Raw genomic sequence first — 568485 nt, forward strand, 5'->3', positions numbered from 1 at the left:
GAGGGGGCTGTGCCCAGGGGATGGACTCCGCTCCGAGAAGTTCCTGGAGAAGTCTCGGCCGGGAGAGAGCGCAGGGTGCAGCAGGGAACGACTCCTGTCCCTGAGCAGAGGGAGAAGCCCCGGGGGATGAGCTGAGCATGGCCCCATTCCCTGTCTCCTGCCCTGCCGGGGGAGGAGGTGCAGCTGGGAGCAGGGAGGCGTGGGGAAAGCTGCATTTAAGGCTCTGCACTGACTTCTCCTGCTCCTGCTCCGAGTCTTTGGAGTTTTCCGCCAGAAATCTCTCCCCTGCCCCACCCACCCACAGGGCTTCGGGCAGGTTTCCCTTTTTGGGGGAAATCAAAGCGAAGCACTGATGCGCTAACGAGGGGCAGGAGAAGTGAGGCTCCTGGGCTTCCCGCAGGGGCGGAGGCACGGGAGGCGCAGGGCCGGGAAAGCCGTGGCGGGAGGCGCGGAGAAGTTTGTTTGTGTGGGCAGCTCAATCCCGGCTCGGCCCGGGCCCGTGCCGGGGCTGTTCCTCATCTCCGGCTTTCCCCTCACGCAGCCCGGGGGCGCCGAGAGCGCGGGGCGAGGCGGGGCCGTGCGCAGAGCCCGCCCCGAGCTCGCTGCCATTGGCCGCCGGTGCCGTCAGTCGCGGTTGCGGCGCGCTGATTGGTGGGAGCGGGGCGCGGCGCGGCCCCGGCGGCGGGCTGAGGGCGGCCGTGGCCGCGCAGCGCCGCCATTGGCCGAGCGGCTGTGCGGGCCCGGCAGCGGCGGCAGCGGCCGGAGCGCGGTGAGGCGGCGGCGGCGGAGCTCGGAGGCGGCCCCGGCGCAGGTGGGAGCCGCGCTGGGCTCTGCGGGGGCTCGGGGCCGGCTGCGGGCGGAGGGGGCGGCAGGGGGCTCCGGCGGCTCGCCGGTGCCGTGTCCGGCCCGTGCCGGCCCCGGGCTGAGGGCGCTGCGGGAGCGGCTGCCCGCGGTCTCCTTCCCGCCGGGGCCGGGCAGGAGCCGCTGCCGGAGCAGCGCTGGCTCGGCCCGGCTGCTGTGGGTAGGACAGAGGGGCTGCCCCGCGGCCGGGAGCGGGCGGGGAAATTCCCGTCGCCGGAGGTTCGTGTGCCCGGCGGAGAGCGAGGAGTCCTGTCAAAGTGACTTTATTGCCGAGCAGGGGCAGAGGCCGTGGGGCATTTGCCGTGCGCTCTCTGCCGTGGCTGTAGTCCGCAGCCTCCTTTTTATCCTCATTTTCCCGGCCGCATCTCCCTCTGCCTTTGCCCACCGGCTGAGTTCCTTGGAAGGTTCCGACTTCCCGATGCGCCTGGAGCCTGTCCTCGTTAATGTGCACCCTCCTTTTGTAGAACAGCCGATATTCATGGCTCTGTTAAGTCTTTGTTCTTCTCCTCGAAGTTCGGGAATGTAGCGGGACTTTGAGCAGCTGTCTGGGTCAATTTGTAACATTTATTGGAACTGATAGTTTCTCCCCTTATCTACAAGTGCCTGGCCCTATCTCCAGGCAGATTCACTCCTTGACTCTGTTTTGTTCTTCCCGGGTCCTCTTTGGTTTTGGGATTATTCTCGGTGCCCTCATTCCCTGTCCTTTTGTAGCCGTTTGTGGATCAGGAGGCCTGGCTGCCACCTGCATGCCCTGGCTCAGCTGCTGGATGAGCTGCACTGCCAAGGTGTGGAGCATGGTAAAAAGATGAGAGTTGCTGCAGCACAGAAGAGGAGAAGCAGCATTCGTTTGACCCCTGGTCTGCTGGGGAGCCGGGGAACCGTGTCCCATTCCCATCCTTTCCATGTTTGGACCAATACATAAACTGCTCTCCTATTTCCTTTGTTATCTTTTTTAGCAGTTTTCTCTTGTCATGTCTTTGCCAACAGCAGTTTGAGCCACTTTGTTTCCCCCAGACTCCTGTTTTTTCTGCTAACAGATAATCTGATCCGATCCCCTGGTGAAATGTTGTGTTTCTCATTTCAGTGGCTTGGTCGGCAGGAAGGTCAGGAGCTGGAGCTGTCTGGTTGGTTCTTATTCCGAGGACAGCTTGTAATTTAATGATGCCATTGAAATAATAAATGGGTTCTCTGTGTCCTGATATGAATTGATTCAGGTCCCAGGGGCTGGCCCATGGTGTTGTAGGATATGTTCTGGTGGCCATTCAATTCTTTTGCCCATTTTTGGGTGTTCCCTCCATCCGGGGCTGCGTCAATTGACTGCTTTTTTCTAATTACATCATCAAATACTTGAATTCCAGCTGATTTCCCTGAACTTGCTATAGCAACAACCCCAGTGCTCTGATACACCCTGTACAGCACATACAGTGACAGCAGGTGTTGCAGTGGGCAGAGGGATGATCTCCCCCTTATTTTAGTGAAGTTTTCCCAACATTCTCCATTTGCTGTTTCCCTTTGCAGCTTCAGCCATTTCTGTTGCAGAGTCAGAGATCCTCAGCATGGGCTCTGCCTTCAGCTGTGCAGATTCCATCTGTGCAAGCAGACAGAGCTTGGGGTGAGGGGCAGAGGGAATCAGCCAATTCCTGCCCCAGGCAAGAAGAGCCAGGTACATTGTCCCCAGTTTGCCCCAGCAGTGTTAATTTGCATTTCTGAAGCTCCTTCTGGGTGCCTGGAATGCAGCTTCTCTTCCAGAGGAGCTTCAGCAGCCTCACGTGTGCCCCCCCCACAACCTGCCACTTTATTTTTTTTTCCTTCAAATAATCCGTTTAGTATTTGTGACTTAAAGGGTCACCTTTAAATCTCTTCTAGTTTTGCAAAATGCTGCCTAAAGGTGAACGTTGAAAAACCCAGACCAAAATTTTGGTATCTCTTACAGAAACATACACAAAAAAATTCCAAGGCAATTCAGTTCTTTTCTACTTCTCCTTGGAGTAAAAATTCATTCTCACATCCCTGACCCAAACATAACTGGCAATATTGAAGTGGGATTATTACAAAAAAAATACTCTAATTCTCTAAACTTTGCATTGGAACTGCAGGAAAAAGAAAAACTCCACCAATATGTTTAGTGTTAGAGTCAAGGCATTCCTTGATTCTGGCCAGGATGTGCAACAGAAATCATTCCATCCCCACACAGCCCGGGTGTGCAAAGAAAATTGTTCCATGACACGTGGGTTTTAGATTTTTCCCAAACTTGATACAGTCTAAATGCATTGGTTTAATGTTTTGTAGTTTCGAGTTGTGCAGTTTTTAGTATTTGGTTTCCTGTTGGACCCGGATTTCTTTGCTTCTGCTGTTAATGAGGTGGGAAGTGCTGGATTTCCTTCTCAGCCTTTTGCAGACCAGGTGTCTGCAGCCCTGCTGGGGGCAGTGTCTGGGGTAGGTGTTGGTTGCTGTTTGCTGCTGGGGTTGCTGTTTTGCTGCTGGTCGTTATCTTTATGGGTATCTTTCGGGCCATTCCCAGTGTGTTGAGATGTTAAACTCATCTCCACTGAGTGGTGTAACATCCCTTAACAAAAGCTTTAACATTTGTTTCCCCAAGGCCAGGGCAAAGCAAGCCTGAGTAGAGAAATCAAAGGTTAACAATGTTCAAGTCTATGAGCTGGTCTATTTTCCATGGATGCACTGGCAGGCAGGGCAGTGTGTGAGTGAGAGCCAGAGTGGAATTGTCCCGGTGTGTCCCCAGCAGCTGTGGCAGTGCAGGCCCAGAGAGCACTGAAGCTGCAGCAGTGGCAGCAAGGGCTGGCCCCGGTGGCTGGAGCTGCCCAAGGAGGGTGGCCAGGCCGAGGATTTCAGCAGAGGAGGTGTGGGCAGGCCCAGGGCCTTGCCCCGCTGTGGAGCCCTGGCTGCTGCTGCGCTGCCTTCAGTGCAGGCTCAGGGGGGCCTCCCATCCTCCTGCTGCAGGCGGGAAGTGCAAATCTCCGGGGCTGCAGAGACCTGGAGCCCAGGCTGAGGGGTCCCCCCGTGTTCAGCTGTGCTGGCGGCTGTTTCTGGCCTCGGGGCCCCTTGGCATGGGCCACGCCACTTGGCCACCAGTGGTGCTGCTTTGCACTCCTTAGGCAGAGCCCATGTCCTGCTTGGCAGCAGCCAAGTGCCAAGTCAGGCTCTGTGCCAGCCCAGCTTCCTGGGGGAGAGATTGCACCAGAGACAGGATTCTGGCCACAGACTGCTTTAAATGTGCATCCCTTATCTCCACCCTGCACTAGGTGGAGAATTACCAGGGTAAGGAATTCCCAAGATCAATTGCAAGGGAAATAATTGAATATCTGCCTTGGGTCTGGCTCTTCTTCTTGCCCAAGCCAATGGCAAAAGCCGTCCCCATGGCATCTTGGTTTCTATCCCCAGCTTCCAAAGGTGTTTCTTTCTTTCCCCATTCATTCTTTGTACCCAGCCTGAGCTCTGGGGGTGCCAGGGGTACGGAGGTCCCACTGTATTCCTAAAGCTGCCATAAGCCCCTGGAGGATCTTTCCTGTAAAATGAATTCTGCTCTTTGAGTCTGTTTCTTCCACAATCCCTTTTATTGGAATTATGTCTTATAAAAATACCTTAATAAGTGATCCAGTGGTTGCTGAGCAATCAGAATTGCTTTTGCCCCCCTGTTAGGTGAGATGGTGTCACCAGAAGATATTGAAGCCTTCCTGCTCAGGGCATTTCAGTGCCAGGCTCTTACAAGCACTCACAGCTGTGCTGGTTGAGCTGACCATGGGGGGTAACCTGCGCTTTGTCTGATTCCCTTTCCTCAATAACAGCGTGTCTTGGAACTCTTTTCCCTTCTGCTGCCCTTGAAGAGCCATCCACAAAGACATTTTCTGCCTGAGGCCAGGCAATGTCTCCTGAATCTCCCCCAGGCTGGGTCTGGAGCTGTGTCACTTGAATGCAGTGCTGGGTTTCTTCCCAGCCCCTCTGTGGGCTGTTCAAACAGGAGGCTGGGTTAAACCCTTCCCCTGTCCTCAGTTCTGAATCCTCCTGTGCCACTGAACAAGTTTCACACTGTAATAACCGAGCACTGCTCATCCATTGCGAGGCTCTTTTGGTTATCAAAGCTTGAACTTGATGGCAGACTGGAACAGTTGGAGATCCTGTTGTCATCAGGTTTTGGGCCTCGGTTCCCGGTGAAGCTGTGGCTGCACAATTCTGCAGACAATGAGGCCACTTTGGCCACTGGGTGAAACATTTTGGCCCAAGAATTCCTTTGGCATGGCCCTGTTGACCATTCACCTGCAATTCCAATTTCTTTTCTGAGTCTGGAAGAGCCCCAGCTGAGACATCAATATTTTTGGTTCTTCATTTTCCCAAGTTTTGCTCACTTTCTCCTGTCCATACCACAGCATGGAGGCTGTGTGATGTTAAAAATTCCTACAATGTCCTGGCTGGGAAGAGAATCCTCAATCCAGGCTGTGTAATTCCCTGTTAATCCTCAGTATTGTCTCAGCTCCTTTTTGGTCCTGGGAAATGTTACTTCTGAGATTGCCCAGACTCTCTCTGGGTCAATCTACCCGGAATCTTCAGTCCCAGTGTTTACCAAATATTTAACCTCTTTCTGCATCATTAGCACTTCTTTTTCAGATACTCAAAAGGTATTTTTTAGATTGCAAATTGAGCTATTTCACAGGGGCTTTGTCTGCCACTTCTCCTTGTCCTCCTCATTGGAGCCATCTGATTCCCTGACTGGCAGGATAGGAGTGCTGTAGGGAGACATCCCTGGCTCCAAGAGCCCTGCCTTTAGCAGGGACTCCATACCAGGCTGAGCCCTTCCTTCCCTCCCCTGGAACAGGGTGTTGCTTTTAGACACCACTTGTCCTGGTTGCTTCCAAGTAATGTGGAGAGGCTCCACATCAAATTTTCCCCCTGGGGCTGCCCACACCTCTGGGTTCCCTTCAGCACAGGCCTTGCCAGACATTTGACACAAAGGTACAGCAGCAGTAGCCTCTGTATCACCTTTTACAATATTAAAATGCCACCATCAAATTCCTTCCTGGTTCATAAAAATGACAGTAGGAAGAGAAATAAATTAGTTTATTTCAAACCTATCCCTCACAGCTCCTAATAGTGATTAAACAAATGATACCAGCTCAGCTTTCGCATCTATTCCCTTAATAATGAAAACATTCCTTTACAATTTTCCCTCCTTAGGTGTAAGATTCCGAGTGGATGGAGAGGCCCCTGTGTCCATCAGGAGAGGCCTCCTCTGGATGCAGACCCAGCCTGAATGTTCTCCAGGGCTCCAGTGTGGTGGGTCCCCGGTGGGATGGGAGCTCAGAGAGCCCTGCCAATCCATGTCCATGCAGGGGTGGACTTGCTCCTGCTGAGGGTGCTGCTGTCTGTGCTTGCAGTGTCCTTGTGGGCTGCAGCTGGAGCCCTGACTCCTTCCCAGGGGCTGTTTGGGTGGGCTCTGCCCTGGCCAGGAGGGCAATGCCTCTGCCAGGTGCTTGTGGCCGACCCCGTCATGCCCTGGGTGCTGGGGCCCCCTTGGGCCCTGGGGTTGATCCCTCAGGGGCTGTGGGAACTCTGCCGTGGCCTTTGCCTTCAGCTTGGCCTTTTGCTCATCCCTTCTTGCCTTCAGCTGCTGTGCCTTTGTGCCCAAGTGCTGCAGGGCCTTCTTGTGCCACTCCTGCAGCCCTGGTCACTGCCTGTGGGTGCTCATCCTCTGAGAGCTGCTGAGCTTTCTGCAAAACCTTTCCTTTCTGCAGGGACCCAAAGCAAATCCTGAACAGCAAATCCTGATCCTTCCATGTGCACTCTGCATTTCCCAGCTGTTCCTTTGTGTTTCCCCGTTGTGCTCAGGGTCCCTGCCCAGCCCGTGTGGCAGAGCCGGTGCCTGTCCTGCCGCAGTGTCCAAAGGCGGCCCCCCCGGCGGGCAGGGCCGGCAGCTCCCCGGGGCCGGGCAGCGGCCGGGGCGTCCCGCAGCCTCCTGGGGGCCGGGGGCCACTGCCGGCCCTGCCCGGGGCTGGTGGGGTCAGGCAGCGCCCGGCGCTGAGCCCCGGCTGCCCCACAGCCCCGGCCCGGCCCCGCAGCTCCCCACAGGCCCCAGCCCGTGCTCCCGGTGCCGCACCTCTGCGCCCGGTGCTGCCGCTGCCACCGCAGAGAAACCCCTGGCATCCTGACCTCCTGCTTTTCCTCTCCTGGAAACCGGGGATGGAAAGGATCTGGATCAGCTGGCAAATTGTGAGGATAAAACAGTGCTGGAAAACAAAACAATCCTGAGTATTTTTCTCTTCCTCCTCTTTTTCATCATCCTTTTTCTTACCACACAGATTCCTCCTGCTGCTTCTTGCCTGAACAATATTGCTGCACTCTCCTTCACCCAATCCCTTCCCAGCACACCAACACCATCCATCCCCTGTTGTCCAAATCCCTTCTCCACTTCCCTTGTTGCCTCCCTGGGTGACCATGTCCTTAATTACCTCTGGGGGAATGTGTAAACTACCTCAACATTCTCCCAAGAGACCCTTCAGAGACATTTTGGGATCATCACCCCTTTGGCCAGGACCCCTCCCTGGCTTTCCCTTTTCTCCCCTCCATGGGTACCCTGCCATGTTCACTCCCCGAGGATCCCAGGGCACTCACTGATGAGATTTTCAGTGTTCTCTCCCTGCTGACTCTCCACAGACCCCCCTGATGTGTCACTCGTCTGTCTCCTGGTCACTCCCGGGTCCCCAATCAATCCCCGGTGCTGCCGCCAGCCAAGGGAGCCGATCACCCAAAGTGGGTGAGGCACCTTCAGCTGCACTCCCTGCCCGCCGCCCCGGAGGGTGGAAGGAATTCGGGATGAACCCCAGGGTGTGTGGAAAAATAGACATCAGCAGAGAATTCTGTCCACAAAGCAGACAGAGGAGTCCTGTGAAAGTAATTTCATTCTTAAAACTGGGAGAGGCCATGGGACATTCCCCATGGGATCTCTCCAATTGTTGGAGGACACAGTCTCTTTTTCATCTGAACTTTCCTGGCCACATCTCCCTCTGCTTTCCCCACTGGCTGAAGTTCTTGAGAGCTACAGACTTCTCAGTCCACCTACTAGATACCCACCTTGATATGTTCCCTGCTGTTATATAGGAAATTATATTTATGGCTCTGTTAAGTCTTTGTTGTTCTTCTGGAAGTTCGTGAATTGTGCAGGACCTTGGCTGAGCAGCAGTTTGTGTCATCAATTGATAACATTTTCTGAAACTGATGGTGTCTCCTGTCATTTCCTTATGTACAGGTTCCTGGCCGTATCTCCGGGCAGCTTCAGAGCATCTGTTTGTAAAGACACTTTCCTGTTGTTCCTTCCATGGGGTCCCCCGTTTGTGGGACATCCCCCCTGGAGCAGGGTGTCCCCTCTGTGCTGCAGCCCCAGGGCTCGGGCCGAGCTCAGCCAATCAGAGCCCGCGGCGCTGATGACTCACCAGTTGCCAGGCAGACTCGCAGCTCCCCGCGTTCCCCACCTGGACCCACCTGCGCCCCCCCTCGGCCCCATGGCCCCGCGAGGGGAATTTGGGGAGGTGGGAGTGGGGCAGCGCCAAGGCCGGGCCCCCCCGCGCTGTCCTGGCGGGAGCGGCTGCAGTGGGGACCGAGTGCGGGCGGGAGCGGCCGAGAGCCCAGCGCTGCCCCAGCCCGACCTGCCCCAGCTCCATCCCTGCCCCTGCGCTGGGATGCTGTGGGTGTGGGGGGAAGAGGGAGCCGGCAGTGGGTGCTGGGCCTGGGGGCAGGAGGAGAAGGGAAGGAGAAGCAGGCTTGAGGAACAGAATGGTCAAACGGTGCAGGTGGCAGGAGAGAGTGGGATTGTGCAGGAGAAGGAGGAATAGCAGGAGGAAGAGGAGTGTGAGGAAGAGGAGAGACAGAGGAGGAGGAGGAGCAGAAAGAGGAAGCAGCAGAAGGTTCCACCCCTCCCTGTGTCTGCAGCCTCCCCCCAGCCCCAGGAGTGCTGCTCCCCCCACATGCAGCAGGTGACTGTGGAGGGGGATCCACAATTTTCAGGGGGTGAATCTTGGTGTTTCTGAGCTTTCTTGGGCTAAATGTTGGTGCTTTGGTTTTATGTGGCAGCTGAATCTTTATCTTGTAGAGGAGGTTTTTGCTGACTTGTGATGTTCAGGGAGTTTTTGTTCTGTGTCTTGAAGTTTGCAGGATTTTTGGGCTGAATCTTGGTGTTTTGTGTCTTAAGAAACCTTGCTTTCCCTGGGGTTTCTTATAGACACAAGATTCCAAATAACTTCCTCCTTGGGCAAGGAGGAACCTCCAGTCCAAGATGCTCTCCTCTTGTTTTTTCCCCAAACCAGGATTTGACATTACCAGGGCGTGCCTGATGGAGGAGGAAAAGCCCCGGAGATGCTGCAGGAGGAGGAGCTGCAAACCCAGCCCAGGGAGCTGCAGGGAGGAAAGAGCCCCCCTGAGCCAGGAAGGCGGGCGGAGATCCAGGCGGAGCTCGGAGCTGGTGGAGAAGCCTCATGGCAGGGAGAAGCCCCACAAGTGCTTGGAATGTGGGAAGGATTTCAGCCGGAGCTCCAGACTGGTCTGTCATCAGAGGATCCACACTGGGGAGAGGCCCTACGAGTGTGGGGAGTGTGGGAAGAGGTTTAGGACCACTGCCAATCTCCTCGTACATGAGCGGATTCACACAGAGGAGACGCCCTACCGCTGCCCCGACTGTGGGAAGGGCTTCAAGCAAAACTCCAACCTCACTATGCACCGGCGCATCCACACTGGGGAGAGGCCCTACGAGTGTGGGAAGTGTCAGAAGAGTTTCATACACATGTCTGGCCTGATCGAGCACCAGGTGATCCACACTGGGGAACGGCCCTATGAGTGCTTGGAATGTGGGAAGAGCTTTGGGTGGAACTCTGCCCTGAGAACACACCAGCGGATCCACACTGGGGAACGGCCCTACAAGTGTCCCCAGTGTGGGAAGAGGTTTCAGACCAGCTCCAGTGTCCTCCTACATGAGCGGATTCACACAGAGGAGAGGCCCTACCGCTGCCCCGACTGCGGGAAGGGCTTCAAGCGAAACTGCCACCTCACCATGCACCAGCGCATCCACACCGGGGAGAGGCCCTACGAGTGTGGGAAGTGTGGGAAGAGCTTCTCCACGAGCTCAAACTTGACCACACACCAACGGAGGCACCACTAAGGGAAGCCCTGTGAGTGCCCTGAGTGAGGAAAGAGCTTGGAGTGAGGGAAGAGAGTGAGGGAAGAGCTTGGAGTGAGGGAAGAGAGTGAGGGAAGAGCTCAGTGTTACCAGGTGATGTGATGTGATGTCATGAAGAATGTGTAACCAATGGGAAATTGTTACCAAAAACAGAGCCCTCTATAAGCACCATACAAGTAAATCCCTGTATAAACACCTGGTACACTCAATAAAATTTGCTTTGGTCTAAACTCGTATGTCCCCGTCTCTCCATGGTGGATAACCCTGTTGTGGGTGATCCCCGTTGGGTGGGGGAAGGTGCTGGAGGGATTTCTTTCCCTTCTCCTGGTGCTGCCGTGGTTTGGTTGGTAATAAATTCCCTCCCTGTGCCCAGGCCGGGTCTGTTGTCCCCGTGCCGGTGCTCGGGGCGGGATCTCTCCCGTTCCTTCTCTGCACTGCCGGGCCTCTCCTCAGCCAATGAGAGAACGCGGTGGAGAAGAGTCAGCCAATCAGCGAGAGCGGGGCTGATGACTCACCAGTTGCCGGGCAGACCCGCAGCAGGCAGTGTTCCCCACCTGGACCCGCCCTCCCTGCCCAGGGCCGGCCCCGCCGTGGGGTCCCCCCAAGTCCCTCCCCAGTGCCCCCAGGAACTGGGCTGGGTTTAACTGGGAAGCTTTACTGGGAACACTGGGAGCAGGGGGCAGGGCCAGAGTGACAGCAGGGCTGGGGGGACACTCGACCCCCCCAAAATCAGCGTGGGGATAGAGCCGGGGGGGTGTCCTGGCTGGGCCCGAGGCCACAGGGAGGGGCTGCGGCCGCCGGCGGCTCAGGAGCTCTGTGGGCAGATGTCATGGTTTGACACTGGGAACAGAGCAAAGCAGGCCCAAGCTTAATAATAGAAAAAAACTTTATTAAACTACTACTACTAAAGAAAAGAGAAAACTAAAGAACGGGGAAAAAAAACACACAAAGATCAAATGAAAACCTTGCAAAACATTCCTTCCCCCACCACCCAACTCCAACAAACCACAGTGAGACACAATCTGGACCCCAATCAGGTTTCCACCCTTCAAACAACCGATACTCAGTCTATCGAGGGAACAGGAGTCTCTCCTGTGCCACAGACCCCCCAAGAAAACACAGCTCCACATCCTGTGCTTCCATGTCACACATGGCACCACCCGGAGAAAAAGTTTGCCATGGTGACCCTTCTCCTTTCCATGCACAGTGCTCTCACCACCAATGCATGGATGGACAGACTGCTTTTAGGATTTTTCCTTTCAAGGATGCCCTGCCAAGAGGGGAGAAAAACAACAGTTCAGTTTTCATTGTTTGGGACCACAGTCCCCCCCATTTTCCCCTGGGGCCGAGGGCTCAAGAACAGAGATCTTCTTCTCTTCTCTTTCCTTTCCAGGACTAGGAGGCGCCACCACAAACCCCCTAACTTTTTCTCTGTTCACTCCAATTTTGTCTTTTTCCCAGCTGAAGCAGGTCTCTTGACTCACTGGCATCCTCCCAAAACACAGTCTCTCTCAGAGGAGAAGATTGGTTCAGGTTGTGGCTAACACGGAAAAGTCCAGCCAAAAGCCACTCCTTGTCCCCCTCCCATCCAGAATTCCTCCTTCCAACATCACAGGGTCCAAGGTGTCCCTCTTCCTCTCTTTCAAACCGAGGAGGGGAAGGAAAAATTCACAAGCTTTCATTTCTCAAGGAAGGGTTAAAAGTCCGAACTCCCAGGGATGGCCCGATGCCCGGACATCCAGCAACTCCCACACAACTGGGCACCTTGCAGCTTCCCCCGCTCCGCTGACTGCCACTGTCTCTATTCTCTCTCCCTGTCGGGAGAGAAACTCTGGGCAGGGGGGAACGGAGACATCCCAGATTTCTTCCACATTTCCATCTGCAGGGGCCAGCCCGGTTCCAGTCCCTCCACCCTTCGGAGTTACCTCCATCAGGCCATGGGGCTTCACCTCTCCCACCCGGCTCGTGGCTGGGCAGGGGAGGTTTGCACTGCACGCTGACCGGAACCAAAGAGAGCGAGTTCCCCTGGGAATTCTGCTTTCAACCCCTCTGTGTTCTCAGAGGCATGCCTACTTTCAATTGGTCAATATCTAAATTGACCTCTTCCTTCCGGAAAAAATTCTCTTTCCGTGTCAAACCACAACATTCGGGAAAGTCCCGCTTCAGCATTCCTCTGTAAACCCCCTTCTCCCCACCCCTGAGCAGTTCCCATTGGACCTGGCCTCTGGGGTTGTTCTGATGTGCCTTAGCTGAACACTGTCTCTATTGTTTAGACCTTATCTCTTAATTTTGCTGTATAAAACTGTATCTAGGCAATAGCCCGGGGCCTTTGGTCCCTGCTACCATTCAGGCAATACAATCTCTCTGGACAGCATACCATTGGTCTCTCTTGGTCTCTTTATCTCGAATCCTAGCGGCGACTGAGGCAACGCCGCAGCTTAGACCGTGCTAACCCAGACGCTGCCTGGTAAGCCCAGGGCAGTGGGACCGCGGAAAACCCCGGCCCCGGAGGGGACAGCTAGCCGGAGGGTCCTGGGGGGCCGGGGAGGGACGGGGGACAGCAGCGAGGAACCCTCAAAAGCAACAAGTGGCAGTCCAAAGAGAAGCAACAAGAAAACAGATTATCCAGAACCACACTTGATCTGTCTCCTCTCACTCCCTGCACCTGGAGAAGGTGCTGGATAAATGACGGAGGGCAAGTGTAGGAAATCAGGAGGAACTCTGATTTTACTCCCCGTGTGCTGCCGTGCAGCCTCGGAAAGGAGAGGAGCTTTTGTGCACGGCTGAAGTGTGCGAGTCCTCCGGGAGTTCCACAACCATTCTGAAGCCTTGGACCCAGCTGTGGGTTTTTCCCTGATGCTGCTCAGTTTTGCTTCATTGTGCCCAAAATAAAAAAGATCACAGGAAACAAATTTAAACATGGTAAAAGACAAGAGCAACAGGTGACAAGACTCTGAAAATTTTTGATAGCCTAGCTTTTTCTTTTATTGAATCTTTTGTTAGTAGAGATGTTGCTAACTATTTGTTTATGACTTTTGACCCACAGGGACCTCTAATTATGCCAGTTTAGTGTTTATGATTTTTTTCACACCAGTGTACGACAGAATAGTTCAATCAAAAGCGGTTTTCTATCCCAAGGAGACCGAAACATTCACTTTTCTCTCCCAAGTAGACTAAAGCCTGTGGGTTTAGTGTCACATCCCACAGAGCTCGGCCCTGGAGCGCTGCTGCCGCGGCCGAGCGCAGCCCCGGGGCCGCTGTGCGGGTGCATTGGAAGGGCACGGACACAATGGCAGCGCCGTGTGTCTTTGTGCTCCAGGTTTGCGCTGCCCGTGCGGGCGGAGCGGGGCTGGCGGGAGCCGCGCTCCCCTCAGAGCCCCTGAGGGCGGCAGCGATGGCGGCGCCGCTCCCTCAGCGCCCGGCCCCGGCCCCGGCGGGCGGGGAGCCCTCGGCAGCGCCCGGCCGGCAGCAGGGAGCGAGCCCCGGCCCGGCCGCTGTGTCCGTGGCGCCGCAGGGGCGAGGGGAGAGCCGCAGGAGCCGCTGCCTCGGGCCCTGCCCCGGGCCGGGGGCAGCGGCCGGGCCCCGGCCCCGCGGCAGCGCAGGAGGCTCTGGCGGTGCCGCTTTTCCAGCTCGGCCCGGTGCCCGGGCACGGCCCTGGCCTCGGGGCTGCCCCTGCCCCGCTCGGCTGCCCGCGCCCTGCCCGGCCGCCGAGGCCGCGCTCGCTGCCCCCGGGTGCCGCTGCTGCGGGCAGGGCCGAGCCGCGGGGCCCGGGCACAGCCCTGAGGGACACCCCTGCTCCCCGGGCTGCCGCGGCTCCTGGAGCCGCTGCCCACGAGCCCCCGGCACGGCCGTGCGGCCAATTCCTCGTGCCCTGGGCAGCGCAGCCCGCACGGCCAGGGCTCGGCACTGCGGGGCCGGGCTGCCGTGGGCCAGCGGGGCCAAAGCCTCGCAGGGCTCGGGGCACAGCAGGGCCCGCCAGGACACCGCTCCGGGGATGCTCCCGGCCAGCTCCTGCCCGAGCCCCCGGAACCCGGGCTGGCTCTGTGCGCTCCGGCAGCCACGACGGGACCGGCCAACAGCCGGGGACTGGGCTTTGCCCACAGGTGAACCTGCAGAGCTGCAAGCTCTGCCCTGCACGCTGTTACAGCCACGGCAGGGACCAGGCCAGGGAGGAAGGAGGAGCCTCTTTGCCTTCAGCTTCCACTGGGAAAGTTTATTCGAGGTGCAGGGAGCAGGATAGAAAAGAGCCCCTCACCCTCGTTTGCGAGGGGTTTTGCTCAGATCCAAGTCAGGCGGTGGGCACAAACAGCAAAGAAACAGGGAATCCTCAGGGCAGGAGTGAGGGTGATAGTAAAAGGGTTTTAAAATCATGGGGATTAAGAGTTAAAAGGAAAAATAAGCTTAGTAGGCGCTGGAAAAATAAACACGCTAAGCACATGGAGAACTCATACTTGCTAGAACTGCACTGTGTAGCTAGTACATGATAATTGATATAATTGTTAGATGTGATGATTGTTTAGTAATTAAATATAATTACTAAACAATCATAAGAATAATCCTGAGAAACTCTGGTCAGTGACCTAAGAATGATCATGAGAACTCATGTTGATACATACAATAGAACAATATAAGTTTAATAATTAATATGTGAGTTATGTAACGATAGAATATAAAATATGTTCAGCTCAAAAGCTATGTTGGAGTCAGATTTGGGTTTGTACCCCAACTCCCAGAGCTCTTAATAAAAGCGCCTGCATATAATCATATCCCGTGATTATGTGTGTTTCTGAACGCTAACAAGGGGATTACAGCAACACTGTGAGACTATCAGGATCGGGGGAGCAGAAGGAAAAGCACAGGACCCAGTGGGACATCCTGGATTATGGGATTTCCAAGTGGGGCTTTGTTATGGTTTGACACTGGCACAATGCTAGCGTCTCTATGAAAATGTAACCTCTCAGTTGAATACTGTGAAATGTGGTCGAAAACAGAGCAAAGCAGGCTGAAGCTTAATAACAAGGGAAAAACTTTATTAAGCCACTACTGTTATACTACTATAAAACAAAAAAAGAAAGGAAAAAAACTCACACGCACAAAATTTAAAATGAAGACGTTTTAAAATATTCATAATCTTACCACCTAAATTTAACAAAGTACACTGAGACAGAACATGGACCATAATCGGTTCCCACCCTCTAGATAATTAATAAAAAGAGAGAGTTCTCCTGGGAATTCTGCTTTTAACCCCTCTGTGTTCTCAGAGGCGTGTCCACCTTCAAGAGGTCAATATCCAAACTGACCTCTTCTTTCCAATAAAATTCTTTTTCCACATCAAACCACGACAGGATCTCAATCAGGGAGTGGCCCAGGAGCTGAGTGGCAGGGAACATTCAGGAAAAAGGGTCACGGTTGCCTGGACATGCAGGGAAGGGACTGGGACAAAGGGAGGGGAATAGTTGAGGGACACCTTTAAAGGGAGTGTGCAATTTAGGGAAAAACAACAACTTGGTGAAAACATGGGCAGACAACAGAATGAACGATTTAACAATAACTTAATGAAATAAACATAAACCAAGACAGGTTCCTGTCTGCTCCACTGCTGTTGGGGTGCTGGGGGTGGCCCTTTGTGACACGGCACATGGTGTCACGGCCCTTTGTGATGTGGGACGTGATGGTGGCCGGAGACCCTTGTGACATCAGGGAGCCCCGCCCGGGCTGAGGGTCTCCAAGGGGCACAGAGCCCTGGGGTGCCCAGTCCCAGGAGAGCCGCTCTCTGAGGAGGACGCAGCTCCCTGGCTCTGTCTGCGCCAGACGCCGACAGCGACAGCGGCCGACAGCAACAGACAGAGACAGCAACGAGGACAAAGCCAACTCCACCTCCCGGTCCCACAGCACCTTGCCCAGCTGGCTGGAAGCACCAGCGAGCTGTGGTCAGGGGCAGTGGCAGCTCAGTCCTGCCACTGTCACAGACTGAGGAGGAGGAGAGGCTCTTTGTGAAAATGGACCGTGAGGTTTCCCAGAGGGAAGATGTGGAAGAGACCCGCCAGAGAGGAGGTCCAGGAGACCAAGAAGTGTCCCAGCATGGAGCCTGGTGCAGGCAAGATCTGTACCAAGGCCAGGTACGTGTGGGAGTTTGGGAAGTTTCCCAGTCCAGAGGGGGGACACACCAAGAGCTCAATGAAGGGGAAGAAACCATCAGAGCTCAGGAGCTGTCCCAGTGGGAGGAGGACAGTGAGATGTACCAAGAGGGGTGGGAGAGGGAAGAACGTGTGACAACCCAAGAGATTTCCCAGTGGGGAATAGATGTGAGTGGGCAGCAGGAGATGGGATGGGGAGAGGATGAGAGGTGCCACGAGCTGTACCTGCAGAGAGATCTGTGTGTCCCAGAGGATTCCCAAGGGGATGATGCCCAAGAGCATTCCCAGAGCGAAGGTGAGAGGTACCAAGACCTCTCAGCATGGGGACAAGGTGTACACTCCCACATGTCCCAATGGGAAGACAGGAGAGAGCTGGAATTGTCCCAAGTGGGAGACAGCAGTGGCAGGGAGCTGTGCCAAGGACCAGACGCTGCAGCCCAAGAGCTGCCCCAGTGGGACGATGCGAGTGAGCGAAAGCTGTCCCAAAGGGGGGAAGATGTGAGCAGGCAGGAGCTGTCCCAATGGGGACACAACATCAGCTCTGAGATATGGGACAGACCCTTGTGCCCAGGGAGGGACGAGGAGCCTCAGCCTTGTCCCCCAGAGGGGCCCAGCTCTGCCAGCCCCATGGGCACAGAGGTGGCAGCAGAGGCAGTGCCTGCCCTGACCAGCGCCTCTCCTTCCCTGCAGAGTCCCACGGAGGCCGAGCCGGCAGCTGCTGCCCCGGCTGGAGCTGCTGAGGAGGACGAGGAGCCCTCTGAGCCTCTCCTGTCCCAAGGGGAAGATTTGGGAAACCAAGAGCTGCTCCCTTGGGAGGACGATGTCAGCTCCAGTTCTTTGGAGAACCCACTGGGCTCATTGAAGGAGGAGAAGAACACCCAGACTTGTTCCTCATCCAGTGACGAGGAGCTGTCCCAGGTCGAAGAGGCCATCGAGCTCCCTCCAGGGGACAGCAACACTGACCCAGAGCTGTCCTCAGTGGAAGAGGCAATTGAGGACATCCCATGGGACAGCACAAGTGACCAGGAGCTGTCCCCAGTGAAAGAGTCCCTTGAGGGCATTCCAGAGGACAGCACAAGAGAGAAGGAGCTGTCCTCAGTGGAAGAGGACATCAAGGTTGTTCCAGAGGACAGCAGAAATGAGCAGGAGCTGTCCTCAGTGGAAGAGGCCATCAACAACATTCCAGAGGACAGCACAAGAGACAAGGAGCTGTCCTTAGTGGAAGAGGCAAGTGATGATTTTGCATGGGACAGCACAAGTGACCCAGAGCTGTCCTCTGTGGAAGAGGCAATTGAAGATATTCCATGGGACAGCACAAGTGACCCAGAGCTGTCCTCTGTGGAAGAGGCCCTCGAGAACATTCCAGAGGACAGCACAAGTGACCAGGAGCTGTCCTCAGGGGAAAAAACCATCAAGATTTTTCCAAAGGATGGTACAAGTGCCGAGGAGTTGTCCCCAGTGGAAGAGGCCATTGAGAACATTCCAGAGGACAGCACAAGTGATCAGGAGCTGTCCTCAGTGGAAGAGGCCATCGATGTTGCTCCAGAGGATGGCACAAGTGACCAGGAGCTGTCCTCAGTGGAAGAAGACATCGAGGTTGCTCCAGAAGAGAGCACAAGTGACCAGGAGCTGTCCTCAGTGGAAGAGGCCATCGAGAACATTCCAGAGGACAGCATGAGTGACCAGGAGCTGTCCTCAGTGGAAGAAGACATAGAGAACATTCCCGAGGACAGCATGAGTGACCAGGAGCTGTCCTCAGTGGAAGAGGACATCGATGTTGCTCCAGAGGATGGCACAAGTGACCAGGAGCTGTCCTCAGTGGAAGAGGCCATCGAGAACATTCCAGAGGACAGCATGAGTGACCAGGAGCTGTCCTCAGTGGAAGAGGACATCAAATCTATTCTGGAGGACAGCACAAGGGATGAGGAGCTGTCCCCAGTGGAAGAGGACATTGAGGTCTCTGAAGGGAACAGCACAAGAGAGGAGAAGCTGTCCCCTGCAGTCGAGGACATCATGCTCTCTTCAGGGTACAGTCTGATTACTGAGGGGCAGTCCAAAGTGGAATTGGCCATCATGCTTAGTCCCGTGGACAGCACGGCTCTTCCCCCAGAGGGGCCCAGCTCTGCCAGCCCCGTGGGCACAGAGGTGGCAGCAGAGGCAGCCCCTGCCCTGCCCAGCGCCTCTCCTGCCCCAGGCAGTCCCATGGAGGCCGAGCCGGGAGCTGCTGCCCCATCCGGAGCTGCTGAGGAGGCAGAAGTGTGGTCAGGGCTGTCAGTGCAGGAGAGGATGGACGGCTCTGATGAGGAAAACAAAAGTTGGCAATTTTTGCATGACATGGAGCCTTTCCTGCTTGGAGACCCTGAGCTGTCCCAGGAAGCGTCCTACTGTGAAGAATGCATGGAGGAAGATCTGCCCCACGGGGAAGTCACGAGTTACCACCAACACTTTGACTGGGAAAAATATTTGGACCGAGACCTGTCCCAGGGAGAAGTCAGCTGCTCCCAAGACCCCTCGGACTGGGAAGAATGCATTGAGCAAGTGCTGTCCGGAGGAGATGTTGTCAGCTATGCAGAAATTTCAGACTGGGAAGAATACGTTGGCCAAAACGTTTCCAGAGGGAATGGCAGCAGACCCTCAGGACTCTCCAACTGGGAAAACGACAGCAACACGGGGCTCGTGCAGGAGAACTGGCCCAAGGACGTCATCTTGGCCAAGCCCTTGTGCCCAGAGGACGACGAGTGGGACGATGTGAGCCTCCTGGAGCTGCCCCCAGAACAGGACAAAGAAAAGAATGTGGACAAGTCGAAAGTTTTTGTGTCAGAGGGGCTCGCAGTGCCCGTCCCTCAGGAGGCCTGGGCTGAGCGCCCGGCACAGGAGCCGTGCAGCCGAGGGCCGGCGCCTGCCCCGCACAGCCCCCCCAGCCCCCGGCCTGCCCGGCTGGGAGCCCAGGCCCTCCGCGGGCAGCCGGCTGCCCCCAGGAAACGTCCCTCCCGCTTCGGGCGGGCGCTGCGGGCGCTGCGGGGGCTGTTCCGCTGTCCCTGCCTCAGGCCACGCTCTGAGGACTGAAAGAGACACAGATAAAGGTGAAGAACAGGAAGAGAAGAAAGGTGAAGAACAGGAAGAAGATGAAGGTGACCGCTCCTGCCAGTCCCGCTCCTCTGTGTTGGAACAGCAGCTGTCCGGTTCGGCTCGAGGGGCTCAGAGATTACTGCTGCAGCTCCTCCAAACCAGGGAAGAGAAAAGCCTTTGGATGGGCCAAGCAAGCCAAGCAAAACCCAACCAGGCAGAGCCACGAAGGCCTGGGCAGTGGGGCTTGGAAAATGCCCACCCAAAGAGCCCAAAGCTCCCCCATCCCTGCCCCGCACACACCCGGCCCCGGGCTGGAAGGTGCAGCAACCATTTCTGGGGCACAAAGCAGAGGCTCCTGGAACTGACTCTGAGCACAAACCGTTCCAGGACAATGGCAAAGACGACAAAGATGAAGACAATGACACAGAAAAAGAGGACAAAGACGACATAGCAGATGAAGAAGACAAAGACAGTGAAGAAGATGAAGACAAACAGGATGAAGAAGATGAGGAAGACAGCAAAGAGGAAGAAGACAAAGATGAAGACTAAAAAGACAAGACATAGAATGATTATTTAAGAATAGATAGATGAAATATAGTCATAAGAATTTAGAAATACTTAGAAGAAGAAGTGTAATAGGAATAGGAATTTCAAAATATGTAGAAGAAGACGTATAGGAATAGGAATAAGAATTTCAAAATATGTAGAAGAAGAAGAAGAAGAATAGGAGTAAGAATAAAAAAATACATAGAAGTAGCAAAGAAGAAGAAGAATAGTAAAGAGTAGGAAAAGAAGAACAATAAGAGGAATAAGAATAGAAAAGTGAAGAGAATATTGAAAGAATAAGGAAAACTAGCAATTAATTTATTTTTATTACATATTGTATATTTCTTTCACAGTTATGAAATAAAAACATTAATGTACCGTGTGTTGTAATCGCAATGCATTCTAATGTCCCCACGCTGTTCCCGTTATTGAAGAATCTGTGTGTTTCTAATAAAGTCTGTAGGGCACCAGAGCAGAGTGCCCGGATCCCATGTCCTGTCTCCCCGAGGTGCCGATGGATTGTCCCAGCCCGAGCCACGGAGCGCCCCGCGAGCAGCGCGGGCTCAGCCCCGGCGGCAGCGGGAGAGTTCCCGGCCGGGCCGGCGGGGCAGGGCTGTCGCTGCTCTCTGCAGGCAAACGGGAGGCTCAGGCTGAGCCCGGCTGGCAGAGAGCTGTGCCGGGCAGCCCTTTGCAGCAGGGCTGTGCCGCCAGCACAGCGAAGGCAGCAGAGCCCCGCTCTGCCGCTGCCCGTGGCCGGGGAGCCGGGCCGGGGCTGTTCCTGCAGCCCTGCCTGCCTCCGGCAGCCCCGGGCCGGGCGGGAGGGGTTCCCCCGCTGTAGCCCCAGCTGAGGCAGCAGCAGCAGCTCTGTGCTGCTCCTGGCACATCCCTGCGGCAGCAGCTGCACGGGGCTGGGCAGCCGCAGAGCCCAAAGCAGCGCAGCAGCAGCGCAGCAGCAGCGCAGCTCTGGGGCTCTGCTGCTGCTGCTGGGTGGAGAAGATAAAGATGATGAAAATATTAAATATACATAGAAGTAGAATAGTCATAGGAACTGAAAAATACGTCGAAGAAGACAAGGATAAAAACAGTAGTAATATTAATGTAAATTATAAGAGGAATAACAATTTAAGAATATACAAATGATAATATTTAATGAATAACAGAGGTACAGCTCCAATCTCTGCTCCCTGGGACAGGGACAGCACCAGGGAGCAGCTGGGGCTGGCCCAGGAGGGATTTAGGGTGGGTTTTAGGGAAAGCTTATTCCCCAGAGGTGCTGGCACTGCCCAGGCTGCCCAGGGAATGGGCACGGCCCCGAGGCTGCCAGAGCTGCAGGAGCCTTTGGCCAGCGCTGCCAGGGATGCCCAGGGTGGGGTTGGTGGTGAGTCTGGGCTGGGACAGGACTTGGACTGGATGGATCCTTTGCAGCTCAGGATATTCTGTGATTTCATGGAATTTCAGGAGAGTGGGCAGCAGGTGCAGAACAGAAGGGTCTGGCTCAGCATAGATAGAATTCCCAAGCTCTGAGGCTTTTCTGAGCATGTTGGTGCCATCACCTCTGGAGACTTTAAGAACAGGCTGGAGAAATACCTCTCAAGAATAACAATTTTTTAAGACAGCTGACGTTTCTAGTCCCTTCCAGCCCTCTGTTTCTACCATTTGGGGACTTTTCTTAAATAATACTTTTGAAAGCTCACCCTGGGGGTAAATTTACTGGGTTACATCTCTAACAAGTGCAGCAGGAATGTGCCATCTATTGGGCTCTGCTACTGTAGGTCTGAACAGCAGCAGGAATTCAGGTGTCACTTCTACATCCACCTTTCCACCACGAAAAATACTCCCCAAAAAGCTTTGAGGTGAAGGGAGCAGCCAGTTTGTAATTCTGAGGCTGTTACTTCCAGAGAGATATGAGACATTAGCAGCTAAATGAGAAAATCGGCACAAATCCAGACTGCACCATCCCATCCACAAATGGAATAAAACTTTTCTTTATTTCTACATTTTTTCTTTATTCTCCCTTATCTTGATTTGTTTTCTCTTCACTGAACTTTGCACAAGTGGCTGGAATCAGGTATTCCCTTGACTCCACTCAAAACAACATCCCCAAACTCCTCTGGCAGTGCAGGCAGGAAAACGCCTGGACAAGTGGCTCACAGAGACCACATCGAAAAGAGAAAAATTATTGTCTTGGTTAGACAAGACAGGAGTCTGTGAAAGAGGGCAAAGCCTCCTGTACAATGGAGAACGGCAAACCCCCCTCCCTCTGAATTACCAGGATCTTTAAATTAAAAGGCTCTCAGGCAAAGATATGGGAGTGGGAGTAACAATTCTTTACTAGGAGAAAACTGGACAACAATTTAAAAAAAGGCAAATGCAATCGGTACAAACAAAACCAGTGAAAGAAAAAGTCTAGAACCTGAGGAATGCCAGTATCAGTTTTGCTGGGACAATTGCTTTCCCTTGCAATAGTTGATGAGTTGCAGCTGAAGTGGTGATCTTTAGAAGGGTATAATTTTCCTCTGAAGATCTGGTGGCAGTGGGGGCCGGTCTTCCTCTGCGCCGGGGTTGCCTCTGAGCTCCGCTGCCATCGCCTCTGCGCGCCGGCTGCTTCGCTGCGAGTGCCGCCGAAGAGAGAGCGAGAGAGAGAGCTGCTTTCCCCGGGAATCCCGCGCAGAGAGAGCGAGAGCTGCTTCTCTCGGAGTCCCGCGAAGAAGAGCGAGAGCTGCTTCCCCCCTCTGGGTGGGACCCCTCACGGTGTTACATTTTTTCAGCCCTTCATTGAATCAGTCAATGGTGTATAAACAAACCATTGCCTCTACAGGACAAACCATTGTCTCTGAGAGAGATAACAAAAACCTGTCCAACCGGTTCGCCTTCGACAGATGGCAAATGGAATACAAGCTTATCTTACAACCCAGGACATTATCCACCCCTTATTCTATTTCCATCTGCACACCATGAAATCTTACACCCAGTTCTCTCTTAAGACCAAGTTTCCCTGTGGTACACAGCGGGTCTCCCCATCTTCCTGCATTACCCACCAAGTGTAACCAGGTCCTTGAGCAAAGACAATCCCACGAATGGGTTGGTCTTTGCCTGAGGTGGGATTAATCCAAACAGTTTTCCCTAAAATACCTTTCATATGTACTACAGGGACCTTATCTCCATCTACTGCGTGTAAGGGTTCTGACAGAGCAGGGCCAGCTCGATTGACAGACCCCCGGGTGTTGACCATCCAGGTTGCTTTTGCCAGGTTAATTTCCCAGTTTCTAAATGTTCCCCCACCGAGTGCCTTCAGGGTAGTCTTAAGGAGTCCGTTGCACCGTTCAACTTTGCCGGCAGCTGGAGCATGATAGGGAATATGATATATCCATTCGATACCATGTTCTCTGGCCCAGGTGTTGATAAGGCTGTTCTTGAAATGGGTGCCGTTGTCAGACTCAATTCTCTCAGGGGTGCCGTGTCTCCACAGGACTTGTTTTTCCAAGCCTAAGATGGTGTTCCGGGCAGTGGCATGAGGTACAGGGAAAGTCTCTAGCCATCCAGTGGTGGCTTCTACCATGGTCAGCACGTAGCGCTTGCCTTGGCGTGTCTGGGGCAGTGTGATGCAGTCAATCTGCCAGGCCTCCCCATACTTGTACTTGGACCACCGCCCACCATACCAGAGGGGCTTCACTCTCTTGGCCTGTTTGATGGCAGCACACGTCTCACAGTCATGGATAACCTGGGAAACACTGTCCATGGTTAGATCCACCCCTCGGTCTCGTGCCCACTTGTAGGTGGCATCTCTGCCCTGATGACCTGAGGCATCATGAGCCCATCGAGCCAGGAACAACTCCCCCTTATGGTGCCAATCTAAGTCTATCTTTGACACCTCTATTTTTGCTGCCTGATCTACCTGCTCGTTGTTCCGGTGCTCCTCATTAGCCCGACTTTTGGGGACATGGGCATCTACATGACGGACTTTCACCGTCAGCTTTTCCACCCGAGAGGCAATATCTTTCCATATATCAGCAGCCCAGATTGGCTTTCCTCTACGTTGCCAGTTGGCCTTCCTCCACCTTCCCAGCCAGCCCCACAGAGCATTGGCTACCATCCATGAATCAGTATAAAGGTAGAGCTTTGGCCACTTCTCCCTTTCAGCAATGTCCAGAGCCAGATGAACGGCCTTGAGTTCAGCGAGTTGGCTCGATCCACCTTCTCCTTCGGTAGCTTGTGCAACTTGGCGTGTGGGGCTCCATACGGCTGCTTTCCACTTCCGGTTCATCCCTACGATGCGACAGGAACCGTCAGTGAAAAGAGCGTAGCAGGTCTCCTCTGCTGGTAGTTGGTTGTATGGTGGAGCTTCTTCAGCCCTTGCCACTTGTACCTGCTCCTCATCATCAGTGAGACCAAAGTTTTCACCTTCTGGCCAGTTCGTAATTATCTCCAAAATTCCAGGGCGATTCAGGTTTCCAATATGGGCGCGTTGAGTGATGAGGGCAATCCATTTGCTCCATGTGGCGTCAGTGGCATGGTGGGTAGTAGGAACCTTTCCTTTAAACATCCACCCCAGCACCGGTAGTCGGGGTGCCAGGAGGAGTTGTGTTTCTGTGCCAATTACCTCCGAGGCGGCTTGAACTCCTTCAAAGGCAGCCAAGATTTCCTTTTCTGTGGGAGTGTAGTTGGCTTCAGACCCTCTGTAACTTCGGCTCCAGAATCCCAGTGGTCGGCCTCGAGTCTCCCCAGGCACTTTCTGCCAAAGGCTCCAAGACAACCCATGGTTCCCGGCTGCAGAGTAGAGCACATTCTTGACCTCTGGTCCCGTTCTGACTGGGCCAAGGGCTACAGCATGAGCGATCTCCTGCTTGATCTGGGTGAAGGCTTGTTGCTGCTCAGGGCCCCAGTGGAAATCATTCTTCTTTCGGGTAACCAGATAAAGAGGGCTCACAATCTGGCTATACTCAGGAATGTGCATTCTCCAGAAACCTATGGCACCCAGGAAAGCTTGTGTTTCCTTTTTGCTGGTTGGTGGGGACATAGCTGTGATCTTGTTGATGACCTCAGTGGGAATCTGGCGCCGTCCATCTTGCCATTTCACTCCCAGGAACTGGATCTCTCGGGCAGGTCCCTTGACTTTGCTCTTCTTGATGGCAAAGCCACCTTCTAGTAGTATCTGGATGATCCTCTCACCTTTCTCAAACACTTCTGCCGCTGTGCTCCCCCACACAATGATGTCATCAATGTATTGCAGGTGTTCTGGAGCCTCACCCTTTTTTAGTGCAGCCTGGATCAGTCCATGGCAGATGGTGGGGCTGTGTTTCCACCCCTGGGGCAGTCGGTTCCAGGTGTACTGCACGCCCCTCCAGGTGAAAGCGAACTGAGGCCTGCATTCTGCTGCCAGAGGAATGGAGAAAAACGCATTAGCAATATCAATGGTGGCATACCACTTTGCTGCCTTGGACTCCAGCTCGTACTGGAGTTCCAGCATGTCCGGCACAGCAGCGCTCAGCGGTGGAGTCACTTCATTTAAGCCACGATAGTCCACAGTCAATCTCCATTCTTTGTCAGATTTGCGCACAGGCCAGATGGGGCTGTTGAAGGGTGAGTGGGTTTTGCTGACCACCCCTTGGCTCTCCAGCTCCCGAATCATTTTGTGCATGGGGATCACAGCATCTCGATCCGTCCGATACTGCCGGCGGTGCACTGTCGAGGTCGCAATTGGCACGCGTTGTTCTTCCACCCTTAGGAGTCCTACTGCAGAGGGGTTTTCTGACAGTCCAGGCAAGGTGTTCAATTGTTTAATGTCTTCTGCCTCTACAGCGGCTATTCCAAAAGCCCACCTGAGTCCCTTTGGGTCTTTGTAATATCCGTTCCGGAGGAAGTCTATGCCTAGGATACACGGAGCATCTGGGCCAGTCACTATAGGGTGTTTCTTCCACTCCTTCCCAGTCAGGCTCACCTCAGCTTCCACCAGAGTCAATTGTTGTGATCCCCCTGTCACACCAGCAATGGAAACAGGCTCTGCCCCCACATGTCCCGATGGTATCAGAGTACACTGTGCACCAGTATCAACTAAAGCATCATATTTTTGTGGCTCTGATGTGCCAGGCCATCGGATCCACACTGTCCAGAAGATCCGGTTTTCCCGTGCCTCTCCCTGGCTAGAGACAGGGCCCCTCTAACACTGGTTATCATTCCTTCCCTGGGCATACATACTAGAGGTCCCTTCAAGGGGGTCTGACAGATCGTACCCACAAGCTTGGTCACGGGAGGTTGAGGCTACCTTCACTTTGGTGGAACTCCCCTGGTTAGAGTTTCCCTCCTTGAGTTGACGGACCCGTGCTGCCAGGACAGAAGTGGGTTTCCCATCCCACCTCCCCATGTCTTCCCCATGGTCACGCAGGAAGAACCACAGATTAGCCCTTGGGGTGTACCCTCTCTCTCTAGCTGGGGATTGTTGGGTGCTGATTCTGGGGCCTGTGACTCTCACGGGTGCTGTATTAACCTTCCTTATCTCCTCCCTCATCTCCTCTTTAAACTCCTTAATCACAGCTGAGATATGAGCTTGCATTGGGCCATTAATCATACTCTCATAATTCCTAAGTTTGTTGGCAACAGAACCTATTGTCTCCCGGTGGGTGTCAGCATTGATCGTTGCAATGAAGGTGGCGTATTGAGATGGCCCAAGATTTGCCAGACTCCACAGCATTTGTCCCGTACACCTGACCTTGTCAGGGTCATTATTGTGTCGTCCATCCCTCCCAAAGAGTACCTCCAATACTGCCACTTCTCTCAGCTGTTGGATCCCTTCCTCGAGGGTCTTCCAGCGCATTCTATGATGGTGCTCTTGCATTCTCTCTCTGTGGATAAACCTCTCCCTGACACTCATTAAGAGCCGCTCCCAGAGAGAAAGGGACCCTGGTTCCCTTACAAAAACCTGATTTATACCCGAGTCCTGGGTCAAGGGTCCCAAGTTCCTTGCCTCACCACCGTCCAGCTGCACGCCTGTACCCATAAGATCCCAAACCCGGAGTAGCCAGGTAGCATAAGCCTCACGCCCTCGTCGCACAATGTCTTTATGCAGATTGTGAAGACTTTCGTACGTCAGGGACTCGGTGATGATAGCAATCTCTGGCTCCCCTGTGGGTTGTGAGGTTCCTCCATTCCTGTCCCTATCTGCAGGGTGCTCTGCTTTCACCTTAGACTTCCTTGTTTCTACCGGGGCCACTGCTGCTGACCGTGACTGCCCTTGTGGTTCAGCTGGAACCTGGACAGTTGTAACATTAGTGGGTTCCACAGCTGTACTATTAGACTGTCCCTCCTCAAGGCAAAGGGCCGGTTTCTCACCAGCTGGGGAAATGCACTCCTTCAGCATCTCTCGTATCTCCTTAACCAGAACCCTCACCCAATCTGGGCGGTTCATTTCTGAGGTGGGCTGTGGGGCAGGGTCAGGCTCTGGAGCAGCAGCATCTCGAGTCTGTGGTGTAGGTGTGAGGGTAGTTATCCAGGTTAACCTTCCCTTATCTCTGAATGCTAAATATAACAGGACTATCAGCAACACCACCCATTGTATGGTATCATTAGCACTTATAAAGGATCTTAACCCTTTGAGAACTGGTGGAGCAGACCCAAAAAGATGGTTAAAAGGTTGAGAGAAAGTTTGCCCAGGTGCTATTTCCTCGCAGTAGGTACCGTTATTAAAGTAACCCCAAAAACATACAGTTAACGTGTGATAGCTATGAATCCATGTACCTGCCTTCCAGAGGAAATTAAAGATCCATGAATTCCTCACCCAATTAACCCAGAAGCCAAACTTGATAACAGACACCGTAGCCTTAGTTATAGGACCCATTTTTAGATAAGGGTCTGCAAATGGGAAAAGTATAGCTACGATCACATGCCACCCAAACCAAGGTAAACTAGACCACATGGTGATGCTGAAGATGTTTTTACACACAACAAAACCAAATTACTTAAGAACTGTTAATCCTTTTTCCCTCTCAATGCCCTCGGGCCCCACGTTGGGCGCCAAATTCTGTCTTGGTTAGACAAGACAGGAGTCTGTGAAAGAGGGCAAAGCCTCCTGTACAATGGAGAACGGCAAACCCCCCTCCCTCTGAATTACCAGGATCTTTAAATTAAAAGGCTCTCAGGCAAAGATATGGGAGTGGGAGTAACAATTCTTTACTAGGAGAAAACTGGACAACAATTTAAAAAAAGGCAAATGCAATCGGTACAAACAAAACCAGTGAAAGAAAAAGTCTAGAACCTGAGGAATGCCAGTATCAGTTTTGCTGGGACAATTGCTTTCCCTTGCAATAGTTGATGAGTTGCAGCTGAAGTGGTGATCTTTAGAAGGGTATAATTTTCCTCTGAAGATCTGGTGGCAGTGGGGGCCGGTCTTCCTCTGCGCCGGGGTTGCCTCTGAGCTCCGCTGCCGTCGCCTCTGCGCGCCGGCTGCTTCGCTGCGAGTGCCGCCGAAGAGAGAGCGAGAGAGAGAGCTGCTTTCCCCGGGAATCCCGCGCAGAGAGAGCGAGAGCTGCTTCTCTCGGAGTCCCGCGAAGAAGAGCGAGAGCTGCTTCCCCCCTCTGGGTGGGACCCCTCACGGTGTTACATTTTTTCAGCCCTTCATTGAATCAGTCAATGGTGTATAAACAAACCATTGCCTCTACAGGACAAACCATTGTCTCTGAGAGAGATAACAAAAACCTGTCCAACCGGTTCGCCTTCGACAGATGGCAAATGGAATACAAGCTTATCTTACAACCCAGGACAATTATTTAAATTATTAAAAAAAAAAAAAACCAAACTGCAGCCTGCTGTTAATTGGCGCCGTCCAAATGCCGATGTACACGGAGGGCAGGCAGTGGTGCAGTGTGTTAAGAGATGTCTGTATCTCTCCTGGTAAATAAATTGTTTAGAGCTCTCAGATTTCCAGCTAAATGGTGGTGAAGTTTATCAGAGAGTGTTGGTTCAAAAGAGGAACTGGCAATTATCACTCAATTACAGCCCCTGGAAATCAGACAATGAGGCACCATTGGCACAGCCCCAGGAAAACACTGAGGACAAAGATACTCCTCGGGCTGGTGCTCCTCACAGCGAACAAGAAATTCATTTTAATGTCATGTACACTGAGCACTTGGATGTTGTCAGATCAATTTGCCCCTTTGATTTTCCAGAGGCCCCGTGAAGAAATATTCATCCCAGCTATTCCATTATTTACCAGGCGTTGCAGCTGAGCTTTTATGGGGGATTTAAAGCCTGGAAGAAGGAGGGGAAGCATGGAACAAACTGCTGAAAGGCAGGGACTCAACCCCCCGGTCACCCATGGCAGCTCCACAGAGATTTTCTGATGGGATATTTGAATGGAAAAAAATCAGATTTTTAAGCAGCAAGGATTTCTCCCATCAGCATTGCCTGGGGAGGGGGGTGAGGGCAAACAGAGCAGCAAAAAAAAGTGAAGTGGGAGAAATGGGGTGAGTTAAATAAACTGGAAGATTAAAAAGTTTTTTGTTTTAAACTTTTAAAAAAAAGTTTAAAGGGGGTGGAACTGAATGAGCTGCAAGTTCCTCTCCAACCCAAACCATTCCAGGATTCCATGAGGTGAAAGCACAGCTGTACAAATCAGATAAATGCCCTGTGGAGGAGATGCAGATGCTTCACCTCAGACCAGGAGGGCACTTTAAACAAATTATCGTGTCAGACTTGATGGTATTTGTCTGATTGGTCCCAGTCAGAGAGCTGAGAAATGAACAATGACATCAATAAAAGATAAAAATATTTCCTAGAGGGAAGATGAAACAGTTGCCACTGATTTTTCTCAGAATCTTGCAGAGGAAGAAATCTTCCAAGAAAATATCAGATCAGTAGAAACTGTGAAGCAGAAGTGGAAAACTTTCTGCAGAACCTGAATTTGCTCATTTAGAAACAATGGCTATCATTTCTTGGAAGGCCCCAAGAAATGTCACAGAAACACCAAAAAAGACCTAAATTTAAATGCACAGATTGATGCTCAGATAGGGTTAACTTGTTCTTTTATCAGGAACGACATGCTCTAGGCTTTGATAATTCAATTACAAGATAACACAAGTGGAGCAAGAAAATGTTTTCAAGTGTTTTTATCAAAAGGCTTTGGTTTGGGAAAGGGCTTCCTAGATTCTTTTCTGATCAGTCAAAGCTTCTTCTTTTGTATAAAATAATGATTTTTGTTCATTTTCTAAGGGAATTAAAGAGAGAATTCTATTCAAAATAAGCGTTGCTTACAAAAATTTCTTACATTAAGCCCCAAGACCATTCCAGTACCTAAAGAAGGCTGGAGAGGGACTTTTCCCAAGGGCATGGAGGGACAGGAAAAGAGGGAATGGCCTTAAACTGAAGGAGGACAGGGCTGGATGAGAGATTGGGAATTAGGAATTGTTCCCAGGGCAGGGCTGGGATGGAATTCCCAGATTCCCCTGGATCCCTGGCAGTGCCCAAGGCCAGGTTGGACACTGGGGCTGGAGCAGCCTGGGACAGTGGGAGGTGTCCCTGCCATGGCAGGGGTGGCACTGGGTGGGATTTGGGGTCCCTCTAACCCAAAATGATTCTCTGAACCGAGACAAGTTGTGCACGACAGCTGTCAGGCAGCAAATTGCTGGAATTGGACAAATAACTGGAATAATCACCTAAAACTGTCATGGGAGGCAAGGGTCAGCACTTCTTGATGCTACAGGTGATGAATTTGGTGTTCAGGGAAAAAAAAAAAAATCTTTCTAAATTCCCAAAAGCCTTTTAGCATCCAGCTGGCCCTTCCACCTATTCCTCACCTGCGGGTAGGAATTTGATCCATCCCATGGAATTGCCGTGGGATAATCCCCTGTGAAGGGAATAATGCAGCTTTTTCTCATTGTGGAGCAGCAGGAACCACCGTGCTGGCAGGCAGCAGCAGTTTCCTCCCTGTTCCTGTGTCTGTCTCACAGAACCAGTTCCTCCTGCCCCTGCTTTCTCAGAACCCCACGCTGTATCTCAGCTATTTGCAGCTACTTCTGCTCCGAGGCACAGATGTGTGGGATGCCAGATAAACGAAGGGTAGGAAATAAATCCCCAGCGCTCTGCTTGGGTTTTCTTCCCCAGCAGAAACGGATCCTCATCTCTCTGCACTCTCAGCTCCCTGCAGGGACAGACGAACGCTGTGCTTTGCCTGGCTGTGGTGTTGATGCTCTGCACCTCTGTTTTGGCTCAGCTCTGGAGAAAAACTGAGAAAAAACATGATTTCTTCCAGTCCGAGTTGCTCAGATTTCATATCCTGGCTTGGGTTTGGGTCAGTTTTATAAAGCTGAGGTGTGGAAAAAAAAAGTCTATTTTCCAGCAGACTAATTTCTCCTTTGCCAGCTGTGCTGGCTTCTGCCTCTCCTTTCTTGTAAGTGAAAAAAAAACCCACCCAAATATAATCTGGCTCCCTGAAGGGGAATTTTAGCCTCAGCTCAGCAGGTTTCTCCAATTGCTCACATGCATTCCCTGTCTCACTTCTTAACAGCTGGAGGGGAAAGAATGGAAGGGGCTGAGCACAAAGGGTGGGATGAGGAAAACAGGAGAGCACAGGAGAGGAGCACCTTTGGAAGGGGACCAGCACAGGATGGCAAACTGGGATCTGGTTTTACTCCCTGGAAATTGGGTAGAAAAGTGTTGTGACAGGATTTGAGTCTGCCAGAGCTCTCATCCTTCTGGAGAGCTCCTCAGGGAAGGATTAAACCACAAAAGTGCTAAAAAAATGAGGTCATAAGCAAAGAAATTAAGTGTTTATCCACATATCTCCACCTGCCCACTGTGTCTTTGTGGGGTTTTGGTCCTAGAAAATCTTTGTCTGGGGTCTTTTCCCAAATATTCTTTTTGAGGTCTCAAGAGGTGTTTGCTCCTTGTTTATCTCAATTATTTCTCTTCCCTGCCATCCCTGGCTTGGGCAACTGTATCATTTTTTGAAGAGAGCCTGACAGAGGAATGGTTGAACGACAAGGGACATGATACTGTAAAATTAATCCAAATAGGGAGGGCTACGTGACTGCTGCAGAGTTCGCATGGCCCTGAAGAGTTGATGGTGTGCAGAAAGCAGGATATTGAAACTGCTTGGTATGTAGAAATAGATAGAGAAGAACAAAGGGGGTACTAAGCTGTTCTAACTGCAAGGCCAGCTGGACAGGCATGTATCGATCATAAAGATACTTTTAAGATAATAGTACAAGTCACATAGCAACCAATCATGAGCTTGGCTTTTGCAATATGTATGAGCTAATTAACGACATATATAAACTGTGTAATCTGTCACAATAAACTGAGACTTGATGATCATGATATCATGAGTCTTGTCTCCCGCAGCATCCCTCCTACAACTGGCGCCCGAAAGCAGGGACCTGATCCGAGCCTAAGGCGAGAGAGGTGCTGCGTTGGGGTTCGGGTCCTGCAGCTGGAAGGATGGCGAAAGAGCCGAAACGCTCTGCTCCGCACCCTGAGTGACCGCAGCGGTGAGCTCAGCCGATACGTGCTGCCGAAGCCTGATGGAGCCAGCAACGGTACCGACGTAATCATGGAAAGGCAAGCAGCATATGATTTATTTAGTGCTTCTCTTAGAAAAAGGCAGATTAGGGGGATTGACTTAGATAAGGATCTCCCTTCACTATTGCATCATGCTGAGTTTTATGGCTTTTTCATTAACCCCCATAGTGTTCATAAACTTTCAGAATGGAGAAGATATAGGGATAAGTTGTTGGAATTAGTGTTAGATGAGAATAAACCGGGCAAGAAAATGAGTAAACTTTCGAGAGTGGTTGATAACGAATTGTTAATGTGTCAGGCAGAAAAGACGGCGGTGGAAGTGATATGGACAGCTCTGGAGAAAAATAAGGAATGTAAACCCTCGCTTCTCTCCAGTGAGCCAAACCCTCCGGTTCTCACAAATTTTCCCATTCCCATCTCTGCTTCTGAAATGCCTGTACCTCCCATAGACACTAGTAGCATTGAAGTGCTGGAAATTGAGATCCAAATTGCTTTATGGCAACGGGACTGGGATCCCAAATTCACTTTGTGTGAACGGGGATCAGGTAGAACGGAGCAGGCGCGGGGCCAGACAGAGCGGGGCCGGCCAGCACCGAGCCGGAGGCGAGCCCGGGGCGGAGCGGACATCAGCCGAGAGACGGAAGGCTCCTTGCTGCCGAGCAGCAGCGCAAGGGGGGAGAGGGGCGTTCCTGGGGCTCAGCCGCGCTGGAGCCGGAGCAGGCGGGGCGCGGCCGTGGCGGGGGTGTCTCTTCTCCCATCCACAAGGTGACACAACAAGGACGGGAGCGAGGCGGCGCCGCCCCTCATCGCCCCGCAGCGCCCAGCAATGGCGGCGGAGATGGCGGCACAGTCCTGGTTGCCATGGCAGCGACAACGCCGAGAGCAGCAGCGCCACCGGTGGCGGGATCGCAACACTACAGCAAAAATTTCAACAGCATCTTTCCAATTTCTTACAAGAGTCAGAGACGTAATGAAAAAGTACAGCAGTACCGAGTGTTTTCCAAGATACCAAGAAGGATGAACATTATGTGAATCAATGTTATTTCAAATATGATATGGATAAAAATCACTGTATAAAGATAGAAATGTTAGTAATGATTTAATTACCAAAAATGTCTCTGAAAACAAAGAGTTGAGAAAATGTCATCTGATGGAATTTTAGTATTGAGTTTGTAATCTCTGTCTTTGGGTTTTTATAGATAATAATATAAGTAATAATGATTTTTAAGTTTTATAGATAATACAATAAATAGTGATTAAGTTTTTGTAGATAATGATAAGTAGTGATTGTTACTAATGTTATATGAGTGCTTTAAAAGGATTGTCTTAAACTATTTTAAACATTTCTTGTTAATAGGTTGATCATAAAATGTGAGTTGTCTGATTTTTGTGATAAGAATTATTATTAAGGTATTAAGGTATTAAGGTGTTGTTATAGTATTTACAGTTAGTTTTCATATGTTTTATTGTCTCTTTAGGTGATTGATTACAAGATGTTTTTTCAGGATCCTGTGTTTTTGATTTTTTAACTACTCATGTGTTTTCTTTATCCAATCTTTTATGCAGCTGCAATTCATCTTCCTTTAAAAATTCATTGTCCAAATTTTAGTTCAAGATTTCAGACTTCAAATTTTCAGATTTCTAAAGAAAGGGTTTGTTATATTTAGAGAATTTTTATCTTAAAAGAGATTTTAGACAGGTTCAATTATTTGATAGTTTGATAAATTTTTAATAATAAGGTTTTTTACTTATAACTGTTATTTCTAGGACTTTTGTTTTATAATGTGTTAAAACATATCCTCCAATTAGAGTTTGAGCTCTGGCCAAGCTCTGGCTCTACATGGATGGTGTGATTGACCCAAGTGTTTTCTGCATCAAAAAGTATTCAAGCCCTTTTGGCTTGACAATTTGACCATGTAGGGGAGCTGAGCCTCAAAAGGAGTTTTGGAGAAACATGATCCGGACATGTTTTATCCAAATCTCTGTTGTTTTAAGGTTTATCAGCTGCTGCAGACTCTGGGATGACAATTTGATAGTGTAGCACTTGGTAACTGTGATTTTATATGTAATATTAATTGTGTATTATCTGATTGATTTTTATTTGTTGTTAGTTTCTTTACTATATGCATTGTTTTGTTCTTGATGTTTTTTCATGTTTATAACAAAGATGTTTATATTTCCATTTCTTCATGCAAATTTTAAGAAACAGAATTGAGAGAGGACCCTCCAGTCCCTGTGGGGAGTGTTGAGTTTGTTTGTGTTTTAGCAGGTGCAGAATCTGGATAGATTTCAGTGAAGACTGTTAAACTTATCAATTTCAAGAGAACACTAATCTCTCCACAAGTAAATCAGAGGATGCACAGCAAAAGTGGATTGTACAAAGATTTGTGTTTCACCCACAGAAGATTGTAGGCTTTTAAGTTTTTTCATAAGTGTGTTTTTAATTATGTTATAGACTTTTTTGCTAAGTTTTAATGAGTTTTAGTAATGCCTGTGATTTTTCTGTTCATTTTGCCATTGCTTTTCAATGGCAAAAGAAAAAGAGGGACAATCAATTAGATAATCAAAAGCATAACATTAAGTTTATCATAAATATAGTTTGTATTTAGAATTAAGTTTGTTCCTTTCATGTTAAACAGAACAATCAAAAACATGAGAAATATGAAGTGGGGTGCACTTCTGTAATACTAACCTCATTTTTCACCCCACGAGTTGCTTCAGTGCAAGCTCTCACACAATTGAAAATCCTAGCCTACTGGACAAAAAAGTAAATTAGTATTCCATCTAAAATGTTGAGTGAGCTTGCCACAAATATAAGTAGTATCTGTCATGCAGTTCTGCAAAACAGAGCAGCTACCACTAATTTACTTCTTCTAGCCCAAGGTCATGGTTGTGAAGAATTTGAAGGAATGTGCTGTATGAACTTATCTGATCACTCTACATCTATCCATAAGCAAATACGAAAATTGACCGAGCTAACTCAACAGTTAAAGGTAGAGGATAGATTAGGTTTAAAAAGATAGCTAAAAGGATTGGGGATCGGACCATAGTTAAGAGACATTATCAAATACGGCATAATAGTTCTAAGCATAATTGTGATACTTTTGCTTGTTTTGCCCTGTGTGTTTACTTGCTTGCAAGGCTTGATGCAGCAGCTTTTGCAGAAAATGCTGAATGCACACCTTCTTGTACAAAAAGAAAACGGGGGAGATGAAGAGAGCCTGACAGAGGAATGGTTGAACGACAAGGGACATGATACTGTAAAATTAATCCAAATAGGGAGGGCTACGTGACTGCTGCAAAGTTCGCATGGCCCTGAAGAGTAGATGGTGTGCAGAAAGCAGGATATTGAAACTGCTTGGTATGTAGAAGTAGATAGAGAAGAACAAAGGAGTACTAAGCTGTTCTAACTGCAAGGCCAGCCGGACAGGCATGTATCGATCATAAAGATACTTTTAAGATAATAGTACAAATCACATAGCAACCAATCATGAGCTTGGCTTTTGCAATATGTATGAGCTAATTAACGAACATACATAAACTGTGTAATCTGTCACAATAAACTGAGACTTGATGATCATGATATCATGAGTCTTGTCTCCCGCGGCATCCCTCCAACACCCGGATGTCCAAAATTCTTCATTTTTTATCATCTTGTGGTGTCCTGACCCTCATTTTCCACGTTTTTATTGCTCCGATTTTATTGTTATTATAATTATTATTTCATTACTAATTAACTTGTTTAGTTATTAATTTATTACTAACTTGTGTAATAATTAATTTATTACTAATTAACTTGTGTAATTAGTGATTAGTTTGTGATTTTACAGACCCGCAATCGGCGCTTTCAGAGCTCGCGGCAAGCGGGAAACGTTACACGGGAACGAGCTTTGGATCGATTCCTGTGTGATACTGATCAATAATCAATAATCAATAACTAATGGTGGATCGATTCCTGTGTGACATTGATCAATAATCAATAACTAATGGTGGATCGATTCCTGTGTGACATTGATCAATAATCAATAATACTGGATCGATTCCTGTGTGACATTGATAAGTATTCAATAAACATAACTAATACTGGATCGATTCCTGTGTGATATTGATCAGTAATAAATAATCAATAACTAATGCTGGATCGATTCCTGTGTGATATTGATCAGTAATCAATAATCAATAACTAATGCTTGATCGATTTCTGTGTGATACTGATCAATAATCAATAATCAATAACTAATGCTGGATCGATTCCTGTGTGATGCCGATCAATAATCAATAACTAATTCTGGATCGATTCCTGTGTGATACTGATCAATAATCAATAATCAATAAGTAATTCTAGACTAATTCCTCTGTGATACTGATCAATAATCAATAATAACTAATACTGGATCGATTCCTGTGTGACATTGATCAATAATTAATAAGTAATACTGGAATGATTCATTTGTGATATTAATTAATAATAAATAATTGACATTGGATTGATTTCTCTGTAGTACATATTAATAATTAATAATGAAGAGTGGATAAAAATTTCTGTAATATCGAGTGATTAATAATAATTACTAATATCTGATAACATAGATTGATTCCTTTGGGATATTGATTAATAATTAATTAATAATTTATATTGTCTTATTTTTATTTGTAGCATTGATTAACAATATTGGATTGGTTACTTTGTAATGTCAATAATAAATAATTAATAATATAGGATTGATTTCCTTGTAATATTTGATTAATAATCAATAACTAATAACATAGTATTAATTTATTTGTAATATTGATTATTAATAACCAGTAATTAATAATTAAGATTTTATATATTTCTTTGTAATATTGATTAATTAATCCTTAATAATTAATAATAGATCAATTTCGGTTTAGTGTTGATTAATTAATAATCAATAATTGATATTGGGTCTATTTCTTTGCAATGCTGGCAATAATAAAGAATTAATAATTACTATTGGATTTATTTATCTGTTATATTGATTAATTAATAATCAATAATTGATGTCGGGTAAATTTCTTGGTAATGGTTATTAATTATCAATCAATTATCAATAATCAATAATCAATAATTAATATTGGATTTATTTAATTGTAATATTGTGAAAACTGCCAATTGAATTATGCTGGCTATTGATTATTGATAACTCCCTGCTATTGATCATTGATAACTTGCTATTGATTATTGATAATCTTCTATTGATTATTGATATCTCCCTGCTATTGATTATTGATAATCTGCTATTGATCATTGATAAAACACTGCTAGTGATTATTGATTATTCCCTGATACTGATTATTGACAATTCACTGCTATTGATTATTGACAATTCCCTGCTATTGCTCTTTGATAACTCCCTGCTATTGATTATTGATAACTCCCTGCTATTGATTGCTGATAACTCACTGATACTGATTATTGATAACTCCCTGCTATTAATTATTGATAACTCCCTGCTATTGATTATTGATAACTCACTGCTATTGAATTGGATGTGGAGAGATGAAGGAACAATGTGTGGGGAAATCTCCTTTTTTTTTCTCCTTTTTTCCCCCATTTTTTTCCTTTTTTTCCCCCTTTTTTGTCGCTTTTCCCCCCCCTTTTTAATCTCCTTTTTTTGCCCCTCTCTCTCCCGTGACAAAAGCGAAGATTTGATGAAAAATTGATAAAATGGGAAACGGAACTTTTCTAAAATTGCTTTTTAAAAAAAATCCAATGAACAATTGGAGCTGGGTAATTGGTTCTTTAATGACTTTAAATTCGTGCTTTGGGTTTTTTAATCAATGCTTTAAAAAAGAACCTTAAAATCCAAACCGGAAAAAACTCCCCAAGTGTCACCAACACCACCGGTGTCCTCAATGTCCCCAAATGTCCCCAAACCTCCCCAAATGTCCCCAAACTCCTCAAATGTCCCCAAGCCTCCCCAGATGTCCCCAAATGTCCCCAGTCCCCACTCAGGACACATCAGTTTTGGGGGGGGTTATCACCCCCCCCCCCCCCCATTTATTTTGGAAATAATTGGGGACATTTGGGACATTTGGTGACACTGGGGACATTTGGGGACATTGGGGAAGTTTGGGGAGCTTGGGGACATTTGTGGTTGGGGACATTTTTGGGGGGGGTGGTTGGGACATTTTTGGGGGTTTGGGGACATTGGAGCTGTCACATGAAGAGCCCCCCTGGAGTGAGAGAGAACAGGAGGGGACACCTGGGGACACTGGGGACACCTGGGGACATTGGGGACACCTGGGACATGGGGACAGAGATGAAATGGGTCACTGGGGACATCGGGGACACCGGTGTCACCTCCCCGCCGAGGGCCACAGGCGCAGGCTGAGCCCCCCGATGACGAAGGCCACCAGGGCCATCCCCACCATGTCCTCCACGCTGGGCCCAGTGGCACCTGTGGGGACATTGGGGACGCGTCACCGACACCCCTGGGTGGCACCGACACCCCCCGGGTGGCACCGAGCCCGTCCTGGTGGCACCGGCCACCCCCCGATGTCCCCAGCTCTGCTCCTGATGTCCCTTAGGAGATCCCAGTCCTGTCCCCAGTGTCCCCAACCCCATCCCAGGTGTCCCCAACCCTGTCCCCAGTATCCCCAACCCCATCCCAGGTGCCCCCAACCCAGTCCCAAATATCCCCAACCCCTTCCCAGGTGTCCCCAACCCTGTCCTCAGTGTCCCCAACTCCATCCCAGGCGTCCCCAGCCCCATCCCAGGTGTCCCCAACTCCATCCCTGTGTCCCCAGCCCTCTCCCCAGTGTCCCCAGGCATCCCTCGTGTCCCAAGACCCTCCAAACCCTGTTCTCAATGTCCCCAAGTGTCCCCAACCCCACTCCTGATGTCCCCAACCCCATCCCAGGTGTCCCCAGCCCCAGTCCTGGTGTCCAAGACCCTCCAAGCCCTGGTCCTGGTGTCCCCAGCCTTGCTCCTGTGTCCCCAACTCCATCCCAGGTGTCCCCAGCCCTATTCTTGGTGCCCCCAAGCTCATTCCTGATGTCCCTAAGCCCATGCTCCATGTCCCCAGTGTCCCCAACCCCGTTCCTGGTGTCCCAAACTCCATCCCAGGTGTCCCCAGCCATGATGGCAGCAGGGACACCCGGGAGGGGCTGGGACACGGGACAGTGAGCTGAGGATACTGGGAGTGACTGGGGGGCACTGGGAGGAACTGGGAGAGACTGGGAGGGGACTGGGACATACTGGGAGGGAACTGGGAGGGACTGGGACATATTGGGATGAACTGGGACATACTGGGAGGGACTGGAAATGGATTGGGAGGGACTGGAGAGGAACTGGCACGGACTGGGAGGGAACTGGGAGAGAATGGGGAGAACTGGGAGGGACTGGGAGGAACTGGGAAGGACTGGGACATACTGGGAGGGACTGGGACATACTGGGAGCCCCTGGGAGCCCCGGCCCCGCCCATTCCCGGCGCTGACCAATCAGGCGCAGCCGCAGCACCTGCTGCACCTGCCCTGGGGCGCGCTCATGGAGCAGACGAAGGCGCCGTCGTCCGACCCCGAGAGCGGCGGCAGCTGCAGCGACACCTCCCTGGCGCCCCCCGGCGGCTGGGAGGACCGAGGAAACGTTCGGCCTCAGTGGCGCCCCCCAGCGGCTGGGAGGACCGTGGCTGTTCCGTGCCCAAGAACCCCCCCAAAAAAACCCCAAAAATGCTCCCCGAACCCACAAAAATCACCTGCTAAACCCTCCCAGAAACACTCCAAAAAAGTCCACAGAAATCACCCCGAAAACTCCCCCAAAACCACCCCCAGAACCCAAAAAATGCTTCCAACCCCCCCCCCAAAACCCCCAAAAATCACCCACTGAACCCCCCCCAGGACCTCCCAAAAACCCACAAAAAATGCTCCCAAAACCTTCCAAAAAACCATTCAATGCCCACAGCGCCCCCTAGTGGCCAGGAGGACCAAGGCTGTCCATTGGCGCACCCTAGTGGCCAGGAGGACTGAGGCCGCCCACTCCCAGCAGCGCCCCCTGGTGGCCGGGAGGACCTGACCCCCCCTCCCCCCCCTCCCCGCTCGGTGGCGCCCCCCGCTGTCCCTGCAGGGCTCTGCAGCCCCTCCCCTCCCCTCCCCTGCGCGGTGCCGGGGGGGCTCCCGTGGCCCCCCAGGAACAGCAGCACCCCCGGCGCAGCCTCGGTGCGGCGGGCGGTGGCCGAGTCAAAGGCCAGCAGGCGCCGCGTGGCGCCGTGGCGGTGCCGCAGCCGCTGCAGCGTGAAGGGCCTGGCCGGGGGTGCGAAGGGGCAGTGCAGCCGCCCCGGCGCCCCCAGCAGCGCCCGCGTCTGCGGCATCCGTGTGGACACCAACAGGGACACTGCGGGGTGGGACAGGGCGTCATGGGGTGTGGGGATATCAGGGACCCTGGGGACATCGGGGATGTGGGGGGATATCAGGGACACTGCACGGCAGGACAGGGCGGTCATGGGGCGGGGGGGCATCGGTGACACTGGGGGGACATTGGGGATTTGGGGACCTCAGGGATGTGGGGGGACATTGGGGACACCAGAAACATTGGGAACAATGGGGATGTGGGGGGACATCAGGGATGTGGGGACATCAGGGACAATGGGGATGTGGAGGGACATTGGGGACATCGGGGATGTGGGGGATGTGGGGATAATGGGGACATCGGGGACAATGGGGGAACATCAGGGACATCAGGGACATGGGCACATCAGGGACATTGGGGATGTGAGGACAATGGGGACATCAGGAATGTGGGGACAACGGAGGGACATTGGGGACATGGGAACAGTGCGGGGGCATAGGAGACATTGGGGGACATGGGGACAATGTGGGACACTGGGGACAATGTGGGGACATTGGAGACATTGAGATATTTGGGCCAATGGGGGACATTGGGGACATCAGAGACATCGGGGACAATGGGCGAACACTGAGGACATGGGGACAATGCTGAAGCATCGGGGACAGTGGGGGGACATTGTGAGGACATTGGGGACATCAGAGACATCGGGGACATTGGGGACATTGGGACAGTGCGGGGACACTGGGCACAATGGGGATGTGGGGTGTCCTGGCTTGTAAGATAAGCATGTATTCTATTGCCATCTGTTGGAGGTTGGGCAGTATTCTTATCTCTTCCAAGAACAATGTCTCCCTCCGGGGAGATATCTTCAGTTCATGGACCATTGAATGACTCACTGCATGACCTGTAAAGTTACATCATCCCATTGTGAGATGCTCCACCCAAAGGGAGGAGCCAAGCATTCCTACCTGCATAAAATCAGCACTTTTTGAGACACTGGCAGCCACTTTGCTGGATTCCCAGAGAAGCAGCTTCTTCTCTCCTGGATCCCCAGAGGAAGACCAAGCCCAACTACTACCAGGCCTTCAGAAAAAACTCCACCCTTCTAGAGATCACCACTTCAGCAGCATTTCATCAGCCACCCCAGGAGGAGCATCCACCATTTTAACTGGACTACTACCAACACCCTGACTCCTCAGGGTGTCAGGTTTCTGTCTCCATTACTAGTTTTGTTTGTACTAAATACATTTTTGTAATTATTATTATTTTTATTTAGTTTTTTTCCTGGTAAAGAACTGTTATTCTCATTCCCATATCTTTGCTTGAAAGCCTTTTGTTAAATTGTGGTAATTCGGAGGGAGGGGGTTTACCTTTTCCAATTCACAGGAGGCTTTTGCCTTCCTTCACAGACTCCTGTCTTTTCAAACCTAGACATGGGCCTTGTTCATTTTTTGTCCCTTGTGTGTGTGTTGTGGGCTCGGGTCTGTCTCTAGATTTTCTTGTGGGCAGGGCCGGCCCTGTTGGCCATGCGGAGCCCCTGTGGTTTTCTGGGCTTGTGCCAGTGGGAGTTGGGGTGTGTTGAAGGGCGCTGCTGAGGCCTGCCAGGTGTCCACGGCCATACCACTCTGATCTGATCGGTCTCGTCTGATCTCGGAAGCTGAGCAGGGTCAGGCCCTGCTGCTGCTGGGGACAGCGAGGACGACATCAAGGATGACAACCTCTTGCTCCACCTGACCAGCGGCAGGCTGAAGATGGTGGACTTTGATTCTGACACCTCCTTCAAAGCCAGGTTCCACAGGGAGTTTGCAGATAAGTCCACACGCAGGGGGATGCTCCCAGATTTGGGCATTGCACAGCCTGGCTGGGAACCAAAGGTTCCCCCTTTGCTGGGGCGGATGCAGCTGATCCTTCAGTCGGCTGCCAGGCTGCTTTTGGCAGGGCTGGGGGCATGGGCTGGGGTGGGTACGAAATGGGAGTGGGCTCCTGGCCCTGCCAACAGCCCCCAGCACCCACCGTGCCCCGGGCTGGGGCTGGGCTGGGGCAGCCAGCCCGACACAAACAAACCCCCATGGTGGGAGCAGAGGTGGGACTCCAGACCCTGTGCAGGGGCTGCTTTCCTTTGCAGGCAAGGAAGGGCTTGGGCTGCTCCACTGCCCTTGTTTGCTTTGGGATCATCATGGGGGCCATGCAGGGGAAGGGAGAAAGCCTGGGATTCCCTCACCCATGGTGGGTTTTTCCCTGGCATGCAGGGGTTGGGCCTTCCTTAAGGCTCTGACAGAGATAAGATCTTTGAACTTTTTTCTTGTTCCCCTTTTTGACTGTAACCTATTTTCAATAATTTGATGTTTGTTTTTCTAGAGGAAGCGTTCCAGGTGGGGTCCAGTCTGGATCAGGATGTGCTTGGGAGCAGCTGTGGCGTGGATGGGCCGTGCCCTTGGAGAAGGCTGAGGGCATCCTTTGGGAGCAGCTTTTCTTCCAGTGGGGGATGGTGTGAGGTGGGTCCTGTCTGCTGGGGATGGTGGGATCAGAGCTGTGGGGAGATGGCAGCGAGCACAGGAGCGTCCTGCTCTGGGCAGCTGCTGAGGGCTGGAGGTGCCGTGGCTGGCTGCAGGCTGGGCACATGTCCTGCCCTCCTGCTCTGCTCCCAAAGGCAGCAGTGATGGGCAGCTCTGGGCACAGCTCTGGCACGGCCAGCATGGCCTGGGCACCGCGGGCGGCTGGGACAAGGGGACAGGAGCCTTCAGCTGACGGGGCTTTCTGGTTTCTCTCCTTGCAGCCGGGCTCTGTGGGTGCTGAGGCTGCTCTGGGCTCTGCCAGGGCCCTGCTGGAGCTCAGCACCGGGCTGCAATCAGCCAAAGGAGAAATGGGGTGACCTGCAGTACGGACTGGCTTGAGCATTTCAGCAACACAGCTCAAGTTTTCACAGTGTACACCTCCAAGGAAAAACACGCAGCCACCCAAAAAAAAAAATTGTTCAATAACTTCTGAAATGAAATCAATCTGGGATGACCTGAAATCACATTTTGCAGCTTGCTCAAGCAGCAGCTCAGCCCTTCTCTGAACTGTTCTCTCCCCCACCCAACTTTTACTCCCCAACTGCTCCCTGTTTTCCCCCAGTGAGTTCCCAGCCCATTCCAGTCTCCAGCACACTGTTGCCTTCCCTGGTGCCCCTCACCATGAGGAAGGCCGAGCCCAAGGCTTAGGGACTCATCCTGTCACTGGCAGAGAAACAGCAATGTCTCAGAGGTCCGGTGGGATTTTAGTGTCATTAAGAGCTGCTCTCCAGCCCCCAGCTCTCCTCACTGCTGAGTTCCCGCTCCCTTTTCCTCGTCCTTGCAGCAGGATGAGATCTGTGAATCACCTGGAGCCTCCCCACTCTTCCCAGCCCACTCACCCACCTCAGCTGGGCTGAAGCTGCAGCTTCCCTGTCTCCTCTGGCACACCAGTGCAGTCCCCTGTGCGGGGAGCCCCAGCCCCAGAGCACAGCACTCAGCAGTGCAGTCGGGGCTGGAGCAGCTGCCCTGCAGCCCTGCCTTGGCTCTTTGTGGCAGGGAATGCTCCCTGTTTGCAGCTGTCCCTGCAGGATGGCCCCAGGGCAGAGCCCAGCCGGGCTCCCACTGCAGCCCCTGAAGCTTGGGGCAGACAGTGGTCCCAGAGCTGAGGTTCACGGGGAGCTCCCGGAGCTGTGCCTCGCACTCTGTTGCCGTGTCACCGTGCAGGCTGGCTTGTACGGGGTGAATGTACCAGCCCTGCTTTGACTGACAGGGGCCGGGCCCATCACATCTCTCCCAAGGCTGCAGGCATTGCCCAGGCCAGAATCTGAAGGGGCACAGAGATCAGAGCAGTGAAATCATCCAGACTGGGTTTTCAAAGGCCCTTTAGAAGGAAGGGCTTTAGAATAAACGTGCTCTGTTTGCCTCACGAACATCGGGGTGAGTGGTCTCTTTGGCTCCAACCCACTTTCCTCCCCGAGCCAATGTTACCCACTCCCTCACACGTCCCCCCGTGCCTTCCCACTGCCTTGTCCTGTCAGGGCTCCCACAGCCCCTCATCCCTTTGTGGCCCCATCTCCTCAGGGTCTCCCCAGCCCGGCCAACCTGCCCGGCAGCAGCGCCACAGCCCCACAGGAGCTCCAGAGGAGCCCCACCAAGAGGCACCTGGGAGTCCTCAGCAATCCAGCCAGCAACACACGGGCAGGAGGACACGGATGGCGCTTCCTGCCTGGGACAGGGCTTGTGGCCATCTCCAGGCACCGCTCTCACAGAGATCCCCACAGCTCCAGCCCCTGCCCATCTGCTCTGTGGGCAGCACAGAGGCTTCCGCAGAGCCACCAAAGGCCAAGGGGCTTCTGGCCATTTTCCCTGCAACCCTGCATGCCTGGGCATCTTGCTGAGCCCAGGAACCCTTTTCTCCCTCTTCCCCTCGGCCCTGCAGAGCCTGGGCAGCCAAAGAAAGATCCTGGGAGTCTGTCTATAGCAACACATCCTATATTTATAAGCTAAAGAAAAAAAAAGAAAGAAAATAACAATCTTAAAGAAACTAAACATTCCTGCTGGCTCAGGTGGCCCAAGCAGACAGAGCCTCTGGAATCAGCTCTCTGCAGAGCTCCAGCAGCGCAGCCAGCCAAGCCCCGACAGATGAGGCCATCTCCTCCATGCCCTGCAGAGCCAATCCTGCAGGTTGTCAAAGATGGAATATGGAGCTCTCTCTGCTTCCTGGAGGATGCACAATGTTTGTACTGCCAGGCTTGCGACGGCAACGCTGGTGTCATTTTCCATGCCTTCAAGGGCTGAAAGAGAGAGGAACAGAGCCATGGTCAGTTCCCACATCTGAGGGGACCCGAGGGGACTCTGTGCCAGGGCCATCCCAGCCGGCTCTGGCCATGGCCAGCAGGGAGCAGGGACCAGCTGGATCAGCCCGAAGCTGCTGGCCACGAATCCCCCAGGTGCCCTGAAAGCTCTGTGTGCTCTGCCCATGCCGGCCCTGGTCCGCACAGGGAGCAGAGCCCTCCGCAGCCGGGGCAGGGCTCGCAGATCCCCCGGCAGCCCCCGCTGGCAGCCCGCTGCCCTCACTCACCCTCACAGATGAGATGGAGCTCTTCCTTCCTCCCCCTCAGGTGCCGCCCGGCCGTCCCTGGGAACACAGAGCCTGTCAGGCCCAGCGGCACAGCTCCCTGCCAGCGGCGCCGCCAGCCCTGTGCCCACACGCCCTCCTGGCCCGGCTCGTGGCTCACCCATGAACCTGACGGCCGCCTCTCGCAGGGGCTCCTGTGGGCTCTGCAGGTAGGGCAGGGCCCGGCGCAGGTGCTCGGCCACGCTGCTGCTGTCCTCTGCCAGCTGCAGAGAGCGGCAGGAGGGAAGGGTTGGCCCCGCAGCCCCCCGGGCCGGGGCTCCATGGGCACCCGGCTGGGGCCGCAGGAGCCTGGAGCAGAGCCCGCACGGCCTCGGGCTGCAGCAGCGGGCAGGGGCACAGCTGCCAGCCCGCACACCGAGCACCGCGCTCAGGGGCTGCTCCAGGCTGGGGCTGCAGCTTCCCGGCCCTCCTTACCAGGCACTCGGGGAACTGCCACAGCTTCTGGTTCTGCACCAGCTCTCCAAGATCCCTCCTCCTGAGGAACTCGGCCGCACAGAGCAGCGTTTCCTGAGAAGCCTGGAGAGCAGCAGAGACGCGGAGATGGCCCCACAGCCCAGGGCGCAGGACCCCGTCCCTGTGCCAAGGCCAGCAGGAGCTGCAGCCTGCGAGGCGCCAGGGCAGGGCCAGCCCAGCCCCTGCCAGGGGCCAGCGGCAGCTGCCGAGTCCTCACCTCTGCCACTCGCTGGTTCTCATCGTGGCAGTGCAAGGAGAGGGGCAGCAGGCTCTGGCGCACGTGTGCCTTCAGGACCTTTCTCTCCTCTTCCGGAAAAAAATCCAGCATCTCCCGGAAGATAAACATGGAGCACAACTGCACCTGGCTGTCCTCCTGTATGAAAGGAAGGAAGAAAGGCCTCAGCGTCAGCTGCTTCAGGGCCACCTGGGCACAGCCTGTGAGTGCACAGGGCACAAAGTGTGCGGGCAGCACCCGCTGGCCGTGGCTGGAGGCGCAGAGCCTTACGTTGTCAAAGAGTGGCAGGAGCGACTCAGCCAGCTGCAGGGCGAGGGCGCTGGTTATTGGGGCACCATTGCACAGGAACAAAGCCCTGAGGAGAACCGTGGTCATCCTGAGCATGGTGCTGTCATCCTCCTTCAGGAGTTCCACGAGCCTTTCATGCAGGCTCCACATCCTTATGGCCATCTACTTGTGGAACACAAGTGTGTGAAACACCATCCTGCTGCCACAGGGCCCAGGGGCCCAAGGCCTGTGCCAAAGCCCTGGGGCAGCTGCAGCAGGAGGCAGGAGAGCTGGCAGCAGCTGCCCCAGTGCCCCAAGGCCAGCCAAGCCCCAGGGACTGCCTTCCCCAGCCCCATGCTGGCAGCACGGCTTCAGCCCCTGCGCTCTTCTCACCGAGACACTGGTGGTGCCGAGCGCCACGAGGCCTCGGAGTGCCAAGCGACGCCTCCCCCTGCACTCGCTCTGCAGGTGCTTGGACAAGAACTGCAGGACGCTGTCACGGCACTCACTCACGTTCAGGTGCTCCAGGAACTGAAAGGCACAGGCCGGTGACGGGGGAGCGGCCGGCGGGAGCCCAGAACCGCCCAGGGCCGGGCCCAGGCAGCAGCACAGGGCGCGGGCTCCGTCCCAGGCACTGCGGCCAAGAGAGGGCAGAGAGCCGGGAGGCAGCTCAGCGAGGCAGCGCCGGCCTTCAGGCTCACCTCCACAAGGAACGCCAGGGCGGCCAAATCCCGGCACGGCGTGTCCTTGCTGAGCAGCCCGAGCAGGTGGAATGCAATGGCGGAACACGCGGCTTCGGATGCGCGGTGCATTTCTCTGACAGGAGGAAACAGGAGCCAAAGCCCGGAGCCAGCAGGGGCAAACCTCTCCCAGGACTGCCTCACAGAGCTCTGGCCTTTCTCCACCACCCTGCAAGGGGCAGCTGAGCCCTCTGGGAGGTTGCTGCTCTTGGGCACGCTCCTCTCCCAGCCTTTTGCAGCCTCCTTGGCCGTCCCTTGGTGACAAGGCCTTCTGGCCCACGGCCACGGGGACTGTGTGGGGCCCCTCGGGCACAGGGCACACATGCCGGGGACAGCTGGGGAGCAGGGGGTCTCACCTGGCCAGCACGCCCACAGCACAGTGGTGGGTGTCAGCACAGAGCAGTGTGTCCCAGCCACGCTTGTCTTCCACGGCCACCACCACATCCTCATAGTGAAGTTGGCAGAGCAGGGCCTTCAGGGTCTGCTCTGCAAAGCTGTGCACAGAGCAAAGCCCGGGTCATGCTGGGAGCACTGGCCCCTGCCCTGGGCACATGGCAGGGACAGGAGGACTGGCATGGAGCACCTGCTGGGGCTGGTGGCAAGGCCGTGTTGCTGCTGGCATCCCTTCCAGAAGGTATCGACCTCCTCTGGCACATCCAGAGTGCTGAAGAGCACTTGGAAGAGCAGATGCACAAAGAGGCTGGGGAAACACACGGTGACTACATGTGGCACACAGGGCAGCTGGAGAATCTTCCACATCACCACGGTTGCCTGCAAAGGACAGAGCAGCCCGAGACAGCGCTCAGTGCCGAGGTGTCCGTGTGGCAGGGCCCGAGCACGGGAGGGAGAGGCCCGGAGAGCCACAGGGGGAGCACCGGGCCTGGTGGCCCTGGAGCTGCCCCGAGGCCAGGTTTCAGCCCAGCGCCTGAGGCAGGGAGACACCGTGGGGGAGGGAGGATGGAGAGCTGCTGGAGAGGTGGCCTTGGGGCCAGCAGAGGCAGAAACTCACAGCCAGGGCAAGGACAGCCGTGTGGTCCCCATCGGAGGTGCACGTGCTGTGCTCTGGCCAGCTCCCCAGCACATCCAGGAGTACGAGCATGGCCGGCTCTGCAGTCCTCAGCGAGCACATGATGCTCTTCCACATGGCCAGAGCAGCTCTGTGGGGTCAGAACTCTGTCTCAGAGGAGTCTGGGACACAGCAGCGTGGCCTGGGCGGCAGCGGGGAGCTGAGCTGCTCTGCCAGCCCTGCCTCTGCCCACTGCCCCTCACCAGCAGCACGCAGGCAGCCCAGCCCTGTGGGGACTGGCCCCTGAGGGGCAGGGGGGAAGCATGGCAGCACGCTGGGGGGCTGGCAGGGGCCAGGGCTGGCAAAGGGAGCAGCCAGAGGGCCCTGGAATTCTCTGTGTCAGACACCTGGGACAGGCTGCACAGGGGGAAGGGCTGCTGAGCCCTGAGCCCTCTGGGCAGCTGGGCCCCGTACCTGTCACACAATGGGGCCACACGCAGGAGAGCCATCACCACGTCAGAGGGCTGTGCCTCTGTCAGATCCAGAAGGGGCCTGTGCAGATTGTACCCAGGAAACTCATTGGCCACGAGCCACTGGTGGATGAACCTCACCATGGCCGGCACCTGGAGAAGGCAGGGGAGACTTGGAAAGCTGCTGGAGGAAGGAATGTGCCCAGCTGCCCCAGAGAAGTGCTTCCCTTGCCACCACACTGCCATGGCCTCAAAGGCCCCCAGGGAGCAGCAGGCGTGGCTTGGGAGGCCAAGCAATTGCTGGGAGGAGAAAAGCCAGGCCACAGGCTGCTCACTTGCTCTGGGCTGGAAGGACCCTCCTCCACAAGCATATCCAGCAGGGCAGCGCTGGTCTTGGTTTTGAAGATGGGAGAGTACACTCTGAGCACGGTGCCCATGGCGCTGCTCTCTTCCTCCCGAATCCTCTTCATGAATTTGCAAACCATCTGCAGCAGAAGGGCAAGAAGGCCGGGATGCTGCATGGAGTGCTCCGAGCACAGCGCTGGGCTGAGCAGTGCCAGCAGGCCCAGCCCAGGTGGGGATGGCTGCAGGTACCTGCGCTGTTCTGCGGAAGCGGCCACGGGTGTGTTCCTGCTCTCGTGTGCGCTGCACGGCTGCACCTGGCAAAGAGCGAGCGCAGCCCGAGCTGAGGGGCTGCGGGAGAGGCCGGAGAACACAGCCCAGCCCTGCGCTGCCCAGGCAGGGACAGCCCCGCGACAGCCCAGGGCACGGAGCACGGCTGTGGGGTGTCTGCCCGGCCCCTATTCCATCCTGTCCATGGGCATGGCCCCAGGGGATGGGATGGGATGGGATGGGATGGGATGGGATGGGATGGGATGGGATGGGATGGGATGGGATGGGATGGGATGGGGCCAAGCTGGCTGCAGGCACCAGCCCTGTGGCCCAGCTCTGCCACTCACCCTTCTGCGGTGGCTGGAACTGCTCCACCTCTTCAGGCTGCTGTGCTGGGGCAGCTCCAGGGCCTTCTTTCTCCTCCTTCCCCCAGGCCAGCTTGGGCACGCTCGCAGGTCTGTGCTCTGCGTCACTGCCTGGATTCATGGCTGCTTGCAGAAGGTGAAAAGGAAAAGGTCCGAGTCAGCAAGTGCTGCAGTCGTGCCTTGAGGGCACCCGCAAGAGTGAAGTCTTGGCAAGGCTACAGGACAGCAAGTCCTGCTCTCTGGTCCTGGGGGCTCCAGCCACAAGGAAAGGAGACGCCTGTCAAGGACGGTGAAAAGCAAATGCCACGGTCTGCCCTCGAGGGCAGCTGCAGAAGAGATGCCTCGGGAAGGCCAGGGGTCACCAAGTGCTCTGGTCTGGCCATGAGCTCACCTGCAGAAGTAATACCTTGGGAAAGCTCCGGGTCAGCCAGGAACGAGTGGCTGTGTGAGGGCTCCTCTCAGCACCGCTCTCTCCCGTCCTGTCTCGTCGTGTGCACCGAGCACTGTGGAGTGTAACTGTAACTTGTAACTGCCAACACCTCTGCCAGAGCGTGTCACCAAGGGCCCTTGAAATCCCTGTCCCGTTCCATTCCACGGTGACCATGCTGCACCGTGTCACCAAGGGCCCTTGCACGCACTGCCACCTGCCCTGGGGCCACCCCCAGCCCCCCAGAGTGGCCCAGGTTGGAAGGAATGCCTTGCCCCAGGTGTGTCAGACAGCCCAACAAGATCTTTAGGAAGGGCTCAGCCCATCAGCAAACGCTGCCCTGCTCTGCGGGCTCAGAGCAGCAGGAGCCCCCGCAGCTGCCGACGCAGCCGCGGCGGGAAGGGCACGGGGCCTCCACAGAAGCTGGCACGGCCTCCTCGGGACACGTCCCACACGGTGGCCATCCTGAGCACGTGGGACACGGACCAGGAACGTGTGGGCCAGGGCAGGAATGCTGCTCTGAGCCCTGGGGCCCGGGCAGCGCTGACAGCAGCAGGTGAGGCACAGTCCTCGCCCGAGCAGAGTTCCCCCTGTCAATCATGGTAACACCTCACCCTTCTTTTCTTTATCAAATTCTGTGTATTGTTCTCTGTCACCCATCTGCAAGGGCCCTTTGCAAACATGGTGACAGAGGACAGCGTGCATCGAATTTACACTGGAGCTGCAGCATTCCCCTCCAGGAACTGTTAGGGGAGAACTCAGGCCACAGGCATAATGCTTCTTGGTTACAAATTGAACTTATCTCTAAGAGCAGAAAGCTATTTAACCCTGAGCCCATTTAACCCTTAGAGAAAAACCCAATTTTAAAGAACAACCTTTAAGCACTTGATCCCTTGAAGAAAAACCGAATTCCCAGAAAACAGTCTGTAAACAGAAAACCTGTTTGTAAACATGAGAAATAATTTGTAAAAAAATCAAGTCCTTATATGAACTGTCCATGAGGCAGGTGATAATTTGTAATGCTGTTTGTGGTTTCCAGTGTCCATATTTTAGGCAGCTGTATTGTACTGTTGTAGGATTTATTGTAAAACTTGAGAACAGACAGAGGGGAGGAGGGTGTACCCTCAATCCAACCCCTTTCCCCTTTTTTCTTTGTATAAGAAATAATAATAGGAACAGAACATGGATTTTGAATACTACTAACTTATGCAAACTTTCATACATGTTTACTGATAATATTTTTCTTTACCAGCCAGGTTCAGGGTGAAGAACTTGATTGGGAGATGTTTTGATCAGGGCAAGGAACTTGGTTGGGAGACATTTTCTGTATTTATATTTTATCTAGTGCAAACCATATACTTTTTTCCCTTTGTTAGAAGTTAGAAATTTTGTCATTGACTTTAATAAAAGCTGAATTTTAACTTTTGAAATTATGACAAGTGGCAGAATTCAGTGAAAAAACTTTGCAACTGCAATTTGCTTACGATAAATCCATGTTCTATGTGTACCTCAGTGGATATTCTTTGAATCATACCAGTTTATCTTGAAGCAATGCAAGAATAATTACTAGAATATTAAGAAAAGACATGTTAATACACATACTAGGACTTCTTTAGGACAATGATTTACTAAAATATGAATATCAATCTAATATCGATATCCAACTGAGACAGACAAAAACTCTCTACGGGTTTAAAGTTAGAAAGTGTATGTTTATTGAGACAGCCGGGCAGTACGTGGGATAATTCCCTAATACACACTGCAAAAATCACAGGTATCAGAAAGCTTTTTTATTTACAGAAGTCTTGAATACACAAAATATGAATGCATATTCATATCCCTGTCACTTCCTCTGCTCCACTTCATATGCTAATTGGCAAAAAGGCAATTAAGCATGTGTGGTTCTGTTCCCTGAAATGACTCGGGGGTCCATTTTGGGGAAGGTTCTCCAAAATGAAGAAGTAAAATAAGTCTTCCTCGTTCTGACCTTTCTGCCTTTCCCATGCACACATGACAAATGAATCCTTGCCGTTTCCCTGTGCTTAATGGATTCCTAAAGTATGGGAAGTCTGCAACTGTTTTTGTGTCCCTGAAATCTGTTGATCACATCCTGTTTCTCATGATAAGCACAGCTACCCAAACATAAAGCTGGCAAGCAATGAGTTAATAGATCCTGGATATCTTATCTAAGATCCAGCTACTGTTAACTATGAACAAAGCCCATTTATCTACTTCCGATAAGTCAGCAACATCTAATTTAACTATCATCTTAACTTTCCTAAAATTCTTAATTCTTCAAAATTAATGTCTCACCGGGAATGGGGACAGGGAATGGGAATGGGGACAGGGACCAGGAATGGGGACAGGGAATGGGAATGGGGACAGGGAATGGGAATGGGAATGGAGAAAGGGAATGGGGACAAGGACCAGGAATGGGGACAGGGAATGGGAATGGGGACAGGGCATAGGACTGGGAATGGGGACAGGGACAGGGAATACGGTGCAGGGATCAAGAATGGGGTCTGGATTGGGATGGGGGCAGGATGGGAACGGGACAGGGGGGACACAGGAACAGGAAGGGGCCAGGGGAGTATGGAAGGGGAGTAAGGAATGGGGCAGCCGCTGCAGGGAACGAGGCGTTGGGATGGGGCACATGGGGACAGTTCCAGGGCAGGGGGTCCTTGACCAGCTGCACAGAACCTCCACCAGGGTCTCCCAGGGCAACTGGAGCCGCTCAGCCTGGGGTGCCCAAAGCCCTGAGCAACCCCCAGGTCCCTCCCAGGAACCCTCAAGTCCCTCAAACCCAGCATCCTCCACATCCCCTGCAAGACCCCTCCCATGTCCCCATCCTTGTCTTAGCTCAACATCTTTATTTTTACCTGCTTTTAAGAGTTTTGAAAGGGCAAAGAGAAATGAAAAGAAAATCCAGGCCACAGGGAGCCAGGAGGATGTGGAGCCCCCCAGCCAGGTGTCTTCCCAACATGGATCAGCAGCACCACGGGTCACCGGGGCTCTGCCCACCGGGGCTCACTGGGGATCATCCAGCACGGATCCTCCCGTGGGGGATGGAGCTGGAGCAGCGCACGGAGCTCTTCCCACACTGGGGCACTCGCAGGGCTCCCCTACGTGGTGCCTCTGCTGGTTTGGGGTCAAGGCTGAGCTGTGTGATGAGCTCTTTCCACACCTGGGACACTCGTAGGGCCTGGGACATCCCCAGTAGCGGGGCTGGGATGTGCCCTGGCGCCTGGGACATCACCAGGAGCGGGGCTGGGATGTGCCCTGGTGCCTGGGACATCACCAGGAGCGGGGCTGGCTCTGATGCTCTCCGGTGCCTGGGACATGACACGGGGCGGTGCTGGCTGGGGTTTGTTTGGTGCCTGTGCAATCCCAAGGGCAGTGTCACAGCGGGGCAGCTCTCAGTGTCCCCAGCAGGTCACAGTGTCCAGGGCAGCCCGTGCCAGCGGTCACTGCGCACACGGGGCAGGCTGGGCTGGACAGGGGACGGGGCAGAAACGCTGCCCTGGGACTGGGGTCTGCCCCTGCCTCTGGGGCCCAGCCCCTGCTGGGAGCGCCTTGGGCAGGGCACGGGGCTGCTGCTGGGCCAGGGGGACAGGCCGTGCCCCCTGTCCCCTGCTGCTGGGCCAGGGGTGTTATGGACAAATTCAATTGGGGAGGCTAATTATAGATAAATCAATTAACAAGAATTTATTAAGAAAGCAGTATTAAGCAAAAGAACAGCGCTGGGTGGCCAGGAAGCCTCTGCTCTGCCACGGAGCACCTTCCCCCTTTGACCTTTTTGGTTTTATAATCCCTTTCTTTTTCGGTTGACGTATTTTCTCTCGATGCACTCTGCGCCGGTGCAATTGGTTCCTGGGGGGGTCTTTTTTTCTGCCCTTGGTGGTCATAGGAATGAAGGCTCCTCATCTTCATTGCAGATTGTCCCTGGCCTAAAACTATACTTGTATATAATTAGTTACACAGTTTTCTATGCTAGTTGCATTCCCTACTCAGTTCAAATTCTTATCTCCTTTAACGCTCGTTTTGATGAACAAAGACCTTTTTATTTATTACAGTACCCCCTTTTTCTCTTTACCAATTTGTTCATTAAAACACTTTAATTCATGGTAGCTTAAGACCAGGGTTTCATCTACTTCTAAGCCCCTGGGCAATGTTTCCTACCTATCTCTAATAAGTGTTAGATGAGCTGCCTCTAGTCTTCCTTTTACAATGTCTATGATTTTATTGAAAATGTAAGGTCTGAAAGTTAAACATAGTAACAACAATATTACAGGACCTGCAATCCCCCTCATACAGATTTTCTCCTTGAGTGCCATACCCCGGAGTTTTGCACCCCTCAGGGTACCATGAGACCTTTAAAAGTTTATCTGGATGGGTGACAGCCAAGGCAGTTGCTATGGTTTCACAGCCCCAATACCCACACAGATATTCCCCAGGATAATGACAATATCTCCTCCCAGGATTGGAACTAGGACACCAATAGGTAGCCTGGAGTTCAGGTTTACTCCATCCCCACATAGAGTTTACCAAGTCTTTGTTAGTAACAAAAAAATGGGAGCTACAGTGGTAGCGTTATGCTTAACAACCTTCCCTTGGTCTGTTTTGGTCAGAGTGCAATTAAATGGCTGGTGTGCATAATCCCCTTGTACAGGCCAGGTACAACATATAACTAATATGCACAGAATTTGCCAGCAAGGGTGGAGTCCAAACCGCCCCAGGGTTTGATTATCATTATCTCCCCATTCCCAGTGTTTGTTTTGACATGTTATTGCTGGGCTCACCTTTACCCTTGGGAGATCAGTATCCTTGAGGCAGTTCTTGAAATACTTTGAATTGTCCCATTTGAGGGCTCTTTCCTCCACCGCTTCTCATCCCTCTGCCTCACTCGCCGACTCGGTTACTCCGGGCCGCGAGGCGCACCATCTTCTCGGAGCAAGGATATTCTTCAGGAGGACCCAAACTCTGCTTTTGTTGCCTCTTTTTGAATGATTCCCAGCTTTTATCCTTCACTTGTGGTGAGTCACACTGAATCCCAGGTAAAGTTTTCCAGCAATTCCCTTTGATAATTTGAACAATTAGGGGAATTGATTCAATGGAGTGGAAACAACAATTTTCAGGTCTGGCCCCCTTAGTAAACACCTCCCACCACTCTTGGGATTCCCTTGGTAGGGTCCCGTTCTCTTCTCCAATCCTTAGGACTGACTCTGTCAGTTCTCTTTCTAACTGATAACACCTTTACAAATACCCCTAGGAGGAGTGTCTCTATAACTATGGACCCACCACCGTTCCTGCAAATTTTACAAATATAGCATACAAAAGGGTAACAACCACAATCCTTATTTGTACAATATACTCTAAAATCATTAGTTATAGGATATCCATAGTCCAATATCTCACTCTACCAGCTGGTTGGTACAATTCTTACTGAGTCCATTCAGTCCATTTAAATGTGACCTTAAGGTCCCCGGGCTGGCTGGTTATTCTCCAGGGCTCTTGGGCAGCAGCAGGAATCGCTCCCTTTATTCGGCTCGCATGGGTCCACCCCTTCTCGGCGGTTCTGACTGCAGTTTCTGTAGTGAGTAAAACAACACAGGGGGCTTCCCAGTGTGGGGTTAGTGAGGTTTCTTTCTAGGTTTCTTATTAACACCTTATCACCTGGATTTATATTATGGATTGCTAGGTCTAAACGAGGTTGTTACACTAGTAACTCGGTTCTTCTAAGCCCTTCCCGAGCCTTCACAAGTTGCATGACAGATTGGTTAATTTGTTGATTACTTATTTCAGGGTGATCTGTAGGAGAATCCATGTCATAAGGCATCCCATAAAGCATTTCAAATGGAGAAATTCCAATATAGGTTCTGGGCTGAGTTCTTATATTTAACAAGGCTAAAGGCAAACATTTTTACCCAGGATGATTGTGTTTTATACATCAATTTAGTTAGTTGTTTCTTAATTTTCCCATTTACCCTTTTCACTTTACCTGAGCTTTGTGGATGCCAGGGTGTATGATATTGCCAGTTTGTTCCTAGAGCTGTAACTATTTCTTTAATTATTTTGGAGGCAAAGTGTGGCCCTCTGTCTGAGTCTATTACTTCTGCTAGTTCATAGCGGGGGATTATCTCTTCTAATAGTATTTTTACTACTGTTTGTGTAGTTGCCCTGGAGGTAGGGAATGCCTCTACAAAGTGAGTCAAGTGATCTATTATCACCAATAAGTGTTTATACCTTCCTACTTTAGGCAAATCAGTAAAATCTATTTGAATGTGGGAAAACGGTCTATGTGCCAATTCCCGCGCCCCCCATTTCCCACACCACTCACGATTTCTCACACCTGGGTCTACTCCTGGGTCAGGGGTCTCTTCAGCCCCTCTAGAAATCTCAGCCCTCATTCTAGAGAGACTGCAGACTGTAGAGAGAAAGCTTACCAGATTAAACACATTAAAGATGGTCTCTTTAACAGTCAGGGGAAATGGAACATTCTCTAATAGGGAGCTTAGAGATTCAGAGGAGAAGAAGGAAAGCAACGGCTGAAAAGCCTCAACCCCTGCTTCCCCTCTAACAAACTGGCTGCACAACCATGACCATGAGCCATGCATTCCTGGAACAGACTTCAGCACCTTCATAAACCCCTGAAAGCCATGACACCCAAGCCCAGCCCAATGGATATTCTGGTCAGTGCCCTTCTACTACAAAAACTACATATTAGGGACAATACCGGAGCAATTCCTGAATAAGAAAATAAACCTAGGGACCATAGAGGGATTAAGATCTCAAAAAACCCTAGGGACCAGAAACACATACAGGCCTGCACTCTAAAAGACACTATGAATTCAAACAACATAGCCAGTAACTGCTCCATACTAACACAAAGTAATTGGAACCAAAATATGATTAGAACAGGTTGTTTTTTTTTTTCACTCTCTCCAGACACGAAATGGGCAGCAAAATATTTGTCCTAGTTTAGGGCAAATTTGGGAGAAAAACCTCTGGAAGGAGCCCCCAGAAAACAAACCCCCATGGCCCCTCCCCACCCACCTGATTCGGGAAGAATTTTCTCTGAGAGAAGTGGAAAAGAACCTGTTTATTTAACAAACAAAACCCTTCCCAGCACTAAAAGAATGAACAACACCAGATGACAACAAAACTCTTTCACCACTCTGCAGAGATGACAAATCCAGAAAGTCTCTCCTGGGGGTGGTCGCCCGGGTCTGGGCACTGGGGATTGTTCTGGGCACTGGGGATGGCTGCTGCAGATCACAGAGCGCAGGCTCCCGGTGCTCCTCGGGGTTCCCAGGTCCCAGTCCAGAGCAGGTTGGATGGTATTCAGGAAAGGGAAAGGGAAAAGAAACAGTCCAGGGAAAGAACTGGACTGCTCAGCTAAACTAACTAGGAAGAAAAGGCAAAAGCAGAAGCAAGCAAAAAAAGCAAAGCAAAGCAAGCAAAAGCCACCAAGGAAAGCAAAGCAAGCCAGCCAGCACTGGCCTCTTCTAGACAGCAGACCATGGGGGGAGGTGAGCCGGCCGATAACAAGGCAAAACAAACCTTCACTTTCAGAGTCAGTTCTGAGAGCACAGAACAGAATATCAAACATGAACAGAACCCACGATTGGAGATACAAACACCATAACATCACCCTCGGACATTCCACCCCTTATCTCCATATCTTCAACATCATGTATAAACTTCATCAAGTAAAAACTTCTTTCATTTACTCAAACCTTTGACACTTACACATTTCCTTCTATTTCACTTGCTCAAACCTTTGACACTTACACATTTCCTTCTGTCTCATGTCTGTGTGTTTTCATGTACAGACACTGGCAGTAACATCCAGCAAACAGTGATATTTGCACATGAGTCTCAACCCACAATCAGATCCCCCTGAGGTACACATCGTGTTGTTCCATCTCTCTGCATTATCCACCATGTACAACCTGGTCCCTGAGCAAAGACAATCCCACAAATGGGTTTGTCTGTACTCGAGACAGAATTGATCCACACTGATTTCCTAACAAACCTCTGGCATGTGCCACTGGGACTTTATCTCCATCTACGATATTCAGGGGCTCAGATTGGGCAGGACCTGCTCGACTGGTGGAACCTCGGCTGTTAACTAACCAGGTGGCCTTTGCTAAATGTTGCTCCCAATTTTTGAAAGATCCCTCACCCAATGCTTTTAAGGTGGTTTTTAACAGTCCATTGTGCCTCTCCACTTTGCCTGCAGCTGGTGCATGGTTTGGGATGTGGTACACCCACTCAATGCCATGTTCCCTAGCCCAGGTGTTGATAAGGCTGTTCTTGAAATGAGTCCCATGGTCTGACTCAATCCTCTCAGGGGTACCATGCCTACAAAGGACCAGCTTTTCAAGGCCCAGGATGGTGTTACGGGCTGTAGCATGAGACACACGGTAGCTTTCCAACCATCCTGTGGTGGCTTTTACCATGGTGAGCACGTAGTTCTTGCCTTGGCGTGTCTGGGGCAGTGTGATGTGGTCAATCTGCCAGGCCTCCCCATACTTGTACTTGGACCCCCGCCCACCATACCACAGGGGCTTCACCCGCTTGGCCTGTTTGATGGCAGCACAGGTCTCACAGTCATGGATCACCTGAGAAATACTGTTCATGGTTAGATCCACCCCTCGGTCTCGTGCCCACTTGTAGGTGGCATCTCTGCCCTGATGGCCTGAGGTATTAGTGGCCCATTGTGCTCATAGCAACAGCCACTGGTTGAGGCTCACAGTCTGGTTTAGCTGCTGGCTTAGGCTCCCTGTCTGGTTTAGCTGCTGGCTTAGGCTCACTGTCTGGTTTAGCTGCTGGCTTCCAGCCGGGGCTGTTGGCTGCAGCCTGAGTGACTGGGATCGCTGCTGATTTATCTCCCTGCCCCCCTTCCTCTGTCTGCTGCCCTACAGTATCTAGCAGGGTGTGATAAGCACATGCCAGGGCCCAGCTTGCTGCAATGATCTTTTTCTCCTTAGACTTATCATGGCATTTATATTTCAGGTACTTTGCCACCTCAGCTGGATTCTGAATTTGCTCACATGGGATGTCCCAGGCTATAGGGTCAGAAAATTCCTTTAAGATTTGGCCCATATGCTCCCATTTCTTTCTTGAACTCCCTCACATCTCCTGAGAGGTACCTCCACATAACCTATTCCCAGAATTTGGGTTGGTTGTCCCTGCTGACCAGCACTGGGGTTAGGGATCATTCCCAAAGCTACTTCCCTTCATGGATATAGAGCTTGCCCTTCCCTTTCTCTTTCCCCCCTTGTTAGACTACGAGTAACACAGCGATTTCCTCAGGGACCGGCTCTGGGATTTCTACCTCTTGGTTATCAAAATCTCCCCCTTGATCTAAATCGGGGTAGACTGTGGGTGGTGCTGGTGGGGGTGGAGGAGGAGGAGGTATGTATGGTAGAGGGGGTGCAGTTGGAACTTCCTCAGGCTTTTTATTTTTCTTTTTCCCTCCCTGGGTGCTTAAGGCAAAAGGTTTTGCTCCTGTTTCCCCCACTATCCAGAGAGCAGCATACTTGCTCTCTTCCATATCAAAAGGTTCTCTAGAGTTTACATAAATGTTTAATGCCTGGTAAATCCAGACCTTGAAGTTTCCAACCACTGGCCAAAACAAATTATCACTACAGATGTGTTTTCCTCCCCATTCTTTTATACAATAATGTATCATTTTTGCCCTAGCCTTCCCTTTCCTTGAAGGATATTCATCCCAAGATTTTATCATTAGACCTAACGGACTGTCAGGGGGGATCTGGGGAAGCGTTACCGGGGTCCCCGTCCCCATGGAAGCAGAGGGCTTGCTTTTCCTCTGTCCCATCTCCCAGGACACCTTCAGGCACACACACACTCGCGGCCCCTGTTGGTGCCCAGCCCCTCACGGGCTCTGCAAACCGCACTACTCAGAGCTCTGCCCGTGCCTCGTCCTACAAGGACGTCTCACGCGTTATGTCCTGGGATCCCAGCCCAACCCAGCGGATCCCCACTTTTATACTCACGCTGTCCTGCGTCTTCGCCCGGCTTCGTGCACAAAGATTACGGGGTTACCGGTATCCCTTGTGCTCAATACCGAATTTGGGTTTGTCGGTAAGGGTCTGGGAAGGAAAAGCCTGCACCAGGGCCGCTGCAGAGGCAGCGGGGCGCCTCCCTGATTAGGAATTCCCACCCGGTCGCCCTTATCCGAGTCACGGCACCAAATTTGTTACGGACAAATTCAACTGGGGAGGCTAATCATAGATAAATCAATTAACAAGAATTTAGTAAGCAAGCGGTATTAAGCAAAAGAACAGCGCGGGGCAGCCGGGGAGCCTCTGCTCTGCCACGGAGCACCTTCCCCCTTTGACCTTTTTGGTTTTATACGTCCCAGTTGACGTATTTTCTCTCGATGCACTCTGCACAGGTGCAATTGGTCGCTGGGGGTCTTTTTTTCTGCCTTTGGAGGTCGCAGGAATGAAGGCTCCTCATCTTCCTTGCAGATTGTCCTTGGCCTAAAACGAAACTTGTATATAATTAGATATACAGTCTTCTATGCTAGTTGCATTCCCTACTCAGTTCAAATTCTTGTCTCCTTTAACACTCATTTTGATGAACAATGACCTTTGTATTTATTACACCCACTCTCTCCCAGTGCCCCCCAGCGTGTCCATCTCTCTGCTGCCCTCGAGCTCCCGGCCCGGCCCCGGCCGCCTGCTCCCATCCAGCTGAGGTGGTTCCAGGGCCAGCAGGAGCTCTCTGTGGTGGCGACCAACGTGGTCCCCAATGGGGACTGGACCCACCAGCTCCTGGTGCTGCTGGAAACCCCAACCCGGGCCGGGCTCACCTTCACCTGCCAACAACATCAGCCTGGAACAACCTGTGAGCCGGAACTGGGGTATGGGGGAGGAACTGGGGGCGCTGCGAGAGCCACTGGGATGTGCTGGGAGCAACTGGGAGGGAGTTGGAGAGAGCCTGGTTTCAACTGGGAGATGAGGTTGGGGGTTTGGAAGGGCTAAGAAGGGGTTTGAAGGATACTGGGGAGGGTGGGATGGGGTTCTGAGGGTCCTGGTGGGCATTGGGAAGAGACTGGGAGAGGATTTGGGGGTCCTGGGACAGTGGGGGTGACTATAAGGAGGCTGTGGGATCCTGTGAGTGACAGGAGGGGCTTTGGTGGGTCCAGGGGAGGTCAGGAAGGGATCAAGAGGGAGGTTTCAGGGGATCCTAAGTGGGCTGGGAGTGACCTGGAGGGTGCTTGGAGGGGCCAGGGTGTCTGTGAGAGTTTTTGGGAGATCCTGACCCCTGCGGACCACCCAGAGATGCTGCTGGATGCTGCCGCAGCAAGATGATGACAGGAACTGGAGACACCCGAGTTGGGCTCTGTCTTCCTGGCACTGGGGATCGGGTTCTACCTGCGCAAGAATGTCTGGGGGGTCCCGTGTGTCGTGTCCCCCCTCCTCTGGAATGTGTGTGCTCCCCGGGGCCGCCAGCCCGATGTCACCCCCCTTTCTCTGCCCACAGAGCTCCTGAGACGCCGGCGGCCGCAGCTGCTCCCCGTGGCCTCGGGCCGAGCCAGGACCTTCCCAGCTCTATCCCCACGCTGATTTTGGGGGGGTCGAGTGTCCCCCCAGCCCTGCTGTCACTCTGGCCCTGCCCCCTGCTCCCAGTGTTCCCAGTAAAGCTTCCCAGTTAAACCCAGCCCAGTTCATGGGGGCACTGGGGAGGGACTTGGGGGGACCCCACGGCGGGGCCGGCCCTGGGCAGGGAGGGCGGGTCCAGGTGGGGAACACTGCCTGCTGCGGGTCTGCCCGGCAACTGGTGAGTCATCAGCCCCGCTCGCTCTCATTGGCTGACTCTTCTCCACCGCGTTCTCTCATTGGCTGAGGAGAGGCCCGGCAGTGCAGAGAAGGAACGGGAGAGATCCCGCCCCGAGCACCGGCACGGGGACAACAGACCCGGCCTGGGCACAGGGAGGGAATTTATTACCAACCAAACCACGGCAGCACCAGGAGAAGGGAAAGAAATCCCTCCAGCACCTTCCCCCACCCAACGGGGATCACCCACAACAGGGTTATCCACCATGGAGAGACGGGGACATACGAGTTTAGAGCAAAGCCAATTTTATTGAGTGTACCAGGTGTTTATACAGGGATTGACTTGTATGGTGCTTATAGAGGGCTCTGTTTTTGGTAACAATTTCCCATTGGTTACACATTCTTTGTGACATCAGGTCACCTGGGAGCATTTATCTTATCACAAAGTCTCACACCATGTTGCTTGGTCAGTCTTCTTGCCCAGGGAGACTGAAACTGTGTCTGTGTCTCCCACAGTTTCTGCTCAGTCAGGCCTCAGATATCGGGCCCCTTTATCAGCTCCATTGCTTTACTCTCTGTTTTATTCCCCATATGGGGGCACCAGGGCTCTGCCCAACGGGGGTCACTGGGGATCATCCATCCCGGATCCTCCCATGGGGGATGGAGCTGCAGCAGCACACCAAGCTCTTCCCTCACTCTCTTCCCTCACTCCAAGCTCTTCCCTCACTCGGGGCACTCACAGGGCTTCCCTTAGTGGTGCCTCCGTTGGTGCTGGGTCAAGTGAGAGCTCCTGGAGAAGCTCTTCCCACACTTCCCACACTCGTAGGGCCTCTCCCCGGTGTGGATGCGCTGGTGCACGGTGAGGTTGGAGTTGTGCTTGAAGCCCTTCCCGCAGTCGGGGCAGCGGTAGGGCCTCTCCTCTGTGTGACTCCGCTCATGGAGGAGGAGATTGGAGCTGGTATGAAACCTCTTCCCACACTGGGGACACTCGTAGGGCCTCTCCCCAGTGTGGATGCCCTGGTGTCTTCTCAGGTGTGAGCTCCGCCCAAAGCTCTTCCCACATTCCAAGCACTCATAGGGCCGTTCCCCAGTGTGGAGCACCTGGTGCACCATCAGGCCAGACATGTCTTTGAAGCCCTTCCCACATTTCCCACACTCGTAGGGCCTCTCCCCGGTGTGGATGCGCCGGTGCACGGTGAGGTTGGAGTTGTCCTTGAAGCCCTTCCCGCAGTCGGGGCAGTGGTAGGGCCTCTCCTCTGTGTGAATCCGCTCATGACTGAGGAGATGGGATCTGGTCCGAAACCTCTTCCCACACTCCCCACACTCGTAGGGCCTCTCCCCAGTGTGGATCCTCTGGTGCTCGATCAGGTGGTAGCTCCAGCTGAAACCCTTCCCACATTCCAAGCACTTGTGGGGCTTCTCCCTGCCATGAGGCTTCTTCACCAGCTCCAAGCTCTGCCTGGATCTCCGCCCGCCTTCCTGGCTCAGGGGGCTCTTTCCTCCCCGCAGCTCCCTGGGCTGGGTTTGCAGCTCCTCCTCCTGCAGCATCTCCGGGGCTTTTCCTCCTCCTCCATCCAGCCACGGCCTGGAAATGAAAACTCCTGGTTTGGGGAAAAAACAAGAGAAGAGCACCTTGGACTGGAGGTTCCTCCTTGCCCAAGTTCATCCCAGGAAGTCATTGGGAATCTTGTGTCTGTAAGAACCTCCAAAACACCAAGATTCAGCCCAAAAATCCCACAAACTTCAAGACACAGATCAAAAACTCCCGAAACATCACAAGTCAGCAAAAACCTCCTCCAAAACAGGAAGATTCAGCTGCCACATAAAACCAAAGCACCAACATTTAGCCCAAGAAAGCTCAGAAACAAGATTCACCCCGTGAAAATTGTGGATCCCCCTCCACAGTCACCTGCTGCATGTGGGGGGAGCAGCACTCCTGGGGCTGGGGGGAGGCTGCAGACACAGGGAGGGGTGGAACCTTCTGCTGCTTCCTCTTTCTGCTCCTCCTCCTCCTCCTCCTCCTGTGTCTCTGTTCTTCCTCACACTCCTCTTCCTCCTGCAATGGTTCCTTCTCCTCCACAATGCCATCTTCTCCTGCCACATCCATCGTTTGACCATTCTGTTCCTCAAGCCTGCTTCTCCTTCCCTTCTCCTCCTGCCCCCAGGCCCAGCACCCACTGCCGGCTCCCTCTTCCCCCCACACCCACAGCATCCCAGCGCAGGGGCAGGGATGGAGCTGGGGCAGGTCGGGCTGGGGCAGCGCTGGGCTCTCGGCCGCTCCCGCCCGCACTCGGTCCCCACTGCAGCCGCTCCCGCCAGGACAGCGCGGGGGGGCCCGGCCTTGGCGCTGCCCCACTCCCACCTCCCCAAATTCCCCTCGCGGGGCCATGGGGCCGAGGGGGGGCGCAGGTGGGTCCAGGTGGGGAACGCGGGGAGCTGCGAGTCTGCCTGGCAACTGGTGAGTCATCAGCGCCGCGGGCTCTGATTGGCTGAGCTCTGCCCGAGCCCTGGGGCTGCAGCACAGAGGGGACACCCTGCTCCAGGGGGGATGTCCCACAAACGGGGGACCCCATGGAAGGAACAACAGGAAAGTGTCTTTACAAACAGATGCTCTGAATCTGCTCGGAGATAGGGCCAAAGAACTTTTATGTTAGGAAGTGACAGGAGAAGACATCGGTTTCAGAAAACTTTACTAATTGATGACACAGACTGCTGCTCAGCCAAGGTTCTGCTCTATTCATGAACTTCCAGAAGAACAAGACTTAACAGAGCCATGAATATCGTTTGCTATATGAAAGCATGGAGTATATAAAGGTGGGTATGTAATAGGTGGATTGGGAAGTCTGTACCTCCCAAGTACTTCAGCCAATGGGGAAAGCACAGGGAGATGTGGCCAGGAGAATTAGGATGAAAAGGAAGCTGTGTCCTCAAACAATTGGAGAGATCCCATGAGGACTGTCCCCTACTCTTTCCCATTTTCAGGAAATAAATTATTTTATAAGATTCGTCTCTCTGCTCTGTGGACAGAATTCTCTGCTGATGTCAGTTTTTCTGCACAACCTGGGGCCCATTCGGAATTCCTTCCACCAGCCGGGGTGGCAGGCAGGGAGTGCAGCTGAAGGTGCCTCACCCACTTTGGGTGATCGGCTCCCTTGGCTGGCAGCGGCACCGGGGATTGATTGGGGACCCGGGAGTGACCAGGAGACAGACGAGTGACACATCAGGGGGTCTGTGAAGAGTCAGCAGGGAGAGAGCACTGAAAATCTCATCAGTGAGTGCCCTGGGATCCTCAGGGAGTGAACATGGCAGGGCACCCATGGAGGGGAGAAAAGGGAAAGCCAGGAAGGGGTCCTGGCCAAAGGGATGATGATCCCAAAATATCTCTGAAGGGTCCCTTGGGAGAATGCAGAGGAAGTGGAGAAGGCATTTGGACAACAGGGGATGGATGGTGCTGGTGTGCTGGGAAGGAATCAGGTGAAGGGGAGCGTGCAAAAATATAGTTCAGGCAAGAAGCAGCAGGAGGAATCTATGTGGTAAGAAAAAGGATGATGGCAAAGAGGAGGAACAGAAAAATACTCTGGATTGGGATGTTTTTCCACAGAGTCTTAACCTCACAATTTGCCAGCTACTATTTTGAAGTCCCAGTTGCCCAGACAGGAAAAGCAGGAGGTCAGGATGCCAGGGGTTTCTCTGCGGTGGCAGCGGCAGCACCGGGCGCAGAGGTGCGGCACCGGGAGCACGGGCTGGGGCCTGTGGGGAGCTGCGGGGCCGGGCCGGGGCTGTGGGGCAGCCGGGGCTCAGCGCCGGGCGCTGCCTGACCCCACCAGCCCCGGGCAGGGCCGGCAGTGGCCCCCGGCCCCCAGGAGGCTGCGGGACGCCCCGGCCGCTGCCCGGCCCCGGGGAGCTGCCGGCCCTGCCCGCCGGGGGGGCCGCCTTTGGACACTGCGGCAGGACAGGCACCGGCTCTGCCACACGGGCTGGGCAGGGACCCTGAGCACAGGGGGAAAACAAAGGAACAGCTGGGAAATGCAGAGTGCACATGGAAGGATCAGGATTTGCTGTTCAGGATTTGCTTTGGGTCCCTGCAGAAAGGAAAGGTTTTGCAGAAAGCTCAGCAGCTCTCAGAGGATGAGCACCCACAGGCAGTGACCGGGGCTGCAGGAGTGGCACAAGAAGGCCCTGCAGCACTTGGGCACAAGGGCACAGCAGCTGAAGGCAAGAAGGGATGAGCAAAAGGCCAAGCTGAAGGCAAAGGCCATGGCAGAGTTCCTACAAGCCCCTGGGAAGGAGTCAGGGCTCCAGCTGCAGCCCACAAGGACACTGCAAGCACAGACAGCAGCACCCTCAGCAGGAGCAAGTCCACCCCTGCATGGACATGGATTGGCAGGGCTCTCTGAGCTCCCATCCCACCGGGGACCCACCACACTGGAGCCCTGGAGAACATTCAGGCTGGGTCTGCATCCAGAGGAGGCCTCTCCTGATGGACACAGGGGCCTCTCCATCCACTCTGAATCTTACACCTAAGGGGGGGAAAATTGTAAAGGAATGTTTAATTATTAAGGGAATAAATGGGAAAGTTGAGCTGGTGTCATTTGTTCAATCACTATTAGGAGCTGAAGAGAATCGGTTTGAAATAAACTAATTTCTTTTTCTTCCTACTCTGATTGTTATTAACTAGGAAGGAATTTGATGGTGGCATTGTAATATTGTAAAAGGTGATACAGAGACTATTGCTGCTGTACCTTTGTGTCAAATGTCTGGCAAGGCCTGTGCTGAAGGGAACCCAGAGGTTTGGGCAGCCCCATGGAAAGACGGAAAATTTGATGTGGAGCCTCTTGCAAGCAACCAGGACAAGTGGTGTCTAAAAGCAACACCCTGTTCCAGGGGAGGGAAGGAAGGGCTCACAGCCTGGTATGGAGTCCCTGCTAAAGGCAGGGCTTTGGGAGCCAGGGATGTCTCCCTACAGCACTCCTATCCTGCACTCAAGGAATCAGATGGCTCCAATGAGGAGGACAAGAACAAGTGGTAGACAAAGCCCCTCTGAAATGGCTGAATTTTCTGGCTAAAAGTCGTATTTTGAGTATTTGAAAAAAAATTACAAATGGTGAAGAAAAAGGTTAAATATATGGGACATAATTTGACTGAAGGATTGACCCAGAGAGAGTCTAGGCAATTTCAGATGTAAAGAAGTAAACTAAAATAAGGAAAAGACCAAAACGAGCTGCAACAATTCTGAGAATTAAAACACAAATACACAACCTGGATTGAGGATTCTATGTTCCAGCCAGAGCATTGTAGGACTTTTTAACCCCAGACAGCTTTCATGCTGTGGTATGGAAAGGAGAAAGTGAGAAAAACTTGAGAAAATGAACAACTATAAATATTGATTCCTCAGCTGGGGCTCTTCCAGACTCAGAAAAGAAATTGGAATTGTAGGTGAATGTTAAACAGGGCCATGCCAAAGGAATCCTTGGGCCAAAATATTTCACCCAGTGGCCAGAGTGGCCTCATTGCCTGCAGAATTGTGCAGCCACAGCTTCAACGGGAACCGAGGCCCAAAACCTGATGACAACAGATCTCCAACTGTTCCAGTCTGCCATCAAGTTCAAGCTTTGATAACCAAAAGAGCCTCGCAATGGATGAGCAGTGCTCGGTTATTACAGTGTGAAACTTGTTCAGTGGCACAGGAGGATTCAGAACTGAGGACAGGGGAAGGGTTTAACCCAGCCTCCTGTTTGAACAGCCCACAGAGGGGCTGGGAAGAAACCCAGCACTGCATTCAAGTGACACAGCTCCAGACCCAGCCTGGGGGAGACTCAGGAGACATTCCCTGGCCTGAGGCAGAAAATGTCTTTGTGGATGGCTCTTCAAGGGCAGCAGAAGGGAAAAGAGTTCCAAGACACACTGTTATTGAGGAAAGGGAATCAGACAAAGTGCAGGTTACCCCCCCACGGTCAGCTCAACCAGCACAGCTGTGTGTGCTTGTAAGAGCCTGGCACTGAAATGCCCTGAGCAGGAAGGCTTCAATATCTTCTGGTGACACCATCTCACCTAACAGGGGGGCAAAAGCAATTCTGATTGCTCAGCAACCACTGGATCACTTATTAGGGTATTTCTAAAAGACATAATTCCAATAAAAGGGATTGTGGAAGCAACAGACTCAGAGAGCAGAACTCATTTGACAGGAAAGATCCTCCAGGGGCTTATGGCAGCTTTAGGAATACAATGGGACCTCCATACCCCTGGCAACCCCAGAGCTCAGGCTGAGTACAAAAAATGAATGGGGAAAGAAAGAAACACCTTTGGAAGCTGGGGATAGAAACCAAGATGCCATGGGGACGGCTTTTGCCATTGGCTTGGGCAAGAAGAAGAGCCAGACCCAGGGCAGATATTCGATTATTTCCCCTTGCAATTGATATCAGGAATTCCTTACGCTGGGAATTCTCCACCTAGTGCAGGGTGGAGATAAGGGATGCACATTTAAAGCAGTCTGTGGCCAGAATCCTGTCTCTGGTGCAATCTCTCCCCCAGGAAGCTGGGCTGGCACAGAGCCTGACTTGGCACTTTGCTGCTGCCAACATCCAAGCAGGACATGGGCTCTGCCTAAGGAGTGCAAAGCAGCACCACTGGTGGCCAAGTGGCGTGGCCCATGCCAAGGGGCCCCGAGGCCAGAAACAGCCGCCAGCACAGCTGAACACGGGGGGACCCCTCAGCCTGGGCTCCAGGTCTCTGCAGCCCCGGAGATTTGCACTTCCCGCCTGCAGCAGGAGGATGGGAGGCCCCCCTGAGCCTGCACTGAAGGCAGCGCAGCAGCAGCCAGGGCTCCACAGCGGGGCAAGGCCCTGGGCCTGCCCACACCTCCTCTGCTGAAATCCTCGGCCTGGCCACCCTCCTTGGGCAGCTCCAGCCACCGGGGCCAGCCCTTGCTGCCACTGCTGCAGCTTCAGTGCTCTCTGGGCCTGCACTGCCACAGCTGCTGGGGACACACCGGGACAATTCCACTCTGGCTCTCACTCACACTCACACACTGCTCTGCCTGCCAGTGCATCCATGGAAAATAGACCAGCTCATAGACTTGAACATTGTTAACCTTTGATTTCTCTACTCAGGCTTGCTTTGCCTTGGCCTTGGGAAAGAAATGTTAAAGGTTTTGTTAAGGGATGTTACACCACTCAGTGGAGATGAGTTTAACACCTCAACACACTGGGAATGGCCCGAAAGACACCCACAAAGATAACGACCAGCAGCAAAACATCAACCCCAGCAGCAAACAGCAACCAACACCTACCCCAGACACTGCCCCCGGCAGGGCTGCAGACACCTGGTCTGCAAAAGGCTGAGAAGGAAATCCAGCACTTCCCACCTCATTAACCGCAGAAGCAAAGAAATCCGGGTCCAACAGGAAACCAAATACTAAAAACTGCACAACTCGAAACTACAAAACATTAAACCAATGCATTTAGACTGTATCAAGTTTGGGAAAAATCTAAAACCCACGTGTCATGGAACAATTTTCTTTGCACACCCGGGCTGTGTGGGGATGGAATGATTTCTGTTGCACATCCTGGCCAGAATCAAGGAATGCCTTGACTCTAACACTAAACATATTGGTGGAGTTTTTCTTTTTCCTGCAGTTCCAATGCAAAGTTTAGAGAATTAGAGTATTTTTTTTGTAATAATCTCACTTCAATATTGCCAGTTATGTTTGGGTCAGGGATGTGAGAATGAATTTTTACTCCAAGGAGAAGTAGAAAAGAACTGAATTGCCTTGGAATTTTTTTGTGTATGTTTCTGTAAGAGATACCAAAATTTTGGTCTGGGTTTTTCAACGTTCACCTTTAGGCAGCATTTTGCAAAACTAGAAGAGATTTAAAGGTGACCCTTTAAGTCACAAATACTAAACGGATTATTTGAAGGAAAAAAAAATAAAGCGGCAGGTTGTGGGGGGGGGCACACGTGAGGCTGCTGAAGCTCCTCTGGAAGAGAAGCTGCATTCCAGGCACCCAGAAGGAGCTTGAGAAATGCAAATTAACACTGCAGGGGCGAAGTGGAGACAATGTACCTGGCTCTTCTTGCCTGGGGCAGGAATTGGCTGATTCCCTCTGCCCCTCACCCCAAGCTCTGCCTGCTTGCACAGATGGAATCTGCACAGCTGAAGGCAGAGCCCGTGCTGAGGATCTCTGACTCTGCAACAGAAATGGCTGAAGCTGCAAAGGGAAACAGCAAATGGAGAATGTTGGGAAAACTTCACTAAAATAAGGGGGGGATCATCCCTCTGCCCACTGCAACACCTTCTGTCACTGTATGTGCTGTACAGGGTGTATCAGAGCACTGGGGTTGTTGCTATAACAAGTTCAGGGAAATCAGCTGGAATTCAAGTATTTGATGCTGTAATTAGAAAAAAGCAGTCAATTGACGCAGCCCCGGATGGAGGGAACACCCAAAAATGGGCAAAAGAATTGAAGGGCCACCAGAACAAATCCTACAACACCATGGGCCAGCCCCTGGGACCTGAATCAATTCATATCAGGACACAGAGAACCCATTTATTATTTCAATGGCATCATTAAATTACAAGCTGTCCTCGGAATAAGAACCAACCAGACAGCTCCAGCTCCTGACCTTCCTGCCGACCAAGCCACTGAAATGAGAAACACAACATTTCACCAGGGGATCGGATCAGATTATCTGTTAGCAGAAAAAACAGGAGTCTGGGGGAAACAAAGTGGCTCAAACTGCTGTTGGCAAAGACATGACAAGAGAAAACTGCTAAAAAAGATAACAAAGGAAATAGGAGAGCAGTTTATGTATTGGTCCAAACATGGAAAGGATGGGAATGGGACACGGCTCCCCGGCTCCCCAGCAGACCAGGGGTCAAACGAATGCTGCTTCTCCTCTTCTGTGCTGCAGCAACTCTCATCTTTTTACCATGCTCCACACCTTGGCAGTGCAGCTCATCCAGCAGCTGAGCCAGGGCATGCAGGTGGCAGCCAGGCCTCCTGATCCACAAACGGCTACAAAAGGACAGGGAATGAGGGCACCGAGAATAATCCCAAAACCAAAGAGGACCCGGGAAGGACAAAACAGAGTCAAGGAGTGAATCTGCCTGGAGATAGGGCCAGGCACTTGTAGAGAAGAAAGTAACGAGAGAAACCATCAGTCCCAATAAATGTTACAAATTGACCCAGACAGCTGCTCAAAGTCCCGCTACATTCCCGAACCTCGAGGAGCAGCACAAAGACTTAACAGAGCCATGAATATCCGCTGTTCTACAAAAGGAGGGTGCACATTAACGAGGACAGGCTCCAGGCGCATCGGGAAGTCGGAACCTTCCAAGGAACTCAGCCGGTGGGCAAAGGCAGAGGGAGATCGGCCGGGAAAATGAGGATAAAAAGGAGGCTGCGGGCTACAGCCACGGCAGAGAGCGCACGGCAAATGCCCCACGGCCTCTGCCCCTGCTCGGCAATAAAGTCACTTTGACAGGACTCCTCGCTCTCCTCCGGGCACACAAACCTCCGGCGACGGGAATTTCCCCGCCCGCTCCCGGCCGCGGGGCAGCCCCTCTGTCCTACCCACAGCAGCCGGGCCGAGCCAGCGCTGCTCCGGCAGCGGCTCCTGCCCGGCCCCGGCGGGAAGGAGACCGCGGGCAGCCGCTCCCGCAGCGCCCTCAGCCCGGGGCCGGCACGGGCCGGACACGGCACCGGCGAGCCGCCGGAGCCCCCTGCCGCCCCCTCCGCCCGCAGCCAGCCCCGAGCCCCCGCAGAGCCCAGCGCGGCTCCCACCTGCGCCGGGGCCGCCTCCGAGCTCCGCCGCCGCCGCCTCACCGCGCTCCGGCCGCTGCCGCCGCTGCCGGGCCCGCACAGCCGCTCGGCCAATGGCGGCGCTGCGCGGCCACGGCCGCCCTCAGCCCGCCGCCGGGGCCGCGCCGCGCCCCGCTCCCACCAATCAGCGCGCCGCAACCGCGACTGACGGCACCGGCGGCCAATGGCAGCGAGCTCGGGGCGGGCTCTGCGCACGGCCCCGCCTCGCCCCGCGCTCTCGGCGCCCCCGGGCTGCGTGAGGGGAAAGCCGGAGATGAGGAACAGCCCCGGCACGGGCCCGGGCCGAGCCGGGATTGAGCTGCCCACACAAACAAACTTCTCCGCGCCTCCCGCCACGGCTTTCCCGGCCCTGCGCCTCCCGTGCCTCCGCCTCTGCGGGAAGCCCAGGAGCCTCACTTCTCCTCCCCCTCGTTAGCGCATCAGTGCTTCGCTTTGATTTCCCCCAAAAAGGGAAACCCGCCCGAAGCCCTGTGGGTGGGTGGGGCAGGGGAGAGATTTCTGTCAGAAAACTCCAAAGACTCGGAGCAGGAGAAGGAGAAGTCAGTGCAGAGCCTTAAATGCAGCTTTCCCCACGCCTCCCTGCTCCCAGCTGCACCTCCTCCCCTGGCAGACCAGGGGTTAAACGTTGGGTGTCTCCTGGATTTTCCCCGGAAAGGGCCCGTCTCTGCACAGAACCACCTTTTTTCATTTGTAAATTAGGTCTTTCTTTCTCTGCCATCTGTGGTTTTTCCAGCCCCGGCTGCAGCCACTGGTCATTTAAAACTTAAAGAATCTTTTTCTACAAGCACAACTGACTTGATGTATATTTTACATAAGCACGAATTATTCCATAACATATATTACAATGGGGCTGCGGAAATCTCCCTGCAGGTCCAAGGGGATGCAGAGATCCCCTGCAGCCCCTGCAGGAGCCGGGCTGGAGCTCGGCGATGCCTGAGAGGAGGCTGTGAGCCCGCGGGCAGAGGGGCCCCGCTGGAGCAGCCTGTCCTGGCAGGACTGAGTCCGTGGCACAGTGACCCACGCTGCAGCACTCGGAGGGGGCTGTGCCCAGGGGATGGACTCCGCTCCGAGAAGTTCCTGGAGAAGTCTCGGCCGGGAGAGAGCGCAGGGTGCAGCAGGGAACGACTCCTGTCCCTGAGCAGAGGGAGAAGCCCCGGGGGATGAGCTGAGCATGGCCCCATTCCCTGTCTCCTGCCCTGCCGGGGGAGGAGGTGCAGCTGGGAGCAGGGAGGCGTGGGGAAAGCTGCATTTAAGGCTCTGCACTGACTTCTCCTTCTCCTGCTCCGAGTCTTTGGAGTTTTCTGACAGAAATCTCTCCCCTGCCCCACCCACCCACAGGGCTTGGGGCAGGTTTCCCTTTTCGGGGGAAATCAAAGCGAAGCACGGACGCGCTAACGAGGGGCAGGAGAAGTGAGGCTCCTGGGCTTCCCGCAGAGGCGGAGGCACGGGAGGCGCAGGGCCGGGAAAGCCGTGGCGGGAGGCGCGGAGAAGTTTGTTTGTGTGGGCAGCTCAATCCCGGCTCGGGCCCGGGCCCGTGCCGGGGCTGTTGCTCATCTCCGGCTTTCCCCTCACGCAGCCCGGGGGCGCCGAGAGCGCGGGGCGAGGCGGGGCCGTGCGCAGAGCCCGCCCCGAGCTCGCTGCCATTGGCCGCCGGTGCCGTCAGTCGCGGTTGCGGCGCGCTGATTGGTGGGAGCGGGGCGCGGCGCGGCCCCGGCGGCGGGCTGAGGGCGGCCGTGGCCGCGCAGCGCCGCCATTGGCCGAGCGGCTGTGCGGGCCCGGCAGCGGCGGCAGCGGCCGGAGCGCGGTGAGGCGGCGGCGGCGGAGCTCGGAGGCGGCCCCGGCGCAGGTGGGAGCCGCGCTGGGCTCTGCGGGGGCTCGGCGCTGGCTGCGGGCGGAGGGGGCGGCAGGGGGCTCCGGCGGCTCGCCGGTGCCGTGTCCGGCCCGTGCCGGCCCCGGGCTGAGGGCGCTGCGGGAGCGGCTGCCCGCGGTCTCCTTCCCGCCGGGGCCGGGCAGGAGCCGCTGCCGGAGCAGCGCTGGCTCGGCCCGGCTGCTGTGGGTAGGACAGAGGGGCTGCCCCGCGGCCGGGAGCGGGCGGGGAAATTCCCGTCGCCGGAGGTTCGTGTGCCCGGCGGAGAGCGAGGAGTCCTGTCAAAGTGACTTTATTGCCGAGCAGGGGCAGAGGCCGTGGGGCATTTGCCGTGCGCTCTCTGCCGTGCTTGTAGTCCGCAGCCTCCTTTTTATCCTCATTTTCCCGGCCGCATCTCCCTCTGCCTTTGCCCACCGGCTGAGTTCCTTGGAAGGTTCCGACTTCCCGATGCGCCTGGAGCCTGTCCTCGTTAATGTGCACCCTCCTTTTGTGTAACAGCCGATATTCATGGCTCTGTTAAGTCTTTGTTCTTCTCCTCGAAGTTCGGGAATGTAGCGGGACTTTGAGCAGCCGTCTGGGTCAATTTGAAACATTTATTGGACCTGATGGTTTCTCCCCTTATCTACAAGTGCCTGGCCCTATCTCCAGGCAGATTCACTCCTTGACTCTGTTCTGTTCTTCCCGGGTCCTCTTTGGTTTTGGGATTATTCTCGGTGCCCTCATTCCCTGTCCTTTTGTAGCCGTTTGTGGATCAGGAGGCCTGGCTGCCACCTGCATGCCCTGGCTCAGCTGCTGGATGAGCTGCACTGCCAAGGTGTGGAGCATGGTGAAAAGATGAGAGTTGCTGCAGCACAGAAGAGGAGAAGCAGCATTCGTTTAACCCTTGGTGTGCCTGGGAGCCACAAAAGCCTGCCCCATTCCCATCCTTTCCATGTTTGGACTGATAAAGAAACTTCTCTCCTATTTCCTTTGTTATCTTTTTCAGCACTTTTCCCTTGTCATCTCTTTGCCAACGGCAGTTTGATTAATTTAGCTTTCCAGAAACTCCTCCTTTTTCTGCCAACAGATAATCTTATCCCATCCCCTGGTGAAATGTTGTGTTCCTCATTTCAGTGCCTTGGTCGGCAGGAAGGTCAGGAGCTGGAGCTGTCTGTTTGGTTCTTCTTTCAAGGACAGCTTGTAATCAAATGATGGCATTGAAATGATAAAAGGTTTCTCTGTCTCCTGATATGAATTGGTTTGGGTTCCCAGTGGCTGGTCCATGGTGTTGTAGGATTTGTTCTGGTGGCCATTCAATACTTTTCCCCATTTTTGGGTGCTCCCGCAAGCTAAGGTTGCATCAACTGTGTGTTTTTTTCTTATTCCATCTTCAAATACTTGAATTCCAGCTGACCTCCCTGAACTTGTTATAGGAAAAACCCCAGTGCTCTGATACACCCTGTACAGCACAGACAGTGACAGCAGATGTTGGAGTGGGCAGAGGGATGACCCCCCCCTTATTTTAGTGAAGTTTTCCCAACATTCTCCATTTGCTGTTTCCCTTTGCAGCTTCAGCCATTTCTGTTGCAGAGTCAGAGATCCTCAGCATGGGCTCTGCCTTCAGCTGTGCAGATTCCATCTGTGCAAGCAGGCAGAGCTTGGGGTGAGGGGCAGAGGGAATCAGCCAATTCCTGCCCAGGCAAGAAGAGCCAGGTACATTGTCCCCACTTTGCCCCAGCAGTGTTAATTTGCATTTCTGAAGCTCCTCTCTTGGCTGCCTGCTTAAGAGTTTAGGGGTCACCTTTAAATCTCTTCTAGTGATGCAGCCTAAAGGTGAACTTCGAAAAACCCAGATCAAAATTTTGGTATCTTTTACAGCTACGCACAAACATAGACAAAAAATCCCAAGGTAATTCAGCTTTTTCTACTTCCCCTCGGAAGAAAAACTGATTCTTACCTCCTTTACCCAAACATAACCAGCTATATAGAAGTATGAGTATTAAAAAAATACTCTAATGCTATAAAATTTGCACTGAAACTTTAGGAAAAAGAAAAACTTCACTATTCTTTTTAGTGTTAGAATCAAGGCATTCCTTGATTCTGGCCAGGATGCGTAACAGAAATCATTCCATCCTCACATAACCTGGGTGTGCAGAGAAAATCGTTCCATTATATGTGGGTTTTACTAGGTTTTTCCCAAAGTTGTGCAGTCTCAAGCAATCTAAATAGATTGGTTTAATGTTCTGTAGTTTCAAGTTGTGCAGTTTTTAGTATTTGGTTTCCTGTTGGACCCGGATTTCTTTGCTTGTGCTGTTAATGAGGTGGGAAGTGCTGGATTTCCTTCTCAGCCTTTTGCAGACCAGGTGTCTGCAGCCCTGCCGGGGGCAGTGTCTGGGGTAGGTGTTGGTTGCTGTTTGCTGCTGGGGTTGATGTTTTGCTGCTGGTCCTTATCTTTGTGGGTATCTTTTGGGCCATTCCCAGTGTGTTGAGATGTTAAACTCATCTCCAGTGAGTGGTGTAACATCCCTTAACAAAACCTTTAACATTTGTTTCCCCAAGGCCAAGGCAAAGCAAGCCTGAGTAGAGAAATCAAAGGTTAACAATGTTCAAGTCTATGAGCTGGTCTATTTTCCATGGATGCACTGGCAGGCAGGGCAGTGTGTGAGTGTGAGTGAGAGCCAGAGTGGAATTGTCCCGGTGTCTCCCCAGCAGCTGTGGCAGTGCAGGCCCAGCGAGCACTGAAGCTGCAGCAGTGGCAGCAAGGGCTGGCCCCGGTGGCTGGAGCTGCCCAGGGAGGGTGGCCAGGCCGAGGATTTCAGCAGAGGAGGTGTGGGCAGGCCCAGGGCCTTGCCCCGCTGTGGAGCCCTGGCTGCTGCTGCGCTGCCTTCAGTGCAGGCTCAGGGGGGCCTCCCATCCTCCTGCTGCAGGCGGGAAGTGCAAATCTCCGGGGCTGCAGAGACCTGGAGCCCAGGCTGAGGGGTCCCCCCGTGTTCAGCTGTGCTGGCGGCTGTTTCTGGCCTCGGGGCCCCTTGGCATGGGCCACGCCACTTGGCCACCAGTGGTGCTGCTTTGCACTCCTTAGGCAGAGCCCATGTCCTGCTTGGATGTTGGCAGCAGCAAAGTGCCAAGGCAGGCTCTGTGCCAGCCCAGCTTCCTGGGGGAGAGATTGCACCAGAGACAGGATTCTGGCCACAGACTGCTTTAAATGTGCATCCCTTATCTCCACCCTGCACTAGGTGGAGAATTACCAGGGTAAGGAATTCCTGATATCAATTGCAAGGGGAAATAATGGAATATGTGCCCTGTGTCTGGCTCTTCTTCTTGCCCAAGCCAATGGCAAAAACCATACCCATGGCATCTTGGTCTCTATCCCCAGCTTCCAAAGGTGTTTCTTTCTTTCCCCTTTCATTCTTTGTACCCAGCCTGAGCTCTGGGGTTGCCAAGAGGTTACGGAGGTCCCATTGTATTCCTAAAGCTTCCATAAGCCCCTGGAGGATCTTTCCTGTAAAATGAGTTCTGCTTCCTGAGTCTGTTGCTTCCACAATCCCTTTTATTGGAATTATGTCTTTTAGAAATGCCTTAGTAAGTGATCCAGTGGTTGCTGAGCAATCAGAATTGCTTTTGCCCCCCTGTTAGGTGAGATGGGGTCACCAGAAGATATTGAAGCCTTCCTGCTCAGGGCATTTCAGTGCCAGGCTCTTACAAGCACACACAGCTGTGCTGGTTGAGCTGACCATGGGGGTAACCTGCACTTTGTCTGATTCCCTTTCCTCAATAACAGCGTGTCTTGGAACTCTTTTCCCTTCTGCTGCCCCTGAAGAGCCATCCACAAAGACATTTTCTGCCTCAGGCCAGGCAATGTCTCCTGAATCTCCCCCAGGCTGGGTCTGGAGCTGTGTTATTTGAATGCAGTGCTGGGTTTCTTCCCAGCCCCTCTGTGGGCTGTTCAAACAGGAGGCTGGGTTAAACCCTTCCCCTGTCCTCAGTTCTGAATCCTCCTGTGCCACTGCACAAGTTTCACACTGTAATAACCGAGCACTGCTCATCCATTGCGAGGCTCTTTTGGTGATCAAAGCTTGAACTTGATGGCAGACTGGAACAGTTGGAGATCCTGTTGTCATCAGGTTTTGGGCCTCGGTTCCTGTTGAAGCTGTGGCTGCACAATTCTGCAGGCAATGAGGCCACTTTGGCCACTGGGCGAAACATTTTGGCCCAAGAATTCCTTTGGCATGGCCCTGTTTAACATTCACCTACAATTCCAATTTCTTTTCTGAGTCTGGAAGAGCCACAGCTGCAGAATCAATATTTTTAGGTTTTCATTTTCTGAAGTTTTGCTCTCTTTCTCCTGTCCATACCACAGCATGGAGGCTGTCTGGGGTCAAAAAGTCCTACAATGTTCTGGCTGGAACAGAGAATCCTCAATCCAGGCTGTGTAATTCTGTATTAATCCTCAAAATTGTTTCAGGTCCTTTTTGGTGCTGGGATATGTTACTTCTTAGATTGCCCAGACCCTCTCTAGGTAAATCCACCAGAAACCTTCAGTCCAAATCTTTCCAAAATATTTAACCATTTTCTTCTCAATTTGCCTTTTTCTTTTTCCAGATACTCAAAAGATGTTTTTTGCCAGGAAATTCAGCCATTTCACAGGGCTTTGTCTAGCACTTGTTCTTGTCCTCCTCATTGGAGCCATCTGATTCCCTGACTGGCAGGATAGGAGTGCTGTAGGGAGACATCCCTGGCTCCAAGAGCCCTGCCTTTAGCAGGGACTCCATACCAGGCTGTGAGCCCTTCCTTCCCTCCCCTGGAACAGGGTGTTGCTTTTAGACACCACTTGTCCTGGTTGCTTCCAAGTAATTTGGAGAGGCTCCACATCAAATTTTCCCTCTTTCCCTGGGGCTGCCCACACCTCTGGGTTCCCTTCAGCACAGGCCTTGCCAGACATTTGACCCAAAGGTACAGCAGCAATAGCCTCTGTATCACCTTTTACAATATTACAATGCCACCATCAAATTCCTTCCTAGTTAATTACAATCACAGTAGGAAGAAAAATAAATTACTTTATTTCAAATCTATCCTCCACAGCTTGTAATAATAATTGAACAAATTATACCAGCTCGGCTTTCCCATTTATTCCCTTAATAATTAAACATTCCTTTACAATTTTCCCCCCTTAGGTGTAAGATTCCGAGTGGATGGAGAGGCCCCTGTGTCCATCAGGAGAGGCCTCCTCTGGATGCAGACCCAGCCTGAATGTTCTCCAGGGCTCCAGTGTGGTGGGTCCCCGGTGGGATGGGAGCTCAGAGAGCCCTGACAATCCATGTCCATGCAGGGGTGGACTTGCTCCTGCTGAGGGTGCTGCTGTCTGTGCTTGCAGTGTTCTTGTGGGCTGCAGCTGGAGCCCTGACTCCTTCCCAGGGGCTGTTTGGGTGGGCTCTGCCCTGGCCAGGAGGGCAATGCCTCTGCCAGGTGCTTGTGGCCGACCCCGTCATGCCCTGGGTGCTGGGGCCCCCTTGGGCCCTGGGGTTGATCCCTCAGGGGCTGTGGGAACTCTGCCATGGCCTTTGCCTTCAGCTTGGCCTTTTGCTCATCCCTTCTTGCCTTCAGCTGCTGTGCCTTTGTGCCCAAGTGCTGCAGGGCCTTCTTGTGCCACTCCTGCAGCCCCGGTCACTGCCTGTGGGTGCTCATCCTCTGAGAGCTGCTGAGCTTTCTGCAAAACCTTTCCTTTCTGCAGGGACCCAAAGCAAATCCTGCACAGCAAATCCTGATCCTTCCATGTGCACTCTGCATTTCCCAGCTGTTCCTTTGTGTTCCCCGTTGTGCTCAGGGTCCCTGCCCAGCCCGTGTGGCAGAGCCGGTGCCTGTCCTGCCGCAGTGTCCAAAGGCGGCCCCCCCGGCGGGCAGGGCCGGCAGCTCCCCGGGGCCGGGCAGCGGCCGGGGCGTCCCGCAGCCTCCTGGGGGCCGGGGGCCACTGCCGGCCCTGCCCGGGGCTGGTGGGGTCAGGCAGCGCCCGGCGCTGAGCCCCGGCTGCCCCACAGCCCCGGCCCGGCCCCGCAGCTCCCCACAGGCCCCAGCCCGTGCTCCCGGTGCCGCACCTCTGCGCCCGGTGCTGCCGCTGCCACCGCAGAGAAACCCCTGGCATCCTGACCTCCTGCTTTTCCTGTCTTGGGCAACTGGGAATTCAAAATATTAGCTGGCAAATTGTGAGGTTAAGACTCTGTGGAAAAACATCCCAATCCAGAGTATTTTTCTCTTCCTCCTCTTTGCTATCATCCTTTTTCTTACCACATAGATTCCTCCTGCTGCTTCTTGCCAGAACCATATTTTTGCACACTCCCCTTCACCTGATTTGTTCCCAGCACACCAACACCATCCATCCCCTGTTGTCCAAATCCCTTCTCCACTTCCTCAGTATTCTCACAAGGGACCCTTCAGAGATATTTTGGGATCATCATCCCTTTGGCCAGACCCCCTTCCTGGCTTTCCCTTTTCTCCCCTCCATGGGTGCCCTGCCATGTTCACTCCCCGAGGATCCCAGGGCACTCACTGATGAGATTTTCAGTGCTCTCTCCCTGCTGACTCTTCACAGACCCCCTGATGTGTCACTCGTCTGTCTCCTGGTCACTCCCGGGTCCCCAATCAATCCCCGGTGCCGCTGCTAGCCAAGGGAGCCGATCACCCAAAGTGGGTGAGGCACCTTCAGCTGCACTCCCTGCCCACCGCCCCGGAGGGTGGAAGGAATTCCGGATGGGCCCCAGGGTGTGTGGAAAAATTGACATCAGCAGAGGATTCTGTCCACAGAGCAGACAGAGGAGTCCTGTAGAAGTAATTTCATTTCAAAAATGGGAAAGGCCATTGGACATTCCCGATGGGATATCTCCAATTGTGGGAGCACACAGCCTCCTTTTCATCCTAATTCTCCTGGCCACATCTCCCTCTGCTTTCCTCATTGGCTGAAGCACTTGAGAGGTACAGACTTCCCAATCCACCTTCTATATACCCCCTTCATATGCGCCCCACTTCTGTATGGCAAACGATATTCATGGCTCTGTTAAGGCTTTTTTATGTTTCTGGAAGTTCATGAATAGAGTAGGACCTTGTCTGAGCAGCAGTCTGTGTCATCACTTATTTCCTGAAACCAATGGCTTCTCCTGTCACTTCCTTATGAACAGGTCCCTGGCCCTATCTCCGAGCAGCTTCAGAGCATCTGTTTGTAAAGACACTTTCCTGTTGTTCCTTTCATGGGGTCCCCCGTTTGTGGGACATCCCCCCTGGAGCAGGGTGTCCCCTCTGTGCTGCAGCCCCAGGGCTCGGGCAGAGCTCAGCCAATCAGAGCCCGCGGCGCTGATGACTCACCAGTTGCCAGGCAGACTCGCAGCTCCCCGCGTTCCCCACCTGGACCCACCTGCGCCCCCCCCTCGGCCCCATGGCCCCGCGAGGGGAATTTGGGGAGGTGGGAGTGGGGCAGCGCCAAGGCCGGGCCCCCCCGCGCTGTCCTGGCGGGAGCGGCTGCAGTGGGGACCGAGTGCGGGCGGGAGCGGCCGAGAGCCCAGCGCTGCCCCAGCCCGACCTGCCCCAGCTCCATCCCTGCCCCTGCGCTGGGATGCTGTGGGGCTGGGGGGAAGAGGGAGCCGGCAGTGGGTGCTGGGCCTGGGGGCAGGAGGAGAAGGGAAGGAGAAGCCGGCTTGAGGAACAGAATGGTCAAACGATGCAGGTGGCAGGGGAGGGTGGGATTGTTCAGGAGAAGGAGGAATAGCAAGAGAAAGAGGAGTGTGAGGAATAGTAGAGACACAAGAGGAGGAGGAGGAGGAGCAAAAAGAGGAAGCAGCAGAAGGTTCCACCACTCCTAGTTGCAGTGTCCCCCCAGCCCCAGTAGCATTGCTCCCCCCACATGCAGCAGGTTACTATGGAGATGGATCCACGATCTTCACGGGGTGAATCTTGGTGTTTCTGAGCTTGATCTGTGTCTTGAAGTTTGTGGGATTTTTGGGCTGAAACTTGGTGTTTTGGATGTTCTTACAGACACAAGATTCCCAATGACTTCCTGAGATGAACTTGGGCAAGGAGTAATCTCCAGTCCAAGGTGCTCCCCTCTTGTTTTTCCCTCAAACCAGGATTTATCATTGCCAGGGCGTGGCTGGATGGAGGAGGAGGAAAAGCCCCGGAGATGCTGCAGGAGGAGGAGCTGCAAACCCAGCCCAGGGAGCTGCGGGGAGGAAAGAGCCCCTCTGAGCCAGGAAGGCGGGCAGAGATCCAGGCGGAGCTCGGAGCTGGTGGAGAAGCCTCATGGCAGGGAGAAGCCCCACAAGTGCTTGGAATGTGGGAAGGGTTTCAGCCGGAGCTACCACCTGATCGAGCACCAGAGGATCCACACTGGGGAGAGGCCCTACGAGTGTGGAGTGTGTGGGAAAAGGTTTCAGACCAGCTCCCATCTCCTCAGTCATGAGCGGAGTCACACAGAGGAGAGGCCCTACCGCTGCCCTGACTGCGGGAAGGGCTTCAAGCACAACTCCAGCCTCACCGTGCACCGGCGCATCCACACCGGGGAGAGGCCCTACGAGTGTGGGAAGTGTGGGAAGAGCTTCATAGACAGGTCTGGCCTGATCAATCACCTGGTGGTCCACACTGGGGAACGGCCCTATGAGTGCTTGGAATGTGGGAAGAGCTTTGGGCGGAGCTCACACCTGCGAGCACACCAGTGCATCCACACTGGGGAGAGGACCTACGAGTGTCCCCAGTGTGGGAAGAGGTTTCAGACCAGCTCCAATCTCCTCCTACATGAGCGGATTCACACAGAGGAGAGTCCCTTCCGCTGCCCCGACTGTGGGAAGGGCTTCAAGCAAAACTCCAGCCTCACCATGCACCGGCGCATCCACACCGGGGAGAGGCCCTACGAGTGTGGGAAGTGTGGGAAGAGCTTCGTACAGAGCTCACACTTGACCCAGCACCAACGGAGGCACCACTAAGGGAAGCCCTGTGAGTGCCCCACGTGAGGGAAGAGCTTGGAGTGAGGGAAGAGCTTGGAGTGAGGGAAGAGCTTGGTGTGCTGCTGCAGCTCCACCCCCATGGGAGGATCTGGGCTGGATGATCCCCAGTGACCCCCGTTGGGCAGAGCCCTGGTGTCCCCGTCTGAGGAATAAAACAGAGAGTAAAGCAATGGAGCTGATAAAGGGGCCTGATACCTGAGGCCTGACTGAGAAGAAACTGGGAGACACAGACACACTTGAAGTCTCCCTGGGCAAGAAGACTGGCCAAGCAATATGGTGTGAGACTTTGTGATAAGATAAATGTTCCCAGGTGATGTGATGTCACCGAGAATGTGTAATCAGTGGGAAATTGTTACCAAAAATAGAGCCCTCTATAAGCACCATACAAGTAAATCCCTGTATAAACACCTGGTACACTCAATAAAATTGGCTTTGGTCTAAACTCGGATGTCCCCGTCTCTCCATGGTGGATAACCCTGTTGTGGGTGATCCCCGTTGGCTGGGGGAAGGCGCTGGAGGGATTTCTTTCCCTTCTCCTGGTGCTGCCGTGGTTTGGTTGGTAATAAATTCCCTCCCTGTGCCCAGGCCGGGTCTGTTGTCCCCGTGCCGGTGCTCGGGGCGGGATCTCTCCCGTTCCTTCTCTGCACTGCCGGGCCTCTCCTCAGCCAATGAGAGAACGCGGTGGAGAAGAGTCAGCCAATGAGAGCGAGCGGGGCTGATGACTCACCAGTTGCCGGGCAGACCCGCAGCAGGCAGTGTTCCCCACCTGGACCCGCCCTCCCTGCCCAGGGCCGGCCCCGCCGTGGGGTCCCCCCAAGTCCCTCCCCAGTGCCCCCATGAACTGGGCTGGGTTTAACTGGGAAGCTTTACTGGGAACACTGGGAGCAGGGGGCAGGGGCAGAGTGACAGCAGGGCTGGGGGGACACTCAATCCCCCTTAAAATCACCGTGGAGTTGGAGTGGGGGTCCCGGCCAAGCTCAAGGCCACGGGGAGCGGCTGCGGCCGCCGGCGGCTCAGGAGCTCTGTGGGCAGAGAAAAGGGGGTGACACCGGGCGGGGGGGGCCCGTGGGCAGCACACACCCTGGGGGAAGGGGGGAGACGACTCCTGGGATCCCCCTGACCTTGCCCAGGTAGAAGCCATGCCCAAGCGCCAGGAAGATGAAGCCCAACACTAAACCCTCAGTGTCTGACAGCATCTTGCTGCATGCAGCATGTCTGGGGGGTTCCGCAGGGATCAGATCCCCTAAAAGCTCTCACAAACACCCGAAGCCCCTCCAAGCACCTTCCCGATCGCTCCCACCCAGCCAGGACCCACTGAAACCTTTCCCCAATCCCTTCCCGGCCTTTCCAAGACCCACCAAAGCCATTCCCATCCCTCTCAGGATCCCACAACCCCCTTTCAGTTGCCCTCCACTGCCCCAGGACCCCCAAACCCTCTTCCAGTCCTTTCCCAGCCCCACCAGGACTCACCCAGACCTCTCCCAGTGTCTTCCCAGTACAGCCAACTTCATCCCAAGCTTCAGTAATCCATCCCCAATCTCCTTCCAGCCCCTCCAGGCTCTCTCCAATCTCTCCCGTCACACCCAGTACCCCCAAACTCCTCCCCAGTTCCCACCAGGACCCCCAGAACCCCATTCCTCCCTCCCCTGTATTCTTCAAACCCATTCTTAGCTCTTCCAAACCCACAACCTTCTCTGCCAGTTGAAACCAGGCTCTCTCCAACTCCCTCCCAGTTGCTCCCACCACATCCCAGTGGCTGTCCCTGCGCCCCCAATTCCTCCCCTGTACCCCAGTGGTGGCTCAGGGGGTGCTCCAGGCTGACGTGCTGCACCTGGCAGGTGGAGGTGACCCTGGCCCAGGCTGGGGTTTCCAGCAGTACCAGGAGCTGGTGGATCCAGTCCCTGTTGGGGACCACGTCGGTGGCCACCACAGAGAGCTCCTGCTGGCCCTGGAACCACCTCAGCTGGGTGTGGGCAGGGTAGAAATCCACCAAGGAGCAGAGGAGGCGGCCGGGGCCGGGCTGGGAACACAAGGGCACCAGCGAGACAGACACGCTGGGTGGGGGGCACTGGGAGAGAGGAGGGAGGGTTGGTGTGGCCTTGGGGCAGTCTGGGAATTGACTGGGAGATACTGGCAATGGACTGGGAAGACTGGGGTGGCACCCAGAGAGAGGGGAGGGGATGGGGGACACAGGGAGAGAGCGTGGAGATCTCGGAGTGAACTGGGGAGGAACTGGGAATGGGCTGGGAAGGAGTGGGAGGGACTGGGGCGGCACTGGGAGGAACTGGGAATGGGCTGGGAAGGAGTGGGAGGGACTGGGGCGGCACTGGGAGGAACTGGGAATGGGCTGGGAAGGAGTGGGAGGGACTGGGGCGGCACTGGGAGGAACTGGGAATGAAGCGCGCGGCACTGGGAGGCCGAGTCCAGTGCGGGGCACGCGGCGCTGCGGGTCTGCCTGGCAACTGATGAGTCATCAGAGACTCGCGCTCTGATTGGCTGAGAGGCGGCAGCGCCACGCCAGGCTGAGATGGACAGCCGGGAGGCACTGGGAGAGACTGGGATGGACTGGGAGAGCCACGGGGTCAGTAATTAGTTGGTTGGTCCGTACTTGGGATGCTGCAGGCGAGGCTACAATTCTGGATGGCACTGAAGTGAGACATTTGGGATCCCTGTCACATGATCCTGTCATTGATCAAGAAATGATGAAGGGGGCTAACCCTCACAGCCTCTGAGCACGGGTTCTGGAAAGTGTAGCACAAAGATACCTGTGTGCAGATGATCTTTATATGAAGCAGACTCAGTGGAAGACTATAGAAAACAAGGGATCCAACGTCTGAGAGAAATGGCAGTGGCAGAGATTATCTTCTCAGATGAAATAACAACTAGGAATCCAGGCTTGGTACCATGTACATCTGTGATGTGGCGAAAACCTTTATGGCTTGGGCCACATGAATACGCTTCTGCTTTAGCAATAATGAAGCAGGAGAAGAGGGATGAGACCGTGCTCAACATGGCAAGGAAACTCCAAGCATATGCAGATGCTGTACATGGCCCAACCCATGCCAGAATTGCAGCAGTGCAAACACGTCTGCAGAAATTAGACGATAAGATAGAGGAGAATCATAAAAGACTCGGAGGAGATTAAGGAGGACCTTTTCCAAATCTCAGCAGTACAGATCAGAGGTTCTGGTATGCAATGTAGATGTTCCTCAGATGGTGAGAGAAGGTACACCCCACAAGCTGAGCTGTGGTTCTTCCTGCGCGACTGCAGAGAAAACATGAGGAGATGGGACGGAAAATCTACTGCTGCTCTGGCACAACGGGTGCATGAATTGAAGGAAGGCAAGACCCAGAGAGGAAGTGCCACCAAAAGGAGAACAGCTCCAGTTGCCCGTAGCCAAACTGCCAGGCATGATGATGATGATGACATGTCCGATCCCCTTGAAGGAACCTCTAAGACATACGCCCAAGGCAAGAAGGATAGCCAGGCTTAGAGGGGCCCTGCCTCTAGCCAGGTAGAGGCGAGGGAAAACCATGTTTTCTGGACTGTGTGGATTTGCTGGCCTGGCACATCAGAGCCACAAAGATAAAAGGCTTTGGTCGATACTGGTGCCCAATGCACATTAATTCCATCGAGACACATAGGGGCAGAATCTGTCTGTATCGCCGGTGTGACAGGGGGATCACAGGACTTTACCTTGGTGGAAGCTGATGTAAGTCTGGCAGGAAAGGAGTAGAAGAAACACCCTATTGTGACTGGCCCAGAGGCCCCATGTATTTTGGGCATAGATTACCTTTGAAGGGGGTATTTTAAAGACCCAAAGGGACTCAGGTGGGCATTTGGGAGAGCAGCTGTAGTGACAGAGGGCATCCAGCAATTGAACACCTTGCCTGGACTGTCTGAGAATCCAACTACAGTAGGACTTCTGAAGGGAGAAGAACAAAAGGTACCAATTGCCACTTCAACAGTGCATCGTCGACAGTACAGAACAACTCGAGATGCTGTGGTTCCCATCCATAGGATGATCTGAGAGCTGGAGAGCCAAGGGGTGGTCAGCAAAACCCACTCACCCTTCAACAGCCCCATCTGGCCTGTGCGCAAATCTGACAAAGAATGGAGATTGACTGTGGACTATCATGCATTGAATGAAGTGACTCCACCGCTGAGTGCTGCTGTACCGGACATGCTGGAACTCCAGTATGAGCTGGAGTCCAAGGCAGCAAAGTGGTATGCCACCATTGATATTGATAATGCGTTTTTCTCCATTCCTCTAGCAGCAGAATGCAGGCCTCAGTTTGCTTTCACCTGGAGGGGCGTGCAGTACACCTGGAACTGACTGCCCCAGGGGTGGAAACACAGCCCCACCATCTGCCATGGACTGATCCAGACTGCACTAGAAAAGGGTGAGGATCCAGAACATCTACAGTATATTGATGATATCATTGTGTGGGGGAGCACAGCGGCAGAAGTGTTTGAGAAAGGAGAGAAAATCATCCGAATCCTCCTGGAAGCTGGTTTTGCCATCAAGAAGAGCAAAGTCAAGGGACCTGCTTGAGAGATCCAGTTTTTGGGAGTGAAGTGCCAAGACGGACGGGGTCAGATTCCTACAGATGTCATCAACAAGATCATGGCGATGTCGCTACCAACCAACAGGAAGGAGACACAAGCTTTCCTAAGTGCCATAGGTTTCTGGAGAATGCAGATTCCTGAGTACAGTCAGATCATGAGCCCTCTTTACCTGGTTACCTGCAAGAAGAACAATTTCCCCTGGGGCCCTGAGCAGCAACAAGCCTTCACCCAGATCAAGCAGGAGATCGCTCATGCTGTAGCCCTTGGCCCAGTCAGGACAGGACCAGAGGTCAAGAATGTGCTCTACTCTGCAGCCGGGAACCATGGGTTGTCCTGGAGCCTTTGGCAGAAAGTGCCTGGGGAGACTCGAGGCCGACCACTGGGATTCTGGAGTCGGAACTACAGAGGGTCCGGAGCCAACTACACTCCCACAGAGAAGGAAATCTTGGCCACCTACGAGGGAGTCCAGGCCGCCTCAGAGGTGACTGGCACGGAAGCACAACTCCTCCTGGCACCCCGACTGCCGGTGCTGGGGTGGATGTTCAGAGGAGAGGTTCCCTCCACCCACCATGCCACCAGAGCTGCATGGAGCAAGTGGATTGCTCTCATCATGCAGCGTGCCCATATGGGTAAACTGAATCACCCTGGGATTTTGGAAATAATTACAAATTGGCCCGAAGGTGAAAGTTTTGGTGTCACAGATGAAGAAGAAGAACCAGTGACATGGGCTGAAGAAGCTCCACCATACAACCAACTGCCAGGAGATGAAACACGCTACGCTCTCTTCACCGACAGTTCCTGTCACATCGTAGGGATGAATCGGAAGTGGAAAGCAGCCGTATGGAGTCCCACATGACGGGTTGCAGAGGCCACTGAAGGAGAAGGTGGATCAAGCCAGCTTGCTGAACTCAAAGCTTTTCAACTGGCCCTGGACATTGCAGAAAGGGAGAAGTGGCCCAAGCTCTACCTCTACACTGATTCATGGATGGTAGCCAATGCTCTATGGGGTGGCTGGAGAGGTGGAAAGAGGCTAACTGGCAGTGTAGAGGAAAACCAATTTGGGCTACTGAAGAGTGGAAAGATATTGCTACCTGGGTAGAGAAGCTACCTGTGAAGGTTCTCCATGTAGATGCCCATGTCCCCAGAAGCAGAGCTAATGAAGAGCAGCAAAACAACCAGCAGGTAGATCAGACTGCAAAGATAGGGGTGTCAGACAGACCTCGATTGGGAACACAAGGGAGAGTTGTTCCTAGCACGATGGGCCCATGATGCCCCAGGTCATCAGGGCAGAGATGCCACCTACAAGTGGGCACGAGACCAAGGGGTGGATCTAACCATGAACAGTATTTCTCAGGTGATCCATGACTGTGAGACCTGTGCTGCCATAAAACAGGCCAAGCGGATGAAGCCCCTGTGGTATGGTGAGTGGTGGTCCAAGTACAAGTATGGGGAGGCCTGGCAGATTGACCACATCACACTGCCCCAGACACGCCAAGGCAAGCGCTACGTGCTCACCATGGTGGAAGCCACCACAGGATGGTTGGAAAGCTACCCTGGGTCTCATGCTACAGCCTTATCAACACCATCCTGGGCCTTGAGAAGCAGGTCCTGTGGAGGCATGGTACCCCTGAGAGGATTGAGTCAGACCATGGGACTCATTTCAAGAACAGCCTTATCAACACCTGGGCTAGGGAACATGGCATTGAGTGGGTGTACCACATCCCAAACCATGCCCCAGCTGCAGGCAAAGTGGAGAGGCACAATGGACTGTTAAAAACCACCTTAAAAGCATTGGGTGGGGGATCTTTCAAAAATTGGGAGCAACATTTAGCAAAGGCCACCTGGTTAGTTAACAGCCGAGGTTCCACCAATCGAGCAGGTCTTGCCCAGTCTGAGTCCCTGAATATAGTAGATGGAGATAAAGTCCCAGTGGTACATGTCAGAGGTTTGTTAGGGAAATCAGTGTGGATCAATTCTGCCTTGAGTACAGACAAACCCATTTGTGGGATTGTCTTTGCTCAGGGACCAGGTTGTACATGGTGGATAATGCAGAGAGATGGAGCAACACGATGTGTACCTCAGGGGGATCTGATTGTGGGGTGAGACTCATGGCAAATATCACTGTTTGCTGCATGTTACTGCCAGTGTCTGTACATGAAAACACACAGACATGAGACAGAAAGAAATGTGTACGTGTCAAAGGTTTGAGCAAGTGAAATAAAAGGAAATGTGTAAGTGTTGAAGGTTTGAGTAAGTGAAAGATGGAAGTTTTAACTTGATGGAGTTTTTACATGATGTTGAAGATATGGAGATAAGGGGTGGAATGTCCAAGGGTGATGTTATGGTGTTTGTATCTCCAATCGTGTGTTCTGTTTATGTTTGATATTCTGTTCTGTGCTTTCAGAACTGACTCAGAAAGTGAAGGTTTGTTTTGCCTTGTTATCAGCCGGCTCACCTCCCCCCATGATCTGCTGTCTAGAAGAGGCCAGTGCTGGCTGGCTTGCTTTGCTTTGCTTGCTGGCTTTTCCTTGATTTGCTTTGCTTTTTTTCCTTGCTTCTGTTTTTGCCTTTGCTTTTTAAAATTAGTTAAGTTAAGCAGTCCAATTCTTTCCCTGCATTGTTCCTTTTCCCTTTCCCTTTAGTGAATACCATCCAACCTGCTCTGGACTGGGACCTGGGAACCCCGAGGAGCACCAGGAGCCTGCGCTCTGTGATATGCAGCAGCCATCCCCAGTGCCCAGAGCAATCCCCAGTGCCCAGACCCGGGCGACCACCCCCAGGAGAGACTTTCTGGATTTGTCATCTCTTCAGAGTGGTGAAAGAGTTTTGTTGTCATCTGTTGTTGTTCATTTTTTTAGTGCTGGGAAGGGTTTTGTTTGTTAAGTAAACAGGTTCTTTTCCACTTCTCTCAGAGAAAATTCTTCCCAAATCAGGTGGGTGGGGAGGGGCCGTGGGGGTTTGTTTTCTGGGGGCTCCTTCCAGAGGTTTTTCTCCCAAATTTGCCCTAAACTAGGACAAATATTTTACTGCCCATTTCGTGTCTGGAGAGAGTGAAAAAAAAAAAACCTGTTCTAATAATATTTTGGTTCCAATTACTTTGTGTTAGTATGGAATAGTTACTGGCTTTGTTGTTTGAATTCATAGTGTCTTTTAGAGTAGAGGCCTGTATGTGTTTCTGGTCCCTAGGGTTTTTTGAGATCTTAATCCCTCTATGGTCCCTATGTTTATTTTCTTATTCAGGAATAGCTCCGGTATTGTCCCTAATACGTAGTTTTTGCAGTAGAAGGGCACTGACAAGAATATCCATCGGGCTGTGCTAGGGTGTGATGGCATCCAGGGGGTTTATAAAGGTGCTGAAGTCTGTTCCAGGAATGCATGGCTCATAGTCATGGTTGTGCAGCCAGTTTGTTAGAGGGGAAGCAGGGGATGAGGCTTTTCAGACGTTGCTTTCCTTCTTCTCCTCTGAATCTCTCAGCTCCCTATTAGACAATGTTTCGTTTCCCCTGACTGTTAAAGAGACCATCTTCCTGGTGTTTAATCTGGTAAGCTTTCTCTCTACAATCTGCAGTCTCTCTAGAATGAGGGCTGAGATTTCTAGAGGGGCTGAAGAGACCCCTGACCCAGGAGTAGACCCAGGTGTGAGAAATCCTGAGTGGTGTGGGAAATGGGGGAGACGGGAATTGGCACATAGACCGTTTTCCCACATTCAAATAGATTTTACTGATTTGCCTAAAGTAGGAAGGTATAAACACTTATTGGTGATAATAGATCACTTGACTCACTTTGTAGAGGCTTTCCCTACCTTCAGGGCAACTACACAAACAGTAGTAAAAATACTATTAGAAGAGAGAGTCCCCCGCTATGAACTAGCAGAAGTAATAGACTCAGACAGAGGGCCACACTTTGCCTCCAAAATAATTAAAGAAGTAGTTACAGCTCTAGGAACAAAGTGGCAATATCAGACACCCTGGCATCCACAAAGCTTGGGTAAAGTGGAAAGGGTAAATGGGAAAATTAAGAAACAACTAACTAAATTGATGTATGAAACACAGTTATCTTGGGAAAAATGTTTACCTTTAGCCTTGTTAAATATAAGAATTCAGCCCAGAACCGATATTGGAATTTCTCCCTTTGAAATGCTTTATGGGATGCCTTATGACATGGATTCTCCTATAGATCACCCTGAAATAAGTAATCAACAAATTAACCAATATGTCATGCAACTTATGAAGGCTCGGGAAGGGCTTAGAAGAGCTGGGTTACTAGTGCAACAACCTCCTTTAGACCTAGCAATCCACAATATAAATCCAGGTGATAAGGTGTTAATAAAAACCTAGAAAAAAACCTCACTAACCCCAAATTGGGAAGCCCCCTATGTTGTTTTACTCACTACAGAAACTGCAGTCAGAACTGCCGAGAAGGAGTGGACCCATGCGAGCTGAATAAAGGGAGCGATTCCTGCTGCTGCCCAAGAGCCCTGGAGAATAACCAGCCAGCCCGGGGACCTTAAGGTCACATTTAAATGGACTGAATGGACTCAGTAAGAATTGTACGAACCAGCTGGTAGAATGAGATATTGGACTATGGATATCCTATAACTAATGATTTTAGAGTATATTGTGCAAAGAAGGATTGTGATTGTTACCCTTTTGTATGCTATATTTGTAAAATTTGCCAGGAACGGTGGTGGGTCCATAGTTACAGAGGCACTCCTCCTAGGGGTATTTGTAAAGGTGTTATCAGTTAGAACTGACAGAGTCAGTCCTAAGGATTGGAGAAGAGAACGGGACCCTACCAAGGGAATCCCAAGAGTGGTGGGAGGTGTTTACTAAGGGGGCTAGACCCGAAAATTGTTGTTTCCACTCCAATGAACCAATTCCCTTAATTGTTCAAATTATAAAAGGGAATTGCTAAAAAACTTTACCTGGGATTCGGTGTGACTCACCACAAGTGAAGGATAAAAACTGGAAATCATTCAAAAAGAGGCAACAAAAACAGAGTTTGGGTCCTCCTGAAGAATATTCTTGCTCCGAGAAGATGGTGCGCCTCGCGGCCCGGAGCAGAGGGATGAGAAGCGGTGGAGGAAAGAGCCCTCAGACTGGGACAATTCAAAGTATTTCAAGAACTGCCTCAAGGATACTGATCTCCCAAGGGTAAAGGTGAGCCCAGCAATAACATGTCAAAACAAACACTGGGAATGGGGAGATAATGATAATCAAACCCTGGGGCAGTTTGGACTCCACCCTTGCTGGCAAATTCTGTGCCTATTAGTTATATGTTGTACCTGGCCTGTACAAGGGGACTATGCACACCAGCCAGTTTTCCCCAGCAGCAGCTGCAGGCAGTGACCCTAATTGAAAGGTAGGGATGGTGTTTCCTGGTTATAGAGGAACTGGTAGGGGTTGGTTGGACTCTGACCGAAATAGACCAAGGGAAAGTTGTTAAGCATAATGCCACCACTGTAGCTCCCATTTTTTTTGTTACTAATGAGGACTTGGTAAACTCTATGTGGAGATGGAGTAAACCTGAACTCCGGGCTACCTATTGGTGTCCTAGTTCCAATCGTGGGGGGGGGATATTGAAATTATCCTGGGGAATATCTGTGAGTATTAGGGCTGTAAAGCCATAGCAACCGCCTTGGCTGTCACCCATCCAGATAAATTTTTAAAGGTCTCATGGTACCCTGAGAGGTGTAAAATTCCAGAGTATGGCACTCAAGGATAAATTCTGTATAAGGGAGATTGCAGGTTATTGTTGCTACTAAGTTTAACTTTCAAACCTTGCATTTTTAATAAAATCATAGGCATTATAAAAGGAAGACTAGAGGCAGCTCATCTAATGCTTATTAGAGATGGGTACGAAGCATTGCCCAGAGATTCAAAAGCAGATAAAATCCTGGTCTTAAGCTACCAAAAGTTAAAGTGTTTTAATGAACAAATTGGTAAAGAGAAAAAGGAGGGATTGTAATAAATAAAAAGGTCTTTGTTCATCAAATGAGCATTGAAGGAGATAAGAATTTGAACGGAGGAGGGAATCTCAAGATGTGGGAGGAGAAGGAGAAAGGGGGGGAAACAGCAAGTATTCTGCTTAAGAATAGTGCAGATGTAACTAGCATAGAAGACTGTGTAACTAATTATATACAAGTTAACTTTTAGGCCAAGGACCATCCGCAATGAAGATGAGGAGCCTTCATTCTTATGACCACCAAGGGCAGAAAAAAAGACCCCCAGCAACCAATTGCACCGGTGAAGAGTACATCAAGAGAAAACACGTCAACCAGAAAAAAAAAAAGGGACTATAAAAACAAAAAGGTCAAAGGGGGAAGGTGCACCGTGGCAGAGCAGACACTCCCCGGCCACCCAGCGCTGTTCTTTTGCTTAATTCTGCTTGCTTAATAAATTCATGTTAATTGATTTATCTATAATTAGCCTCCCCAATTGAATTTGTCCATAACAAGCCTGACTAGAGAAATGAAAAAAAAATTAAAGTTGGTATATTATCCAACACACATGTGCAGAGCAAGCCCCCGGCTGCTGAGTCTCAGGAGAAGGCTGAGGGAAATGCACCCACTACGACCCCTCTGCGACTCACTTGGCACCTGGTGCAGAAGTTTGGATGCCTGCAGGGGTTTCTTGTCTCCTCTGGGTGTGTTCTTCCTTCCCTCTGGGAGGGCCTTCATGGAAATTAATTCCATTTCTCCTGCAGACCAGAGTGGCAGGGAGTCACTGCAGGCTGGTGATACTCTGATACAAGGAAACGGGTGTGCATACAAACCACGCTGTGAAAAGCCAGTGTCCATAAGGGAGCCAGAGGAGCCCTGCATCTTTATTTGAATAAAGGGAGAGTCCATGGGGTCATCTGCTGCTGGGGTTTTCTCTCTCAAAGTTTTGGAGGACACAGCTTCCTTTTAAACTCCTGGCCACATGCTGCCCTCTTCCTTTCCCCACTGGCTGGGGTACCAGGCCAGGGGACTGCAGGGACCTTTGTACCCTCTTTTCCTTTTGCAAGGTATTAGTTCTGGTCTCCATCCAAACTGTAATAGATAGAGAATAAGATGATTGGCTCTCACAATTAAGGGATGAATATTGTGTGTATCTTAAGAGAAGCTTTATTGATGTAGAGTTATGTTATTGTGATTTGTTGTTTAGATGTTCTCTGTTCTCCCCACAGTCCCCGTCCCCCCCACTCCCTATTGTTCCCACCTGGAACAGGTGGGCTTTCTAGGACAGGTAGAAAGAAGGCATGTGTGGTATTCACATATCCTTTGAACAGTGAGAGACACAGACTTTCCCAGGAAAATCCTGGGGAAGGCTGTGAGAAAGCTCAGAGAAAGAAAAACAATTATCTTCATTTGCTGCATCTGTTGTTTGGCACATGTGGAATGGAGATTGTTTACCAAAGAGGGGTTTCTTCATTGGACTCTGGTGATGGTGTTTTGATTTAATTTGACCAACTGGAGCCACTCTGTGTTGGACTGTCTCTAAGGGTCATGGGTTTTTCTTCAGGATAGCAGTAGTATAGTTTTTAGTATAGTGTAATATAGGACAGCTTAATAAATCTTTTGTTCAGCCTTCTGCAAACATAGAGTCAATGCACGTCATTCCCTGAGGTGGGGGTCCACCACAATAGGTGTCGACATATACCCCTTGCATGGGAGAGTTAGGAAAGGAAATGCTTGTTGCTGGGGGAACACGACGTGACAACACCTGACCTTCAAATGCAGCTACAAGAAATAAATTCTACCAATAAAGGGCAAAGAAGGGTTGACTGAGAGACTTTGGGAGGGGCCAGGGTGGCTGATGCACCCTCCAGGAATGTGAAAGGTGAAGCATCAATCTTGAATATGAGGCAGCCACCTGGCAGGCAGCCATGGGGCAGGGGCACTTCCCAGGCCTGTTCTTCCTTATTTATCCTTCTCTTATGTTTTTGTAAATGTTTAATAAACATTTTAAAATTTTTAAAGTGAACAGTTGTTTCTCACAAAACCCAGTCCTAAGGTGAGATGGTCGTGTGTCGTGGTTTGACACGGGAAAAGAATTTTCTTGTAAGAAAGAGGTCAGTCCAGTCAGGGGTCAGGTTTGGATACTGACACTTGGGGTGACCAATTGAAGGTGGACACGCCTCTGAGAACACAGAGGGGTTAAAAGCAGAACTCCCAGGAGAACTCACTCTCTTTGGTTCCGGTCAGCGGAGAGTGCAAACCTCCCCTGCCCAGCGATGAGCTGGGTGGGGAAGGGGAAGCCATGTGGCCTGCAGAGGTAGGCCAGGGGGTGAAGGGTCTGGAACCGAGCTGGGCCAGTTCCTGTGGACGGAAGGGTGGAGAACGTCTGAGATGTCTTTGTTTCCCTCCGCCCCCCCAGCCTAGAGGAAAAGACAGAGACCCTGCAGACACCTGGGAGTTTGCTGGCAGAGGAGAAGGAGGAGGAGGGGGGAGATACCCAGCATGGGAACGGGAGACAGAGTCCTGGGCCGAGAGATTTCAGCTGTCCGGGGAGTCCGGGAATTTTAACCCTTTCCTGTGAAATGAAGGCTTTGTGAAATATTGCTCCTCTTCAATTTGAAGGAAAGAGAGACAGCCGGGGACCTCAGTTGTTAGGGAAAGAAGGTTGGGGGGAGATGATGGAGTGGCTGTTGGCTGGACTCTTCTTGTCAGCCATAGACTGAACCAACTTCTCCAAGAGAGACTGCATTTTAGGGGGATGCAATGGTGAGCCAAGAAACTCCTCCAGCAAATACCAGTTCAGGGATGAACAGAGGTCAGCGGAGGAGGGTGTGATGATGCTCTCCATCTTCAGAGAAGAAGAGAAGGTGATCTCTGTTCTTGGACCCCTGGCCTCAGGGGAAAATGGGGGGAACTGTAGTCCCAAAATGAGACACTGGACTGTTGTTCCTGTTGGTCCTTGGCAAAGCATCCTTAAAGGGGCCCTATAAGCAGTCTCTGTCCATGCACGGTGGTGAGAGCACTGTGACATGGAGAGGAGAGTGTCAGACTGGCTTGGTGTGTTTGGGCGGTGCCATGTATGACATGGAAAGACAAGAGGTGGCATCTGTGTTTCCTGGGGGTCTATGGTGCAAGGGAGACTCCTCTCTCCCCTGATGGACTCGGTATTGATTATGTGGAAGGGTGAAGACTTGATTAAGGGTCCAATCGTGTCTCGCTGTGGTTTGTTGGAGGTGGGTGGTGGGAGGAGGAATGTTTTGAAAGGTTTTCATTTCAAATTTTGTGTGTGTTTTTTTTTTCCTCCCTTTTTTTTCCCTTTTATAGTAGTAGTAGTGTAATAAAGTTTTCCCCTTGTTATTAAGTTTGGCCTGCTTTGCTCTGTTCTCAATCGCATTTCACAGCATTCAATTGATAGGTTACATTTTCATGGGGGCACTGGCATTGTGCCAGTGTCAAACCATGACATCGTGTTACTCCTGACAGGAATGGGCTCCCTGCAGTTCGAGCTGTTCTGCAGCCGGTGCTTTTCCGTACCCTGCTTTGCTCTTCAGGTGGCAGATGCCTTGGGCAGGTTACTCCAGACACACGAGAGGGCCAGGGCAGGCCCAATCCCTAAAGCTCTCACAGAGCTGTGCTTGACTCCAAATTATGTAAGCATGAAACGGATTTTAAAGACTTGTCTTGGTTCGACAAGACAGGAATCTGCGAAGGAGGGCTAAAGCCTCCTGTGCAATGGAGAAGGCAAACCCCCTCCCTCTGAATTACTAGGAGTTTTAAATCAAAAGGCTCTCAGGCAAAGATATGGGAATGGGAGTAACAATTCTTTACTAGGAGAAAACTAGACAACAATTTAAAAAGGCAAATGCAATCGGTACAAACAAAACCAGTGAAAAAAGTCCAGAACCTGAGGATTCGGGGTGCCAGTAGCAGTCCTGCTGGGACGATTGCTCCCCTTGCAGTGGTTGATGAATTGCAGCTGCAGTGGTGATCTTTTGAAGGGTATAGTTTTCCTCTGAAGATCTGGTGGCAGTGGGGCTGGTCTTCCTCTGCGCCGGGGTTGCCTCCAGGCTCCGCCGCCGTCACCTCAGCGCGCTCTGGCTGCTTCTCTGCGAGTGCCGCCGAAGAGAGCTGCTTCCCTGGCAATCCCCCAAAGTAAAGAGCTGCTTCTCTCGGAGTCCCGCCCAGAGAGCTGCCTCCTCTCCCCAAAAAGCTACCCCTTTAAGCAATAATAGAGTGCTTGGCTTCCCCCTCTGGGTGGGACCCCTCACGGTGTTATATTTACCAGCCCTGCATTGAATCAGTCAATGGCCCACTAACAAACCATTACCTCTTAGGAGCAAAACCGGTTCTTGGAAAAGATAACAAAACCTGTCCAACAGGTTTGCCTTCAACAGATGGCAAATAGAATACAAGCTTATCTTACAACCCAGGACAAGTCTGTAGCACATCTGCAGATTCAAGGGATAGTAAAGCCAGTGCTGCACTCTGAGAAGTAAGTCCACAGTCTGAGTCGTTAATGTCATTTAACTAATTTGCAGTTCATTGTGATAATGATGCTGATAGTATCATAGAACATTTCCTTTTTTTTTTTCCTCCCCCAAATAAAATGGTGCCATTCAGCTTCTGGAGAAAAGAACTCTCAAAGGTGTAGTTTGGCAGTCATGGAGGCAGAGGTGGGGGAGAGACAGATATGCCCTGGAGGGATGCTCTGGTGGGCTCCAGCATTTAAACAAGCTACTTTGATACAAATACTGGGCCATTTTCAATACTAAATGGCTGCATTAAATGGTTTTCCAAGCCTTATGCTGGCCAGAAAGATTTTAAAGCCCATGGGAGTTTAGCCTCCATGAGAAAGGCAGCATCAGTTCCTGTGCCAGGTGAGACATAGTGTTCAAAAGCTCAGCTTGCGTCTAGAGAAGCCACCAGCCTAATGTAAGCAAGGCCAGAAAGCTTCTCCAGTCCTGCTGAGCGGGTGTGGCAGAGCTGTTGTGTTTTACAGCAGCTCCATGGCAGAGCAGCAGCTGCAGGAGAGGGCTCAGGACAGGCTTGGGGGGAGCGGGGCGGCAGGAAGCTGAGCGAAATCTCCGCTCTATGACTGACCAACTTTGTGCAGAAGCAAACAAAGATGGTGACTTGTAGAGGTTCCTGCTGTGCTCAAAGTTTGCCTCTGAAGACTGAGAGGTGAGCTTGTCAGGAATCCCAGCAAACATCAGGGTAAAGGTTTTAGATTAGTTGTTGTGATTAGGCACAAGTGTCCAGTGAGAAAAGAGCCTCTGAAGCAGGCTGTGAGTCATAGGGTGTCTTAGGTTTTAGTAAAGCATAGATCACCAATTAAATACAATTTTAATTTTTATTCTAGAAATGTAAAAATATTCTAAGTTTTTCTGAATTCTAAAACTACTTTGAAAAATATAGAACTGCTGTGGGAAAAGGGACAAAATATTTGGAGAATTCTCTATGAAAAATATTCCTAAATCTTGCAAAACGAAAAATAAAGGCAGTAGCTGCTGGTCTCAGGAGCCCGAAGCCCAGCTGCTGCCTGCCCAGCACTGGCTGTGCCCAGACAAGCAGCTCCGCCAGTGTTGGTGGTAGCAGCCAGGGACCAGAGCTGAAGCCCAAAGATGCTGCTGGAGTCAGAGCATACACTGGCAGGAGGGCTGCACCTCCTGTCCTGGCTGGACACCAGGGCCAGCACCTTTGGGGACAGAGGGTTCTGTTATGGGTGGTGGCAGCATGTCCCCAGCAGTAAGTGGGCAATGCAGCTCTGGAAGGGCTGTTGGAAACTGGCTTGGGGATGGCTGATGACAGGCACAGGTCTCCCTGGCTGAAGTCTTTGTCTGGTCTTGTGAAGCTGTAGAGGCACTGCTGTGGAGAGAGGAGTGGCTGAGGCCCCAGCTGCCAGTGGCACACAGGGACCCTCGTGCACAGCAGGGCCCAGAGCTGGCAGGGCTCCCCAGCACGGCTGGAGCGGCTGGCACACCTTGGCCCAGCTGCACAGCTGCCCCTCAAGGCCCCGGCGAGCAGGGGACGGCTCTGGGCAGGCTCCCTGGCCAGGAGCAGTCCCCGAGCCCCTCTGCCTTCCAGGGGCCATCTCGTCCCCGCTCTTTCTCCTGCCCACCTTGCTGTGCCTCTGCCCTGTGCCCCTGGGGCTGCTCTTGGCCAGGCAGCCTCAGGGGGAGCCAGCACTGGCTGCAGCCCCAGCGGCCCCCCAGGACAAGGCCCAGCAATGAAGAGGCCAAGGAAAGCACTGGGCAGCAGCAGAACCCTCAGCAGAGTGCTTTGGACAGCCATGGACTGGCCACAGCTCCACTGCAGCTCACTGTAAATGTTTCCCATCTACATTAGACTTTTAAAAGAAACTGTTTGAGGGAAAAATGATGAAAACACTCACTGTTTTCTCTTCCAGTAACACCAGATTCCAACACAGGGCAATATGAAGATAAGCTCCAAAAACAGCAGACCTGCAATTAACTGTAGCAAACAGTGTGTTTCCCAATGGAAACCACTTCTGAGGCTGTTCTGGGCATCGGGAACAGGTGCTGTGGGGCCGGCTGCATCTGTGGGAGCAATGGGGAGCGTGAGCCCGCGCTGTGCTGCACTGCTGAGCTGGCAGCACGGTGCATATGGCCAGGACGTTCTCTGTTTGCCCAGAGCTGGGGCCTGCAGGCACCTTGCCGCCCCTTGGCACAGGCTGTGCCTCCCAACACAGCCCAGCAGGCTGGGAGGAGAGCCCGGGGCCAGCGCAGCTGCTTGGGCCGTGGCTGCTTGGAGGGACAGGGGCCAAACCCATCCCTGAGCAGCCCCTGCCAGCCCTGGCCCTCCCTGCCCTGGGACAGCTCCCCCAGCCCCAGGGGACAGAGCCAGGCCCTGTCAGGACCCAGTGCAGCCCCTGCCCAGCCGGGAGCCAGGGCTGGCTCTGGCCCTGGGCTGGCAGCAGGGCTCCCGCTCGGGGCTGCTCCTGTGCCTGGGGCCTCTGGGCACTCAGGGCGGCTGCGGGAGCAGCTGCAGCGGGAGGGACGTTGGTGCAGAGTCCCGATTCCCCAGGGCTGGCAACGAGCTCCAGAGGCCCGGAAGCCCAGGCGCCTCCAGCTTTGGCTGCTGCTGGGCCGTGCAAGTGCAGGGCCTGGGGGAAGAGCTGCTGCCACACAGCCCCGCCGAGGGCTGAGCCTGGCTGAGCCCGGCACAGCAATCACCTCCTGTGCCTGTGCCCGTGCCGGGCATCGCCTTCCTTCCTGAAGCAGAGGCTGGCACTGAGCCACTCCTTCCTCCGGGTTGTACCACCTTCTGCAGAGATGTTTGGTCCATTACTTGGAAAAGGAAGAGAGACAACTGGATCAGATGGAACCATCCATCATTAAGGGAAGTGGCACCTTCAGGGGGCAAAGGTTTTCAAAGTCATGGTTAAGGATCAGAAAAACATCTGGGAATTGGCACTGGGCCAGGGCCCTCCCACCATCAAGCATCTGCCAGGCCTGAGCAGAAGTCATAAGGGGATGGCCCAGGGCGAGGGCACACACGTGCATGATTCTGTCCTGGCACCTGCAGTGATGCCCCTCTGGCCGAGCTTTGGGCTCTGAGCTGGCAGCTCTCACAGCGGGAAAGGCCTTGACCTACCCTCAGCATCTCCCAGAGGCTCCATCCTGAACGTGGGTTGGGAAGCCAGATCACTTTCACTAGTAGGGTTATCTGCAAAGAAAGGCAGGACAGAACATCTCCTGTGATGACACTGTAGGAGATCCTCAGGTTGCAGCCAAGGCTCAGCCCCAGGGCCCAGCCCTGGGCTCGGCTCCTTCCCTCTCTGCTCTTCTCTGTGGCTGCACAGAGCACACGGAAGGACAAACTGGCATTGCACACAGGAAGAAAACTGACAGCTAAATGCTCCTTCCTCCCACTGACAGTGATCCTGTGGGATCACTCAGGGCTCTAGAAGGGAGCAGGGCAGGGCTTCCCAATCTCAACAACCTTCAGGCTCTTAAGGGAATGGCACATGATTGAGCTCTTGCAAAATGGACATTGATTGTTCCTTCAGGAAGAGGGACGATGAGAGTTTGCCTCCAAAATTCTCCAAGGATTTCAAACTGTCTTGTGCTAGGCCTCCCAGATAAGCCATGTCACGCTCCCAGTCTATACAGAAGCACAGATCAGAAGCATTTCCATGGTGTTCTGGGATCTCCCTCTGCCTTTGGGAAATGGGCACTGCAAGGGGGTCAGGTAAGGCAGTGGGAGCCAGACGTGAATGGCCACGGCCAAAGCTGCACAGGGGCCTGGAGAGCCCTGCACTGGCTCCTGATCAATCCCCACCCTCTTTGCAGGCCCTGTGCAACATCTCTGGAGGGGTTGCTGAACCTGCCCGGGGCCCATGGTGGTTCTCTGACTCACACAGAGGAAACCCTCACTAATTTCCTGAGGAAATGTGCAGCAGGCAGTGCCACAACTATTCCTTCCTGCCTATCTCTGCTCAGTCAGCTCAGACCGGCCAAGGAACAGTCAGACCCTCTCACACAGGTCAGGGCCTTGGAAAAGAGCTTCTGCCACACAGTCTCAGCAAGGGCTGAGGCCAGCACAGCAATTACCTCCTGTGCCTGTGCCCATGCCTGGAATTTCCTCCCTTCCTTCAGGAAATGCTGCCTTCCATAGAGCGTCTCTGTCCATCCCTTGAGAAAGGAAGAGGCACAGGTGAATCAGATGGAAGCATTCCACATCAGGGGGGTGGAAACTTCAGGAGGCAATCCTTGTCAAAGACATGGATAAGGATCAGGAAAAGGCCCAGGCTCCTGGGGCTGTGACAGGGCTCTCTCTTTTCCAAACCGCCAGCCCTCCTGATCTTCTGGGGACTGGGAAATTGCAGGGGACATCAGGGTGTGCGTGGCCCGTGGCGAAGTTGGGGCTCCCTGTCAGCTGGTGCCAAATGCCTTCCTGCAGAGGCTGGGGAGAAGCTGCAGCCAGGCCAGCCTGGGAAACAGCCCTGCAGGGCATGAGAGCAGCAGCGGGGCAGCGAGGCTACCATGGATCCCTTCCCGCTGTGCCGGGCACGGCCTATCCAGATGTGCAGGGAAAGCCCCCAGCTGCTGAGTCCCAGGGGATGGCCGAGGAAATGCACCCACCTTGTCCTGCCTGAAGCATTTCCTTCAGCATTTGCCTCATGTTTTTGGATGGCTCAAGGGGTTTCTTGCATCCTGTAGCTTTGTTCTTTCCTGTCGGAGGACCTTAGAGCAAAACAGTGCCATTTCCCAGGAATGGATCCCACAAAACCAGTGCCCAGCCCGTGGGATCAGCAGGGACACACTACTCACCCCTGTGATGGGAGCTGGGCTTGCGAGCAACATCCACCAAAGGACCCGGGAAAGTCCTCCCGGCAGCCACACCTGTAACTCAACAGCCACAGAAGCTTCTGTCATCTCTGCAGATCGGCACGGGCAGCACTGAGCTGCAGGAGCAGTGAGGGGATGGCCCAGGGCAAGGGCACACACGTGCATGATTCTGTCCTGGCACCTGCAGTGATGCCCCTCTGGCCGAGCTTTGGGCTCTGAGCTGGCAGCTCTCACAGGGGGAAAGGCCTTGACCTACCCTCAGCATCTCCCAGAGGCTCCATCCTGAACATGGGTTGGGAAGCCAGATCACTTTCACTAGCAGGGTTATCTGCAAAGAAAGGCAGGACAGAACAGCTCCTGTGATGACACTGTAGGAGATCCTCATGTTGCAGCCAAGGTTCAGCCCCAGGGCCCAGCCCTGGGCTCGGCTCCTTCCCTCTCTGCTCTTCTCTGTGGCTGCACAGAGCACACGGAAGGACAAACTGGCATTGCACACAGGAAGAAAACTGACAGCTAAATGCTCCTTCCTCCCACTGACAGTGATCCTGTGGGATCACTCAGGGCTCTAGAAGGGAGCAGGTCAGGGCTTCCCAATCTCAACAACCTTCAGGCTCTTAAGGGAATGGCACATGATTGAGCTCTTGCAAAATGGACATTGATTGTTCCTTCAGGAAGAGAGACATTGAGAGTTTGCCTCCAAAATTCTCCAAGGATTTCAAACTGTCTTGTGCTAGGCCTCCCAGATAAGCCATGTCACGCTCCCAGTCTATACAGAAGCACAGATCAGAAGCATTTCCATGGTGTTCTGGGATCTCCCTCTGCCTTTGGGAAATGGGCACTGCAAGGGGGTCAGGTAAGGCAGTGGGAGCCAGACGTGAATGGCCACGGCCAAAGCTGCACAGGGGCCTGGAGAGCCCTGCACTGGCTCCTGATCACTCTCCACCCTCTTTGCAGGCCCTGTGCAACATCTCTGGAGGGGTTGCTGAACCTGTCCGGGGCCCATGGTGGTTCTCTGACTCACACAGAGGAAACCCTCACTAATTTCCTGAGGAAATGTGCAGCAGGCAGTGCCACAACTATTCCTTCCTGCCTATCTCTGCTCAGTCAGCTCAGACCGGCCAAGGAACAGTCAGACCCTCTCACACAGGTCAGGGCCTTGGAAAAGAGCTTCTGCCACACAGTCTCAGCAAGGGCTGAGGCCAGCACAGCAATTACCTCCTGTGCCTGTGCCCATGCCTGGAATTTCCTCCCTTCCTTCAGGAAATGCTGCCTTCCATAGAGCGTCTCTGTCCATCCCTTGAGAAAGGAAGAGGCACAGGTGAATCAGATGGAAGCATTCCACATCAGGGGGGTGGAAACTTCAGGAGGCAATCCTTGTCAAAGACATGGATAAGGATCAGGAAAAGGCCCAGGCTCCTGGGGCTGTGACAGGGCTCTCTCTTTTCTAAACCGCCAGCCCTCCTGATCTTCTGGGGACTGGGAAATTGTAGGGGACATCAGGGTGTGCGTGGCCCGTGGCGAAGTTGGGGCTCCCTGTCAGCTGGTGCCAAATGCCTTCCTGCAGAGGCTGGGGAGAAGCTGCAGCCAGGCCAGCCTGGGAAACAGCCCTGCAGGGCATGAGAGCAGCAGCGGGGCAGCGAGGCTGCCATGGATCCCTTCCCGCTGTGCCGGGCACGGTCTGTCCAGATGTGCAGGGAAAGCCCCCAGCTGCTGAGTCCCAGGGGATGGCCGAGGAAATGCACCCACCTTGTCCTGCCTGAAGCATTTCCTTCAGCATTTGCTGCATGTTTTTGGATGGCTCAAGGGGTTTCTTGCATCCTGTAGCTTTGTTCTTTCCTGTCGGAGGACCTTAGAGCAAAACAGTGCCATTTCCCAGGAATGGATCCCACAAAACCAGTGCCCAGCCCGTGGGATCAGCAGGGACACACTACTCACCCCTGTGATGGGAGCTGGGCTTGCGAGCAACATCCACCAAAGGACCCGGGAAAGTCCTCCCGGCAGCCACACCTGTAACTCAACAGCCACAGAAGCTTCTGTCATCTCTGCAGATCGGCACGGGCAGCACTGAGCCGCAGGAGCAGTGAGGGCATGGCCCAGGGCGAGGGCACACACGTGCATGATTCTGTCCTGGCACCTGCAGTGATGCCCCTCTGGCCGAGCTTTGGGCTCTGAGCTGGCAGCTCTCGCAGCGGGAAAGGCCTTGACCTACCCTCAGCATCTCCCAGAGGCTCCATCCTGAACGTGGGTTGGGAAGCCAGATCACTTTCACTAGCAGGGTTATCTGCAAAGAAAGGCAGGACAGAACAGCTCCTGTGATGACACTGTAGGAGATCCTCATGTTGCAGCCAAGGCTCAGCCCCAGGGCCCAGCCCTGGGCTCGGCTCCTTCCCTCTCTGCTCTTCTCTGTGGCTGCACAGAGCACACGGAAGGACAAACTGGCATTGCACACAGGAAGAAAACTGACAGCTAAATGCTCCTTCCTCCCACTGACAGTGATCCTGTGGGATCACTCAGGGCTCTAGAAGGGAGCAGGTCAGGGCTTCCCAATCTCAACAACCTTCAGGCTCTTAAGGGAATGGCACATGATTGAGCTCTTGCAAAATGGACATTGATTGTTCCTTCAGGAAGAGAGACATTGAGAGTTTGCCTCCAAAATTCTCCAAGGATTTCAAACTGTCTTGTGCTAGGCCTCCCAGATAAGCCATGTCACGCTCCCAGTCTATACAGAAGCACAGATCAGAAGCATTTCCATGGTGTTCTGGGATCTCCCTCTGCCTTTGGGAAATGGGCACTGCAAGGGAGTCAGGTAAGGCAGTGGGAGCCAGACGTGAATGGCCACGGCCAAAGCTGCACAGGGGCCTGGAGAGCCCTGCACTGGCTCCTGATCACTCTCCACCCTCTTTGCAGGCCCTGTGCAACATCTCTGGAGGGGTTGCTGAACCTGCCCGGGGCCCATGGTGGTTCTCTGACTCACACAGAGGAAACCCTCACTAATTTCCTGAGGAAATGTGCAGCAGGCAGTGCCACAACTATTCCTTCCTGCCTATCTCTGCTCAGTCAGCTCAGACCGGCCAAGGAACAGTCAGACCCTCTCACACAGGTCAGGGCCTTGGAAAAGAGCTTCTGCCACACAGTCTCAGCAAGGGCTGAGGCCAGCACAGCAATTACCTCCTGTGCCTGTGCCCATGCCTGGAATTTCCTCCCTTCCTTCAGGAAATGCTGCCTTCCATAGAGCGTCTCTGTCCATCCCTTGAGAAAGGAAGAGGCACAGGTGAATCAGATGGAAGCATTCCACATCAGGGGGGTGGAAACTTCAGGAGGCAATCCTTGTCAAAGACATGGATAAGGATCAGGAAAAGGCCCAGGCTCCTGGGGCTGTGACAGGGCTCTCTCTTTTCTAAACCGTCACCCCTCCTGATCTTCTGGGGACTGGGAAATTGCAGGGGACATCAGGGTGTGCATGGCCTGTGGCGAAGTTGGGGCTCCCTGTCAGCTGGTGCCAAATGCCTTCCTGCAGAGGCTGGGGAGAAGCTGCAGCCAGGCCAGCCTGGGAAACAGCCCTGCAGGGCATGAGAGCAGCAGCGGGGCAGCGAGGCTACCATGGATCCCTTCCCGCTGTGCCGGGCACGGTCTGTCCAGATGTGCAGGGAAAGCCCCCAGCTGCTGAGTCCCAGGGGATGGCCGAGGAAATGCACCCACCTTGTCCTGCCTGAAGCATTTCCTTCAGCATTTGCTGCATGTTTTTGGATGGCTCAAGGGGTTTCTTGCATCCTGTAGCTTTGTTCTTTCCTGTCGGAGGACCTTAGAGCAAAACAGTGCCATTTCCCAGGAATGGATCCCACAAAACCAGTGCCCAGCCCGTGGGATCAGCAGGGACACACTACTCACCCCTGTGATGGGAGCTGGGCTTGCGAGCAACATCCACCAAAGGACCCGGGAAAGTCCTCCCGGCAGCCACACCTGTAACTCAACAGCCACAGAAGCTTCTGTCATCTCTGCAGATCGGCACGGGCAGCACTGAGCCGCAGGAGCAGTGAGGGCATGGCCCAGGGCGAGGGCACACACGTGCATGATTCTGTCCTGGCACCTGCAGTGATGCCCCTCTGGCCGAGCTTTGGGCTCTGAGCTGGCAGCTCTCGCAGCGGGAAAGGCCTTGACCTACCCTCAGCATCTCCCAGAGGCTCCATCCTGAACGTGGGTTGGGAAGCCAGATCACTTTCACTAGCAGGGTTATCTGCAAAGAAAGGCAGGACAGAACAGCTCCTGTGATGACACTGTAGGAGATCCTCATGTTGCAGCCAAGGCTCAGCCCCAGGGCCCAGCCCTGGGCTCGGCTCCTTCCCTCTCTGCTCTTCTCTGTGGCTGCACAGAGCACACGGAAGGACAAACTGGCATTGCACACAGGAAGAAAACTGACAGCTAAATGCTCCTTCCTCCCACTGACAGTGATCCTGTGGGATCACTCAGGGCTCTAGAAGGGAGCAGGGCAGGGCTTCCCAATCTCAACAACCTTCAGGCTCTTAAGGGAATGGCACATGATTGAGCTCTTGCAAAATGGACATTGATTGTTCCTTCAGGAAGAGAGACATTGAGAGTTTGCCTCCAAAATTCTCCAAGGATTTCAAACTGTCTTGTGCTAGGCCTCCCAGATAAGCCATGTCACGCTCCCAGTCTATACAGAAGCACAGATCAGAAGCATTTCCATGGTGTTCTGGGATCTCCCTCTGCCTTTGGGAAATGGGCACTGCAAGGGAGTCAGGTAAGGCAGTGGGAGCCAGACGTGAATGGCCACGGCCAAAGCTGCACAGGGGCCTGGAGAGCCCTGCACTGGCTCCTGGTCACTCTCCACCCTCTTTGCAAGCCCTGTGCAACATCTCTGGAGGGGTTGCTGAACCTGCCCGGGGCCCATGGTGGTTCTCTGACTCACACAGAGGAAACCCTCACTAATTTCCTGAGGAAATGTGCAGCAGGCAGTGCCACAACTATTCCTTCCTGCCTATCTCTGCTCAGTCAGCTCAGACCGGCCAAGGAACAGTCAGACCCTCTCACACAGGTCAGGGCCTTGGAAAAGAGCTTCTGCCACACAGTCTCAGCAAGGGCTGAGGCCAGCACAGCAATTACCTCCTGTGCCTGTGCCCATGCCTGGAATTTCCTCCCTTCCTTCAGGAAATGCTGCCTTCCATAGAGCGTCTCTGTCCATCCCTTGAGAAAGGAAGAGGCACAGGTGAATCAGATGGAAGCATTCCACATCAGGGGGGTGGAAACTTCAGGAGGCAATCCTTGTCAAAGACATGGATAAGGATCAGGAAAAGGCCCAGGCTCCTGGGGCTGTGACAGGGCTCTCTCTTTTCTAAACCGTCACCCCTCCTGATCTTCTGGGGACTGGGAAATTGCAGGGGACATCAGGGTGTGCATGGCCTGTGGCGAAGTTGGGGCTCCCTGTCAGCTGGTGCCAAATGCCTTCCTGCAGAGGCTGGGGAGAAGCTGCAGCCAGGCCAGCCTGGGAAACAGCCCTGCAGGGCATGAGAGCAGCAGCGGGGCAGCGAGGCTACCATGGATCCCTTCCCGCTGTGCCGGGCACGGTCTGTCCAGATGTGCAGGGAAAGCCCCCAGCTGCTGAGTCCCAGGGGATGGCCGAGGAAATGCACCCACCTTGTCCTGCCTGAAGCATTTCCTTCAGCATTTGCCTCATGTTTTTGGATGGCTCAAGGGGTTTCTTGCATCCTGTAGCTTTGTTCTTTCCTGTCGGAGGACCTTAGAGCAAAACAGTGCCATTTCCCAGGAATGGATCCCACAAAACCAGTGCCCAGCCCGTGGGATCAGCAGGGACACACTACTCACCCCTGCGATGGGAGCTGGGCTTGCGAGCAACATCCACCAAAGGACCCGGGAAAGTCCTCCCGGCAGCCACACCTGTAACTCAACAGCCACAGAAGCTTCTGTCATCTCTGCAGATCGGCACGGGCAGCACTGAGCTGCAGGAGCAGTGAGGGCATGGCCCAGGGCGAGGGCACACACGTGCATGATTCTGTCCTGGCACCTGCAGTGATGCCCCTCTGGCCGAGCTTTGGGCTCTGAGCTGGCAGCTCTCACAGGGGGAAAGGCCTTGACCTACCCTCAGCATCTCCCAGAGGCTCCATCCTGAACGTGGGTTGGGAAGCCAGATCACTTTCACTAGCAGGGTTATCTGCAAAGAAAGGCAGGACAGAACAGCTCCTGTGATGACACTGTAGGAGATCCTCATGTTGCAGCCAAGGTTCAGCCCCAGGGCCCAGCCCTGGGCTCGGCTCCTTCCCTCTCTGCTCTTCTCTGTGGCTGCACAGAGCACACGGAAGGACAAACTGGCATTGCACACAGGAAGAAAACTGACAGCTAAATGCTCCTTCCTCCCACTGACAGTGATCCTGTGGGATCACTCAGGGCTCTAGAAGGGAGCAGGTCAGGGCTTCCCAATCTCAACAACCTTCAGGCTCTTAAGGGAATGGCACATGATTGAGCTCTTGCAAAATGGACATTGATTGTTCCTTCAGGAAGAGAGACATTGAGAGTTTGCCTCCAAAATTCTCCAAGGATTTCAAACTGTCTTGTGCTAGGCCTCCCAGATAAGCCATGTCACGCTCCCAGTCTATACAGAAGCACAGATCAGAAGCATTTCCATGGTGTTCTGGGATCTCCCTCTGCCTTTGGGAAATGGGCACTGCAAGGGAGTCAGGTAAGGCAGTGGGAGCCAGACGTGAATGGCCACGGCCAAAGCTGCACAGGGGCCTGGAGAGCCCTGCACTGGCTCCTGGTCACTCTCCACCCTCTTTGCAAGCCCTGTGCAACATCTCTGGAGGGGTTGCTGAACCTGCCCGGGGCCCATGGTGGTTCTCTGACTCACACAGAGGAAACCCTCACTAATTTCCTGAGGAAATGTGCAGCAGGCAGTGCCACAACTATTCCTTCCTGCCTATCTCTGCTCAGTCAGCTCAGACCGGCCAAGGAACAGTCAGACCCTCTCACACAGGTCAGGGCCTTGGAAAAGAGCTTCTGCCACACAGTCTCAGCAAGGGCTGAGGCCAGCACAGCAATTACCTCCTGTGCCTGTGCCCATGCCTGGAATTTCCTCCCTTCCTTCAGGAAATGCTGCCTTCCATAGAGCGTCTCTGTCCATCCCTTGAGAAAGGAAGAGGCACAGGTGAATCAGATGGAAGCATTCCACATCAGGGGGGTGGAAACTTCAGGAGGCAATCCTTGTCAAAGACATGGATAAGGATCAGGAAAAGGCCCAGGCTCCTGGGGCTGTGACAGGGCTCTCTCTTTTCTAAACCGTCACCCCTCCTGATCTTCTGGGGACTGGGAAATTGCAGGGGACATCAGGGTGTGCATGGCCTGTGGCGAAGTTGGGGCTCCCTGTCAGCTGGTGCCAAATGCCTTCCTGCAGAGGCTGGGGAGAAGCTGCAGCCAGGCCAGCCTGGGAAACAGCCCTGCAGGGCATGAGAGCAGCAGCGGGGCAGCGAGGCTACCATGGATCCCTTCCCGCTGTGCCGGGCACGGTCTGTCCAGATGTGCAGGGAAAGCCCCCAGCTGCTGAGTCCCAGGGGATGGCCGAGGAAATGCACCCACCTTGTCCTGCCTGAAGCATTTCCTTCAGCATTTGCCTCATGTTTTTGGATGGCTCAAGGGGTTTCTTGCATCCTGTAGCTTTGTTCTTTCCTGTCGGAGGACCTTAGAGCAAAACAGTGCCATTTCCCAGGAATGGATCCCACAAAACCAGTGCCCAGCCCGTGGGATCAGCAGGGACACACTACTCACCCCTGCGATGGGAGCTGGGCTTGCGAGCAACATCCACCAAAGGACCCGGGAAAGTCCTCCCGGCAGCCACACCTGTAACTCAACAGCCACAGAAGCTTCTGTCATCTCTGCAGATCGGCACGGGCAGCACTGAGCTGCAGGAGCAGTGAGGGGATGGCCCAGGGCAAGGGCACACACGTGCATGATTCTGTCCTGGCACCTGCAGTGATGCCCCTCTGGCCGAGCTTTGGGCTCTGAGCTGGCAGCTCTCACAGGGGGAAAGGCCTTGACCTACCCTCAGCATCTCCCAGAGGCTCCATCCTGAACGTGGGTTGGGAAGCCAGATCACTTTCACTAGCAGGGTTATCTGCAAAGAAAGGCAGGACAGAACATCTCCTGTGATGACAATGTAGGAGATCCTCATGTTGCAGCCAAGGTTCAGCCCCAGGGCCCAGCCCTGGGCTCGGCTCCTTCCCTCTCTGCTCTTCTCTGTGGCTGCACAGAGCACACGGAAGGACAAACTGGCATTGCACACAGGAAGAAAACTGACAGCTAAATGCTCCTTCCTCCCACTGACAGTGATCCTGTGGGATCACTCAGGGCTCTAGAAGGGAGCAGGTCAGGGCTTCCCAATCTCAACAACCTTCAGGCTCTTAAGGGAATGGCACATGATTGAGCTCTTGCAAAATGGACATTGATTGTTCCTTCAGGAAGAGAGACATTGAGAGTTTGCCTCCAAAATTCTCCAAGGATTTCAAACTGTCTTGTGCTAGGCCTCCCAGATAAGCCATGTCACGCTCCCAGTCTATACAGAAGCAAAGATCAGAACCATTTCCATGGTGTGCTGGGATCCCCTTCTGCCTGAGGGAAGGGGCTCTCCAAGGGGGTTGGGGAAGGTCGTGGGAGCCTGATGTGAAAGGATAAGGCTGATGCTGCAGAGGGGTCTTGGGAGCTCTGGGCTGGCTCCTGATCAATCCCCATCCACTTTGCAGGCCCTGTGCAACATCCCTGGAGAGGAAACTGGAGCAGCAGGGGGCCCCTGGGGATGTTTCATTTGCACAGAGGAAACTCTCTTTAATCCCTGGGGGAAACTGCAGCAGGCAGTGCTGCAAATATCCCTTCCTAACTCCCTCCCTCCCTCCTGTCCTACCAACTGCCCATCATCCTTCGGCTGAAACAGCTCCCCTGTCACAACGGGAGATGGCAGAGCTTTTACAGGACACCCTGGAGCCTTGCTCTCCCCCTCTGCCCTTTCCCCACCATGGGCACCCCGTGCAGTCGCTCCCAGGTCTCGGGACGTGTCTCCCACGGAGGGACCCCAGCAGGACTGCTCAGTACCCGAGTGCCCTGAGCATAATAATTCCTCTGGGCTGTGCCGGCCCTGTCTGAGCTGTGCCCGCACTGCCAAGCAGCAGAGAGGGCAGCTCAAGCCTCAGCAGGGCGCAAGCCCAGAGGCACAGCAATTACCTCCTGTGACTGTGCCTGGCAGCAACTCCCTTCCTGCAGCAGAGGCTGCCAATGAGCCACTGCTTCCTCTGGAAAATGCCTCCTTCAGACCAGCTTCTACATCCACTTCTGGAGAAAAGAAAAGACACAGGCGGGGCTGTTCCACATAGTGGAGTTGGCATCTTCAGGAGGCAATGCTTGTCAAAGGCAAGCATGGTTAAGGATCAGGAAATCTCTATAAAATTTCTGGGTAGGCTACGACCCACTCCCTCCTCCAAATCGCCACCTCTCCTAATCGGCCTTGAGAGTGGGAAACTGCAGAGGAACTCAGGGTGGGCATGGGCTGTGGTGAAGTTGGGCTCCCTGTCTGCTGGTGCCAAATGCCTTCCTGCAGAGGCTGGGGAGAAGCTGCAGCCAGGCCAGCCTGGGAAACAGCCCTGCAGGGCATGAGAGCAGCAGCAGGGCAGTGAGGCTGCCATGGATCCCTTCCCACTGTGCCGGGCACGGCCTGTCCAGATGTGCAGAGAAAGCTCCCAGATGCTGAGTCCCAGGGGAAGAGTGAGGGAAATGCACCCACCTTGTCCTGCCTGCAGAATTTCCTTCAGCATTTGCCTCATGTTTTCGGATGGCTCAAGGGGTTTCTTGCGTCCTGTAGCTTTGTTCTTTCCTGTCGGAGGACCTTAGAGCAAAACAATGCCATTTCTCAGGAATGGATCCCACAAAACCAGTGCCCAGCCTGCAGGATCAGCAGGGACACACTACTCACCCCTGCGATGGGAGCTGGGCTTGTGGGTAGTAATCAGCAAAGGACCTGGGAAAGTCCTCCCGGCAGCCACACCTGTAACTCAACAGCCACAGAAGCTTCTGTCATCTCTGCAGATCGGCACGGGCAGCACTGAGCAGCAGGAGCAGTGAGGGGATGGCCCAGGGCGAGGGCACACACGTGCATGATTCTGTCCTGGCACCTGCAGCGATGCCCCTCTGGCCGAGCTTTGGGCTCTGAGCTGGCAGCTCTCACAGCAGGAAAGGCCTTGACCTACCCTCAGCATCTCCCAGAGGCTCAGTATTGCGTATGGGTGGGGAAGCTGCACCACCTTCACCAACAGGTTCAGCTGCAAAGAAAGGCAGGACAAAACATCTCCTGTGGCAATGTAGGAGATCCTCAGGCTGCACCAAGGCTCAGCCCCAGGGCCCAGCCCTGGGCTCTGCCCCTTCCCTCTCTGCTCTTCTCTGTGGCTGCGCAGAGCACATGGAAGGACACACTGGCATTGCACATGGGAGGAAGATGAACAGCTAAATGCTCCTTCCTCCCACTGACAGTGATCCTGTGGGATCACTCAGGGCTCCAGAAGGGGAGCAGGGAAAAGTTTTCAGCATTCTTCAACTTTCAACAAAAATGGCATGTGTGAGTTCTTGCCACCTTGATACTGATTATGCTGTCAGGAAAAAGGGAAATGCAGAACTTGCCTTCAGCATTTTCCAAGATCTTTAACGCGTCATTCACCAGCACTTGCAAATCATTCAAGTCGTGATCCAAATCTAGAGGGAAGCAGAGACCAGACCCATTTCCATTGTGCTGGGATCCCCTTTTGCCTCCGGGAACTGGGCACTTCAAGGGGATCAATAAGGCTGTGGAAGCCAGGTGGCAATGGGCAAGGCAAAAGATGCACAGGGGCCTGGGGAGCTCTGGGCTGGCTCCTGGTCACTCTCCACCCTCTTTCCCTGTCCTGTGTAACATCCCTGGAGAGGAAAATGGGGCTGCCCAGGGCCAATGGGGGGGTTCTCTCCCTCCTACAGAGGAAACCCTCCCGAAAGCCCACAGGAAAACCATCCCCAGCGCTTCCTGGGGAGCAGGGAGCACTGTCCTGGGAAAGGGCAGCCAGGTGCCGGCTCACCTGCTCCCCGCGCTTGCAGCGGAGCAGCCTGGGCAGCCCTGGCAGGCAGGGCCACGGCCAGGAGCAGCAGGAGGAGGAGGCGCAGAGCAAGGGCCATGGTGCCTTGCCCTGTGCCAGTCCCACCGCTCTCGCTGCCACCACTGTCCTGACACCGCTGTCCCAATGTCAGCACCGCTGCTGCCACCGCCGCTGCTGCCGCAGCAGTTGTGCTCCAGGACTGCCTGCTCGGGCCTTGTGGTGCTGTGCAGCCACGGGGCTCTGGGACCTCTGTGACCCAGAGCCTGCTGTGACCCAGAGCCCGCTGTGACCCGGAGCCCGCTGTGACCTCAGCCTGCTGTGACCTCAGAGCCCTCTGTGACCTCATGCTCTTAGCTGTACCCCCAGAGTGTACCCCCTTCTGTACAAATGGACTGCCCTGACTGTAAATGTTTTGCTTCATCCAAGGGTCATTGCTCAGAAAAACCTTCAGGGACACAGGGTTTTGTTTGGGTGGAGGCAGCATCTGCAGAGCAACAAGCTGGTAATGCAGCTGTGACAGGGACATCAGGCATGGGCATGGAGATGGGAAATGAGGGCAGATGTGTCCCTGACTGAGATGTTTGGCCGTTCTTGGAATTCTTTGCCCCATTCAGAGGAGCAGTTGCTGAGAGAAGAGGTAGCTGAGGCCCCAGTTGCAGCTGGGACACTGTCCCTGGGTGCCTTTATGATGCTTATATCCCCATTTGTCAGTTCAGCCCAGAAATAAGTTTTGCACCTTTAAAACTGGTTCCAAGAGTGAAGGGGGAGGCAAGAAGAAGCGCAGAGTTTATTGTCAGAAACTGCACTTGCTCCCCCACATCCTTCTCCTGGACTCTGCTGTCTGCAGACAGACAAGACAGCAGGATAGAGCTCTCCTTTGCTTTTTAGTTAGTATTTAGCTAGCTGAGGAAGGGAATTTCTCTAGACTGTGATTTTTCTTTTTTCATGGAACTGTTTAAACCTGCTCTGGACTGAACACCCAGAAGAGCCCCAGCAGCTCACACCTGTGGCCCACCAGGCTGGGCCTGGGCTGCGGCATTTCCAGGGCCAGAGGGACTGATAACAGAATGAGTTTGCAGAGCCACAGCCCACAGAGGGGACTTTCTGAGTTTGTAATTTCTTCTATGTGGCGAGAGGTTTTATTGTTTAATAATGTTCTTTTTTTTTTTCTTTTTTTTTTTTTTCCTGATGGTGAATGCTTTGCCTGTTAAATATAGAGGTTTTTTCCACTTTTCTCAAAAAAAATATTTTTCCCAAACTAGCTGGGGGCAGGGCTGCTGTTTTCTCAGGAACCCCTTTGGAGGTCATCTCCCAAATTTGCCCTAAACCAAGATAAAAAGAGGAGCCCTACCTGCACAGCAGGAGATTCCCACTGTGCTCAAAGTTTGCCTCTGAAGATTAAGAGGCGAGCTTGTCAGAAATCCTGGAAAACATCAGGGAAAAGGTTTTACATTAGTTGTTGTGGCTAGGTACAAATCTGCAGTGGGAAAAGAGCCTCTCCAGTAGGCTAGGTGCCATGGGTTGTCTCAGTTCTTCCCAGAGTAAATATGACCAATTAAATGTAATTCTAATTTTTACTCTAGAAGTGTAAAAATGTTCTAAGTTTTTCTAAATTTTAAAACCACTTTGAAAATTCTTAAAGTACTATGGAAAAACTTTCTAAAAATTTGTAATTTCTACAATGAAAAGCAAAGCCAAAACATGGTGTCCCAGGAGCCCCTGCCCAGCCGCTGCCTGCCCACCCCTGGCTGTGCCCAGACTAGCAGCTCCACCAGTGCTGGTGGTAGCACCCACCTGAGCTGAAGCCCAAAGATGTTGCTCAAGCCCTTCCCTGGCAGGAGGGGCCTCCCTTCAGTCCTGGCCAGACACCAGGGCCAGCACCTTCGGGGACAGAGGGTCCTGTTCTGGGTGGTGTCACCATGCCCCAGACACAAGCTGATAATGCAGCTGTGGACGAGATCTTGGAACCTGGCTTGGGGATGGCTGATGGCAGGTACAGGTCTCTGCAAGTGAAGATTTTGTCCAATCTTGTGAGGCTGCACAGGCGCTGCTGTGGAGAGAGGAGGTGGCTGAGGCCCCAGCTGCCAGTGGCACACTGGGACCTATTGGTATTGCCAATAATGAGGCCGGGACATGCCTTGGCTTGTCTGGCCCCTTCGGCTGATCCAAATAGCGGCAACTGTGGTCTCTCACCCCAGAGACACTTTTGGCTAGCTGGATGTTTCAGCTGGGCACAAGGAGACAAATCCAGGCATGCCAGAGCTCTGGTGGCGGCGGGATGGAGCTTCCTCTCATAGAGGGTCCGCTCCCTCAGGATTCTATCTGCTGGAGAAGCTTTTGAAGTGAAAATGAAGGAAAAGAGTCAGTTCTGATGGAGGGTTTTAATCCAGAGCTTTTATTCTGGCCTGCGGGACTCTGAATCCAGCAACTGCTCCAACAGAACTCCCCGACTGCATGGTTGCTTATTGTAAATGCAGGTGAACCCAATGGGAAGAAATGACAATGTCTGACTCAATTCAGAAGGCTGACTGATTTCTTTATTATAACTGTGGCTAATATACATTAATATACTGTTATGTGTAGTAAACATGATTTGCGCCATTCCTTGAATGAAATGTGTAATATTGGATGCTTGTTAGATTATGCTCGTTTGTATTATCCCCCCCTCCACCCTCGCAGGCGAGACAGGGTGTATATTGGAAACTGATTTACAAGTAAGAAGGTGCAGCTCGGCCAGGAGATGAGCCATGTCTGGAGAGATACGGGACCCCAGGTGCTGATCATCGCCTGAATGACCCGGGATGGATGTCATGGAAATCCTCGGGCACATACATGTGAATGCAGCGCTCCTGTAAATTTCATCAAGGGATTCAACAACTCCAGACACTGAATTGTTCTTCCTCATCACTAAAAAAGAAAATCTTATTAACCTATGGACTCTGAATGGAAGAAAAGACTGATTGCTGAAATCTTGGCCTCAGGCAGAATTTTCCCCATAAAATCTGCTTGTACCAGGATGGAGGTGTGTGGGCATAGGGGAAAAACCTCTCCTGAGGCTAACTCCTTGTTGCACACCCAGGGTCAATACCTGGGCTCGGCACTGTGTTGTTTTGGGTTTTTTCCATGGCTAGCTAGATAGAATTTGACCGCTAATAAAATTATTTTTATTTTTAATTTGGATGAATAAATTTTCATTTATAACAATACTATATAAAAAGGAAGATACTAAAACTACATACTCCTTTTCCTAACTCTAACACAACTTGTGACCCTCTCTCGAGAGTCCAGACACATGTGGATTGGATTGGATTGGATTGGATTGGATTGGATTGGATTGGATTGGATTGGATTGGATTGGATTGCCCATCAGGCTCAAATGATCCTCACCAGAATCCAATCAAGCACTCACTCCAGGTAAACAATTCTCTAAACACATTCCACAGAGGAAAAAACAAGGAGCAGAAATAGAAATTGTTTTCTCTTTCATTTCTCTCTGTGCACATCTATGAAAAATACTGAGAGGGAGAGAAATGTGCTTGACACAGTTGCTGTCTCTTTTACCTGGGGGAGGGGAGGAGGGAAGGGGTAAGGGAGCCCAACAACCAGGAACAGGAGTGGAGGTCTCAGGGGACAAAGGACACCTGGATGGTCCAAAGTCCCAAGGGGTAGAGGACATCTTTTGAATCTGCCCAATCACTCAATGCCCTTCTGGAATTCCAGAAGTGACAGACAGTGCTTGGCAGGGGTCAGGGTGGGGAAAGGAGGAGTGATTGACACACCTGGGAGGAAATGATCAGGAGAGAAACCCAGGGTTCAGGGTTAGACCATGAAATCACACTGCAACAGGGACCCTCGTGCACAGCAGGGCCCAGAGCTGGCAGGGCTCCCCAGCACGGCTGGAGCGGCTGGCACACCTTGGCCCAGCTGCACAGCTGCCCCTCGAGGCCCCGGCGAGCAGGGGACGGCTCTGGGCAGCTCCCTGCCACCCAACACAGCCCAGCAGGCCGGGAGGAGAGCCCGGGGCCAGCGCAGCTGCTTGGGCCGTGGCTGCTTGGAGGGACAGGGGCCAAACCCATCCCTGAGCAGCCCCTGCCAGCCCTGGCCCTCCCTGCCCTGGGACAGCTCCCCCAGCCCCAGGGGACAGAGCCAGGCCCTGTCAGGACCCAGTGCAGCCCCTGCCCAGCCGGGAGCCAGGGCTGGCTCTGGCCCTGGGCTGGCTGCAGGGCTCCCGCTCGGGGCTGCTCCTGTGCCTGGGGCCTCTGGGCACTCAGGGCCGGCTGCGGGAGCAGCTGCAGCGGGAGGGACGTTGGTGCAGAGTCCCGATTCCCCGGGGCTGGCAACGAGATCCAGAGGCCTGGAAGCCCAGGCGCCTCCAGCTTTGGCTGCTGCCGGGCCGTGCAAGGGCAGGGCCTGGGGGAAGAGCTGCTGCCACACAGCCCCGCCGAGGGCTGAGCCCGGCTGAGCCCGGCACAGCAATCACCTCCTGTGCCTGTGCCCGTGCCTGGCATCGCCTTCCTTCCTGCAGCAGAGGCTGGCAGGGAGCCATTCCTTCCTCTAGGGAAGCAACAGTGGGGCAATGACGCTGCCATGGAGGAATGAGGCTGCTATGGGCCCTTTCCCACTGTGCTGGGCTTGGCATGTCCAGATGTCACTGAAACCTCAAGATAAAAAAAGCCCTCTGTCAACATTTTATTGTCAGAGAATCAAGGCAGTTATTCTGGCCACGATGTTGTTCTGGCCACCATGTGTTGCATTGCTCTCGGTCTATGCTTTTTCCCTTTCCAGAGACCCCTGTGACTGGGATCTGATAGTATGGTCCCCTCCTTCCTGCCCCAACGGGGTTGGCGAAGGGCCAAAGGGCCTTCCCTGTTCTGAGCATAGATGAGGCATTGTCCCTTCCTGGTCCTCTCTCTTTTCCCCTTCATCTCATGGAATAAACAGCTTGGACAACCACAGCAGGGGAATTGAAGCCTCTTTGGAATCTTTGCCCAACTCCTGACGCGCCTTCCCTCAAGGCCCCCGTATATCTGGGCCAGCCTGGTGATACGGGGGCTGTGAGGGATAGGCGCGTCAAGAATGTACAACAGAAATTATTTCAATTACACATAGCATGGGTAGGCTGAGAAAATCATCCCATGACACCTGAGTTTTACAAGATTTTGCCCAAACCTTTTACAGTCCAAAACCAACAGAAGGCCATTTGTTTAATGTTCATTGGTCTCCATTTGCAAAGTTCTTAGTATTTGTTTTCCCACTGGACCTGGATTTCTTCACCTCTGATGTTAATAAAGGCCATACTCCTTGATTTCCTTCTCAGGCTTTTCCAGTCCAGGTGTCTCCAACTATGCCAGGGGGCAGTGTCTGGGGTTGACGTTCCTTGCTGTTTGCAGATGATGGTTGTAGATTTTTCTCAATGGTCATGATGTTTTTGGGTACCTTTTTGGTTATTCCCAGTTTATTGAGATGTTAAGCTCATTTCCCTTGAGTGGTGTAACATCCCTTTAAAAACCCATTGCCTTTGCCTTTCCCCAAGGCAAAGGCAAACCAAGCCTGACTAAAGAAATGAAAAAAAATTAAACTTTGTGTATTATCCAACACACATGTGCAGAGCAAGCCCCCAGCTGCTGAGTCTCAGGAGAAGGCTGAGGGAAATGCACCCAATACGTCCCCTCTGCGACTCACTCGGCATCTGGTGAAGAAGTTTGGATGCCTGCAGGCGTTGCTTGTCTCCTCTGGGTGTGTTCTTCCTTCCCTCTGGGAGGGCCTTAATGGAAATTAGTTCCATTTCTCCTGCAGACCAGAGTGGCAGGGAGTCCCTGCAGGCTGGTGATACTCTGATACAAGGAAACAGGCGTGCATACAAACCACGCTGTGAAAAGCCAGTGTCCATAAGGGAGCCAGAGGAGCCCTGCATCTTTATTTGAATAAAGGGAGAGAGTCCATGGGGACATCTGCTGCTGGGGTTTTCTCTCTCAAAGTTTTGGAGGACACAGCCTCCTTTTAAACTCCTGGCCACATGCTGCCCTCTTCCTTTCCCCACTGGCTGAGGTACTAGGCCAGGCGACTGCAGGGACCTTTGTACCCTCTTTTCCTTTTGCAAGGTATTAGTTCTGGTCTCCATCCAAACTGTAATAGATAGATAATGAGATGATTGGCTCTTGCAATTAAGGGATGAATATTGTGTGTATCTTAAGAGAAGCTTTATTGATGCAGAGTTATGTTATTGTGATTTGTTGTTTAGATGTTCTCTGTTCTCCCCACAGTCCCCTTTCCCCTTTTATAAATGAAAATTAGTCCAGCCAAATTAAAAATTAAATAATATAAAATTTATTTAGGAATGAATTCTCTCTGAGCCAGCCACAAGGAAAAGGACAGCGCTGAGCCCGGGTTCGGTGCTGGGTGCGTGACAGGAAGGAGCCTCTCGGCAGAGGTTCCCCTGGACACACACACCACCCTCCTGGACCCGCCAGTTCTTTATAGGAAATTTTCTGCCCGAGGCCAGGATTTTAGTCATCTGCCTTTTCTTTCTATTCAGAGTCACACATAGTCATAAAGTTCTTTTCTCTGAGCTGGGGTCGAACAATCCAGGTCCAGGTGTGGACAGTTTTTCCTGATGAGGTTATGGGAACCGTGGCATTCAGATGTATCAGCCTGGAGGACTCCAGCAATCCCAATCTTGGGTTGCTACCAGCATGATCAGCTCCCAGGTGTTCCAGAATCGCCTTTTGGGACAGCCCATCTCCAGACCAGCTACATGTATTGGATTGTAAATGAGGCATTGGCCAAACAAAAACCTGGCTCTGGTGTAACTGAGTATGTGGAGGGGGGCAGCTCACAGTGCTGGTGTGTGTATTTTGTAATAACTAAATATTTTGTGGAACTCTGGAATTTTGGGCATTTTATTGGAATTTTTGGGAAATTTAATGGCATTCTTTTGGGATTTGGTTTTTGGTTTTGGTTTTTTTTTTTTTGTGGTGGGATTTTGGGGGATTTTGTGGGGTTTTTGGGAGTTGCAAGGATTTCTTTGGGTGTTGGGGGGATTTTCTTGTGGTTTTGAGTACATTTTTGGGGGGGATTTGTGGGGTTTATTTGGGATTTTGTGGGCTTTTATTGGAATTCTGGGGTGTTCTAATGAGGTTTTTGTGAGATTTAATTGGGATTTTGTGAGTTTTATTGGGACTTTCAGGGGTTTAAAGGAGATTTTGGTACCTCTCAGCCCTTCCCCACACCCTGGGACAACTGCAAAGCCCCCCCAAAATTCTTCTTAAACACCCCAAAATCCCAATAAAACTCTCCAAAACCACAAAGAATCCAATAAAATCCCAGTGAAACCCACTACAATTCAAAAAAACTCCCAAAAACTTCAATAAACCCTCCAAAAAACATCCCCAAATCCCTAAAAAAAATCCCTCAAAATCCAATGTCCCCAAAGCCACAAAACCCCAAAACATCCTGTATCTGCCACAAGACCCAGTAATTCTCTCCAAAAACACAATAATTCCCCCTAAACTCCCAACAAAATCCTCCAAAGCCCAATAACCCCATCAAAATCCCCCCAAAACGCCCCCAGAGCCCGCCAGACTCACTGGGGGCTGTCCTGGGTCAGGGGCACTGCCCGGTGGAACAGGAGCCACTTCAGGGGCCCTCAGAGCTTTTTGGGGAGGGGGCACCATGGGAGACCCCCAAAATCGGGGCAGGGGGAAACCCTGTTGTGCTCCTCCCCCAAACCCCCAGATCCCTGCTCAGGGTGGGCCTGGGACCCCCCGGGACCCCCAAATCTCCTCAGGACCCCCTCCAGGAACTCAAAACCCCCCAGAGACCCCCAAGGTTGGCCCAGGACCCCCTGAGAGCCCCCAGACCCCAATCGAGCCCAGCCCAGGATGTCCCCTGAGACCCCCCCAGACCCCTCCCCAAAACCTCTGCGGACCCACCCCAGACCTCATAAGACCCCCCCCAAGACCCCTCCCCCAGGACCCCCAAGACCCCTCCGAAAACCCCTCCAGGACCCCCCAGACCCCTCCAAAAACCCCTCCAGGACCCCCCAGACCCCTCCCGAAACTCCCCCCGGATCCCTCCCCAAGGGCCCCGATGCCCCCAGCCCCTCCCCAGCCCCCCCAGCCCCCCCAGCCCCAGCCCCTGTGCGGACCCCCCTCCCCAGCGGCGCCGCCCCAGCCGCTCCCACAGCTCCGGCCTCTCCCAGCGCCTCCCCCGCTCTGGCAGCGCCGCCCGCAGGGCCCGCCCGAGCCCGCTCCCGGCTCCCTCTGATTGGCTGCCGCGGCGCGGGGAGGCGGGCACTGCTGAGAGGAGCCGCACGCTTATTGGTCGGATCGGCACGGGGCGCGCCGCTATTGGCTGGGGAGCCCGCTCGCGCGGCGGAGGCAGGAAACTGTGAGGGGAGCGCGGCTGAGGAGGAGCTGAGGGGGGGCCGGGGGGAGCTGGGGGGGTTTGGGGCGGGTCTGGGGAGAAATTGGGGATTTTGGGGGGGATTGACGGGAAATAGGGAGTGTGCGGTGGGTTTGGGGGCAATGCGGGGGTCTGAGGGGGCTTTGGTGGGTCTGAGGGGGTTTAGGGAGCTTAGGGCTGTGGGAAACCACAGAGTGAGGTATTGTTTATTAAGATATATATAAAGGTTAGGAAACGGATTTGTGAGAAACCACCGACTGAGGATAGGAAACGGAGTGTGAGAAAATACAGACTGCTTACAGACTAAGGTATTGTTTAGGAAACGAGGATACGCAAATAGCCTGCGGACACAACATTTGCAAGATAAGAAAACCACAAACACTTACACCTGGGGACTGACGATACAAGATAAAGATAACCACAATTACTCACAGACTGCTTACGTAAACAGAAGGAAATTGCAAGATAATCCAGGAATTAGTTTAAACAAAGGAGACCCCTCAGAACTTCATGGAAAGAATGGAATAAAAGGAAGGCTGTTTAGACGAATCGCCGCGGTAGAGAGGGAGCGGAGACTCCCCGGCCGTCCAGCGCTGCTTTTGCTCATATCCTACTTGCTGTAATTAATAAAATTCTAATTGGATTATGATCCGTTGTGGCGTAAATTTATAACAATTTCTGGTGCCATGACTCGGATAAGGAACGGTGGGCTTTGGTCCTCCGGGGAGGCGCCCCGCGACATTTCGCGGTCCTGCGACCAATAGCTTACCCTAACCTTACCGACGAACGTAAAGCCTAGGATAATGAGCAAAGGAGAGACCGGTAAAATCCCATAAAATTTATGTGCACGAGAGTCCGGACAAAGACGCAGGACGTGTAAGTAGTGAAATTATTCGCAGAGCGAAATTGTTCGCGGCGAAATTGTTCATGGGTTTTCTGTTCGGGCGGGATTGGGTTTCCTGTAATATAACGAATGAGAGGTTCGATATACTGAGCCAAACAAGTGTGGACTCTTAAGTACTGCGTTTTCCATCTCCCGCGAGGGACTGGGCCAGGAACAAGAGAAGCGAGTGCGTGTGTGTGTGTGGGGATATTCCAGAAGATGGGGGCGAAGGGCAGCAAGCCTTCAACTCCCATGGGAAGGGTACACACTGTACCTAAGGATACCCCTCTGGCATATATCTTAGATAATTGGAGATATTTCCCTGGAACCCTAGGGAAAGATAAGCAAAAAATGATAGAATATTGTACTAAGATATGGGGAGGGAAGAAGATTTCTAAAAATGTCTTTTGGCCAGTCTATGGGTCAGAAAAAGATTGGGTATGTCCTGGGTTGTAAAATAAGCTTGTATTCTATTTGCCATCTGTTGAAGGCAAACCTGTCGGACAGGTTTTGTTATCTCTCTGAGACAATGGTTTGCCCCGTAAAGGCAATGGTTTGTTTATACACTATTGACTGACTCCCTGCCGGGCTGGTAAGTGAGGGGGGTCCCGCCCAGAGGGGAAGCCAAGCACTCTATTATGGTATAAAGGGGTAGCTTTTAGGGAGAGAAGCAGCTCGCTTTTTCTCTCTTCGCGGGATTCCGAGAGAAGCAGCTCTCTTCGGCGGCACTCGCAGCGAAGCAGCCGGCGCGCGCTGAGCCGACGGCGGCGAAGCTCAGAGGCAACCCCGGCGCAGAGGAAGACCGGCCCCACTGCCACCAGATCTTCAGAGGAAAACTATACCCTTCTAAAGATCACCACTGCAGCTGCAATTCATCAACTATTGCAAGGGAAGCAATTGTCCCAGCAGAACTGATACTGGCATCCCTCAGGTTCTGGACTTTTTCTTTCACTGGTTTTGTTTGTACCGATTGCATTTGCCTTTTTAAATTGTTGTCTAGTTTTCTCCTAGTAAAGAATTGTTACTCCCACTCCCATATCTTTGCCTGAGAGCCTTTTAATTTAAAGATCCTGGTAATTCAGAGGGAGGGGGGGTTTGCCGTTCTCCATTGCACAGGAGGCTTTGCCCTCTTTCACAGACTCCTGTCTTGTCGAACCAAGACAGAATTTGGCGCATCAACGTGGGGCTCGAGGGCATTGAGAGGGAAAAAGGATTAACAGTTCTTAAGTAATTTGGTTTTTTGTTGTGTGTAAAAACATCTTCAGCATCACCATGTGGTCTAGTTTACCTTGGTTTGGGTGGCATGTGATCGTAGCTATACTTTTCCCATTTGCAGACCCTTATCTAAAAATGGGTCCTATAACTAAGGCTACGGTGTCTGTTATCAAGTTTGGCTTCTGGGTTAATTGGGTGAGGAATTCATGGATCTTTAATTTCCTCTGGAAGGCAGGTACATGGATTCATAGCTATCACACGTTAACTGTATGTTTTTGGGGTTACTTTAATAACGGTACCTACTGCGAGGAAATAGCACCTGGGCAAACTTTCTCTCAACCTTTTAACCATCTTTTTGGGTCTGCTCCACCAGTTCTCAAAGGGTTAAGATCCTTTATAAGTGCTAATGATACCATACAATGGGTGGTGTTGCTGATAGTCCTGTTATATTTAGCATTCAGAGATAAGGGAAGATTAACCTGGATAACTACCCTCACACCTACACCACAGACTCGAGATGCTGCTCCAGAGCCTGACCCTGCCCCACAGCCCACCTCAGAAATGAACCGCCCAGATTGGGTGAGGGTTCTGGTTAAGGAGATACAAGAGATGCTGAAGGAGTGCATTTCCCCAGCTGGTGAGAAACCGGCCCTTTGCCTTGAGGAGGGACAGTCTAATAGTACAGCTGTGGAACCCACTAATGTTACAACTGTCCAGGTTCCAGCTGAACCACAAGGGCAGTCACGGTCAGCAGCAGTGGCCCCAGTAGAAACAAGGAAGTCTAAGGTGAAAGCAGAGCACCCTGCAGATAGGGACAGGAATGGAGGAACCTCACAACCCACAGGGGAGCCAGAGATTGCTATCATCACCGAGTCCCTGACGTACGAAAGTCTTCGCAATCTGCATAAAGACATTGTGCGACGAGGGCGTGAGGCTTATGCTACCTGGCTACTCCGGGTTTGGGATCTTATGGGTACAGGCGTGCAGCTGGACGGTGGTGAGGCAAGGAACTTGGGACCCTTGACCCAGGACTTGGGTATAAATCAGGTTTTTGTAAGGGAACCAGGGTCCCTTTCTCTCTGGGAGCGGCTCTTAATGAGTGTCAGGGAGAGGTTTGTCCACAGAGAGAGAATGCAAGAGCACCATCATAGAATGTGCTGGAAGACCCTCGAGGAAGGGATCCAACAGCTGAGGGAAGTGGCAGTATTGGAGGTACTCTTTGGGAGGGATGGACGACACAATAATGACCCTGACAAGGTCAGGTGTACGGGACAAATGCTGTGGAGTCTGGCAAATCTTGGGCCATCTCAATACGCCACCTTCATTGCAACGATCAATGCTGACACCCACCGGGAGACAATAGGTTCTGTTGCCAACAAACTTAGGAATTATGAGAGTATGATTAATGGCCCAATGCAGGTTCATATCTCAGCTGTGATTAAGGAGTTTAAAGAGGAGATGAGGGAGGAGATAAGGAAGGTTAATACAGCACCCGTGAGAGTCACAGGCCCCAGAATCAGCACCCAACAATCCCCAGCTAGAGAGAGAGGGTACACCCCAAGGGCTAATCTGTGGTTCTTCCTGCGTGACCATGGGGAAGACATGGGGAGGTGGGATGGGAAACCCACTTCTGTCCTGGCAGCACGGGTCCGTCAACTCAAGGAGGGAAACTCTAACCGGGGGAGTTCCACCAAAGTGAAGGTAGCCTCAACCTCCCATGACCAAGCTTGTGGGTACGATCTGTCAGACCCCCTTGAAGGGACCTCTAGTATGTATGCCCAGGAAAGGAATGATAACCAGTGTTAGAGGGGCCCTGTCTCTAGCCAGGGAGAGGCACGGGAAAACCGGATCTTCTGGACAGTGTGGATCCAATGGCCTGGCACATCAGAGCCACAAAAATATGATGCTTTAGTTGATACTGGTGCACAGTGTACTCTGATACCATCGGGACATGTGGGGGCAGAGCCTGTTTCCATTGCTGGTGTGACAGGGGGATCACAACAATTGACTCTGGTGGAAGCCGAGGTGAGCCTGACTGGGAAGGAGTGGAAGAAACATCCTATAATGACTGGCCCAGATACTCCGTGTATCCTAGGCATAGACTTCCTCCGGAACGAATATTACAAAGACCCAAAGGGACTCAGGTGGGCTTTTGGAATAGCCGCTGTAGAGGCAGAAGACATTAAGCAATTGAACACCTTGCCTGGACTGTCAGAAAACCCCTCTGCAGTAGGACTCCTAAGGGTGGAAGAACAACGCGTGCCAATTGCAACCTCGACAGTGCACCGCCGGCAGTATCGGACGGATCGAGATGCCGTGATCCCCATCCACAAAATGATCCGGGAGCTGGAGAGCCAAGGGGTGGTCAGCAAAACCCACTCACCCTTCAACAGCCCCATCTGGCCTGTGCGCAAATCTGACAAAGAATGGAGGTTGACTGTGGACTATCGTGGCTTAAATGAAGTGACTCCACCGCTGAGCGCTGCTGTGCCGGACATGCTGGAACTCCAGTACGAGCTGGAGTCCAAGGCAGCAAAGTGGTATGCCACCATTGATATTGCTAATGCGTTTTTCTCCATTCCTCTGGCAGCAGAATGCAGGCCTCAGTTTGCTTTCACCTGGAGGGGCGTGCAGTACACCTGGAACCGACTGCCCCAGGGGTGGAAACACAGCCCCACCATCTGCCATGGACTGATCCAGGCTGCACTAGAAAAGGGTGAGGCTCCAGAACACCTGCAATACATTGATGACATCATTGTGTGGGGGAGCACAGCGGCAGAAGTGTTTGAGAAAGGTGAGAGGATCGTCCAGATACTACTAGAAGCTGGCTTTGCCACCAAGAAGAGCAAAGTCAAGGGACCTGCCCGAGAAATCCAGTTCCTGGGAGTGAAATGGCAAGATGGACGGCGCCAGATTCCCACTGAGGTCATCAACAAGATCACAGCTATGTCCCCACCAACCAGCAAAAAGGAAACACAAGCTTTCCTGGGTGCCATAGGTTTCTGGAGAATGCACATTCCTGAGTATAGCCAGATTGTGAGCCCTCTTTATCTGGTTACCCGAAAGAAGAATGATTTCCACTGGGGCCCTGAGCAGCAACAAGCCTTCACCCAGATCAAGCAGGAGATCGCTCATGCTGTAGCCCTTCGCCCAGTCAGAACGGGACCAGAGGTCAAGAATGTGCTCTACTCTGCAGCCGGGAACCATGGGTTGTCCTGGAGCCTTTGGCAGAAAGTGCCTGGGGAGACTCGAGGCCGACCACTGGGATTCTGGAGCCGAAGTTACAGAGGGTCTGAAGCCAACTACACTCCCACAGAGAAGGAAATCTTGGCTGCCTTTGAAGGAGTTCAAGCCGCCTCGGAGGTAATTGGCACAGAAACACAACTCCTCCTGGCACCCCGACTACCGGTGCTGGGGTGGATGTTTAAAGGAAAGGTCCCCTCTACCCACCATGCCACTGATGCCACATGGAGCAAATGGATTGCCCTCATCACTCAACGTGCCCGTATTGGAAACCTGAATCGCCCTGGGATTTTGGAGATAATTACGAACTGGCCAGAAGGTGAAAACTTTGGTCTCACTGATGATGAGGAGCAGGTACAAGTGACAAGGGCTGAAGAGGCTCCACCATACAACCAACTACCAGCAGAAGAGACCTGCTACGCTCTTTTCACTGATGGTTCCTGTCGCATCGCAGGGATGAACCGGAAGTGGAAAGCAGCCGTATGGAGCCCCACACGCCAAGTTGCACAAGCTACCGAAGGAGAAGGTGGATCGAGCCAACTCGCCGAACTCAAGGCCGTTCAGCTGGCTCTGGACATTGCTGAAAGGGAGAAGTGGCCAAAGCTCTACCTTTATACTGATTCATGGATGGTAGCCAATGCTCTGTGGGGCTGGCTGGGAAGGTGGAGGAAGGCCAACTGGCAACGTAGAGGAAAGCCAATCTGGGCTGCTGATATATGGAAAGACATTGCCTCTCGGGTGGAAAAGCTGACGGTGAAAGTCCGTCATGTAGATGCCCATGTCCCCAAAAGTCGGGCTAATGAGGAGCACCGAAACAACAAGCAGGTAGATCAGGCAGCAAAAATAGAGGTGTCAAAGATAGACTTAGATTGGCACCATAAGGGGGAGTTGTTCCTGGCTCGATGGGCTCATGATGCCTCAGGTCATCAGGGCAGAGATGCCACCTACAAGTAGGCACGAGACCGAGGGGTGGATCTAACCATGGACAGTGTTTCCCAGGTTATCCATGACTGTGAGAACTGTGCTGCCATCAAACAGGCCAAGAGAGTGAAGCCCCTATGGTATGGTGGGCGGTGGTCCAAGTACAAGTATGGGGAGGCCTGGCAGATTGACTACATCACACTGCCCCAGACACGCCAAGGCAAACGCTACGTGCTGACCATGGTGGAAGCCACCACTGGATGGCTGGAGACTTTCCCTGTACCTCATGCCACTGCCCGGAACACCATCTTAGGCTTGGAAAAGCAAGTCCTGTGGAGACACGGCACCCCTGAGAGAATTGAGTCTGACAACAGCACCCATTTCAAGAACAGCCTTATCAACACCTGGGCCAGAGAACATGGTATCGAATGGATCTATCATATTCCCTATCATGCTCCAGCTGCCGGCAAATTTGAACGGTGCAACGGACTCCTTAAGACTACCCTGAAGGCACTTGGTGGGGGAACATTTAGAAACTGGGAAATTAACCTGGCAAAAGCAACCTGGATGGTCAACACCCGGGGGTCTGTCAATCAAGCTGGCCCTGCTCAGTCAGAACCCTTACACGCAGTAGATGGAGATAAGGTCCCTGTAGTACATATGAAAGGTATTTTAGGGAAAACTGTTTGGATTAATCCCACCTCAGGCAAAGACCAACCCATTCGTGGGATTGTCTTTGCTCAAGGACCTGGTTACACTTGGTGGGTAATGCAGAAAGATGGGGAGACCTGCTGTGTACCACAGGGAAACTTGGTCTTAAGAGAGAACTGGGTGTAAGATTTCATGGTGTGCAGATGGAAATAGAATAAGGGGTGGATAATGTCCTGGGTTGTAAAATAAGCTTGTATTCTATTTGCCATCTGTTGAAGGCAAACCTGTCGGACAGGTTTTGTTATCTCTCTCAGAGACAATGGTTTGCCCCGTAAAGGCAATGGTTTGTTTATACACTATTGACTGACTCCCTGCCGGGCTGGTAAGTGAGGGGGGTCCCGCCCAGAGGGGAAGCCAAGCACTCTATTATGGTATAAAGGGGTAGCTTTTAGGGAGAGAAGCAGCTCGCTTTTTCTCTCTTTGCGGGATTCCCGGAGAAGCAGCTCTCTTCGGCGGCACTCGCAGCGAAGCAGCCGGCGCGCGCTGAGCCGACGGCGGCGGAGCTCAGAGGCAACCCCGGCGCAGAGGAAGACCGGCCCCACTGCCACCAGATCTTCAGAGGAAAACTATACCCTTCTAAAGATCACCACTGCAGCTGCAATTCATCAACTATTGCAAGGGAAGCAATTGTCCCAGCAGAACTGATACTGGCATCCCTCAGGTTCTGGACTTTTTCTTTCACTGGTTTTGTTTGTACCGATTGCATTTGCCTTTTTAAATTGTTGTCTAGTTTTCTCCTAGTAAAGAATTGTTACTCCCACTCCCATATCTTTGCCTGAGAGCCTTTTAATTTAAAGATCCTGGTAATTCAGAGGGAGGGGGGGTTTGCCGTTCTCCATTGCACAGGAGGCTTTGCCCTCTTTCACAGACTCCTGTCTTGTCGAACCAAGACAGGGTAAGACAGCAGTTAAACCTCTGGGTAAATAATAAAAAACTCCTTAACCCGGAGGGGAGACAATATGCAGAAGTGTGGCTGGAAAGACCGGGAGCTGGACTTTATCTGCTGAATGAAATAAAAACTAAACATAAGAAAAAGAAGGAAGAGTTAGACAAAACCCTTCTAACCCTCCCTCCTTACATTCCTCCTCCTGTTCCTGCAGCCCCTCCAGAGGTCCCCAGAGCACCCACTCCCTCACCAGAGTCAGAACAAGGGTCTCCCCCCCCTCCTAGATGCGTAACTAGAAGTCAAAGAGGGGAAGCGCAGATGTACCCCCTAAGGGAAATACTCATGGGGGGACCTCAACCTGTGATCGGATATATTTCCGTCCCCTTAAACTCGGCTGACCTACGAGATTTTAAAAGAACCAAGATGGGAAGCTTAATTGAGGACCCACTCGGAGTAGCAGAAAGACTAGATCAATTTTTGGGACCAAGTCTTTATACTTGGGATGAGATGCAATCTATCCTTGGTCAATTATTTAATACCGAGGAAAGATATATGATTAGACGAGCAGGAATGAGACTGTGGGATGCTCAACATGCTCAGGGACCTCAAGCAGATATTAAATGGCCACTCCAAAGACCTAATTGGAATAATCAGGATCCGGCGCATAGAACTCATATGCAGGACCTGAGAACTATAGTAATTCAGGGAATTAGAGAAGCAGTACCCCGTGGGCAGAATATCAATAAAGCATTTAATGAAATGCAAAAGAAAGATAAAAGCCCTACTGAGTGGCTGGAACGACTAAGGAAAGCTCTTCAGCTGTACTCTGGGGTAAATTCAAACGACCCTTTAGGGCAAATGCTCCTCAAAACTCAGTTTGTGGCAAAATCATGGGAAGATATCAGGAAGAAGATTGAAAAGTTAGAGAACTGGCAGAATAGATGGTTAGATGAATTATTGAGGGAAGCTCAGAAAGTCTACGTAAGGCGGGAAGAAGAGAGCAACAAGCGACAAGTAAGAATGATGGTAGCAGCAGTCAGAGAGGATCGCAAAGGACGAACTGGTGAACACAGATCTGCTAGGATGAAACAAGGGGATGTAATAATAGAAAAGGAACAGAGGTGTTGTTTTTACTGTGGAAAGAAGGGACATATAAGGAAGAATTGCAGAGAAAGGATCAGGGATGAGGGAATATTGAAAACAGAATAGGGGAGTCAGGGGCTCTATATCTTAGGGGACCGGAGTCATCATGAGCCCTTGATAAAATTAAAAATAGGTCCCCATAAACAAGAGTTCACCTTTTTGGTAGACACTGGGGCTGAGAAATCAACTATTAAGCAGATACCTGAGGGATGTAAAGTTTCCCCTGAAAAAGTACAAGTAATTGGGGCAAAAGGGGAACCCTTTAAAGTAAGCAAAATCAAAAATGTGGTATTCAAAACTGAAAATAAATTTGGAATGGGTGAACTCTTGCTCGTCCCTGAAGCAGAATTTAACCTGTTAGGACGAGACTTAATTATTGAATTGCAATTAGAAATTAAAGTGAAAAATCAAGAGTTGGCAGTGTCTGCTTATCCTTTGACCGTGCATGATCAAAAACAAATTAACCCCAATGTCTGGTACTCTCCAGACACAATTAGTAGACTGGAAATGCCACCGATCAAAATCCAAATTTCCGAACCCCACATAACTGTGAAGGTAAGGCAATATCCCATATCCTTAGAAGGACGGAGAGGATTGAAGCCAGAAATTGATTGATTATTGGCACAAGGAATCTTAGAGCCTTGTATGTCACCCTTTAACACCCCCATTTTGCCTGTAAAGAAACCTAATGGAAAATATTGGCTCGTACATGATCTAAGGGAAATAAACAAAAGAACTATTACTCGGTTCCCTGTGGTAGCAAACCCATACACATTGCTAAGCAAACTAGGACCCCATAATTCCTGGTATAGTGTGATTGATTTAAAGGATGCCTTTTGGGTCTGTCCACTAGCAGAAGAATGCCGTAATTATTTTGCCTTTGAATGGGAAGACATAGAGACGGGCCGGAGACAGCAATTAAGATGGACCGTGCTCCCTCAAGGGTTCACTGAATCCCCTAATCTGTTTGGACAGGCCCTAGAAGAGCTCTTAACAGAATATCAGCAAAACATTGTAACCAGCTTTGGGAACATGGACTGATTGTGCAACGACCCCCATTGGACTTAAAAATGCACAACGTTAAACCTGGGGATTGGATATTGATTAAAGTGTGGAAGGAAGAAACCCTAAAGCCCAATTGGGAGGGACCTTATCTTGTTTTGTTGACAACAGAAACAGCCGTCCGGACTGCTGAGCGTGGATGGACTCATGCCAGCCGCCTTAAAGGCCCAGTAACGAGACCCCACTGGAAAGTAATCAGCACCCCAGGTGACACCAAGATAACCCTGAAAAGATAACATAATGATAAAGACGTTATTTGATTTTTTTGCTGCATTACCTTTTGGTATCAAGTGTGTATTGCTGTTTATATATGCTATAATTATTTCTTTTTTTATCTATTATATATGGAAGCGTACAAAGTGTGTTGAAGGAAATTGCTAGACATATGTAGCCACACCATAGCGAATCTAGAAGGTATGCTGATGTAAATAATATATGTACTCTAAATATACAAATTCGTGGTAATGATATAAACTGCAATTGTTATCTATTTTGCTTGTTTTAGGTATAAGGTATGCCAGGATAAATGGTGAACACACTGTGAAGGTGGATACCTTCAATATTATTGTTACCATTCCAACGAACCAGTCCCCTTTGTGGTTGAAATCTTGGCTATAAAGTGTAGAGGGGAAGTACTAACTGTGTCTTGCTTTGCCCCATTAGTTCAAGCTGTAAAGTGGGAAGCCTATATAAAGAGGCAGAAATCCCGAAACAGCTGTTCTCCTGAAGAATTCCCTTGCTGCCGAGAAGATGATACCCCCCGTGACTCGACGCAACCGAGTCGACGGGCGAGGCAGAAGAGGAACAAACTGTGGAGAAAAGAACCAGAACAATGGGACGCAAAGGCAGCAACGGCCGAACTTCCCCAGGATTGGTAAAAATATACTTAAATTGGCAAAATTGACAGACACCCTTTTTCCTGGTATACCGTTAGTCTTGATATTGATAATAACCCAGGCAGAAGGGGGAAATCCACATGAACCATTTAAATGGCAACTAATATCTTGGAAAGGAACGAGAACAATAGACACTTTTAGCAACCCAGGTCCACCTGAATTCATAGTAAAACTTTGTGATTTAATACCAATACACTGAAAAAGGACCTCCATTTTATATATGCCCGGCCTCTGGACCGTCTTACTGTAATTATCCCGGACATTATTATTGTGGTTATTGGGGATGTGAAACAATAGCCTCGGGCTGGTCGGTAAAGGCTCCTGATAAATATATAAAAGCAACCTGGACTCCTAACGAATGTGTGCCTGAACAAGCAGGTGTAGATCTTACAGGTCTGCGTAACGTAGATTATGTAGCTTCACGTGACAAGGAAGTCTGTACCTACATCAAATTTCAAGTATTACATCCCCTAGAAGACAAGTGGTTAGTGGGATGAACATGGGGAATATGGGTCTATGGAGGAATTCCTAAAGACTTGGGAGGGCACTTTCTCATAATAAAAGTTAAAATACCACATGATTCACTCCCTGTTGGGCCGAATAAAGTATTGAATTTACCCACTTCCCCTACAAAAAAGACTGTCCCCACAAGTGTTATAACCACTCGTCCAAACTCCCTATCAGTAACAGATCGAATAACTAATGACAGGGTGACAGTTAGGGATTCAGGAGCGTCAAAATCCAAAGACCCTTTATGGGATTTAATGCAAGCCTCTTATCGTGCCCTTAATGAAAGCAAACCAAATATAACTAAGGAGTGTTTGTTATGTTATAATGTTAGACCACCATATTTTGAGGCAATTGGAAAACCAGATAAGATTCAATGGTCTAGTGGTTCAAACCCATGAGAATGTCCATGGAATGACCAAAAAAACCATACGCAAGGAATTACTATTCAATTAGTAACAGGTCAAGGAAAATGCATCAGTACAGTGCCCAAAGATTATCAGCCTCTGTGTAACCAAACAACAATAATCACTACAAAAACTATAGAGAGACACAAGAAGAGAAATGACAAATGGGCTATCCCAGCACCAGGAGCTAAATTAGTTTGTTCAGACACTGGAGTAACGCCTTGCCTATCCTTAAAAGTGTTTGATCAATCTCAGTTTTGCGTACAGGTGATTATAGTTCTTCGTCTGATCTATCACACCTCTGAGGAGGTGTTACGCCACTTTGAAGGAGACCTGAATATACAAAAACGAGAACCAATTATGGTGGTAACCTTAGCTACACTGCTGATAGCGGGTGGAGTTGGAACAGGTACAGGCATAGCCTCCCTAGTAAAAAGTCAGGAACTACAAAGTTTACAGATGGCTGTAGATGAAGATTTAGCGAAAATAGAACAATCTATCCAAAATTTAGCCACTTCAGTAAAGTCTTTATCAGAAGTAGTACTGCAAAATAGAAGGGGATTAGATCTGTTATTCCTAAAAGAAGGAGGATTATGTATAGCTCTCAATGAAGAATGTTGTTCTTTTGCTGACCATACAGGAGTAGTCCAGGATACTATGTCTGAACTCCGGAAAAGGTTAAATCAACGTAAAAAAGATCGTGAGGCGGGCAGGACATGGTATGAAAATTGGTTTAATGTTTCACCTTGGCTAACCACTTTGTTATCTGCCTTAGCAGGACCACTGATTATATTGATTCTGGGACTTATATTTGGGCCTTGTATATTACGCTGTATTTTACATGATGGTAAAAAACAATTTGACATAGCTAAACTACTTGTTTTAACTACGAGGTCGGGGGCAAAATATAAAAGTGCATCTATTGATGAAGATGAAGATTTTTGTGAATGTTTTGTGCCACGTGGGGGCTACGCCTATTGTAATTGTGAAGTATTACCTTGTGAGTGCTATGATAAATGTTGGGATTGTGGAAAAAGGTTTATTTGCAATGCCGAGGGTGAAAGCAGCGTCTAATAAACAATAATGGGATAAAACAAGAAAATGGGGGTATTTGTGGGAAACCACAGACTGAGGTATTGTTTATTAAGATATATGTAAAAGTTAGGAAACGGATTTGTGAGAAATCACAGACTGAGGATAGGAAACGGAGGGTGAGAAAATACAGACTGCTTACAGACTAAGGTATTGATTAGGAAACGAGGATACGCAAATAGCCTGTGGACACAACATTTGCAAGATAAGGAAACCAAACACTTACACCTGGGGACTGACGATACAAGATAAAGATAACCCCCATTACTCACAGACTGCTTACGTAAACAAAAGAAACTGCAAGCTTAAACAAAGGAGACCCCTCGGGAATTCATTGAAGGAACGGGATAAAAAGGAGGGCTGTTTGAATGAATCGGCGAGGCAGAGAGGGAGCAGAAACTCCCCCGCCGCCCAGCGCTGTCTTTGCTCATATCCTACTTGCTGTAATTAATAAAATTCTAATTGGATTATGATCCGTTGTGGCGTAAATTTATAACAAGAGCCCTCCAGGGAGGTGTTCTGGTTTGAAAGCAAAACCAGTGAGAGACTCCAAGTCAGAAATACAATTTATTGGGAAAAGTGAAAAGGACAAAACTACATGCAATAATACAAAGGGAAAGACTACTGACAAAGTCAGAATACAACCTGGCCAGTGTGCTGGTAGCAGTCCAGATTGGAGTAGCTGCAGTCCTCTTGGGATGGCAGATGTAGTTGCTGTGTCTTCTCAGAGAACCTGTGAAAAGGCTCTCCTCTGCCTAGAAATCTCCAGTTTTATCCAGGTGGGAATGCCTAGCTCCTCCCCTTGGGCAGAGCATCTCACAATGGGTCATTATGAGTCACAAGGTGTGTCCTTAATCACCTCCTCCTCCTGGACGGTGTTATCTCTGAGTCATGTGGCCAGGCATTGATGGGGCCATTAACAGCAGATAAGGAAAACTGCCCTAAGGCAACTCCTACTCGGATGGTAACAGGAAAATATTTGTTTTATTTTTCAGTCTTGGACAATATTGGATTGCTTTCTCTGTAATATTGATTAGTTAATAATCAATGAATTATTGATACTGGATCAATTTCTTTGTAATGGTTATTAATTAATAACCAATAATCAATCATGAATATTTGATTGATTTCTTTGTAATATTGTGAAAAATGCAGATTGAATGATGCGCTGCTATTGACTATTGATAACTCCCTGCCATTGATTTATGATAATCTGCTATTGATTATTTATAACTCCCTGCTATTGATTATTGATAACTCCCTGCTATTGATTTGGATGTGTGGAGATGAAGGAACAATGGGAATAGAAATCTCCTTTTTTTTCCTTTTTTCCCCATTTTTTTCTCCTTTTTTTGCCCTTCTCTCTCCCATGACAAAAATAAAGATTTGCTGAAAAATCAATAAAATGGGAAACAGAACTTTTTTAAAATTGCTTTTTTAAAAAAATTCAGTGAACAATTGGAGCTGGGTAATTGGTTCTTTAACGACTTTAAATTCGTGCTTTGGGTTTTTTAATCAATGCTTTAAAAAAGAACCTTAAAACCCAAACTGGAACAAACTCCTCCAGTGCCACCAACCCCACCGGTGTCCCCAATGTCCCCAAATGTTCCCAAATGTCCCCAAACCTCCCCAAATGTCCCCAAATGTCTCCAAAGTCCCCAAATGCCCCCACATTCCCCAATTGTCCCCAAACCTCCCTAAATGTCCCCAAACTCCCCAACATCCCAAAATCTCCCCAAATGTCTGCAGATGTCCCCAAATGTCCCCGATCCCCACTCAAGATGCATCGGTTTGCGGGGATGTCACCCCCCCCCCCCCCCCGTTTATTCTGGAAATATTTGGGGACATCTTGGGGACAATGGGAGGACATTGAGACACTGGGGACATTTGGGAACATTTGGGGACATTGAGACATTGGGGACATTTGGGGACATTAGGGAAGTTTGGGGAGCTTGGGGACATTTGTGGTTGGGGACATTTTTGGGAGGGGTTGGGGACATTTTTGGGGGTTTGGGGACATTGGAGCTGTCACATGAAGAGCCCCCCTGGAGTGAGAGAGAAGAGGAGGGGACACATTGGGACATTGGGGACACTGGGGACATGGAGATGAAGGGGGACACCGGGGACATTGGGGACACCGGTGTCACCTCCCCACCGAGGGCCACAGGCGCAGGCTGAGCCCCCCGATGACGAAGGCCACCAGGGCCATCCCCGCCATGTCCTCCACGCTGGGCCCAGTGGCACCTGTGGGGACATTGGGGACGCGTCACTGACACCCCTGGGTGACACCAAAACCCCTGGGTGGCACCGAGCCCGTCCTGGTGGCACCGGCCACCCCCTGATGTCCCCAGCTCTGCTCCTGATGTCCCTTAGGAGATCCCAGTCCTGTCCCCAGTGTCCCCAACCCCATCCCAGCTGTCCCTATCTCCATCCCTGTGTCCCCAACCCTGTCCCCAGTATCCCCAACCCCATCCCAGGTGCCCCCAACCCTGTCCCAAATATCCCCAACCCCTTCCCAGGTGTCTCCAACCCTGTCCCCAGTGTCCACAACTCCATCCCAGGTGTCCCCAACCCTGTCCCCAGTGTCCCCAGGCATCCCTGGTGTCCCAAGACCCTCCAAACCCCGTTCCCAATGTCCCCAAGTGTCCCCAACCCCACTCCTGATGTCCCCAACCCCATCCTGGTGTTCCCAACTCTATCCTCAATGTCCCCAACACCATTCCTGATGTCCCCAACCCCATCCCAGGTGTCCCCAGCCCCAGTCCCGGTGTCCCAAGACCCTCCACACCCCATCCCTGATGTCCCCAGTTGTCCCCAACCGCATCCCTGATGTTTTCAAGTCTCCCAAACTCCATCCCTGATGTCCTTAGGTGTCCACAAACCCTGTCCCTGATGTCCCCAATATGCCCAGCTGTGCCCAAACCCTGTCCCTGATGTCCCCAAGTGTCCCCAAACCCCATCCCTGATATCCCCAGGTGTGTCCTCAAGTGTCCCTCACCTGCCACCACCACGGTGACCCGGTGTGGGGTGTCCCACGCCACGTGTGTCACCAGGCAGCTGTAGCTGTCCCCGGGCACCGCCGCAGCCACGCGCAGCCCCACACTGCGGCTGAAGGTGCCGTCGGCCGCGCGCCGGTGCCCGGAGCTCCAGCTGGGCCCCAGGGTGGTCACCGGGCTGTCCCCCGAGGTGTCCCCCGAGGTGTCCCCCAGGTGTGGCCTGGTGTGTCCGTGGGCGCGGCGCTCCCAGCGGATCTCCACATCCAGCGGGAAGAAGCCGACGGCGTCGCAGCGCAGCTCGGCCGGGAGCCCTGGGGGCAGCCGGGACGGCAGCAGGGACACCCGGGGAGGGGCTGGGACACGAGACAGTGAGCTGGGGATACTGGGAGGGACTGGGAAGGAACTGGGAGGGACTGGGAGGGAACTGGGAGGGAACTGGGACATACTGGGAGAAGACTGGGACATACTGGGAGGGAACTGGGAAGTACTAGGAGGGACTGGGACATACTGGGAGCCCCGGCCCCGCCCATTCCCGGCACTGACCAATCACGTGCAGCCGCAGCACCTGCTGCACCTGCCCTGGGCGCGCTCACGGAGCAGACGAAGGCGCCGTCGTCCGACACCGAGAGCGGCGGCAGCTGCAGCGACACCTCCCTGGCGCCCCCTGGTGGCTGGGAGGACCGAGGAAACATTCGGCCTCAGTGGCGCCCCCTGGCAGCTGGGAGGACCACGGCCATTCTGTGCCCAAAATCACACCAGAACACCCCAAAAATACCCCAAAAATGCTCCCAAAAACCCCATGAAAATCACCCACTAAACCGTCCCAGAAACACACAAAAAAAGTCCCCAGAAATCACCCACAAAACTCCCCCAAAAAACCCCAAAAAATGTCCCAAAACCCCCGCCCCACAAACCCCCCAAAAATCACCCACCAAACCCCCCAGGACTTCCCAAAAAGCCACAAAATATGCTCCCAAAACCGTCAAAAAATTGTTCAATGCCCACAGCGCCCCCTGGTGGCCGGGAGGACCAAGGCTGTTCCCGTGCCAGTGGGGCCCCCTGGTGGCCGGGAGGGCCAAAACCACCCACTGCCAGTGGCGCCCCCTAGCGGCTGGGAGGACCAAAGCAGTTCCATGCCTGCAGCGCCCCCTGGTGGCCAGGAGGACCAAAGCAGTTCCATGCCTGCAGCGCCCCCTGGTGGCCGGGAGGACCAAGGCTGTCCATTGGCGCCTCCCAGTGGCCAGGAGGACTGAGGCCACCCACTCCCAGCAGCGCCCCCTGGCGGCCGGGACGACCCGACACCCCCCCGCTCGGTGGCGCCCCCCACTGTCCCCGCAGGGCTCTGCAGCCCCTCCCCTCCCCTCACCTGCGCGGTGCCGGGGGGGCTCCCGTGGCCCCCCAGGAACAGCAGCACCCCCGGCGCGGCCTCGGTGCGGCGGGCGGCGGCCGAGTCGAAGGCCAGCAGGCGCCGCGTGGCGCCGTGGCGGTGCCGCAGCCACTGCAGCGTGAAGGGCTCGGCCGGGGGCGCGAAGGCGCAGTGCAGCCGCCCCGGCGCCCCCAGCAGCGCCCGCGTCTGCGGCGTCCGCATGGACACTAACAGGGACACTGAGGGGTGGGACAGGGCGTCATGGGTGCGGGGACATCAGGGACAACAGGGGGACATTTGGGATGTGGGGACATCAGGGATGTGGGGGGACACTGGGGACATCAGGGACAATGGGGATGTGGGGGGACATCAGGGATGTAGGAACATCAGGGACATCAGGGATGTGGGGACAACGGAGAGACACTCGGGACATGGGGACAGTGCGGGGGCATAGGAGACATTGGGGAACATGGGGACAATGTGGGGACATTGGAGACATTGAGATATTTGGGCCAATGGGGAGGGGACACTGGGGACATCAGAGACATCGGGGATAATGGGTGGACACTGAGGACATGGGGACAATGCAGGAGCATAAGGGACAATAGGGGGACATCAGGGATGTGGGGACATTTGGGGGGACATCAGGGATAACGGGTGGACATTGGGGACATCAGAGACATCGGGGACATTGGGGACATCGGGACAGTGGGGGGAAAATGGGGACAATGGGGACAGTGGGGATGTGGGGTGTCCTGGCTTGTAAGATAAGCATGTATTCTATTTGCCATCTGTTGGAGCTTGGGCAGTTTTCTTATCTCTTCCAAGAACAATGTCTCCTTCCGGGGAGAGATCTTCTGTTCATGGACCATTGAATAACTCACTGCATGACTGATAAAGTTACATCATCCCATTGTGAGATGCTCCACCCAGAGGGAGGAGCCAAGGCTCCCTACATGCATAAAATCAGCATTTTTGAGACACTGGCAGCCACTTCGCTGGATTCCCAGAGAAGCAGCTTCTTCTCTGCTGGATTCCCAGAGGAAGACCAGGCCCAACTACTACCAGACCTTCAGAGAAAGCTCCACCATTCTAGAGATCACCGCTTCAGCAGCATTTCATCTGCCACTCCAGGAGGAGCAACCACCATTTTAACTGGACTATTACCAACACCCTGACTCCTCAGGGTGTCAGGTTTCTGACTCCATCACTAGTTTTGTTTGTACTAATTGCATTTTTTTAAATTTAGTTTTTTTCCTAGTAAAGAACTGTTATTCCCATTCCCATATCTTTGCTTGAGAGCCTTTTAATTTTGAAATTGTGGTAATTCGGAGGGAGGGGGGTTTACCTTTTCCATTTCACAGGAGGGTCTTGCCTTCCTACACAGACTCCTGTCTTTTCAAACCAAGACATTGCATCAGCCCGTTCAGGGAAAACGGCTAAAGATGTCTCTAGAACTTCACTGCTGCTTTTGTAACTCTGGGTATACCACCTGAAGTAAAGGCAATGGACCAGCTTATGCTTCCTGCTGAGTTGCTACCTTTTTTGCCTTTGGGGAATTATGCACAAAACAGGTATTCCTCATTCCTCAAAAGGCCAATCTGTCACTGAACATGGCTCCCTCAAGCGTCTCCTGGTACAATAGAAAGGGGGGGCAGAGAGGACAACCCTTCCGAGAGACTGTAGAAAGCCTTTTACGTGTTCAACTTCTTGAAATGATCTTTGATGGACCCCAACCCCTGATTGTTTGACATTTTAATTGTAATTCACAATTGCAACAGAAGGAAAAATCCCCTGCCTTAGTGAAGGATCCAGGATCTGGTAAGATATTGGGGCTTTATCCTTAGGTCACCTGATGTCACCTGGTGTCACCACTGAGTCAGGAACAAGAGTCAGGTGACACATAAAATCTAACTCTCCAGGAGACTAATACTAATTTTTTTAGGAACCCATTTCTTTTTATACACTGCTCCAACACCGGTAGACCTGACTGGTCCTTTAATCAACACACCTCACATGATTGGCTAATTAAGGAAACACCCTTTAGTAAACATCTTATAAGAAAACAACTGTTCAAAACACCAGCTGCAAGATTGCTTCAATTCTTTCTCTCAGCCTTCTCAAAACTCCCCAGAACAATTCCTAGGAAAGTTTACCTGGCTTTCTCTCTGACCAGGCTGGGGTAGAGGTTTTGCTTGCATGTCCACAGAGAATGGTTCCAAGTGGATTCCAGCAAACAATGTGAAGGCGTTTTGAGATTCTTTGACTGCATCACTTGAAGATTCACCTTGAACATCAACATTGGAAGAGAACCCTTGTGAACAGGACCTCGCCACCACATCAGCACCTGTTTAACCTCTAGCAGACTTATGCCCTTGGGAAAATGGTTATGATTATCCAGTGGTATCAGGGCTTACAGGGCTAGATCAGCTTCTGGGGGATTGGAGACTTGGTGGATGGATAAGAAATTTAATTAAAATAGGCTTATATGTATTAGGTTTATATTATGTATTGTTATGCTTATTCCTTGTATTTTATATTGTGTGAAAAAATTAATAGACAAATCACTTAAGAATGTATTTTTGTTTGAACAGATAGGGGGAGGTATGGGGAACAAACCAGAGAGTACAGTGGAACTGATAAAGGGGCCTGATATCTTCTTCTTCTTCTGCCTGATTGAGCAGAAACCATGGCAGAGACAGACACAGAGAAAGTCTCCCTGGGCAAGAAGTGACCAAGAAACATATTGTGAGACATAGTGATAAAATAATGTTACCAGGTCATGTGATGTCATAAAGAAGTGTAACCAATGGGAAATTGTTACCAAAACCAGAGCCCTATATAAGCACCATACAAGTGAAACTATATAAACACCTGGTACACTCAATAAAATTGGCTTCTGATCCCAACTCAGATGCCCCCGACTCTCCATCATTGATAACCCCTGGTCTAGGTGATCCCTGTTGGGTGGGGGGAAGGTGTTGGAGAGATTTCTTTCCCTTCTCCTGCTGTGATTTGGATGGTAATAAATTCCCTCCCTGTGCCCAGGCTGGGACTGTTTTGCCAGTGCTGGTGCTCGGGGCGGGATCTCTCCCGATCCTTTTCCTACTCCCGCCTTCCCTCAGCCAATCAGAGACAGCGCGGCTGATGACTCACCAGTTGCTGGGCAGACCCGCAGCGACCAGCGGTCCCGGCCGGACCCGCCCCGCCACGGCCCAAATCCTCCAAAATCCTCCCGAATCCTCCCAAATCCTCCCCAAATCCTCCCAAATCCTCCCCAAATCCTCCCCAAATCCTCCCAAATCCTCCCCAAATCCTCCCAAATCCTCCCAAATCCTCCCCAAATCCTCCCCAAATCCTCCCAAATCCTCCCCTATCCTCCCGAATCCTCCCAAATCCTCCCCGAATCCTCCCTGCCCCATCACAGGGGGTCCTCTGCAAGGCCACGGGGAGCGGCTGCGGCCGCCGCTGGCTCAGGAGCTCTGTGGGCAGGAAAGGGGGTGCCACTGGGACTGGGGGTGCTCGCAGGGCTTCCCTTAATGGTGCCTCCTTCGGTGTTGGGTCAAGCGAGAGCTTCTGGAGACTCTCTCCCCACACACAGGACACTCACCGGGCCTCTCCCCGGTGTGGATGTGCCTGTGGGTGACGAGGCTGGAGCTGTGCTTGAAGCCCTTCCCGCACTCAGGGCAGCAGAAGGGCCTCTCCTGTGTGTGAATCCACTGATGCACTGAAGCATGGGCAGACGGCTCCTCAACTAATTAAAGCTGGAAAGAAGGGTATTTTATTGCAGTGCTGGACACATGTGGAATCATTTCCAAGTACATGTGCAAGGAGTTGCAGACTCCTGCTTTCTATTTATACAGAAAAGGTTTTACATATCCAAGCTGTTTCTAAGGACACATAATACATAATCATTACCTGCCCGCTTCGTATTATAATCAGCTGAATATCCATTAAGGCTGTGCAATCGTGTTTCCTTAACTGGGTCTTTGGGATTTTGAAATAAGGGAGTGGGTGTAAGGGAGGAAGAAAGCTGTCTTCCTCAAGGTAAACTCTTCACCCATGGCCAGTTTGCAGGACTTTTTGATCTGCTGGTCACGGTAGCCTCTCCTAACTGCTGATTATTCTTAAGGCAAGATATTTCTATGGTCTCTGCTCCTTCACATTCCTACATCTATCCCTGTCATTCCTAGCTTTACTTTTCTAATATATTTGCTACTCTTTAACTAAGGCATGTGATTTTTGCTAGCTAACTTGGCTTCTTAACTAATTTTAAAATCTTAACTAAAATATGAAATCTTCTACTATCTCAGTTATATTCCCAGCTGTCCCCTTGACTCATCCACAGTTTTCAATTATCCTAAATACATTTACAGCTGATCCTTGGCTCATTACGATGAGATTGGAGCTTCTCAGAAACCACTTCCTACACTTGGGACACTCATAGGGCCTCTCCCTGGTGTGAATCTTGTGGTGCTGATGAACTTGGAGATCCACCCAAAGCCCTTCCCACACTCCCCACACTTGTAGGGCTGATTGATTCCCCATCTGGATCACCTGGTGCCAGATCAGGTCTGATCTCCGGAGCTCCAGCTGAAGCCCTTCCCACCACATTCCAAGCGCTTGTGGAGCTTCTGCCCACCATGAGTCATCTCCACCATCTCTGAGTGCCAAATGGATCTCTGGCTGCCTTCTAGGCACAGAGGGGCTCTTACCTCCTCACAACTCCCAGGGCTGTGTTTGCAGCCCCTCCTTGTGTGGGATCTCCAGGGCTTTTCCTCCCCATTGGGTTCCCATGCTGTGGAGCTGCTCAAAACAGCCTCAAAACAGAGGTTCTGAGCAGTGATTTGTCCTCCCAGGTCTCTGTCTGCAGCTCAGTGCCTGGGGTAAGGAAAGAAAAGAAGAGGAAGGAATGTGGAAGGAAGAAGGATAGAATGAGAAGAGAAAGGAGGGTGGACAAGGAGAGGATGGGATTTGCCTCCATGCCAGAGGGAAGGGGAAGGAGATCCCACCAATTCATCCCTGGCAGGACAGCGTTGGAAGCAGCGCTGTCCTGCAGCCAGGGGCAATGTTGGGCTGATAGGTGGAGCAGAGGAGAGGGGGAAAGGGGCAGTGACTTCCTCCTCACCTGCCTCAGTGTTCCATGCTATCTTCCTTTTCCTCACAGCCTCCACCAGCTCCACCTGCACAAAGGTTGGGATGCACAAATCCTGGCTTGGGGGAAAAACAAAGGGTGAGCACCTTGGTCCTGCTGCCCAAGTCCAGCTCAAGAAGTCACCACCCTGTTCACAGTTGGATGGGCCCAGACTCTGCTCATCTCCAGAGTCCCCCACTCCTCCAGGCTGCTGGGATCCCCCAGCTCCAGGATTGGCCATTGCTGCTCTCCCCACTCCGATGCCAATTGGAACCCCAAAACCAATGTCCCCCCCAAACTGTTACCACTGCCCCAGCCGGTACAGAGATCGCTACAGGAACCCTTCACAAGTCTCCAAAGGGGCATCTGCGTCTCACCTTTGGGGCAATGCAAGATCCAAATATCCCTTTCCCTGCAAAAAAAACTCCCAGAAATCCCCCAATGGATTTGGGGTGAGCTCCCCCTCCCCACTTACCTGCAGGATCTGGGGCAGTCAATGCTGCCATGACCAGGGGAGCTACAGACTCGGCAGAAGGGCAGGCAAACCGTGTGGATCTGCTGCAGTTCCTCCTCTTCCTCCTCCTGTTCCTGTTCTTTCTTTTCCCTAACCTCCTCCTCATCTCTCTCTCCTCTTCCTATTGCTCCTCTCATTGACCACCCCAGATCCCCCTTTCCTACCCACCTCTCCCCCATGGCTGCAGCACCAGCATTTGGGTAGAGGGAACCTCCCATGAGCCCCCCAGGTATGGGCAGGGGGCTTGGGGACCCATCCAGTGCAGATCCATTCCCCCCTCCCAGAGCCTCACGGAAATCACTCCAGGGATCAAGCGATGGGGACACTAAGGGATGCCCATGGAACCACCCATTTTTGATCCCATCCCCACCCTTCCCTCCCCACTCCCATTGTTCCCCCAACCCAAAGACCCCTCCCAACTCAATCTGAGGGTCCCATTCCTCTCCTGGTCGGAATCCTCTTTTCCCCTGCTCTCCCACCCCTTCCCCATTGTGCCTCCAGCTCTATCTCTCACCCCTGGGCTTGGATTTGGGGATCCAGGCCCCTCCTGTTCAGTTTGGGGATCACATCCCCCCTTTCCCTCAATTCAGGCAGCTCCTGGCAGCTTTTTCCTGGGAGGAATCCCTGAGTTTTGGGACTTTTAGGATGTAGCTTAGGAGAACAGCTCTGTTGGGCTTTCTCCTCCCTGTTGTGACCCCTCAGCTGTCCCCGACACCCTGGGGGTGTTGGGATTTCCCTCCTAGGGACAAGGACGTTCATCCCCTTCCAGGAGCCCAATGCCCAGCTGGGGCTCCAGGTCAGGGGTCCTTGAGCAGCTGCCCCAGAACCTCCACCAGGTTCTCCCAGCGCAGCCGGAGCCGCTCGGCCTGGGCTCCCCAAAGGCCTCAGCAAGGTCCAAGTCCTGCCCAGGAACCCTCAACTCCCTCAAACCCAGCATCCCCCTCATCCCCTGCAAGTTCCTCCCATGGCACCGGCCATGGCCATGTCCCCACTTGTCACTGGCCATGTCCCACCATGTCCTCACCCATGGCTGTCTCCCCACCATGTTTCCATCCCTGTCACTGCCCCCCATGTCTCCATCCATGCCTGTGTCTCCCCATGTCCCTAGGGATGGCCCTGTCCCCCTCCATGTCCATGCGTGCCCATGTCACTCTCCATGTCTAATGCTTTTTCTCTTTTTGAGCCTGGTCTTATAAGCTCTCAGAGATAAGCATTATACCCTTGATAGATCAGCTACCTCAGGTGGCATAAAACAAGCAGGATGGCTCATGTGACAGTGTTGGAAATAAAAAGTTTTAATAAAAGGCAAAAATAAAAAAGCTTTTTACAGAGAAAAGCCAAGTCAGGGCAAAAGGTTCTTGCTCTTACGAAAACACTTCACAAAAGCAATTAACTTATTTTGTTCTCTTCTTTTCTAGGGAATTGCTTAGGTGGGACTTTTTGGCTCCTGTCCAATTAGCTACCCTTAAGTTTGAGGTGAAGTCCCCAAGGTCCTATGAGTTGTCTTTCAACCAAATTGAGGAGAGAAATACCTGGCCTTTTGTCCTTTTTAAGGGAACAAAAGGTTAACTTGTTTACTCTGTCAACAGAGGGCACATTCTTACACGTGTCCCACCATGTCTGTGTCCTACCATGGCCATATCCACTAACTTAGTTCAATGTCTATTTTTACTTCAATATTGGATATTTTAAAGGGATAAAGAGAAATGAAAACAAAATCAAGGCCAAAAGAAAAAGACTTCCACGTCCATGCCGGCTGAGGATCCACGTGCTTGGGTGGAGGGAAGAACCTTTTTGGTGGAGTTTCTACCCCACTGTCTCCAAAATCTTGGTCTTTTCCCCAGTTTTTCCAACATCTGGCTGCAGAAGACACCCTTGGGTAATAGGAAATCAAAATCGTGGAATCCCTGAAGTTGGAAAAGACCTTGTCCTGGGTCAGAGCAAATTTGGGAGAGAACCTCCAAAGGGATTCCTCTGGAAAGCAGATTCAATTGGCTCCTCCCCCAGCCAGTTTGGGAAAAATATCTCCTTGGAGAAAAGTCGAAAAAACTGTTTTTTAAAGAATAAAACCTAAACAATATTAAACAATAAAACCTCTTGCTGGTCTAAAAGAGAGACAAACTCAGGAAGTCCCTCCGTGGGTTGTAGCTCAGCTCCCTCAGTCTCTTATCAGTCCCTCCAGTGCTGGAAATGCCACAGTCCAGGCCTGGCCCGCTGGGCCACAGGTGTGAGCTGCCGGTGCTCTTCTGGGTGTTCAGGCCAGAGCAGGTTTAAACAGGTCCAAAGAAAAGGGAAAAGCAGCCACAGTCCAGGGAACTTCTCTGCCACAGCTAGCTAAAACTAATTAACAGCAAAGGAGAGATCTGTACCTCTGTCTGTCCATCTGCAACAACCCGGCCCAGGAGCAGGAATGTGGAGGAGTGAGTGCAGTTTCTGAAAACAAACTCTGCCCTTCTCTCCCTCCTTTGCTCTCGGAACAAGTCTTAAAGGTGCAAAAATTATAATTCACTATAAACAGAACAGACAACTGGAGATACAAGCATCATATAGTCAACCTAGGACATACCTCCAAGACCATTCAGTATTCCTTGATGCCACCAGAAGATAGGATTGAATGCAAAAGATTTTATGGAGTTGGAAGTCATTAAATCTGCTCTCCCCAAGGAATTCCCATTGTTGGTCTGTGCCCCAATGGATGTTCCTGCCACTGGGTTTATCTAGGTGCCCGCAGGGAACGAGGAAGATGTGGAGCCTCCCAGTCAAGAGTCTTCCCAACACAGATGACCAGGCCCATAGATCACCAAGACTGCCCAATGAATGTCACTGAGGATCATCCAACGTGGATCCTCCCATAGGGAATGGAGCTGGGAGGAGCATAAGAAGCTCTTCCCACCCTTGGGGAACTCACAGGGCTTCCCCCCTTAGTGGCGCCTCCGTTGGTGTTTGATCAAAACTGATCTCTGTGAGAAGCTCTTCCCACACTTCCCACACTCGTAGGGCCTCTCCCCGGTGTGGATGTGCCGGTGCTCGGTGAGATTGGAGTTGTGCTTGAAGCCCTTCCCGCAGTCGGGGCAGCGGAACGGCCTCTCCTCGGTGTGACTCCGCTGATGTACGAGGAGACTGGAGCTGATCTGAAACCTCTTCCCACACTGGGAACACTCGTAGGGCTTCTCCCCGCTGTGGATGCGCTGGTGCTTTCTCAGGTCTGAGTGCCACCCATAGCTCTTCCCACATTCCAAGCAGGTGTAGGGCCGTTCCCCAGTGTGGATCACCTGGTGCCGAATCAGGGCTGAGCTTTCCCTGAAACTCTTCCCACATTCCCCACACTTGTAGGGCTTTTCCCCAGTATGGATCTTTTTGTGTTCCGTAAGCTGGGAGTTGAGGCTGAAACTCATCCCACACACCCCACACTCGTAGGGCTTTTCTCCAGTGTGGATCCTCTCGTGTCTCCTCAGGCCAGAGCTCTGCCTGAAGCTCTTCCCACATTCCCCACACTCATAGGGTTTTTCCCCAGTGTGCATCCTCTGGTGTTGCATCAGGTAGCCCTTCTGGCTGAAGCTCCTCCCACACTCCCCACACACAAAGGGCCTCTCCCCGGTGTGGATCCTCTGGTGAAGTCTCAGGTTGGAGCTCCAGCGGAAACGCTTCCCACATTCCTCACACTCGTAGGGCCGTTCCCCAGTGTGGATCACCTGGTGCTGGATCAGATCCAAGCTCCGGCTGAAACCCTTCCCACATTCCAAGCACTTGTGGGGCTTCTCCCTGCCACGAGGCTTCTCCACCAGCTCTGAGCTCTGGCTGGATCTCTGCCTGCCTTCCTGGTTCAGGGGGGCTCTTTCCTCCCTGCAGCTCCCTGGGCTGGGTTTGCTGCCACTCCTTGTGCGGGATCTCCAGGGCTTTTCCTCCTCCTCCATTTCCTCCATTTTCATTCCTCCCCGGGAATGAAAAATCCTGGTCTGGGGGGAAAAAAAAAAGAACAGAGCATCTTGGACTGGGAGTTCCTCCTGTCCCCACTTCATCTCACAAAGTCATTGGGCATCGTGTGTCTACAAGAACCTCCAAAACACCAAGGTTCAGCATAAAAATCCTCCAAACTTTAAGACACAGATCAAAACCTCCCCAAACATCAAGATTCAGCAAAAAATTCCTCCAAAGCAAAAAGATTCAGCCCCTAAAAAAAAATAAATCACCAACATTTAACCCAATAAAGCTGAGGAATGCCATGATTCACCCCTGTGAAAATCGTGGAACCCCTCAACAGTCACCTGCTGCATGTGGGGTGGCAATGCTCCTGGGGCTAAGGGGAGGCTATAGATGCAAAGAGGAATGGAACCTCGTGGTGATCCTTGTTTCTGCTCCTCCTCCTCCTGTGTCCCTATTCTTCCTCACACTCCTCTTCCTCCTCCTATTCCTCCTTCTCCTGCACAATCCCACCCTTTCCTGCCACCTGCATCGTTTGACCATTCTGTTCCTCAAGCCTGCTTCTCCTTCCCTTCTCCTCCTGCCCCCAGGCCCTGCACCCACTGCCGGCTCCCTCTTCCCCCCAGCCCCACAGCATCCCAGCGCAGGGGCAGGGATGGAGCTGGGGCAGGTCGGGCTGGGGCAGCGCTGGGCTCTCGGCCGCTCCCGCCCGCACTCGGTCCCCACTGCAGCCGCTCCCGCCAGGACAGCGCGGGGGGGCCCGGCCTTGGCGCTGCCCCACTCCCACCTCCCCAAATTCCCCTCGCGGGGCCATGGGGCCGAGGGGGGGCGCAGGTGGGTCCAGGTGGGGAACGCGGGGAGCTGCGAGTCTGCCTGGCAACTGGTGAGTCATCAGCGCCGCGGGCTCTGATTGGCTGAGCTCTGCCCGAGCCTGGGGCTGCAGCACAGAGGGGACACCCTGCTCCAGGGGGGATGTCCCACAAACGGGGGACCCCATGGGAGGAACAACAGGAAAGTGTCTTTACAAAAAGATGCTCTAAAGCTGCTCGGAGATAGGGTCAGGGACCTGTACATAAGGAAGTGACAGCAGACACAATCTGTCTCAGAAAATGTTATTAACTGATGACACAGACTGCTCCTCAGCCAAGGTCCTGCTCAGAAGTTCCAGAAGAAAAACAAAGACTTAACAGAGCCATGAATATCATTTGCTATATAAAAACAGGGAGCATATTATGGGAGTATGTAGTAGGTGGATTGGGAAGTCTGTACCTCTCAAGTACTTCAGTCAATGTGGAAAGGGAGAGGAAGATGTGGCCAGGAGAATTAGGATGAAAAGGAGGGCTGTGTCCTCCAACACTGTCCGGGGCGGCAGGCAGGGAGTGCAGCTGAAGGTGCCTCACCCACTTTGGGTGATCGGCTCCCTTGGCTGGTGGCGGCCCCGGGGATTGATTGGGGACCCGGGAGTGACCAGGAGACAGACGAGTGACACATCAGGGGATCTGTGAAGAGTCAGCAGGGAGAGAGCACTGAAAATCTCATCAGTGAGTGCCCTGGGATCCTCGGGGAGTGAACATGGCAGGGCACCCATGAAGGGGAGAAAAGGGAAAGCCAGGGAGTGTCCTGGCCAAAGGGATGATGATCCCAAAATGTCTCTGAAGGGTCCCCTGGGAGAATGTTGAGGTAGTTTGCACATTCCCCCAGAGGTAATTAAGGACATGGACACCCAGGGAGGAAATAAGGGAAATTGAGAAGGCATTTGGAAAACAAGGGAATGGAGGGTCTTGGTGTGCTGGGAAGGGATCAGGTGAAGGGGGAGTGTGCAGCAATATCATTACAGCAAGAGGCAGCAGGAGGAATCTATGTGGTAATAAAAAGGATGACGGAAAAGAGGAGAAGGAGAAAAATACTCAGGATTGGGATGATTTTCAGCAGGGTCTTATTCTCGAAATTTGCCAGCTGATCCACATCCTTCCATCCCCGGTTTCCAGGAGAGGAAAAGCAGGAGGTCAGGATGCCAGGGGTTTCTCTGCGGTGGCAGCGGCAGCACCGGGCACAGAGGTGCGGCACCGGGAGCACGGGCTGGGGCCTGTGGGGAGCTGCGGGGCCGGGCCGGGGCTGTGGGGCAGCCGGGGCTCAGCGCTGGGCGCTGCCTGACCCCACCAGCCCCGGGCAGGGCCGGCAGTGGCCCCCGGCCCCCAGGAGGCTGCGGGACGCCCCGGCCGCTGCCCGGCCCCGGGGAGCTGCCGGCCCTGCCCGCCGGGGGGGCCGCCTTTGGACACTGCGGCAGGACAGGCACCGGCTCTGCCACACGGGCTGGGCAGGGACCCTGAGCACAAGGGGGAACACAAAGGAACAGCTGGGAAATGCAGAGTGCACATGAAGGATCAGGATTTGCTGTTCAGGATTTGGTTTGGGTCCCTGCAGAAAGGAAAGGTTTTGCAGCAAGCTCAGCAGCTCTCAGAGGATGAGCACCCACAGGCAGTGACCGGGGCTGCAGGAGTGGCACAAGAAGCCCTGCAGCACTTGGGCACAAGGGCACAGCAGCTGAAGGCAAGAAGGGATGAGCAAAAGGCCAAGCTGAAGGCAAAGGCCACGGCAGAGTTCCCTCAGCCCCTGAGGGATCAACCCCAGGGCCCAAGGGGGCCCCAGCACCCAGGGCATGACGGGGTCGGCCACAAGCACCTGGCAGAGGCATTGCCCTCCTGGCCAGGGCAGAGCCCACCCAAACAGCCCCTGGGAAGGAGTCAGGGCTCCAGCTGCAGCCCACAAGGACACTGCAAGCACAGACAGCAGCACCCTCAGCAGGAGCAAGTCCACCCCTGCATGGACATGGATTGGCAGGGCTCTCTGAGCTCCCATCCCACCGGGGACCCACCACACTGGAGCCCTGGAGAACATTCAGGCTGGGTCTGCATCCAGAGGAGGCCTCTCCTGATGGACACAGGGGCCTCTCCATCCACTCTGAATATTACACCTAAAGGGGGAAAATTGTAAAGGAGTGTTTTCATTATTAAGGGAATAAATGGGAAAGCTGAGCTGGTGTCATTTGTTCAATCACTATTAGGAGCTGTGGGGGATAGGTTTGAAATAAACTAAATTCTTTTTCTTCCTACTCTGATTGTAATTAACTAGGAAGGAATTTCATGGTGGCATTGGAATATCGTAAAAGGTGATACAGAGGCTATTGCTGCTGTACCTTTGTGTCAAATGTCTGGCAAGGCCTGTGCTGAAGGGAACCCAGAGGTGTGGGCAGCCCCAGGGAAAATTTGATGTGGAGCCTCTCCAAACTACTTGGAAGCAACCAGGACAAGTGGTGTCTAAAAGCAACACCCTGTTCCAGGGGAGGGAAGGAAGGGCTCACAGCCTGGTATGGAGCCCTGCTAAAGGCAGGGCCCTTGGAGCCAGGGATGTCTCCCTACAGCACTCCTATCCTGCCAGTCAGGGAATCAGATGGCTCCAATGAGGAGGACAAGAACAAGTGGTAGACAAAGCCTCTGTGAAATGGCTGAATTTCCTGTCTAAAAATCATCTTTTAGTTTTTGAAATTAAAAAAAAGGCAAATGATGGAGAAAAAGGTTAAATATTTGGGAAATAGTGGGACTGAAGATTCCCGGTGGATTGACCCAGAGAGGGTCTGGGCAATCACAGAAGTAACATTTCCCAGTACCAAAAAGGAGCTGGACAATTCTGAGGAATAATAGGAATTACACAACATGGATTAAGGATTCTCTGTTCCAGCCAGAACCTTGTAGGACTTTTTAACCGCAGACAGCCTCCATGCTGTGTCACGGACAGGAGAAAGAGAGCAAACCTTGAGAAAATGAACAACCAAAAATACTGATGCCTCAGCTCTGGCTCTTCCAGACTCACAAAAGAAATTGGAATTGTAGGTGAATGTTCAACAGGGCCATGCCAAAGGAATAGTTGGGCCAAAATATTTCACCCAGTGGCCAGAGTGGCCTCATTGCCTGCAGAATTGTGCAGCCACAGCTTCAATGGGAACCGAGGCCCAAAACCTGATGACAACAGGATCTCCAACTGTTCCAGTCTGCCATCAAGTTCAAGCTTTGATAAGCAAAAGAGCCTCGCAATGGATGAGCAGTGCTCAGTTATTACAGTGTGAAACTTGTGCAGTGCACAGGAGGATTCAGAACTGAGCACAGGGGAAGGGTTTAACCCAGCCTCCTGTTTGAACAGCCCACAGAGGGGCTGGGAAGAAACCCAGCACTGCATTCAAGGGACACAGCTCCAGACCCAGCCTGGGGGATATTCAGGAGACATTGCCTGGCCTGAGGCAGAAAACGTCTTTGTGGATGGCTCTTCAAGGGCAGCAGAAGGGAAAAGAGTTCCAAGACACGCTGTTATTGAGGAAAGGGAATCAGACAAAGCGCAGGTTACCCCCATGGTCAGCTCAACCAGCACAGCTGTGTGTGCTTGTAAGAGCCTGGCACTGAAATGCCCTGAGCAGGAAGGCTTCAATATCTTCTGGTGACACCATCTCACCTAACAGGGGGGCAAAAGCAATTCTTGATTGCTCAGCAACCACTGGATCACTTACTAAGGCATTTCTAAAAGACATAATTCCAATAAAAGGGATTGTGGAAGCCATAGACTCAGAGAGCAGAACTCATTTTGCAGGAGAGTTCCTCCAGGGGGTTATGGCAGCTTTAGGAATACAAATGGGACCTCCAGAACCCCTGGCACCCCCAGAGCTCAGGCTGGGTACAAAGAATGAATGGGGATAAAAAGAAACACCTTTAGAAGCTGGGGATTAGATAGTAATAGTTTCAGCAAGTTTTAGAATGGATTTTCTCAGTGAAGATGGAGTCTCCAGCACCCTAACTTTTGGCTATTTATGGAGAAGGCACTGCACATAACAGCTGAGGCTTCCAAAGTGGCTCAAAGTGCAGATGTCTGTTTAGAATGGTGAAGGACATAGGTATGATTCACTAGTAACTTTCAAATACCTGCTCTAAAGCTGGAGTTACTCAAAGAAGAGAGAACTACTTCAACACTTGTAAAGAAGCACCATTTTTTCCAAATCTAATTTTCACATGTAGCTGAATTTTTCAAGAATTGTGTTTTTTATCATACTATGAGTGCAAAACAATCTATTAGAAGTGTTTAAAAACAGATTATTAACAGGAAAATGTGATCAAAAGATCTATTTCCTCTTGTATTAACAACTGAAATATGACTGAAGAAGGGATCATCTCTGCAGTCCCCTGAACCAAACTCAGAACTTCTTTAACAGCATGCTCAAAGTTTTCTATACTTCAAGCTTTTCTAGAAAATTCACTTTCTTAATTTCTGCTGTTTCTGTAGCCCCAGACCCTGTATAGTTTATACCAGCTGCATTCTACAGAAGGGATACCCAACTGAGGACACAAATTGCCTGCTGAATGGCCTTCTCTGACTCCATGCTGTTACTTTTGACCTCAGATAGCACAGAAAATGCTCTCCAGTTGACTTGCTTCCAAATGCCAAAAAACCCCAACCCCCAAACTTTTAAACATAAAACAGAAGGAAAGCTTAATTATTTGAGTTAAAATAGCACTGCAAAACAGTTATTCACAAATATAGCAATAAAAGTGTTATAAAAGATGTGCCTCCTGATACATAAAGATATCCTGAAGAATGATTTTGTATTGTTTATATACATTCAAAATTACTTTTCATCTTTTTTACTGAAAACTGCGTTTTCATAGACAAACAGAATGTTTTCCTATAACTGGATATCTGCCTGGCAGACATAAATGTTTCTGTCAAATTCACCATTCTGCCATGGATATCAGAAGACATCTTGGAGTGACATGGACAGGGTTTTGCTTCCTTTATTAATGTTTCCATTCTTTGGTTCTCACATGACCTGTGTCATTTCTGTATTTAAATTCAGAAGCTCTTGCCAGAATACTCTTTCAACTTTGTTTGTAGTCGCAATGCAAGAGGTCTGCAACTCTTGCTTTAATTTGGGACAGGATTTATTTCTTCTTGTAACTGAAGACTAATGACAGACATCACCTTCCTCATTTCTCCTGAAGTAATGCCTCAATTCTCTGTCTGGGTTAGCTGGCTAAATTATTTCCTTTCTAAATAGTCAGGTTCTGCTGTGTATAGAGAACTGTGACTTTCAGTGCTTAATATAAGCAAGCACTGAGAGGAGGGATGTACTGAGAAGACTATTTTCTGCGAGATACATATAATACCCTTTATGCTCCATGTGTTCCTGCTGCAGCCTCAGTTGTAGCTGCAGGTCCAGAGTTTGATAAGGATTTAAAAAATGTTGGGCACCACTTGGGGTCGATTAGACTAGCAATGTCCAGGGGTTTAGAATTTGCATCCTGTAGAAAAGGGAGTTTTTCCTCAAAAGCCTGTAAAATGTACAGGGTCACATAGACCAGAAACCTGATCTTTCCCTTATGTCAAAATGGCTCCTAGCTAAATTTCTGGGACCCTCTATGCTAAAATAAGAGAGGTGTGTCAAAGTAAAGCTAATAGTGGCAAAATTCCTTAGCCCAACAAATCAATTGAAATGTCAAGTGCAAATTAAGGATCAGAAAGGAGAGAAAGAAAATAAGAGGTAAAAATAGTCTAACAGAGGCTCCTGACTTAATCATATCAACAGCTGAAGTTAAAAGGTTAACAGAGGTTGATCTGACTGTTAATGTTTTCTCATCATTTTGTTTATGAGAAAGAAGAAGGGAAGAAGCCTTCCATCCCTGGTATCAGGTTAAGTTCCTCTGCTTGAGTGGAACAACTCAGTACTCCAAATATAAAAGCTCCAAAGAAGCTCACACAAGGATGTTTGTCTCGAACTGTAATTGGAGTAGATCCATTTGTTTGTGTAATTGCCACCATGGTGGAAATCTGTGCTTCTCTATTTGTGCAACTGCAAATATTTTCTAGGAATGAACCATCTGAATTTTAATATCCCATAGATTCAGTGCAATACAGCATATTACAATATCTTGACCTTTTCAGTGTTCCATAAATTGATTGTCTGGTTGTTCCTGTCCCCCCTCGTTTACAGGCCTGGAAACCTTAGAAGAAGAGGTAACATGGCTATCTCTGAGTCATATCTTTTATATTTATCAGCATTTCCAGAATCACACTTCTAGTGTCTTGAAGGCTTGACAGAAGTTACATACTGTGTGCCTGAGGTGCAGTAGCATATAAAATCATGCCAGAAAAGGCAGGGATGAGTGCCACAGGCGGGCTCACAAGGTTCACCACAGGTGGTCCTGTTGAAGGTCACATTGGTTGACCAGCATTGTTATAAAATTGTGATCTCTCCAGTGAGTTATTCTGACAGCCAGATAAACCTCCAGCTAAATAAATATCATGGGCAACCTTCAACCAACCAAATGTAACTGTTTAATTAATGTGCTTTTCCTAAGTAAATTAAAAAGCAGAGGGAAAAGGCTTCTGGTCTTTAAAGGATGCATAAAGCAGAAAATGAAAGATCTGAATATGAAAGGGAGAGAATCCTCTTAAAGCTGAGGATACAGTGGTAAGAAAAATTATTATTCATTTGCAGACATCACCTCAAACTGATGGACTAGTGAAAAGAAGATACAAATTTTAATAACTGCAAATGTTGGAGTAAGATGCAGAGAAAGAGCAATTGCCACTTTTTCATTGCTTGTCTTCCATCAAAGAAGGGAGAGGGGAAATTCACATTTGGTAGTGTTTATTACAATTATTTTGCCCTCAAAAAAAAAAGAAAAAAAAAAAAAGCCGCCAACCCCAAAATTATAGAACAAAACAGAAATGCTCTGAGGTGGCTCAAATTCTTCCTCTGAGACTAAACGCAGATATTTTTTCTCAAGATGCTTTTTCACTTCCAGATGTGCCTTCAGGTCCAACATGTGCCTTGAGGTAAATTCCTCTGCCTAGTGAGTGTGCAGCTGAAGAGGCTATTACTGTTTTGGTAGCTTCCTACAAGCATAGCTCAAGCCATCTCATCTGCCCCTTCCAGCAGCAGCAGAAAGAGGTGTTGAGGTGTTTTGTCTCAAGCGCTGAACAGAACAGGATGCAGATGACATGCATCACCTTTTGAAGTCTCACATCCAGTCTGGGGTAGGGGGAGTGCTGTGTGGCTGTGAGACAAACTACATAAGAGAGCCTGAAACGCAAAAAAATACTTCAGTTCCTTTCTTCTCTGCATCGGGGCCATGATGAGTTCCATGACCGGGCTGGGATGGCGGGCGGGGCTGGCCTGTGATGCGCTCTGGGCTCTGTGACAGCACAGGGGCCGTGTCACAATGGGGGCAACTATAAAAGGCCCCAGGCCGGTGCCGCTGCCCCAGTAGAGCCTCGGCAAGCGGTGAGTACACAGCAGAGGGGAGAGGGGCTGGAGGAGGGCTGGGACAGGAGCGCCGGTCCCCGGGGCTGCCCCGTCTCCAGGGCCCAGCGCCGGGCGCAGCGCCTTGCTGGGGGCGCGGGGCGCGCGGGGCAGCGGTGCAGCCTTGCCAGCTGCCGGGGGCTCTTTCCTTCCTGCCACCACATCCCTGCCGCTCCTGCCCCTCACTGTCTCCATTCCGGCCCCACTGAGCCCCTCCTGTGTGTCCTCCTGCAGACCATGGCTTTACTGTCACTGCTGTTTGTGCTTGTGCAAAGCCTGATCCAGTACCCCCAGCCAGCTGGGGATGGGCTGGATGAGGCCACGCACCAGAGAATGCGGGAGCGTCAGGAGCTGCTGGACCGTGAGATGGCCCGGCTGATGCAGGAGCTGGAGCAGGGGCCCCTGCAGCAGCAGGATGAGGGCTGGGGAGCCATGCTCTTTGGTGCCCTGCAGCAGTGGCCATTCTGGGTTCTTGCTGGCATCCTGCTCCTCTTGGGCCTGTGGCTGGGCTGCAGGAGAAGGAGCTGTGAGGCCAGCAGCAGCAGCAAGGACCAGAGCTCCCGCAAGACCTTGGGAGATGAGAGAATAACTGAACAGGAAGAAGACACCGCTGATCCAGAGGAAGGTGAAGAAGACAGAGATATGACTCTGGAGGCAGAAAACAGCGGCACTGAAGATGACAGAGAAGGCGGTCCTGTGGCTGCAGATGATGGCAACAAGGATGATGCCACTGAAGACAATTATGATGTGAAGATGAAGGAGGACAGCGATGTCAACAGTGGCAATTATGATGTGAAGGAAGACAGCGATGTCGACAATGGCTATCACTTAAAGAAACAAGGACAGAGTGATGGGGATATGCCAGGAGACACTACCACTGAAGGAAATGAAGAAGAACCTGGCAATGTTGCTGGAAATAAAGAAGATCTAGAGAAGCAAATAAAGAAAAAACTAAGGATGTACAGGTGGACCAAGACAAGGACACTGGAAAGGAAGAAGGAGAAGGAAATGAAGAAAAAAACAATAGTGTTACTATAAAGGCAGGCAAAAACACTGATGTAAATGAAGGTGAAGACAATGTAGATGGAACAGAAGAATACATGGATGTGAAGGTGCAGGAAAGCAGACGTGACAAGGACCAAAGAAGTAAAGACTGGACTGGGCAGGAAGATAGCAATCAATGTGGGAATGAAATTGCTCATAGTGGTTTTCCTGCACCTGAGGAAGTAAATAAGGATGTGATAGCAGAAGATGGCAATGATAGAAACAAGGATGAATAACAGGCTGATGTGAATGTGGAGGGAAACAAGAATAATGATAGACAAGAAGAGGAACAAGGTAATGTGGCTGCCAGTGAAAAAGGTGGCAGTGATGGTGGCAGGGAAGAAAATGCCAGTGGTGGAATTGAAAACAGAGAAGACACCCAAGATGCTGGGAATGAGAAGGACATCCTTTTAATGGATGGTATAGAGTGGCCTGTGGAGGACCTGGAGAGAGGCTGCTCAGTGACAGCTGAGCTGATGGAGAGCTTCACGCGTGTCTTTGTGTACAGCGTGAGCAATAGCTTTGATCCGGTGCCTCGAGTAGCCATCGGGGTGGGCAGTGCCTTTGAGGGCTGGAGCCCCCATGAGTGGGATGGGGTGTACCGTGTGCTGGTCCCACTAAATTCCACCAGGGCACACCTTCCACCTAGAGCCAAGCAGTGCAGGGCAGACGGCAGCAAGGACCTTCAGCGTCCGTGTGGAGCTGGTGTGCACGTGTGAGAGCAAGCAGCTGGGCGAGAAGCTGTTGTGCCTCCTGCACCACTCGCAGGAAGAGCTGCGGCGGAAGCAGCAGCGCAGCCTCCTGGAGACACTCTGCACCGGCTCCTACCTGGATGTGGAGAAAACCTCCCGCTGGTTCTTCCAGAAGGTGAGATGCTCGTGGCTGCATGTGCCTCAGTCATACTCATGGCACTTGGTGTTTCAGCTCTGCAGCCGGTCCTGCCAATTCCAGCTGAGCAGAGGCAAGAGGACCCTGTCGGTGGAGATGCTTTTTTGGGTGTGCCAAGGGGACTATGACATCTTTGTGGTCAACCAGCCCTTAGAGGCCCAGAAAGGCAACTCCGGTAACCTTGTGAGCAGTCAGCCCGCCAAGGCCAACATCCTCACAAGAACAGCATGGCCTGAGACATTTGCTGTGGCGGAGGCAAAATTCTTCCAGCACATTGCCAGGCAGATACCATGTAAGAGGTTGCACCTGAAATACCTGCAGCTCTTCACCTGCATGCTGAGCGGCACAGGTTTTTCCAACTCTAACTGGAAGACTCTGGTCATGCATGTGTTAAACATCTTACCGCCCGTCTACTGGCGCAGGAAGGAATTTCCACTGCGGCTGTGGGACATCATGGCATACATGCAGCTCTGCCTGAAATGGAAACGCCTGGACCATTTTGTTCTAGGCAACGAGAAGCTTCCTGCAGAGATCAGCTTGCCGCCAGCAATGCAAAAGGTTGAGCCACTCAACCTCTTTGAGTACCTGGCCCGAGATCCAGATGCCCACAGAAAGGCAATGGAGGCTTATGCTCAGCTGCACTTTCACCTCTGGATGATGCTCTCCAACACTGAGAAGAATTCCCTGCACAAAGCTCTGATGGAGAAGTTCGCAGATGATTGCTGTGACGTCGACTCTTTGTGATTGTTGTATTTGTCCGTGGCAATCCTGAAGCTGCTTTCCTGCTCCTGTGAAAGGAAGATGGTGCAGCACATGGTTTCGTTGTGCAGACACTTCCATGAGTGGCCTTGCCCTTCACCTTCCATTTGCAACAGTGCTGTTGCCTAAGTCAAGGAGGCAGAAACGGGCTCCACCTGCACATCCTTGCAGAAGAACAACAGTGAAGCTGATGGAGGTTGCTTGGAATACCTCGAAGACAGCAACCTAGCCTATTAGGGACTTAATGTAGTTATTTAGTGAGTTGTAGTTTTAATTAGACTTGTTTCTTAGCATTCATTCCAGAGGCCCTTTAGTGTTGGCAGTATATAACTATTTTGCAAAGCTACCCTTAGTGTAGAGAAATAGAGTTTAGACTAGATTAGTTTAAACCCTTAGTTTAGAGAATTACCCTTAGTTTAGAGAATTCCCCCAGTTGCTTGTCTGCTTTTAAACAATACTTGAATATCTATGTTTGAGAAACTAATAAAAGAAGTTAAGTTTTTCAAATTGCCTGAAATGCGTCATTCTTTGTACGTAACCCTCTATATCTTTGAGAATGTCCTTCCTATACCTCTATCTGAAATAGACTCTTTGCAAACAGAGATGTTGGATATATTAAGTATGCTGTCTCTTGAGCATTTCCATAGAAATGCTTGAAGTTTGAAGTGAAAATGCCCTGAAATGCCTGAAATTTTGCAGCAGAGTACTCTTGAATTTTTTTAGCAATCTTTGGAAAGATTGCTGAAGTTTTCTTTACACAGTCACTTTTACAACTCCTAGGGAACAATTTAGTCCTAAAAGATTGAGCTACCCTTCAGTAATAGCTGCCCTTCAGCAATATCTACATATATATGTGTGAAGAAATAATAAAAGAAGAAAAATTTCTCAAATTGCCTGAAATCTGTCCTTCTTTTTATTTGACCCACCATTTATAGCAGAAAACAAAACAGGTCCTGATAGAGGCAGCTAATTAAAGGAAGAAGAAGAAGCTTCAACTTCTGAGTAAAAAAACTACAAATGAACACAGTGATAGTTACAGCATGGTCACACTGTCTAGGTGTGCTCTAACCCTTGAGCTGTAGTGCAGCAAATTTGAGTAAAGTAGCAGTGTCTTCCGAAAAACAATCTATTTTCCCTCCATATCCAAACTAAAGCTGTCAATGTACCTGCCATTAAAGCAGTTAGTCACTTACATGGGGCTGCAGGGTAAAACATTGCTTGATCTGCTCAAGTCCCCCAACTTTTTCTGTGGCATTTAAATCCTGAGAAGATATAAATAACCTATCTTTATCAATTTGGCTGATATTTAGCTTTGAGCAGCATACTAATTCATAGTAAGGAGCAAAGTGCAAGAAAAAACAATACAAACAGTAGAAATGAAAATAATATGCAGGAAAAGAAAGGCCAGTCATGAAGCAGGTGAGAGCAGCCACCCCACAGTTTCCTAAAGCCCACAAAGATTTGCTCTAGGTGGCCAATCAAGCTTTTTGGTTCTTTGGCATATCTCAATTCTTCCTTGCTTCAGGTACTCTGTACTTCTCACCTCCTTCCACCAAGGCAGAAATAGGCTGTAATAAGTACTGCAACCCAAATCCTCTCAGTCCCCAAGTATTAGTGAATTACTATCCAAAATAAAATGGCTGCTTTAACCCCCAGCTTGCTCAATGACAGTGCCTTCAGTCTAAGGAGCAAGGTACACCCAGGAGGATTCACAGCAATGACACAAGGTTCAAATGTCGTCATGAGCAGTCAATCTTCGCTTTGTGCTCTGTGAAGCATGGCCAGTGGGCAGCGATTTAGTCTCTTCAGTCACCCCTGGTTAAAAGTGCACTGGTTTCCTCTTCTTTCTTTGCCTTTCAAGGTCTTCCAAGCCAGAAGCAAGGCAGAAGCTCACAGAAATCTTGAGGTAAGAAGCAGTGTCCTTCCAAGGATTCTGACCTTGCTATGGCTCACATACGAAGCAAATCAGCCCTGCAAAATAGGACTTCTCTGCATTTTCCATGTGGATCAGAATATTCGAAAATAACTGGAAAGCTTGCTCTTTCAGAGTCATGCAGGGCTTAGGCAATTTTTTCCATTAATGTATATTGACACTACTTACCATTTCATTATCTGTTCTCCTTGTAAAATAAGTTGTGTAGCTCTGAATTTGATTTCTACTGCTTATGCTTATTATGGCAGCATGGTTATGTCACAGTGTTTCCAAGAGAAGAGATAATTGTAGAGAAAAATTTATGAGAACAATAGAAACTTCTAGGATGGACAAGCTCTCAGGCTCTGTTTCTTCAGTTCTGGAAATATTTATTATGATTACAGTGCATTAAAGACACAGAATTGTATGAGTATAGGGGAAAATACCCATAAGTACTTTTGTCACCATCTTTAAAAAGCCATTTAAAGTCATCACCATTCAACTCAAATTCTTTAAAATACTGGTTTACATATTTTAATTGTTGCTGGCAAGGAAAGTTTAGTGCTCATGATTTTTCTGTAAGGCTGCATCCTGACCACAGCTCATATAATCAATTTTCAGGCTCCTCATAATGTTTTCCTGAAGTATCCAAAGAAAAGAAATGCACCTCATACAGAAATGATGTGAAATACAATCTGACATCAAAATGACCTGAGGTACTGTTGTTCCCTAGAAATGAAATAAAATTTAAAACAACATAAAATACTTAAAGTATAGAAATGTTTCTGTATCTGGCAGGGCAAAGTAGCACAACCATCCCAGGAGGCTTGTTCTCATTTTCATTATCACTACTGTATAGTCCACACTTCAGAAAAAATAGCTCTGTAAATTTTGGTTTTGTAGTTTTTAGCTTTAAACAATTCCAGAAAAATTGGGGGACAAAGTGGGGAGTGTTTATTTTTTATTCAGTCTTTTCAGTGGTTATTTTTTTCAGTCCATTATCCTACTGTGGCTACATTATGTTCTTATGCTCAAATTTCCAGATTTGACTACATGTATTTAAAAACAACAGCAGAGGATTTTTTTATTAAAAGCATTAAAAACAACCACTTGAACCATGAGCCATTTTACCCAGCTCTGATACTGAATTTCTTTCCTTTGTCAGCTCTATACATATGTCAGAGATTGAGGATTTTTCTTTTTATGCACAAACTCTGTACAGTAATTGCATCTTCTATGGAACATCAAATCTTTTGGCAAAAAGACCATTGTACTGAAGGAATACTTGGTTATATAACTGGGAGATATAATCCAGAATAAGTGCTTGGCCCATGCAATAGTGACTGATATCTCAACATGTCAGAGTAAATGATGGAATTTAATTGTTAAACTTTTTCAACATGGAAAAAAATACCACTGACAGTGATTGCTGTTGGTTTGATCTGTATCTTGGCAAACCCCCAGATTTTTAGTCAAGCAAAAACAAGAACAAAAAATTTAGTTTCCCCTGCAAATATTTAAGGATTTTTATTGCTCACAGAATACTGGAAAGTGACAACAAAAAAAAAAGAGAGAAAAAGAAAAAAAGTGAGAGACACCTGCTTCTGTTAGTGACTCCTGCTTGCAAGTTTGTTACTCACACCATTGGAGGCAGGAGAGAATGAGCACCTGTCCCCAGGCTGAGGAACTTGTATGGCACTGCACAGTCCCTATCTCTGCACAGTGAGAAGGATGGCTGGGGCTGAAAAAAGCCCCATTCTATCTTTTTGAGGAAGAAAGGAAGGCAGCTGCAATAGTTTTAGGAGTGGCTGACAGCTGAAAGTATGACTTGTGAAGATGCTCTTTGATGAATGTACAGCATACGTGGAGGAAAAATAAGAGTTTGCCAAGTGCAGACATCTTCTATTCTCTTATAGCTAAAGCTGCTTTGATCTCAACCTGACAAGCGATGTGTATATTATACCACTGAAACCACTTTAGTCTTTTCAACTCAAAAAACAAATAGCCCAGGGACCTAAATGCGGGATGACCACGCTCCAGCACGGTGTGGGTGGAGGGAGGCAGAGATCTCTGAAGGTTGCTCTTGGGGAAAGAGGTTTATTGGGGGTGCAGGAAGGTCCGAGCCTCGTGCTCTCAGGCGTAGCATGTGGCCGGGTTTAAGAGGGCAGGGGAGGGGAGAGACAAAAGGAGGGTTTAGGAGAGGGGAAGCTCCAGGGGGGGAGGGAGAGGTTCTAAGAGGGGAGGAAGTTCTAAGAGAGGGGAGAGGTTCCAAGAGCGGGAAGAGGTTCCAAGTGGCCGCATGGCTTCGCGGAGCCCCCTTTTCAGGGGCTCCTAGGTGGGCTGGGATAAGGCATGGGCCAATGGGGTTACAGACACTGATGTTTTAGGGGCAGGTACAGAGGTGCGGGATGAGCCACACATCTTCTGGGGGGTGAGATGTGAAGAGAGCCTGACAGAGGAATGGTTGTACAACAGGGGACATGATACTGTAAAATTAATCCAAATAGGGAGGGCTACGTGACTGCTGCAAAGTTTGCATGACCCTGAAGAGTAGATGGTGTGCAGAAAGCAGGATATTGAAACTGCTTGGTATGTAGAAATAGATAGAGAACAAAGGGGTACTAAGCTGTTCTAACTGCAAGGCCAGCTGGACAGGCATGTATCGATCACAAAGATACTTTTAAGATAATAGTACAAGTCACGTAGCAACCAATCATGAGCTTGGCTTTTGCAATATGTATGAGCTAATTAACGAACATATATAAACTGTGTAATCTGTTACAATAAACTGAGACTTGATGATCATGATACCATGAGTCTTGTCTCCCGCGGCATTTTCCTCTAACAACTGGCTCCCGAAAGCAGGGACCTGATCCGAGCCTAAGGCGAGAGAGGTGCTGCGTTGGGGTTCGGGTCCTGCGGCTGGAAGGACGGCGAAAATAAAGAGAAGAGGCGAAACGCTCTGCTCCGCGCCCTGAATGACCGTAGAAGCGGGCTCAGCCGATACGTGCTGCCGAAGCCTGAAGGAGCCAGCAACGGTACCGACGTAATCATGGAAAGGCAAGCAGCATATGATTTATTTAGTGCTTCTCTTAGAAAAAGGCAGATTAGGGGGATTGACTTAGATAAGGATCTCCCTTCGCTATTGCATCATGCTGAGTCTTACGGCTTTTTCATTAACCCCCATAGTGTTCATGAACTTTCAGAATGGAGAAGATATAGGGATAAGTTGTGGGAATTAGTGTTAGATGAGGATAAACCGGGCAAGAAAATGAGTAAACTTTGGAGTGTGGTTGATAACGAATTGTTAATGTGTCAGGCAGAAAAGAGGGCGGTGGAAGTGATACGGACAGCTCTGGAGAAAAATAAGGAATGTAAACCCTCGCTTCTCTCCAGTGAGCCAAACCCTCCGGTTCTCACAAATTTTCCCGTTCCCATCTCTGCTTCTGAAATGCCTGTACCTCCCATAGACACTAGTAGCATTGAGGTGCTGGAAATTGAGATCCAAATTGCTTTATGCAACGGGACTGGGATCCCAAATTCACTTTTTGTGAATGGGAATCAGGTAGAACGGAGCGGGCGCGGGGCCAGACAGAGCGGGGCCGGCCAGCACCGAGCCGGAGGCGAGCCCGGGGCGGAGCGGACATCAGCCGAGAGACGGAAGGCTCCTTGTTGCCGAGCAGCAGCGCAAGGGGGGAGAGGGGCGTTCCTGGGGCTCAGCCGCGCTGGAGCCGGAGCAGGCGGGGCGCGGCCGTGGCGGGGGTGTCTCTTCTCCCATCCACAAGGTGACACAACAAGGACGGGAGCGAGGCGGCGCCGCCCCTCATCTCCCCGCAGCGCCCAGCAATGGCGGCGGAGATGGCGGCACAGTCCTGGTTGCCATGGCAGCGACAACGCCGAGAGCAGCAGCGCCGCCGATGGCGGGATCGCAGCACTACAGCAAAAATTTCAACAGCATCTTCCCAATTTCTTACAAGAGTCAGAGACGTAATGAAAAAGTACAGCAGGACCGAGTGTTTTCCAAGATACCAAGAAGGATGAACATTATGTGAATCAATGTTATTTCAAATATGATATAGATAAAAATCACTGTATAAAGATAGAAATTTTAGTAATCATTTAATTACCAAAAATGTCTCTGAAAACCAAGAGTTGAGAAAATGTCACCTGATGGAATTTTTGTATTGAGTTTGTAATCTCTGTCTTTGGGTTTTTATAGATAATAATATAAGTAATAATGATTTTTAAGTTTTATAGATAATACGATAAATAGTGATTGTTAAGTTTTTGTAAGTAATGATAAGTAGTGATTGTTACTAATGTTATATGAGTGCTTTAAAAGGATTGTCTTAAACTATTTTAAACATTTCTTGTTAATAGGTTGATCATAAAATGTGAGTTGTCTGATTTTTGTGATAAGAATTATTATTAAGGTATTAAGGTATTAAGGTATTAAGGTATTAAGGTGTTGTTATAGTATTTACAGTCAGTTTTCATATGTTTTATTGTCTCTTTAGGTGATTGATTACAAGATATTTTTTCAGGATCCTGTGTTTTTGATTTTTTAACTACTCATGTGTTTTCTTTATCCAATCTTTTATGCAGCTGCAATTCATCTTCCTTTAAAAATTCATTGTCCAAATTTTAGTTCAAGATTTCAGACTTCAAATTTTCAGATTTCTGAAGAAAGGGTTTGTTGTATTTAGAGAATTTTTGTCTTGAAAGAGATTTTAGACAGGTTCAATTATTTGATAGTTTGATAAAGTTTTAATAATAAGGTTTTTTACTTGTAACTGTTATTTCTAGGACTTTTGTTTTATAATGTGTTAAAACATATCCTCCAATTAGAGTTTGAGCTCTGGCCAAGCTCTGGCTCTACGTGGATGGTGTAATTGACCCAGGTGTTTTCTGCATCAAAAAGTATTCAAGTCCTTTTGGCTTGACAATTTGACCATGTAGGGCAGCTGAGCCTCAAAGGGAGTTTTGGAGAGACATGATCCAGACATGTTTTATCCAAATCTCTGTTGTTTTAAGGTTTATCAGCTGCTGCAGACTCTGGGATGACAATTTGATAGTGTAGCACTTGGTAACTGTGATTTTATATGTAATATTAATTGTGTATTATCTAATTGATTTTTATTTGTTGTTAGTTTCTTTACTATATGCATTGTTTTGTTCTTGATGTTTTTTCATGTTTATTATAAAGATGTTGATATTTCCATTTCTTCATGCAAATTTTAGGAAACAGAATTGAGAGAGGACCCTCCAGTCCCTGTGGGGAGTGTTGAGTTTGTTTGTGTTTTAGCAGGTGCAGAATCTAGATAGATTTCAGTGAAGAATGTTAAACTTATTGTCTTGGTTCGACAAGACAGGAGTCTGTGAAAGAGGGCAAAGCCTCCTGTGCAATGGAGAACGGCAAACCCCCCTCCCTCTGAATTACGAGGATCTTTAAATTAAAAGGCTCTCAGGCAAAGATATGGGAGTGGGAGTAACAATTCTTTACTAGGAGAAAACTAGACAACAATTTAAAAAAGGCAAATGCAATCGGTACAAACAAAACCAGTGAAAGAAAAAAAAAAGTCCAGAACCTGCGGGGTGCCAGTATCAGTTCTACTGGGACAATTTGCTTCCCTTGCAGTGGCTGGTGAATTGTAGCTGCAGTGGTGATCTCTAGAAGGGTATAGTTTCCCTCTGAAGATCTGGTGGCAGTGGGGCCGGTCTTCCTCTGCGCCGGGGTTGCCTCTGAGCTCCGCCGCCGTCGGCTCAACGCGCCGGCTGCTTCGCTGCGGGTGCCGCCGAAGAGAGAGCGAGAGAGAGCTGCTTCCCCAGGAATCCCGCGAAGAGAGAGAGAGAGAGCTGCTTTCCCCGGGAATCCCGCGCAGAGAGAGAGAGAGAGAGCTGCTTCTCTCGGAGTCCCGCGAAGAAGAGGGAGAGCTGCTTCTCTCGGAGTCCCGCGAAGAAGAGGGAGAGAGCTGCTTCCCCCCTCTGGGTGGGACCCCCTTCATTGAATCAGTCGAAGGTGTATACACAAACCATTGTCTCTGAGAGAGATAACAAAAAACCTGTCCAACCGGTTCGCCTTCGACAGATGGCAAATGGAATACAAGCTTATCTTACAACCCAGGACATTATCCACCCCTTATTCTATTTCCATCTGCACACCATGAAATCTTACACCCAGTTCTCTCTTAAGACCAAGTTTCCCTGTGGTACACAGCGGGTCTCCCCATCTTCCTGCATTACCCACCAAGTGTAACCAGGTCCTTGAGCAAAGACAATCCCACGAATGGGTTGGTCTTTGCCTGAGGTGGGATTAATCCAAACAGTTTTCCCTAAAATACCTTTCATATGTACTACAGGGACCTTATCTCCATCTACTGCGTGTAAGGGTTCTGACTGAGCAGGGCCAGCTCGATTGACAGACCCCCGGGTGTTGACCATCCAGGTTGCTTTTGCCAGGTTAATTTCCCAGTTTCTAAATGTTCCCCCACCAAGTGCCTTCAGGGTAGTCTTAAGGAGTCCGTTGCACCGTTCAACTTTGCCGGCAGCTGGAGCATGATAGGGAATATGATATATCCATTCGATACCATGTTCTCTGGCCCAGGTGTTGATAAGGCTGTTCTTGAAATGGGTGCCGTTGTCAGACTCAATTCTCTCAGGGGTGCCGTGTCTCCACAGGACTTGTTTTTCCAAGCCTAAGATGGTGTTCCGGGCAGTGGCATGAGGTACAGGGAAAGTCTCCAGCCATCCAGTGGTGGCTTCCACCATGGTCAGCACGTAGCGCTTGCCTTGGCGTGTCTGGGGCAGTGTGATATAGTCAATCTGCCAGGCCTCCCCATACTTGTACTTGGACCACCGCCCACCATACCATAGGGGCTTCACTCTCTTGGCCTGTTTGATGGCAGCACACGTCTCACAGTCATGGATAACCTGGGAAACACTGTCCATGGTTAGATCCACCCCTCGGTCTCGTGCCCACTTGTAGGTGGCATCTCTGCCCTGATGACCTGAGGCATCATGAGCCCATCGAGCCAGGAACAACTCCCCCTTATGGTGCCAATCTAAGTCTATCTTTGACACCTCTATTTTTGCTGCCTGATCTACCTGCTCGTTGTTTCGGTGCTCCTCATTAGCCCGACTTTTGGGGACATGGGCATCTACATGACGGACTTTCACCGTCAGCTTTTCCACCTGAGAGGCAATGTCTTTCCATATATCAGCAGCCCAGATTGGCTTTCCTCTACGTTGCCAGTTGGCCTTCCTCCACCTTCCCAGCCAGCCCCACAGAGCATTGGCTACCATCCATGAATCAGTATAAAGGTAGAGCTTTGGCCACTTCTCCCTTTCAGCAATGTCCAGAGCCAGCTGAACGGCCTTGAGTTCGGCGAGTTGGCTCGATCCACCTTCTCCTTCGGTAGCTTGTGCAACTTGGCGTGTGGGGCTCCATACGGCTGCTTTCCACTTCCGGTTCATCCCTACAATGCGACAGGAACCATCAGTGAAAAGAGCGTAGCAGGTCTCTTCTGCTGGTAGTTGGTTGTATGGTGGAGCCTCTTCAGCCCTTGTCACTTGTACCTGCTCCTCATCATCAGTGAGACCAAAGTTTTCACCTTCTGGCCAGTTCGTAATTATCTCCAAAATCCCAGGGCGATTCAGGTTTCCAATACGGGCGCGTTGAGTGATGAGGGCAATCCATTTGCTCCATGTGGCGTCAGTGGCATGGTGGGTAGTAGGAACCTTTCCTTTAAACATCCACCCCAGCACCGGTAGTCGGGGTGCCAGGAGGAGTTGTGTTTCTGTGCCAATTACCTCCGAGGCGGCTTGAACTCCTTCAAAGGCAGCCAAGATTTCCTTCTCTGTGGGAGTGTAGTTGGCTTCAGACCCTCTGTAACTTCGGCTCCAGAATCCCAGTGGTCGGCCTCGAGTCTCCCCAGGCACTTTCTGCCAAAGGCTCCAAGACAACCCATGGTTCCCGGCTGCAGAGTAGAGCACATTCTTGACCTCTGGTCCCGTTCTGACTGGGCCAAGGGCTACAGCATGAGCGATCTCCTGCTTGATCTGGGTGAAGGCTTGTTGCTGCTCAGGGCCCCAGTGGAAATCATTCTTCTTTCGGGTAACCAGATAAAGAGGGCTCACAATCTGGCTATACTCAGGAATGTGCATTCTCCAGAAACCTATGGCACCCAGGAAAGCTTGTGTTTCCTTTTTGCTGGTTGGTGGGGACATAGCTGTGATCTTGTTGATGACCTCAGTGGGAATCTGGCGCCGTCCATCTTGCCATTTCACTCCCAGGAACTGGATCTCTCGGGCAGGTCCCTTGACTTTGCTCTTCTTGATGGCAAAGCCAGCTTCTAGTAGTATCTGGATGATCCTCTCACCTTTCTCAAACACTTCTGCCGCTGTGCTCCCCCACACAATGATGTCATCAATGTATTGCAGGTGTTCTGGAGCCTCACCCTTTTCCAGTGCAGCCTGGATCAGTCCATGGCAGATGGTGGGGCTGTGTTTCCACCCCTGGGGCAGTCGGTTCCAGGTGTACTGCACGCCCCTCCAGGTGAAAGCAAACTGAGGCCTGCATTCTGCTGCCAGAGGAATGGAGAAAAACGCATTAGCAATATCAATGGTGGCATACCACTTTGCTGCCTTGGTCTCCAGCTCGTACTGGAGTTCCAGCATGTCCGGCACAGCAGCGCTCAGCGGTGGAGTCACTTCATTTAAGCCACGATAGTCCACAGTCAATCTCCATTCTTTGTCAGATTTGCGCACAGGCCAGATGGGGCTGTTGAAGGGTGAGTGGGTTTTGCTGACCACCCCTTGGCTCTCCAGCTCCCGAATCATTTTGTGGATGGGGATCACGGCATCTCGATCCGTCCGATACTGCCGGCGGTGCACTGTCGAGGTCGCAATTGGCACGCGTTGTTCTTCCACCCTTAGGAGTCCTACTGCAGAGGGGTTTTCTGACAGTCCAGGCAAGGTGTTCAATTGCTTAATGTCTTCTGCCTCTACAGCGGCTATTCCAAAAGCCCACCTGAGTCCCTTTGGGTCTTTGTAATATCCGTTCCGGAGGAAGTCTATGCCTAGGATACACGGAGCATCTGGGCCAGTCACTATAGGGTGTTTCTTCCACTCCTTCCCAGTCAGGCTCACCTCAGCTTCCACCAGAGTCAATTGTTGTGATCCCCCTGTCACACCAGCAATGGAAACAGGCTCTGCCCCCACATGTCCCGATGGTATCAGAGTACACTGTGCACCAGTATCAACTAAAGCATCATATTTTTGTGGCTCTGATGTGCCAGGCCATCGGATCCACACTGTCCAGAAGATCCGGTTTTCCCGTGCCTCTCCCTGGCTAGAGACAGGGCCCCTCTAACACTGGTTATCATTCCTTCCCTGGGCATACATACTAGAGGTCCCTTCAAGGGGGTCTGACAGATCGTACCCACAAGCTTGGTCACGGGAGGTTGAGGCTACCTTCACTTTGGTGGAACTCCCCCGGTTAGAGTTTCCCTCCTTGAGTTGACGGACCCGTGCTGCCAGGACAGAAGTGGGTTTCCCATCCCACCTCCCCATGTCTTCCCCATGGTCACGCAGGAAGAACCACAGATTAGCCCTTGGGGTGTACCCTCTCTCTCTAGCTGGGGATTGTTGGGTGCTGATTCTGGGGCCTGTGACTGTCACGGGTGCTGTATTAACCTTCCTTATCTCCTCCCTCATCTCCTCTTTAAACTCCTTAATCACAGCTGAGATATGAGCCTGCATTGGGCCATTAATCATACTCTCATAATTCCTAAGTTTGTTGGCAACAGAACCTATTGTCTCCCGGTGGGTGTCAGCATTGATCGTTGCAATGAAGGTGGCGTATTGAGATGGCCCAAGATTTGCCAGACTCCACAGCATTTGTCCCGTACACCTGACCTTGTCAGGATCATTATTGTGTCGTCCATCCCTCCCAAAGAGTACCTCCAATACTGCCACTTCTCTCAGCTGTTGGATCCCTTCCTCGAGGGTCTTCCAGCGCATTCTATGATGGTGCTCTTGCATTCTCTCTCTGTGGATAAACCTCTCCCTGACACTCATTAAGAGCCGCTCCCAGAGAGAAAGGGACCCTGGTTCCCTTACAAAAACCTGATTTATACCTGAGTCCTGGGTCAAGGGTCCCAAGTTCCTTGCCTCACCACCGTCCAGCTGCACGCCTGTACCCATAAGATCCCAAACCCGGAGTAGCCAGGTAGCATAAGCCTCACGCCCTCGTCGCACAATGTCTTTATGCAGATTGCGAAGACTTTCGTACGTCAGGGACTCGGTGATGATAGCAATCTCTGGCTCCCCTGTGGGTTGTGAGGTTCCTCCATTCCTGTCCCTATCTGCAGGGTGCTCTGCTTTCACCTTAGACTTCCTTGTTTCTACCGGGGCCACTGCTGCTGACCGTGACTGCCTTTGTGGTTCAGCTGGAACCTGGACAGTTGTAACATCTGTGGGTTCCACAGCTGTACTATTAGACTGTCCCTCCTCAAGGCAAAGGGCCGGTTTCTCACCAGCTGGGGAAATGCACTCCTTCAGCATCTCTCGTATCTCCTTAACCAGAACCCTCACCCAATCTGGGCGGTTCATTTCTGAGGTGGGCTGTGGGGCAGGGTCAGGCTCTGGAGCAGCAGCATCTCGAGTCTGTGGTGTAGGTGTGAGGGTAGTTATCCAGGTTAATCTTCCCTTATCTCTGAATGCTAAATATAACAGGACTATCAGCAACACCACCCATTGTATGGTATCATTAGCACTTATAAAGGATCTTAACCCTTTGAGAACTGGTGGAGCAGACCCAAAAAGATGGTTAAAAGGTTGAGAGAAAGTTTGCCCAGGTGCTATTTCCTCGCAGTAGGTACCGTTATTAAAGTAACCCCAAAAACATACAGTTAACGTGTGATAGCTATGAATCCATGTACCTGCCTTCCAGAGGAAATTAAAGATCCATGAATTCCTCACCCAATTAACCCAGAAGCCAAACTTGATAACAGACACCGTAGCCTTAGTTATAGGACCCATTTTTAGATAAGGGTCTGCAAATGGGAAAAGTATAGCTACGATCACATGCCACCCAAACCAAGGTAAACTAGACCACATGGTGATGCTGAAGATGTTTTTACACACAACAAAACCAAATTACTTAAGAACTGTTAATCCTTTTTTCCCTCTCAATGCCCTCGGGCCTCACGTTGATGCGCCAAAATTCTGTCTTGGTTCGACAAGACAGGAGTCTGTGAAAGAGGGCAAAGCCTCCTGTGCAATGGAGAACGGCAAACCCCCCTCCCTCTGAATTACGAGGATCTTTAAATTAAAAGGCTCTCAGGCAAAGATATGGGAGTGGGAGTAACAATTCTTTACTAGGAGAAAACTAGACAACAATTTAAAAAAGGCAAATGCAATCGGTACAAACAAAACCAGTGAAAGAAAAAAAAAAAGTCCAGAACCTGCGGGGTGCCAGTATCAGTTCTACTGGGACAATTTGCTTCCCTTGCAGTGGCTGGTGAATTGTAGCTGCAGTGGTGATCTCTAGAAGGGTATAGTTTCCCTCTGAAGATCTGGTGGCAGTGGGGCCGGTCTTCCTCTGCGCCGGGGTTGCCTCTGAGCTCCGCCGCCGTCGGCTCAACGCGCCGGCTGCTTCGCTGCGGGTGCCGCCGAAGAGAGAGCGAGAGAGAGCTGCTTCCCCAGGAATCCCGCGAAGAGAGAGAGAGAGAGCTGCTTTCCCCGGGAATCCCGCGCAGAGAGAGAGAGAGAGAGCTGCTTCTCTCGGAGTCCCGCGAAGAAGAGGGAGAGCTGCTTCTCTCGGAGTCCCGCGAAGAAGAGGGAGAGAGCTGCTTCCCCCCTCTGGGTGGGACCCCCTTCATTGAATCAGTCGAAGGTGTATACACAAACCATTGTCTCTGAGAGAGATAACAAAAAACCTGTCCAACCGGTTCGCCTTCGACAGATGGCAAATGGAATACAAGCTTATCTTACAACCCAGGACACTTATCAATTTCAAGAGAACACTAATCTCTCCACAAGTAAATCAGAGGATGCACAGCAAAAGTGGATTGTGCAAAGATTTGTGTTTCACCCACAGAAGATTGTAGACTTTGGGTTTTTTCATAAGTGTGTTTTTAATTATGTTATAGACTTTTTTACTAAGTTTTAATGAGTTTTAGTAATGCCTGTGATTTTTCTGTTCATTTTACCATTGCTTTTCAATGGCAAAAGAAAAAGAGGGACAATCAATTAGATAATCAAAAGCATAACATTAAGTTTATCATAAATATAGTTTGTATTTAGAATTAAGTTTGTTCCTTTCATGTTAAACAGAACAATCAAAACCATGAGAAATATGAAGTGGGGTGCACTTCTGTAATACTAACCTCATTTTTCACCCCACGAGTTGCTTCAGTGCAAGCTCTCACACAATTAAAAATCCTAGCCTACTGGACAGAAAAATAAATTAATATTTCATCTAAAATGTTAAGTGAGCTTGCCACAAATATAGGTAGTATCTGTCATGCAGTTCTGCAAAACAGAGCAGCTGCCACTAATTTACTTCTTCTAGCCCAAGGTCATAGTTGTGAAGAATTTGAAGGAATGTGCTGTATGAACTTATCTGATCACTCTACATCCATCCATAAGCAAATACGAAAATTGACCGAGCTAACTCAAGAGTTGAAGGTGGAGAACGGATTGGGCTTAGAAGGCTGGCTGAAAGGATTGGGGATCGGACCATGGTTGAGGGACATCATCAAATATGGCATAATAGTTCTAAGCATAATTGTGATACTTTTGCTTGTTTTGCCCTGTGTGTTTACTTGCTTGCAAGGCTTGATGCAGCAGGTTTTGCAGAAAATGCTGAATGCACACCTTCTTGTACAAAAGGAAAATGGGGGAGATGAAGAGAGCCTGACAGAGGAATGGTTGAACGACAAGGGACATGATACTGTAAAATTAATCCAAATAGGGAGGGCTACGTGACTGCTGCAAAGTTCGCATGGCCCTGAAGAGTAGATGGTGTGCAGAAAGCAGGATATTGAAACTGCTTGGTATGTAGAAGTAGATAGAGAAGAACAAAGGGGTACTAAGCTGTTCTAACTGCAAGGCCAGCTGGACAGGCATGTATCGATCATAAAGATACTTTTAAGATAATAGTACAAGTCACATAGCAACCAATCATGAGCTTGGCTTTTGCAATATGTATGAGCTAATTAACGAACATATATAAACTGTGTAATCTGTCACAATAAACTGAGACTTGATGATCATGATATCATGAGTCTTGTCTCCCGCGGCATCCCTCTAACAAATAAGGATTTTGACTGATACAATATTTATATTAACTTCTGAAAGATTGGACAATTCCCTGAAGCTCAAAGCATGAAACCAGTCAGTTGAGAAGGACTTGAATGACCAGAAAGCATCTGGTGAAAGAAATCTGGGAGCAGCAGGAAGTACATAGATATAGCTGGCCTAGTGAAGAGATGTCCTTAGACATGGCAATTTAAACAGGAGAGCTGGAAACACCTGAAGGAAGAGGAGAGGAAGGAATAAACAGAATATTGGAGACACAGGTAGAAGGCAATGTCAGTATTTCTCCTCCTACCATTAGTACACTTGAAGAAAATTCCTGTTCCTGGACAGAATACTTTGGTATTTCTTAAAATACTGAAGAGACGCAGATAATAAAAATTTGCGTCCATAATATGTGAAATGTACAAGTAATAAAATCTGTGCTTCTTTCCAGGCAGACATCAGCTGTGTGCCCATGAACAGGCAGTGCCACTTGTGCCCTGAGGTGCCGAGCTGGGATTGAATCTCTCCGAGAGGAGCTGAGGGAGAGCAGAGCACCTTGCAAGCTGCAGGTCCCTGCCAGCCCCGCAGGGCTCCTGTGCCATCAACATCTGCTCTGCTCCAGTCTGGAACAGGGCCCAGCACGGTGCCAGGATCATCAGAGAGCTGAGGTGTGTGCTGGAATTCCATGCCCTCCCCATGGCGCAGCAGCCCTGCATTTCCCTGCTCCAGCCTTGGTCTCCAGCACAGCCATGGAGGCTCTTTGGGCTCCTGAGTGTTCCTGCAGCCCCCAAGGGCAGCTGAGCTCTGCCTTGGGCACAGGCAGCCCTGGCCAGCGCAGGCCATGCTCAGCAATTCCTTGTCTGTGCCCGGCCTTGCTGCCAGCCCCGGCAGCGGCTGCGTGGCCCCTCGGTGGCCCTGTGCTGGCCCAGCCATGGTGCCACAGCCCCTGTGCAGCCCAGCCCAGGACAGGAGCATTGCGGCTGGGAACGGCCCCTGTGCCGTGGGGCCCTGGGCAGCCTTGGGGCTCTGTGCCCCATGGCCTCCCTGCTGGGCAGCCTCTGCCAGCTCCTGCAGAGCCCGTGGCACCTGTGGGGCTGCACAGACAGCCCTGCCCGGGCTCTGCCGGCCTCTGGGCCAGCAGAGAGGCGGCCAGGGCTGGCCATGGCCGGGAACAGGCCCTGAGCCCCGCAGGAGGATGGAGCTGGGCCACAGCCAAACTCAGCCCAGGGCAGAGCTGGGCTCAGCAGCCAGGGCTGCCCAGGGCTGGCACAGACAGAGGCTGGCGCTGACAAATGTCCTGGGCCCCTCCCTGCTCTGTCCGTGCCCCAAGGGCACAGAGCAGCCTCCTCTCTCGGGCTCTTGCCTGTTTTCAATGCCTGCCCAGGCGCTGGCCCTGCCCCACAAGGCCTGGGCTGAGTCCTGCCCCTGCCCGCTCAGCCAGGCTGAGATGGACACTGATGGTTCCTGTGCCAGGCTCTCCCAGCCCAGCCCAGCTCCCTGCCAGCTCTGCCAGCTGCCCTGAGCTCTGGGCAGCACCAAGGGCCTCTCCCCAGCACAGCCCAGCCGGCTCTGGCCCCACAGCTCTGCTCAACCCAGGCTGCTCTGGGCACTGCCCCACGGCCTCAGCCCCTGCCAAGGGCACAGCAGCAGCTGCAGCTCAGCCAGGACTCAGCCCCACCATGGGGGAAGGGGCTTGGCCAAGGCCAAAGGAGCTCCCTGGCTGCCCTGCTCCCCTCTGCCTGAGGTGCTGAGAGCTCTGCAGCCCCTCCTGCCATCCCATCTGCCCAGGCCAGCACAAGAGCCCCGGCCCTGGGGCCCTCCAGAGCTGCTCCTGTTCCAGGCCCAGGGCCCATCCCAGAGCTGGGGCAGCCACAGAGCTGTGCCCATTTCTGCTCATTGCTGCTCTGATGGGGATGGATCCCCAGCCACTTGGAGGCTGCTGCTGAATTTTACTCCTCCAGAGGCCTCTTTTTCTTGAGCTCTTCAGTACAGGAAATCAGTGGGAAAAGCTCATAAACATATGTTCAAAATGCCCATAGAAGAAAAACCCCTGGGAATAATTGAAGATTTCAATTCTTCTGTGGTTAATTAGGCAGATTTCACAAGTGTATTCTAAGTGAATATACTGTAATGAAAACAATGCAGATGTAATTGTTTTGTCCTGTTTTCTTTTCCTGTTTATAGATTGATATTGGCAATGTCCAAATGATATTGACTCTCAGCACCTTCTAGTGCAGTTTGAACAGATGTGAAAATCAAGACCCTTCATGCCTGACAGTCAGTTACACTTTGTCCCTTCCCCCACTCCACAATTTCCCTCATCCAAGCCCTGGCACTCCTATGGATCAGGAATGGTGTGGTCAGTAGGAGCAGAGCAGTGATTCTTCCCATGTGCTCAGCACTGGTTGGGCAGTACCTTGAGAGCTGTATCCAGTTCTGGACCCCCAATTTACGAAAGACATGGAGGGTCTGGAGCATGTCCAGAGAAGGGCAACAAGGCTGGTGAGGGGTCTGGAGCACAAATCCTGTGAGAAGTAGCTGAGGGAGCTGGAGTTGTTGATCCTGGAGAAGAGGAGGATAAGGGGAGACCTCATCACCCTCCACAAATCCCTGACAGGAGGGTGCAGCCAGGTGGGGGTTGGGCTCTTTTCCCAGGGAACAGGGACAGGGCAAGAGGACACAGCCTTCAGCTGCACCAGGGGACGTTTAGGTTGGACATCAGGAAATATTCTTCACACAAAGGGGCATTGGGCATTGGAATGGGCTGCCCAGGGAGGTGGGTGAGTCACTGTCCCTGGAAGTGTTTCAGGAAAGACTGGATGTGGCACTCAGGGCCATGGTCTGGGTGACAAGGTGTTGTTGGGTCCCAGGTTGGACTTGATGCTCTCCAAGTCCCTTTTCAGCCTCGTGGATTCTCTGATGATTGTGACACTGCAGGGCCCTGGGGAAGCAAGGGGCCATTGTGACACTGCAGGGCCTGGTGGCACTGAGAGGACCATGGTGACACTGTGTGTGACATGGCACCACAGAGCCACGGGGACACTGTGACACTGTGGGGCTGAATGGAAGCAAGGAGTGCATTGCGACAGTCTGGGTCCTGGTGGGACCACAGAGGCCACGGTGACTCTGCAGGGCCTTCTGGAACCAAGGGGTCACTGTGACACTGAGGGATCAAGGAAAGCATTGCTGCCTTGCCAGACCTCATGGAACCAAGGATCCATTGTGACACTGCAGGGCCTTGGGGACCACGGTGACATTGTGACACTGCAGGGCCCAAGGATCCAAGGGACTTTGTGACACCAAGGGTCCCATGGAACCAAAGGGACATTGTGACACTGGGAGGCCTCATGGAATCATGGACACCATTGGGACACTCTGGGCCTCATGGAATCAAGGTGACACCAAGTTGGCTGCGAGTATTGATCTGCTGGAGGGTAGGAGGGCTTTACACAGGGCCCTGGACAGGCTGGATCCAGGGCCCAAATCCAACAAGGTGAGGTTTAACAAGTCCAAGTGCCAAGTCCTGCACTTTGGCCACAAAAACCCCTGCAGTGCTACAGGCTGGGGACAGAGGGGCTGGACAGCAGCCAGGCAGAAAGGTACCTGCAGGGACTGATGGACAGCAGGCTGGACATGAGCCAGCAGAGTGCCCAGGTGGCCAAGAAGGCCAATGGCTCCTGGCCTGGATCAGGAATGGTGTGGCCAGCAGGAGCAGAGCTGCTGTGCCAGCCCTGATCTGCCCCAGCTCTGCACACAGACATTGCTGCTGCAGCTCCAGAGAAGACAATGAACGGGCATCTCTGCAGAAAACTTTGCTGGGACATCCTTTAATTCCTTCAAAGTCACAGGCCCTCATTGACACAGTCTGTGGCCACAGGGAAGGTGGAAAGAAACAAAATGAGAAATGGCACAAGGAATGACATTTCTTTGTGGACAGCATTAAAATGTAAAACAATGAAAAAGAACGTCCAAGAGGAAAACAGCAAGAAGTATCAAAGATAATTTTTATTACAAGTGATACTCAGAAATTGGCCAGCAGTTTAATGTTCCTGAAAGCATACAGGCATCAGTCTCCACACTGCAGCCTTGAGCTCCTGGTTCCTCAGGATGTAGATGAGGGGGTTCAGGGCTGGAGGCACCACCGAGTACAGAACTGACACTGACAGATCCAGGGATGGGGAGGACATCGAGGGGGGCTTCAGGTGAGCAAACATGACAGTGCTGGTGAACAGAGAGACCACAGCCAGGTGAGGGAGGCAGGTGGAAAAAGCTTTGTGCCGTCCCTGCTCAGAAGGGATCCTCATCACAACCCTGAAGATCTGCACATAGGAGAAAACAATGAATGCAAAAGAACCAAATCCAAGAGACACAGTAACAGTAATTATCCCAAGTTCTCTGAGATAGGATTTGGAGCAGGAGAGTTTGAGGATCTGGGGGATATCACAGAAGAACTGGCCCAGGGCATTGCCATGGCACAGGGACAGGGAAAATGTATTGGCTGTGTGCAGCAGAGCATTGAGAAAGGCACTGGCCCAGGCAGCTGCTGCCATGTGGACACAAGCTCTGCTGCCCAGGAGGGTCCCGTAGTGCAGGGGTTTGCAGATGGACACGTAGCGGTCGTAGCACATGATGGTCAGGAGGAAATACTCTGACCCAGTGAAGAAGATGAAGAAAAAGAGCTGAGCAGCACATCCTGAGTAGGAGATGTTCCTGGTGTCCCAGAGGGAATTGTGCATGGCTTTGGGGACAGTGGTGCAGATGGAGCCCAGGTCGCTGAGGGCCAGGTTGAGCAGGAAGAAGAACATGGGCGTGTGCAGGTGGTGGCCGCAGGCTACGGCGCTGATGATGAGGCCGTTGCCCAGGAGGGCAGCCAGGGAGATGCCCAGGAAGAGGCAGAAGTGCAGGAGCTGCAGCTGCCGCGTGTCTGCCAGTGCCAGCAGGAGGAAGTGGCTGATGGAGCTGCTGTTGGACATTTGCTGTGGCTGCACATGGGCACCTGTTCATGGAGAAAGGACAGGGACAAGTCAGGAGAGGCTGCTTGGAGCCAAACCTGGGCCATTCCCTGCAGCCTGTCCTGCTGGGACTCACCCACCCTTGTTCCTGCTCTGGGAAAACCTTCACCCAGGTCCCTGCCTGAGCTCCAGTTGTGCTGGCTGAGTGTGCCAGGAGCAGCAAGGGCTGTATGTGGGGGCTCTCAAGGAGCCATCCCTGCCCTGCTGCCCTGGGTTTGTGGCCCTGTGGCAGAGGGACAAGGCTGGATATTCAGGATTTGTCACGGGAATCACTCCTAATGCAGAAAACCTTGGTACCATCTGCACTCCCAGATCAAAAGGATTGGAGGAGTTGGTTGTATGAATTGTTTTCCTACCCACTCACCATTGCATGCTCTCTGAGGTCAGAAATCCCCAGCATTCCTGCTGCACTCAGAGTTTGCCACTGAGAGATGTGAGAGGCAAAGGATTCCCTGTGGCTGAGGGAAGGTGAGGGGCTGGATGGGCTTGTTCCCCCAGCACTGCTCTGTTCAGCCCCCTCTGCTTCCCTGAGCATCTCCCTGGGCCTGGACATCCCCTCCTGAGAGGTGCCTTGTCCCTGCCAGCGCTCACAGAGCCCATCCCACCCTGTGTGCCCTTGGCCCGGCCCTACAGAAACCTGCCTGTGTGCAGGGCCCTGGCTGGGGCAGGCTCTGTGTGCAGCTGGGCAAGGGCAGCTCAGGAGAGCCCTGCTGGGCCCTGCAGAGGTGATGCTGCTGCTACCCAGGGCTGAGGAGTGGCTGAAGGCCCTTTGGGAGGCTCCCAGCAGAGAGACTGACCACCCAAAGTCACAGTTCTGGAGTCTCTGTAAATGTTCAAACATTCCTTTGATGATCCTGTCTGTCCCTTTCAACTCAGAATGTGCTCTGATTCTGGGATTACAATTTCTGTTCTGCTTCTCTCAACCCCCCGCTACCTATAATCAAAAGACAAAAAAAGTGCCCTTGCAACAGTGTTAGAACAGTAAAGTAAAAAACAGACCTTTATTGGAAGTTTCCAGGTGTCCCAGTGAGGATGAGGAACACCCAGCCCCTGATTTCAAAAGTTCATTAGGGTTAATTAATTAGGATATTTAACAGGAACGTCCAGTAGGAGATTCAGTTGCCTCAATTCCACACCCCTGTATCAACACATTCCAGTAAGTCCGAGGACTTCTTTGCCCCAGTTTTAGTTATGACTCTTCATATTGTGGTCAAATACCAAAATATTCTTCTTGTAGACACTCTTCCTCATAATAAGACTATACAGTATTTCAGGAATGTATTTAGACAGTCAATTTATTGTACTAAAATCTAAGAGAAAGGTAGGAAACATACTAGTGTCAGCAAAGATTACAGTTACATGAGTACATAATAGTAGTTTGATAAAGCTAATTAAGAGTTTAATAGAGCTAAGTAAGGATTATAATTTTATAATTATAAAATAGTAACTTACAGAGCTACAGTATATGAAAAATGTATAAAAAGCAAAAATCTTTATGTAACCACCCCAACATTCCCATCCTGCACCAAGCAGGAAATAGAAAATACTCTCAGGAAAGCTCCTGACCTTTACAGCAATCCCAGGCTTACCTTCTTTGGGAAGTGTCCTCCGGAGCTGTGCCCAGGCTGGTCTGGAGCTGGGAGCAGCCCTGCCCCAGCCAGCCCCTCTCAGCAGCAGCACCTGCCCTGCTCAGGGTGGCTCCTTCCCCCAACAGCTCCTGGCCAGCGCTGGGAGCAGCTCCAGGGCCGGCTGAGAGCTGTCCCTGGCAGGCAGCAGAGTCCCTGGCCCAGCACAGCGCCCTGGGCTGCAGGACCCTGCTCTGCAGGACAGCCCTGGGCACCCCTGGCTGCTCTGCACAGAGATGAGCAGAGAATGCACTCACAGACTCTGTGGGCATTGGCATGTTCCAGCTTTAGGAGATCTCTCCAGGAGCTGCAGCTGCATTGTCCTGCAGCCAGAGGTTCCTGTGCCAAGGGCTGGCAGTGATTCTGCCCCAGGCACTTCTCAGCCCCTTCCCAGCCCTGACTGATTGAAGCTCTCTGTGCCTCTGTGCTGTGCCCGGGCTGGCTGCAGGCAGTGCCCCAGCCCTGCTGGGCTGGGAGAAGAGCTGCTCAGCAAGAGAAATGTGCTTTTGAAGCTCTGCTTGGTTACCAGCATCACCCTCTGTGCCAGGAGCCTGGCCCAGCTCAGCAGCACAGACACAGCACAAGGACTTTAATGACCCTCTGGGGCTTTGTGCTCAGCCCTGAACATCAGGCCCTGAGAGGGAGCTGCAGAAACCTCTGCAGAACTCCGAGTCAGAATCCAACTCCAAAGTTTCTTGGACTTTTAATGGGTCCCACTGAGGGACACGACTGAGAAAGTGTCCCCAGGCCCCAGGCAGAGCAGAGAACTGGAGGCACTGATGCCAGGTGGGGACAAAAAGAAGCCAAGTCTTGGTGCCCTGGGGCACAGCAGGGTCTGTGCCACCAAGGGCTGTGAGGAGACACCTTGTCCTGAGGCCCTGGGGCCTCCTGGCACAGCCCCAGCCAGGCTGGGCACTGTCAGCCCCTGCTCCTGCCCTCAGCATCCCCCCCTAGCCCACATCCCAGTGGCCTCAAGGATCTGCTGGAAGGAGTCCCTGGGGAGCCTTGGTCAGGAATGGCCCTGGGGGCTCCTTCATGCTCCCAGGGACTGCAGGTTTTGCAAAGGACTTTGGCTTTTGCTTTTGCCTTGGAGTCTTTGAGAGGTTTCTGCAATCATGGCCTCCAATTATCTGCTTTAATTAGTCCCTGCAGAGTCTTTGTCAGTAACAACACTCATTGGGCTCATTAATGCTTCAAGGTACTTCAGTTCTTGTAAGGTACTTGGTGTTTCCCTTTTGATACAGACTTTATGAGACAGTGCAGTCTCAGCCTCAAATTATCTGTTTTAATGAGTCCCTTGTGTGCTTTGAATTGACACTCAGTGGAGATCATTAATACTTTGAGATACTCAACTTTTTTGAGGTACTTTGGATTGTCCTTTCTACACTGAGAGGTATTTGTGCCATTTTGAGTCTCTGAGAGATTTTTGTGCCATCCTGGCCTCCAGTTCTCTCCTCCATAGAGACCATGAGGAGCCTGTGTTAGGGATGGACCTCAGTGTGTCCCATTAATGTTTGGTGACACTTTGGGTGTTTCCTCTGACTCTAACTCCTGGAAAGGTTTATGCAAACTCCTCTCAGGCTCTGAGGTTGCAGGGCTCAGCTCCAAATGCACCACAGGGATCAAGCAAGCCCTGACAAACCATGGCTCTGCCTTGATTTCTCTCTTGTCTGGGGCAGTTCATCAGGAAGTTTTTGTAGTGGTTTTGGTTTGCCACTATGAGATTTCTCAGCCAATGCATCAATTAGTGTGATGGGTTCTGTGTTGGCTTATTACCAGTGCTTTCACTAGAATATTCTTACTCATTTCTTGCTGTGAGATAGGATTAGGAGAAAGGCAAAGTGGGATCAAAACTTTAAGAGTATAAAGAAAAGTTTGTTAACAGAAACTAAAAGAAAGAGTAATAAGAATCAGAAGTAAACTTTCAGAACACTTCCTCTGTCTATACAATCTGACAATGTAAAGAGACAAAACCTAAAATTTTCAGTCAGTTTACCACCTCTAGAACAGTTTTTCTGCAGTTCACTTAGGGAGAGAAGTGCCTCTTGTTAATGTTATGGAGACTTCTCCACAAGACAACAGTTATCTCATGGATTTTCACTTCTACAAATAGCAGCTGCCTGGAGAAATCTGCAATTGTGAACTCCCTCCCATCTTTTTCCACCTTTTTCCACAGCTGTGTTTATGGGCCATGCCAAATTATGGGGTATTAGTTTCAAGATGAGCTGTTTAAGAGCAAAGGTTCTCTTCATCTATTTCTGAAATCATCTTTATTTCTGAGAACAGAGGTCTTCTTCTCTCCCTAAGGGCACAGGGTCTCATCACTCTTCTCCCTTTCTCTGTTCAAACTTCTCATGGGATCACAGCTACTGCAACATTTGCTCACTTTACCATGGAGGCCTTTGCTGAGCAAGTTATCTCCCCATACTTTTCAATGCATTATAGGGAAAAAGAGAGTCTGATATATCAATGACATCCTTCTCCACAGCTTTAGCAGAGGATTCCAGCCCCAAGATCAAGGCATCTCCTCATCCCTCCCATCTGGGACTCAACTTCCTCTTCCCTGCCCTCGGTGTGTTCATGTTGCTCCTCTGTGTGCCTGCCCTGTGTCCTTTTCTCTCACTGGAGGGAGGATGGCAGCACTGGCAGAGTCAATATCTCCCGGGGCTGCAGATGGTTCCGTGAGCCCGGCCGGGCTCGGTGCTTGCGGCCGGAGCTGTTTTGCCATGGAGGTTTCTGCAGCGGCTGCGCTGGGGCTGTGTCAGGCTGGGCCGCGCTGGGGCAGGGCCAGGATCTCAGCAGCCAGGCCAGAGCCCAGCAGCAGCACGGCCGGGGCCGATGGCTTCTCCTGCCCTGCCCACCGGCTGCGGGCGAAGCCCAAGGGCGGCAGAGCCTTGGCCGAGCCGGCCCGGCCCGGGGCTGCTCCTGGGGCCCGGCGGATCCTGGCCGGGCCCGGGCTAGCGGCGGGGCAGGGCTCGGCAGGGCCAGATGTCCGCACCCGCAGCCACGGCCCGGCCTCGGCCCCGCGGCCTCCCCTGCCCTGCCCGGCAGCCGATGGCGCCTGGCGGCTCCCTGGGAAGGGGCCCGGCCCCACGGCAGGAGCCGCCCGGCCCCACGGCCGAGACGGGGCTGGGCCGGCCTCAGCACCTCTGTGGGGCCAGAAGGGAGAGAGACCCAGCCAGGCTTTCTCATCTGTAACTTGGTCTGCACAGAGGCGTCTGCAGCTTCCTTAGTGCTTTAACAGACTGTCAGCTCTCAAAGCTAATTACTGATTGGTTTTTGTCAGACACACAGGAAACTGCTAGCAGCTTCTCTCAGGACATCACTTCTGTGATGCAAAACCACCACAGCAGCACAGAGCACAGAGCTCCTTTGTTGTAGTGGCCATGTGCCCGAGGCCTCAAAACCCCTCCTTGGGAGATCTCTGGGCACTCTCCAAGGTGTTTTCAAATGAAAACATTCGGCTCAGAGTCTAAGAAAATCACCAGAGAACAGGACCAGCCTGACCTGCCTGTCCTGGCTACTTTTGTCTGGGAGCACTCCTTGGATATATGGAATTTGGGGGGCAAATTCTAATTTTGGCCATGGTTCCTGGACATGAAGACCTGTTCTTTTCCATAGGAATAAAGGAACAGAGCCCTAGTGTTTCCCCGGGTGGATGAGAGATAATCACCAGAGGACATGGCCAGCCAGAACTGGCAGGTTTTTTTCTGCAAGATAGCCTTGCATATAGGAAATTTTTTATGGAGAGTACCAATTTTGACAATGGGTATGTTAAGAGAGGGACAGTTCTTTTCCAAAGCAAGGAAAGCACAGAGCCCCAGTACTCCCAGAGCTGATGAGAGGCAGCCCTTGACATCCCAAGATCAGCCAGACCTGTCAGGTGGCCACAGGGAGGCCAAGCCAGCCAGACCTGGTCCATGTTCCCTCAGTTCCATGGGGCCCCACAGTGTCCCAATGGTCCCTTGCTTCCAGGAGGCTCTGAGGTGTCACAATGCCCCCTTGGTGACATGAGGCCCTGAAGGGTTGGAATGGTCTCCATGGTTCCATCAGGCCCCACAGAGTCATAATGATCTCTGGGTCCATGAAGCCCCACGGTGTCACCATGGCCCCTTGGTTCCATGGGCTCCAGTGGTGCCACAATGATCCCCTTGGTTCCATGAGGTGCCCACAGTGTCACAGTGATCTCCATGGGAAGGAAAGAACCGAGCCCCAGTGTGGTGGGGGCAGCCACCAGAGGCCAAGGCCAGACAGACTTGATGGTACTGGCAGATTTTGTCTGGGAGCAACCCTTGGATATAGGGAATTTTATAGGTGGAATCCCAATTTTAGACATGGACACTTGGAGGAGGATGGTTCTTTCCAAAGGAAGGAAAGCACGGAACACCAGCGTTAGAGGGGCAGATGAAAGGCAGCCACCAGGGGCCAAGGGCAGCCAGACCTCTCTTTCCTGGTAGCTTTTGTCTGAAAGCAACCCTTGGATATAGGAAATTTGGGAGTTGGAAGCCCAATTCCCGCAATTTCTGCATAGATAAGGATGGTTCTTTTTTCCATAGGGAGGAAAGCACTGTTGTGTTCTGCCGCTGCAAAGGGCGCAACAACTGCCCCAGGCCCCAGAGTCTCAGACCTCAGGCAGACACCAATGACCAACAGGGAAAGGAAGGCAACAGGACAGGTCTTGCTTTAGAAAACTGAGGATTCTTCATTTTCCCAGGGACCAACACAAGAAACGAGGTGGTAGGGTCAAGACTTTTATATTACAGGGTAGGGGTGGAGTTTAGGATCAAGGTCCAATATTAAGAGGAGCAGGAGACTGCAAAGGGGTGGATTGAGGAGGACAATCAATGGAAAAAACTACAGTGGGGACATTGCAGCACAATTTAAGCCAATAAGGGTACAGAAAAAGAAGAACATTCTGGGGCCATTCCTCATTTGATCAGATAGGGTAGAGTGTCTTTTCCTGGGCTTTCAGGGGCAAACCTCACAGTGTGGAGGGGTGGAAACTTCTTTAAGTCACGCTCTCGCCGGATGCTGTGTCTGGGTAAAATTCCCACCTCATTGGGCAGGGGCACTCTACACCTTTGGTGCCATTATTTCTTTTCTGGCTGTTTTATACAATGAAATAAAACTCCAGCATCTGTGGAACCACCCTTCAATCCTTCCCAGGCTACTCCTGTTCTGTCCTCAGTCTGCACACAACTGAACCCAGAGCCTGCAGCCTCTACCTGCTGGTTATGTGATTACGCCTTCAAACCCCATCTTGGGAGATATTTGGGTCCTCCCCAAGATCTGTGAAAATGGAAAAATAGTTATCAAAGTTATTTTCTCCCAAGTCTAGCAGTGACAGCACAATGGTAAATATCTCTAAACTGAATGAGAGTGGATTTAAATTTGTTAGAAGGAGGAAATATTTACAGTGATGAGAGTGGCACAAAATGGCAAATGTTTTTCCAGAGAAGTGGATTTCCCATCCCAGGAATGCTCAAAAATCAGGGAGTGTGTGCAACCTGACCCAGTGAAATCCCCTCCCCTCCCCAAGGATGGAATTCCTGTTGTGTGGGTTCTCGGATGTGCTGGGTGCCCTCACAACTCTTCTGACCAGAACGTCTGCTGAGGGCAGCCAGGCTGCTGCAGGGGCAGTGACCTCACAGCCATCACCATGGCAGCCCTGTCCCCTGGGCCTGGCTCTCCCCTTTCCTCTGCCCCTGCCTTGTCTCTGCTGGAATGAAGAGTTATGTTGTTTATATGTTGTCCCCAAGGTGCTGGGCCAATGGCTTCCCAGTCAGGCTCCTGGAGCAGAAGTGGCTTTTCAGAGCCCAGCCAGAAATGAGCCCTGAGGCAGAAGCTCTGCAGCGCTGGCCACCAGGCCGGGTTGCAAGGGAGGCTTCTGGCCATGCCCTGCAAGCAGCTGCTGCTGCCAAGGTGCCTTTGGTGCCTTGGGCTGTCCCTGGCACAGCTCCCAGCACGGCACTCTGCCCTTGTGCCCGAGGCCTTCCCTGTGCTGGGGCTGGCCTGGGGCTGTTCCTGCAGCGGGACCTGCCCTGCTCCTGGCACAGGAAAGGCAGTTCCTGCCGGAGCAGGAGGCTCTGCCTGCAATGGGCTCAAACAACTCCAGCAAGGCCCTGCTGACTTCAAAATTGCTTCCTAGAGCAGAATATCCTATAATTGTTATAGATTCTGGACTGTGGAGTAAATAACTCTGGTTAAGAGCTTACTGTCTAGTCATGATCTGATTGTATTTATATAAATATATCTGGTATTCCATCATTAATCCTGTAGGAAAAATTGCATTGACAAATTGTTCAATTCTACCTGTCCAATCATTTATACATAAACCTTTGACAAATTCTGGGGCTGGGTCTGGATCCAGTCACTCCAAGTCTCCTCTGTTAAAAGGAATTGTAGAAGTCTGGAGGCTCTGCAGGGCTTTTAGAACACATGGTGGCTGCGGGGTGTCTCCATCTCATGACTCAGCAGGAGTTTCTCCAATAATGAAATAAAGCTTTTGCCTGAAGCTCCCACTCTGCACATGACAGGAGTGTGTGTGACATCCTGGCTCTTTGGCAGCCTGGGGACTCCTGGGATGTCACCGTGGAGCCCCCGTGAGTGCCTGTGACAGATCGGTGCCTTTGCAGCCCAAGGTTGCCCTGGGATGTCACCATGGAATGGCTGTGACTGCCTCTGACCACACGGCTCTTTGCCATCCCCAGAAACCCTTGGGAGGTCTCCATGGAGCCCCTGTCTCTGTGTGTGACATTCCAGCTCTTGAACAGACTGGAGACTCTTGGAAAGTCCCCATGGAACCCCTCTGAGATCCTGTGACAAATCTCATTCTAAGGAGGCAACCATCACCAGGAAACCCTGTTGCTATGGTCAGTTTCCATGGCAACCATCTCCAGCCCCTGTTGCTATGGTCAGTTTCCATGGCAACCATCCCCAGCCCCTGTTGCTATGGTCAGTTTCCATGGCAACCAGCCCCAGCCCCTGTTGCTATGGTCAGTTTCCATGGCAACCATCCCCAGCCCCTGTTGCTATGGTCAGTCCCTGGGCAGCTCCATGGAGACCCCATGCCAAGGGTGGTTGCCATGGACACCAGCTCAGGCCTGGAGCCCGTTGCCATGGCAACCATTGGCACTCCCATCCCCAGGGTCATGGATCCCAGAACCACAGAATTGGCTGAGCTGGGAGGGACCCATCAGGATCCTCGAGTCCAACTGCTGGCCCTGCACAGGACACCCCAACACTGCCAGCCTGGGCCTGGCAACACTGTCCAAACGCTGCTGGAGCTCAGAGAGCCCTGGAGCTGGGACCCTTCCCTGGGGAGGCTGGGCAGTGCCCCAGCAGCCTCTGGGCAAAAAACTTTTCCTGGGATCCAACCTAAGCCTGCCTCGACTCAGCTGCAGCCGCTCCCTCCACTCCTGTCCCTGGGCACCAGAGTGAAGAGGTTCCCTCAGCCCCAGCCAGGGACCCGCTCCCAAGGCTGCTGCCATGGCCACCAGGGCTGGCACCAGCTGGGATGCTCCATTTCCAGGGGCCAGGGTTCAGGAATAGGATTCCCCAATTTCCTGCTCTCGCTAAAACCCTGCTGGCGCTCGTTGCCTTCCCACCATCCATTGAAGGAAAAAAGGGAAAGATCCCAGGCTGGGATAAGAACAATTTATTGGGAACAGCAACAAGACCAGGACCAAACAGGAACAGAAGCAATATTGATAACAGAAGGGATAAGAAAAACTATTTCCACAGAAAACTACATCACCAATGACTGTCTCTTCCTGGCCACGTGTTTCCTCCTGCATGGAAAGGACACCCTTCTCCTCAGGTAAAGACAGAGACAGAGTCCCTTTCCTGCCCCTGGCAATGACCTGAGGTGGGAGTGAATGTAGTGACAGGGCCATGGCCAGACCCTCATGTTCTTCTATCCCACATCAGGTCATTGGCAGGGGCAGGAAAAGGGACAGGTGTCTTCCCAGCATGGATCACAGGGAACATTGATCACCAGGGCTATCCCTAACAGGGTCCTCCAATGGGGGATGAAACTGGACCAGTGCACAAAGCTCTTCCTGCAGCTGGGGAATTTTCAGGAGTTCCCTTACTGGTGGCTCCGTTGGTGTTTGGTCAAGTCAGAGCTCCAGGTGAAGCTCTTCCCACACTGGGGACACAAGTAGGGCCTCTCTCCAGTGTGGATGCGTTGGTGGCTGACAAGATTGCAGTTGTGCTTGAAGCCCTTGCCACAGTCGGGGCAGAGGAAGCGCCTCTCCTCGGTGTGAATCCGCTCATGCAGGAGGAGATTTGAGCTGCTCTGAAACCTCTTCCCACAAGTGGGGCACATGTAGGGCCTCTCCCCAGTGTGGATGCGTTGGTGGATGATGAGGTCAGAGCTCCAGCTGAAGCCCTTCCCACATTCCCCACACTTGTAGGGCCTCTCCCCAGTGTGGATGTGTAAGTGCCTGACAAGATGGGAGTTGCAGCTGAATCCCTTCCCACACTCCCCACACTCGTAGGCCCATTCCCCGGTGTGGATCATCAGGTGTCGTTTCAGATTGTTGCTCTTCCTGAAGCTCTTCCCACACTCTGAGCACTTGTAGGGCTTCTCCCCATCAGGAAGCTTCTCAGGGACCACCAGCTCCGAGATCTGGCTGAAGCTCTGCCCACCTTCCTGGCCTAGAGTGGGTCTTTCCTCCTCAGAGCATCCTGGGCTGGGCTTGCAGCCCCTCCTCCTGTGAGATCTCCAGGGATTTTCCTCCCTGTTGGATTCCTGCGCTGTGGAGTTGCTCAAAACAGCCTCTTCCATTAGGTTCTGCTGCAGGGATTTGTCTTTCCTGGTCTCCATCCGCAGCTCCTGCTCTGGGGGAGGAAGGACAAGGAGAGGATGGGATTTGCCTCTGTGCCACAGGGAAGGTCAAGGAGATCCCCCCTGAGTGCCCCCAGCAGTAGGGCACCGGCAGCGGGGCTGTCCTGCAGCTGGGGGCCAGGCTGGGCTGGGAGATGGAGCAGGAGAGAGGGGGAAAGGGGCACTGACTTCCTCCTCACCTGACTCAGTGTCCCAGGGCATCTTCCTCTTCCTCGCAACCTTCTCGTCCATCTGGCGAATGTTTGGGTACGGGAAATCCTGTTTTGGGAGGAAAACAAGGGATGAGCACAGTGAATTTTGTACTGGCTTCAAAGCAAACCAGGGGGACAGTCTAAGCCAGAATGACAATTGAATAAGAAGATTAAGATCCAAACAATGATACAGAAACACTGGCTTAATCTGACAGAGTCAGGATATAACATGACAACCCGTTGGTCAGGGTGGTGGTAGCTGTCTGATGAAATGGTGGCTGCAGTCCGGCTGGAGTGATGAACGTGATTCTGTCAAAGCGGTGATCCTGTAGAAGGGTCTGGTCTTCCTCTGAAGGTCCAGTGGTGCTTATGGAGCTCTTGTCCTCTGGGAATGCAGTAGGCAATGTGGTCGTGGTGTTCCAAGGGTGAGATTATATCCAGGTAGGAATGCTTGGTTCCTCCCCCTGGGCGGAGCATCCCACAATGGGATGATGTAATTTTATCAGTCCTGCAGTGACACTCAATGGCCCATTAACAGAAGATGGCCCCTGCAGGGCATTATCAGGGCTGAGCCATGGAAGAGATAAAGAACACTGCCCCACCTGTTGATAACAGTTTATGGAGATGGGGACTGAAAACACTTTTGGTTACATCTGACACTGTAACCTGAAACAGTGAGGCAATCCCTGCTCGGGGTGGGGGGTGAACACCACCCCCCTTACCCAAACTGGCTCCGGTGTAAAACCCCCACCCTGGGAAGGCCACGCACACAGGGGACAATGTCACACTTGCCCCACTTCAGGGGAGATCTCTGTCCCTGTCTCTCCCTTGCTTTCCCCCCTTTTCTCTTTCTTTCCATCTCTCTCTCTACCTCACATTTACTGTACAATAAAATCCACTTTGGATTTGGTCTCCTTAGCACCTGAATTGGGGCAGAGGCATCTTTCTAATTATTTTATTAACCAGATTGCAACATTATTTTGGCACAGTGAGTTCAGGACACTGTTGTCTGACCCCAAGTTCCTTTGACAACAGCCTGGTTCCCTCCTCTAAGGAGGTTGTGGTTCTTTCTGAAGGAACACTTGGAAACTTGGATGCAGCTTCTTCTGAGCGACTTTTGGGAGAGCTTATGAGGGTGTTGTGGGTGGTCAGTGTAAAGAAAATATTTTCTTGTCCTTCCCTGAAAAGTTTGTTAAAATCACTGGAAGAAAGGGAACAAATGATACCAGTGATAATGACAAGGATCATTCACCAAACGGTGAGGAACACAAGACTACTAAAATCCTACAAGAAGCCTGGCTCAAGTAGCTAAATTCCCAAGTAACTCCCGAATTCAGAGGCTTGGGGGGAGAATCATTATTTTCTTTGTCCTTGTTGCCTTTGTAACAGCTACACAGACCTTTTCCTTCCTTTTAATAATCTTTATTGGGCCAAATTTCCATGTTTCTTTTTTTGGAACCTGCCTGCATATGAGTTGGAGCTGTGCTGGAACTGATGAATTTTGGAATTGCTTCTGTTCTTGGTTTATTAATGTTTGGGATTTGTTTGGGTTTCCATCACAAGTGACTTGTGGGAAGAGCAAATCTTCCTCAAGGCATTTTATGGAGGGTTAAGTTTAATTTCTGCTGAGTTTGTTTTGTCCAGTGCTCAGAGGATGCTCAAGGGGTCTCTGGTTTTGGTTTGGCCCCAATTTTCTTCTGATTTGTCTTTATCACTTAAAAACACTTTAAAAATGGCTAAAAAGATTATTGACCAGACATGTCAAAAATCCCACTATTTAGAAGGTATTTGAGGTGGAATTTATGGTTTGGGAACATATTGTGGAGGATCTGTGGATTCTTGGGGGATATCTGGTAGTATTTTCCATACCTTTCCATTCCATATGCAAATGTGGATTGGTCTGTCACCTCAAAATGACTCAATCCCACGCAAAACTCCTCAATCTTACCCCAAAATAGGTGAATCCCACCTGAAAATGGCTGGTTCCCACCTCAGTCCCATGCCAAAATAATTTGATTCCTCAGCCTCCAGGGTGAGATAGAGTTGGAAGGAGATTGGGAGAAGTGAGATCCAAATTTGAGGTTGTGGGATCAGAATTGTGTGGGGCTGGGTGGTTGTGATTTATTTTGATAATAAATAAAACGATCAGAATTACTGATTTCTGTCCCATTCATTTTCTGTCAGTTCTGGTTTGCTTTTCAGAGTGCTGCCTTCTCAGCTGATTTTGTGACCTCCTGTCCCAGACTGAAAAGCAAGATGTGTTCTATTTGCCATCTGTATGGCAGTTGTCCTGTGTTAAGTGGGCAGTTTTCCTTATCTCTTCCACAGTCAATCCTCCCTCAGGGGAGACATCTGCTGATAATGGGCTATTGAATGTCACTGCATGACTGATAAGAACTGTAACATCCCATTGTGAGATGCTCCACCCAGAGGAAGGAGCCAAGAATTCCTACCTGCATCCAGTCTTGAGATTCTGGCCCTCCAACACAGCTTTTTCTGGGCTGGATTTTCCCAGAGAAACAGCTGCCCCTTCCTCTTCAGAAGAAGATTCCCATTCTTACAGGATCACTTCTCCAACAGAACCACACCTGACACTCCTGGAGGACTGCAGCTACAATTCCAATTGGACTGTGGCCAACACCCAGTCCAACAGGGTGTCAGGTTGTATTCTGACTTAGTCAGTGTTGTTTTAGTTAACTGAAATGTTTATATTTTTATTTTCTTCCAATTAAAAACCTATTATTCCTGCTCCCATATTTTTACCCAACAGCCCCCCTTAATTTCCAATTTATAGAAATTCAGAAAGAATCTACATTTTTCCATTTCAGGGGAGGCTCCTGCCTTCCTTAGCAGACACCTGTCTTTCCAAACCAAAACACCTCCTTTCTCTCCTGCCTTCCTTTGCCTGCTCTATTTCTCTCTCAGGGCCTCCCTTGACCCAGGGCAGCTCCCACCAAAGACCCTGCCCTGATTTCATTCCCAATCCATGAGCTACAAAAACCATGGGTGAAGTTAGGAAGGCTGGCAGTGAAATGTCACTGTAAGATCTTGCTCCACTTGGCTTTTGGCTCTTCCATAAGAGCTTTTCCTTCAAGGGCAGGAACATTTTTCCTGGCTGGGAACTGGAATTCCAGCCCCTGGGAGCATGTGCCTTGGATCCCAGAGGGGCATTCCCAAGGCTCCCAGGGTGCTGCTCCTGCCGTGCCTCCCAAGGAGCTGTGCAGGGCAGGGGACAAGGTGCAGCAGCTGTGTTGGTTCTGCAGTGCCAAAACGGCCCCTGGTTCCAGGAGATTTCAAAACTGCAACAGCAGTTCCTGGGTTCCATGATACCCTGCTGTGTCCCCATGGATATTTGATGTCATGAAGTTCTTCAGTGTCACAATGGCCAACTCGTTCCATGAGCTTCCACAGTGTCCAAATGGCTTCTTTGGATGGGCAGTGTCACCATGGACCATTGGCTCCATGCAGCCCCGCTGGGTCACCATGGACTCCTTGGTTCCATGAGGTTCTGGGGGTGTCTCCATGGTCTCCTTGGATCCACAGTGTCACAATGGACCACTGGATCCACGTGGCCTTGCTGTGTCACCATGGCCCCTTGGTTCCATGGGACCCCAGGGTCACAATTGACTCCTTGCTTCCACGTCACCCCCTCAGTGCCAAAATGGCCCCTTCGTTCCATGGGGGACACAAAAGATTTATAGAAACATTGAGAAAATCCTGCTTAACACAGCTGCAAACATCTGTTTGCCTTCCGAAGAGAGGTTAAAGGTGAGGATGCCACCAGCAGCTTCTATATGCAACAGAGATCCAGGGAAAGAACCGGGACAGAGAATTCAGCTGGGAGACTCAGAGAATTCTGCTTCCAGAGATCATTTCTGGTCACACTGTGCCTTGTAGAAAGGTGACACCATTCCAGGCAGCCTGTACTGAGCAGGTGGTTCCTGAGTGGGGTTTGTTGTTCAGGAAACCTGATCAAGCTTTTTCATTCTTTCTTTCCCAAGAGGAAAACTTCTCCTGAGCCTGTGTACAGGCAGAGCCCTGAGGAGAGCAGGTGGGACACGGTGCAATGGGCTGGGACATGGAGCTGCAGAGCTCAGGGACAAGGTTCTGCTGCAGGGCACAGGGATGTCAGTGCCAGGTGGGCGATGTCAGACATGGTGAGGCTGGGGGTGAGGAGCAGCTTGTCCAAACAGGATCAGCCCTCAGGGGGCTCATTCTTGTACATGCCCAGACCTCCTAAGGAGAATTTCAGTGTCAAGATCACCTGGGGAATGCTTTTATCCGCTCTTCTCCAAACTGGGAAATAAAAAAACCCACTAATTTGATTGAAGAATAAAAGGTCATAACGTGCACTTGGAAATCTTCCTCCTTAACAGAACTCCAGACTGACTCCAGTCAGCTGCACAAGCCCTGGAGACTTGCAGACAATTGAATAAAGACAAAGCGCCCCTGAGGGCTTTCTGTATTTTGATGATCCCCACCGTGGATTTGGGGCTGAGTCCAGAACCCTCAGGCACTGAGAGAAGGCTGAAGAAGCTGCTCAAGGAGTCAGAAGCAAAACTCCAAGTCCCTTTAAGCATCACTGGGCGCCACTGAGGGCAGGGACTGCCAAAGGCTCCCAGGTTGTGGGAACTCAAAATGTCTCTCAGACATTTTTAGATGTTCCAGGCCTTGGTCAGAGGCAGTCTAGACCCCAGCAGGCAGCTGGAAACAGCTGTGACTTTGAGTTTGAACTATGGAATGAATTACCAACTTTGGAGGTGGAACAAGCAGTCACAAAGGGTTAGATAGTATAGTAAAAGTAGTTACAAAGTAGAGGGGAAATTTTTTTAGTATTGTACAGGGGGGTTTTAACACTTGTACAGGGGGCTTTTTACTTTGTACATGGGGGTCAGAAGTTCTAAGATGGAGGAAAGTGGGCTGAACCCATCCTTCTTCTTTCTTCTTCCTTACCTCCATGTTCTTGGTGATGTTGGCACTCACAGATTGGTTTAGAGTAGAAAAGCACTTGGTAATATAGGTAGTAGGTATTGGGGAATAATTGTAAACATGTTATAGGTAATATATCTTATAAAAAATAGCAGCAGCCCTGGGCGGGGGAGAGAAGAAGAAGACACCAGACAGTCAGGGTGTCAGGAGTGTGTGCTTCTCTGCCTGGGCCGCTGACCAAAGGGCCGCAGTCCAAGAACCTAATCTGTTAGATAACTAGCAATAAATCCTCTTGAGACCGAACAAGAAGAGGCTGTGAAGTTTTTCTTTGGGAACACGGGTTGGAGGAGAAGCTTTATCACCATATGAGACCCCAAACCAAACCCGGGGTTCTCACATCTGGCATCCCTGAGTGTGGGCAACATCAAGAAGACCGAAAAGAAACATCAAACAACCTCCAACCTTCATCAGTGGAGGAAAAAAAAAAAAAAAAGAAGAGCAGAGCACACACACTCACTGCATATTCCAAGAAGAGAGGGAGCGGACAGCTCGAGATAAGAACCTGACCTTCACTGAAATAACTCGTCTCGGGGACTTTCCAGGGAGGAGATGACCCAGAAGCACACCTGGGATCTCTCACCTGTGACCTGCTGGACGGTGATCAGTGCCATCTCCAGACTGACCTCGGGCTGACTCAGCTTTTGGTGAGAATGGTCAAAATTAAGAACATGGGGGAGGAATTCTCCAAGAGGAAACAGAAATTGTATCTGCCTTCCAGGGCATCATCTCTGCCCATCCGATGGAGATTGCTCAAAAGGAGCTGAAAGATTTATTATTATGGGTGAGGTGTAACTTCCCACACTCAGATCCAGATTTATTGTATGAGCCAAATTTTTGGCAGGAAATTAACAAGCAATTATATTATCAGGCTATAAAAAATAATAAGCTTGCTGCAAAACTTTTATCTTCAGCAAGAACAGTTTTAGAGTCACTCTCACAACGCAGCAGCTCAAGCCAGGCAGCTACGGCTCCTGGTGACAAACGGGGGGGGGACCGTCCAGCCAGCAGCTGGGACAGCCCCTCTCAACACAGACACAGGACAGGCAGGATTGCTTCCTGTGGAACATCAGGGAGATGATACCCCATTGCGTCCCGTGTCCCCGGGCTCTCACTGTTCCTCAGTTTCCCAAGAGTCCCTAAGCTCCTCCAACGCAGAAATTCCCCAGACGGAGGCGGGAGAGCCCGGCACAGCCGCGACCCTCGGTGGGAGGAAGACATTGCCCAAGTCCAAACTCATGGCAGGAGTGGCAGCGGTGGCGGCTCCGGTGGGGGAAGGTGCGAACATGAGTGCAGAGCAGGGGGAGGAGGGAGAGGAAAGTGCCTCCACATCTGCACAGGCTGGGAGTTCAAAACAGCCCGCGCAGAAGGCGAGGCCGGGGAGAGCGGCGGGGGCGGGACGGATCGGGGCGAAAGCGGAGGGTGCGAGTGCGGCGGTGGTACGCTCGGAGCGCCTGGGGACACGTTCAATGTCGAGAATCCGTGAGGCCGCAGAAGCGGCCGCCCAAAGGGTGCGGGAACTTGGCTCCCTGACTGTGGCAGCCAGGGCTGCTAAGGAAGCGGCAGAGGGACAGCGGGAGGCATTCCTCGCTGCAGCCCAGGTGGCGGGCACGTGTGTGAAGGTCGAGCAAAACCCGACAGCCACGGGTGGAGGGGATTTCTCACATTTTGAACGCGCGGAACGGGCACACAGGGGGCGGAGCCGGCGCGCACAGGCTGTGGGTGCTGGCACAGAGCCAGGAGACAGGCAAAGCGAGGTGGAGACATCAGGGCCGGAATGGGAACAGGAAGGTGATTGCGTCAGCCTTGGGGGGGATGGCAGTGGCTCTGATTCGGAGGCGGTGCGGGGCGGAGCGAGGCCAAAGCATAGCCGGGGTCGGAGCAGGAGCCTTCACTCCCCTGAGATGACGCAGGCAGGGATGGGGCGTGGCCAGGAGGTAAACATTCCTCAGGGCACGGTTCCATCACAGTTCCCATGGCAACAGACAGCTCAAGCCCACGGCCAATCCCTGTCAGCTTCAGACATGGCCAAATTAGAACATTTGTTACAACAAGAGTCAGTTTCACCAACTGCAGGGATTGCAAACGTGAATCAGTTATTAGGAGAAATGCTCAAAGGTTTATTGGGAATTAGTGCGGGGTTTGCAAATGTAAATCAGTTGACAGAAGAGATGCTCAAATGTTTATCGAAGTGCAGATTGAAGAGCAGAGTGCGGTTCCCACCTCAGCTGGTCAGGCGGCAGCGCCATCTAGCGGCGGAACCACAACATTGCAACAGGCGGCACAGAACTTGTCGAGGCACTGCGCCACCCAGTGGTGGGACTGTGACATTGCAGGACTTTTTTCCAGTCTCTTATAAGAAAAACTCCAGGGTGAAAAAGGTCACATCTGCACGGCAGCAGGAACCTCCACTGACACCGGAACAGTGCGGGACTCAGGACACTTCTGCTGAGGCGCAGCAACGGGAGGAAACGATACGCATCACCGCTTCGGAGGGTGTTCCAGCTTGGACAATTCCAAAATCAAGGTCTGCCAAACTTTCGGGGCAGGGAGAGTCAATTTTAATATCAAAGGGGGTTGTTGAATTTCTTTTACGATATTGAAGCACAGCCTTGGAGTCACAGCCAGAACTGTTGGTTCATCTTCCAAAAATTTTCCAAGTAATGCAGGGCAGTCGTGTATTCTCCTCCACAGCAGATGCTTCACTTTTCTCCAGAGACTTCCAGCCTTCATCTTCGCAGATGCTGCAGACGCCGTTGGTATCGGTGAGTGCTGCTGCACCAGAGCTGCAGCCACAACAGATGACTCCACTCTACAGGCAAGTACCCACTGAATTTACAGCATTGCAGAGCGCAAAAGTGGACTGGCAGGACATTCGAGCAGAGTTGGAGAAAGAGAAAGGTTTATTGCAGGGCTCGGGAAATATAATGATGCCAGTGAACTATGACACTTAGGGCCAAAACCCGAGATGGGAACGTGTGGATCGTGGAGCAATCAAAGATTTATCTAAGGCCATTCAGGACAATGGGTTGTCATCACCATATTTCAAGCAAATGTTTAAAAGTATTTTTGGAATGTATGATTTAACACCGTATGATCTTAAATATCTTGCAACGTCAGTTCTTACAGACACCCAAGCTCTCGTGTGGCAGAAGGCATGGAGGAGATCCCTGGAGGAGCTGAGAGCCAGATACCAGGGCGGGCCGAATGCGAACCTCACCATGGCGCAGCTTGCTGGTGATCCTCCTGAGGACGATCCAACTCAACAGGCGGTGAGGCTCCCGCGTCGTGCTCAGCGACATCAAAGAGGCAGCACGGAGGGTGATTCTTCAAATTGCTCCAGCGGGGGTCCAGGACACCATCTACACCGAGATCAAACAGGGTCCTTTGGAGCCGTTTTCTTCATTTGTGGATCGTCTTTCTCAGGCGGTGGAGCGGCAGGTGACCGAGGAGGGAGCAAAACCACACCTGGTCAAAAGCCTCGCGTTCTCCAATGCCAATCTGGAGTGCAGACGGATCATCAGCATGATGCCTCACCAGGCCACTTGGCAGACATGATCGAGGCGTGCAGCAAGGTGGGGACACCACAACATGTTGCTTCCATCATGGAGGAACACTTGGGGGATCGAATTGAAAAACGTGTTAGGGAAGTTCTTGGAAATTATACAAAGGGCAACCCTAATGCAGAGAGACGGTGCTTTGGGTGTGGGGCACAAGGACATATTAAAAGGAACTGCCCACAACTTTCAAAGCCCAACAAACCACCAGACCTTTGCCCTCGATGCAGGAGAGGGAAACATCTCGCAAGTGAGTGTCACTCACAGACAGATATGGATGGGAAACTTCTTCCTATTCCGGGAAATGGAAAAAAGAGCGCAAATCAACGCCAGCTTGCTCAGACACAAATCCTGGCAGTGACACAGAACCAGCAGGGACAATCCTTGGGGAGCAACAAACAGAACCCCTCAGCAGAGCAATCTCCAAAATCCCCAGCGACCCAGACTTGGTACCACCCGGATTCCAATGCGTCTTGGCAACCTCCAAATTGACGTGTCTTTTGGACAATAGCCATGCAGTGATACCTACAGGTGTCACAGGGACTTCTTGGAAAAGGCAGGATTTTTTAATAATGGCCAGGGACAGGAGCAGTATCCTTGGACTTGTTTATCCATCTTTGATTTCAGCAAACCATAATGAGGAGTTGATGGTCACGGCAAAAGCCTTGCGACCACCTCTGACAATTCCACAAAACACACCGATTGCTCGAGCTATGGCTCTGCCATCTCATCCAGAAAGGCAAGCCATGCCGGTGTTCAACAAACGGGACTCTTTTCCTGGTGATCAAGCAGAGGTGCATGCATCTTGGGTGAAACATTTGAGCCGAGATCAGCCCATTGTTACTTGTCAGTTGACTTGTAACGAAAAGACAATTGCTATTACAGGGATGCTTGACACAGGAGCGGATGTTACAGTTATTTCATACATTTTTTGGCCTCGGGAATGGGACTTGGTTGCACCTTTGGGTTCTCTCACAGGCATAGGGGGGAGTTCCCTGTGCATGCAGAGTGAGAACGCAATTGTTGTCACAGGCCCAGGAAAAAAGACAGCAGTTATCCGTCCTTTCATCGTGCAAAAGCCCATCACAGTATGGGGAAGGGACCTTTTGGCACAATGGGGACTGGAATTAGAATTGGATTTTTAACAGGGGTCACTGTGGCACTCGCCACTTTGAAACTGACCTGGAAAACAAATGATCCTGTTTGAGTGGATCAGTGGCCCCTGGAGAGGAAAAAATTGAGTGCATTGAAAAAGTTGGTCCAAGAACAGCTGCAGAAGGGACACATCAAACCAACAGACAGCCCATGGAATTCCCCAGTGTTTGTCATTCGCAAGAAAACTTCAGGGTCTTGGAGACTGCTTCACGATCTCAGGAAAATCAACGAGGTCATCAAGGACATGGGGCCACTGCAGCTTGGGCTTCCATCTCTCTCGATGATCCCGAGGGACTGGTCGCTTGTGATCATTGATCTCAAGGACTGTTTTTTCAGCATTCCACTTCATCCAGATGATGCTCCACGCTTTGCATTTTCTGTCCCAAGCATCAATAGAAAAGAACCTTTGCAGAGATACCACTGGACGGTTCTTCCTCAGGGACAAAAATGGCACAAAGAGCTCTCAATGTGGAAAGGAAAATCCAAAGTACCATACAAAAGTTAAGAATCTTAAAGTATTCATGAGCTCCACTGACTGTCAGTACAAAGTTCCCAAGGGACTTATTAAAGCAGATAAATGGGGCCATGATTGCACAAACCTCTCTCAGAGTCTGTAGCAAAAGGGAAACACCAAGTACCTTCAGATAACTGAAGTACCTTGAAGCATTAATGGGCCCCACTGAGTGTTGTTACTGACAAATCCTCTCCAAGGATTAATTACAGCAAAATATTGGAGGCCAGGATTGCAGAAACCTCTCAGAGACTCCAAGGCAAAAGCAAAAGCCAAAGCACTTTGAAAAAGGACATTGCAGTCCCTGGGAGCATGAAGGAGCCCCCAGGGCCATTCCTGACCAAGGCTCCCCAGGGACTCCTTCCAGCAGATCCTTGAGGCCACTGGGATGTGGGCTAGGGGGGGATGCTGAGGGCAGGAGCAGGGGCTGACAGTGCCCAGCCTGGCTGGGGCTGTGCCAGGAGGCCCCAGGGCCTCAGGACAAGGTGTCTCCTCACAGCCCTTGGTGGCACAGACCCTGCTGTGCCCCAGGGCACCAAGACTTGGCTTCTCTTTGTCCCCACCTGCCATCAGTGCCTCCAGTTCTCTGCTCTGCCTGGGGCCTGGGGACACTTTCTCAGTCGTGTCCCTCAGAGGGACCCATTAAAAGTCCAAGAAACTTTGGAGCTGGATTGCAACTTGGAGTTCTGGAGAGGTTTCTGCAGCTCCCTCTCAGGGCCTGATGCTCAGGCCCTGAGCAAAAAGCCCCAGAGGGTCATTAAAGTCCTTGTGCTGTGTCTGTGCTGCTGAGCTGGGCCGGGCTCCTGGCACAGAGGGTGATCCTGGTAACCAAGCAGAGCTTCAAAAGCACATTTCTCTTGCTGAGCAGCTCTTCTCCCAGCCCAGCAGGGCTGGGGCACTGCCTGCAGCCAGCCCGGGCACAGCACAGAGGCACAGAGAGCTTCAATCAGTCAGGGCTGGGAAGGGGCTGAGAAGTGCCTGGGGCAGAATCACTGCCAGCCCTTGGCACAGGAACCTCTGGCTGCAGGACAATGCAGCTGCAGCTCCTGGAGAGATCTCCTAAAGCTGGAACATGCCAATGCCCACAGAGCCTGTGAGTGCATTCTCTGCTCATCTCCTGTGCAGAGCAGCCAGGGGTGCCCAGGGCTGTCCTGCAGAGCAGGGTCCTGCAGCCCAGGGCGCTGTGCTGGGCCAGGGACTCTGCTGCCTGCCAGGGACAGCTCTCAGCTGGCCCTGGAGCTGCTCCCAGCGCTGGGGGACAAGATCTGGGGGGAAGGAGACAGCTGGTAAGTCTTGGAATGTAATCCTTGTGTGGTGAGGATGCTGTATTGTTCAGGACTGTTCCCAGCATGGCATTTAACTCCAGAACTTTTCCAAATGGGTTATACAGGGAGCATAGCAAGACAGGAACTGCATAAATGGGAGATTTCTGCTTTCTTATGTACTAATCTTTGTTGCCTGGATGGGGAATTCCCCATAGATATGCATCTCTCAGTTCATATTGAGAAAAAGTTTTTTTTCACATCTGAATAAACCAGGCAGTAACAGAATTCAGCACAGGGCCTCTTAGATGCATCATCCTTGTGCTTTTTCCAGCCTGCTCAGTATTGCTCTGATGTTATCATCAGAGCTTGCAGAGCCAGAGCTGCTCCTGGGCAGTGCCTGAGCTGGGAGGGGTCTGCAGGGCAGAGCTGAGCCCCCAGGGCTGGGCTGGGCTCTGGCAGCTCTGGCAGGGCTCAGCCCTGGGCACAGGGAAGCAGCTGCTGGCAGAGACAGCTCCAGGCAGCAGAGCCCTGGGCAGGCAGTGGGGGGAAGATGCCCATAAGCTGTGCTGGGATATTTAAAGTCCTCTCCACACTCAACTATTCAATAATTCTTTTTCTTACTGATTCCCATGTGCAGCCACAGCAAATGTCCAACAGCAGCTCCATCAGCCACTTCCTCCTGCTGGCACTGGCAGACACGCGGCAGCTGCAGCTCCTGCACTTCTGCCTCTTCCTGGGCATCTCCCTGGCTGCCCTCCTGGGCAACGGCCTCATCATCAGCGCCGTAGCCTGCGGCCACCACCTGCACACGCCCATGTTCTTCTTCCTGCTCAACCTGGCCCTCAGCGACCTGGGCTCCATCTGCACCACTGTCCCCAAAGCCATGCACAATTCCCTCTGGGACATCAGGATCATCTCCTACACAGGATGTGTTGCACAGGTTTTTTTTTTTCTTTTCTGTGCTGCAACAGAGTTCTATGTCCTGACCATCATGTGCTACGACCGCTACGTGTCCATCTGCAAACCCCTGCACTACGGGACCCTCCTGGGCAGCAGAGCTTGTGCCCACATGGCAGCAGCTGCCTGGGCCAGTGGCTTTCTCAATGCTCTGCTGCACACAGCCAATACATTTTCCCTGCCCCTGTGCCATGGCAATGCCCTGGGCCAGTTCTTCTGTGAAATCCCACAGATCCTAAAGCTCTCCTGCTCCAATTCCCACCTCAGGGAACTTGGGCTTCTTGCTGTTACTGCATGTTTGCTCTTCAGATGTTTTGTGTTCATTGTTTTCTCCTATGTGCAGATCTTCAGGGCTGTGCTGAGGATCCCCTGTGAGCAGGGACAGCACAAAGCCTTTTCCACCTGCCTCCCTCACCTGGCCGTGGTCTCTCTGTTCATCAGCACTGGCATACTTGCTCACCTGAAGCCCCCCTCCATCTCCTCCCCATCCCTGGATCTTGCCCTGTCAGTTCTGTACTCAGTGGTGCCTCCAGCCCTGAACACCCTCATCTACAGCCTGAGGAACCAGGAGCTCAAGGCTGCAGTGAGGAGACTGATGACTGGATGCTTTCAAGGACATTAAACTGCCAGCCTAATTTCAGCAAATCACTTTAAATAAACATCATCTTTGATACTTCGTGTTGAATTAGATGTGGGGATTTTTTTCCTTTGTTTTACTTTTTTGATACTGTCCACAATAAATTTCATTTTTGTGCCATTTCTGATTTTGTTTCTCTCCACCTTCCCTGTGGCCACAGACTGTGTCAATGAGGGGCTGCGTGCTTGGTGGCTTTCAAGGAACTAAAGGATCTCCCAGCACAGTTTTCTGCAGAGATGCCCTTTTCTTGCCTTCTCTGGAGCTGCAGCAGCAATGTCTGTGTGCAGAGCTGGGGGCAGATCAGTGCTGGCACAGCAGCTCTGCTCCTGCTGGCCACACCATTCTTGAACCAGGCCAGGAGCCATTGGCCTTCTTGGCCACCTGGGCACTCTGCTGGCTCATGTCCAGCCTGCTGTCCATCAGTCCCTGCAGGTCCCTTTCTGCCTGGCTGCTGTCCAGCCACTCTGTCCCCAGCCTGTAGCACTGCAGGGGTTGTTGTGGCCAAAGTGCAGGACCCGGCACTTGGACTTGTTAAACCTCACCTTGTTGGATTTGGGCCCTGGATCCAGCCTGTGCAGGGCCCTGTGCAGAGCCCTCTTACCCTCCAACAGATCAACACTCCCATCCAGCTTGGTGTCATCTGTAAAGATGTCCTTGGTTCCAAGGGGCCCCTCAATGTCACAATGTCCCTTTGGTTACACCAGGCCCTGCACTGTCACACTGGTCTCCTTGGTTCCATGGGGCCCCAAAATGTGACAATGGATTCCTTGGTTCCATGGAGCTCCACAGTGTCACAATGCTCTTGTTGGTGCCGCAGTTTCACAGTGGCCCCTTGGTTCCATGGGGCCCCAGGGTGTCACAAAGGCCCCATGGTCACATGAGGTTCCACACTGTCACAATGCTCTCTGTGCTTCCACAAGTCCCCTCAATGTCACAATGGACTCCTTGTTTCCACGAGGCCACACAGTGTCACAGCGGCCTTCCAGATTCCCTGAGGCCCCAGAGTGTCACAGTGGCCCCTTGGTTACACAAGGTCCTGCAGTGTCACAATGTCCCCTTGGTTCCATGAGGCCCCGCAGTGTCAGAAGGGCCCCTTGGTTCCCCTGGGCCCTGGACTCTCCCAATGCTCTCCTTGGTTTGGCAGTGTCACTGTGGTGAAACCCCTCGGTCACACGAGGCCCCGCAGTGTCACCATGGCCTCTGTGGTTCCACCAGGACCCAGTGTCACAGACACTCCCTGGTTCCATTGGGCCCCAGAGCACCACAATGGAGCCCTGGTTCTATGGGGCTGCACAGGGTCACCATGGTCCTCTTAGTTCCACGAGGCCCTGCAGTGTCACAATGGCCCCAGAGTGTCCCAATCATCACAGAATGACAGAATCAAACAGGCTGGAAAAGACCTTTGGGATCATCAAGTCCAACCAATGCCCTAATACCACCTTGTCACCCAGAGCATGCCACTGAGTGCCACTGGAGAGGGACAGTGACTCTGCCACCTCCCCCCTGGCCTGCCCATTCCAATGCCCACTCACCCTTTCTGTGAAGAACTTCTTCCTCTTGTCCAGCCTAAACCTCCCCTGGTGCAGCTGGAGGCTGTGTCTTCTTGTCCTGGCCTCAGGCAGATCCACACTAACACCCAGCTTGGTGTTACCTGCAAATTTGGGGATGGTGGGTTCCATCCCCTCACCCGGATCATCGGTGAAGATGTTAAACAGGACTGGGCCCAACACAGATCCCTGGGGACAGCACCAGGGACTGGACACCAGCTGGGTGCAGCACCATCCCCACCCCTCTCTGGGCCCAGCCTCCAGCCAGCTCTTCCATCTCCCAGACAGGAGGGAACCTGCCCAAGCCATGGGCTGCAGCTTTTCCAGGGAATGCTGTCAGAGACAGTGTCCAAGGCTTTGCTGAAGTCCAGATGGACACATCCACAGCCTTTCCCACATCCACAGGTGGGTCACCTGGTTATAAAAGGAGATCAGGTTGCTCAGGCAGGACCTGCCCCTCTTAAATCCACACTGGCTGGTTCTGACCCCTCGGCCATTCTGTGGGTGCCCTGTGGTGGCTCTCAAGGTGATCTGTTCCATATCCTTGCCGAGCACTGAGGTCAGGCTGACAGGCCTGGAGCTCCCCAGATCCTCCTTCCAGCCCTTCTTGGGGATGAGCTCACACTGGCACCTCCAGTGCTCTGGGACCTCCCTGGTGAGCCAGGACTGATGGTGAATGATGGGGAGCAGCTTGGGGAGCTCATCCACCAGCTCCCTCATCCCCCTAGGATGGATCCCATCCCATCCACCTGTGAGCATCTGAGTGGCTCAGCAGGTCACCAGCTGCTTCCTCCTGGATTAAAGGGGGCTGTTCTGCTCCCTGTGCCCATCTACCAGCTCAGGAGAACTCTTGTCCTGAGGACAACCTCTCCATATATTGAAAGTTGAGACAAACAAAATGTTAATTAACTCAACTTTTTCCTTATCTTTGGTTAGAATTACTCAAATTACTGAGTTTAGAATTACTCAGTTCTCCACTGCATCCAATAAAGAGTAGAGGTTCTCATTATCCCATAGTTTGCTACTGAGTTATTTATAGAAACATTTTCTAATATTTTTAACAGAAGTGGCCAGGTTAATCTCTAATTGAGATTTCGCCACTCAGCTTTTCCTCCATAATCTAACAACATCCTTAAACACTTGTTAAGTTTCCTGATCTCCTGTCCAAAGTTGATACACCTTCTTCTTTATCCTGAGTTCCCACAAAAGCTCCATGGGCAGTCAGGACAGTGATTTTCCACACCAGCTCATCTTTTGCCACACTACGACAGGCTGCTCCATCCTCCTTAAGATTGCTTTCTCAAAATGTGTCCATCGTTCCTGAACCCCTTTGTTTTTAAGGGCTCTTTCCCTTAAAAAAATTCAGTACCTGATTTTGTACTCCCCAAACCTGCATCCTAAATGGCCAAAGTCTGCCCTTCCTAATTCCAGTGTTGAAGTTTTTTTGCTGCCCCTCCTTCTGTCACAGATCATTGAAAACTTGATTATTTCATGGTCCCTGTGCCCCAGGCAGCCTCCGACCCCCACATTTGCCACCAGCCCTTCTCTGTTTGTGAACAGCAGGAGACAGAGCTTTCCTTGGGAGTGGAATGTTACCAAAAATTGGGTAAAAGAGAAAACTCCTTAACACCAGTGCAGCATTAAGAAGCAGCATTCTTTATTCAGGGGGATGCACGGGGGGTAGCTCCTCCCAAAGCCGAGCATGCTGAGTACAGGAAAGTTTCTGTTCATATTCTGTATTTTGCACACATATTCATTGATTGTGCTGGACTAAACACACATCTGATAATAATTTCCCCAGAATCATTAACATATTTCCCCTCCCCTTTAGCCATGTGTTCTTCTGTCCTGGGGGTCTCTCTGGTGGTTTCTGGTGGTCGTGGACCCCAATGTTCCTGTGGGCCTGGCTGAGCTGGCAGGACACTGAGGCTGGTGAACTTCCAGTTCCCCTTCTCCCACAATGGGCATTGTGTGGTCTCCATAGGCCTGTTGGTTTTGGAGAACAAGCTCCAGGTGTCAGCTCACCGGGTGGAGACAATTTATCATCTAGTTACATGAGGTCAAAGAGTGGGCTATGACATCACATGAGTGATCTATGACAGAATGGTCCATGACATCACAGAGTGGTTAATGTGATGTCATCAAGAAGTTATGACATCATAGACCATCTTTGTGACATCACAGAGAGGCTTTGACATCACAGGAAAGAGCTTTGAAATTGCAGAGCAGACTGTGACATCACAGAGTTGGCTGTGACATCAGAGACCATCTGTGTGACATCCCAGGAGGGCTCTGTGAGGTCACTGGGTTGGTCACTCCGCCCCAGCTCCCCCTCACAGTTTCTCCCAACAAGTCCAATGCTGTTCATGCCCAGCAGGGTCCCTGTCCCCTGGTATCCCCGCGGTCCCCCTGGAGCCACAGCCTCCACCAAAGGATGTTCCACAGGATCCACCCCAGAGTCTGACATGGAGAAAAGGGGCCAGGGCTGTGTGACCAGGACATCAAGGACGTGGATTATCCAGGTGCCTGTGGCCTGGGTTGAGTTCCCCAGGGCAGGAAAGATGTCTGGCAGCTGGAGCAGGCTTAGGGAAGAGCCTCCAAGGTAGGGCTGGAGCCCTTGGGCTGTGAGCAGAGGCTGAGGGAGCTGGGCTTGTCCAGCCCAGAGCAGGGAAGGCTGAGGGGCTCCTCATCCCAGCCTGGCAGTGCCAGCGAGGAGGGGATGGAGAACACAGAGCCAGGCTCTTCACCGGTGGCCTGGTGGGAGACAGAAGCCAATGGGTGGAAGGGGAAAGAGGGGAGATCAGCCAGGCCAGAAGGAGATGAAATGAGTCAGGCTGGTTTCTGCATTTCCTCAGCACCAAAATCAGCCTGACCTCCCTTCTCCATCCACCACTGACAGCTTTGCACATCAGGAATTGTTTGAGCTGTTTTCCCCCCACTTCAGGATGAGCATCCTGATACAAGAACCTAACTGTGCATATATTTATCACAGAACCACGTTTGTCAGAAATTCATTCTAGCATGAAAATCACTTGTGGATGGTGGACTCATCAGACTCTGCTGGGACATTGCACATAGCTCAGGGAAGAGCGTGATTGTTATTAAATTGTGTCCTGTTCAACCATGGTCTGCTGGCCATGAAGAGAAACTTTCTGTGCCTCTGAGTCTCACCAGTTCCTGACCGCAAAGGACACAAACCTGATGAGTTGTGGTTCCCACTCCAGTGGTGGCACTTGGACCTCCCTCCATCCCCAGAGCAGAGCTCCCTTGTCCCAGAAAGTCCCTGGCAATTCAGGGATGAAGGAAGCAGGACAGGCTGTGGGGATCAGGGGCAGGGCATGGCCAGGGATTTGGGGTGGTTGTGAGCCCAGGGCAGGACCCGGCCCTTGGCCTTGGTGAACCTCATCCCATTGTCCTGGGCCCATGGCTCCAGCCTGTCCAGATCCCTCTGCAGAGCTTCCTGCCCTCCAGCACAGCCACACTTCCACCCAGCCTGGGCTCACCTGGGAACTGACTGAGGGTGCCCTCGATGGCCTCATCCAGATCAACAAAAAAGAGATTTCACTGACCTAGCCCCAGTCCTGAGCCCTGGGGACACCCCTGGATGTGACTCCATTCCTCAGCTGCTCCATTCCCAGAGCAGCCTGGGCTGAGCAGAGCTGTGGGGCCAGAGCCGGCTGGGCTGTGCTGGGGAGAGGCCCTTGGTGCTTCCCAGAGCTCAGGGCAGCTGGCAGAGCTGGCAGGGAGCTGGGCTGGGCTGGGAGAGCCTGGCACAGAAACCATCAGTGTCCATCTCAGCCTGGCTGAGCGGGCAGGGGCAGGAAGAGCACCCCAGGCTCCACAGGTTCTCTGTGTGGGAGCTGAGCTTGTGACCCCCTGAGCCCTCCCAAGTGCTGGGGCTGCACCTCCAGCTCCAGAGGAGATGTGGCAGATGGGAGCAGAGACAAATAATGCCTGGTGTACTCTTTCTTGGGTTTGCTTATACAGGTGACCTGGATCCATATGTAGATGAGGTGTTTTGTGTCAGATAACACTGGGAATGTGATAAGAATAATATTTTTTAGCTGAAAATTATATTTCACACATAATGCACAATGAGGAAAAAAATACACATAGGATCAAAAGAGCATCTGAATTTTTCAGAGGACGAGAGACTCATTTATGTTCCAGCAGCCAAACGTGCTCAAATACTTTCCTCAGGGCTTCCTTCAGATGAGAGGTGACCACCAGAGGCCAAGGCCAGCCAGAGCTGTCTGTCCTGGCAGCTTTTGTCTGGGAGAACCCTTGCATATAGGGAATTTTTCAGGGGGAATATAAATTTCGGCCATGAGCACCGGCAAAGATGGATGGTTCTTTTCCATAGGAAGGAAAGCACAGAGCCTCAGTTCTCCAGGTGTGGATGAGAGGCAGCCCTCAACATTCCAAGATCAGCTGGACCTGTCAGGTGGCCCCTGGGAGGCCAAGCCAGCCAGACCTGTTCCATGTTCCCTTGGTTTCATGGTGCTCTGCAGTGTCCCAATGTTTTGCTTGCTTATGAAGTGTGGCCCCTTCCTTCCATGAGGCCCCCAGGGTGACAATGGCCCTTGGGTTCCACAAGGCCCCACAGTATCACAATGGTCTCACAGAAAGGAAACCACAGAGCCCCTGTGTTTCAGGATCTGATGAACTCTGCAGTCACCGGAGGCCAAGGCCAGGCAGACCTGTCTGTCCTGGCAGGTTTGTCTGTGACCAACCCTTGGATATTTGAAATTGTGAATGTTGAATCCCAATTTCAGCCATTTGTGCCTGGAGGAGAAGGCCATTTCTTTTCCATAGGAAGGGAAGCATGGATCCCCTGTGTTTGGAAGGCAGGTGAGAGCCCCCCCTAAGGACGCCAAGGCCAGCCAGACCTGTCTGTAATGGCAGCTTTTGTGCAGGAGCAATCTTTGACTATAGGGCTTCTGGAGGTGGAATCCCAATTTCGGCCATGGACACCTGGCCAAAAGAAGAAGATGGATGAAGGATGAAGAGGGACAGTTGTTTTTAACAGGAATGAAAGAGCAGAGCCCCAGTGTTGCAGGGCAGAATAGGGAGACCACCAGAGGCCAAGGCAAGCCAGAGCAGTCTGTCCTGGCAGCTTTTGTCTGGGAGAAACCCTTGCATATAGGGAATTTTGGAGGAAAAATATCAATTTTGTCCATGGTTGCCTATGCAGGAGGGATGGTTCTTTTCCACAGGAAGAAAAGCACAGAGCCTCAGTGTTTGAAGGCAGGTGAGAGCCAGGTCTCAGGAAGACAAGGTCAAACAGACTTGTTGGTAATGGCAGCTTTTGTTTAGGGGCAATCCCTGGATACTGGGAATTTTGAGGGGAGAATCCCATTTTGGCCATGGATGCTTGAATGAGAAGGGCAGTTCTTTTCCATTGGAAGGAAAGCCCAGAGCCCCAGGGCTCTGTTTCAGGGGTACATGAGAAGAAACCCTCGACATGCCAAGGGCAGTTGGACCAGTCAGGCCAAGCCAACCAGACCTGTGACCTGTTCCCTTGGATCCATGGGGCCCTGCAGTGTCACACCGGCCCCTTGTTTCCATGGGGCCCTGCAGTGTCACACTGGTGGTGTCATATTGGATCCTTGGTTCCAGGAGGCCCAGATGTGTCACGCTGGCCTCTTGTTTCCATGGGGCTCCATAGTGTCACAATGGTCCCTTGCTTCCATGAGGCCTTGCAGGGTCACAGGGGTCTCCTTGGTGCCACAGGATCACAATGGACCCTTGGTTCCATGGGCACTCACAGTGTCAGAAGGGTCTCCTTGGCTCCATGGGGCCCTGCAGAGCCCCTTGGTTCAACGAGGCCTCAAAGTGTCAGAATGGCCTCCAGGATTCCAACGGCCCCCACAATGCCACAATGGACCTTTGGTTCCATGGGGTCCCACACTGTTCCATGAATCCTTAGTTCCATGGCCCCTGCAGCTCCTTGGTTCCATGGTGCCACTCAGTGTGACAGCTGCCCCTTGGCCTGCCAACACTCCATAGCGTCACAATGGCCCCTCGGTTCAATGAGGCCTTGTGGTGTCACAATGGCTCAGTGAGGCCTTTAGTGTCACAGGAGTGTCCCTGATTCCATGAGTGTTGGAACCCTGGATGCTGAAAATGTTAAACTTGCTGTGCTGAAAGGCACAGACTTGCAAGAGAACACTGCATTTGACCTGAGGCTGTGGAGAAGGCTTCCAAAATTGATTAATAGCACTGGGGTTACGGGTGCATAGTGGGTTAGAGGTGTATACTACCACAGGGTGGAAAAGTTAGAGTTTGGGGTTTTGGAACACAGTAATAAATATGAAGCAAGATGGAAGTTTTAGGGTGGAGACAGGTTCTTCTTATTTACCTTCTTCTTACCTTCTTATTCATGGGTTTGAGTGAACATGTTCCTGGGAACATGAAAAGTCCGCATTGCGGGCTTCGAGGGATCAGTTATTGGGTTAAAAGGGAAAATAATTTTGGTGTAATTTGTAACAAGAGATTATTTGGCCATTTTGTGACTTACTAATGAAAGCCGGCAGAACTCACAGTTGTGAGGCTGCAGCACTGATAAGAAACAAGAAGCACCTGAGTCTGAACACTAACTATAGTTTCAAGTACCTTCAATCCGGACCACAACACAGGTAGAAAAAACAAGCAGAGAACCCACACCTAAGGCCTGGCAGTGTGACAACAGACCATTGGTGTCACTGAGCCCCACAGTGTCACGATGGTCCCCTTGGCTCCACGAGGCTCTGAAGTGCCACAGAGGCCCTTTGGTTTCACAAGGCCTCAAAATGTAGGAATGGTCTCCATGGTTCCATGAGGCCCTGCTGGGTCACAATGGACCTTTGGTTCCAGGATGCCCCAGAGTGACACAATGGTGACACAATGGTTCCATTGGACCCTTCATCCCATGGAGACCCACAGTGTTCACTGCAGTCCCCTTGGTTCCATGAGGCCCTGCCATGCTCTCATGGCCCCTTGGTTCCAGTGGGTCCCAAAGTGTCAGAACAGTCTCCATTGTTCCATGAGGTCCCAAAAAGTCACTGTGGTCTCCTTGGTTCCACAGGGCCCCACAGTGCCACAATGGACTCTTGGCTCCATGAGGTGCCACGCTGTGTCCCAATGGCTCATGGTTCCATGAGGCCACACAGTTTAACAAAGGTCCCTTGGTTCCATGAGGCCTCCCCGTGTCACAATGGACTTGGGGTTCCATGAGCTTTCCTACTGCCAAAAACAGTCTCCCTGGTTCCACAGTGTCACCATGGTCCCTTTGTTCCATGAGGTTCCATGGCAGAACCTTGGTTCCATGGCCACCTTTGTTCCGTGTGACCTTGCAGTGTCACCATGGACCTGTGGTTCCACGAGGCCTTGCTGTGTCAGAATGGCCCCTTGGTTCCAAGAGGTTTCTCAGGGTCACAATGGTCTCCTTGGATCCGTGGTATCACAATGGACCATTGGTTCAATGTGGCCCCAGTGTGCCAAAATGGATTTTGGTTCCATGGGGTTCTGCTATGTCACCATGGACCCCTTGTTCCATGAGTTTGCACAGAGTCACAGCTGACTCCTGGGTTCTGTGAGGCCCCATGGTCACCAAATCTCTGAAATAGCAGAACAAGACTCCTTAACACTAATTTGCTATATAGGAGGTGATCATTTATTCAGGCCTTAGGTCTAGTGAGGGATAACTCCTAACCTAATGTGGACACGTAACTCTGCCAGTGTGTTGCTTATACACAGTCACTAAATGTATATTACAATTTACCCATTTCCATAAAACCCACCCCAAGTTCCCAGGTTCAGTCCTTGCTTTTTCTATCACTGCACCCTTGAGCCAGATGTCTTCTACACTTCCAATTGTCCTTGCTGGAAAAGCAGCTCCTGCATGCCTTGTTCCTGTGTTAAAAGTTCACAGGGAGGGTAAAAATGGAATTAAACCTTTTGGTATCAAGGCCAAGGCTTTGTGTGGCCAGGCAGGGGCAGCAGGAGGCAGAGCTGCCAGCAAAGGAAGGGCCAGCGAGGTGGGGCAACCGGGGGTGACGACAGCCTGCAGGGACAGAGGCGCAGGGCAGGGACACCGTGGGACAGCCTGGGCTGCAGAGGGCTCAGGGATGTGCAGCAGCTGCAAGGCCCTGACAGAGCCAACCTGTGCAGCCCTTTGGCCATGGCTGCTGGCCCTGGGCCTGAGGCCACGAGGGGACAAGTGACCCTTGCAGCCCTGGGGCCTCAGTGCCTCCTTGTCCCTGCTCAGCAGCCTGGCAGGGGCCGCCCCATGGTCCTGCCCTTGGCACTGCACATCCCCACATGCCAGTGCCCATCCCGGGAAGAGCCCTGAGCAATGAGGGAGGGACAGGATCTGCCTTGCCAGGGGCTGGGGCTCAGGCCTGGGCCCTTTGCATTCCTGAAACACATCCAGGTTTGCTCAGCACCAGAGACACCTTTCCCTTGATTGTCCCCAGCTGTCATCACTACCTCCCATGTTCTGCTCTGACTGGAACCTGGGGACACTTTCTCAGTCGTGTCCCTCAGTGGGACCCATTAAAACTTCAAGAAATTTTGGAGTTTTAATTTAACTTTGAGTTCTTGAGAAGTTTTTTGAAAACATGCTCAGGGACTGAGTCTGATGTAAACAACACCAAAGCCCTGAGAGGGTCATTAAAGTTTTCCTATTCCAGTTGTGGAGAAAGATTTCAAAATGCTTTTAAGAAATACACATTCCCGTTTTAAAGGGTGTATTTTATTACATTTCTCTTTAGGTCAGAGGCGATTGCAGCATTCTGTGAGTGATATTGACCCAGGGTCTCCCCTCAGGAGCTCTGGCCTCCTCAGAGAAGCTGTGCCCTGAGCTCTGGCCCAGCGTGGACAACCTTGCTGCACATTGCCCCAGCCCATCCTGTCTGTCCTCACTCACCTGGGACCTGCTGTGCCTGCAGAGCTGGCTGCACCCAGCCTAAGAGGGGCTTTCCCTTTTTCTATGTTTGAAGCAATCTAAAACCCCTGAGTTTCCCATGAAAACAGACACCCTCCTCAGGTGTGTGCCAGCCCAAGGTGCCACCAAAACCACTCCAGACCGGCCCTGGGCCAGCTGTGAGGGTGGATCATCAGCCCCAGCTGCACTGGGCACTGCAAGGGGCTGTGGCCATGGGCACTGCACTGACCCCACTGCTGGGTTTGGCTGCCACGGCAGCCCTGAGAAATTAAACTGTCCTTGGAAACACTGGGGAGGACTGGGACATACTGGGGAACACTGGGAATGCTGTGGGAGACACTGGGACACAGTGGGAGTGATGCTGTGGAGGACTGGGACAGCCTGGGAACATGACGAATGCTGGTGGGGAATCTGGGTGGACTGGGATGGACTGTGGGGGTACACTGGGACAGACTGGGACATACTGGGAGTGAAACTGGGAGTGAAACTGGGGGATACTGGGACAAACTAGGGACATTGTGGGGAAGATTGGGCAACACTGGGGCATACTGGGGATGACATTGGGAGGAACTGTGAGGGCCTGGGAATGAACTCAGGTGTATTGGGAGGCACTGGGCTGTGCTGGGAGGGACTGCAGGGGCACTGGGGTTTGTACTGGGCTGTACTGGGGATGAACTGGGCTGTGCTGGGAGGGTCTTGAAGGGTTGAATGGGCTGTTCCCGCCCCCGCCGCCTTCCATTGGCCGAGGCTCCCGCCCATCATCATTGCCTCCAATCAGCGCCAGGGATCATGACTTTGGGGGCGGTGCCTGGAGTCTGCGCCATCTTTTCTTTTGCCTACAACTCCCGTCATGCTCTGCGGCCCTATAGAGCCCCATTAAAGCCGGGACTACAACGCCCGTCATGCCCCGCGCTCCACAGAACCCCGGTACCGCCCCCATCTCTCCCGTCAGTGTCCCCCAGACCCTCCGGGACCCCCAAGTGCCCCTCAGCGCCCATTCGGGACCCCCCAAAAGCGTCCTCGGATCCCCTGAGTGCTCCCAGCCCCACAGGTGCCCGGTACAGCCACTTCTGGGAATTCCTCTCCTCTCATCCCCCGCGGCCCTAGAGCCCCTCAGAACACAGTTCCGCGCCTAAAATTCCTGCCGCGCCCTGCGCCCTGAGGAACCCGGTTAAATCTCCCCAAGCTCCCCCGAGTGTTCCCCGGACCCCGAAGGGCCCCAAATTCCCCTCGCTGACCTCCAGGGCCCCGGACCCCCGAGTGCTCCCCCGGACCCCGAACTGCCCCTCAGGATCCCTGAGTGCCCCTCCAAGCGCCCGCCCGGCTCCCCCAGGGGCCCCCAGACCCTCAAGTTCTCTCTGAATTCCCTCCCCAGACACAAAACTGCCCCAAATGTGCCCAGAAATGTCTCCGTGGGCCCCAAAGTGGCCGCTTTCACCCTGTCTGTGAACATAATAAAAATGATGGCAAAAATAATAAAAATAAAGAAAATTAGAATAAAGAGGGCAAAATCAATAGCCAATAGTGGTCAATGGATTAATGAAAGGAATTGTGTTACCTAGAACCAATGACCAATGATTTCTTGGTTGCAAAACCCATATAGAGATTTTTTTTATACAAGCATTAAAATAAAATAATAATAAAGTAATGGATAATATTTTTATGCATAAGCAAAATAAAATTTAAACTGTTATTCAGCTAAAATTAATTTATTAAATTCATTTAATTAAAATATAACTACATTTTAATTATGAAATAGAATGCATAATTTTTAAAAATGTTTTGGGATGTCTGTCCCAGGTGGGCAATATCTGGGGGTAAGGGGCATGTGGTAAATGGATGTGATTCATGCTGAAGGCAAGATGTATTCAATTGTCATCTGTTAGAGGTTGGTTCACTGCATTGCTTATTTTATCTTTTTATTTTCTTCCCTCATAAAGAACTGTTATTCCTGCTCCCATATTTTTGCCTGAGAGTCGCCCTTAACTTCAAATTTATAGCAATTCAGAGGGAGGGAGTCTACATTTTTTTTCCCATTTCAGGGGAGGCTCCTGCCTTCCTTAGCAGACTCCTGTCTTTGCAAACCAAGACAGATTTTGGCACCCAACGTGCGGCTCGAGGGCACAGGAACAAAAAAGGGAATAACAGTTCTTGAGTAAACCAATTTTTGTGTGCTGCTACAGAAACCTCGTTCAGCGGCACCCTGTGCTCCAGCCTGCCCTGGTTTGGGTGGCACGGAACCGTGGCTGCATTTCTCCATTTGCAGGCCCTGATCTAAACACGGCTCCTACAGCCAAGGCTGCTGTGGCTGCTCTCCAGTTTGTTTCATGGGTGAATAAGGGGAAGAATTCATGGATCTTTAACTTCCTCTGGGAAACAGGCACATGGATTCACAGCTGTCACACACTGACTGTGTGCTTTTGGGGTTACTTTAATAGTGGCACCTACTGTGAGGAAATGACACCGGGGGAAATTTTCTCCCAAGCCTTTAACCATCTCTTTGGGGCTGCCCCACCAGTTTGTGAAGGGCTCAGATCCACTCCAAATACCAATGATCTCATACAGGGGCTGTGTTGCTGTTAGCCCTGTTCTATTTGGCACTGAGAGACAAGGGAAGATTAACCTGGATAACCACCCTGACACCCAGCCCAGAACCTGACACGGCCCCAGAGACCAGGGATGCTGCTGCCCCAGAGCCTGACCCTGCCCCACAGCCACCCCAGATATGAACCACCCAGACTGGGGGGGGGGTCTGGTGAGGAGATGCAGGAGATGCTGAAGGAGTGCATTCCGCAGCTGGTGAGAAGCCCTCCCCCTGCCCCAAAAAAGGAGAGTCTGATGGGGCAGCAGTGGAACCCACAGATGTTACAACTGTCCAGGTTCAGCTGAACCACAAAGGCAGCCACAGCCAGCAGCAGTCGCCCCTGTAGAAACAAGGAGGTCTAAGATGGAATCAGAGCACCCAGATAAGGGAAGGCCCTCACAACCCATAGGGGAGCCAGAGGTTGTGATCATCATCGAGTCCCTGACGTACAAAAGTCTCTGTAACCTGCACAAGGACATTGAACGACGGAGACGTGAGGCTTATACAACCTGACTGCTTCAAGACTGAGACCTCATGGGTACAGGTGTCCAGCTGGATGGTGGTGAGGCAAGGAATTTGGGACCCTTAACCCAAGACTCAGGTATGAATCAGATTTTTGTAAGGGAGCCAGGGTCCCTTTCCCTCTGGGAGCGGATTTTAATGAGTGTCAGAGAGAGGTTTGTCCACGGGGAGAGAATGCAGGAGCACCAGCATAGAATGTGCTGGAAAACCCTTGAGGAAGGGATCCAACAGCTGAGGGAAGTGGCAGCATTGGAGGTACTCTTTGGGAGGGATGGACAGCATGATAATGACCCCAACAAGGTCAGGGGCACAGGGCAAATGCTGTGGAGTCTGGCAAGGCTGGGGCCGTCTCAGTACACCACCTTCACTGCCACGATTAATGCCGATAACAGCCGAGAGACAGTGGGCTCTGCTGCCAACAGCTGAGAAATTGTGAGAGTATGATCCATGGCCCAGTGCAGGCTCATGGCTCTGCTGTGGGCAAGGAACTCAAAGAGGAGATGAGGGAGATGAGGGAGGAGGTGAGGAGGAACAGTTCCCACATTGCCCCAGTGCGAGTCACAGGCCCCAAAGTCAGAGCCCAACGTTCCCCAGCCAGAGAGAGAGGGTACACCCCACGGGCTGGCCTGGGGTTCTTTCTGTGTGACCATGGGGAAGACATGGGAAGGTGGGATGGGAAACCCATTTCTGTCCTGGCAGCGTGGGTGTGTCAGCTCAAGGAGGGAAGCACTGACTGAGGGAATTCCAGTAAAGTGAAGGCAGCCTCAACCTCCCATGACCGTGCTTCCGAGTATGATTTGTCAGATCACCTTTAAAGTACCTCTACCATGTATGCCTAGGAAAAAAATTTTATCCAGGGCTAGAGGGGCCCTGCCTCTATCCAGGGAGAGGCACGGGAAAACTGGATCTTTTGGTCAGTGTGGATCCGATGGCCTGGCACATCAGAGCCACAAAAATATAAAGCCTTAGCTGATACTGGTGCACAGTGTACCCCAATGCCATCGGGACATGTGGGGCAGAACCTGTTTCCATTGCCGGGGTGACAGGGGGATCACAGCAATTGACCCTGTTGGGAGCCAAGGTGAGCCTGGCTGGGAATGAGCAGCAGAAACATCCATTGTGACCGGCCCAGAGGCCCCGTGTGTTCTGGGCATAGACTTCCTCCAGAACGGCTGTTACAGAGACCCAAAGGGACTCAGGTGGGCTTTTGGCATAGCTGCTGCAGAGGCAGAGGACATTAAGCAGTTGAACACCTTGCCTGGACTGTCAGAGAACCTATCTCCAGTAGGACTCCTGAGGGTGGAAGAGCTACGAGTGCCAATTGCCACCTCGACAGTGCAGGGCCAGCAGTATTGAACGAATCGGGATGTTGTGATCCCCATCCACAGAATGATCCGTGAGCTGGAGAGTCAAGGGGTGGTCAGTAAGGCCCACTCACCCTTCCACAGCCCCATCTGGCCTGTGCACAACTCTGACAGAGAATGGAGGTTGACTGTAGACTATTGTGGCTTGAATGAAGTGACTCCACTGCTGAGCGCTGCTGTGCTGGACATGCTGGAACTCCAGCACAAGCTAGAGTGCAAGGCAGCAAAGTGGTACGCCCCTGCTGACATTGCTAACACGTTTTTCTCCATTCCTCTGGCAGCAGAATGCAGGCCTCAGTTTGCTTTCACCTGGAGGGGCGTGCAGTACTCCTGGAACTGACTGCCCCAGGGGTGGAAACACAGCCCCACCATCTGCCATGGACTGATCCAGGCTGCACTGGAAAAGGGTGAGGCTCCAGAACACTTGCAATACATCAACGGCATCATTGTGTGGGGGAACACGGCAATGGAAGTGTTTGAGAAAGAAGAGAGGATTGTCCAAATTCTGCTGGAAGCTTTGCCATCAAGAAGAGCAAAGTCAAGGGACCTGCCTGAGAGATCCAATTCCTTGGGTAAAGTGGCAAGATGGACAGAGTCAGATTCCAACTGAGGTCATCAATAAGATCACCGTGATGTCTACCCAGCACCAAGAAGGAAACACAAGCTTTCCTAGGTGCCATAGGTTTTTGGAGAATGCCCATTCTCAAGTACGGCCAGATTTTGAGCCCTCCCTACCTGGTCGCCCACAAAAAAAAAACAATTTCCACTGGGGCCCTGAGCAGCAACAAGCTTTCACCCAGATCAAGCAGGAGATTGCTCATGCTGTAGCTCTTGGCCCAGTCAGGACAGGACCAGATTTCAGAAGTGTCTTCAAAGTGGATAGACTATATTGAAAACAATACAGAGACAATTGTTTTGTCCTTTTAACTTTTCCTACTTATATCTTGATATCAGCAATATCCAATTAATATTGACCCCCAGCACCTTGTTATGCAATCTGAATACATATGAAAATCATGATCCTTCATGGCTGACAATCAATAACACTTTGTCCCTACCCACCCCCCACCATTTCCCTCATCCAACCCCTGGCATTCCTATGGATCAGGAATGTTGTGGCCAGAAGGACCAGGGCAGTGATTCTTCACCTGCGAGACAGAGTGAAAATTTAACAGGGTAGAAATCCATTTGGATTTCGGTGAAATGTGCTCCTTTGAGCTTGCTAACATGAGTGAAATATTCTGTTTAGTCTGGTAACTGCAGCACTAGCAAAGTTGCCCCAGCTAAAGAGAAAGAATGCAAATTTCCACACTAAAAAGAGATAAGAAAGACTCCTCGGGCCTTTAAACAGACCATGCAGAGTGACCCAGGAGTTCTTTCTGTACTTTCTGACAAAAACAAGTGTAACTAGCTCTAAGTGTAACATTAAATCATCAGAATGAATATGCATGAACCTATTGTGAAATTCAATGCCTATGGAAATTAATTAAGGGTAATAAAAAAGTTTTGGGACTTCTTAGGGGTGTGCATGTCCATTGAAGGGCGATGAGTCCCTACATGTGTCCAGTGCTGCAAATAAACATACCATTCCCTACAAATCTTTATTGGAATTGTGGGGTTTTTATTTTTCATCCATGTTTCACCTGTGCTGGGCACTGGTTGGGCAGCACCTTGAGTGCTGGGTCCAGTTCTGGGGTCCCCAATTTAGGAAGTGTCGGAATCCAGGACACTGCAGCACCAAGGGAATCAACAGGGCACTCTGAGGCCTCATGGAACCAAGAGGCCACTGTGACCCTGCAGGGCCTTGTGGAACCATGCAGAGCTTTGTGACAGAGCAGGACCTCGTGTCATGATGGGGCCACTGTGACCCTGCAGAGCCCCATGGAACTGAGGGGCCAGTGCTGCCCCTCAGGAACTCACGGAATGCAGGAAACATGTTTGACACTGTGGTGGCCCTTGGGACCAAGAGGCCATTGTGCCACTGTGGAAGCAAGGAGAGCATTGCTGCCCTGCCAGACCTCATGGAACCAAGAATCCACTGTGACACTGCAGGGCCTTGGGGACCACGGTGACATTGTGCCACTGCAGGGCCCAAGGATCCAAGGGACTTTGTGACACCAAGGGATCCCATGGAACCAAAGGGACATTGTGACACTGGGAGGCCTCATGGAATCATGGAGACCATTGGGACACTCTGGGGCCTCATGGAACCCTGGTGATACGAGGTTGTCTGGGAGTGTTGATCTGCTGGAGGGTAGGAGGGCTCTGCACATGGCCCTGAACAGGCTGGATCCAGGGCCCAAATCCAACAAGGTGAGTTTTAACAAGTCCCAGTGCTGGGTCCTGCACTTTGGCCACAACAACCCCTGCAGTGCTACAGGCTGGGGACAGAGTGGCTGGACAGCAGCCAGGCAGAAAGGGACCTGCAGGGACTGATGGACAGCAGGCTGGACATGAGCCAGCAGAGTGCCCAGGTGGCCAAGACGGCCAATGGCTCCTGGCCTGGATTAGAAATGGTGTGGCCAGCAGGAGCAGGGCAGTGATTCTTCCCCTGTGCTGGGCACTGGTTAGGCAGCACCTTGAGTGCTGTGTCCAGTTCTGGGCCCCCAATTAAGGAAGGACATGAAGGGGATGGAGCATGTCCAGAGAAGGGCAACAAGGCTGGTGAGGGGTCTGGAGCACAAGTCCTGTGAGGAGCGGCTGAGGGATCTGGGTTTGTTGATATTGGAGAAGAGGAGGCTCAGGGAAGAAATGGTGGTGTCAGGGCACACGTTGGACTTGATGATATCCAAGGTCTTTTCCAACCTTGCTGGTTCTGTGATTCTCTGAAACCACCCTTGGAGCAGTTGCGGGAGCAGCCCTGGGCCTCCTCTTCAGAAGCTCCAGAAGCCCAGGTCCCTCAGCTTCTCCTCACAGCCCCAAAGCCCATCCTGTCAGTCCTGCAGAGCCTCTGCAGCTCCTCCTCACTGCCCAGAACAGGGAGCCCCAGAGCCAGACACAGAAGCCCAGATGTGCCCCCCTGGCCTGGGGTGCCTCTGGCAAGGGAGCAGCACCAGGCACTGCAGGAGCCTGCAGACAATTCCTGCAGCACTTGTGGGATGATCCTGCTCCCCAAGAGATGTTCCCATGGTGCCAAGTCAGGAACTGCAATGGGGAGTGGGGCCAGAGAGGAAAGGGCAAACAAGGATGGGCTGTGTGCAGGGGAGGGAACAGGGGTGCGCAAGAGGAAGGAATCTGGACCAGGGAAGAGTAAAGAAAGCAAAGGGGAAGCCAAGGAAATGCTCAGGGCAGTTTGGGGGTGGCTGCCAGGCAGCCCTGGCTCTGAGCAGCAGCGTCTGCAGTGGGACAGGAAACTCCCAGCTGATGGGAACAAACTTTCTGGCTGACTGCAGAGGCCAGGACAAAGCTGAGTGGTTTCCCTGGCGTCCCCCAGCCCTTCCTGGCTTCAGGGGCTGATGGCATTTGTGCTGCCTCAGGTTCATGTCCCCACAGCACCAGCATGGGGGTGCTCCCACCTGCTGTGTGCAATGCAAACAGGGGCTGCTGAGCCAGTGCTGCCGTGTCTGTGCCTGCAAGGATGCGGCACCTCTGTGAGCTGGGGGAGACGCCAGGGCTGCAGAGGGGGGATGTTGTTGGCAGCTCCCTGAGGACGCTCTGGGACGCTGCCCTGGGCTGTGCAGCGCACTGGGGATGGATCAGCCCCTGCTCTGCTGCTCCTTCCCATCTCTCCCAGGGCCCTTGCAGAGCACCAGCCATGCTGTTTGCCCCCAGCCTGCCCACGGCCAGCCTGGGGCTGCTCACGGGGGTTTTCTGTGCTGAGCATTGGCCTGGCCGTGTTCCTGAGAGAGCCTGGGCAAGGAGCCTGGAGCCCCCAGGCCCTGGCCTGAGGCGTCAGCGCTGCCCCAGCAGTGCCCATGGCCTGTCCCTGCTGCAGCCCCGGCACTGCCACCCCCAGGACTGTGCCCGGCCCCGAGAGCACTCAGGCCCTGCAGCAACACCAGGGCCACCAGGGCAGCGGGGCAGGGCCACGGGAGCAGCACTGGCAGCACCAAGTGCTGCTGCTCCTGGGCACAGCTGCTGTGCCAGCACTGATCTGCCCCAGCTCTGCACACAGACATTGCTGCTGCAGCTCCAGAGAAGGCAACAAAAGGGCATCTCTGCAGAAAACTCTGCTGGGACATCCTTTAGTTCCTTTAAAGCCAGTGATAGTACAACCCCTCATTGACACAGTCTGTGGGCACAGGGAACATGGAGGGAAACAAAATGAGAAATGGCATAAGAAATGACATTTATTGTGGACACTTCACAAAAAGTTAAACAAAGAAAAAGAAGCTCCAAATTTGAACCAACAGGAAGTATCTAAGATGACTTTTATTACATGTGATTGGAGAAATTTTTCAGCAGTTTAATGTTCCTGAAAGCATCCAGTCATCAGTCTCCTCACTGCAGCCTTGAGCTCCTGGTTCCTCAGGCTGTAGATGAGGGGGTTCAGTGCTGGAGGCACCACTGAGTACAGAACTGACAGGGCCAGATCCACGGATGGGGAAGACATCGAGGGGGGCTTCAGGTAGGCACATGTGCCAGTGCTGAGGAACAGGGAGACCATGGCCAAGTGAGGGAGGCAGGTGGAAAAGGCTTTGTGCTGTCCCTGCTCACAGGGGATCCTCAGCACAGCCCTGAAGATCTGCACATAGGAGAAAACAATGAACACAAAACAACCAAATGCCAAGCAGGCACTGACAGCAATGAGCCCAAGTTCCCTGAGGTAGTATTTGGAGGAGGAGAGCTTGAGGATCTGTGGGATTTCACAGTAGAACTGACCCAGGGCATTGCCATGGCACAGGGGCAGGGAAAATGTATTGGCTGTGTGCAGCAGTGAATAGAGAAAGGCACTGGCCCAGGCAGCTGCTGCCATGTGGGCACAAGCTCTGCTACCCAGGAGGGTCCCGTAGTGCAGGGGTTTGCAGATGGACACGTAGCGGTTGTAGCACATGATGGTCAGGAGGGAAAGCTCTGCTGAGATGAAGAGCATGAAGAAAAAGAGCTGTGCAGCACATCCTGTGTAGGAGATGTTTCTGGTGTCCCAGAGGGAATTGTGCATGGCTTTGGGGACAGTGGTGCAGATGGAGCCCAGGTCGCTGAGGGCCAGGTTGAGCAGGAAGAAGAACATGGGCGTGTGCAGGTGGTGGCCACAGGCTACGGCACTGATGATGAGGCCGTTGCCCAGGAGGGCAGCCAGGGAGATGCCCAGGAAGAGGCAGAAGTGCAGGAGCTGCAGCTGCCGCGTGTCTGCCAGTGCCAGCAGGAGGAAGTGGCTGATGGAGCTGCTGTTGGACATTTGCTGTGGCTGCACATGGGCACCTGTTCATGGAGAAAGGACAGGGACAAGTCAGGAGAAGCTGCTTGGAGCCAAACCTGGGCCATTCCCTGCAGCCTGTCCTGCTGGGACTCACCCTGCCTTGTTCCTGCTCTGGGAAATCCTTCACCCAGGTCCCTGCCTGAACTCCAGTTATGCTGGCTGAGTGTGGCAGGAGCAGCCAGGGCTGTGCATGGGGGCTCTCAAGGAGCCATCCCTGCCCTGCTGCCCTGGGTTTGTGGCCATGTGGCACAGGGACAAGGCTGGATATTCAGGATTTTTCAGGTGAATCACTCCTGATGCAGAAAGGTTTGGTAGCATCTACATTCAGACTCCTAAAGGAATTTCACTTTATTTCTAAAGGAAATAGATGGCAGGAGTTGGTTTTAGGAATTGTTTTCCTACCCACTCATCATTCCTGGCTCCTGGAGGTCATAAATCTCCAGCATTCCTTCTGCACTCAGAGTTTGCCAATGAGAGATATGAGAGGCAAAGGATTCCCTGTGGCTGAGGGAAGGTGAGGGGCTGGATGGGCTTGTTCCCCCAGCACTGCTCTGTTCAGCCCCCTCTACTTCCCTGAGCATCTCCCTGGGCCTGGACATCCCCTCCTGAGAGGTGCCTTGTCCCTGCCAGCGCTCACAGAGCCCATCCCACCCTGTGTGCCCTGGGCCCGGCCCTACAGAAACCTGCCTATGTGCAGGGCCCTGGCTGGGGCAGGCTCTGTGTGCAGCTGGGCAAGGGCAGCTCAGGAGAGCCCTGCTGGGCCCTGCAGAGGTGATGCTGCTGCTGCCCAGGGCTGAGGAGGGGCTGAAGGCCCTTTGGGAGGCTCCCAGCAGAGACACTGACCAGCCAAAGTCACAGTTCTGGAGTCTCTGTAAATGTTCAAACATTCCTTTGATGATCCTGTGTGTCCCTTTAAACTCACAATGTTCTGTGATTCTGATTCTGCGATTACAATTTCTGTTCTGCTTCTCTCATCCCCCTGTCATCTATAATCAAAAGAGAAAAAAAAAACCCTTGCCGCAGTGTTAGAACAGTAAATTAAAAGCCAGACCTTTATTAGAAGCTCCCAGGTGTCCCAGTGGGGATGGGGGACACTTGGCCCTGATTTCAACAATTTACTAAGGTTAATTAATTAGGACATTTAAAATGAACATCCAGTAGGATATTCAGTTTCCACAGTTACACACCCTGGATCAGCCCATTGGAGTAGATCCAAGGGCTTCTTTGCCCCACTTTAGTTATGACTACTCACATTATTGTCAAAAACCAAAATGTTATTCTTGCAGGTCCTCTTCCTCATAATAAGACTATGCAGTATTTCAGGAATGTATTTAGATAGTCAGCTTATTGTTGTACAATCTAAGAGATAGGTAGGAAACAGTCAGTTAAGAATTACCATTATGTAAGCACATAATAGTAATTTAACAGAGTTAATTAAGAGTTTAATAAGTAAAGTAAGGATTATATTTGTATAACAATAAAATAGTAATTTGCAGAGCTATGAATATATGGAAAATGTATAAAAATCAAAGATCTTTTTGTCATGATCCCAAATTTCCCATCTTGCTCCAAGCAGGAAATTGAAAACACTCTCACGAAAGCTCCTGATCTTTACAGCAATCCCAGGCTTACCTTCTTTGGGAAGTGTCCTCTGGAGCTGTGCCCAGGCTGGTCTGGAGCTGGGAGCAGCCCTGCCCCAGCCAGCCCCTCTCAGCAGCAGCACCTGCCCTGCTCAGGGTGGCTCCTTCCCCCCACAGCTCCTGGCCAGTGCTGGGAGCAGCTCCAGGGCCGGCTGAGAGCTGTCCCTGGCAGGCAGCAGAGTCCCTGGCCCAGCACAGCGCCCTGGGCTGCAGGACCCTGCTCTGCAGGACAGCCCTGAGCACCCCTGGCTGCTCTGCACAGGAGATGAGCAGAGAATGCACTCACAGGGTCTGTAGGCATTGGCATGTTCCAGCTTTAGGAGATCTCTCCAGGAGCTGCAGCTGCATTGTCCTGCAGCCAGAGGTTCCTGTGCCAAGGGCTGGCAGTGATTCTGCCCCAGGCACTTCTCAGTCCCTTCCCAGCCCTGACTGATTGAAGCTCTCTGTGCCTCTGTGCTGTGCCCGGGCTGGCTGCAGGCAGTGCCCCAGCCCTGCTGGGCTGGGAGAAGAGCTGCTCAGCAAGAGAAATGTGCTTTTGAAGCTCTGCTTGGTTACCAGGATCACCCTCTGTGCCAGGAGCCCGGCCCAGCTCAGCAGCACAGACACAGCACAAGGACTTTAATGACCCTCTGGGGCTTTGTGCTCAGGCCCTGAGCATCAGGCCCTGAGAGGGAGCTGCAGAAAACTCTCCAGAACTCCAAGTCACAATCCAACTCCAAAGTTTCTTGGACTTTTAATGGGTCCCACTGAGGGACATGAATGAGAAAGTGTCCCCAGGCCCCAGGCAGAGCAGAGAACTGGAGGCACTGATGGCAGGTGGGGACAAAGAGAAGCCAAGTCTTGGTGCCCTGGGGCACAACAGGGTCTGTGCCACCAAGGGCTGTGAGGAGACACCTTGTCCTGAGGCCCTGGGGCCTCCTGGCACAGCCCCAGCCAGGCTGGGCACTGTCAGCCCCTGGTCCTGCCCTCAGCATCCCCCCCCCAGCCCACATCCCAGTGGCCTCAAGGATCTGCTGGAAGGAGTCCCTGGGGAGCCTTGGTCAGGAATGGCCCTGGGGGCTCCTTCATGCTCCCAGGGACTGCAGGTTTTTCAAAGGACTTTGGCTTTTGCTTTTGCCTTGGAGTCTCTGAGAGGTTTCTGCAATCATGGCTTCCAATTATCTGCTTTAATTAGTCCCTGGAGAGGCTTTTTCAGGAACAACACTCAGTGGGGCCCATTAATGCTTCAAGGTACTTCAGTTCTTTTAAGGTACTTGGTGTTTGCCTTTTGCTACAGACTGTCAGAGGTTTGTGCATTCATGGCCCCAATTATCTGCTTTAATGAGTCTCTTGAGAGCTTTGTACTTACACTTAGTGGGGCTCATGAATACTTTGAGATTCTTAACTTTTATAAGATACTTTGGAGTTTCCTTTCCACATTGACAGTTCTTTGTGCCATTTTGAGTCTCTGAGAGGTTTTTGTGCCATCCTGGCCTCCAGTTCTCTCCTCCAAGGACTCCATGAAGAGCCTGTGGTATAGATGGACCTTTGTGGTTCCCATTAATGCTTTAGACTCCAAACACTTTGGGGTTTTCCTCTGACTTTGACTCCGGGAAAGGTTTGTGCAATCTCCTCTCAGGTCCTGAGGTTCCAGGGCTCAGGTCCAAATGTACCACTGGGCTCATTAGGATCAAGCAAATCCTGACAAACCATGGCTCTGCCTCAATTTCTCTCTGCTCTCGTGCAGTTTGTCAGGAAGTTTCTGTAGTGGTTTTGGTTCACCAATTTGAGATTTCTTGGCCAATGCATCAATTAGTGTGGTGGCTTCAGTGTTGGCTAATTACCAGTGCACTCACTAGAATATTCTTACTCATTTCCTGCTGTGAGATAGGATTAGGAGAAAGGAAAAGTGGGCTCAAAACCTTAAAAGAGTGTCAAGAAAAGTTTGTTAAGAGAAACTAAATGAAAGAGTAATAAGAATCTGAACAAAATTTTCAGAACACTTCCCCTCTCCATACAACCTGACAATATAGAGGCAAAACCTGAAATTTTCAGTCAGTTTACCACCTCTAGAATATTCTAATCTTTCTTCAGTTCACATCAGGAGAGAAGTACCTCTTGTTAATGTTATGGAGAATTCTCCACAAGAAAACAGTTATCTCATGGCTTTTCATTTCCACAAATAGCAGCTGCCTGGAGAAATCTGCAATCGTGAACTCCCTCCCATCTTTTTCCACCTTTTCCCACAGCTGTGCTTATGGGCCATGCAAGTTATGGGGTATTAGTTTTGAGATGAGTTGTTTAAGAACAAAGGTTCTCTTCGTCTCTTTCTGAAATCATCTTCATCTCTGGGAACAGAGGTCTTCTTCTCTACCTGAGGGCACAGGGTTTCATCACTGTTCTCCCTTTCTCTGTTCAAACTTCTCATTGGAGATCACAGCTACTGCAAGATTTTCTTACTTTAGCACGGAGGCCTTTGCTGAAACAAGTCATCTCCCCATACTTTTCAATGCCTTACTGGGAAAAAGAGAGTCTGATGTATCAATGACATCCTTCTCCATAGCTTCAGCAGAGGATTCCAGCCCCAAGATCAAGGCATCTCCTCATCCCTCCCATCTGGGACTCAACTTCCTCTTCCCTGCCCTCGGTGTGTCCATGTTGCTCCTCTGTGTGCCTGCCCTGTGTCCTTTTCTCTCACGGGAGGGAGGATGGCAGCACTGGCAGAGTCAATATCTCCCGGGGCTGCAGATGGTTCCGTGAGCCCGGCCGGGCTCGGTGCTTGCGGCCGGAGCTGTTTTGCCATGGAGGTTTCTGCAGCGGCTGCGCTGGGGCTGTGTCAGGCTGGGCCGCGCTGGGGCAGGGCCAGGATCTCAGCAGCCAGGCCAGAGCCCAGCAGCAGCACGGCCGGGGCCGATGGCTTCTCCTGCCCTGCCCGCCGGCTGCGGGCGAAGCCCAAGGGCGGCAGAGCCTTGGCCGAGCCGGCCCGGCCCGGGGCTGCTCCTGGGGCCCGGCGGATCCTGGCCGGGCCCAGGCTGGCGGCGGGGCAGGGCTCGGCAGGGCCAGATGTCAGCACCCGCAGCCACGGCCCGGCCTCGGCCCCGCGGCCTCCCCTGCCCTGCCCGGCAGCCGATGGCGCCTGGCGGCTCCCTGGGAAGGGGCCCGGCCCCACGGCAGGAGCCGCCCGGCCCCACGGCCGAGACGGGGCTGGGCCGGCCTCGGCACCTCTGTGGGGCCAGAAGGGAGAGAGACCCAGCCAGGCTTTCTCATCTCTAACTTGTGTCTGCACAGAGGCGTCTGCAGCTTCCTTAGTGCTTTAACAGACTGTCAGCTCTCAAAGCTAATTACTGATTGGTTTTTGTCAGACACAGAGGAAACTGCTAGCAGCTTCTCCCAGGACATCCCTTCCATGATGCAAAACCACCATGGCAGCACAGAGCACAGAGCTCCTTTGTCCATATGCAGTGGCTATGTGCCCAAGGGCTCAGAACCCCTCCTTGGGAGATCTCTGGGCCCTCTCCAAGGTGTTTTCAAATGAAAACATTCAGATCAGAGTCTAAGAAAATCACCAGATGACAGGGCCAGCATGACCTGTCTGTCCTGGCTACTTTTGTGTAGGAGCATCCTTGGATACACGGAAATTGGGAGGCCAAATTCTAATTTTGGCCATGGTCCCTGGACATGAAGGCCGGTTCTTTACCACAGGAATGAAGGAACAGTGTGCCAATGTTTCCTGGGGGAATGAGAGGTGACCACCAGAGGACAAGGACAGCCAGAGCTTGCAGGCTTCCAGGAGGCCCTGAGGTGTCACAATGCCCCCTTGGTGACATGAGGCCCTGAAGGGTAGGAAAGGTCCCCATGGTTCCACCAGGCCCCACAGAGTCACAATGGTCTCTGGGTCCATGAAGCCCCACGGTGTCACCATGGCCCCTTGGTTCCATGGGCTCCAGTGGTGCCACAATGATCCCCTTGGTTCCATGAGGTGCCCACAGTGTCACAGTGATCTCCATGGGAAGGAAAGAACCGAGCCCCAGTGTGGCAGGGGCAGCCACCAGAGGCCAAGGGGAGCCAAACTTGATGGTACTGGCAGATTTTGTCTGGGAGCAACCCTTGGATATAGGGAATTTTATAGGTGGAATCCCAATTTTAGACATGGACACTTGGAGGAGGATGGTTCTTTCCATAGGAAGGAAAGCATGGAACACCAGCGTTTGAGGGGCAGATGAAAGGCGGCCACCAGGGGCCAAGGGCAACCAGACCTCTCTTTCCTGGTAGCTTTTGTCTGAAAGCAACCCTTGGATATAGGGAATTTGGGAGTTGGAAGCCCAATTCCCGCAATTTCTGCATAGATAAGGATGGTTCTTTTTTCCATAGGGAGGAAAGCACTGTTGTGTTCTGCTGCAGCAAAAGGCACAACAACTGCCCCAGGCCCCAGAGTCTCAGACCTCAGGCAGACACCAATGACCAACAGGGAAAGGAAGGCAACAGGACAGGTCTTGGTGTAGAAAACCGAGGATTCTTCATTTTCCCAGGGACCAACACAAGAAACAAGGTGGTAGGATCAACACTTTTATATTACAGGGTAGGGGTGGAGTTTAGGATCAAGGTCCAATATTAAGAGGAGGAGACTGCAAAGGGGTGGATCGAGGAGGACAATCAATGGAAAAAACTACAGTGGGGACATTGCAGCACAATTTAAGCCAATAAGGGTACAGAAAAAGAAGAACATTCTGGGGCCATTCCTCATTTGATCATATAGGGTAGAGTGTCTTTTCCCGGGCTTTCAAGGGCACACCCCACAGCGTGGAGGGGTGGAATCTTCTTTAAGTCACGCTCTCGCCGGATGCTGTGTCTGGGTAAAATTCCCACCTCATTGGGCAGGGGCACTCTACACCTTTGGTGCCATTATTTCTTTCTCCGGCTGTTTTATGCAATGAAATAAAACTCCAGCATCTGTGGAACCACCCTTCAATCCTTCCCAGGCTACTCCTGTTCTGTCCTCAGTCTGCACACAACTGAGCCCAGAGCTTGCAGCCTCTACCTGCTGGTTATGTGATGAAGCCTTCAAACCCCATCTTGGGAGATATTTGGGTCCTCCCTAAGGTCTGTGAAAATGGAAAAATAGTTATCAAAGTTATTTTCTCCCAAGTCTAGCAGTGACAGAACAATGGTAAATATCTCTAAACTGAATGAGAGTGGATTTAAATTTGTTAGAAGGAGGAAATATTTACAGTGATGAGAGTGGCACAAAATGGCAAATGTTTTTCCAGAGAAGTGGATTTCCCATCCCAGGAATGCTCAAAAATCAGGGAGTGTGTGCAACCTGACCCAGTAAAATCCCCTCCCCAAGGATGGAATTCCTGTTGTGTAGGTTCTTGGATGTGCTGGGTGCCCTCACAACAGTTCTGGCCAAAATGTCTGCTGAGGGCAGCCAGGCTGCTGCAGGGGCAGTGACCTCACAGCCATCACCATGGCAGCCCTGTCCCCTGGGCCTGGCTCTCCCCTTTCCTCTGTCCCTGCCTTGTCTCTGCTGGCATGAAGAGTTTTGTTGTTAATATCTTGTCCCCAAGGTGCTGGGCCAATGGCTTCCCAGTCAGGCTCGTGGAGCAGAAGTGGCTTTTCAGAGCCCAGCCAGAAATGAGCCCTGAGGCAGCAGCTCTGCAGCGCTGGCCACCAGGCCGGGTTGCAAGGGAGGCTTCTGGCCATGCCCTGCAAGCAGCTGCTGCTGCCAAGGTGCCTTTGGTGCCTCGGGCTGTCCCTGGCACAGCTCCCAGCACGGCACTCTGCCCTTGTGCCCGAGGCCTTCCCTGTGCTGGGGCTGGCCTGGGGCTGTTCCTGCAGCGGGACCTGCCCTGCTCCTGGCACAGGAAAGGCAGTTCCTGCTGGAGCAGGAGGCTCTGCCTGCAATGGACTCAAACCACTCCAGCAAGGACCTCTTGACTTCAAAATTGCTTCCTAGAGCAGAATATCCTATAGGTGTTATAGATTCTGGACTGTGGAGTAAATAACTCTGGTTAAGAGCTTACTGTCTAGTCATTATCAGATTGTATTTATATAAATATATCTGGTATTCCATCATTAATCCTGTGGGACAAATTGCATTGACAGATTGTTCAATTCTACCTGTCCAATCATTTATACATAAACCTTTGACAAATTCTGGGGCCAGGATTGGATCCAGTCACTCCCAGTCTCCTCTCTTAAAAGGAATTTTAGAAGTCTGGGGGCTCTGCAGGGGTTTTAGAACCCATGGTGGCTGCTGTGTGTCTCCATCTCATGACTCAGCAGGAGTTTCTCCAATAATGAAATAAAGCTTTTGCCTGAAGCTCCCACTCTGCACATGGCAGGAGTGTGTGTGACATCCTGGCTCTTTGGCAGCCTGGGGACTCCTGGGATGTCACTGTGGAGCCCCCGTGAGTGCCTGTGACAGATCGGTGCCTTTGCAGCCCAAGGTGCCCTGGGATGTCACCACGGAATGGCTGTGACTGCCTCTGACCACACGGCTCTTTGCCATCCCCAGAAACCCTTGGGAGGTCTCCATGGAGCCCCTGTCTCTGTGTGTGACATTCCTGCTCTTGAACAGCCTGGAGACTCTTGGAAAGTCCCCATGGAACCCCTCTGAGATCCTGTGACAAATCTCATTCTAAGGAGGCAACCATCCCCAGCCCCTGTTGCTATGGTCAGTTTCCATGGCAACCATCTCCAGGAAACATTTTTCTATGGTCAGTTTCCATGGCAACCATCCCCAGCCCCTGTTGCTATGGTCAGTTTCCATGGCAACCATCCCCAGCCCCTGTTGCTATGGTCAGTCCCTGGGCAGCTCCATGGAGACCCCATGCCAGGGGTGGTTGCCATGGACACCAGCTCAGGCCTGGAGCCCATTGCCATGGCAACCATTGGCACTCCCATCCCCAGGGTCATGGATCCAGAACCACAGAATTGGCTGAGCTGGGAGGGACCCATCAGGATCCTCGAGTCCAACTGCTGGCCCTGCACAGGACACCCCAACACTGCCAGCCTGGGCCTGGCAGCGCTGTCCAAACGCTGCTGGAGCTCAGAGAGCCCTGGAGCTGTGACCCTTCCCTGGGGAGCCTGGGCAGTGCCCCAGCAGCCTCTGGGCAAAAACCTTTTCCTGAGATCCAACCTAAGCCTGCCTCGACTCAGCTGCAGCCGCTCCCTCCACTCCTGTCCCTGGGCACCAGAGTGAAGAGGTTCCCTCAGCCCCAGCCAGGGACCCGCTCCCAAGGCTGCTGCCATGGCCACCAGGGCTGGCACCAGCTGGGATGCTTGGTTTCCACAGGCCGGGGTTCAGGAATGGCATTTCTCAATTTCCTGCTCCCACTAAAACCCCGCAGGCACTCATTGCCCTCCCACCTTCCATTGAAGGAAAAAAGGGAAAGATCTCAGGCTGGGATAAGAACAATTTACTGGGAACAGCAACAAGATAAGGAACAAACAGAAACAGAAAAAATATTAACAACAGAAGGGATAAGAAAAACCAGTTACAGGGAAAACTACATCACCATCAATTGTATCTTCCTGGCCACGTGTTTCCTCCTGCATGGAAAGGACACCCGTCTCCTCAGGTAAAGACAAAGAGAGAGAGTCCCTTTCCTGCCCCTGGCAATGACCTGAGGTGGGAGTGAATGTAGTGACAGGGCCATGGCCAGACCCTCATGTTCTTCAATCCCACATCAGGTCATTGGCAGGGGCAGGAAAAGGGACAGGTGTCTTCCCAGCATGGATCACAGGGAACATGGATCACCAGGACTCTTCCCAATGTGGTCTTCCAATGGGGGATGAAGCTGGAGCAGTGCACGAAGCTCTTCCTGCAGCTGGGGAATTTTCAGGGCCTCCTTTACCGGTGGCTCCGTTGGTGTTTGGTCAAGTGAGAGCTTTGGGTGAGGCTCTTCCCACACTGGGGACACAAGTATGGCCTCTCTCCAGTGTGGATGCGTTGGTGGCTGACAAGATTGCAGTTGTGCTTGAAGCCCTTGCCACAGTCGGGGCAAAGGAAGCGCCTCTCCTCAGTGTGAATCCGCTCATGCAGGAGGAGATTTGAGCTGCTGTTAAACGTCTTCCCACAAGTGGGGCACATGTAGGGCCTCTCGCCAGAGTGGATGCGCTGGTGCGTGATGAGGTCGGAGTTGCGCTTGAAGCCCTTCCCGCAGTCAGGGCAGCGGAAGGGCCTTTCATCTGTGTGAATCCGCTGGTGTTTGAAGAGATTGGAGCTGGTCTTAAACCTCTTCTGACACTCGGGACACTCATATGGCCTCTCCCCAGTGTGGATGCGTTGGTGCTTGATAAGGGCAGAGCTGCAGCTGAAGCCCTTCCCACACTCCCCACACTCGTAGGGCCATTCCCCGGTGTGGATCATCATGTGCAGTTTCAGGCTGTTGCTCTTCCTGAAGCTCTTCCCACACTCCAAGCACTTGTAGGGCTTCTCCCCATCATGAAGCTTCTCAGGGACCACCAGCTCTGAGCTCTGGCTGAAGCTCTGCCCACCTTCCTGGCCCAGAGCGGACCTTTCCTCCTCAGAGCACCCAGGGCTGGGTTTGCAGTACCTCCTCCTGTGAGATCTCCAGGGATTTTCCTCCCCGTTGGGTTGCTGCACTGTGGAGTTGCTCAAAATGGCCTCTTCCATGAGGTTCTGCCGTGGGGATTTCTCCTTCCTGCTCTCCATCCTCAGCTCCTTGTCTGGGGGAGGAAGGATAGAGAGAGGATGGGATTTGCCTCCATGCCACAGGAAAGGGCAAGGAGATCTCCCCAGTGCGTCCCCGGCAGGAGGGCACCGGCAGCGGGGCTGTCCTCCAGCTGGGGCCATGCTGGGCTGGGAGATGGAGCAGGAGAGAGGGGGAAAGGGGCACTGACCTCCTCCTCACCTGCCTCAGTGTCCCAGGGCATCTTCCTCTTCCTTGCAACCTTCTTCTCCATCTGGTGAATATTTGGGTATGGGAAATCCTGTTTTGGGAGGAAAACAAGGGATGAGCACAGTGAGTTTTGTACTGGTTTGAAGGCAAACCAGGGGGAGAGTCTAAGCCAGAATGACAATTAGTAAGAAAATTAAGATCAAGGCAATGATACAGAAACCCTGCTTTAAACTCACAGAGTCAGGATATAATCTGACACCCCGTTACTCAGGGTGGTGGTAGCAGTCTGATGAAATGGTGGCTGCAGTCTGGCTGGAGTGATGAACGTGATTCTGTCAAAACAGTGATCCTGTAGAAGGGTCTGGTCTTCCTCTGCAGGTCCAGTGGTGGTTATGGAGCTCTTGTCCTCTGGGAATGCAGTAGGCAAGGTGGTCTGGTGTTGCAAATGGTGAGATTATATCCAGGTAGGAATGCTTGGTTCCTCCCCCTGGGCGGAGAATCCCACAATGGGATGATGTAATTTTATCAGTGCTGCAGTGACACTCAATGGCCCATTAAGAGAAGATGGCCCCTGGAGAGCTTTATCAGGGCTGAGCCATGGAAGAGATAAAGAACACTGCCCCACCTGTTGATAACAGTTTTTGGAGATGGGGACTGAAAACACTTTTGGTTACATCTGACACTGAAACCTGAAACAGTGAGGCAATCCCTGCTCGGGGTGGGGGATGAACACCACCCCCCTTACCCAAACTGGCTCAGGTGTAAAACCCCCACCCTGGGAAGGCCACGCACACAGGGGACAATGTCACACTTGCCCCGCTTCAAGGGAGATTTCTGTCTCTGTCACTCCTTTGCTCTCTCGTCTCTTTCTTTCCATCTGCCTCTACCTCACATTTACTGGTCAATATAATCCACTTTGGATTTGGTCTTGTGAGCACCTTAATTGGGGCAGAGGCATCTCCTTAACAATTTTATTATCCAGAATTGCAACATTATTTTGCACAGTGAGTTCAGGGCTCTGTTGTCTGACCCTGAGTTCCTTTGACAACAGCATGGTTCTCTCCTCTGAGGACCTTCTGGCTCTTTCAGGAGGAACTCTTGGAAACTTGGATGCAGCTTCCTCTGAGTGACTTTTGGGAGAACTTATGAAGAAAATTGCTCTTGTGGGTGGCCAGTGTAAAGAAAATATTTTGTTTTCCTTCTTTGAAAAGTCTGTTAAAATCACTGGAGGAAAGGGACCAAATGATACCAGCCAGATTGACAAGGATCATTCACCCCAAAGTGAGGAACACAAGGATACTTAAATCCTACAAGAAGCCCAGCTCAAGTAGCTAAATTCCCAAATAACTCCTGAATTCACGGGCTTTGGGGAGAGAAGCATTATTTCCTTGGTCCCTGTCACCTTTGTGACAGCTACACAGACCTTTCCCTTCCTTTTAATAATCTGTATTGGGCCAAATTTCCATGGGGTTTTTTTGGGTTTTTTTTGGAACCTGCCAGCATCTGAGCTGGAGCTGTGCTGGAACTGATGAAATTTGGAATTGCCAGAGAATTTATTCTGTTGTTGGTCAATTAATGTTATGATTTGTGTTTCCATCAGAAATGACTTGTGGGAAGAGCAAATCTTCCTCAAGGCATTTTATGGAGGGTTAAATTTGATTTCTGCTGAGTTTGTTTTGTCCAGGGGATGCTCAAGGGGTCTCTGGTTTTCGTTTGGCCCTAATTTATTTCTGATTTGTCTTTATCACTTAAAAACACCTGAAAAATGACTAAAAAGAGTATGGACCAGAGATGTCAGAAGTTCCACCATTTAAGAGGTATTTGAGGTGGAATTTACTGTTTGGGAACATATTCTGGAGGATTTGTGGCTTCTTGGGGGATATCTGGGAGTATTCTCCATATCTTTGCACTCCAAAAGCCAAGGTGGATTGGTCTGTCACCTCAAAGTGACTCAATCCCACCTCAAAACAGCTGGTTCCCACCTCAGTCCCATGCCAAAATTGCTCAATTCCTCAGCCTCCAGGATGAGATGGGGTTGGAAGGTGATCAGGGGAAGTGAGATCCAAATGTGAGGGCTGGGTGGGTGTGATTTATTTTGATAATAAATAAAACTTTCAGAATTATTGATTTCTGTCCCATTCAGTTTCTGTCAGTTCTGGTTTGCTTTTCAGAGTGCTGCCTTCTCAGCTGATTTTGTTTGTGTCCTCCTGTCCCAGACTGAAAAGCAAGATGTGTTCTATTTGCGATCTGTATGGCAGTTGTCCTGTGTTAAGTGGGCAGTTTTTCCTTATCTCTTCCACAATCAATCCTCCCTCAGGGGAGACATCTGCTGATAATGAACCATTGAATGTCACTGCATGACTGATAAGAACTATAACATCCCATTGTGAGATGCCCCGCCCAGAGGGAGGAGACAAGCATTCCTACCTGCATCTAGTCTTGAGATTCTGGCCCACCAACACAGCTTTTTCTGGGCTGGATTTTCCCAGAGGAACAGCTGCCTCTTCCTCTTCAGAGGAAGACACCCTTTCTTATAGGATCACTTCTCCAACAGAACCACACATGACACTCCCGCAGGACTGCAGCCACAATTCCAATTGGATTGTGGCCAATACCCTGTCCAAAAAGGTTATATTTTGTCACTGTCAGTGTTAATTCAGTTTACTGCATTGTTAATTTTATAGTTCTATTTTATTCCCTAATAAAAAACAGTTATTCCTGCTCCCATATTTTTATCTGTGAGCCCCCTTTAATTTCAAATTTATGACAATTCTGAAAAATTCTACATTATTTCATTTCAGGGGAGGCTCCTGCTTTCCATAGAAGACACCTGTCTTTCCAAACCAAAACACCTCCTTTCTCTCCTGCCTTCCTTTGCCTGCTCTGTTACTCTTTCAGTGTCCCCTTTGACCCAGGGCAGCTCCCACCAAAGACCCTGCCCTGATTTAAGTCCCAATCCATGGAGTACGACAACCAGAGGTGAAATTATGAAGGCTGGCAGTAAAATGGCACTCTAAGATCTTGCTCCACTTGGCTTTTGACTCTTCCTTAAGAGCTTTTCCTTCAAGGGCAGGAACATCTTTTCCTGGCTGGGAACTGGAATTCCAGCCCCTGGGAGTGTGTGCCATGGATCTCAGAGGGGCATTCCCAAGGTTCCCAGGGTGCTGCTCCTGCCGTGCCTCCCAAGGAGCTGTGCAGGGCAGGGGACAAGGTGCAGCAGCTGTGCTGGTTCTGCAGTGCCACAACAGCCCCTGGTTCCATGAGTTTCCAAACTGCCAACAGTGGTTTCTGGGTTCCATGATGTCCTGCTGTGTCCCCATGGATATTTGGTGTCATGAAGTTCTTCAGTGTCACAATGGCCACCTCGCCCCATGAGCTTCCACAGTGTCCAAATGGCCTCCTTGCATGGGCAGTGTCCCCATGGACCACTGGCTCCATGCAGCCCCGTTGGGTCACCATGGACTCCTTGGTTCCATGAGGTTCTGGGGGTGTCTCCATGGTCTCCTTGGATCCACAGTGTCACAATGGACCACTGGATCCACGTGGCCATGCTGTGTCACCATGGCCCCTTGGTTCCATGGGACCCCAGGGTCACCATTCACTCTTTGCTTCCAGGTGACTCCCTCAGTTCCAAAATGGCCCCTTCGTTCCATGGGGGACACAAAAGATTTATAGAAACATTCAGGAAATCCTGCTTAACACAGCTGGGAACATCTGTTTGCATTCCAGAGGGCAGTTAAAGGTGAGGCTAGCACCAGCAGCTTCCACCTGCAGCATGGATCCAGAGAAAGGACAGGGACAGAGAATACAGCTGGGAGACTCAGAGAATTCTGCTTTCAGAGATCATTTCTGGTCACACTCTCCCTTGTAGAAAGGTGACACCACTCCAGGCAGCCTGTACTGAGCAGGTGGCTCCTGAGTGGGGTTTCTTGTTTAGGAAACCTGCTCAGGCTTTTCCATTCTTTTTTTTCCCAACAGGAAAACTTCTCTTGTGTCTGTGTGCAGGCAGAGCCATGAGGATAGCAGGTGGGATATGGTGCAATGGGCTGGGACATGGAGCTGCAGAGCTCAGGGACAAGGTTCTGCTGCAGGGCACAGGGATGTCAGTGCCAGGTGGGCGATGTCAGACATGGTGAGGCTGGGGGGGAGGAGCAGCTTGTCCAAACAGGGTCAGCCCTCAGGGGGCTCATTCTTCTACGTGTCTAGACCTCCTAAGGAGAATTTCAGTGTCAGGATCATCTGGGGAATGCTTCTATCCGCTCTTCTCCAAACTGGGAAATAAAAAAACCACTAATTTAATTGAAGAATAAAAGGTCATGACGTCCACTTGGAAATCTTTCTCCCTACAAGAACTCCAAACTTACTCCAATCAGCTGCACAAGCCCTGGAGACTTGCAGACAATTGAATGAAGACAAACCGCCCCTGAGAGCTTCCTGTATTTTGATGATCCCACCGTGGTTTTGGGACTGAGTCCAGGACCCTGAGACACTGAGAGAAGGCTGAAGAAGCTGCTCAAGGAGTCTGGAACAAAATTCCAAGTCCCTTGGAGCATCACTGGCCCTACTGAGGGCAGGGACTGCCAAAAGCTCCCCAGGGACTGGTGAGAGCAGATCCTTGAGGCCAGGACTGCTGGGATCCAAAGGCTCAGAGCAGGGAACTGCAATGCTGAGCAAGGCCTGGGCTGGCTGGGGGAAGCAGAAAGGCCAAGCCCTGAGCCCAGCCTGGCACAGCAGGGCCTGTCCCTCATGGGGGGCTTGGGGCTGTTTGTGGTGCAGGGGGATGTGAGGGGCAGCAAGGACAAATGTCATAAACCTGTGTGACCCTGCAGATCCTCATGGAACCAAGGGGCCACTGTGACACTGTGGGAAGTTATGGAACCAAGGGGAACATTGTGGCACTGTTGGGCCCATGGGACCAAGGGGCCATTGTGACACTGTGGGGCCTCATGGAATCATGGAAACCACCGTGGAATTTGGTGACCCCAAGGAACCAAGGGTCCATGGTGACCTTGTGCAGCCGCAGTGTCACAGAGGAGCCGTTGTGACACAGCGAGGGCACACGGAGCCGAGGGGCCATTGTGACACATCAGGGCTTTGTGGAACCATGAAGCCACTGTGACATTGCAAGGCCTCATGGAAGCACGGGGCCATTGTGACACTGCAGAAGCAAGGGGAACATCGTGACACTCCAGGGCCTCATGGAACCAAGGATACCATTGTGACACTGTGGGGTCCCACAGAACCAAGGGAACATGGAACAGGTCTGGCTGGCTGGGCCTCTTGGGGACCACCTGACCACCTTGGCATGATTAGGGCTGCTTCTCGTCTTCCCTGAAGCACTGTGGCTCTGGGCTTTCCTTCCTATGAGAGATAACTGTCCTTCTCCTTCTCCTCCAGGGACCCAGGGCCAAAATTGGAATTCCTCCTCCAAATTTCCTTATATTGCAAGGATTGTTTATAGATGAAATCTGCCAGGAGAAACAAGTCTGGCTGCCTTGACCACCCAAGGGCCACCTCTCATTTGCCTTTCAGACACTGGGACCATGTGCTTTTCTTTCTTATGGGAAAAGCCATCCATCTCAACTAGGCACCCACGGCCAAAATTTGGTATCTGCCTCCAGTATTCCCTATATCCAATGATAGCTCCCAGAAAAATGATGCCAAGAATCACAAATCTGTCTGACCTTGGCTTCCTGAGGGCTGGCACTTATCTGCCTCTGAAACACTGGAACTCTGTGCTTTCCTTCCTAATGAAAAGAACTCTTCTCCCTGTCCAGGCACCCACAGACAAAACTGAGATTCCACCTCCAAAATGCCCTATGTCCAAGGATAGCCCCTAGACGAAAGGTGTCAGGAGAGACAGGTCTGACTGGTTTGGCCGTGGCCACCTCTCATCTTCTTCCAGAACACTTGGACTTCAAGTTTTTCTTTCCTATAGGAAAAAATCATCCATCCTGTCCAGGCACCCATGGCCAAAACTGACCTTCCACTTCCAAAACTCCATACATCCAAGGATTGCTGACAAGTGAAATCAGACAGGAGAGACAGGTCTGGCTGCCCTTGGACACTTGGGGACTGCTTCTCACCTGCTTTTGAAACACTGGAGCTCTGTGCTTTCCTTCCTATGGAAAATAACTGTTCTTCTTTTTTATACAGTAATGACCAAAAATGGGATTCCACATCCCAAATTCCCTATATCCAAGGGTTGCTTTTAGACAAAAGCTACCAGGACAGAGAGGTATGGCTGGTCTAGGCCTCTGGTAGCCACCTTTCATCTGGCTCCCAAACACCAGTGTTCCGTCCATTCAATCCTTTGGAAAGAAATGTCCTTCTACTTTGGGTGTCCATGCATGAAATTGGGATTCCACGGCTGAAATTACCTATATCCAAGGGTTGCTCCCAGGCAAAATCTGCCAGTACTGTCAAGTCTGGCTGGCCTTGGCCTCTGGTGGCTGCACCTGCCACACTGGGGCTCGGTTCTTTCCTTCCCATGGAGATCACTGTGACACTGTGGGCACCTCATGGAACCAAGGGGATCATTGTGGCACCACTGGAGCCCATGGAACCAAGGGGCCATGGTGACACCGCGGGGCTTCATGGACCCAGAGACCATTATGATTCTGTGGGGCCTGATGGAACCATGGAGACCATTCTGACCCTTCAGGGCCTGGTGTCACCAAGGGGGCATTGTGACACCTCAGGGCCTCCTGGAAGCAAGGGACCCCATGGAAGCGAGGGAACATGGAACAGGTCTGGCTGGCTTGGCCTGCCAGCGGCCACCTGACAGGTCTGGCTGATCTTGGGATGTCAAGGGCTACCTCTCACCAACTCCTGGAGCACTGGGGCTCCATGCTCTCCTCTTTATGGAAAAGAACTGTCCATCTTTTCAGATGCCCATTGCCAAAACTTAAATTTTGCCTAAAAAATTTCCTGTATTCAAGGGTATCTCTCAGAACACAATCTGGTGGCTCTGGCTGGCCTGGTCCTATTGTGGTCACCTCTCATCTGCCCCTAAAACAATGTCGCTCTGTTCCTTCATTCCTATGGAAAATAACTGGTCTTCATGTACAGGGACCATGGCCAAAATTAGAATTGGCCACCGAGCCTGGCCTGGGTCATGTAACCATCTGCAGCCCCGGGCAGATATTGACTCTGCCAGTGCTGCCATCCTCCCTCCAGTGAGAGAAAAGGACACAGGGCAGGCACACAGAGGAGCAGCATGAACACACCGAGATCAGGGAAGAGGAAGGTGAGTCCCAGGTGAGAGGGATGAGGAGATGCCTTGATCTTGGGGCTGGAATCCTCTGTTAAAACTATGGAGAAGGATGTCATTGATATATATCAGACTCTCTTTTTCCCTATAAGGCATTGAAAAGTATGGGGAGATGTTTTGTTCAGCAAAGGCCTCCATTCTAAAGTGAGCAAATGTTGCAGTAGGTGTGATCCCATGAGAAGTTTGAACAGAGAAGGAGAGAAGAGTGATGAGACCCTGTGCCCTCAGGGAGAGAAGAAGATCTCTGCAGAGATGAAGATGATTTCAGAAAGAGATTAAGACAATCTTTGCTCTTAAACAGCTCATCTTGAAACTAATATCCCATAAGTTGGATGGCCCATAAACACAGCTGTATGAATGGCTGTGAATAAATGGGAGGGGTGTCATGGTTTCACTTTTTCCGAGTGGCTGCTATTCATGCAAATTGAGAGCCACAAGAGACCTGTTTTCTTGTGGAGAAATCTCCATAGCAAGAAAGAGAGACTCCTCTCTCTAAGTGAACTAAAGAAAGACTATTCAAGAGGTGGTAAAGTGACTGAAATTTTTTTGCTTTGTCCCTTTACATAATCAGTAAGTAAGAAAAGGTTGAATGGAGAGTGGATGTATTCTGAAATTTTGTTCTGATCCTTATTATTCCTTCTTTTAGTTACTTTCCACAAACTTTTCTTTACATTCCTTAAGTTTGAGCCTAATATGCCTTTCTCCTAATCCTATCTCTCAGCAGGAAATGAGTAAGTATATTCTAGTGTGTGCACTGGTAATTAGTCAGCACTGAACCCACCACACTAATTGATGCATTGGCCGAGAAATCTCAAATAGGTGAACGAAAACCACCATAGACATCTTCCTGTTGAACTGCTCCAGACAAGAGGGAAATCGAGGCACAGCCATGGTTTGTTAGGACTTGCTTGATCTTAATGAGCTCCGTGGTGCATTTGGAGCTGAGCCTTGGAACCTCAGGGCTTGAGGGGAGATTGCACAAACCTTTCCAGGAGTCAAACTCAGAAGAAAAACCAAAGTTTCTCGAGGCATTAATGGGTGCCACTGAGGTCCATCCCCAACACAGGCTCTTCATGGACTCCTTGGAGGAGAGAACTGGAGGCCAGGATTGCACAACATCTTCTCAGAGACTCAAAATGGCACAAAAATCTCTCAGTGTGGAAAGGAAAATCCAAAGTACTTTAAATTTCTTGAGTATCTCAAAGTATTAATGAGCCCCACTGAGTGTGAGTGCAAAGCTCTCAAGGGACTCCTTAAAACAGATAATTGGAGGCTGTGACTGTACTATCTTTCGCATAGAGTCTGTATCAAAAGGGAAACACCAAGTACTTTAAAAGAACTGAAGTACCTTGAAGCATTAATGAGCCCCACTGAGTGTTGTTCCTGACAAAGCCTCTCCAGGGAATAATTAAAGCAGATAATTGGAGGCCAGGATTGCAGAAAGCTCTCAGAGACTGCAAGGCAAAAGCCAAACCCAAAGTCCTTTGAAAAACCTGCAGTCCCTGGGAGCATGAAGGAGCCCCCAGGGCCATTCCTGACCAAGGCTCCCCAGGGACTCCTTCCAGCAGATCCTTGAGGCCACTGGGATGTGGGCTGGGGGGGGTGCTGAGGGCAGGACCAGGGGCTGACAGTGCCCAGCCTGGCTGGGGCTGTGCCAGGAGGCCCTAGGGCCTCAGGACAAGGTTTCTCCTCACAGCCCTTGGTGGCACAGACCCTGCTGTGCCCCAGGGCACCAAGACTTGGCTTCTCTTTGTCCCCACCTGGCATCAGTGCCTCCAGTTCTCTGCCCTGCCTGGGGCCTGGGGACACTTTCTCATTCATGTCCCTCAGTGGGACCCATTAAAAGTCCAAGAAACTTTGGAGTTGGATTGTGACTTGGAGTTCTGCAGAGGTTTCTGCAGCTCCCTCTCAGGGCCTGATGTTCAGGGCTGAGCACAAAGCCCCAGAGGGTGATTAAAGTCCTTGTGCTGTGTCTGTGCTGCTGAGCTGGGCCGGGCTCCTGGCACAGAGGGTGATCCTGGTAACCAAGCAGAGCTTCAAAAGCACATTTCTCTTGCTGAGCAGCTCTTCTCCCAGCCCAGCAGGGCTGGGGCACTGCCTGCAGCCAGCCCGGGCACAGCACAGAGGCACAGAGAGCTTCAATCAGTCAGGGCTGGGAAGGGGCTGAGAAGTGCCTGGGGCAGAATCACTGCCAACCCTTGGCACAGGAACCTCTGGCTGCAGGACAATGCAGCTGCAGCTCCTGGAGAGATCTCCTAAAGCTGGAACATGCCAATGCCCACAGACCCTGTGAGTGCATTCTCTGCTCATCTCCTGTGCAGAGCAGCCAGGGGTGCCCAGGGCTGTCCTGCAGAGCAGGGTCCTGCAGCCCAGGGCGCTGTGCTGGGCCAGGGACTCTGCTGCCTGCCAGGGACAGCTCTCAGCCGGCCCTGGAGCTGCTCCCAGCGCTGGCCAGGAGCTGTGGGGGGAAGGAGCCACCCTGAGCAGGGCAGGTGCTGCTGCTGAGAGGGGCTGGCTGGGGCAGGGCTGCTCCCAGCTCCAGACCAGCCTGGGCACCGCTCCGGAGGACACTTCCCAAAGAAGGTAAGCCTGGGATTGCTGTAAAGGTCAGGAGCTTTCGTGAGAGTGTTTTCAATTCTCTGCTTGGAGAAAGATGATGAAGTTGTGATGATGATAAAAATATTTTTGGTTTTTATATATTTTTCATATATTCATAGTTCTGTAAATTACTTTTGCATAGTTTTAAAATTATAATCCTTAACTAACTCTATTAAACTCTTAAATAACTCTTTTTAACTACTATTATATATTTAATGTATTTATGATCCTTAATTAACTCTAGTATGTTTCCTTACCTTCTCTTGGATTTTAGAACTATAACCTGTCTAAATACATTTTTAAAGTGCTATATAATCTTTTTATCCGAGAAAGAACCCACAAGAAGAGTATTTTGGGATTTGAATGTGAGCAGTGATAAGAAAAACTGGGACAAAGAAGGCCCTGGACTTATTCCAGTGGGTTGAGCCAGGGGTGTGTAACTGGGTACTGAATCTCCCATTGGATGTTCCTGTTAAATATCCTAAATAATCAACATTAACAAATTGTTGAAATCAGGGGCTGGGTGTGCCTCATCCCCACTGGGACACCTGGAAGCTTCCAATAAAGGTCTGGTTTTAACTTCACTGTTCTAACACTGTTGTAAGGGTTCTTTTTTTTCTCTTTGGATTATAGACAACAGGGGGATGAGAGAAGCAGAACAGGAATTGTAATCCCAGAATCACAGAACATTCTGAGTTGAAAGGGACACACAGGATCATCAAAGGAATGTTTGAACATGTACAGAGACTCCAGAACTGTGACTTTGGGTGGTCAGTGTCTCTGCTGGGAGCCTCCCAAAGGGCCTTCAGCCACTCCTCAGCCCTGGGCAGCAGCAGCATCACCTCTGCAGGGCCCAGCAGGGCTCTCCTGAGCTGCCCTTGCCCAGCTGCACACAGAGCCTGCCCCAGCCAGGGCCCTGCACACAGGCAGGTTTCTGTAGGGCCGGGCCCAGGGCACACAGGGTGGGATGGGCTCTGTGAGCGCTGGCAGGGACAAGGCACCTCTCAGGAGGGGATGTCCAGGCCCAGGGAGATGCTCAGGGAAGCAGAGGGGGCTGAACAGAGCAGTACTGGGGGGAAAAAACCCATCCAGCCCGTCACCTTCCCTCAGCCACAGGGAATCCTTTGCCTCTCACATCTCTCAGTAGAAAACTCTGAGTGCAGCACGAATTCTGGGGATTTCTGACCTCAAAGAGACAGGAATCGTGTGTTGGTAGGAAATCAATTCCTAAATCCAACCTTTGCCATCAATTTCTCTTAGAAGTGTAAGTGCAGATGGTACCAAGACTTGCTGCATCAGGGGTGATTCCCTGACAGATCCTGAATATCCAGCCTCGTCCCTCTGCCACATGGCCACGAACCCAGGGCAGCTGGGCAGGGATGGCGCCTCCAGAGCCCCCACATACAGCCCTTGCTGCTCCTGGCACACTCAGCCAGCACAACTGGAGCTCAGGCAGGGACCTGGGTGAAGGTTTTCCCAAAGCAGGAACAAGGGTGGGTGAGTCCCAGCACGACAGGCTGCAGGGAATGGCCCAGGATTGGCTCCAAGCAGCCTCTCCTGACTTGTCCCTGTCCTTTCTCCATGAACAGGTGCCCATGTGCAGCCACAGCAAATGTCCAACAGCAGCTCCATCAGCCACTTCCTCCTGCTGGCACTGGCAGACACGCGGCAGCTGCAGCTCCTGCACTTCTGCTTCTTCCTGGGCATCTCCCTGGCTGCCCTCCTGGGCAACGGCCTCATCATCAGCGCCGTAGCCTGCGGCCACCACCTGCACACGCCCATGTTCTTCTTCCTGCTCAACCTGGCCCTCAGCGACCTGGGCTCCATCTGCACCACTGTCCCCAAAGCCATGCACAATTCCCTCTGGGACACCAGGAACATCTCCTACACAGGATGTGCTGCTCAGCTCTTTTTCCTTCTGTTCTTCCTTGGAACAGAGCTTTCCCTCCTGACCATCATGTGCTACGACCGCTACGTGTCCATCTGCAAACCCCTGCACTACGGGACCCTCCTGGGCAGCAGAGCTTGTGCCCACATGGCAGCAGCTGCCTGGGCCAGTGCCTTTCTCAATGCTCTCATGCACACAGCCAATACTTTTTCCCTGCCTCTATGCCAGGGCAATGCCCTCGGCCAGTTCTTCTGTGAAATCTCACAGATCCTCAAGCTCTCCTGCTCCAAATCCTATCTCAGGGAACTTGGGCTCATTGCTGTTAGTGCCTGTTTGGTATTTGGTTGTTTTGTGTTCATTGTTTTCTCCTATGTGCAAATCTTCAGGGCTGTGCTGAGGATCCCCTCTGAGCAGGGACGGCACAAAGCCTTTTCCACCTGCCTCCCTCACCTGGCTGTGGTCTCCCTGTTTGTCAGCACTGTAATGTTTGCCTACCTGAAGCCTCCCTCCCTCTCCTACCCATCCCTGGATCTGTCAGTGTCAGTTCTGTACTCGGTGGTGCCTCCAGCCCTGAACCCCCTCATCTATGGCCTGAGGAACCAGGAGCTCAAGGCTGCAGTGTGGACACTGATGACTGGATGCTTTCAGGAACATTAAAATGCTGGCCAATTTCTGGTAGTCACTTGTTACAAAAATCATCTTTGACAGTTCTTGTTGAATTAGTTGTGGGGATTTTTTTTCCTTTGTTTTAGTTTTTTTCATATTATCCACAATAAATGTAATTTTTGTGCCATTTGTCATTTTGTGTGTGTCCGCCTTCCCTGTGTATTGTGTCAATGAGGGGCTGTTCTCTTTGTGGCTTTAAAAGAAATAAAGAATCTCCCAGCAGAGTTTTCTGCAGAGATGCTCTTTTATTGCCTTCTCTGGAGCTGCAGCAGCAATGTTTGTGTGCAGAGCTGGGGGCAGATCAGGGCTGGCACAGCAGCTCTGGTCCTGCTGGCCACACCATTCCTGATCCAGGCCAGGAGCCATTGCCCTTCTTGGCCCCTGGGCACACTGCTGGCTCATGTCCAGCCTGCTGTCCATCAGTCCCTGCAGGTCCCTTTCTGCCTGGCTGCTGTCCAGCCCCTCTGTCCCCAGCCTGTAGTGCTGCAGGGGATGTTATGGCCAAAGTGCAGGACCCAGCACTTGGACTTGTTAAACCTCACCTTGTTGGATTTGGGCCCTGGATCCAGCCTGTCCAGGACCCTGTGCAGAGCCCTCCTACCCTCCAGCAGATCAACACTCCCAGACAACTTGGTGTCATCATGGTTCCATGAGGCCACATGGAGGCAATCCTGGCATTCCGGCATTCCGGCCCAGCTTTGGGGCACTGCGGGATTTTGGGGCTTGGAGGGTGATAGGCTGAGGGGGGCTTGGGGCTGGATTTTTCTGGCACAATATTGGGATTTTGGGGGGGAATGTCTGGGGTTTTAGGGGGGAGTTTCTGGATTTTGAGGGGAAAATACCAGGATTTGAGGGGGAGGAAATTCAGGACTTCTTAGTGAGGAAATATCTGGATTTTTGTTGGGAAATTTCTGTATTTTGGGGGGCAAATTTCTGGATTTTTTGGGGGGAATTCCTGGGAGCATGAAGGAGCTTGGGGGAGGGTTTCTGGATAGTTTTTGAAGGGGGATGTCTGGATTTTTGGGAATGTTTCTGCATTTTTTGGGAATGTTGCTGGATGGGCAATGGAGATGGGCTTGGCTTTTTTTGGGGGGGAGTATTTCTGGATTTTCTGGAGGAAGGTCCTAGTTTTTTGGGAATGTTCCAAGATTCTATGGAGGATCATTTCTGTAATTCTTTGGGGAAAATTTCTGAATTTCTGGGGGAATATTTCAGGATTTTTTTTTTTTTTTTTTATGGCATTTCTGGTTTTGCGGGGAACATTCCCAGATTTCTGGAGGAATGTTCCTGGGTTTTTGGGGAACATTCCCAGGTGTCTGGGGAACATTCCCGGGTGTCTGGGGAACATTCCCGGGTGTCTGGGGAGGGTTCCCGGGTGTCTGGGGAAGGTTCCCGGGTGTTCCGGGCTCTCCTGGCCCCGTTCCCATCCCAGGTTCCCGGGGTTCCAGGAGCTGCGCTGGTGCCCGGGCGCCGCGACATCACCTCGCTGCAGTTGGACACCGAGGTGCAGGCGGGCGCCGCCCGCGAGGCCCTGCAGGGCTCCAGCATCACCCAGAGCCACCCATGGAGATCTCCTTCGCCAAAAAGTGACCCAGAACACCCCAAACCCCACCAAAATAACCCCAAACCCAAACAAAATGGGCCTGAAATACCCCTAAAAAACTGCCTCAAACCTGCCCCTAAATAACCAAAATCTGCCCCCAAATGCCCCAGATCCCTCCAAACCACCCTTTAATCTCAGAGGGATGCCCTGAAATCCCTCCAGACCACCCCAAAATTCTTCAAAGCTGCACCAGAATAGCCTAAAGCTGCCCCTAAACACCTCAAATGCCTTCAAGCTGCTCCAAAATCCCATGGAAACACCCTGCAGTCCTTCCAGACTACCTCAAAATCCCATAGAAATACCCTGAAATTCCTCAAAGCACCCCAAAAATCTGTAGAAACCCCCAAAATCCCATAGAAGAGCTCCCAAATCCCATAGACACACCCAAAATTCCCTCAATACCACCCCTAAACACCCTAAATCCCATAAAAGTGCACCCAAATCCCATAGACCTCCTGCCAAATCCCGAGAAAATACTCCAAAATCCCAGAAAACTACCCCAAAAATGGTCCTGACCCTGCTCCAAACCCCCTGCACGCCCCCACTCCCCCAGGTAAGTTCAGGTCAGCTGACCCTAAATCCTCATTTTTTATCCCAAATCCTCCTTTTTTCAACCTCAAAATCACTTTTAATCCCTAATGTCTTTTTGACCCCAAAGCCTTCTTTTCCCAACCTAAATCCTCCTTTTCCCATGACAAATTCTCCTTTTTCCTCCCTACATCCTTCGTCTGTCCCCAAATCCCTTTTCCAATGCCAAAATCTCCCTTTTCCACCCCAGTTCCCCACCTCATTCCCCTTTCCCCATCCCAAATCCCCTTTTTCCCAACCCAAATCCTTCCCTGACCACCCTCAATCCCCTTATCCCACCCAGGATCGTTCCCCATCCTGAATCCCCCAATTCCCACACATTCTCCTTTTTTTCCCAGTGTTGTACCCAGGGTCTTTCTGCAGACATTGCACCTGGAGCTGCCCCAAATAACCCCAAATAAACCTGAAACAAACCCCAAACAAACCCCACTGTGTCCCCCAAGGCTGGAGTGGATTTGGGGAGGTCATGACCCCAAACTTTGGGGACTGGGAGGATTGATCCTAAAATTTGGGGTTTAGGGGGGTTTGACACCACGGGGTTTGGGAGTTTTTGACCCCAAACTTTGGGAACTGGGGGAGTTCGACACCCCAGGGTTTGGAATTTTGGGTTTTTTTCCCAAGATTTGGGGATCAGGGGGTTTCACTCCCAAACATTGGGATCGGGGTGGTTGGACAACCCAGGTGTTTCAACCCCCAGGATTTGGGGTTTGGGGGTTTAGACCCAAAAATTTGGAAACTGGGGGGATTGACCAACTTATTTTGGGGGATTTAACCCCAAAGTGGGGGAGATCAGGGGGATTTGACACCCCAGGGTTTGGGATTGAGGAGGTTGACCCCAAAGTTTGGGAATTGAGGGGTTTGACCCCAAACTTTGGAGAGGAGGAGGGTTGGACAGCCCAGATATTTCAAACCCCAGGAGTCGGGGATTGGGGGTTTTAACCCCAAACTTTGGGGGATGGGGGTGTTTGACACATCAGGATTTGGGATTTGGGGGTATTTGACCCCAGACTTTGGGAATTGGGGGTGTTGGACACCCCAAATGTTTTGAACCCCAGGATTATGGGTCAGGAGGGTTTAACACCAACGTTTGGGATTTGGGGAGTGTTTGACAGCCCAGGATCTGGGATTTGGGGGGTTTGATCCTAAAATTTGGGGTTTGGGACAGGGGGAGGTTGACATCTCAGAGTTTGTGTTTGGGGATGTTTGACCCCCTGGGTTTGGGATCGGGTTTGAGATTGGAGGCATTCACTGGAAACAGCGGTGGGATTGGGATCGAGAACAGGAACGGGAGTGGGATCGGGAGTGTAATGGGGTTGGGAATGAGATCGGGATCGGGAAGTGGCCCGGGAACGGGAACAGAAATGGTAATGGGATTGGGATGGGGAACAGGATCAGGGAACGGGATTGGGATCGGGAAGGGGAGAGGCCCTGACTCAATAATGGAGCCCACCCCCAGGGAGCGATCCTGCCCCAGTCCCGGAATGGACCCATCCCCTCAATCCCGGACCCCTCCCCAATCCCAGCCCCTCCGCAGCCGCTGACCGGACCCTCCCTCAATCCCAGCCCGCCCCAATCCGGATCGGAGCCATTCCCGGACCGGACCCTTCAATCCCTTCTTGGGGCGGCTCCTGCCTCTTCCAGCCCATTTTTGGGGCTTCCAAGCGGCTCCGGGGACCCTCCCCATTTTGGGGTGTTGGGGTGGCCCCAAGGCCGCCCCGAGGGCCGAGGGGGGATGGAAACCCCCAAACCCGGGGGGCTCCTGGGGGTCCCCAGTTCCTCCCGGCCCCGCCCCGAAGCAGATCCTGGCCAATCAGAGCGCGCGGCGTTGATGACGATTCAGTTCCCGGGCAGAAACTCGGCGCTGGTCCCGCCTGGCGATTTTCAGCCAATCAGCGCCCGGGACGGCTCTGACTCATCAGTTGCCAGGCAGAGCCCAGCGCCTCTCGCAGCGCTAACCAATATAAAAAATTAACAATCAATCTAATATATCTTAGTAAAACAATTAATATTGCAAATATGCTAAATACAAAACCGAACACCATTATAATTTCTCATACATTTTAGCCAAACAATTAAACTTTAGTAACACCCTTAAGTACCCTAAAATATTATTTTTAAAAAATGTAATTGCAGATGGGTGGTTTTATATGGATATTGGTTTTTGGATTGTTTGGGTTAGATGATTTTTTTAAAAAGGATTTTTATAGGAATTTAAACAGCTGAGAAGGAGCCACTCTGCAAACACAACTGACTGAAAATGAATGGGACAAACATCATTAACTCTGAAAGTTTTATTCACTATCAGATACATCCCAACCACCCAGCCCCACACAATCCCAATCTCTCCACTCCAAACTGGGATCACAATTCTCCCAATCTCCTCCCAACCCCATCCCACCCGGTCAGCTGTGGAATCGAGTGAGCTTTGTGTGGGATTGAGGGTTTTTTTGAGGGGGAACAAGCAATTTGAGGTGGGATTGTGCTTTTATAGTTTAAAATCCAGTTATTTTCAGTGGTGTTGAGTGGTTTTGTGGTGACAAATTCATCCCTCTTGGCTTTTGAAATGCAAAGAGATGGAGAACACTGCCCAAAATCACCCCAGAACCCACAAATCCTCCAGAAGTTGAGTTCATGGTGTCCAGGGTGAGTGCAGCTGCCGGCGGCAGGAACAAATGAGATGTATCTTGGTTTCACAAAACTCCAAAATCCATTTCTTATCACCGAAAGACAAGGCAAAGGCAGAGCCATGGGATTTGTATAGGGTATCCCAGGGATGGAGTTTGGGTTTGGGTCAAGGGAGGAATTATTGGCAACACAAGAAGGGTGAGATCAAACTCCTGCCTCTTAGCAACAGGGGCACTCCACACAGAATGCGTCCCTAAATCCTAAATTCCCCCTCAAACTCCTGTGAAATGGTGACACTTCAGATATTTTTGATCAGTTTCTTTAATTTAACCCTGTTTTGGCTGTGTTTGAAGAATAAAGATGAATCAGAGGAAAATTAGGGCCAAACTAAAAGGAGAAGCAGCAAGGTTTGTTCCCAACATTGATCACAGGGAATGTGGGTCACCAGACCTGTGCCCAATGTGGGTCCTGCAGTGGGGGAGGGAACTGGAGCAAAGCACGAAGCTCTTCCTGCAGTTGGGGTACTCGCAGGGCTTCCCTTACTGGTGCCTCCGTTGGTGCCGGGTAAAGAATGAGCGGTCTGAGAAGCTCTTCCCACACCAGGGACACTCGTAGGGCCTCTCCCCGGTGTGGATGTGCCGGTGGGTGACAAGGTTGGAGTTGTGCTTGAATCCTTTCCCGCAGTCGGGCAGCAAAAGGGCCTCTCATTTGTATAAGCTCAATAGTGCAAGAGGAGATAGGAGCGAGTCTGAAACCCCTTCCCACACTTGGAACACTCGTAGGGTCGCTCCCCAGTGTGGATCTTCTGGTGGACAATCAGGGCACCACACTGCCTGAAGCTCTTCCCACACTCCCTACACTCATAGGGCCTTTCCCCTGTGTGGATCCTCTTGTGGCTGCTCAGGTGGGAGATCCGCCTGAAGCTCTTCCCACATTCCCCACACTCGTAGGGCCTCTCCCCAGTGTGAATCCTCTTGTGCTGGATCACGTTGGAATTTGACAAAAAGCTCTTCCCACATTCCTCACACTCATAGGACTTCTCCCCAGTGTGGATCCTCTGGTGCTGGATCAGGTTGGAGTTTGACCTGAAGCTCTTCCCACACTCCGAGCACTTATGGGGCTTCTCCTCATCATGAAGCTGCTCAGGGACCACCAGCCCTGAGCTCTGGCTGAAGCTCTGCCCACCTTCCTGGACCAGAGTGCATCTTTCCTCCTCAGATCCCCTCGATCTGCGTTTGCAGCCCCTCCTCATGCAGCTCCCATTGGGTTCCTGCACCATGGAGCCACTCAAAACAGCCTCTTCCACAAGGTTCTGCCATGGGGATTTGTCCTCTCTGCTCTCCACCCTCAGCACCTTATCTGCGGGAGGAAGGACAAGGAGAGGATGGGATCTGCCTCCGTGCCACAGGGAAGGGCAAGGAGATCCCCCCAGGGCATCCCCAGCAGGAGGGCACCGGCAGCGGGGCTGTCCTGCAGCTGGGGGCTGTGCTGGGCTGGAAGATGGAGCAGGAGAGAGGGGGAAAGGGGCACTGACTTCCTCCTCACCTGCCTCAGTGTCCCAGGGCTCCTTACTCTTCCTCGCAGCCTGCTCCTCCATCTGGAAAATATTTGGAGATGGGAAATCCTGTTCTGAAAGGAAAACAAGGGATGAGCACATTGAGTTTTGTACTCCTTTCAAAGCAAACCTGGGAGAGCGTCGAAGCCAGAATGACAATGTAATTAGAAAATTAAGATCAAGGCAATGATACAGAAACACTGGCTTAATCTCACAGAGTCAGGATATAACCTTACACCCCGTTGCTCAGGGTGGTGGTAGCAGTCTGATGAAATGGTGGCTGCAGTCCAGCTGGAGTGATGAACGTGATTCTGTCAAAGCAGTGATCCTGTAGAAGGGTCTGGTCTTCCTCTGAAAGTTCAGTGGTGGTTATGGAGCTCTTGTCCTCTGGGAATGCAGTAGGCAAGGTGGTCGTGGTGTTGCAAATGGTGAGATTATATCCAGGCAGGAATGCTTGGTTCCTCCCCTGGGCGGAGTATCCCACAATAGGATGATGTAATTTTATCAGTGCTGCAGTGACACTTAATGGCCCATTAACAGAAGATGGCCCCTGGAGAGCTTTATCAGGGCTGAGCCATGGAAGAGATAAAGAACACTGCCCCACCTGTTGATAACAGTTTATGGAGATGGTGACTGAAAACACTTTTGGTTACATCTGACATTGTAACCTAAAACAGTGAGGCAATCCCTGCTCGGGGTGGGGGGTGAACACCACCCCCCTTACCCAAACTGGCTCAAGTGTAAAACCCCCACCCTGGGAAGGCCACACACACAGGGGACAATGTCACACTTGCCCTGCCCCAGTGGAGATCTCTGTCCCTGTCACTCCCTTGCTCTCCCCCCTTTTCTCCTTCTTTCCATCTCTCTCGCCCTCACATTTACAGTTCAATAAAATCCACTTTGGATTTGGTCTTGTTAGCACCTTAATTGGGGCAGGGGCATCTCTCTAACAATTTTATTAACCAGATTGCAACATTATTTTGGCACAGGGAGTTGAGGGCACTGTTTACTGACCCCAGGTGATTTTGACAACCGTCTGGTTCCCTCCTCTGAGGAGCTCGTGGCTCTTTCTTGAGGAACTCTTGAAAACTTGGATGCAGCTTCCTCTGAGCAACGTTTGGGAGAACTTACAAGGAAAATGGCTGTTGTGGGTGGCCATTGTAAAGAAAATATTTTTTTGTCCTTCCCTGAAAAGTTTGTTGAAATCACTGGAAGAAAGGGAATAAATGATACCGGTGAGACTGACAAGGATCATTCACTCCAAGGTGAGGAACGCAAAGGTATTTAAATCCTACAAGAAGCCCGGCTCAAGTAGCTAAATTCCCAAATAACTTCTGAATTCACAGGCTTGGGGCTTTGACAAATATGAGAATCATTATTTTCTTCGTCCCTGTCACCTTTGTGACAGCTACACAGACCTTTCCCTTCCTTTTAATAATCTCTATTGGGACAAATTTCCATGTTTCTTTTTTTGGGACCTGCCAGCATGTGACTTGTGCTGGAACTGATGAAATTTGGAATTGCCACAGAATTGCTTCTGTTGTTGGTTTATTAATGTTTGGGATTTGCTTGCATTTCCATCACAAGTGACTTCTGGGAAGAGCAAATCTTCCTCAAGGCATTTTATGGAGGGTTAAATTTGATTTCTGCTGAGTTTGTTTTGTCCGGTGCCCAGAGGTTGCTCAAGGGGTCTCTGGTTTTGGTTTGGCCCTAATTTTCTTCTGATTTGTCTTTATCACTTAAAAACACCTGAAAAATGACTAAAAAGAGTATTGACCAGAGATGTCAAAAGTCCCACCATTTTAGAGGTATTTGAGGTGGAATTTACTGTTTGGGAACATATTCTGGAGGATCTGTTGGTTCTTGGGGGATATCTGGTAGTATTCTCCATATCTTTATCTTCCAAAATCCAAGGTGGATTGCTCTTTCACCTCAAAATTATTCAATCCTACCTCAAAACCCCTCAGTCTTACCCCAAAATGACTCAATCCCACCTCAAAATGGCTGGTTTCCACCTCAGCCCTGTGCCAAAATTACTCAATTCCTCAGCCTCCGGGGTGAGATGGGATTTGAAGGAGATCGGGAGAAGTGAGATCCAAATTTGAGGTTGTGGGGTCAGGATTGTGTGGGGCTGGGTGGGTGTGATTTATTTTGATAATAAATAAAACTATCAGAATTATTGATTTCTGTCCCATTCATTTTTTGTCAGTTCTGATTTGCTTTTCAGAGTGCTGCCTTCTCAGCTGATTTTGTTGTGTCCTCCTGTCCCTGACTGAAAAGCAAAATGTCTTCTATTTACCATCTGTATGGCAATTGTCCTGTGTTAAGTGGGCAGTTTTTCCTTATCTCTTTCACAATCAATCCTCCCTCAGGGGAGACATCTGCTGATAATGGGCTATTGAATGTCACTGCATGACTGATAAGAACTGTAACATCCCATTGTGAGATGTGCCACCCAGGGGGAGGAGCCAAGCATTCCTACCTGCATCTAGTCTTGAGATTCTGGCCCACCAACACAGCTTTTTCTGGGCTGGATTTTCCCAGAGGAACAGCTGCCTCTTCCTCTTCAGAGGAAGACTCCCATTCCTACAGGATCACTTCTCCAACAGAACCACACCTGACACTCCTGGAGGACTGCACCCACAGTTCCAATTGGACTGCGGCCAACACCCTGTCCAACAGTGTCACATTGTATTCTGACTCTGTCAGTGTTTACTTTACTGCATTGTTTATTTTATCTTTTAATTTTCTTCCCTAATAAAAAACTGTTATTTCTGCTTCCATATTTTTACTTGACAGGCCCCCTTAATTTCAAATTTATAACAATTCTGAAAGAGTCTACATTTTAAAATATCAGGGGCGGCTCCTGCCTTCCTTAGAAAACACCTGTCTTTCCAAACTAAAACATCTCCTTTCTCTCCTGCCTTCCTTTGCCTGCTCTGTTTCTCTCTCAGTGTCTCCTTTGACCCAGGGCAGCTCCCACCAAAGACCCTGCCCAATCCATGAGCTATGACAACCATGGGTGAAGTTATGAAGGCTGGCAGTGAAATATCACTGTAGGATCTTGCTCCACTCGGCTTTTGGCTCTTTCATAAGAGCTTTTCCTTCAAGGGCAGGCACATATTTTCCTGGCTGGGAACTGGAATTCCAGGCCCTGGGAGTGTGTGCCATGGATCCCAGAGGGGCATGCTCCTGCCGTGCCTCCCAAGGAGCTGTGCAGGGCAGGGGACAAGGTGCAGCAGCTGTGTTGGTTCTGCGGTGCCGCAACAGCCCCTGGTTCCAGGAGTTTCCACACTACCAACAGCAGTTCCTGGGTTCCATGATGCCCTGCTGTGTCCCCATGGATATTTGGTGTCATGAAGTTCTTCAGTGTCACAATGGCCACCTCACCCCATGAGCTTCTGCAGTGTCCTTGGATGGGCAGTGTCACCAGGGACCATTGGCTCCATGCAGCCCTGCTGGGTCACCATGGACTCCTTGGTTCCATGAGGTTCTGGGGGTGTCTCCATGCTCTCCTTGGATCCACAGTGTCACAATGGACCACTGGATCCACGTGGCCCTGCTGTGTCACCATGGCCCCTTGGTTCCATGGGACCCCAGGGTCACAATTGACTCCTTGCTTCCACGTCACCCACTCAGTGCCAAAATGGCCCCTTCATTCCATGGGGAACACAAAAGATTTATAGAAACATTGAGCAAATCCGGCTTAACACAGCTGGGAACATCTGTGTGCATTCCAAAGAGAGGTTAAAGGTGAGGTTGGCAGCAGCAGCTTCCATCTGCAACAGAGATCCAGGGAAAGGACAGGGACAGAGAATTCAGCTGGGAGACTCAGAGAATTCTGCTTCCAGAGATCATTTCTGGCCACACTGTCCCTTGTAGAAAGGTGACACCATTCCAGGCAGCCTGTACTGAGCAGGTGGTTCTTGAGTTGGGTTTGTTGTTTAGGAAACCTGCTTAGGATTTCCAGTCTTTCTTTCCCAAGAGGAAAACTTCTCCAGGGCCTGTGTGCAGGCAGAGCCCTGAGGAGAGCTGGTGAGACACCGTGCAATGGGCTGGGACATGGAGCTGCAGAGCTCAGGGACAAGGTTCTGCTGCAGGGCACAGGGATGTCAGTGCCAGGTGGGCAATGTCAGACATGGTGAGGCTGGGGGTGAGGAGCAGCTTGTCCAAACAGGTCAGCCCTCAAGGGGCTCATTCTTCTACATGCCCAGACCTCCTCAGGAGAACTTCAGTGTCAGGATCATCTGGGGAATGCTTCTATCCGCTCTTCTCCAAACTGGAAATAAAAAAAACCCCACTAATTTGATTGAAGAATAAAAGGTCATGACGTGCACTTGGAAATCTTCCTCCCTAACAGAACTGCAAACTGACTCCAATCAGCTGCACAAGCACTGGAGACTTGCAGACAATTGAATGAAGACAAACCGTCCCTGAGGGCTTTCTGTATTTTGATGATACCCACCGTGGTTTTGGGACTGAGTCCAGGACCCTGAGACACCGAGAGAAGGCTGAAGAAGCTGCTGAAGGAGCCAGGAGCAAAACTCCAAGTCTCTTGGAGCATCACTGGGCCTCACTGAGGGCAGGGACTGCCAAAGGCTCCCAGGTGAGAGCAGATCCTTGAGGCCAGGATTGCAGGGAGCCCAAGGCTCAGAGCAGGGAACTGCAATGCTGAGCAAGGCCTGGGCTGGCTGGGGGAAGCAGAAAGGCCAAGCCCTGAGCCCAGGCAGGCACAGCAGGGCCTGTCCCTCACGGGTGGCTCGGGGCTGTTTGTGGGGCAGGGGGATGTGAGGGGCAGCAAGGACAAATGTCACAAACCTGTGTGACCCTGCAGATCCTCATGGAACCAAGGGGCCGGTGTGACACTGTGGGAAGTTGTGGAACCAAGGGGATCATTGTGACACTGTTGGGGCCCATGGATCAAAGGGGCCAGTATGACACTGTGGGGCCTCAGGGACACAAGAGGCCATTGTGAGCCTGCAGGGCTGTAACGCCCCAGAACACTGAAATGCTGGGGATCACCAAAGGTTCTTTTACTTGAGTTTGGTGCACAGGAGAAACACCAACCAGATATTCTCACCATAGCCAGATGCAAAGAATATTCTTGGTAGGAAGGGACCCACGAGGATCATCAAGTCCAGGTCTTAAGCGAATTGCCCACACAGGGATTGAACCCACAGCCCCAGTGATACCAGCACCATGCTCCAACCAACAGAGCTAAGAGGCCAAAATGACACAAAATTTTTCTGGCAAAATATAGACAATCAAGGGACTTCAGCAAAGGGTTTAATACAACATCCACTTCAATGTAAAACTCTTATCATAGCATTAACTTCATTAACTTAGTCGATTTAACCTAAAAACCTTTAATCCTTAATACGCTAAGTTACCCAAAATAGTTCCAAGTAAGTAGGATTAGAAAAAGGAGAAATAGAGAACATCAGAAAGACAGAAGATCTATAGAAAGACGCACAGAGGCACAAAATGCTCGGATTCCAGCGTTGCTAACAGAGGAACCCCAGGAGAAGGCAGGATCCAGACCATGGGCTGGCCTCGTGCTCCGGCTTTTAACCCCCTGGGCCTCCATGGGCCCGCCCCTGGGGTGGGACTGCCAGGTGATTGACCAATCAGAGTCAGGGTAGGCACCAGCTGCTGGTGTGTGATTGGTTGACAGCTCAGCCAATCAGCACTGCCCCTGCTGTGTGATTGACAGCTCTGCCAGTCCAGGCTGGGGGCGGGGCTCTGTCCCACCACAAACCAAGGCCGGACCCGCCCCCGGCCCCACACGGGCATTCCGAGCATCCCAAGGTGTCTCGGGACATGGATCTCATCCAGCCTCTGACAGTGACCACAGGGACACTGCAGAACCTCATGGAAACAAGGGGCCATGGTGACACTGTGCTGCCTCATGGAATCAAGGAGACCATTGTGAACTCAGAGACCCCAAAAGAACCAAGGGTCCATGGTGACCTTGTTGTCCTGGTTTGTGAGATAAGCTTGTATTCTATTTGCCATCTGTTGGAGGTTGGGCAGGTTTGTTATCTCTTCAAGAACAATGGTTTGCTCCGAAGAGGTAATGGTTTGTTAATGGGCCATTGACTGACTCACTGCAGGGCTGGAAACGTTACACCATCCCATTGTGAGATGCTCCACCCAGAGGGGGAAACCAAGCACTCTTTTATTGTATAAAGGGGTACCTTTTGGGGAGACAGAGCAGCTCTCTCTTTGCGGGATTTCCAGAGAAGCAGCTCCTTCAGCGGGACTCCCAGAGAAGCGGCCGGAGTGCGGTGAGGTGGCGGCGGCGGAGCTCAGAGGTGGCCCCGGCGCAGAGCCCAACTGGCCAACTGCCACCAGATCTTCAGAGAAAACTATACCCTTCTAAAGATCACCACTTCAGCTGCAATTCATCAGCCACTGCAAGAGGAGCAGCTATCATTTCAACCGGACTGCTACCAACACCCCGAATCCTCAGGTTTTGGACTTTATCACTAGCTTTGTTTGTACCAATTGCATTTGCCTTTTTAAATTGTTATCTAGTTTTCTCCTAGTAAAGAATTGTTACTCCCAGTCCCATATCTTTGCCTGAGAGCCTTTTAATTTAAAGATCCTGGTAATTTGGAGGGAGGGGGTTTACCTTCTCCATTGCACAGAAGGCTTTTGCCCTCCTTCACAGACTCCTGTCTTGTCAAACCAAGACAGATTTTGGCGCATCAACGTGGGGCTTGAGGGCATTGAGAGGGAAAAAGGATTAACAGTTCTTAAGTAATTTGGTTTTTTGTTGTGTGTAGAAACATCTTAAGCATCACCATGTGGTCTAGTTTACCTTGGTTTGGGTGGCATGTGATCGTAGCTATACTTTTCCCATTTGCAGACCCTTATCTAAAAATGGGTCCTATAACTAAGGCTACGGTGTCTGTTATCAAGTTTGGCTTCTGGGTTAATTGAGTGAGGAATTCATGGATCTTTAATTTCCTCTGGAAGGCAGGTACATGGATTCATAGCTACCACACACTAACTGTATGTTTTTGGGGTTACTTTAATAACGGTACCTACTGCGAGGAAATAGCACCTGGGCAAACTTTCTCTCAACCTTTTAACCATCTTTTTGGGTCTGCTCCACCAGTTCTCAAAGGGTTAAGATCCTCTCTAAGTGCTAATGATATACAATGGGTGGTGTTGCTGATAGGCCTGTTATATTTAGCACTCAGAGATAAGGGAAGATTAACCTGGATAACTACCCTCACACCTACACCAGAGGCTAGGTATGCTCCTGCAGAACCTGACACTGCCCCAGAGACTCGAGATGCTGCTGCTCCAGAGCCTGACCTTGCCCCACAGCCCACCTCAGAAATGAACCACCCAGATTGGGTGAGGGTTCTGGTTAAGGAGATACGAGAGATGCTGAAGGAGTGCGTTTCCCCAGCTGGTGAGAAACCGGCCCTTTGCCTTGAGGAGGGACAGTCTAATAGTACAGCTGTGGAACCCACAAATGTTACAACTGTCCAGGTTCCAGCTAAACCACAAAGGCAGTCACGGTCAGCAGCAGTGGCCCCGGTAGAAACAAGGAAGTCTAAGATGAAAGCAAAGCACCCTGCAGATAGGGACAGGAATGGAGGAACCTCACAACCCACAGGGGAGCCAGAGATTGCTATCATCACGGAGTCCCTGACGTACGAAAGTCTTCGTAATCTGCACAAAGACATTGTGAGACGAGGGTGTGAGGCTTATGCTACCTGGTTACTCCGGGTTTGGGATCTTATGGGTACAGGCGTGCAGCTGGATGGTGGTGAGGCAAGGAACTTGGGACCCTTGACCCAGGACTCGGGTATAAATCAGATTTTTGTAAAGGAACCAGGGTCCCTTCCTCTCTGGGAGCGGCTCTTAATGAGTGTCAGGGAGAGGTTTGTCCACAGAGAGAGAATGCAGAAGCACCATCATAGAATGCGCTGGAAGACCCTCGAGGAAGGGATCCAACAGCTGAGGGAAGTGGCAGTATTGGAGGTACTCTTTGGGAGGGATGGACGACACAATAATGACCCCGACAAGGTCAGGTGTACGGGACAAATGCTGTGGAGTCTGGCAAATCTTGGGCCATCTCAATACACCACCTTCATTGCAACAATCAATGCTGACGCCCACCGGGAGACAGTGGGTTCTGTTGCCAACAAACTTAGGATAATGGCCCAATGCAGGCTCATATCTCAGCTGTGATTAAGGAGTTTAAAGAGGAGATGAGGGAGGAGATGAGGAAGGTTAATACAGCACCCGTGAGAGTCACAGGCCCCAGAATCAGCGCCCAACAATCCCCAGCTAGAGAGAGAGGGTACACCCCAAGGGCTAATCTGTGGTTCTTCCTGCGTGACCATGGGGAAGACATGGGAAGGTGGGATGGGAAACCCACTTCTGTCCTGGCAGCACGGGTCCGTCAACTTAAGGAGGGAAACTAACCGGGGGAATTCCACCAAAGTGAAGGTAGCCTCAACCTCCCGTGACCAAGCTTGTGGCTACGATCTGTCAGACCCCCTTTGAAGGGACCTCTAGTATGTATGCCCAGGAAAGGAATAATAACCAGTGTTAGAGGGGCCCTGTCTCTAGCCAGGGAGAGGCACGGGAAAACCGGATCTTCTGGACAGTGTGGATCCGATGGCCTGGCACATCAGAGCCACAGAAATATGATGCTTTAGTTGATACTGGTGCACAGTGTACTCTGATACCATCGGGACATGTGGGGGCAGAGCCTGTTTCCATTGCTGGTGTGACAGGGGGATCACAACAATTGACTCTGGTGGAAGCCGAGGTGAGCCTGACTGGGAAGGAGTGGAAGAAACATCCTATAGTGACTGGCCCAGATGCTCCGTGTATCCTAGACATAGACTTCCTCCGGAACGGCTATTACAAAGACCCAAAGGGACTCAGGTGGGCTTTTGGAATAGCCGCTGTAGAGGCAGAAGACATTAAGCAATTGAACACCTTGCCTGGACTGTCAGAAAACCCCTCTGCAGTAGGACTCCTAAAGGTGGAAGAACAACGCGTGCCAATTGCGACCTCGACAGTGCACCGCCGGCAGTATCAGACGGATTGAGATGCCGTGATCCCCATCCACAAAATGATTCAGGAGCTGGAGAGCCAAGGGGTGGTCAGCAAAACCCACTCACCCTTCAACAGCCCCATCTGGCCTGTGCGCAAATCTGACAAAGAATGGAGATTGACTGTGGACTATCGTGGCTTAAATGAATTGACTCCACCGCTGAGCGCTGCTGTACCGGATATGCTGGAACTCCAGTACGAGCTGGAGTCCAAGGCAGCAAAGTGGTATGCCACCATTGATATTGCTAATGTGTTTTTCTCCATTCCTCTGGCAGCAGAATGCAGGCCTCAGTTTGCTTTCACCTGGCGGGGCGTGCAGTACACCTGGAACTGACTGCCCCAGGGGTGGAAACACAGCCCCACCATCTGCCATGGACTGATCCAGGCTGCACTGGAAAAGGGAGAAGCTCCAGAACACCTGCAGTACATCAATGGCATCATTGTGTGGGGGAGCACGGCAATGGAAGTGTTTGAGAAAGGAGAGAGGATCATCCAGATTCTGCTGGAAGCTTCGCCATCAAGATGAGCAAAGTCAAGGGTCCTGCCTGAGAGATCTAGTTCCTGGGGTAAAGTAGCAAGATGGACAGAGTCAGATTCCAACTGAGGTCATCAATAAGATCACCGTGATGTCTCTACCCACCACCAAGAAGAAACACAAGCTTTCCTAGGTGCCATAGGTTTTTGGAGAATGAACATTCTCAAGTATGGCCATATTTTGAGCCCTCCCTACCTGGTCGCCCGCAAAAAAAAACAATTTCCACTGGGGCCCTGAGCAGCAAACAAGCTTTCACCCAGATCAAGCAGGAGATCGCTCATGCTGTAGCCCTTGGCCCAGTTAGGACAGGACCAGATTTCAGAAGTGTCTTCAAAGTAGATAGACTATATTGAAAACAATGCAGAGATAATTGTTTTGTCCTTTTAACTTTTCTTTTCTTACTTATATCTTGATATCAGCAATATCCAATTAATATTGACCCCCAGCACCTTGTTATGCAATCTGAATACATATGAAAATCATGATCCTTCATGGCTGACAATCAATAACACTTTGTCCCTATGCTCCCCCCACTGTGGGAACCCCAGCCTTGTTTTGGGGCCACATGTGATGGTGAAATTCCTCCTCCAACCCGTGCTTCCAAAGAAAAACTCCGCAGGCTTAGCTGTTCGGTCTCAAGGCAGTTTATTGCTAGTTATCTAACAGATTATGTTCTTGGACTGCAGCTATTTGATCAGTGGCCTGGGTAGAGGCACACACACACCCTGACATCCTCTCTATCTGCTGTCTTCTTCGTCTCTCTCCCCGCCCAGGGTTGCTGCTATCTTTTATAAGATATATTACGTATAACATGTTTACAATTATTCCCCAATACCTACTACCTACGTTGCCAAGTGTTTTTCTACTCTAAACCAATCTGTGAGTGCCAACATCACCAAGAACATGGAGGCAAGGAAGAAGAAGGAAGAAGGATGGGTTCAGCCCACTTTCCTCCATCTTAGAACTTCTGACCCCCATGTACAAAGTGAAAAACCCCCCTGTACATGTGTTAAAACCCCCCTGTACAGTACTAAAAAAATTTCCCCTCTACTTCGTAACTACTTATACTATACTATCTAACCTTTTGTGATTGCTTGTTCCACCTCCAAAGTTGGTAATTCATTCCATGGCTCAAACTCAAAATCACAGTTGTTTTTCAGCTGTCTGCCAGGGTCTAGAATGCTTCTGACCAAGGTCTGGAACCTCTAAAAATGTCTGAGAGACATTTTGAGTTCCCACATCTCCCCTCCCTGTTTGAACCAGAAACACTTGCTTTGCCATGTTGTTCAAGGCTCTTTGAATGCACATGAAAATGCATGGCAGAACAAGTAGAACTAGAAACGCTATAAGAATATATAACACTATTTTAAAAAGTTTTTCCACAATGGTGAAAGATTAAAAAAGCCAATGAAATCATTTCACCAGAATCTTGTAAGTTTCTTTTTTCTCAATTTGCTGATACTACTTTGCATTTGTTTCATATTTTCATGAATAGATCTTGAATGATCAAGCAAGTTCATGCAGCATGTCCCCTCAAATTTTTCACATCTGTGCCCGTGTGACAGCAGCAAATAGCCAACTGCCGCCTCGTTCTGAAGCACCGCTTGTCTTGCACTGCTGATATCTGTTAACATGTCACTCAGTGCAGATGAAATGGCACGATTATGTTTACTCAATCCAGCATGCTATGTGGTCCAATTGTGTCAAGGTCACCCCCAACGCTGTTTTTGGGGTGAGAAAATTGCAACTGCAATTCTCCGAGCCTTGTCCCAAATACAGACATCATTATCACAATTTGGCTATATTGTTCAAAGGACCTTTTCTCTTTCCTGTGTGTCTGCTCCTTTAAGGTTCTCAAAACAGGTGTTATCAATGAGAGCTCCTCAATGCTGCATGGACTGCTTTTGACTTTTGCAGGGATAGCAGGCCAAATTCTGTCCCCGCAAATGAAAAAACATTCCCTTCGGTAAAGTGGCTGGGAGTTGAAGGGATAGTTTGCTCATCGCTTTGGTGTGATTGCACCAGGCATTTCTATAAAAGAACTGATTTGGAATGATATCTACTATCTGATTATCTATCTTTGCCACTCTCAATGGATTGAATTCGGTACCAATTCCCATTTTTGTCGATCCAAAAATTTCCAACTCTGGAGGTTCAAAGTGAGCCACAGGAAGGAACTGTGTCCAGACACGCCATCCCTCCATAGGATCCGAAAAGGACTTCAGAACCTTTTTGGAAGGGTGTCCCCTGGAATTGGACATTCCTTCACTGGCACACCTACCAAACATGTCAAAAATTGTTTCCCCAGTTCTGAATGGGTCAGGCAAATGCTGTCCAGACCCGCTGCCTTTGCCAAAGTCTCCCACACCTTTTCCCTTGGTTGTCTCATGGGAAAGCCTGTCCCATTGCCCAAGGCAACAAGCAAAGGAATGAAGCACATGAACACTATCTGTCTGAACCCCATGTCCATGTCCCCAACCTCTGTGAGAAACCCCGCAATGCAGCAACATCCAAACAACACTTGATTCCCCAGAAAAACTCCAAGTCTCTGAATTCCCAATCGTTGTCTGACGAGACGTCTGCAGCGTTGCTGTCCATCTTTGTCTGCGTGCTTGCTTCTCTGCTTCTCTGGTCCATGTTCACTGGCATCTGTACCCGATGAGGTTTCACGTGCCTTGCCGACACCCACTTCGATCCTCGTTCTATAGAAATACAAACAAAACCCTTGCCCCAAGTTATTAATGTAAATGAACTTTCAATTTGTCCTGACTCTGGGTTTTTGATCAAAACTGAAGAATTTTCCCTTAGCACTGCTCGTGTACTGTTTGTAAAATGTCTGACAATTCACATACAAAATTTTGTTCAACTGCATGTGAGATGTTGCTCCTGAAAATGTGTGAACTGAAACATAAATGTGAAAACATATCAACTGAAACACAAATGTTTTCAAGCTTCTCAAAAATGCATATCTTGTGACATCAGTTTGCTACAGCTGAAGACTTTTTTCAAACCTCTCAAATTGGTCACTCCTGTAAATACAGGACGCTGTACAAACTGACACTCTGACAAGCGTTGATGATTTCCTTTGCCTGACCTTTAGAAAGCGAAAGGATTCCATCAATGTTTGTATACTTTTGTGAAAAAATGCATGGCTCAATTTTTCTTGCTCAAAAATGTCTGGCAGTGTTTGTGAGATGGACACTGTGAATCTGTCTACATGAACATTTACTTTTACTAAAAACCTCAGAAATGAAGAATGCATTCTGATGTGCATAACAAAATATTTATGTTCTCTGTCTATCAGGATTATTTTCATACATAATAGATATGAATATAAAACTTTGTTGTCCATATGTTTTAAAAGTGATTCCTCTAATTGTTTGGTCACATTTGCAATATACACTGAATCTGTGATCAGATTGATGGCTTCTGAAATAACTGAAAAACCCTGACTATTACTACTAATTTTACAATTTGTGGTGAGTCTTTTACCATTTTTTACATCTGATTCCCATTTCTCTATTTTTGGAATTTTCCATGTGATTTGTGAGTTTTCCTTGAACTATCAGTAAACACTGTCATCTTTTCTATTAATTCTTAACTTATTTTTGATTTTTCTCTAAAACTTATTTTTGCATTTAACGTATTGTGAGCTAAAAAATGAACTGTGCAAACTTCTGGGTATTCTAACAACGTGATTGAAAATCTTGTGACTTTGGATTGTCCACTCAGAATATTTTTTCTTTCTTTAAATGCAAATGAATGATTAGGAAATCTCTGCCTGACATTGTCAGCAATCCAGTGTTTGCCTTAACAATGATCTGAGCCATTATCTCTAAATCTATAAGAACACCCTTTGAGGGCCTGTAAGATAAAAACAAAGATCTATTTTAAACTTCATGAAAACATTACCACGATCCTTGCTCAAAGTTATTAACTTGACTGATTTTTTCAATTTGATCCGTCCAGTGTCTAGCACTCTTCTCATATTTTCCTCGACAATCAGTGAAATCAAATCTACAAAAGAACAATCTCAAAAGATTAAAATATACAAAATTTTCATTACTTATTCCAGCCTTATTTCAGGCACTTCTTCACTTCTCTTCTTTTCTCTTTACACCTTTTTTCTTTTTTCTCTCTTTCTCTTCTTCTCTTTTGAAACAAGAAGGTTAAAATATAAAACATAATATAGAACAAGACAAAATATCGTAATAATAAAATGCAGAAAACCTATCAAAATCAATAACAATTCAAAAGAGTTCAAAAGAAAGATTCTAAATAACATATATAAAATTGAACAAAGCATAATTATCAGAAACATTGTGCCAGTGGTTCAGAGTCTGCAAACAGCTGAAACACTTGTTTCAGTGAGAATTGGCATTCCCTTCCCGGGCAGGGCTGACAAGTCTCACCCCAAAGCTGTGTCAGCTGTCAAATTTGTAGGATCGAATTGATGGATCAAAATGATCTATACAACATTCATTTTTGTGCAAAAACCTCTGAATTTTGCTGGCAAACTCATCCGTCCAAGTTAAAATCAGGGCCTGGCCAAAACCCAAACTTTAAATTGGAGTGATGCTCTTTATCATACTATCTTAAACAAAGCTTATACTAACATTACATATATGATACCTAAAACATAACAACTTATTATAACATTTTCATATAAAATAAACACTCAAAGTTCAAACTGATAAATTGATCAAATGACACGAGGATTCATTCTTCTTGAAACTCCTTTGAAGGAAACAGATGTGTTTTTTCAATTGAAAGAAACCATAAAATAAACATTAACAAAACATTGTCAGAATGCTTCAGGCATCTGTCTCTGAGATCTTCTGAAAAACATTCAAGAATGTTAAAAAATAGAAATGCAATGATTCCACTCACAAGAAATATAAAAACAAACCAGAGAGTTCACCTAGAAAAATGCACAACATAGTTAAAATCCAAAATGAAACTTCAGAATGACATGTAACCTGGATGAGATTACAAAAACAACAATAAAACATACGAAAATTTGCTATGAAAGAACAAAGCACAGAGCTTCACCTGATAACATGATAAAATTTCTTAACAATAACATTTATAAAACACTTAAATAGTTAAACGCAAAAGAAAGAATTTGGAAACAAACACTCTTTGTATCATTACACAAAGAAATAACAAAATAAACAAGTGATCATTAAACAATGAAATCGATCTCAGAAAAACTCAGAATAAATTTCTTCAAGACTCTTATACACTGATAAACTTACAATAAAACAGAAAAGACTAAAATAAAACCAAAAATCCGATAGACTGTTTTCCCTTTAACTTAATATTCATTATCATCTCATAAACTCTTTCAGTTAAAACCTTATTATTCTTAAAGAAAAACAACTAAACTTTGTTAATTAAACAAACTTAACCTTTGAAAAACTTAAAATAATTTTTTTGAATTAAACACTACTTAAACTTAACATATAAAATATTGGTAAAAAATCCCTAAATTTTATTAACTTTATGAAACCTATATATATATATCAAATTAACAATATATAAATTCATTATCAATTAAACACTTATAAATTTAACTTTTTCAGGGCCCAAACTAAGATAAACTTAAAGTGATATACTCTAATTGAACAATACTTAAACTTAAATTAAACTATATATAAAATTCAATTCTATTATTAATAAAATGCTAAAATACAACTTAACTTAAACCTTAACATAATAAATTACTAAAGTTTCATGCTATTCAATTCTCTATCTCAATTCTCATTATACTATCTCTTTTTCACATTATGTTCTATAAACAATATCACTTCACCACACCGGATGGGTGCATGTGCTGATCAATTCTGTCACCTAACTAAAAAATCTGGGGTTAGCATTTAGAAACATTGGAGAAGTTTGAAGAAGGTCCTTATAATTTCAAGTGGCGACTTAGCTGTATCTTATTTTTTGGGTGAATGTTGGAATTCCATCTCATCATTGCTGTGGGACATTTGGTGTAATAGATGTGATTGCAAAAAGTTATTTACTTTGACTGCTGTGGTTTCTGGGCTGTGCCGTGTATTTGTTGTTAATATTTGGACGTGCACTGCAGTGGAAAAAGCCTCGGCATCTGTCACACCGCAGCTCTGCTGTGGAGAGGCAGTGACCAAAGAAATCCCTGCCTTGGCTCTGCCCAGTCCCCGCTCACGCCCGAGCCTGAGCGGTGCACAGGGGAGCAGTTCTGGCACAGTCACACCCCGCTTCTGCCCGCATTGGGGTGACTGTGTCTCTCTCCTGCTCTCAGCCCTCGCTCACGCCCAGCGTCGGCTGTGCTGGACCCATTCCTGCAATCTGTCCCTCTCTGACACTTCTGCGTTCGCTTTAACTTCTGCAAACGCAGTGTGCATCCTGGATTCACCCGTCTCTGTCTGTGTCGCCATGGGAACGAGAGAAGGAACACCAGCCCCGACTGCACCCCGCCGCGCCGACCCCAGCCCCGGCCGTGAGCTCGGGAATGTCCCCTCTCACGCCCGACTGAACCCGGCACCGTTCCAGTCCCAGTCTGGGTCGTCCCGCCCGGCCCCGGTGTCTGTCCCTGCTCAGCGTGATTCGGCGCTCTGCTGACGTCATCAGCGCGCGACCGCCGCTCCCCGCCGCCGCCGCGCCCCGCGCCGCGTCCCGCGCTCGGGATTCCCCCCCGCGCGGTCACCGCGCAGCCTGTGGGCACTTGGCTGGCTGGCGGCCGCCGCCGCTGACGCTGTCAGTGCCTGTGCCGCGCTCGAAATGCGAAAGACCCCGCTCTACCGTTCGGCGCACTTCGCTCTCCAATATGTACTTCCGACAATTAATTTACATTCGCAAACCCCGTACTAATTCCTGATAAACTTTCAGTCTAACATTTCTTCTAACAACCGATCTATGTGTAACTCATTTTTGATGCAATAACTATTCTGTTCTGGCCGTCTGAAACTCACAGGGGTAGCTGTGGGTTTGTGCTGGCTGTTGCCATGGGAACCGCGACGGACCATGCCCTGAATCATCCTGGCCACGCCCCGTCCCAGCCTGTGTCACCCCGGGGGTGAGGACGCTCCTGCTCTGGTCCCGGCCGTGCTTTCGCCTAACTCCAGCTCGCAGCGCCTGGTTCAGAGCCACTGCCATCCCTCCCCAGGCTGACGCAATCACACTCTCTGTTCCCATTCCGGTCCCGATGTTTCCCATTTCGCTTTGCCCCTCTCCTGACTGTCCCAGCACCCACAGCCCGCGCGCACCGGCCCCGCCCCGCCTGCGCCCGTCCCACGCGTTCCAGATGCGAGAAATTCCTTGCACCCGTGGCTGTCAGGCTCCGCTCAACCTTCACGCACGTGCCCGCCGCCTGAGCTGCAGCAAGGGACGCCTCTCGCTGTCCCTCTGCTATTTCCTCAGCGGGACTGGCTGCCGCGATCCGGGAGCTGCCCCCCGCCTCTTGGGTGGCCGCTCTTGCGGCTTCACGGATTCCCGACACCGAACGCGCCACGGGACGCTCGGGACGCCTGGCCGCTGCACCCGTGCCCCCGCTGCCCTGTGTCTGCGCTGTTCCCGCTGCCCCCTCTCTCGCCTGCACCGCGGGCTGTTTTGAACTCCCAGCCCGAGCAGCCACGAGAGATTTCTCCTCTCCCCTTCTCTTCCCTCTCTGCTCTGCACTCCCTCTGCACCCTCCCTCACCAGAGACGCCACCGCCGCTGCCCCTCCCGCCGCGGGTTTGGACTCGAGCAGCGCTTGGTCCCTTCCCCCACCGGGGGCTGCGGCTGTGCTTGGCTTATCTCTCTGTCTGGGGGACTTGCATTGGAGGAGCTCAGGGATTGAGGTTCGAGGGAAACTGAGGAACAGTGGGAACCCGGACACACAGGGCATGATGACAGACCATCCCCTGATTGTCCATGGAAGGCAGTCCTGCTTTCCCTGGATCTGTGGTGAGGAAAACTGCCCCGAGCTGCTGGCTGGGCAATCTTTCCCCTTTGTGCTCCCATAGAAACCCCAGCTGTCCGGCTGGACGTGCCGTGCTGTAGAGCTGGCTATAATATTGTCCTTGTTAAAAACAAAAGTTTTGCGGCAGTCTTATCTTTTTGTCCTTTTGTGGCTCAGTAATAAAGTTACTTATTGATCTTTTGCCAAAAATTCAATCCCAAGAAAAAATATATATCTGTGTGCGAGTGACTACACCGCACCTATGATAACAAAGCTTTCATTTCATTTGGGCTGTCTCTACCTGATGGGTAGAAGTTTCGCCCTATAGGGCTAAAAAAAAGTCTTTGGTGTGTCCTTGGGAAAAATTCCTTCCCTCCCCATGTTCTTAATTTCAACCATTCTCACCAAAAGCTGAGTCAGCATGAAGTCAGTCCGGAGATGGCACTGTCCGTCGTCCAGCAGGTCACAGGCGAGGAATCCCAGGCGCGCTTCTGGTTTCTCTCCTCCTGGCTGTCCTCCAGACGAAATGCCTTGGTGAAGGTCAAGTTCTTATCTTGAGCTTTCCGCTCCCTCTCTTCTTGAAAATGCGGAGAGTGTGTACTGCTCTTCTTTTTTTTTTTTTTTTTTTTTTTCTTTTTCTGCCGATGAAGGTTGGAGGTTGTTTGATGTTTCTTTTTCTTCTTTTTATTGATGCCCGACCAGGGACGCCAGATGTGGGAACCCCAGCCTTGTTTTGGGGCCACATGTGGTGGTGAAATTCCTCCTCCAACCCGTGCTTCCAAAGAAAAACTCTGCAGGCTTAGCTGTTCGGTCTCAAGGCAGTTTATTGCTAGTTATCTAACAGATTATGTTCTTGGACTGCAGCTATTTGATCAGTGGCCTGGGTAGAGGCACACACACACCCTGACATCCTCTCTATCTGCTGTCTTCTTCGTCTCTCTCCCCGCCCAGGGTTGCTGCTATCTTTTATAAGATATATTACGTATAACATGTTTACAATTATTCCCCAATACCTACTACCTACGTTGCCAAGTGTTTTTCTACTCTAAACCAATCTATGAGTGCCAACATCACCAAGAACATGGAGGTAAGGAAGAAGAAGGAAGAAGGATGGGTTCAGCCCACTTTCCTCCATCTTAGAACTTCTGACCCCCATGTACAAAGTGAAAACCCCCCTGTACAATACTAAAAAAATTTCCCCTCTACTTCGTAACTACTTATACTATACTATCTAACCTTTTGTGATTGCTTGTTCCACCTCCAAAGTTGGTAATTCATTCCATGGCTCAAACTCAAAATCACAGTTGTTTTTCAGCTGTCTGCCAGGGTCTAGAATGCTTCTGACCAAGGCCTGGAACCTCTAAAAATGTCTGAGAGACATTTTGAGTTCCCACACATCTTCCCCGCCTGCCGCGGGGGCCGGGACTGCTGACACGGCTGGCGGGAGACCGGTGACTCCCCGTGGCCGTGGATCCTCCCCGTCGTCCTTGTGGACCCTCCCCCCTTGCCAGGTGACCGTGCGCCCGAGAGACCACGGGCGGTTCTGGCAGGAGGTCCTTGATAAGGCTGAGGAGATGTGTGACCTTGGTCCCTCGCAGAGCCTGCCGGATCACGGGGAAGGCTCCTCTGGCTCTGCTGATGCTGCAGGGGGTGTGGTGTCCAGTGATGTCGCACCGCCTTGCAGCCCAGGAGCTTCCACTGTCCCAGAGTCCACAGGACATGAAACAGTGGACGATGCAGCCTTGCCAGGGGGTCTTCAGGCTTTCCCTGTGCTCAGGGGTGTTACTCACAACACTCATCAGCCCTTTTCGTTTAAGGTGTTGAAGGAAATCTGAGACACTGTGGCACAATATGGTCTTGGGTCTGATGAGGTTATGCACACGATTCGGTTACTTGTTACTGACCTGCTGACGCCTTTTGATATTCGCGCTGTGGCACAGGCTCTTTTTAACCCTGTGCAGTTTGACCTGTTTGAGGACAAATGGGTTAGTCTAGTGGCTAGTGCAGTGCGGAAGAATGCTACACGGGGGCAGCAGGATCCCAGGCGTGTTGTTAACGCTGACATGTTGATGGGCACAGGCAATTATGTTGATCCTCGGGGGCAGGCTGGATACGATCCTCTTGTGCTTGATCAATGCCGGACGTTAGGCTTGGCAGCTATAATCCAGGCCCTAGAAATGGCTGCTCCAATGGAGCCCTTCCTGACTGTTGTTCAAAGGGCTGACGAGCCTTTCATAGACTTTGCATCGAGGTTGACTGCCTCTGTAGAGCGGCAGGTGGTAGAACCTGAGCTGAGGCGAATGGTCCTTGCAAGATTTGCTAGGATCCATTGTAACGCAGAATGCAAAAGAGTCATACAGGCTCTTCCTGAAGGGGCTACCATTTCACAGATGGCAGCAGCCTGTGTAGACATAGGCCCGTCGGTTCAGAAGGTGGATTCTTGGGCTGCTGCCGCACAGCCAGTCTGGAAGCAGCCGCAGGGGGCTGCTCAGACAAGCACCAAACGAGGGAAGAAAACACAGAAGGGAAAATTTCCCTTGTATGTGTGTGGCCAGTGCGGAAGGCCAGGCCATCTATCAGATGTTTGCAAGGCGACTGTTCATGCAAGTGGCCAGGCAATCCCGAGCTCGGGAAATGGGAAGTGGAGCGCGAAAGGGGGGCGCGCTCAGACACAAGTTCCTCTCCAGACCCCGGAGCCCATGGAGGTCTGCTGAGCCAGCTCGTAGCCAGCACCTGCGGGTCAGCAGGTGTGGATGTCTGCACAGCAGCAACAGTTGTTTTAGACTCTTGCAAGGTGCACAAGGTTCCCCTGGACGCCTTTGGTCCTTTTGGTGAGGGCATGAGTGCCTTCCTTATGGGGAGGTCTAGTGCCACCCTTCAGGGCATCATTGTGCATCTGGGTCTTATAGATGCAGACTTCACAGGGCAGATCTGTGCAATGATCTCCATGCCCACCCCCCCTGTTACAATCCCAAAAAGGACACGGCTTGCTCAACTTGTGCCTTTTAAGTCTTCTGTTCGCAGGACGGCTGACCAGTCACGAGGGGATGGCGGTTTTGGATCCACTGGACCGCCTCAAGTTCACTGGACCGCTGTCCTGACTAAAGACCGTCCCAAGATGCTGTGTACCCTGTCCATCCCTGTTGCGACGCCGTCAGAGATCCGCCTGCGCGGGCTCCTTGACAGCGGCGCTGATGTCACAGTTCTCTCCCTTGCCGCCTGGCCTCCAGATTGGCCCCTGGATCCAGTGGAGACGTCTGTTGCGGGCCTGGGAGGAACAGCGCGATGTTATGTGAGCCAGCGGCCCGTGCTGGTCACAAACCCAGAGGGACAGACGGCTTGGATCAGGCCTCATGTTACTTCTTCTCCTGCTAACCTCTGGGGGAGGGATGTTTTGTCTGCATGGGGGGTGCGCATCGGGACGGGTTTTTGATGGGGGCCACTGCAGCGAAGGGCGAGGAGTGTCCTACGCCTCCTATACGGTGGCTGGTGGATACACCTGTTTGGGAAAACCAGTGGCCCCTCCCTCAAGATAAACTGACCGCCCTTCAAAATTTAGTACAGGAACAGTTGGACCAGGGTCGTCTGGAGCCTTCCAGGAGCCCCTGGAACACCCCTGTTTTCTGCATCAAAAAGAAGTCTGGGAAATGGAGGTGGTTACAGGACCTCCAGAAGGTCAATGCTGTCATGGAAGGCATGGGAACATTACAGGTGGGCATGCCATCACCTACCATGCTTCCTGCAGGCTGGCCGATCTTCATCGTGGATTTGAAGGATTGCTTCTTTACAATTCCTTTGCATCCCGATGACAGACCAAAATTTGCCTTCACAGTGCCAGCAGTTGACAATGATGAGCCCGCACAGCGATATCAATGGAGAGTTCTGCCACAGGGGATGCGCAATTCGCCGGTTATATGCCAATGGTATGTGGCTCGTGCCTTGTCTGGAGTTCACAAACAGTTCCCTGATGCACGTCTGTATCATTATATGGACGACATCCTGGTGGCTGCGTCCACTCAGGAGGAGCTGCTGAGGATTCAGCCTCGGTTGCTCGATGCTTTGCATGCTCATGGGTTGCAGGTGGCTCCAGAAAAGGTTCAGCAACAACCTCCTTGGAAGTATTTGGGGGTCAAAATTCTGGAACGGACAATCCAACACCAGGAGGTGCAATTTGTGCATTCGGTGAAGACACTGAATGATGTTCAAAAACTGATGGGTGTCATCACCTGGTTACGTCCATACTTGGGACTAACCGACGCACAACTGTCTCCTGTGTATGATCTGTTGAAAGGAGACCCTGATTTAAAATCACCTTGCACATTGACCCCTGAGGCACGTCAGGTGCTGGAGGAGGTTCAGCAGGCTGTTTCTGCCCGTCAGGTTTATCGCATTGATCTTTCCGTTGATGTCACTGTGTTCGTTACCACTCCAGATTCGCATCCCACAGGTATCATTGGTCAATGGAGTGACAAATGGTCTGATCCCTTGCACATTTTGGAATGGGTTTTCCTGCCCCATCAGCCGCAGAAGACGGCAACGACATTGGCTGAGTTGATTGCTCGGTTGATAATCAAATGCCGGCAACGGTGTTTGCAATTGATGGGTGCGGATCCTGCAAAGATCGTACTCCCAATATCCCAGGAGGACTTTGACTGGAGCTTTGCACACTGTGTGTCCATGCAATGTGCTCTGGAAAATTTTTCAGGGCAAATCACTTATCATTTGCCCAGCCACAAGCTACTGCAGGTGGCGAAATCTACGCAGATCTCTTTGCGGCCCAAAAATAGTCAGGAACCCGTGCAAGGACCCACCGTCTTTACTGATGGTTCAGGGAAAACAGGAAAGGCCATTGTTACTTGGACGGATCTGAGTGGCAGGTTCTGAAAGCTCATCAGGAGGGGTCGGCCCAATTGGTTGAGTTGAGGGCTGCTGTTATGGCATTTGAGAGATTTTCCCAGGAACCTTTCAATTTGGTCACGGATTCTGCCTATGTGGCTGACATCGCACAGCGGTTGGGTCATTCAGTTTTGAAGGAGGTCAGTAACCCTGCCTTGTTTCATTTACTGAAGACCTTGTGGTGTGCTATTCAGGCCCGGGTTCATCCGTTTTACATTCTGCATGTGAGAAGTCACACCAATTTACCAGGGTTTGTGGCGGAAGGTAACGCGAGGGCTGACAGGTTGGCTAATCCAGCGTGGGTAGCACCTCAGCCTGATACCCTCGCGCAGGCCAAGGCATCGCATGGGTTTTTCCATCAGAATGCACATACTCTGCAGAAGCAGTTTCAGCTGACACCGGCAGAGGCTCGTGGCATTGTTGAGTCCTGTGACGACTGCCATGCACTTGCTCCACCTCTACCAGCAGGGGTAAACCCTAGAGGCCTTAGGGCCCTGGAGCTTTGGCAGACCGATGTCACCCAGATTGCTGAGTTTGGCCGGCTCAAGTATGTGCATGTCACGGTGGACACGTTCTCCTCTGCAATGTGGGCTTCCGCTCACACTGGAGAAAAGGCCCGCGATGTCATTGCCCACTGGAGGCAGGCCTTTGCCGTTCTAGGCATACCTTCTGCTGTGGAAACTGACAATGGTCCTGCTTACACATCGCAGCAGGTGCGGCAGTTCCTGCAGTTGTGGGGGGTGTCACACAAGTTTGGTATTGCCCACTCTCCAACTGGCCAAGCTATTGTAGAACGTGCTCATGGTACTCTGAAGCGGGTTCTTCAAAAACAAAAACGGGGAATGCAGGGTGAGACCCCACACAGTCGGTTGGAGAAAGCATTGTACACCATCAATCATCTTACGGTGCAGCAGAATTCAAATAACCCTGTCATTTTAAATCATCATCTCTCGTTGCAGGCTTCAGACGAGGCACATCAGCCTCGAGCAAAAGTTCGAGTGCGGAATTTAGTCACCAAACAATGGGAAGGTCCCTATGACCTTATCGCTTAGGGGCGCGGGTATGCTTGTGTGTCCACAGATACTGGTGTGCGCTAGGTACCTTTGAAGTGTGTTCGTCCTGATCTGCAACCGCAGAGACAGAACCCGATCAACGGGCAACATGGAAACCGTGACCAAACTGAAAGGCATCCAATGGATGGATCGTCGAGTGATGACTCAGTTGAGGATGATGGTGGGTGATCACTCTGACGATTCCTCCGTGAATGGACATTGAACCTTATTTATTTATTTATTTATTTATTTTTCTTTCTTTTCTTTTAAACTAAAAAGGCTGAGATGTCACCCTGATTCTTAAGACTTCCTAAAGCCTTCTGAGTTTACATTCCTTTGGAGAACTTTCCCACACAGTTTCTGTAAACAACGTATTGTTTACATTCTTTTATGGGGGTGGAGAACACTTGATGTACTGGTGATTTGTCCAATGTCTTTGGAGAGGTGGCCCATTCACTCTCCAATCCAATGTCACCCTTGGGAAGGTATAAAAGACAGAGTCAGATAATAAACGTTCCTTTTTTTTACCTTGCAAGCAGCAGGTGGTCCGCGTTGTGCTTTCACGTGTCCCACAGCGACAAACGGGCCTATGTGCAGCCACAGCAAAAGAGCAGCTCCATCAGCCACTTCCTCCTGCTGGCACTGGCAGACACGCGGCAGCTGCAGCTCCTGCACTTCTGCCTCTTCCTGGGCATCTCCCTGGCTGCCCTCCTGGGCAACAGCCTCATCATCAGCGCCGTAGCCTGCGGCCACCACCTGCACACACCCATGTTCTTCTTCCTGCTCAACCTGGCCCTCAGCGACCTGGGCTCCATCTGCACCACTGTCCCCAAAGCCATGCACAATTCCCTCTGGGACACCAGCACCATCTCATACACAGGATGTGCTGCACAGCTCTTTTTTTTGCCTTCTTCATTGGATCAGAGTTTTCTCTCCTGACCATCATGTGCTACGACCGCTGTGTGTCCATCTGCAAACCCCTGCACTACGGGACCCTTCTGGGCAGCAGAGCTTGTGCCCACATGGCAGCAGCTGCCTGGGCCAGTGCCTTTCTCAATGCTCTCGTGCACACAGCCAATACATTTTCCCTGCCCCTGTGCCATGGCAATGCCCTGGGCCAGTTCTTCTGTGAAATCCCCCAGATCCTCAAGCTCTCCTGCTCCAAATCCTATCTCAGGGAACTTGGGCTCATTGCAGTTAGTGTCTGTTTGGCATTTGGATGTTTTGTGTTCATAGCTTTCTCCTGTATGCAGATCTTCAGGGCTGTGCTGAGGATCCCCTCTGAGCAGGGACGGCACAAAGCTTTTTCCACCTGCCTCCCTCACCTAACCGTGGTCTCCCTGTTTTTCAGCACTATAATGTTTGCTTACCTGAAGCCCCCCTCGATGTCCTCCCCATCCCTGGATCTGGCCCTGTCAGTTCTGTACTCGGTGGTGCTTCCAGCCCTGAACCCCCTCATCTACAGCCTGAGGAACCAGGAGCTCAAGGCTGCACTGAGGACACTGATGACTGGATGCCTTCAGGAACATTAAACTGCTGGTCAATTTCTGCAAATCATTGTAATAAAAGTCATTTTTGATACTTCTTGTTCATTTAGTTGTGGGGATTTTTTTCCTTTGATTTACTTTTTTTCATATTATCCACACTACATATTAGCATTTGTGCCATTTCCCATTTTATTCTATCCATCTTCCCCATGGCCACAGTGTGTGTCAATGAGGGGCTGCATTCTCAGTGGCTTTAAAGAAACTAAAGAATCTCCCAGCAAAGTTTTGTGCAGAGATGCCCCTTTTTTTTGCCATCCCAGAAGCTGCAGGAGCAATGTCTGTGTGCAGAGCTGGGGAAGATCAGTGCTAACACTGCAGCTCTGCTCCTGCTGGCTACACCATTCCTGATCCCGGCCAGGAGCCATTGGCCTTCGTGGCCACCTGGGCACACTGCTGGCTCATGTCCAGCCTGCTGTCCATCAGTCCCTGCAGGTCCCTTTCTGCCTGGCTGCTGTCCAGCCCCTCTGTCCCCCGCCTGTAGTGCTGCAGGGGTTGTTGTGGCCAAAGTGCAGGACCCAGCACTTGGACTTGTTAAACCTCACCTTGTTGGATTTGGGCCCTGGATCCAGCCTGTCCAGGGCCCTGTGCAGAGCCCTCCTACCCTCCAGCAGATCAACACTCACATACAGCTTGGTGTCACCAGGGTTCCATGAAATCCCAGAGTGTCCCAATGGTGTCCATGATTCCATGAGGCCTCCCAGTGTCACAATGTCCCTTTGGTTCCATGGGACCCCTTGGTGTCACAAAGTCCCTTGGATCTTTGGGCCCTGCAGTGTCACAATGTCACCATGGTCCCCCCAGGCCCTGCAGTGTCACAGGGGATCCTTGGTTCCATGAGGTCTGGCAGGGCAGCAATGCTTTCCTTGGTCCCACAGTGTCACAATGGCCTCTTGGTCCCAAAGGCCACCACGGTGTCAAACATGTTTCCTTCATTCCATGGGTCCCTGAGGAGCAGCACTGGCCCCTTGGTTCCATGGAGCCCTGCAGCGTCACAATGACCCCATCATGACATGAGGTCCTGCTGTGTCACAAAGCTCTTCATGGTTCCACAAGGCCCTGCAGGGTCACAGTGGCCTCTTGGTTCCATGAGGCCTCAGAGTGCCACAATGAATTCCTTGGTGCTGCAGTGTCACAATGGAGCCCTGGTGACACAAGATCCTGCAGTGTCACCAGGGATCCTTGGTTCCACGGGGCACCACAGAATAACAATATTTCCCTCCAATCTCAGAGTCCTTGACTCCTGTCGGTCTCAGAAATGCCTCAGAATATTGTGGGGCGGGAGTGGGGACAAAGTGTTATTGATTGTCAGACATGAAGAGTCTTGATTTTCATATCTGTTCAGACTGCATTAGAAGGTGCTGGGGGTCAATATCAATTAGACATTGCTGATATCAATCTATAAACAGGAAAAGAAAACAGGGCAAAACTGCTCTCTCTGCATTGTTTTCAATACAGTATATTGACTCTGACTACACTTCTGAAACTTGGATGCAGCTTTCTCTGAGCAACTTATGGAAGAACTTATGAAGACAATGGCTCTTGTAGGTGGCCAGTGTAAAGATAATATTTTCTTGTCCTTCCCTGCAAAGTTTGTTAAAATCACTGAAAGAAAGGTAACAAATGATACCAGCAAGACTGACAAGTCCTACAAGAAGCCAAGCTCTAACTAAATTCCTGAATAACTCCCAAATTCACAGGTTTGGAGGTTTTGTCCAAATATGAGAATCAATATCTCCTTCGTCCCTGTCAACTTTGTCATAGCTACACAGCGCAGTCCCTTCCTTTTAATAATCTGTATTGGGCCAAATTTTCACTTTTCTTTTATTGGAACCTACCAGCAGCTGAGCTGGAGCTGCATGGGAACTGATGAAACTTGGAATTGCCACAGAATCGCTTCTATTCTTGGTTTATTCATGTTTGGGATTTGTTTGCATTTCCATCACAAGTGACTTGTGGGAAAATCAAGTATTCATCAAAGTACTTTATGCAGAGTTATGTTTGATTTCTGCAAGTTTATTTTGTCTGGTTCCCAGGGGATATTCAAGGGGTCTCTGTCCCCTCACCCTGGGGGATGCTCAGGGGGTCTCCATCCCTCTGACCTCAGGGAATGCTTGTGCAGGGCTGGGGACCAGGGGCTCTGTGTCCCTCTCATTGCTGAGGGTGCTCGGGGCTGGGGGGGCTCTCCAACCTTCTCATCGCTGGGGAGGCCGGGGCGTCTCTGTCCCTCTCAGCCCTGGTGTGACCCCACCCAAACATCATTGGGGTCAGAGGGACAGAGACACCCCCAAACCACCAGAAGGGCTGAACCTGGGATTTGGTTTGGGGCTGAGGATTTAGGAAGGGGCTGGAATTGGGTCTGGGGTTGGAGTTGGGGCTGAGATTTGGATTAGAGCTGGGATTCGGGTTAAGGCAAAATGTGGGATTGGCTTTAGGGTTGAGGCTGGGATTGGGTCTGGGCCTAGATAAATTTGGCACTGGCTGAGATTAAATACGGAACTCTGAGTGTGTCTAACCATGGAGTGAGATTGAGACCAGGATCAGGGTCAGGGTTGGGACTGAGCACACACAGAGTGGGACAGGGGGGATGTCACTGCAGGATGTCCCTGGCATTGTCCCAGCCCTCCTCAGGCACCTCCAAACATGGGGGGCAGCTGGGTGCTCCAAGATCCAGGTGCTCCCATGCAGCCCCCCAATACCAGGTGAACATTCCCTGAGGGCTGCCCTGAATGTGATCCTTGGGGCTCTGGGATCAGCCCTCACATCCCTGTGGGAGCAGCTGCAAACATGAGGAGAGATTTTTCCCCTCCTCTTTCTTGTGGAAGGGTGAAGCCCAGCTGTCCTTTTCTCCTGCTGCCTCCTTCTCTCCTCAGTTGAAGATGTCAAACTCCCCAGAAGCAGGAAAATCCCCATTCCCTGTTTCCTGTGGCTGCAGCCTGGAACATCCGCTCAGAATGAAGAACTTTCTGACAGCCCTGCTGAATGACACCAGGAGGAGGTTGGTGAAAAAGTGAGGAAATTGTGTTTTGATTGGAAATACAAGCTACAAAATTATTTATTTTCATCCCATTCATTTTCAGTCCATGGCATTTCTGTTTTCAGAGTGCCACCTTCTCAGCTGATTGTGTTTGTGTCCTCCTTTCTCTCCTGCCTTCCTTCACCTGCTCTGTTTCTCTCTCAGTGCCTCCTTTGACCCAGGGCAGCTCTTACCAAAGGCCCTGCCCTGATTTAATTCCCAATCCATGAGCTACAACAACCATGGGTGAAGTTAGGAAGGCTGGCAGTGAAATGTCACTCTAAGGTCTTGCTCCACTTGGCTTTTGGGTCCTTGTTAAGAGCTTTGCCTTCAAGGGCAGGAACATCTTTTCCTGTCTGGGAACTGCAATTCCAGCCCCTGGGAGTGTGTGCCATGCATCCCAGAGGGGCATTCCTGAGGCTCTCAGGGTGCTGCTCCTGTTGTGCCTCCCAAGGAGCTGTGCAGGGCAGGGGACAAGGTGCAGCAGCTGTGTGAGCTCCCAAAGCACACAGCAAAGGTGGATTTGCTGGGCATTTTCTGGCACATTCACAGCTGGAAGCAGAGGGAAGAAGGAATGGGAAGTGAGTCCCTGACAGAATCATGGAACTATTGGGGTAGGAAGGGACCCTGCCCGCAGGTCCCAATCCCATGAGGGAGTGTCAAGATCTGTTTGGAGGAGCAGGGTGTCATGATGTTTCATTTACCAATCCCCAAAGTGCAAAAAGGCAAACAGCAAGGGACCATCACTTTAATCACAACAAATGCACCTTTATTATAGAGTGCCAACAGCAAATGCAATGGAGGGGACAGAAAGGAAATAAAGGATAGAAAGAAAAGGAGGGGAAAGGGGATTATAGGTACCAAGGCAGACAAAATCCTTTCTGATCCAGACAATGACAATCCATTTTCTTGTGTCGGGGAGAATCTCAAAATCTCAGTAATCTCAGGGGTCTTTTATGGTCCTCTGTCTAAGGGGGGGAAACAGGCAAAAGAAAATGAAAGTCTATTGAAGTCATTGAGGGGGAACAGGTAGAATGAAGAATAAGTCCATTGAAGCCACCGAGGAGAAACAGGTCATGTTTTCTGCTGTGAAAGAGAGACATTGTCTTCTTAGTCCATCAACCACACCTGGGAAACATCTCACATTGATCAGGCCAGCCCTCCTCCCTGTGGTGGTGGTCTCAGTCTCGGTCCTTGGGAGGGGCTTCGATCTCTGTCTGTCACAGTGGTCACGAGAGAGATGAGGGGTCTTCCGTGGGAGATCATCAGAGTTACCCCAAAGTTCATTGGGCCAAGAGGTGGGAAAATCTGTGGGTTCAGCAGGTATCATGAAGCCGGTGTGAGCATGTAGAAGAAGTCACTCCTTGCCAGGTCCTTGCCAGGCCCTGCTCGAAGCAGTGGTCTGTGGTGGTACAGCAAATACACCTGCAAAAATAATCATCCATCTCTCCAAGCTGGAACTCCAATCAGGGTCTCCAGCATCTCAGTCTCTGCCATTGCAGCAAACATGAGGCAAAAATGAGGGGAACTTGGGTCTGTCTCTTACACAGGGTGCTGATGTCCTTTGAAGGGGAACGATCCCCACATGCGTCCAGCGCTGCAATAAACATACCATCTCTGCAACTCCTTACAGGATTTGTGGGGATTTATTTTCTATCTGTGTTTCAGCAGCAGAGCTAGCAGACTAAACAGCACATTTTACCTATGTTAGCAAGCTACTAATAATTCAAATCAGCACATTTCACCTAAATCCAAATGGATTTCTACCCTGTTAAATTTAACCTGTAAAATACCCTGTTTCAACGCCCAAGCACATCTTGGCTAAGAGGGACAGAGTCTCCCCGGAGCACTCCCCTGGCACAGGGGTGAGAACAATGGAGACTGCCCTGGGGAATGGCTTGGGGTGACCGGGAGAGAGACACCTCCTCAGGAATGGCCTGGGGTAACAGGGATAGGGACAGGGATAGCCCCTGTGGAATAGCCTGGGGTGAAAGAGATGGGGACAACCCCTCAGGGAATGCCCTGGGGTAACAGGGCCAGGGACACCCCTGGGGAATGGCCTGGAGTGACAGGGAAAGGGATAACCCATCCAAGCCCCTCCCAAGCATCCCCCAGGGTGAGAAGCACAGAGACCACTCGAGCATCCCCTGGGGACCAGATTAAACAAACTTGCCAGAAATCAAACTTAACCCTACAAAAAATGCCTTGAGGAATATTTGCTCTTCCCACAAGTCACTTGTGATGAAAATGCAAACAAATCCCAAACATTAATAAACTGACAATAGAAGCAATTCTGTGGCAATTTCAAATTTCACCACTTCCGGCACAACTCCAGCTCAGCTGCTGGCAGGTTGTGATAAAAGTGGACATTTGTCCCAATACAGGTTATTAAAAGGGAGGGAAAGCTCAGTGTAGCTGTCACAAAGGAGACAGGTAGCAAGAGAAAATGATTCTCACATTTGGCAAAGCCCCAAAGCCTGTGTATTCAGGAGTTATTTGGCATTTAGCTACTTTAGCAGGACTTCTTGTGGGACGTTAGTAACCTTTTGTTCCTCACTGCGTGGTGAATGATCCTTGCCAGTCTTGCTGGTATGATTTTATCCCTTTCTTCCAGTGATTTTAACAGACTTTTCAAAGAAGGAAAACAAAATATTTTCTCTACACTGGCCACCCACAAGAGCCATTTTCCTCATAAATTCTCCCAAAAGTCACTCAGAGGAAGCTGCATCCAAGTTTCCAAGAGTTCCTCCAGAAAGAGCCACAAACTCCTCAGAGGAGGGAACCACGCTTCTGTCAAACACGCTTGGGGTCAGACAACAGTGCCCTGAACTCACTGTGCAAAAATAATGTCACAATCTGGTTAACAAAATTGTTAGAGAGATGCCTGTGCCCCAATTAAGGAGCTCAGGTGACCAAATCCAAAGTGGATTTTATTGACCAGTAAATGTGAGGTAGAGAGAGAGATGGAAAGAAAGAGAAAAAGGTAGGAGAACAAGGGAGTAACAGGGACAGGGATTTCCCCTGGGGCAGGACAAGTGTGACATTGTCCCCTGTGTGCGTGGCCTTCCCAGGGTGGGGGTTTTACACCTGAGCCAGTTTGGGTAAGGGGGGTGGTGTTCACCCCCCACCCCGAGCAGGGATTGCCTCACTGTTTCAGGTTACAATGTCAGATGTAACCAAAAGTGTTTTCAGTCCCCATCTCCAAAAACTGTTATCAACAGGTGGGGCAGTGTTCTTTATCTCTTCCATGGCTCAGCCCTGATAACGCCCTCCAGGGGCCATCTTCTCTTAATGGGCCATTGAGTGTCACTGCAGCACTGATAAAATTACATCATCCCATTGTGGGATGCTCTGCCCAGGGGGAGGAACCAAGCATTCCTGCCTGGATATAATCTCACCTCTGCAACACCACAATCACCTTGCCTGCTGCATTCCCAGAGGACAAGAGCTCCATAAGCATCATTGGACCTTCAGAGGAAGACCAGACCCTTCTACAGGATCACTGCTTTGACAGAATCACGTTCATCACTCCAGCCGGACTGCAGCCACCATTTCATCAGCCTGCTACCACCACCCTGATTATCACGGTGTCAGGTTATATCCTGACTCTGTGAGTTTAAACCAGTCTTTCTGTATCATAGCTTTGATCTTAATTTTCCTATTAAATTGTCCTTCTGGCTTAGACTCTCTCCCAGGTTTGCTTTGAAACCAGTACAAAACTCTCTGTGCTCATCCCTTGTTTTCCTTTCAAAACAGGATTTCCCATCTCCAAATATCTTCCAGATGGAGGAGGAGGCTGCAAGGAAGAGGAAGATGCCCTGGGATGCCCAGGCAGGTGAGGAGGAAGTCAGTGCCCCTTTCCCCCTCTCTCCTGCTCCATCTCCCAGCCCAGCCTGGCCCCCGGCTGCAGGACAGCCCCGCTGCCGGTGTCCTCCTGCTGGGGACGCACTCGGGGGATCTCCCTGCCCTTCCCACTGGCAAATCCCATCCTCTCCTTGTCCTTCCTCCCCCAGAGCAGGAGCTGCAGATGGAGACCAGGAAGGACAAATCCCCGCAGCAGAACCTCATGGAAGAGGCCATTTTGAGCGGCTCCACAGCACAGGAACCCAACAGGGAAGAAAAGCCCCAGAGATCCCACAGGAGGAGGGGCTGCAAAACCAGCCCAAGGTCATCTGAGGAGGAAAGACACACCCAGTGTCAGGAAGGTGGGCAGAGCTTCAGCCAGAGCTCAGAGCTGGTGGTCCATGAGCAGCTTCATGATGGGGAGAAGCCCTACAAGTGCTCGGAGTGTGGGAAGAGCTTCAGGCGGAAATCCCACCTGATCCGCCACCAGATGATCCACACCGGGGAATGGCCCTACAAGTGTGGGGAGTGTGGGAAGGGCTTCGGCTGGAGCTCAGAACTCATCATCCACCAACGCATCCACACTGGGGAGAGGCCCTATGAGTGTCCCGAGTGTCAGAAGAGGTTTAGGTGGAGCTCTGCTCTCTGCAAGCACCAGCGGATTCACAACGGGGAGAGGCCCTTCCGCTGCCCTGACTGCAGGAGGGGCTTCAAGCAAAACTCCCACCTTGTCCGGCACCGGCACATCCACACCAGGCAGAGGCCCTATGAGTGTCCCCAGTGTGGGAAGAGCTTCTCCAGGAGCTTTCACTTGACTCGACACCAACTTAGGCACAGGTAAGGGAAGCCCTGTGACTGCCCCGACTGCAGGAAGAGCTTCATGCGCTGCTCCCACTCCATCCCCCTTTAGAAGACCCATGTTGGTCAGAGCCCTGGTGACCCACATTCCTTGTGATCCCTGATGAGAAGACACCTGGAAAGTGGTCTTCAAATCCTCCTGGATGCCCATAGACACCTGGATGAACACAGACCAGGAACATCCATCGGGACTCTGATCAACATTGAAAATTAATTGGGAAGAGCTGTTTCTTTGACTTTAAAGCCCAAGAAATTCTTACCTGCTGTGTCACTTCTTCTTCTGGTGGCATCAAGCAATAATGGATGATCATGGAGATCTTTTCCCACCTGAATAATCTCCTTGTTTATCCCATCAAAACACCTAGAATTGGGGTAAAAATAAAGAAATCAAGTAAAGAGATCTAAAGCTGAATCATTTTACTGGGATTTGAATGTGAATTTGAGGTTAAGGGGAGGATTTGGTTCTTCTGGGACCATCCAAGCCAAGGGACATGGCCATGTTCTTGTAGTTGTTCCAGCAGAACGGGTCCATCTAACCTCATCTGTTCTCCAGGAATTCCGTCTGTCTGTCCCAGTCCCTAGCCTGCGTCTGCCCAGTCCAAGTGTTCCCCACAAAATGCCCAAATTGCTGCTGAAGTGTCCTAGCTGACCCTTGCTGGGGATGTTCCTGTCCACCAACCTCTCCCACTCAGCTCCATGGAGGGCTGGGAGGGGTTTTAGGGACTCCTGGTGGGACTGAGAGAGGCTGTTGTGGCTCTTGGGGCCATTTGTGGTGCTGGGAGGGGGTTTGGGGGCCTGCTGGAGGTAACTGGGATATACTGGGAATGAGTGAGGTCATCCTGGGGGCAACTGGAACCATACTGGGGACTCTGGGGTGACTGGGATCGAGCATGCTGGGGGCAATTGGAATATACTGGAAGTGTCTGGCACCATACTGGAGGGGACAACACTGGGAACAGCTGGGACCATTCTGGTGGCAAGTGAGGGCAACTGCGAGTGCCTGTGTCTGCAATGGGGGCCACTGAGGTCATACTGGCAGTGAGCGGGAATGTACTAGGGGTGACTAGGTGAAACTGGGAACATACTGGGTGGAACTGGAACAACACTGAGGGGGACTGGGATCATACTGGGAGTGACCAGGAACATTCTGAGGGCAGTTTGGACCATGGTCGGTGCAACTGGGATATACTGGGAGCAACTGGTACTGCACTGAGGGTGGCTAGAAGTGGTTCTGGGCAACTGGAATTATGCTGGAAGCAACTGGGAGGAAGTGGGTGTGACTGGGAGCATGCTGGGATCAAGTGGGATATACTGAGAGAGACTGGGAATCACTGGGATCATACTGGGAGGGACTGGAACCACAGCAATGGCCTGGGCTGGGTGATGTGGGGCCTCAGAGAGCGCAGGGAGCATTGTGACACTGCGGGGCCTGATGGATCCAAGGGGACATTGTGACACTCTGGGCCCGGCCTGGCCATGGGGTGTTTTGGGAGCCCCGGGGTACCCAGGGCAGCAGAGCAGAGCCTCTGGCTCAGGGGCAGCAGCTCCTCGGGAAAACCTGGGCGGGCAGAAGGGGATGCCCAGGGAGAAGAAGTCATAGTCCAGAGCCCCAAGGGTGGCAGTGGCTGAGGACAGGGCAGGAGGGAGAGGCCACTGCTGGGATGGCGCCGGAACTGCCCAGCATCACAGGGCCTGTATGACATTACAGATTGGGCTGTGTGACATCACAGAGATGGCTATGTGACATCTGAGAGGCTGTGTGAGGTCACCGGGGAGGTCACTCTGCCCTAGCCCCCTCCCAGTTCCCCCAGAGAAGTCCAACGCTGCTCGTGCACAGCGGGGTCCCCTGTGCCCCCAAGTCCCCCTGCCCCTGGCGCCGCAGCCTCCCCCAGAGGATGTTCCACGAGATCGACCCCAGAGCCTGACACGGGGACGGGGGCCAAGGCTGTGGGGGTGGGACAGGGGGACAGGGACCCCCCGGCAGTGTCCCCGTGTCCCCCAGGGCCAGAGCCTGGGCCAGGGCTCCTTCACCCTGTGACCAATGAGGGTTTGAGAGCGCTGAAAAAATCCCCAGCAAAAACCAGATTTAATATTAAAGTGACAGCAGCACAAAGTTCCTTGGCAAGAGTCACTCTGCTCCTGACTGGACACTTCAGGCACAGCAAGGAAACAAAGCAACAACAAAACCAAACAAAATCCAGGCAATCAAACCAGAAATGAACCAAGAACTGTCCCTGTGTGTGTGACACAAAAAAAATGAGGGCAAGGATAAAAGGAATATGGCCCAAAACCTTAACAGACCTAAAACCTAATAGGAGTTACCTTATACCTTTACCTTAATTTCTACATTAAACTTAACAATTTAGCAAAAGAACAGAGCTTAACAGTATTTAACCTAACTTATAACCTATAACTATGCAATTTAAAACAGGAATAACATTTAACAATATTTAACTTAACATATAACTTATATTAAACATATGAACTTAGCAAAAGAACAACTCTTAGCAGCGTTTAACTTAGCTTAGACCTCGTGATTTAGCCTTACCTACAGGCCTGACTGGCTCAGCTATCCAAGGCAGTCAGACCCCTCAGAGAGCAGCATTTCTGCCACATTTCCCCAGCACAGGCACTCCTGTGTGCACACAGACACAGAGAGTCAGTGCAAGGCACCTGTGAGAAATTCCCCTGAGGGCAGGGAAATGCACCCTGGGGATGCTTTGGCATCTCCCCAGCAGGGAAGGGTTGAGCCTGGAGGAGTTGGGGGATCGGCCCAGGCTCCCTCGTTGTTGGGGATCCCCGAGTGCAGCAAACGGGAGAGTTCCCGGCTCGGAGAGGCCCCACTCAGAGGGAGTCGCTGGCCCAGGAGAGCTCCAAGGGCTCCTTTTGGAGCGCTGTTTGTAGGGCCCCAAGAGAGGGGCTGCAGTCCCAGCCATGTTTCATCCTGGCCGCACTTGGCACCAGCAGCTTTCTTTGGCAGGGTGAGAACAGGGATGTTGTGCCACCGAGGGAACAAAAACAGTTCCCAGGGCTGCTCCTAAAGCAGCCAGGAGCTGGCTGGGCAGCAGCAGTGCCTGGAGCAGAGCGTGTTTGTGCTGAGCTGCAGAGGAGCTGAGCCCAGGGGCTGCTGGCCAAGGCCGAGGCCAGCGAGCATTTCTCAGCTGGCAGGGCGGCCTGAGAAGGGGAGGGGGGAATGCACCAGCACAGGAACCATGGAATCAAGGGACCATTGTGACACTGTGGGGCCTGTGAGACCAAGGGACCATTGTGACACTGTGGGGCACCATGGAACCAAGGGGCCATTGTGACACTGTGGGGCACCATGGAACCAAGGGACCATTGTGACACTGTGGGACCTGTAAGACCAAGGGACCATTGTGACACTGTGGGGCCTCATGGAACCGTGGAGACCATTGTGACACTGAGGGGTGCCATGGGACCAAGGGACAGTTGTGACATGGTGAGACCCCAGGGAGCCAAAGGTCCATTGTGACATTGGAAGGCCACATGGAATCATGGAGACACCATTAAGAGACTTCACAGCTTCATGGAACCAAGGGGCCATTGTGACACTGTGGGGCACCATGGAATCATGGAGACCATTGGGATACTGTGAGGCCCCACGGAATAAGCAAAGCATTGTGACACTGTGCGGCCTCACAGCACCAGTGAGACCATTGTGACCCTGGGGGTCCCCACAGAATCAAGAGGACCATTGTGACACTGTGGGGCCTCATGAAACCAAGAGGCCTTTGTGGCACTGCAGGGCTGCAGGGAACCAAAGGTCCATTGTGACACTGCAGGGCCTCGTGTCATCAGTGCTCCATTGTGACCCTGTGGAGCACAAAGGAGACCATTGTGACATCGCAAACCCCCAGGGTCCAAAGGTCCATCGTGACATTTTGGGCCTCATGGAACAGAGGAGTCACTTGACATTGTGGGGCCTGGGAACCACGGAGACCACTGGGACACTGTGGGGTCTCAAGGATCCAAGGGAACATGGAACAGGTCTGGCTGGTTTGACCTCCAGGGGCTGCCTGACAGCTTGGCACCTGCAGGGTCTCTTCTCACTGGGGCTCGGGGCTTTCCTTCCTATAGAAAAGAACTGTCCTTCTCCTGCAGGTGTCAAAGGCCATATTGGGATTTCACCACCAATGTTGACTGTTGTGACAGACTGGAGGAGATTGCTGGCTGGAAACATTTCAGTGTGGGGGAGGAAGGGGCAGGTCCAGCCTTGCCCTGACCTGGAACCCCAGCACTGCCCTGCCCTGGAACCCCAATCCCCCCAGAGCCTCTATCCCAGCCCAGCAGTGTCTGCCAGTCCCTGGCACAGCACAGGCAATGCTCCACAGCCACCTCTGGAGCCCCAGCCCAGCTCCTGAGTGACCAAATGACCCCAAGTCCCACCTGGGGGAAGGGCCCAGGAGGACCAAGGGGTATTTAAGGCTGACCACAAGGCAAGCACACATCCTGACCCTACCTCCTCTTGGAATTTCCGTCTGAACATTGCTGGAATCCAGGAGCTGGTAGCTGAGTGTGTGCTTCTCTCTCTGTATCTTATTTTTCTCTCTCTCTGTATCTACTTCTTCTATTTCTGTACTGTTGCAAATATTGATTAACTTAAAATTGAACAGGCTTAGAGTTTGTGAAGTTGAATGGGCCAAGTTAAAGAAGTTTTTTTTGTTGATTGAATGCCGTATTAAAACGTTTGTCAAAGTTTCTCTGATTTTTCTAAATTTCCCAGTAAAGGCTGTTTTGTTGTTTAGAGCTCCTGAGTATCTCTTGATAGTATTGCTCCAGTGCATCCAACTCAGAGGATGCAAATTATTGTCATTCCTTTTAAATATCTTCTTGAGAGAGTTTTTTAGTGGATGGGGGTCAGGGCTTGTGTGTCCTGCTTGGCACAGCCCAGGCAGGGCTTTCACAGCCCCATCCCACACTCCATGTCCCAGCTGGAGCCGCTGGTGCCTCTGAGTTCTGCTGCCCCAGCCCCAGGGACGCTCTCCTTGTCTGCCCATTCCCCCAGGGTCTCTGGGCAGGGATGGCCTCAGTGGGGGCTGCTGACATCCTCAGCAACTTGGTGGCTGCTGTTGAATTTTACTGCTCCAGAGGCTTCTTCAGCCTTCAGCTCTTCAGTTCAGGAATTCAGTGCCCCAGGGCTCATTAACATTCAGAACACATTAACAAACCAAACCTCTGAGAATAATTCAATTTAAGTTTTCAAATATTTTCTGATTCATTAGACAGATCTCAGTAGTATATTGTAAGTGAATGCATTATATATAAAGAGACAGTGAGAAAAGATTTTTTAGTTCCTGTTTTGCTTTTTTTCCCCGGTTAATACATTGATATGTGCAATCTCCTATTGACACTGAATCCAAGTACCTCCCCATGCAGTTTGAATAGATATGAAAATCAAGACCCTTTATGGCTGACAATCCATCAGACTCTGTCCCTACCCCCACCCCACCATTTCCCCCACCCAAGCCCTGGCACTCAGAGCAGCCTTGTGCAAATCTGAGCTCCCTCCAGCCCAGGCTGCACCTGCAGGTTTCAGCTCCTTGGCTCCCACTCCCACCTGCTTTCCTTGGAGAAGGAGCTGCCCCAGACACAGAGGGATGTTCATTTATTGCCAGCCAGCAAAGCCAAGGGAAGGCACAGCTTCATGAAATGCAAAAGTCATTCCTCTGCTGGCTATTAAATCCACTGTGCGCAGCAGACAGTCTCAGAGCAATGGAAAACACCTTCAGTGCCCAGCACAGATCCCAAGGTCCCCCCAAACCCTCCCTGCCCTGATTCTGCACAGATTTGCTCTTTGCACACACCCGAGTCACAGGCTGAAGTGAGGAGCTCCCTCCATGCCCAGAGGGAGAAAAAGAGGGAAAGTGGATGAAGAGCTCTCTTGTGCAGAGCCAAGGTCCAAGTGCTCCTGCAGTGGGAACCACAACTCATCAGGTTTGTGTCCTTTGGGCTCAGGGACTGGTGACACTCAGAGGCACAGAAAGGTTTCTTGCCAACAAACACAAGTTGAACATTTGAACAGTTTAATAACCATCACAGCTCTTTCCCTCAGCTCTCTGGGATGTCCCAGCAGCATCTGACATGTCTCTCATGCCCAAGGGATTTCTGTACAGGAACTATTTTAGACAAAGACATAAGAAAGTGTAATTTTGTGATAGATATAACCATTAGTAAGGTGTTGACTAATGTGATATTTATTTGGACTTTGGAAGAAGTGGACAACTTCCTAAAGCTGAAAGCATGAAACCAATCAGGCAAGAGTCACTTGAGTGACCAGAGAGCACCTGGAGTAGGAAATCTGGGAGCAAAAGGAAGGATGTAGATCCAGCTTGTCTAGTGAAGAGATGTCCTTAGACATGTCCATTTAAACAGGAGAGCTGGAAACACCTGAAGGAAGAGGGAGAGGCTGCTCTGATGGGGATGGATCCTCAGCCACTTAGAGGTTGCTGATCAGTTATACTAGTCTAGAGGCCTCTTCTTTCTTGAGCTCTTCAGCTCAGGAATTCAGTGACAAATACTCATAAACCTTTGTTCAAAATGCCCAAACAAGAAAAACCTCTGGGAATAATTGAAGATTTTAATTCTTCTGTGCTTAATTAGACAGATTTCACAAGTGTATTCAGAGTGAATATATGATATTGAAAACAATGCAGAGAAAATTGTTTTGTCCTGTTGAAATTTCTTTTCCTGTTTCTAGATTGATATCTGCAATGTCCAATTGATATTTACCCCAGCACCTTCTAATGCAATCTGAACAGATATGAAAATCAAGACCCTTCATGGCTGACAATCAATCAGACTTTGTCCCCACTCCCTCCCCACCATTTCTCCCATCAAACCCCTGGCACTCCTACGGATCAGGAATGGTGTGGCCAACAGGAGCAGGACAGTGATTCGTCCCCTGTGCTGGGAACTGGTTGTCAGCACCTCGAGTGCTGTGTGCAGTTCTGAGCCACCAGTTTAGGGGGAACATGGAGGGCCTGGAGTTTGTCCAGAGAAGGGCAGCAAGGCTGGTGAGGGGTCTGGAGCACAAGTCCTGTGAAGGGTTGCTGAGGAACTGGGGTTGTTGATCCTGGAAAAGAGAAAGCTCAGGGGAGACCCCATCACTTTCTACAACTCCCTGACAGAAAAGTGCAGCCAGGTGGGAGTAAGGCTCTTTTCCCAGGGAACAGTGACAAGACAAGAGGACACAGCCTTCAGCTGCACCAGGGGACATTTAACCTGGACATCAGGAAATATTCTTCACACAAAGGGGCATTGGGCATTGGAATGGGCTGCCCGGGAAGTTGGGTGTGTCACTGTCTCTGGAAGTGTTTAAGGAAAGACTGGATGTGGCACTCAGTGCCATGGTCTGGGTGACAAGGTGGTGTTGGGTCCCAGGTTGGACTTGATGCTCTCCAAGATCTTTGGAAAAAGCCTGGCTGATTCTCTGTTGATTGTGACAGTGCACGGCCCTGGAGAAGCAAGGGGCCATTGTGACACTGCGGGGCCTGGTGGCACTGAGAAGACCATGGTGACACTGTGTGTGACATGGCACCACAGAGCCACGGGGCCACTGTGACACTGTGGGGCTGAATGGGAGCAAGGAGTGCATTGTGACAGTCTGGGCCCTGGTGGGACCACAGAGGCCACTGTGACCCTGCAGGGTCTTGTGGAACCAAGGGACCATTTGTGCCACTGCAGGGCCCAAGGATATAAGGGACTTTGTGACACCAAGGAGTCCCATGGAACCAAAGGGACATTGTGGCACTGGGAGGACTCATGGAATCATGGAGACCATTGGGACACTCTGGCACCCCATGGAACCATGGTGACACCAAGTTGTCTGGGAGTGTTGATCTGCTGGAAGGTAGGAGGGCTCTGCACAGGGCCCTGGACAGGCTGGATCCAGGGCCCAAATCCAACAAGGTGAGGTTTAACAAGTCCAAGTGCTGGGTCCTGCACTTTGGCCACAACAACACTTGCAGTGCTACAGGCTGGGGGCAGAGGGGCTGGACAGCAGCCAGGCAGAAAGGGACCTGCAGGGACTGATGGACAGCAGGCTGGACATGAGCCAGCAGAGTGCCCAGGTGGCCAAGAAGGCCAATGGCTCCTGGCCGGGATCAGGAATGGTGTGGCCAGCAGGAGAAGGGCAGTGATTCTTCCCCTGTGCTTGGCACTGGCTGGGCAGCACCTTAAGTGTTGTTTCCAGTTCTGGGCCCCACCAATGTAGGAAGGACATGGAAGGGCTGGAGCATGTCCAGAGAAGGGCAACAAGGCTGGTGAGCGGTCTGGGGCAGAAGTCCTGTGAGGAGCAGCTGAGGGAGCTGGGGTTGTTGACCCTGGAGAAGAAGAAGCTCAGGGGACACAAGGTGATGTCAGGGCACAGGTGGGATTTGATGGTCTCCAAGGTCTTTTCCAACCTTGCTGATTCTAGGATTCTCTGAAACCACCCTTGGAGCAGTTGCAGGAGGAGCCCTGGGCCTCCTCTTCAGAAGCTCCAGCAGCCCAGGTCCCTCAGCTTCTCCTCACAGCCCCAAACCCCATCCTGTCAGTCCTGCAGAGCCTCTGCAGCTCCTCCTCACTGCCCAGAACAGGGAGCCCCACAGCCAGACACAGCAGCCCAGATGTGCCCCCCTGGCCTGGGGTGCCTCTGGCAAGGGAGCAGCACCAGGCACTGCAGGAGCCTGCAGACAATTCCTGCAGCACTTGTGGGATGATCCTGCTCCCCAAGGGACGTTCCCATGGTGCCAAGTCAGGAACTGCAATGGGGAGTGGGGCCAGAGACGAAAGGGCAAACAGGGATGGGCTGTGTGCAGGGGAGGGAACAGGGGTGGGCAACAGGAAGAAATATGTAGCAGGAAGAGGAAAGAAAACAAAGGTGAAGCCAAGGAGATGCTCAAGGAATTTTGGGGGTGGCTGCCAGGCAGCCCTGGCTCTGAGCAGCAGCTTCTGCAGTGGGACAGGAAACTCCCAGCTGATGGGAACAAACTTTCTGGCTGACTGCAGAGGCCAGGACAAAGCTGAGTGGTTTCCCTGGCATCCCCCAGCCCTTCCTGGCCCCAGGGGCTGATGGCATTTGTGCTGCCTCAGGTTCATGTCCCCACAGACCCAGCATGGGGGTGCTCCCGCCTGCTGTGTGCAATGCAAACAGGGGCTGCTGAGCCAGTGCTGCTGTGTCTGTGCCTGCAAGGATGCGGCACCTCTGTGAGCTGGGGGAGAGGCCAGGGCTGCAGAGGGGGGATGTTGTTGGCAGCTCCATGAGGACGCTCTGGGACGCTGCCCTGGGCTGTGCAGCGCACTGGGGATGGATCAGCCCCTGCTCTGCTGCTCCTTCCCGTCTCCCCCAGGGCCCTTGCAGAGCACCAGCCATGCTGTTTGCCCCCAGCCTGCCCACGGCCAGCCTGGGGCTGCTCACGGGGGTTTTCTGTGCTGAGCATTGGCCTGGCCGTGTTCTTGAGAGAGCCTGGGCATGGAGCCTGGAGCCCCCAGGCCCTGGCCTGAGGCGTCAGCGCTGCCCCAGCAGTGCCCATGGCCTGTCCCTGCTGCAGCCCCGGCACTGCCACCCCCAGGACTGTGCCCGGCCCCGAGAGCACTCAGGCCCTGCAGCAACACCAGGGCCACCAGGGCAGCGGGGCAGGGCCATGGAACAGCACTGGCAGCACCAAGTGCTGCTGCTCCTGGGCACAGCTGCTGTGCCAGCACTGATCTGCCCCAGCTCTGCACACAGACACTGCTGCTGCAGCTCCAGAGAAGGCAAACAAAAGGGCATCTCTGCAGAAAAATTTGCCGGGACATCATTTAGTACATTTAGAACCACCAAAAATGAGAAATGGCACAAACAATGATATTTATTGTGGAAATATGAAAAAACCAAAACAAACAAAAAACAATTCAGAACCAAACTAACAGGAAGTATCACAGATTATTTTTATTACAATTGATTTGTAGAAATTGGGCAGCAGTTTAATGTTCCTGAAAGCATCCAGTCATCAGTTTCCACACTGCAGCCTTGAGCTCCTGGTTCCTCAGACTGTAGATGAGGGGGTTCAGGGCTGGAGGCACCACTGAGTACAGAACTGACAGGGCCAGATCCAGGGATGGGGAGGAGATGGAGGGGAGCTTCAGGTGAGCAAATATTAGAGTGCTGAGAAACAGAGAGACCACGGCCAGGTGAGGGAGGCAGGTGGAAAAGGCTTTGTGCCGTCCCTGCTCAGAGGGGATCCTCAGCACAGCCCTCAATATCTGCACATAGGAGAAAACAATGAACACAAAACATCCAAATCCTAAACAGGCATTAACTGCAATGAGCCCAAGTTCCCTGAGATAGGATTTGGAGCAGGAGAGCTTGAGGATCTCTGGGATTTCACAGAAGAACTGGCCCAGGGTATTGCCATGGCACAGGGGCAGGGAAAATGTATTGGCTGTGTGCATCAGAGCATTGAGAAAGGCACTGGCCCAGGCAGCTGCTGCCATGTGGGCACAAGCTCTGCTGCCCAGGAGGGTCCCGTAGTGCAGGGGTTTGCAGATGGACACGTAGCGGTCGTAGCACATGGTCAGGAGGCAAAACCCTCCTGAGATGAAGAAGGCAAAAAAAAATAGCTGGGCAGCACATCCTGAGTAGGAGATGTTCCTGGTGTCCCAGAGGGAATTGTGCATGGCTTTGGGGACAGTGGTGCAGATGGAGCCCAGGTCGCTGAGGGCCAGGTTGAGCAGGAAGAAGAACATGGGCGTGTGCAGGTGGTGGCCGCAGGCTACGGTGCTGATGATGAGGCCGTTGCCCAGGAGGGCAGCCAGGGAGATGCCCAGGAAGAGGCAGAAGTGCAGGAGCTGCAGCTGCCGCGTGTCTGCCAGTGCCAGCAGGAGGAAGTGGCTGATGGAGCTGCTGTTGGACATTTGCTGTGGCTGCACATGGGCACCTGTTCATGGAGAAAGGACAGGGACAAGTCAGGAGAGGCTGCTTGGAGCCAAACCTGGGCCATTCCCTGCAGCCTGTCCTGCTGCAGGGAATGGCCCTGGTTCCTGCTCTGGGAAAACCTTCACCCATCTATGTGTGGGGGATCTCAAGGAGCCATCCCTGCCCTGCTGCCCTGGGTTTGTGGCCCTGTGGCAGAGGGACAAGTTTGGATATTCAGGATTTGTCAGGGGAATCACTCTTACTGAAGAAAGGATTGGTACAATCTGCACTTCCAGGTCTAAAGGATGGCAGGAACTGATTTTAGGAATTATTTTCCTACCCCCACATCATTGCTGGCTCTCTCAGTTCAGAACTCCCCAGCATTACTGCTGCACTCAGTGTTTGCCACTGAGAGATGAGAGAGGCAAAGGATTCCCTGTGGCTGAGGGAAGGTGAGGGTCTGGATGGGTTTGTTCCCCCAGCACTGCTCTGCTCAGCCCCCTCTGCTTCCCTGAGCATCTCCCTGGGCCTGGACATCCCCTCCTGAGAGGTGCCGTGAGACTGACCAGCCAAAGTCACAGTTCTGGAGTCTCTGTAAATGTTCAAACATTCCTTTGATGATCCTTTGTGTCTCTTTAAACTCAGAATATTCTTTCATCCTGGGATTACAATTCTTGCTCTGCTTCTCTCATCCACCTGTGTCTGTAATCAAAAGAGAAAAAAAACCTCTTTGCAACAGTGTTAGAACAGTAAGGTAAAAACCAGAAATTTATTGTAAGCTTCCAGGTCTCCCAGTGGGGATGGGGCACACCCAGCCCCTGATTTCAACAATTTATTAAGGTTAATTAATTAGGATACTTAAGAGGGGCATCCAATAGAAGATTCTGTTACCCCAGTAGCCCATCAATAGGTCAACCCATTGTGGTATACATCCAAGGGCTTCCTTGCCCCAATTTTTGTTATGACTGCTCACATTCCGGTCAAAACGCAAAATGTTCTTCTTTCAGGTCTGCTTCCTGATAATAAGACTATACAGTATTTCAGGAATATACTTAGACAGTCAACTTATTGTTATAAAATCTAAGAGAAAGTTTAAGAAATGTAGTAGAGTTAATTAAGGATTATAGTGATAGAACTATATAATAGTGATTTAATAGTGTTAATTAAGAGTTTAATAGAGTAAAGCAAAGATTATAATTTTATAAGTATATAATAGTTCTTTACAGAGCTATGGCTATATGAAAAATGTATAAATAGCAAAAATCTTTGTCAGCAGCCTTGTCTTTCCCATCCTGCTCCAAACAGGAAATTGAAAACACTCTCAGGAAAGCTCCTGATATTTACAGCAATCCCAAACTTACCTTCTTTGGGAAGTGTCCTCCGGAGCTGTGCCCAGGCTGGTCTGGAGCTGGAGCAGTCCTGCCCCAGCCAGCCCCTCTCAGCAGCAGCACCTGCCCTGCTCAGGGTGGCTCCTTCCCCCCACAGCTCCTGGCCAGCGCTGGGAGCAGCTCCAGGGCCGGCTGAGAGCTGTCCCTGGCAGGCAGCAGAGTCCCTGGCCCAGCACAGCACCCTGGGCTGCAGGACCCTGCTCTGCAGGACAGCCCTGGGCACCCCTGGCTGCTCTGCACAGGAGATGAGCAGAGAATGCACTCACAGGCTCTGTGGGCATTGGCATGTTCCAGCTTTAGGAGATCTCTGCAGGAGCTGCAGCTGCATTGTCCTGCAGCCAGAGGTTCCTGTGCCAAGGGCTGGCAGTGATTCTGCCCCAGGCACTTCTCAGCCCCTTCCCAGCCCTGACTGATTGAAGCTCTCTGTGCCTCTGTGCTGTGCCCGGGCTGGCTGCAGGCAGTGCCCCAGCCCTTCTGGGCTGGCAGAAGAGCTGCTCAGCAAGAGAAATGTGCTTTTGAAGCTCTGCTTGGTTACCAGGATCTCCCTCTGTGCCAGAAGCCCGGCCCAGCTCAGCAGCACAGACAAAGCACAAGGACTTTAATGACCCTCTGGGGCTTTGTGCTCAGGCCCTGAACATCAGGCCCTGAGAGGGAGCTGCAGAAACCTCTGCAGAACTCCAAGTCAGAATCCAACTCCAAAGTTTCTTGGACTTTTAATGTGTCCCACTGAGGGACACGACTGAGAAAGTGTCCCCAGACCCCAGGCAGAGCAGAGAACTGGAGGCACTGATGCCAGGTGGGGATAAAGAGAAGCCAAGTCTTGGTGCCCTGGGGCACAGCAGGGTCTGTTCCACCAAGGGCTGTGAGGAGACACCTTGTCCTGAGGCCCTGGGGCCTCCTGGCACAGCCCCAGCCAGGCTGGGCACTGTCAGCCCCTGGTCCTGCCCTCAGCATCCCCCCCTAGCCCACATCCCAGTGGCCTCAAGGATCTGCTGGAAGGAGTCCCTGGGGAGCCTTGGTCAGGAATGGCCTTGTGGGCTCCTTCATGCTCCCAGGGACTGCAGGTTTTTCAAAGGACTTTGGCTTTGGCTTTTGCCTTGGAGTCTCTGAGAGCTTTCTGCAATCATGGCTTCCAATATTCTGCTTTAATTAGTTCCTGGAGAGGCTTTGTCAGGAACAACACTCAGTGGGGCCCATTAATGCTTCACGGTACTTCAGTTTTATTAAGGTACTTTGTGTTTGCCTTTTGATCCACTCTGTGAGAGGTTTGTGTAATCATGGCCCCAATAATCTGCTTTAATGTGTCCCTTGAGAGCTTTGTACTGACACTCAGTGGGGCTCATGAATACTTTGAGATTCTTAACTTTTGTAAGGTACTTTGGATTTTCCTATCCACATTGAGAGTTCTTTGTGCTATTTGCAGTCTCTGAGAGGCTTTTGTGCCATTCTGGCCTCCAGTTCTCTCCTCCAAGGACTCCATGAAGAGCCTGTGGTATAGATGGACCTTTGTGGGTCTCATTAATGCTTTAGACTCCAACCACCTTGGGGTTTTCCTCTGACTTTGACTTCGGGAAAGGTTTGTGCAATCTCCTCTCAGACCCTGAGGTTCCAAGGCTCAGCTCCAAATACACCACAGGGCTCATTAGGATCAAGCAAGTCCTGACAAACCATGGGTCTGCCTCAATTTCTCTCTGCTCTCGTGCAGTTTGTCAGGAAGTTTCTGTAGTGGTTTTGGTTCACCATTTTGAGATTTCTCGGCCAATGCTTCAATTAGTGTGGTGGGTTCAGTGTTGGCTAATTACCAGTGCACTCACTAGAGTATACTTACTCATTTCCTGCTGTGAGATAGGATTAGGAGAAAGGCAAAGTGGTCACAAAATTTTAAAAGGGTATAAATAAAATTTTAATAACAATAACTAAAGAAAGAGTGATAAGAATTAGAACAAAACTTTCAGAACACTTCCTCTCTCCATAAAACCTGACAATGTAAAGAGAAAAAACCTAAAATTTTCAGTTGGTTTGCCACCTCTAAAATAGTCTTTCTTCATTTCACTTAGGGAGAGAAGTTCTTCTTGTTAATGTTATGGAGACTTCTCCACAAGAACACGGTTATATCATGGCTTTTCATTTCCACAAATGGCAGCTGCCTGGAGAAATCTGCAATTGTGAACTCCCTCCCAGCTTTTCCCACCTTTTCCCAGAGCTGTACTTATGGGCAATGCCAAGTTATGGGATATTAGTTTCAAGATGAGCTGTTTAAGAGCAAAGGTTCTCTTCATCTATTTCTGAAATCATCTTCATCTCTGGGAACAGAGGTCTTCTTCTCTCCCTGAGGGCACAGGGTCTCATCACTGTTCTCCCTTTCTCTGTTCAAACCTCTCACAGGAGATCACAGCTACTGCAAATTTTGTTTACTTTAGCATGGAGGCCTTTGCTGAAACAAGTCATCGCCCCATACTTTTCAATGCCTTACAGGGAAAAAGAGAGTCTGATGTATCAATGACATCTTTCTCCACAGCTTTACCAGAGGATTCCAGCCCCAAGATCAAGGCATCTCCTCATCCCTCCCATCTGGGACTCAACTTCCCCTTCCCTGCCCTCGGTGTGTCCATGTTGTTCCTCTGTGTGCCTGCCCTGTGTCCTTTTCTCTCTCTGGAGGGAGGATGGCAGCACTGGCAGAGTCAATATCTCCCGGGGCTGCAGATGGTTCCGTGAGCCCGGCTGGGCTCGGTGCTTGCGGCCGGAGCTGTTTTGCCATGGAGGTTTCTGCAGCGGCTGCGCTGGGGCTGTGTCAGGCTGGGCCGCGCTGGGGCAGGGCCAGGATCTCAGCAGCCAGGCCAGAAGGCTGAGATGGGGCTGGGCCGGCCCTGGCACCTCTTTATGGCCAGAAGGGAAAGAGACCCAGCCAGGCTTTCTCGTCCTTTAACTTGTGTCTGCACAGAGGCATTCCTTAGTTCCTTAAGTTTAACTGATTGTCCATTCTCAAAGCTAATTACTGATTGTTTTTTGTCAGACACAGAGGAAACTGCTAGCAGCTTCTCTCAGGACATCACTTCTGTGATGCAAAACCACCACAGCAGCACAGAGCTCAGAGCTCCTTTGTCCATATATAGTGGTCCTGTGCCCGAGGCCTCAGAACCCGTCCTTGGAAGATCTCTGGACCCTCTCGAAGGTGTTTTCAAATGAAAACATTCAGCTCAGAGTCTAAGAAAATCATCAGAGGACAGGGCCAGCCTGACCTGTCTGTCCCGGCTACTTTTGCCAGGGAGCAATCCTTGGATATATGGAATTTGAGAGGCCAAATTCTAATTTTGGCTATGGTTTCTTGGCAAGATGGTTGGTTTTTGTCCATCAAAAGGAAGGAACAGAGCCTCAGTGTTTCAGGAGCAGATATGAGGTGACAAGCAGAGGCAAAGACCAGCCATAGATGCCAGGTTTTGTTCTGAGAGATACCCATACAAATAGGAAATTTTTTAGGGAGAATACAAGTTTTGACAATGGGCATCTGAAAAGAGGGACGGCTTTTTCCATAGCAAGGAAATCACAGAGCACCAGTGCTCCAGGAGCTGATGAGAGGCAGCCCTTGGCATTCCAAGATCAGCCAGACCTGTCAGGTGGCCCCTGGGAGGCCAAGCCAGCCAGACCTGTTCCATGTTCTCCTATCCCATGGGGCCCCACAGTGTCCCAATGGTCCCTGGCTTCCAGGAGGCCCTGAGGTGTCACAATGCCCCCTTGGTGACACCAGTTCCTGAAGGGTCAGAATGGTCTCCATGGTTCCATCAGGCCCCACAGAGTCATAATGGTCTCTGGGTCCATGAAGCCCCGTGGTGTCACCATGGCCCCTTGGTTCCATGGGCTCCAGTGGTGCCACAATGATCCCCCTGGTTCCATGAGGTGCCCACAGTGTCACAGTGATCTCCATGGGAAGGGAAGAACCGAGCCCCAGTGTGGCAGAGGCAGCCACCAGAGGCCAAGTGGAGCCAAACTTGACAGTACTGGCAGATTTTGGCTGGGAGCAATCCTTGGATATAGGTAATTTTAGAGGTGGAATCCCAATTTCAGTCATGGACACTTGGAGGAGGATGGTTCTTTTCCATAGGAAGGAAAGGACAGAACACCGGTGTTTGAGGGGCAGATGCAAGGCAGACATCAGAGGCCAAGGGCAGCCAGACCTCGCTTTCCTGGTAGCTTTTGTCTGAAAGCAACCCTTGGATATAGGGAATTTGGGAGGTGGAAGCCAAATTTCAGCCATTTCTGCATAGATAAGGACGGTGCTTTTTTCCATAGGGAGGAAAGCACTGTTGTGTTCTGCTACAGCAAAAGGCACAACAACTGCCCCAGGCCCCAGAGTCTCAGACCTCAGGCAGACACCAATGACCAACAGGGAAAGGAAGGCAACAGGACAGGTCTTGGTGTAGAAAACCGAGGATTCTTCATTTTCCCAGGGATCAACACAAGAAACAAGGTGGTAGGGTCAACATTTTTATATTACAGGGTAGGGGTGGAGTTTAGGATCAAGGTGCAATATTAAGAGAAGGAGACTGCAAAGGGGTGGATCGAGGAGGACAATCAATGGAAAAAACTACAGTGGGGACATTGCAGCACAATTTTAGACAATAAGGGTACAGAAAAAGAACATTCTGGGCCCATTCCTAATTTGATCAGATAGGGTGGAGTGTCTTTTCCTGGGCTTTCAGGGCACACCTCACAGCATGGAGGGGTGGAATCTTCTTTAAGTCATACTCTCGCCGGATGCTGTGTCTGGGTAAAATCCCCGCCTCATTGGGCAGGGGCACTCTACACCTTTGGTGCCATTATTTCTTTCTCTGGCTGTTTTATACAATGAAATAAAACTCCAGCATCTGTGGAACCACCCTTCAATCCTTCCCAGGCTACTCCTGTTCTGTCCTCAGTCTGCACACAACTGAGCCCAGAGCCTGCAGCCTCTACCTGCTCGTTATGTGATGCAGCCTTCAAACCCCATCTTGGGAGATATTTGGGTCCTCCCCAAGGTCTGTGAAAATGGAAAAATAGTTATCAAAGTTATTTTCTCCCAAGTCTAGCAGTGACAGAATAATGGTCAATATCTCTAAACTGAACGAGAGTGGATTTAAATTTGTTAGAAGGAGGAAATATTTTACAGTGATGAGAGTGGCATGAAACAGCAACTGTTTTTCTATAGAAGTGGATTTCCCATCCTAGAAATGCTCAAAAATCAGGGCGTGTGTGCAACCTGACCCAGTGAAATCCCCTCCCCAAGGATGGAATTCCTGTTGTGTGGGTTCTCGGATGTGCTGGGTGCCCTCACAACAATTCTGGCCAGAATGTCTGCTGAGGGCAGCCAGGCTGCTGCAGGGGCAGTGACCTCACAGCCATCACCATGGCAGCCCTGTCCCCTGGGCCTGGCTCTCCCTTTTCCTCTGCCCCTGCCTTGTCTCTGCTGGCATGAAGAGTTTTGTTGATAATATCTTGTCCTCAAGGTGCTGGGCCAATGGCTTCCCCGTCAGGCTCCTGGAGCAGAAGTGGCTTTTCAGAGCCCAGCCAGAAATGAGCCCTGAGGCAGCAGCTCTGCAGCGCTGGCCACCAGGCCGGGTTGCAAGGGAGGCTTCTGGCCATGCCCTGCAAGCAGCTGCTGCTGCCAAGGTGCCTTTGGTGCCTCGGGCTGTCCCTGGCACAGCTCCCAGCACGGCAATCTGCCCTTGTGCCCGAGGCCTTCCCTGTGCTGGGGCTGGCCTGGGGCTGTTCCTGCAGCGGGACCTGCCCTGCTCCTGGCACAGGAAAGGCAGTTCCTGCTGGAGCAGGAGGCTCTGCCTGCAATGGGCTCAAACCACTCCAGCAAGGCCCTGCTGACTTCAAAATTGCTTCCTAGAGCAGAATATCCTATAATTGTTATAGATTCTGGACTGTGGAGTAAATAACTCTGGTTAAGAGCTTACTGTCTAGTCATTATCAGATTGTATTTATATAAATATATCTGGTATTACATCATTAATCCTGTATGAAAAATTGCATTGACAAATTGTTCAATTCTACCTGTCCAATCATTTATACATAAACCTTTGACAAATTCTGGGGCCGGGATTGGATCCAGTCACTCCCAGTCTCTTCTCTTAGAAGGAATTGTAGAAGTCTGGGGGCCCTGCAGGGGTTTGAGGATCCATGGTGGCTGTTGGGTGTCATTTTTCATCTCATGGCTCAGCAGGAGTTTCTCCAATAATGAAATAAAGCTTTTGCCTGAAGCTCCCACTCTGCACATGACAGGAGTGTGTGTGACATCCCGGCTCTTTGGCAGCCTGGGGACTCCTGGGATGTCACCGTGGAGCCCCCGTGAGTGCCTGTGACAGATCGGTGCCTTTGCAGCCCAAGGTTTCCTGGGATGTCACCATGGAATGGCTGTGACTGCCTCTGACCACACGGCTCTTTGCCATCCCCAGAAACCCTTGGGAGGGCTCCATGGAGCCCCTGTCTCTTCCTGTGACATTCCAGCTCTTGAACAGCCTGGAGACTCTTGGAAAGTCCCCATGGAACCCATCTGAGGTCCTGTAACAAATCTGATCCTTAGAAGGCAACCATCATCAGAAAACCCTGTTTCTATGGTCAGTATCCATGGCAACCATCCCCATCCCCTGTTGCTCTGGTCAGTTTCCATGGCAACCATCCCAGCCCCTGTTGCTATGGTCAGTTTCCATGGCAACCATCCCCAGCCCCTGTTGCTCTGGTCATATTCCATGGCAACCATCCCAGCCCCTGTTGCTATGGTCAGTTTCCATGGCAACCATCCCCAGCCCCTGTTGCTATGGTCAATTTCCATGGCAACCATCCCCAGCCCCTGTTGCTATGGTCAGTCCCTGGGCAGCTCCATGGAGACCCCATGCCAGGGGTGGTTGCCATGGACACCAGCTCAGGCCTGGAGCCCATTGCCATGGCAACCATTGACACTCCCATCCCCAGGCTCATGGATCCCAGAACCACAGAATTGGCTGAGCTGGGAGGGACCCATCAGGATCCTCGAGTCCAACTGCTGGCCCTGCACAGGACACCTCAACACTGCCAGCCTGGGCCTGGCAGTGCTGTCCAAACGCTGCTGGAGCTCAGAGAGCCCTGGAGCTGTGACCCTTCCCTGCGGAGCCTGGGCAGTGCCCCAGCAGCCTCTGGGCAAAAACCTTCTCCTGAGATCCAACCTAAGCCTGCCCCGACTCAGCTGCAGCCGCTCCCTCCACTCCTGTCCCTGGGCACCAGAGTGAAGAGGTTCCCTCAGCCCCAGCCAGGGACCCGCTCCCAAGGCTGCTGCCATGGCCACCAGGGCTGGCACCAGCTGGGATGCTCGGTTTCCACAGGCCGGGGTTCAGGAATGGCATTTCTCAATTTCCTGCTCCCGCTAAAACCTTGCATGCACTCATTGCCCTCCCACCTTCCATTGAATGAAAAAAGGGAAATATCCCAGGCTGGGATAAGAACAATTTACTGGGAATAGCAACGAGATGAGGAACAAACAGGAATAGAAAAAAAAATTGACAACAGAAGGGATAAGAAAAACTATTTACAGGGAAAACTACATCACCATCAATTGTATCTTCCTATCCACGTGTTTCCTCCTGCATGGAAAGGACACCCGTCTCCTCAGGGAAAGACAGAGAGAGTCCCTTTTCTGCCCCGGCAATGACCTGAGGTGGGAGTGAATGTAGTGACAGGGCCATGGCCAGACCCTCATGTTCTTCTATCCCACATCAGGTCATTGGTAGGGGCAAGGAAAGGGACAGGTGTCTTCCCAGCATGGATCACAGGGAACATGGATCACCAGGGCTCTTCCCAACATTGTCCTCCAATGGGGGATTAAACTGGAGCAGTGCACAAAGCTCTTCCTGCAGCTGGAGAATTTTCAGGACTTCCCTTACTGGTGCCTCCGTTGGTGTTTGGTCAAGTCAGAGCTCCAGGTGAAGCTCTTCCCACACTGGGGACACAAGTAGGGCCTCTCCCCAGTGTGGATGCGTTGGTGGCTGACAAGAGTGGAGTTTTGCTTGAAGCCCTTGCCACAGTCAGGGCAGAGGAAACGCCTCTCCTCGGAGTGAATCCGCTCATGCAGGAGGAGATTTGAGCTGCTGTGAAACGTCTTCCCACAAGTGGGGCACATGTAGGGCCTCTCCCCGGTGTGGATGCGCTGGTGCATGATGAGGTGGGAGTTTTGCTTGAAGCCCTTCCTGCAGTAAGGGCAGCGGAAGGGCCTCTCCTCTGTGTGAATCCGCTGATGTACAAGGAGATTGTAGCTGGTCTGAAAACTCTTACAACACTTGGGACACTCGTAGGGTCTCTTCCCAGTGTGGATGCGTTGGTGGCGGACAAGGGCAGAGCTGCAGCTGAATCCCTTCCCACACTCCCCACACTTGTAGGGCCTCTCCCCAGTGTGGATGCGTTGGTGCCTGATGAGTTGGTAGCTCCAGTGGAAGCCCTTCCCACACTCCCCACACTCGTAGGCCCATTCCCCGGTGTGGATCATCAGGTGTCGTTTCAGATTATTGATCTGCCTGAAGCTCTTCCCACACTCTGAGCACTCGTAGGGCTTCTCCCCATCATGATGCTGCTCAGGGACCACCAGCTCCGAGCTCTGCCTGGAGCTCTGGCTGAAGCTCTGCCCACCTTCCTGGCCCAGAGTGGGTCTTTCCTCCTCAGAGCATCCTGGGCTGGGCTTGCAGCCCCTCCTCCTGTGGTGTCGCTGGGGCTTTTCCTCCCTGTTGGATTCCTGCGCTGTGGAGTTGCTTAAAACAGCTTCTTCCATAAGGTTCTGCTGCAGGGATTTATCCTTCTTGATCTCCATCCTCAGCTCCTGCTCTGGGGAAGGAAGGACAAGGAGAGGATGGGATTTGCCTCCATGCCACAGGGAAGGGCAAGGAGATCCCCCCAGGGCATCCCCAGCAGGAGGGCACCGGCAGCGGGGCTGTCCTGCAGCCGGGGGCTGTGCTGGGCTGGAAGATGGAGCAGGAGAGAGGGGGAAAGGGGCACTGACTTCCTCCTCACCTGCTTGGGGGTCCTGAGGCATCTTCCTCTTCCTCACAAAGTTCTCCATGTGGCGAACTTTTGGGTATGGGAAATCCTATTTTGGGAGGAAAACAAGTGATGAGCACAGTGAGTTTTGTACTGGCTTCAAAGCAAACCAGGGGGAGAGTCTAAGCCAGAATGACAATTGAATAAGAAAATTAAGATCAAAGCAATGATACAGAAACACTGGTTTAAACTCACAGAGTCAGGATATAACCTGACACACCGTTGCTCAGGGTGGTGGTAGCAGTCTGATGAAATGGTGGCTGCAGTCCGGCTGGAGTGATAAACGTGATTCTGTCAAAGCAGTGATCCTGTAGAAGGGTCTGGTCTTCCTCTGAAGGTCCAATGATGCTTATGGAGCTCTTGTCCTCTGGGAATGCAGTAGGCAAGGTGGTCGTGGTGCTGCAACGGTGAGATTATATCCAGGCAGGAATGCTTGGTTCCTCCCCCTGGGCGGAGCATCCCACAATGGGATGATGTAATTTTATCAGTCCTGCAGTGACACTCAATGGCCCATTAAGAGAAGATGGCCCTGGAGGGCGTTATCAGGGCTGAGCCATGGAAGAGATAAAGAACACTGCCCCACCTGTTGATAACAGTTTATGGAGATGGGGACTGAAAACACTTTTGGTTACATCTGACACTGTAACCTGAAACAGTGAGGCAATCCCTGCTCGGGGTGGGGGGTGAACACCACCCCCCTTACCCAAACTGGCTCAGGTGTAAAACCCCCACCCTGGGAAGGCCACGCACACAGGGGACAATGTCACACTTGTCCTGCCCCAGGGGAAATCCCTGTCCCTGTTACTCCCTTGTTCTCCTACCTTTTTCTCTTTCTTTCCATCTCTCTCTCTACCTCACATTTACTGGTCAATAAAATCCACTTTGGATTTGGTCACCTGAGCTCCTTAATTGGGGCACAGGCATCTCTCTAACAATTTCATTATCCAGATTGCAACAGTATTTTGGCACAGTGAGTTCAGGGCACTGTTGTCTGACCCCAAGTGCCTTTGACAACAGCATGGTTCTCTCCACTGAGGAGTTTGTGGCTCTTTCTGGAGGAACTCTTGGAAACTTGGATGCAGCTTCCTCTGAGTGACTTTTGGGAGAACTTATGAGGAAAATGGCTGTTCTGGGTGGCCAGTGTAAAGAAAATATTTTGTTTTCCTTCTTTGAAAAGTCTGTTAAAATCACTGGAGGAAAGGGAACAAATGATGCCAGCAAGACTGACAAGGATCATTCACCCCAAAGTGAGGAACACAAGGCTACTTAAATCCTACAAGACGCCCAGCTCAAGTAGCTAAATTCCCAAATAACTCCTTAATTCACGGGCTTTGAGGGGAGAAGCATTATTTTATTGGTCCCTGTCACCTTTGTGACAGCTACACAGAGCTTTCCCTTCCTTTTAATAATCTGTATTGGGCCAAATTTCCATGTGTTTTTTTTTTTTTTTTTTTTTGGAACCTGCCAGCATCTGAGCTGGAGCTGTGCTGGAACTGATGAATTTTGAAATTGCCAGAGAATTGCTTCTGTTTTTGGTCTATTAATGTTTGGGATTTATTTGTGTTTCCATCAGAAATGACTTGTGGGAAGAGCAAATCTTCCTCAAGGCATTTTATGGAGGGTTACATTTGATTTCTGCTGAGTTTGCTTTGTCCAGTGTCCAGGGGATGCTCAAGGGGTCTCTGGTTTTGGTTTGGCCCTAATTTACTCCTGATTTGTCTTTATCACTTAAAAACACATGAAGAATTACTAAAAAGAGTATTGACCAGAGATCTCAGAAGTCCCACCAGTTAAGAAGTATTTGAGGTGGAATTTACTGTTTGGGAACATATACTGGAGGATTTGTGGGTTCTTGGGGCATATCTGGTAGTATTCTCCATATCTTTGCACTCCAAAAGCCAAGGTGGATTGGTCTGTCACCTCAAAGTGACTAAATCCTACCTCAAAATGGCTGTTTCCCACCTCAGTCCCATGCCAAAATTACTCAATTCCTCAGCCTCCAGGATGAAATGGGGTTGGAAGGCGATCGGGAGAAGCGAGATCCAAATTTGAGGTTGTGGGGTCAGGATTGTGCGGGGCTGGGTGGGTGTGATTTATTTTGATAATAAGTAAAACTATCAGAATTATTGATTTCTGTCCCATTCATTTTCTGTCAGTTCTGGTTTGCTTTTCAGAGTGCTGCCTTCTCAGCTGATTTTGTTTGTGTCCTCCTGTCCCAGACTGAAAAGCAAGATGTGTTCTATTTGCCATCTGTATGGCAGTTGTCCTGTGTTAAGTGGGCAGTTTTTCCTTATCTCTTCCACAATCAATCCTCCCTCAGGGGAAACATCTGCTGATAATGGGCTATTGAATGTCACAGCATGACTGATAAGAACTGTAACATCCCATTGTGAGATGTTCTGCCCAGAGGGAGGAGCCAAGCATTCCTACCTGCATCTAGTCTGGAGATTCTGGCCCACCAACACAGCTTTTTCTGGGCTGAATTTCTCAGAGGAACAGCTGCCTCTTCCTCTTCAGAGGAAGACACCCTTTCCTATAGGATCACTGCCCCAACAGAACCACACCTGACACTGCAGGAGGACTGCAGCCACAATTCCAATTGGATTGTGGCCAACACCCTGTCCAACAGGGTGTCAGGTTGTATTCTGGCTCTCTCAGTGTTGTTTTGGTTCACTGCATTGATCATATTTTCATTTTATTCCCTAATAAAAAGCTGTTATTCCTGCTCCCATATTTTTACCTGAGAGCCCCCCTTAATTTCAAATCTATGACAATTCTGAAAGAGTCTTCATTTTTCCATTTCAGGGGAGGCTCCTGCCCTCCTTAGGAGACACCTGTCATTCCAAACCAAAACACCTCCTTTCTCTCCTGCCTTCCTTTGCCTGCTCTGTTCCTCTCTCAGTGCCTCCTTTGACCCAGGGCAGCTCCCACCAAAGACCCTGCCCTGATTTAATTCCCAATCCATGAGCTACAACAACCATGGGTGAAGTTAGGGAGGTTGGCAGTGAAATGTCACTTTAAGATGTTGCTCCACTTGGCTTTTGACTCTTCCATAAGAGCTTTGCCTTCAAGGGCAGGAACATCTTTTCCTGGCTGGGAACTGGAATTCCAGCCCCTGGGAGTGTGTGCCATGGATCCCAGAGGGGCATTCCCAAGGTTCCCAGGGTGCTGCTCCTGCCATGCCTCCCAAGGAGCTGTGCAGGGCAGGGGACAAGGTGCAGAAGCTGTGTTGGTGCTGCAGTGCCACAACAGCCCCTGGTTCCAGGAGTTTCCACACTGCCAACAGCGGTTCCTGGGTTCCATGATGCCCTGCTGTGTCCCCATGGATATTTGGTGTCATGAAGTCCTTCAGTGTCACAATGGCCACCTCGCTCCATGAGCTTCTGCAGTGTCCAAATGGCCTCCTTGGATGGGCAGTGTCACCATGGACCATTGGCTCCATGCAGCCCCGCTGGGTCACCATGGACTTCTTGGTTCCATGAGGTTCTGGGGGTGTCTCCATGGTCTCCTTGGATCTACAGTGTCACAATGGACCACTGGATCCACGTGGCCCTGCTGTGTCACCATGGCCCCGTGGTTCCATGGGACCCCAGGGTCACAACTGACTCCTTGCTTCCACGTCACCCCCTCAGTGCCAAAATGGCCCCTTCATTCCATGGGGAACACAAAAGATTTATAGAAACATTGAACAAATCCTGCTTAACACAGCTGCAAACATCTGTTTGCATTCCAAAGACAAGTTAAAGGTGAGGCTGGCACCAGCAGCATCCACCAACAGAGATCCAGGGAAAGAACCAGGACAGAGAATTCAGCTGGGAGACTCAGAGAATTCTGCTTCCAGTGATCATTTCTGGTCACACTGTTCCTTTGTAGAAATGTGACACCATTCCAGGCAGCCTGTACTGAGCAGGTGGTTCCTGAGTGGGGTTTGTTGTTTAGGAAACCTGCTCAGGCTTTTCCATTCTTTCTTTCCCAACAGGAAATCTTCTCCTGGGCCTGTGTGCAAGCAGAGCCCTGAGGAGAGCAGGTGGGACACGGTGCAATGGGCTGGGACATGGAGCTGCAGAGCTCAGGGACAAGGTTCTGCTGCAGGGCACAGGGATGTCAATGCCAGGTGGGCAATGTCAGACATGGTGAGGCTGGGGGTGAGGAGCAGCTTGACCAAACAGCATCAGTCCTGAAGGGGCTCATTCTTCTACATGCCCAGACCTCCTAAGGAGACACTGAGCATCAAGATCACCTGGGGAATGCTTCTATCAGCTCTTCTCTGAAGTGGAAAATGAAAATATACTCACTTGATTAAAGAAAAAATGGTTATGAGGTGCACTTTGAAATCTTCCTCCTTACAGGAACTCCAAACTGACTCCAGTGAGCTGCACAAGTCCTGGAGAGCTGAAGACAATTGAAGCAAGAGAAAGATCCTCCACGGGCTTTCTGTATTTTAATGATCCCCATGGTGGATTTGAGCCCCTGTCCAGGACCCTCAGGCACTGAGAGAAGGCTGAAGAAGCTGCTCAAGGAGTCAGGAGCAAAACTCCAAGTCCCTTGGAGCATCACTGGGCCTCACTGAGGGCAGGGACTGCCAAAGGCTCCCCAGGGACCGGTGAGAGCAGATCCTTGAGGCCAGGATTGCAGGGATCCAAAGGCTCAGAGCAGGGAACTGCAATGCTGAGCAAGGCCTGGGCTGGCTGGGGGAAGCAGAAAGGCCAAGCCCTGAGCCCAGCCTGGCACAGCAGGGCCTGTCCCTCACGGGCGGCTCGGGGCTGTTTGTGGGGCAGGGGGATGTGAGGGGCAGCAAGGAGAAATGTCACAAACCTGTGTGACCCTGCAGATCCTCATGGAACCAAGGAGCCGGTGTGACACTGTGGGAAGTTGTGGAACCAAGGGGATCATTGTGGCACTGTTGGGCCCATGGATCGAAGGGGCCAGGGTGACACTATGGGGCCTCATGGACACAAGAGGCCATTGTGAGCCTGCAGGGCTGTAACATCCCAATACTCTGAAGTGCTGGTGTTGACCAAAGGTTCTTTTACTTGAGTTTGGTGCACAAGAGAAACACCAACCGGATGTTCTCTCCATGGCCAGATGCAAAGAATACTCTTTGTGGGAAGGGATACATAAGGATCATCAAATCCAGCTCTTCATTGCATGTCCCACACAGGGATTGAACCCATAGCCCCAGTGATACCAACACCATGCTCTAACCAACTGAGCTAAGAGGTCAAAACGACACAAAATATTACTGGCAAAAGATATATAACTAAGGAACTCTGGCAAAGGGTTTCATACAACACCCAGTTCTACATAAAACTCTTATCATAGCATTAACTTCATTAACTTAGCCCATTCAGCCTAAAAACCTTTAACCCTCAAGATGTTATATTACTCAAAAATCTTCCGGGTAAGCAGGATTAGAAGGAGAAAAAATAGAGAAGAGTAGAAAGACAGAAGATCTATAGAAAGACACGCACACATGCACCAACTGCTCAGGTTCCAGAATCACCAGCAGAGGAACCCCAGGAGAAGGCAGGATCCAGACCATGGGCTGGCCTCGTGCTCCGGCTTTTAACCCCCTGGGCCTCCATGGGCCCGCCCCTGGGGTGGGACTGCCAGGTGATTGACCAATCAGAGTCAGGGTAGGCACCAGCTGCTGGTGTGTGATTGGTTGACAGCTCAGCCAATCAGCACCGCCCCTGCTGTGTGATTGACAGCTCTGCCAGGCCAGGCTGGGGGCGGGGCTCTGTCCCACCACAAACCAAGGCCTGACCCGGCCCCGGCCCCACACGGGCATTCCGAGCATCCCAAGGTGTCTCGGGACATCGATCTCATCCAGCCTCTGACAGCGACCACGGGGACACTGTGGGCACCTCATGGAACCAAGGGGATCATTGTGGCACCCCTGGAGCCCATGGAACCAAGGGGCCATGGTGACACCACGGGGCTTCATGGACCCAGAGAGCATTATGACTCTGTGGGGCAGATGGAACCATGGAGACCATTCCGACCCTTCAGGCCCTCGTGTCACCAAGGGGGCATTGTGACACCTCAGGGCCTCCTGGAAGCCAGGGACCATTGGGACACTGTGGGGCCCCATGGAAGCAAGGGAGCAGGGAACAGGTGTGGCTGGCTTGGCCTGCCAGGGGCCACCTGACAGGTCTGGATGTCAAGGGCTGCCTCTCATCAGCTCCTGGAGCACTGGGGATCTGCGCATTCCTTGCTATGGAAAAGAACTCTCCATCTTTTCAGATGCCCATAGCCAATACTGACATTCTGCCTAAAACATGCCCTTATTCAAGGGCATTTCTCAGAATAAAGTCCGGCAGCTTTGGCTGGCCTTGTCCTCTGGTGGTCACCTCTCATCTACCCCTAAAACACTGGGGCTCTGTTCCTTCCTTACTGTGGAAAACAACTGGTCTTCATGTCCATGAATCACGGACAAAATAAGAATTGGCCACCAAGCCTGGCTGGGCTCATGGAACTGTCTGCCGGCCCCGGGGGGATACTGACCCTTCCAGTGCTGCCATCCTCCCTCCAGTGACAGAAAAGGACACAGGGCAGCTCATCTTGAAACTAATATCCCATAAATTGACATGGCCCCTAAACACAGCTGTGGGAAAACTGTGAAAAAATGGCATGGACATCACAATTGCTGATCTTTCCAGGTAGCTGTTATTCGTGGAAATGAAAAGCCATAAGATAAATGTTTTCTTGTGGAAAAGTCTCCACAACATTAAGAAAAGGAACTTTTCTCCCTAAGTGAAGTAAAGAAAGACTATCCTGGACGTGGTAAACTGACAGAAAATTTTAAGTTTTGACTCTACATTGTCACTTAGGAAGAAGAGGTTGCATGAAGAGGAGGAGAACTGTTCTGAAAGTTTTGTTCTGATCCTTATTACTCTTTCTTTTAGTTATTGTTAACAAACTTCTCTTTATCCTCTTAAAATTTTAGTCCACTTTGCCTTTCTCCTAATCCAATCTTAGAGCAGGAAATTAGTAAGTATATTCTAGTGAATGTACTGGTAATTAGCCAGCACTGAACCCACCACACTAATTAATGCATTGGCCGAGAAATCTCAAATTGGTAAACTAAAACCACTACAGAAACTTCCTGATGAACTGCTCCAGACAAGAGAGAAATCAAGGTAGAGCCATGGTTTGTCGGGACTTGCTTGATCCTAATAAGACTCGTGGTGCATTTGGAGCTGAGTTCTTGAACCTCAGGGCCTGAGAGGAGATTGCACAAACCATTCCAGGACTAAAAGACAGAGGAAACACCCAAAGTGTCACAAGGCAATAATGGGACCCACTGAGGTCCATCCCCAACACAGGCTCCTTATGGACTCCATGGAGGAGAAAACTGGAGGCCAGGATGGCACAAAAAACTCTCAGAGACAGTGTGGAAAGGAGAATCCAAAGTACCTTAAAAACCTGGAGAATCTCAAACTATTAAAGAGCCACACTAAGTGTCATTACAAAGCTCTCAAGGGACTCATTAATACAGATAATTGGGGCCATGACTGCACAAATCTCTCACAGAATCTGTAGCAAAAGGGAATCACCAAGTACCTTAAAATAACTGAAGTACCTTGAAGCATTAAAGGGCTCCACTGAGTGTTGTTAATTTCAAAGCCTCTCCAGGGACTAATTACAGCAGATAATTGGAGGCCATGATTGCACAAAGCTCTCAGAGACTCTAAGACAAAAGCAAAAGCCAAAGTCCTTTGAAAAACCTGCAGTCCCTGGGAGCATGAAGGAGCCCCCAGGGCCATTCCTGACCAAGGCTCCCCAGGGACTCCTTCCAGCAGATCCTTGAGGACACTGGGATGTGGGCATGGGGGGTATGCTGAGGGCAGGACCAGGGGCTGACAGTGCCCAGCCTGGCTGGGGCTGTGCCAGGAGGCCCCAGGGCCTCAGGACAAGGTGTCTCCTCACAGCCCTTAGTGGTACAGACCCTGCTGTGCCCCAGGGCACCAATACTTGGCTTCTCTTTGTCCCCTCCTGGCATCAGTGCCTCCAGTTCTCTGCTCTGCCTGGGGCCTGGGGACACTTTCTCAGTTGTGTCCCTCAGGGGGACCCATTAAAAGTCCAAGAAACTTTGGAGTTGGATTCTGGCTTGGAGCTCTGGAGAGGTTTCTGCAGCTCCCTCTCAGGGCCTGATACTCAGGCCGTGAGCACAAAGCCCCAGAGGGTCATTAAAGTCCTTGTGCTGTGTCTGTGCTGCTGAGCTGGGCCAGGCTCCTGGCACAGAGGGTGATCCTGGTAACCAAGCAGAGCTTCAAAAGCACATTTCTCTTGCTGAGCAGCTCTTCTGCCAGCCCAGCAAGGCTGGGGCACTGAAGAGAGCCTGACAGAGGAATGGTTGAACGACAAGGGACATGATACTGTAAAATTAATCCAAATAGGGAGGGCTACGTGACTGCTGCAAAGTTCGCATGGCCCTGAAGAGTAGATGATGTGCAGAAAGTAGGATATTGAAATTGCTTATTATGTAGAAGTAGATAGAGAAGAACAAAGGGGGTACTAAGCTGTTCTAACTGCAAGGCCAGCCGGACAGGCATGTATCGATCATAAAGATACTTTTAAGTTAATAGTACAAGTCACATAGCAACCAATCATGAGCTTGGCTTTTGCAATATGTATGAGCTAATTAACGAACATATATAAACTGTGTAATCTGTCACAATAAACTGAGACTTGATGATCATGATATCATGAGTCTTGTCTCCCGCGGCATTCCCTCCAACAACTGGCGCCCGAAAGCAGGGACCTGATCCGAGCCTAAGACGAGAGAGGTGCTGCGTTGGGGTTTGGGTCCTGCAGCTGGAAGGACGGCGAAAGAGCCGATACTCTCTGCTCCGCGCCCTGAGTGACCGTAGAAGCGGGCTCAGCCGATACGTGCTGCCGAAGCCTGAAGGAGACAGCAACGGTACCAACGTAATCATGGAAAGGCAAGCAGCATATGATTTATTTAGTGCTTCTCTTAGAAAAAGGCAGATTAAGGGGATTGACTTAGATAAGGATCTCCTTTCGCTATTGCATCATGCTGAGTCTTACGGCTTTTTCGTTAACCCCCATAGTGTTCATGAACTTTCAGAATGGAGAAGATATAGGGATAAGTTGTGGGAATTAGTGTTAGATGAGGATAAACCGGGCAAGAAAATGAGTAAACTTTGGAGTGTGGTTGATGTGTTAATGTGTCAGGCAGAAAAGAGGGCGGTGGAAGTGATACGGACAGCTCTGGAGAAAAATAAGGAATGTAAACCCTCGCTTCTCTCCAGTGAGCCAAACCCTCCGGTTCTCACAAATTTTCCCATTCCCATCTCTGCTTCTGAAATGCCTGTACCTCCCATAGACACTAGTAGCATTAAGGTGCTGGAAATTGAGATCCAAATTGCTTTATGGCAACGGGACTGGGATCCCAAATTCACTTTTTGTGAACGGGAATCAGGTAGAACGGAGCAGGCGTGGGGCCAGACAGAGCGGGGCCGGCCAGCACCGAGCCGGAGGCGAGCCCGGGGCGGAGCGGACATCAGCCGAGAGACGGAAGGCTCCTTGTTGCCGAGCAGCAGCGCAAGGGGGGAGAGGGGCGTTCCTGGGGCTCGGCCGCGCTGGAGCCGGAGCAGGCGGGGCGCGGCCGTGGCGGGGGTGTCTCTTCTCCCATCCACAAGGTGACACAACAAGGACGGGATCGAGGCGGCGCCGCCCCTCATCTCCCCGCAGCGCCCAGCAATGGCGGCGGAGATGGCGGCACAGTCCTGGTTGCCATGGCAGCGACAACGCCGAGAGCAGCAGCGCCGCCGGTGGCGGGATCGCAACACTACAGCAAAAATTTCAACAGCATCTTCCCAATTTCTTACAAGAGTCAGAAGACGTAATGAAAAAGTACAGCAGGACCGAGTGTTTTCCAAGATACCAAGAAGGATGAACATTATGTAAATCAATGTTATTTCAAATATGATATAGATAAAAATCACTGTATAAAGATAGAAATGTTAGTAATGATTTAATTACCAAAAATGTCTCTGAAAACAAAGAGTTAAGAAAATGTCATCTGATGGAATTTTAGTATTGAGTTTGTAATCTCTGTCTTTGGGGTTTTATAGATAATAATATAAGTAATAGTGATTTTTAAGTTTTATAGATAATACGATAAATAGTGATTGTTAAGTTTTTGTAAGTAATGATAAGTAGTGATTGTTACTAATGTTATATGAGTGCTTTAAAAGGATTGTCTTAAACTATTTTAAACATTTCCTGTTAATAGGTTGATCATAAAATGCGATTTGTCTGATTTTTGTGATAAGAATTATTATTAAGGTATTAAGGTATTAAGGTGTTGTTATAGTATTTACAGTCAGTTTTCATATGTTTTATTGTCTCTTTAGGTGATTGATTACAAGATATTTTTTCAGGATCCTGTGTTTTTGATTTTTTAACTACTCATGTGTTTTCTTTATCCAATCTTTTATGCAGCTGCAATTCATCTTCCTTTAAAAATTCATTGTCCAAATTTTAGTTCAAGATTTCAGACTTCAAATTTTCAGATTTCTGAAGAAAGGGTTTGTTGTATTTAGAGAATTTTTGTCTTGAAAGAGATTTTAGACAGGTTCAATTATTTGATAGTTTGATAAAGTTTTAATAATAAGGTTTTTTACTTATAACTGTTATTTCTAGGACTTTTGTTTTATAATGTGTTAAAACATATCCTCCAATTAGAGTTTGAGCTCTGGCCAAGCTCTGGCTCTACGTGGATGGTGTGATTGACCCAAGTGTTTTCTGCATCAAAAAGTATTCAAGTCCTTTTGGCTTGACAATTTGACCATGTAGGGCAGCTGAGCCTCAAAGGGAGTTTTGGAGAGACATGATCCAGACATGTTTTATCCAAATCTCTGTTGTTTTAAGGTTTATCAGCTGCTGCAGACTCTGGGATGACAATTTGATAGTGTAGCACTTGGTAACTGTGATTTTATATGTAATATTAATTGTGTATTATCTGATTGATTTTTATTTGTTGTTAGTTTCTTTACTATATGCATTGTTTTGTTCTTGATGTTTTTTCATGTTTATTATAAAGATGTTGATATTTCCATTTCTTCATGCAAATTTTAAGAAACAGAATTGAGAGAGGACCCTCCAGTCCCTGTGGGGGGTGTTGAGTTTGTTTGTGTTTTAGCAGGTGCAGAATCTGGATAGATTTCAGTGAAGACTGTTAAACTTATCAATTTCAAGAGAACACTAATCTCTCCACAAGTAAATCAGAGGATGCACAGCAAAAGTGGATTGTACAAAGATTTGTGTTTCACCCACAGAAGATTGTAGACTTCTAAGTTTTTTCATAAGTGTGTTTTTAATTATGTTATAGACTTTTTTGCTAAGTTTTAATGAGTTTTAGTAATGCCTGTGATTTTTCTGTTCATTTTACCATTGCTTTTCAATGGCAAAAGAAAAAGAGGGACAATCAATTAGATAATCAAAAGCATAACATTAAGTTTATCATAAATATAGTTTGTATTTAGAATTAAGTTTGTTCCTTTCATGTTAAACAGAACAATCAAAAACATGAGAAATATGAAGTGGGGTGCACTTCTGTAATACTAACCTCATTTTTCACCCCACGAGTTACTTCAGTGCAAGCTCTCACACAATTGAAAATCCTAGCCTACTGGACAAAAAAGTAAATTAGTATTCCATCTAAAATGTTGAGTGATCTTGCCACAAATATAGGTAGTATCTGTCATGCAGTTCTGCAAAACAGAGCAGCTGCCACTAATTTACTTCTTCTAGCCCAAGGTCATAGTTGTGAAGAATTTGAAGGAATGTGCTGTATGAACTTATCTGATCACTCTACATCTATCCATAAGCAAATACGAAAATTGACCGAGCTAACTCAACAGTTAAAGGTAGAGGATAGATTAGGTTTAAAAAGATAGCGAAAAGGATTACAGATCAGACCATAGTTAAGAGACATTATCAAATACAGCATAATAGTTCTAAGCATAATTGTGATACTTTTGCTTGTTTTGCCCTGTGTGTTTACTTGCTTACAAGGCTTGATGCAGCAGCTTTTGCAGAAAATGCTGAATGCACACCTTCTTGTACAAAAAGAAAACAGGGGAGATGAAGAGAGCTTGACAGAGGAATGGTTGTACAACAGGGGACATGATACTGTAAAATTAATCCAAATAGGGAGGGCTACGTGACTGCTGCAAAGTTCGCATGGCCCTGAAGAGTAGATGGTGTGCAGAAAGCAGGATATTGAAACTGCTTGGTATGTAGAAGTAGATAGAGAAGAACAAAGAAGTGCTAAGCTGTTCTAACTGCAAGGCCAGCTGGACAGGCAAGTATCATTCACAAAGATACTTTTAAGATAATAGTACAAGTCACATAGCAACCAATCATGAGCTTGGCTTTTGCAATATGTATGAGCTAATTAACGAACATATATAAACTGTGTAATCTGTCACAATAAACTGAGACTTGATGATCATGATATCATGAGTCTTGTCTCCCGCGGCATCCCTCCAACACCCGGATGTCCAAAATTCTTCATTTTTTATCATCTTGTGGTGTCCTGACCCTCATTGTCCTCGTTTTTATTGCTCCGATTCTATTGTTATTATAATTATTATTTCATTACTAATTAACTTGTTTAGTTATTAATTTATTATTAACTAACTTGTGTAATAATTAATTTATTACTAATTAACTTGTGTAATTAGTGATTAGTTTGTGATTTTACAGACCCGCGATCGGCGCTTTCAGAGCTCGCGGCAAGCAGGAAACGTTACACGGGAACGAGCTTTGGATCGATTCCTGTGTGATACTGATCAATAATCAATAATCAATAACTAATGGTGGATCGATTCCTGTGTGACATTGATCAATAATCAATAACTAATGGTGGATAGATTCCTGTGTGGTATTGATCAGTAGTCAATAATCAATAACTAATGCTGGATCGATTCCTGTGTGATACTGATCAATAATCAATAACTAATGCTGGATCGATTCCTGTGTGACATTGATCAATAATCAATAATACTGGATCGATTCCTGTGTGACATTGATAAATATTCAATAAACATAACTAATACTGGATCGATTCCTGTGTGATATTGATCAGTAATCAATAATCAATAACTAATGCTGGATCGATTTCTGTGTGATGCCAATCAATAATCAATAACTAATTCTGGATCGATTCCTGTGTGATACTGATCAATAATCAATAATCAATAAGTAATTCTAGACTAATTCCTCTGTGATACTGATCAATAATCAATAATAGCTAATACTGGATCGATTCCTGTGTGACATTGATCAATAATTAATACGTAATACTGGAATGATTCATTTGTGATATTAATAATAAATAATTGACATTGGATTTATTTCTCTGTAGTACATATTAATAATTAATATTGAAGAGTGGATAAAAATTTCTGTAATATCGAGTGATTAATAATAATTACTAATATCTGATAACATAGATTGATTCCTTTGGGATATTGATTAATAATTAATTAATAATTTATATTGTCTTATTTTTATTTGTAGCATTGATTAACAATATTGGATTGGTTACTTTGTAATGTCAATAATAAATAATTAATAATATAGGATTGATTTCCTTGTAATATTTGATTAATAATTAATAACTAATAACATAGTATTAATTTATTTGTAATGTTGATTATTAATAACCAGTAATTAATAATTAAGATTTTATATATTTCTTTGTAATATTGATTAATTAATCCTTAATAATTAATAATAGATCAATTTCGGTTTAGTGTTGATTAATTAATAATCAATAATTGATATTGGGTCTATTTCTTTGCAATGCTGGCAATAATAAAGAATTAATAATTACTATTGGATTTATTTAATTACTATTGGATTTAATTAATAATCAATAATTGATGTCGGGTAAATTTCTTGGTAATGGTTATTAATTATCAATCAATAATCAAGAATCAAGAATCAAGAATCAAGAATCAAGAATCAAGAATCAAGAATCAAGAATCAAGAATCAAGAATCAATAATTAATATTGGATTTATTTAATTGTAATATTGTGAAAATTGCCAATTGAATTATGCTGGCTATTGATTATTGATAACTCCCTGCTATTGATCATTGATAACTTGCTATTGATTATTGATAATCTGCTATTGATTATTGATATCTCCCTGCTATTGATTATTGATAATCTGCTATTGATCATTGATAAAACACTGCTAGTGATTATTGATTACTCCCTGATACTGATTATTGACAATTCACTGCTATTGATTATTGACAATTCCCTGCTATTGCTCTTTGATAACTCCCTGCTATTGATTATTGATAACTCCCTGCTATTGATTATTGATAACTCCCTGATACTGATTATTGATAACTCCCTGCTATTAATTATTGATAACTCCCTGCTATTGATTATTGATAACTCACTGCTATTGAATTGGATGTGGAGAGATGAAGGAACAATGTGTGGGGAAATCTCCTTTTTTTTTCCTTTTTTCCCCCATTTTTTTCTTTTTTTTCCCCCTTTTTTGTCGCTTTTCCCCCCCCTTTTTAATCTCCTTTTTTTGCCCCTCTCTCTCCCGTGATAAAAGCGAAGATTTGATGAAAAATCGATAAAATGGGAAACGGAACTTTTCTAAAATTGCTTTTTAAAAAAAATCCAATGAACAATTGGAGCTGGGTAATTGGTTCTTTAATGACTTTAAATTCGTGCTTTGGGTTTTTTAATCAATGCTTTAAAAAAGAACCTTAAAATCCAAACCGGAACAAACTCCCCAAGTGTCACCAACACCACCAGTGTCCTTAATGTCCCCAAATGTCCCCAAACCTCCCCAAATGTCCCCAAACTCCTCAAATGTCCCCAAGCCTCCCCAGATGTCCCCAAATGTCCCCAGTCCCCACTCAGGACACATCAGTTTTGGGGGGGGTTATCACCCCCCCCCCCCATTTATTTTGGAAATAATTGGGGACATTTGGGACATTTGGTGACACTGGGGACATTTGGGGACATTGGGGATGTTTGGGGAGCTTGGGGACATTTGTGGTTGGGGACATTTTGGGGGGGGGTGGTTGGGACATTTTTGGGGGTTTGGGGACATTGGAGCTGTCACATGAAGAGCCCCCCTGGAGTGAGAGAGAAGAGGAGGGGACACCTGGGGACACTGGGGACATTGGAGACACCTGGGACATGGGGACACAGATGAAATGGGTCACTGGGGACATTGGGGACACCGGTGTCACCTCCCCGCCGAGGGCCACAGGCGCAGGCTGAGCCCCCCGATGACGAAGGCCACCAGGGCCATCCCCACCATGTCCTCCACGCTGGGCCCGGTGGCACCTGTGGGGACATTGGGGATGCGTCACCGACACCCCTGGGTGGCACCGACACCCCCCGGGTGGCACTGAGCCCGTCCTGGTGGCACCGGCCACCCCCCGATGTCCCCAGCTCTGCTCCTGATGTCCCTTAGGAGATCCCAGTCCTGTCCCCAGTGTCCCCAACCCCATCCCAGGTGCCCCCAACCCAGTCCCAAATATCCCCAACCCCTTCCCAGGTGTCCCCAACCCTGTCCTCAGTGTCCCCAACTCCATCCCAGGCGTCCCCAGCCCCATCCCAGGTGTCCCCAACTCCATCCCTGTGTCCCCAGCCCTGTCCCCAGTGTCCCCAGGCATCCCTGGTGTCCCAAGACCCTCCAAACCCTGTTGTCAATGTCCCCAAGTGTCCCCAACCCCACTCCTGATGTCCCCAACCCCATCCCAGGTGTCCCCAGCCCCAGTCCTGGTGTCCAAGACCCTCCAAGCCCTGGTCCCGGTGTCCCCAGCCTTGCTCCTGTGTCCCCAACTCCATCCCAGGTGTCCCCAGCCCTATTCTTGGTGCCCCCAAGCTCATTCCTGATGTCCCTAAGCCCATGCTCCATGTCCCCAGTGTCCCCAACCCCGTTCCTGGTGTCCCAAACTCCATCCCAGTGTCCCCAGCCATGATGGCAGCAGGGACACCCGGGAGGGGCTGGTACACGGGACAGTGAGCTGGGGATACTGGGAGTGACTGGGGGGCACTGGGAGGAACTGGGAAAGACTGGGAGGGGACTGGGACATACTGGGAGGGAACTGGGAGGGACTGGGACATATTGGGATGAACTGGGACATACTGGGAGGGACTGGAAATGGATTGGGAGGGACTGGAGAGGAACTGGCACGGACTGGGAGGGAACTGGGAGAGAATGGGGGGAACTGGGAGGGACTGGGAGGAACTGGGACATACTGGGAGGGACTGGGACATACTGGGAGCCCCTGGGAGCCCCGGCCCCGCCCATTCCCGGCACTGACCAATCAGGCGCAGCCGCAGCACCTGCTGCACCTGCCCTGGGCGCGCTCACGGAGCAGACGAAGGCGCCGTCGACCGACCCCGAGAGCGGCAGCAGCTGCAGCGACACCTCCCTGGCGCCCCCCGGCGGCTGGGAGGACCAAGGAAACGTTCGGCCTCAGTGGTGCCCCCCAGCGGCTGGGAGGACCGTGGCCGTTCTGTGCCCAAGAACCCCCCAAAAAAAACCCCAGAAATGCTCCCCAAACCCACAAAAATCACCTTCTAAACCCTCCCAGAAACACTCCAAAAAAGTCCACAGAAATCACCCCGAAAACTCCCCCAAAACCACCCCCAGAACCCAAAAAATGCTTCCAACCCCCCCCCCCAAAAACCCCCAAAAATCACCCACTGAACCCCCCCCAGGACCTCCCAAAAAGCCACAAAAAATGCTCCCAAAACCTTCCAAAAAACCATTCAATGCCCACAGCGCCCCCTAGTGGCCAGGAGGACCAAGGCTGTACATTGGCACCCCCTAGTGGCCAGGAGGACTGAGGCTGCCCACTCCCAGCAGCACCCCCTGGAGGCCAGGAGGACCTGACACCCCCCCCCACACACACACTCGGTGGCGCCCCCCACTGTCCCTGCAGGGCTCTGCAGCCCCTCCCCTCCCCTCCCCTCCCCTCCCCTCCCCTGCGCGGTGCCGGGGGGGTTCCCGTGGCCCCCCAGGAACAGCAGCACCCCCGGCGCAGCCTCGGTGCGGCGGGCGGTGGCCGAGTCAAAGGCCAGCAGGCGCCGCGTGGCGCCGTGGCGGTGCCGCAGCCGCTGCAGCACGAAGGCCCCGGCCAGGGGCGCGAAGGCGCAATGCAGCCGCCCCGGCGCCCCCAGCAGCGCCCGCGTCTGCGGCGTCCGCGTGGACACCAACAGGGACACTGCGGGGTGGGACAGGGCATCATGGGTGTGCGGACATCGGGGACACTGCGGACATCAGGGATGTGGGGGGATATCAGGGACACTGCACGGCAGGACAGGGCGGTCATGGGGCGGGGGGGCATCGGTGACACTGGGGGGACATTGGGGATTTGGGGACCTCAGGGATGTGGGGGGACATTGGGGACACCAGAAACATTGGGAACAATGGGGATGTGGGGGGACATCAGGGACAGTGGGGATGTGGAGGGACATTGGGGACATCGGGGATGTGGGGGATGTGGGGATAATGGGGACATCGGGGACAATGGGGGAACATCAGGGACATCAGGGACATGGGCACATCGGGGACATTGGGGATGTGAGGACAATGGGGACATCAGGAATGTGGGGACAACGGAGGGACATTGGGGACATGGGAACAGTGCGGGGGCATAGGAGACATTGGGGGACATGGGGACAATGGGGGACACTGGGGACAATGTGGGGACATTGGAGACATTGAGATATTTGGGCCAATGGGGGACATTGGGGACATCAGAGACATCGGGGACAATGGGCGAACACTGAGAACATGGGGACAATGCTGAAGCATCGGGGACAGTGGGGGGACATTGTGAGGACATTGGGGACATTGGGGACATTGGGACAGTGCGGGGACACTGGGCACAATGGGGATGTGGGGTGTCCTGGCTTGTAAGATAAGCATGTATTCTATTTGCCATCTGTTTGAGGTTGGGCAGTTTTCTTATCTCTTCCAAGAACAATGTCTCCCTCCGGGGAGATATCTTCTGTTCATGGACCATTGAATGACTTCACTGCATGACCTGTAAAGTTACATCATCCCATTGTGAGATGCTCCACCCAAAGGGAGGAGCCAAGCATTCCTACCTGCATAAAATCAGCACTTTTTGAGACACTGGCAGCCACTTGCTGGATTCCCAGAGAAGCAGCTTCTTCTCTCCTGGATCCCCAGAGGAAGACCAAGCCCAACTACTACCAGGCCTTCAGAAAAAACTCCACCCTTCTAGAGATCACCACTTCAGCAACATTTCATCAGCCACCCCAGGAGGAGCATCCACCATTTTAACTGGACTACTACCAACACCCTGACTCCTCAGGGTGTCAGGTTTCTGTCTCCATTACTAGTTTTGTTTGTACTAAATACATTTTTGTAATTATTATTATTTTTATTTAGTTTTTTTCCTGGTAAAGAACTGTTATTCTCATTCCCATATCTTTGCTTGAAAGCCTTTTGTTAGGAAAATAGGGCCTTTTTGTTCATAATATAGGGTTTTCTCACATTCATAGAATAGAGTTTTTACTTAGAGTTTTCACTTGTCTGAATATGTTCTCATTTTGCCAGGCATTCCAGTAAGTATCTCTCAAGGACAATTCCATTACAAACTTTTTAGGGAGTTGAAACTGTTTTAGGGAGTTGATGTTGCTAGGCACCTAAGCACCTAAGCGAGTATCTTTCAAGGACAGTTCCGTTACGGACTTAGCAAAACATGTACTCTTGTGAAATGCAAGTAAACGTGCCTAGAGATAACATTTCTTGTTTTGAGAAAATTCCCAGATCACAGGGACAACCTTGAGGAAGACTACTGGCCTTCATCCCACGACCACCAAGAGGCAGAAAACGACCACCTAGCAACAGAGTGCGCCTGCGCAGAAAAGACACCAGAACGTCACACATCCGGAAGAGAAGACCCAATAAGTGGGGGGGGACGGGGGACGAAGGCGCGGTAGTTGGAATGACTGCCGCCCAGCGCAGCGCTGATTTGCTTTCGTTTTCTACCATTAATAAATCTTTTTAATTGGATTAGAAAGCCTATTGTGCTCGTTCATAACAATTTGGTGCCATGACTCGGATCGGGGAATCTGGGGAACCTCTCTCTGAGAGGGGCGCCACGATTCCGCTCCTTTGAGCAGACTCAGACCGGGGTTTCTACCCTCATCCCGACCGACGAACCTAAAAGCCTAGAAAGCGAAAGCAAGAAAGGGAAGCGGGCCCAGGGTACCCCTTAAATTTTGTGCACAAAGTCCGGACGAAGACGCAGGACGCGTAAGTATAGAGGGATCCGTCCGGGCGGGGTTCGGGATCCCGGAGTACGGCGAGTGTGTGTGTGAATGAGAGGAGAACCGGCAGCCGGATTCTCCAAGCGAGTGTGGACCCTTAGTAGTGCGTTTTCCAGAGCTCGCGAGGGCCTGGGCCACGAACCAGGGGAAGTGATTGTGCTGTCGTGAGTGATTGAAGGTACTCCGGAGGACATGGGGCAGGGGAAGAGTAAGAGTAAATCCCCCTCCCCGGTGGGGGTAAAACTTCCCCCAATTCCTAAGGATAGTCCCTTAGGGTTTATGCTGGCAAATTGGGAGCACTTTCCAGGAGCACCTGGGAAGGATAAGGCAAAGATGATACACTATTGCATAGAAGTATGGGGAGGACAAGAGATTTCTAAAGGTGTTTTTTGGCCCATCTTTGGGTCCTCAGAGGACTGGGTAAAGCAACTGTTGAATGGTTGGATAAACACTAAACAACCTTCTAACCCTGAGGAGAGTGCCTATGCCCGAGTCTGGACAGAAAAGCCGGAGGTGCTCGTGTTTAAACTCTCGGGGGTTTCAGGAGGAAAGAAACAGAAGGGGCGAGCGGAAGAAGTAATTATTGTACCCCCGCCCTACATTCCCCCTGCGCCAGATGCACCCCCTCCTCCTCCACAATCGGATGGGGAAGAATCAGACTCAGACTCTGATCAACCCTCAGGCTCGCGTGGTCCTCTTACCCGAAGTAAGACGCGAGGCAAACTATTTCCTTTAAGGGAAATGCCGATGGGGGGACCACAGCCGGGGATTGGGTTTATTTCGGTGCCCTTGAGTTCAGGGGATGTTAGAGACTTTAAGAAGGAGATGGGAAATTTGCTAGAAGACCCCCTGGGCGTGGCAGAGCGGGTGGATCAATTTTTAGGTCCTAATATATACACTTGGGAGGAATTACAATCTATACTTAACATTTTATTCACGGCTGAGGAAAAGAACATGATAAGAACTGCTGGAATGCGGGCCTGGGATGCCCAACCCGCACATGCCCAGCACCCGGCCGATACCAAATGGCCTCTCCAGAATCCCAATTGGAATAACCAGGATGCGGCCCATAGAGCTAACATGCGGGACTTTCGGACCATATTAATTGATGGCATAAGAGAGTCCGTTCCTAGGGGCCAGAATATAAATAAAGCATTTAACGACAGACAAAAGAAGGATGAAACCCCCACTGAATGGTTAGAGAGGTTAAGGAAACTGAATCACTGATGCATGACTGTGTAATCACTATAGAAGAACAAACCAAAATTAGACCTGACCTAGAAGAAGAGGAATTAGAAACTGGAGAAAAATTGTTTGTTGATGGATCATCCAGAGTAGTCGAGGGTCAAAGAAGAGCAGGATATGCCATAGTGGGGGGGCCTGACTTAGAAGTAATCGAATCTGGAGCCCTAGACAAAACATGGTCAGCCCAAGCCTGCGAGATATACGCTATCCTAAGAGCCTTGGAGCTATTAGAAGGAAAAGAGGGGACCATCTATACAGATTCTAAATATGGATACAGGGTGGTACACACTTTTGGGAAATTATGGGAAGAGAGGGGCCTCGTGAACTCACAGGGAAGGGACTTAATACATCAGAAACTAATAGTAGCCCTCCTGAGGGCTTTGAGAGGCCCTACCAGGATAGCGGTGGTCCATTTAAAAGGGCATCAACGGGGAATGGATTACCGGAGTAGGGGTAACAATGCGGCAGATTATGAGGCAAAGAAAGCTGCAATTATTAAAACACTAACTTTAAGTGAGGGAGTTAGGAAGGACCTTGTGGATACCCCAAAGGACCCTGAGTCGACTACCCAGGATAAGCTTATATTTACAATAGAAGAACAGGAGAAGCTTACAAAATTAGGAATGAAAGAGGAATCAGGGAAATGGCTGTTAAAGGATGGGAGGGAAGTTCTACCTAGAGCCATAGCCCAGCGGATGCTCAGTAAATTACACCAGAGAACACACTGGGGCGCTCAAGGACTGGTGGATCACTTTGCCACCCATTATATGACGGTGGGCCTACATGACGTAGCGAAAGGGATTACTAGGAGTTGTCCAACCTGTCTACGGGTAAACAGGAAAAATCTAAGGAAACTACCCCTGGGTGGGAGGCCAGTGGCAAAGAAGCCCTTTTCAAATCTGCAAGTAGACTTTACTGAGCTCCCCAAGATAGGGAGACTAAAATATCTTTTGGTCATAGTGGATCATTTAACACATTATGTGGAAGCAATCCCCACTGCCAGGGAGACAGCTCGGACAGTAACAAAAGCCTTGCTGGAAGAAATAATACCTAGATATGGGGTCCCAGAGACGATAGACTCTGATAAAGGCCCCCATTTTACTTCAAAAATAACACAGATGCTAGCAGAAGCTCTGGGCATAAGATGGGAACAACATACTCCCTGGCATCCACAGAGTTCGGGGAGGGTAGAAAGAATGAATGGGGAAATTAAGAAACAACTCACCAAATTAGTACTAGAAACTAAACTATCCTGGATAAAATGTTTGCCGTTGGCATTATTAAATGTTCGAACTCAGCCACGAGCTGATATAGGACTGTCCCCATTTGAAATGCTATATGGGATGCCCTATTCCCTAGAAAAAGTTCAAACCAATCCTAACGTTACTGATCAAAGTATTAATAAATATTTAACCACTTTAATGAAATATAAAAAACAGTTATGGGAAAAGGGGATGTGGGCCCAAAGACCACCCCTAGATCTTGTGTTACACCAGGTACAACCCGGCGACTGGGTCCTCATCCGAAGCTGGAAGGAAGATTCAATCACCCCAAAGTGGGACGGACCATATCTGGTTTTAATCACCACTGACTCCGCAGTCCGCACAGCAGAGAAGGGATGGACTCATGCTAGCAGAATAAAGGGGCCGGTGGATCCAACTCGATTCCATACAGCTTCCAGGGAAATGAGCTGGAAAATTGACGGGAAGCCGGGGGATTTAAAGTTAACAGTAAAAAGGACTTACAAATAATTTTCATTAACACTATCAATTCTAGGGACATTTGGGTTGGAGATAACTGGGGACTGCAAGTACAACTGGTTGGAGAAACAAAACCCCCAGGATACTGTAAACGTCTAGAGGATTCAGCCCAGCAGCCCTTTTATCGGTTCATCCGACTTGAAAAGGAGCAGAGACCTTGGGAAGGGGAGGGCCATGCTGAACATCAAAGTATTAGAGTAAAGTGTAGCTGGTTAGATTGTCATTGTTACCCTTTTGCCTGTTTTTCCTGCAAAATCTGTAAAGGATTGTGGTGGGCTCACTGCAGAAAGGGGAGAGCTCCAAGAAGTGTATGTCAACGCTGCTGGCTGGAGCAGTGCAAATTGACATCTGAAGTACTAAATTACAAGGTTGCCACTCGGGAATTGACTAAAGGATCCCCTGAGTGGTGGGAGGTTTTCATAAAAGGAATAAACCCTGAATTCCACTGTTACCATTCCAATGAACCCCTGGGCCCATTCCTCACGGATATAGTCCAGGTCAAGTGTCGCAAATTAGTCAAAAGGCTCAGGTGCGACACCCCACAGTTGAATACGAAAAACTGGAACTCCCGGAGATCAAAGTGGGAGAGAGGGAACAATCCCACCCCTGAAGAATATCTCTGCTGTCGAGAAGATGGCTTACCCTGTAACTTGTAGCAACCAAGTTGACAGGCGAGACAGAGAGGTAGGTAGTGGGGATGAGGGGCCCACCCAAACCTTGAAAAAGAACGTAAATCATCATGGGTATGAGAATGGTGACAACAGAATGAGGGAAAATGGGAATGTAAAACTGAGCATGATAAGTAACATCCTCCCCTGCAGTGCGTATCACTCAATCCTATGGGTTTTTATGTTTGTATGGCTTCCCCTTCAGAGTGCCACAGTTAATATACATGAACCCTTTAAATGGACCTTAAGCAGATGGGAGGATCACGATACCCGTCATATTTTACAGACAATAACGGGACCTGGAGCACCGAGCTTTAAGATTGGGATCTGTGATCTAACTCGAAGTTTAAAATGCGGGCGGCTGTTAAATTTAACAATCTTCTATATGTGCCCTGCTTCGAACCCAGGGAAGCAATACTGTAATTACCCTGAACATTATTACTGCGCCTATTGGGGCTGTGAAACAATAGCATCAGCGTGGGCTCCGGGTGGAGGATTGGACAAATATTTAAAAGTAGGGCATGGACCAGCAGGGTGTAAACGACCACGAGAGTGGCCTTGGACTGGGAAAAACTTACTTGGGAACTGCACCTTTCTTTACCTAAACGTCACTCAACCAAGTGATTCTGGATGGTTAATAGGCAAAACATGGGGGGTTAGGCATTGGATAGAAGGACATGATCCAGGGAATCTGATACAAATAAAAAAAGAGGTAGCGCCACATGACCCTAGTCCTATAGGCCCAAATCCAGTAATAAGCAATGACTTAAAGGAGAGTAATAAAACCAGAGATAATGTTATAAAATCAAACAAAGGTAATCAAGAACCTCAGTTATTAGTGCAGAAGTATACAACCTTATGGAAAATTATGCAAGCTACTTTTGGAGTTTTGAATCATACTTATCCTAACTTAACCAAGGGATGTTGGCTTTGCTATATGATAAATCCACCCTTTTATGAAGCTATTGGGATTACATCTGAGGCAAGAGAAATAAATGGTACAAATCCAAAAGAGTGTCTCTGGAGAAAGGGGGGAGATAGTGTTTCAGGCATTACACTGTCCCAGGTTAGTGGACAAGGAAGGTGTGTAGGGAAGGTTCCAGCAGATATGCGACACCTCTGCAACACAACAATGAGCATTAGCAGAACAGACAAGCCTTCTGATTGGCTTATGCCAGCAGTCAATACTAAATGGGTATGTCAACAACTTGGAGTTACACCCTGCCTATCGGTAAAAGCCTTTAATAAGTCAGACTTCTGCATTCAAGTTCTAATAATCCCCAGAATCGTATACCATCCAAAAGAATACGTACTAGAACATCAGATGACCCCTGAACACTACCTGGTTAAAAGGGAACCACTTACAGCACTAACGGTAGCAATTTTGCTCAGCATAGGAGGAGCGGGAGTAGGAACAGGGGTCGCTTCCTTAGTAAGTCAAAACCAGGGTATGAAAGCTCTGCGCACATCTGTAGATGAAGATCTGAGTAGAATAGATAAGGCCATAAGTGAACTAGTTAAATCAGTAAAATCCCTTTCTGAGGTAGTCCTCCAAAACCGAAGGGGATTAGATTTGTTATTCTTACAGCAAGGGGGACTGTGTGTTGCCTTACAAGAAGAATGTTGCACTTATGTAGATCACACAGGTATTGTAAAAGACACGATGGCTGAGTTACGCAAACAAATAGAACAACGAAAAAGAGAAAGAGGATCCCAGCAGAGTTGGTATGAATCCTGGCTCACCTATTCTCCCTGGCTAACCACTCTATTATCCACCCTTGCAGGACCCGTAATTTTACTAATTCTAGTACTTACTTTTGGGCCATGTATTCTTAACAAGCTTATTACAATAGTGAAAAATAGGTTAGAAGCTGCACATTTAATGATGGTAAGATCAAAGTACGAGCCACTTAGCGGAGTAGAAACTGAAAATTATTTAGAATTGAGCAAAAGGGAATTAGAGCGCTTTAGTGAACAAAAAGGGGGTTAAAATAAAAAGGGGGGATATTGTTAGGAAAATAGGGCCTTTTTGTTCATAATATAGAGTTTTCTCACATTCATAGAATAGAGTTTTTACTTAGAGTTTTCACTTGTCTGAATATGTTCTCATTTTGCCAGGCATTCCAGTAAGTATCTCTCAAGGACAATTCCGTTACAAACTTTTTAGGGAGTTGAAACTGTTTTAGGGAGTTGATGTTGCTAGGCACCTAAGCACCTAAGCGAGTATCTTTCAAGGACAGTTCCGTTACGGACTTAGCAAAACATGTACTCTTGTGAAATGCAAGTAAACGTGCCTAGAGATAACATTTCTTGTTTTGAGAAAATTCCCAGATCACAGGGACAACCTTGAGGAAGACTACTGGCCTTCATCCCACGACCACCAAGAGGCAGAAAACGACCACCTAGCAACAGAGTGCGCCTGCGCAGAAAAGACACCAGAACGTCACACATCCGGAAGAGAAGACCCAATAAGTGGGGGGGGACGGGGGACGAAGGCGCGGTAGTTGGAATGACTGCCGCCCAGCGCAGCGCTGATTTGCTTTCGTTTTCTACCATTAATAAATCTTTTTAATTGGATTAGAAAGCCTATTGTGCTCGTTCATAACACACACACACACACACACACACACACACACACAGACACACACACACACACACACACACACGCGCGCACACGCATGCGCACACGCACGCGCACACGCGCGCGCACGCGCACACGCACAGGCACAGGCACACGCACACACACACGCACACACACACACACACACGCACACGCACACGCACACGCACACACACACGCACACACGCACACACACACGCACGCGCACGCGCACACGCGCACACACACACACACACACACACACGCGCACACGCACACGCACACGCACGCGCGCACACACGCACACACACGCACACACGCACACACGCACACACCCCGCCCCCCCCCAGTATCTGCCGCCCATCTGCCCCATACAAAAGTGTCCCCCGAGGCCTTCCCGGACCCCAAACGCCGCGTCCGAACCACTTCCGGGACTACAGCTCCCATCATACTTCGCAGCCCACGGCCAGCGCTGTTCCAGCCATGACTTCATCTCCCGTCATGCCCCGCGCCCCACGAGTGCCGCTGTCGCTGTGCCTGGAACTCCCGTGATGATCCGCGGCCCCGTTACACCGCATTCTACCCGTGCCCACAACTCCCATCAGCCACCGCGCCCAGCGAGCCCCGCCCGAGCCCCCCGAGTGCCCAATCAATAGCCAATAGTGGTCAATGAATTAATTGTGTTATTTAGAACCAATGACCAATAATTTTTTGGTTACAAGACACATATAGAGATTTTTTTATACAAGCATTAAAATGAAATAATAAAATATTGATCAATATTTTTATTCATAAGCAAAATAAAATTTTAATTGTTATTAAGCTAAAATTAATTAATTGAAATAATTTATTAAAATTTAATTAAATTTTATTTATGAAGAAAAATGCATAATTTTTAAAAAATGTTTTGGCATGTCAGTCTCAGGTGGGCAATATCTGTGGGTAAGGGGCATGTGGTAAATGGATGTGTGTCTTGGTTAGACAAGACAGGAGTCTGTGAAAGAGGGCAAAGCCTCCTGTACAATGGAGAACGGCAAACCCCCCTCCCTCTGAATTACCAGGATCTTTAAATTGAAAAGCTTTCAGGCAAAGATATGGGAGTGGGAGTAACAATTCTTTACTAGGAGAAAACTGGACAACAATTTAAAAAAAAGGCAAATGCAATCGGTACAAACAAAACCAGTGAAAGAAAAAGTCTAGAATCTGAGGAATGCCAGTGTCAGTTTTGCTGGGACAATTGCTTTCCCTTGCAATAGTTGATGAGTTGCAGCTGAAGTGGTGATCTTTAGAAGGGTATAATTTTCCTCTGAAGATCTGGTGGCAGTGGGGGCCGGTCTTCCTCTGCGCCGGGGTTGCCTCTGAGCTCCGCTGCCGTCGCCTCTGCGCGCCGGCTGCTTCGCTGCGAGTGCCGCCGAAGAGAGCGAGAGAGAGCTGCTTTCCCCGGGAATCCCGCGCAGAGAGAGAGAGAGCTGCTTCTCTCGGAGTCCCGCGAAGAAGAAGAGAGAGCTGCTTCCCCCCTCTGGGTGGGACCCCTCACGGTGTTACATTTTTTTCAGCCCTTCATTAAATCAGTCAATGGTGTATAAACAAACCATTGCCTCTACAGGACAAACCATTGTCTTTGAGAGAGATAACAAAAACCTGTCCAACCGGTTCGCCTTCGACAGATGGCAAATGGAATACAAGCTTATCTTACAACCCAGGACATTATCCACCCCTTATTCTATTTCCATCTGCACACCATGAAATCTTACACCCAGTTCTCTCTTAAGACCAAGTTTCCCTGTGGTACACAGCGGGTCTCTCCATCTTCCTGCATTACCCACCAAGTGTAACCAGGTCCTTGAGCAAAGACAATCCCACGAATGGGTTGGTCTTTGCCTGAGGTGGGATTAATCCAAACAGTTTTCCCTAAAATACCTTTCATATGTACTACAGGGACCTTATCTCCATCTACTGCGTGTAAGGGTTCTGACTGAGCAGGGCCAGCTCGATTGACAGACCCCCGGGTGTTGACCATCCAGGTTGCTTTTGCCAGGTTAATTTCCCAGTTTCTAAATGTTCCCCCACCGAGTGCCTTCAGGGTAGTCTTAAGGAGTCCGTTGCACCGTTCAACTTTGCCGGCAGCTGGAGCATGATAGGGAATATGATATATCCATTTGATACCATGTTCTCTGGCCCAGGTGTTGATAAGGCTGTTCTTGAAATGGGTGCCGTTGTCAGACTCAATTCTCTCAGGGGTGCCGTGTCCCCACAGGACTTGTTTTTTCAAGCCTAAGATGGTGTTCCGGGCAGTGGCATGAGGTACAGGGAAAGTCTCCAGCCATCCAGTGGTGGCTTCTACCATGGTCAGCACGTAGCGCTTGCCTTGGCGTGTCTGGGGCAGTGTGATGTAGTCAATCTGCCAGGCCTCCCCATACTTGTACTTGGACCACCGCCCACCATACCATAGGGGCTTCACTCTCTTGGCCTGTTTGATGGCAGCACACGTCTCACAGTCATGGATAACCTGGGAAACACTGTCCATGGTTAGATCCACCCCTCGGTCTCGTGCCCACTTGTAGGTGGCATCTCTGCCCTGATGACCTGAGGCATCATGAGCCCATCGAGCCAGGAACAACTCCCCCTTATGGTGCCAATCTAAGTCTATCTTTGACACTTCTATTTTTGCTGCCTGATCTACCTGCTCGTTGTTCCGGTGCTCTTCATTAGCCCGACTTTTGGGGACATGGGCATCTACATGACGGACTTTCACCGTCAGCTTTTCCACCCGAGAGGCAATGTCTTTCCATATATCAGCAGCCCAGATTGGCTTTCTTTTACGTTGCCAGTTGGCCTTCCTCTACCTTCCCAGCCAGCCCCACAGAGCATTGGCTACCATCCATGAATCAGTATAAAGGTAGAGCTTTGGCCACTTCTCTCTTTCAGCAATGTCCAGAGCCAGCTGAACGGCCTTGAGTTCAGCGAGTTGGCTCGATCCACCTTCTCCTTCGGTAGCTTGTGCAACTTGGCGTGTGGGGCTCCATACGGCTGCTTTCCACTTCCGGTTCATCTCTACGATGCGACAGGAACCGTCAGTGAAAAGAGCGTAGCAGGTCTCCTCTGCTGGTAGTTGGTTGTATGGTGGAGCTTCTTCAGCCCTTGCCACTTGTACTTGCTCCTCATCATCAGTGAGACCAAAGTTTTCACCTTCTGCCCAGTTCGTAATTATCTCCAAAATCCCAGGGCGATTCAGGTTTCCAATACGGGCGCGTTGAGTGATGAGGGCAATCCATTTGCTCCATGTGGCATCAGTGGCATGGTGGGTAGAGGGAACCTTTCCTTTAAACATCCACCCCAGCACCGGTAGTCGGGGTGCCAGGAGGAGTTGTGTTTCTGTGCCAATTACCTCCGAGGCGGCTTGAACTCCTTCAAAGGCAGCCAAGATTTCCTTCTCTGTGGGAGTGTAGTTGGCTTCAGACCCTCTGTAACTTCGGCTCCAGAATCCCAGTGGTCGGCCTCGAGTCTCCCCAGGCACTTTCTGCCAAAGGCTCCAAGACAACCCATGGTTCCCGGCTGCAGAGTAGAGCACATTCTTGACCTCTGGTCCCGTTCTGACTGGGCCAAGGGCTACAGCATGAGCGATCTCCTGCTTGATCTGGGTGAAGGCTTGTTGCTGCTCAGGGCCCCAGTGGAAATCATTCTTCTTTCGGGTAACCAGATAAAGAGGGCTCACAATCTGGCTATACTCAGGAATGTGCATTCTCCAGAAACCTATGGCACCTAGGAAAGCTTGTGTTTCCTTTTTGCTGGTTGGTGGGGACATAGCTGTGATCTTGTTGATGACCTCAGTGGGAATCTGGCGCCGTCCATCTTGCCATTTCACTCCCAGGAACTGGATCTCTCGGGCAGGTCCCTTGACTTTGCTCTTCTTGATGGCAAAGCCAGCTTCTAGTAGTATCTGGATGATCCTCTCACTTTTCTCAAACACTTCTGCCGCTGTGCTCCCCCACACAATGATGTCATCTATGTATTGCAGGTGTTCTGGAGCCTCACCCTTTTCTAGTGCAGCCTGGATCAGTCCATGGCAGATGGTGGGGCTGTGTTTCCACCCCTGGGGCAGTCGGTTCCAGGTGTACTGCACGCCCCTCCAGGTGAAAGCGAACTGAGGCCTGCATTCTGCTGCCAGAGGAATGGAGAAAAACGCATTAGCAATATCAATGGTGGCATACCACTTTGCTGCCTTGGACTCCAGCTCGTACTGGAGTTCCAGCATGTCCGGCACAGCAGCGCTCAGCGGTGGAGTCACTTCATTTAAGCCACGATAGTCCACAGTCAATCTCCATTCTTTGTCAGATTTGCGCACAGGCCAGATGGGGCTGTTGAAGGGTGAGTGGGTTTTGCTGACCACCCCTTGGCTCTCCAGCTCCCGAATCATTTTGTGGATGGGGATCACGGCATCTCGATCCGTCCGATACTGCCGGCGGTGCACTGTCGAGGTCGCAATTGGCACGCGTTGTTCTTCCACCCTTAGGAGTCCTACTGCAGAGGGGTTTTCTGACAGTCCAGGCAAGGTGTTCAATTGCTTAATGTCTTCTGCCTCTACAGCGGCTATTCCAAAAGCCCACCTGAGTCCCTTTGGGTCTTTGTAATATCCGTTCCGGAGGAAGTCTATGCCTAGGATACACGGAGCATCTGGGCCAGTCACTATAGGGTGTTTCTTCCACTCCTTCCCAGTCAGGCTCACCTCAGCTTCCACCAGAGTCAATTGTTGTGATCCCCCTGTCACACCAGCAATGGAAACAGGCTCTGCCCCCACATGTCCCGATGGTATCAGAGTACACTGTGCACCAGTATCAACTAAAGCATCATATTTTTGTGGCTCTGATGTGCCAGGCCATCGGATCCACACTGTCCAGAAGATCCGGTTTTCCCGTGCCTCTCCCTGGCTAGAGACAGGGCCCCTCTAACACTGGTTATCATTCCTTCCCTGGGCATACATACTAGAGGTCCCTTCAAGGGGGTCTGACAGATCGTACCCACAAGCTTGGTCACGGGAGGTTGAGGCTACCTTCACTTTGGTGGAACTCCCCCGGTTAGAGTTTCCTTCCTTGAGTTGACGGACCCGTGTTGCCAGGACAGAAGTGGGTTTCCCATCCCACCTCCCCATGTCTTCCCCATGGTCACGCAGGAAGAACCACAGATTAGCCCTTGGGGTGTACCCTCTCTCTCTAGCTGGGGATTGTTGGGTGCTGATTCTGGGGCCTGTGACTCTCACGGGTGCTGTATTAACCTTCCTTATCTCCTCCCTCATCTCCTCTTTAAACTCCTTAATCACAGCTGAGATATGAGCCTGCATTGGGCCATTAATCATACTCTCATAATTCCTAAGTTTGTTGGCAACAGAACCTATTGTCTCCCGGTGGGTGTCAGCATTGATCGTTGCAATGAAGGTGGCGTATTGAGATGGCCCAAGATTTGCCAGACTCCACAGCATTTGTCCCGTACACCTGACCTTGTCAGGATCATTATTGTGTCGTCCATCCCTCCCAAAGAGTACCTCCAATACTGCCACTTCTCTCAGCTGTTGGATCCCTTCCTCGAGGGTCTTCCAGCGCATTCTATGATGGTGCTCTTGCATTCTCTCTGTGTGGATAAACCTCTCCCTGACACTCATTAAGAGCCGCTCCCAGAGAGAAAGGGACCCTGGTTCCCTTACAAAAACCTGATTTATACCTGAGTCCTGGGTCAAGGGTCCCAAGTTCTTTGCCTCACCACCGTCCAGCTGCACGCCTGTACCCATAAGATCCCAAACCCGGAGTAGCCAGGTAGCATAAGCCTTACGCCCTCGTCGCACAATGTCTTTATGCAGATTGCGAAGACTTTCGTACGTCAGGGACTCGGTGATGATAGCAATCTCTGGCTCCCCTGTGGGTTGTGAGGTTCCTCCATTCCTGTCCCTATCTGCAGGGTGCTCTGCTTTCACCTTAGACTTCCTTGTTTCTACCGGGGCCACTGCTGCTGACCGTGACTGCCCTTGTGGTTCAGCTGGAACCTGGACAGTTGTAACATTAGTGGGTTCCACAGCTGTACTATTAGACTGTCCCTCCTCAAGGCAAAGGGCCGGTTTCTCACCAGCTGGGGAAATGCACTCCTTCAGCATCTCTCGTATCTCCTTAACCAGAACCCTCACCCAATCTGGGCAGTTCATTTCTGAGGTGGGCTGTGGGGCAGGGTCAGGCTCTGGAGCAGCAGCATCTCGAGTCTGTGGTGTAGGTGTGAGGGTAGTTATCCAGGTTAATCTTCCCTTATCTCTGAATGCTAAATATAACAGGACTATCAGCAACACCACCCATTGTATGGTATCATTAGCACTTATAAAGGATCTTAACCCTTTGAGAACTGGTGGAGCAGACCCAAAAAGATGGTTAAAAGGTTGAGAGAAAGTTTGCCCAGGTGCTATTTCCTCGCAGTAGGTACCGTTATTAAAGTAACCCCAAAAACATACAGTTAACGTGTGATAGCTATGAATCCATGTACCTGCCTTCCAGAGGAAATTAAAGATCCATGAATTCCTCACCCAATTAACCCAGAAGCCAAACTTGATAACAGACACCGTAGCCTTAGTTATAGGACCCATTTTTAGATAAGGGTCTGCAAATGGGAAAAGTATAGCTACGATCACATGCCACCCAAACCAAGGTAAACTAGACCACATGGTGATGCTGAAGATGTTTTTACACACAACAAAACCAAATTACTTAAGAACTGTTAATCCTTTTTCCCTCTCAATGCCCTCGGGCCCCACGTTGGGCGCCAAATTCTGTCTTGGTTAGACAAGACAGGAGTCTGTGAAAGAGGGCAAAGCCTCCTGTACAATGGAGAACGGCAAACCCCCCTCCCTCTGAATTACCAGGATCTTTAAATTGAAAAGCTTTCAGGCAAAGATATGGGAGTGGGAGTAACAATTCTTTACTAGGAGAAAACTGGACAACAATTTAAAAAAAAGGCAAATGCAATCGGTACAAACAAAACCAGTGAAAGAAAAAGTCTAGAACCTGAGGAATGCCAGTGTCAGTTTTGCTGGGACAATTGCTTTCCCTTGCAATAGTTGATGAGTTGCAGCTGAAGTGGTGATCTTTAGAAGGGTATAATTTTCCTCTGAAGATCTGGTGGCAGTGGGGGCCGGTCTTCCTCTGCGCCGGGGTTGCCTCTGAGCTCCGCTGCCGTCGCCTCTGCGCGCCGGCTGCTTCGCTGCGAGTGCCGCCGAAGAGAGCGAGAGAGAGCTGCTTTCCCCGGGAATCCCGCGCAGAGAGAGAGAGAGCTGCTTCTCTCGGAGTCCCGCGAAGAAGAAGAGAGAGCTGCTTCCCCCCTCTGGGTGGGACCCCTCACGGTGTTACATTTTTTTCAGCCCTTCATTAAATCAGTCAATGGTGTATAAACAAACCATTGCCTCTACAGGACAAACCATTGTCTTTGAGAGAGATAACAAAAACCTGTCCAACCAGTTCGCCTTCGACAGATGGCAAATGGAATACAAGCTTATCTTACAACCCAGGACAATGTGATTCATGCTGAATAAGTTGTGTCCTAGATTGCGAGGCAAGATGTATTCAATTGCCATCTGTTAGAGGTTGGTTCACTTCATTGTTTATTTTATCTTTTTATTTTCTTCCCTAATAAAGAACTGTTATTCCTGCTCCCATATTTTTGCCCGAGAGTCGCCCTTAACTTCAAATCTATAGCAATTTACAGGGAGGGGGTTCTACATTTATTTTTTTTCCCATTTCAGGGAGGGTCCTGCCTTCCTTAGCAGACTCCTGTCTTTGCAAACAAGACAGATTTTGGCACCCAACGTGCAGCTCGAAGGCAAAGAAACAAAAAAGGGAATAACAGTTCTTGAGTAATCCAATTTTTGATTTTTGTGTGCTGCTACAGAAACCTCATTCAGCGGCACCCTGTGCTCCAGCCTGCCCTGGTTTGGGTGGCACGGAACCGTGGCTGCATTTCTCCATTTGCAGGCCCTGATCTAAACACGGCTCCTACAGCCAAGGCTGCTGTGGCTGTTCTCCGGTTTGTTTTATGGGTGAATAAGGGGAAGAATTCATGGATCTTTAACTTCCTCTGGGAAACAGGCACATGGATTCACAGCTATCACACACTAACTGTGTGCTTTTGGGGTTACTTTAATAGTGGCACCTACTGTGAGGAAATGACACCGGGGGAAATTTTCTCCCAACCCTTTAACCATCTCTTTGGGTCTGCCCCACCAGTTTGTGAAGGGCTCAGATCCACTCCAAATACCAATGATATCATACAGGGGCTGTGTTGCTGTTAGCCCTGTTCTATTTGGCACTGAGAGACAAGGGAAGATTAACCTGGTTAACCACCCTGACACCCAGCCCAGAACCTGACACGGCCCCAGAGACCAGGGATGATGCTGCCCCAGAGCCTGACCCTGCCCCACAGCCCACCCAGATATGAACCACCCAGACTGGGTGGGGGTCTGGTGAGGGAGATGCAGGAGATGCTGAAGGAGTGCATTTCCCCAGCTGGTGAGAAGCCCTCCCCCTGCCTCGAAAAAGGAGAGTCTGATGGGGCAGCAGTGGAACCCACAGATGTTACAACTGTCCAGGTTCCAGCTGAGCCACAAAGGCAGCCACAGCCAGCAGCAGTCGCCCCTGTAGAAACAAGGAGGTCTAAGATGGAATCAGAGCACCCAGATAAGGGAAGGACCTCACAACCCACAGGGGAGCCAGAGGTTGCGATCATCACCGAGTCCCTGATGTACAAAAGTCTCTGTAACCTGCACAAGGACATTGTACGACGGAGACGTGAGGCTTATACAATCTGACTACTTCAAGTCTGAGACCTCATGGGTACAGGTGTCCAGCTGGATGGTGGTGAGGCAAGGAATTTGGGACCCTTAACCCAAGGCTCAGGTATGAATCAGATTTTTGTAAGGGAGCCAGGGTCCCTTTCCCTCTGGGAGCGGATTTTAATGAGTGTCAGAGAGAGGTTTGTCCACAGGGAGAGAATGCAGGAGCACCAGCACAGAACGTGCTGGGAAACCCTTGAGGAAGGGATCCAACAGCTGAGGGAAGTGGCAGCATTGGAGGTACTCTTTGGGAGGGATGGACAGCATGCTAATGAGCCCGACAAGGTCAGGGGCACAGGGCAAATGCTGTGGAGTCTGGCAAGGCTGGGGCCGTCTCAGTACACCACCTTCATTGCCACGATTAATGCCGATAACAGCCGAGAGACAGTGGGCTCTGCTGCCAACAGCTGAGAAATTGTGAGAGTAGGATCCATGGCCCAGTGCAGGCTCATGGCTCTGCTGTGGGCAAGGAACTCAAAGAGGAGATGAGGGAGATGAGGGAGGAGGTGAGGAGGAACAGTTCCCACATTGCCCCAGTGCGAGTCACAGGCCCCAGAGTCAGAGCCCAACGTTCCCCAGCCAGAGAGAGAGGGTACGCCCCACGGGCTGGCCTGGGGTTCTTTCTGTGTGACCATGGGGAAGACATGGGAAGGTGGGATGGGAAACCCATTTCTGTCCTGGCAGCGTGGGTGTGTCAACTCAAGGAGGGAAGCACTGACTGAGGGAATTCCAGTGAAGTGAAGGTAGCCTCAACCTCCCATGACCGAGCTGCCGAGTATGATCTGTCAGATCCCCTTGAAGGTACCTCTGCCATGTATGCCTAGGAAAGAAATAACAACCAGGGTAGAGGGGCCCTGCCTCAAGCCAGGGGGAGGCACAGGAAAACCAGATCTTTTGTTCAGTGTGGATCCGATGGCCTGGCACATCAGAACCACAGAAATATGAAGCCTTAGCTGATCCTGGTGCAGAGTGTACCCCAATGCCATCGGGACATGTGGGGACAGAACCTGTTTCCATTGCTGGGGTGACGGGGGGATTGCAGCAATTGACCCTGTTGGGAGCCGAGGTGAGCCTGACTGGGAAGGAGCGGCAGAAACATCCATTGTGACCGGCCCAGAGGCCCCATGTGTTCTGGGCATAGACTTCCTCCAGAACGGCTGTTACAGAGACCCAAAGGGACTCAGGGGGGCTTTTGGCATAGCTGCTGCAGAGGCAGAGGACATTAAGCAGTTGAACACCTTGCCTGGACTGTCAGAGAACCCATCTGCAGTAGGACTCCTGAGGGTGGAAGAGCAACGAGTGCCAATTGCCACCTCGACACTGCACAGCTGGCAGTATTGAACGAATCGGGATGCCGTGATCCCCATCCACAGAATGATCCGTGAGCTGGAGAGCCAAGGGGTGGTCAGCAAAACCCACTCACCCTTCCACAGCCCCATCTGGCCTGTGCACGTCTGATGGAGAATGGAGATTGACTGTGGACTATTGTGGCTTGAATGAAATGACTCCACCACTGAGCGCTGCTGTGCTGGACATGCTGGAACTCCAGCATGAGCTGGAGTCCAAGGCAGCAAAGTGGTACACCACTGCTGACATTGCTAACGTGTTTTTCTCCATTCCTCTGGCAGCAGAATGCAGGCCTCAGTTTGCTTTCACCTGGAGGGGCGTGCAGTACTCCTGGAACTGACTGCCCCAGGTGTGGAAGCACAGCCCCACCGTCTGCCATGGGCTGATCCAGGCTGCACTGGAAAAGGGTGAGGCTCCAGAACACCTGCAGTACATCGATGGCATCATTGTGTGGGGGAACACAGCAGTGGAAGTGTTTGAGAGAGGTGAGAGGATCATCCAGATACTACTAGAAGCTGGCTTCGCCATCAAGAAAAGCAAAGTCAATGGACCTGCTGAAGAGATCCAGTTCCTGGGACTGAAATGGCATGACGGATGGCACCAGATTCCCACTGAGGTCATCAACAAGATCACAGCTATGTCCCCACCAACCAGCAAAAAGGAAACACAAGCTTTCCTAGGCGTCATTGTTTTTGGAGAATGCACATTCCCAAGTATAGCCAGATTGTGAGATCTCTCTACCTGGGTACCCACAAGAAGAACGATTTCCACTGGGGCCTTGAGCAGCAACAAGCCTTCACCCAGATCAAGCAGGAGATTGCTCATACTGTGGCCCTTGGCCCAGTCAGGACAGGACCAGAGTTGAGGAATGTGCTCTACTCTGCAGCTGGGAACAATGGTCTGTCCTGGAGCCTTTGGCAGAAGGTGCCTGGGCAGATTCGAGGCCCACCATTGGGATTCTGGATCCAAAATTACAGATGGTCTGAAGCCAGCTACATCCCAACAGAGAAGGGAATCTTGGGTTCCTAAGAAGGAGTTCAAGCTGCCTCGGAGGTGATTGGCACAGAAGCACAACTCCTCCTGGCACCCCGACTGCCGGTGCTGGGGTGGATGTTCAAAGGAAAGGTTCCCTCCACCCACCATGCCACTGACACCACTTGGAGCGAGTGGATTGCTCTCATCACACAGCATGCCGTATTGGAAACACGAATCGCCCTGGGATTTTGGAGATAATTACAGACTGGACGGAAAGTGAAAACTTTGGCCTCACTAACAAAAAAGAGCAGGGAGAAGTGACACGGGCTGAAGAAGCTACACCATACAACCAACTATCAGCAGAGGAAATACGCTACACTCTTTTCACTGACGGTTCCTGTCGCATCTTAGGGATGAACCGGAAGTGGAAAGCAGCCGTATGGAGCCCCACACGCCAAGTTGCACAAGCTACCGAAGGAGAAGGTGGATCGAGCCAACTTGCTGAGCTCAAGGCCGTTCAGCTGGCTCTGGACATTGCTGAAAGGGAGAAGTGGCCAAAGCTCTACCTTTATACTGATTCGCAGATGGTAGCCAATGCTCTGTGGGGCTGGCTGGGAAGGTGGAGGAAGGCCAACTGGCAACGTAGAGGAAAGCCAATCTGGGCTGCTGATATATGGAAAGACATTGCCTCTCGGGTGGAGAAACTAACGGTGAAAGTCTGTCATGTAGATGCCCATGTCCCCAAAAGTCAGGCTAATGAGGAGAACCAAAACAATGAGCAGGTAGATCAGGCAGCAGGAATAGAGGTGTCAAAGATAGACTTAGACTGGCACCATAAGGGGGAGTTGTTCCTAGCTCGATGGGCTCATGATACCTCAGGCCATCAGGGCAGAGATGCCACCTACAAGTGGGCACGAGACCGAGGGGTGGCTCTAACCATGGACAGTATTTCTCAGGTGATCCATGACTGTGAGACGTGTGCTGCCATCAAACAGACCAAGAGAGTGAAGACCCTCTGGTATGGTGGGAGGTGGTGCAAGTACAAGTATGGGGAGGCCTGGCAGATTGACCACATCACACTGCCCCAGACACGCCAAGGCAAGCGCTACGTGCTCACCATGGTAGAAGCCACCTCTGGATGGTTGGAAAGCTACCCTGTGTCTCATGCTATAGCTCGTAACACCATCCTGGGCCTTGAGAAGCAGGTCCTTTGGAGGCATGGTACCCCTGAGAGGATTGAGTCAGACCATGGGACTCATTTCAAGAACAGCCTTATCAACACCTGGGCTAGGGAACATGGCATTGAGTGAGTGTACCACATCCCAAACCATGCACCAGCTGCAGGCAAAGTGGAGAGGCACAATGGACTGTTAAAAACAATCTTAAAAGCATTGGGTGGGGGTTCTTTCAAAAATTGGGAGCAGCATTTAGCAAAGGCCACCTGGTTAGTTAACAGCCGAGGTTCCACCAATCGAGCAGGTCCTGCCCAGTCTGAGTCCCTGAATATAGTTGATGGAGTTAAAGTCCCAGTGGCACATGCCAGAGGTTTGTTAGGGAAATCAGTGTGGATCAATTCTGCCTCAAGTACAGACAATCTGATTTGTGGGATTGTCTTTGCTCAGGGACCAGGTTGTACATGGTGGATAATGCAGAGAGATGGAACAACACGATGTGTACCTCAGGGAGATCTGATTTTGGGGTGAGACTCGTGCAAATATCACCGTTTGCTGGATGTTGCTGCCAGTGTCTGTACATGAAAACACACAGACATGAGACAGAAGGAAATGTGTAAGTGTCAAAGGTTTGAGCAAATGAAATAGAAGGAAATATGTAAGTGTCAAAGGTATGAGTAAGTGAAAGATGGAAGTTTTAACTTGACGGAGTTTTTACATGAGGTTGAAGATATGGAGATAAGGGGTGGAATGTCCAAGGGTGATGTTATGGTGTTTGTATCTCCAATCGTGTGTTCTGTTTATGTTTGATATTCTGTTCTGTGCTCTCAGAACTGACTCAGAAAGTGAAAGCTTGTTTTGCCTTGTTATCAGCCGGCTCACCTGCCCCCATACTCTGCTGTCTAGAAGCGGCCAGTGTTGACTGACTTGCTTTCTTTTGCTTGCTGGCTTTTGCTTGCTTTGCTTTGCTTTTTTGCTTGCTTTTGCTTTTGCCTTTGCTTTTTAAATTAGTTTAGCTAAGCAGTCCAATTCTTTCCCTGGACTGTTTCTTTTCCCTTTCCCTTTCCCTTTCCCTTTCCCTTTCCCTTTCCCTTTCCCTTTCCCTTTCCCTTTCCCTTTCCCTTTCCCTTTCCCTTTCCCTTTCCCTTTGCCTTTCCTGAATGTCACTCCAACCTGCTCTGGACTGGGACCCTCTAAACACCGAGGAGCATCCAGAGCCTGCGCTCTGCGATCCGCAGCAGCCATCCCGTGCCCAGAGCAATCCCCAGCGCCCAGACCCGGGCGACCACTCCCAGGAGAGACTTTCTGGATTTATCATCTCTGCAGAGTGGTGAAAGAATTCTGTTGTCATCTGGTGTTGTTAATTTTTTTAGTGCTGGGAAGGGTTTTGTTTGTTAAATAAACAGGTTCTTTTCCACTTCTCTCAGAGAAAATTCTTCCCGAATCAGGTGGGTGGGGAGGGGCCATGGGGGTTTCTTTTCTGGGGGCTCCTTCCAGATGTTTTTCTCCCAAATTTGCCCCAAACTAGGACAAATATTTTGCTGCCCATCTCGTGGCTGGAGAGAATGAAAAAAAAAAACAAAAACGTTGTAATCATATTTTGGTTCCAATTACTTTGTGTTAGTATGGAGCAGTTACTGGCTTTGTTGTTTGAATTCATAGTGTCTTTTAGAGTGGAGGCCTGTATGTGTTCCTGGTCCCTAGGGTTTTTTGTGAGATCTTAATCCCTCTATGGTCTCTATGTTTCTTTTTTTTATCCAGGAATAGCTCCGGTATTGTCCCTAATACGTAGTTTTTGCAGTAGAAGGGCACTGACCAGAATATCCATCGGGCTGTGCTAGGGTGTGATGGCTTCCAGGGGGTTTATGAAGGTGCTGAAGTCTGTTCCAGGAATGCATGGCTCATGGTCCTGCTTGTGCAGCCAGTTTGTTAGAGGGGAAGCAGGGGATGAGGCTTCTCAGCCTTTGCTTTCCTTCTTCTCCTCTCAATCTCTTAGCTCCCTATTAGAGAATGTTCCGTTTCCCCTGACTGTTAAAGAGACCATCTTCCTGGTGTTTAATCTGGTAAGCTTTCTCTATACAGTCTGCAGTCTCTCTAGAATGAGGGCTGAGATTTCTAGAGGGGCTGAAGAGACCCCTGACCCAGGAGTAGACCCAGGTGTGAGAAATCCTGAGTGGTGTGGGAAATGGGGGGGACGGGAATTGGCACATAGACCGTTTTCCCACATTCAAATCTATTTTACTGATTTGCCTAAAGTAGGAAGGTATAAACACTTATTGGTGATAACAGATCACTTGACTCACTTTGTAGAGGCATTCCCTACCTCCAGGGCAACTACACAAACAGTAGTAAAAATACTATTAGAAGAGATAATCCCCCGCTATGAACTAGCAGAAGTAATAGACTCAGACAGAGGGCCACACTTTGCCTTCAAAATAATTAAAGAAGTAGTTACAGCTCTAGGAACAAAGTGGCAATATCATACTCCCTGACATCCACAAAGCTCAGGTAAAGTGAAAAGGGTAAATGGGAAAATTAAGAAACAACTAACTAAATTGATGTATAAAACACAGTTATCTTGGGTAAAATGTTTACCTTTAGCCTTGTTAAATATAAGAACTCTGCCCAGAACTGATATTGGAATTTCTCCATTTGAAATGCTTTATGGGATGCCTTATGACATGGATTCTCCTACAGATCACCCTGAAATAAGTAATCAACAAATTAGCCAATATGTCATGCAACCTGTGAAGGCTCGGGAAGGGCTTAGGAGAGCTGAGTTACTAGTGCAACAACCTCCTTTAGACCTAGCAATCCACAATATAAATCCAGGTGATAAGGTGTTAATAAGAAACCTAGAAAGAAACCTCACTGACCCCAAATTGGGAAGCCCCCTATGTTGTTTTACTCACTACAGAAACTGCAGTCAGAACCTCCGAGAAGGGGTGGACCCATGCGAGCCGAATAAAGGGAGCGATTCCTGCTGCTGCCGAAGAGCCCTGGAGAAAAACCAGCCAGCCCGGGACCTTAAGGTCACATTTAAATGGACTGAATGGACTCAGTAAGAATCGTACGAACCAGCTGGTAGAGTGAGATATTGGACTATGGATATCCTATAACTAATGATTTTAGAGTATATTGTGCAAATAAGGATTGTAATTGTTACCCTTTTGTATGCTCTATTTGTAAAATTTGCCGGAACAGTGGTGGGTCCATAGTTATACAGGCACTCCTCCTAGGGGTATTTGTAAAGGTGTTATCAGTTAGAAAGAGAACTGACAGAGTCAGTCCTAAGGATTGGAGAAGAGAACGGGACCCTACCAAGGGAATCCCAAGAGTGGTGGGAGGTATTTACTAAGGGGGCCAGACCTGAAAATTGTTGTTTCCACTCCAATGAACCAATTCCCTTAATTGTTCAAATTATAAAAGGGAATTGCTGGAAAACTTTACCTGGGATTCAGTGTGACTCATCACAAGTGAAGGATAAAAGCTGGGAATCATTCAAAAAGAGGCAACAAAAGCAGAGTTTGGGTCCTCCTGAAGAATATCCTTGTTCCGAGAAGATGGTGCACCTCGCGGCTCGGAGCAACCGAGTCGGCGAGCGAGGCAGAGGGATGAGAAGCGGTGGAGGAAAGAGCCCTCAGACTGGGACAATTCAAAGTATTTCAAGAACTGCCTCAAGGATACTGATCTCCCAAGGGTAAAGGTGAGCCCGGCAATAACATGTCAAAACAAACACTGGGAATGGGGAGATAATGATAATCAAATCCTGGGGCAGTTTGGACTCCACCCTTGCTGGCAAATCCTGTGCATATTAGTTATATGTTGTACCTGGCCTGGTCAAGGGGACTATGCACACCAGCCATTTAATTGGACTCTGACCAAAACAGACCAAGGGAAAGTTGTTAAGCATAATGCCACCACTGTAGCTCCCATTTTTATTGTTACTAAGAAAGACTCAACAAACTCTATGTGGCGATGGGGTAAACCTGAACTCCGGTATACCTATTGGCGTCCTAGTTCCAATCCTTGGAGGGGATATTGTCATTATCCTGGGAAATATCTGTGTGGGTATTGGGGCTGTGAAACCATAGGAACTGCCTTGGCTGTCACCCATCCAGATAAATTTTTAAAGACCTCATGGTACCCTGAGGGGTGCAAAACTCTGGGGTATGGCACTCAATGAGAAATTCTGTATAAGGGGGATTGCAGGTCCCATAATATTGTTGTTACTAAGTTTAACTTTCAGACCTTACATTTTTAATAAAATCATAGACATTGTAAAAGGAAGACTAGAGGCAGCTCATCTAATGCTTATTAGAGATAGGTAGGAAACATTGCCCAGGGACTTAGAAGTAGATGAAGCCCTGGTCTTAAGCTACCAAGTGTTAAAGCGTTTTAATGAACAAATTTGTAAAGAGAAAAAGGGGGAATTGTAATAAATAAAAATTGTTTTGCTCATCAAAACGAGCAATATAGGAGATAAGAATCTGAACTGAGTAGGGAATGCAATTAGCATAGAAGACTGTGTAACTAATTATGTACAAGTTAACTTTTGGGCCAAGGACAATCTGCAAGGAAGATGAGGAGCCTTCATTCCTATGACCACCAAGGGCAGAACAAAAGACCCCCCCAGCAACCAATTGCACCGGCGCAGATTGCATCGAGAGAAAATACGTCAACCGAAAAAAAAAAGGCCTAGAGAAACAAAAAGGTCAAAGGGGGAAGGTGCGCTGTGGCAGAGCAGAGGCTCCCCGGCCACCCAGCACAGTTCTTTTGCTTAATACCGCTTGCTTAATAAATTCTTGTTAATTGATTTATCTAAAATTAGCCTCCCCAATTGAATTTGTCCATAACACCCTGGCCCAGCAGCAGGGGACAGGGGGCACGGCCTGTCCCCCTGGCCCAGCAGCAGGGGATAGGGGGCACGGCCTGTCCCCCTGGCCCAGCAGCAGCCCCGTGCCCTGCCCAAGGCGCTCCCAGCAGGGGCTGGGCCCCAGAGGCAGGGGGAGACCCCAGTCCCGGGGCAGCGTTTCTGCCCCGTCCCCTGTCCAGCCCAGCCTGCCCCGTGTGCGCAGTGACCGCTGGCACGGGCTGCCCTGGACACTGTGACCTGCTGGGGACACTGAGAGCTGCCCCACTGTGACACTGCCCTTGGGATTGCACAGGCACCAAACAAACCCCAGCCAGGACTGCCCCTTGTCATGTCCCAGGCACCGGAGAGCATCAGAGCCAGCCCCGCTCCTGGTGATGTCCCAGGCACCAGAGCACATCCCAGCCCCGCTCCTGGTGATGTCCCAGGCACCAGGGCACATCCCAACCCCGCTCCTGGTGATGTCCCAGGCCCTACGAGTGTCCCAGGTGTGGGAAGAGCTCATCACACAGCTCAGCCTTGACGCAAAACCAGCAGAGGCACCATGAAGTGCAGCCCTGAGAGTGCCCCAGTGTGGGAGGAGCTCTGTGCGCTTCTCCAGCTCCATCCCCCACGGGAGGATCCGTGCTGGATTATCCCCAGTGAGCCCCAGTGGGCAGAGCCCTGGTGACCCATGGTGCTGCTGATCCATGTTGGGAAGACACCCAACTGGGGGGCTCAACATCCTCCTGGCTCCCCGTGGCCTGGATTTTCTTTTCATTTCTCTTTGCCCTTTCAAAACTCTTAAAAGCAGGTAAAAATAAAGATGTTGAGCTAAGACAAGGATGGGGACATGGGGAGGGTCTTGCAGGGGATGTGGGGGATGCTGGGTTTGAGGGACTTGAGGGTTCCTGGGAGGGACCTGGGAGTTTCTCAGGGCTTTGGGCACCACAGGCTGAGCGGCTCCAGTTGCCCTGGGAGACCCTGGTGGAGGTTCTGGGCAGCTGGTCAAGGACCCCCTGCCCTGGATCTGTCTCCTTGTGCCCCATTCCAACACCTCATCCCCTGCAGAAGCTGCCCCATTCCTTACTCCCCTTCCATACTCCCCTGGCCCCTGCCTGTTCCCGTGTCCCCCCTGTCCCATTCCTGTCCTGCTCCCATCCCAATCCAGACCCCATTCTTAATCCCTATACCATATTCCCTGTCCCTGTCCCCATTCCCAGTCCTATTCCCTGTCCCCATTCCTGGTCCCTTTTCCCATTCCCTGTCTCTGTCACCACTCCCAGTCCCTGTTTCCATTCCCATTTCCCATTCCCTGTCCCCATTCCCATGAGACATTAATTTTGAAGAATTAAGAATTTTAGGAAAGTTAAGATGATAGTTAAATCGGGCGTTGCTGACTTACTGGAAGTAGATAAATAGGCTTTGTTCATAGTTAACAGTAGCTGGATCTTAGATAAGATATCCAGGATCTATTAACTCATTGCTTGCCAGCTTTATGTTTGGGTAGCTGTGCTTATCATGAGGAACAGAATGTGATCAACAGATTTCAGGGACACAAAAACAGTTGCAGACTTCCCATAGTTTAGGAATCCATTAAGCACAGGAAAACGGCAAGGATTCATTTGTCACGTATGCATGGGAAAGGCAGAAAGGTCAGAATGAGGAAGACTTATTTTACTTCCTCATTTTGGAGACCCCTCCCCAAAATGGACCCCCGAGTCATTTCAGGGAACAGAACCACACATGCTTAATTGCCTTTTTGCCAATTAGCATATGAAGCGGAGCAGAGGAAGTGACACGGATATGAATATGCATTAATATTTTGTGTATTCAGGACTTCTGTAAATAGAAAAGCTTTGTAATACCTGTGATTTTTGCAGTGTGCATTAGGGAATTATCCCACGTACTGCCTGGCTGTCTCAATAAACATACACCTTCTAACTTTAAACCCGTAGAGAGTTTTTGTCCATCTCAGTTGGATATCGATATTAGATTGATATTCATATTTTAGTAAATCATTGTCCTAAAGAAGTCCTAGTATGTGCATTAACATGTCTTTTCTTAATATTCGAGTAATTATTCTTGCATTGCTTCAAGATAAACTGGTATGATTCAAAGAATATCCACTGAGGTACACATAGAACATTGATTTATCATAAGAAAATTGCAGTTGCAGAGATTTTCACTAAAATTCTGCCACTTGTCATCATTTTAAAAGTGAAAAGTCAGATATTAAAGTCAATAACAAAATTTCTAACTTCTAACAAAGGGAAAAAAGTATATGGTTTGCACTAGATAAAATATAAATACAGAAAATGTCTCCCAACCAAGTTCCTTGCCCTGATCAAAACATCTCCCAATCAAGTTCTTTGCCCTGAACCTGGCTGATAAAGACAAATATTATCAGTAAATGTGGATGAAACTTTGCATAAGTTAATAGTATTCAAAATCCATGTTCTGTTCCTATTATTATTCCTTAGACAAAGAAAAAAGGGGAAAGGGGTTGGATTGAGGGTACACCCTCGTCCCCTCTGAGTCTGTTCTCATGTTTTACAATAAATCCTACAACAGTACGATATAGCTGCCTAAAATATGGACACTGGAAACCACAGACAGCATTACAAATGATCACCTGCCTCATGGACAGTTCATAGATGGATTTGATTTGTTTACAAATTATTTCTCAAGTTTGCAGACAGTTTTTCTGTTTACAGATTGTTTTCTGGAAGTTTGGTTTTTCCCCAAGGGATCAAGTGCTTAAAGGTTGTTTTTTAAAATTGGGTTTTTCTCCAAGTGTTAAATGGGCTCAGGGTTAAATAGCTTTCTGCTTTTAGAGATAAGTTCAATTTGTAACCAAGAAGCATTATGCCTGTGGCCTGAGTTCTCCCCTAACAGTTCCTGGAGGGGAATGCTGCAGCTCCAGTGTAAATTAGATGCACGCTGTCCTCTGTCACCATGTTGGCAAAGGGCCCTTGCAGATGGGTGACAGAGAACAATACACAGAATTTTATACAGAAAAGGAGGGTGAGGTGTTCCCATGATTGACAGGGGTCTCGACCAATCAAATATCCCCCAAAACTCCAGGCACCTCACAGGCCAGAACCTGAAGGGGCGTGGAGCTCAAACCAATGAGAGCTTCCAGGCCTGGTCTTTCAAATGCCCTGTGTAAGGGGGGGCTTGGGAAATAAAATCTCTCTGTTGCCCCATGAACTCGGGAGGAGCAGTCTTTGTCTCCTGTGCCCTCGCTGCCCCACGAGACCAAAGAGATGTTCACCAGGGCCCTCCCTGTTTGTGGCTGTCCATTGCCCAGCTGAGCAGGCAGCCAGTTGTGTTTGCACGTGAGCTGCCACAGGCAGACACACAGCAGCTGGAGATTTGAATAGCAGGGCTTGGGCCAATTCTTCTTCTTTCAGAGTGCAAGAAAGACGCAAAAGCACAAGGAAACATGGCAGTGTTTCGGTGGAGTCTCTTTGTCCTGTGAAGTTCAGTAGCTGTTGGTGTTTCTGTGCTGCTGCTAATCCCTTCCAAGAAAAAATCATCCCAGGAAGGAGCAACAACATCTGACACGCACCAAATGTTGCCCCCAGTTGCTCCAGGTGCTGCTACCAACAGCCCCTGTAGGACAGAGCACAGCCCCCAGTGCACACCAGATTTGGCTGCCCTCTGGCAGAGAAGCCCTTTTGGGGCACAGGTTTCTGGGGCAGGAGACGGGCACCGGTGCTGCCAGGGCTCGGGGGAACTCTGCTTGGGCGGGGACTGTGCCTCACCTGCTGCTGTCAGCGCTGCCCGGGCCCCAGGGCTCAGAGCAGCATTCCTGCCCTGGCCCACACGTTCCTGGTCTGTGTCCCACGGCCGTGCTTAGGATGACCACCATGTGGGACGCGTCCTGAGGAGGCCGTGCCAGCTTCTGTGGAGGCCCCGTGCCCTTCCCAGCGCGGCTGCGTCGGCAGCTGCGGGGGCTCCTGCTGCTCTGAGCCCGCAGAGCAGGGCAGCGTTTGCTGATGGGCTGAGCCCTTCCCAAAGATGCTGTTGGGCTGTCTGACACACCTGGGGCAAGGCATTCCTTCCACCCTGGGCCACTCTGGGGGGCTGGGTGTGGCCCCAGGGCAGGTGGCAGTGCGTGCAAGGGCCCTTGGTGACACGGTGCAGCATGGTCACCGTGGAATGGAACGAGACAGGGGATCCAAGGGCCCTTGGTGACACGGTGCAGCATGGTCACCGTGGAATGGAACAGGACAGGGATTCCAAGGGCCCTTGGTGACACGCTCTGGCAGAGGTGTTGGCAGTTACAAGTTACAGTTACACTCCACAGTGCTCGGTGCACACGACGAGAGAGGACGCGAGAGAGCGGTGCTGTGAGGAGCCCTCGCACAGACACTCGTTCCTTGCTGACCCAGAGCTTTCCCAAGGTATTACTCCTGCAGGTGAGCTCGTGGCCAGACCAGAGCACTTGGTGACCCCTGGCCTTCCCGAGGCATCTCTTCTGCAGCTGCCCTCGAGGGCAGACCGTGGCATTTGCACCATCCTTGACAGGAGTCTCCTGTCCTTGTGGCTGGAGCCCCCAGGACCAGAGTGCAGGACTTGCTGTCCTGTAGCCTTGCCAAGACTTCACTTTTGCAGGTGCCCTCAAGGCACGACTGCATCACTCGCTGACTCGGACCTTTTCCTTTTTACCTTCTGCAAGCAGCCATGAATCCAGGCAGCGACGTAGAGCACAGACCTGCGAGCGTGCCCAAGCTGGCCTGGGGGAAGGAGGAGAAAGAAGGCCCTGGAGCTGCCCCAGCACAGCAGCCTGAAGAGCTGGAGCAGTTCCAGCCACGGCAGAAGGGTGAGTGGCAGAGCTGGGCCACAGGGCTGGTGCCTGCAGCCAGCTTGGCCCCATGCCATGCCATGCCATGCCATGCCATGCCATGCCATGCCATGCCATGCCATGCCATCCCATCCCATCCCATCCCATCCCATCCCATCCCCTGGGGCCATGCCCATGGACAGGATGGAATAGGGGCCGGGCAGACACCCCACAGCCGTGCTCCATGCCCTGGGCCATCGCGGGGCTGTCCCTGCCTGGGCAGCGCAGGGCTGGGCTGTGTTCTCCGGCTTCTCCCGCAGCCCCTCAGCTCGGGCTGCGCTCGCTCTTTGCCAGGTGCAGCCGTGCAGCGCACACGAGAGCAGGAACGCAGCCGTGGCCGCTTCCGCAGAACAGCGCAGGTACCTGCAGCCATCCCCACCTGGGCTGGGCCTGCTGTCACTGCTCAGCCCAGCAGCACACCTGCAGCACTCCGTGGCTTCTTGCCCTTCTCCTACAGCTCGTTTGCAAATTCATCAAGAGAATTCGGCAGGAAGAGACCAGCGCCATGGGCCCTGGGCTCAGAGCCTACTCAGAGCTCCTCGGACATGAGACCAGTGCCGCCCTGCTGGATTTGCTTGTGCAGAGGGGTGTTTCCAGAGCAGAGCAAGTAGGCAGCTGTGGCCAGGCTTCAATTCCCCCATGAGTCACACGGCTTCCCAAGCCACAGTGCTGGGCCCTGTGAGCCTTTGAGGCCATCACATTGTGGTGGGAAGGGAAACACTTCTCTGGGGACCCTGGGAACACTGCTCCCTCTGGCAGCTTTCCAAGTCTCCCTGTGCCTTCTCCAGGTGCCCGGCATGGTGAGATACATCCACCAGTGGCTCATGGCCAATGATTCTGCAGAGCACAGGCTGGACAACGCCCTGCTGTATCTCACAGAAGCGCAGCCAAATGACGCAGTAATGACACTCCTGCGTGTGGCCCCATCCTGTGACAGGTACGGGGCCCACCTGCCCAGAGGGCTCAGGGCTCACCCCAACCCATCGCCCTGTACAGCCTGTCCCAGGTGTCTGACCCACAGAGAGTCCCAGGGCCCTCTGGCTGCTCCCTTTCCCAGCCCTGGCACGTCAGCCCCCGAGCCTGCTGCCATGCTCCCTCGCTGCCCCACAGGGGCCTGTCCCCACAGGGCTGGGCTGCCTGGCTGATGCTGGAGAGGGGCAGTGGGCAAAGGCAGAGCCGTCGGTCAACCCAGGCCCCTAGAGATGCCCAGGCCACGGTGCTGTGTCTGAGATCCCCTGAGACAGATCTCTAACCCCACAGAGCTGCCATGGCCATGTGGAAGAGCATCATGTGCACGCCCTGGACTGCAGAGCTGGCACAGCAGATACTCCTGGATGTGCTGGGGAGCTGGCCAGAGCACAGCACGTGCACCTCCGATGGGGACAAAACGGGTGTCTTTGTCCTGGCTGTGAGTTTCTGCCAGTGGCCTTTGCTGGCCCCAAGGTCACCTGTCCAGCAGCTCTCCATCCTCCTTCCCCCACTGCATCTCCCTGCCTCAGGGCCTGAAAGCCGGCCTAGGGACAGCTGCAGGGCCACCAGGCCCGCTGCTCCCCCTGTGTCTCTCTGGGCCTTTCCCTGCCACGCTCGGGCCCTGTCACACAAACACCTCGGCACTGAGCGCTGTATTGGGGGGCTTTGTCCTTTGCAGGCAACTGTGGTGATATGGAAGATCCTCCAGGAGCACCGTGTCCCAGATATAGTGGATGAGCATTTCCCGCAGTTATTTGTGCATCTGCTCTTCCAAGTGTTCTTCAGCACCAAAGAGATGCCAGAGGTGGTTGGTACCTTCTGGAAGGGATGCCAGGAAGAACATGGCCTTGCCACCAGCCCCAGCAGGTGCTCCATCCCAGTCCTTCTCTCCCTGCCACATGGCCAGGGCAGGAGCCAGTGCTCCCAGTGTGACCCGGGCTTTGCTCTGCACTCAGGTTTGCAGTGAGGACCCTGAAGTCCCTGCTGTGCCAAATGGACTATGAGGATGTGGTGTTGTCAATGGAGCGCAAGCGTGGCTGGGACACGCTGCTCTGTGCTGACACCCACATTTATGCCGTGGGTCTGCTGGCCAGGTGAGACCCCCTTCTCCCCATTGCTCCCGGCATTTGTGCTCTGTGTCTGGGGTATTCCACTCAGTCCCTGTGGCTGTGGGCCAGAGGCACGAGGGACGGCCAAGCAGACTGGGAAAGGCTGGGAGAGGAGGGTGCCCAGTAGCAGCCACATCTCCAAGGGCCCAGGTCCCCCTGCAGGGTGGGGGGTAAAGACAAGAACTGCATCAGTCTGTCCTGGGAGGGGCTTCCCCCCCCAGCTCAGGGTCTTAGTGTCATAGGAACAGGCCCCCAGCTGGGTAATCATTATCACTGACTCCATATATTTCAGAGGTCCGATCAATAATAATTATTATTAAGAAACCCAGTGTTCTTATAGATAGTTATTATATAGATTGATTTAATGGGTTTTCAAGTCCAAACATTATCACCATTAGTTAATTAAAAAATCACGCTTAGGTAGACAAATCTCCGTAACATATTCAGATGTTCACAATACCAGGTGCAGCATGTTAAGATAAGAATGTTTTTTCATTCTTTCCTCTGATCTTCTCAGACTTTCTCAGGCGATGCCTGGGAAGGTTGTCTGTTTCTCTCTGAGGCCAGAGAGATGCTGCCACATCTTAGTGCCATTTTCCGCCTTCCAGGGAGATGCACAATGAATCCATCGATTTGTGTAAAAGCATCTCAGGCTGTCTCCTTGAGTTGCTCAGCAAAGAGATGCCATACTGGCACTTCCCTGCCCTGGCATTCCTTGTGGAGGTGAGTCTGAAGGCCGGCGCTGCCTCCCAGCTCTCTGCCCTCTCGTAGCCGCAGCTGCCTGGGACGGTGCCCACGCCCTGTGCTGCTGCCTGGTCCCCGCCCTGTGCGGTTCTGGGCTCCTGCCGGCCGGGTCCCCTGTCACTGCCCTGTGCCTTTCAGGTCCTGCATTGCCTGGACTTGAGCGCATGCAGTGACAGCATCATGGATCTCTTGTCGAGGCACTTGCTGAGTGAGTGCACAGAGATGCGCCGCCAGGTTCTGAGGGCCCTCCTCTTGCTCAGGGATAATCCCTCGCTGGTAAGGAGGGGCAGCAGCTGAAGCCGTGCAGGCAGCGTGGGGCTGGGGAACGCAGTCGCTGGAACTTGGCTGGGCTTCAGGCACTGGGGCAGCCGCTCCCAGCTCTCCTGCCTCCCACTTCAGCTGCCCGAGGGCTGTGGGACAGGCCTTTGGCCTCTGGGCACTGTGGCAGCAGGGTGGCCTTTCACACACTTTTGTTCCAAACAGGCCAAAAGAATGTGGAGCCTGACCAAAAGCCTCGGGGAGCTCCTGCAGGAAAATGATAGTGATGTGGTCAGGATGGCCATTGTTCTAGTTAGTGATTTGTTCCTGGATAATGACGCCCCAATACCCAGCCCCATCACCCTGCAGCTGGCTAAGATGCTCCTGCCACTCTTTGAACATGTAAGGCTCTGTGCCCTCAGCCACGGCCACTGGCTGCTGCCCAGACACTTGGTGCCCTGTGGAGATGCAGGCCTGCACCAACGTGGGCCAGAATCAGCTGATGCCAAGGTCTTGTTTCCTTCCTGATACACAGGATGACAGGCATGTGCAGTGGATCTCCATGTTTGTATTTCGAACCTTGCTGTCTGCTGTAGAAGAAGAAGGAAAAAAGCTCCTGATGACACAAGTGTGTCAGAGCCTGCTCCCACTCTTCTTCCACTGCCATGATGAGAATCAGTGTGTGGCAGAGGTGAGGACTCGCGGGCTGCTGCTGTCCCCCTGGGAGAGGGCTTGGCTGCCTCCTGCCCTGGCACCTAGTAGGCTGGATCCTTCTCCTGGCCCTGGCACAGGGATGCTGATCCTGGGCTGTAGGGCGATTTCCGTGTCTCTACTGCTCTCCAGGCTTCTCAGGAAACTCTCCTTTGTGTGGCCAAATTCCTGAACAGGAGATATCTTGAAAAATCTGTAAAGAAGGAGAAACTGTGGAAGTTCATTGAGATCCTGGTAAGGAGGGCCGGGAAGCCGCAGCCCCAGCCTGGAGCAGCCCCTGAGCGCGGTGCTCGGTGTGCGGGCTGGCAGCTGTGCCCCTGCCCGCTGCTGCAGCCCGAGGCCGCGCAGGCTCTGCTCCAGGCTCCTGCGGCCCCAGCCGGGTGCCCATGGAGCCCCGGCCCGGGGGGCTGCGGGGCCAACCCTTCCCTCCTGCCACTCTCTCCAGCTGGCAGAGGACAGCAGCAGCGTGGCCGAGCACCTGCGCCAGGCCCTGCCCTACCTGCAGAGCCCACAGGAGCCCCTGCGAGAGGCGGCCGTCAGGTTCATGGGTGAGCCACGAGCCGGGCCAGGAGGGCGTGTGGGCACAGGGCTGGCGGCGCCGCTGGCAGGGAGCTGTGCCCTGGGCCTGACAGGCTCTGTGTTCCCAGGGACGGCTGGGCAGCACCTGAGGGGGAGGAAGGAAGAGCTCCAGCTCCTCTCTGAGGGTGAGTGAGGGCAGCGGGCTGCCAGCGGGGGCTGCTGGGGGAGCTGCGAGCCCTGCCCCGGCTGCGGAGGGCTCTGCTCCCTGTGCGGACCAGGGCCGGCGTGGGCAGAGCACACAGAGCTTTCAGGGCACCTGGGGGATTCGTGGCCAGCAGCTTCGGGCTGATCCAGCTGGTCCCTGCTCCCTGCTGGCCATGGCCAGAGCCGGCTGGGATGGCCCTGGCACAGAGTCCCCTCGGGTCCCCTCAGATGTGGGAACTGACCATGGCTCTGTTCCTCTCTCTTTCAGCCCTTGAAGGCCTGACCAATGATATCAGTGACGCCGTCGGAAGCCTGGCAGTTCAGACACTGTACATCCTCCAGGAAGCAGAGAGAGCTCCATATTCCATCTTCAATAACCTGCGTGATCGGCTCTGCAGGGCATGGGGGAGACGGCCTCGTCTGTCGGGGCTCGGCTGGCTGCGCTGCTGGAGCTCTGCAGAGAGCTGATTGCAGAGACTCTGTCTGCTGGGGCCACCTGAGCCAGCAGGAATGTTTCATTTTTTCAAGATTGCTTTCCTTTTCTTTGTTTTTCTTTAGTGTATAAATATAGGATGTGTTGCAATAGACAGACTGCCAGGATCTTTCTTTTGCTGCTCAGGCTCTGCAGGGCCTACGGGAAGAGGGAGAAAAGGGTTCCTGGGCTCAGCAAGCTGCCCAGGCTTGCAGGGTTGCAGGGAAAATGGCCAGAAGCCCCTTGGCCTTTGGTGGTTCTGCTGAAGCCTTTGTGCTGCCCACAGAGCAGATGGGCAGGGGCTGGAGCTGTGGGGATCTCTGTGAGAGCGGTGCCTGGAGATGGCCACAAGCCCTGTCCCAGGCAGGAAGCGCCATCCGTGTCCTCCTGCCCGTGTGTTGCTGGCTGGATTGCTGAGGGCTCCCAGGTGCCTCTTGGTGGGGCTCCTCTGGAGCTCCTGTGGGGCTGCGGTGCTGCTGCCAGGCAGGTTGGCCGGGCTGGGGAGAACCTGAGGGGATGGGGCCACGAAGGGATGAGGGGCTGTGGAAGCCCTGACAAGACAAGGCAGTGGGAAGGCACGAGGGGGACGTGTGAGGGAGAGGGTAACGTTGGCTCGGGGAGGAAAGTGGGTTGGAGCCAAAGAGACCACTCACCCCGATGTTCGTGTGGCAAACAGAGCACGTTTATTCTCAAGCCCTTCCTTCTAAAGGGCCTTTGAAAACCCAGTCTGGATGATTTCACTACTCTGATCTCTGTGCCCCTTCAGATTCTGGCCTGGGCAATGCCTGCAGCCTTGGGAGAGATGTGATGGGCCAGGCCCCTGTCAGTCAAAGCAGGGCTGGTACATTCACCCCGTACAAGCCAGCCTGCACGGTGACACGGCAACAGAGTGCGAGGCACAGCTCCGGGAGCTCCCCGGGAACCTCAGCTCTGGGACCACTGTCTGCCCCAAGCTTCAGGGGCTGCAGTGGGAGCCCGGCTGGGCTCTGCCCTGGGGCCATCCTGCAGGGACAGCTGCAAACAGGGAGCATTCCCTGCCACAAAGAGCCAAGGCAGGGCTGCAGGGCAGCTGCTCCAGCCCCGACTGCACTGCTGAGTGCTGGGCTCTGGGGCTGGGGCTCCCTGCACAGGAGACTGCACTGGTGTGCCAGAGGAGACAGAGAAGCTGCAGCTTCAGCCTAACTGAGGTGGGTGCATGGGTTGGGAAGAGTGGGGAGGCTCAAGGGGATTCACAGAGCTCATCCTGCCGCAAGGATGAGGAAAAGGGAGCGGGAACTCAGCAGTGAGGAGAGCTGGGGGCTGGAGAGCAGCTCTGAATGACACTAAAATCCCACCGGACCTCTGAGACATTGCTGCTCCTCAGCCAGTGACAGGATGAGTCCCTTAGCCTGGGGCTTGGCCTTCCTCATGGCGAGGGGCACCAAGGAAGGGAACAGTGTGATGGAGACTGGAATGGGCTGGGAACTCACTGGGGGAAAAGAGGGAGCAGTTGGGAAGTAAAAGGCAGGTGGGGGAGAGAACAGTTCAGAGAAGGGCTGAGCTACTGCTTGAGCAAGCTGCAAAAAGTCATTTGGGGTCATCCCAGATTGATTTCATTTCAGAAGTTATTGAACAAGTTTATTTTTTGGGTGGCTGCATGTTTTCTTGCGCTGTATTGCTAAAATGCTCAAGCCAGTCTGTGCTGCAGGTCACCCCATTTCTCCTTTGGCTGATTGCAGCCCAGTGCTGAGCTCCAGCAGGGCCCTGGCAGAGCCCAGAGCAGCCTCAGCACCCGCAGAGCCCGGCTGCAAGGAGAGAAACCAGAAAGCCCCGTCAGATGAAGGCTCCTGTCCCCTTGTCCCAGCCGCCCGCGGTGCCCAGGCCATGCTGGCCGTGCCAAAGCTGTGCCCAGAGCTGCCTATCACTGCTGCCTTTGGGAGCAGAGCAGGAGGGCAGGACATGTGCCCAGCCTGCAGCCAGCCACGGCACCTCCAGCCCTCAGCAGCTGCCCAGAGCAGGACGCTCCTGTGCTCGCTGCCATCTCCCCAGAGCTCTGATCCCACCATCCCCAGCAGACAGGACCCACCTCACGCCATCCCCCACTGGAAGAAAAGCTGCTCCCAAACGATGCCCTCAGCCTTCTCCAAGGGCACAGCCCATCCACACCACAGCTACTCCCAAGCACGTCCTGATCCAGACTGGACCCCACCTGGAACGCTTCCTCTAGAAAGACAAACATCAAATTATGGAAAATAGGTTACAGAGAAAAAGGGGAACAAGAAAAAAGGTCAAAGATCTTATCTCTGTCAGGGCCTTAAGGAAGGCCCAACCCCTGCATGCCAGGGAAAAACCCACCATGGGTGAGGGAATCCCAGGCTTTCTCCCTTCCCCTGCATGGCCCCCATGGTGATCCCAAAGCAAACAAGGGCAGTGGAGCAGCCCAAGCCCTTCCTTGCCTGCAAAGCAAAGCAGCCCCTGCACAGGGTCTGGAGTCCCACCTCTGCTCCCACCATGGGGGTTTGTTTGTGTCAGGCTGGCTGCCCCAGCCCAGCCCCAGCCCGGGGCACGGGGGGTGCTGGGGGCTGTTGGCAGGGCCAGGAGCTCACTCCCATTTCGTACCCACCCCAGCCCATGCCCCAGCCCTGCCAAAAGCAGCCTGGCAGCCGACTGAAGGATCAGCTGCATCCGCCCCAGCAAAGGGGAACCTTTGGTTCCCAGCCAGGCTGTGCAATGACCAAATCTGGGAGCATCCCCCTGCGTGTGAACTCATCTGCAAATTCCCTGTGGAACCTGGCTTTGAATGAGATGTCAGAATCAAAGTCCACCATCTTCAGCCTGCCGGTGGTCAGGTGGAGCAAGAGGTTGTCATCCTTGACGTCGTCCTCGCTGTCCCCAGCAGCAGCAGGGCCCGACCCTGCTCAGCTCCCGAGATCAGACGAGACCGGGCGCTCTCAGGGCGGTGTGCCAGAGGCACCTGGCAGCCCCTCAGCAGTGCCCTTCAACCCACCACAGAACCCTCCAGGCACAAGTCCTGAACATCACGGGGGCCGCACACAGCCAACAGGGATGCCCATGCCCACAAGAAATTCCAGAGACAGACCAGAGCTGTCCTAGTTTAGGGAAAATTTGGGAGAAAAACCTCTGGAAGGAGCCCCCAGAAAACAAACCCCCATGGCCCCTCCCCACCCACCTGGTTTGGGAAAAAATTTTCTCTGAGAGAAGTGGAGAAGAACCTGTTTATTTAACAAACAAAGCACTCCCCAGCACTAAAACAATTAACAACACCAGATGACAACAAAACTCTTTCACCACTCTGAAGAGATAAACAAATCCAGAAAGTCTTTCCTGGGAGTGGTCACCCGGGTCTGGGTACTGGGGATTCCTCTGGGCACTGGGGATGGCTGCTGCAGATCAGAAAATACAGGCTTCTGGTGTTCCTTGGGGTTTCCCAGATCCCAGTCCGGAGCAGGCTGGATGGTATTCCAGAAGAGGAAAGGAAAAGAAACAGTCCAGGGAAAGAACTGGACTGCTCAGCTAAACTAACTAGGAAGCAAAGGCAAAAGCAGAAGCAAGCCAAACAAAGCAAGCCCGCCAGCACTGGCCTCTTCTAGACAGCAGACCATGGGGGGAGGTGAGCCGGCTGATAACAAGGCAAAACAAACCTTCACTTTCAGAGTCAGTTCTGAAAGCACAGAACATAATATCAAACATAAACAGAACACATGACTGGGGATACAAACACCATAATGTCACCCTCGGACATTCCACCCCTTATCTCCATATCTTCAACATCATGTAAAAATTCCATCAAGTTAAAACTTCTATCTTTCACTTGCTCAAACCTTTGACACTTACACATTTCTTTCTGTCTCATGTCTGTGTGTTTTCGTGCACAGACACTGGCAGTAACATCCAGCAAACAGTGATATTTGCATGAGTCTCACCCCACAATCAGATCCCCCTGAGGTACACATCGTGTTGCTCCATCTCTCTGCGTTATCCACCATGTACAACCTGGTCCCTGAGCAAAGACAATCCCACAAATGGGTTTGTCTGTACTCGAGGCAGAATTGATCCACATTGATTTCCCTAACAAACCTCTGGCATGTGCCACTGGGACTTTATCTCCATCTGCTATACTTAGGGGCTCAGATTGGGCAGGACCTGCTCGATTGGTGGAACCTCGGCTGTTAACTAACCAGGTGGCCTTTGCTAAATGTTGCTCCCAATTTTTGAAAGATCCCCCACCCAATGCTTTTAAGGTGGTTTTTAACAGTCCATTGTGCCTCTCCACTTTGCCTGCAGGTGGGGCATGGTTTAGGATGTGGTACACCCACTCAATGCCATGTTCCCTAGCCCAGGTGTTGATAAGGCTGTTCTTGAAATGAGTCCCATGGTCTGACTCAATCCTCTCAGGGGTACCATGCCTCCACAGGACCTGCTTTTCAAGGCCCAGGATGGTGTTACAGGCTGTAGCATGAGACACAGGGTAGCTTTCCAACCATCCAGTGGTGGCTTTTACCATGGTGAGCACGTAGCGCTTGCCTTGGCGTGTCTGGGGCAGTGTGATGTGGTCAATCTGCCAGGCCTCCCCATACTTGTACTTGGACCCCCGCCCACCATACCACAGGGGCTTCATCCACTTGGCCTGTTTGATGGCAGCACAGGTCTCACAGTCATGGATCACCTGAGAAACACTGTCCATGGTTAGATCCACCCCTCGGTCTCGTGCCCACTTGTAGGTGGCATCTCTGCCCTGATGGCCTGAGGCATCATTGGCCCATTGTGCTCATAGCAACAGCCACTGGTTGAGGCTCACAGTCTGGTTTAGCTGCTGGCTTAGGCTCACAGTCTGGTTTAGCTGCTGGATTAGGCTCCCTGTCTGGTTTAGCTGCTGGCTTAGGCTCACTGTCTGGTTTAGCTGCTGGCTTAGGCTCCCTGTCTGGGTTAGCTGCTGGCTTCCAGCCGGGGCTGTTGGCTGCAGCCTGAGTGACTGGGATAGCTGCTGATTTATCTCCTTGCCCCCCTTCCTCTGTCTGCTGCCCTACAGTATCTAGCAGGGTGTGATAAGCACATGCCAGGGCCCAGCTCACTGCAATGATCTTTTTCTCCTTAGACTTATCATGGCATTTATCTTTCAGGTACTTTGCCACCTCAGCTGGATTCTGAATTTGTTCACATGGGAAGTCCCAGGCTATAGGGTCAGAAAATTCCTTTAAGATTTGGCCCATATGCTCCCATTTCTTTCTTGAACTCCCTCACATCTCCTGAGTTGAGAGGTACCTCCACATGACCTATTCCCAGAATTTGGGTTGGCTGTCCCTGCTGACCAGCACTGGGGTTAGGGATCATTCCCAAAGCTACTTCCCTTCATGGATATAGAGCTTGCCCTTCCCTTTCTCTTTCCCCCCTTGTTAGACTACGAGTAACGCAGCGATTTTCCTCAGGGACCGGCTCTGGGATTTCTACCTCTTGGTTATCAAAATCTCCCCCTTGATCTAAATCGGGGTAGACTGTGGGTGGTGCTGGTGGGGGTGGAGGAGGAGGAGGGATGTATGGTAGAGGGGGTGCAGTTGGAACTTCCTCAGGCTTTTTATTTTTCTTTTTCCCTCCCTGGGTGCTTCAGGCAAAAAGTTTTGCTCTTGTTTCCCCCACTATCCAGAGAGCAGCATACTTGCTCTCTTCCTTATCAAAAGGTTCTCTAGAGTTTACATAAATGTTTAATGCCTGGCAAATCCAGTCCTTGAAGTTTCCAAACACTGGCCAAAATAAATTATCACTACAGATGTGTTTTCCTCCCCATACTTTTATACAATAATGTATCATTTTTGCCCTATCCTTCCCTTTCCTTGAAGGATATTCATCCCAAGATTTTATCATTAGACCTAACGGACTGTCAGGGGGGATCTGGGGAAGCGTTACCGGGGTCCCCGTCCCCATGGAAGCAGAGGGCTTGCTTTTCCTCTGTCCCATCTCCCAGGACACCTTCAGGCACACACACACTCGCGGCCCCTGTTGTTGCCCAGCCCCTCGCGGGCTCTGCAAACCGCACTACTCAGAGCTCTGCCCGTGCCTCGTCCTACAAGGACGTCTCACGCGTTATGTCCTGGGATCCCAACCCAACCCAGCGGATCCCCACTTTTATACTCACGCTGTCCTGCGTCTTCGCCCGGCTTCGTGCACAAAGATTACGGGGTTACCGGTATCCCTTGTGCTCAATACCGAATTTGGGCTCGTCGGTAAGGGTCTGGGAAGGAAAAGCCTGCACCAGGGCCACTGCAGAGGCAGCGGGGCACCTCCCTGATTAGGAATTCCCACCCGGTGACCCTTATCCGAGTCACAGCACCAAATTTGTTATGGACAAATTCAATTGGGGAGGCTAATTATAGATAAATCAATTAACAAGAATTTATTAAGCAAGCGGTATTAAGCAAAAGAACAGCGCTGGGCTGCCAGGGAGCCTCTGCTCTGCCACGGAGCACCTTCCCCCTTTGACCTTTTTGTTTTTATAGTCCCTTTTTTATTTCCGGTTGACGTATTTTCTCTCGATGCACTCTGTGCCGGTGCAATTGGTTGCTGGGGGTCTTTTTTTCTGCCTTGGTGGTCATCGGAATGAAGGCTCCTCATCTTCCTTGCAGATTGTCCTTGGCCTAAAAGTTAACTTGTATATAATTAGTTACACAGTCTTCTATGCTAGTTGCATTCCCTACTCAGTTCAAATTCTTGTCTCCTTTAACACTCATTTTGATGAACAACGACCTTTTTATTTATTACACCCACTCTCTCCCAATGCCCCCCAGCATGTCCATCTCTCTGCTGCCCTCGAGCTCCCGGCCCGGCCCCGGCCGCCTGCTCCCATCCAGCTGAGGTGGTTCCAGGGCCAGCAGGAGCTCTCTGTGGTGGCCACCGACGTGGTCCCCAACGGGGACTGGACCCACCAGCTCCTGGTGCTGCTGGAAACCCCAGCCCAGGGCGGGCTCACCTCAGTCTGGAACACCCTGTGAGCCGGAACTGGGGTATGGGGGAGGAACTGGGGGCGCTGCGAGAGCCACTGGGATGTGCTGGGAGCACCTGGGAGGGAGTTGGAGAGAGCCTGGTTTCAACTGGGAGACGAGGTTGGGGGTTTGGAAGGGCTAAGAAGGGGTTTGAAGGATACTGGGGAGGGTGGGATGGGGTTCTGAGGGTCCTGGTGGGCATTGGGAAGAGACTGGGAGAGGATTTGGGGGTCCTGGGGCAGTGGGGGTGACTGTAAGGAGGCTGTGGGATCCTGTGAGTGACAGGAGGGGCTTTGGTGGGTCCAGGGGAGGTCAGGAAGGGATCAAGAGGGAGGTTTCAGGGGATCCTAAGTGGGCTGGGAGTGACCTGGAGGGTGCTTGGAGGGGCCTGGGTGTCTGTGAGAGTTTTTGGGAGATCCTGACCCCTGTGGACCCCCCAGAGATGCTGCTGGATGCTGCCGCAGCAAGATGCTGACAGGAACTGGAGACTCCCGAGTTGGGTTTTGTCTTCCTGGCACGGGGGATCGGGTTCTACCTGTGCAAGAGAGTGTGGGGGATCCCGTGAGTCGTGTCCCCCCTCCTCTGGAATGTGTGCTCCCCTGGGGCCCCCAGCCCGGTGTCACCCCCTTTTCTCTGCCCACAGAGCTCCTGAGCCGCCGGCGGCCGCAGCCGCTCCCCGTGGCTTCGGGCCTTGCCGGGACGCCCCGCTCTATCCCCACGCTGATTTTGGGGGATCCTGTGCCCCCAGCCCTGCTGTCACTCTACCCCTGCCCGCCTGCTCCCAGTGTTCCCAGTAAAGCTTCCCAGTTAAACCCAGCCCAGTTCATGGGGGCACTGGGGAGGGACTTGGGGGGACCCCACGGCGGGGCCGGCCCTGGGCAGGGAGGGCGGGTCCAGGTGGGGAACACTGCCTGCTGCGGGTCTGCCCGGCAACTGGTGAGTCATCAGCCCCGCTCGCTCTCATTGGCTGACTCTTCTCCACCGCGTTCTCTCATTGGCTGAGGAGAGGCCCGGCAGTGCAGAGAAGGAACGGGAGAGATCCCGCCCCGAGCACCGGCACGGGGACAACAGACCCAGCCTGGGCACAGGGAGGGAATTTATTACCAACCAAACCACGGCAGCACCAGGAGAAGGGAAAGAAATCCCTCCAGCACCTTCCCCCACCCAACGGGGATCACCCACAACAGGGTTATCCACCATGGAGAGACGGGGACATCCCAGTTTAGACCAAAGCCAATTTTATTGAGTGTACCAGGTGTTTATACAGGGATTTACTTGTATGGGGCTTATAGAGGGCTCTATTTTTGGTAACAATTTCCCATTGGTTACACATTCTTCGTGACATCCAGTAACCTGGGAACATTTATCTTATCACAAACACTCGCACCATTTTTTCTGGTCACTTCTTGCCCAGGGAGACTGAAACTGTGTCTGTGTCTCCTACAGTTTCTGCTCAGTCAGGCCTCAGATATCGGGCCCCTTTATCAGCTCCATTGCTTTACTCTCTGTTTTATTCCCCATACGGGGGCACCAGGGCTCTGCCCAACGGGGGTCACTGGGGATCATCCAGCCCGGATCCTCCCATGGGGGATGGAGCTGCAGCAGCACACCAAACTCTTCCCTCACTCTCTTCCCTCACTCCAAGCTCTTCCCTCACTCTCTTCCCTCACTCCAAGCTCTTCCCTCACGTGGGGCACTCACAGGGCTTCCCTCAGTGGTGCCTCCGTTGGTGCTGGGTCAAGTGAAAGCTCCTGGAGAAACTCTTCCCACATTTCCCACACTCGTAGGGCCTCTCTCCAGTGTGGATGCGCCGGTGCACAGTGAGATTGGAGTTTTGCTTGAAGCCCTTCCCGCAGTCGGGGCAGCGGTAGGGCCTCTCCTCTGTGTGAATCCGCTCATGTCTGAGGACATCAGAGCTGGTGTGAAACCTCTTCCCACACTGGGGACACTCGTAGGGCCTTTCCCCGGTGTGGATGCGCTGGTGTGCTCGCAGGTATGAGTTCCACCCAAAGCTCTTCCCACATTCCAAGCACTCATAGGGCTGTTCCCCAGTGTGGACCACCTGGTGATTGATCAGGCCAGACCTGTCTATGAAGCTCTTCCCACACTTCCCACACTTGTAGGGCCTCTCCCCGGTGTGGATGCGCTGGTGCATGGTGAGGCTGGAGTTGTGCTTGAAGCACTTCCCACAGTCGGGGCAGCGGTAGGGCCTCTCCTCTGTGTGACTCCGCTCATGACTGAGGAGATGGGAGCTGGTCCGAAACCTCTTCCCACACTCCCCACACTCGTAGGGCCTCTCCCCAGTGTGGATGCGCTGGTGCAAAGTGAGGCTGGAGTTTTCCTTGAAGCCCTTCCCGCAGTCGGGGCAGCGGTAGGGCCTCTCCTCTGTGTGACTCCGCTCATGACTGAGGAGATGGGAGCTTCTCTGAAACCTCTTCCCACACTCCCCACACTCGTAGGGCCTCTCCCCAGTGTGGATGCGCTGGTGTGCTCGCAGGTGTGAGCTCCACCCAAAGCTCTTCCCACATTCCAAGCACTCGTAGGGCCGTTCCCCAGTGTGGATCACCATGTGCCGGACCAGGTCCGAGCTGTCTCTGAGACTCTTCCCACACTCCCCACACTCGTAGGGCCTCTCCCCAGTGTGGATCCTCTGGTGCCGGATCAGGTGGTAGCTCCGGCTGAAACCCTTCCCACAGTCCAAGCACTTGTGGGGCTTCTCCCTGCCATGAGGCTTCTCCACCAGCTCCGAGCTCCGCCTGCATCTCCGCCCGCCTTCCTGGCTCAGGGGGGCTCTTTCCTCCCAGCAGCTCCCTGGGCTGGGTTTGCAGCTCCTCCTCCTGCAGCATCTCCGGGGCTTTTCCTCCTCCTCCATCCAGCCACGCCCTGGAAATGACAAATCCTGGTTTGAGGGAAAAACAAGAGAAGAGCACCTTGGACTGGAGGTTCCTCCTTGCCCAAGTTCATCCCTGGAAGACATTGGGAATCTTGTACCTGTAAGAACCTCCAAAACACCAAGATTCAGTCCAAAAGTCCCACAAACTTCAAGACACAAATCAAAAACTCCCCAAACATCACAGCTCAGCAAAAACCTCCTCTACAAGATAAAGATTCAGTTCCCACATAAAACGAAAGCACCAACATTTAGCCCAAGAAAGCTCAGCAACACCAAGATTCACCCCATGAAAATTGTGCATCCCCCTCCACAGTCACCTGCTCCATGTGGGGGGAGCAGCGCTCCTGGGGCTGGGGGGAGGCTGCAGACACAGGGAGGGGTGGAACCTTCTGCTGCTTCTTCTTTCTGCTCCTCCTCCTCCTCCTGTGTCTCTGCTCTTCCTCACACTCCTCTTCCTCCTGCTATTCCTCCTTCTCCTGCCACATCCATCGTTTGACCGTTTTGTTCCTCAAGCCTGCTTCTCCTTCCCTTCTCCTCCTGCCCCCAGGCCCAGCACCCACTGCCGGCTCCCTCTTCCCCCCAGCCCCACAGCATCCCAGCGCAGGGGCAGGGATGGAGCTGGGGCAGGTCGGGCTGGGGCAGCGCTGGGCTCTCGGCCGCTCCCGCCCGCACTCGGTCCCCACTGCAGCCGCTCCCGCCAGGACAGCGCGGGGGGGCCCGGCCTTGGCGCTGCCCCACTCCCACCTCCCCAAATTCCCCTCGCGGGGCCATGGGGCCGAGGGGGGGCGCAGGTGGGGTCCAGGTGGGGAATGCTGAGATAACTTTAAGAGTGGGTCCCCAAGAAGAAGAATTGGAATTTGTGGTAGACACAGGGGCAGAATGAACCTTTCTGTTAAATATTCCAAAAGGTTATAGTGTAAGCAAAGATACCGTAATAGTAACAGGAGCAAAAGGAGAGAGTTTCACAGTACCCGTTATTAAAAATGTGGCAATAGAGGGAGAAACTAGATTTTAGATGAGGGATGTTTTCTTGGTCCCAGGGGCAGGTAGCAATTTACTGGGACAAGATTTACAAGTGAAATTAGGAATAGGGGTTGTTCCAGAAGATGGGAAGATGACAGCTAGACCTTTAAAACTAGGCCAGGAGGATGGAAGAAGAATTAAGAAGGAAGTTTGGGCTGGGGAGGGAAATAGGGGAAGATTAAATATTGACACCATAAAGATTACAATTGAGGAAAAAAAATTGTCCCATACGTGTACGGCAGTATCCTGTATCTTTAGAAGGACGGGAATGTTTAAAGCCAGTAATAGAAGGACTAACAAAGGATGGGACATTAGAACCTTGTATGTCTCCCCATAATACCCCAATACTACCAGTAAAGAAGCCTGATGGGAGCTATAGACTGGTACAAGCCTTAAGGGAGGTTAACAAAGGAACTCAGACCCGCTATCCAGTGGTACCAAATCCTTATACTCTTTTCAGTAAAGTTCCTCCCCAGCATCAGTGGTTTAGTGTAGTGGACCTTAAAGATGCCTTTTGGGCTTGCCCATTGGCCCAGGAGACCAAGTAATCTTTGCTTTTGAATGGAAGGACCCACTAACTGGGAGAAAACAGCAATTAAGATGGACAAAACTACCACAGGGCTTTACAGAATCCCCAAACTTATTTGGACAAGCTTTAGAAACAATAGTACAAACTTTCTCCACTCCCCCTGGAATGCAAGTTATCTAATGCATAGATGATCTTTTACTTTCTGGGGAAGCTGAAGCTGAAGTTAGAGAGGCTACTATAAAGCTTTTGAATTTTCGTGGGGAAAAAGGATTAAAGGTATCAAAAGGGAAGCTGCAATTTGTAGAATCAGAGGTAAAATATCTTGGACACTTGATTAGGAAGGGTAGTTGAAAGCTCAACCCAGAATGAAACACAGGGATTCTATCCCTTCCCCCTCCCCCTTCAAAGGGGGAAATCAGAAAGCTACTCAGATTATTGGGATATTATAAATTGTGGATTGAAGGATATACACAGGCAGTAAAATTTTTGAATAAAAAAATTGACAGAGGGAGATGATATAAAATGGACCAAAAAGGATAATGAAAAACTAAGAAAAAAGAAGTTAAAACTAGCCCCAATATCAACTTTAAGCATACCTGCACTAGCAAAACCCTTTCATCTGTATGTAAATGAAGAAAGGGGGGTAGCTCATAGGGTTTTGTTTCAAGAGTGGGGAGGAGTAAAGAGACCCGTGGCTTATTTATCAAAGATGTTGGGATCCAGAAAATCAAGGCTGGCCAGTGTGTATTCAAGCTACAGCAGCTTCTGCAATCCTGGTAGAGGAAAGTCATAAACTGACTTTTGGAGGTAAATTAATTATGTGCTAAATTTCTTCCAATTTGCATTGTGATTTTTATCTTGAAAGACATAACTTACTGTACTCTAGGATTGAAAAACTAGTTTACAGCTGTGACATGGCAAAACCTGCTATTAATTTGAGTCAATGCAGTCTGTTCAATCAAGTGTTCTCAGTGTGTAAAGTTAAACTAAAGGTAACACCAGCTGCTTGGTAGGTCAATGAGGAACAATTTTCCTTCCAACCAGTCCTTTTTCATGTACCCAAATGTATTTTGCTTTCTTAGTTTTTTTGTTTTGTTTGTTTTCTAGTTTTTCTGGAAGTGCTAACTACTTGCAGTGTATCTAGAACAGCAATTAAAAATGTGCATAAAAAACACTTGTAAAAAACATAGGGCTCATTTTTTCCCACAATGGGAGGTGGCTACATATAGAAAAGGGAACCTACAAAGCTAGATGAAGAAAAATTTCAGTATCTTCTACTGTAAACTGTTAATTTGTTATTTTCAGCATCACAGTGGGTGTGTGACACACACATATGAAAAAGATGGTGAGGGAGATCTCTGTTTACTACAGTTTCCTATTTCTTTGATGAGTTAGAGAGCTATGAAGCAATTGTGATTCCTTGTGTGGATTGCCCAGGCCTGCAGGGAGGGCTTGGCCATGGTTCCCCCTGTGCTGCAGGCAGCCCTGCAGCGTGGCAGCAGTGGCTTGCCTCTGGTGAGTTTGCAGGCAGGGTGCTCCAGCACTGCAGTGCTCAGGGGCAGTTTCCTACTTTGACATCAAAGCTTAAATTCAGGAGTGCCTCTTCCCATCCAGTTATTGTTTGTACTGTAGAAACCTCTTTAGACAGTGTTTCCTGGCAGTCAAAAAGAGAGTATTGCAGAGATAAATTCCTTATTTGCCGTCTCCCCCACTGTATCCACATTTTGTCTATTCCCTCTTCAAATTATAGATTGGTAAAACTCATGCTCTGTGTCCTCAGATGCCCTTCCCAAATCAAACCTTGGCTTCTTTGCAAATTATATTGCATCAACAAGGATTGCCTTAAATTTTTTAGTGCAGGCAAGGTCACTTTGGAAGTAAGTTGTTGTTTACCTTGTTCCTACAACCCTTCCAAGCTTGTGAATGGAAAATTGTGACAGCAAAATAAGTCTTTAGTTTTAGCACTGTCAGCTGTGGGTAGCTGGTAGCCCTTGGTGGAGGGTGCTGTGAATTACAGGCCTGCAGAACACACATAACAAAAGTAATTTAATTTGTAAGGAAGTTGGAAAAGGAGGGAGAGGTGATTGGCAGACTCACCTCTCCAGGATGTAGGACTAATGTTAGAAAGTGGACTGATATTGGAATGTGGATGTTGAAATGTGAAGAGAGAAAAAGAGAGCGAAAGAGAGAGAAAGGAAAAGAGAAAGCGAGAGAGAGAGGGAGAGCGAAATACACCCCAAAGTCCCCATACCGTCGATATTTGTAAGTTCTCCCCCATTCCTGCTAGACAGAGTCACAACAAGGGGAGGGGAGTGATGAAGGACAGAGTCAAAACCAAAGCTGTGAAAAACAGGGAGATCGGGACCACCGATAGAGATAAGATCAAAGAGAGATAGCTGACTCTCACAAAGTGGTTTATTTTTTTAAACAAGACTTCTTTTTTTTCCTTCTGATTTTTGTTATTAAGAAAAGGAGGCTTTTGTTCTGAAGAATGGGTCTGTAAGACTAAAACAGTTAGATGTTCAGTAAAAAGCAAAAACCCAAGAGATGTGATACATCTTGTGTTAAATTTGGGCTAGTCTTTTTTTATTTAACTAATTATAGCTCACAGGAAGAAGAATTGGCCTCTGCAGCAATTAGCAGAGCTGGATACAAGAAGAAGAAGCAGCTATAGAAAAAGTTTTTAGTTAAACCCAGAAAGTTTTGAAGAAAACTAATGGTAAAAGTTAATGCAGAATTGTTTTTCTTTTAACACTGTGCGATTGAGAAGTCCTTTCCAGGTACTACTAAAGCAGCAATCCCAACCATGGAAAGAGGGTGAATTCATGACAGCAAAATAAAAGAATTTGTGAAGAAACGTGAGGAATGGACTATCACATCTAAACCGGGTGATACCAAATTGACTTTCAACCAGGACTGGGTGGTAACGGTTTGGGAAGACCCACATGATCCAAGGCAGGTACAAAGAATAACACCTAACTGAGAAATAAGGCAAAGCTTGCATCACTGGTTCTAAGCCCTGCCTGAATAAGCCCTGAGACGCCTCCGACACCTCCTTGGAAGAGGAACACTGCCACTTCAAACAGGAGGATCGGGAGTGTTTGAGTCAAAGAGTTCTTATAGTCTGGCCTTAGCCTGTGACTTGTACAGGCAAGAAGGGAAATTACCATTAATACTATGCTGTATACTTTATTTGATTCATCCCCACATTGGGCATGGCAGCTGGGTTATAAGTGAATGTTTAAATTATGAGAATAATTGGCATTGTGGTTCACAAAATCTATGTTCTCGTTGCAAGAAGTATTGAGTACTGAATCAATCCCCTATACAGAAAGACCTCAAAAACTGAAGTAATAAATTGCTTTTGTAGATGGGAATAATCAGTGCCTGTGGACTGAGAGATACCTGAGGAATGATGGAAAACCACAGTTAAAAGGTGTCAAAAACAACTTGCCTGGAAATGAGTAAAAAAGGAGTGACAAGGGAAACAGAGGGCAAGCCTGGATTGAGCACTGTACTCAGCAGCGAGAAGATCACACGTACCTGCTGTGGGCAGCAGCCCCACAGGCAGGGGAGGTGGGGGTATAAGCCAAGCCAGACCTCTGTCATTCCTGTTTCTGTCTCTCATTTGTTGTCTTTTCCCTTCTGAGATACAAGCAAGATCGTGTCACAAATGCTACAGAAAGTGTTACATGGAAAGAAACCAAAGTTCCTTTTTGTTACACACCCCCATGTCAACAGCCACTGTTATAACCCATCCAAATTAAGTACCTGCAGGAAAAAGGGGGAAAATTATCACATTACAAAGAACTTAGGAATACTTGGGGCATGGAATGTCCAAAAGGAGAGAGATGGATTTGTTTTACATTTGATCTTAGAAATATAGTCCAAGATTCGGTAAAGAGACAATTAGTAAAAAAAAAGGTAAAACAAGCACAGCAGTCTAGCTCTGTATTAACCCCAAATTATATCCTGAGTCATATTAAATGACTCCAAGCACTTATAGAGAAGATAACAAACAAAGCTGCTCAGGCATTGGAATAAATATTGAGTCTGCAAAGCCAAACATCACCTGCAGTGTATTAAAATAGGTTGGCTTTACGCTATTTATTGGCTAAAGAATGGGGTGTACAGATTGTTGAAAATAGATGGCAATGAGGATGTCATCCTGGAAAAAACAAAGGATATCAGAAAAAAATTATGACCCAGGTATCAGTCCAAAAATGGGAAAATAATGTTAAAAACTAGCAGGTGGGGTAATGTATTGAGAATGGGATGGTGGAAGAAATTAAGATTCTTCCTTTTATGTGTTACAAGTGTTTTGATATTTTTTCTTTGTTTAATCCCATGTTTTATTTGATTACCAACAGAGTCCAAAAAATGCAAGAGGACAGGAAATATTCTTTATAAATCATTTGGCTTGAGCAATAAGAGGCGGGATTGTGAAAAATGCATATTTATGATTGGCTTTTCGCAAATGTTACAATGAATATTATATGTGCAATGTTAGAAAGTTATGCTGTATTAATTCCCGTACGTATTAAGTGTAGTTTTAGGTTACAACATAATGTTAAAATAGAGATTATGTATGTGGGGGGAGTTTTCTTTTTAGGAATGAGATGCTCCCTTCGAAGAACACCTAAATCTTCCAAAGGAGAGGAATTTATTGCTTCTTATCAGAAGAAGATAATTTCTTCAGGCCCTGCTCAGACTTGAAGACACCAGGGGATTAAAGGGAACAGTTGACATACAACAGAGTTTCTTGTTTAGAATAGAATGTGTGCATAACCATGAAGGATGTATGAATATGCAACAAGTGTCTTGGTTTAAGGGTGATTCCTTTGTTCACAAGTCATGCTTTTCTTAGGACGTCCGTAATTCTTTGTTTTTACTGTCTTGTAATTGTCCTAACTCTAAACCGTATTACTCTTAATTGTATTATTATTTTTATAACCATTTTATTATTATGATACTTATAAAATTTTAAAAACAAAATGATTGGATTTTTTCAAAATTTACAAAACTAGATGAGATTTAAAAGTGACCCTTTAACTCATAAACAATAAATAGATTATTTGAAGGGGGAAAAAAAAGCAGCAGGTTGTGGGGGGGGCACAAGTGAGGCTGCTGAAGGCTGCTGTGGAAGAGAAGCTGCATTCCAGGCACCCAGAAGGAACTTCAGAAATGCAAATTAACACTGCTGGGGCAAACTGGGGACAATGTACCTGGCTCTTCTTGCCTGGGGCAGGAATTGGCTGATTCCCTCTGCCCCTCACCCCAAGCTCTGCCTGCTTGCACAGATGGAATCTGCACAGCTGAAGGCAGAGCCCATGCTGAGGATCTCTGACTCTGAAACAGAAATGGCTGAAGCTGCAAAGGGAAACAGCAAATGGAGAATGTTGGGAAAACTGCACTAAAATAAGGGGGGGTGTGGGAACTCTAAATGTCTCTCAGACATTTTTAGAGGTTCCAGGCCTTGGTCAGAAGCATTCTAGACCCTGGCAGACAGCTGAAAAACAACTGTGATTTTGAGTTTGAGCCATGGAATGAATTACCAACTTTGGAGGTGGAACAAGCAATCACAAAAGGTTAGATAGTATAGTATAAGTAATTACAAAGTAGAGGGGAAATTTTTTTAGTATCGTACAGGGGGGTTTTAGCACATGTACAGGGGGGTTTTCACTTTGTACATGGGGGTCAGAAGTTCTAAGATGGAGGAAAGTGGGCTGAACCCATCCTTCTTCCTTCTTCTTCCTTACCTCCATGTTCTTGGTGATGTTGGCACTCACAGATTGGTTTAGAGTAGAAAAACACTTGGCAACGTAGGTAGTAGGTATTGGGGAATAATTGTAAACATGTTATACGTAATATATCTTATAAAAGATAGCAGCAACCCTGGGCGGAGAGAGAGACGAAGAAGACAGCAGATAGAGAGGATGTCAGTGTGTGTGTGTGCCTCTACCCAGGCCACTGATCAAATAGCTGCAGTCCAAGAACATAATCTGTTAGATAACTAGCAATAAACTGCCTTGAGACCGAACAGCTAAGCCTGCAGAGTTCTTCTTTGGAAGCACGGGTTGGAGGAGGAATTTCACCACCACATGTGGCCCCAAAACAAGGCTGGGGTTCTCACAGGGGGGATCATCCCTCTGCCCACTCCAAGATCTACTGCCTCTGTCTGTGCTCTACAGGGTGTATCAGAGCAGTGGGGTTTTTGCTATAACAAGTTCAGGGAAATCAGTTGGAATTCAAGTATATGATGAAGGAGTAAGAAAAAAAATGGTCAATTGATGCAGCCCCAGTTTGAGGGAGCGCCCAAACATGGGGAAAAGATGAACGGCCACCAGAACAAATCCTACAACACCATGGACCAGCCCCTGGGAAGCAAAATGATTTTGTGAAAAATACATGTTATATGGCTCTGTGCAGATAGTTACTATATGTATTATGTTATATTGATTAGTTGTGCTGTATTAACATTTTAACAGTATGGTAAATGTAGCTTTGTAGATAAAATGAAGCTTTAGTAGTTAAAAGAGAAAATATGCATGCGGGGGTTTACGAAATGAGAACACCTAAATTCGCTCTAGGAACACTTAAATTCTCCAGACAAGAGGAATTTATGGTCTTCTTACTAGAAGAATCTAATTTCTTCAGGCCATGCTCAGACTGGAGGATGCCGTGGGGATTAAAAAAAACATACAACAGACATACAACAGACAGAGTTGACATACAACAGACAGAGTTGACATACAACAGACAGAGTTTCTTGTTTGAAATAGAATGTATACATAATCATGAAGGATATATGAATATGCAACAGTGTATTTTTTTAGGGGTGATTACTTTATTCACAAGATATGCTTGTTGTGGCTTAAGTGCCCAAGAGACCATCCAGACATATGTAAGTCTTTGTTTTTATTGTCTTGCAATTGTCCTAACTCTAAATTTTTATTGGTCTAATTGTATTCCTACTTTTATAACCATTTTACTAGTATAAAACTTCTAACATTTTAAAAACCAAGTGATTGGCGTTTCTCACAAATTCATATCAGGAGACAGAGAACCCATTTAGCATTTCAATGCCATAATTAGCTTACAAGCTGTCCTCGGAATAAGAACCAACCAGACACCTCCAGCTCCTGACCTTCCTGCCGACCAAGCCACTAAAATGAGGAACACAACATTTCACCAGGGGATGGGATCAGATTATCTGTTGGCAGTAAAAACAGAAGTTTGTGGAAAACTAACTTACTCAAACTGATGTTGGCAAAGAGATGACAAGAGAAAACTGCTAAAAAAGCTAACAAAGGAAATAGGAGAGCAGTTTATGTATTGCTCCAAACATGGAAAGGATGGAAATGAAAGACGGTTCCCCGGCTCCCCAGCAGACCAGGGGTTAAACGAATGCTGCTTCTCCTCTTCTGTGCTGCAGCAACTCTCATCTTTTTACCATGCTCTACACCTTGGCAGTGCAGCTCATCCAGCAGCTGAGCCAGGGCATGCAGGTGGCAGCCAGGCCTCCTGATCCACAAACGGCTGCAAAAGGACAGGGAATGAGGGCACCGAGAATAATCCCAAAACCAAAGAGGACCCGGGAAGAACAAAACAGAGTCAAGGAGTGAATCTGCCTGGAGATAGGGCCGGGCACTTGTAGAAAAGGAAGCAACGTGAGAAACCATCAGGTCCAATAAATGTTTCAAATTGACCCAGAGAGCTGCTCAAAGTGCCGCTACATTCCCGAACTTCGAGGAGAAGAACAAAGACTTAACAGAGCCATGAATATCGGCTGTTCTACAAAAGGAGGGTGCACATTAACGAGGACAGGCTCCAGGCGCATCGGGAAGTCGGAACCTTCCAAGGAACTCAGCCGGTGGGCAGAGGCAGAGGGAGATGCGGCCGGGAAAATGAGGATAAAAAGGAGGCTGCGGACTACAGCCACGGCAGAGAGCGCACGGCAAATGCCCCACGGCCTCTGCCCCTGCTCGGCAATAAAGTCACTTTGACAGGACTCCTCGCTCTCCTCCGGGCACACAAACCTCCGGCGACGGGAATTTCCCCGCCCGCTCCCGGCCGCGGGGCAGCCCCTCTGTCCTACCCACAGCAGCCGGGCCGAGCCAGCGCTGCTCCGGCAGCGGCTCCTGCCCGGCCCCGGCGGGAAGGAGACCGCGGGCAGCCGCTCCCGCAGCGCCCTCGGCCCGGGGCCGGCACGGGCCGGACACGGCACCGGCGAGCCGCCGGAGCCCCCTGCCGCCCCCTCCGCCCGCAGCCAGCCCCGAGCCCCCGCAGAGCCCAGCGCGGCTCCCACCTGCGCCGGGGCCGCCTCCGAGCTCCGCCGCCGCCGCCTCACCGCGCTCCGGCCGCTGCCGCCGCTGCCGGGCCCGCACAGCCGCTCGGCCAATGGCGGCGCTGGGCGGCCACGGCCGCCCTCAGCCCGCCGCCGGGGCCGCGCCGCGCCCCGCTCCCACCAATCAGCGCGCCGCGACCGCGACTGACGGCACCGGCGGCCAATGGCAGCGAGCTCGGGGCGGGCTCTGCGCACGGCCCCGCCTCGCCCCGCGCTCTCGGCGCCCCCGGGCTGCGTGAGGGGAAAGCCGGAGATGAGGAACAGCCCCGGCACGGGCCCGGGCCGAGCCGGGATTGAGCTGCCCACACAAACAAACTTCTCCGCGCCTCCCGCCACGGCTTTCCCGGCCCTGCGCCTCCCGTGCCTCCGCCTCTGCGGGAAGCCCAGGAGCCTCACTTCTCCTGCCCCTCGTTAGCGCATCAGAGCTTCGCTTTGATTTCCCCCGAAAAGGGAAACCTGCCCGAAGCCCTGTGGGTGGGTGGGGCAGGGGAGAGATTTCTGGCAGAAAACTCCAAAGACTCGGAGCAGGAGAAGGAGAAGTCGGTGCAGAGCCTTAAATGCAGCTTTCCCCACGCCTCCCTGCTCCCAGCTGCACCTCCTCCCCCGGCAGGGCAGGAGACAGGGAATGGGGCCATGCTCAGCTCATCCCCCGGGGCTTCTCCCTCTGCTCAGGGACAGGAGTCGTTCCCTGCTGCACCCTGCGCTCTCTCCCGGCCGAGACTTCTCCAGGAACTTCTCGGAGCGGAGTCCATCCCCTGGGCACAGCCCCCTCCGAGTGCTGCAGCGTGGGTCACTGTGCCACGGGCTCAGTCCTGCCAGGACAGGCTGCTCCAGCGGGGCCCCTCTGCCCGCGGGCTCACAGCCTCCTCTCGGGCATCGCCGAGCTCCAGCCCGGCTCCTGCAGGGGCTGCAGGGGATCTCTGCATCCCCATGGACCTGCAGGGGATCTCTGCATCCCCATGGAACTGCAGGGGGATCTCCGCAGCGCCATTGTAATATATGTCATGGAATAATTTGTGCTTATGAAAAATATACATCAAGTCAATTGTGCCTCTAGAAAAAGAATCTTCAAGTTTTAAATGAGCAGTGGCTGCAGCCGAGGCTAGAGAAACCACAGTTGGCAGAGAAAGAAAGACCTAATTTACAAATGAAAAAAGGTAGCTGGGTGCAGAGATGGGCCCTTTCCGGGGAAAATCCAGGAGACACCCAACGTTTAACCCCTGGTCTGCCGGGGAGCCAGAAAACCGTGTGCCATTCCCATCCTTTCCATGCTTGGACCAATACAGAAACTGCTTTCCTATTTCCTTTATTATCTTTTTCAACACTTTCCCCTTGTCATCTCTTTGCCAACATCAGTTTGAGTAATTTAGTTTTCCACAAACTGCTTTTTTTTCTGCTAACAGATAATCTGATCCCATCCCCTGGTGAAATGTTCTGTTCCTCATTTCAGTGGATTGGTTGGCAGGAAGGTCAGGAGCTGGAGGTGTCTGGTTGGTTCTCATTCCGAGGACAGTTTTTAATCTAATGATGCCATTGAAATGATAAATGGGTTCTCTGTCTCCTGATAGGAATTTGTGAAAAATGCCAATCACTTGGTTTTTAGAATTTTAAAAGTTTAGTAATAATAAAATGGTGAAAAAATAGGAATGTAATTAGACTGATAAAAATTTATAGTTAGGACAATTACAAGACAATAAAAAGGAAAGAATATCTGAGGTCCAGATGCTCTCAGGCACTTAAGCCAAGATGAATGTACCTTGTGAATGAAGGAATCACCCCTAAAACAATACACTGTTGCATATTCATATATCCTTCATGGTTATGCATACATTCTATTTGAAACAAAAAACTCTGTCTGTTGTATGTCAACTGCTTTCTTTAATTCCCACGGGGTCTTCGAGTCTGAGCAAGGCGTGAAGAAATCAGCTTCTTCTAATAAGAAAACCATAAATTGCTCTTCTCTGGAGAATTTGCGTGTTCCTTGAAGCGAGTATCTCATTCCTTAAAGCCCCCCCCCCCCCCAACACACACATACATAGTTTCTTTTTTACTACTAAAGCTTCATTTTATCTACAAAGCTACATTTACCATACTGTTATATGTAGCAGATATAATTGGCGCCATTTCTAATATGATATATGTGATATTGAATATTTGTTAGATTTGTTAGAACACTCTAACACTCTACACGGTTGTATTAGGATTCCCCCCCTCCCTCGCAGGTGAGACCGGGTGTATATTGGAAACTGATTTACAAGTAAGAAGGTGCGGCTCCCCAGGAGATGGGGCATGGCTGGGGAGATACAGGAACCCCCGGTGCTGATCCTTGCTGGAAGGACCCGAGATGGATATCATGGAAATCCTTGGGCAGACACAGGTGAATGCAGCGTTCCCTCCCGTAAATTTCATCAAGGGATTCAACAAACTCCAGACACTGAATTGTTCTCCCTCATCACCAAAGCAGAAAATCTTATTAACATGTGGACTCTGAAGAGAAGACTGACTGCCGAAATCTTGGGCTCAGGCAGAATTTTCCCTATAAAAACTGCTTGTGCCAGGATGGAGGTGTGTGGGCTTAGAGGAAAACCTCTGCTGAGGCTGACCTCTTTGTTGCACACCCAGGGCCGACCCCGGGCTCGGCTCTGTTCTTTCCTTGTGGCTGGCCATGTACAATTTGATTGCAAAATAAATATTTTATTTTTTCATATTAATTTGGCTGGACAAATTTTCATTTATAACAGTTGTAACACATAAAAGGAAGAATCCCCATTTCTTCCACCATCCCATCCTCAATACATTACCCCACCAGTTAGTTTTTAACACTGTTTTCCCATTTTCAGATTGGTGTCTGGGTTGTTTTTTTCTAGGATGACCTCCCCGTTGTCATCTATTTTCAATAGTCTGATACATTAAACTTTCCACAAACACCCCCTTCATTAGCCAATAAATAGTCTAAAGCCAAACTATTCTGGTACACTGCAGTTTTTCCCCATTTTGCCTGCAGGTACTTAATTTGGATGGGTTATAACAGTGGCTGTTGACATGGGTGTGTGGAACAAAAAGGAACTTTGGTTTCTTTCCATGTGATACTTTCTGTAGCATTTGTGACACGATCTTGCTGCTATCTCAGAAGGGAAAAGACAACAAATGAGAGACAGAAACAGGAATGACAGAGGTCTGGCATGGCTTATACCCCCACCTCCCCTGCCTGTGGGGTTGCTGCCCACAGCAGGTACGTGTGATCTTCTCGCTGGTGAGTACAGTGCTCAATCCAGGCTTGCTCTCTGTTTCCCTTGTCACTCCTTTTTGCTGATTTTTCTAGGCAAGTCCTTTTCAACGCTCCTTTGGTGTGTTTTGGTGTTGCCCATTTTAGATGTGATAGTCCATTCCTCACGTTTCTTCACAAGTCCTCTGCCTCTGTTTCCCACTTTCTCTAACAACCTGAATACCACCTTCTTTCAACTACTCAAAAAGTCCTTTCTCTCACAATACCATTCAACACAATCCACCTGTCTCCAAGGAGATAAAGTAAAGCTCAAAATAAACAATCTACATTATATATACTTCCATTCATCTACATTTACTCACTTTTATTTTTCACTCACTTTCACATACAAGGTACCTTTTGCTTTCAAACAGTCTACATTACATATCTACACCCTGAGTGCTCATGGAATGTTAATCCATCAACCCAGCAGGTTTAATTCTGGATGTCTCTCAACCCAGCAGAATTTTAGGTGTTACTGTTTTCCAACCCCAGATCCCCTTGGACATTTTTAACCTTCAGTCCTGCTGTGTTGTCCAACCCCAGATCCCCTTGGGCATAACCTCAACACGCAACCCTGAGTGCTCTTGGAATGCAAATCCCCCAAATCCTCCTCTGGAAGGAGCCCCCAGAAAACAAACCCCCACGGCTCCTCCCCACCCACCTGATTTGGGAAGAATTTTTTCTGAGAGAAGTGGAAAAGAACCGGTTTATTTAACAAACGAAACACTCCCAAGCACTAAAAAAAATGAACAACACCAGATGACAACAAAACTCTTTCACCACTCTGCAGAGATGACAAATCCAGAAAGTCTCTCCTGGGGGTGGTCGCCCGGGTCTGGGCGCTGGGGATTGCTCTGGGCACTGGGGATGGCTGCTGCAGATCACAGAGCGCAGGCTCCCGGTGCTCCTCGGGGTTCCCAGGTCCCAGTCCAGAGCAGGTTGGATGGTATTCAGAAGAAGGAAAGGGAAAGGAACAGTCCAGGGAAAAAATTGGACTGCCTAGTTAAACTAACTAACAGGAAAAAGCAAAGGCAAGAGTGGAAGCAAAAGCAAGCAAACAAAGCCAGCAAAAGCAAGCCAAGCCAGCCCACACAAGCCTCTTGTGGAGAACAGACCATGGGGGGAGGTGAGCCGGCTGATAACAAGACAAAACAAACCTTCACTTTCAGAGTCAGTTCTGAGAGCACAGAACAGAATATCAAACATGAACAGAACCCACAATTGGGGATACAAACACCAGAACCTCACCCTGGGACACCTGGGTTTCCACATCAGCAGGAGACAGTTCCTGACAGTCGAAGAGTCAGCGGCAGGGTCCTCATCACACCCGTTCCTTAAATGTTATCTGGCCATGCAGACGGTTTTAGCTACTTCTACAAGTACTTTAAATCAACATCGGCTGTCTCACCACTATCTCTGAGTTATTACTGCCAGTTAGTTACAAAAATAAAAGCATTAGTTGTTATTTCACAACTACAGCTACTTCTGCAAAAGTTAACATTCTAATGCACAACACATGGCATCCACATCAATATTTTGCAAAAGCCAAAACTATCATGTATGTTTTTCACACTGTGCACAAGCTAAACTATCATCCATGAATGATGTTCTGAGGATATGAGCTACACAGGGGCCAGGGCATTGGCCACAAAAAGCTGACAAATTATACTACAGCAAAAGCAGTTAAAAGTGATTACAAACTGTACTGTATCAAAATCGTTGTGATTAAGAATAAGTTGCAGAAGTCAAGACATAAGAGCAAAAGCCACCAACTACATAGTTCTCTATAACAAACCCAGGGCAGGTGTTTCCCTTGCAGGGAGCACTGGGGCCTTCCCCGGGCCCCTTCTGCCCTCTGGCAGAGCCGGTGGCATTTTCCAGCACACGCAGTTTGTAACCAAGAGTCGGGTGCAGCCCAGAAGGCTCCGAGCGCCTCCTCCCAGGCTGACTCTGCAGATCCGAGGCTGCTCTGGGCTCTGCCAGGGCTCTGCTGGGGCTCAGCTCTGGGCCAGGCTGGGCCCGCTCTCCCCTCACATTGCTCCGGGCAGCCGAGTCACGGAGGGAGGAGGAAGGGACACCTCAAGGGAGTTGAGGTTTAAGAGAGTTTTTATTCAAAAAACTGCCATACCAAACAGGCTGTCATAAGAGCCGTAACAAACAGGCTGTCCTAACTACCATAACCAACTAGCACTGCTAACTACCATCACTAACTAGTTGTCCTCACTGACTACTGTAACTAAAAGCTGTCCTCAAGTGCTTCATCTCCTCTGCTGCTGCCTCAGTTGCTTTGCTGCGGTGATCAGAGGGGTCAGGCTGGAGAGAGGCTTGGCTGATGATAAAAATGGGTGCTGCCCAAAAAATAAAAAAGAAAGAAATGAACTGTTACTGTCCAGAGCCAACTTCCTCACAGGCTCTGTTGCAACAGGACAAAGGGAAATGGTCAGAAACTCAGGAGAGGGAAGCAGGCTCAGGTTAGATCGAAGGCAGAATCTTTTTGCCAGGAGTGGGGAAACACTGACAAAAGGTGCCCAGGGGTGTGGGAGGTGCCTCCTCCCTGGGAACATCCAAGCTCAGGCCAGGCAGGGCTCTGAGCACCGGACCTGCCTGAAGATGGCCCTGCTCCTTGTGGGGCACCAGGGGCAGATGCCCTCGAAAGGACCCTGCCAAGCCAAACCCAGCGAGGATTCTGCTTGCTTTGCGTGTGGAACGCAGCGAGGCTGGAGACTATCGGAGGGGCCCCAGCAGAAAACCCCTCCCTGGTGCTGCTGCTTCCCCTCGGCCGCTCGGCATTCACCTGCAGCAGCTCCTGGGCAGACCAGCGCTGCTCCTCGTCCGGCTCCAGGCTGCACTCGAGGAAGTCCCGCAGCAGAGCCGACAGGCACCGGGGCTCCTGCAGCTGCGGGGTCCCGTTGTGCCGGATCAGAGCGCGAGCCTGCAGGAAAAGCAAACTCAGCGCTCTGCCAGCTTCCTTCCCACCCACAGGTGCTCACAGCGACCCCGGGTTCTCAGCCCCAGCTCCAGGGGCACTTTCCTCCCTGGCAGAGGTGCTGCTCACAGCTCATTGTCCTGTGCCAACCAAAAAACCCAAACCCTGGTGCTGCCACAGCCATTGGAAAGAGCTGATGCACTTGATTCACATTTTCAGGTCATCCTCACAGACAGAAGAGCTGGAACATCATAAATCCCAAAGCAAATTGTTGCTGGAGACTGCAGAATATTTGTTTGTGTTGAGGCTCGAGTGCTCTGGGAATTCCCTTCCCCAGGTGCAGAAACCTCCAGCTGCTGCTCCCAGTGCAGGGTCACCCTGTGCTCACAGGGCTCTGCAGCCCCTGGAGAATTTGCCTCTTACCATGGCCCTCGTTTCCTTGACGTAAGGAGGTTCTCCTTCCACCATCTCAATGGTCACAATGCCAAAGGACCAGATGTCCACCTTGGGGCCATAAGGAGAACTGGTCACAACTTCTGGGGCCATCCAGTGAGCAGTGCCCACCATGGAGCTGCGCCGGTCCTGCTCAGAGCTGAGCTGAGCACAGAGGCCAAAATCAGCTGAGGACAGAAACAAACACTGTCAAAGGCAGCTGGAATGAGGAAACCAAGCACCAAGACTCCCCACTCTCAGTCTGAGAATGCAGTAGTGAAGTCAGCTGGAAAAGTGCTCAGGGCTGTAGCCAAGGGAATGTGGAACTGGACCCTTAAAGAAACCCTCAGCTTTTGTGAAGTGGCTTTTACTGATTCCCTTGAAGCTTTAGATTCCAACTCCTGCCCCTCTGGCAGGGCCATACCCAGAGCAAAGCCACCCCTGGCACCCTGCTGCTCTCCGGAGCTCTCTGCAGGGGCAGCCGCTCTCAGCTGGCAGCAGGGGCCGGGCAGTGCCCCCAGCAGCCCTTGTGGGGCTCTGGCCGGCACTGGGAAGCAGCCCCACAGCCGCACCCGGGAGTGCCGTGCCTGGCCAGGAACACCCACCCAGCTTGACAGAGCCGGTCATGCCCAGGAGGATGTTGGAGCTCTTCAGATCTCTGTGGATCACCCGGTTCGCATGCAGGAAATCCAGACCCTGCAGGCACTGAGAGAGAACAAGAAACACCAGGACAAAAACCAATGGCCAGAATCTATCACACAAGAAAGGACAGTTCTGAATTCTGCCAGCAGCAGCTTTGCTGTGACAGGCCAGGAGTGCAGAGCAGACAGGCTCCAGGCAAACGGTTCAGGGCAAAGCTGAGAACAGCACATCAAATCCAGAACAGACAGAGAGTGCCACAACAGCAGGAAAGAGAGCAAGAACAGAGCAGAAGTGCAGCGATGCTGGCAGGCCGTTCACTGCAGAGGCTCTTTCTTCTCCAGCTCATAAAAACAACAGAGAAACAGAGCCCTGAGCATGGAGCCACTCCTGTTCTCACGCCTGTGTGGAAGGACCATCGTGTCCAAGCCGTGGCAGCCACAGGCAGGATCCCTCACCTCCCGACTGACAGCTGCCATCTCTCCTTCAGCCATGCGTGTCTGTCTGACAACGTCCTGCAAAGTTCCTCCATCCATGTATTCCATCACCAGCCAGAGATCTCCACCAACAAGGAAGCTGGAAGAGAAAAGCAGTGACATGGAGACGAATGTGCAGTGCTCAATTCCCCCATGGAAAAGCCTGGAGTGTAGTTTTGTTTCCAGGTCACTTGTCCATGAGGACAGAATCTGATGGAGAGACATTCCTGCCAGGCTGCAGAGTCCTTGGAATCTGCACAGTCTAAAGGAGGAGACCCCTGTGAGAAAGGAGAGGCCTTAGATGGCAAGCAGGTGAAAAATGCAGTTTAGCAACAGCCCAGATCAGTGTGGAACCACAACACTGGCCCCCCAGCTGGTTCAGCTTCTGAGCTCATCAGTTCCACCATTCCCTGCAGAACAAGGCAACACAACTCCCAGGGTTATCCAGGGGAGGAGGCCATGCAGCACTTGGGACAAAAGCAATCAGAAACCTTTCAGAAAGTCCCTTCAGAAACAGGCAAGGCCAGTGAAAAATGGGCAAATGAGGCATTTCTGGAAACAAGGCCCTGGTTTTCCTGGCATCTGCAGCAATGGAAAAGGGCTGGGAAGAAGAAGCCAAGGGAAATAATTTCTGCTGTGGTTTATCAGCACTTGTTGTAAGACACAGAAAATGGGGTCAACTTGAAGGAAAAAACAAACCAAAGTAACCAAAGCACACGGAGGGAGCGAACTGCCAGGCTGCTGTTTTGGGAAGATACGGCTGGGTCAGGCATTTTCAAAACAGGCTACAGACTACGGGTGCCAGGAAAGGTTAAGGCAGGGCCCGTGCACGGGGTGAGGCCTGGAGCACTCACCTGTCCAAAGAGTTGACAATGTTGGGGTTCTTCTTGTCCTTCAGGAGCAGGAGCTCATTCACAGCGCGTTCCCCGTTCTGCCCTCTGAGACTCATTTTCTTTATGGCCACCTGAGGGGACATTGCAGACCTTTAACTGGAGGAGTCTGTGGCAGGAGGCCACAGCCAACACGGGGCGAGGCTTTTTGGAGCGACCCAGCTGGGCTGTGCCAAACTGCCCTGGGATGGGCACCAGAGCTCAGCAAGGGCCACTCCCAGAGCCCATTGCTCTGCTCGCTGGGGCTGCTTACAGGACACACGGCCAGAGACATTTGGCCTTGCAAGCTCTGCAGAAATGGCCCCTCAGCTGTCAGCCTCCCAGCTCTAACCACATTCTCTGCACCTACAGTCTTCTCAAATGGCCTCAACACTCTCATTATTATTCAAACACATTTTGCAAGCAGGAGGTCATTCTGGTTCTGTGAAAACAGAGCAAAACAGCCAGGAACCCTTTAGCAATTCCATGGGATTTGGTCATGATTTCAGATGCAGTTGCTTTGTTTGGGATTGCACAACAAAGCAAACACACACATCCATTGCTCAGGTGATCCCTGTCACAGGCTGTCACTGACCCCAGATCCAAACAACTGCAGGGTTTAGGAGAGAGCTTTGCTCTGGACATCCATCTTCTCATTTCTCTCCCTCTCTCTCTGTGGACAGCTGAAGTGGAATTAAATCCCCAAATTGAGCCCAAGCAGGATCTCACCCTAATTAGGCCTTGAGGTACCCTTTGAAGATGAAAGGCAGTATGGAAAAACTGCTAAATAGTGTTCCTGTCTGCAGCTAAGGTGAAGATAAATTGGGCCTCAGTCTCCAGCCCTGATGTGTTCACACTTTTAGATATGAAGAGCAAGCCAGCGTGTCCTGCTCTGACAGACACCGCTGCCCTCCTTGCATCCCTTTGGGCACTCCAGAAGGACTGAGTGTGTCCCAGCTGTGCTCTGCAGGCTGACACTGCTCTGCCTTCAGAGGAGCAGCCTGTGCAGGAAAGCTCTGCTGGCCCCCAGAGCTGCAGCCACAGCTCCCAGCAGAGGGGAGAGCCCTGGAGAGCTGCCAGACGTGCTGGGCGTGTTGGCACTGACCTCTCCTCCAGTGGCCCTGTCGAGTCCTTTGGAAACGGTTCCGAAAGCCCTGGAGACAAAACAGCAGAGAAGAAAGAAGCAGCGCTTGAGGCCCTGGGAGTGAAAGCCAGCCCAGACAGGAGATCTCTGCTGCCTGCAGCGCTCACAAACACCTGGGTGCATTGACCCTTGCAACAACAGCGCAGCAGCCACCAGCTCTCTGCCATGCCAGGTGTGCAAGAGAAAACTGAGACCCAACACTAAGGAATTGGGCTGGAGCAAATCCCAAATGTCCACACTTAATTGCTTTAGTTCAAAACCTGAGGTGAGCAATGGGTGTCTAAAGAACTGGAAAAGAATGCATTTCATCCTTTTCCATTTCCTGCCTAAGACCTGCAGGATCCACAAGGGCCCTGCCATCAGGCAGGTGATGCATTTTCCCCCAGAGTGCATCAGATCTGTGTCTGTTGCTGAATGTATGGGCTCTACGAGCTGTGCTAGAATAGAGCACTCATTAGTTCATCTCTGGTTCCTGTTTCAAAACCATTAGGTTGTTAATGCTGACTAGAGGATATTTTTTGAAGCAAAATATTTGAAAGAAATCTCCTTGAGAACTCTTTTCTGACAGTCACCAGATGGTGAGTGGCTCTTTTAAGCAATCCAGTTCCAGACACAGAAGATCTTCCAGGTCCTGCTCCTTGCTGCAGGCAGGACACTGCCAGCCTCAGGGGCCTGTGACGGCTCCTTCTGACCCGAGTTCTCAATTCTGATCAGGACTGAGAGACAGCAGGATGGCACCCCAGTGTCTGAAGGTGTTTGGAGCTCTCCTGACTTCTCCCTTGATCCTGCACCAGCACAGCCCCTGGGCTGCTTGTGCAGAAGTAGCTGCCGTGCACTTACCCTTGGCCAATCTGCTCCACTTCCAGGTATTTCTCGGCAGGCTCCTCCACGCTCACGATGTTCCCTGAAAGAAACCACGTGGAAGAGGCTCCCTACCAGAGCGAGACCCCGCCAGAGCAGAGCCAGAATGCAGCCCCACTCCCTGGGGCCGTGAGCCCCTTGGTCTCAGCTGGGAAGGACAATAAATGCCCCTGTGACATTCAGCTGCAGAGCAACGCTGGCTGCAGCTGATGCCGAGACACACACACAGCCCCTGCTCTGAACACAGGAACAGAGCAGACGTACTCAGCTGCACCAGGCACCACTCCCCTCTCCCCTCTGGCTGCAGGGCTGTGCTGCTGTCAGAACCTTCAGCCCAGGATCCCACAGCGGAGGGAGGTTCCTCTTCCCAAGCACAGGGAGGTTCTGGGTCCTCTTCCCAAAATGCTGCAGGTTCGCCGTCATCTTTCCAAGCCAGGGGATGTTCACTGTCCTCTTCCCATGCTGGGAGAAGTTCACCCTCCTCTTCCCAAGGCACAGGATGTCCTCTGTCCTCATCCCACAGCGGGAGATGTCCTCTGTCCTCATCCCACACCATGGGGGCTTGGCCATCCTCGTCCCGCACCAGGGGACATCCACCGCCCTCGTCCCACGCCGGGAGATGTCCACTGTCCTTGTCCCACGCCGCGGGAGCCTCGCCGCTGTATTCCCACAGCGCGGGATGTTCGCCCTCGTCTCCCAGAGCAGCGGGAAGTTCACTGTCATCTCCTGGCACCGAGGAAAGTTCACCAGCGTCCCCGAGAACAGCGGGGAGCTCACTGCTGTCTTCCTCCTCTTTGGCCTCCTCTTGGGAAGCAGAGGGAGCCAGAGGAGGGGCTGGTGCTGCTTTTGTGCCCTGTGGACAGACGGCAGCGTGAGGGACGGGAAGTTCTATCTCAGTGATCACCTTATTTATCCTCAGCTGCACATCCAGCTGCACTAAGCAGAAATTGGGATTGGGGCTCTTCAAACTAACAATGGGCTAAAGTCAACATTGCCACTTATTGTTGGGAATTCCATATTCCACCGTGGCTAAAGCCAGCAAGCAATCCTCTGCCTGCAAAACCAGACCTGCAGCCCTTCAAAAGCTCTGCAGCAGAAAAGGAGAAATCTGCTGGGGATCCCTTTGCTGCTGCTGCTGCAAAGACTCTGACAGGAACTTTCCTTCAGCCTCCCAGGCTGGCACTCGGCTGCCACATGCCAAGCTCACAGCTTGCTGCACAATTCCAAACACCGAAGGTTCCTTTCCCACTCACCGGAGGAGGAGCTGCTCGGAATCCACACATGAGGTGCCCTGCAACGGGAGAGGGAACATGAACCAGATGCTGTCAGGGAAAAACTGCCTGTGGTGGGAAATGCCACAGTGCAAGGCAACCCCGAGAGAGCATTTTGCTTTCCCAGCGTCCCTCCAGGAGCCACAGTCCCTTCCCACAGCAAGAGAACAGCACAAAATGCTGGGCTGGGTCAGTTCTTGGCTGGACAGGGAGTTCCCGGCTCTGCTGCCACAGACTCCCCGCTGGAGGGAACAGAACCCCCCAGGGCTCATTGCAAATGCTGTGCACGCCCCGCTGGCTGCAGACACCCCCTTTTTCAGCTGCAGCTGCTGGCAGGAGCTCTCCCAAAGCAATGGAGCCTTCATGGCCATTTGGTTACAAAGTCAGCTCGGGTCCAGAGGAAGAACAGAAAGCACACAGCAAGCCCAAAGCCACAGCAGCAAGGGAAAACCTCGACTTACGTGCCAAGTGGGTTAAAAAATAGCCCGAATAAGCCACAGAGTACAGCGTGCAAACTGCAGCAGCCACGTGCTGGATCATTTTGGCTGCGCTGCACACGCCTGCAGACTGCAGCCCTGCAAGCACACAAGGACACCCGTCAGGGCTGGGCTGGTGCTGAAAATGCCTCGGGCAGGAGGATCCTCCGGCAAGGAGCAGTGCCCAGAGCCACTGGGGACACTGAGGCCTCCGTGTCCCACAGCCACGGGAGCACCTCGGGGACGTGGCAGTGCTCCTGTGACATCACAGCAGCAGCTCATGCAGAAACCGCCCGGAAGGTTCTCCTGGGTCACAAAGGAGCACAAAGAACCCTCCCAGGGCACAGCCTATTGCCCAAAGGCTCCAGGAGGAGCTCTGAAAATGCAGCAAACAGGGACACCCCATAGCCCAGCCTGAACACTGAGGAGGAACAAGGACGGGAGCACAGCAGAGGAAACAGGACCTTTAGTCACTGCTACTTCTGACTAAAGCCAGCAAGCCGTGTTCCCGCTGGGATCTTTGTTCTCGCTCTAAAAACAAGCAAGGTGCTGCACTCTAAATATACAGAAGGCAGGAACTGGGCAGGAGGTGGGATTAGGAAGGAGGAGGAGGAGGGAGAGAGGAAACGGAGGAGGAAGAGGAGGATCAGGAGCAGGAAAAGGAGGAGAAACAGGAGGTTCCAGTGCCCCCTGAGGCCGCAGCACCCTTGGCCCCGGGACCATCGCCCCCAGCTCATCCTGCAGGTGAGAGGGGAGGGGGAACTCGTCCCAAATATATCGGGGAGTCTCTGAGAGGGTTTTTTATTGGGGTGTGTTGGGAGCTTGCAGATTGTGGAATTGAGCCCCAGATGTCGTCTGGGAGGCCCAAATAAACACTGGGAGGTTTTTTTCTGTGTGTGTGTGTAGGTTTGGATCTTGCAGGACCCCAAAGCTGAGCCCCCTGGGGGATCTTTGGGAGTCCACGAGGCCATTGCCCAGTGTCACCAGGGGGAGGACATTGTCCTGGGGACCCCCGGGGGAGCAGAGGAGGGGAACCCCTGGGACCCCCGGAGTGGGGAGAGCAGAGAGGGGCGATCCTGGAGCTGGGGGACCCCCGGCTGGCTGGAAAGGGGGGGAGCCTGGAGAGGAGGAACCCCTGGGACACCTGGGATCTCAAAGTAGAGCATCAGGGGAGAAGGGGACCCCATGGAGCCCCAACAGCCCCAGGATCATCCCTAAGCAGGACACCTGAGAAGGGGGAACCCCTGGAGCCATTGGACCCCCATCATCCCAAGGAAAGGAAACCTCTGGAACCCCAAAAGTGGAGAGATCAGAGATAGGGAACTCCTGGGAGAGTTGTTTTGGGCTGAACCTTGATATTGTGGAGATTTTCATGGACACAAGAGTCCTGCTGAGTTCTAGGGATGGACTTGGGCAGGAGGAGCCTCCAGTCCAAGGTGCTCTCCTCTTGTTTTTCCCCCAAACCAGGATTTGTCATTCCCTGCGCGTGGCTAGATGGAGGAGGAGGAAAAGCCCCGGAGATGCTGCAGGAGGAGGAGCTGCAAACCCAGCCCAGGGAGCTGCGGGGAGGAAAGAGCCCCCCTGAGCCAGGAAGGCGGGCGGAGATGCAGGCGGAGCTCGGAGCTGGTGGAGAAGCCTCATGGCAGGGAGAAGCCCCACAAGTGCTTGGAATGTGGGAAGGGTTTCAGCCGGAGCTACCACCTGATGGAACACCAGAGGATCCACACTGGGGAGAGGCCCTACGAGTGCTTGGAATGTCAGAAGAGCTTCAGGTGGAATTCAGAGATCGTCACTCAGCAGCACTTCCACACCAGGGAGGCCCTGCGGGTGTCCTGAGTGGGGGCAGAGCTTCGTGCGCTGCTCCAGCTCCATCCCCATGGGAGGATCCGGGCTGGATGATCCCCAGTTGTTGCAGCCTGAGCTGCTACAAGGAGAGTCCAGGGTAAAGAAGCAGAAAAGGCCTTTGCATGGTATCCACAGATGTTTGATTCAGCCATGCCGTGAGATGTTCAGGGTTTTCCCCAGCACACCCATCCCCCTGCTCCAACTCTCAGCTCTCCCTGTCCTGAGGAGTCGGGGTGGGGGTGACCCTGGTCCCTGGGCAGTACAAAGATGAGGCCCAGTCAGGGAACAGGGAGGGAGTGGCCCAGGGACACAGGAACAGACACAGGAACAGGGAAAGGAGCAAACGGAGTCCAGCAGCCCCTTGAGGGAAGCCTCCTGCGTCTCCCCAAACCAGGGAAATGCCCCCCAGGATCCCCACAATTCCCCTTTTTATATTATTAAGAAAGCTTCTCTGGAGGATCAAACTGATTCAACACAAAATGACAAAAACAATCAAAAGCACTCATACAATTTTCAAAATGCAAACAATTCTGAGTCTCTAATGTCCAAATAGATTTTCTTAGAGCTGGCAGGAGGGATGTGGGGTTTTCTTAGTCCAGTTTATCAGGAGATGGAGTCAGGAGCCTTCAGTAGGGACTGGTTCTCTGGCCCCTGTGGCAGTGCTGCTGGCTGTGACAGACTCTGTACGAGGTAATGTAGGTGGTGGTGTGCCTGTTGGAAACTCCAAATAGAAATCATTACTTTTTAAGAAAAAGATGGTTACTTTAGGAAAACTGTCCTTTCTTCCCCTCCAATTACACTCACTTGGGTATTATGAAGGAACTCTGGGGAAAGGGACTAGTGGAGGGAGGCCATGGAAAGGGGGAAAAGGAGGTAGGAATTTGTGGGAACATAAAAAAGGGGTAATAGGACAACGGAAAGGAAACGGGGAAAGTGGGAGGGGGGCAGGGAGGCCACAGGAATTGGGGAAGGGTATTAGAAGAAGTGGGACTTATCAGACAGGAAAGTTGTTTTGATATGGAGGTGGAGTCTTGGATGGAGGGCGGCTTGTTGGTGTTCTGTGCTCTTTCAGCTTTTGGGCTGTTGCTGGGATTTGGTTGTTGGTTTTGGGTTTTATTTCCCCAAGGAGTGTGGAGGACTTCCATGACATGGGTAATATTTTGCAGGTTTGCAGTTTGGTGCATGTTTGCCACCTTGCACTGGAACTCCACCAGGTCCTGTCACATCGGCTGCTTGGGGGCCTTTTCTTCCTTGTATTATATTAAATTCCACAATTTCTACATCTCCTAGACTGTGGAGTTATTTCCTGGGGTTATTCTTTTTTATAGCAGTCTGATGAACAAGCACATCTTGTTTGTTATCATTCTGGGTTATGAAACGGTATCTGTTTTTGACATTGAACCATTTCCTGTCCCCAGAACGTTCATGGCAAGGACTTTTTTACCTTGGCCAGCGGGTTTGCGTGTGTGTTGGTGATGCTGGACGTGGCGCCGGTGCTGGGGCGCTGCCGTGCGGGGCTCGTCCCGCTCCCGGCGCTGGCGGCCGCGCCGAGGCTCGGCCCCTTCTCCTTCCCGGCTCTGTCCCGGCCGGTGCCCGCGGACGCTGCGGGCGCAGGAGCTCCGGAGCAGCAGCGGGGCGGGGGCGGCAGTTTCGCCCCAGGACTGCGGTTCTGAGCCGCCCTCGGCGGGGCTGCCCGCCCGCCGGCCTCACCCGCCCGCCCTCGGCCCCGGGGCCGCGGCTGCCGCTCGTTGTCTCCGTGCGGGACCGCGCCGCGCTCCCCGCCCGTTTCCCGGACGCTGCGAGGGCTGATCATTTCTAGGTGTTCTGGAGAGGGCAGCGAGGTCAGTTAAAGTGCACAGGAGGCCAGTGAGTGCAGTTTGCTTGGAAATGGCCCAACTGGCCACAGTTCAAGCACCTCTCGTTGTTAATGGGCACCACTGCCTCCCCCACCCCTTTGCTCACGGCCAGGGCTAAAGCAGTTTCTGAAGAAGAGGCCTTAGTGCAGGTGTCGACCATCTGTGGGATGGGTGGCTCTGGATCTTGGGGAAGAGCTCCGAGAAGCTTTTTGGTTTCCGGGTTGGCGTTAGACATTGCCATTTTTCCCAGGAGTTCATCCCTGGCCTCTACATTATCAATTTGGCGATCAATGGCCTCTGGGAGGTGGTCAACAAACTTAACAAATGTCTCTTCAACCCCCTGATGGATTGAAGAAAAGTTTTGGACAAGGGTGGTTCCATCAGGGATTTTTAAAAGAGCAGTCTTTGCAGCAGATTTGATGTCATCTAAGACATTGTTGGGCAGCATGACCTGATCCTCTGGTCTGCTAAATTCCCCCTCTCCTGCCAAAGCCTCAAGGCCTTCCTGGCCTTCGCCTAAAACTTCACTCAAGTCATACTTGGATAGGATTGGCTTTAAAAGTTTTTTCCACTGCAATAGTGCAGTGGTAATGTAATGGAAGGTATGGGGAATTAAGGTATGTCCTGTGAAAGTTTAGTCCAATACATTTTTAAAATATGGAGAATTGCGGCCGTAGTCTCTGGCCACTTTTCTCAACTCCTTCCCCTCAGTGTGAGGAATCCGCTCCCATCGTGGCTCCTTTCCCCGTTTAATGACGACAGGCGCCGCAAGGCAATCGAGATCTCTCACCAAGTCCAGGTCCCCATCCCACAGGGCTCCTCCCTGATCCGTGTCCAGCCTCCTCCCGGCCTGTTGTTACTGCCGGGGTGCCGCCGTCCTCATCCTCTTCGGAAGGTGGGTCGGGGCAGGCTGGAGCGCGCAGCCTCCGGCGGAGCGGTGGGGCCCGGTGACTTGGGGCCTGCAGGCCAGCATGGCGGGCTTCCAGCCAGGCCCGCGTTCGGTTCCGCGGCGTGGGAACCGGGATGGGCTGGAGAAGGAGGGAACTACCCTCAAGGGCCCACTCGGGGATGTGGGCAGGGGACAGAAGGGGCTGGTCCCGACGGTGACACCATCGACGCAGCTGCGAGCGCAGGGGAGGGACCCGAGGCGGGGCTGTACAACTGACATTCCTGGAGCTGGGGACCAAACTGGGGACAGGGCAGTCGGGGACAAGGGAGCGGGGAAGGCTCGGGCTGGAGTGGCCAGGGCCAGCCCGAGAGAGGGACTGAGTGGGGCAGGAGGCAGCAGGGAGTAGGTGACAGCCCTGTGCCCGTGGGCAGGGTCTGGCTCCCATCCCACCCATAGGGGAAGCAGGGTTAGGATCAGGGAGGGAGGAACACGGGGAACAAGAACCAGGGACCCAACTTTCTCTCTTAGGCTTTACTAATTTAAAAATCAAATCAAAAATAGGATTAAACTTGCCCACTTTATAATTTCCCCCCGTTTGTATATCATAAATGCATCACCAATCTTTTCCCCAGAACGAAACTGATGAAACATCTTTCTGGGAAGCATCAGGAAAGTGCTCAAACAAAAACTGAACAAAAGTTTTAAGATCCCTCTTTTTAAATGAAATGTTCCCTAGTACTAAAGTTGCTTTAATCTGAATATAAATCTCTCGTTGAGCTGGGGATAAATGATTGTCCATGTTCCCCAAACAACCCAAAATTCCCCCCCACGAGGCAAAAGGATTAACTTAAGATAAATGTGTTCATGTGTGGTGCTCTCCCCCGGGCACCTGGCAGCCCACGCTGCGAGTACTCACCAATGCGAGGGACACAAAGGAAAAGCGAAACCTCGAGGGGGCTGGTGGGCTCCTGCCGGTCCTTTGGATTCTGAAAGCTTCCCTTCCAAAGCGGCAGCCTTCCCTCAGAATTCCAAAGGGGTGCCGACAGGCCAGGAGAAACAGTCCTCACAAAGCGAAGGAAGAAGCTCCTCCTGGAGCTGGTCCCAAACAGCGCTTGAATTCCCGAAGATCCCGGATCCGATGACCTTCAGGAGACGCTCTCTGGGACTGGACAACTGCCCAAGGTCCCTGTTCTGGGAGCCATTTGTTCCAGCCTGAACTGCTACAAGGAGAGTGCCGGGTAAAGAAGCAGAAAAGGCCTTTGCATGGTATCCACAGATACCACGGGACAGATACTCCAGGGACAGCAGCCAGGTACTGCAACAGCGACCCGCACATTATGGAGCAAAGAAGGACTGCGGTGGACTGGCTCTGCCGGTGCAACCACGAGTATCTCAGCCCGTTCCTCAGGGAGCGCCGAGGTGAGCGTGGGGCACAGCGTGTCCCCTCGAGCCCTGCTCTGGCAATGACCCTGAGGGCCCTCAAAACCTCCCTGGGAATCGCCCCAGAGCCCTCAGCCCTCCTTGTGCCCATCCCCGAGACCTTCTGTCCCTGCCACTGACCCCCGTGGCTCTCCCAGTCCATCCCAGTCTCTCCCAGTGCCTCCCGGCTGTCCATCTCAGCCTGGCGTGGCGCTGCCGCCTCTCAGCCAATCAGAGCGCGAGTCTCTGATGACTCATCTGTTGCCAGGCAGACCCGCAGCGCCGCGTGCCCCGCGCTGGACTCGGCCTCCCAGTGCCGCGCGCTTCATTCCCAGTTCCTCCCAGTGCCGCCCCAGTCCCTCCCACTCCTTCCCAGCCCATTCCCAGTTCCTCCCAGTGCCGCCCCAGTCCCTCCCACTCCTTCCCAGCCCGTTCCCAGTTCCTCCCAGTGCCGCCCCAGTCCCTCCCACTCCTTCCCAGCCCATTCCCAGTTCCTCCCCAGTTCACTCCGAGATCTCCACCCTCTGCCAGTGCCCCCCATCCCCTCCCCTCTCTCTGAGTATCATCCCAGTCTTTCCCAGTTCATTCCAAGTCCCTCTCAGTCCATTCCCAGTCTGCCCCAAGGCCACACCACCCCTCCCCTCTCTCTCCCAGTTCCCCCCAGCTGATCCCAGTGTGTCCCCGCTCTCTCCCAGTGCCCCCCACCGTGTCCATCTCGCTGGTGCCCTCGAGCTCCCGGCCCAGCCCCAGTCACCTGCTCTGCTCCTTGGTGGATTTCTACCCTGCTCCCATTCAGCTGAGGTGGTTCCAGGGCCAGCAGGAGCTCTCTGTGGTGGCCACCGACATGGTCCCGAATGGGGACTGAACCCACCAGCTCATGGTGCTGCTGGAAACCCCAACCTGGGCCAGGGTCACCTCCAGCTGCCAGGTGGAGCACGTCAGCCTGGAGCACCCCCTGATCCAGCACTGGGATACAGGTGAGGAATTGGGGGCACTAGGAGAGCCACTGGGATGTGCTGGAATCACCTGGGAGGGAGTTGGAGAGAGCCTGGTTTCAACTGGGAGAGGAGGTTGTGGGTTTGGAAGGGCTAAGAAGGGGTTTGGAGAATACTGGGGAGGGTGGGATGGGGTTCTGGGGGTCCTGGTGGACACTGGGAGGGAGTTTGGGTGTGCTGGGTGTGACTGGGAGGGATGAGAGTGAGCCTGGAAGAGTTGGATGGAGACTGGGGATGGAAAAGCAGAGGTTGGGACAAGGTTGGTTGTGCTGGGAAGAGACTGGGAGGAGTCTGGATGACCCCTGGTGGGGCTGGGAAGGGACTGACAGTTTGGGGGTCCTGGAGCAGTGGGGGGCAACTGGAAGGAGGCTGTGAGATACTGAGAGGGACAGGAGGAGCTTTGGTGGGTCCTGGGGATGTCAGGAAGGGATCAAGAGGGAGGTTTCAGGGATCCTGAGTAGGTTGGGAGCGACCAGGAGGGTGCTTGAAGAGGCTTGGGTGCCTGTGAGAGTTTCTGGGGGGTCCTGACCCCTGCGGAAACCCCGGAGATGCTGCTGGATGCTGCCACAGCAAGATGCTGACAGGAACTGGGGATTCTGTGTTGGGCTTCATCTTCCTGGCACTGGGGATCGGGTTCTACCTGCACAAGAATAGGGGGGTTCCGGGGGTTGTGTCCCCCCTCCCCCAGAATGTGAATGCTTCCCCGGGGTCCCCAGCCTGGTGTCACCCCCTTTTTTCTGCCCACAGAGCTCCTGAGCCGCCGGCGGTGAGAGCCCCTCGCCGTGACCCCGGGCCCGCCCGGCACCCCCTGCTCCATCCCCACGCTGATTTTGGGGGGACCTGTGTCTCCAGACCTGCTGTCACTCTGCCCCTGCCCCCTGCTCCCAGTGTTCCCAGTAAAGCTTCCCAGTTAAACCCAGCCCAGTTCCTGGGGGCACTGGGGAGGGACTTGGGGGGACCCCACGGCGGGGCCGGCCCTGGGCAGGGAGGGCGGGTCCAGGTGGGGAACACTGCCTGCTGCGGGTCTGCCCGGCAACTGGTGAGTCATCAGCCCCGCTCGCTCTCATTGGCTGACTCTTCTCCACCGCGTTCTCTCATTGGCTGAGGAGAGGCCCGGCAGTGCAGAGAAGGAACGGGAGAGATCCCGCCCCGAGCACCGGCACGGGGACAACAGACCCGGCCTGGGCACAGGGAGGGAATTTATTACCAACCAAACCACGGCAGCACCGGGAGAAGGGAAAGAAATCCCTCCAGCACCTTCCCCCAGCCAACGGGGATCACCCACAACAGGGTTATCCACCATGGAGAGACGGGGACATCCCAGTTTAGAGCAAAGCCAATTTTATTGAGTGTACCAGGTGTTTATACAGGGATTGACTTGTATGGGGCTTATAGAGGGCTCTGTTTTTGGTAACAATTTCCCATTGGTTACACATTCTTGGTGACATCCAGTAACCTGGGAACATTTATTTTATCACAAAGTCTCACACCATGTTGCTTGGCCACTTCTTGCCCAGGGAGACTGAAACTGTGTCTGTGTCTCCCACAGTTTCTGCTCAGTCAGGCCTCAGATATCGGGCCCCTTTATCAGCTCCATTGCTTTACTCTCTGTTTTATTCCCCATACGGGGACACCAGGGCTCTGCCCCACGGGGGTCACTGGGGATCATCCAGCCCGGATCCTCCCATGGGGGATGGAGCTGCAGCAGCGCACCAAGCTCTTCCCTCACTCTCTTCCCTCACTCCAAGCTCTTCCCTCACTCTCTTCCCTCACTCGGGGCACTCACAGGGCTTCCCTTAGTGGCGCCTCCTTTGGTGTTGGGTCAAGTTTGAGATCTGTGAAAAGCCCTTCCCACACTTCCCACACTCGTAGGGCCTCTCCCCGGTGTGGATGCGCTGGTGCACGGTGAGGTTGGAGTTTTGCTTGAAGCCCTTCCCGCAGTCAGGGCAGCGGAAGGGCCTCTCCTCTGTGTGAATCCGCTCATGTATGAGGACATTGGAGCTGGTCCGAAACCTCTTCCCACACTGGGAACACTCGTAGGGCCTTTCCCCAGTGTGGATGCGCTGGTGTTTTCTCAGGTCTGAGCTCCACCCAAAGCTCTTCCCACATTCCAAGCACTCATAGGGCCGTTCCCCAGTGTGGATCACCATGTGCCGGAGCAGGTCCGAGCTGTCTCTGACACTCTTCCCACACTCCCCACACTCGTAGGGCCTCTCCCCAGTGTGGATCCTCTCGTGCCGGATCAGGGTGCAACTCCGGCTGAAACCTTTCCCACATTCCAAGCACTTGTGTGGCTTCTCCCTGCCATGAGGCTTCTCCACCAGCTCCGAGCTCTGCCTGGATCTCCGCCCGCCTTCCTGGCTCAGGGGGGCTCTTTCCTCCCCGCAGCTCCCTGGGCTGGGTTTGCAGCTCCTCCTCCTGCAGCATCTCCGGGGCTTTTCCTCCTCCTCCATCCAGCCACGCCCTGGCAATGAAAAATCCTGGTTTGAGGGAAAAACAAGAGGAGAGCACCTTGGACTGGAGGTTCCTCCTTGCCCAAGTTCATCTCAGGAAGTCATTGGGAATCTTGTGTCTGTAAGAACCTCCAAAACACCAAGATTCAGCCCAAGAATCCCACAAACTTTAAGACACAAAACAAAACCTCCCCAAACATCACAGCTCAGCAAAAACCTCCTCCAAAACATAAAGATTCAGCTGCCACATAAAACCAAAGCACCAACATTTAGCCCAAGAAAACTCAGAAACACCAAGATTCACCCTGTGAAAATCATGGATCCCCCTCCACAATCACCTGCTGCATGTGGAGGGAGCAGCACTCCTGGGGCTGGGGGGAGGCTGCAGACACAGGGAGGGGCGGAACCTTCTGCTGCTTCCTCTTTCTGCTCCTCCTCTTGTGTCCCTACTCTTCCTCACACTCCTCTTCCTCCTGCTATTCCTCCTTCTCCTGCCACGTCCATCGTTTCACCATCTCATTCCTCAAGCTTGCTTCTCCTTCCCTTCTCCTCCTGCCCCCAGGCCCAGCACCCACTGCCGGCTCCCTCTTCCCCCCAGACCCACAGCATCCCAGCGCAGGGGCAGGGATGGAGCTGGGGCAGGTCGGGCTGGGGCAGCGCTGGGCTCTCGGCCGCTCCCGCCCGCACTCGGTCCCCACTGCAGCCGCTCCCGCCAGGACAGCGCGGGGGGGCCCGGCCTTGGCGCTGCCCCACTCCCACCTCCCCAAATTCCCCTCGCGGGGCCATGGGGCCGAGGGGGGGCGCAGGTGGGTCCAGGTGGGGAACGCGGGGAGCTGCGAGTCTGCCTGGCAACTGGTGAGTCATCAGCGCCGCGGGCTCTGATTGGCTGAGCTCTGCCCGAGCCCTGGGGCTGCATCACAGAGGGGACACCCTGCTCCAGGGGGGATGTCCCACAAACGGGGGACCCCATGGAAGGAACCACAGGAAAGTGTCTTTACAAACAGATGCTCTGAATCTGCTCGGAGATAGGGCCAGGGAATTTTATGTTAGGAAGTGACAGGAGAAGACATCGGTTTCAGAAAATGTTACTAATTGATGATAGAGACTGCTGCTCAGCCAAGGTCCTGCTCTATTCATGAGCTTCCAGAAGAACAAGACTTAACAGAGCCATGAATATCGTTTGCTATATGAAAGCACGGAGTATATCAAGGTGGGTATGTAATAGGTGGATTGGGAAGTCTGTACCTCTCAAGTACTTCAGCCAATGGGGAAAGCAGAGGGAGATGTGGCCAGGAGAAATAGGATGAAAAGGAGGCTGTGTGCTCCAACAATCGGAGAGATCCCATGAGGACTGTCCCCTACTCTTTCCCATTTTTAGGAATTAAATTATTTTACAGGATTCTCTGTCTGCTTTGTGGACAGAATCCTCTGGTGATGTCAATTTTTCCACACACCTTGGGGCCCATCCGGAATTCCTTCCACTGTCCGGGGCGGCGGGCAGGGAGTGCAGCTGAAGGTGCCTCACCCACTTTGGGTGATCGGCTCCCTTGGCTGGCGGCAGCACCGGGGATTGATTGGGGACCCGGGAGTGACCAGGAGACAGACCAGTGACACATCAGGGGGTCTGTGAAGAGTCAGCAGGGAGAGAGCACTGAAAATCTCATCAGTGAGTGCCCTGGGATCCTCGGGGAGTGAACATGGCAGGGCACCCATGGAGGGGAGAAAAGGGAAAGCCAGGGAGGGGTCCTGGCCAAAGGGATGATGATCCCAAAATGTCTCTGAAGGGTCCCTTGGGAGAATGCAGAAGAAGTGGAGAAGGGATTTGGACAACAGGGGATGGATGGAGTTGGTGTGCTGGGAAGGAATCAGGTGAAGGGGAGTGTGCAGCAATATGGTTCAGGCAAGAAGCAGCAGGAGGAATCAATGTGGTAAGAAAAAGGATGATAGCAAAGAGGAGGAAGAGAAAAATACTCTGGATAGGGATGTTTTTCCACAGAGTCTTAACCTCACAATTTGCCAGCTAATATTTTGAATTCCCAGTTTGCCAGACAGGAAAAGCAGGAGGTCAGGATGCCAGGGGTTTCTCTGCGGTGGCAGCGGCAGCACCGGGCGCAGAGGTGCGGCACCGGGAGCACGGGCTGGGGCCTGTGGGGAGCTGCGGGGCCGGGCCGGGGCTGTGGGGCAGCCGGGGCTCAGCGCCGGGCGCTGCCTGACCCCACCAGCCCCGGGCAGGGCCGGCAGTGGCCCCCGGCCCCCAGGAGGCTGCGGGACGCCCCGGCCGCTGCCCGGCCCCGGGGAGCTGCCGGCCCTGCCCGCCGGGGGGGCCGCCTTTGGACACTGCGGCAGGACAGGCACCGGCTCTGCCACACGGGCTGGGCAGGGACCCTGAGCACAACGGGGAACACAAAGGAACAGCTGGGAAATGCAGAGTGCACATGAAGGATCAGGATTTGCTGTTCAGGATTTGCTTTGGGTCCCTGCAGAAAGGAAAGGTTTTGCAGAAAGCTCAGCAGCTCTCAGAGGATGAGCACCCACAGGCAGTGACCGGGGCTGCAGGAGTGGCACAAGAAGCCCTGCAGCACTTGGGCACAAGGGCACAGCAGCTGAAGGCAAGAAGGGATGAGCAAAAGGCCAAGCTGAAGGCAAAGGCCATGGCAGAGTTCCCACAGCCCCTGAGGGATCAACCCCAGGGCCCAAGGGGGCCCCAGCACCCGGGGCATGACGGGGTCGGCCACAAGCACCTGGCAGAGGCATTGCCCTCCTGGCCAGGGCAGAGCCCACCCAAACAGCCCCTGGGAAGGAGTCAGGGCTCCAGCTGCAGCCCACAAGGACACTGCAAGCACAGACAGCAGCACCCTCAGCAGGAGCAAGTCCACCCCTGCATGGACATGGATTGGCAGGGCTCTCTGAGCTCCCATCCCACCGGGGACCCACCACACTGGAGCCCTGCAGAACATTCAGGCTGGGTCTGCATCCAGAGGAGGCCTCTCCTGATGGACACAGGGGCCTCTCCATCCACTCGGAATCTTACACCTAAGGGGGGAAAACTGTAAAGGAATGTTTTCATTATTAAGGGAATAAATGGGAAAGCTGAGCTGGTATCATTTGTTCAATCATTATTACATGCTTTGGAGGATAGATTTGAAATAAACTAATTTCTTTTTCTTCCTACTCTGATTGTTATTAACTAGGAAGGAATTTGATGGTGGCATTGCAATATTGTAAAAGGTGATACAGAGGCTATTGCTGCTGTACCTTTGTGTCAAATGTCTGCCAAGGCCTCTGCTGAAGGGAACCCAGAGGTGTGGGCAGCCCCAGTGAAAATTTGATGTGGAGCCTCTCCAAGTTACTTGGAAGCAACCAGGACAAGTGGTGTCTAAAAGCAACACTCTGTTCCAGGGGAGGGAAGGAAGGGCTCACAGTCTGGTATGGAGTCCCTGCCAAAGGCAGGGCTCTTGGAGCCAGGGATGTCTCCCTACAGCACTCCTATCCTGCCAGTCAGGGAATCGAATGGCTCCAATGAGGAGAACAAGAACAAGTGCTAGCCAAAGACCCTGTGAAATGGCTCAATTTGCTATCGAAAAAATACCTTTTGAGTATCTGAAAAAGAAGTGGAAATGATGGAGACAAAGATTAAATATTTGGGACATATTTTGACTGAAGGTTTATGGTGGATTGACCTAGAGAAGGTCTGGGCAATATGAGAAGTAACATTTCCCAAGACCAAAAAAGATCTGCGACAATTCTGAGGATTAACAGGAATTCCACAGCCTGGATTGAGGATTCTCTGTTCCAGCCAGAGCATTGCAGGACTTTTTAACCCCAGACAGCCTCCATGCTGTGGTATGGACAGGAGAAAGTGAGCAAAACTTGAGAAAATGAACAACCAAAAATATTGATGCCTCAGCTGGGGCTCTTCCACACTCAGAAAAGAAATTGGAATTGCAGGTGAATGTTCAACAGGGCCATGCCAAAGGAATCCTTGGGCCAAAATGTTTCACCCAGTGGCCAAAGTGGCCTCATTGCCTGCAGAATTGTGCAGCCACAGCTTCAACAGAACCGAGGCCCAAAACCTGATGACAACAGGATCTCCAACTGTTCCAGTCTGCCATCAAGTTCAAGCTTTGATCACCAAAAGAGCCTCGCAATGGATGAGCAGTGCTCGGTTATTACAGTGTGAAACTTGTTCAGTGGCACAGGAGGATTCAGAACTGAGGACACGGGAAGGGTTTAACCCACCCTCCTGTTTGAACAGCCCACAGAGGGGCTGGGAAGAAACCCAGCACTGCATTCAAATGACACAGCTCCAGACCCAGCCTGGGGGAGATTCAGGAGACATTGCCTGGCCTGAGGCAGAAAATGTCTTTGTGGATGGCTCTTCAAGGGCAGCAGAAGGGAAAAGAGTTCCAAGACACGCTGTTATTGAGGAAAGGGAATCAGACAAAGCACAGGTTACCCCCCATGGTCAGCTCAACCAGCACAGCTGTGTGTGCTTGTAAGAGCCTGGCACTGAAATGCCCTGAGCAGGAAGGCTTCAATATCTTCTGGTGACCCCATCTCACCTAACGGGGGCAAAAGCAATTCTGATTGCTCAGCAACTACTGGATCACTTATTAGGGTATTTCTAAAAATAATAATTCCAATAAAAGGGATTGTGGAAGAAACAGACTCAGACAAGCAGAACTCATTCTCCAGGAAAGATCCTCCAGGGGCTTATGGAAACTTTAGGAATACAATGGGACCTCCAGAACCCCTGGCACCCCCACAGCTCAGGCTGGGTACAAAGAATGAATGGGGAAAGAAAGAAACACCTTTGGAAGCTGGGGATAGAGACCAAGATGCCATGGGGACGGCTTTTGCCATTGGCTTGGGCAAGAAGAAGGGCCACACCCAGGGCAGATATTCCATTATTTCCCCTTGCAAATGATCTCGGGAATCCTTACCTGGGAATTCTCCACCTAGTGCAGGGTGGAGATAAGGGATGCACATTTAAAGCAGTCCGTGGCCAGAATCCTGTCTCTGGTGCAATCTCTCCCCCAGGAAGCTGGGCTGGCACAGAGCCTGCCTTGGCACTTTGCTGTTGCCAACATCCAAGCAGGACATGGGCTCTGCCTAAGGAGTGCAAAGCAGCACCACTGGTGGCCAAGTGGCGTGGCCCATGCCAAGGGGCCCGAGGCCAGAAACAGCCGCCAGCACAGCTGAACACGGGGGGACCCCTCAGCCTGGGCTCCAGGTCTCTGCAGCCCCGGAGATTTGCACTTCCCGCCTGCAGCAGGAGGATGGGAGGCCCCCCTGAGCCTGCACTGAAGGCAGCGCAGCAGCAGCCAGGGCTCCACAGCGGGGCAAGGCCCTGGGCCTGCCCACACCTCCTCTGCTGAAATCCTCGGCCTGGCCACCCTCCCTGGGCAGCTCCAGCCACCGGGGCCAGCCCTTGCTGCCACTGCTGCAGCTTCAGTGCTCGCTGGGCCTGCACTGCCACAGCTGCTGGGGAGACACCGGGACAATTCCACTCTGGCTCTCACTCACACTCACACACTGCCCTGCCTGCCAGTGCATCCATGGAAAATAGACCAGCTCATGGACTTGAACATTGTTAACCTTTGATTTCTCTACTCAGGCTTGCTTTGCCTTGGCCTTGGGGAAACAAATGTTAAAGGTTTTGTTAAGGGCTGTTACACCACTCAGTGGAGATGAGTTTCACATCTCAACACACTGGGAATGGCCCAAAAGATACCCACAAAGATAACGACCAGCAGCAAAACATCAACCCCAGCAGCAAACAGCAACCAACACCTACCCCAGACACTGCCCCCGGCAGGGCTGCAGACACCTGGTCTGCAAAAGGCTGAGAAGGAAATCCAGCACTTCCCACCTCATTAACAGCAGAAGCAAAGAAATCCGGGTCCAAGAGGAAACCAAATACTAAAAACTACAGGACTTGAAACTATAGAACATTAAACCAGTGGATGTAGATTGCTTCAGACAGCACAAGTTTGGGAAAAACCGAGTAAAACCCATATGTAATGGAACAATTTTCTCGGGCTATGTGGGAATGGAATGATTTCTGTTGCACATCCTGGCCAGAATCAAGGAATGCCTTGATTCTAACACTAAAAAGAATAGTGAAGTTCTCCTTTTTCCTGAAGTTTCAGTGCAAAGTTTATAGCAACATAGTATTTTTTTATTACTCATACTTCTATATAGCTGGTTATGTTTGGGTAAAGGAGGTGAGAATGAGTTTTTTTTTTCCGAGGGGGGGGAAGTAGAAAAAGCTGAATTACCTTGGGATTTTTTGTCTATGTTTGTGCGTAGCTGTAAAAGATACCAAAATTTTGATCTGGGTTTTTTGAAGTTCACCTTTAGGCTGCATCACTAGAAGAGATATAAAGGTGACCCCTAAACTCTTAAGCAGGCAGTCTGGACAGGAGCTTTAGAAATGCAAATTAACACCGCTGGGGCATAGAGGAGACAATGTACCTGGCTCTTCTTGCCTGGGGCAGGAATTGGCTGATCCCCTCTGCCCCTCACCCCGAGCTCTGCCTGCTTGCACAGATGGAATCTGCACAGCTGAAGGCAGAGCCCATGCTGAGGATCTCTGACTCTGCAACAGAAATGGCTGAAGCTGCAAAGGGAAACAGCAAATGGAGAATGTTGGGAAAACTTCACTAAAATAAGGGGGGGGGGATCATCCCTCTGCCCACTCCAACATCTGCTGCCTCTGTCTGTGCTGTACAGGCTGTATCAGAGCACTGGGGTTTTTGCTAGAAGAGGTTTAGGGAAATCAGTTGGAATTCAAGTATTTGATGATGGAATAAGAAAAAAACGGTCAATTGATGCAACCCTAGCTTGCGGGAGCACCCTAAAATGGGGAAAAGCATTGAAGGGCCACCAGAACAAATCCTACAACACCATGGACCAGCCCCTGGGAACCCAAACCAATTCATATCAGGAGGCAGAGAACCCATTTATCATTTCAATGGCATCATTTGATTACAAGCTGTCCTCAGAATAAGAACCAACCAGACAGCTCCAGCTCCTGACCTTCCTGCCGACCAAGCCACTGAAATGAGGAACACAACATTTCACCAGGGGATGGGATCAGATTATCTCTTAGCAGAAAAAACAGAAGTTTGTGGAAAACTAAATGGCTTAAACGGCTGCTGGTAAAGAAATTACAAGGGAAAAGTGCTGAAAAAGCTAACAAAGGAAATAGGAGAGCAGTTTATGTATTCCTCCAAACATGGAAAGGATGGGAATGGGAAACCCTTTCGTGGCTACCCAGCACACCAGGGGTTAAAGGAATGCTGCTTCTCCTCTTCTGTGCTGCAGCAACTCTCATCTTTTTACCATGCTCTACACCTTGGCAGTGCAGCTCATCCAGCAGCTGAGCCAGGGCATGCAGGTGGCAGCCAGGCCTCCTGATCCACAAACGGCTGCAAAAGGACAGGGAATGAGGGCACCGAGAATAATCCCAAAACCAAAGAGGACCCGGGAAGGACAAAACAGAGTCAAGGAGTGAATCTGCCTGGAGATAGGGCCGGGCACTTGTAGAAAAGGAAGCAACGTGAGAAACCATCAGGTCCAATAAATGTTTCAAATTGACCCAGAGAGCTGCTCAAAGTGCCGCTACATTCCCGAACTTCGAGGAGAAGAACAAAGACTTAACAGAGCCATGAATATCGGCTGTTCTACAAAAGGAGGGTGCACATTAACGAGGACAGGCTCCAGGCGCATCGGGAAGTCGGAACCTTCCAAGGAACTCAGCCGGTGGGCAGAGGCAGAGGGAGATGCGGCCGGGAAAATGAGGATAAAAAGGAGGCTGCGGGCTACAGCCACGGCAGAGAGCGCACGGCAAATGCCCCACGGCCTCTGCCCCTGCTCGGCAATAAAGTCACTTTGACAGGACTCCTCGCTCTCCTCCGGGCACACAAACCTCCGGCGACGGGAATTTCCCCGCCCGCTCCCGGCCGCGGGGCAGCCCCTCTGTCCTACCCACAGCAGCCGGGCCGAGCCAGCGCTGCTCCGGCAGCGGCTCCTGCCCGGCCCCGGCGGGAAGGAGACCGCGGGCAGCCGCTCCCGCAGCGCCCTCGGCCCGGGGCCGGCACGGGCCGGACACGGCACCGGCGAGCCGCCGGAGCCCCCTGCCGCCCCCTCCGCCCGCAGCCAGCCCCGAGCCCCCGCAGAGCCCAGCGCGGCTCCCACCTGCGCCGGGGCCGCCTCCGAGCTCCGCCGCCGCCGCCTCACCGCGCTCCGGCCGCTGCCGCCGCTGCCGGGCCCGCACAGCCGCTCGGCCAATGGCGGCGCTGCGCGGCCACGGCCGCCCTCAGCCCGCCGCCGGGGCCGCGCCGCGCCCCGCTCCCACCAATCAGCGCGCCGCAGCCGCGACTGACGGCACCGGCGGCCAATGGCAGCGAGCTCGGGGCGGGCTCTGCGCACGGCCCCGCCTCGCCCCGCGCTCTCGGCGCCCCCGGGCTGCGTGAGGGGAAAGCCGGAGATGAGGAACAGCCCCGGCACGGGCCCGGGCCGAGCCGGGATTGAGCTGCCCACACAAACAAACTTCTCCGCGCCTCCCGCCACGGCTTTCCCGGCCCTGCGCCTCCCGTGCCTCCGCCTCTGCGGGAAGCCCAGGAGCCTCACTTCTCCTGCCCCTCGTTAGCGCATCAGTGCTTCGCTTTGATTTCCCCCGAAAAGGGAAACCTGCCCAAAGCCCTGTGGGTGGGTGGGGCAGGGGAGAGATTTCTGGCAGAAAACTCCAAAGACTCGGAGCAGGAGCAGGAGAAGTCAGTGCAGAGCCTTAAATGCAGCTTTCCCCACGCCTCCCTGCTCCCAGCTGCACCTCCTCCCCCGGCAGGGCAGGAGACAGGGAATGGGGCCATGCTCAGCTCATCCCCCGGGGCTTCTCCCTCTGCTCAGGGACAGGAGTCGTTCCCTGCTGCACCCTGCGCTCTCTCCCGGCCGAGACTTCTCCAGGAACTTCTCGGAGCGGAGTCCATCCCCTGGGCACAGCCCCCTCCGAGTGCTGCAGCGTGGGTCACTGTGCCACGGGCTGAGTCCTGCCAGGACAGGCTGCTCCAGCGGGGCCCCTCTGCCCGCGGGCTCACAGCCTCCTCTCAGGCATCGCCGAGCTCCAGCCCGGCTCCTCCAGGGGCTGCAGGGGATCTCTGCATCCCCATGGACCTGCAGGGGATCTCTGCATCCCCATGGACCTGCAGGGGATCTCTGCACCCCCATGGACCTGCAGGGGATCTCTGCATCCCCATGGACCTGCAGGGGGATCTCTGCATCCCCATGGACCCGCAGGGGATCTCTGCATCCCCATGGACCTGCAGGGAGATTTCCGCAGCCCCATTCTAATATATGTTATGGAATAATTCGTGCTTATATAAAATATGCATCAAGTCAGTTGTGCTTGTACAAAAAGATTCTTAAAGTTTTAAATGACCAGTGGCTGCAGCCGGGGCTGGAGAAACCACTGTTGGCAGAGAAAGAAAGACCTAATTTACAAATGAAAAAAGGTATCTCGGTGCAGAGATGGGCGCTTTCCGGGGACAATCCAGGAGACACCCAACGTTTAACCCCTGGTCTGCCGGGGAGCCGGAAAACCGTGTCTCATTCCCATCCTTTCCATGCTTGGACCCGTACATAAACTGCTTTCCTATTTCCTTTATTATCTTTTTCAACACTTTCCCCTTGTCATCTCTTTGCCAGCAGCAGTTTGAGTCATTTAGTTTTCCTCAAACTGTTTTTTTTCCTGCTAACAGATAATCTGATCCCATCCCCTGGTGAAATGTTGTGTTCCTCATTTCAGTGGCTTGGTCGGCAGGAAGGTCAGGAGCTGGAGCTGTCTGGTTGGTTCTCATTCCGAGGACAGTTTGTAATCTAATGATGCCATTGAAATGATAAATGGGTTCTCTGTCTCCTGATAGGAATTTGTGAAAAATGCCAATCACTTGGTTTTTAGAATTTTAAAAGTTTTATAATAATAAAATGGTGGAAAAAATAGGAATAGAATTAGACTGATAAAAATTTAGAGTTAAGACAATTACAAGACAATAAAAAAGAAAGAATATCTGAGGTCCAGCTGCTCTCTGGTACTTAAGCCAAGAGGAATGTACCTTGTGAATGAAGGAATCACCCCTAAAACAATACACTGTTGCATATTCATATATCCTTCGTGGTTATGCATACATTATATTTGAAACAAAAAACTCTGTTGTATGTCAACTGTTTTCTTTAATCCCCACGGGGTCTTCGAGTCTGAGCAAGGCGTGAAGAAATCAGCTTCTTCTAATAAGAAAACCATAAATTGCTCTTCTCTGGAGAATTTGCGTGTTCCTTGAAGCGAGTATCTCATTCCTTAAACCCCCCGCCCCCCACACACATACATAGTTTCCTTTTTAACTACTAAAGCTTCATTTTATCTACAAAGCTACATTTACCATACTGTTATATGTAGCAGATATAATTGGCGCCATTTCTAATATGATATATGTGACATTGAATATTTGTTAGATTTGTTAGAACACTCTAACACTCTACACGGTTGTATAAGGATTCCCCCCCCCACCCTCGCAGGTGAGACCGGGTGTATATTGGAAACTGATTTACAAGTAAGAAGGTGCGGCTCCCCAGGAGATGGGGCATGGCTGGGGAGATACAGGAACCCCCGGTGCTGATCCTTGCCTGAAGGACCCGAGATGGATATCATGGAAATCCTTGGGCAGACACAGGTGAATGCAGCGTTCCCTCCCGTAAATTTCATCAAGGGATTCAACAAACTCCAGACACTGAATTGTTCTCCCTCATCACCAAAAAAGAAAATCTCATTAACATATAGACTCTTAATGGAAGAAAAGACTGATTGCTGAAATCTTGGCCTCAGGCAGAATTTTCCCTATAAAAACCGCTTGTGCCAGAATGGAGGTGTGTGGGCTTAGAGGAAAACCTTTGCTGAGGCTGACCTCTTTGTTGCCCACCCAGGGCCGACCCCGGGCTCGGCTCTGTTCTTTCCTTGTGGCTGGCTAGGTAGAATTTGATTGCAAAATAAATATTTTATTTTTCATATTAATTTGTCTAGACAAACTTTCATTTATAACAGTTGTAATACATAAAAGGAAGAATCCCCATTTCTTCCACCATCCCATGCTCAATACATTACCCCACTAGTTAGTTTTTAACATTGTTTTCCCATTTTTGGATTGGTATCTGGGTTGTTTTTTTCTAGGATGACCTCCCCGTTGTCATCTATTTTCAACAATCTGATATATTAAACTTTCCACAAACACCCCTTCATTAGCCAATAAATGGTCTAAAGCCAGCCTATTCTGGTACACTGCAGTTTTTGTTTGGCCTTTATGAATTTGTTATAAGTTGAGGCGAATAATTTGATTCAGCCTTTTAAGATCAATTAATAATTTTATTAATTACAGCAAGCGATAGCAAGCAAAACAGCGCTGGGTTCAGCTGGGAGCCTGGCTCCACCAAAAGCTGACAACCTTTCCTTCTCTTCAGTCCCTTTTTATCTTGCATGAGTGGGGGTGGTGAGTCTCGTTCCACCGTGGTTATCAGTCCCAAAAACAATGGATTTCACAAGTGGGGTGGTGTGTCTTCTTCCACTTTGGTTTATCAGTTTTCAGCAACAATGGGTTTCCACTGCGGTTATCAGTTCCAGCCAGTCCTGCAAAATCTTTCACAATCTTTGTTTGTGGTTACCAGTAAAGCCTGCAAATTCCATGTCCCGACTTCCCCCCCTTTTATCCTAATTTCATACTTTTGATGAACAAACAAGTCAATGCAGTTTCTCACAATTTGATATTAATTCCAGTGCCTGAGCAGCTTTGTTTGTTATCTCCTCTATAACAGCATGGAGGCCTATAATATGACGCAGTATACAATTTGGAGTCAATACAGAGCTAGATTGCTGTGCTGGTTTCACCTTTTTGTTTATTAATTGTCTTTATACCAAATCTTGGACTATATCTCTAAGATCAAATGTAAAGCAAATCCATCTCTCTCCTTTCAGACATTCGATGCCCCATCTATTATCACATTTTCCTAATTTCCTTGTAATCCAATATTTTTCCCCATTTTGCCTGCAGGTACTCAATTTGGGTGAGTCTGTGGCTGTTGACATGGGTGTGTGTAACAAAAAGGAACTTTGGTTTCTTTCCATGTAACACTTTCTGTAACATTTGTGACACGATCTTGCTGCTATCTCAGAAGGGAAAAGACAACAAATGGGAGACAGAAACAGGAATGACAGAGGTCTGGCATGGCTTATACCCCCACCTCCCCTGCCTGTGGGGTTGCTGCCCACAGCAGGTACGTGTAATCTTCTCGCTGGTGAGTACAGTGCTCAATCCAGGCTTGCCCTCTGTTTCCCTTGTCACTCCTTTTTACTGATATTTTTAGGCAAGTCCTTTTTGACACTCCTTAACTGTGGTTTCCCATTGTTCCTCAGGTATCTCTCAGTCAACAGGCAGTAATAATTCCCATCCACAAAACAGAGTTATTACTTCAGTTGTTTTGAGTTCTATCTGTATTGGGAATTGATTCAGTACTGATACGTCTTGCAACAAGAACATAGATTTTGTGAGATACAACACCAATTATTCCCATAATTTGAACATTCACTTGTAACCCAGCTGGCGTGTCCAGTATTGGGATGAATCAAATAAGTATACAGTATAGCACTGATGGCAATTTCCTTTCTTCCCTGTACAAGTCACAGGCTAAGGCCAGACTATAAGAACTCTTTGACTCAAACACTCCCGATCCTCCTGTTTGAAGTGGCAGTGTTCCTCTGCCAAGGAGGTGTCGGAGGCGTCTCAGGGCTTATTCAGGCAGGGCTTAGAACCAGTGATGCAAGCTTTGCCTTATTTCTCAGTTAGGTGTTATTCTTTGTACCTGCCTTGGATCATTTGGGTCTTCCCAAACCATTACCACCCAGTCCTGGTTGAAAGTCAATTTGGTGTCACCAGTTTAGATGTGATAGTCCATTCCTCACGTTTCTTCACAAGTCCTCTGCCTCTGTTTCCCACTTTCTCTAACAACCTGAATACCACCTTCTTTCAACTACTCAAAAAGTCCTTTCTCTCACAATACCATTCAACACAATCCACCTCCCTCCAAGGAGATAAAGTAAAGCTCAAAATAAACAATCTACATTATATACACTTCCATTAATCTACATTTACTCACTTTTATTTTTCACTCACTCTCACATACAACAAGAAGATACCTTTTACTTTCAAACAGTCTACATTACATATCTACACCCTGAGTGCTCATGGAATGTTAATCCATCAACCCAGCATGTTTAATCCTGGATGTCTCTCAACCCAGCAGAATTTTAGGTGTTAATGTTACTGTTGTCCAACCCCAGATCCCCGTGGGCATATCTTAAATCTTGCAACCCTGGGTGCTCTTGGAATGCAAATCCCTCAACCCAGCAGGTTTAATCCTGGATGCTCTTGGGCATGCTTATCCCTCAATCCAGCAGAATTTTTTAGGGCCCTGTTATAAATTGTTACACGACAATTTGAAGTGTCTTAATTCAATAAAGAAATTTTATTTAAAATAGCAAGCGAGTAAGGCAGGCAAAGCACAGCGCTGGGCGGCCGGGAGTCTCCTTCTCCACCAACGGCACGCAAAAATGTTCTGTCCCAACCTTCCTTTTATTCCCCCCCTTCTCCTTGCAGGCGTGACTCTCCAGATGTAGTCTGAGTCTGGTCGTTGTGATAGTTTCTAAGTCTCTTCTTTTGAGATACAGCAAGCAGACCAGATACACACACCCAGGACTTTAATCTCAACCTCCTTATCACCTTGTAAGCAAATAAGCATTTCAAAGACACACCAGTACATTCTTATGCAAACCAAGGTAAGCAAGCATACCACAGTGAACAAATGATCTTCTACTTATCTCAATTCCCCCCTTTTTCTTGTTCATCTTTATTTTGTTCACTGAATCTTTGTAACTCTTGGTGACTTAGTATTAGGGTCTCATCTACATCGTGTATGGGTTCATATTTTGCCCTAATGAGCATTAAATGTGCTGCCTCTAAGCGTCCCTTCACTATTTCTATTGCCTTATTGAAGATGCATGGCCCAAAGGTCAGTCCCAATATTATCAATATCAGAGGTCCTGCAAGGGTGGATAACAAGGTAGTTAACCAAGGAGATTGATTGAACCATGATTCATACCAACTTTGCTGTGCCTCTCTTTCCCTCTTTCTCTGCTCTAATCTTCTCCTTAATTCTGCCATGGTGTCTGTAACAACTCCAGTATGATCAGCGTATGCACAGCATTCCTCCTTCAGGGCTACACACAATCCCCCTTGTTGTAATAATAGCAAGTCTAAACCCCTTCTGTTCTGCAACACCACCTCAGATAGGGACCGTAATGATTTTACTAATCCATCGATGGCCTGCTCAATTTTACTCAGATCTTTATCTACTGAAATTCTTAATGCTTTAAATTCCTTTTGTTGATTTACTAGGGATGCCACCCCAGTTCCAGCTCCTTATAACTCGTGAATCCTCCCATCTTCCTAAAGTCCACTTGAAAGGTTCATGAGTTGTTACTTCCGCAGTATTACAAGATATACAAAGGAAAATCACAAGCAGTAAGCAAATGGCATGTGGGGTCTGGTTTCTCACACTGCAACAATTATACGCTTGTGACTTCTTTCCCTCTATTAGCTGGTTATCACCAAAATACCCTTGAGCCCAAAAACTATTTCTGCCTTTGTTACTCCCAGTCCCGGGGTAGTTCCGCAAATATTGCTTGCGTATTCCATCCTGAGGACTCCTTCCTCCACAGCTGTTTACTCCTCTGCCTCGCCCGTCGACTCGGGTGCTTCGAGCCACAGGGTGTACCATCTTCTCGGCAGCAAGAGTATTCTTCAGGAGGGGATTTATGCCCTCTAGTGCCTTGCCGCATGCAATAAGAACGCCAATTCTGATCTTTTACCTCCGGTGCGGTACAACTGACCCCTTTTAGGTCTTTCCTACAAAGGCCTTCTATGATCTCTGCCACAAATGGGCTCGGCTCGTTTGTATTGTAGCAGTAATAGTCTGGGTGAATGCCCTTTGAGAAAATTTCCCACCACTCTTTAGATTCCAATCGGATTTCCCCTCTAGTCACTTTACAGGTCAGTACCCAAGCTGTAATCTCTCTTTGTACGTTCCAACAGGAATTGCAAGTTCCTCGTGGAGGATACCCTCTGTTGCAATGTGACCACCACCGTTCCCCACACACCTTACAGATATAGCATACAAAAGGATAGCAATTACAATTTTGATTTTTACACTTTACTCTAACACTTGAATTACTAATTAGTCCACTATCTAAGTAATATAAGTCTGATGTGTATTCAATCTGATAAGAGTCCATTAGTTTCTCTGTAACTTCAATTTCAGGTTCCCGGGAGGACTGGTTACTTGCCACACAGTGTTGTTAACTGGTCCTTTTACTCGACTGGCATGTGTCCATCCTCTTTCTGCAGTCCGAATTGCAGTTTCTGTAGTGTGTAACACAAGATAAGGACCTTCCCATTGTGGGGTTAGTGTAGATTCTTTCCAGGATTTTATTAACACATAGTCTCCTGGGTGCATTTTATGTATTTTTAAATCTAAAGGGGGTCTTTGCGTAATGATTCCTTTTTCCCAAAGTTCATTGCGGCGTTTTATTAAGGCAATAATATATGAGGTTATTTTATAGTCCTTCAACCGGGGGTGGTCTCGGGGTTCCTCCAAATCATATGGCATCCCGTATAGCATTTCAAAAGAGGAAATCCCAACATCTGCTCTGGGTCTTGTTCTTATGTACAATAGGGCTAAAGGGAGACACTTGACCCATGTCAATTTTGTTTCTATCATTAATTTGGTTAATTGCTTTTTTAGTTCCCCATTCATTCTTTCCACTCTTCCCAAACTTTGGGGATGCCATGGGGTATGGTATTCCCACTTAATTCCCAGAGCATGTGAGATATCAGTTATTTTGGACACAAAGTGGGGTCCCCTATCAGAATCTATTGTTTCTACTATCCCATATCTAGGGATTATTTCTTCTAATAATATTCTGACCACTGTCTGAGCAGTAGTCCGAGTAGTGGGGTAAGCTTCTACAAAATGGGTGAGATGATCTACTATTACTAACAAATATTTATATCTACCCACTTTAGGCAATTCAGTGAGGTCTATTTGTATTTTGGCAAAAGGCCTGTGAGCTAATTCCCTTCCTCCCATTCAAATGCAAAATAATCCCTACTTTTCTCATCCAGGGGGCATGCCCAAAAGGCATCCTTTAGATCAATAACACTATACCATCGATTTTCAGGTCCCAGACGGCTCAACAAAGTATATGGATTTGCAACTACTGGAAACCGGGCCAAAGTCCTCTTATTTATTTCTCTTCAATCGTGCACCAATCTGTAGGACCCATCTGACTTTTTTTACAGGCAGGATGGGAGTATTGAAGGGAGACATACAGGGCTCTAAAAGCCCTTTTTCCAATAACCTATCTATTTCAGGTTTTAGTCCTAATTTTTCCTCCCTAGGGATAGGGTATTGTTTTATTCTTACGGGTTTGCCAGGATTACTTATTTCCACTGAGAAAGGCTTAATCTGCAATTTCCCCACCGTTTCTGGGGTATACCACACCTCAGGATTAATTTTCTTTTCATCCTCCACCCTTAAAGGGCAGAGCTTTATCTGTAATTCTTTATTTACAATTTCTAAATTAATACCCAATTCTATTATCAGATCTCTCCCTAATAAATTGTAATCTGCTTCAGGTACCAGTAGTAAAGAACCTATACCAAATTTGGAATCAGTTTCTACCATCACATCCTTGATAACAGATACCTCAAAGGGCTCTCCTGCGGTGGTGTGTTTTTATTTTATTTGATATTTGTTCAGTGTCTGTTCACCCCCCAACCCCCTAATCTCCTCCTCTCCCCAACTGTCAATCTTCCCAAGCTCTTCCCTAACCCACTCCCCTCCAAGTTGTCAATCCTCCCTTTCCCTGCCCCTTTCCCCAGAACATTCCCTGTCATTCCTCTCGGCCTCCTCCCCTACTTCCAGACCATTCCCTGTCTATTTAGTGAGGCTCAACACCCTATTGGTTACTTTGTGTTACTCCCCTCCCCTGTTTCCCCTGATTGGTTTGTGCTATGTTAGTCCTGCCTTAAACTCCTCCCCAGCCCTACCCTCATTGGTTGTTGTTCCTACTCCCCTCCTCTTGAGTTCTGTATAAAACCTTTGTTCACCCTCTCCATAAGGTCTTGGGGCTCACTGAATAAATCCATCTTGTTCACCCCCAAGTCCCATGTCGCCTTCCTCTGTTCCTGCGCCACCGACTGGGACAGCAGAGCACCCCGGGGGGAGCGGCCGCCCCTTCTCTTCCCTCTCGCCGCCCAGCACGCCACCGCTCGGGGTATCACGGCGAGGGGGGGCGCATGCCGCGCCGCGACACTCTCCTTTTGCCCCAATTACATGTACAGTGTCAGATGACTTTTTACATCCAAGCGGCCAGGCTTGCACCGTGGATCTTTCAGCCCCGGTATCCACTAAAAATTCCATCTCTTGTTGTTGGGGTCCCACTTTAAGCTTTACCAAGGGCTCCTTATGATGTTTCTTCCCCAACAAATAGAGCCCTTGACACCCCTAATCTTCCTTAAAGGCCTTCTCATCCGCTATCCATTGTCTGCATCCCCTCTTCATATGTCCCTTCTTTCCACAGTAGAAGCAGACAATTTCACGACCTCTTCCTTTTCCTTCCCTAGAAATATAACTCTGCTCCCGATTCTCCCTTTGTTCTACATTCCTTGCACGGGAATTAGGGTTAGGCCCTTCCCGCACAACTGCAGCCATAATCCTCCTTGTTTTTCTTGTTCTTTTCCCTGGCTGATAAGGCAAATAGTTTTGTCCTTGTCTCCCCAACTGTCCACAGGGAAGCATATTTGCTCTCTTCTGAATCAAAGGCTTCCTTTGAGTTAACATATATATTTAGAGCCTGACAAATCCAATCCTCAAGGGACCCGAATACCGGCCAATACAAATGGTCTCCCCTAATTTGTTTCCCCCCCCACACTTCCATACAATAATGTATCATTTTAACTTTGTCTTTCCCTTTTCTAGATGGGAAAGCATCCCAATTAATTATCATCAAACCCAAGGGGCTATCCCTGGGAATCTGGGGAAGCTTAGCATGGGTCCCCTCTCCTATGGGACCAGAGGGCTTGCTTTTCCTCTGTCCCATCTTCCGGAGTGCACTCAATTTCTCACACACGTGCTCCCCTGGTTCGTGGCCAAGCCCCTCGCGGGGAATGGAAAACGCACTAATACAGAGTCCGCACTCACTTGGTCTCTACGAGACCTCTCACACACAGCACTCCGGGAAAACCACCCCAAACCGAGCGGGAAACCGGCTCATACTCACGCGTCCTGCGTCTTCCCACTCTGAGCTCATCCCTCACCTTAATAGGGAGCTGCCCTCAGAGTTGCTATGTATCACTTTGATGGTTCTCCTGTTGGGTGTATTTTGGAGCAGCTGTTATCTGTGGCTTTTTATGATGATCCTGTGGAAAGCAGCCATTTACCTGCTGTGATGAACTCAAAACTAATTCCAACTCTTCATTCCCTTTGGTTTTATTTGGGGTTTTTTTAGTCTCTTTGTTTGATTGGTTTGCATGGGTTCGTTTGTTTCTAGGTTTTGTCTGTTTTGGTTTGAGTCTTTTGTTTGCTTTTTCATAAGACTCAGGTGAAGTTGGCATAGCCAAAGTCAAGAGAATGTACACCAGGCTTGACTTTCCAGAAATTACTTTTGGCTGTGTTTAACTGCATTCTCCAGGCTCAGGATGACCAGTACATTTGCAGGATTTGCTCTGCAACATCAGCTTGCCCAGACTCTGCTTGGTGATTCACAAATGGAGAAGACAATGGGTATTGTGCCAAGCTTCCTTTCAAACAGCCAAAACTGCAACGGCATGAGAGAAAAAAAGAAAAAAAACAGAGACTATATTCACCAATTAGAGCAGAAGCAGTGTCCCACCATCTTGCCCTCCACTCTTATTAATTTTGTACATTGAGAGGCAAAGCTGGGCCTAAAGCTTCTGTCTCTCAGTTCCTGATGCCATTTGACTCCAGCCTGGACTCCCCCTGATCACACTGCCTGCTTTCCACGTGGGGCTGGGGATGCTCAGCCTCGAAAAGAGGAGACCCTGGGGAGGCCTCACTGCAGCTCTGCAGGACTGCAAGGGTGCCACAAGAAAGATTGGGACAGGGTGTTCCACAGGGCCTGTGGCAACAGGACAGGGGGGACGGCTTTCAGCTGCAGGAGGCTGATTGAAGTTGGATCTGCGGAAGCTGCTCTCTTCCACTGAGGGTGCTGAGGCACTGGCCCAGGCTGTGGATGCTCCATCCTTGGGAACAGGGCTCTGAGCACCATGGTCTGGGGGAACGTTGCTAAGCATGGAACCAAAGGCTCTCTAGCTCAATGGTCATGTCACAATCCATGTCCCATCTGGAACTGCCAGCAGCCAGCAAGCAGCACAACACAGCCGTTGGCCCTGGGCTCAGCACACGCTGCACGCTGCTCCTGCTGCTCCTGTCAGCCTTCTTGTTCCTGCCCCCGAGACCTCATCTCATCAGTCTCAAAAGCTGCCTAAGGCCTGGATTGTGTCATCCATCCCTGCAGGATGCTCACATTTGTCCTGAGGAAGGTACGGTGCCATTCCATGGAGGTGGATCCCCCCAGCTGCCCAGGTGTGGGCTGGAGTTCTGGGGGGATGGGGTGGGACAGGGACCCCACTCTGAGGTTTTGCTACCTCTGCAGGCTGTTGCAGGTAGAGAAGACAAGATGGAGGTGGACAGACAGACTGATAGAGAGGAGAAGATGGAAGTGGAGGGAGAAAAGAGAGGAGAGGAAGAGATGGAGGTGGACACAATAATGGATACGGAGGAGGAGATGGAGGTGGATGGAGAACAGACTGGAGAGGAAGAGATGGAGGTTGATGAGGATGAGGAGATGGACGTGGAAATGGAAGAGTACACCAAGGAGATGGACATTGATGAGGAAGATGAAGAGGAGGCCATGGTCCTGGGATGAAGAGCGATGCCAGCAGCAGGACAGGCATGTGGTCCCCACAGGCACAGTGGGTTCCCTGCAGCCAGGCTGGGGCGGGATTGGGCTGGGTGGTCCCTGCTCAGGCACGTGGTACCCAGTGCATTGGGTTCTGGTGGCCATGCCCAGCCTGTCCTGTTCTTGCTTTGGGCCACACAAGCCCCATGGCAGTGCCTGGGGCCCAGCCCCCAGACCCAGCCAGCCTCAGCTCTGGCAGCAGAGTCCCGCTGTGCCAGCCTGGGGACACACAGTGGAGCCCTCTGTGCCTGACTGGAGCGACCATGGCACCTGCTTTTCTTCCCGGACTGATGGAGATCCTGGACTGAAATGGCACCCTTTTGTAAATAGTTTTTAGAGTTTGTTCTTGTTTTAGGCATATAGGTTTTAGGGCTTCGTTTTGTCTTCTGTAAATACATTTCAAATATTGTTGTTAGATATGTTCTTAGGTATATACATTCTATAAATTGTTGTTATTACAAATATTCTTACAAAAGTAAATGTGTTCTGTGTTTTCATTGCTGTTCTTATGTAAATAAACAACCTTGGGTTTTCACACCCCTGTTCTCTTTCCATTTGCTTCCGGCACAGGCAGTATTGGCCAAGTTGTGTTTTCCACTTGCTCCCGGTTCCCAGGGCTGGAGGTTCATGGGGGAGCTGGCACAGCCACCCCAGCAGTGGTTGTCCCACTCAGAGGGTCCCGCTGACAGAGGTCACTGTCTCCTTGCTGTCTCTCTGGACACACTGGGGGGCTGCAGGGGCGAATCCCAGCGTGCCCTGTCCCATGGGATCCCATGTTGGGACTCAATGTCCCAGCCCGGGTGAGCACTGGTTGTGGCCCTGGGCTCAGCATGGCAGGCCTGGTGCTCAGAGCAGTGCAGACTTCAAGCTGGCCATGCACAGCTCCGTGTTTCTCCCAAAAATATCACTGCTGCAGCACCTGGGGTTCCCCAGTGCTGGGCTTTTTATCCCCACTGCATGGAGGATCACATGGCAGGGCAAAGGATGGATCCCATGTGGCATCCAACCTGCCCTGATCCAGGCTGGGCACAGCCTGATGAAGGATGAGCACATCTCGCAGGGATATGGAAACCTCCCCTGAGAACCCAGTTCAGGCAGAGCCTGAGCTCTTTTGTGGCTCTGGGCAGGAAGATGCTCAGGATCTCCCAGAGAGGCTCAGCGGGCAGTAGGATTGTGCCTGGATCTCGCTCTGGACATGCCAGTGGCTCAAGTGAAAGCTGTGGGAATGATTTATAATGCACCGAGAGGGGCCACAGTCCTGCAAGGCTCTTACATCAGGAGCAAAGAGCAGCCTGCAGGGTGGGGAAGGCTGGAGCTGTAGCACTCTGTGCTCATCCCTCACCTTCATGGGGAGCTGCCCCCAGAGTTGCTATGTATCACTTTGATGGTTCTCCTGTTGGGTGTATTTTGGAGCAGCTGTTATCTGTGGCTTTTTATGGTGATCCTGTGGAAAGCAGCCATTTACCTGCTATGATGAACTCAAAACTAATACTAACTCTTCATTCCCTTTGGTTTTATTTGGGCTTTTTTTAGTCTCTTTGTTTGATTGGTTTGCATGGGTTCGTTTGTTTCTAGGTTTTGTCTGTTTTGGTTTGAGTCTTTTGTTTGCTTTTTCATAAGACTCAGGTGAAGTTGGCACAGCCAAAGTCAAGAGAATGTACACCAGGCTTGACTTTCCAGAAATTACTTTTGGCTGTGTTTAACTGCATTCTCCAGGCTCAGGATGACCAGTACATTTGCAGGATTTGCTCTGCAACATCAGCTTGCCCAGACTCTGCTCGGTGATTCACAAATGGAGAAGACAATGGATATTGTGCCAAGCTTCCTTTCAAACAGCCAAAACTGCAACGGCATGAGAGAAAAAAAGAAAAAAACCAGAGACTATATTCACCAATTAGAGCAGAAGCAGTGTCCCACCATCTTGCCCTCCACTCTTATTAATTTTGTACATTGAGAGGCAAAGCTGGGCCTAAAGCTTCCATCTCCCAGTTCCAGATGCCATTTGACTCCAGCCTGGACTCCCCCTGATCACACTGCCTGCTTTCCACGTGGGGCTGGGGATGCTCAGCCTGGAAAGAGGAGACCCTGGGGAGGCCTCACTGCAGCTCTGCAGGACTGCAAGGGTGCCACAAGAAAGATTGGGACAGGGTGTTCCACAGGGCCTGTGGCAACAGGACAAGGGGGGACGGCTTTCAGCTGCAGGAGGCTGATTGAAGTTGGATCTGAGGAAGCTGCTCTCTTCCACTGAGGGTGCTGAGGCACTGGCCCAGGCTGTGGATGCTCCATCCTTGGGAACAGGGCTCTGAGCACCATGGTCTGGGGGAACGTTGCTAAGCATGGAACCAAAGGCTCTCTAGCTCAGTGGTCATGTCACAATCCATGTCCCATCTGGAACTGCCAGCAGCCAGCAAGCAGCACAACACAACCGCTGGCCCTGGGCTCAGCACACGCTGCACGCTGCTCCTGCTGCTCCTGTCACCCTTCTTGTTCCTGCCCCCGAGACCTCATCTCATCAGTCTCAAAAGCTGCCTAAGGCCTGGATTGTGTCATCCATCCCTGCAGGATGCTCACATTTGTCCTGAGGAAGGTACGGTGCCATTCCATGGAGGTGGATCCCCCCAGCTGCCCGGGTGTGGGCTGGAGTTCTGGGGGGATGGGGTGGGACAGGGACCCCACTCTGAGATTTTGCTACCTCTGCAGGCTGTTGCAGGTAGAGAAGACAAGATGGAGGTGGACAGACAGACTGATAGAGAGGAGAAGATGGAAGTGGAGGGAGAAAAGAGAGGAGAGGAAGAGATGGAGGTGGACACAATAATGGATACGGAGGAGGAGATGGAGGTGGATGGAGAACAGACTGGAGAGGAAGAGATGGAGGTTGACGAGGATGAGGAGATGGACGTGGAAATGGAAGAGTACACCAAGGAGATGGACATTGATGAGGAAGATGAAGAGGAGGCCATGGTCCTGGGATGAAGAGCGATGCCAGCAGCAGGACAGGCATGTGGTCCCCACAGGCACAGTGGGTTCCCTGCAGCCAGGCTGGGGCGGGATTGGGCTGGGTGGTCTCTGCTCAGGCCCATGGTACCCAGTGCCTTGGGTTCTGGTGGCCATGCCCAGCCTGTCCTGTTCTTGCTTTGGGCCACACAAGCCCCATGGCAGTGCCTGGGGCCCAGCCCCCAGACCCAGCCAGCCTCAGCTCTGGCAGCAGAGTCCCGCTGTGCCAGCCTGGGGACACACGGAAGAGCCCTCTGTGCCTGACTGCAGTGACCATGGCACCTGCTTTTCTTCCCGGACTGATGGAGATCCTGGACTGAAATGGCACCCGTTTGTACATAGTTTTTAGAGTTTGTTCTTGTTTTAGGCATATAGGTTTTAGGGCTTCGTTTTGTCTTCTGTAAATACATTTCAAATATTTTTGTTTGATATGTTCTTAGGTATATACATTCTATAAATTGTTGTTATTACTAATATTCTTACAAAAGTAAATGTGTTCTGTGTTTTCATTGCTGTTCTTATGTAAATAAACAACCTTGGGTTTTCCCACCCCAGTTCTCTTTCCATTTGCTTCCGGCACAGGCAGTATTGGCCAAGTTGTGTTTTCCACTTGCTCCCGGTTCCCAGGGCTGGAGGTTCATGGGGGAGCTGGCACAGCCACCCCAGCAGTGATTGTCCCACTCAGAGGGTTCAGCTGACAGAGGTCACTGTCTCCTTGCAGTCCCTCTGGACACACTGGGTAGCTGCAGGGGCAAATCCCAGCGTGCCCTGTCCCATGGGATCCCATGTTGGAACTCAATGTCCCAGCCCGGGTGAGCACTGGTTGTGGCCCTGGGCTCAGCATGGCAGGCCTGGTGCTCAGAGCAGTGCAGACTTCAAGCTGGCCATGCACAGCTCCGTGTTTCTCCCAAAAATATCACTGCTGCAGCACCTGGGGTTCCCCAGTGCTGGGCTTTTTATCCCCACTGCATGGAGGATCATATGGCAGGGCAAAGGATGGATCCGATGTAGCATCCAACCTGCCCTGATCCAGGCTGGGCACAGCCTGATGAAGGATGAGCACATCTCGCAGGGATATGGAAACCTCCCCTGAGAACCCAGTTCAGGCAAAGCCTGAGCTCTTTTGTGGCTCTGGGCAGGAAGATGCTCAGGATCTCCCAGAGAGGCTCAGCGGGCAGTAGGATTGTGCCTGGATCTCGCTCTGGACATGCCAGTGGCTCAAGTGAGAGCTGTGGGAATGATTTATAATGCACCGAGAGGGGCCACAGTCCTGCAAGGCTCTTACATCAGGAGCAAAGAGCAGCCTGCAGGGTGGGGAAGGCTGGAGCTGTAGCACTGTGTGCTCATCCCTCACCTTCATGGGGAGCTGCCCCCAGAGTTGCTATGTATCACTTTGATGGTTCTCCTGTTGGGTGTATTTTGGAGCAGCTGTTATCTGTGGCTTTTTATGGTGATGCTGTGGAAAGCAGCCATTTACCTGCTGTGATGAACTCAAAACTTGTCATGGTTTGACACTGGCACAATGCCAGTGCCCCCATGAAAATGTGATCCCTACCTTGAATGCTGTGAAGTGGAATCTAGAATAGAGCAAAGCAGGCCCAAGCTTAATAACAGAAAAAAACTTTATTAAACTACCACTACAAAAGAAAAGAGAAAACTAAAGAAGGGAAAAAAAAACCACACAAAGATCCAAATGAAAACCTTGCAAAACATTCCTCCCCCCCACCACCCAACTCGAACAAACCACAGTGAGACACAATCTGGACCCCAATCAGGTTTCCACTCTTCAAACAACCGATACTCAGTCCATCGAGGGAACAGAGTCTCTCCTGTGCCACAGACCCCCCAAGAAACACAGCTTCACATCCTGTGTTTCCATGTCACACATGGCACCGCCCGGAGAAAAAGTTTGCCATGGTGACCCTTCTCCTTTCCATGCACAGTGCTCTCACCACCAATGCATGGATGGTCAGACTGCCTTTAGGATTTTTCCTTTCAAGGATGCCCTGCCAAGAGGGGAGAAAACAACAGTTCAGTTTTTCATTGTTTGGGACCACAGTCCCCCCCCATTTTCCCCTGGGGCCGAGGGCTCAAGAACAGAGATCTTCTTCTCTTCTCTTTTCCTTTCCAGGGCAAGGGGGCGCCACCACAAACCCCCCAACCTTTTCTCTGTTCACTCCACTTTTGTCTTTTTCTCAGCTGAAGCAGGTCTCTTGACTCACTGGCATCCTCCCAAAACACAGTCCCTCTTGAAGGAGAAGATTTGGTTCAGGTTGTGGCTAACATGGAAAAGTCCAGCCAAAAGCCACTCCTTGTCCCCCTCCCATCCAGAATTCCTCCTTCCAACATCCCATCCCAGGGTCCAAGGTGTCCCTCTTCCTCTCTTTCAAACTGAGGAGGGGAAAGGAAAATTCACAAAGCTTTCATTTCTCAAGGAAGGGTTAAAAGTCCGAACTCCCAGGATGGCTCGATGCCCGGACAACCAGCAACTCCCACACAACTGGGCACCTTGCAGCAGCTCCCCCCGCTCCTCCTTCCTTGCGGCTTTCTCTCTCCCTCTCAGGAGAGGAACTCTGGGGGGGGGAAATGGAGACATCCCAGATTTCTTCCACCCTTCCATCTGCAGGGGCCAGCCCGGTTCCAGTCCTTTCACCAACCTTGGGGCTTTCGGCCTACCTTTCTCAGGCCATGGGCTTCCCCTCCCCCACCCAGCTCGTGGCTGGGCGGGGGAAGGTCTGCACTGCACGCTGACCGGAACCAAAAAGAGCGAGTTCCCCTGGGAATTCTGCTTTCAACCCCTCTGTGTTCTCAGAGGCGTGTCTACTTTCAATTGGTCAATATCTAAATTGACCCCTTCCTTCCGGAAAAAATTATCTTTCCGTGTCAAACCATGACACCCTTGCATAAAGGGAAGATTTTAGGGAGGATGCCAATTTTGGGAATGGGCATCTGAAAAGACAGATGGTTCTTTTCCATAGCGAGGAAAGCAAGGATCCCCAGTGCTCCAGAAGCTGATGAGAAGCAGCCCTTGGCATTCCAAGATCAGCCAGACCTGTCAGGTGGTCCCTGGCAGGCCAAGCCAGCCAGACCTGTTCCATGTTCCCTCCCTTCCATGGGGCCCCACAGTGTCCCAATGGTCCCTTGCTTCCAGGAGGCCCTGAGGTGTCACAATGCCCCCTTGGTGACACCAGGCCCTGTAGGGTCAGAATGGTCTCCATGGTTCCATCAGGCCCCACAGAGTCATAATGGTCTCTGGGTCCATGAAGCCCCACGGTGTCACCATGGCCCCTTGGTTCCATGGGCTCCAGTGGTGCCACAATGATCCCCTTGGTTCCATGAGGTGCCCACAGTGTCACAGTGATCTCCATGGGAAGGAAGAAACCGAGCCCCAGTGTGGCAGGGACAGCCACCAGAGGCCAAGGCCAGCCAGGCTTTACAGTACTGACAAATTTTGGCTGGGAGCAACCGTTGGATATAGGGAATTTTAGAGGTGGCATCCCAATTTCACACACGGACACCCAGAGTAGAAGGATGGCTCTTTCCATAGGAAGGAAAGGATGGAACACCGATGTTTGAGGGGCAGATGAAACGTGGCCACCAGAGACCTAGGCCAGCCAGACCTCTCTGTCCTAGGAGCTTTTGTCTGAAAGCAATCCTTGGATATAGGGAATTTGGGAGGTGGAATCCCAGTTCTGGTCATTTCTGCATAGATAAGAAGGACGGTTCTTTTCCATAGGAAGGAAAGCACAGAGCCCAAGTGTTTCAAAGGCAGGTGAGAGGCAGCCCCATGGGCCAAGGGCAGCCAGACCTGCCTCTCTGGATGATATCACTTGGGAGCAATCCTTGGATATACAGAGTTTTGGAGGAGGAATCCCAGTTTTTGTCATGGGCACCTGGACAGGAAGAAGAGTTAATTTTATTAAGAAGGAAAGCACAGAGCCCAGTGTTTCAGAGGCACATGAGTACCAGCCCTCAGGAAGCCAGGGCCAGCCAGACTTGTCAGTCCTTGCAGCTTCTGTCTGGGAGCTATCTTTGGATATAGGGAATTCTGGAGGCAGATGCCCAATTTTGGCCATGGATGCCTAGTTGAGATGGATGTTTTTTCCCATAAGAAAGAAAGGCACATGGTCCCAGTGTTTGAAGGGCAGATTAGAGGTGGTCCCTGGGTGGCCCAGCCAGCCAGACCTGTTCCGTGTTCCCTGGGTTTCAAGGGGGTCCACAGTGTCACTTTGTTTTCCTTGCTTCCATGAGCCCTTGTCACAATGGCTTCGTGGTTCCACAGAGCCCTGATGTGTCACTATGTCCCCTGGGCTCCGTGTGCCCTTCCTGTGTCACAATGGCTCCTCTGTGACACTGTGGCTGTACAAGGTCACCATGGACCCTTGGTTCCTTGGGGTCTCTGAGTTCACAATGGTCTCCTTGATTCCATGAGGCAGCACAGTGTCACCATGGCCCCTTGGTTCCATGAGGTTCTGCAGTGTCCCCGTGGTCGCTGTCAGAGGCTGGATGAGATCCATGTCCCGAGACACCTTGGGATGCTCGGAATGCCCGTATGGGGCCGGGGGCGGGTCAGGCCTTGGTTTGTGGTGGGACAGAGCCCCGCCCCCAGCCTGGCCTGGCAGAGCTGTCAATCACACAGCAGGGACGGTGCTGATTGGCTGAGCTGTCAACCAATCACACACCAGCAGCTGGTGCCTACCCTGACTCTGATTGGGCAATCACCTGGCAGTCCCACCCCAGGGGCGGGCCCATGGAGGCCCAGGGGGTTAAAAGCCGGAGCACGAGGCCAGCCCATGGTCTGGATCCTGCCTTCTCCTGGGGTTCCTCTGTTAGCGACGCTGGAACCTGAGCAGTTGGTGCCTGTGTGTGTCTTTCTATAGATCTGCTGCCTTTCTGCTGTTCTCTATTTCTCCTCTTTCTAATCATATTTACATGGAACATTTTTTGAAAAATTAATTTCAGATTATATGGATTAAGTTACTGAAGTTAATGCTAAGATAAGAGATTTGTGTTGAAGTGGGTGTTGTATTAAAGCCTTTGCTAAAGTTCCATTCTTGTATATATTTTGTCAGTAAAATTTTGTGTCATTTTGATCTCTTAGCTAAGTTGGTTAGAGCATGGTGCTGGTATCACAGAAGATTTGGTTCAGTCCCTGTGTGGGCCATTCAGTTAAGGGCTGGACTTGATGATCCTGGTGGGTCTCTTCCCACCAAGAATCTTCTTTGCATCTGGCCATGGTGAGAATATCTGGTTGGTGTTTTGAAATGTAAATTTTAAGGAATTTAGAGGTTTTAGAGGAGATAAGACTTTAGTTAGAGATAAGCAATACTAGAGTTAATTAAAATACATGAGTAGGCCTTGATGAAGTTAAGAGTTCGTAGTTAACTAGTAACTGATTGCTTGTCAGCACAATGTTTAATTAGATGGCTTTATAATGAAGAATATAGAAATTGACAAATATCTTTTAGCAACATAAGACAATTGTGGGCTTCCTCTGTTCTGAAACCAATTGAAGACAAGGAATGGGAGTTCTCCCAAGAGTTAATTTGTCATATTTGCATTGAAAAGGTAGAAAGGTCAGAACTAGGAAGACTTCATTTACTTCCTCATTTTGGGACCCCTCCCCATGAAAGGGACCACCGACAACATTTCAAGGAACAAACTACACATGCTTAATAGCTTTTGAAGAGATTAGCATATGAAGCGAGGAATGGGATGTACCAAAATTATGAATATGTATTTGTATTTTGTGTATTCAATACTTGTATAGATAAAAGGACTCTGTAATAACTTGGAAGCTGTGGTGTGTATTTGGGAGCTATCCCGAATGCAGCCCCGCGTCAAATAAACATACTTTCTAACTTTCTAACTGTTAGAGAGTTTCTGTCCGTAACAGTTGGATATTGGTACTAGATCAATATCCTTATTTTTTTAAAAAATCAGTTTCTCCTGTGTACCAAATTCAAGTAAAGGAACCTTTGCTGACCCCCAGCATTTCAGTGCTCTGGGGTGTTACAGCCCTGCAGACTCACAACGGCCTCTTGTTCCCATGAGACCCCAGAGTGTCACACTGGCTGAATGGTTCCATGGGCCCAACAGTGCCACAATGAACCCCTTTGTTCCACAACTTCCCACAGTATCACATGGACCCTTGGTTCCACGGGCACAACAGTGCCACAATGATCCCCTTGGTTCCAAAATTTCCCACAGTGTCACACTGGCCCCTTGGTTCCATGGGCCCAACAGTGCCACAATGATCCCCTTGGTTCCACAACTTCCCACAGTGTCACACTGGCCCCTTGGCTCCATGAGGATCTGCAGGGTCACACAGGTTTGTGACATTTGTCCTTGCTGCCCCTCACATCCCCCTGCCCCACAAACAGCCCTGAGCCACCCGTGAGGGACAGGCCCTGCTGTGCCAGGCTGGGCTCAGGGATTGGTCTTTCTGCTTCCCCCAGCCAGCCCAGGCCTTGCTCAGCATTGCAGTTCCCTGCTCTGAGCCTTGGGCTCCCTGCAATCCTGACCTCAAGGATCTGCTCTCACCAGTCCCTGGGGAGCCTTTGGTAGTCCCTGCCCTCAGTGGGGCCCAGTGATGCTCTAAGGGACTTGGAGTTTTGCTTCTGACTCCTTGGGCAGCTTCTTCAGCCTTCTCTCAGTCCCTGAGGGTCCTGGACGGGGGCTCAAATCTACCATGGCAATCATCAAAATACAGAAAGCCCTTGGAGGCTCTTTCTCTTCCTTCATTTGTCTTCAGCTCTCCAGGTGCAGCTGATTGGAGTCAGTCTGGAGTTCTGTTAAGGAGGAAGATTTCCAAGTGGACCTCATGACCTTTTTTTCTTCAATCAAGTGAGTATTTTTTTATTTCCCAGTTCAAAGAAGAGCTGATAGAAGCATTGCCCAGGTGATCTTGACAATGAAGTTCTCCTGAGGAGGTCTGGGCATGTAGAAGAATGGCCCCCCTGAGGGCTGACCCTGTTTGGACAAGCTGCTCCTCACCCCCAGCCTCACCATGTCTGACATTGCCCACCTGGCACTGACATCCCTGTGCCCTGCAGCAGAACCTTGTCCCTGAGCTCTGCAGCTCCACGTCCCAGCCCATTGCACCGTGTCCCACCTGCTCTCCTCAGGGCTCTGCCTGCACACAGGCCCAGGAGAAGTTTGTCTCTGGGGAAAGAAAGAATGGAAAAGCTTGAGCAGGTTTCCTAAACAACAAACCCAACTCAGGAACCACCTGCTCAGTACAGGCTGCCTGGAATGGTGTCACCTTTCTATGAGAGACAGTGTGACCAGAAATGATCTCTGGAAGCAGAATTCTCTGAGTCTCCTAGCTGAATTCTCTGTCCTGGCCCTTTCCCTGGATCTCTGTTGCAGATGGAAGCTGCTGGTGCCATCCTCACCTTTAACCTCTCTTTGGAGTGCAAACAGATGTTCCCCGGTGTGTTAAGCAGGATTTTCTCAATGTTTTTATAAATCTTTTGTGTTCCCCATGGAACGAAGGGGCCATTTTGGCACTGAGGGGGTGACATGGAAGCAAGGAGTCAATTGTGACCCTGGGATCCCATGGAACCAAGGGGCCATGGTGACACAGCAGGGCCACGTGGATCCAATGGTCCATTGTGACAATGTGGATCCAAGGAGACCATGGAGACACCCCCAGAACCTCATGGAACCAAGGAGTCCATGGTGACCCAGCAGGGCTGCATGGATCCAATGGTCCATGGTGACACTGCCCATCCAAGGAGGCTGTTTGGAGACCGTGGAAGCTCATGGAGTGAGGTGGCCATTGTGACACTGAAGAACTTCATGACACCAAATATCCATTGGGGCATAGCAGGGCATCATGGGAACACAGAAACTGCTCTTGACAGTGTGGAAACTCCCGGAACCAGGGGCCATGGTGGCACTGCAGAACCAGCTCAGCTGCTGCACCTTGTCCCCTGCCCTGCACAGCTCCTTGGCAAGTACAGCAGGAGCAGCACACTCGGAGCCTCAGGAATGCCCCTCTGGGATCCATGGCACACGCTCCCAGGGGCTGGAATTCCAGTTCCCAGCCAGGAGATGATGTTCCTGCCCTTGAAGGCGAAGCTCTTATGGAAGAGCCGAAAACCAAGTGAAGCAAGATCTTAGAGTGACATTTCACTGCCAATCTTCCTAAGTTCACCCATGGCTGTTGCATCTTATGGATTGGGAATGAAATCAGGGCAGGGTCTTTGGTGGGAGCTGCCCTGGGTCAAAGGAGACACTGAGAGAGAAACAGAGCAGGCAAAGATAGGTGGAAGAGAAAGGAGGTGTTTTGGTTTGGAATGACAGGTGTCTGCTAAGGAGGGCAGGACCCTCCCCTGAAATGGAAAAATGTAGACTCTTTCTTTCTGAATTGTTATTAATTTGAAATTAAGGGGGGCTCTCAGATAAAAATATGGGAGCGGGAATAACTGTTTTTTATTAGGGAAGAAAATTGAACTATAAAATAAGCAATGCAGTAAACTGAAATAACACTGACAGTGTCAGAATATAACCTGATACCCTTTTGGACAGGGTATTGGCCACAATCCAATTGGAATTGTGGCTGCAGTCCTCCTGGAGTGTCAGGTGTGGTTCTGTTGGAGAAGTGATCCTATAGGAATGGGAGTCTTCCTCTGAAGAGGAAGAGACAGCTGTTCCTTTGAGAAATCCAGCCCAGAAAAATCTGTGTTGGTGGGCCAGAATCTCAAGACTAGATGCAGGTAGGAATGCTTGGCTCCTCCCTCTGGGCGGAACATCTCACAATGGGATGTTACAGTTCTTATCTGTCATGCAGTGACATTCAATAGCCCATTATCAGAAGATGTCTCCCCTGAGGGAGGATGGATTGTGGAAGAGATAAGGAAAAACTGCCCACTTAATACAGGACAACTGCCATACAGATGGCAAATAGAACACATCTTGCTTTTCAGTCTGGGACAGGAGGGCACAAACAAAATCAGCTGAGAAGGCAGCACTCTGAAAAGCAACCCAGAACTGACAGAAAATAAATGGGACAGAAATCAATAATTCTGGAAGTTTTATTTATTAACAAAATAAATCACAACCACCCAGCCCCACACAATCCTGATTCCACAACCTCAAATTTGGATCTCACTTCTCCCGATCACCTTCCAACCCCATCTCACCGTGGAGGCTGTGGAATTGGGTAATTTTGGCATGGGGCTGAGGTGGGAACCAGCCATTTTGAGGTGGAATTGAGCAATTTTGCGGGTAAGATTGAGGGGTTTCCAATTGGATTGAGTACTTTTGAGGTGACAGAGCAATCCACCTTGGCATTTGGGGTGCAAAGATACAAAGAATACTACCAGATATCTCCCAAGAACCCACAAATACTTCAGAATATGTTCCCAAACTGTAACTTCCACCTCAAATACCTCTAAAATGGTGTGACTTTTGACATCTCTGGTCAATACTCTTTTTAGTCATTTTTCAGGTGTTTTTAAGTGATAAAGACAAATTAGAAGAAAATTAGGGCCAAACCAAAACCAGAGACCCCTTGAGCAACCCCTGGACACTGGACAAAACAAACTCAGCAGAAATCAAATTTAACCCTCCATAAAATGCCTTGAGGAAGATTTGCTCTTCCCACAAGTCACTTCTGATGGAAACGCAAACAAATCCCAAACATTAATAAACCAACAACAGAAGCAATTCTGTGGTAATTCTAAATTTCATCAGTTCCAGCACAGCTCTAGCTCAGATGCTGGCAGGTTCCAAAAAAAGAAACATGGAAATTTGTCCAAATACAGATTATTAAAAGGAAGGGAAAGGTCTGTGTAGCTGTCACACAGGTGACAGGGATGAAGAAAATAATGAATCTCCCCCCAAGCCTGTGAATCCAGGAGTTATTTGTAAAATAACTTGAGCTGGGCTTCTTGTAGGACTTTAGTAGCCTTGTGTTTCTCACCTTGGGGTGAATGATCCTTGTCAGTCTCGCTGGTATCATTTGGTGCCTTTCCTCCAGTGATTTTAACAGACTTTTCAAAGAAGGAAAACAAAATATTTTCTTTACACTGGCCACCCACAACTTCCACTTTTCTCATAAGGTCTCCCAAAAGTCGCTCAGAGGAAGCTGCATCCAAGTTTCCAAGAGTTCCTCCAGAAAGAGGCAGAACCTCCGCAGAGGAGGGAACCAGGCTGTTGTCAAAGGAACTCGGGGTCAGACAATAGAGCCTTGAAATCACTGTGCAAAATAATATTGCAGTTTGTTTAATAAAATTGTTAGAGAGATGCCCCTGCCCCAATTAAGGTGCTAACAAGACCAAATCCAAAGTGGATTTTATTGAACAGTAAATGTGAGGTAGAGAGAGACATGGAAAGAAAGAGAAAAAGGGAGAGAGCAAGGGAGTGACATGGACAGAGATCTCCCCTGGGGCGGGGCAAGTGTGACATTGTCCCCTGTGTGCGTGGCCTTCCCAGGGTGGGGGTTTTACACCGGAGCCAGTTTGGGTAAGGGGGGTGGTGTTCACCCCCCACCCCAAGCAGGGATTGCCTCACTGTTTCAGGTTACAGTGTCAGATGTAACCAAAAGTGTTTTCAGTCCCCATCTCCATAAACTGTTATCAACAGGTGGGGCAGTGTTCTTTATCTCTTCCATGGCTCAGCCCTGATAACGCTCTCCAGGGGCCATCTTCTGTTAATGGGCCATTGAGTGTCACTGCAGGAATGATAAAATTACATCATCCCATTGTGGGATGCTCTGCCCAGGGGGAGGAACCAAGCATTCCTACCTGGATATAATCTCACCCTTGCAACACCACAACCACCTTGCCTACTGGATTCCCAGAGGACAAGAGCTCCATAACCACCACTTGACCTTCAGTGCAAGACCAGACCCTTCTACAGGATCACCACTTTGACAGAATCACGTTCATCACTCCAGCCAGACTGCAGCCACCATTTCATCAGACTGCTACCACCACCCTGAACAACAAGGTGTCAGGTTATATCCTGATTCTGTCAGATTAAGCCAGTGTTTCTGTATCATTGCCTTGATCTTAATTTTCTAATTACATTGTCATTCTGGCTTCGACGCTCTCCGAGGTTTGCTTTGAAAGGAGGACAAAACTCAATGTGCTCATCCCTTGTTTTCCTTTCAGAACAGGATTTCCCATCTCCAAATATTTTCCAGATGGAGGAGAAGGTTGCGAGGAAGAGGAAGATGCCCTGGGACACTGAGGCAGGTGAGGAGGAAGTCAGTGCCCCTTTCCCCCTCTCTCCTGCTTCATCTCCCAGCCCAGCCTGGCGCCCAGCTGCAGGACAGCCCCGCTGCCGGTCCCCTCCTGCTGGGGACGCACTGGGGGGATCTCCTTGCCCTTCCCTGTGGCAATGTGGCAAATCCCATCCTCTCCTTGTCCTTCTTACCCCAGACAAGAAGCTGAGGATGGACACCAGAGAGGTCAAATCCCCACGGCAGAACCGTGTGGAAGAGGCCATTTTGAGTGACTCCAGGGCACAGGAATCCAACGGGGAGGAAAAGCCCCAGAGATCCCACAGGAGGAAGGGCTGCAAACCCAGTCCAGGGTGCTCTGAGGAGGAAAGACCCACTCTGGGCCAGGAAGGTGGGCAGAGCTTCAGCCAGAGCTCGGAGCTGGTGGTCTCTGAGAAGCTTCCTGATGGGGAGAAGCCCTACAAGTGCTTGGAGTGTGGGAAGAGCTTCAGGCAGAGCTACAACCTGATCTGCCACCAGATGATCCACACCAGGGAATGGCCCTACAAGTGTGGGGAGTGTGGGAAGGGCTTCAGCTGCAGCTCAGAACTCATAAGGCGCCAACGCATCCACACTGGGGAGAGGCCCTATGAGTGTAACGAGTGTCAGAAGAGGTTTCACACCAACTCCAATCTCCTCAAACACCAACGGATTCACACAGATGAGAGGCCCTACCACTGCCCCAACTGCAGGAAGGGCTTCAAGCACAACTGCAGCCTTGACAGGCACCGGCGCATCCACACCGGGGAGAGGCCCTACGAGTGTCCCCAGTGTGGGAAGAGCTTCAGCCAGAAGTTCTCATTGATTCGCCACCAGATCATCCACATTGGGGAACAGCCATACAAGTGTGAGCAATGTGGGAAGGGCTTCAGGCAGAGGTCCAACCTGACCATCCACCAGAGGATCCACACTGGGGAGAGGCTCTATGAGTGTTCCGAGTGTCAGAAGAAGTTTAAGACCAGCTCTAATGTGGGATGAATATTCTTCTGCACGGTGGGGGTGTAGGGAGGCAGAGATCTCTGAAGCTTGCTTTTGGGGAGAGAAATTTATTTGAGGATTCCGGAATGCCCGAGCCTCGTGCTCTCAGGCGTAGCACGTGGCCGGGCTTAGGAGGATGGGGTAGGGGAGAGAGAAACGGAGGGTTTAGGAGAGGGGAAGCCCCAGGGGGGAAGGAAGTCCAAGAGAGGAGGAGAGGGCCAAGAGAGGGAGGAAGTCCAAGAGGCCGCATGGCCCCTCTGAGCCCCCTTATCAGGGGCTCCTAGGTGGGCTGGGATAAGGCATGGGCCAATGGGGTTACAGACTCCGATGCTTCAGGGGCAGGTACAGAGATGTGGGATGAGCCACAATCTTTTGGGGGGTAGGATGGAACAGTCCATTTCACTCCAGGATTCATCCAAGGGCAGAAGTGACATCCGGCTAGCTAAGATAACAATCATATCTATCTATCCTCTTCAACAATTGCCCCTTTTCGTTAAACTTTTTAAACGGTAAATACAGACTTAATTACTATTTTTGCACAACCTGGGGTATAGAACATATTGGTACTGAAACTATACTTGTTACTCTCGAAACAATCAAGTTTACTTTACAGAGTTCCTTCAGCCAAGATGCAGAGCTCAAACTTTAAGATAAACTGTTTAGCTAGATTATTAATTATAATCGAGGTGGCGTTTATTTCTTTACTGATTGAGCATTTTAACCTTTTGACTGCTTTAGTCTAATGGAAGAATTTTAACTGAGGTATTTTTATCGGAATCTTCTGGGGAAGGTTCTATAATTAACTAGGTTTAAAAGGTCTATTATAGCTTTGTATCAGTTAGAGATAGGGTATCAGAGCTTGCAGTCTTGTCTAGAGCAACCCAGGCATTTGTCTTTGGTTAACCTATAGGTGGAACTTCAATACAAAAATTGGGACAAGAGAACAACTGTAACAACAAGGGTACAGAAGTAACATGCATATGAAAACAAATGTCCATAATCTTGAGTTGTTTCTGGCAGGTAGTTTTCATCTCGTCTTAGCACAGTTCAAATCTGAGCGCTTGCTTCTTGGTTTGCACCTGCAAAGTCACCATTATCTGTGAGGGTACTGCTAGATTCTGGTGTGTAGTAAGGCCCCACATTCCCTGCTGGGACCCACCTGGATCTTTCACCTGTGAAAACACAAGCAAGCTCTCTCTCCCATGTTACAAGGTTACATGGGCTTTCTATTTGTCCTGTGACTGAGGTTTTTATTAAGACTTTTATTTTTGCTTTTTTGTTGTTCAGAAAGTGTCTGTAAATGGGGATGTCAGGCTGTCCTATACAGCAATTTGAAAAATTGTATGCGTATGGGGCTTTGCTGAACCTGTTTTGGGGTGTGGCCTGATACATTCCCCTCTTCTGTTTTAATAGGCTGCATTCTAGGGCTTCAGATGTCTTTTCTATGGTACTTCCCAACAGCTGGTAACCATAGGAAAAAGGGGAAACTACTATCTTTTGCTGCTTTTAGGAATTTTCTCTCGTCCTGAGATGGGACAGCTGTCCATTCTCTGGGACTATCCAGGTTGAACCTGTGCCTGTCTATCAGTTGGAGGTTATCAATGCTTTTCTGGAAATTTTGGGAAACTGGGGTAGCAGGGGTGGTATTGGTAGGGGTAGTATAGTACTCTGTGGATCCTGTATTCGTCAAAGCAGCTGCCAGGTGCTGTTCCTCTCTCCCTTGCTGCATGCTAAGCTGTGAATCAGATGCAGCAGCTGCTGATAGCTGGGGTGGAGGGGCAGGAGGAGAGGTGTCTGTAAGCGAAGCCCGCAGGGAGGAACTAGTGCGTGTGGAAGGATGTATCGAGGATGAGGCTGCAGCTGTGGAATGTGGATACAGCATAGGAGAGGAAGCAGAGGCGTCCAGGGGCTGCAGGGGTGGTGGCGGTGTGAAGGAGTTCTGGGCGGGTATCCGGCACGGAGGGATTTAGCGGCGAACCCGGAAGTGATTCGGCAGTCCCCGGCAGCGGTGGTGGAACTCCACCCGCGAGGTCTGGGGGGTCCTGCTGCTGCCGCCGCTGGTCTCGGGGGTTCTGGTTGGGTGCTGACCGCGGCACGGGGTGCGTGGGGAGTGGCAGGCTCCATCGGCAGCGTGGCAGAGGCGGCAGGAACTGGCCGGAATGGAGGCACTGTGAGCTGCGCATGCGCGGGGCGCACCACGTGTTCCGCCGGCCGAGCCAAGATGGCGGCCGCGTCTGCCGCCCCGCCGGAGCCGTCTGATGTTAGGCCCGCGCCGCGGGGGGGTTGCCGGGGGGCGGGGGGTGGCGGGGTCGCGGCGCGGGGCCCCGGGGTGTCCCCCCGCAGGCGCAGCTCAGGCTGGGGTGGGCGCACCAGGCTTCCCGGTGGATTCTGCCGCGTGGCCGTGTTTGGGGGCATGGCTATGCGCTCTCCCGGCACGGGTTGCGGTGGCGAGGCGGCCACGGCAAGCGCCGGTTCGAGTGTTTGTAGAAACGCGGCAAAGCCGCTTTGTAAGAAGCCAGCGAAAGTAGCAACTGCCGCTACTAGGGAGTTTTCGGGGGGAGCCGGGGCGGGCACGAGCCCCACGGCCAGTGGGGGGGGCGGGGCGGCCGCGGGGGCCGGGACAGGGAGTGCCCATGGAACCAAGGGTCCATTGTGACCCTGTGGCCCCAAGGAGACCCCTGTGACCCTGCAAGGCCTCATGGAAGCAAGGGACCATTGTGACACTGTGGAGCCCCATGGAAACAAGAGCCCAGCGTGACACATCTGGGCCTCATGGAACCAAGGGTCCAATATGACACCACCAGTGTGACACTGCAGGGCCCCATGGAAACAAGGGGCCGGTGTGACCCTGCAGGGCCCCATGGATCCAAGGAAACAGGTCACAGGTCTGGTTGGCTTGGCCTGACTGGTCCAACTGCCCTTGGCATGTCGAGGGTTTCTTCTCATGTACCCCTGAAACAGAGCTCTGGGGCTCTGGGCTTTCCTTCACATGGAAAAGAACTGTCCTTCTCATCCAAGCATCCATGGCCAAAATGGGATTCCCCCCTCAAAATTCCCAATATCTAGGGGGTGCTCCTAAACAAGAGCTGCCATTACCAAGTCTGTTTGACCTTGTCTTGCTGAGAGGTGGCTCTCACCTGCCTTCAGACACTGAGGCTCTGTGCTTTTCTTCCTGTGGAAAAGAACCGTCCCTCCTGCACAGGCAACCATGGACAAAATTGATACTTTTCCTCCAAAATTCCCTGAATGTAAGCGTTTCTCCCAGAAAAAAGCTGCCAGTACAGAGTGCCCAGGCTTGCCTTGGCCTCTGGTGGTCTCCCTATTCTTCCCTGCAACACTGGGGCTCTCTCCTTTCCTTCCTATGAAAACAACCATCCTTCTTCATCCTTCATCCATCTCCTTCTTTTGGCCAGGTGTCCATGGCCGAAATTGGGATTCCACCTCCAGAAGTCCTATAGTCAAAGATTGCTCCTGCACAAAAGCTGCCTTACAGACAGGTCTGGCTGGCCTTGGCCTCTGGTGGTCACCTCTCATCTCAAGGAAGCCCTGGGGAGAGTTTTGGAACAGGTTTGGCTGCTGGAGCATCAATGAGTATCTCATCCTCTGAAAAACACAGATGCTCTTCAGATAAAATGTGTATTTTTTTTCTCGTGCATTATGTTTGAAATCTAATTTTCAGTTAAAAATTCTTATCGCTCTGCAAGTGTTATCTGACACAAACCACCTTGTCTACATATGGATCCAGGCCACATTTATAAGCAAACACAATAAAGAATCCAGCAGGAATTATTTGTCTCTGCTCCCATCTGTCACATCTCCTCTGGAGCTGGAGGTGCAGCCCCAGCACTTGGGAGGGCTCAGGGGTCACAAGCTCAGCTCCCACACAGAGAACCTTGGATGATCTTCCTGCCCCTGCCCGCTCAGCCAGGCTGAGATGGACACTGATGGTTTCTGTGCCAGGCTCTCCCAGCCCAGCCCAGCTCCCTGCCAGCTCTGCCAGCTGCCCTGAGCTCTGGGCAGCACCAAGGGCCTCTCCCCAGCACAGCCCAGCCGGCTCTGGCCCCACAGCTCTGCTCAGCCCAGGCTGCTCTGGGCACTGCCCCACGGCCTCAGCCCCTGCCAAGGGCACAGCAGCAGCTGCAGCTCAGCCAGGACTCAGCCCCACCATGGGGGAAGGGGCTTGGCCAAGGCCAAAGGAGCTCCCTGGCTGCCCTGCTCCCCTCTGCCTGAGGTGCTGAGAGCTCTGCAGCCCCTCCTGCCATCCCATCTGCCCAGGCCAGCACAAGAGCCCCGGCCCTGGGGCCCTCCAGAGCTGCTCCTGCTCCATGCCCAGGGCCCATCCCAGAGCTGGGGCAGCCACAAAGCTGTGCCCATTTCTGCTCATTGTTGCTCTGATGGGGATGCATCCTCCGCCACTTGGAGGCTGCTGATGAATTTTACTGCTCCAGAGGACTCTTCTTTCTTGAGCTATTCAGTTCAGGAATTCAGTAGGAAAAGCCCATAAAACATTTGTTCAAAATGCCCAAACAAGAAAAACCTCTGGGATTAATTTGAGTTTTCAGTTATTCTGTGGTTAATTGAACAGATTTCAGAAGTTTATTCAAAGTGAATATAGTATATTGAAAACAATGCAGAGAGAATTGTTTTGCCCTGTTAAGTTTTCTTTTCCTGTTTATTGATTGATATCAGCAATGTCCAATTAATATTGATCCCCAGCACCTTCTAATGCAGTCTAAAAATATATGAGAATCAAGACCCTTCATGGCTGACAATCAATAACACTTTGTCCCCACTCCCTCCCCACCATGCTCCTCATCAAATCCCTTGGATCCTATGGATCAGGAATGGTGTGGCCAGGAGGAGCAGGGTACTGATTCTTCCCCTGTGCCTCCCACTGTTCGGACAGCACCTCGAGTGCTGTATCCAGCTCTGGGCCCCCAATTTAGGAAGGACATGGAGGGCCTGGAGTTCGTCCATAGAAGGACAACAAGGCTGATGAGGGGTCTGGAGTCCAAGTCTTCTGACGAGTGGCCAAGAGAAGTAGGGTTGTTGATCCTGATGACACTACAGGGCCCAAGGATCCAAGGGACTTTGTGACACCAAGGGGTCCCATGGAACCAAAGGGACATTGTGACACTGGGAGGCCTCATGGAATCATGGAGACCATTGGGACACTCTGGGGACTCATGGAACCCTGGTGACACCAAGTTGGCTGGGAGTATTGATCTGCTGGAGGGTAGGAGGGCTCTGCACAGGGCCCTGGACAGGCTGGATCCAGGGCCCAAATCCAACAAAGTGAGGTTTAACAAGTCCCAGTGCCGGGTCTTGCATTTTGGCCACAAAAACCCCTGCAGTGCTACAGGCTGGGGACAGAGGGGCTGGACAGCAGCCAGGCAGAAAGGGACCTGCAGGGACTGATGGACAGCAGGCTGGACATGAGCCAGCAGTGTGCCCAGGTGCCAAGAAGGCCAATGGCTCCTGGCCTGGATCAGGAATGGTGTGGCCAGCAGGAGCAGGGCAGTGATTCTTCCCCTGTGCTGGGCACTGGTTGGGCAGCACCTCGAGTTCTGTATCCAGTTCTGAGCCCCCCAATTTAGGAAGGACATGGAGGGGCTGGAGCATGTCCAGAGAAGGACAACGAGGCTGGTGAGGGGTCTGGAACACAAGTCCTGTGAGGAGCGGCTGAGGGAGCTGGGGTTGTTGATCCTGGATAAGAGGAGACTCAGGGGAGACAAGGTGGTGTCAGGGCACACGTTGCACTTGATGATATCCAGGGTCTTTTCCAACCTTGCTGGTTCTGTGATTCTCTGAAACCACCCTTGGAGCTGTTGCAGGAGGAGCCCTGGGCCTCCTCTTCAGAAGCTCCAGCAGCCCAGGTCCCTCAGCTTCTCCTCACAGCCCCAAAGCCCATCCTGTCAGTCCTGCAGAGCCTCTGCAGCTCCTCCTCACTGCCCAGAACAGGGAGCCCCACAGGCAGACACAGCAGCCCAGATGTGCCCCCCTGGTCTGGGGTGCCTCTGGCAAGGGAGCAGCACCAGGCACTGCAGGAGCCTGCAGACAATTCCTGCAGCTCCTGTGGGATGATCCTGCTCCCCAAGGGATGTTCCCATGGTGCTGAGTCAGGAACTGCAATGGGGAGTGGGGCCAGAGAGGAAAGGTCAAACAGGGATGGGCTGTGTGCAGGGGTGGGAAGAGGGATAGGCAAGAGGAAAAAATTTATATTAGGAAGAGGAAAGACAGCAAAGGTGAAGCCAAGGAAATGCTCAGGGCAGTGTGGGGGTGGCTGCCAGGCAGCCCTGGCTCTGAGCAGCAGCGTCTGCAATGGGACAGGAAACTCCCAGTTGATGGGAACAAACTTTCTGGCTGACTGCAGAGGCCAGGACAAAGCTGAGTGGTTTCCCTGGCATCCCCCAGCCTTTCCTGGCCCCAGGGGCTGATGGCATTTGTGCTGCCTCAGGTTCATGTCCCCACACCAACAGCCTGGAGCTGCTCACGGGGGTTTTCTGTGCTGAGCATTGGCCTGGCCATGTTCTTGAGAGAGCCTGGGCAAGGAGCCTGGAGCCCCCAGGCCCTGGCCTGAGGCGTCAGCGCTGCCCCAGCAGTGCCCATGGCCTGTCCCTGCTGCAGCCCCGGCACTGCCACTCCCAGGACTGTGCCCGGCCCCGAGAGCACTCAGGCCCTGCAGCAACACCAGGGCCACCAGGGCAGCGGGGCAGGGCCACGGGAGCAGCACTGGCAGCACCAAGTGCTGCTGCTCCTGGGCACAGCTGCTGTGCCAGCCCTGATCTGCCCCAGCTCTGCACACAGACATTGCTGCTGCAGCTCCAGAGAAGGCAACAAAAGGGCATCTCTGCAGAAAACTCTGCTGGGAAATCCTTTAGTTCCTTTAAAGGCACCGAGAGTACAGCCACTCATTCACAGTCTGTGGCCACAAGGAAGGTGGGGAGAAACAAAATGAGAAATGGCACAAACAATGACATTTCTTTGTGGACAATATGAAAAAATTTAAACAAAGAAAAAAACCACCAAAATAAACCAACAAGAAGTATAAAAAATTACTTTTATTACAAGTGATTTGTAGAAATTCGCCAGCAGTTTAATGTCTCTGGAAGCATCCAGTCATCAATTTCCTCATGGCAGCCTTGAGCTCCTGGTTCCTCAGGCTGTAGATGACGGGGTTCAGGGCTGGAGGCACCACCGAGTACAGAACTGACACTGACAGATCCAGAGATGGGGAGGAGATGGAGGGGGGCTTCAGGTGAGCAAATATAATAGTACCGGCAAATAGGGAGACCACGGCCAGGTGAGGGAGGCAGGTGGAAAAGGCTTTGTGCCGTCCCTGCTCAGAGGGGATCCTCAGCACGGCCCTGAAGATCTGCACATAGGAGAAAACAATGAACACAAAACAACCAAATACTGAACAGGCACTAACAGCAATGAGCCCAAGTTCCCTGAAGTAGGAATAGGAGCAGGAGAGTTTGAGGATCTGTGGGATTTCACAGAAGAACTGGCCCAGGGCATTGCCATGGCACAGGGGCAGGGAAAATGTATTGGCTGTGTGCAGTAGAGCATTGAGAAAGGCACTGGCCCAGGCAGCTGCTGCCATGTGGGCACAAGCTCTGCTGCCCAGGAGGGTCCTGTAGTGCAGGGGTTTGCAGATGGACACGTAGCGGTCGTAGCACATGATGGTCAGGAGGAAATACTCTGCTCCTAGGAAGAACAGAAGGAAAAAGAGCTGTGCAGCACATCCTGTGTAGGAGATGTTCCTGGTGTCCCAGAGGGAATTGTGCATGGCTTTGGGGACAGTGGTGCAGATGGAGCCCAGGTCGCTGAGGGCCAGGTTGAGCAGCAAGAAGAACATGGGCGTGTGCAGGTGGTGGCCGCAGGCTACGGCGCTGATGATGAGGCCGTTGCCCAGGAGGGCAGCCAGGGAGATGCCCAAGAAAAGGCAGAAGTGCAGGAGCTGCAGCTGCCGCGTGTCTGCCAGTGCCAGCAGGAGGAAGTGGCTGATGGAGCTGCTGTTGGACATTTGCTGTGGCTGCACATGGGAATCTATAAGAAAAATAATTATGGAATAGTTGGGTGTGGACAGCACTTTAAATATCCCAGCACAGCTTAGGGGCATCTTCCCCCCACTGCCTTCCCAGGGCTCTGCTGCCTGGAGCTGTCTCTGCCAGCAGCTGCTTCCCTGTGCCCAGGGCTGAGCCCTGCCAGAGCTGCCAGAGCCCAGCCCAGCCCTGGGGGCTCAGCTCTGCCCTGCAGACCCCTCCCAGCTCAGGCAATGCCCAGGGGCAGCTCTGGCTCTGCAGGCTCTGATGGCAACATCAGAGCAACCCTGAGGAGGCTGGAAAAAGCACAAAGATGCTGCATCTAAAAGTCCCTGTGCTGAATTCTGTTACTGCCTGGTTTATTTAGATGTGAAAAAAAAACTTTTCTTTTTATCAATATGAACTGAGAGATGCATATCTATGGGGAATTTCCCATGAAGGCAACAAAGATTAGTACATAAGAAAGCAGAAATTTCCCATTTATGCAGTTCCTGTCTTGCTATGCTCCCTGTATAATCTATTTGGAAAAGTTCTGGAGTTAAATGCCATGCTGGGAACAGTCCTGAACAATTCAGCATCCTCACCACACAAGGAGAACATTGCAAGACTTACCAGCTGTCTCCTTTCCCCCAGATCTTGTCCCCCAGCACTGGGAGCAGCTCCAGGGCCGGCTGAGAGCTGTCTCTGGCAGGCAGCAGAGTCCCTGGCCCAGCACAGCACCCTGGGCTGCAGGACCCTGCTCTGCAGGACAGCCCTGGGCACCCCTGGCTGCTCTGCACAGGAGACGAGCAGAGAATGCACTCACAGGGTCTGTGGGCATTGGCATGTTCCAGCTTTAGGAGATCTCTCCAGGAGCTGCAGCTGCATTGTCCTGCAGCCAGAGGTTCCTGTGCCAAGGGCTGGCAGTGATTCTGCCCCCAGGCACTTGTCAGCCCCTTCCCAGCCCTGACTGATTGAAGCTCTCTGTGCCTCTGTGCTGTGCCCGGGCTGGCTGCAGGCAGTGCCCTAGCCCTGCTGGGCTTGCAGAAGAGCTGCTCAGCAAGAGAAATGTGCTTTTGAAGCTTTTCCTGGTTACCAGGATCACCCTCTGTGCCAGGAGCCCGGCCCAGCTCAGCAGCACAGACACAGCACAAGGACTTTAATGACCCTCTGGGGTTTTGTGCTCAGGCCCTGAACATCAGGCCCTGAGAGGGAGCTGCAGAAACCTCTCCAGAACTCCAAGTCAGAATCCAACTCCAAAGTTTCTTTGACATTTAATGGGTCCCACTGAGAGACACGACTGAGCAAGTGTCCCCAGGCCCCAGGCAGAGCAGAGAACTGGAGGCACTGATGCCAGGTGGGGACAAAGAGAAGCCAAGTCTTGGTGCCCTGGGGCACAGCAGGGTCTGTGCCACCAAGGGCTGTGAGGAGACACCTTGTCCTGAGGCCCTGGGGCCTCCTGGCACAGCCCCAGCCAGGCTGGGCACTGTCAGCCCCTGGTCCTGCCCTCAGCATCCCCCCCACGCCCACATCCCAGTGGCCTCAAGGATCTGCTGGAAGGAGTCCCTGAGGAGCCTTGGTCAGGAATGGCCCTGGGGGCTCCTTCTTGCTCCCAGGGACTGCAAGTTTTTCAAAGGACTTTGGCTTTTGCTTTTGCCTTGCAGTCTCTGAGAGGTTTGTGCAATCATGGCCTCCAATTATCTGCTGTAATTAGTCCCTGGAGATGCTTTGTCAGAAACAACAATCATTGGGGCTCATTAATGCTTCAAGGTACTTCAGTTCTTGTAAGGTTCTTGGTGTTCCCCTTTTGCTACAGACTCTGTAAGAGGTTTGTGCAGTCATGGCCCCAATTATCTGTATTAATGAGTCCCTTGAGAGCTTTGTACTGACACTCAGTGGGGCTCATTAATACTTTGAGATTCTTAACTTTTGCAAGGTACTTTGGATTTTCCTTTCCACAGTGAGAGTTCTTTGTGCCATTTTCAGTCTCTGAGAGGTTTTTGTGCCATCCTGGCCTCCAGTTCTCTCCTCCAAGGACTCCATGAAGAGCCTGTGGTATAGATGGACCTTTGTGGTTCCCATTAATGCTTTAGACTCCAACCACTTTGGGGTTTTCCTTCGACTTTGACTCCGGGAAAGGTTTGTGCAATCTCCTCTCAGGCCCTGAAGTTCCAGGTCTCAGCTCCAAATGCACCACGGGGCTCATTAGGTTCAAGTATGACCTGACAAACCATGGGTCTGCCTCAATTTCTCTCTGCTCTTGTGCAGTTTGTCAGGAAGTTTCTGTAGTGGTTTTGGTTCTCCAATTTGAGATTTCTCAGCCAATGCTTCAATTAGTGTGGTGGGTTCATTGCTGGCTAATTACCAGTGCACTCACTAGAATATACTTACTCATTTCCTGCTGTGAGATAGGATTAGGAGAAAGGCAAAGTCGGCTCAAAACTTTAAAAGGGTATAAATAAAATTTTATTAACAATAACTAAAGAAAGAGTAATAAGAATCAGAACAAAATTTTCAGAACACTTCCTCTCTCCATACAACCTGACAATGTAAAGAGACAAAACCTAAAATTTTCAGTCAGTTTACCACCTCTAAAATAGTCTTTCTTCACTGCACTTAGGCAGAGAAGTTCCTCTTGTTAATGTTATGGACACTTCTCCACAGTTATCTCATGGCTTTTCATTTCCACAAAGAGCAGCTGCCCGGAGAAATCTGCAATCATGAACTCCCTCCCATCTTTTCCCACAGATGTGCTTATGGCCCTTGTCAGCTAATGGGGTATTAATTTCGAGATGAGCTGTTTAAGAGCAAAGGATCTCTTCATCTCTTTCTGAAATCATCATCATCTCTGGGAACAGAGGTCTTCATCTCTCTCTGAGGGCACAGGGTCTCATCACTGTTCTCCCTTTCTCTGATCAAACCTCTCATGGGATCACAGCTACTTTAACATTTGCTCACTTTAGCATGGAGGCCTTTGTTGAAACAAGTAATCTCTCCATGTTTTCAATGTCTTATAGGCAAAAAGAGAGTCTGATGTATCAATGACATCCTTCTCCACAGCTTTACCAGAGGATTTCAGCCCCAAGATCAAGGCATCTCCTCATCCCTCCCATCTGGGACTCAACTTCCTCTTCCCTGCCCTCGGTGTGTCCATGCTGCTCCTCTGTGTGCCTGCCCTGTGTCCTTTTCTCTCACGGGAGGGAGGATGGCAGCACTGGCAGAGTCAATATCTCCCGGGGCTGCAGATGGTTCCGTGAGCCCGGCCGGGCTCGGTGCTTGTGGCCGGAGCTGTTTTCCCATGGAGGTTTCTGCAGCGGCTGCGCTGGGGCTGTGTCAGGCTGGGCCGCGCTGGGGCAGGGCCAGGATCTCAGCAGCCAGGCCAGAGCCCAGCAGCAGCACGGCCGGGGCCGATGGCTTCTCCTGCCCTGCCCGCCGGCTGCGGGCGAAGCCCAAGGGCGGCAGAGCCTTGGCCGAGCCGGCCCGGCCCGGGGCTGCTCCTGGGGCCCGGCGGATCCTGGCCGGGCCCGGGCTGGCGGCGGGGCAGGGCTCGGCAGGGCCAGATGTCAGCACCCGCAGCCACGGCCCGGCCTCGGCCCCGCGGCCTCCCCTGCCCTGCCCGGCAGCCGATGGCGCCTGGCGGCTCCCTGGGAAGGGGCCCGGCCCCACGGCAGGAGCCGCCCGGCCCCACGGCCGAGACGGGGCTGGGCCGGCCTCGGCACCTCTGTGGGGCCAGAAGGGAGAGAGACCCAGCCAGGCTTTCTCATCTCTAACTTGTGTCTGCACAGAGGCGTCTGCAGCTTCCTTAGTGCTTTAACAGACTGTCAGCTCTCAAAGCTAATTACTGATTGGTTTTTTCAGACACAGAGGAAACTGCTAGCAGCTTCTCTCAGGACATCACTTCTGTGATGCAAAACCACCACAGCAGCACAGAGCACAGAGCTCCTTTGTCCATATGTAGTGGCCATGTGCCCGAGGCCCCAGAACCCCTCCTTGGGAAATCTCTGGGCCCTCTCCAAGGTGTTTTGAAATGAAAATATTCAGCTCATGGTCTAAGAAAATTACCAGAGGACAGAAGCAGCCAGACCTGTCTGTCCTGGCTACTTTTGTCTGGGAGCACTCCTTGGATATATGGAATTTGGGAGGCAAATTCTAATTTTGGCCATGGTTCCTGGAGATGAAGACCAGTTCTTTTCCATAGGAATAAAGGAACAGAGCCCTAGTGTTTCCCTGGGTGGATGAGAGATGACCACCAGAGGACATGGCCAGCCAGAACTGGGAGGTTTTTTTCTGCAAGATACACTTGCATATAGGAAATTTTTTATGGAGAGTACCAATTTTGACAATGGGTATGTTAAGAGAGGGACAGTTCTTTTCCAAAGCAAGGAAAGCACAGAGCCCCAGTACTCCCAGAGCTGATGAGAGGCAGCCTTTGGCATCCCAAGATCAGCCAGACCTGTCAGGTGGGCCCTGGCAGGCCAAGCCAGCCAGACCTGGTCCATGTTCCCTCAGTTCCATGGGGCCCCACAGTGTCCCAATGGTCCCTTGCTTCCAGGAGGCCCTGAGGTGTCACAATGCCCCCTTGGTGACATGAGGCCCTGAAGGGTTGGAATGGTCTCCATGGTTCCATCAGGTCCCACAGAGTCATAATGGTCTCTGGGTCCATGAAGCCCCGCGGTGTCACCATGGCCCCTTGGTTCCATGGGCTCCAGTGGTGCCACAATGATCCCCTTGGTTCCATGAGGTGCCCACAGTGTCACAGTGATCTCCATGGGAAGGAAAGAACTGAGCCCCAGGGTGGCAAGGGCAGCCACCAGAGGCCAAGGCCAGTCAGACTTGATGGTACTGGCAGATTTTGTCTGGGAGCAACCCTTGGATATAGGGAATTTTTTAGGTGGAATCCCAATTTTAGACATGGACACTTGGAGGAGGATGGTTCTTTCCAAAGGAAGGAAAGCACGGAATACCAGCATTAGTGGGGCAGATGAAAGGCAGCCACCAGGGGCCAAGGGCAACCAGACCTCTCTTTCCTGGTAGCTTTTGTCTGAAAGCAACCCTTGGATATAGGGAATTTGGGAGTTGGAAGCCCAATTCCCGCAATTTCTGCATAGATAAGGACGGTTCTTTTTTCCATAGGGAGGAAAGCACTGTTGTGTTCCGCCGCTGCAAAGGGCGCAACAACTGCCCCAGGCCCCAGAGTCTCAGACCTCAGGCAGACACCAATGACCAACAGGGAAAGGAAGGCAACAGGACAGGTCTCGGTGTAGAAAACTGAGGTTTCTTCATTTTCCCAGGGACATACACAAGAAACGAGGTGGTAGGGTCAAGACTTTTATATTACAGGGTAGGGGTGGAGTTTAGGATCAAGGTCCAATATTAAGAGGAGCAGGAGACTGCAAAGGGGTGGATTGAGGAGGACAATCAATGGAAAAAACTACAGTGGGGACATTGCAGCACAATTTAAGCCAATAAGGGTACAGAAAAATAAGAACATTCTGGGGCCATTCCTCATTTGATCAGATAGGGTAGAGTGTCTTTTCCCAGGCTTTCAGGGGCACACCCCACAGCGTGGAGGGGTGGAATCTTCTTTAAGTCACGCTCTCGCCGGATGCTGTGTCTGGGTAAAATTCCCACCTCATTGGGCAGGGGCACTCTACACCTTTGGTGCCATTATTTCTTTCTCCAGCTGTTTTATACAATGAAATAAAACTCCAGCATCTGTGGAACCACCCTTCAATCCTTCCCAGGCTACTCCTGTTCTGTCCTCAGTCTGCACACAACTGAGCCCAGAGCCTGCAGCCTCTACCTGCTCGTTATGTGATGAAGCCTTCAAACCCCATCTTGGGAGATATTTGGGTCCTCCCCAAGGTCTGTGAAAATGGAAAAATAGTTATCAAATTTATTTTCTCCCAAGTCTAGCAGTGACAGAACAATGGTAAATATCTCTAAACTGAATGAGAGTGGATTTAAATTTGTTAGAAGGAGGAAATATTTACAGTGATGAGAGTGGCACAAAATGGCAAATGTTTTTCCAGAGAAGTGGATTTCCCATCCCAGGAATGCTCAAAAATCAGGGAGTGTGTGCAACCTGACCCAGTGAAATCCCCTCCCCTCCCCAAGGATGGAATTCCTGTTGTGTGGGTTCTTGGATGTGCTGGGTGCCCTCACAACACTTCTGGCCAGAATGTCTGCTGAGAGCAGCCAGGCTGCTGCAGGGCAGTGACCTCACAGCCATCACCATGGCAGCCCTGTCCCCTGGGCCTGGCTCTCCCCTTTCCTCTGCCCCTGCCTTGTCTCTGCTGGCATGAAGAGTTTTGTTGTTAATATCTTGTCCCCAAGGTGCTGGGCCAATGGCTTCCCCGTCAGGCTCGTGGAGCAGAAGTGGCTTTTCAGAGCCCAGCCAGAAATGAGCCCTGAGGCAGCAGCTCTGCAGCGCTGGCCACCAGGCCGGATTGCAAGGGAGGCTTCTGGCCATGCCCTGCAAGCAGCTGCTGCTGCCAAGGTGCCTTTGGTGCCTCGGGCTGTCCCTGGCACAGCTCCCAGCACGGCACTCTGCCCTTGTGCCCGAGGCCTTCCCTGTGCTGGGGCTGGCCTGGGGCTGTTCCTGCAGCGGGACCTGCCCTGCTCCTGGCACAGGAAAGGCAGTTCCTGCTGGAGCAGGAGGCTCTGCCTGCAATGGGCTCAAACCACTCCAGCAAGGCCCTGCTGACTTCAAAATTGCTTCCTAGAGCAGAATATCCTATAGGTGTTATAGATTCTGGACTGTGGAGTAAATAACTCTGGTTAAGAGCTTACTGTCTAGTCATTATCAGATTGTATTTATATAAATATATCTGGTATTCCATCATTAATCCTGTATGAAAAATTGCATTGACAAATTGTTCGATTCTACCTGTCCAATCATTTATACATAAACCTTTGACAAATTCTGGGGCCGGGATTGGATCCAGTCACTCCCAGTCTCCTCTCTTAAAGGGAATTTTAGAAGTCTGGAGGCTCTGCAGGGCTTTTAGAAACCATGGTGGCTGCTGGGTGTCTCCATCTCATGACTCAGCAGGAGTTTCTCCAATAAAGCAATAAAGCTTTTGCCTGAAGCTCCCACCCTGCACATGACAGGAACCCCTCTGAGTACCTGTGACATCCCGGCTCTTTGACAGCCTGGGGATGTCACTGTGGAGCCCCCGTGAGTGCCTGTGACAGATCAGTGCCTTTGCAGGCCAAGGTGCCCTGGGATGTCACCATGGAATGGCTGTGACTGCCTCTGACCACATGGCTCTTTGTCATCCCCAGAAACCCTTGGGAGGGCTCCATGGAGCCCCTGTCTCTGTGTGTGACATTCCAGCTCTTGAACAGACTGGAGACTCTTGGAAAGTCCCCATGGAACACCTCTGAGGGCCTATGACAAATCTCATCCTTACAAGGCAACCATCACCAGGAAACCCTGTTGCTATGGTCAGTTTCCATGGCAACCATCCCCAGCCCCTGTTGCTATGGTCAGTCCCTGGGCAGCTCCATGGAGACCCCATGCCAGGGGTGGTTGCCATGGACACCAGCTCAGGCCTGGAGCCCGTTGCCATGGCAACCATTGGCACTCCCATCCCCAGGGTCATGGATCCCAGAACCACAGAATTGGCTGAGCTGGGAGGGACCCATCAGGATCCTCGAGTCCAACTGCTGGCCCTGCACAGGACACCCCAACACTGCCAGCCTGGGCCTGGCAGCGCTGTCCAAACGCTGCTGGAGCTCAGAGAGCCCTGGAGCTGTGACCCTTCCCTGCGGAGCCTGGGCAGTGCCCCAGCAGCCTCTGGGCAAAAACCTTTTCCTGAAATCCAACCTAAGCCTGCCCCGACTCAGCTGCAGCTGCTCCTTCCACTTCTGTCCCTCGGCACCAGAGTGAAGAGGTTCCCTCAGCCCCAGCCAGGGACCCGCTCCCAAGGCTGCTGCCATGGCCACCAGGGCTGGCACCAGCTGGGATGCTCCATTTCCAGGGGCCGGGGTTCAGGAATGGGATTCTGCAATTTCCTACTTCCGCTAAAACCCTGCTGGCACTCATTGCTCTCCCACCTTCCATTGAAGGAAAAAGGGGAAAGATATCCCTAGCTGGGATAAGAACACTTTACTGGGAACAGCAAAAAGATAAGGAACAAAGAGAAACAGAAAAAATATTGAAAACAGAAGGGATAAGAAAAACTATTTACAGGGAAAACTACATCACCATCAATTGTATCTTCCTGGCCACGTGTTTCCTCCTGCATGGAAAGGACACCTGTCTCCTCAGGGAAAGAGAGAGCGAGTCCCTTTCCTTCCCCTGGCAATGACCTGAGGTGGGAGTGAATGTAGTGACAGGGCCATGGCCAGACCCTCATGCCCTTCAATCCCATATCAGGCCATTGGTAGCAGCAGGAAAAGGGACAGGTGTCTTCCCAGCATGGATCACAGGGAACATGGATCACCAAGGCTCTTCCCAACGTGGTCTTCCAATGGTGGATGAAGCTGGAGCAGTGCACAAAGCTCTTCCTGCAGCTGGGGAACTTTCAGGATTTCCCTTACTGGTGCCTCCGTTGGTGTTTGGTCAAGTCAGAGCTCCAGGTGAAGCTCTTCCCACACTGGGGACACAAGTAGGGCCTCTCCCCGGTGTGGATGCGCTGGTGTGTGACGAGGGTGGAGATGCGCTTGAAGCCCTTCCTGCAGTCAGGGCAGCGGAAGGGCCTCTCATCCGTGTGAATCCACTGGTGTTTGAGGAGACCAGAGCTGTTCTGAAACCTCTTCTGACACTCAAGACACTCGTAGGGCCTCTCTCCAGTGTGGATGCGTTGGTGGATGATGAGGTCGGAGCTCCGTCTGAAGCCCTTCCCACATTCCCCACACTCGTAGGCCCATTCCCTGGTGTGGATCATCAGGTGGCATTTCAGACTGTTGCTCTCCCTGAAGGTCTTCCCACACTCCAAGCACTTGTAGGGCTTCTGCCCACCAGGAAGCTTCCCAGGGACCACCAGCTCTGAGCTCTGGCTGAAGCTCTGCCCACCTTCCTGGCCCAGAGTGGGTCTTTCCTCCTCACAGCATCCTGGGCTGGGCTTGCAGCCCCTCCTCCTGTGAGACCTCCAGGGATTTTCCTCCCTGTTGGATTCCTGCGCTGTGGAGTTGCTCAAAACAGCCTCTTCCATTAGGTTCTGCTGCAGGGATTTGTCCTTCCTGGTCTCCATCCTCAGCTCCTGCTCTGGTGGAGGAAGGACAAGGAGAGGATGGGATTTGCCTCCATGCCACAGGGAAGGGCAAGGAGATCCCCCCAGGGCATCTCCGGCAGGAGGGCACCAGCAGCAGGGCTGTCCTGCAGCCGGGGGCTGTGCTGGGCTGGGAGATGGAGCAGGAGAGAGGGGGAAAGGGGCACTGACTTCCTCCTCACCTGCCTCGGTGTCCCAGGGCATCTTCCTCTTCCTCGCAACCTTCTCATTCTGGTGAACGTTTGGGTATGGGAAATCCTGTTTTTGGAGAAAAACAAGGGATGAGTACAGTGAGTTTTGTACTGGCTTCAAAGCAAACCAGGGGGAGAGTCTAAGCCAGAATGACAATTGAATAAGAAAATTAAGATCACGGCAATGATACAGAAACACTGGCTTAACCTGACAGAGACAGGATATAACCTGACACCCCGTTGCTCAGGGTGGTGGTAGCTGTCTGATGAAATGGTGGCTGCAGTCCAGCTGGAGTGATGAACGTGATTTTGTCAAAGCAGTGATCCTGTAGAAGGGTCTGGTCTTCCTCTGCAGGTCCAGTGGTGCTTATGGAGCTCTTGTCCTCTGAGAATCCAGTAGGCAACATGGTTGTGGTGTTGCAAGGGTGAGATTATATCCCGGCAGGAATGCTTGGTTCCTCCCCCTGGGTGGAGCATCCCACAAGGGGATGATGTAATTTTATCAGTGCTGCAGTGACACTCAATGGCCCATTAACAGAAGATGGCCCCTGGAGAGCGTTATCAGGGCTGAGCCATGGAAGAGATAAAGAACACTGCCCCACCTGTTGATAACAGTTTATGGAGATGGGGACTGAAAACACTTTTGGTTACATCTGACACTGTAACCTGAAACAGTGAGGCAATCCCTGCTCGGGGTGGGAGGTGAACACCACCCCCCTTACCCAAACTGGCTCCGGTGTAAAACCCCCACCCTGGGAAGGCCACGCACACAGGGGACAATGTCACACTTGCCCTGCCCCAGGGGAGATCTCTGTCCTTGTCACTCCCTTGCTTTCCCCCCTTTTCTTTTTCTTTCCATCTCTCTCTACCTCACATTTACTGTTCAATAAAATCCACTTTGAATTTGGTCTTGTGAGCACCTTAATTGGGGCTGGGGCATCTCTCTAACAATTTTATTAACCAGACTGCAATATTATTTTGCACAGTGAGTTCAGGGCTCTGTTGTCTGACCCCAAGCTCCTTTGACAACAGCCTGGTTTCCTCCTCGCGGAGGTTCTGCCTCTTTCCGGAGGAACTCTTGGAAACTTGGATGCAGCTTCCTCTGAGCGACTTTTGGGAGACCTTATGAGAAAAGTGGAAGTTGTGGGTGGCCAGTGTAAAGAAAATATTTTGTTTTCCTTCTTTGAAAAGTCTGTTAAAATCACTGGAGGAAAGGCACCAAATGATACCAGCGAGACTGACAAGGATCATTCACCCCAAGGTGAGAAACACAAGGCTACTAAAGTCCTACAAGAAGCCCAGCTCAAGTTATTCCCAAATAACTTCTGAATTCACATGTTTGGGGGGAGAATCATTATTTTCTTCATCCCTGTCACCTTTGTGACAGCTACACAGACCGTTCCCTTCCTTTTAATAATCTGTATTGGGTCAAATTTCCATATTTCTTTTTTTGGAACCTGCCAGCTGTGCAGAAACTGATGAAATTTGAAATTACCACAGAATTGCTTCTGTTGTTGGTCTATTAATGTTTGGGATTTGTTCGTGTTTCCATCAGAAGTGACTTGTGGGAAGAGCAAATCTTCCTCAAGGCATTTTATGGAGGGTTAAATTTGATTTCTGCTGAGTTTGTTTTGTCCAGTGCCCAGGGGATGCTCAAGGGGTCTCTAGTTTTGGTTTGGACCTAATTTTCTCCTGATTTGTCTTTATCACTTAAAAAAAACCTGAAAAATTACTAAAAAGAGTATTGACCAGGGATGTCAAAAGTCCCACCAGTTAAGAGGTATTACAGGTGGAATTTACTGTTTGGGAACATATTCTGGAGGATCTGTTGGTTCTTGGGGGATATATGGGAGTACTCTCCATATCTTTGCACTCCAAAATCCAAGGTGGATTGCTCTTTCACCTCAAAATGACTCAATCCCACTCAAAACCCATCAATCTTACTCCAAAATGACTCAATCCTACCTCAAAATGGCTGGTTTCCACCTCAGCCCAGTGCCAAAATTACTCAATTCCACAGCCTCCGGGGTGACATGGGATTTGAAGGAGATAGGGAGAGGTGAGATCCAAAGTTGAGGTTGTGGGGTCAGGATTGTGCGGGGCTGGGTGGATGTGATTTATTTTGATAATAAATAAAACTTTCAGAGTTACTGATTTCTGTCCCATTCCTTTTCTGTCAGTTCTGATTTGTTTTTCAGAGTGCTGCCTTCTCAGCTGATTTTGTTTGTGACCTCCTGTCCAAGACTGAAAAGCAAGATGTGTTCTATTTGCCATCTGTATGGCAGTTGTCCTGTGTTAAGTGGGCAGTTTTTCCTTATCTCTTCCACAATCAATCCTCCCTCAGGGGAGACATCTTCTGATAATGGGCTACTGAATGTCACTGCATGACTGATAAGAACTGTAACATCCCATTGTGAGATGTTCCACCCGGAGGGAGGAGCCAAGCATTCCTACCTGCATCTAGTCTTGCGATCCTGGCCCACCAACACAGCTTTCTCTGTGCTGGATTTTCCCAGAGGAACAGCTGCCTCTTCCTCTTCAGAAGAAGACTCCCATTCCTACAGGATCACTTCTCCAACAGAACCGCACCTGACATTCCAGGAGGAGCGCACCCACAGTTCCAGTTGTACTGTGGCCAGCACCCTGTCCAACAGGGAGTCACATTGTATTCTGACTCTGTCAGTGTTGTTTTAGTTTACTGCATTGTTTATTTTATCTTTTAATTTTCTTCCCTAATAAAAAACTGTTATTTCTGCTTCCATATTTTTACCTGACAGGCCCCCTTAATTTCAAATTTATAACAATTCTGAAAGAGTCTACATTTTTAAATATCAGGGGAGGCTCCTGCCTTCCTTAGAAAACACCTGTCTTTCCAAACCAAAACACCTCCTTTCTCTCCTGCCTTCCTTTGCCTGCTCTGTTTCTCTCTCAGTGTCTCCTTTTACCCAGGGCAGCTCCCACCAAAGACCCTGCCCTGATTTCATTCCCAATCCATAAGCTAAGACAACAAAGGGTGAAGTTATGAAGGCTGGCAGTATAATATCACTGTAGGATCCTGCTCCACTTGGCTTTTGGCTCTTTCATAAGAGCTTTTCCTTCAAGGGCAGGGACATATTTTTCTGGCTGGGAACTGGAATTCCAGCCCCTGGCGGTGTGTGCCATGGATCCCAGAGGGGCATGCTCCTGCCGTGCCTCCCAAGGAGCTGTGCAGAGCAGGGGACAAGGTGCAGCAGCTGTGTTGGTTCTGCAGTGCCGCAACAGCCCCTGGTTCCATGAGTTTCCACACTGCCAAGAGCAGTTCCTGGGTTCCCATGATGCCCCGCTGTGTCCCCATGGATATTTGGTGTCATGAAGTTCTTCAGTGTCACAATGGCCACCTCACTCCATGAGCTTCCACAGTGTCCAAATGGCCTCCTTGGATGGGCAGTGTCACCATGGACCATTGGCTCCATGCAGCCCCGTTGGGTCACCATGGACTCCTTGGTTCTATGAGGTTCTGGGGGTGTCTCCATGGTCTCCTTGGATCCACAGTGTCACAATGGACCACTGGATCCACGTGGCCCTGCTGTGTCACTGTGGCCTCTTGGTTCCATGGGACCCCAGGGTCACAATTGACTCTTTGCTTCCATATCACCCCCTCAGTGCCAAAATGGCCCCTTCGTTCCATGGGGAACACAAAAGATTTATAGAAACATTGAGCAAATCCTGCTTAACACAGCTGGGAACATCTGTTTGCATTCCAAAGAGAGGTTAAAGGTGAGGATGGCCCCAGCAGCTTCCATCTGCAACAGAGATCCAGGGAAAGGACAGGGACAGAGAATTCATCTGGGAGACTCAGAGAATTCTGCTTCCAGAGATCATTTCTGGTCACACTGTCCCTTCTAGAAAGGTGACACCATTCCAGGCAACTTGTACTGAGCAGGTGGCTCCTGAGTTGGGTTTGTTGTTTAGGAAACCTGCTCAGGCTTTTCCATTCTTTCTTTCCCAACAGGAAAACTTCTCTTGGGCCTGTGTGCAGGCAGAGGCCTGAGGAGAGCAGGTGGGACACGGTGCAATGGGCTGGGACATGGACCTGCAGAGCTCCGGGACAAGGTTCTGCTGCAGGGCACAGGGATGTCAGTGCCAGGTGGGCGATGTCAGACATGGTGAGGCTGGGGGTGAGGAGCAGCTTGTCCAAACAGCGTCAGTCCTCAGGGGGCTCATTCTTCTACATGCGCAGACCTCCTAAGGAGAACTTCAGTGTCAAGATCACCTGGGGAATGCTTCTATCTGCTCTTCTCCAAACTGGGAAATAAAAAAACCCCACTAATTTGATTGAAGAATAAAAGGTCATGACGTGCACTTGGAAATCTTCCTTCCTAACAGAACTGCAGACTGACTCAAATCAGCTGCACAAGCCCTGGAGGCTTGAAGACAATTGAATGAAGACAAACTGCCCCTGAGGGCTTTCTGTATTTTGATGATCCCCACCGTGGATTTGGGGCTGAGTCCAGGACCCTGAGACACTGAGAGAAGGCTGAAGAAGCTGCTGAAGGAGCCAGGAGCAAAACTCTAAGTCTCTTGGAGCATCACTGGGCCCAACTGAGGGCAGGGACTGCCAAAGGCTCCCAGGTGAGAGCAGGTCCTTGAAGCCAGGATTGCAGGGAGCCCAAGGCTCAGAGCAGGGAACTGCAATGCTGAGCAAGGCCTGGGCTGGCTGGGGGAAGCAGAAAGACCAAGCCCTGAGCCCAGCCTGGCACAGCAGAGCCTGTCCCTCACGGGTGGCTCGGGGCTGTTTGTGGGGCAGGGGGATGTGAGGGGCAGCAAGGACAAATGTCACAAACCTGTGTGACCCTGCAGATCCTCATGGAGCCAAGGGGCCAGTGTGACACTGTGGGAAGTTGTGGAACCAAGGGGATCATTGTGGCTCTGTTGGGCCCATGGATCCAAGGGGCCAGGGTGACACTGTGGGGCCCCATGGACATAAGAGGCCATTGTGAGTCTGCAGGGCTGGAACACCCCAGAACACTGAAATGCTGGGGGTCACCAAAGGTTCTTTTACTTGAGTTTGGTGCACAGGAGAAACACCAACCAGATAATCTCACCATGGCCTGACGCAAAGAATATTCTTGGTAGGAAGGGATCCACAAGTATCTTCAATTCCAGCTCTTCATTTCATGGCCTACACAGGGATTGAACCCACAACCTTAGTGATACCAGCACCATGCTCAAACCAAGGGAGCTAAGAGGTCAAAATGACACAAAATTTTACTAGCAAAAACTAGACAATCAAGGAGCTTGTGCAAAGGGTATCATAAAACATCCACTTCAACATAAATCGCTTATCTTAGCATTAACTTAATCAGTTTAACCTAAAAACCTTTAACCCTTTTAAATTACCCAAAAACGTTTCAGCTAAGCAGGATCAGAAGGAGAAGAAATAGAGAACAACAGAAAGGCAGCAGATCTATAGAAAGATACGCACGCAGGCACCAACTGCTCGGGTTCCAGAATCATCAACAGAGGAACCCCAGGAGAAGGCAGGATCCAGACCATGGGCTGGCCTCGTGCTCCGGCTTTTAACCCCCTGGGCCTCCATGGGCCCGCCCCTGGGGTGGGACTGCCAGGTGATTGACCAATCAGAGTCAGGGTAGGCACCAGCTGCTGGTGTGTGATTGGTTGACAGCTCAGCCAATCAGCACTGCCCCTGCTGTGTGATTGACAACTCTGCCAGGCCAGGCTGGGGGTGGGGCTCTGTCCCACCACAAACCAAGGCCTGACCCGGCCCCGGCCCCACACGGGCATTCCGAGCATCCCAAGGTGTCTCGGGACATGGATCTCATCCAGCCTCTGACAGCGACCACGGGGACACTGGGGAACCTCATGGAACCAAGGGGCCATGGTGAACACAGAGACCCCAAGGAACCAAGGGTCCATGGTGACCTTGTGCAGCCGCAGTGTCACAGAGGAGCCGTTGTGACACACCGAGGGCACACGGAGCCCAGGGGCCATTGTGACACATCAGGGCTTTGTGGAACCATGAAGCCATTGTGACATTTCAAGGCCTCATGGAAGCACGGGGCCACTGTGACACTTCGGAAGTGAGGGGAACGTTGTGACACTCCAGGGCCTCATGGAACTAAGGAGACCATTGTGACACTGGGGGGTCCCACAGAACCAAGGGAACATGGAACAGCTCTGGCTGCCTTGACCACCCAGGGGGTAAATCTCATCTGCTTATGAAACACTGGGACTATATGCTTTTTTATCTAATGGGAAAAAACCACTCACCTCAACCAGGCGCACATGGCCAAAATTTGGGATCTGCCTCCAGAATTCCCTATATCCGAGAATAGCTCCCAGATAAAAGTTGCCAGGACTGGCAAGTCTGGAAGGCCTTGGCTTCCTGAGGGCTGGCACTCATCTGCCTCTGAAACACTGGGGCTCTGTGCTCTTCTTCTTAGAAAAAAGAACTCATCTTCCTGTCCAGGTGCTCATGGCCAAAATTGAGATTCCCCCTCCAAAATGCCCTGTGTACAAGGATAGCCCCTAGATGAAAGGTGCCAAGGTCTGCTTGGCTTGGCCGAAGGGTGGCCACCTCTCATCTTCTTCCAGAACACTTGGACGTCACACTTTTCTTTCATATAGGAAAAAAACATCCATCCTGAGCAGGCAAAAACTGGGAATCCACCTCCAAAATTTCAGACATCCAAGGATTGCTCTCAAGTGAAATCAGCCAGGAGAGACAGATCTGGCTGCTCTTGACCCCTTGGGGGTTGCCTATCATCTGCTTTTGAAACATTTGGGCTCCGTGCTGTCCTTCCCATGGAAAAGAACTCTCCATTTTATCTACACAGAAATGGCAAAAACTGGGGTTCCACCTATAAAATTCCCTTTATCCAAGGGTTGCTTTTAGACAAAAGCAACCAGGACTGAGAGATCTGGCTGGTCTTGGCCTCAGGTGGCTGCTGCTGCCACACTGGAGCTCAGTTCTTTCCCTCGCATGGAGATCACTGTGACACTGTGGGCACCTCATGGAACCAAGCGGATCATTGTGACACCACTGGAGCCCGTAGAACCAAGGGGCCATGGTGACACCTTGGGGCTCCATGGACCCAGAGACCATTATGACTCTGTGGGGCCTGATGGAACCATGGAGACCATTGGGACCCTTCAGGGCCTGGTGTCACCAAGGGGGCATTGTGACACCTCAGGGCCACCTGGAAGCAAGGGACCATTGGGACACTGTGAGGTCCCATGGAACCCAGAGAACATGGACCAGGTCTGGCTGGCTTGGCCTCTCAGGGGCCACCTGACAGGTCTGGCTGATCTTGGGATGTCAAGGGCTGCTTCTCATCAGCTCCTGGAGCAATGGGGATCTGTGCTTTCCTCGCTATGGAAAAGAACCATCCTTCTATTCAGATGCCCATTGCCAAAATTGGTATCCCCCCTAAAATCTTCCCCATATGCAAGGGTATCTCCCAGAAGAAAACCTGCCAGCACTAGCTGGTTACCTCTCCTCTGACCCTAAAACAGTGGGGCTGTGTTCCTTACTTCCTGTGGAAAAGAACCAGCCTTCATGTCCAGGGACCATGGTCAAAATTAGAGTTTGGCCTCTCAATTTCCATATATCCAATGTCGTTCCCAGACAAAAGTAGCCAGGACTAACAGGGCAGGCTGGTCCTGTCCTCTGATGATTTTCTTAGACAATGAGTTGAATGATTTAATTTGGAAACACCTTGGAGAGCACCCATATATCTCCAAAGGAGGGATTCTGAGGCCTCAGGCACATGGCCACTACATATGGACAAAGGAGCTCTGTGCTCTGTGCTGATGTGGTGGTTTTGCATCACAGAAGTGATGTCCTGAGAGAAGCTGCTAGCAGTTTCCTGTGTGTCTGACAAAAACCAATCAGTAATTAGCTTTGAGAGCTGACAGTCTGTTAAAGCACTAAGGAAGCTGCAGACGCCTCTGTGCAGACACAAGTTAGAGATGAGAAAGCCTGGCTGGGTCTCTCTCCCTTCTGGCCCCACAGAGGTGCCGAGGCCGGCCCAGCCCCGTCTCGGCCGTGGGGCCGGGCGGCTCCTGCCGTGGGGCCAGGCCCCTTCCCAGGGAGCCGCCAGGCGCCATCGGCTGCCGGGCAGGGCAGGGGAGGCCGCGGGGCCGAGGCCGGGCCGTGGCTGCGGGTGCTGACATCTGGCCCTGCCGAGCCCTGCCCCGCCGCCAGCCCGGGCCCGGCCAGGATCCGCCGGGCCCCAGGAGCAGCCCCGGGCCGGGCCGGCTCGGCCAAGGCTCTGCCGCCCTTGGGCTTCGCCCGCAGCCGGCGGGCAGGGCAGGAGAAGCCATCGGCCCCGGCCGTGCTGCTGCTGGGCTCTGGCCTGGCTGCTGAGATCCTGGCCCTGCCCCAGCGCGGCCCAGCCTGACACAGCCCCAGCGCAGCCGCTGCAGAAACCTCCATGGCAAAACAGCTCCGGCCGCAAGCACCGAGCCCGGCCGGGCTCACGGAACCATCTGCAGCCCCGGGAGATACTGACTCTGCCAGTGCTGCCATCCTCCCTCCCGTGAGAGAAAAGGACACAGGGCAGGCACACAGAGGAGCAACATGAACACACCAAGGGCAGGGAAGAGGAAGTTGAGTCCCAGATGGGAGGGATGAGGAGATGCCTTGATCTTGGGGCTGGAATATTCTGGTTAAGCTATGGAGAAGGATGTCATTGATAGATCAGACTCTCTTTTTCCCTGTAAGGCACTGAAAAGTATGGGGAGATGACTTGTTTCAGCAAAGGCCTCCCTGCTAAAGCGAGCAAATGTTAAAGTAGCTGTGATCCCATGAGAAGTTTCAACAGAGACAGACAGAAGAGTGATGAGACCTTGAGCCCTCAGGGAGAGAAGAAGACCTCTGTTCCCAGAGATGATGATTTCAGAAATAGATGAAGAGAACCTTTGCTCTTAAACAGCTCATCTTGAAACTAATACCCCATAATTTCGCATGGCCCATAAACACAGCTGTGGGAAAAGGTGGGAAAAGATGGGGGGGAGTTCATCATTGCAGATTTCTCCAGGCAGCTGCTATTTGTAGAAGTGAAAATCCATGAGATAACTGTTGTCTTGTGGAGAAGTCTCCATAACATTAACAAGAGGAACTTCTCTGCCTAAGTGCAGTGAAGAAAGACTATTTTAGAGGTGGTAAACTGACTGAAAATTTTAGGTTTTGTCTCTTTACATTGTCAGATTGTATAGACAGAGGAAGTGTTCTGAAAGTTTAGTTCTGATTCTTATTACTATTTCTTTCAGTTTCTCTTAACAAACTTTTCTTTATACTCTTAAAGTTTTGATCCCACTTTGCCTTTCTCCTAATCCTATCTCACAGCAAGAAATGAGTAAGAATATTCTAGTGAAAGCACTGGTAATAAGCCAACACAGAACCCATCACACTAATTGATGCATTGGCTGAGAAATCTCATAGTGGCAAACCAAAACCACTACAAAAACTTCCTGATGAACTGCCCCAGACAAGAGAGAAATCAAGGCAGAGCCATGGTTTGTCAGGACTTGCTTGATCCCTGTGGTGCATTTGGAGCTGAGCCCTGCAACCTCAGAGCCTGAGAGGAGTTTGCATAAACCTTTCCAGGAGTTAGAGTCAAAGGAAACACCCAAAGTGTCACAAAACATTAATGGGACACACTGAGGTCCATCCCTAACACAGGCTCCTCATGGTCTCTATGGAGGAGAGAACTGGAGGCCAGGATGGCACAAAAATCTCTCAGAGACTCAAAATGGCACAAATACCTCTCAGTGTGGAAAGGACAATCCAAAGTACCTCAAAAAAGTTGAGTATCTCAAAGTATTAATGATCTCCACTGAGTGTCAATTCAAAGCACACAAGGGACTCATTAAAACAGATAATTTGAGGCTGAGACTGCACTGTCTCATAAAGTCTGTATCAAAAGGGAAACACCAAGTACCTTACAAGAACTGAAGTACCTTGAAGCATTAATGAGCCCAATGAGTGTTGTTACTGACAAAGACTCTGCAGGGACTAATTAAAGCAGATAATTGGAGGCCATGATTGCAGAAACCTCTCAAAGACTCCAAGGCAAAAGCAAAAGCCAAAGTCCTTTGCAAAACCTGCAGTCCCTGGTAGCATGAAGGAGCCCCCAGGGCCATTCCTGACCAAGGCTCCTCAGGGACTCCTTCCAGCAGATCCTTGAGGCCACTGGGATGTGGGCATGGGGGGGATGCTGAGGGCAGGACCAGGGGCTGACAGTGCCCAGCCTGGCTGGGGCTGTGCCAGGAGGCCCCAGGGCCTCAGGACAAGGTGTCTCCTCACAGCCCTTGGTGGCACAGACCCTGCTGTGCCCCAGGGCACCAAGACTTGGCTTCCTTTTGTCCCCACCTGCCATCAGTGCCTCCAGTTCTCTGCTCTGCCTGGGGCCTGGGGACACTTTCTCAGTCGTGTCCCTCAGTGGGACCCATTAAAAGTCCAAGGAACTTTGGAGTTGGATTCTGACTTGGAGTTCTGGAGAGGTTTCTTCAGCTCCCTCTCAGGGCCTGATGTTCAGGGCCTGAGCACAAAGCCCCAGAGGGTCATTAAAGTCCTTGTGCTTTGTCTCTGCTGCTGAGCTGGGCCGGGCTCCTGGCACAGAGGGTGATCCTGGTAACCAAGCAGAGCTTCAAAAGCACATTTCTCTTGCTGAGCAGCTCTTCTCCCAGCCCAGCAGGGCTGGGGCACTGCCTGCAGCCAGCCCGGGCACAGCACAGAGGCACAGAGAGCTTCAATCAGTCAGGGCTGGGAAGGGGCTGAGAAGTGCCTGGGGCAGAATCACTGCCAACCCTTGGCACAGGAACCTCTGGCTGCAGGACAATGCAGCTGCAGCTCCTGGAGAGATCTCCTAAAGCTGGAACATGCCAATGCCCACAGAGCCTGTGAGTGCATTCTCTGCTCATCTCCTGTGCAGAGCAGCCAGGGGTGCCCAGGGCTGTCCTGCAGAGCAGGGTCCTGCAGCCCAGGGCGCTGTGCTGGGCCAGGGACTCTGCTGCCTGCCAGGGACAGCTCTCAGCCGGCCCTGGAGCTGCTCCCAGTGCTGGCCAGGAGCTGTGGGGGGAAGGAGCCACCCTGAGCAGGGCAGGTGCTGCTGCTGAGAGGGGCTGGCTGGGGCAGGGCTGCTCCAGCTCCAGACCAGCCTGGGCACAGCTCCGGAGGACACTTCCCAAAGAAGGTAAGCCTGGGATTGCTGTAAAGGTCAGGAGCATTCCTGAGGGTGTTTTCTATTTCCTGTTTGGTGCAGGATGGGAATGTTGGCGTGGTGACATAATGATTTTTGCTTTTTATACATTTTTCATATACTGTAGCTCTTTAAGTTACTATTTTATAATTATAAAACTATAATCCTTACTTAGCTCCATTAAACTCTTAATTAGCTTTATCAAACTACTATTATGTACTCATGTAACTGTAATCTTTGCTGACACTAGTATGTTTCCTACCTTTCTCTTAGATTTTAGTACAATAAATTGACTGTCTAAATACATTCCTGAAATACTGTATAGTCTTATTATGAGGAAGAGTGTCTACAAGAAGAATATTTTGGTATTTGACCACAATATGAAGAGTCATAACTAAAACTGGGGCAAAGAAGTCCTCGGACTTACTGGAATGTGTTGATACAGGGGTGTGGAATTGGGGCAACTGAATCTCCTACTGGACGTTCCTGTTAAATATCCTAATTAATTAACCCTAATGAACTTTTGAAATCAGGGGCTGGGTGTTCCTCATCCTCACTGGGACACCTGGAAACTTCCAATAAAGGTCTGTTTTTTACTTTACTGTTCTAACACTGTTGCAAGGGCTCTTTTTTTGTCTTTTGATTATAGGTAGCGGGGGGTTGAGAGAAGCAGAACAGAAATTGTAATCCCAGAATCAGAGCACATTCTGAGTTGAAAGGGACACACAGGATCATCAAAGGAATGTTTGAACATTTACAGAGACTCCAGAACTGTGACTTTGGGTGGTCAGTGTCTCTGCTGGGAGCCTCCCAAAGGGCCTTCAGCCACTCCTCAGCCCTGGGCAGCAGCAGCATCACCTCTGCAGGGCCCAGCAGGGCTCTCCTGAGCTGCCCTTGCCCAGCTGCACACAGAGCCTGCCCCAGCCAGGGCCCTGCACACAGGCAGGTTTCTGTAGGGCCGGGCCCAGGGCACACAGGCTGGGATGGGCTCTGTGAGCGCTGGCAGGGACAAGGCACCTCTCAGGAGGGGATGTCCAGGCTCAGGGAGATGCTCAGGGAAGCAGAGGGGCTGAACAGAGCAGTGCTGGGGGAACAAGCCCATCCAGCCCCTCACCTTCCCTCAGCCACAGGGAATCCTTTGCCTCTCTCATCTCTCAGTGGAAAACTCTGAGTGCAGCAGCAATACTGAGGATTTCTGACCTCAGAGAGCCAGCAATGATGTGTGGGTAGGAAAACAATTCCTTAAACCAACGCCTGCCATTCCTTAGACCTGGGAGTGCAGATGCTAGCAAGCTTTTCTGCAGTAAAAGAAACTTCCATGACAAATCCTAATATACAGCCTTGTCCCTCTGCCACATGGCCACAAACCCAGTGCAGCAGGGCAGGGATGGCTCCTCGAGAGCCCCCATGCACAGCCCTGGATGCTCCTGGCACACTCAGCCAGCACAACTGGAGCTCAGGCAGGAACCTGGGTGAAGGTTTTCCCAGAGCAGGAACAAGGGTGGGTGAGTCCCAGCAGGACAGTCTGCAGGGAAAGGCCCAGGCTTTGCTCCGAGCAGCCTCTCCTGACTTGTCCCTGTCCTTTCTCCATGAACAGGTGCCCATGTGCAGCCACAGCAAATGTCCAACAGCAGCTCCATCAGCCACTTCCTCCTGCTGGCACTGGCAGACACGCGGCAGCTGCAGCTCCTGCACTTCTGCCTCTTCCTGGGCATCTCCCTGGCTGCCCTCCTGGGCAACAGCCTCATCATCAGCGCCGTAGCCTGCGGCCACCACCTGCACACGCCCATGTTCTTCTTCCTGCTCAACCTGGCCCTCAGTGACCTGGGCTCCATCTGCACCACTGTCCCCAAAGCCATGCACAATTCCCTCTGGGACACCAGTACCATATCCTACACAGGATGTGCTGCACAGCTCTTTTTCTTTGTCTTTTTCATCTCAGCAGAGTATTTCTTGCTGACCATCATGTGCTATGATCGCTACGTGTCCATCTGCAAACCCCTGCACTACGGGACCCTCCTGGGCAGCAGAGCTTGTGCCCACATGGCAGCAGCTGCCTGGGCCAGTGCCTTTCTCAATGCTCTGCTGCACACAGCCAATACATTTTCCCTGCCCCTGTGCCATGGCAATGCCCTGGGCCAGTTCTTCTGTGATATCCCACAGATCCTCAAGCTCTCCTGCTCCAAATCCTACCTCAAAGAACTTGGGATCATTACTGTTACTGTGTCTGTTGGATTTGGTTCTTTTGCGTTCATTGTTTTCTCCTATGTGCAGATCTTCAGGGCTGTGCTGAGGATCCCCTCTGAGCATGGACAGCACAAAGCCTTTTCCACCTGCCTCCCTCACCTGGCCGTGGTCTCCATGTTTGTCAGCACTGCAGTGTTTGCCAATCTGAAGCCCCCCTCCATGTCCTCCCCATCCCTGGATCTGGCCCTGTCAGTTCTGTACTCGGTGGTGACTCCAGCCCTGAACCCCCTCATCTACAGCCTGAGGAACCAGGAGCTCAAGGCTGCAGTGAGGAGACTGATGACTGGATTCTTTCAGGAACATTAAAGTGCTGGCCAACTTCTGCAAATCACTTACAATAAAAGTCATCTTTGATATTTGTTTTTGGTTTCATTTTGCAGGTTCTTTTTATTTGTTTTACTTTTTTTCATATTGTCCACAATAAATTAATTTTTTGGTGCCATTTCTAATTTTCTTTCTCTCAACCTTCCCTGTGGCCACAGACCATGTCAGTGAGGGGCTGTGCTCTCAAGAGACTCAAGAATATCCCAGCACAGTTTTCTGCATAGATGCCCTTTTGTTGCCTTCTCTGGAGCTGCAGCAGCAATGTCTGTGTGCAGAGCTGGGGCAGATCAGGGCTGGCACAGCAGCTGTGCCCAGGAGCAGCAGCACTTGGTGCTGCCAGTGCTGCTCCCGTGGCCCTGCCCCGCTGCCCTGGTGGCCCTGGTGTTGCTGCAGGGCCTGAGTGCTCTCGGGGCCGGGCACAGTCCTGGGGGTGGCAGTGCCGGGGCTGCAGCAGGGACAGGCCATGGGCACTGCTGGGGCAGCGCTGACGCCTCAGGCCAGGGCCTGGGGGCTCCAGGCTCCTTGCCCAGGCTCTCTCAAGAACACGGCCAGGCCAATGCTCAGCACAGAAAACCCCCGTGAGCAGCCCCAGGCTGGCCGTGGGCAGGCTGGGGGGCAAACAGCACGGCTGGTGCTCTGCAAGGGCCCTGGGGGAGACGGGAAGGAGCAGCAGAGCAGGGGCTGATCCATCCCCAGTGCGCTGCACAGCCCAGGGCAGCGTCCCAGAGCGTCCTCATGGAGCTGCCAACAACATCCCCCCTCTGCAGCCCTGGCCTCTCCCCCAGCTCACAGAGGTGCCGCATCCTTGCAGGCACAGACACGGCAGCACTGGCTCAGCAGCCCCTGTTTGCATTGCACACAGCAGGTGGGAGCACCCCCATGCTGGTGCTGTGGGGACATGAACCTGAGGCAGCACAAATGCCATCAGCCCCTGGGGCCAGGGAGGGCTGGGGGATGCCAAGGAATCCACTCAGCTTTTTCCTGGCCTCTGCAGTCAGCCAGAGAGTTTGTTCCCATCAGCTGGGAGTTTCCTGTCCCACTGCAGACGCTGCTGCTCAGAGCCACGGCTGCCTGGCAGCCACCCCCAGACTGCCCTGACCATTTCCTTGGCTTCCCCTTTGCGTTCTTTACTCTTCCTGATACAATTTCTTCCTGTTGTCCACCCCTGTTCCCTCCCCTGCAAACAGCCCATCCCTGTTTGCCCTTTCCTCTCTGGCCCCACTCCCCATTGCAGTTCCTGACTTGGCACCATGGGAACGTCCCTTGGGGAGCAGGATCATCCCACAAGTGCTGCAGGAAGTGTCTGCAGGCTCCTGCAGTGCCTGGTGCTGCTCCCTTGCCAGAGGCACCCCAGGCCAGGGGGGCACATCTGGGCTGCTGTGTCTGCCTGTGGGGCTCCCTGTTCTGGGAGGTGAGGAGGAGCTGCAGAGGCTCTGCAGGACTGACAGGATGGGCTTTGGGGCTGTGAGGAGAAGCTGAGGGACCTGGGCTGCTGGAGCTTCTGAAGAGGAGGCCCAGGGTTCCTCCTGCAACTGCTCCAAGGGTGGTTTCAGAGAATCCCAGAATCAGCAAGGTTGGAAAAGACCTTGGAGATCATCAAGTTCAACCTGTGCCCTGACACTGCCTTGTCTCCTTTGATGGTTTTCTTCTTCAGAATCAACAACCACAACTCACAGTTCCATGCGGCACCACAGTGTCACAATTGTTCCCTCAGTTCCCAGAGTCCTTGCAATGGAGCAATGGCCTCTTGATTCCATTGTCCCCAGGCTCTCCCAAGGGTCTCCTTGGTCCCTCAGTGTCACAATGGTCCCTTGGTTCCACAAGGCCCTGCAGGGTCACAGTGGCCTCTGTGGTCCCACCAGGACCCAGACTGTCACAATGCACTCCTTGCTTCCATTCAGCCCCACAGTGTCACAATGTCCCCATGGCTCTGTGGTGCCATGTCAGACACAATGTCACCATGGTCCTCTTAGTGCCACCAGGCCCCGCAGTGTCACAATGGCCCCTTGCTTCCCCAGGGCCCTGCAGTGTCACAATCATCAGAGAATCAACCAGGCTGGAAAGGGCCTTGGAGAGCATCAAGTCCAGCCTGGGACCCAACACCATCTTATCAACCAGACCATGGCACTGATTGCCACATCCAGTCTTTCCTGAAACACTTCCAGGGACAGTGACTCACCCACCTCCCTGGGCAGCCCATTCCAATGCCCAATCACCCTTTGTGTGAAGAATATTTCCTGATGTCCAGCCTGAACATCCCCTGGTGCAGCTGAAGGCTGTGTCCTCTAGTCCTGTCCCTGTTACCTGGGAAAATAGCCTGACCCCCACCTGGCTGCACCCTCCTGTCAGGAAATTGTAGAGAGTGATGAGGTCTCCCCTGAGCTTCCTCTTCTCATGGATAAACAATCCCAGCTCCCTCAGCCACTCTTGTGCTCCAGACCCCGCACCAGCCTTGTTGCCCGTCTCTGAATACGCTCCAACTCCTCCATGTCCTTCCTAAATTGGAGGGCCAGAACTAGACGCAGCACTCGAGGTGCTGACCAAGCACTGATGAGCACAGGGGAAGAATCACTGCCCTGGTCCTGCTGGCCACACCATTTCTGATTGATAGGAGTGCAAAGGGTTGCATGAGGGAAATGGTGGGGAGGGAGTTGGGCCAAATTGTTATTCATTGTCAGTGAAACATTCAAACTACATTAGAAGCTCCTGTGGGTCAATATTAATTGGACATTGTTGATACCAATATATAAACAGGAACAGAAAAAAGGACAAAAAATTCTCTCTGCATTATTTTCAGTATAGCATATTCACTTCTGAAATCTGCCTTATTAAACACAGAAGAATTGAAGACTTAAATTATTCCCACAAGCTTCTCTGTTTTATGCATTTGTACAAATGTTTAGAGCTTTTGTTTTACTAAATTCCTGAACTAAAGAGCTCAAGAAAGAAGAGGCCTCTGGAATAGTAAAATTCATCAGCAATCTCCAAGTGGCTGAGGATGCATCCCCATCAGAGCAGCAATGAGCAGAAATGGGCACAGGTTTGTGGCTGCCCCAGCTCTGGGATGGGCCCTGGGCATGGAGCAGGAGCAGCTCTGGAGGGCCCCAGGGCCGGGGCTCTTGTGCTGGCCTGGGCAGATGGGATGGCAGGAGGGGCTGCAGAGCTCTCAGCACCTCAGGCAGAGGGGAGCAGGGCAGCCAGGGAGCTCCTTTGGCCTTGGCCAAGCCCCTTCCCCCATGGTGGGGCTGAGTCCTGGCTGAGCTGCAGCTGCTGCTGTGCCCTTGGCAGGGGCTGAGGCCGTGGGGCAGTGCCCAGAGCAGCCTGGGTTGAGCAGAGCTGTGGGGCCAGAGCCGGCTGGGCTGTGCTGGGGAGAGGCCCTTGGTGCTGCCCAGAGCTCAGGGCAGCTGGCAGAGCTGGCAGGGAGCTGGGCTGGGCTGGGAGAGCCTGGCACAGAAACCATCAGTGTCCATCTCAGCCTGGCTGAGCAGGCAGGGGCAGGGAGATCATCCAAGGTCCACAAGTTCTCTGTGTGGGAGCTGAGCTTGTGACCCCCTGAGCCCCACCAAGTGCTGGGGCTGCACCTCCAGCTCCAGAGGAGATGTGACAGATGGGAGCAGAGACAAATAATTCCTGCTGGATTCTTTATTGTGTTTGTTTATACAGGTGGCCTGGATCCATATGTAGACGAGGTGTTTTGTGTCAGATAACACTGGGAGAGTGATAAGAGTAATATTTCTTTGCTGAAAATTATCTTTCACACATAATGCACAATGATAAAAAAAAATACACATTTTATCAGAAGAGCATCTAAATTTTTCAGAGAATGAGAGACTCATTGATGTTCCAGCTGCCAAACCTGTTCAAATATTTTCCTCAAGTCTTCCCTGAGATAAGCGGTGACCACCAGAGGCCAAGGCCAGCCAGAGCTGTCTGTCCTGGCGGCTTTTTCCTGGGAGAACCCTTGCATATAGGGAATTTTTCAGGGGGAGTATAAATTTTGGCTGTGGACACCTGGAAAAAATTGATGGTTCTTTTCTATAGGAAGGAAAGCACAGATCCCCAGTTCTCCAGGGGATGATGAGAGGTGGCCCTCAATGTTCCAAGATCAGCCGGACCTGTCAGGTGGCCCCTGTGTCATGGTTTGACACTGGCACAATGACAGCATCCCCATGAAAATGCAACCCCACAAATGATTGCTGTGAAATGCAATCAGGAGCAGGGCAGAGTAGGCCCAAGCTCAATAACAAAGGAGAAAGTTAATTAAACTACTACTCCTATAAAATGAAAAAATCAAGAAAAATTAAATCCAAAATTAAAACCTTCCAAAACACTCCTTCTTGCTCCCCCCAGTTCCAACAAACCACAGTGAGACACAACTTGGACCCCAGTCAGGTTCCCACCCTTCAGAGGATCAATACTCAGTCCACTGAGGGGGAGAGGAGCCTCTCCTGTGCCATAGACCCCCAAGAAACACAGCTGCCACCTCTTGTGTTTTCATGTCACACATGGCACCGCCCGGAGAGAATCTGCCAGTGTGACACTCTCCTTTCCATGTCCCAGTGCTCTCACCACCATGCATGGACAGACTGCTCCATGGACAGACTGCTCTTAGGATTTTTCTTTTCAAGGATGCTTTGCCAAGAGAGAAAAAAAATGAACAGTTCAGTTTTTCATTTTTGGGACCACAGTCCCGCCCCATTTCCCCCTGGGGCTGAACGTCCAAGAACAGAGATCTTCTCTTCTTCTTCTCTGAAGACAGGGGGCATCACCACAACCCTCCTCAGCTCTTCTCTATTCACTCCACTCCTGTTTTTTCTCAGCTGCTGAAGCAGGTCTCTTGCCTCACCATGCATCCTCCTAAAATACAGTTTCTCTCTTGGAGGAGAAAATTGGTTCAGTCTATGGCTAACAAGAGAAAGTCCAGCCAAAAACCACTCCATCATCTCCTCCCACCTAGAATTTCTCCTTCTTACATCTCAGGCCCCAGACTGTCTCTTTTCTTCTCTTTCAAATCGAGGAGGAATATATTTCCCAAAGCTTTCATCATCCAAGAAGGGGTTAAAAGTCCAAATTCCCCGTCCAGCTGGCTGGGCTCTCTGCCCAGACCTCCAGCTCCCCCGCTGGGCACCTCCTGCTCCCCTTCCCGCTCTTGCTGTCTCTTTCTCTCTCTCTCTCCACAGAGACTCTGGAGGGGGAACACAGACATCCCAGATTTCTCCACCCTTCCATCTGCAGGGAGCCAGCCCAGTTCCAGCCCCTCCACCCTTCGGCCAACCTCAGTCAGGCTGTGGGGCTTCCCCTCCCCACCCAGCCAAGGGCTGGGCAGGGGAGAGGCTGCACTGCGCCCTGACCAGAACCAGAGAGAGCGAGTTCTCCTGGGAATTCTGCTTTTAACCCCTCTGTGTTCTCAGAGGCGTGTCCAGCCTCAATTGGTCACCCCAAGTGCCAATATCCAACCCCAATCACTGACTGGCTTGACCCTCTTCCTTCTGTGTTAAACCACAACACACTCCCAGGGTCTGGAATACCAATTCCCAGCCAGGAAAAAATGTTCCTGCCTTTGAATTTCCTTCCTATTATTTCAACAAATTATAATAAAATTATACATCAATAAATTAGAATAAAAAATTAAATAGGAAAAAAATGAAATATAAGTATTTCAGCTCTTAATACAATACTCCAACAATGATTTAACCCAAAACAACAATAACTATTAATGTAACATTACCAATAAATATAAATAAATAACTTATATACCAAGAAATACCTTTTGAAAGTTTCAACTCATTATCTAATACACTTTAGATAAAAAATATCCAAAAAATATAAGATACAATCTAACACACCTTAGTAAAACAATTCAAATTACAAATTTACTAAACACAAAAAACCACACAACTATAATTTCTCATACATTTTAAGAAAATAATTAAACTTTAATAACATCCTTAACTACTCTAAAAAAATTAAATTATTTTAAAAAATTAATTGCAGATGGGTGGTTTTATTTGGATATTATTTTTTTGATTGTTTGGGCTAGATGGTTTTTAAAAAGGGATTTTTATAGGAGTTTAATCAGCTCAGGTGTCACTCTGCAAACAGAACTGACTGAAAATGAATGGGACAGGAATCAGTAAGTCTGAACGTTTTATTTGCTATCAAATACATCCCAGAAACCCAGCCCCACACAATCCCCATCCCACCGCTCCAAATTGGAATCCCACTTCTACGAATCTCCTCCAACCCCATCTCACGCTGGCAGCTGTGGAATTGAATGAGCTTTGTGTGGGATTGAGTTTTTTTGAGGTGGAAACAAGCAATTTGAGGTGGGACTGTGCCGCGTTCCCGCCCCGGTTCCCTTTGTCTCAGCCCTGGCTAGCTCTTGTGGGGCGAGGGCGGGCGATGGAGGCACCCTCCGCCGCTCCCAGCTGGGGTTTGGAGAGTGCCTTTGTGGGTTCCGGGCAGCGCTAGCAAGCCTCGCGGTGGTAAATGAAGAGCGGATCCTACTGGGGGCTAAGTCCGAGTTTATTGTAGCCCAACGGGGCCAAATATCCTAGACCCAACAGGAACAAGCACAAGGTGCTTGCACTGGCTTATAAACTGTAAGGGAGGGGTATCCAACGACCAATGGGGATAGGGATAGGGGGTGGCTCCGGGATGGCGGGATATGGTGGGGTCCAATGGGGGAAGGATATGGGGGGAGCCCCAGGTCCTCGCCCAATCACCCGGTGCCCTGAGTAGAAGCTTCTGGATGGATGGGAAGGGGCACCGAGTGATAGACAAGGCACCCGGGGGGGTAAAATGCCTCTTTCAGGGTGATGGATAGATACTGGAAAGGTGGGAAGGGAGGACAAGGCGGGAAAACTGGGGATAAACCAAGTTGCACACAGGGGTACAAAGGAATAAACCAATACATAATACAGGGATAATAAAACATACAAATAACGCAACTCCACAGGACTGTGCCTTTAAAGGTTAAAATTCAGTTGTTTTCAGTGGGATTGAGTGGATTTGTGGTTACAGAACCATCACTCTTGGCTTTTGAAATTCAAAGAGGTGGAGAACACTGCCCAAAATCACCCCAGAACCCACAAATCCTCCAGAGGTTGAGTTCAGACTGTTCAGGGAGGGTGCAGCTGCCGGTGGCAGGATCAAATGAGATGGGTCTTGGTTCCAGAATCCATTTCTTACCCCCCAAAAGACAGGGTAAAGGCAGGGCCGTGGGGTTTGTATAGGGTATCCCAGGGGTGGAGTTAGGGTTTGGGTCAAGGGAGGAATTACTGGCAACACAAGAAGGGTGAGATTAAACTCCTGCCTCTTAGCAACAGGGGCACTCCCCACAGAATGCATCCCCAAATCCTAAATTCCCCCTCAGACTCCTGTAAAATGGTGCGACTTCCGATATTTTTGATCAATTTCTTTAATTTAACCCTGCTTTGTCTGTGTTTAAAGAATAAAGATGAATCAGAGGAAAATTAGGGCCAAATCAAAAGGAGAAGCAGCCAGGTTTGTTCCCAACATTGATCACAGGGAATGTGGGTCACCAGACCTGTGCCCAGTGTGGGTCCTGCAGTGGGGGATGGAGCTGGAGCAGAGCACAAAGCTTTTCCTGCAGTTGGGGTACTGGCAGGGTTGCCCTTACCGATGCCTCCGTTGGTGTTTGGTCAAGTCAGAGCTCTGGGTGAAGCTCTTCCCACACTGGGGACACTTGTAGGGCCTCTCCCCAGTGTGGATGCGCCGGTGCTTGACAAGTGTGGAGTTGTGCTTGAAGCCCTTCCCGCAGTCGGGGCAGCGGAAGGGCCTCTCATCTGTGTGAATGCGCTGGTGTTTGAGGAGATCAGAGCTGGTGTGAAACCTCTTCTGACACTCAGGACACTCATAGGGCCTTTCCCCAGTGTGGATGCGTTGGTGGATGATGAGTTCTGAGTTCCAACCAAAGCCCTTCCCACACTCCCCACACTCGTAGGCCCATTCCCCTGTGTGGATCATCTGGTGGCGGATCAGGTTGTTGCTCTTCCTGAAGCTCTTCCCACACTCCAAGCACTTGTAGGGCTTCTCCCCATCATGAAGCTTCTCAGGGACCACCAGCTTCGAGCTCTGGCTGAAGCTCTGCCCACCTTCCTGGCCCAGAGTGGGTCTTTCCTCCTCAGAGCATCCTGGGCTGGGTTTGCAGACCCTCCTCCTGTCAGATCTCCAGGGATTTTCCTCCCTGTTGGATTCCTGTGCTGTGGAGCCGCTCAAAACACCCTCTTCCACCAGGTTCTGCCGTGGGTATTTGTCCTCTCTGGTCTCCATCCTCAGCTTCTTGTCTGGGGTAAGAAAGACAAGGAGAGGACAGGATTTACCTCAGTGCCATAGGGAAGAGCAAGGAGATCCCCCCAGTGCGTCCCCGGCAGGAGGGCACCGGCAGCAGGGCTGTCCTGCAGCCGGGGGCCGTGCTGAGCTGGGAGATGGAGCAGGAGAGAGGGAGAAAGGGGCACTGACTTCCTCCTCACCTGCCTCGGTGTCCCAGGGCATCTTCCTCTTCCTCATAGCCTTCTCCATCTGGCAAAGGGTTGGGGATGGGAAAATCTGTTTTGGGAAGAAAACAAGGGATAAGCACAGTGAGGTTTGTACTGGTTTGAAGGCAAAACAGGGAGAGTCTAAGACAGAATGACAATTGAATAAGAAAATTAAAATCAAGGCAATAATAGAGAAACACTGGCTTAATCTGACAAAGTCAGGATATAGCCTGACACCCCAATAATAAGAGTGGTGGTAGCAGTCTGACGAAATGGTGGCTGCAGTCCAGCTGGAGTGATGAACATGATTCTGTCAAAGCAGTGATCCTGTAGAAGGGTCTGGTCTTCCTCTGCAGGTCCAGTGGTGCTTATGGAGCTCTTGTCCTCTGGGAATGCAGTAGGCAAGGTGGTCCTGGTGTTGCAAATGGTGAGATTATATCCAGGCAGGAATGCTTGGTTCCTCCCCCTGGGCGGAGCATCCCACAATGGGATGATGTAATTTTATCAGTGCTGCAGTGACACTCAATGGCCCATTAACAGAAGATGGCCCTGAAGGGCTTTATCAGGGCTGAGCCATGGAAGAGATAAAGAACACTGCCCCACCTGTTGATAACAGTTTATGGAGATGGGGACTGAAAACACTTTTGGTTACATCTGACATTGTAACCTGAAACAGTGAGGCAATCCCTGCTCGGGGTGGGGGGTGAACACCACCCCCCTTACCCAAACTGGCTCCGGTGTAAAACCCCCACCCTGGGAAGGCCACGCACACAGGGGACAATGTCACACTTGCCCTGCCCCAGGGGAGATCTCTGTCCCTGTCACTCCCTTGCTCTCTCCCCTTTTCTCTTTCTTTGCATCTCTCTCTCTACCTCACATTTACTGATCAATAAAATCCACTTTGGATTTGGTGTTGTTAGCACCTTAATTGGGGCAGGGGCATCTCTAACAATTTTATTAACCAAACTGCAATATTATTTTGCACTGTGATTTCAGGGCACTGTTGTCTGACCCCAAGTTCCTTTGACAACAGCCTGGTTCCCTCCCGTACAGAGGTTCTGCCTCTTTCCGGAGGAACTCTTGGAAACTTGCATACAGCTTCCTCTGAGTGACTTTTGGGAGACCTTATGAGGAAAGTGGAAGTTGTGGGTGGCCAGGGTAAAGAAAATATGATACCAGCGAGACTGACAAGGATCATTCACCCCAAGGTGAGAAACACAAGGCTACTAAAGTCCTACAAGAAGCCCAGCTCAAGTTATTTTACAAATAACTCCTGAATTCACAGGGTTGGGAGGAGAATCATTATTTTCTTCATCCCTGTCACCTTTGTGACAGCTACACAGACTGTTCTCTTCCTTTTAATAATCTGTATTGGGTCAAATTTCCATGTTTCTTTTTTCGGAACCTGCCATCATCTGAGCTGGAGTTGTGCTGGAACTGATGAAATTTGGAATTACAACAGAATTGCTTCTGTTGTTGGTCTATTAATTTTTGGGATTTGTTTGTGTTTCCATCAGAAGTGACTTGTGGGAAGAGCAAATCTTCCTCAAGGCATTTTATGGAGGGTTAAATTTGATTTCTGCTGAGTTTGTTTTGTCCAGTGTCCATGGGTTGCTCAAGGGGTCTCTGGTTTTGGTTTGCCTATAATTTTCTTCTGATTTATCTTTATCACTTAAAAACACCTGAAAAATGACTAAAAATAGTATTTACCAGAGATGTCAAAAGTCCCACCATTTAAAAGGCATTTGAGGTGGAATTTATGATTTAGGTACATATTCTGGAGGATTTGTGGGTTCTTGGGGGATATATGGGACTATTCTCCATATCTTTGCACTCCAAAATCCAAGGTGGATTTGTCTGTTACCTCAAAATTACTCAATCCCATCTCAAAATGGCTGGTTCCCACCTCACTCCCATGCCAAAATTACTCAATTCCTCAGCCTCCAGGATGAGATGGGGTTGGAAGGCAATCGGGAGAAGTGAGATCCAAATCTGAGGGTGTGGGATCAGAATTGTGTGGGGCTGGGTGGGTGTGATTTATTTTTATAATAAATAAAACTATCAGAATTACTGATTTCTGTACCATTCAGTTTCTGTCAGTTCTGGTTTGCTTTCCAGAGTGCTGCCTTCTCAGCTGAATTTATGCCCTCCTGTCCCAGACTGAAAGGCAAGATGTGTTCTATTTGCCATCTGTATGGCAGTTGTCCTGTGTTAAGTGGGCAGTTTTTCCTTATCTCTTCCACAATCAATCCTCCCTCGGGGGAGACATCTGCTGATAATGGGCTATTGAATGTCACTGCATGACTGATAAGAACTGTAACATCCCATTGTGAGATGTTCCACCCGGAGGGAGGAGCCAAGCATTCCTACCTGCATCTAGTCTTGCGATCCTGGCCCACCAACACAGCTCTTTCTGTGCTGGATTTCCCAGAGGAACAGCTGCCTCTTCCTCTTTAGAAGAAGACACCCATTCCTACAGGATAACTTCTCCAACAGAACCACACCTAACACTCCTGGAGGACTGCACCTACAGTTTCCATTGGACTGCGGCCAACACCCTGTCCAACAGGGAGTCACATTGTATTCTGTCAGTGTTGTTTTAGTTTACTGCCTTGTTTATTTTATATTTTAATTTTCTTCCCTAATAAAAAACTGTTATTTCTGCTCCCATATTTTTACCTGAGAGCCCGCCTTAATTTCAAATTAATAACAATTCAGAAAGAGTCTACATTTTTCCATTTCAGGGGAGGCTCCTGCCTTCCTTAGCAGACACCTGTCATTCCAAACCAAAACACCTCCTTTCTCTCCTGCCTTCCTTTGCCTGCTCTGTTTCTCTCTCAGTGTCTCCTTTGACCCAGGGCAGCTCCCACCAAAGACCCTGCCCTGATTTCATTCCCAATCCATGAGCTACGACAATCATGGGTGAAGTTATGATGGCTGGCAGTGAAATGTCACTGTAGGATCAAGCTCTACTTGTTTTTTGGCTCTTTCATAAGAGCTTTTCCTTCAAGGGCAGGGACATATTTTCCTGGCTGGGAACTGGAATTCCAGCCCCTGGGAGTGTGTGCCATGGATCCCAGAGGGGCATTCCCGAGGCTCCCAGGTGCTGCTCCTGCCGTGCCTCCCAAGGAGCTGTGCAGGGAAGGGGACAAGGTGCAGCAGCTGTGTTGGTCCTTCAGTGCCACAACAGCCCCAGGTTCCTGGAGTTTCCACACTGCCAACAGCAGTTCCTGGGTTCCATGATACCCTGCTGTGTCCCCATGGATATTTGGTGTCATGAAGTTCTTCAGTGTCACAATGGCCACCTCGCTTCATGAGCTTCCACAGTATCCAAATGGCCTCCTTGGATGGGCAGTGTCACCATGGACCGTTGGCTCCTTGCAGCCCCGCTGGGTCACCATGGACTCCTTGGTTCCATGAGGTTCTGGGGGTGTCTCCATGGTCTCCTTGGATCCACAGTGTCACAATGGACCACTGGATCCACATGGCCCTGCTGTGTCACCATGGCCCCTTGGTTCCATGGGACCCCAGGGTCACAATTGACTCCTTGCTTCCACGTCATCCCCTCAGTGCCAAAATGTCCCCTTCATTCCATGGGGAACACAAAAGATTTATAAAAACATTGAGCAAATCCCGCTTAAAACACTTGGGAACATCTGTTTGCATTCCAAAGACAAGTTAAAGGTGAGGCTGGCACCAGCAGCTTCCATCTGCAACATGGATCCAGGGAAAGGACAGGGACAGAGAACTCAGCTGGGAGACTCAGAGAATTCTGCTTCCAGAGATCATTTCTGGTCACACTGTCCCTTGTAGAAAGGTGACACCACTCCAGGCAGCCTGTACTGAGCAGGTGGCTCCTGAGTGGGGTTTATTGTTCAGGAAACCTGCTCAGGCTTTTCCATTCTTTTTTTCCCAACAGGAAAACTTTTCCTGGGCCTGTGTGCAGGCAGAGCCCTGAGGAGAGTAGGTGGGATATGGTGCAATGGGCTGGGACATGGAGCTGCAGAGGTCAGGGACAAGGTTCTGCTGCAGGGCACAGGGATGTCAGTGCCAGGTGGGCGATGTCAGACATGGTGAGGCTGGGGGTGAGGAGCAGCTTGTCCAAACAGGGTCAACCCTCAGGGGGTTCATTCTTCTACATGCCCAGACCTCCTAAGGAGACACTGAGCATCAAGATCACTTGGGGAATGCTTCTATCAGCTCTTCTCTGAACTGGAAACTAAGAATACTCACTTGATTAAAGAAAAAAAGTCATGAGGTGCACTTTGAAATCCTCCTCCTTACAAGAACTCCAAACTGACTCCAATCAGCTGCACAAGCCCTGGAGATTTGCAGACAATTGAATGAAGACAAAGTGCCCCTGAGGCCTTTCCGTATTTTGATTATCCCCACCATGGATTTGGGACTCAGTCCAGGACCCTCAGGCACTGAGAGAAGGCTGAAGAAGCTGCTCAAGGAGTCAGAAGCAAAATTCCAAGTCGCTTGGAGCATCACTGGGCCCCACTGAGGGCAGGGACTGCCAAAGGCTCCCAGGGACTGGAGAGAGCAGATCCTTGAGGCCAGGATTGCAGGGAGCCCAAGGCTCAGAGCAGGGAACAGCAATGCTGAGCAAGGCCTGGGCTGGCTGGGGGAAGCAGAAAGGCCAAGCCCTGAGCCCAGCCTGGCACAGCAGGGCCTGTCCCTCACGGGTGGCTTGGGGCTGTTTGTGGGGCAGGGGGATGTGAGGGGCAGCAAGGACAAATGTCACAAACCTGTGTGACCCTGCAGATCATCATGGAACCAAGGGGCCATTGTGGCACTGTGCTGCCTCATGGAATCAAGGAGACCATTGTGAACTCAGAGACCCCAAGGAACCAAGGGTCCATGGTGACCTTGTGCAGCCGCAGTGTCACAGAGGAGCCGTTGTGACACAGCGAGGGCACACGGAGCCGAGGGGCCATTGTGACACATCGGGGCTTAGTGGAACCATGAAGCCATTGTGACATTGCAAGGGCTCATGGAAGCACGGGGCCATTGTGACACTGCAGAAGCAAGGGGAACATTGTGGCACTCCAGCGCCTGATGGAACCAAGGAGACCATTGTGACACTGTGGGGTCCCATGGAACCAAGGGAACATGGAACAGGTCTGGCTGGCTGGGCCTCCTGGGGACCACCTGACAGGTCTGGCTGACTTTGGCATATCGAGGGCTGCTTCTCATCTGCCCCTGAAGCACTGGGGTGTCGCCCTGATTTTTTAAGGTTTTCTAAGACCTTCTGAGTTTACATTCTTGTAGCAAATTTTCTCACACAACTTTCTGTAAATAACTTATTTCTTTGCATTCCTTCATAGAGGAGGAGAAATTTGTTGGGTGGTAGTTTTGTCCAGTGTCATTGGAAGGTGGCACTTTCACCCTCCAATCCACTGTCACCTTTGGAAAACTATAAATGTTGGAGTCAGAAATAAATTACATTTCTTTTACCGTCAGAAATGCAAAGGTGCCCATCATGTCTTCTCATGTCCCTTAGTGACATTGGGGCTCTGGGCTTTCCTTCCTATGGGAGACAACTATTCTTCTCCTCCAGGGGCCTATAGCCAAAACTGGAATTCCTCCTCCAAATTTCCTTATATTGCAAGGATTGTTTATAGATGAAATCTGCCAGGAGAGACAGATCCGGCTGCCTTGGCCACCCGGGGGCCACCTCTCATCTGCCTTTCAAACACTGGGACCATGTGCTTTTCTTTATTATGGGGAAAAAACATCCATCTCAACCAGGTACCCATGGCCAAAATTGGGCATCTGCTTCCAGTATTCCCTATATCCAATGACAGCTCCCAGAAAAATGATGCCAGGAATCACAAATCTGGCTGGCCTTGGCTTCCTGAGGGCTGGAACTCATGTGCCTCTGAAACACTGGGACTCTGTGCTTTCATTCCTAATGAAAAGAACTCTTCTTCCTGTCTAGGTGTTCACGGCCAGAACTGAGATTCCACCTCCAAAATGCCGTATGTCCAAGGATAGCCCCTAGACGAAAGTTGTCAGGAGAGAGAGGTCTGGCTGGCTTGGCCTAAGGCTGGCCACATCTCATCTTCTTCTAGAACACTTGGATTTTGTGCTTTTCTTTCCTATAGGAAAAAAACATCCATCCTGAGCAGGCATCCATGGCCAGAACTGGGATTCCACCTCCAAAACTCTGTACATCCAACGATTGCTCCCAGTGAAATCTGCCAGGACAGACAGATCTGCCTGCCCTTGGCCTCTTGGGGATGCCTCTCACCTGCTTTCAAAACACTGGGGTCAGTGGTTTCCTTCCAATGAAAAAGACCTGTCCTTCTTCTCAAGGTGTTCATGGTCAAAATTGAGATTCCTTCTCCCAAATTCCATATATCCAAGGATCTCTCCATGACAAAAGCTGCCAGAACAAACAGGTCTGGCTGGCTTGGCCTCTCAAGAGCCACCTCTCTTCACTTCTGCCTTTGAAACACTGGGGCTCTGTGCTTTCCTTCCTATGGAAAAGAACTGTCCTTATCTACACAGAAATGGCTGAAATTTGGGTTCCACTTCCCAAATTCGCTATATCCAAGGGTTGCTTTCAGACAAAAGCTACCAGGACAGAGAAGTCTGGCTGCCTTAGGCCTCTGGTGGAAGCCTTTCATCTGTCCCTGAAACACCGGTGTTCCGTGCTTTTCTTCCTGTGGAAAAGAACCATCCTTCTACTTTGGGTGTCCATGTCTGAAATTGGGATTCCACCTCTAAAATTCCCTATATCCAAGGGTTGCTCCCAGGCAAAATCTGCCAGTACCATTAACTCTGGCTGGCCTTGGCCTCTGGTGGCTGCCCCTGCCTCACTGGGTCTCGGTTCTTTCCTTCCCATGGAGATCACTGTGACACTGTGGGCACCTCATGGAACCAAGGGGATCATTGTGGCACCACTGGAGCCCATGGAACCAAGGGGCCATGGTGACACCGTGGGGCTTCATGGACCCAGAGACCATTATGACTCTGTGGGGCCTGATGGAACCATGGAGACCATTCTGACCCTTCAGGGCCTGGTGTCACCAAGGGGGCATTTTGACACCTCAGGACCTCCTGGAAGCAAGGGACCATTGGGACACTGTGGGGCCCCATGGAAGTGAGGGAACATGGACTAGGTCTGGCTGGCTTGGCCTGCCAGGGGCCACCTGACAGGTCTGGCTGATGTTGGGAACTTAAGGGCTGCCTCTCATCAGCTCCTGGAGCTCTGGGGCTCAGTGCTGTCCTTTGTATGGAAAAGAACCGTCTTTCTTTTCAGATGCCCATTGCCAAAACTGACACTCTGCCAAAAAAATTTCTGATATTCAAGGGTATCTCTCAGAACAAAATCTGGCAGCTCTGGCTGGCTGTTGCCTCTGGTGGTCACCTCTCTTCTGCCCCTAAAGAAGTGGCACTCTGTTCCTTCATTCCTATGGAAAAGAACTGGTCTTCATGTACAAGGGACCATGCCCAAAATTAGAATTGGCCACTGAGCCCAGCTGGGCTCACGGAACCATCTGCAACCCCGAGCAGATATTGACTTTGCCAGTGCTGCCATCCTCTCTCCAGTGAGAGAAAAGGACACAGGGCAGGCACACAGAGGAGCAACACGAACACACTGAGGTCACTGAAGATGAGATGCCTTCATCCTGGGGCTGGAATCCTCTGGTAAAGCTGTGGAGAAGGATGTCATTGATACATCAGACTCTCTTTTTCCCTATAATGCATTGAAAAGTATGGGGAGATGACTTGTTTCAGCAAAGGCCTCCATGCTAAAGTAAGCAAATATTGAAGTAGTTGTAATCCCATGAGAATTTTGAACAGAGAAAGGGCAGAGTGATGAGTCCCTGTGCCCTCAGAGAGAGAAGAAGAAGATCTCTGTTCCCAGAGATTAAGGTGATTTCAGAAAGAGATGAAGAGAACCTTTGCTCTTAAATAGCTCATCTTTACACTAATACCACATAAGTTGACATGGCTCATAAGCACAGCTGTGGTAAAAGCTGCAAAAAAATGTCAGGGACTTCACAATTGCAGATTTTTTTGGGTGGCTGCTATTTGTGGAAATGAAAACCTGTGAGATAACTGTTTTCTTGTGGAGAAGCCTCTATAGCATTAACATGACCGACTTCTCTCCCTTAATGAAGTGAAGACAGACTATTCTAGAGGTGGTAAACTGACTGAAAAATTTATGTTTTTTCTCTTTACATTGTCAGGTTGTATGGTGAGGGGAAGTGTTCTGAATGTTTTGTTCTATCCATGTTGCTTTTACTTTTAGTTACCGTTATCAAAATTTTATTCTTGCTCTTAGAGTTTTGAGCCCACTTTGCCTTTCTCCTAATCCTATCTCACAGCAGGAAATGAGTAAGTATATTCTAGTGAATGTACTGGAAATTAGTCAACACTGAACCCACCACACTAATTGATGCATTGGCTGAGAAATCTCAAATTGGTGAACCAAAACCACTACAGAAACTTCCTGATGAACTGCCCCAGACAAGAGGGAAATCAAGGCAGAGCCATGGTTTTTCAGGACTTGCTTGATCCTAATGAGCCCCATGGTGCATTTGGAGGTGAGCCCTGGAACCTCAGAGCCTGAGAGGAGATTGCACAAACCTTTCCAGGAGGCAAAAGTCAGAGGAAAACCCCAAAGTGGTTGGAGTCTAAAGCATTATTGGGAAGGTCCATCTATACCACAGGCTCTTCATGGAGCCCTTGGAGGAGAGAACTGTAGGCCAGGATGGCACAAAAAACTCTCAGAGACTGAAAATGGCACAAAGAACTCTCAATGTGGAAAGGAAAACCCAAAGTACCTTAGAAAAGTTAAGAATCTCAAAGTATTCATGAGCCCCACTGAGTGTCAGTGCCAAGCTCTCAAGGGACTCATTAAAGCAGATAAATGAGGCTATGATTGCACAAACTTCTCACAGAGTCTGTAGCAAAAGGGAAACACCAACTACCTTAAAAGAACTGAAGTACCTTGAAACAGTAATGGGCCCCACTGAGTGTTGTTCCTGACAAAGCCTCGCCAGGGACTAATTAAAGCAGATAATTGGAAGCCATGATTGCAGAAAGCTCTCAGAGACTCCAAGGCAAAAGCCAAAGCCAAAGTCCTTTGCAAAACCTGCAGTCCCTGGGAGCATGAAGGAGCCCCCAGGGCCATTCCTGACCAAGGCTCCCCAGGGACTCCTTCCAGCAGATCCTTGAGGCCACTGGGATGTGGGCTGGGGGGGGGATGCTGAGGGCAGGACCAGGGGCTGACAGTGCCCAGCCTGGCTGGGGCTGTGCCAGGAGGCCCCAGGGCCTCAGGACAAGGTGTCTCCTCACAGCCCTTGGTGACACAGACCTTGCTGTGCCCCAGGGCACCAAGACTTGGCTTATCTTTGTCCCCACCTGTCATCAGTGCCTCCAGTTCTCTGCTCTGCCTGGGGCCTGGGGACACTTTGTCAGTCCTGTCCCTCAGTGGGACCCATTAAAAGTCCAAGAAACTTTGGAGTTGGATTCTGACTTGGAGTTCTGGAGAGGTTTCTACAGCTCCCTCTCAGGGCCTGATGTCCAAGGCCTGGGCACAAAGCCCCAGAGGGTCATTAAAGTCCTTGTGCTGTGTCTGTGCTGCTGAGCTGGGCCGGGCTCCTGGCACAGAGGGTGATCCTGGTAAGCAAGCAGAGCTTCAAAAGCACATTTCTCTTGCTGAGCAGCTCTTCTCCCAGCCCAGCAGGGCTGGGGCACTGCCTGCAGCCAGCCCGGGCACAGCACAGAGGCACAGAGAGCTTCAATCAGTCAGGGCTGGGAAGGGGCTGAGAAGTGCCTGGGGCAGAATCACTGCCAGCCCTTAGCACAGGAACCTCTGGCTGCAGGACAATGCAGCTGCAGCTCCTGGAGAGATCTCCTAAAGCTGGAACATGCCAATGCCCACAGAGCCTGTGAGTGCATTCTCTGCTCATCTCCTGTGCAGAGCAGCCAGGGGTGCCCAGGGCTGTCCTGCAGAGCAGGGTCCTGCAGCCCAGGGCGCTGTGCTGGGCCAGGGACTCTGCTGCCTGCCAGGGACAGCTCTCAGCCGGCCCTGGAGCTGCTCCCAGTGCTGGCCAGGAGCTGTGGGGGGAAGGAGCCACCCTGAGCAGGGCAGGTGCTGCTGCTGAGAGGGGCTGGCTGGGGCAGGACTGCTCCCAGCTCCAGACCAGCCTGGGCACAGCTCCGGAGGGCACTTCCCAAAGAAGGTAAGCCTGGGTTTGCTGTAAAGGTCAGGAGTTTTCCTGAGAGTGTTTTCAATTTCTTGCTTGGAGCAGGATGGGAATGTTGGGGTGGTGACAATAAGATTTTTGCTTTTTATACATTTTTCATATATCCGTAACTCTGTAAATTAGTATTTTATAATTTTAAAAACATTATCTTTACTTGACTCTATTAAACTCTTAATTAGCTTTATCAAACTACTATTATGTATTTATATAACTGTAATCTTTGCTGACACTAGTATGTTTCCTACATTTCTCTTAGATTTTAGAACAAGAAACTGACTGTCTAAATACATTCATGAAATACTGTATAGTCTTATTATCAGGAAGAGTGCCTACAAGAAGAATATTTTGGTTTTTGACCACAATGTGATCAGTCATAACTAAAACTGGGGCAAAGAAGTCTTTGGACCTACTCCAATGTGTTGAGCCAGGGGAGTGCAACTTGGGCAAGTGAATCTCCTATTGGATATTCCTGTTAAATATCATAATTAATCAACCTTAATGAATTATTGAAATCAGGGGCTGGGTGTGCCCCATCCCCAGTGGGACACCTGGAAGGTTCCAATAAAGGTCTGGTTTTTACTTTATTGTTCTAACACTGTTGCAAGGGAGTTTTTTTCTCATTTGATTATAGACACCACAGGGATAAGAGAAGCAGAACAGGAATTGTAATCCCAGAGTCACAGAACATTCTGAGTTGAAAGGGACACACAGGATCATCAAAGGAATGTTTGAACATTTACAGAGACTCCAGAACTGTGACTTTGGGTGGTCAGTGTCTCTGCTGGGAGCCTCCCAAAGGGCCTTCAGCCACTCCTCAGCCCTGGGCAGCAGCAGCATCACCTCTGCAGGGCCCAGCAGGGCTCTCCTGAGCTGCCCTTGCCCAGCTGCACACAGAGCCTGCCCCAGCCAGGGCCCTGCACACAGGCAGGTTTCTGTAGGGCTGGGCCCAGGGCACACAGGCTGGGATGGGCTCTGTGAGCGCTGGCAGGGACAAGGCACCTCTCAGGAGGGGATGTCCAGGCTCAGGGAGATGCTCAGGGAAGCAGAGGGGTTTGAGCAGAGCAGTGCTGGGGGAACAAGCACATCCAGCCCCTCACCTGCCCTCAGCCACAGGGAATCCTTTGCCTCTCACATCTCTCAGTGGCAAACTCTGAGTGCAGCAGGAATGCTGAGGATTTCTGACCTCAAAGAGCCAGCAATGATGTGTGGGTAGGAAAACTATTCCTAAAATCATATCCTGCCATCTGTTTACCTTAGAAGTGTGAGTGGAGATTTTATCAAGTAAAGTACTGCACATTTATACAGTAGAATTGACTTCCCCGAAAAATCCTGAATATCCAGCCTTGTCCCTCTGCCCCATGGCCACAAACCCCAGGCAGCAGAGCAGGGATGGCTCCTCGAGAGCCCCATGCACAGGCTGGCTGCTCCTGGCACACTCAGCTAACACAACTGGAGCTCAGGCAGGGACCTGGGTGAAGGTTTTCCCAGAGCAGGAACAAAGGTGGGTGAGTCCCAGCAGGACAGGCTGCAGGGAATGGCCCAGGCTTGGCTCCAAGCAACCTCTCCTGAGTTTTCCCTGTCCTTTCTCCATGAACAGGTGCCCATGTGCAGCCACAGCAAATGTCCAACAGCAGCTCCATCAGCCACTTCCTCCTGCTGGCACTGGCAGACACGCAGCAGCTGCAGCTCCTGCACTTCTGCCTCTTCCTGGGCATCTCCCTGGCTGCCCTCCTGGGCAACGGCCTCATCATCAGCGCCGTAGCCTGCGGCCACCACCTGCACACGCCCATGTTCTTCTTGCTGCTCAACCTGGCCCTCAGCGACCTGGGCTCCATCTGCACCACTGTCCCCAAAGCCATGCACAATTCCCTCTGGGACACAAGGGACATCTCCTATACAGGATGTGCTGCTCAGCTTTTTCTGATTATCTTCTTCCTTGGAACAGAGCTTGCCCTTCTAACCATAATGTGCTATGACCGCTACGTGTCCATCTGCAAACCCCTGCACTACGGGACCCTCCTGGGCAGCAGAGCTTGTGCCCACATGGCAGCAGCTGCCTGGGCCAGTGCCTTTCTCAATGCTCTGATGCACACAGCCAATACATTTTCCCTGCCCCTTTGCCGTGGCAATAGCCTGGGCCAGTTCTTCTGTGAAATCCCCCAGATCCTCAAGCTCTCCTGCTCCAAATCCTACTTCAGGGAACTTGGGATCATTGCCATTAGTGTGTGTTTTGGGCTTGGCTGTTTTGTGTTCATTGTTTTCTCCTATGTCCAAATCTTCAGGGCTTTGCGGAGGATCCCCTCTGAGCAGGGACGGCACAAAGCCTTTTCCACCTGCCTCCCTCACCTGGCCGTGGTCTCTCTGTTCATCAGCACTATTATATTTGCTCATCTGAAGCCTCCCTCCTTCTCTTCCCCATCCCTGGATCTGGCCCTGTCAATTCTGTACTCGGTGGTGCCTCCAGCCCTGAACCCCCTCATCTACAGCCTGAGGAACCAGGAGCTCAAGGCTGCAGTGTGGACACTCATGACTGGATGCTTTCAGAAACATTAAATTGCTGGACAATTCGTGCAAATCACTAGTAATAAAGGTAAGCTTTGGTACTTTTTGTTCATTTAATTTTGGAGTTTTTTTTTCCTTTGTTTTACATTTTATGGTTGGCCCCAGAGAAATGTCATTCTTTTTGCCACTTCTCATTTTGTTTCTGTCCAGCTTCCCTGTGGTTACAGACTGTGTCAATGAGGGGCTGTACTCTTGGTGGCTTTAAAGGAACTAAAGGATCTACCAGCAGAGTTTTCTGCAGAGTTGTCCTTTTGTTCCCTTCTCTGGAGCTGCAGCATCAATGTCTGTGTGCAGAGCTGGGGCAGATCAGTGCTGGCACAGCCACTCTGCTCCCGCTGGCCACTTCGTTCCTGATCCAGGCCAGGAGCCATTGGCCTTCTTGACCACCTGGGCACTCTGCTGGTTCATGTCCAGCCTGCTGTCCATCAGTCCCTGCAGGTCCCTTTCTGCCTGGCTGCTGTCCAGCCCCTCTGTCCCCAGCCTGTAGCGCTGCAGGGGTTGTTGTGGCCAAAGTGCAGGACCCGGCACTTGGACTTGTTAAAACTCACCTTGTTGGATTTGGGCCCTGGATCCAGCCTGTCCAGGGCCCTGTGCAGAGCCCTCCTACCCTCCAGCAGACCAACACTCACACCCAGCTTGGTGTCATCTGCAAAGATGTCCTTGGTTCCGAGGTGCCCCTCAGTGTCACAATGTCCCTTTGGTTACACCAGGCCCTGCACTGTCACACTGGTCTCCTTGGTTCCATGGGTCCCAAAATGTGACAATGTTCTCCTTGGTTCCATGGGGTTCACAGTGTCACAATGTTCTCGTTGGTGCCGCAGTTTCACAGTGGCCCCTTGGTTCCATGGGGCCCCAGGGTGTCACAAAGGCCCCATGGTCACATGAGGTCCCACACTGTCACAATGCTCTCTGTGCTTCCACAAGTCCCCTCAGTGTCACAATGGACTCCTTGTTTCCACGAGCCCACACAGTGTCACAAGGGCCTTCCAGATTCCCTGAGTCCCCAGAGTGTCACAGTGGCCCCTTGGTTACACAAGGTCCTGCAGTGTCACAATGTCCCCTTGGTCCCATGAGGCCCTGCAGTGTCACAATGGCCTCTGTGGTTCCACCAGGACCCAGTGTCATGGGGACTCCCTGGTTCCATTTCGCCCCAGAGCACCACAATGGAGCCCTGGTTCTATGGGGCTGCACAGTGTCACCATGGTCCTCTTAGTTCCACGAGGCCCTGCAGGGTCACAATGGCCCCAGAGTGTCCCAATCATCACAGAATGACAGAATCAGATAGGCTGGAAAAGACCTTTGGGATCATCAAGTCCAACCAATGCCCTAATACCGCCTTGTCACCCAGACCATGCCACTGAGTGCCATTGGAGAGAGACAGTGACTCTGCCACCTCCCCCCTGGCCTGCCCATTCCAATGCCCACTCACCCTTTCTGTGAAGAACATCTTCCTCTTGTCCAGCCTAAACCTCCCCTGGTGCAGCTGAAGGCTGTGTCTTCTTGTCCTGGCCTCAGGCAGATCCACACTCACACCCAGCTTGGTGTCACCTGCAAATTTGGGGATGGTGGGCTCGATCCCCTCCCCCAGATCATCGGTGAAGATGTTAAACAGGACTGGGCCCAGCACAGATCCCTGGGGACAGCACCAGGGACTGGACACCAGCTGGGTGCAGCACCATCCCCACCCCTCTCTGGGCCCAGCCTCCAGCCAGCTCTTCCATCTCCCAGCCAGGAGGGAACCTGCCCAAGCCGTGGGCTGCAGCTTTTCCAGGGAATGCTGTCAGAGACAGTGTCCAAAGCTCTGCTGAAGTCCAGATGGACACATCCACAGCCTTTCCCACCCCCACAGGTGCGTTACCTGGTTATAAAAGGAGATCCGGTTGCTCAGGCAGGACCTGCCCCTCTTAAATCCACGCTGGCTGGCTCTGACCCCTCGGCCATCCTGTGGGTGCCCTGTGGTGGCTCTCAAGGTGATCTGTTCCATAACCTTGCCGGGCACCAAGGTCAGGCTGGCAGGCCTGGAGCTCCCCAGATCCTCCTTCCAGCCCTTCTTGGGGATGGGCTCCCACTGGCACCTCCAGTGCTCTGGGACCTCCCTGGTGAGCCAGGACTGATGGTAAATGATGGAAAGCAGCTTGGGGAGCTCATCCACCAGCTCCCTCATCCCCCTAGGATGTATCCCATCCCATCCACCTGTGAGCATCTGAGTGGCTCAGCAGGTCAGCAGCTGCTTTCTCCTGGATTACAGGGGGCTGTTGTGCTCCCTGTGTCCATCTACTAGCTCAGGAGAAAGCTTGTCCTGAGGACAACCTCTCCATAAAATGAAAATTGAGACATACAAGTTATTAAGTAGTTTGGCCTTTTCCTTTTCTTTAGTTACTCTAATCTCCACTTCATCCAATAAAGAGTAGAATTCCCCTTATACCACGTTTTGCTATTAACTTATTCATAGACACCTTTTTTATTATTTTTCACAGAAGTGGCCAGGTTAATCTCTAATTGAGATTTCACCTCTTTCCTTTTTTTTTTCCTACATTACCTAACAACATCCTTAAACGCTTGCTAAGTTGCCTGACCTTCTGCCCAAAGTTGATGCACCCTCTTCTTTCCCCTAAGTTCCCACAAAAGCTCCATGGGCAGCCAGGACAGTCATTTTCCTCACCAGCTCATCTTTTGCCACACTGGGATGGGCTGCTCCTTCCCCCTTAAGATTACAGTCTTGAACTATGTCCATCCTTCCTGGACTCCTTTGTTTTTAAGGGCTGTTTCCCATTAAAAAATCAGTACCTGGAATTGTTTGAGTTGTATTGCCCCCACTCCAGGATGAGCATCCTGATACAAGAACTTAATTGTGTTTATATCTATCACAGAACCATGTTTGTCTAAAATTAATTTTAGTATGGAAATCACTTGTGGATGCTGGACTCATTAGACACTTCTGGGATGTTGCACATAGCTCAGGGAAGAGCGTGATTGTTATTAAATTGTGTCCTGTTCATCCATGGTCTGTTGGCCATGAAGAGAAACTTTCTGTGCCTCTGAGCCTCACCAGTACCTGTTCAGGCATCTTGAACAAATGTTTATGAGCTTTTGTAAATGAATTCCTGAAGTGAAGAGCTCAAGAAAGAAGAGGCATCTGGAGCAGTAAAAATCATCAGCAACCCCCAAGTGACTGAGGATCCATCCCCATCAGAGCAGCAATGAGCAGAAATGGGCACAGCTTTGTGGCTGCCCCAGCTCTGGGATGGGCCCTGGGCATGGAGCAGGAGCAGCTCTGGAGGGCCCCAGGGCCGGGGCTCTTGTGCTGGCCTGGGCAGATGGGATGGCAGGAGGGGCTGCAGAGCTCTCAGCACCTCAGACAGAGGGGAGCAGGGCAGCCAGGGAGCTCCTTTGGCCTTGGCCAAGCCCCTTCCCCCATGGTGGGGCTGAGTCCTGGCTGAGCTGCAGCTGCTGCTGTGCCCTTGGCAGGGGCTGAGGCCGTGGGGCAGTGCCCAGAGCAGCCTGGGCTGAGCAGAGCTGTGGGGCCAGAGCCGGCTGGGCTGTGCTGGGGAGAGGCCCTTGGTGCTGCCCAGAGCTCAGGGCAGCTGGCAGAGCTGGCAGGGAGCTGGGCTGGGCTGGGAGAGCCTGGCACAGGAACCATCAGTGTCCATCTCAGCCTGGCTGAGCGGGCAGGGGCAGGACTCAGCCCAGGCCTTGTGGGGCAGGGCCAGCGCCTGGGCAGGCATTGAAAACAGCAAGAGCCCGAGAGAGGAGGCTGCTCTGTGCCCTTGGGGCATGGACAGAGCAGGGAGGGGCCCAGGACATTTGTCAGCGCCAGCCTCTGTCTGTGCCAGCCCTGGGCAGCCCTGGCTGCTGAGCCCAGCTCTGCCCTGGGCTGAGTTTGGCTGTGGCCCAGCTCCATCCTCCTGCGGGGCTCAGGGCCTGTTCCCGGCCATGGCCAGCCCTGGCCGCCTCTCTGCTGGCCCCGAGGCCGGCAGAGCCCGGGCAGGGCTGTCTGTGCACCCCACAGGTGCCACGGGCTCGGCAGGAGCTGGCAGAGGCTGCCCAGCAGGGAGGCCATGGGGCACAGAGCCCCAAGGCTGCCCAGGGCCCCACGGCACAGGGGCCATTCCCAGCCGCAATGCTCCTGTCCTGGGCTGGGCTGCACAGGGGCTGTGGCACCATGGCTGGGCCAGCACAGGGCCACAGAGGGGCCACGCAGCCGCTGCCGGGGTTGGCAGCAAGGCCGGGCACAGACAAGGAATTGCTGAGCATGGCCTGTGCTGGCCAGGGCTGCCTGTGCCCAAGGCAGAGCTCAGCTGCCCTTGGGGGCTGCAGGAACACTCAGGAGCCCAAAGAGCCTCCATGGCTGTGCTGGAGACCAAGGCTGGAGCAGGGAAATGCAGGGCTGCTGCGCCATGGCGAGAGCATGGAATTCCAGCAGACACCTCAGCTCTCTGATGGTCCCGGCACCGTGCTGGGCCCTGTTCCAGACTGGAGCAGAGCAGATGTTGATGGCACAGGAGCCCTGTGGGGCTGGCAGGGACCTGCAGCTTGCAAGGTGCTCTGCTTTCCCTCAGCTCCTCTCTGAGAGATCCAGTCCCAGCTCAGCACTTCAGGGCACAAGTGGCACTGCCTGTTCATGGGCACACAGCTGATGTCTGCCTGGAAAGGGGCCCAGATGTTAATACTCATACATTTCATGTTATGGAATCAAATTTTTATTATCTGGGTTACTTCAGTATATTTAAGAAATGGCAAAGTTTTCCCACCTGGAACAGGAATTTCCTAGAAGTGTACTGTTGGCAGGAGGAGAAATACTGACATTGCCTTCTACTTGTGTCACTAATATTCAGTTTATTATTTCCTCTCCCTCTTCCTTCAGGTGTTTCCAGCTCTCCTGTTTAAATGGCCATGTCTAAGGTCATCACTAGTCCAACTGGATTTATGTCCTTCCTGCTGCTCCCAGATCATTCACCAGATGGTTTCTGGTCATTAAAGTGCCTCTCAACTGACTGGTTTCATGCTTTGAGCTTCCAGAAGTTGCCCAGTCTTTCAGAGGTTAATATAAATACCATATCAGTCAACATGCTTATTGTGCTTATATATATCAAAGAACTACCTTTTCTTATGTCTTTATCTGAAGCTGTTCCTGTACAGAAATGCCTTGGGTGTGGGGGACATGTCAGATGCTGCAGGGACATCCCAGAGAGCTGAGGGAAGAGCTGTGATGGTTATTAAACTGTTCAAATGTTCAACTTGTGTTTGTTGGCAAGAAACCTTTCTGTGCCTCCGAGTGTCACCATCCCTGAGCGCAAAGGACACAAACCTGATGAGTTGTGGTTCCCACTGCCGGGGCACTTGTGTTGGAGGGTGCCGCGGGAGACAAGACTCATGCTATCATGATCATCAAGTCTCAGTTTATTGTGACAGATTACACAGTTTATATATGTTCGTTAATTAGCTCATACATATTGCAAAAGCCGAGCTCATGATTGGTTGCTATGTGACTTGTATTGTTATCTTAAAACTATCTTTGTGTTTGATACTTGCCTGTCCAGCTGGCCTTGCAGTTAGAACAGCTTAGCACTTCTCTGTTCTTCTCTATCTAGTTCTACATAGCAAGCAGTTTCAATATCCTGCTTTCTGCACACCATCTGCTCTTCAGGGTCATGCGAACCTTGCGGCAGTCACGTAGCCCTCCCTACTTGGATTAATTTTACAGCATCATGTCCCCTGCTGTACAACCATTCTTCTGCCAAGCTCTCTTCAGACAAGGACAAGGAGGATGATGAGGATGAGGAGGAGGAGGACAACGAGGAGGAGGAGGAGGAGAAGAAGGATGAGGACGAGGATGAGGACGAGAAGGATGAAGATGAGGAAAAGGATGAAGATGGAGATGACAAGGAGGATGAGGAGGTCGAGGAGGAGGAGGAGGAGGAGGAGGAGGAGGACAAGGACGAGGACGAGGACGAGGACGAGGACGAGGACGAGGACGAGGAAGACGAGGAGGAGTACGAGGAGGAGGATGAGGAGGAGAACGAGGAGGAGGAGGAGGACGAGGAGGAGGACGAAAAGGAGGATGAGGAGGAGGATGAGGAGGACGACAAGGAGGACAACGAAGAGGACGATGACGACGAAGAGGAGGTGGAAGATGAGGAGGAGGAATAAGAGGAGGAAGAGAGAGAACAAGGACAAGGAGGATAATGAGGATGAGGAGGAGGAGGACAACAAGGAGGAGGAGGAGGAGGAGAAGAAGGATGAGGACGAGGACGAGGGGGAGAAGGATGAGGATGAGGAAAAGGATGAAGATGCAGAGGACAAGGAGGAGGAGGAGGAGGAGGAGGAGGAAAAGGAAGATTAACAGGAGGAGGAGGAGGACAAGGTGGAGAATAAAGAGGAGGAGGACAAGGATGAGGAGGACCAGGAGGAGAAGGACGAGGAAGACGAGGATGAGCAGGATGGGGAGGATGAGGAGGAGGAAGAGGAGGAGGATGAGGAGGAGGAGAATGAGGAGAATGAGGATGAGGAGGACAATGAGAAGGATGAGGAGGATAAGGATGCGGAGGATAAGGAGGAGGAGGATGAGGAGTAGGACAAGGATGAGGAAAAGGACGAGGATGAGGAGGATAAGGAGGATGAGGAGGACAAGGAGGAGGAGAACGAGGAAGACGAGGAGGACAGGAGGAGGAGGAGGACGACGACGAGGAGGATGAGGAGGACGATGAGGACGACGACGAGGAAGATGAGGAGGAGGACGAGGAGGACGAGAAGGGTGAGGAGGAGGACGAGGAGGACGAGGAAGATGAGGAGGAGGAGAAGGAGGAGGACGAGGACGAGGAGGAGGAGGAGGAAGAGGATGAGGAGGACGACGAGGAGGACAACGAGGAGGACGACGACGACGAAGAGGAGGTGGAAGACGAGGAGGAGGAATAGGAGGAAGAAGAGAGAGGACAAGGACAAGGAGGATGATGAGGATGAGGAGGAGGAGGACAATGAAGAGGAGGAGGAGGAGGAGGAGAAGAAGGATGAGGACGAGGATGAGGGGGAGAAGGATGAGGATGAGGAAAAGGATGAAGATGCAGAGGACAAGGAGGAGGAGGAGGAGGAGGAGGAAAAGGAAGATGAACAGGAGGAGGAGGAGGACAAGGTGCAGAATAAAGAGGAGGAGGACAAGGATGAGGCGGACCAGGAGGAGAAGGACGAGGAAGACGAGGATGAGCAGGATGGGGAGGATGAGGAGGAGGAAGAGGAGGAGGATGAGGAGGAGGAGAATGAGGAGAATGAGGATGAGTAGGACAATGAGGAGGATGAGGAGGATAAGGATGCGGAGGATAAGGAGGAGAAGGATGAGGAGTAGGACAGGGATGAGGAAAAGGACGAGGATGAGGAGGATAAGAAGGACGAGGAGGACAAGGAGGAAGACGAGGAGGAGGAGGAGGAATAGCGGGATAAAGAGGATGAGAATGAGGATGTGGAGAAGGATAAGGAGGAGGAGGACGAGGAAGATGAGGAGGAGGAAGAGGAGGAGGAGGACGACGAGGAGGACGAGGAGGATGACGAGGAGGAAGATGAGGAGGAGGACAAGGAGGACGAGGAGGAGGACGAGGAAGAGGACAAGGAGGAGTACGAGGAGGACGAGAAGGACGAGGAGGAGGACAAGAAGGACGAGGAGGAGGACGAGGAGGACGAGGAGGATGAGGAGGAGGAGAAGGAGGAGGACGAGGACGAGGATGAGGAGGAGGACGAGGAGGAGGACAAGGACAAGGAGGAGGAGGAGGAGGAGGAGGAGGAGGAGGAGGAGGAGGAGGACGAGGACGAGGAGGAGGAGGACGAGGACAAGGAGGACGAGGACGAGGAGGAGGACGAGGAGGACGAGGAGGAAGACGAGGAGGAGGAAGAGGAGGAGGAGGACGACGAGGACTAGGGCAAGCACAAGGAAGATGAGGAGGAGGCGGAGGACAAGGAAGAGGAGGAGGCAGAGAAGCATGAAGAGGAGGAAGAGGAGGAGGAAGCGAGAGGACAAGGACAAGGAGGATGATGTGAATGAGGAGGAGGAGGACAGCGAGGAGGAGGAGGAGGAGAAGAAGGATGAGGACGTGGACGAGGAGGAGAAGGATGAGGATGAGGAAAAGGATGAAGATGCAGGGGACAAGGAGAACGAGGATGAGGAGGAGGAGGAGGACGAGGAGGAGGACGAGGATGACGAGGGCGAGGACGAAGAGGAGGACGAGGAGGAGGAGGACGATGACGACGACAACGACGACGAAGAGGAGGTGGAAGATGAGGAGGAGGAATAGGAGGAGGAAGAGAGAGAATGAGGACAAGGAGGATGATGAGGAGGAGGAGGAGAACGAGGAGGAAGAGGAGAATGAGGATGAGGAGGAGGAGGAGGAGGAGGACACTGACAAAGAGGATGAGGAGTGGGAGGAGGAAGAGGAGGAGCAATAGGAGGAAGAGGAGGAGGAGGAAGAGGAGGAGGAGGAAGACGACAATGACTAGGGCAAGCACAAGGAAGATGAGGAGGAGGAGGAGGACAAGGAAGAGGAGGAGGCAGAGAAGCATGAAGAGGAGGAATAGGAGGAGGATGTCCATGTGATATCCCAGAGAGGCCGAAGGCCTTTCCCTAAGCACTGGGGCAGGTGAGGCAGGAGAGCTGGGAGCAGCTGCCTCAGCTCCTGAAGCCCTGCCAGCCCAAGGGGCTGCTTTGCCCAGCACAGCTTCAGCCACTGCCCCATTCTAACCATCCAAGGATCCTTGGTGAGCACTGCAATGCTTCGGTCAGGCTCCACATTCTTTTGGCCTGTTTGGAACAAAGGTGTGTGAAAGGCCACCCTTCTGCCACAGGGCCCAGAGGCCAAAGGCTGTCCCGCAGCACTCAGGCAGCTGAAGTGGGAGGCAGGAGAGCTGGGAGCGGCTGCCCCAGTGCCTGAAGCCCAGCCAAGTTCCAGCGACTGCGTTCCCCAGCCCCACGCTGCCTGCACGGCTTCAGCTGCTGCCCCTCCTTACCAGCGAGAGATTATCCCTGAGCAAGAGGAGGGCCCTCAGAACCTGGCGGCGCATCTCTGTGCGCTCACTCAGCAAGTGCCTCGACAAGAGATCCATGATGCTGTCACTGCATGCGCTCAAGTCCAGGCAATGCAGGACCTGAAAGGCACAGGGCAGTGACAGGGGACCCGGCCGGCAGGAGCCCAGAACCGCACAGGGCGGGGACCAGGCAGCAGCACAGGGCGTGGGCACCGTCCCAGGCAGCTGCGGCTACGAGAGGGCAGAGAGCTGGGAGGCAGCGCCGGCCTTCAGACTCACCTCCACAAGGAATGCCATGGCAGGGAAGTTCCAGTATGGCATCTCTTTGCTGAGTAACTCAAGGAGACAGCCTGAGATGCTTTTACACAAATCGATGGATTCATTGTGCATCTCCCTGGAAGGCGGAAAATGGCACTAAGATGTGGCAGCAGCTCTCTGGCCTCAGAGAGAAACAGACAACTTTCCCAGGCATCGCCTGAGAAAGCCTGAGAAGATCACAGGAAAGAATGAAAAAACATTCTTGTCTTAACATGCTGCACCTGGTATTGTGAATATGTGGAATATGTTACAGAGATTTGTCTACTGTGGTGGTGCGTTTTTATTTATTTTATGTACGGTTTTACAATTTTGTATTTCCCCAATGGTTTGTTCCTGGTTTCCCCTATTTGCTATGTTGGTACATCCTTTTGTTCTGTTTTCCCGCCTGGTCCTCCTTTCCCGCCTTCCCAATACCTGTCCGTCATCCCCAAAACTGCCAAGTCATCCCCCTGTCCCCTCCCAGGTACCTTGTCCGTCACTCGGTGTTCCTTCCCCTCTGTCCAGAAACTTCTCCACTGGGCACCGAGTGATTGGACGAGGGCCTGGGACCACTCCCATGTCCCCTTCCCACTGGGCCAGGCGGAATCACCCCACCGTGGAGCCATTCCCTTTCCCGTCTCCCATTGGTTTTTCCCTCCCTGATGTCCACTCCCATTCCCCTCCTGAAACCTATAATTGCCTGCCCCGAACCCCACTCGGGGTTCCAGCTTGGGGGGGTTTCCAGTTGTGTATCTTCTTTGTGTTGGCCACGTTGGCCCCGGATTAAAGAAGAGTTTTATCCAAGCTGGTTCCGGCTTTTCCTTGCCGCCAATAGGGTAGCCGCTGCTAATTCAGGACCCACGGGGACACCTCTCAAACCCCACTAGGGTGCAGCGAGAGGTGCCTCATTGCCCGTCCTCACCCCAGGTGCCGAGCTAGCCGGGGTTGAGCGAAACATCAGAGGGCATTTGGGGCTGGGGAGCGCGGCAAGTTGGCGCCCAACGTGGGGCTCGAACCCACGACCCTGGGATTAAGAGTCCCATGCTCTACCGACTGAGCCCTGCAGGCGATGTTGCAGGTCTGTGCTCGGAAGGTCACGGTCCCTGCAGAGGATCCGCGGAGGACCCCTCAACCACCATCAAGGAGGGTGTCCTTCGCCGCCGCCCCGACGCCGCCGGCCACACCATCGGCCATCCGTCGTCCGCCAGGAGCATCCCCAAGAGGACCCCCGCAGACAGAAAAGTGCCACCTCTGCGGGCAGGGGGGACACTGGGTCAACAAATGTCCCCTCAGGGAGGAGTTTTTTAATTACAGGCAACACCAGGGGAGGTCTACCCCCAACTTGGGGGCTAGACCAAAAAACTGATCCAGGAGCGCAGTCCCTCCCTGCGCTCAGACAGAAATGAGGTCGGGAAATTAACATCGGAGAAGGGGAGGGACAATGTCACCTTTTGCACCCCGCCTGAGGACTTTTCTTTACAGGACACGACCAAACACCGGACGAACGAACCAGCCTATATGAGGGAGGACGTGGAGTTCATCTCCACTGCTTGGCTGGGTCGAGACCCAACCCAGCCCAAGCCAATACTTAACACCACCTCTAATTTCTCCCCATATAGGTTGGCCCTGACCGACGCTCTGCATCTGAGGGACGACCACTGGCATTTCGTCACTGTCAACGCTGACGACCCAGGGACCTGGAGGAACATCCGTAGTAAGTACATCGTCCTTGGGGACACAAAATACACGCCATTGGACATCACCATTGCTCCATGTGTAACATCAAAGAACCCGGATCAAGTGGTTTTGTGGCTGCACTGCTCCCACCCTCCGGCTTTCCTTCCCAAGGGCCAGATAATCGCCCAAGCCATTCCAATATCTGGGCCACCGGTGCACCCTGAGGATTTGTGGCGCAAGTCTGCCAAACAGGATTACCAGGTGTGCCGGGCCCAGGTCATTGGGAGGGAAAGGCCGAAGTTGGGTTGTTACATGTGGAAAGGCCAGGAGTTCAAGCACATCAATGGACTCCTGGACACGGGGGCAGACGTCACGGTCATTCCCGAACGGGATTGGCCGTCGCGTTGGGAGCTGCAAAACGTAGCGGGAAAAATTTCAGGAGTAGGAGGCACCCAATTGGCAAAACAATCGAAAAACATCGTCAAAATTGAGGGGCCGAATGGGCAATCGGCTTATTTACGCCCATTCGTTTTAGATTATACGGAGCCCTTGTGGGGGAGAGACCTGATGGCCCAATGGGGGGTCACAATTGACATACCGACCCCTCAGGTTTTTCGGGCAGCGACCATTGAGGAGCGTCCCACCCAGAAACTGAATTGGCTGACAGATACCCCAGTATGGGTGGAGCAATGGCCGCTAAATAAACAGAAATTAAAAGCGCTCCGAGAGCTCGTGGAAGAGCAATTGGCCAAAGGGAATATCCAAGAAACTACATCTCCTTGGAATTCCCCCGTCTTTGTCCTCAAGAAACCGGGCAAAGACGAGTGGCGGCTCCTTCACGACCTCCGCTCCATCAACGCAGTCATCGAAGATATGGGCTCTCCCCAACCTGGGATGCCGTCCCCGGCGATGTTGCCTCAAAATTGAAATCTGGCCATCATCGACATCAAGAATTGCTTTTTCCAAATTCCCCTACATCCTGATGACGCGCCGCGGTTTGCCTTCTCGGTTCCCTCCATCAACCGAGAAGCCCCAATGAAGAGGTACCATTGGAAAGTACTACCTCAGGGCATGAAAAACAGCCCAAGTATTTGCCAATGGTACGTTTCTTCATTGCTGTCCCCTGTGCGTGCAGCCACAACTGGCGTGATCATCCACCATTACATGGATGACATTTTGATTTGTGCCCCCAATGACGATCTGCTTACCCACGCGCTTGAACTGACAACCAGTGCGTTGGTTGCTGCAGGGTTCGAGCTGCGCAAGGACAAAATTCAAAAGATGCCACCCTGGAAATACCTGGGTTTGGAAATTACTAAGCGGACCATTGTTCCGCAAAAATTGGCCATCAAAAATACAATTCTGAATCTTGCAGACGTCCAGCAGCTGTGTGGGTCTTTAAATTGGGTGAGACCCTGGTTAGGTATCTCCAACGAAGACCTAGCCCCTCTTTTCAATTTATTGAAAGGGGGGGATGAGCCTAGTTCTCCCAGGGAGCTCACCCCAGAGGCCAAAGCTGCTTTAGAAAGGGTCCAGGAGGCCATGTCTGCCAGGCAGGCCCACAGGTGTGATCCGGGCCTGCCCTTCAAATTCATCATCATGGGCAGACTGCCACACCTCCATGGCATCATCTTTCAGTGGATGGAGACCCAGGGAAAGGGCACGGACCAAGGCAAAAGGGACCCCCTCTTAATCATAGAGTGGGTGTTCCTGAGCCACAGCAGGTCCAAAAGGCTGACCAAGCCACAAGAACTGGTGGCGGAACTCATCTGCAAAGCGCGGATGAGGATCCGGGAGTTGGCAGGTGAGGACTTTAAGTGCATTTACATACCTTTAAAATTGGAATCGGGCCAATTCACCAAGGCCATGTTGGAACACCTGCTGCGAGAAAATGAATCCTTGCAGTTTGCTGTAGATAGCTACACGGGCGAAATTTCCGTTTTGAGACCGGCCCACAAAATTTTTGATTCGGATGTCCAATTTGAGTTAAAAGTAACACGGATTCAGAGCAAAAAACCCCTAAAGGCTCTGACAGTTTTCACTGACGCGTCCGGAGGCTCCCACAAGTCAGTAGTGACTTGGAAGGATCCTCAGACTCAGCGGTGGGAGTCTGATGTTGCTGTGGTGGAGGGATCCCCACAGCTAGCTGAGTTGGCCGCAGTCGTCAGGGCTTTTGAGAGGTTCTCTGAACCCTTCAATTTGGTCACAGATTCGGCGTATGTAGCGGGTGTAGTATCTAGGGCACAGGATGCAGTCCTGCAAGGTGTTTCCAACGAGGCCCTCAACGAGTTGCTCTCAAAGCTGGTTAGGCTAATCTCCCACCGAGAGCAACCTTTTTATGTAATGCACATAAGGTCTCACACCGACCTGCCGGGGTTCTTGGCCGAGGGAAATCGGCGTGCCGATGCCCTAGCGGCCGCCCCCGTGCAGCTGGCGCCACTCCCGGAGAAGTTCCAGCAAGCTAAGATCAGCCACCAGTTCCACCATCAGAATGCGCCTGGTCTGGTCCGGGAATTCCGCTTAACCCGAGACCAGGCCAAGGCCATCGTGGCGACCTGCCCATCCTGTAAGTCGCTCCCCTTACCATCGGTGAGCGCAGGGGCTAATCCCAGGGGTCTCCAGTCCTGCGAGGTGTGGCAAATGGACGTTACTCATGTCCCCTCCTTCGGGAAGCATAAGTACGTCCATGTCTCCGTGGACACCTTCTCTGGGGCAGTTTTCGCCTCTGCCCACACCGGAGAAAAGGCAAAGGACGTTCAGAAACATCTAGTCCAAGCCTTCTCCATGCTGGGCGTCCCCAAATTGATTAAAACCGATAATGCCCCCGGGTATACCTCCAGGGAATTTGCCAGCTTCCTGCAGCAATGGGGAATAGAACACAAGACCGGCATCGCCTATTCCCCCTCAGGTCAAGCCGTGGTGGAACGGACTCACCAAAACATCAAACGGATGCTGAAGCAACAACTTTCAGCATCCAAGTATGAGTCCCCCCAGGTCCAGCTGGCGCGTGCCCTGTTTACTTTGAACTTTTTGAACTGTTCATTTGAGTGTCTCAATCCCCCCATCGTGAGACACTTCGGGGCATCAGAGCAGAGCAAGGTCAGGGAAAGGCCGCCAGTTCTCGTCAAAGATCCAGAGACCTGGCGGCAGGAGGGACCCTATGACTTAGTCACCTGGGGACGGGGATACGCTTGCGTATCCACGCCCTCAGGCCTGAGATGGGTCCCTTCCAAGTTCGTCCGGCCTTATGTCCCCAAAGCCTCAGACAAAAGACCGTCAAGTCCTCAGGTGGGGCACGCAGCCCTCCGCAGGCGGAGGAGGTCCCTTTCCCCCGGCTCCGAACCGTTTTGTTATGACCTTCCCTTCCCATACCTAGGCTCCACGGAATCCCTTTTTCTTTGGAGGATGGACCTCCCAATTAATTTCAAGTATTAATTCTCGTTTCAGTTTGTTTTACAGAACCGCGCCCACCACCACCGGTCCACCCAGCATGTTCCCATCGATCTGCCTCATCCTTCTGGGCCTCTCCATCGCCCCTCGTCTCCTGCATGCCTGGGTCGTTCCTCAGCCTCCCGCCAATGTGTGGACAACTCTCGCAAAATCTTTAAATCAGGACCACCTCTGTTTGTCCACCTCCTCTGCCGCCAATCCGTTTTTGTCTTGTCTCGTGGGGATCCCGTTTCCCCTAAAGGTTTTTCCCTTCACTTTACCTCCCAATGCCTCCGCTCCGCCCACTAAGTCCAGGGCCAGGATTTTCTTCACCCATACCCTGAGGGAGCCTGAGCGCTGGAGAAAGTGGGTGAGGGCATTCCCCCAATGGAAAAGGACCCCGAAGAATTGGAGCTGCTCGGGTCCTCCTTAGCTTATTACTGTATCCATTTTTACGTTTCTGACAACCCTTTCGCCCACCCTCAACATAAGATAGTCCAAACAATCCCCGAATACCTAGCTAAAAACTGGTGTGATCAAGTCCTCCACGTTCCTGGCTTTTCCACCCCTGACCACCGACCCCACGCTCTCCCCAAAGGCGTCTTTCTGATTTGTGGCGACCGAGCGTGGGCCGGCATCCCCCCTCACCTGGTCGGAGGGCCGTGCACTTTTGGGCAGCTGAGCTTGTTTACACCCAACAAAACACAGATAGCTCATTGGAAACGACTAAATTCGACAGGTCAATTGGCACGCCAAAAAAGAGACACGGATCTCACCGAATTGGACGAAAATTGCAAAGATGAAGTCACTCATTGGTCTAAAACTAAGAGCGTGGTCACCACTGCATTCCTCCCGTGGTTGTCCATAGCTCAGGCATTCAATGAATTGGCCGGCCTTGAATGCTGGGTTGTGAAACAAGCCAATCTTACCTCAGCTGCCCTCAGCAACCTCCTTATGGATGAGGAAACGACGAGACAGGCAACCTTGCAAAATCGAGCGGCCATCGATTTTCTTTTACTGTTGCACAACCATCGATGCGAGGAGTTTGCGGGACTCTGCTGTATGAATCTGTCATCTAAGGCTGAGGACGTCCGAGTTTCCATCTCAAGGATGCAGGAGATGATTCACCACATCCAAAAGGAGTCCGCCGGATGGCTGGACTCCCTCTTCGAAGGATGGGGCCTCGCTGGGTGGATCCGTTCCCTGATTCAGACGGGCATCGTGCTGCTGCTGGGGCTCATTGCCTTCGCCGTGGGCTTCGGGGTGGTCAAGCGGCTGTTGCTGAAGGCCCTCAGCAACAACATCAGCATCAACTACGCTGCCGTAGCCGACCCCGGTGAGCTCCAGCCACTTAACATCAGTGAGCAGCCAAAAGAAGACCCAAACGATGTCTGGTTTGACGAGGATGCCAAGGACTCTGTCTCCCCAGTTTAAGGACTTGTGTTTACCTCCCTCTCCTTCTTTTTCATTTAAACACAAAAGGGGGAGATGTGGTGGTGCGTTTTTATTTATTTTATGTACGGTTTTACAATTTTGTATTTCCCCAATGGTTTGTTCCTGGTTTCCCCTATTTACTATGTTGGTACATCCTTTTGTTCTGTTTTCCCGCCTGGTCCTCCTTTCCCGCCTTCCCAATACCTGTCCGTCATCCCCAAAACTGCCAAGTCATCCCCCTGTCCCCTCCCAGGTACCTTGTCCGTCACTCGGTGTTCCTTCCCCTCTGTCCAGAAACTTCTCCACTGGGCACCGAGTGATTGGACGAGGGCCTGGGACCACTCCCATGTCCCCTTCCCACTGGGCCAGGCGGAATCACCCCACCGTGGAGCCATTCCCTTTCCCGTCTCCCATTGGTTTTTCCCTCCCTGATGTCCACTCCCATTCCCCTCCTGAAACCTATAATTGCCTGCCCCGAACCCCACTCGGGGTTCCAGCTTGGGGGGGTTTCCAGTTGTGTATCTTCTTTGTGTTGGCCACGTTGGCCCCGGATTAAAGAAGAGTTTTATCCAAGCTGGTTCCGGCTTTTCCTTGCCGCCAATAGGGTAGCCGCTGCTAATTCAGGACCCACGGGGACACCTCTCAAACCCCACTAGGGTGCAGCGAGAGGTGCCTCATTGCCCGTCCTCACCCCAGGTGCCGAGCTAGCCGGGGTTGAGCGAAACATCAGAGGGCATTTGGGGCTGGGGAGCGCGGCAGTCTACCAAAGGGTACTTTCTTAATTAACTAATGGTGATACTGTTTAGACAAGAAAAGCAATTAAAATCAACCTATATCATAACTATCCATAAGAACAATGGGTTTCTTAATAAAGATTATTATTGATCAGACTTCTGAAATATATGGAGTCAGTGATAATGATTACCTGGCTGAGGGCCTGCTCCTACGAAACTAAGACCCTGACCCGGGGGGGAAGCCCCTCCCAGGACAGACTGATGCAGTTCTTGTCTTTACCCCCCACCCTGCAGGGGGACCTGGGCCCTTTGAGATGTGGCTGCTACTGGGCACCCTCCTCTCCCAGCCTTTCCCAGTCTGCTTGGCCGTCCCTCGTCCCTCTGGCCCACAGCCACGGGGACTGAGTGGGATACCCCAGACACAGAGCACAAATGCCGGGAGCAATGGGGAGAAGGGGGTCTCACCTGGCCAGCAGACCCACGGCATAATGGTGGGTGTCAGCACAGAGCAGCGTGTCCCAGCCATGCTTGCGTTCCATTGACACCACCACATCCTCATAGTCCATTTGGCACAGCAGGGACTTCAGGGTCCTCACTGCAAACCTGAGTGCAGAGCAAAGCCCGGGTCACACTGGGAACACTGGCTCCTGCCCTGGCCGTGTGGCAGGGACAGAAGGACTGGGATAGAGCACCTGCTGGGGCTGGTGGCAAGGCTGTGTTCTTCCTGGCATCCATTCTAGAAGGTATCACCAACCTCTGGCATCTCCTTGGTGCTGAAGAACACTTGGAAGAGCAGATGTACAAATAACTGCAGGAAATGCTCCACCACTATATCTGGGACACAGCGCTCCTGGAGGATCTTCCATATCACCACAGTTGCCTGCAAAGGACAAAGCCCCCTGAGACAGCGCTCAGTGCCGAGGTGTCCGTGTGGCAGGGCCCGAGCACGGGAGGGAGAGGCCCAGAGAGACACAGGGGGAGCACTGGGCCTGGTGGCCCTGGAGCTGCCCCGAGGCCAGGTTTCAGCCCAGCGCCTGAGGCAGGGAGATGCCCTGGGGGAGGGAGGATGGAGAGCTGCTGGAGAGGTGGCCTTGGGGCCAGCAAAGGCAGACACTCACAGCCAGGGTAATGACACCCATTTTGTCCCCATCGGAGGTGCACGTGCTGTGCTCTGGCCAGCTCCCCAGCACATCCAGGAGTATCTGCTGTGCCAGCTCTGCAGTCCAGGGCGTGCACATGATGCTCTTCCACATGGCCATGGCAGCTCTGCAGGGTTAGAGCTCTGTCTCAGGGGATCTCAGACACAGCACCGTGGCCTGGGCATCTCTAGGGGCCCAGGATGACCAACGGCTCTGCCTTTGCCCACTGCTCCTCTCCAGCAGCAGCCAGGCAGCCCAGCCCTGTGGGGACAGGCCCCTGTGGGGCAGCGAGGGAGCATGGCAGCAGGCTCGGGGCTGACGTGCCAGGGCTGGCAGAGGGAGCAGCCAGAGGGGCCTGGGACTCTCTGTGGGTCAGACACCTGGGACAGGCTGTGCAGGGCGATGGGTTGGGGTGAGCCCTGAGCCCTCTGGGCAGACGGGCCCCATACCTGTCACAGGATGGGGCCACACGCAGGAGTGTCATTACTGCGTCATTTGGCTGCGCTTCTGTGAGATACAGCAGGGCCTTGTCCAGCCTGTGCTCAGCAGAATCATTGGCCATGAGCCACTGGTGGATGTACCTCACCATGGCAGGCACCTGGAGAAGGCACAGGGAGACTTGGAAAGCTGCCAGAGGGAGCAGTGTTCCCAGGGTCCCCAGAGAAGTGCTTCCCTTCCCACCGCACTGCGATGGCCTCAAAGGCTCACAGGGGCCAGCACTAGTGGCTTGGGAAGCCGTGTGACTCATGGGGGAATTGAAGCCTGGCCACAGCTGCCTACTTGCTCTGCTCTGGAAACACCCCTCTGCACAAGCAAATCCAGCAGGGTGGCACTGGTCTCATGTCCAAGGAGTTCTGAGTATGCTCTGAGCCCAGGGCCCATGGCGCTGCTCTCTTCCTGCCGAATTCTCTTCATGAATTTGCAAATGAGCTGTAGGAGAAGGGCAAGAAGCCACGGAGTGCTGCAGGTGTGCTGCTGCCTGAGCAGTGCCAGCAGGCCCAGCCCAGGTGGGGATGGCTGCAGGTACCTGCGCTGTTCTGCGGAAGCGGCCACGGGTGCGTTCCTGCTCTCGTGTGCGCTGCACGGCTGCACCTGGCAAAGAGCGAGCGCAGCCAGGGCTGAGGGGCTGCGGGAGAGGCCGGAGAACACAGCCCAGCCCTGCGCTGCCCAGGCAGGGACAGCCCTGCGACGGCCCAGGGCACGGAGCACGGCTGTGGGGTGTCTGCCCGGCCCCTATTCCATCCTGTCCATGGGCACGGTCCCAGGGGAGGGGACGGGACGGGACGGGACGGGACGGGATGGGATGGTATGGGACGGGATGAGGTGGGATGGGGCCAAGCTGGCTGAAGGCACCAGCCCTGCGGCCTGGCTCTGCCACTCACCCTCCTGTGCTGGATGGAACAGCACCACCTTTTCAGTCTCTTGTGGCTGGGGCAGCTCCAGGGCTGCCTTCTTCCTCTTCCATCCAGGTCAGCTTGGGCACTCTCAGGGCTCCCTGCCCCATGTCACTGACCGGATTTCTGGCTACCCTCAGGAGAGATAACTTGGAAAACTCTGGGATATCAAGTTCCATGCTCTGCCCTCGAGGGCACCTGCAGAATTGAAGCCTCAGAAGGCCACAGGTCAACGAGTCCTGTGGTCTGGCCTCGAGGTCAGCTGCAGGAACAATGCCTCAGGAAAGCTCTGGGTAGGGCAGGAACGAGTGCGCTGTGCGGGGGCTCCTCACGGCACCGCCCTGTCCCGTCCTGTCCTGTCACCTGCTCCGAGCACTGTGGCGTGCTCTTGCCACTTCCAGCTCCTATGTCAGCATGTGTCACAAAGGGCCCTTGGAAACCCAGCTCCATTCCATGCTGCATGTGTCACAAAGGGCCCTTGGAAACACTGCCACCTGCCCTGGGGCCACACCCTGCCCACCCAAAGTGGTCCAGGTTGGAAGGAATCCCTGGTCTCAAGTGTCTGAGACAGCCCAGCAGGATCTTTAGGAAGGGCTCAGACCATCAGCAAACGCTGCCCTGCTCTGCGGGCTCAGGGCAGCAGAAGGAGCCCCCAGGGCTGCCGACGCAGCCACGCTGGGAAGGGCACGGGGCGTCCACAGAAGCTGCCACGGCCTCCTCGGGACACGTCCCGGCTCATGGTCATCCCAAACCCGCGAGTGTGACACGGACAAGGAACTGTGGGCCAGGGCAGGAATGCTGCTCTGAGCCCTGGGGCCCGGGGAGCGCTGGCACCAGCAGGTGAGGCAGTCCCTGCCCAAGCAGACCTGCCACCCCCTGAGCCCTTGCAGGGCTGGTGCCGTCTCCTGCCCCAGAGACCTCTGCCCCTGGGGGGCTTCTGTGCCAGAGGGAGCCAAAGCCCAGGGGCACTGGGGGCTGTGCTCCTGCCTGCAGGGGCTGTTGGCAGGAACACCTGGAGCAACTGCTGGCAACAATGAGTAGATGGCAAAATGGTTACCCCTGCCCCGGTGTAGAGATCTAAGTGGCCAATAGAGTACAGCTCTCCCCTCTTGTTCCCTGCAGCAGAATCAGGACCATGAACAGAAACAGTCACAGATATTCTTTCTGCGCCCCATTAGCAAAGCTGTGCGAAACCACAGATGCTGCCTTCAAACTGACTCAGATTCCAGCCTAGACCTCTCACCTCCCAGACAACTCCTTCCCCAACACACCTCCAACACCAACACCCTGCAAACACCGCACAGAAGCCCTCAACATCCCGCCAGGACCCCCAGCTGTCCCTGTCCCTGTCCCTGTCCCTGTCCCTGTCCCTGTCCCTGTCCCTGTCCCTGTCCCTGTCCCTGTCCCACCTTCCCGCAGATGCCCTGGTTCCCTGCACGTGCCGTGGGATGGCACTCAGGAGGATCTGCTCCAAGGCCTTCCCCGGCAGCAAGCTCAGGCTGCCAGGCCTATGGATCCTGGATCATCCTTCCCACCGAGCCTTCCATTGGCACGGCTCTTCCATTGGCACATCTGCGCTCAGCTGGGACTACTCTGCTTACCCAGGGCTCCTGGTAAAGGATGGAGAACAGCCTGGCAAGCTCTTTCTCCAGCTCCCTCTGTGCTCTTGGGGAAGGTAGAACCTTCCACAGGAAAGCAACTGGTGCCACAAGGAGTGGGTGGCATCAGGCAGCTCTGGGGAAGCCCCTCAGGAATGCTGTATCCTGAGGGAACACTGTTGGCCTTGACCTGTTGGCACCTGCAAAAGCTTCAAATCAGCTGCCTCAGCTCCCAGGGCCTCTCTTGGCCAGAATCCTGATGTGGATGCAGGACGGCTGCCAGGCACTGCTGGGACCCAGCGGGACAGGACCGGCTGTCTCGTGCCCACGCAGCAGCCCTGACACAGCCAGGGCCATCCCGAGAGCAGACAGACGCTCACGGGCCAGCAGAGAGGAGCAAGGAGCCCTGGGCTCCTCTCAGGGTATCTCAGCTGGGCTCGCTCCACAACACGCCCCCATTGGAAGGCCTGCTGATGCCCAGCTGCCAGAAATGCCTCCCTTGTGCTCTCCAAGATGCACAGGGAGAGCCAGTGAGCAGGACACTTGGGAGGCAAACCTTCCAAGCCTTTGCTGAGGCCAGGCACACACCAAGATCAGCCAAGACTCTCCACCATGCTGCCTGGCCCACCCAGCCCAGCTCTGTGCTGGCCCTGGGCCACAGCAGCTCCCAGCAAGCAGGAGGCAAATCTTGCCAAGAGTTGCAACACAGCAGACAGGGAAGATGTGAAAAGTGAGTGTGCAAAGGCCTTTTAATTCACAGCTCCCACAGAGACTTTGGGGCTCGTGGCTGGACAGAGATGGTTCTGCTCACCCCTCTGTCCAAAGGGGGGTAACACACGCTGCTGCAGGTGCTTGGGTTGGTCAAATACCTCCAAATCCCAAATCCTGATGTGTCCAACACCCCCAGCCCCCAAAGTTTGGGGTTAAAACCCCCAAGCCTCGACTCCTGGGGATTGAAATATCTGGGTTGTTCAACCCTCCTCCTCTCCAAAGTTTGGGGTCAAACCCCTCAATTCCCAAACTTTGGGGTCAACCTCCTCAATCCCAAACCCTGGGGTGTCAAATCCCCCTGATCTCCCCCACTTTGGGGTTAAATCCCCCAAAATCAGTTGGTCAATCCCCCCAGTTTCCAAATTTTTGGGTCTAAACCCCCAAACCCCAAATCCTGGGGGTTGAAACACCTGGGTTGTCCAATCACCCTGATCCCAACGTTTGGGGGTGAAACCCCCTGATCCCCAAATCATGGGAAAAAAACCCCAAAATCCCAAACCCTGGGGTGTCGAACTCCCCCAGTTCCCAAAGTTTGGGGTCAAAAACTCCCAAACCCCGAGGTGTCAAACCCCCCTAAACCCCAAATTTTAGGATCAATCCTCCCAGTCCCCAGAGTTTGGGGTCATGACCACCCATATCCACTCCAGCCCTGGGGGACACAGTGGGGTTTGTTTGGGGTTATTTGGGGTTTGTTTGGGGTTATTTGGGGTTGGTTTGGGGTTATTTGGGGCAGCTCCAGGTGCAATGTCTGCAGGAAGACCCTGGGTACAACACCGGGAAAAAAAGGGGAATGGGTGGGAATTGGGGGATTCAGGATGGGGAAAGATCCTGGGTGGGAAAAGGGGATTTAGGGTGGACTGGGAAGGATTTGGGATGGGAAAAGGGGATTTGGGATGTGGAAAGGGGAACAAGGCGGGGAATTGGGGTGGAAAAGGGAGATTTTGGTATTGGAAAAGGGATTTGGGGACAGACAAAGGATGTGGGGACTAAAAAGGAGAATTTGTCATGGGAAAAGGAGGATTTAGGTTGGGAAAAGGATTTAGGGTCAAAAATACATTAGGGATTAAAAATGATTTTGGGGTTAAAAAAAGGAGGATTTGGAATTAAAAAAATGAGGATTTGGGATAGAAAAGGAGGATGTAGGACAAAAAAGGATTTAGGATAAAAAAGGGAGGATTTGGGCTGGGCTGAGCTGAATTTACCTGGGGGAGTGGGGGCGTGCAGGCAGTTTGGGGCAGGGTCAGGACCATTTCTGGGGCAGTTTTCTGAGATTTTGGAGTATTTTCTTGGGATTTGGCGGGAGGTCTATGGGATTTGGGTGCAGTTTTATGGGATTTAGGGTGTTTAGGGGTGGTTTTGAGGGATTTTCGGGTGTTCCTATGGGATTAGGGAGCACATTTATGGGATTTCAGGGGTTTCTACAGGATTTTGGGGCACTTTGAGGGATTCCAGGGTATTTCTATGAGATTTTTATGTGGTTTGGAGGGACTACAGGGTGTTTCCATGGGATTTTGGGGCAGCTTGAAGGCATTTGAGGTGTTTTGGTGCAGCTTTAGAGTATTCTGGTGCAGCTTTGAAGAATTTTGGGGTGATTTGGAGGGATTTCAGGGCATTCCTCTGAGATTACAGGGTGGTTTGGAGGGATTTGGAGTGTTTGGGGGCACATTTTGGTTATTTAGGGGTGGGTTTGAGGCAGATTTTTAGGGATTTTGGGGTATTTCAGGCCCGTTTTTTGGCATTTGGGGTTATTTTGGTGGGGTTTGGGGTGTTCTGGGTCACTTTTTGGCGAAGGAGATCTCCATGGGTGGCTCTGGGTGATGCTGGAGCCCTGCAGGGCCTCGCGGGCGGCGCCCGCCTGCACCTCGGTGTCCAACTGCAGCGAGGCGATGTCGCGGCGCCCGGGCACCAGCACAGCTCCTGGAACCCCGGGAACCTGGGATGGGAACGGGGCCAGGAGAGCCCGGAACACCCGGGAACCTTCCCCAGACACCCGGGAACCTTCCCCAGACACCCGGGAATGTTCCCCAGACACCCGGGAATGTTCCCCAAAATCAAGAAATGCTCAAAAAAAAAAAAAAATCCTAAACATTTCCCCCAGAAATTCAGAAATGTTCCCCAAAGAAATCCAGAAATGTTCCTCAAAAAACTCCTGAAATATTCTCAAAAAACTAGGAAATTTACCCAGAAAATCCAGAAACATTTCTCCCCAAATCCAAACCCAACCCTGTTCCCCATCCGGAATAATTTCCAAACAATACAGAAACATTCCCAAAAAATCCAGAAATTCCCCCTCAAAAAAATCCAAAAATCCCTCCCCAAAAAACCAGAAACTCCCCCACCAAAAAATTTCAGAAATTCCCCCCTAAAAAATCCAGAAATTCGTCCCCAAAAATACAGAAATTTCCCACCAAAACTCCAAACATTTCCTCCCTAAGAAGTCCAGAATTTCCTCCCACTCAAATTTATCATTTTCCTCAAAAAACTCAGAAATTTCCTCCTAAAAATCCAGACATTCCCCCCCAAAATTCCAATATTGTCCAAAAAAAATCCAGCCCCAAGCCCCCTCAGCCTCTCACCCTCCAAGCCCCAAAATCCCGCAGTGCCCCAAAGCCCGGCCGGAATGCCCGGAATGCCAGGATTGCCCCAGATCTCCCTGGCTGAGGAGCAGGGGGAGCATCAGCTCCTGGGGCTGCTCAGGGAGCTGGGCAGGAACAGGATGTACTTCGGGGCTTTCCCACAGCTGGGGGAACCGGGAGACAAACCCCAAAAGCTGCCCCAGAGCTGCCCAAAGTCACTCTGGATACGCAACACAAAATCTGCCAAAATCCCAAGAGAAAACACCAAAATCCCAACAAAATCCTGAAAAAAACCACAAAAAAATACCCCACCGAAATATTAATAATTAAAAAAAACTCACAAAAATCTCCCCAAAATCCCCCACAAAAATATCACCAAAATCCCATAAAATCCCCAAAAAAACTACCCAAAATCCAGCAAAAATCTCCCAAAAAACCCCCCAAAACCCCACCAAAATCCAATAAAAATCACTCAAAATCCTCACAAAAAATCCCACCAAAAATACCATTAAAATCACATAAAAATTCCACCATAGAATCCTCGAAAATGCCAGAAAATCCACACAAAATCCCAGGAAAATCTCCACAAAAATTCCACCCAAAAGCCCACAAAACTCACCCCTCCTCACAAAACTCCTCACAAAAATCACCCCAAGGCTCATAGAAATCCCTCAAAATCCCCATAAAAAATTGCCCTCAAAATCCCCAGAAATCCCACAGAAAAATCCCTCAAAAAGTCCCACTAAATTCCCACGAAAATCCCACAGAATCCACACAGAAAAAAGCTGTACAAAAATGCCCCCAAAAATCCCACAATCACACAAAATCCACACAAAAAAATCCCACCAAATCACCCAAAATATCCCACCGAAATTTCCCCAAAAACCCCCCAAAATCCACTCCAAATCCACTCCAAAAATCCGTACCGAAATCCCACCAAACCCCATTCAAATCCCCCAAAAATGCCCCCAAGTCCCTTCACATCCCACCCAAAGCCCGAGGAAATGCACCCAAAAAATCCCCACAGAAACTTCCCTCAAAATCCCAGCCAAACCTCCCAGAAGCAGCCCAAGAATCCCGCAGAGATCGCTGCGAGTGCCCGAATCGCCCGGAACAATCCCCGAGCCATCCCCGCCCGGCCCCGCGCTCCGGCCCCGCTCTCTGTGGGGCCGGGGCCTCTCCCCCCTTGGCTCTGCGCTGGTCCCGTTCGCGCTCCGCTCCCGCTCCCGCCCCACCAGCGCTCCCTGCCCTGGGCCGCGCTGGCCGAGCCCGGCCGGGCGCGCTGGATCCGCTGGGACGGCGCATCCCGGCCCCGGCCCCGGCCCCGCGGGGCTCCCGGGGCAGCTCCGGCCGGGATGCGGCACTGCCGCGGGGCTTTGGGCTTTCCCGGCGCTGCCCGGCGGCTCCCGGGGATCTGCGGCTTCCCGAGGGACTCGGGGAGCTTCCAGAGGGGACCTGGGCTGGCTCCGGGGGGATTTGGGATCAGTCCGGGGGGAGCTGGGGACGGCTCGGGGGGTTTGGGGTTGTTCCCGAGGATTTTGGGGGGATCTGGAAGAGGCTCCAGAGGGGATCTGGGGCTTTCTGAGGGATCTGGGGGAATTCAGAGGGGATCTGGGGAGGATTTGGGGCTTTCTGAGGGATCTGGGGGAATTCTCAGGGATTTGGGGCAGTTCCAAGAGGGATTTTGGGGTTTTCCAAGGGATTTTCAAGAGTTCTGAGGGATTTGGGGAGGCTCCAGAAGGGATCTGGGGCAGTTCCAGAAGCAATCAGGGACGTTTTTGAGGGATTTTGGCAAGTCCTAGAAGGAATTTGGGGAATTTCAGCAGGATTTTGGGGGAATTTAGAGCAATTTTGGAGGTTCCAACAGGGGTCTGGGGTCATTCCCAGGGGATTGGAGGTGGATTTCTGTTTCTTCCGCGGATTTCAGGCTTTTTCCCAACATTTCCTGTTTTCCCAAGGATCTGTGGATTTTCCCCTGGATTTGGATCTCACTGTGGGGTAGAAGGGGAAGGCTTGGGAGATTCAGGGTGAATTCTGGGGGGGTTCCTGGCTGGATTTGGGTGCTTCCCACAGGATTTTGGGTGGGTTCCCAATTGAATTTTGTGCTTTTTTTCCCAGAATTTCAGGATTGTTCCCAAAATTTGGGTATTTTTCTGAAGATTCTGCTGTTACCACGGGTTTATCCCAGAAGGGGAAGCTCTGGGGAGTTTTAGGGTGGATTTTAGGGATAATTGAGGCTGGATTTGGGTTTTTTCCCAAGGATTTTGGAGTTTTCCCCAGGATTTCAGAATTGTTCCCAAAATTGCAGGACTTCTACTCTGATTTCTCTCTCACCATGGGCTTGTGGTAGAAGGGGAAGCTTTGGGGGGCTCCTGGTTGGATTATGGGGATATTTGAGGCTACATTTTGAGTTTTTCCTCCAGGAATTCAGAATTTCTCCCAGAATTTCAGGATTTTTTCCCCAAAATGTCAGGATTTTCCCAGGGATTTGGATCTCACCATGGACTTGTCATAGAAGGGGAAGCTTTAGGAGGTTCCTGGTTGGATTTAGGGGGTGTTTCCAATTTGACTTCAGGGATTCTTGATGGGATTTTGGGGGGAATCCTGGTTGGGTTTGGTTTTTTTCCCTCAGGATTTGGGGTTTTTTCCCTGAGAATTCCAGGATTTTCACCCAGCATTTCTGTCTCACCACGGGCTTGTCATAGAAGGGGAAGCTCTGGGCTGCCCAGGGTGCATTTGGAGGGATTCCAAGCTGGATTTTGGGGATATCTGAGGCCAGAGTTTGGCGGGTTTTCCCCAGCATTGCAGTTCTTTCCCCAGTGCCAGAACTCCCCCAGTCGCTGTCTCCCCACGGGTTGGCCGCAGGAGGGGAAGCCCTGCAGGGAGCGCAGGGCGTTGGTGGCGCTGCTCATCTCCCTAAAGGTGAGGAAGGCCTGGCCCCGCAGGCCGAGACTGCGCCGCACCAAAATGTCCAAAATCTGCCCAAACGGCGAGGAAACGGCGCAGAGGGACTTCTCCAGCTCGGGGACACCCAGGGGACAGCCTGAGCCCCTGGGGACAGGCACGGACACTCTCAGAGCCCCCAGGACCCCCCAGCCATCCCCGTCCTCCTTGGTGTCCCGGTTCAGGTGGTTGATGGAGATGCTGGGCTGGGGCCGGGGGTCCTGCACCGCCAGGGCCGGGACCCCTCTGTGGGGACAGGGGGGCTTCAGGGGGCGTCTGGGGGGCTGCGACCCCTTCACCCCCTGGCACCCCTTTAGGTGTCCCCAGAGCCCCAAATCCACCCAGACCCACCTAAACCCCCCAGGTACCCTCAGATCCCCCCACTTTACCCCAAAATTGACCCCAGACCCACCTGAGACCGCCCAAATCCTATCGGACCCGCCCACATCCCCCTTACACCCCTGAATCCTACCTAAACCCTATGAAATCCCCTCAGACCCCCCAAATTCCTTCAGATCCCCTCAGAACCCCCCAGTTCCTCTCACAACCCCCCCAAAATACCCCCAGACCCTCCAATGCCCCTCAGATCTTCCTAAACCCACCTGAGAACGCTCCAGACCCTCTCAAGCTCCCTCCTAAGCTCCCTAAACCCCCTCAGACCCACCAAAGCCCCCTCAGACCCCTCATTCCCCCCAAACCCACCGCACACCCCCTATTTCCCGTCAATCCCCCCAAAATCCCCAATTTCTCCCCAGACTCGCCCCAAACCCCCCCAGCTCCCCCCGGCCCCCCCTCAGCTCCTCCTCAACCGCGCTCCCCTCACAGTTTCCCGCCTCCGCCGCGCGCGCGGGCTCCCCAGCCAATAGCGGCGCGCCCCGTGCCGAATCGACCAATCAGCGCGCGGATCCCCTCAGCAGAGCCCGCCTCCCCGCGCCGCGGCAGCCAATCAGAGGGAGCCGGGAGCGGGCTCGGGCGGGCCCTGCGGGCGGCGCTGCCAGAGCGGGGGAGGCGCTGGGAGAGGCCGGAGCTGCGGGAGCGGCTGGGGCGGCGCCGCTGGGGAGGGGGGTCCGCACAGGGGCTGGGGCTGGGGGGGCTGGGGAGGGGCTGGGGGGATCGGGGCCTTGGGGGAGGGATCCGGGGGGAGTTTCGGGAGGGGTCTGGGGGGTCCTGGAGGGGTTTTCGGAGGGGTTTTGGGAGGGGTCTTGGGGGTCCTGGGGGAGGGGTCTTGGAGGGGTCTTATGAGGTCTGGGGTAGGTCCTCAGAGGTTTTGGGGAGGGGTCTGGGGGGGTCCCGGAAGGGTCCTGGGTGGGGTCTTTGGAAGGGTCTGCGGGGGTCTCAGGGGACATCCTGGGCTGGGCTCGATTGGGGTCTGGGGCTCTCAGGGGGTCCTGGGCCAACCTTGGGGGTCTCTGGGTGGGTTTTGAGTTCCTGGAGGGGGTCCTGGGGAGATTTGGGGGTCCCGGGGGGTCCCAGGCCCACCCTGAGCCGGGGTCTGGGGGTTTGGGGGAGGAGCACAACAGGGGTTCCCCCTGCCCTGATTTTGGGGGTCTCCCATGGTGCCCCCTCCCCAAAAAGCTCCGAGGGCCCCTGAAGTGGCTCCTGTTCCACCAGGCGGTGCCCCTGACCCAGGACAGCCCCCAGTGAGTCTGGTGGGCTCTGGGGGCGTTTTGGGGGGATTTTGATGGGGTTATTGGGCTTTGGAGGATTTTGTTGGGAGTTTAGGGGGAATTATTGTGTTTTTGGAGAGAATTACTGGGTCTTGTGGCAGATACAGGATTTTTCGGGGTTTTGTGGCTTTGGGGACATTGGATTTTGAGGGATTTTTTTTTAGGGATTTGGGGATTTTTTTGGAGGCTTTATTGAAGTTTTTGAGCGTTTTTTTGAATTGTGGTGGGTTTCACTGGGATTTTGTTGGATTCTTTGTGGTTTTGAAGAGTTTTATTGGGATTTTGGGGTGTTTAAGAAGAATTTTGGGGGGACTTTGCAGTTGTCCCAGGGTGTGGGGAAGGGCTGAGAGGCACCAAAATCTCCTTTAAACCCCTGAAAGTCCCAATAAAACTCCCAAAATCCCAATTAAATCTCACAAAAACCTCATTAAAACACCCCAGAATTCCAATAAAAGCCCAAAAAATCCCAAATAAACCCCACAAATCCCCCCCAAAAATGTACCCAAAACCACAAGAAAATCCCCCCAACACCCAAAGAAATCCTTGCAACACCCAAAACCCCACAAAATCCCCCAAAATCCCACCACAAAAAAACCAAACAAAGCCAAAAACCAAATCCCCAAAGAATGCCATTAAATCCCCAAAAAATTCCAATAAAATGTCCAAAATTCCAGAGTTCCACAAAATATTTAGTTATTACAAAATACACACACCAGCACTGTGAGCTGCCCCCTCCACATATTCAGTTCCACCAGAGCCAGGTTTTTCTTGGCCAATGCCTCATTTACAATCCAATACATGTGGCTGGTCTGGAGATGGGCTGTCCCAAAAGGCGATACTGGAACACCTGGGAGCTGATCATGCTGGTAGTGACCCAAGATTGGGATCGCTGGAGTCCTCCGGGCTGATACATCTGAATGCCACGGTTCCCATAACCTCATCAGGAAAAATTGTCCACACCTGGACCTGGATTGTTCAACCCTGGCTCAGAGAAAAGAACTTTATGACTATGTGGGACTCTGAATAGAAAGAAAAGGCAGATGACTGAAATCCTGGCCTCGGGCAGAAAATTTCCTATAAAGAACTGGCGGGTCCAGGAGGGTGGTGTGTGTGTCCAGGGGAACCTCTGCCGAGAGGCTCCTTCCAGTCAGGCACCCAGTGCCGAACCCGGGCTCAGCGCTGTCCTTTTCCTTGTGGCTGGCTCAGAGAGAATTCATTCCTAAATAAATTTTATATTATTTCATTTTTAATTTGGCTGGACTAATTTTCATTTATAAAAGGGGAAAGGGGACTGTGGGGAGAACAGAGAACATCTAAACAACAAATCACAATAACATAATTCTACATCAATAAAGCTTCTCTTAAGATACACACAATATTCATCCCTTAATTGCGAGAGCCAATCATCTCATTATCTATCTATTACAGTTTGGATGGAGACCAGAACTAATACCTTGCAAAAGGAAAAGAGGGTACAAAGGTCCCTGCAGTCCCCTGGCCTGGTACCCCAGCCAGTGGGGAAAGGAAGAGGGCAGCATGTGGCCAGGAGTTTAAAAGGAGGCTGTGTCCTCCAAAACTTTGAGAGAGAAAACCCCAGCAGCAGATGTCCCCATGGACTCTCTCCCTTTATTCAAATAAAGATGCAGGGCTCCTCTGGCTCCCTTATGGACACTGGCTTTTCACAGCGTGGTTTGTATGCACACCCGTTTCCTTGTATCAGAGTATCACCAGCCTGCAGTGACTCCCTGCCACTCTGGTCTGCAGGAGAAATGGAAGTAATACTAAGAACTTTGCAAATGGAGACCAATGAACATTAAACAAATGGGCTTCTGTTGGTTTTGGACTGTAAAAGGTTTGGGCAAAATCTTGTAAAACTCAGGTGTCATGGGATGATTTTCTCAGCCTACCCATGCTATGTGTGGTTGAAATAATTTCTGTTGTACATTCTTGAGGCGCCTATCCCTCACAGCCCCCATATCACCAGGCTAGCCCAGATATAGGGGGGCCTTGAGGGAAGGCGCGTCAGGAGTTGGGCAAAGATTTCAAAGAGGCTTCAATTCCCCTCCTGTGGTTGTCCAAGCTGTTTATTCCATGAGACGAAGGGGAAAAGAGAGAGGACCAGGAAGGAACAATGCCTCATCTATGCTCAGAACAGGGAAGGCCCTTTGGCCCTTCGCCAACCCCGTTGGGGCAGGAAGGAGGGGACCATACTATCAGATCCCAGTCACAGGGGTCTCTGGAAAGGGAAAAAGCATAGACCGAGAGCAATGCAACACATGGTGGCCAGAACAACATCGTGGCCAGAATAAATGCCTTGATTCTCTGACAATAAAATGTTGACAGAGGGCTTTTTTTATCTTGAGGTTTCAGTGACATCTGGACATGCCAAGCCCAGCACAGTGGGAAAGGGCCCATAGCAGCCTCATTCCTCCATGGCAGTGTCATTGCCCCACTGTTGCTTCCCTAGAGGAAGGAATGGCTCCCTGCCAGCCTCTGCTGCAGGAAGGAAGGCGATGCCAGGCACGGGCACGGGCACAGGAGGTGATTGCTGTGCCGGGCTCAGCCGGGCTCAGCCCTCGGCGGGGCTGTGTGGCAGCAGCTCTTCCCCCAGGCCCTGCCCTTGCACGGCCCGGCAGCAGCCAAAGCTGGAGGCGCCTCGGCTTCCAGGCCTCTGGAGCTCGTTGCCAGCCCCGGGGAATCGGGACTCTGCACCAACGTCCCTCCCGCTGCAGCTGCTCCCGCAGCCGCCCTGAGTGCCCAGAGGCCCCAGGCACAGGAGCAGCCCCGAGCAGGAGCACTGCTGCCAGCCCAGGGCCAGAGCCAGCCCTGGCTCCCGGCTGGGCAGGGGCTGCACTGGGTCCTGACAGGGTCTGGCTCTGTCCCCTGGGGCTGGGGGAGCTGTCCCAGGGCAGGGAGGGCCAGGGCTGGCAGGGGCTGCTCAGGGATGGGTTTGGCCCCTGTCCCTCCAAGCAGCCACGGCCCAAGCAGCTGCGCTGGCCCCGGGCTCTCCTGCCAGCCTGCTGGGCTGTGTTGGGTGGCAGGGAGCTGCCCAGAGCCGTCCCCTGCTCGCCGGGGCCTCGAGGGGCAGCTGTGCAGCTGGGCCAAGGTGTGCCAGCCGCTCCAGCCCTGCTGGGGAGCCTTGCCAGCTCTGGGCCCTGCTGTGCACGAGGGTCCCTGTTGCAGTGTGATTTCATGGTTTAACCCTGAACCCTGGGTTTCTCTCCTGATCATTTCCTCCCAGGTGTGTCAATCACTCCTCCTTTCCCCACCCTGACCCCTGCCATGCACTGTCTGTCACTTCTGGAATTCCAGAAGGGCATCGAGTGATTGGATAGATTCAAAAGATGCCCTCTACACCCGGGGAGCTTTGGACCATCCAGGTGTCCTTTGTCCCCTGAGACCTCCTCTCCTGATCCTGGTTGTTGGGCCCCCTTACCCCTTGCCTCCACCCTTCCCCGAGGTAAAAGAGACAGCAACTATGGCAAGCACATTTCTCTCCCTCTCAGTATTTTTCATAGAGGTGCACAGAGAGAAATGAAAGAGAAAACAGTTTCTATTTCTGCTCCTTGTTTTTCTTATATGGAATGTGCTTGGAGAATCGTTTACCTGGAATGAGTGCTTGATTGGATTCTGGTGAGGATTGTTTGAGCCTGATGGCCAGTCCAGTCCAATCCAATCCAATCCAATCCAATCCAATCCAATCCAATCCAATCCAATCCAGTCCACCTGTGTCTGCACTCTCGAGAGAGGGTCACAAGTTGTGTTAGAGTTAGCGAAAGGAGTATGTAGTTTTAATCTCTTCCTTTTTATATAGTATTCTTATAAATGAAAATTTAGTCATCCAAATTAAAAATAAAAATAGTTTTATTAGCAGTCAAATTCTATCTAGCCAGCCACGGGAAAAAAACCAAAACAACACAGTGCCGAGCCCAGGGATCGACCCTGGGTGTGCAACAAGGTGTCAGCCACAGGAGAGTTTTTTTCCCTAAGCCCACACACCTACATCCTGGCACAAGCAGATTTTACAGGGAAAATTCTGCCTGAGGCCAAGATTTCAGCAATCAGTCTTTTGTTCCATTCAGAGTCCATAGGTTAATAAGATTTTCTTTTTTAGTGTTGAGGAAGAACAATTCAGTGTCTGGAGTTGTAGAATCCCCTGACGAAATTTACAGGAATGCTGCATTCACATGTATCTGTCCGAGGATTTCCATGATGTCCATCCCGGGTCGTTCAGGCGATGATCAGCACCTGGGGTCCCGTATCTCTCCAGACATGGCTCATCTCTTGGCCGAGCTACATCCTTTTACTTGTAAATCAGTTTCCAATATACACCCTGTCTCACCTGTGAGGGTGGGGGGGACTAATACAAACGAGCATAATCTAACAAGTATCCAAAATTACACATTTCATACAAGGAATGGTGCGAATTATGTTTACTACACATAAGAGTATATTAATGTATATTAGCCATAGTTATAATAAAGAAATCAATCAGCCTTCTGAATTGAGTCAGACATTGTCATTTCTTCCCATTTACAATAAGCAACCATGCAGTCGGGGAGTTCTGTTGGAGCAGTTGCTGGATTCAGACGCCCGCGGGCCAGAATAAAAGCTCTGGATTAAAACCCTCCATCAGAACTGCCTCCTTTCCTTCATTTTCACTTCAAAAGCTTCTCCAGCAGATGGAATCCTGAGGGAGCGGACCCTCTATGAGAGGAAGCTCCATCCCGCCGCCACCGGAGCTCTGGCATGCATGGACTTGTCTCCATGTGCCCAGCTGAAACATCCAGCTAGCCAAAAGTGTCTCTGGGGTGAAAGGCCACAGTTGCCGCTATTTGGATCAGCCGAAGGGGCCAGACAAGCCAAGGCATGTCCCATCCTCATTATTGGCAATACCAATAGGTCCCAGTGTGCCACTGGCAGCTGGGGCCTCAGCCACCTCCTCTCTCCACAGCAGCGCCCGTGCAGCCTCACAAGATTGGACAAAATCTTCACTTGCAGAGACCTGTACCTGCCATCAGCCATCCCCAAGCCAGGTTCCAAGATCTCGTCCACAGCTGCATTATCAGCTTGTTGCTGGGGCATGGTGACACCACCCAGAACAGGACCCTCTGTCCCCGAAGGTGCTGGCCCTGGTGTCCGGCCAGGACTGAAGGGAGGCCCCTCCTGCCAGGGAAGGGCTTGAGCAACATCTTTGGGCTTCAGCTCAGGTGGTGCTACCACCAGCACTGGCGGAGCTGCTAGTCTGGGCACAGCCAGGGGTGGGCAGGCAGCGGCTGGGCAGGGGCTCCTGGGACAGCACGTTTTGGCTTTGCTTTTCATTTTAGAATTTACAAAATTTTAGAAATATTTAGATTTTTACTTTTTTTAGGAAGAAAACCCAAAAAATTTCTTCACTTTTTCTATAGTAGTTTGGATTTTTCGAAGTAGATTTAAAATTTAGAAAAACTTAGAACATTTTTATACTACTAGAGTAAAAACTTGAATTGCATTTAATTGGTCATCTTTTGGGAAGAGCTAAGACAACCCAGGGCACCTAGTCTGCTGGAGAGGCTCTTTTCCCACTGCTGATCTGTACCTAGTCACAACAACTAATGTAAAACCTTTTCCCTGATGTTTTCCAGGATTTCTGACAAGCTCGCCTCTTAGTCTTCAGAGACAAACTTTGAGCACAGTGGGAATCTCCTGCTGTGCAGGTAGGTCTCCTCTTTTTATCTTGATTTAGGGAAAATTTGGGAGATGACCTCCAAAAGGGTTCCTGAGAAAACAGCAGACCTGCCCCCAGCTAGTTTGGAAAAAAGATTTTTTTTTTTAGAAAAGTGGAAAAAACCTTTATATTTAACAGGCAAAGCATTCACCGTCAGCTAAAGAAAAAAAAAAAAAAAGAACATTATTAAACACTAAAACCTCTCGCCACTTAGAAGAAATGACAAGGTCAGAAAATCCCCTCTGTGGGCTGTGGCTCTGCAAACTCTGGCCATGGAAATGCTGCAGTCCAAGCCCAGCCTGGTGGGCCACAGGTATGAACTGCTGGGGCTCTTCTGGGTGTTCAGTCCAGAGCAGGTTTAAACAGTTCCACGAAAAAAGAAAAACCACAGTCCAGAGAAATTCCCTGCCTCAGCTAGCTAAATGCTAACTAAAAAGCAAAGGAGAGCTCTATCCTGCTGTCTTGTCTGTCCACAGACAGCAGAGTCCAGAAGAAGGATGTGGGGGAGCAAGTGCAGTTTCTGACAACAAACTCTGTGCTTCTTCTTGCCTCCCCCTTCACTCTTGGAACCAGTCCTAAAGGTGCACAACTTATTTCTTCGCTAATCTGACAAATGGGGATACAAGCATCATAGTCGCCCCAGGACAGTGTCCCAGCTGTAACTGGGGCCTCAGGTACCTCCCCTCTCAGCATCTGCTCCTCAGAATGGGGCAAAGAATTCCAAGAATGGCCAAACAACTCAGTCAGAGACACATCTGCCCTCATTTCCCATCTCCATGCCCATGCCTGATGTCCCTGTCACAGCTGCATTACCAGCTTGTTGCTCTGCAGATGCTGCCTCCACCCAGACAAGACCCTGTGTCCCTGAAGGTTTTTCTGAGCAATGGCTCTTGGATGAAGCAAAACCTTTACAGTCAGGGCAGTCCATTTGTACAGAAGGGGGTACACTCTGGGGGTACAGCTAAGAGCATGAGGTCACAGAGGGCTCTGAGGTCACAGCAGGCTGAGGTCACAGCGGGCTCCGGGTCACAGCGGGCTCTGGGTCACAGCAGGCTCTGAGGTCACAGAGGTCTCTGGGTCACAGCAGGCTGAGGTCACAGCAGGCTCTGAGGTCACAGAGGTCCCAGAGCCCCGTGGCTGCACAGCACCACAAGGCCCGAGCAGGCAGTCCTGGAGCACAACTGCTGCGGCAGCAGCGGCGGTGGCAGCAGCGGTGCTGACATTGGGACAGCGGCCTCAGGACAGTGGTGGCAGCGAGAGCGGCGGGACTGGCACAGGGCAAGGCACCATGGCCCTTGCTCTGCGCCTCCTCCTCCTGCTGCTCCTGGCCGTGGCCCTGCCTGCCAGGGCTGCCCAGGCCGCTCCGCTGCAAGCGCGGGGAGCAGGTGAGCCGGCAGCCTGGCTGCCCTTTCCCAGGACAGCGCTCCCTGCTCCCCGGGAAGCGCTGGGGATGGTTTTCCCGCGGGCTTTAGGGAGGGTTTCCTCTGTAGGAGGGAGAGAGCCCCCGTGGGCCCTGGGCAGCCCCATTTTCCTCTCCAGGGATGTTACACAGGGCAGGGAAAGAGGGTGGAGAGTGACCAGGAGCCAGCCCAGAGCTCCCCAGGCCCCTGTGCATCTTTGGCCTTGCCCATTGCCACCTGGCTTCCACAGCCTTATTGATCCCATTGCAGTGCCCAGTTCCCTGAGGCAAAAGGGGATCCCAGCACAATGGAAATGGGTCTGGTCTCTGCTTCCCTCTAGATTTGGATCGCGACTTGAATTATTTGCAAGTGATGGTGAATGACACTTTAAAGATCTTGGAGAATGCTGGAGGCAAGTTCTGCATTTCCCTCTTTCCTGACAGCATAATCAGTATTAGTGTGGCAAGAACTCACTAGTGCCATTTTCGTTGAGGGTTGAAGAATTCTTAAAACTTTTCCCTGCTCCCTTTCTGGAGCTGTGAGTGATCCCACAGGATCACTGTCAGTGGGAGGAAGGAGCATTTAGCTGTCAGTTTTCTTCCTGTGTGCAATGCCAGTGTGTCCTTCCGTGTGCTCTGTGCAGCCACAGAGAAGAGCAGAGAGGGAAGGGGCAGGGCCCAGGGCTGTGTCCCAGGGCTGAGCCTTGGGTGCAGCCTGAGGATCTCCTACATTGCCACAGGAGATGTCTGCCCTGCCTTTCTTTGCAGCTGAAACTGTTGGTGAAGGTGGTGCAGCTTCCCCACCCATACCCATTACTGAGCCTCTGAGGGATGCTGAGGGTAGGTCAAGGCCTTTCCTGCTGTGAGAGCTGCCAGCTCAGAGCCCAGAGCTCAGCCAGGGGGGCATCGCTGCAGGTGCCAGGACAGAATCACACACATGTGTGCCCTTGCCCTGGGCTCTGTGGCTCAGTGCTGCCCGTGCAGATCTGCAGAGATGGCAGAAGCTTCTGTGGCTGTTGAGTTACAGGTGTGGCTGCAGGGAGGACTTTCCCAGCTCCTTTGCTGGTTACTGCCCACAAGCCCAGCTCCCATCACAGGGGTGAGTAGTGTGTCCCTGCTGATCCCACAGGCTGGGCACTGGTTTTGTGGGATCCCTTCCTGGTAAATGGCATTGTTTTGCTCTAAGGTCCTCCAACAGGAAAGAACAAAGCTACAGGACGCAAGAAACCCCATGAGCCATCCGAAAACATGAGGCAAATGCTGAAGGAAATTCTGCAGGCAGGACAAGGTGGGTGAATCTCCTCAGCCTTCCCCTGGGACTCAGCAGCCGGGGGCTTTCCCTGCACATCTGGACAGGCTGTGGCCGGCACAGCGGGAAGGGATCCATGGCTGCCTCACTGCCCTGCTGCTGCTCTCATGCCCTGCAGGGCTGTTTCCCAGGCTGGCCTGGCTGCAGCTTCTCCCCAGCCTCTGCAGGAAGGCATTTGGCACCAGCTGACAGGGAGCCCAAATTCCACCACAGCTCATACCCACCCTGAGATCCTCTGCAATTTTCCAGTCTCAAGGCAGATTAAGAGTAGTGGTGGTTTGGAGGAGGGAGTGGGTCGTAGCCTACCCAAAAATTTTATGGGGATTTCCTGATCCTTAACCATGCTTTCCTTTGACAAGCATTGCCTCCTGAAGGTGCCACCTCCACTATGTGGAACAACCCCGCCTGTGTCTTTTCTTTTCTCCAGAAGTGGATGTAGAAGCTGGTCTGAAGGAGGCATTTTCCAGAGGAAGCAGTGGCTCATTGGCAGCCTCTGCTGCAGGAAGGGAGGTGCTGCCAGGCACAGTCACAGGAGGTAATTGCTGTGCCTCTGGGCCTGCGCCCTGCTGAGCCTTGAGCTGCCCTCTCTGCTGCTTGGCAGTGCGGGCACAGCTCAGACAGGGCCGGCACAGCCCAGAGGAATTGTTATGCTCAGGGCACTCGGGTACTGAGCAGTCCTGCTGGGGTCCCTCCGTGGGAGACATGTCCCGAGACCTGGGAGCGACTGCACGGGGTGCCCATGGTGGGGAAGGGGCAGAGGGGGAGAGCAAGGCTCCAGGGTGTCCTGTAAAAGCTCTGCTATCTCCCGTTGTGGCAGGGGAGCTGTTCCAGCAGAAGGACGATGGGCAGTTGGTAGGACAGGAGGGAGGGAGGGAGGGAGTTAGGAAGGGATATTTGCAGCACTGCCTGCTGCACTTTTCCCCAGGGATTAAAGAGAGTTTCCTTTGTGCAAGTGAAAGAATCCCCATGGGCCCCGTGCTGCTCCATTTCCTCTCCAGGGATGTTGCACAGGGCCTGCAAAGTGGATGGGGATTGACCAGGAGCCAGCCCAGAGCTCCCCAGGCCCCTGTGCAACATCGGCCTTGTCCTTTCACATCAGGCTCCCATGACCTTCCCCAACCCCCTGAGGCAGAAGGGGATCCCAGCACACCATGGAAATGGTTCTGATCTTTGCTCCCTTCTAGATTGGGAACAGACCATTGATTATCTGGAAGGCCTGCTGGATTACGGCTTGAGACTCTTGGGAAATGCTGGAGGTAAATTCTTGATGTACCTTTTCTGACAGAATAGGCAGCAACAAGGTGGCAAAAGCTCATACATTTGCCCTTTCCCTTAAGACCATCTCAATTTAGATGGATTTAGGAAAATCAGCCTGCTCCCTTCTCAAACCCTGAGTGATCCCACAGGATCACTGTCAGTGGGAGGAAGGAGCATTTAGCTGTCAGTTTTCTTCCTGTGTGCAATGCCAGTGTGTCCTTCCGTGTGCTCTGTGCAGCCACAGAGAAGAGCAGAGAGGGAAGGGGCAGGGCCCAGGGCTGTGTCCCAGGGCTGAGCCTTGGGTGCAGCCTGAGGATCTCCTAAATTGCCACGGGACCTGTTCTGTCCTGCCTTTCTTTGCAGATAACCCTGCTAGCAAAAGTGATCTGGCTTCCCAACCCACATTCAGGATTGAGCCTCTGGGAGATGCTGAGGGTAGGTCAAGGCCTTTCCCTCTGTGAGAGCTGCCAGCTCAGAGCCCAGAGCTCGGCCAGGGGGGCATCGCTGCAGGTGCCAGGACAGAATCATGCACGTGTGTGCCCTCGCCCTGGGCCATCCCCTCACTGCTCCTGCGGCTCAGTGCTGCCTGTGCAGATCTGCAGAGATGACAGAAGCTTCTGTGGCTGTTGAGTTACAGGTGTGGCTGCAGGGAGGACTTTCCCAGCTCCTTTGGTGGATGTTGCTCGCAAGCCCAGCTCCCATCGCAGGGGTGAGTAGTGTCTCCCTGCTGATCCCGCAGGCTGAGCACGGGTTTTGTGGGATCCCTTCCTGGGAAATGGCATTGTTTTGCTCTAAGGTCCTCCAACAGGAAAGAACAAAGCTACAGGACGCAAGAATCCCCATGAGCCATCCGAAAACATGCAGCAAATGCTGAAGGAAATTCTGCAGGCAGGACAAGGTGGGTGCATTTCCTCAGCCTTCCCCTGGGACTCAGCAGCCGGGGGCTTTCCCTGCACATCTGGACAGGCTGTGGCCGGCACAGCGGGAAGGGATCCATGGCAGCCTCGCTGCCCTGCTGCTGCTCTCATGCCCTGCAGGGCTGTTTCCCAGGCTGGCCTGGCTGCAGCTTCTCCCCAGCCTCTGCAGGAAGGCATTTGGCACCAGCTGACAGGGACCCCCAATTTCACCACGGGCCATACACACCCTGATGTCCCCTGCAATTTCCCAGTCCCCAGAAGATCAGGAGGGGTGGCGGTTTGGAAAAGACAGAGCCCTGTCACAACCCCAAGAGCCTGGGCCTTTTCCTGATCCTTATCCATGTCTTTGACAAGGATTGCCTCCGGAAGTTTCCAGCCCCCTGATGTGTAATGGTTCCATCTGATTCACCTGTGCCTCTTCCTTTCTTAAGGGATGGACAGAGACGCTCTATGGAAGGCAGCATTTCCTGAAGGAAGGGAGGCAATGCCAGGCACGGGCACAGGCACAGGAGGTGATTGCTGTGCCGGGCTCAGCCAGGCTCAGCCCTCGGCGGGGCTGTGTGGCAGCAGCTCTTCCCCCAGGCCCTGCCCTTGCACGGCCCGGCAGCAGCCAAAGCTGGAGGCGCCTGGGCTTCCAGGCCTCTGGAGCTCGTTGCCAGCCCCGGGGAATCGGGACTCTGCACCAACGTCCCTCCCGCTGCAGCTGCTCCCGCAGCCGGCCCTGAGTGCCCAGAGGCCCCAGGCACAGGAGCAGCCCCGAGCGGGAGCCCTGCTGCGAGCCCAGGGCCAGAGCCAGCCCTGGCTCCCGGCTGGGCAGGGGCTGCACTGGCTCCTGACAGGGCCTGGCTCTGTCCCCTGGGGCTGGGGGAGCTGTCCCAGGGCAGGGAGGGCCAGGGCTGGCAGGGGCTGCTCAGGGATGGGTTTGGCCCCTGTCCCTCCAAGCAGCGACGGCCCAAGCAGCTGCGCTGGCCCCGGGCTCTCCTCCCGGCCTGCTGGGCTGTGTTGGGAGGCACAGCCTGTGCCAAGGGGCGGCAAGGTGCCTGCAGGCCCCAGCTCTGGGCAAACAGAGAACGTCCTGGCCGTATCCACCGTGCTGCCAGCTCAGCAGTGCAGCACAGCGCGGGCTCACGCTCCCCATTGCTCCCACAGATGCAGCCGGCCCCACAACACCTGTTCCCGATGCCCAGAACAGCCTCAGAAGTGGTTGCTATTGGGAAACACACTGTGTGCTACAGTTAATTGCAGGTCTGCTTTTTTTGGAGCTTATCTTCATGTTGTCCTGTGTTGGAATCTGGTGTTACTGGAAGAGAAAACAGTGAGTGTTTTCATCATCTTTCCCTCAAACAGTTTCTTTTAAAAGTCTAATGTAGATGGGAAACATTTCCAGTGAGGCTGCAGTGGAGTTGTGGCCAGTCCATGGCTGTCCAAAGCACTCTGCTGAGGGTTCTGCTGCTGCCCAGTGCTTTCCTTGGCCTCTTCATTGCTGGGCCTTGTCCTGGGGGGCCGCTGGGGCTGCAGCCAGTGCTGGCTCCCCCTGAGGCTGCCTGGCCAGGAGCAGCTCCAGGGGCACAGGGCAGAGGCACAGCAAGGTGGGCAGGAGAAAGAGCGGGGATGAAATGGCCCCTGAAAGGCAGAGGTGCCTGGGGGCTGCTCCTGGCCAGGGAGCTGCCCAGAGCCGTCCCCTGCTCGCCGGGGCCTCGAGGGGCAGCTGTGCAGCTGGGCCAAGGTGTGCCAGCCGCTCCAGCCGTGCTGGGGAGCCCTGCCAGCTCTGGGCCCTGCTGTGCACGAGGGTCCCTGTGTGCCACTGGCAGCTGGGGCCTCAGCCACTGCTCTCTCCACAGCAGCGCCTCTGCAGCTTCACAAGACCAGACGAAGACTTCAGTCACGGTGACCTGCGCCTGTTATCAGCCATCCCCAAGCCAGTTTGCAACATTTCTTCCACAGCTGCAATACCCACTTACTGCTGGGGACATGCTGCCACCACCCATAACAGAACCCTCTGTCCCCAAAGGTGCTGGCCCTGGTGTCCAGCCAGGACAGGAGGTGCAGCCCTCCTGCCAGGGCAGGGCCTGACTCCAGCAGCATCTTTGGGCTTCAGCTCTGGTCCCTGGCTGCTACCACCAGCACTGGCGGAGCTGCTTGTCTGGGCACAGCCAGTGCTGGGCAGGCAGCAGCTGGGCTTTGGGCTCCTGAGACCAGCAGCTACTGCATTTATTTTTCGTTTTGCAAGATTTAGGAATATTTTTCATAGAGAATTCTCCAAATATTTTGTCCCTTTTCCCACAGCAGTTCTATATTTTTCAAAGTAGTTTTAGAATTCAGAAAAACTTAGAATATTTTTACATTTCTAGAATAAAAATTAAAATTGTATTTAATTGGTGATCTATGCTCTACTAAGAACTAAGACACCCTATGACTCACAGCCTGCTTCAGAGGCTCTTTTTTCACTGGACAGTTGTGCCTAATCACAACAACTAACCTAAAACCTTTTCCCTGATGTTTGCTGGGATTCCTGACAAGATCACCTCTCAGTCTTCAGAGGCAAAATTTGAGCACAGCAGGAATCTCTACAAGTCACCATCTTTGTTTGCTTCTGCACAAAGTGCCTCAGTCATAGAGCGGGGATTTCGCTCAGCTTCCATCCGCCCCGCTCCCCCCAAGCCTGTCCTGAGCCCTCTCCTGCAGCTGCTGCTCTGCCATGGAGCTGCTGTGAAACACAACAGCTCTGCCACACCCGCTCAGCAGGACTGGAGAAGCTTTATGGCCTTGCTTACATTAGGCTGGTGGCTTCTCTAAACACAAGTTGAGCTTTTGAACACTATGTCTCACCTGGCACAGGAACTGATACTGCCTTTCTCATGGAGGCTAAACTCCCATGGGCTTTAAAAGCTTTCTGGCCAGCATAAGGCTTGGAAAACCATTTAATGCAGCCATTTAGTATTGAAAATGGCCCAGTCTTTGTATCAAAGTAGCTTGTTTAAATGCTGGAGCCCACCAGAGCATCCCTCCAGGGCATATCTGTCTCTCCCCCACCTCTGCCTCCATGACTGCCAAACTGCACCTTTGAGAGTTCTTTTCTCCAGAAGCTGAATGGCACCATTTTATTTGGGAGAGGGAAAAAAAAAGGAAATGTTCTATGATACTATTAGCATCATCATCACAATGAGCTGCAAATTAGTTAAATGACATCAACGACTCAGACTGTGGACTTACTTCTCAGAGTGCAGCACTGGCTTTACTGTCCCTTGAATCTGCAGATGTGCTACAGTCTTTAAAATCCGTTTCATGCTTACATAATTTGGAGTCAAGCACAGCTCTGTGAGAGCTTTAGGGATTGGGCCTGCCCTGGCACTCTCGTGTGTCTGGAGTGACCTGCCCAAGGCATCTGCCACCTGAAGAGCAAAGCAGGGTACGGAAAAGCACAGGCTGCAGAACAGCTCGAACTGCAGGGAGCTCATTCCTGTCAGGAGTAACATGATGTCATGGTTTGACACTGGCACAATGCCAGTGCCCCCATGAAAATGTAACCTATCAATTGAATGCTGTGAAATGCGATTGAGAACAGAGCAAAGCAGGCCAAACTTAATAACAAGGGGAAAACTTTATTACACTACTACTACTATAAAAGGAAAAAAAAGGGAGGAAAAAAAAAACACACACAAAATTTGAAATTAAAACCTTTCAAAACATTCCTCCTCCCACCACCCACCTCCAACAAACCACAGCGAGACACGATTGGACCCTTAATCAAGTCTTCACCCTTCCACATAATCAATACCGAGTCCATCAGGGGAGAGAGGAGTCTCCCTTGCACCATAGACCCCCAGGAAACACAGCTGCCACCTCTTGTCTTTCCATGTCACACATGGCACCACCCAAACACATGGAGCCAGTGTGACACTCTCCTCTCCATGTCACAGTGCTCTCACCACCGTGCATGGACAGAGACTGCTTATAGGGCCCCTTTAAGGATGCTTTGCCAAGGACCAACAGGAACAACAGTCCAGTGTCTCATTTTGGGACTACAGTTCCCCCCATTTTCCCCTGAGGCCAGGGGTCCAAGAACAGAGATCGCCTTCTCTTCTTCTCTGAAGACGGAGAGCATCATCACACCCTCCTCCGCTGACCTCTGTTCATCCCTGAACTGGTATTTGCTGGAGGAGTTTCTTGGCTCACCATTGCATCCCCCTAAAATGCAGTCTCTCTTGGAGAAGTTGGTTCAGTCTATGGCTGACAAGAAGAGTCCAGCCAACAGCCACTCCATCATCTCCCCACAACCTTCTTTCCCTAACAACTGAGGTCCCCGGCTGTCTCTCTTTCCTTCAAATTGAGGAGGAGCAATATTTCACAAAGCCTTCATTTCACAGGAAAGGGTTAAAATTCCCAGACTCCCCGGACAGCTGAAATCTCTCCGCCCAGGACTCTGTCTCCCGTTCCCATGCTGGGTATCTCCCCTCTCCTCCCCTTCTCCTCTGCCAGCAAACTCCCAGGTGTCTGCAGGCTCTCTATGTCTTTTCCTCTAGGCTGGGGGGGGGAAACAAAGACATCTCAGACGTTCTCCACCCTTCCATCCGCAGGAACTGGCCCAGCTCAATTCCAGACCCTTCACCCCCTGGCCTACCTCTGCAGGCCACATGGCTTCCCCTTCCCCACCCAGCTCATGGCTGGGCAGGGGAGGTTTGCACTCTGCAATGACCGGAACCAAAGAGAGTGAGTTCTCCTGGGAGTTCTGCTTTTAACCCCTCTGTGTTCTCAGAGGCGTGTCCACCTTCAATTGGTCACCCCAAGTGTCAGTATCCAAACCTGACCCCTGACTGGACTGGCCTCTTCCTTCCAAGAAAATTCTTTTCCCGTGTCAAACCACGACACACGACCATCTCACCTTAGGACTGGGTTTTGTGAGAAACAACTGTTCACTTAAAAAATTTTAAAATGTTTATTAAACATTTACAAAAACATAAGAGAAGGATAAATAAGGAAGAACAGGCCTGGGAAGTGCCCCTGCCCCATGGCTGCCTGCCAGGTGGCTGCCTCATCTTCAAGATTGATGCTTCACCTTTCACATTCCTGGAGGGTGCATCAGCCACCCTGGCCCCTCCCAAAGTCTCTCAGTCAACCCTTCTTTGCCCTTTATTGGTAGAATTTATTTCTTGTAGCTGCATTTGAAGGTCAGGTGTTGTCACATTGTGTTCCCCCAGCAACAAGCATTTCCTTTCCTAACTCTCCCATGCAAGGGGTATATGTCGACACCTATTGTGGTGGACCTCCACCTCAGGGAATGACGTGCATTGACTTCATGTTTGCAGAAGGCTGAACAAAAGATTTATTAAGCTGTCCTATATTACACTATACTAAAAATTATACTACTGCTATCCTGAAGAAAAACCCATGACCCTTAGAGACAGGCAACACAGAGTGGCACCAGTTGGTCAAATTAAATCAAAACACCATCACCAGAGTCCAATGAAGAAACCCCTCTTTGGTAAACAATCTCCATTACACATGTGCCAAACAACAGATGCAGCAAATGAAGATAATTGTTTTTCTTTCTCTGAGCTTTCTCACAGCCTTTCCCAGGATTTTCCTGGGAAAGTCTGTGTCTCTCACTGTTCAAAGGATATGTGAATACCACACATGCCTTCTTTCTACCTGTCCTAGAAAGCCCACCTGTTCCAGGTGGGAACAATAGGGAGTGGGGGGGAAGGGGACTGTGGGGAGAACAGAGAACATCTAAACAACAAATCACAATAACATAACTCTACATCAATAAAGCTTCTCTTAAGATACACACAATATTCATCCCTTAATTGCGAGAGCCAATCATCTCATTATCTATCTATTACAGTTTGGATGGAGACCAGAACTAATACCTTGCAAAAGGAAAAGAGGGTACAAAGGTCCCTGCAGTCCCCTGGCCTGGTACCCCAGCCAGTGGGGAAAGGAAGAGGGCAGCATGTGGCCAGGAGTTTAAAAGGGGGCTGTGTCCTCCAAAACTTTGAGAGAGAAAACCCCAGCAGCAGATGTCCCCATGGACTCTCTCCCTTTATTCAAATAAAGATGCAGGGCTCCTCTGGCTCCCTTATGGACACTGGCTTTTCACTGCGTGGTTTGTATGCACACCCATTTCCTTGTATCAGAGTATCACCAGCCTGCAGGGACTCCCTGCCACTCTGGTCTGCAGGAGAAATGGAACTAATTTCCATTAAGGCCCTCCCAGAGGGAAGGAAGAACACACCCAGAGGAGACAAGCAACCCCTGCAGGCATCCAAACTTCTGCACCAGGTGCCAAGTGAGTCACAGAGGGGACGTAGTGGGTGCATTTCCCTCAGCCTTCTCCTGAGACTCAGCAGCCGGGGGCTTGCTCTGCACATGTGTGTTGGATAATACACCAACTTTAATTTTTTTTCATTTCTCTAGTCAGGCTTGTTATGGACAAATTCAATCGGGGAGGCTAATTATAGATAAATCAATTAACATGAATTTATTAAGCAAGCAGAATTAAGCAAAAGAACAGCGCTGGGTGGCCGGGGAGTCTCTGTTCTGCCAGGGCGCACCTTCCCCCTTTGACCTTTTTGTTTTTATAGTCCCTTTTTTTTTTCTGGTTGACGTGTTTTCTCTCGATGTACTCTTCACTGGTGCAATTGGTTGCTGGGGGTCTTTTTTTCTGCCCTTGGTGGTCATAGGAATGAAGGCTCCTCATCTTCCTTGCGGATGGTCCTTGGCCTAAAAGTTAACTTGTATATAATTAGTTACACAGTCTTCTATGCTAGTTACCTCTGCACAATTCTTAAGCAGAATACTTGCTGTTTCCCCCCCTTTCTCCTTCTCCTCCCACATCTTGAGATTCCCTACTCTGTTCAAATTCTTATCTCCTTCAATGCTCGTTTGATGAACAAAGACCTTTTTATTTATTACAATCCCTCCTTTTTCTCTTTACCAATTTGTTCATTAAAACACTTTAACTTTTGGTAGCCTAAGACCAGGATTTTATCTGCTTTTGAATCTCTGGGCAATGCTTCGTACCCATCTCTAATAAGCATTAGATGAGCTGCCTCTAGTCTTCCTTTTATAATGCCTATGATTTTATTAAAAATGCAAGGTTTGAAAGTTAAACTTAGTAACAACAATAACCTGCAATCTCCCTTATACAGAATTTATCCTTGAGTGCCATACTCTGGAATTTTGCACCTCTCAGGGTACCATGAGGTCTTTAAAAATTTATCTGGATGGGTGACAGCCTGGGCGGTTGCTATGGCTTCACAGCCCCAATACCCACACAGATATTCCCCAGGATAATTTCAATATCCCCCCCCCCAGGATTGGAACTAGGACACCAATAGGTAGCCCGGAGTTCAGGTTTACTCCATCTCCACATAGAGTTTACCAAGTCCTCATTAGTAACAAAAAAATGGGAGCTACAGTGGTGGCATTATGCTTAACAACTTTCCCTTGGTCTATTTCGGTCAGAGTCCAACCAACCCCTACCAGTTCCTCTATAACCAGGAAACACCATCCCTACCTTATAATTAGGGTCACTGCCTGCAGCTGCTGCTGGGGAAAACTGGCTGGTGTGCATAGTCCCCTTGTACAGGCCAGGTACAGCATATAACTAATAGGCACAGAATTTGCCAGCAAGGGTGGAGTCCAAACTGCCCCAGGATTTGATTATCATTATCTCCCCATTCCCAGTGTTTGTTTTGACATGTTATTGCCGGGCTCACCTTTACCCTTGGGAGATCAGTATCCTTGAGGCAGTTCTTGAAATACTTTGAATTGTCCCAGTCTGAGGGCTCTTTCCTCCACCGCTTCTTATCCCTCTGCCTCGCTCGCCGACTCGGTTGCTCCGAGCTGCGAGGCGCACCATCTTCTCGGAGCAAGGATATTCTTCAGGAGGACCCTTACTCTGTTTTTGTTGCCTCTTTTTGAATGATTCCCAGTTTTTATCCTTCACTTGTGGTGAGTCACACCGAAACCCAGGTAAAGTTTTTTAGCAATTCCCTTTTATAATTTGAATAATTAAGGGAATTGGTTCATTGGAGTGGAAACAACAATTTTCGGGTCTAGCCCCCTTAGTAAACACCTCCCACGACTCTTGGGATTCCCTTGGTAGGGTCCCGTTCTCTTCTCCAATCCTTAGGACTGACTCTGCCAGTTCTCTTTCTAACTGATAACACCTTTACAAATACCCCTAGGAGGAGTGCCTCTGTAACTATGGACCCATCACCGTTCCTGGCAAATTTTAAAAATATAGCATACAAAAGGGTAACAATCACAATCCTTATTTGTACAATATACTCTAAAATCATTAGTTATAGGATATCCATAGTCCAATATCCCACTCTACCAGCTGGTTTGTACAATTCTTACTGAGTCCATTCAGTCCATTTAAATGTGAACTTAAGGTCCCCGGGCTGGCTGGTTATTCTCCAGGGCTCTTTGGCAGCAGCAGGAATCTCTCCCTTTATTTGGCTCGCATGGGTCCACCCCTTCTCGGCGGTTCTGACTGCAGTTTCTGTAGTGAGTAAAACAACACAGGGGGCTTCCCAATTTGGGGTTAGTGAGGTTTCTTTCTAGGTTTTTATTAACACCTTATCACCTGCTTTTATATTATAGATTGCTAGGTCTAAAGGAGCTTGTTGCACTAGTAACCCAACTCTTCTAAGCCCTTCCCGAGCCTTCATAAGTTGCATGACATATTGGTTAATTTGTTGATTACTTATTTCAGGGTGATCTATAGGAGAATCCATGTCATAAGGCATCCCAGAAAGCATTTCAAATGGAGAAATTCCAATATCAGTTCTGGGCAGAGTTCTTATATTTAACAAGGCTAAAGGTAAACATTTTACCCAAGATAACTGTGTTTCATACATCAATTTAGTTAGTTGTTTCTTAATTTTCCCATTTACCCTTTCCACTTTACCCAAGCTTTGTGGATGCCAGGGTGTATGATGTTGCCACTTTGTTCCTAGAGCTGTAACTACTTCTTTAATTATTTTGGAGGCAAAGTGTGGCCCTCTGTCTGAGTCTATTACTTCTGCTAGTCTGTAGCGGGGGATTATCTTTTCTAATAGTATTTTTACTACTGTTTGTGTAGTTGCCCTGGAGGTAGGGAATGTCTCTACAAAGTGAGTCAAGTGATCTATTATCACCAATAAGTGTTGATACCTTCCTACTTTAGGCAAATCAGTAAAATCTATTTGAATGTGGGAAAACAGTCTATGTGCCAATTCCCGTCTCCCCCATTTCCCACACCACTCAGGATTTCTCACACCTGGGTCTACTCCTGGGTCAGGGGTCTCTTCAGCCCCCCTAGAAATCTCAGCCCTCATTCTAGAGAGACTGCAGACTGTATAGAGAAAGCTTACCAGATTAAACACCAGGAAGATGGTCTCATTAACAGGGGAAACTGAACATTCTCTAATAGGGAGCTAAGAGATTGAGAGGAGAAGAAGGAAAGCAAAGGCTGAGAAGCCTCATCCCCTGCTTCCCCTCTAACAAACTGGCTGCACAACCATGACCATGAGCCATGCATTCCTGGAACAGACTTCAGCACCTTCATAAACCCCTGAAAGCCATGACACCCAAGCCCAGCCCAATGGATATTCTGGTCAGTGCCCTTCTACTACAAAAACTACATATTAGGGACAATACCGGAGCTATTCCTGAATAAGAAAATAAACCTAGGGACCATAGAGGGATTAAGATGTCAAAAAACCCTAGGGACCAGAAACACATACAGGCCTCCACTCTAAAAGACACTATGAATTCAAACAACATAGCCAGTAACTGCTCCATACTAACACAAAGTAATTGGAACCAAAATATGATTAGAACAGGTTGGTTTTTTTTTTTCACTCTCTCCAGACACGAAATGGGCAGCAAAATATTTGTCCTAGTTTAGGGCAAATTTGGGAGAAAAACCTCTGGAAGGAGCCCCCAGAAAACAAACCCCCACGGCCCCTCCCCACCCACCTGATTCGGGAAGAATTTTCTCTGAGAGAAGTGGAAAAGAACCTGTTTATTTAACTAACAAAACCCTTCCCAGCAGTAAAAAAATGAACAACATCAGATGACAACAAAACTCTTTCACCACTCTGCAGAGATGACAAATCCAGAAAGTCTCTCCTGCGGGTGGTTGCCCAGGTCTGGGCGCTGGGGATTGCTCTGGGCACTGGGGATGGCTGCTGCAGATCACAGAGCGCAGGCTCCCGGTGCTCCTCGGTGTTTAGAGGGTCCCAGTCCAGAGCAGGTTGGATGGTATTCAGGAAAGGGAAAGGGAAAGGAAACAGTCCAGGCAAAGAACTGGACTGCTCAGCTAAACTAACTAGGAAGAAAAGGCAAAAGCAGAAGCAAGCAAAAAAAGCAAAGCAAAGCAAACAAAAGCCAGCAAGCAAAGCAAAGCAAGCCAGCACTGGCCTCTTCTAGACAGCAGACCATGGGGGGAGGTGAGCCGGCTGATAACAAGGCAAAACAAACCTTCACTTTCAGAGTCAGTTCTGAGAGCACAGAACAGAATATCAAACATGAACAGAACCCACGATTGGAGATACAAACACCATAACATCACCCTCGGACATTCCACCCCTTATCTCCATATCTTCAACATCATGTATAAACTTCATCAAGTAAAAACTTCTTTCATTTACTCAAACCTTTGACACTTACACATTTCCTTCTATTTCACTTGCTCAAACCTTTGACACACATTTCTTTCTGTCTCATGTCTGTGTGTTTTTGTGTACAGACACTGGCAGTAACATCCAGCAAACAGTGATATTTGCACATGAGTCTCACCCCACAATCAGATCCCCCTGAGGTACACATCGTGTTGCTCCATCTCTCTGCATTATCCACCATGTACAACCTGGTCCCTGAGCAAAGACAATCCCACAAATGGGTTTGTCTGTACTCGAGACAGAATTGATCCACACTGATTTCCTAACAAACCTCTGTCATGTGCCACTGGGACTTTATCTCCATCTACTATATTCAGGGGCTCAGACTGGGCAGGACCTGCTCGACTGGTGGAACCTCGGCTGTTAACTAACCAGGTGGCCTTTGCTAAATGTTGCTCCCAATTTTTGAAAGATCCCCCACCCAATGCTTTTAAGGTGGTTTTTAACAGTCCATTGTGCCTCTCCACTCTGCCTGCAGCTGGTGCATGGTTTGGGATGTGGTACACCCACTCAATGCCATGTTCCCTAGCCCAGGTGTTGATAAGGCTGTTCTTGAAACGAGTCCCATGATCTGACTCAATCCTCTCAGGGGTACCATGCCTCCAAAGGACCTGCTTCTCAAGGCCCAGGATGGTGTTACAGGCTGTAGCATGAGACACAGGGTAGCTTTCCAACCATCCAGTGGTGGCTTTTACCATGGTGAGCACGTAGCGCTTGCCTTGGCGTGTCTGGGGCAGTGTGATGTGGTCAATCTGCCAGGCCTCCCCATACTTGTACTTGGACCACCGCCCACCATACCACAGGGGCTTCACCCGCTTGGCCTGTTTGATGGCAGCACAGGTCTCACAGTCATGGATAACCTGGGAAACACTGTCCATGGTTAGATCCACCCCTTGGTCTCATGCCCACTTGTAGGTGGCATCTCTGCCCTGATGGCCTGAGGCATCACTGGCCCATTGTGCTCATAGCAACAGCCACTGGTTGAGGCTCACAGTCTGGTTTAGCTGCTGGCTTAGGCTCACAGTCTGGTTTAGCTGCTGGCTTCGAGCCGGGGCTGTTGGCTGCAGCCTGAGTGACTGGGATCGCTGATGATTTATCTCCCTGCCCCCCTTCCTCTGTCTGCTGCCCTACAGTATCTAGCAGGGTGTGATAAACATATGTGAGGGCCCAGCTCGCTGCAATGATCTTTTTCTCCTTAGACTTATCATGGCATTTATCTTTCAGGTACTCTGCCACCTCCGCTGGATTCTGAATTTGTTCACATGGGAAGTCCCGGCTATAGGGTCAGAAAATTCCTTTAAGGTTTGGCCCATATGCTCCCATTTCTTTCTTGAACTCCCTCACATCTCCTGAGTTAAGAGGTACCTCCACATAACCTATTCCCAGAATTTGGGTTGGTTGTCCCTGCTGACCAGCACTGGGGTTAGGGATCATTCCCAAAGCTACTTCCCTCAATGGATATAGAGCTTGCCCTTCCCTTTCTCTTTCCCCCCTTGTTAGACTATGAACAATGCAGCGATTTTCCTCAGGGACAGGCTCTGGGATTTCTACCTCTTGGTTATCAAAATCTCCCCTTGATCTAAATCGGGGTAGGCTGTGGGTGGTGCTGGTGGGGGTGGAGGAGGGGGAGGTATGTATGGTAGAGGGGGTGCAGTTGGAACTTCCTCAGGCTTTTTATTTTTCTTTTTCCCTCCCTGGGTGCTTAAGGCAAAAAGTATTGCTCTTGTTTCCCCCACTATCCAGAGAGCAGCATACTTGCTCTCTTCCTTATCAAAAGGTTCTTTAGAGTTTACATAAATGTTTAATGCCTGGCAAATCCAGTCCTTGAAGTTTCCAAACACTGGCCAAAATAAATTATCACTACAGATGTGTTTTCCTCCCCATACTTTTATACAATAATGTATCATTTTTGCCCTAGCCTTCCCTTTCCTTGAAGGATATTCATCCCAAGATTTTATCATTAGACCTAACGGACTGTCAGGGGGGATCTGGGGAAGCGTTACCGGGGTCCCCGTCCCCATGGAAGCAGAGGGCTTGCTTTTCCTCTGTCCCATCTCCCAGGACACCTTCAGGCACACACACACTCGCGGCCCCTGTTGGTGCCCAGCCCCTCGCGGGCTCTGCAAACCGCACTACTCAGAGCTCTGCCCGTGCCTCGTCCTACAAGGACGTCTCACGCGTTATGTCCTGGGATCCCAACCCAACTGAGCAGATCCCCACTTTTATACTCACGCTGTCCTGCGTCTTCGCCCGGCTTCGTGCACAAAGATTACGGGGTTACTGGTATCCCTTGTGCTCAATACCGAATTTGGGTTCGTCGGTAAGGGTCTGGGAAGGAAAAGCCTGCACCAGGGCCGCTGCAGAGGCAGCAGGGTGACTCCCTGATTAGGAATTCCCACCCGGTCGCCCTTATCCGAGTCATGGCACTGAATTTGTTATGGACAAATTCAATTGGGGAGGCTAATTAGAGATAAATCAATTAACAAGAATTTATTAAGCAAGTGGTATTAAGCAAACGAACAGCACTGGGCGGCTGGGGAGCCTCTGCTCTGCCACAGCGCACCTTCCCCTTTGACCTTTTTGTTTTTATAGTCCCTTTTTATTTCTGGTTGACGTATTTTCTCTCTGTGCACTCTGTGCCGGTACAATTGGTTTCTGGGGGGTCTTTTTTTCTGCCTGTCTTGGTTCGACAAGACAGGAGTCTGTGAAAGAAGGCAAAGCCTCCTGTGTAATGGAGAACGGCAAACCCCCCTCCCTCTGAATTACCAGGATCTTTAAATTAAAAGGCTCTCAGGCAAAGATATGGGAGTGGGAGTAACAATTCTTTACTAGGAGAAAACTAGACAACAATTTAAAAAGGCAAATGCAATCGGTACAAACAAAACCAGTGAAAGAAAAAAGTCCAGAACCTGAGGGGTGCCAGTATCAGTTCTGCTGGGACAATTGCTTTCCCTTGCAATAGTTGATGAATTGCAGCTGCAGTGGTGATCTTTTGAAGGGTATAGTTTTCCTCTGAAGATCTGGTGGCAGTGGGGCCGGTCTTCCTCTGCGCCGGGGTTGCCTCTGAGCTCCGCTGCCGTCGGCTCAGCGCGCACCGGCTGCTTCGCTGCGAGTGCCGCTGAAGAGAGCTGCTTCTCCGGGAATCCCGCGAAGAGAGAAAAAACGAGCTGCTTCTCTCCCTAAAAGCTACCCCTTTATACCATAATAGAGTGCTTGGCTTCCCCCTCTGGGCGGGATTCCCCTCACTTACCAGCCCGGCAGGGAGTCAGTCAATAGTGTATAAACAAACCATTGCCTTTACGGGGCAAACCATTGTCTCTGAGAGAGATAACAAAACCTGTCCGACCGGTTTGCCTTCAACAGATGGCAAATAGAATACAAGCTTATTTTACAACCCAGGACACTGCCCTTGGTGGTCATAGGAATGAAGGCTCCTCATCTTCCTTGCAGATTGTCTTTGGCCTAAAAGTTAACTTGTATATAATTAGTTACACAGTCTTCTATGCTAGTTGCATTCCCTACTCAGTTCAAATTCTTGTCTCCTTTAACACTCATTTTGATGAACAAAGACCTTTTTATTTATTACACCCACTCTCTCCCACTGCCTCCCAGCATGTCCATCTCTCTGCTGCCCTCGAGCTCCCAGCCCAGCCCCGGCCGCCTGCTCCCATCCAGCTGAGGTGGTTCCAGGGCCAGCAGGAGCTCTCTGTGGTGGCCACCGACGTGGTCCCCAACGGGGACTGGACCCACCAGCTCCTGGTGCTGCTGGAAACCCAAACCCGGGCCAGGCTCACCTCCACCTGCCAGGTGGAGCATGTCAGCCTGGAGCACCCTGTGAGCCGACACTGGGGTACACGGGAGGAACTGGGGGTGCTGGGAGAGCCACTGGGATGTGCTGGGACCACCTGGGAGGGAGTTGGAGGGAGCCTGGTTTCAATGGGAGAGGAGGTTGTGGGTTTGGAAGGGCTAAGAAGGCATTTGAAGGATATTGGGGAGGGTGGGATGGGGTTCTGGGGGTCCTGGTGGCACTGAAGAGGGACTGGGAGAGGCTTTGGGGGTCCTGGGGCAGTGCGAGCGACTGGAAGGAGGCTGTGGGATCCTGAGAGGGACAGGAGGGGCTTTGGTGGGTCCTGGGGAGGTCAGGAAGGGATCAAGAGGAAGGTTTCAGAGGGTCCTGAGTGGGCTGGGAGCAACCAGGAGGGTGCTTGGAGGGCCTTTGGGTGTCTGTGAGAGTTTTTGGGAGATCCTGACCCCTGTGGACCACCCAGAGATGTTGCTGGATGCTGCCACAGCAAGATGCTGTCAGGAACTGGAGACTCCCGAGTTGGGTTTTGTCTTCCTGGCACTGGGGATCGGGTTCTACCTGTGCAAGAATGTCTGGGGGGGTCCCGTGAGTCGTGTCTCCCCTCCTGTGGAGTGTGTGTGCTCCCTGGGGCCCCCAGCCCGGTGTCACCCCCTTTTCTCTGCCCATAGAGTTCCTGAGCCGCCGGCGGCCGCAGCCGCTCCCCGTGGCCTTGGGCCCAGCCGGGACCCCCGCTCCATCCCCACGCTGATTTTGGGGGGGTCGTGTCCCCCCAGCCCTGCTGTCACTCTGCCCCTGCCCCCCTGCTCCCAGTGTTCCCAGTAAAGCTTCCCAGTTAAATCCAGCCCAGTTCATGGGGGCACTGGGGAGGGACTTGGGGGGACCCCACGGCGGGGCCGGCCCTGGGCAGGGAGGGCGGGTCCAGGTGGGGAACACTGCCTGCTGCGGGTCTGCCCGGCAACTGGTGAGTCATCAGCCCCGCTCTCGCTGATTGGCTGACTCTTCTCCACCGCGTTCTCTCATTGGCTGAGGAGAGGCCCGGCAGTGCAGAGAAGGAACGGGAGAGATCCCGCCCCGAGCACCGGCACGGGGACAACAGACCCGGCCTGGGCACAGGGAGGGAATTTATTACCAACCAAACCACGGCAGCACCGGGAGAAGGGAAAGAAATCCCTCCAGCACCTTCCCCCACCCAACGGGGATCACCCACAACAGGGTTATCCACCATGGAGAGACGGGGACATACGAGTTTAGACCAAAGCCAATTTCATTGAGTGTACCAGGTGTTTATACAGGGATTTACTTGTATGGTGCTTACAGAGGGCTCTGGTTTTGGTAACAATTTCCCATTGGTTACACCTTCTTGGTGACATCCAGTAACCTGGGAACATTTATCTTATCACAAAGACTCACACCATGTTGCCTGGTCACTTCTTGCCCAGGGAGACTTAAACTGTGTCTGTGTCTCCCACAGTTTCTGCTCAGTCAGGCCTCAGATATCAGGCCCCTTTATCAGCTCCATTGCTTTTCTCTCTGTTTTATTCCCCATACGGGGACACCAGGGCTCTGCCCCACGGGGGTCACTGGGGATCATCCAGCCCGGATCCTCCCATGGGGGATGGAGCTGCAGCAGCGCACCAAGCTCTTCCCTCACTCTCTTCCCTCACTCCAAGCTCTTCCCTCACGTGTGGCACTCACAGGGCTTCCCTTAGTGGTGCCTCCGTTGGTGCTGTGTCAGTTGAGAGCTCCTGGAGAAGTTCTTCCTACACTTCCCACACTCGTAGGGCCTCTCCCCGGTGTGGATGCGCTGGTGTCTTCTCAGGTGTGAGCTCCGCCCAAAGCTCTTCCCACATTCCAAGCACTCAAAGGGCCGTTCCCCAGTGTGGATCACCTGGTGCACCATCAGGCCAGATATGTCTTTGAAGCCCTTCCCACACTTCCCACACTCGTAGGGCCTCTCCCCAGTGTGGATGCGCTGGTGCACGGTGAGGCTGGAGTTCTGCTTGAAGCCCTTCCCGCAGTCGGGGCAGCGGTAGGGCCTCTCCTCTGTGTGACTCTGCTCATGACTGAGGAGATGGGAGCTGGTCTGAAACCTCTTCCCACACTTCCCACACTCGTAGGGCCTCTCCCCAGTGTGGATCCTCTGGTGCTGGATCAGGTTGGATCTCCAGCTGAAACCCTTCCCACATTCCAAGCACTTGTGGGGCTTCTCCCTGCCATGAGGCTTCTCCACCAGCTCCGAGCTCCGCCTGGATCTCCGCCCGCCTTCCTGGCTCAGGGGGGCTCTTTCCTCCCCGCAACTCCCTGGGCTGGGTTTGCAGCTCCTCCTCCTGCAGCATCTCCGGGGCTTTTCCTCCTCCTCCATCCAGCCAAGCCCAGGGAATGACAAATCCTGGTTTGGGGAAAAAACAAGAGGAGAGCACCTTGGAATGGAGGTTCCACCTTGCCCAAGTTCATCTCAGGAAGTCATTGTGTCTGTAAGAACCTCCAAAACACCAAGATTCAGCCCAAAAATACTGCAAACTTCCAAGACACAAATCAAAAACTCCCTAAACATCACAACTCAGGAAAAACCTCCTCCAGGATATAAATATTCAGCTGCCACATAAAACCAAAGCACCAACATTTAGCCCAAGAAAGCACAGAAACACCAAGATTCACCCCATGAAAATTGTGGATCCCCCTCCACAGTCACCTGCTGCATGTGGAGAGAGCAGCACTCCTGGGCTGGGGGGAGGCTGCAGACACAGGGAGGGGTGGAACCTTCTGCTGCTTCCTCTTTCTGCTCCTCCTCCTCTTCCTGTGTCTCTCCTCTTCCTCACACTCCTCTTCCTCCTGCTATTCCTCCTTCTCCTGCACAATCCCACCTTCTCTTGCCATGTCCATCGTTTGACCATTCTGTTCCTCAAGCCTGCTTCTCCTTCCCTTCTCCTCCTGCCCCCAGGCCCAGCACCCACTGCCGGCTCCCTCTTCCCCCCAGCCCCACAGCATCCCAGCGCAGGGGCAGGGATGGAGCTGGGGCAGGTCGGGCTGGGGCAGCGCTGGGCTCTCGGCCGCTCCCGCCCGCACTCGGTCCCCACTGCAGCCGCTCCCGCCAGGACAGCGCGGGGGGGCCCGGCCTTGGCGCTGCCCCACTCCCACCTCCCCAAATTCCCCTCGCGGGGCCATGGGGCCGAGGGGGGGCGCAGGTGGGTCCAGGTGGGGAACGCGGGGAGCTGCGAGTCTGCCTGGCAACTGGTGAGTCATCAGCGCCGCGGGCTCTGATTGGCTGAGCTCTGCCCGAGCCTGGGGCTGCAGCACAGAGGGGACACCCTGCTCCAGGGGGGATGTCCCACAAACGGGGGACCCCATGAAAGGAACAACAGGAAAGTGTCTTTACAAACAGATGCTCTGAAGCTGCTCGGAGATAGGGCCAGGGACCTGTACATAAGGAAGTGACAGGAGACACCATCATTTTCAGAAAGTGTTATCAATTGATGACACAGCCAAGGTCCTGCTCTATTCGTGAACTTCCAGAAAAACAGCAAAGACTTAACAGAGCCATGAATATCGTTTGCTATACAGAAGTGGGGAGCATATTAAGGTGGGTATATAGAAGGTGGATTGGGAAGTCTGTACCTATCAAGTACTTCAGCCAATGGGGAAAGCAGAGGGAGATGTGGCCAGGAAAATTCAGATGAAAAGGAGGCTGTGTGCTCCAACAATTGGAGAGATCCCATGGGGAATGTCCCATGGCCTCTCCCAGTTTTGGGAATGAAATTATTTTACAAGACTCCTCTGTCTGCTTTGTGGACAGAATCCTCTGGTGATAGCAATTTTTCCACACACCCTGGGGTTCATCCCGAATTTCTTTCACCATCCGGGGTGGCGGGCAGGGAGTGCAGCTGAAGGTGCCTCACCCACTTTGGGTGATCGGCTCCCTTGGCTGGTGGCGGCACCAGGGATTGATTGGGGACCCGGGAGTGACCAGGAGACAGACGAGTGACACATCAGGGGGTCTGTGAAGAGTCAGCAGGGAGAGAGCACTGAAAATCTCATCAGTGAGTGCCCTGGGATCCTCGGGGAGTGAACATGGCAGGGCACCCATGGAGGGGAGAAAAGGGAAAGCCAGGGAGGAGTCCTGGCCAAAGGGATGATGATCCCAAATTGTCTCTGAGGGTCCCTTGGGAGAATGTTGAGGTAGTTTGCATATTTCCCCAGAGGTAATTAAGGACATGGACACCCAGTGGAGCAATGAGGGAAGGGGAGAAGGGATTTGGACAACAGGGGATGGATGGGGTTGGTGTGCTGGGAAGGGATCAGGTGAAGGGGAGTGTGCAGCAATATGGCTCAGGCAAGAAGCAGCAGGAGGAATCTGTGTGGTAAGAAAAAGGATGATGGCAAAGAGGAGGAACAGAAAAATACTCAGGATTGGGATGTTTTCCAGCAGGGTCTTATCCTCACATTTGCCAGCTGATCCAGATCCTTTCCATCCCCGGTTTCCAGGAGAGGAAAAGCAGGAGGTCAGGATGCCAGGGGTTTCTCTGCGGTGGCAGCGGCAGCACCGGGCGCAGAGGTGCGGCACCGGGAGCACGGGCTGGGGCCTGTGGGGAGCTGCGGGGCCGGGCCGGGGCTGTGGGGCAGCTGGGGCTCAGCGCCGGGCGCTGCCTGACCCCACCAGCCCCGGGCAGGGCCGGCAGTGGCCCCCGGCCCCCAGGAGGCTGCGGGACGCCCCGGCCGCTGCCCGGCCCCGGGGAGCTGCCGGCCCTGCCCGCCGGGGGGGCCGCCTTTGGACACTGCGGCAGGACAGGCACCGGCTCTGCCACACGGGCTGGGCAGGGACCCTGAGCACAAGGGGGAACACAAAGGAACAGCTGGAAAATGCAGAGTGCACATGGAAGGATCAGGATTTGCTGTTCAGGATTTGGTTTGGATCCCTGCAGAAAGGAAAGGTTTTGCAGGAAGCTCAGCAGCTCTCAGAGGATGAGCACCCACAGGCATTGACCAGGGCTGCAGGAGTGGCACAAGAAGCCCTGCAGCACTTGGGCACAAAGGCACAGCAGCTGAAGGCAAGAAGGGATGAGCAAAAGGCCAAGCTGAAGGCAAAGGCCACGGCAGAGTTCCCTCAGCCCCTGAGGGATCAACCCCAGGGCCCAAGGGGGCCCCAGCACCCAGGGGATGACAGGGTCGGCCACAAGCACCTGGCAGAGGCATTGCCCTCCTGGCCAGGGCAGAGCCCACCCAAACAGCCCCTGGGAAGGAGTCAGGGCTCCAGCTGCAGCCCACAAGGACACTGCAAGCACAGACAGCAGCACCCTCAGCAGGAGCAAGTCCACCCCTGCATGGACATGGATTGTCAGGGCTCTCTGAGCTCCCATCCCACCGGGGACCCACCACATTGGAGCCCTGGAGAACGCTCAGTCTTGACCTGAAAATGGAGAAAATGTGTTTGTGGATGGCTCTTCAAGGGCAGCAGAAGGGAAAAGAGTTCCACGACACGCTGTTATTGAGGAAAGGGAATCAGACAAAGCGCAGGTTACCCCCATGGTCAGCTCAACCAGCACAGCTGTGTGTGCTTGTAAGAGCCTGGCACTGAAATGCCCTGAGCAGGAAGGCTTCAATATCTTCTGGTGACACCATCTCACCTAACAGGGGGGCAAAAGCAATTCTGACTGCTCAGCAACCACTGGAACACTTATTAAGGTATTTCTAAAAGACATAATTCCAACAAAAGGGATTGTGGAAGCAACAGACTCAGAGAGCAGAACTCATTTCACAGGAAAGATCCTCCAGGGGGTTATGGCAGCTTTAGGAATACAATGGGACCTCTATAACCCCTGGCACCCCCAGAGCTCAGGCAGGGTACAAAGAATGAAAGGGGAAAGAAAGAAACACCTTTGGAAGCTGGGGATAGAGACCAAGATGCCATGGGTACGGCTTTTGCCATTAGGTTGGGCAAGAAGAAGAGACAGACCAAGGGCAGATATTCAATTATTTCCCCTTGCAATTGATCTCGGGAATTCCTAACCCTGGGAATTCTCCACCTAGTGCAGAGTGGAGATAAGGGATGCACATTTAAAGCAGTCTGTGGCCAGAATCCTGTCTCTGGTGCAATCTCTCCCCCAGGAAGCTGGGCTGGCACAGAGCCTGCCTTGGCACTTTGCTGCTGCCAACATCCAAGCAGGACATGGGCTCTGCCTAAGGAGTGCAAAGCAGCACCACTGGTGGCCAAGTGGCGTGGCCCATGCCAAGGGGCCCCGAGGCCAGAAACAGCCGCCAGCACAGCTGAACACGGGGGGACCCCTCAGCCTGGGCTCCAGGTCTCTGCAGCCCCGGAGATTTGCACTTCCCGCCTGCAGCAGGAGGATGGGAGGCCCCCCTGAGCCTGCACTGAAGGCAGCGCAGCAGCAGCCAGGGCTCCACAGCGGGGCAAGGCCCTGGGCCTGCCCACACCTCCTCTGCTGAAATCCTCGGCCTGGCCACCCTCCCTGGGCAGCTCCAGCCACCGGGGCCAGCCCTTGCTGCCACTGCTGCAGCTTCAGTGCTCGCTGGGCCTGCACTGCCACAGCTGCTGGGGACACACCGGGACAATTCCACTCTGGCTCTCACTCACACTCACACACTGCCCTGCCTGCCAGTGCATCCATGGAAAATACACCAGCTCATAGATTTGAACATTGTTAACCTTTTATTTCTCTACTCAGGCTTGCTTTGCCTTGGCCTTGGGGAAAGAAATGTTAAAGGTTTTGTTAAGGGATGTTACACCACTCAGTGGAGATGAGTTTAACATCTCAACACACTGGGAATGGCCCCAAAGATACCCACAAAGACAACGACCAGCAGCAAAACATCAACCCCAGCAGCAAACAGCAACCAACACCTACCCCAGACACTGCCCCCGGCAGGGCTGCAGACACCTGGTCTGCAAAAGCCTGAGAAGGAAATCCAGCACTTCCCACCTCATTAACAGCAGAAGCAAAGGAATCCGGGTCCAACAGGAAACCAAATAGTAAAAACTGCACAACTTGAAACTACAGAACATTAAACCAGTGGATTTAGAGTGGTTCAGACTATATCAAGTTTGGGAAAAATCAACTAAAACCCATGTGTCATTGAACAATTTTCTCTGCACACCCGAGCTATGTGGGGATGGAATGATTTCTGTTGCACATCCTGGCCAGAATCAAGGAATGCCTTGACTCTAACACTAAATATATTGGTGGAGTTTTTATTTTTCCTGCAGTTTCAGTGCAAAGTTTAGAGCCTTGGAGTATTTTTTGTATTACTCCTATTTCTATGTTGCCAGTTAGGTTTGGGTCAGGGATGTGAGAATGAGTTTTTACTTTGAAGAGAAGTAGAAAAAACTGAATTGCCTTGGAATTTTTTTGTGTATGCTTGTGCATAGCTCTTAGAGATACCAAAATTTTGGTCCTGGCTTTTTAATATTCACCTTTAGGCTGCATTTTTGTGAAAAATGCGTATTTATGATTGGCTTTTCGCAAATGTTACAATGAATATTATATGTGTCATGTTAGAAAGTTATGCTGTATTAATTCCCTTACGTATTGTGTTAAGTGTAGTTTTAGGTTACAACATAATGTTAAAATAGAGACAATGTATGTGGGGGGAGTTTTCTTTTTAAGAATGAGATACTCACTTCGAAGAACACCTAAATCTTCCAAAGGAGAGGAATTTATGGCTTCTTATCAGAAGAAGCTAATTTCTTCAGGCCTTGCTCAGACTTGAAGACACCAGGGGATTAAAGGGAACAGTTGACATACAACAGAGTTTCTTGTTTAGAACAGAATGTATGCATAACCATGAAGGATGTATGACTATGCAACAAGTGTCTTGGTTTAAGGGTGATTCCTTTGTTCACAAGTCATGCTTTTCTTGACTTAGTGTCCGAGAGCATCTGGACATCCGTAATTCTTTGCTTTTTATTGTCTTGTAATTGTCCTAAATCTAAACTTTATTACTCTAATTGTATTATTATTTTTATAACCATTTTATTACTATTAAACTTTTAAAATTTTAATAACCAAGTGATTGGCGTTTTTCACAATTTTGGTAGCAGAGGATTGTTGCTAACACCTCTCTGCCGTTGCCTTAAGAGACTCAGTGAAGAGACGCATCCTGCCCTGGTTGGGCAGCTTCGCTCTGTTCCCCTGGTGTGTGACTGACAGACAGACACAGGTTTTGATCCAGGGACAAAAGGAGACAATAAAACAAAGAAAAGGGAAAGGATTCCCTAAACCCACGGTAATTAGTCCCTAAGATTAATGTGTACATGAAGAACAAAGACCTAAGGAAAGAGGATAGGTGAGTATTTGTTGGGATGGGGTGGATAAGAGGGGAATGAATGCGTGTGAATGAGAGGTGAGCTGGTTATCCCAGACTTGCCAAATGAGAGCGGAGTTTCCCATGCTGCCTTTCCGTCTTTTTCGCGAGAAAAGCGGCCAGTAAAGAGACGAGGCATGTGAAAACAAGAGTGAGAGAAACCCCCCTGGGGAAACTGGGACTGGGTCTCCGGGAAGAAGTGGGACACCTTGGTTGGGGGGGGGGATAGAAAATTAAAAAAAAATAAAAGGGTAAAAAAGAGAGGGTCTTCCTTGGAGGGTCATTAATTTGCTCAGTTTAGGGATTAATATCCTGAGAGCACTCAGGGTTGCCGGATCGAAGGATATCCAAGAGAATCTGGGGTTGTGGCTGGATTGAGGGATATCCAAGAACACCGGAACTGGCCAGTAACACCTAAAAGTGTAATAGGTGTGTTAAAATTCTGCAGAATCACCGGACATCTAGGATTAATAGACATCCAGGATGAAACCTGCTGGGTTGATGGATAAGGGTTACAGTCCAAGAGCACTCAGAATAAATGTAGATATGTAGATATGCAATATAAATTGTTTGAAAGTAAAAGGTACCTTGTTGTTGAACGTGAGAGTGAGTGAAAAATAAGAGTGAGCGTGAGCAAATGAAAAGTACATATAACACTATTGTGAAGTCAAGAAGTATGAATGAACAGGCTTGAGGGTGTCAATGTGTGTGAGAGTGAGAGATAAAGGTGAGTAAATGTAGATGAATGGAAGTATATGTAATGTAGATTGTTTATTTTCATCTCTACTTTATTTCCTTGAAGGAAGGTGGATGATTTTGAATGATATTGTGTTAAATGATATTGTGAGAAAAAGGACTTTTTGTGTAGTTGAATGAGGGTGGTAATTCAGGTTGTTAGAGAAAGTGGGAAACAAAGGCATGGAATGACTAGGTAAGATTTTGGAAAATGGGACTAAAAACGTGTAAAAAAGAAGACAAAGGGAAAGCAAAGGGAGGGGAACAAGAGGGGAAAAGAGGAAAAGGAGTGGGATCCTTCACAGGTTTTGCCCCCTCCGCCCCTGTTCACGCCCGCTTCGGCCCCGCCTGCCCCGGTGCCGGCGCCTGTCCCGGCTCCCGGCTCGCCGCCCGCTCCTGCCCCGCTCCCGTCCCAGGCGCGGGTTCGCTGCTCTCAGCGGCTGCTCCTGCCCCGGTTCCCGTCCCGGCTGTGAGCCCACCGCCCACAGCGGCCGCTCTGCCGGTCCCGCCCCGCCGCAGCGCTCCCGGTCCCGCCCCGCCGCCCGCAGCCTGTGCCCGGCCCCGTCCCGCTGCTCGCGGCTGCCCGGCCGGCCCCGGCCCCGGCCCGCCCGGCTGCTCCGCCCGCCGGGCTCCCGGCGCTCCCGCCCGGCCCATCCCGGGGCTCCTCCCGCGGCTGATTTCTCTGCCCCAGCCCCGGCGACTCTGCCCGTCCCGGCTGCGCTGGGCACCGCCGCTGCTGCTTTGCCTCTGCCGGGAGCACCGGCCCAGCCGCCCTTAACCGCGGGCGGGCCGATCCCGCTCCCGGCTGGTGCCCCCGGCACTGCCCCTCCTGCGGCGGCTCCGGCAGCACACCCTGCCCGGGCTCCGCCTTCGGAGGACCAGGGCTGGGCGCTGGGCCCTGCCCTCAGCCCCTTCCTGCCCGGAGCTCTGCTCCCCGGGAACCGCAGCCCCAGCTCCGAGAAACTCTTTCTGTCTGGAGGACGCCCCTTACAGGAACACAGGGAGTTCAGTTAGGAGGCAACATTCTCCGGACTCTTCCTCACAGCACGGGAGAAAGGCTATAGAAAGAGACTGGGTTAAAGGAATGGATCTATTTCCACTAAGAGAGGTCCCGATGGGAGGGCGTGGAGCCGGCTTTGTGAATGCTCCTTTGACTTCTTCTGGGGTCAGGAATTTTAAAAAGGAAATCAAAGGGATTTTGGAGGATCGCATAAGCACTGCTGAACAATTAGACCAATTTTTAGGTTCAAACATTTATATTTGGGAAGAAATGTGGTCGATAATAAAGATACTATTTTCTTAAGAAGAAAGGCAAATGATCAGAATTGCAGGTATAAAAGTCTGGACTAAAGAAAATCCACAGGGCCCCCCGAGGAGGGCAAATGCCAATCACACCTCCTGAGTGGGGTCAAAATGATGAGGAGGGGAGAAAACATATGAATGAGTATCAAATTTGATTGTCGGGGGAATAGGGGGGCAGCATCTCGAGGGCAAAGTGCTGAGGGGACTTTTGGGGCACAGCAGGGGAGGGGGGAGGCTCCGGCTGAGTGGTTGGACAGACTTGGGAGAAATAGGAGGCAGTGTTCCAGAGTGGATCCTGAGACTGATGTGAAAAAAGCTTTGTTAAGGATTAACTTTGTGCTTGGCCAGATAATGGAAAAAACTGAAGATTGGCATGACAGATTATTAGATGATTCATTAAAGGAAGTTCAGAAAGTCTGTGGCCAAAGCCAAACTAAAAGCAAAGATTGTGGCAGTCACCATGCGAGGAAACGATTGCAAGAAAGCAATAAAAAACCCACAGCCCTATTCCTAGATATGATAGTGGTAGAGACAGGGGAACAGGAAAGAATAAAATCCCAATGCAAAGTTTCAGAAATATTGTAAGAATGTCTCCTTTTACTGTAAGGGCAAAGGTCATTATAAGAGAGATTGTCCTAAGAGGGTAACAGATCTGAGAATTTGTAAAGAGATGGGCACCGAAGAAGAATAAGGATGTCAGAGGCTCTATTTTTTCAGGGGACAGATACCATGTAAAGCCTATGATAGCTTTAAAAGTCGTTCCCCAAGAAGAAAAATTGGAGTTTGTGGTAGACACAAATAACTTTTCTGTTAAATATTCCATAAGATTATAGTGTAAGCATAGATACTGTAAAAGTAACAGGAGCAAAAGGAGAGAGTTCCACAGTACCCGTTATTAAAAATGTGGTAATAGAGGGAGAAACTAAATTTTGGATGAGGGATGTTTTCTTGGTCCCAGGGGCAGGTAGCAATTTATTGGGACGAGATTTACAAGTGAAATTAGGAATAGGGGTTGTTCCAAAAGAATGGAAGATGACAGCTAGACTTTTAAAACTAGGCCAGGAGGATGGAAGAAGAATTAACAAGGAAGTTTGGGCTGGGGAGGGAAATAGGGGAAGATTAAATATTGACCCCATAAAGATTACAACTGAGGAAAAAAAATTGTCCCATATGTGTACGGCAGTATCCTATATCTTTAGAAGGACAGGAATGTTTAAAGCCAGTAATAGATGGACTAATAAAGGATGGGACATTAGAACCTTGTATGTCTCCCCATAATACCCCAATACTCCCAGTAAAGAAGCCTGACGGGAGCTATAGACTGGTACAAGCCTTAAGGGAGGTTAACAAAGGAACTCAGACCCGCTATCCAGTGGTACCAAATCCTTATACTCTTTTCAGTAAAGTTCCTCCCCAGCATCAGTGGTTTAGTGTAGTGGACCTTAAAGATGCCTTTTGGGCTTGCCCATTAGCCCAGGAGAGCAAGTTATCTTTGCTTTTGAATGGAAGGACCCACTAACTGGAGAAAACAGCAATTAAGATGGACAAAACTACCACAGGGGCTTACAGAATCCCCAGATTTATTTGGACAAGCTTTAGAAACAATACTACAAACTTTCCCCACTCCCCCTGAAATATAAATTATCCAATAAGTGGATAATCTTTTACTTTCTGGGGAAGCTGAAGCTGGAGAGGCTACTATAAAGCTTTTGAATTTTCTTGGGGAAAAAAGATTAAGGGTATCAAAAGGGAAGCTGCAATTTGTAGAATCAGAGGTAAAATATCTTGGACACTTGCTTAGTAAGGGTAGTTGGAAGCTCAACCCAGACTGAAACACAGGGATTCTATCCCTTCCCCCTCCCTCTTCAAAGGGGAAAATCAGAAAGATACTCAGATTATTGGGATATTATAGATTGTGGATTGAAGGAAATACACAGGCAGTAAAATTTTCGAATAAAAAAAACTGACAGAGGGAGATGATATAAAATGGATCAAAAAGGGTAATGAAAAACTAAGAAAAAAGAAGTAAAAACTAGCCCCAATATCAACTTTAAGCTTACCTTCACTAGCAACACTCTTTCATTTGTATGTAAATGAAAAAAAGGGGGTAGCTCATAGGGTTTTGTTTCAAGAGTGGGGAGGAGTAAAGAGACCTGTGGCTTATTTATCAAAGATGTGGGATCCAGTAAATCAAGGCTGGCCAGTGTGTATTCAAGCTATAGCAGCTACTGCAATCCTAGTAGAGGAAAGTCATAAACTGACTTCTAGAGGTAAATTAATTGTAATTGTGTGCACAGCTCATGCAGTACTAAATTTCTTCCAATTTGCTTTGTGATTTTTATCTTGAAATACATAACTTACTGTACTCTAGGATTGAAAAACTAGTTTACAGCTGTGACATAGCAAAACCTGCTATTAATTTGAGTCAATGCAGGCTGTTCAATCAAGTGTTCTCAGTGTGTAAAGTTAAACTAAAGGTAACACCAGCTGCTTGGTAGGTCAATGAGAAACATTTTTCCTTCCAACCAGTCCTTTTTCATGTACCCAAATGTGTTTTGCTTTCTTCGTTTTTTTTGTTTTGTTTGTTTGCTGTTTTTTCTGGAAGTGCTAACTACTTGCAGTGTATCTAGAAGAGCAAATAAAATTGTGCATACAAAACACTTGTAAAAAAATAGGGCTCATTTTTTCCCACAATGGGAGGTGGCTACATATAGAAAAGGGAAACTACAAAGCTAGATGAAGAAAAAGTTTCAGTATCTTCTAATGTAAACAATTTGTTACTTCCAGCATCACAGTGGGTGTGTGACACACACATATGAAAAAGATGGTGAGGGAGATTTCTGTTTACTACAGTTTCCTATTTCTTGAATGAGTTAGAGAGCTATGAAGCAATTGTGATTCCTTGTGTGGATTGCCCAGGCCTGCAGGGAGGGCTGGGCCATGGTTCCCTCTGTGCTGCAGGCAGCCCTGCAGCGTGGCAGCAGTGGCTTGCCTCTGGTGAGTTTGCAGGCAGGGTGCTCCAGCACTGCAGTGCTCAGGGGCAGTTTCCTATTTTGACACCAAAGCTTAAATTCAAGAGTGCCTCTTCCCATCCAGTTATTGTTTGTACCGTAAGAACCTCTTCAGAGAGTGTCTCCTGGCAGTCAAAAAGAGAGTATTGCAGAGATAAATTCCTTACTTGCTGTCTCCCCCACTGTATCCACATTTTGTCTATTCCCTCTTCAAATTATAGATTTGTAAAACTCATGCTCTGTGTCCTCAGATGCCCTTCCCAAATCAAACCTTGGCTTCTTTGCAAATTATATTGCACTAACAAGCATTGCCTTAAATTTTTTATTGCAGGCAAGATCACTTCAGAAGTAAGTTTTTGTTTACCTTGTTCCTACAACCCTTTCAAGCTTGTGAATGGAAAATTGTGACAGCAAAATAAGTCTTTAGTTTTAGCACTGTCAGCTGTGGGTAGCTGGTAGCCCTTGGTGGAGGGTGCCGTGAATTAAAGGCCTGCAGAACACACATAACAAAAGTAATTAAATTTGTAAGGAAGTTGAAAAAGGAGGGAGAGGTGATTGGCAGACTCACCTCTCCAGGATGTAGGACTAATGTTAGAAAGTGGACTGATATTGGAATGTGGATGTTGAAATGTGAACACAGAAAAAGAGCGAAACAGAGAGAAAGGGAGAAGAGAGAAGAAGAGAGAAAAAGAGAAAGAGAGAGAAAGGGAAAGAGAGAGAAAGAGAAAGAGCGAAATACACCCCAAAGTCCCCATACCGCAGCTATTTGTAAGTTCTCCCCCATTCCTGCTAGACAGAGTGACAACAAGGGGAGGGGAGTGAGGAAGTACAGTCAAAGGCAAAGCTGTGAAAAAGAGGGAGAGCGGGACCACCAATAGAGATAAGATCAAAGCAGAGATAGCTGACTCTGACAATGTGCTTTATTTTTTTAAACAAGACTTCTTTTTTTTCCTTCTGATTTTTGTTGTTAAGGAAAGGAGGCTTTTGTTCTGAAGAATGGGTCTGTAAGACTAAAACAGTTGGATGTTGCCTAAAAAGCAAAAAACCAAGAGATGTGATACATCTTGTGTTAAATTTGGGCTAGTCTTTTTTTATTTAACTAATTATAGCTCACAAGAAGAAGAATTGGCCTCTGCAGCAATTAGCACAGCTGGATACAAGAAGAAGAAGCAGCTACAGAAAAAGTTTTTAGTTAAACCCAGAAAGTTTTGAAGAAAACTAATGGTGAAAGTTAATGCAGTATTGTTTTCCTTTTCTTTTAACACTGTGTTATTGAGAAGTCCTTTCCAGGTACTACTAAAGCAGCAATCCCAACCATGGAAAAGAGGGTGAATTCATGCCAGCAAAATAAAAGATTTTGTGAAGAAACGTGAGGAATGGACTATCACATCTAAACCGGGTGACACCAAATTGACTTTCAACCAGGACTGGGTGGTAATGGTTTGGGAAGAGCCAAATGATCCAAGGCAGGTACAAAGAATAACACCTAACTGAGAAATAAGGCAAAGCTTGCATCACTGGTTCTAAGCCCTGCCTGAATAAGCCCTGAGACGCCTCCAACACCTCCTTGGCAGAGGAACACTGCCACTTCAAACAGGAGGATCGGGAGTGTTTGAGTCAAAGAGTTCTTATAGTCTGGCCTTAGCCTGTGACTTGTACAGGCAAGAAGGGAAATTGCCATTAATACTATGCTGTATACTTTATTTGATTCATCCCCATATTGGACATGGCAGCTGGGTTATAAGTGAATGTTTAAATTATGAGAATAATTGGCATTGTAGCTCACAAAATCTATGTTCTTGTGGCAAGAAGTATTGAGTACTGAATCAATCCCCTATACAGAAAGACCTCAAAAACTGAAGTAATAAATTGCTTTTGTAGATGGGGATTATCAATGCCTGTGGACTGAGAGATACCTGAGGAATGGTGGAAAACCACAGTTAAAAGGTGTCAAAAACAATTTGCCTGGAAATGAGTAAAAAAGGAGTGACAAGGGAAACAGAGGACAAGCCTGGATTGAGCACTGTACTCAGCAGCGAGAAGATCACACGTACCTGCTGTGGGCAGCAGCCCCACAGGCAGGGGAGGTGGGGGTATAAGCCACGCCAGACCTCTGTCATTCCTGTTTCTGTCTCTCATTTGTTGTCTTTTCCCTTCTGAGATAGCAGCAAGATCGTGTCACAAATGCTACAGAAAGTATCACATGGAAAGAAACCAAAGTTCCTTTTTGTTACACACACCCATGTCAACAGCCACTGTTATAACCCGTCCAAATTAAGTACCTGCAGGAAAAAGGGGGAAAATTATCACATTACAAAGAACTTAGGGAAAAGTAGTAATACTTGGGGCATGGAATGTCCAAAAGGAGAGAGATGGATTTGTTTTACATTTGATCTTAGAAATATAGTCCAAGATTCGGTAAAGAGACAGTTAGTAAAAAAAAAAGGTAAAACAAGCACAGCAGTCTAGCTCTGTGTTAACTCCAAATTATATCCTGAGTCATATTAAATGACTCCAAGCAGTTATAGAGAAGATAATAAACAAAGCTGCTCAGGCATTGGAATAAATATTGAGTCTGCAAAGCCAAACATCACCTGCAGTGTATTAAAATAGGTTGGCTTTACGCTATTTATTGGCTGAAGAATGGGGTGTACAGATTGTTGAAAATAGATGGCAATGAGGATGTCATCCTGGAAAAAACAAAGGATATCAGAAAAAAATTATGACCCAGGTATCAGTCCAAAAATGGGAAAATAACGTTAAAAACTAGCAGGTGGGGTAATGTATTGAGAATGGGATGGTGGAAGAAATTAGGATTCTTCCTTTTATGTGTTACAAGTCTTTTAATATTTCTTCTTTGTTTAATCCCATGTTTTATTTGATTACCAACAGAGTCCAAAGAATGCAAGAGGACAGGAAATATTCTTTATAAATCATTTGGCTTGAGCAATAAGAGGAAGGATTGTGAAAAATGCATATTTATGATTGGCTTTTCGCAAATGTTACAATGAATATTATATGTGTAAGGTTAGAAAGTTATGCTGTATTAATTCCCGTACGTATTAAGTGTAGTTTTAGGTTACAACATAATGTTAAAATAGAGATTATGTATGTGGGGGGAGTTTTCTTTTTAGGAATGAGATGCTCCCTTTGAAGAACACCTAAATCTTCCAAAGGAGAGGAATTTATGGCTTCTTATCAGAAGAAGATAATTTCTTCAGGCCTTGCTCAGACTTGAAGACTCCAGGGGATTAAAGGGAACAGTTGACATACAACAGAGTTTCTTGTTTAGAATAGGATGTATGCATAACCATGAAGGATGTATGACTATGCAACAAGTGCATTGGTTTAAGGGTGATTTCTTTGTTCACAAGTCATGCTTTTCTTGACTTACTACCGTAATTCTTTGCTTTTTATTGTCTTCTAATTGTCCTAACTCTAAACCGTATTACTCTAATTGTATTATTATATTTATAACCATTTTATTATTATTAAACTTTTAAAATTTTAAAAACCAAGTGATTGCCTTTTTTCACAATTTTCAAAACTAGATGAGATTTAAAGGTGACCCTTTAACTCATAAACAATAAAGAAATGATTTGAAGGGGAAAAAAAAGCAGCAGGTTGTGGTGGGGGCACAACTGAGGCTGCTGAAGGCTGCTGTGGAAGAGAAGCTGCATTCCAGGCACCCAGGAGGAGCTTCAGAAATGCAAATTAACACTGCTGGGGCAAACTGGGGACAATGTACCTGGCTCTTCTTGCCTGGGGCAGGAATTGGCTGATTCCCTCTGCCCCTCACCCCAAGCTCTGCCTGCTTGCACAGATGGAATCTGCACAGCTGAAGGCAGAGCCCATGCTGAGGATCTCTGACTCTGCAACAGAAATGGCTGAAGCTGCAAAGGGAAACAGCAAATGGAGAATGTTGGGAAAACTTCACTAAAATAAGGGGGGGATCATCCCTCTGCCCACTCCAACATATGCTGTCACTGTCTGTGCTGTACAGGGTGTATCAGAGCACTGGGGGTTTTGCTAGAACAAGTTCAGGGAAATCAGTTGGAATTCAAGTATATGAGGAAGGAGTAAGAAAAAAATGGTCAATTGATGCAGCCCCAGCTTGAGGGAGCGCCCAAACATGGGGAAAAGATGAACGGCCACCAGAACAAATCCTACAACACCATGGACCAGCCCCTGGGAACCAAAACGATTTTGTGAAAAATGCATGTTATATGGCTCTGTGCAGATAGTTACTATATGTATTATGTTATAATGATAACTTGTGCTGTATGAACATTTTAATAGTATGGTAAACGTAGCTTTGTAGATAAAATTAAGCTTTAGTAGTTAAAAGAGAAAATATGCATGTGTGTGTGTGTGGGGGGGGGGTTTAAGGAATGAGTACACCTAAATTCGCTCAAGGAACACCTAAATTCTCCAGAGAAGAGCAATTTATGGATTTCTTACTAGAAGAAGTTAATTTCTTCAGGCCATGCTCAGACTGGAGGATGCCGTGGGGATTAAAAAAAATAGCTGACATACAACAGACAGAGTTTCTTGTTTTAAATAAAATGTATGCATAACCATGAAGGATATAAGAATATGCAACAGTGTATTTTTTTAGGGGTGATTCCTTTATTCACAAGGTATTCTTGTTGTGGCTTAAGCGCCCAAGAGAGCATCTGTACATCTGTAAGTCTTTGCTTTTTAATGTCTTGCAATTGTCCTAACCCTAAATTTTTATTAGTCTAATTGTATTCCTACTTCTATAACCATTTTACTAGTATTAAACTTCTAACATTTTAAAAACCAAGTGATTGGCGTTTCTCACAAATTCATATCAGGAGACAGAGAACCCATTTTTCCTTAGAATGGCATAATTTGATTACAAGCTGTCCTCAGAATAAGAACCAACCAGACAGCTCCAGCTCCTGACCTTCCTGCCGACCAAGCCACTGAAATGAGGAACACAACATTTCACCAGGGGATGGGATCAGATTATCTGTGAACAGAAAAAGCAGGAGTTTGTGGAAAACTAAATGGCTCAAACTGCTGTTGGCAAAGAGATGACGAGAAAACTGCTAAAAATGATAAGAAAGGAAATAGGAGAGCAGTTTATGTATTGGTCCAAACATGGAAAGGATGGGAATGGGACACGCTTTCCTGGCTCCCCAGCACACCAGGGGTTAAAGGAATGCTGCTTCTCCTCTTCTGTGCTGCAGCAACTCTCATCTTTTTACCATGCTCCACACCTTGGCAGTGCAGCTCATCCAGCAGCTGAGCCAGGGCATGCAGGTGGCAGCCAGGCCTCCTGATCCACAAACGGCTACAAAAGGACAGGGAATGAGGGCACCGAGAATAATCCCAAAACCAAAGAGGACCCGGGAAGAACAAAACAGAGTCAAGGAGTGAATCTGCCTGGAGATAGGGCCGGGCACTTGTAGATAAGGAAGCAACGAAAGAATCCATCAGTTCCAATAAATGTTACAAATTGACCCAGACAGCTGCTCAAAGTCCCGCTACATTCCTGAACTTCGAGGAGAAGAACAAAGACTTAACAGAGCCATGAATAACGGCTGTTGTACAAAAGGAGGGTGCACATTAACGAGGACAGGCTCCAGGCGCATCGGGAAGTCGGAACCTTCCAAGGAACTCAGCCGGTGGGCAAAGGCAGAGGGAGATGCGGCCGGGAAAATGAGGATAAAAAGGAGGCTGCGGACTACAGCCACGGCAGAGAGCGCACGGCAAATGCCCCACGGCCTCTGCCCCTGCTCGGCAATAAAGTCACTTTGACAGGACTCCTCGCTCTCCGCCGGGCACACGAACCTCCGGCGACGGGAATTTCCCCGCCCGCTCCCGGCCGCGGGGCAGCCCCTCTGTCCTACCCACAGCAGCCGGGCCGAGCCAGCGCTGCTCCGGCAGCGGCTCCTGCCCGGCCCCGGCGGGAAGGAGACCGCGGGCAGCCGCTCCCGCAGCGCCCTCAGCCCGGGGCCGGCACGGGCCGGACACGGCACCGGCGAGCCGCCGGAGCCCCCTGCCGCCCCCTCCGCCCGCAGCCAGCCCCGAGCCCCCGCAGAGCCCAGCGCGGCTCCCACCTGCGCCGGGGCCGCCTCCGAGCTCCGCCGCCGCCGCCTCACCGCGCTCCGGCCGCTGCCGCCGCTGCCGGGCCCGCACAGCCGCTCGGCCAATGGCGGCGCTGCGCGGCCACGGCCGCCCTCAGCCCGCCGCCGGGGCCGCGCCGCGCCCCGCTCCCACCAATCAGCGCGCCGCGACCGCGACTGACGGCACCGGCGGCCAATGGCAGCGAGCTCGGGGCGGGCTCTGCGCACGGCCCCGCCTCGCCCCGCGCTCTCGGCGCCCCCGGGCTGCGTGAGGGGAAAGCCGGAGATGAGGAACAGCCCCGGCACGGGCCCGGGCCGAGCCGGGATTGAGCTGCCCACACAAACAAACTTCTCCGCGCCTCCCGCCACGGCTTTCCCGGCCCTGCGCCTCCCGTGCCTCCGCCTCTGCGGGAAGCCCAGGAGCCTCACTTCTCCTGCCCCTCGTTAGCGCATCAGTGCTTCGCTTTGATTTCACCCGAAAAGGGAAACCTGCCCGAAGCCCTGTGGGTGGGTGGGGCAGGGGAGAGATTTCTGGCAGAAAACTCCAAAGACTCGGAGCAGGAGAAGGAGAAGTCAGTGCAGAGCCTTAAATGCAGCTTTCCCCACGCCTCCCTGCTCCCAGCTGCACCTCCTCCCCCGGCAGGGCAGGAGACAGGGAATGGGGCCATGCTCAGCTCATCCCCCGGGGCTTCTCCCTCTGCTCAGGGACAGGAGTCGTTCCCTGCTGCACCCTGCGCTCTCTCCCGGCCGAGACTTCTCCAGGAACTTCTCGGAGCGGAGTCCATCCCCTGGGCACAGCCCCCTCCGAGTGCTGCAGCGTGGGTCACTGTGCCACGGGCTCAGTCCTGCCAGGACAGGCTGCTCCAGCGGGGCCCCTCTGCCCGCGGGCTCACAGCCTCCTCTCGGGCATCGCCGAGCTCCAGCCCGGCTCCTCCAGGGGCTGCAGGGGATCTCTGCATCCCCATGGACCTGCAGGGGATCTCTGCATCCCCATGGACCTGCAGGGGGATCTCTGCATCCCCATGGATCTGCAGGGGATCTCTGCATCCCCACGGACCTGCAGGGAGATCTCCGCAGCGCCATTGTAATATATGTTATGGAATAATTTGTGCTTATGCAAAATATACATCAAGCCAGTTGTGCTTGTAGAAAAAGATTCTTAAAGTTTTATATGACCAGTGGCTGCAGCCAGGGCTGGAGAAACCAGTTGGCAGAGAAAGAAAGACCTAATTTACAAATGAAAAAAGGTAGCTGGGTGCAGAGATGGGCTCTTTCCGGGACCAGTCCAGGAGACACCCAACGTTTAACTCCTGGTCTGCCGGGGAGCCAGGAAACCAGGCACACGGGCATCCCGCCCTTGCAGCTGCTGAGGAGGCTGCTGGGCTGTGCTTCAGCAGAGGAGATGGAATGTGGTTTACCACTCTGCCCTTCTCTAAAAACGGAGAATGGGTCAGGAGGTTTGGGCTCTGAGCACACAGCAGCCTGGCCCAGGCACAGGCCGTGGTGGGACAGGGGCACAGGAGCCTTCTGTGACTGACCGTGGCTCTCTGGTTTCTCTCTGCAGGCTGCCAGCTCCTCATGCCATGGAAACGGCCCCGCTCGGCCTGCCAGTCTGGGAGGGCTGGAGGGCTGTGGGTACTCATTTGCTGTCAAAAATAAATTGTGTTTTTTTTTCATTGTCATCATCAGAACATTTCTTTTTATCCTTTTCCAAGCTTTTGGCCCCACTTTGTCCAGGGTAATATTTTTGTGTCCTTCCTCAGCCACTTGATGGCATTTGGCAGGGGCGTTAAGCAATGTGAAAAGTTCAACAACAGCTCCAGTTGCCAACTGCAGCAGCCCCTTCAGGAGCCCTGAGCTACCAGCGAGGTCCACGTGTGCCTTGCAAAAGGGAGTGGTTTGCAGCGATGGGGTTGTTGCCTTGCTGCAAAAGCTGGGAGCAGATCAGAAGTGGCAAAATGCCATTTTGGCTCAACCCCCACCCAGGTTCTTTATCTTTTCCCTCTGCTCGGTGATAGGCAGACAGGGCTGGATCCAGCGAGGTTCAAGTTCTGGGTTCTCCCTGGCATCAAAGGGATCAACTAAACTCTTGTATGTAGTGACTGCAATAGGGCTACTGAAGGAAAAAAGGGAATGTCATGAGATGGGGAATCCTTCTTGTCTCCTCTGTCTCCCCAGGAGCCCCTTGGAAAGGGAAATACCCACTGGGTTTATCTGACTCCCCAGCCAGCCCTTCCCTCGCTCCCGGGTCTCATTTGCTCCGCAGGATTCACCAGCTCGCTCAGCTCAGAGGAGCTCTCAGAGGAGAAAACGCTGCCTGGCGTGGGGCTGCCTGATCCCTGTCTCACCTTGATTCCATTTGCCCCCTCCCTGCCCCATCCAAGAGACCGAAGGATCCCCCACAGCCCCACGGTCCTGCAGCAGATCCCGGCACGTTCCCTGCTCCGCTCCTTGGTGCCCTGGGAGGCTCCAGAGCCCTCCCTGTGTGCGGGACAGCGGCTGCAGCACCGCTGCGCCCGCGGGCGAGCAGCGCCCAGGAGCAGCTGCGCCAGTTCCGAGCCTGAAGGGAATCCTCAGCGCACACAAATGACAGCTGGCACTTCAGGGGCTGGCAGGAGAAGCTCAACCCATCTGCTCGCTGCCCTTCCCAGCCATGGCCACGCTGGTGCAATTGGAAGAGTCGCCCCTGCCCAGGAAGCTCTCAGGTCAAAGAGAGGAGCAAAAGCCACGGGTTTCTGAGGTGTTAGCTGCCACTGCCTCTGGTTTTCCTTCCAATTCCTAAGGGGTTTTGACTGGTTTTACCATTTCAACACTTTCTGTGAAGAATGCATATTTTATGATTGGCTTTTTGCAAATGTTACAATGGATATTATATGTGTAATGTTAGAAAATTATGCTGTATTAATTCTCTTAAGTAGTGTGTTAAATAGAGTTTTAGGTAACAACATAATATTAAAATAGAAACTCTGCAATGTAGGATTTTTTTACTTGCCCAAGCAAGAGATGAGATAATCAATAAACTCTTCACACAGGGATGGCGGTGACTTGGGGCACATAAAGAGTTACAACCTCCTTATCAGAAAAGACAAACATTCTTCCATCTTGTCTCCATCTTTATGGAAGCACCAGGATTAAGGGAAAGAAGTTGACAAAATCCAGAAAAGTTCCTAATTTGCAAGGAATTTATGCATCATGTATGAGATACATGAATATGCAATAGGCTATTGCTTTTAAGGTTATTCCTTTGTTCACAAGGCATGCTTGTCCTGGCTTAAGTGTCTGAGAGCATCTGGACGTCTATAATTTTTTGCTTTTTATTGTCTTGTAATTGTCCTAACTCTAAATTTGATTACTCTAATTGTGTTACTATTTTTATAACCGTTTTATTATTATTAAACGTTTAAAATTTTAAAAACCAAGTGATTAGCGTTTTTCACAACGTTCCAGGCTCCCGGGGACCCCCTTATCGGTCTGTCCGACCCCGCAGGCTGCAGAGGGTCCCCCAGCTCCGGTGCCGCCCTTCTCCGCTCCCCAGCCCCGCCCCGCCGGTACCGGGCGATCCCCGGTGGCTCCGGGCTGACGATGCAGCGCCTGCCCCGGGCAGCCCAACCCCACCGCGGGAGGGTCCCACGCATCCCCGGCCCAGCGCCGGGGCTCTGCCGGCAGCCAGCACCGGGACCCCAAAATTCTGCTGTCCCGGGGCCACCGAGCGGGCACCCGGCCCTTGGCCCTGTCATAGATACATATTATAATATTGGCTTTTTGCAAATATTCCACTGGATTTTATATGTGTGGTGTTACAATAACTTTGTTATATAGTTTTTATTTCTGTTGTTCATTGATTACGCTCAGACATAGTAGTGCCATAGCTGATAGAAGCATGCTTGTGTTAAAATTCCTGCTTGGATGGGATAACATCCAGTGAGCACAGGATGAGGACACCTGTACAGATCTGCCAACCATCAGCACTTACCGTCTGAAGGCAGTGTGGGCCGGGGCCAAACTGAAGATGATGATAAAAAAGGACCAAAACCACAACCAAGGAATACACATGCCCTAAAAAGGTGGAACCGAGGAGGAGCCATGCTGAACAGTTCTTGGAATATGTAAACTAGCTTGGGAAAAAGTTTACTATGCATAAGGGACTATGAATATGCAACAGGCTGGTGTAAGGGAAAAGGTATTCAAGGGGTATCTCCGGAGAAAACTGTGTGCTCTTGGCTCAGTGCCGAGATGCACCCGGCCCTAACAACCTTTGCTCTATGGCCCTTGTCTCCTCTTGTCCTGTATTAAACATTTTAAATGTTCCCAGGGCAGTGAAGGTGTTTTTCCCAGCCCCGAGCAGAGAGCTCTGCCCGGCGGCTCCCGGGAAAGGCGGCGGCGCTCGGCAGCGGCCCCGGCCCGCCCGGCCCGCGGGAATTCCCCGCAGCGGGACAAAATCCTGCCCCGAAGGAGCGCTCGGAACGCCGCCTGCGGCTCCTCCGTGCCCCGCAGGTGCCGCAGCTGTCCCGCTGCGGCAGGCGCGGCTCTGGAGCAGGGAGGCTCTGCGGGACCCCCGGGCTGTGCCCCCTCCCGGGCCGTGCCCCGGGGCTGATGCTCGGCCCGGGCTCTCTCGCTGTCCCGGCTCCCGCAGGCTCCCGGCGGGAGCGGCACCGCCCGCCCGGCGCCGCAGGGCCGAGCCCTGCCCAGCAAAGGCTCCGTGTCCACGGCCGGGCCCTGCCGGGGCTGCGGCCGCTGCCCGGCCCGGCACAACCCGCAGCGCCCGGCGCGGCTCCCTCCAGCCGGGCACTGCGGCTCCAACGAGCCGGAATATTCAGCGCACGGAATCTCTGTCAGCGCTGCTCACATTGCAAAACCAGCTGCTGCCGAGGCAATCCCAGCTCCCACTGAAGCCTTCCACCCAAAATGCTGCCTTCAGCTTGGACACACCGGTAAGAAACCCAAGAGCAAACTGAAAGCTGATTAGAGAATCTTGCACAATCACACCCAAGAACATTTTGTTATAAAATCACAAATATTAACAGAAGCTGAGAAAGTCAACAATGTTAGAAAACAAGCTTCCAACAATGGGACTCGAAGAGCTAAGGGCATGCGTTTGAATGGAATGAGCCCCTCTCTTTCTGACATGTGAGCAATGCCATGGAATTTCCCAAACCAGAGAAATAGGGAGGCCTGGCAGCAGCAGCTTCAGACACAGACACAACAATGACACAGAACAGGGCAGGGCAAGAGGCTGACAAAACTCTAACCACTACTTGCAATGAAATACCTTTTTTTCCAGTTCTAATCTAGCCACTATTAATATAGAGTCCAAAAGACTAAAAATACTACTACTAATAATAACTGTACCATTAATAGCAAAAATAGAGGTAATAGAAATAATAACAATTAAGAGTGGTAATAAAAATTCTACCATACTTATACCAGGTTTGCATGGCCAGGTTTTGGAAAGGGAGGAGCTCTAGGAGCAACTTCTGTGAGAGCAGCTGCTCCTCCATGTCCCACAGAGTCAAT

At 51.3% G+C, this 568485-nt stretch overlaps 16 protein-coding genes, 2 long non-coding RNA genes, 1 other non-coding gene and 2 pseudogenes across 20 annotated transcripts; 7 read left to right on the forward strand and 14 right to left on the reverse strand.

The window, feature by feature from the left end:
- The first annotated feature begins 713 nt into the window (after positions 1-713).
- On the forward strand, positions 714-83264 carry LOC146764159 (uncharacterized). The gene is given in 4 exon segments (XM_085565529.1): positions 714-811; positions 9174-10037; positions 16137-16158; positions 82040-83264. Coding segments are annotated over 3 exon segments (1575 nt in total). The 5' UTR covers positions 714-811; positions 9174-9199; the 3' UTR covers positions 82755-83264.
- Positions 83265-83505: 241 nt separating this feature from the next.
- LOC146764160 (uncharacterized) lies at positions 83506-88199 on the reverse strand. Its single transcript, XM_085565466.1, has 2 exons — positions 88135-88199; positions 83506-85237 (listed from the first exon to the last, which is right to left on the reverse strand). The coding sequence occupies exons 1-2, from the start codon at positions 88197-88199 to the stop codon at positions 84295-84297; spliced, it is 1008 nt and encodes a 335-aa protein (XP_085421592.1). The 3' UTR covers positions 83506-84294.
- Positions 88200-108177: 19978 nt separating this feature from the next.
- On the reverse strand, positions 108178-108840 carry LOC146764161 (uncharacterized). Its single transcript, XR_014950975.1, has 3 exons — positions 108713-108840; positions 108439-108510; positions 108178-108351 (listed from the first exon to the last, which is right to left on the reverse strand). It is a non-coding gene; the product is annotated as an uncharacterized LOC146764161 (long non-coding RNA).
- A 28401-nt stretch (positions 108841-137241) lies between these two features.
- On the reverse strand, positions 137242-145287 carry LOC144248823 (tapasin-like). Its single transcript, XM_085565467.1, has 7 exons — positions 145277-145287; positions 144589-144674; positions 141634-141747; positions 139461-139699; positions 138660-138765; positions 138097-138447; positions 137242-137342 (listed from the first exon to the last, which is right to left on the reverse strand). The coding sequence occupies exons 1-7, from the start codon at positions 145285-145287 to the stop codon at positions 137242-137244; spliced, it is 1008 nt and encodes a 335-aa protein (XP_085421593.1).
- Positions 145288-146379: 1092 nt separating this feature from the next.
- Positions 146380-380159, reverse strand: LOC146764162 (uncharacterized; annotated as a pseudogene). Its single transcript, XR_014950959.1, has 2 exons — positions 380069-380159; positions 146380-149064 (listed from the first exon to the last, which is right to left on the reverse strand). The product of XR_014950959.1 is annotated as an uncharacterized LOC146764162 (transcript).
- On the forward strand, positions 155297-158996 carry LOC146764163 (uncharacterized). The gene has a single exon (XM_085565628.1). The coding sequence runs from the start codon at positions 157611-157613 to the stop codon at positions 158409-158411; it is 801 nt and encodes a 266-aa protein (XP_085421754.1). The 5' UTR covers positions 155297-157610; the 3' UTR covers positions 158412-158996.
- On the forward strand, positions 159000-160049 carry LOC146764164 (inositol 1,4,5-trisphosphate receptor-interacting protein-like 1). Its single transcript, XM_085565468.1, has 3 exons — positions 159000-159003; positions 159049-159284; positions 159369-160049. Exons 1-3 carry the CDS (start codon positions 159000-159002, stop codon positions 160047-160049), a joined length of 921 nt encoding a protein of 306 aa, XP_085421594.1.
- Positions 178934-180288, reverse strand: LOC146764165 (olfactory receptor 14A16-like). Its single transcript, XM_085565584.1, has one exon. The coding sequence runs from the start codon at positions 180252-180254 to the stop codon at positions 179322-179324; it is 933 nt and encodes a 310-aa protein (XP_085421710.1). The 5' UTR covers positions 180255-180288; the 3' UTR covers positions 178934-179321.
- LOC146764166 (olfactory receptor 14J1-like) lies at positions 223035-224309 on the reverse strand. The gene has a single exon (XM_085565590.1). It carries the CDS (start codon positions 224307-224309, stop codon positions 223377-223379), a length of 933 nt encoding a protein of 310 aa, XP_085421716.1. The 3' UTR covers positions 223035-223376.
- On the reverse strand, positions 233651-235389 carry LOC146764167 (uncharacterized). Its single transcript, XM_085565663.1, has 2 exons — positions 234829-235389; positions 233651-234643 (listed from the first exon to the last, which is right to left on the reverse strand). Exons 1-2 carry the CDS (start codon positions 234878-234880, stop codon positions 233805-233807), a joined length of 891 nt encoding a protein of 296 aa, XP_085421789.1. The 5' UTR covers positions 234881-235389; the 3' UTR covers positions 233651-233804.
- Positions 251089-254177, reverse strand: LOC110468045 (uncharacterized). Its single transcript, XM_085565572.1, has one exon. It carries the CDS (start codon positions 253712-253714, stop codon positions 252776-252778), a length of 939 nt encoding a protein of 312 aa, XP_085421698.1. The 5' UTR covers positions 253715-254177; the 3' UTR covers positions 251089-252775.
- Positions 368530-379564, reverse strand: LOC146764168 (uncharacterized). The gene has a single exon (XM_085565542.1). It carries the CDS (start codon positions 370290-370292, stop codon positions 369027-369029), a length of 1266 nt encoding a protein of 421 aa, XP_085421668.1. The 5' UTR covers positions 370293-379564; the 3' UTR covers positions 368530-369026.
- Positions 380160-382485: 2326 nt separating the features above from the next.
- LOC146764169 (serine/threonine-protein kinase PAK 1-like) lies at positions 382486-388882 on the reverse strand. The gene is made up of 6 exons (XM_085565641.1): positions 388703-388882; positions 387831-387948; positions 387339-387438; positions 386725-386921; positions 386170-386307; positions 382486-385723 (listed from the first exon to the last, which is right to left on the reverse strand). The coding sequence occupies exons 1-6, from the start codon at positions 388822-388824 to the stop codon at positions 385634-385636; spliced, it is 765 nt and encodes a 254-aa protein (XP_085421767.1). The 5' UTR covers positions 388825-388882; the 3' UTR covers positions 382486-385633.
- An 8259-nt stretch (positions 388883-397141) lies between these two features.
- LOC146764170 (uncharacterized) lies at positions 397142-400733 on the forward strand (annotated as a pseudogene).
- Positions 400734-426667: 25934 nt separating this feature from the next.
- On the reverse strand, positions 426668-428243 carry LOC146764171 (uncharacterized). Its single transcript, XR_014950962.1, has 2 exons — positions 427740-428243; positions 426668-427454 (listed from the first exon to the last, which is right to left on the reverse strand). It is a non-coding gene; the product is annotated as an uncharacterized LOC146764171 (long non-coding RNA).
- Positions 428244-436055: 7812 nt separating this feature from the next.
- LOC146764172 (uncharacterized) lies at positions 436056-439503 on the forward strand. Its single transcript, XM_085565560.1, has one exon. It carries the CDS (start codon positions 436159-436161, stop codon positions 437272-437274), a length of 1116 nt encoding a protein of 371 aa, XP_085421686.1. The 5' UTR covers positions 436056-436158; the 3' UTR covers positions 437275-439503.
- Positions 439504-444009: 4506 nt separating this feature from the next.
- LOC144247103 (olfactory receptor 14J1-like) lies at positions 444010-445474 on the reverse strand. The gene has a single exon (XM_077786451.2). It carries the CDS (start codon positions 445397-445399, stop codon positions 444371-444373), a length of 1029 nt encoding a protein of 342 aa, XP_077642577.2. The 5' UTR covers positions 445400-445474; the 3' UTR covers positions 444010-444370.
- A 21622-nt stretch (positions 445475-467096) lies between these two features.
- LOC146764173 (olfactory receptor 14J1-like) lies at positions 467097-468812 on the forward strand. The gene has a single exon (XM_085565578.1). It carries the CDS (start codon positions 467535-467537, stop codon positions 468465-468467), a length of 933 nt encoding a protein of 310 aa, XP_085421704.1. The 5' UTR covers positions 467097-467534; the 3' UTR covers positions 468468-468812.
- A 5810-nt stretch (positions 468813-474622) lies between these two features.
- Positions 474623-477348, reverse strand: LOC146764174 (uncharacterized). The gene is made up of 2 exons (XM_085565664.1): positions 476970-477348; positions 474623-476786 (listed from the first exon to the last, which is right to left on the reverse strand). The coding sequence occupies exons 1-2, from the start codon at positions 477027-477029 to the stop codon at positions 476124-476126; spliced, it is 723 nt and encodes a 240-aa protein (XP_085421790.1). The 5' UTR covers positions 477030-477348; the 3' UTR covers positions 474623-476123.
- Positions 477349-488172: 10824 nt separating this feature from the next.
- Positions 488173-490229, forward strand: LOC144247104 (olfactory receptor 14C36-like). The gene has a single exon (XM_077786452.2). The coding sequence runs from the start codon at positions 488836-488838 to the stop codon at positions 489766-489768; it is 933 nt and encodes a 310-aa protein (XP_077642578.1). The 5' UTR covers positions 488173-488835; the 3' UTR covers positions 489769-490229.
- A 9846-nt stretch (positions 490230-500075) lies between these two features.
- TRNAK-CUU (transfer RNA lysine (anticodon CUU)) lies at positions 500076-500148 on the reverse strand. Its single transcript has one exon. It is a non-coding gene; the product is annotated as a tRNA-Lys (tRNA).
- Between the last annotated feature and the right edge of the window lie 68337 nt (positions 500149-568485).

This window comes from Lonchura striata, chromosome 36 (assembly GCF_050655825.1).
Source record: "Lonchura striata isolate lonStrDom1 chromosome 36, ASM5065582v1, whole genome shotgun sequence".
Classification (NCBI taxonomy): Eukaryota; Metazoa; Chordata; class Aves; order Passeriformes; family Estrildidae; genus Lonchura; species Lonchura striata.

Bases quoted from the DNA above. Each gene is read 5' to 3' on its own strand.
- LOC146764160 (XM_085565466.1), bottom strand. From the start codon at position 88,199: ATGTGGGACTCCATACGGCTGCTTTCCACTTCCGATTCATCCCTACGA. The intron at 85,238-88,134 runs GTGAAGAGAGCG...ATGACTCATCAG, and splicing joins CGATGTGACAGGAACTGTCG to TTGCCAGGCAGACCCGCAGC.
- LOC144248823 (XM_085565467.1), bottom strand. The intron at 141,748-144,588 runs GTGAGGAGGAAG...TTGATGTTCAAG, and splicing joins AGCATGGAACACTGAGGCAG to GTGAATCTTCAAGTGATGCA. The intron at 139,700-141,633 runs GTCAGAGAGAAA...CCCACCCCTCAG, and splicing joins AAAACCTCTACCCCAGCCTG to TGTCCCTGTTAGTGTCCATG.
- LOC146764163 (XM_085565628.1), top strand. From the start codon at position 157,611: ATGGCTTTACTGTCACTGCTGTTTGTGCTTGTGCAAAGCCTGATCCAG.
- LOC146764164 (XM_085565468.1), top strand. The intron at 159,285-159,368 runs GTGAGATGCTCG...TGCCAATTCCAG, and splicing joins CCCGCTGGTTCTTCCAGAAG to CTGAGCAGAGGCAAGAGGAC.
- LOC146764165 (XM_085565584.1), bottom strand. From the start codon at position 180,254: ATGTCCAACAGCAGCTCCATCAGCCACTTCCTCCTGCTGGCACTGGCA.
- LOC146764166 (XM_085565590.1), bottom strand. From the start codon at position 224,309: ATGTCCAACAGCAGCTCCATCAGCCACTTCCTCCTGCTGGCACTGGCA.
- LOC146764167 (XM_085565663.1), bottom strand. From the start codon at position 234,880: ATGGAGAAGAAGGTTGCAAGGAAGAGGAAGATGCCCTGGGACACTGAG. The intron at 234,644-234,828 runs GTGAGGAGGAGG...TTCCTCCCCCAG, and splicing joins GCCCTGGGACACTGAGGCAG to ACAAGGAGCTGAGGATGGAG.
- LOC110468045 (XM_085565572.1), bottom strand. From the start codon at position 253,714: ATGTGCTCATCCCTTGTTTTCCTTTCAGAACAGGATTTCCCATCTCCA.
- LOC146764168 (XM_085565542.1), bottom strand. From the start codon at position 370,292: ATGTCTTCCAGGGATGAACTTGGGCAAGGAGGAACCTCCAGTCCAAGG.
- LOC146764169 (XM_085565641.1), bottom strand. From the start codon at position 388,824: ATGTCCCCTCAGGTGGCCATAAAGAAAATGAGTCTCAGAGGGCAGAAC. The intron at 387,949-388,702 runs GTGAGTGCTCCA...TTTCTCTTCCAG, and splicing joins ATTGTCAACTCTTTGGACAG to CTTCCTTGTTGGTGGAGATC. The intron at 386,308-386,724 runs GTAAGAGGCAAA...CTTTTCCTGCAG, and splicing joins TCAAGGAAACGAGGGCCATG to GCTCGCGCTCTGATCCGGCA.
- LOC146764172 (XM_085565560.1), top strand. From the start codon at position 436,159: ATGTGCTCATCCCTTGTTTTCCTTTCAGAACAGGATTTCCCATCTCCA.
- LOC144247103 (XM_077786451.2), bottom strand. From the start codon at position 445,399: ATGCCCCTAAGCTGTGCTGGGATATTTAAAGTGCTGTCCACACCCAAC.
- LOC146764173 (XM_085565578.1), top strand. From the start codon at position 467,535: ATGTCCAACAGCAGCTCCATCAGCCACTTCCTCCTGCTGGCACTGGCA.
- LOC146764174 (XM_085565664.1), bottom strand. From the start codon at position 477,029: ATGGAGAAGGCTATGAGGAAGAGGAAGATGCCCTGGGACACCGAGGCA. The intron at 476,787-476,969 runs GTCAGTGCCCCT...CCAGACAAGAAG, and splicing joins CCGAGGCAGGTGAGGAGGAA to CTGAGGATGGAGACCAGAGA.
- LOC144247104 (XM_077786452.2), top strand. From the start codon at position 488,836: ATGTCCAACAGCAGCTCCATCAGCCACTTCCTCCTGCTGGCACTGGCA.